General features: G+C 38.9%; 1 protein-coding gene across 3 annotated transcripts; it reads left to right on the top strand.

Moving 5' to 3' along the window:
* The first annotated feature begins 161639 nt into the window (after positions 1 to 161639).
* LOC122802607 (transmembrane protein 272-like) lies at positions 161640 to 483859 on the top strand. 3 transcript variants are annotated; one of them, XM_044072294.1, is made up of 5 exons: positions 161640 to 161891; positions 229706 to 229819; positions 273543 to 273593; positions 308627 to 308827; positions 482182 to 483859. In XM_044072294.1, the coding sequence occupies exons 2-5, from the start codon at positions 229744 to 229746 to the stop codon at positions 482388 to 482390; spliced, it is 537 nt and encodes a 178-aa protein (XP_043928229.1). In that variant the 5' UTR covers positions 161640 to 161891; positions 229706 to 229743; the 3' UTR covers positions 482391 to 483859. The 3 variants fall into 3 exon arrangements, with proteins under 3 accessions (XP_043928229.1, XP_043928231.1, XP_043928230.1); XM_044072296.1 differs by lacking the exon at positions 161640 to 161891 and adding an exon at positions 180938 to 181139; XM_044072295.1 differs by lacking the exon at positions 161640 to 161891 and adding an exon at positions 180938 to 181102.
* Positions 483860 to 574938: the final 91079 nt, after the last annotated feature.

Genomic DNA, 574938 nt, shown 5'->3' on the forward strand with positions numbered 1-574938 from the left:
GGGCGGGAGACTTAAACCTTGACACGGTTATTAATAGGACGTGCTGGAGGGACAGATTCATCACCCAGAGACTCCCTATGCTGTGGAACAAAATCCCGGTACATGTGAGGCAGAGCACCTCACTGGCTCTGTTCAAGAGAAATCTTGACCAATGGATGGGAGATCGCAGATATACCCCAGGGATTATCTCAGTGTCACTGCTTGACAGAGGCACAGCAAAATAATGGGCATAGTATCCTCCAAACTAAAGGGGTGGCGAAAGCCACAAAACTCTGGGCTAGGCTTATAAATGCCCTTGGGCAGATAGCCTAGTATGAACCTATGAACCTATGAACCTATGAACCTATATATAAATGTATATAAATATATATATATATATATATATATATATATATATATATATATATATATATATATATATGTATATGCACACACTCACACACACACACACACACACACACACACACACACACACACACACACACACATATATATTTTAGTATCTACTGATTTTAATTAAAATGTCTGTAGATGGTCCATCAAAGAATCAACAAAAAGTAAAAAAAAAAAAAATGACAATACACTGTGCTTGCTTCAAAATATAACTTTGTTATTTTTTTTGTTTGCATGCTTCAATGTTTTTTTTTACAAGGGACAAGCCCCTTTGCTCCCCCTGCTATCTAAATATACCAACTACAAGATCACACAATACCAGGAAAAAATACATATTGCACAACAGTTGATAGCTTTCCTGCCAGACAAACTAGGCAAGCAGGGAAGTTGTCATCTTAACCATCTCTCAACCATTTAAAATACTGTTATGGATAGATAGATAGACAGATAGATAGATAGATAGATAGATAGATAGATAGATAGATAGATAGATAGATAGATAGATAGATAGATAGATAGGTTTGTCTTGCTGGCCCAGAGGAGAGCCTGCTCAGATATCAGCTGACATCAATGGCAAACTCTGTCTCTGGTGGCCCAATGGTTTGGGTAGGGCCAGTCAAATGACTTTATCAGCTACAACAGGAGGCAGTCCATGGTCTCCATTACAGAGTCCAACTGCTGGTGCAGTTCAATGGGTGACCAAGAGGAGACCTACCCGGGCTATTTTTTTTTCTTTTTTCTTTTGAAAAAAAATTATTAAGAAGTTTTTGTTACACAAAATAAAGAAGTAGATAATAGGTACAATGTGAACAACAGCAAAAATAATATAAAATATTTGAACAAGAGACTGGATTTTGATTGCATGGTACAAACAACTGATATAAATACTGGGTTCTACCTGACTTCGTCGACAGCGCAGAAGACCGACATCGGAATCCGGAGCTCCAGAAGATCGAAATCGAAGAAGACCGACGCGAATCGCGAGTGGCAGAACATCGACAATGCAGAAGACCGACACGACGGATGACAACACCAACGCCGAGGATGCCGACATGGGGAAAGGCTGTGTGAGTATGCGGTAGTGACGGACGTTAGGGTGCGAGGCAGGTAAGTGTGGAGATTGACGGTCTGTGGGGATAGGGGTGGGTTAAGTGAGTTAGGGTTAGGGAGCGATAGGGGTGGGTTAAGTGAGTTAGGGTTAGGGAGCGATAGGGGTGGGTTAAGTGAGTTAGGGTTAGGGAGCGATAGGGGTGGGTTAAGTGAGTTAGGGTTAGGGAGCGATAGGGCGGGTTAAGTGAGTTAGGGTTAGGAGCGGGTAGGTAAGTGTGCGATAGTGACGGACCTTAGGGTTAGGGTAAGGTTTAGTGTGGGCTTGTAAGGATTTTGGTGTGCTTGTGTTGTGTGTGTGGTTTGTGGAATGGGGATGTGTTTTGTTTTTAATTGTTATTGTGGTGTGTGCAGTGTATGGGGTTTCGTGTTTGTGTACCGTCGGTTATTTCGTTGTCGGTTATGTGTGGTTTCGTGTTTATGGACTGTCGAATATGTGGTGTCGGTGATGTGGTTGTCGGTGTTGTGTGGTTTCGACTATGTCAGGTAGAACCAAATACTGATATGATAAGAAAATAACTTAAAACAGAAACAGCCCAATCCCCTTACCCAACCTCAACACTATTTACATAAACACATTGTAAACTAAGGATAAACTTCTCTTGAGCTCAGAGTAGCTCGAATATTTAATAATATGTAGATACCGTTAGGCTTAATAACCTTCTTCTTAGTATAAAGTGAATTAAAAATTGGATATATTGTTGAAAATGCCAGACTATAAGTCAAAATGCTCTGTCTGGGATTTATCAGATGTAAAGTATATATGATATATGCAATAATTTTTTTTTATGACAGATTATTTTTAGCAAAATAGGCGGTTTATTTTCTTTCAGTCCTTTCTGTTTAGTCTGCAGTAACTTTGGTATAATTTTGACAGATTTTAACTGTTTAGTTGTTGTAGTCATAAATCTGGACCAGTTCACAGTTTTACTATCTAACCTTTTTTGTGTAATGTAAATTTTGAAGAGAGATGAAACAGTGATTATTATATCTAAATTGCCTTCATGAGCTTTAGTAGAAGGGAAATGTAATGTAATGTAATGCACAAATTTTGGTCATGTACATACAAGTGTTGTGATACTCATAACAAAAATTAAATCCATTATCCCTGCCATCAAATTGATTGATCGGAAACTAACTCTACACAGGATAATGTTTGAAAAGATGCCTCTCCCCTCCAAGAGGTAGGCCAGCAGTAACCTTCAATCCTCTAGCTGAGCTGTAGGCCTGCAGACTACTGGTGACCCAGCATCAGACACATTATCTGTCACAGACCCAATTTCCTGCCATGTCCTGCAGCTGCACCTGTAAAACCTAAAGGAAAAAAAAAGAGACGGATCAAAAATAACACATTATTGTATTTGTCCATTACAAGTAGAATTCCTGTTGCACTGTACAACCATGAACATAGTATATGTGCCATGCTGTCTAAACAGTCTCTCAGACCTCCAAAGACAGGAATTCCTGTAAAATTCTGTCTCTTTTAGCTATTTCAAAAATAGTTGGAACTAATCAGTACACTGCAACCCTGTTAAGAGAAGGCAAGAAACAAACACAGACTAGCCACAAATATTATATACAGTTCTTACTATAAACTATAAAAGCTTAGCACACTCTCCCTAACCTCTGCCTCCTTCTGGTAGGGCAGGTAAGGATGGTACCTCTGCAGGTCACTATAGCAATCTTTTTACCAATGTCCAGAGTGTGTGATGCCAATAGTATTAGTCTCCACCCTGGCAAGCTGGTGCCATCCATCCACTTTGCATAATAGGCAGTCACAATGACTAAATAAGTGCTCCTGATAGTTCCTATGCAGTAGATACAAAAAAATATTTTACTTTCTTGGTTGCACCAGGAAATATCCCTGCTGAATCCTGTTCCTGGAGAGGCCATGTAAACTCTATTGGTCTTCACAAGAAGCAAAATGGTAAGTGAGTATCATTAAGCAGGAACTGTGTGCTAACAAAAAAATATCACTAGCACAGTCATGGCACTACAGGGTTTGCAATATCCATGCACAGGCATATTTTCCCCTGTTTTTGAGCCCAGGGACAGACAGGGGAAAAGGATGCTAGTGCTGCCTGTGTGTGATAGCACAATGTATTATGACAATGATTCAGAGATGATCATATTAATCACCTCATTAGTGTGATCTCTGTGCTATGAGACCAGTTTTAGCACTATAAAAAGTGTGGTTGTCATATTGCTTAAGTCTCTTTTAAGATGACCAAGACAGGAATAGGAATTCCACAGGGAAGACTCTAAACTGTGATATGGGTATAGTGGAAGAAATAATGATTCCTTGTAATGTACATCTGGACTACACTGAGCACCCATGTTGAATGGTAGCAACATGAACAAATAGGAAACTGGATAGTACAGGTGAATGCCCATTGAGGGGGGGGGGTCACCATGGCAAACAGCACAACACAAGAGCTTAGCAGTTAGATGTCCAGGTGGGGGTACAGAATGACACAGCACATAACACAGGGGCAGTCCAGGTAAATGTCCAGCTTGGGGGGGGGGCTCACCATAACAGAGGACATGGCTCAAGGACATGACAAGTGAATGTCCCTGGGGAGGCAGAATGCGGCTTGTGTACACAAACTGCAAGATATGATACACTGGAAACAATGGCCCATGCACATAGGTCAAGGCATGCCCATATTTTATAGAGGAAGTTGAGAGGCACAGGTTGTGCACAGTATAACTGGCTGTAAACACATTGCTGCAAGAAGGTGGGCATTAATAACATTCCCATTGCTGTTGTTAGAATGGAACAGGGTGAGAATGGACACAGCAGAGAGGTATGTGTCCACCAAAATGTAGGGAAAGGAGCTGCACTGAGACATAGGAGTTAGCAAAAGACAATCATTCACACACACACACACACACACACACACACACACACACACACACACACACACACACACACATACACACACACACACACTGGTGGACAACTGCAAACCACAGTTGGACATGTCTTGTCATGGCCACAAGAGAATGGCAATGGCTGGAAAAAAAAGTTCACTACTTAGGAGGTGGAGATGATCAGTGATCTCTCAAGGTCACCCTAAGCAGATATTAAGGACAAAGCTTTCTAGGATCAGATGGAGTAGCAGAGGACACCAGTGTTTGGGGTGGTCATAACATGACAGTAATAGAGGTGAATTGTAGAGTCACTGATACGATATTGCATGTCATAAACAAAGTACAAGACATCCCTATGGATGTCTCCATCAGAGGAGGTGGATCACCAACACAGAATGTCATATCTGTCTGTCTGTCTTGGCCAGATAAGTGAACCTTCCTACCTGGAGTAGCTCTGGTATGGGATCTGGGGTGGTGATGACTGCCTGATTGTCTGTAGTAGATATGCCATGCGAGTCAAAGCATGTAAATTTCAAGTTTTCCAGTGATCCACATGTATAAAGGGGTCATTCAGTAGAACACCTATGCATATCTGCTTACAAGGTACATTCAAGCTACATCTGTGACAAATGCACCACAAGGTATGTATGTTCTCATATGCTTTACACATATTTGATCATGATCTGTGTATCTGTCATGGGTTGGGGATTTGAGGCATGTGTTTCAGCACTGCTGCAAGTATATTATCTTTATTCTTTCACAGATTAAACTGGTGCATGGTTCAGCACAGCAAAAAGGTGCATGCCTGATCTCAGTAGGTCACCAGTGGCTGAGGATGATGGCAACATGCACATAGCACAGTGAGACAGTGCAATTGCACTGTATCACTGGATTGCATGCAGACATCCCTCATATATGAGATGAAGTGGAGGAGCAGGCCAGACCTACAGCATCACCTGTGTTTAGCATGGGACATCTTATTAGTGTGAGCCCCACACAGGTTACATAGGAATCACCATCACAGACAGCATCTGTCAACTGCACTGCCTCTGTTGTTTTACCATCAATCATTAGGAAGACAAATGGTGGACATTGCTGTCATGACTTCAGGCCTTTCCCTGACCATGGTACCACACTTGACATAAGTCAGTGGATGTGCAGGTCCATAACCCAGGCACTGACAAGCATTTTGCATACCATGGTAGAGGTGGTGAGTGTGCTATATGTCTTATGGGAGGATGTGAAACAGCTACATGGATTGCGGGATGACCTACCACACCTGGATAGTGGCATGACAAATAGGAACTTGGAGTAAATATGCTTGTTCAGGCCATTAGTAGCCATCATGACATTCACTGACGCCTCCATGAGGTAAGTGGCAAACAATACACACCCATACAGGCTGTGGCTTCATGGGGATACAGAAGTGTGGTGGTCATCCACAGGCTGAGCTTACACAAATGTCACACACTATTCCAGAGACTGTATCACATGGTAGTCTGCACACCTGGGTATGTCCAATCTCATGGTTGTGGCCAATATGTCTCCACCCTTAGGAAGCCTCACCAGGACAGACTCCACCAATGAGATGCCTCATCATGCCAGTCACTGTAGTTCCTGCAGTTCCTCACTATATCTATCCGTGTTGGCCATCACAGTGCCATGCTTGGCTATGGTCATCTTCAGGGTAATAGATGCCATCCATATATTAGTTTCCAACATGGAGAGCCACATCAGGACTTCTCTACACACTACTGAAGTGATGTGCCATCTCTCACACAGAATGCATCCAGCTCTGACACTGCAGTGTCACACGGCAGGCCCAGCTAATATTCACAACATGGAAGCTCCACCCCAAACAGGATGATGAAATACCTGACTCATCTCACCCTTCTATTAGCCTAAGTGGCTACCTCATCACCTTTGCCCAAATTATGTTGTTGCTGTCTTATGTCACTATGCCCCACACGACCTCTGCAAATGATGAGCATTTTGCCCTGCCCACCCAACTGATCTGTGTGAGTAAGGTAATATCTGGTGCCCATTGTGGCCAGTCAATGCAGTGTAATGCACAACCTATGTGTGTTAATGCATGCATCAGTTCTATCTTACATTGCTTTTATCATGGCCCACAGTGGACCAGATGCCTCTTCTTTGCCAGTTCCAAAATGTAGTGCACCCACCTCTGTTTCTAATGGTGTGTTACTGCAACTGGTCCCTCTGAAAACTTTGTGCTCAATTCCTCTGACACTGATGCAACAAGTTTGTCAAGCATTACTACAATGCACCCATATTGTAGCTAAATTTATACTACCACATTATGTAACAATGTGCACACCATGAATAACTTATTGTTGGTGTCAGGTGCATACTGTAATGCACCACTAGTTGTATCCAAGCAGCAGAAGCATCCATTTTTGGAGTCTTAACACACATTCAGAAATTCTCCATGTCTGTGACAATGCCATTCACAAGGCATATTCAGCATCACCTGCAACAAACAGCAGTGGACACAATTATACATTACTTGCTGCCTACTTAAGTGGAAACTGCATAACCTAGCCTATGTTTCGGGCAAATGTATGTATCTGCCTAGTAGATGATCCTGTGGGAGGTAACTCAGCATGAAATGCTGGTAGAGGACACATGTATGCCACATGTGGGAATTATGGGAACTGCATGGGTAATAGGTATATAATCAATGCATTTGACACTGGAATGGCAGCTGATGGGAGTGAAATCCCACCCTGTTGATATACTGGATGCGTACAGAGCAGCTGGGGTCTTGATGGTAATGTGGGTATAATCAATGGCCTTCAGGATTTCAGGGAAATGGGGTATGTTGTAATGTTCACACAGTGGCTGTTTACTCCTCCCCTGTTTTCTCCTGTCTATGGTAACCATGCTGGAATCTCTGCATACTGCAGTTTCATGTCAATGAACTGGTGTAATATCTGCTAGACTGAAGCCTGCAAAACTCATAATACATGCCTTGTCAGACACTGAAAGAACCCAGAAACAAGGATGGTTAATGCTACACAAACCTTCATGTCCAATGAGATAGGCATTCCACATATGCCCCTTGATTCCATGTGTAGGTAGCACGTTTGCACATTATTTGGATGTTACCATCTTGAATAACAGGGCAGAAGGGAGATTTGATTCCAATTTATATAGAAAACCTACCTACTCTAATGCCCTACTCCAGTATGATAGTTACCACCCGATACATCAAAAGAAGTCTCTGGTGAGGGCAGAGCCTAGATGGCAATCTGAAAGCAGCACTTTTTTAGAGCTCCTTAAAACTACTTTAAATAACAGGAAAATAATTGTTTTTCTTAGAAAAAATAGTTAAAACTTGTACTTCAATATTTTTACTATCATCATACAATCTTTGGAATATTTTCTTGAAAAATTTCCTGTCAGAAATATCTGGAGTTTCAAACTGACCTGGGAAGATGAGTGGTTCAAAGAATTCACATGCAGAATCTACTCTGTGGAAAGAAATTCAGTTGATGTCTTCAAGTCTACAAGAATTATCTTTCAAAATGGACAGTTTCAAAGACAACTTAGAAAATTTGAAAGAAAGTTGTCATAGACAAACGGAAACCTTCAAAGAACTACTTCAGCAGCATCAAACCAAAATATTAAACATTGAAGAGTCCTTATCTGATATAGATGGAAGGCTTAAAGAGGAGGAAACCCAGGGTGATTTTCTTCAGCAACAGAATAAATGGCTTATTAACAAGTTAGATGATATGGAAAATAGAGAAAGGAGGACTAATGTGAGAATCTTTGGTTTACCAGAAAGGTCTGAAGGTGATGATATCATCTCTTTCCTTAATTCAAGGCTACCGGACATCCTTGAGTTGAAAGAAGGATTCTCATATGGCATAGAAAGAGCTCATAAAGCCATTGGGAAACCCATTCCTTCATCATTAACATCCACACCCAGGTCAGTCATGGTTAAATTTCTTTCTTATCTTGACAAAGAGCTTTTTCTTAAATGTGCTTGGAGAAAGTCCCCACTGAAATACAAGCAAAATCTAATCAGATTTGACAATGACTTTTCCTCCAGAGTTTTAGAAATGAGAAAGAAAGCCTGACCACTGGTAAAGTTACTCAAGCAAAACAAAATAAAAGCACAAGTAGCATATCCTGCAAAAATAAGGATTTTTACTTCAAACGAAATAAGAACATTTAATGACATTGAGGAAGCAATGACTTTCATTAAAAACAACAATATAATCACAGTTCCAGAGGAAATGGACTGGTCTTTGACTACATCTCTGAAAAGATCCCCTGAGAAGAATAATTGGATTCATGTAAAGAATAAAAAGCAAAGAAATGACTCAAAAACTATTCCTTCTACTGCTTCTCTCAAAGAATCAACCAAAACTAAAAATCCATGCTAAAGGTAACAATATAGATATTGTCTATTCATTTTGCAAGCATTTTATAAATTACTTCTTAATAATATTAATATTATACTTACATGCTTCAGATTTAATGGTTAACTTATATGCAGCAGCTTAATATCTACAGTTTAATTAATTCAAATATTTTGCATTTGATTGTGATAGAAAGGTATAAAAACAATGTGTGGGGAAGGAAATAGTCAATATACATTGTACTTTGTAGTATAATATTGCCTATACATAACATTGAGTCCAGTAAACAAAGATTGTTAAGTAATATGCATAATATGCAAGTTTTAAATGTGTTCTTGATTCGTTTGAGTCATTCGTATTGAAATATGACTTTGTTTTTATTCTAGACAAGGCATAGACTCTGAAATGTTAATGTAACTAGCACTGTCATGAATTCCAGTTAAACGTCTTTTTTTTTCAAAAAAAAAAAAAAAGAGAGAAAGAGAAGCCCTTCCAATACATGAGACATGCAGGAAAATCTTCACTGTTCATTTCGCGAGCTTGCCAGTGTATTGTACACACTAACGTGAACGCAGAATGCTCATTTCTGACTTTTAACATTAAATCATAACATCTTCAAATTAAATTGTTTAATTTATGCCATTATAGTTTCCTAGTTAGTCTAAGCACATAGGAACATAATTTAAACACATCACGTTGTTTTGTTTTTAAATATTTACCTTCCGTTTTGTAAATATGTTGAGAAATCCCTGGAATACATTGTGCTGTGTAGGCTGGATTTTCTTTCTGTTTACATGCTGAACAACATTTGTAACAAGTGAAGGAACTCTGTTAAAGTCCTGCTTTATCTCTCTACGTGAGTTGATGTAGACACAAGTATACAATGTTAATGCATTAGCACAACACACTTCCTTATAGCCTTAAAGAGACAGTACTTCATTTAAGACTGTACTTCCTTTAAATAATATAACTAACTAACTATATGTTGTCTTGAAGGAAAGGATAGCAAGGAAATTTTACATGTAATGAAAGTGTTTAGTTTACTAGTGGACATCCTATATAATTACTGTTCATTATATACAAATACATTAATTAGGAAATTTAGATAAAAAGAAATAAAATGAACAAGATATATACATTTGGAAACATTTAAACATAGAAAGTAAAATTGAAACACACAACATCTGATCCATTTTTAGATATCTCAAAGTTTCTCATGAATGTGCACATCCTAGTTAATAAATAAATTAGAATAAGACGTTAGGATGCTTGTATGTTATCATCCTTAGTAAAGTATTAAGGAAAGGTATGTTAAGAATTAGAAAATAACAACATGACTAGATAAGAAAAAGAATGTGTAAGGTTTTAGCTGATACTTAGTCTATATAAAGGCATATATTATGAGAAACTTCATACCTATATTATAAAATTATAGTTTGATATGGTAGATGTAGACTGCAAAACAATCAACAGTCTGTAACATGTTATCCATTTCAAACATTTTAAGCTTCAAGACTGTACTCTTAATGGAATTTTGCTTAATGAAAATGGACTAGGTTGTTAGATAATCATAACTAGGAACCTGACTGAATGAATATTTTAACTACCTTTTAAGAATTGTAATCATTTAATTTACACCTATTGTCAATGCTCACTTATTGTGATGTGGCCTTAAATTGTATTGTCTTTCTTTTTTTCTAATTAATATGGTTTGACTGTGAACTAATAATCTATGACTTTACCTATTTAAACAGGATTTTTTCAGTTTATCATATGCAATAAACTATTTAAGGTTTGCATCATTTTAATAACAAACAAGCTCTCTATTGCAGTTCAGGGTAATGTAATAAAAATGATGTAGAGCTCTTACTTGTAACCTCTTTCTATAGCATCATTCTGCATTTATATATGCATTGAAGTTTATATATACACAGAATACTATAGTTCTTATACTTAAACTCATCAGAGTGAAGGTAGATTAAAATTAAATTCTTACTCGGTCTCCCCCAAGTATATGCATAACCTAGCAATGAGATTAAAAAGACATTCCAATGGAAACAATATTACACAGAAATTGGTATGATTCACTGGATTTATAGTTGATACTCTTGTAAACTAATCTCACAACACTGACCATAGTTTAGTTTATAAGATAGTTATTGAATGAATTGGTCATTATTCAGAAATTCATGAATGATGAAAGGAAACTAGATTATCAAATATCTTTTGGAATATTTTACTTATATTATTAAATACCTGATAAAAATGGAATTGTATACCCAATTTATTACACACAATGTAATTTGTAACAAAATTTAATGCCTGAACTCTATATTAAGTGTATCTTTATAAAAAACACATATTCAAGGGTGTCATTGATTAAACTAGCTGTAGCTGCTTGGGTTGTTTTGAATGTAATCTCCATAATAACATACAATGGAGCCTCTAACTTCTCATTAATGTTTGGTTCATTTTTAGCAACGAGGGTTAATCTGACTGAACCTTTTAGTTCTCTCAGATTGGGAATGTTATTCATTCCATGTTTGTTAAATGATTATTCTAAGTATCTGTTTATACATTTGTATAAGATTAACTACTGCACACTTGTTTATTTTCCCTTTTGGCCTTCTTTAGATTCTAATTTATATAATTCAAAAGGAATTAATAATCTATTTATTAGACTTAATAAATGTATGGAAGTTATACAGCAAATTAATAACAAAATATTTTGTCATTATTTCCAATCAAAAACTTTTCAGTAATAAATCAACTAGATGGACATAGTATTACTCTCATTAAATGTAAATGGTTTAAATAACCCAAGGAAAAGGTCCAACTTACTTAATTACCTAAAAGTAAATAAAGCACAAGTGGTATTTTTACAGGAAACCCACTTTAAAGCTAATGACAACCTTACTTGGAATTCAAATGATTTCCTAAAGCTATCTAACTCATCATACAGTAAAAAAAAAAAAAAAAAACAGAGGAGTATTAATATTGTGGAAGAAAAATGTTACCAATCCTCAGATTCTATATAATTATGAAGACAAGGATGGTCTTTTATCAATAGTAATAATAAGATATAGTAACAGAATTTGGACTTTGGTGAATCTATATTGGTTTCCGGGTATAGGAGTAGGAACAATTAAGAAGCACATAGAACTTATTAATAAGACCTCAAAAGGTAACTTAATTTTGGGAGGGGATTTTAATTGTATTCTTGATAGGCAAGAGACCACAAATAAAAGACCTTTCTGTATTACATCTACAGGGAGAACTCTTAAAAATGGATAGATAATTTCCAGTTATTAGACTCATTTAGTTTTAAAAATGAAAATTCATTACTATTTTCCCATGGTGACTATAGATTCAATACTAATATGAGAATTGATAAAATATATGTATCCCAAGATTTAAAAATGAAAATATCACACTCTTCTATAATACACTGTCTGACCATAACTCACTTATCCTTAAAATTCAAATGAATTTTAAGAGACTGGCATTTATCAAAATAATTTCAGCATATTTCACTAAATTAAAAGAGTTTAAGCCATGGTTATATTTGGAAATAAAATATTTTTGGATACAAATAATACTAGTGACATAAATATAGTTATTTTATGGGATTCCCTAAAGGCATATCTTTATGGTAAAATTATTTCCTGGTGTAACAATAAAGCAAAGGAATGGGAATCAGTACTAGTTAATATCCAAAAACAAATCATAGAAACTAACCTAAAGATTGTGGAAGATCTATTTGCAAAAAAAAAAGTAATTGGGGAAGTAAATAAAAAATACAATGATATTTTAATGCATAAAACCAATTTGGCCTTAGAAAAATTAAAATTAAATTCTTACTCGGTCTCCCCCAAGTATATGCATAACCTAGCAATGAGATTAAAAAGACATTCCAATGGAAACAATATTACAAATATAATTCATGAAGGGAAAAATAAGAAACATGTTTCAGATATAAGTGACATATTAGAAGCTTTTAAATTTCATTTTACTAAACACTACAATAACAATGATTCTCCACATAACAATACAAACATGTGCCTAGATTACTCAAATTTAAATAAAATACCAGACAGCTTAAGCATAAACATTCAAAAACAGATTACACTCAAAAAAATTAATGAAAAATTAAAGGAAGGTAAAAATAATAAAGCCCAGGCATAGATGGAATTATTATAAAAAAATATAAATTATTCCCAACTTCTGTCATAACAATACTACAAAAAGCACTAAATGAAACATATTCACAAGCCATAATTCCACCTTCATGGAGATATTAATTGATTGCACCTATTTTAAAGGAAAACAAAAATCCCAACTTATGTAGTTCATATAGACCTATTTCACTACTTAATAATGACTATAAAATTCTTATGTCTAATCTGGTCAATAGGATCAAAAATTCTCTAACTCAAATCATTAGTGAAGAGCAAATGGGTTGTATTCATAATAGACATACCCATGATAACATACAAAGAATTCTAACCACTGTAGACTTTTTAAACAGAGACAAAACTGAAGCCCTTATAGTCACATTGGATATTGAGAAAGCATTTGATTCACTAAATTGGAATTACCTTTTCAAAATTCTACAAATATATGATTTCCCCACACAATTCATTACTTTAATAAAGAATATTTATAGAGATAATTTGGCATATGTAAAATTAGGCCCATTCACATCAGAAGCAATTAAAATTACTAAGGGTACCAAACAAGGATGTCCCATGTCTTCAATACTGTTTGCACTAGTAATTGAACTTTTGTCTTCTACAATTTGATTAAACCCCAAAATTAAAGGTATTGATATTTTTAATCAATTTAACTCCAGAATAATGCTTTTTCCTGATGATAATCTACTCACCATATTAAATTCAGATGGGTCACTGGGTGAATTAAATTTGTTAGCTGAAAAATTTCATCATATCTCAGGCTTAAAAATTAATGCTTCTAAATCAAACCATATATTGTTAAATAATAAAAATAACTCTAATACTAACATTAATCAAATAACTGGAAAACAGGTTTCCTCTTTAAATTATTTAGGGATTGTTTATGTGAAAAGTTAGAATTAACTCTATCCACAAATTACAACAATATCCTGAATACCCTTAAGTCACTAATGGGAAAATGGAATAAATTGTATCTAACATCTGAAGATAGATTGCAGCTAATAAAGATGGTCCTTCTCCCAAAGGTAAACTACATTGCACTAGCTATCCCTATAATTCCTAATAAAAACATTTTAAAAGAATTAAATAACATTTTCATAAACTTCCTTTGGTATCCCAAATAAAATAGGATATCTTTTCTAAATCATATTTGGCCTTGGGAAATGGAAGGCATAAACTTCCCTGATCTAGAATCTTATATTAAAGCTTCCATTTTCAAAACAGTGATAAATTGGGTAGATCCAAAATTTTCTTCCGCATGGAAAATGTTACATACTGTTATTTTCCAAGAAGAAAGTAAATTAGCAAAAAAATTACAACTGATTGAACAGAATAATAAACTCTGATATATTATTTGTATTAACTTGCAATACAATTCTACTAAACCTACCAATCAAAATTATATAAATTACATCTACAACACTTTTTGAAGCTTGTAAATAATAATATTGACATTAAATTATGGCTTCAGTTATTAACTCCCTTTGAAATTATAAAAAACTTTTTCAACAATATTCCCATAGATACTCTTAACTCATGGAAAGGAAACAATTTCACTTGTTGGTACCAATGTATGGAAAATCTGACAGTCATGGATGTAAACCAGTTAATCAGAACATTTAATTTATCAAATATTGACTGGTTAGCTCTTAAAAGCCTAATACTTTATGCACAAGATCTATGTAGAACAATAAACAACTCTTCATTTAAATCCATGCCTAAATTTATATTTTGCTTATATGAAATAATATATAAATACTTTCATTGGACAAATTTAACTTCAAGGCTATATAAAATTATCATTAATTATAAAATAAAATCTAACCAGAAATTCTGGAAGTTTATCACTAAAGATTATCCATTATTGTTATTAAATGAGACCAAAATGGATGTTTTATATTCTATTAAGTTAACTTCAAATATACAAAGTTGGAAAATCTTTGCATGGAAGTTGCTACATAGAGCCTTTTATACTCCCAACAAAATAGCTAGATTTAATAATTCTAATGAAATACTATGTTGGAGGTGCTCTCTAAAATGCAATGCTGATTGGTCTCATATTATGTATGAATGCTCTCATATAAAGAAATTCTGGGAAGATATTGGTGAATTTTTGCAAGCCATTTTACTGATTCTTTCACTTTGTCAAAGTCCTTAATTCTCTTGAATATAAATAAAACCACTGTCATGAGAAGGAAAGATCTTTATCTTCTTTGGATTACAATGACAGTTTAAAAAAAGTATCACAAGAAAATGGAACTCCCCCATCATTCCATCACTTGATGATTTTCTAACTTTAATGAAGGAGGTAGCACTGTTGGAAATCAAAGTCAAGGAAATGAGAATATTTCCTAGGAAATGGATCAATAATCCTTGGGAGAAAGTTCTCTCTCTAACTGAGACACTTAAAATGGTTACAACTTTACATTCATAAGAAGAGAGAAAGCAAGAAGTCAACATTATATTTTTTGTTTTAGTCTTTGTTTAAAAATGTGTAATATTTGTCTATGTAGCTATGTTTGTATTCCTTTTGTCTTCATTTGTTTTGAGGCCATTCTACATTCTGTAAATAGTTAATTCAATGTATTCTTATTTGGTCTGTAAAATGTATTAATTATTGTTTTAAAAAATTGAATAAAATTTCTTGAACAAAAAAAAAAGAAGTCTTTGGTTAAAGGCCAGATGGTAAGACTTCCCCATATAGTGAGTGGTGACCATATGTTCATCAAACAAAGTCAGATTTTGAAGGGAATGTTATTGAATATAGGGTATCCTATGGCTTTTCTTGATAGAATCTTGAGTGATGTCTTTAGGAAAAGACAAGAAGGTTTTTATGTGTCTTTGCTAGGTACTGAGAATACAGGACTGAGTGGCAGAATGAAGAATATTAATTTTCAAAGAGCTTTAGTTTTACCATACAACCTGCATTTTGAAGGTATGAAGAATATTATTAACCACAATTGGAATATTTTTGGGGGAGACAGTGAATATTTGGAAAAGGTTGGCCATAACCCTGTGGTGGTACATAAAAAAGATTTATGTTTCAAATCTATACTTGAAAGCTTGAGAAAAGGAACAAAGTTAGGATGTATGAGTAAGTGCGGCCACTGTAATCAATTTAGGTTTATTAAAGAAGGTAAATAAATTTTGATTCCTAGGTGGGGAAGTATTAAGATTAGTCAAAGGTTAAACTATCAGAGTACTAATGTAGTTTACCTTGCTGACTGTCAACAATGTACCTCATTTTATATAGGCAAGACCAAGAATATATTTAAAAATAGGATATACCAGCATCAGTATGACATACAGAAAAGCAATGTCAGGAACGCATTAGCTAAGCACATTAATAAGAATTTAACACATTGTTTTAAATATTCTTGCATTGAAAAATTTTGTTTTGATCAAAGGGGAGGGTCACATGAATTGCTTCTAGAATATAAAGAGCTGATATGGCAGAACAGAAGTAATGACATGGAATTTCCTAGGCTGAATAAGTCCATTTCCATCAATAGTGTCCTTAGACTTAAGGCAGAGCTCATTTTTTCTTAACTCTGTTTACATTTTATTTTATTTAGATTAGCTGTTTGTATAAAAGTTCAATTTTGTATTAAAGATTTTTAAGGACTTTTTATTAATTCATAATGTGGTTAGGCAAGGTGTTTTATGAATGAAATGAACAGTATTCTTTTTAAAAAATGATTGGGGGAGTGTTTTTCATGTCATGTGACTAATTTCACCTTTATATACCATTGTTCATTTAATGTGAGTGTTCTGATGAAGTTAGAAATTATTCTGACGAAAGCGCAAAACATTTAATAAACTGGAGTGTGTTAGAGATGGATACCGTTTGTTTTTTGTTTTATTTTATTAGTTTTGCCCACATAGAATGAGCCACAGCTTATGCAGTGGGCTAAATAGACCAAATTTGTAGTGTCACACATAGCTGCAACATTAAATGTAAATGTCCTATCAAAATCTGGATAATAGAACTGTCTTGTTGGATTTATGTATTCACAAAAGTTACACCTATTACAGGGACTTGTACCCATTCCAAACTCATTATTTCACTGAATATTCCTACCCACTGAATAACATAGCCTTCTTTTCAGAGATTTCAGACTTTTATATGTAAAACCCAGATTATTACCAACAATGTCTAGTATATTTTCATCAGCTGCTAGGATAGGCCAAAACTTCTTATATATATTAGTGGCTATTCTAGCATTACTTGAAAAATAAACAGGTAATCTCACTATATTGTGCTTATTGTTACCCTGCATTTGAGCCTCTATCCCTTCAGTTACATCAGAGAAATAGCGATGTGCCTTCTCTGTTCTTTTTACCTTGACATCCTGAATAATACGCCTAACGTTTTGTGTGCTATCCCTGCTTAAAAATCTATGCTCTGATTCCTCTATTTTTGTCACAAAAACCTCATTCTTTTTACACAACCTGGAGATTCTCATAGCTTGTCCCCTTACTATATTATCAAATACATGTGGGGGATGCAAGCGGGGTAGTTCATTTATATGGTTTATTACATATAAACACATCAGGATGGATAGCAGCATTACAAAATATAAAGAAACTGATTAACAGACAGACTATATAGACATACATGCTTACATCTCAACAGCCTACTAAAAAATGGCAATTAGGCTCGCAGGTGCTCAGTATTTATACACTTGTGCAAGCCTCTAGAAAGCTTCTTAAAGCTGTACACACACTGATCCACAATAACTATAAGAATCAATCAGAGAATGTTAAAAAGGATTGGGATGAGAGATTTGATAAGCAATTCACAAAGAAACAATGGATATATGTTTGTCTCCCAAATATGCAAAAAAATCCAGAAGATTTAGGAATTTTGCTTGGAAATGTTTACATAGATATTTTTGTACCCCAGGTAGGCTCCCATGAATTTTTTCTCAGGTACACAGCAAATGTTGGAGGTGTGATGGGGAAGAAAAAGGTAATTGGGAACATATTTTGCGGGAGTGTAATGAATTTGCAGACTTTAAAGATTCCCTGCAGACAACTCTCTCAGAGATACTGGGTAAACAAATTGGTGTAACTAGGGAAATTATTTTTCTGAGCTATGATAGAGAGTCAGAATTGCCTACACATGGTAAGGTTTCCTGAGTCTAATTATGGTGGCTGCCAAAAAAGTAATTACTAGAAAATGGAAATCAAAGTTTAAACAAACTGTACTAGAAGTAGTGACAGAGATAAAACAACTGGAATTGGGATCTTTAGAAATGGGTAGGAGCAAATTACATAAGGAAAAAAATGGGAATTGTGGGAACAACACATACAGGGGAGGAATGAGGTTTAAAAGAAGGCATGATTTGAATGAGATATGTAAGGTTTGACTGACATTAATTGGGTAGATTATATGTGATGTATAATGTTTGCAACTAATATGTCAGTATGGTTTGCAATTTAAAATACTTGCAACTAAGATTATGTCAATATGGCTTGTTTTCATTTATATAAATGTATGATTGCCTATGTCATAAGTGATAATTTAATAAAAATGCTTCTTGTTTAAAGAAAGAGTATAGCTGTTACTGAACAGCATATAAGTTGCTCTAAAGAGCTGTTAGAACCTGCCCATGAGTCAAGGGTTACCAATCCAGCATCATTTAGGGGCAGATAATGTTGACGTTTAGTCTTTGTCTAATACAATGGCTTTAGACACTGTGATTCTCAGCAGTGTGTCACAGGATACAAATATAGATATGTGTTGTGAATTCTCACCTTCTATTCCATCTACCTCTCCTCCACTATTACAGCATGAAATTATTATTGTTGTCAACACTGCACTAAAATGAACATGTAAAGATTCCACAGAATCTCCACATGATGATGCCGTTCAAGTAGAAAGGAAATTATGATGCCAAATTTTCTACCCACTCTAAACACAGTTAGACACTGTGCCTTCATTTAGCAGTGTTTCTCCTGAAGTTTCAAACAATTTTAATGGTATTTTTTATCACCCAACCTTTGTACACAGATTTTAATAACACATCTAACAATGATGCCCTTAATTTTGGTAATTTGAAAAACTGTAGTAACAATCTCTCTGACAGAGGAATTACACTAAATTTGTCAGCTAAAACTCCTTCCATAAATTCAGATAAAGCCAGTGAAATCTTGATTCTATCTGACTCAATACTCAAACTGGCAAGAAGTAAACAGTGTAACATAGTAAATCTAGAAGCACAGTTTCTTCTTTTCCTCCTCTGAAATGAGTATGCATTTCCAGTATACTAAAACAAACTATTTAACAGTAATACAAACTATAAATACTTTATTATTCACCGTGGAACTAATGACATTAAATCTTCACCCTTAAACTACATGAAAATGCAGTGTTAGACATTTTAGAATTTTTAGAACAATTAAAGAAAATGATAGTATTTGGGGAAAACATTCCATCACCAAGATGGAGGACTATATGCAAAGGAAGGTACTTTTCTTTAACAACTGGGTAAAGCAGTTGTGCAGTGTATACTCAGTGGTACATAATTACTGGGAAGAATTCATCTGTGATATCCATATGTTTTCAGCTGGCAATCTCTGTCTTAGTGTTATAGCGCCAGTTTTGTCAGTAGCAAAATTTCCATATATATGAAAAGTTTTTTAGATTACAGTCATTCTCAGGAACTACTGCACTTGGACTCAATAGACCTAATTACTCTATAACAGTGTACTAATGTAATACTTGAAGCCTTAGAAACAAGGGTTAAGAACTAGTAAATATACTTAAACATGATCACATCAAAATTTTAATTGTCACTTACATTTGTTAACTCCTCTGATGTATATTCCATGGTTACACTAAAGATTGACAGCTTAAGACCAAGTATGAATGGCGGTGTGTGTTACTTCTAATTTGTAACTCTTTAACATTTAACAGAATTTCAGTAAATACTAACTTTGAAACTCTTGTTGAAGATATTGTTTGTATTTCAGTGTATAACATCATAAGATTCAAATGTACTTACAGAGAACCTTCAATGGACATAATAACCTATTGTGACTATCTTTCTCACTTAGAAAATTATACTGAAGATAAATAAGTGATTTTGATAGCTAACTTGAATTACACTCATATCCACTGGAATAATTACCCATTTTATCATAATACTGAGCAGAATTTATTAGGTATTGTTTTAATACATCAACTAATACAAGTGGTAAAGGAACCATCCAGAGAAAATTTTCTTGACATCATAACAGCCAACTGTGCTAAATTAGTGTCTAATGTACATGGTGGCCTTCTATCAAGTAACTAACTTTACGATCATACCTGCATAACCATAAAACTTAGCAGTCACATCTACCAAAAACCCAATCCCAACATACCATCTTCAGGCACCAAGCAGCATATCCCCAACATTTTATTACAAATACCTCATTCACAGTCCCATCCTAGCCTTCATATATATAATATACCATCGTATGAAGTATTTATAAGAAAAGCCATGAAATGCACACATGTGTGGATAGCATTACACACTCCAGACATCTTAGTTATCACAGAAACCTAGCTCTGTCAGGAAACAAAAAAATGAAGAAATTACTCTACCAGGCTATAACATTATCAGACTAGACAGATCCAACAAAACATTGGTGATGTCACTATTTCCTGCAAAAATGCATTAGAATTCCCTCCCCCACACAGCCTACCAAATTTGTCTAACTGAAAAATTCAGCTAACCATGCTAAAATTAAACTCTCACAAGACAATCATAATAATGGGTATATATGTAGCCCCAGGTAGCAAAGCTAAAGCACTGAAAGATATTCTCTGATGTGCCTCCTCAAAAAGCATTCACAAAACCATAATACTGGGTGAAGTTATTATAGATTGGCAAACTATACACTCAGATAATCTAACCAATAATATAGATCTTTACAAGTTCACCCAACTTATAGCCACACCAACTAGACATAACAAACCCACAGCTAGACAATCAAGCATTGACTGGATCTTAATATCCTCTCCTAATAAAATATCATCCCATGGAACTCTTGTCAGACAGCCTAAGTGATCACCTACCAGTCTGCACCATACCATATCAAAGCAACAGCCTCAAAACATATCTCTGCATCCTGGTAAAAAAACTTACTACATTTCATGAAGATACTTTTATTAATACACTATGTCTCCTTAACTGGGAGTCACTAAAGATTCTCACCATAGTTGATGCTGTCTCCAAATGCAACAAACTCTTCCTATGTGTTCTAAAAGCACTAGCCCCCTTAAAATAAAAAGAGTCAAAGCGAACTCTGCCCAACTAAATTAGTCATGAAAAAAGATACAAACCATGGAACGCCAGAACAAAAAATAAAACAGCTCCTACTTTAGTAGCATATAGACAACTAAGAAACCTAACAAAAAAAAACTTCTGCTACTCAGCCAATCAAAACTTATACACTAATAATCCAAAACTATTGTGGGCCTCAGTCAATAAATTGTTAAACCCAGGACAGGCTACACAGCCAATACCAAACATACAGAAACAAAATTATACCATACCCAACCAATTCAATATCTACTTACACAAACAAATATAGTCATTAACCAACCAGACAACCAATCAAACTCTTGAGGTCCTTACTCAATCAAATAACCTCCCTGAACATTTCTCCTTCCAACCAATTTCCACAGATAACATCACGAAATTAAAGTGTACTACAACTGCCTCTGACAGGTTACTTGATGAATAACTTAAAATAGCAACTGAGACTACTACATACTCAGTTTCATTTCTGATAAATCAATCCATTTCTGAAAATAAAGTCCCCTCACTATGGAAAAATCAGTCATTATTCCTTTGCATAAGGTTGGACTCAATGCAGATCTTTCAAACTACAGACCAAATACCATTTTATCACTCTAACAAAATATTAGAAAATACATATCTTCTCAACTATCTAATAGATAATCAGCTTCTGTCTTCAACTCAACATGACTTGCATCCTCATCACAGCATAATTACTGCTTTGCTGAATTTTGCTAATGCTGTCAACAGCCACAGAATACTGGAAGCTTAGTCCCCACCATCTTCCTAGACTTAGCAAAAGCTTTTGATACTGCCTCCCATTAGAAACTCTTACATAAAGTATCATCCTTATGGCTCACTTTAATTCCACAGCTACCTGACAAGCAGAGCACAAGCAATGAAATTGAAAGAATGATATCTCCATTTTCTTGCCAGTAAGTATTTGTGTCTCACAATGATCTATAGTAGGCCTCATACTTTTCAATATATTCATCAATGGACTTTCCACTACTACAAAAAATGCTGTTCTAATTCAGTATGCTGATAACTCAACCCTATTCTGCTCTGCCAAATCCCCCTTTAAGACCTTACACAACAATCCTTCTTATCAGTTGGAACAGGGATAAATAATTAACAACTACTTCTAAACTCTAAAAAACTAAATAACTGCTCGTCACCCCAAAACACATCTCTACCAAAACAATACTATTCATTATCATCTTTGCCAACAACACTGTGATAGAACAAGTACACCTCACAAAATTACTGGGTGTCATCATAGATGACCAATTGAAATTTGACCACCATGTATCACAAACAATTAATACAAAGCACATCAAAAACTGAGTACATCATACAGATTGAAAACTTACCTCACTCACATAGCAATAAGACAAATACTCTGTAGTTTCTTACTAGCATCTTTCCTCTATGTTGCTCCAATCTTTACTAACCTTCAAGTTTCACAACTGTCCAAACTTGAGTAATGTTATAATAAAATAGCCAAATTTGCAGTAAATTGTAACAATAGAACAACTGCCTAGCCCTCAGAAAATTAAACTAGTTAGAACTACCATATCCTCAAGCTTTTTATCAGCAAACCACAATTCACAGACTTCTCTATAAGCCAGGAAGTTACCCAGCTCTTAACAGCTTAATACAACACTACTCCAGCAAGAGAATTGTATGCTCCAGAGAAAATTCACTAATCACTATAACTAAATTGTCTAATATGGCAGGTGAATCTCTGTAGTCAAATAATGTAGCTAAACTATGGAACCACATCCAACTATCACTAAAATCCATTCAGAATGCAAACTCATTTAAAACACAACTAAAACTTCACATATCAAATCAATAGAGCTGCTCCAGTACATCTCCAGGATAAATGTAGTTGTTATCTTTGGCTTGCCATATTGTCAAACCATTTATAGTTATAAACATTTCTCTTCATTCAGAATCCTATGCCCCGCAACCAATTTTCACCAATACCTAAAGAATTTTACTAGCAACTTCCAGCTGTATACATTGTTTTGCGACACTGTTCAACCCCATCTCTATACTTCTAATATTAACCGTACAATAGCCATATACATGATAGCCTCTGAACCTGCTTTATACTCCACTGCATAACTACAATATTAACATTGTCTGCCCTACCTAGTCTCTTCCATTGCCTGCATTTATTTGAATTTCTAAGCACTAATCATGTGATCTATTATCTCTCTGACACACTAACCAATACACCTCTACAATTGCTCAATGCTCAGCATCTACTAATGCATAAGTATCTTTTATACTGTAATATTTGCTTCTATAGTCACATAAATGTAACCCAATTAGCAAATGCACAGGTAATTGTTAACATATATTACTTAATGTTTGTTCATGTATACTACTGAATGTATATCTAAAAAATGTTTGTAATATGTTGGAGCTTTTCTCCGTGGGCCTCCAATAAAAAGGGTTTTTTGATTAAACCCAGTTGGACAAACCAGGCAAACAAAAGCAAAATAAAATAAATCAATAATTCAGATCAGTACTCACTCATTTAATATCCGGTGGACTACTAGTACAACATTATGTGTAAGAAAAAGATTCTACCACATTAAAAAAATTATCCAAACATTCTAGATTCACTTACTAAAATTTATTTTTTACATATTACTCACTAAAAAAAATATTGACAGATTCATTTGAATATGAATCATTATCCACTACCCGCCATGCCAAAACAGATAAGTTTCCTTCCTGGTGGGGTTTAAAATTATGTAAACTGCATAACAGGAAGAAATGCAATCTTTAAAATTTCAAAAGAATCCCAGCAGTAAAGAGCAAAGAAAGGTTAACTAAAATAACACAAAAAATTTTAAAGTGGTATTAAAACAACAGAAATTAAACTATGAGGCAAAGTTGACAAGCATCACGGCTAATGAGAAATCTTTCCACAAATATATTCTTTTTTACAATAAAACTAGAGATTCTACAATCAAAGTTTTACTTAATTAGAAGATTATTATTGATGCTGAAGATATACCTAATGCATTCAATTCCTTTTTCAGAAGTGGTGACGTTTACCCCAAACCACATAGGGCCAGATTCAATAAAGCCTACACTAAATGTACACAATATGTATTCAATAAAATTCTTATCACATGTTTTGTGCTTTCTAGTCACTCAGAAAGATTACACTAAGTGTACACATATTTTACACTTTGTGGTAGCTTTTCTGAATCCCCGTTAGTATTTAAAGCTGCAAGAATATCAGCAGGAAAATTAAAATTAGGAGGAAGAAGGTGTGAGGTATGTCTGTGTTATCTGTTCACTCACAACTAGGTGTTACTGAATCCCGGAGATAGTATCCATATTACCATCAAACCACATAGTCTCCTCATTACCACATATAGCCACAGGCTATGAACTATGTCACGTTATATGTGAGGACTCAATCATCCCCTCTCCAAAAAGGATTGGTAATACTAAATCAATAGGATATAATAACATTCTAGCAACCATTCTATGTAGACTTGAAAAGGAACTATGGCCAATTTTACATGAAATATGTAATAACCTAGTAAACAATTCAATAGTACTATATAACTGGAAAAGGTAGATTACTACCCCAGTTCTTAAAAGGTATTATCACTGAAATGTTAAATTGTAGGCCATTAAGGTTGAAATCCTTAATTTGCAAATGTTATGAAAGATGCCTATTAAAACTTTTACAAGATCAAAAAACTCATGTAACATTGATCTCTAGCAGCATGGTTTTACTTTAGATAAATCTACTGTTACCAGCTTCTTTGAATTTTATGACCAAATAACAACTGCAGTTGATCAAGACCATGTGTGCAGGTGTTATATGCATAGATTTAGCTAAATCATTTCACATTCTTCCTCATTCTTCCTTTCCCCTTTATCTTTATTTTAAAATGTTTATAAAAAAAGAACTTGTTAAAAGCATCAGTTAAATATACAACAAATTATAGAATATTTCTATAACACTAACTATGCACAAAAATGCAGAATGCCTGTAAATAACTTCATTTAATCCATATTTAAGATAAAGATACATGCAACTTGACTATACAATAAAGTTATTGTTAGATCAGGGTTTTTTATTTTACAGTAGTTATTAGACATTAGATGTATACATTTTAGGAAAGCAGAAACAAAGAATCTTCCACTGAATGTTGACCTTGCTGAAATAACAGTTTGTCAAGGGAAGATTGCAAAGACTTCTTGTTATGTACTTTTCTCAAGGAAAGAATCAAGAGATAAGTTAAGCTAAAAAACAAGATGTAGCCTGAGGATAAAGGCTAGGGGGGGTGGATATAGTCAATAGAGGAAAATTACTGAGAAGGAGTATATAATATACTGTGTTCAGGATAGCAGGCAGTTAAGGTTAGTAAGTTTATTCCACCTGTTACTTCAGAGAAGATGTCTAGAGCAGGAGTACAGAAAACAGGTCATCTAGAGACTATGTCAGTTTACATTGTTCAGGACAATCAGAATAATGTACAGCAACTTGAATTGTTTATCAGAACTGTTAATGGAGACAGTATTTTGGATATTGTGAATATCTAATAAAACCTTATTAAATAAAGTATAGTGTTTGCAGAATTTATGGTGAACAGTGCACAAGTCTTGGTTCATAAGAGAGAGACACCTAATCTAGCATGAGCTTGGGTAATTAAGACTTTTGTTTCTCAGTCTCATGGCATACAGTGTTTCCAGCTAACTACGGTAAAGTACCTTCGTAACTAATCTTATAGTTATAAAGGTTTTCCATGTATTGTTTGTAGTAAGCACATTTATTTTGATTGGATATTATTAGCTTATGTGCTGATATATAATTTATGGCAGTTTTCCTAAGTCCATTCCATGTCATTTTTGCTCTATCAAGCTAGTTTTTGGTAATATACATTTTAATCAATGAGAATGCAAAGCAGTTGGAAGGTGATGTGGGGGAAAATGTAATAAGTCTATTAGGAGCCAAATAAACAGTATTTGTTAATATTAGCTAAGCAGATAAAAGTTTTTTTGAAAGGAAGAAATTTTACAGAAGATTGAATTATTAAATGTTTTGATTATGTGTAACTGAAGGATTTAAGGTGGTCAGTAATTAGAATAAATTGAATTTTAATATTTAATAGATATAATTAATTTATATACACCTGATATTTTCTTTTTAGAAGTGAATGTGGTCCATAATAGTTAAAATAAATTTGTATTATGTTCATTAATTTTTGGGCTACCTAGAAGCTTTGAGATAAGGTCTTTATTTGACTCAAAATTATAAAATAGTTTTTAGGTAGCTTAAAAGTGATTCTCATATTAACAATTAAAACATTTTATAGTTGAAGTCAAAGGCAGTTTTATCTTTAAATAAGGGGAATATAGAAAATGTTATCATTAAATTATTTAATTTTAGATTAAGATTAAAATGGATTGGTTGAAATAACATCATTGATTATTTTAGGTCAAGCATATTCATTGGGTTCTGAAAGATTTTAATTGTATGCTTTAAGAATTTGTGTATTTTAAATGTTATGAGATTTCCCTAATTTAAAAAAAGGTAAATCTTTGGGATTGCAATAATATATACATACAAAGCTAGACCACAATTTATCCCACATGGGCTTCCAATTATTATGATATGGATTAAATCCTGATATTGCTATAAGTTTACTACAATTTATTGCATCATAATAGGTCTTAAAGTCCAGGAGGGCTATGCCACCAATGTTTTTAGGGTGCATCAGTTTCTGATAGCTGATCCTAATGGATTTTTGGAAAAAAGTAAAATTTTGCTAGACTAATGCTAATATCTTTAAAAAGTTTATTCTGAATTTTACTTGATACATTCAATTTGAAATAAAATCTGAAATTATGCTCATTTTGATTATAGTGACCTTAGATAAAATATATAAATTAAGCTTGTTCCATTTAAGGATGTCTTTGTTTTATAGTAGTCAATAGTTTCATTAAGTTTTCTTGATGAAAAAGAGTGGGCTCATGACAAAAGTTTAAACCTAGAAATTTAAATGTGTAACTTATTTTAATTTCTGTATCAAGAAAATAGTTAATCAAATTATATTTTGAGTTTATACATGTTTAGTTTGTAGTTAGAAAATTTGGAGAAAGTGTCAGTAGAACTGCATAATTTTAGATAAGGCTGTGTTAGGCAGAGAAAAGTAAAGTTTTAAATCAACTGCAAAGGCTGTTAATGATATCTGTATATTGCAGAATTCAGGAATATGGTGAAAAGTTTTTTCTATTATTAAAAGAAAGAGTGGTTCTATGAATATCTTGAATAAATATGGAGATAATGGGCATCCTTGTCTAGTCCCATTAATAATTTGTATTGCAGAATAAGATATTTTATTTATGTATAATGTTGTGTATGCATTATTATAAACAATTTTGATCCAATAAATGAAGGCTTGTGATATATTAAACTTTGACATAATAAAAAAAAGAAACTCTAGATTAAACTAATCAAAAGCTTTTGCAACATCCAAAGCAAATACAAAATCTGAGTTATTATTTTGCTTAGCAAATGTAATCAAAGTATCAGTGGTAAGCATATGATCATAAATTTGTCTAGCTTGAGTGAAGACAGATTGATTAGGTGAAAACTGTTTTTGGTTACATAATTTTCAGTCTATTTGCTGATAAAGAAGCGTATATTTTGATATCTACATTTATACAGATTGGTCTACAGTTTAGGGGATTTTTAGTGTCAGAGTTGCTTTTAGGAATAAATATTATTTTAGAGTTATTTATATATATAAGTCCTTAAAACCTTTTTTCTTTAATGTAGTTAAATAAGTGCAATACAATGTTTGAAATTATTAGGGCAAAGATTTTATAAAATTCAGCAATAAAACCATCTTGACCAGATAACTTACCAGCTCTAAAATTATTAATTGCTTCTAAGACTTCTTGTTGAGTAAATAGGTAAATAAGAAGATTCTGTTGTTCTTGATAAATTTTTGGAAATGCTACACAATTTATAAAGTGATCTGTTTCTTGGGGGTTAAATGAAATGTTATGTTCCCCATAGATTTGAGATAATATTTGTGTAAATATTGGTATGATCTTTTCTCTAGTATTATAAGATTTATTCTGATACAAGATTTCAGTTATTAGAGAAGAGATTTTATTGACATTTATAAGTTTAGCAAGGAATTTAGAAGGTGCTTGGACCCATTCCAAATATAAAGTAAGTGTTGTATTGCATATAATAAATACAATTCTTTTTGGAGTTTGGTTAATTGTTTTCCTAAGTCAGATTTACATGCCATATGTAGTTCTTGCGCTATCTTATACATCTTTTTTATTGCCCTTTCTTTTAACTTAAAGGGTGTGTTGTAGTAGGACCCTTTACTTATAAAACTACTTCTGATTTGAGTTTTAATGGCAACCCATTGAATGTCATAAGGGATTTGAGAAGTAATGAGGTTATTTAAAAAGTTATCTAATGTATGATTAATTTCTATCTTAATGTTATCCTTCTTGAGTAGATTAGGATTTAAAATCCAATTATAGTTATTAATTCCAATTTATGTGCATTAGGCCAACTTATCTTAAGAGTAATTCTAGAATGATCATAGAAAAGTCTAGGTTCTATATAGAAAGTGATATCAGTTCTTAGAAATATTTCTGATATAAAATGTCCAGCCTGGCCGATGTTTTATAACAATATGAATAGTAGGTGTAATAACAGTTGTATTGTCTTGGAAGATAAAAGGGTCAAAAAAGGTCAAAGTCTGCTTTATGATCTGAAAATCATATCAGAAGCATAAAAGTAATATGACATACTTCTACTTATTTTATCAGCAATTTATTCATTAACAGCATTCCAGTCATTACCAATAATATAATAATGATTTGGGAAAATAAATAATAGTTTGTACATTATCATATAAAATTTGTGCTGTTTATTATAAGGTGCACATAGATTTAATAATAGGATTGGTTTATCAAAAAGTGTGTTTTTAATAATTACATAACACCATCTTCATTATCAGAGTCTTGCTTCAGTATTATATCTTTAAAAGATTCTTTAATATTAATTGCAGCTCCAGTGTTATTTGACGTACTACCTGATTCAATAATTGTTTCAATCCATTTCTTCTCCTTTATCTGGGACCATTGACTAGAAGTCATATGAGTCTACTGGACAAATACAATTTCAGTTCTCAACTTAAATGTTAACTGAAAGAAAAGTTTTCTTTTTTTCTGTTTGAATAGCCTTAATAGTCCATGGATCTATTATCCACATCAGTGTCCCCTATTAGAAAAGATGTTTTTGGGATGAAAGATGCAAGAATTTCATAAGTTCTTTTCCAAAAGTTTAAAGCTAAACTTGACAAAAATACAAACAGCTATTATCTCTTCCTGCAAAGTCCCCGGGCCTAACAATAACCCCATAACTCCGGGAAGTATAATCACATATAAAGGGTTTTGAAAGCAAACATGCCAGTAATTTAAACATGCTCTACATCCTTTATACTTTGATTTGTTTGAAATAATGTTTAACATAAAGATAAATTTTGAAAAGAGCAAGTATCTCATAGCTGTCCTACAACATCTCTAGCTCCAGCAATTAGCCCCCTTAATGAAAAATATATTTATGAATGCCTATTAAACAGTCATATAAATTAAGCTGAACATTTATGCTAAGAGTCTGTACAGAGAAAATGTTATTAAAAATACCACTGGTAAATGAATTATGTTACTTAAAGTATTAGAGAACACTACATTTATTCACTTTCCACTATTGACATGGAAAAGCCATCCTACATCCTACCATTTGAAGCATGTAAGGATAAAATTGTCATCATATTCACAAATACAAAACCTTAGATTTTGTACCTATTTTTCATGGGCCTTTGTCCAGATTTTTGATGTTTCCAGATTGAGAGGTACGGTTTCCTCCCACATTCCAAAGACATGCAGTGGGTGGATGAGACATTCTAAATTGGCCATAGGTGTGTGTACATGTGATTGTGTCATGTAGAAGAACATCTGCAGCAGCACTAGCCACCCAGTAGTGTAAACCTTGACTCTAGGTAATTGTCTTACCAATAAACACTTGTCTTTTATCCATCATTTTGACAATCTTAGAAAAAATCAAATAAAATATTCCAGTTACTTCTGACTGTTTCTTAATAGCAACTTTAGGAATGCACAGGAAGGCTTGAGCATTGTCTGGTTTTGGTTATAACACATCCAGATTAGCACCTCCCTTTTCTTCTGCAAAGATATGTCTATACTTATGTACCCCATCACAAACTACCTCCTGGAAAATATCTGTAAAATCAATAGTACTATACCTCTCCACAAATAAGTAAGTCTCCCAAATTTTCCTGAGTTTGTGCACCTAGTAAGTGAGCTTTGAAAGACTAATAAGCTGACTTTTAATGATATTGATCTTAATATGCAAATACTGGCCACTTCCTGCATGAATATAACTATTCACAAAACTGTACTTCCTATAATTCCTAGAACTGAAAGACGTAGTATCAGAAACAAACATAATGGCCATAGCTAAAGTGTGAACATTGGTTTTACTATGAACATTCTAAAATGGAAAAAAATTCTATGCTATCATTACTTTTACAATGTTGAAATATCTCCAACAATGTATCAACTTCTTAAATATAAATTGTGGATAAAGCTTACATGTAATATAGTTCATTTTAAAATATGTATAATGTATAAAATCTTTTTACCCCATCAGAGTGAGAGAGGAAAAATTGTGTAAGGTTCCTGCACTCCTCTCCCTTGTGACAATATATTTGCTAACACAGAGATTGCATAACAATGGGGGAAAAAAAATCTCACTGTTAACCAACTCATTATGTACATTCAAGGCTTTTGGTGAAACAAAAGTCAGTGAAACATGCAGCCAGTTCCAGTTTTACTAAACCAAAAATTCAGCCAAATGTTTGGAACCCATATATCTCTAGACAGGGAGACATAGAGAAAAAAAATAGATATAGATGAAACAGATATACAGATACATTACAATTATTCAGTTATGCAGAAAATTCCATTGACCAGCATGGACATTTTTAGACAACATAAGGATAAAGGTGTAGTGGTGGAATGAGATAGGATATGGCTTTAGAAATAAGTAAAAAAAAACTAAGTAACTTATATGTGACTAATAAGGGCTGGGATAGAATAGCTGAGAACGTAGTATGATAGTTAGGGAAAAATAGGAAAAGGAATAGAATACTGACTAGGTTAAGGCTTAGGTGACATTCAGTAAAGGATTTTTTTTATCATCTTTTTTATCAGAGTCCCAATATAGTGTAAAGGTATATAATCTTGTTGTCAGTTTGCTGGTTTGAGTGTGACAATACTAGAAAGAAAAAATGAAAATTTGAACCACTTATGTGATTCCTGTGCAATGTAAGCACTTATTCTGATTAAGGAGGTGGTTGTGAACGTTGTCATTGTATATTTTTGACCTGGTTAGAATTTTTTTTTTTTTTTTTTTTAGGGTATTTTAATCCAAATTGCTAAAACAGAGTTACAAACAGATATGCTCACCTTAAAAAGCCATGTGACTTCTGACAGAACTATTTTTTTTTTAGTAATCGGTTCATAGTTTCCTGGTGGAATTATGTCACATTAAATATTTACTTTGCTGATGTCTGGAGATGTCATGCAGGATGGCAAAAGCAAAGCTTAGTTTAGTATAGATGACTTTTAAAATTCAATGTTTTATGTTATCAAGGACTGTACAGTGATGTTCTATAGAATTACATACAGAGGCAAATTTGGTTGCCTTACTGTATGGTGATCCAACTTTGGGAAAAGGTCTTCAGACAGGCTGGAGAACTGGACTGCAGTAAAACATTTTGGAGATTATTTGTCAGGAAGGATTTGATTCTGTAGACACACCATAACCTGACTGCATTTTTTTCACTCATCCATATTTAGGGACTAATCAAGTATGGACTCCAGGTATCTGACAGGCTAGATTTGTTCAACAGGAAAGCTAACAATTCAAGAAATGTACAGTTATGGAGTATTTCCAAATTTGAACTGATGACTGCAGAAAATAATGTATTTTTATCTTGGAAGGATTTAGAGATAACCCTCAGACTCATAACTATGATTCTAGTTTATAAAACCCAAAGAAAATTTTTGTTTTGTGCTAGGAGGAGTGCCTGCTGGACACATAATAATGACATCATCTCCATACTGGAAAATGTATAGTGAGTAATATCAAATTCACAAAAATGGAGTAAAAGCTGAAGACCTAATATCTATTTTTCAGGAACACTTTTTTGCTAAGTAAGATAGCTATGTTTGAGCATACTTCCATTTAACTGTGTAGCTTATTTCTAAATCAGTTTAATACTCATGTATCTGTACCTAAGGTGAGCAGAAATTTTGATAAGTGCAGGAAAATGACTACCCTGATCTGACCTATATTAAGGCCACTACAAATGAACATGTTGAGTGTCACTATGGCAATACGTATGCATCTCTAAGCATCTTCTTGTGATACAAAGATAAAGTCTATATGCTAGGAGTTAATTATCCTTTCAAGGAATATTAATAAAGGATGTAATAAAGATATAGGCCTAAAATGGGTAACATGCAAGAAATGCCACCTTTGTGCAGTGGAATAACTTAAGTTTCTTACCACCTCTGGATTAGCATCTTGGAGGTTTACACATCCTGCACTGTAATCCTATATATAGGCACAGGTCAGAAATATTTATCTTATGCTTTGCAACAAGTTAGTTGAAGCTCTAGAAAAAATTAGCTGTGCGCTGGCTAAGAAGGCAGGTAATACCTCAAACGCATTACCTTATGGAAGATGTCATCCTATTACTTATACAAAAGTCATAGAAATCTCTGTGAGCTAGTTACTGCTGGCTGGCAAGCAGGGCCATTCCTTTGTTTACTCATGCTTACACTGAAACTTTTTCATGCTTATTCTCTGAACTGGATGCACGGTTAACATTGGTTCTGTTTTGAGGTTTCCATTTCTTTGGTAAAGGGGGGAAGACTAAAATCCCATGAGTACCGGACAGCTGAATTCAACATCTCTCAAAAAGGCTTTTACAAATATTTGTAGATGAACCAGCCAAAATGTGTGGCACCACTGACCCTTATTTGAGAATGTATTTTAATATAAAGAGGTCACAAAAGCAGAATATTAAAGTACTGGGGACAATGAGTTAAAGATATAAATGGTGCGAGTACAATCAGAACTTGGAAAATGCTTATGTTTTTATATGTTTGAGCCATGCTAAGTCAAAATCAGTGCTGAAACAACTATTAATAGACCACAAAGCAATTGAATTAAATAAAAAAAAACAGATTTTTAAAGCTTTTTCAGACAGAATGCTTACAGAAAAAAGAAACTGTTGAAAATGTGGCAGTTATGTCAGCATCACTTCTAATGCATAAGCATAAAACACAAAGTACAAAACTGAGGCAAAAACAAATAAGCTAGGTAGCTATTCTGAGAAATGCATGGATCATTTTCAAGCTGCTAATGGACTGTAGTTAGATACTGAAAAGGTTCATGTCACAATAAATGTGTAAACTCTAACGTATAAACCCTCATTAATGCAAATTTTTTGGTACTGTGCAATACCTGTCCATGTTTATACCACAGCTGTCAGATATATCTACTCTTTTAAAAAGGCCATTTCAGCAAGATATAGTTTGGAGTTGCTCAGCCCAACAAGCTAGTAACCTGAGGCAGATAATGATTAGACCAATATTTAAATGCTATTACGAAGGTTTCCCTATGACACTAAAAGTAACTGCAAGTCAGAAAAGCTTGAAACAGAGTCACACCAAGACAGCAGACATGTTGCCTATGCTAAATTAAGAACATTAACATATGCACAAACCACATATTCACAGACTGAGAAAGAAATGCTGAGTATAGTCTTTGGTTGTATAAGACATGAATCTAGAACCAGTAAAAATAGACTAATTAATTACTCAATTTGTCAAGTTTGGTTGTTAAAATTATTCTACAGTTACTGCAGGCATGTCTGTTTGAATCTTATATTGCTGTTTATATGAGATAGCTGTCATCTCCTCCTCACACAGATACATGCACAAGCACACCTGCACACCTTCTTGTCTAATGACATTAGTTTTCCACTACATTATCAGACTAATGTGTATCACCAGCATAAAATAAGTAGCTGTCTTCTTTCTTCTTTCTACAAACTCCTTATCCTGAAAAAGATCTATGTAGTTTAAAATCTATGTAAAAGTAAGACATTTTAAAAGGGTTTCAAAATTAGTATTTTTTCAATAGCAATGAACATTTTCTAAGAAGAATAATAACCTTCAGGGTGGGTGGTGCTGAGGAACCAGGATTTCAAGGTGCTAAGGGGTTCTCTGCCTTTAGTATCAAACCTCATCATGTTGCTGAGTGGCTCTGTTTTACCTTATACTTCCCACCTTATCATGTATTATTATTTTGTTGTAAACTCATAGGAATGCTGTTATAACATTCTCTTTTTCTCTTTTTCACAGTGGCTGGCCTCATGTTGTCTACTGTAACTGCAGTACCAACTCTGATAATAGGTAAGAATGAAATAATGGTTGCTGAGTTTATATTTCTTTTTTTTTTTTCTACCTCTTCTAGAATCGTAAGCCCACCACCCAGACAAGGGATCATTATAAATACAGATTTCCTAGGTTTGCTTGCTGAGTAGAAGGCATCTGAAGGACCACCGGTGAGATCTGCCAATATGGAAATTTGGGGGGGGGGGTTTTGTCAAGCTGCTAGATGGTGTACTGTTACAAGAATCTCAGCCTGATCTTCTAGTGGGAATCTTCTGCATTGCACATTGACATACTTTTATTTTTAGTTATTTATTTATTTTTTTTATTTTACATTTGTTGACCGGGTTGGTCCAGCTGAATATATTTCCATTTTCAGTAGAGGCCCGGGGAGAAAAGCTCCACATATAAACAACAAAATGTTTTAAAATGTACAAGAAAAAGTATTACAGTTTGAATAATGAGTAAAACTATGAAACACATTACATTAAAACATAATACACCTACAAATCATTTTTACAGTATGAATATCTAAGGCAATTACCAATACATTGTTAAGATACATTCATATCCTTGGTTAATCTAGTTTACTCCAGTCAGTTACTAGTTCCAAGGGGGTAAGCAGCAGTAGTAGAAAAAGGAGGAAGTATAAAGATAGGCAAGAATACTACTTTTAAGGATACATACAAAACCTAAGTAGTTTAGATTGCTTATGGGTGCTACTAAAACCAGCACCATTTTAAAACTTACTGTTGTACACCAGTGCAGATGATGCTTGGATTTGTGTCTGAATGTATCTGCAGTGATCCAGGTTCAGGAAGCAGCTCAGGCACTGGAAGAGATGGCTGAGGATGGAAAGGGCATATGCTTGTTGTTCCATCTTGAGAGAAAATGTGGATTTCATTGCTGCAGGTATGATTCGTAGCAGAGGACTATATATGGAAGTATTCTGTATTGTCGAATGTTCATAATGTCAGATGTGTTTAATGATGATGGAAATGATGGAATAAACATTTGATCCATCCTGCCGGGAGTGGGAATTTGCCCCTTCCCTTTGCTCTGTGATATCAGAGTTGGAATATATAACTAGCAGGGGATACAGTTGTCCCTGCCCAACATGGGGTGCAGGGAAACACCTGCAAAAAAAGAGTTTTGTTTTTATTTTTTCCATTCTTTTGAGTTTCGATCCTTTGGGATTTTTGCCATTTGCTGTTTATGTACTTTGATATTTAAAAAAAAAATATATATATATATATATGTGTGTGTGTGTGTGTGTGTGTGTGTGTGTGTGTGTGTGTGTGTGTGTGTGTGTGTGTGTGTGTGTGTAAAATTGACAAATAAAACTGTCCAGTCAGATTGTAATTATCTGTGTATGAAATCCACTCCATACACAGCAGAAAATATTTTCCACTGCTTTCTGTCATGCCAGTTACAGGTTATTGCCATTGGACTGTGTATTAATGTTATTGGGTGGTGGTCAATGTAGGGACAGTGAAGTTAGAATGCTCAAGCATTTAATAAGCCTTAAAGTAAGTGGTGCAATATTTTGATATTCATTATTTACGGAAGTCAGAGATTTTAACTAAAAGGTATATTCTGTTTCATTTTTAATGTAACTTGTTTTTATCCTGCTTCATTGGTCACTACTGCTAAAGCTTTGATCCAAGGGTGTGCAATAATACTAAAAATAGCAGATATGACTGGAGAATGCACCTTTAAAAGTAAGACTTCATTAGTGAAATTCAGCTTATGAAAAATTATTCCGCTTGAATTTTGGAGTAGCAAGACCAAAGTTGGTGAAACAGGAATTGTGAGCTTGATTTTACTCTGCTGAAATGTTTACCTTTTGATTATGTCCTATCACCTATAAGGTACATAAAATTGCCTACTTTCATTTGCTGCCTGTTTGCCAGTGATAGTGTACCAAAGTGGTACTATAGTTTGGTATAGGACCATAAGGCTTTTTGCCTCTGAGGGTGCACCAAAGAGATACTGTAGTGTTGTATAGCACCATAAGCCTTTTTGTCCCCATCTCTGGTGGTATACCAAAGTGATACTATAATGTGGTTTAGAACCATAAGGTTTTTTTTTGTCTGTGATGACACACTAAAGTGATACTGTAGTGTGGTTAAGGGCCATAAGGTTTTGTGCCTGTAATAGTTCATCAAAATGATACCATAGTGTGGTAGGGATCCTAAGACTTTTTGCCTCTGAGAGTGCATCAAAGTCATACGATATGTGACCATAACACTTTTTGCCTGTTATAGTGAACCAAAGTGATGCTGCAGCATGGTGTGGGGCCATAATGCTTCCTTTTCACCTCCACTTAGTTTTGTCTCTTACAAAGTATGCACCGCATCGGTACACTAAAACAGGGACTTGGCTTCCTTTTGGTCACATGCAAAATTTCTCTCCTGGTGGGAAATTTCATTTTAAGTAAATTCTTCTTTTCTTATACTTGTGACAGGTATCCTTTATGTGCATGCTTGCCCAATGGAACAGATGGTCCCCATTTTTCTTATTGTGAGTGGATGCATCTTTATCGTCTACATCATCACTGCTGCAGTTTTACTTGTATGCCACAGAGACACCAGTTATCTAAATTTTATCTTTTTTATGCTGTATTTTATTTGGTGTATTCCAGGTGAGTTTTAAAATAATTGTCTTGAAAGGAGTAATTTTTCTCTTTTACAAATAAAATCTAAGCCACTGTCAATGTTCAAGGTGTTTCCACAACCAGTTGTGCAGAAGTGAAATAAATAAATAAATAAATAAATACATACATAATTGGGTCACAATTGCAAAGAACATTTTAACCCTACAGAACTGAAAAGGCAGCTGTCTTCTTAATGTACTGCAGGAAATTGCTATGTATGCATGAAGACGAATGCTTTAAACATTCTCTTTAATTTTTATAATTTGGTGGCCAAAATAAATGTTACCTGAAGGAGCTTGCTGTACCTTATTGCCCTGCATGGGTTCTGCACTTTGCCTCAAAGAGGCTGCTGGCAGTTCCACAGGTTAATATTGAGACATTGAGTTATTGCATAGTTTACTATCAAGCCCCCTGCCTCACCACCACCTCCACCTGCTGACCCTGCTACCACAATGGTTTCAAGATTTCCCATCACTGGCTGGCTTTAGAAAAGCACTTACGACTTATGGTATTCAATGAGGTGTGATGAATACATTGATAAATCTGTTACTATTATTTTGTAGTATGTATATGCAAGTTTCAATTTATATGTACTTTTTTATGATAAATATTTGTGCAAAAACACACAAATAAAATTGAACTACAATGTATTTTCCATAATATGTAAAATAAAAACTGGAAGAGCATCCATAGCTTTTGAAGAAAGCGTGGGTAACTAAAAAGTGCAGATCTTATAACACTGAATCAAACATACCTATAGCAAATGCAATGTTTTGTTTATGGTTTTAAGTAGGCCGAGTCCCAGTGGATATAGAGGTATTTTGATTGGTTAAATCCCACAAGGATTATTTCCATGAACCATGAATTGAGGATTATTTATTGTCTGGCATCTTAGCCAAACAATAGATGGCTTGCTTGTCTTTGCCTTCACTTATGTTTCACGTCACATTGCACTTGTGAAAGAACTACACAGCTGATTGCAGTGGTTATAATAAGACTGGATTATTTCCATTAAACATATCTTAAAACATAGGCTCCATTCAGCATGTTTTTTATCTTTTGTGTTTCAGCCACTTTTCTATTGTTACTTCACTTTTACTGATATAGTGAAAAAATGTACATTACATTGAGTTTAATAGATAGACAGCATTTAAGAAAAAGTAATGTGTTTTTTTGTTTGTTTATAAATTAACATAAATGCAGTTTTTTATCCACAGCCAAATGAGGACAGATGTAAGGAAAACTTGACAAATATCCATGTCGTGACTCATGGGTAAAGTGGCAACAGTGTTAGTCATGTGATACTGACTACTAATTAGAACTATTTGATCTCTAGCAGGAGATTAAATACCCAGAGTCACTGAAAGTCCAGGCAATAGGCATAATATATACAGAATGTAATTTATTCCATTCCTGTCACCTTAATGCATTATAAGTGGAGTCTCATGTATGTTAGATCATACAAGGAAAACATAGTATTAGTATCAATATTCTAACAAAATAGAATTCTAAAGTGACTATAGAGTTCAGGAATGAAAAGGCACCATCAACTAAATTACAACAATATTCTTATAACAATGTTCTTTAGACTGACAATTTTAACCTGCCCTAGGCAGATCGTGTCTCTATACTGTATACTCAGAAGAAAATCTCTACAGAAACAACATACTTTATAGTAAACAATAAACCCTGCAACTGTCTGAGTTACCAGATGAATGATAATACTAATCTTCTTCAAAACAGATAATATTTGGGAAATTACATAATGTTCTTCATGTGAATCACTGCTGCAGTAGCTTTATATATAGGGGTTATATCCTACTACGGATATAATGGCTGGCTAACTTCCAAAGCTTCAGGGCACCTTCCATGTGCTCAAACTGTTAGTCATCTCAAGCTGAGCTGACTAAAGGACAAGTTTGGGTCCAAAGCCCTTTAGCACTTTCCTTCCACTAAAGAGAATGCTTCTGTGTAGGCTTTCAAAGATTGACGGTTGGCTAAAGCTGTTCCATTCCTGGACAGAAAAGTTCCTTTTGTGGGGGACCTTCCACTTTAATTTTTATGATAGAAATTGTACTTTTTCTGTAAAATAATAATTTTAAAGACGTAAAAAAAGTGTTTTTAATGACTGTCATGTGACTTACTTTAATTTAAATGGGAGTATCGCTTTTTACTTTTGTGATAAAAAGTTGTTAAAGCTTATTTTAAACTACTTTTTTACAAAAGAAAGTTTGTTTTATTTAATCTTGGGGTAAGTGCTTAAAGTGCTCTTTAGTCTTTTTTTTTATTTACTGTTAAAAAGTTAGTTATTTACTGTGTACTTGTTTTGCCAATTACTGCTGTTAGGTTTCGCCAGTATTCAGGTTGATGAGAAAGTGAGAATACAAGGAATATGTAGGCTTCTCTTTCCTCTTTTAAGGAGAAATCTGTTTTGTGTATTTTTTTTTTACTTATTTAGTTTGTTTTCCAGGGTAGAGCACTAATCTCCATAGACCTTTTTCAGACCCAGCAGTGTCTGGTTCAGCAACTTGTTCAGTCACACAGTGGAAGCTGAGGGAATCAAACCTTGCACCACTAGGCCACAGGAAACAGCTCATTAACAGCTCCTTAATCCTCTAAGCCAACTGCCAGACCGTACGCCAACTGCCAGACAGACATGTTTGCTTCTCAGTCACAAGTGGTTACCCTCTGTTTGAAATATGCATATGCTGATGTCACTTGAAATGTTATGAGGAGGTTTCCAGGCTGCATTCTCAAAACCTCCCAGAGGATATCAAAAATTAAATGTTGAATTCTTCATTGGATAGCGACTTAGTTTTTGGACATTCTGCTACAGAGGTCATTAAAAGGTGTGATGAGAGATGTAAACTGATTCAAGAGATCTCTAAAATTTTTCATCCTTCCTTTCCCAAGTTTGCCAAGAGAGTTAATGCTACCCCTATAACATTCTTTAAAAAGCAAAATATAAGGCAATAGCAGGTTGTTCTAAAATGAAAGCAGGAACCCCCAGAATAAAGGGTAGTCTAATACATCTGAATAACTATTTGCAGGGCTTCCCTTCCCCCTCCCACCTTGGCAGAAAGTCTAAACCTCCATTTCTTTTTTTGGCAATATATACTTTCAGACAGATGGCTTGTGAGACTAATCCATCAAAGTTACAGATGGCAGTGGGACTCTCTCCCACATTTTTAGGAGATTCCTCCTCAACCACCACACCATCTATGATCTTCATGATACCCTTTGGAAGATGTCACATAAAGAAACTCTAGTGGTACTTGAAATCATTATAGTCCAGTAAACATCATCTACAGTGGTGCAATGGATAGTGTTGTCACCTCACAGCAAGAGGTTCCCCGGTTCGATTCTTGGCTGGGGTGCCTTTTGTGTGGAGTCTGCATGACCTCCCTGTGTTCCCATGGGTTTCCTCCAGGTGCTCCAGTTTCCTCCCACATTCCAAAGACATGCAGTAGGTGGATGTGTGGTGTGGAAGAACTACTGTGGCAGGGCTATTTACCCAGCAGTGCAAACCTTGGCTCTAAATGACTGTCACTGTTGAAGTGACACCCTGACCCCATGTGCAAAAATGGGGAAAAAATGGTTGTGGATGGAATCATCTTCTACTGAAGGTTCAGATTTTAGTTTTTGGGGTTTGTGAAAAAGGAGATTTTTTGGTGGAACCACCAAATTTATTAGAATCCAGGTCTTTCATTCTCCCTCCCTGCTCCAGCACAGTCAGTCACAACAGAAGCCTCATACTTTGCTTGGGGAGCAGTGTGTATGTTAAAAAAATTGCAGGATCTTTGAAACAAAAAAGGCAGACCAAAACAAATAAACATAAAAGAGATGTTAAGCTTATAAATGCTCTCAGCTCTCTCAATCATCTGTGGTCCCCAGGACATCTGCAAGTGTTTACAGACAGCACCACAGTGATATGGTACATAAACAAGCAAGGTGGAACCAGATCTTACCCTATGTGCAGACTAGCTGTGGTAGCCTGGAATGTAGCTTTTCAGCATAATCTCACTCTACATAGGTTCATAGGTTCATAGGTAGGTACTGGGCTATCTGCCCGAAGGCATATATTAGCCCAGCCACATTGTGCGGTATTCACCACCCCTTTGGTTAGTTCCCTAGGCCCTTGATCTAGCAGCTAGTACGCTTGGCCCCTATCTAGTAGAGCTGTTGGTATGATCCCTGGTGTGAACTTTCTGTTACCCATCCACTCGTCAAGGTTCCTGCTGAAGAGTGATAGTGAGGGGCTCTGTCTTATGTAGATCGGGACCTTGTTCCATAGCAAGGGAAGTCTTTGCGAAGGAAATCTATCCCTCCAGCATGTTCTATTCATTGTTGTGCTGAGGTTTATATCCCTAGAGCATGTAGCTGGAGTGGATTTGGTTTTGCTAAGATGGAGCATGTTCAACAGTTCTGGGTTGGACATGGCTCTGTATGTTAGACAGAGATCGCCTCTGAGAAGGCGGTTTGCAACAGAGAAAAGCCTTAGTTTTTTCAATCGTGCTGCATAGGGCAACTGTTTGAGGCCAGTAATCCTCTTAGTGAGGTACCTCTGTGGTCTCTTCAGCTGCTGGAGATGCCAAGCCAGGTACATTCCAATTGGTGCATTGTACTCAATAATGGGTCTGATGAGGGAAGAGTAGAGAGGCACCACTACATCCTTAGATCTTGATGCAAACCCTTTCGTGATCAAATGGGTCACATAGAAAGATTTTCTAATCACCTTGGCAACATGGCTATCAAAGGAAAGCTATCTACTTGGGTCCCTAGATCCCTTATTACTACTTCAGATTTCAGGGGGATACCTCCTATGTGGTAGTTCGCGGGTACTCTGTTTTTTCCATAGGGGATTACTACTCATTTTTTAGCATTTAGCTTGAGACCATGGCTTTGACACCATGCATCAGTCTCATTAAGGCCCATCTGGAGGATATCCATGTCGGCCGGAGACTCTATTATAGCACCCAGTTTGGAGTCATCCGCAAACTTGGTCAGCCACAGCCTTTCAGTGCTTGCCTGTACTTCTGAGAAGTATATGCCAAACAGGAGGGGCCCCAGGACAGAGCCCTGAGGCACACCGCTCGTTACTGGTCTGGATTTGGACATAGATCCTGCTACTCTTACTTTGTGGGATCTGTCTGAGAGCCAGTTTGCGATCCATCTTGTGACGTAAGGGTTTATGCCCAGGTTGGTGAGTTTATCAGTAATACCTGAATGGGGAATGGTGTCAAATGCTTTAGCAAGGTCAAGGTAAGCCGTGTGTACCTCCTTTCCCTTATCTATAGCCTGAGTAACTGTCTCAAAGAAGTCCACCAGGTTCAGGAGGCATGATCTGCCCTTGAAAAAGCCAAACTGTGTGGGGTCAAGTGTTTGGAGGTTCCCAATCTCTCCATTTATGAGTTCCATAATGATTTGCTCCATTGCCTTACAGATCAGACTGGTCAGGCTTATTGGTCGGTAGTTCCCAGGGTCGGTTGTGGGCCCACCCTTGTGCATCGGAACCACCGTTGCTGTGCGCCATTCTATGGGCACATATCCTGTCGAGAGGCTGAGACTGAACAGGGTATTCAGATGCAGGGTTAATTCATTTTGGAGCTTGCGTATGCACAGCCCGGGACACCATCTGGTCCCATGGAGGCAGTGTTTTTAGCTTAAGATAGAGCCTTATTAATCAACGTATCAGTAATAATTGGAGTTACACAATCCTCTGGAATAGTAATAGGCCCTGTAGGTGGTGAGGGGAGGGAGAAATTTGCACTGAACCTGTCAGCCAAGATGTTGGCAATGTCAGTGGGGTCAGTGTATTTTGTTCCATTTTGTACTAGCTCAGAACAGACCTGAGCATTGCCATTTAGGTTTTTGATATAACCATAGAAGGCCTTATGGTTATCCTTGGCATCCTTGGCAACTTTCTTTTCGAAACTGGCTTTAGTTGACTTGAGGGCTCTCAATTTCTTACTAAAGCTGATCAGGGAAGATTTTTCTACTTGAGATTTAGCCTTTTTTGTATAAGTCTCATCCTTTTATTGTATAGTTTGCTTATGGCCGGGGTCCACCAGACTGGTTTCTTCTTGTTTGAGGAAGGAGTCTTGGTTTTATTTGGGATAGCACGGTCCATGCAATCCTGGAGATGCATATAGAGTGCCTTGGTGTAGGATTCCGCATCCTGGATATCATTATCCTTCTGCAAGGGGATAGTGAAGCTTTCCACTTCAGACGCAAGTAGTTTGAAGTTTGCTTTGGAAAGGTTTTTTGCGATGGTTTCTTTGACTGGGGGAGGTGGAGGGGTGAGGATGTCTAGGGTTATCGGTTTGTGGTCTGATCTGATCAGAGAGGGAGTGATAACGGCTGTGGTACAATGGGTGCCCATATTTGTGATGACTAGATCCAATATGTTGTCCCCTCTAGTGGGAGAACATGCCAGTTGTTCAAGGGCATTTGAATTTATAAAATCTATGAACCACTGGGCATAGGAGTTAGAACTTTGACAGCTCGCCCAGTCTATACCAGGGTAGTTGAAATCACCCAAAAGTATGGTGTTGGGTAGGACCTTTATATTTTCCAATGCCTCAAGGAATGCTGAGTGAGCATCTTGGGACATGGTGGGTGATCTATAACAGGCTACAACTTGAAATGTGGTTTTGCCTGCTGATAGTTGCGCATGGATGATCTCTGGGGCATCATGCTGCGCCACTAACCTGGAGATGTGGGTATCCTTGATAAATATGGATACACCTCCGCCCTTTGTACTGCGATCTGGTAACTGAGGCCGGAAGGTATGATATGAATTGCAACTTGGTAGTGCTGGGGTGCTCTCTGGAGCCTTGAACCAGGTTTCCGTCACTGCACAAACATCGATTTTCTCCATACTGAGGAGTGCCTCGAGTGCATGCATTTTGAGGTTGAGACTTCTGGCATTGAGTAGCATTACCTTAGTTTTTGGTTACCTGTGCTTGTTACGGAGGTTGGTTTGTCCTTTGAGCCTTGCCTAAAAAAGGCACTATGGGGACGGCAAGAGCCTTGGCCAGTATTCGAAAGCCTAGGGGTGACATGTGCAAACCATCTCTGGCGAAACAGTGAGGCTTGTCTATCATGTCATCCCAGGCAGACAGACACTGGATCCCCTTAGAATGACACCAGAAGCTTAGCCAGTTGTTAAAATTAATCATTTTGTCTTTCTATTCTGGTATCATTCTAGGTGAAGGTAGTATGCTACTCAAGGTCAGGGTCATACCAGCTTGGGCTACATGATCAGAGAGCTCCTCAATGTCTTTTTTCATGTAGTCCAGGGAGGTACGTCTTAGATCATTCACACCAACATGTACAATGACAGCATCATACTTGTACTTGTTCTTGAGTGACCTAAGCACCTGTGTTATGTGGCGGATCCTAGCACCCAACAGGCAGCTGACAGTAACCTTCTCCTTGTTCAGCCTGGTGAGTGGAACATCTGTGTGCCTTACTATAGAGTCTCCTATTACTAGCGTGTTGGGTACGGTGTTTTGCCTTAGGGGCTGTCATGAGGCACACTGCTGAGGTGAATTATGTGTTTTATGGCTTGTGTTTGGAGGTGCAGGTTGCTTGCTTGTCTGCTTTGGAGGGCTGTGTATTTGCATCTCTCACAAGTGTTTGTGTCTAGAGGTAAGAGGAGAGGGTTGTCTGTATACATGAGGCAGTTGTGACATTGCCTCAGGATTCCCAATTCCACCAGATGAACTGGAGAGTACACCTGAAGCTGACCTCTGGACATGCTTGGAAAAGTAAATTTCACTTGTTTTGCTGACAGTCGAGGGTCTTATGCTGTATTATAATAGTGCTGTCTAGGAGATTTGGAAAATAATAGTGCTATGAGATTTGGACAAGTGCTGATTTGGGTTATGCAAGTGCTGCAATAAGAGCAGTTGATCTGAAGCACTTGAGATGAGGCTTGCCTAGTTCTAAGGGAACATTTGCAGCGCACACTTTGTGGAGCCTGGAATAGTATACCCCAGCTAACCGGCGCTGCCCGACGCTGCTCTGTGCGCAACACCACGCAAAAAGAGAGTTGCAGGGTTTTAAGAGAGAGAGATCAAGGAGTTTGGAATTGACCCAAAATGGCCAATAAAACTACAGTTTCTAGGCAGTAACCACTCCTACAGGGACAGGCAGGCTGCTCAGTGTTAACCACTGCCACTGGTGAACACAGAGACTTCCCTTTAGCCCAAGTAAGCACTGGCCTCCAAGAAACTTACAAACAGTTCAGAACAGCAACTCTGTAACTGAACTTGTTTTTTAAATTATAGAAAGTGGGAAAATAGCAAGATTTTTTAGTTTTTTTGTTTTTGTTTAAGGATAGCGAGACACACAAGTAGCAAACTAGTAAGAACAGTGCAATAAATGACCCCAACACGTGTGTGCTAGGTCAGAGGCAGGTAAAATGCAATTTTAAGAGAAAACGATTTTAAATTAAGTGCAACACAAAAAATGCAATAAATAGTCTCTAGGTATGTTCTAAATACGGTTTCTAACACAGATATCAACTTTTGTAAGCAAGAAAATGGCGAAAAGTAGGCGGCAATGCAGTTTTTCTAAGAAATAAATTGGAAGAAAATACTTAAAATCTCAAAAGTGGCTCCTTTCTTCTCTCAGCGTTTTCTTCTCTTTGTTGGTGCTTCAGCAACAACTATCAAGTCTGGAAAGATACCAAAACCACGCTGTTGCAGGGTTTTAAGAGAGAGAGATCAAAGAGTTTGAAATTGACCCAAAATGGCCAATAAAACTACAGTTTCTAGGCAGTAACCCCTCCTACAGGGACAGGCAGGCTGCTCAGTATTAACCACTGCCACTGGTGAACACAGAGACTTCCCTTTAGCCCAAGTAAGCACTGGCCTCCAAGAAACCTACAAACAGTTCAGAACAGCAACTCTGTAACTGAACTTTTTTTTTTTTTATTATAGAAAGTGGGAAAATAGCACGATTTTTTTTTTTTTTTTTGTTTTTGTTTAAGGATAGCAGAGACACACAAGTAGCAAACTAGTCAGAACAGTGCAATAAATGACCCCAACACGTGTGTGCTAGGTCAGAGGCAGGTACAATGCAATTTTAAGAAAAAACGATTTTAAATTAAGTGCAACACAAAAATGCAATAAACAGACTCTAGATATGTTCTAAATACTGTTTCTAACACAGATATCAACTACAGGCACCTTACATACTGTCAGAGCAAAACTGTGTCCCAGACAAGCTGAGCAGGAACAGAACAGGCCCTCATGAATAGAAACAGAATAAGTGGATCTTCCACAATTTGATTCAGCTTTGGTTAACATCTCAAACAGATCTTTTTGTCTCTGCTCTCAAGAATCAGTTGGCAAAATCCTGCTCCAGGACTCCATGCAAGAAGGCCTGGCAGGCACATGCATTTCTTTTCCCTGGCCAGGAATGTTGTTGTATGCTTTTCCATCCTTTCCACTAATATCCAGTGTCATTTTGAAGATTCAGAATGAATCCCCGAAGATGACTGTGATGACTCCCTTCTGGCCCAACAGTGGTTCTCCCTTCTTTTGGAAATGGCTGGGGCAATTACCATAAAATCACACAAGACCAGGAGTATTTGGTACATCATGGCCCAGGAACTCCAAAAAAGGGGGAAAACGAAGCCAAGAACTTAGAAACAAAACCAGGAAGCGTCACCAGCAGCTGAAGTATTAATCCTTTATTAGGAACAACCACACTTAAAAAACAAGCGCTTTCGCTCGGTGAAATACCGAGCTTTTTCAAGTTGTTCTTGTATTCAAGTAGTCTGTATTATATACAGAGAACAGAAAACCACGTGATTCATTTACTTAATTAACTTAATTAGTTCATTCCATCAGGAGTACAATTAAGATTTCAAACAGTAAAAATTCCATACTAGAAATGTTAAAATTGTAAATAAAAACAGAAACGAAGGTATGTTTAAGAATATAATATATAATAAACCCATTCTATGTACAATAAAATATCCAATGGTTTTCGTGTAAGCGTTCATGTATTCTACTTGAATTATCAAACCAACCCCCACAACCAATTGTAGCTTGTCATTCTAAAATAAAATAAAGGTGTGTATGTGTGTACACAAGCAACTATTACTAAAGTGCCACTACTAGCTCATAAAGATAAAAATGTTGAAAGGTTAAAAAGTGCGTTCAGTAAACCTATTAATTAATAAATATGTAACCTTAAAAAATCAAGGTGTGAACATTATGTTAAAATCTATTAAAATCATTAGATCCATAAATATAAATAACAGTAAATAATCATAAAAAGTTGGGTAAATTAAAATAGACCACTTAGTCCATCAAAACGGAACAAGTACCATGAACTAAATATAAATATAAATATGTAAGTATGTAATGGAAAGTGCTTGTGCTTTGGTGTGGATAGTATAATATCTAATATGAACCAAGTCCGACCTGAAATAAACACTACAGTTACATGTTACATCATGGCCCAAACAACTACAACTGGCTGCCTGGACTTTTAATATCATTTAGGCACTTTTTTTCTGAAAATGAGCAGTGGGTATTATTACAGGCAAGAAAGTATTCTACTAGAAAATCATATATTAGTAAATGGAAAAGGTTTCCTAGTTGGTGCCAACACCCATTCAGGGCTAGTGTTCCTCTACGTCTACATTATTTGTGTGAGTTACTATCCTATGGTTTGTCTTACTCCTCAATCAAGGTTCATCTGTTGGCCATTTCTCCATGTCTGCCTATGGATCCCTTCTTTCAATGCAGTGTCATGTGAAAATGTATTTTAAGGTGCTTTGCATTCAAAGCCTCCAAGAAAACAGATGGCTCCTCCCTAAGATCTTAATTTTGTGTTAGAAAAACTAACTCTTTCTCCATTAGAGCTAGTTCATCAGGTTAACTTGAGGTTCTTGACATGGAACAAAGTTTTACTAATTGTTCTGATCTCAGCAAGAAGAGTAATTCAGCTGGAAGCTCTTATGGTTGGTCAAGCTTATATCTTTTTTTTTCCCTCAAAGATAGGGTTTTCTTAAGAACTAATCCTTCATTTATGCCGAGTTTGGTATCATAATTTAATTTAATCCAAGTTATCCATCCTCCTGTCTTCTTTCCAGAACTTATAAATGATGGAGAAGAGATACCCCATACCTTGGATGTCCACAGACAACTCAGGTACTGTCTTGACAGAACAAAATCTTTCTTAACTTCTGATCAGTTGTTAATTTCTTGTAAAGCTAAGAAAAAAGGACAACCTTTGTCAAAGTAGACTATTTCCAAATGGTTGTCTCATGCTGTTACCCTTTGTTATACCCACCATAGTAAAACTATTCCAGCCTGTTGAGGCTCATTCTTCCAGGTCTTTGGCTTCTTCTGTGTCTTTTTGGAAATATTTTGAGTCTAGACATATTCTAGAAGCAGAAATGTGGTCCTCTGTGCACAAGTTTACAAAGCAGTAATCCTTCACCTGGTCAAGGACAGGCTTTGCTAGGACCATTCTAAAGAGGGTCCTGAACTCTCCTCCTTACATATCTCAGTCATCTTAAGCTATGGTAATCTACACATACAGCTTACGCCACTGCCCCAATGATCCATATGAAGAACATAGTACAGCTGTGTAAGTAAACTTACCATAACAATAGATGCTCAAATGATCACTGCTGCAGTAGCCACTCCCTCCATTCCACCCCATATTTCTGTATGTTTTTTTACCAAGGTGTGAATATTTGTTATTATTTTCCTTGTATTGCCCTTCTCAGGGTTTTGGCCTCCCTCTCTCTGTTGGCATGAAAGTTCTGAAGGGCTTCATGCCCAAACCTATCAGCTCAGGATAACTAATGTTTTTTGTGCTTAGAAGGTGCCCTGAAGCTTTAGAAGCTGGTCTGTTGTTATATGCTGAGCAGGATATAACCCATATAGCTTGGCTATTGCAGCAATGATCATTCAAACATCTACTGTTATGTGCTAAGTTTACTTACACAACTGTACTTTCTTTTATCATGAATTAATACATAAGGACTGATGGATACAATCCCACACTTCAGTTGAAATAATCTAATATCTTCCACTTGAAGACTACAATATTCTTCACTTATCAAGTACTAACATCTTATGGGTGGAGTAAGGCAGAAATACAAAACATTTGAGACAGACAATCTTAAATGTGGTCATAAATGTGTGATTGATGGGATGTGTGTTAAAGTACTGTGGTACTTTTGTGCATTTCCCTTATACCAAGGTACAGTGATCTTGGAATTTATACATATCACAGTGGCAGTGGTGCAACAGGTAGCACAATCACCTTTGGTGCAAAAGGCTGTAGGTTCTACATCAAATAGATCAAATGTTGACACTCTGAGGTGGTGTTGAACTCCTCAGTTTGCTGTCCTTTGAATGAGATGTTAAACCAAGGTCGCATATGCCTGAGATGGTGGAAGCTCAGGTGGATGTAAGAGATTTTGTGGCACCTATCAAAAGGAGTAGGGGTTCTTTATTTAACGCAACATAAAAAAAACATTATTTACCGTATTTTACGGACCATAAGACGCACTTTTTCCCCCCAAAAGTGGGGGGGGGGATTAGGGTGCACCTTATGGTCTGATTGCTGTCCATCGGGCATCAACAAAGAGGTCACTTACCGACGTATTCAGTGTGCCAGCCGGGGAACGCGCGCAGGGTTCAGTGTGTCCGCGGAAACAGGAAGAGGCGTGGGCGGTATCGCCGAAATCCCTTCTCACACAAAGCTTGGTCTCCGCCCCCTGCTATCGTGCTAATCTGAGCTGAATGCCGATCTTAGCCTGCCGGGTAAGCAGGTGCATGCCAGCTTGCTGCAGAGAGCGAGGCAGGGGGAGTGCAGTAAAATGTGTAGCAATAAGGAAGCTCTAGCTACCATTTGTCCCTCCTTCACTCCAGTGGGGCCACATTGCTATGTAGAAATCGTTACTGGGCATATGGAAGAAGACAGATGGCAGCAGATCTCTTTATGATGTGCCACAGTATAAATACAAGGTACCCCATGAAACTGCAACAGCAGTTATATCATGACTGATTAATTTCAACAGAAGGCAGTTTTATTTGATTTTCTTTGGTCCCTCAAAAGTTTAAATGCATTCCACCATGTCTAAAGTTTAGCAAGACTTATATTTCTCTCCCTTCTCCACTTTTGAAGTTGTTGCATCCATCAGCACCTGTCCCTGTCTTCTTGCCTCTCAGTACAGATGTGGGAACACACAGCTAATTGGAGACCATCATAAAGGGTGCAGGAGGGGATCAAACCCAAGAACTCAACACAAGGATGGTTGGGAGAACCTCATGAAAAGCTCAGTAGGAGTTCAGACCCAGAAACTTTAGGCTGCGCCTTTAAATCAATAGGCTGACGTCAAGCCTTCATCGCGTTTATGTTGACGTGGAGCCTCACGTCGACATTTACTCGACAGAGGCTTGAAGTGACGGATCGGAGGCTATGATGGGCTGTGGAGACTGTATTTTCCTCTGAAAAACAAAGATTCTCTAATGGTACAAAATGTCAAAGTTGAAAAGATTAGCCTATAAAATTCCGTTTAAATTGGAGGTAGTGCAATACGCAAAAGAACATGGAAACAGAGCAGTGGCGAGACATTTTGGGCCACCTCAAACTGAAAAAATTATAAGAGAGTGGAGGAAACAGGAGGATCAGTTGCAAAAACTTGATAAAACTAAGCACACTTTTCGTGGGCATGCTGCACAACAGCCACAGTTAGAAATGGACATGAAAGAATGGATCACATGTCACCGGAATAATGGCTTCTCAGTTTCTACAAAAATGATCATCTATGAAGCCAAACGCATTGCTGTAGAGAAAGGCCTTAAGGATTTTACTGGTTCACCAGCATGGTGCTACAGATTTATGAGAAGAAGCGGCCTTGCTATGCGCACCAAAACTAGAATTGCACAAAAAAATGCCACAAGAATATGAATCGAAGATTCTGTCTTTTTATACATTTGTAATTGATGCTAGGAAAAGAAATGATTTTCCAATGGACCAGATTGGGAATATGGATGAAGTCCCGCTAACCTTCGATGTGCCATCTAATAAGACGGTTGACCTCAAAGGTGCCAAAACAATAACCGTGAAAACTGCAGGACATGAGAAAACACATTACACTGCTGTGTTGTCCTGCTGTGCTGACGGCACCAAATTGCCACCGATGCTAATTTTCAAAAGGAAAACCTTTCCAAAAGATGTTATTCCACGTGGAGTTGTTGTGCATGTTCATGAAAAAGGATGGATGGACGAAAATGGAATGAAAGTATGGATTGAAAAAGTGTGGTCCAAACGTCCTGGAGGGCTTCTGAAAAAATCTGCTTTATTAGTGCTTGACCAGTTCAGAGCACATATTAGCGAAACAACAAAAAACAGATTTAAAGAGGTGAAGACTCATCTAGCTGTAATTCCTGGCAGTCTTACCAGCCAGTTGCAACCTCTCGATGTTTCAATCAACAAACCATTTAACGTCTTTATGAGAGAAGAGTGGAACAAATGCATGGCTGCTGGGAATCATGATCTGACTCCAACAGGACGAATGAAGAGGCCCACTATCACTCAAGTTTGTGAATGGGTTAAAACATCATGGCAGTCTGTGAAGGAGGAAATCGTTGTACGATTATTCAAAAAATGTGGCATTAGCAATGCCTTAGATGGAACTGAAGATAATATCATATATGAAGATAGTGAAGAAAGTGATACAAGTGATTGTCAGCAACTGAGCTTCCTAAATTCTGACACTAGCGATGATGAGTTTTTGGGGTTTCCAGAAAACTAGAAAAGTGCTTGAGTCTCTAAGTCTTTCCTCCTGTTGAGTTAACACTGTTTAATATTACCGTATTTTGTTATATTTTAATAAATATTTTATTATACTAGTACTAATTTGGTTCAGAATATTTTTTTCTTGTTTTACTGCTCTAAAAACTGGGTGCGTCTTATGGTCAGGTGCATCTTATGGTCCGAAAAATACGGTACATACTTACAAAATATACATATTTATAGGTGCACACACACACACACACACACACACACACACACACACACACACACATATATATATATATATATATATATACACACACACACACACACACACACACACACACACACACACACACACACACACATTTCTATTTTTTACTATTTATTATTTTATTACAAGGTCTTCATTGTTATTCTTCCATAATTGACCCCCACTAATTTTTCCACAACCATAAACTATTTTTTCACAAAATATTTGCCAAAATCCATTTCCCATTAAATAAAATTTCAGTCAGTCTTTCATTCTAAATAACCCATATTGCATTTTCTTATTCTTATAATATCCATGCATAGTCATATTCATATCTATATTCTTATGTCATTAATATTCTCAAAAACATTTTCTTCACACAGCTTCTTCCACAGTTTCACCACTTTTTTACATCTGAAAAAATAATGCTCTGTTGTCACTTCCTTCCCACAAAATAAACACACTGTTTCAACTTTCTTTTTATATAGCATATTACCTTTTACAGGTAACTTAGTCATTGCCAATCTGCATAGGGAATCCTGACACTCGACTATCTTGTTGCACCATTTTTTTCTTACTTTAATGGCTTTAACTGCTTTTTCTGGTATTTTTTCCCAGGAACTTGCATAATAATATTGTTTCATCACATTATTATACCACATCTTTTTATCATTCTCTCTCTATCAATTTTTATTTTCTATGTTAGTATTATTTTCTTGGTAATTTTTATTTTTTCATTTACATATCCTTTTCTCTTCTACTTATTCTTATCATCTCCCAGAACGTTTTGTACTTATATCTAAATATTCACGATAATGAGTTCTCCTTCTCTTCCTTTACCCACTTTAATAATCCATACAAGTTTAAAACAGAATAAACAACAGGAATTACTAACCCCAATCCCCCTTCATCTTCACTCATATACAACACCCCTCTTTTCACTGGGTTTAATCCTGAACCTCATACAAAAGAAAACACCAACTGCTAACTTTCCTTTTCATATTTTTCTGGGATCATATAAACATTTGACATACTGTATATGCTATTTTTTCCATCAGTACAGAATTCACCAGATAAACCTTTTTCCTGAATACTAATTTATATGTCCTCCACAAAATACATTTTTCTTTCATTTCTTTTATAAGACCCTCCCATTGCATCATAACTACATAATTTTCCCCAAATTTTATCCCTATCAAAGAGACTTCATTTATTGAAAAAGACACAGCCCCAGTTTTCACGACATCACTCAAACCTTACTTTATCTTTAGTCAGGGTCATTCACATTTCCTTTAAACATCCATTCAAACAAAGCAACACTTCCCTCATCCATATTTTGTTCCTAGAAACTACTACTATAATATCTGCGTATGTCAAAACTACTGAAATCACCACCTCCTTTTACATTACATTTTAGAAGCTACTTCACTCACTATTGTATTCATTATTAATGAAAACAATATTCCACTCATGGGGCATCCTTTTTCATAGCACACTTTATGCATATTTCTTTTCTCAGCCACCCATTCACTAACGCTCTCACGCTATTATTTTGATATGCTGACATACACACTCTCCTAATTCTATTAGCTATTCTACACTTCTCCATAACATCCCACAAAGCATCATGTCCTACTGTATCAAATACTTTGCCAATATCACTTGCCATAACCTTCATGTCCTCCCTTTTACTTATAATATTCCCTTAAATCACAATTAAAGTCCTCTGCGATTATAATTTTCATGTTAACCACTGCATAGTCTAATATTTGATTAAACATATTCTCTCTTTCCTTGTCAGTTATATATATAATGTTTTAATTCTGTTTTTTTAATAACACTGCCACTCTAGAACAATGCTCATTTCCAAAGTTCTAGATTATATTTCCAACAGATATTTTTTCTGTTTGCAGTCTTTCTTCACTTGTCAGGAATCTTACATCCTCTAGTAGAATAACATCCGCATCACACTTAGCACACCATTCCAGCATGCTTATCCTTCTTACGGTGTTAATAATGTTTACATTTACTAAAAGTACTTTATAATTGTTGATATTACTTATTTTTAAGTTTAGGGAAAATATTTTTACATTTTTATTTTTCAATTTTTATTCTTTCCCCAACTATATATTTAACTGCGTTTATGTACACATAATATTTGATCCTCAGGATCAGATATTTCACTGGCTAGAAAGTAAAAAAAAAACTGTTAGTATCAATCCCCTCTCCTGATTTGTCTTCCTGCATGCATTCTCTCTCCTCATTTTTCCCCCCTCCATATTTTTTCTTCTACAGTTTCTTTTTCAGTCAGTTCACCTACTCCTCTAGCCTCTTTTTCTCAAGCAATCCAAGTGTTCCTTTTCTACACAACATACATTCCGACACACACTTTGTATGTCCTCTGTCCCCTCACTGGTCACAGCTTGTCAATCATTAATTAAATCCCCACTAATAAAAAATTATTTAGGCTGCCAGTATACCTTAATATCCATCTATGACCTGCCACAAAAATAGCACTTGGAAAGTGTTTCACCATGTTTTTTTTTCATATTTCAAAAATCTTCCAACCTCCAACCTCTATTTCTTAAGTTTCTTTCATTTCTAACTTTCACAGTATTAAAAACAGTTTCACACAAATCCTACATGCATTTTTAACGCTTTCTTCTTCCAGTTCATGAGTTCTAAACTTCAAAGGAACATTATTTTTTAACATTTAAGTTACTAACAGAAAATGAATAATTGTTACATGGCTAAATGTCCTTTTTGTTCAACAGTTCCAGAAATTTCATCATCAGTCTATCAGTTTCAAATGTTAAATAACAAAAAGTCTCTGTCCCAAAAATATAAAAGACCAAATTTATTGAGTTTAAAACCCAGAACAGTTACCATATTGACATGTACATAATATCTATCTATTACAGGATCATTTTTTTTCTTCTTAGTCTCATAGCCAGTCTTCTCTTCTTTTTAAAAACAGTTTTACTTACAGTTGGTTTCTGCTTTCCTTTTTTTGCTGCTGTTACTGCCGCGTATGTTTTAGTTACTGTATTATCTGCTGCTAAAAAAACAGACACCTTCTCAGTTTGTTGCTGCTATCCTCTTTTACTTTACCAGGGTTGTAACTGGTGCATTCTCTGCTGCCATTTCACCTGGTTCATTTTCCACATTACCATCCTCAGCACTTTCAAAAAAGCTGTAAGTAATCTCTCACATGAAACAGCAGAACTGTCACCTAGATCATACTACTTGATTATTTTTATCATCATATCAAATGCAAGCCTCCTAACTCCAATTCTATTATCTGCACTACTTCAATAGACTCACTTCCTTCTCCATGGAGACAATTAAACTCTGCTCATTTATAACATCCACCACACAGGAATCTTTGTATACATTCTGATACTCCATACTGAACAAATGTTTCTCCAAATCCTCACTTTCCACCTCCAAATTCTCCATAACTTTACTCCCCTCCTGCAAGCTGCTGCTTCCCTTAGGCCTCTTCCTTACTGCTGTAAGAGCCCTCCAGAACCATCAAGCAGCTTTAAAGAGTAGGATAAGTTCCTTGATACAATGACCACATTTCTCTTAGTAGTATAATACCACCTCACCCTCCCCTGAAAAGAGACTTCTAGCCTAGTGTGACTAACCTGGTCAACAAAGGAAAAATAAATAAATAACTAGCAGGAGCATGGTGGGTGACACAATCCTCAACTTAGGTGCATAGGTGTCCCCACCAAATTGCAGAACGGAGTGAGCTTTTCATGCTCTGGCGGGGGGGAGGGTGCTAAAACTCAGGAGGAAGGAGTAGGTTCATGATAGGCTGCATGAGAGGAACTGGTCAGAGTGGCCACATTGGGGGAATAGTTAACTGAAAGGGCATCAGAGACATGGAATTAATTTCTACAATGAACTGCAGCGTTTGATGCAGTGTGGTACAAAATGGTTGTGACATACAACATTCTAAAGCAGTGAAGGTCAGGGCAGGAACATAGACCTACTGCAGCCTTACTTAGATATGTGGCTTTCATATACAAGCTTAATTCATATGTTCATTTTATTGCATAACCATATGTTAATGCTATTATACACAGAACAAATATTTGCAACAGTTACTAATACTACTTTGTATTCTCCCTTTCAGGCTGCAAATGGAACTTTTCATACAGAGATCAACTATACTGCAATCTGTTCCTCCTAATATATTCAATGTGCTTTCTTGTGCTCATTGGTATAATTCCTATGCTGTTATTTACCATTTTTTATGTGGTAAAACGAAGATGTTCAAATCAATGTAATCAATGTTGTTCTGCCCATAGCGAGATGGGGGAACATTTCTTGTTTTTTCCATTTTTCTGGACTTCATGGAGCTGAACTGTTTATCTTTTTTAGTTCTGGGTCACAGTGACTGTCAACATTGTTTGACTTTGTTATTTGCTATTTTTCTTTACCCTGTAAGAAAGACATATCAGACATATAAGACCATCCTACCCAATGAAGGAAGATGGGTGCCCCATCAGAAAATGTGTGAAACTACAATGAAAGTACTGCAACTCAGAAAAAAATTAAACAAGAGTCTACACATGTAACAGTGAATAGTGGATCTTGCTGTTATTGTGGAGGCCTTGCACACCCCCATACCTTGGGGGGGGTTGCATCACCCATATCCCACTACTTATATATACAAACTCTAAGACTGCTGAACCTTGGAGAAGGGGGCATTCAATTATATATATATATATATATATATATATATATATATATATATATATATATATATCAGTTTTGGACTTAGTATATATTTATCCCAAATCACATGTAATTTGTCAGAGTTTTGGGACTCACATTTTTGGGGCCCCAATAGATAACTGGAACTCATAAAAATAACATTCCTGTTTAAAGTTATAGTTCTATAGTATTCATCTTCCCAAGAGCTTCACAACACATTCTGCAATAGCAGATTTCTGTAGTTGTGGTTTGTAAACCTACTGTTACTCGCTGTGAATGTGTAAATATTCAAGTCAAGTGAGAGAACGCTTAAAGCTAAGCTACACAAGGAGATGTTTTATTTCTGATTTTTTTCATGTTTTCAACTAAATTTTCCATTTATGTAATACCTATTTCTGGGTGGAAATGCAAAAAAATATTACATTTCTGGAAAAAGTAATAAGTGCTAAATATGACCTTTTGTTTTCTTTACTAATAAAAATCTAAAAGTTATTTGTGACTGAAATATCATTCATCATTAGAATATTTTAAATTAAATAACTTTGGCATTTGTACTTTTCAACCATTTGATTTTATTTGGAAATTTTAACATATTTTTTAAATGGCAACATTTTGCCCATGTATAGAACAATTAGAGTGCATGCTTATATTCAGTACCACTCAGAGATAATGTGGTAGTGGGCATCTTTAATGTTTATTGGACTCAGCTTTACTCTTATTTTTTTTTAATTGTTCACATTTGTTTGACAAGCAATGAAGAAACTTTTTGCACATTTACAAGAAAATAATTATATATGAACAATTGCACTAACATGCACACGTGCACACACACGTGTGCGCACACACACACACATGCACACACACACACACACACACACACACACACACACACACACACTATAACATTAGCTAACATAGTCCTGCCTATGAACAACATCCAGTGGTTTAACAGTTTTTATCTAACTACTCACAAGCTAAAAAGTAGCCCATTCAGCGAGTACCTTCACAACACATCACCTCAGGGGTGCCCTAAGGCTCTCTACTATTTCTATTTACAATGTTTGTTAGCAACTTGTCTGTAGTGCGACATCCAGCATTCACCATACTGTGTGCTGATGATATTATACTGTTATATTCCTCATAGTCCCTAGCTACATTCATTAATACTCTATATCAATCCTTAAACAATATCAAAATTTGGATATCAGACTAAAAAAAAAAAAAAAACTAAAAGATAAAAAAGCATATTGTCCTACCAAGCTTTTTATCAGAAGCCATATCCCAATGATTCATAATGTGTGACATATCTAAGATGCACTGTTGCTAATACTGTTTCATATAATTGTTCACTGTTGCCAATTTCTGATAAAAGTTAGATAGAAACCAAACTATCTAAGTAACTTATTTCACTTTTTGATCATTGGTGTTGTTGCATTTCTGCTTATTATTGATTGTAACAAACTACTCTTTTTTTGCAGCATCTGAATCTTCTGCTCTAGAATACTGCACTAGATGTGGGATTACACTTTGTCCTGCTCATGTTGATAACTTTATTATCAATATATTGTAACTATTTGTTTTACACTTTGAACCTTTGGGTCAGACTGTCTGTAGATATCACTATACAGCTACTGTACTTGGACCCATTTGGTTAAACGTTCTATCGTTCATTGCTGCTACTAGTTGATAGACATCAAATTAACCTATTATTCAAGTTATTGATTGCACTTAATCTCACTTTTGATCATTGTTGTGGTTGTATTGCTACTTGTAATGATTGATACACTATTACAGGAACATATGTTATTGCTCTGAATTTCTGCACTATTGGGTTACCCTATGAAACTTAAATTTTTGTACTTCTTACTGATTACTTTACGTTTGTACATATTGCTATTACTTTTACATTTTTGGACTCTTGAATACTACCACTATCATTTATTGTATCCAAAGTATATTAGTTATTGTATCAAGAATCATATCTCATATTCTTATATTCTTAGCTGCATTCCATATTATCACCATTTTCTGGTCTAATCTATTATCCCTTCTGTCTTCCATCAAGAATGGGTCATTAAGTTATCCTTTTTTTCTGGGTTCTGTACAGGTGCTTGAGTTCCAAGCACTTGAAAACCACTGTTTCAAAATCAGGGACTTCAGTACCTTGCTGCTTGTGTAGGCTGTTGCTAATGCTCTATCTCAAATATAAGTTCAGGCAAGCAGGCATGGGGAGGAAGCACTGCTCACACTCTGTCTCAAATATAAGTTCAGGCAAGCAGATGTGGGGAAGGAGCAGGAGGCAGGTTTATGATTAGGGGGTGGAAAGGGAGTTTTAGGGTTAAGAAATGGGAAGGGAGTTTTAAGGTTAGGGGCAACAGGGTAGTTTAGGTTGGGGGGTTGTAGTTTTAGGTTTATGGAATGAGAAGAAAATTTTAGGGTTAGGGACTAATTGGTAAATTTAGCCTTGGGGGGTTGAAGTTTTAAGGTAAGGGAGTGAGGAATCGGGATAGGAATTGGGTGGGAATTCTGGGGTTAGAGATAGGGCTCTGGTACGGCTATACAGTGAATAAGGTCTGGTGTTGGGAGATATTGGGCTAGTGGCAGTCTAAGCACTTTCTTTTTTGAGCAAGTACCAATGACCAGGTGTATTGCAAGCTACTATCTTACGAGTATCTGCAGTAGATCTTTCTTTCTCATGCCATTTTGATTGCACTGGCTGCCAAGGAATGTCACTCAGCCATTGACCATTCTGTAGCCAGCCTAAATGTCATGGGTATTTTAAGGCAGTGCAGCAGCTGCCTGTTGCTTATCAAAAACTGTGTATTATAACTTCACAATCATAGGATCATAGGAGGTTACTTGGCTAATGGCCAAGCCAAGTGCAACCCTTGTTCCCAAGAGTGTCCTTTTAAAGCAGAGACTAAAATCAGCATCTATTGCCCTGTCCAAGAAGGACACAGGTGGATCCCCCAGGGTGAATTTCCAATTACCCATCCAATCATCCAAAGTGTGCTTAAACAGGGTCAACAAGGAGCTCTGCTTAACATTAATTGGAAGCCGGCTCCAAAGGTGAGGCAACCTCTGTGAGAAAAACCTGTCCCTCCAGCAGGTTCTGTTGATGTCGCATACCAGGTTAAGGTCCTTAGAGTAAGTGACCTGTGTGCCATTTGACTTGCGAATGTGCAGCATTCCCATTAAAGCAGAGTCGGAGACTGCCTTACATGCAAAGCACAGGTTGCCTCTGAGTAGTCTGTAAGATACACAATAAAGTGACAGTGATATCAGTCTGTCCACATATGACAGATGATAGAGACCCTGCATTTTCTTTGTAAGGAACCTTTGTGGCCTCTCCAATTGCTGCAGGTGCTTGGAAAGGTGCATACCAAAGGGAGAGTTGTACTCTATTATTGGCCTGATGAGGGAAGAGAATGGGGGGGGGGGGGTTATAACCTCTTTTTTCTGGCAATGCCTTTACCTATGAGATGAGCATATAAAATAACTGTGGAGATATGGTGATCAAAGGTAAGGTTGCTGTCAATCTGAGTGCCAAAGTCTCTCACAGTTGAATGGGTGCTTAGGGTATTGCTATTGATGTGGTAGTTTGCAGGAACATTGCCCTTCCCAAATGGGATGATAATGCATTTTTTTGCATTTAGTTTAAGACCATGACTTTGGCACCAATTCTTAGTCTGTGTAAGTCCCTCTTAGAGGATGTTGACATCATTAGAGGTCTCAATGATTGCCCTCAGTTTGTAGTCATCAGCATACTTTTTCAGCTACAGACTTTAATTTTTGCCTTTACTTCTGAGAAGTAGATTCTGAACAGTAGGGGTCCCAGAACCGATCCTTGTGGAACACCACTGGTTATGGGTGTGCTGGAGGTGAAATACCCTATTATGACTGTATGAGTTCTATCAGTGAGCCAGTTTGCATCCCACGTGACAATGTATGGGCTGATACCCAGCTGGGTGAGTTTATCAATGATGCCTGAGTGGGGGATTTTGTCAAAGGTCTTGGCTAAGTCTAGGTAAGCCATATGAATAGATTTACCCTCATCTAGGGCTTTGGTGACTGTCTTGAAGAAGTCCACCAAATTTATCAGGCATGATCTTCCCTTGACAAAGCCATACTGGTCAGAACCAAGCGTTTAGAGATTTCCTATATCTTTGTTGATAAGGTTCATGATGATTCACTTCATGGCCTTTCAGATAAAGCTTATCAAGACAATGGGTCTATAGATCCCAGGGTCACTGGATGCACCCCCTTTGTACAAAGGGATTACAGTAGCTGTTTTCCATTTCAATGGGATGAAACCAGTGCTAAGACGGTGGTTAAAAAGAGTACCCAGTGGTGTTGCTAATTCCTGGTTTAACCCACGTAGAACACAGCCTGGGATGCTATCTGGTCCTATAGAGGCTGTGTTTTTGGCCTTGAAGAAGGTATTTAAGACCTACTCCTTAGAGATATTAGGTGGTGGACAGGTGGTGGGAATGCTTTTGGGTATGTGTGGTGGGGACTAGGGGGCAAAGTATTCACTGAACCTATCAGCCAGCAGGTTTGCTATATGCCCAGGTTCTGTATATGTAGTACCATTAACTACAAGTTCAGTGCAAATCTGGGACTTTCCTTTGATTCTTTATTTGAGCGGTATAAGTATTTATGGAACTGGGAGACTACCCTCTCACCTTGGTAAGTATAGCACACACAAATAAACACACACACACACACACACACACACACACACACACACACACACGCACACGCACATGCACACACACACACACACACACACACACACACACACACACACACACACACACACACACACACACACACACACACACAAATACACATACACACACACATATGCATAAAGTACAGAGCATCCCCCTCTACATCAAGTTGCACTGAGGTTGTAACAGAACACTGTGAACACCTTAGGTCATGCAGCAATACACCCACCTTCTGCCTAGATGTCCATACCAAGTATACACACCTCTGAGTCAAAAAACAAAAACTCAGAGTACGTGATCATGCTACCCAAGAAAAACACTAAAAACCACCAACAAAGGCAAGCATAGCATTCAGCGTTCACAGGAAAAATGAGCTATGTCACACAGCCTGTTGGGAATTCACAATAATTTATTCCTCCAGTAAAAGAATAACAGCAGGTCAAGTGCTTTACCCCGTTTCATTCAAAAGGACTTCATCAGAACCCAAATTGTTTCAGTCAAAATGGCTTCCTTAAACATTTGCCTGTTATCACATGACTAGCAAAATACAAAATGTCAGATGATGAACCAGGTTAAAGAAATATTTAAAGGGCCACTAAAAATAAACATACTTAAGAGCTAGGTGGACAAAACAAAGCAAAGCAGTTCAATTAGATATTTAAAGATTACACAATTGTAAAATGCATTGCTGAAAGCATGCTTTATATATATATATATATATATATATATATATATATATATATATAGTTCCCTATCAGAAGCCTGAAACACTATAAGCTTGTAAATCAAAATCCTGAAACCAAAAGCCTGAAAACTCAAAATCCTGAAAACCCAAAATCCTGAAACTCAAAATCCTGAAAACACAAAATAGACATATTGACGTCATTGTGGCTTTGCTATTGTTAGCCCTGTGGTGTTAGGTCATGCGTTAGGTTCAGGTAAGTGTGCGGTTGGTTTTATGTTAGGGTTAGGGGCGGTTTAAGTGAGTTAGGGTTAGGGCGCAGGTTAGGCATGTATGCAATAGTGACAAAAATTAGGGTTAGGGGCGGTTTAAGTGAGTTAGGGTTAGGGCGCGGGTCAGGTGAGTGTGCGATAGTGACGGACCTTAGGGTTAGGGTTAGGGTCAAGGTCAGTCAGTAGATATTAGTGTCTTTGTATTGGCATATTAGCATTATTTGTGTTTTCAGGATTTTGAGTTTCAGGATTTTGGGTTTTCAGGATTTTGAGTTTTCAGGCTTTTGGTTTCAGGATTTTGATTTTCAAGCTTATAGTGTTTCAGGCTTCTGATAGGGAACCATATATATATATATATATATATATATATATGTTGTTGTTTGTCTTTCGGCTTTTTCCCAGTAAGGGGTTGCCACAGCGGAACTCTGGTTCGCTAATGATTGGCAGTAGATTTTTACGAAACACTGAGGTGCCAGCTCAACACCTAACCTCCAACAAAGGCACGCCCATTTACGCATGCATGTCTTTCGAATGCTACCCAACCACAGGGAGGACATGCAGACTCCACACAGAAGGCACTCCCAAGCCAAGCCAAGAATCGAACGGAAGAACCTCTTGCTGTGAGGTAACAACGCTACTGCCGTACCACCGCGGCATATATATATATATATATATATATATATATATATATATATATATATATATATATATATATACACACACACACACACACTCACACATATGTATATATATATATAAAACTGAACAAAATATAAATTCTATAATATAATATAATATAATACAAAGAGAATTAAAATAAAAACATGAAAAAACACAGAATAACTATAATAAAATCCTAAGTAAATCAACTGTCTGAAGCCAGAAACAACATGAACACAGCATTCATTCATAAAAGTTACTTAGCGCTTATCTGCCCTTAACTTTAAAACTGAGTTGATTGAAATGTGATCCGGGGGGGGGGGGGTGGCATTCAATTTTAGCTGCCATATCAACTCCCTGTTTTCAGTCCATGTCTCCCAGTGTCCCCCTCTTTCATCGGGTGTCACTACTTCAATAATACCAAAGTAAAATTTTAAAAAGTTTGTACAAACCAAAGTGTTTGTTGAGAGCACAGCATAACAGGGTTGCTTTTCAAAATATCATAACAGTGTTCATAAATACATTTGCAAAGAGGTCTTTCTGTTTTTTTTTCTGTTTAGAAAGCACTACAGCTAGAGCAACCTGTTAGGTAAACACCCCTGTAAAGAGCAATTACCTTTAGTGAACTATACTTGAGTAAAACAGTAATTGTCTAGCTGTAAATATTCTTTCTCAAGAAAATAGCTACACTGGCAAAAAGTACCACATTTACAGGTTCTCTTTGCCTTCTGAGTATTGATAAAGGTGTTGTAAGTATATTCTAACACATCTTTCAAGTTTTTACCCATTTTATAAATTAAATTAGGTTCATCACCTATTAACATCTTTAATAAGATTAGAATCACTGTTATATTTTAAAACACGTGCCCTAATAAAATTCTTCTTAGATTGTTTGTTTATTGGCATTTGTACCTGGTGAGACTGGTGTTGGAGTAAGTCTGTATTTGAATGCCTGTACCCAGGAGGGGATTATATCACTTTCCCCACTACATATTGACCTTGAAAGCAATTTTAGTGGCTACAGCATTAGGGTATCCCCTTCCTGAAACATTTGAAATATTATGTCCATCTCCCATGAGAATAACTAACAGTGGAACACATTATCGCTAACCTCACAAGTTGACTATTGATTACATTTTTTTTTTCAAAACAGGGATGGCAACTCTTATAGTGTAAGTACATATTTGAGAATGCAGGTTTTTAGTAGACAGTAAAATCATAACAGTTGGTGTTCTTGAGAATAGTTACACATAGGTAGTTCACCCTATCCTTGGTGTGTCTATGGGTGAACTTAAGAAAAATAGGGGTGTTTTATTTATTTATTTTTATTTATTTTACATTTGTTGACCGGGATAGTCCGACTGGACACATGTCCATTTTCAGCGGAGGCCCGGGGAGAAAAGCTCCAGTAGGACAGTAGGTTACAACAATATAAGACAGATTACATAAGATTACAGTTATACAATTAATACACAGAAGAGAAAAAAGCTACACTAGTATGTACAATAACAATTGGAAACACCTTCTTAATGCTAGATTCAGGTAAAAGAGGACAGCTTAATGCCTAGTTGGAATGTAATTACTAAAGAAATGGAGGGGAAAATGAGGATTAGTCTGGATTTGAGCATTGGCAAAGCCAAAGGGAATTAAAGTGGTGGAAGAGGCCTTTTTTGAATGTATTTAAGGAGGTGACCTTGGTGAGTCTAGGAGGAAGAGAATTCCATATTTTACCGACAGTGTTAGAAAACAGAGAGTCGCCTCCTGAGTTACAGGATTTGACCGTTTGTGCAAGTAACCTATGTGATGATCTTAGACTATTTAGATTTGTGTAAGGGGTAATTAATCCACTCAGACCAGGAATGTTGTCAGGTTGAGTGGGTATTTTATATGCAACTATAAGTTGCTTCTGTAGGAGTAGGTTTGGTAGTTCTATCCAACCTAGGTTCTGAAGGTTAGTACAGTGATGGGTTTTGTAGGGCATGCCCGTAGCAAATCTAGCAATATATTATAACAACATGAGAGTTTAGATAGGTCTGATTTATTGGGGTTAGTAAGTATGGGGGAAGCATATAAGAGGGTAGATAGAAGGTGGGAGCGAGCAATGGCCACTTTTGCCATGGGAGTCAGAAAGGATTTTATTCTATATAGGGACCCCAGTTTCTTATTGACAGTTTTCATAGTTTGGTTGATGTGTACATCAAATCTGAGTTTATTATTGATGGTAACTCCTAGTAGCTTGGTATGGGAGTCAGGGGAGATGGTGGTTCCATTATTGGATTGTACACAAAAGGGAATGGTAGATGTTTTATGGGTAGGATGGAAGAGGAGCATTTTAGTTTTTTTTGGGTTAAGGATCAATTGGTGTCCCGATAACCAGTTCTCAACTGCAGTGAAACAGTCTTGAGTTTTGGATAGTAGATTACTTGGCGATTTATCTGAGCAAATTAATGTAGCGTCATCAGCGTATTGAATACAGGTGGACTCTGGAATGACTTTGTAGAGATCATTAATAAAGATGGAAAAGAGAAGAGGTCCCAGTATGGACCCCTATGGTATTGGGTAGAAGGTTGGAGAGCTTATTATGCCAGAGCACAGCTTGTTGCCTATCAGAAAGATAGGCATGAAACCAGTCTAGTGTTTTGTTATCTAGGTAGAAAGTATTAAGTATTAAGGGTTTCATGCAGGAGTTTGTGGTTGACCATGTCAAAGGCTTTTGATAGGTCCAAGAAGAGTGCTGAAGATATTTTTTTGTCATTCCGGTTAAGATTGATAGTGTTTGTGAAAGAGAGGAGGGCAGTAGTGGTACTATGTTTGGGCCTGAAGCCGTGTTGTGAGTTAGTTAGAAGATTGTTCTGAGTTAGGTAGTGGATGAGTTGTTTGTGTATACATTTTTCCATGATTTTGGCCAGTGGTGACAATATGGCTATTGGCCTGTAATTTGACAGGTCAGTGGATGGGCCACCTTTGTGGAGAGGGATTACATGGGAGATTTTCCATATGGAGGGGATTGTGGATTCAGTTATGGTGCGACTAATTAAGATTGAGATGGGGTAGGCTATGATATCTGCAGCTTTTTGTAGAAAGTCAGCTGGAAGATGGTCTGCGGCGAGGGTGGTTGGCTTTAATTTCTTCAGTAAGGATCGAATGTATGCAGTAGGGACAGGTTGTAGGTTGAAGAACGGCATGGTCTTCAGGATGGGACCTGTGGTTGGGGAGCAGGGGGCTGATTGTTGGTTGGCTAAGGATTTGATAACATCGATGAAGAAGGTGTTAAAGGTTGTGGCCACTTCATCTGGGTTTTTCATAATTAGATCTACTGGTGTAGGAGTGGAGGACTTGCCTGGATGGAGAAGTTTATTTATACCTGCCCAAAACTTTTGGGGGTTGTTTTGGTGTTTATGTTGTAGTTGGTGGTAGTAGTTCTTTTTGTCAATTGAGATAGATTTTTTTGTTTCATTTCTTAGTTGTTGGAAGTTGATGCGGTCTAGGGGTGACTTGGTAGCACGCCATTTATTCCATGCTTTATTTATGGATTTAATTTTGGATGTGGAGTCTTTTGATAGCCATGGTGCTATTAGAGCTTTTGTTTTGATTGAACGTTTGGGGGCATGTGAGTCAAGTATGTTTAGAAATGTGGAGTTAAAATTTGTTACTGCCTCTTCTAGGGGGAGGTGTTTAAGGATTGACCAGTTACAGGACTGCAGCTCGTTTCGGAATCTAGTGAGGTCAAAATGTTTAGTGCTCCTAACAGTCCTGAGCACAGGGAGTTTGCAGCTTCCTGTTTTGCTTTTTACTATATAAGTAATGAGGTGATCACTAAGTTTATTTGTAAGGGTCCCAGACTTATACATTTGGGGTTGATAGTTTGTGAGTATCCAGTCTAGGATACTTTCTTTTTGTTTGTTGTTACCAATTCTGGTGGAGGTGGTTATAATTTGTGAAAAGCTGTGGAGATTAATGTTGGTTGGGTCTGACTCTGAGGAACATAGATTCCAGTCAATGTTGACATCTCCCAGGATTATGGTTTCTTGTGGGAAGTTATTAGTCAGCCAGCTTTGAATGTTCTCAAGTGTGTCAGAGTTATTCCCAGGGGGGATATAGATCACAATTAGGTTAATACTTTTTTCTTTATTTAGTTGTAGTTTTAGGGCAGTTAACTCTACATTGGATATTTGGGGTGGTTGAGTGGGGTTTAAAGTAACATTGAGTGGGCTTTTAAAGAGCACAACAGTGCCACCACCTTTTTTTTTGAGGCGGTCGGTCCTGTATATATTATAGCCAGGTGGCAGGATCTCATTATCTTTGGTCTCTGGTTTGAGCCAGGTTTCTGTCAGGCACATAATGTCAGGGAGGTAGGTTGCTAAAAGAGCATGTAGGTTATGAATTTTATTGTTTAGGCTTCTAATATTTAGGTGGCAGATAAGAAGGGAGCCAGGAGATCTAGGAAAAAAAGATGAGTTATTGGAATATTCACTTGATGGAGGGCCTGGATTTGGGTGTATGTCCCCATCTTTATTAATATTTTTTCTAAGATACTTTATTAGTTTCATGAGTTTAAGTAACAGTTTTTCTACATTTTTGGATTTGGGGTAGATTGTGTTTGGTCTATAGGAGTGGTGGTAGTTAGTAAACGGTGTTTTGTTGATTAGGTAATGAGTAGGGTGATTTGTATTGATCGGAATTGTGGGAGTATTAGTTTGGTACTTAGGATAATGAAAACCTGAGTACGACTGATTCTCGTATATAGTTAGCAGGTATAACGTGATAAAAAATGGTAGGGTGAGAGCTACAGTTTTTAGGGCTGGCTTTGTGATCAAGGGTGTGAAGGACTTCATAATGTTAAGTAAGTGGCTGTAAGATAAGCTAGTGTGAATGGATTAGTATCGGTTGAGGGAGAGGGGGGATGGGGAGAAAGGCAGTGTGGTTTATAAACCTGGAGATAGTGGAGGGGGTGTCGAATGAGGGGAAAGGCAGAGTGGTTTGTATGGCTAGAGATAATGGAGGGGTGTGGTTAGATAAGTATAAAAGTAGGAGTACTGGGGGTGGGTGGGATAAGGGGGCAGGGAGCGGGGTTAATTCTACTCCACACAGAGCAAGTTCAGGTAATACAGTAGTTAATGTTATTACCTTGATACAGGGCTTTGCAAGTGAAGAGAAAAAAAATAACTGCACTTTCTTTTGTTGTTTGGAATTAGCTCCAATATAACTAGTTTACTCAAAGTTTACATTAATTTTCTGAGTAAGTTAATAAGAGTAGTTGCTGTTGCTTGCGTGTCTTACTGCTGTGTATGGAATCCAGTTCGCAAGCTAGTTTAGGGGATACTTTTCAAAGAAAAACTAGGAGATTTCACTATGTTAAGATATTAACCTTGTTATTAAATGCTTTTAGGTAGACAGTTCTGTTCTGGGCGTACTGTTTGGTAAAGCCTTCTTCCTGAGCGCGACTTAGAGAGAGTGGCCAGGGGAGATTAAAGGGCAGTACCTGAGCAAATACAAAAAAATACAGCTTGCTTTTAGAATTAGTCAATGCAAATAACTATCAAGCAGAGTTAGAGTACAGATTGCCATACATTTATCTATAGCAAAGAATACAGCAAGGAGTCTGAACTCCCTTTATATCTTAACTGCAAACAAATGTCTATATATTGTCCAGTAAGTATACCGAGCCAACTGTGAAAAGCTCATTCGATTTGTTAGGTAAAAAGACACACTCGCTGTGCGAGATAGATCTACTCAGTTATTCCAAAATAATGCAGCACATTAAAACCTTCTTTTGACCTTAAAAAAACAGTCACTACTGAATAATTGTAGCTGATAATGCTTACATACAATTTCAAATAGTTATAGAGCATGAAACATTCACTCAGATATTTCAGCCTAACAGGTAATGCTACCAGCATGTGCACGCTGCCTCTAAATAAGTAACAGCATACAGAGGTAGCGAGACGCTGAACCCAGGTTAAAGATTTAAATGTAGCACTGGGTAGACAGCAGCTATGAGCGCTACAGCTAGTTCACATTCTAACATAAAATCATCTATTGGGGTCCTCAAATCAGGCCATATGATTAGAATGTCATCTAGGAAATGAAAATACAAGTTTCAGCAAGACTCATAAGAGAAACTGAAAATGTTCCTTTTCTCCCAGCAGAGTATAACAGTTGGCATACATTTGGGACAAGCTGTACCCATACCTACACCTCTTAAGTGCCTGTAATATTTACCCTCAAAAAGATGAAATTACTCAGTAAAATAAATTCCATCAAGTCCATAATAATTCTGATTATTTTACCACCTAAATGTTTTATTTCAAATAAAGATGCATGGAAATATTCAAAACCAGTTTCATGCAGAATGCTGATAAAAAGATCAACTACATCAATTGTTAAAAAACTGTGGTTGTCACTAAAATCATTCTTAGGAAACTTACTTGATACATTGCATGAGTCCTTGAGAATATGACTAACTGGATATGATAGCTTTTAATGTTCTATCAATAAAAACAGGAAAAGGCTACATTTTAGATCCTCTTGCTGCTACAATTAATTTGTGCAGTGGATCATTGATGTTTTTATGGAATTTGGGAATACCAAAAAGAGCTGGCATAACAGACTCCTTTGTTTACGTAAATGAGTTTGTTTTCCTGCCTTTTGTGACTAATGGTTGCTTTTTGGTAAGCAACTGCAATGTTTGGACCTCATTTATAAAAAGTGAATCCGCATCATTGTGAAGATGCTCAGTTTCTGCAAGCCTTACTGTCACCTGCTTTGAGCTACTTGCGTCTGCCTTACCAAAACCTTGTATGCTGAACAGCATTCGTCGACCTAGAAGAAGGAGATATAGGCAGAGAAAAGCCTAATTTAATTTGCAGACAGAAGTTACTGGATGGATTTAGAGTGGTCAGGGATATCATAAGAGCTTCAGTGAATTTTCATGACCCACAGATCATGAATGTAAATACAGCATTTATCATTTCCAAAAGATGTGATATAATGTGTTTTGATCTCTGTGGCACTCTGAAAATTATTTTCCTGGTGAGTAAGGTATATGTTACAGCACTTGACAATTTGTCTTACAATTGGAATGTGTCATACATAATATCCCCTAAATATCTTGTTGGTGATGGTCCCATAGATCATCAGTAAAAGCTAGCCTGTGAGCTTGATACTGAAATGCTCTGATGATGGGATCTACTGGATGCAGGGGAATCTCTAGACACTGACCTTAAAGTGCTATGGAACTTAGACCTTGGCTCAGAGGTTCTGCCCCACGATACGGATGTTTGAAATGGCCTAACTGCTTTCTTCTTGGTGAAATCCATATGAATAAATGCAGTACTTTGCTAAGATGCACATGGTGTCAGGCCTACTCATCTGCCACACATGCACCAGCAGTGTTCCCAGTTTGTGCCCTGTATGTCCTTACTAGTGTGCACATAGAGGTTGACATGAATGCTGTGTGTGCAAATGCACTACACATGCGGCTCATCATGGCATTGTCCCTTGCCTCCACTGTTCCCATGTAGTGGTGGATTTCCTGTAGTACTAAAACCATCACAACCTGACTTTCAGTGGCAATAGTCTTGGCCTTGGCCTGGGCCTGAGCTATGTCACAGCACATCTGCTGCTTGGCAGACAAGGCCTTGCATGTCTTCAGAGCTAACTGTGAAAGATGCCTTCTCCTGGTACCTTGTGTACAGGCAGAGAAGCAGTACGTCAGCCAGGGTTGTGTTTTCATCTAGAGATTCAGCCTGTGCACAGGAAAGAGATGTTAAGATGCACAGTGTCCCCCTACTTGTGGTAATGTAATTTCTCATTATTCGGTGTGAAAATCTGTATTTCTGACAGTGGAGTTATCCACCTGCTGCATGAGAAGGGGGGTCCTGCCAATACACTTTGTAAATGTGCCACTGTCCTGATCCTTTGTCATGAGTATGAGAGTGATGCCATCATTACTGACAGCCTTTCTGCTGTTAACATGTATCTGCTCTGGTGCACAACAGTATGCAGTTGTTTCTCCTTCTTATGCTCCTCTTCGAAAATACCTAATTATGTGGTTAATGTGACCTGTGGCAAGCATATCATTTAGTATTAAAATCATTATGTTCACACTTACCATGTGCTGTGTGCCGAGGTGGTGCTACATATAATGTCGATGGAGTACCTGATGAGAAAATATTTCACAGTTGTATGCATGCAGTTACCATACTAAGTATATGTGTCCTGAAATTGCCATTAGCAAAGCAAAAACAAAGCGTCAGTAGGAAAAACCACTTTAATAGCGAGCAAAGCTTTTCGGAAATAATCCTTTGTCAATATAATTATTTCCGAAAGCTTTGCTCGCTATTAAAATGTTTTTTCCTACTGACGCTTTGTTTTTGCTTTGCTGTTTGCTATTTGCTGTTGGTTCTGAAATTGCCATTGCCAGCAAAACACTGATATCCTGCACCACCTCATCCAATTTTTCTTCTATTTCATCTACTTCTAAAATTTCTTCTCTTTGTTCATTTTTTCTCTTTCTTTTTCTTTTTCCTTACTGTTATTTTAATGTTTGCAATCCATCCATAAATGCCCACTTTTAATACACTTATAACATTTCAATTCACATTTTTCACATCATGTCCCATTTCCCCACAAATATATATTCTTTTGTCACAGTTACTTATCAAATAACCTTCTTTTCAACAAAAAAATGTGTTTTGGTTTGCCCCCAGTATTTTACACCACCACTGTTCTACTCCACATTTATCATGCTTGGTACATGTATAATTTTTTCTCTTTCTGTTTTAACACAGTATTACAATCCCAGCCATCAGTCCATAAACCCCCTTTGCCATAAACATCGGCAATGTCCTCTGGTTCTTTACATAAAGCTTTCAAATGTCCTTTCAAAGTCTCTCTTTCTACCTCTGTTTGGATTTTTACCTGAATTTGTTTGTTTCCCTATTAAATGCTTTTATCACATAAGGATTCCATGGGTAACAGTCTTTCTTTTTTAATATTCTCCAAGAAAATTTTCCATTGAAAAAACAGTCTCAAATAAAATGTCACAAAATGTCTCTTTGTTAATAAGAATAAATGCTCTTACTCCATGGGCTTTTAACCCCAAAAGAGCTATTAAATTGTCCCATACTTCATACCTGTCCATTTCTTTGTCTTCTTTATTTGGATCCTTGCATACACTTCTGTTTTTCATTTTCTTCTGCTTTCTTTTCTGCTACTCCACTTTTGCCTTCTTTTACTTTCTCTGCATGTTTTCTTTTCCATCTCACCGCTGTTCTTCAGGATTGTCTCTGTATCCTCCTTTTGTATTTTCTCCACATATATTTACATTCTTTGTAGTTCAGTTTAGACTGATTCTGATGTGCCAGGTGGTACCTTCTCATTTCAGATAACTTCCAAAGCATCACACTTTTCATATTTATATACCAGCATAGAGCCTCTATTCACACATTTGCCTTACACGTGTGTGAACAGTGGGAATATAATACCACTCTCTGACAGACAGCTTTGTTAAACTGTACTTCAAAGCTCCTGTTGGAACCATTGCCCAGTTGTTTAAATAGTCGCTGGAGGTCCATAGTTTCAAAGGCACGTGTAAAATCTAGAAAAGTTCCTGAATATCTTTATATGGATTTTTTTTAAGTAGAGGGGAGGGGAGGAAATATATTCATGTAGGGTGATGTGGGGTGGGTGGGGAGATGGCGGTAAAAAACTTGTTGAAAAGGCACTTGGGAAAGATACTTTGTTTTTCAGTTTGTTAATATCTTTATGACATTCTGCGCACTGCTGGAAAGTTTTAGAAATATTTTATTAGAACTTATGTTTCTCATGGCCTCCTAGAATCTTTTGGTTCATTGACTAGCTTAGTTTGCAGTATATATAGGTCCCTTTAACTTTATTGATGTTTATTCTGGTGCTTTTCCTAACCTTTGGAAGTGTTGTCTTTTACTTCTGTTATCAATTTTTATTGTTCCTGCCTAGTCACACTTTATCTTTGGTTTTAATTTATTTTTTTTTTAGATTACTGGCTAGCAGCAGACCCGGATCCAGCACTAGTTGACCAAGGCAGTAACCTAGGGCCCACTGGCTGGGAGAAGGCTCGTTGGCCGAGAGATTAATTTTTTAATTTAAAAAAAGAAAAAAATTACATGTTTTTAAGGGTGTTCTTTAAAAATGCCCTTTGCGTCTGCTCAGACACACCTGTTGTATCTGTGTTGTCTGTTTACATCTTCATCTTTCGTGTGGATGGAATTTGAATACAAGAAGGCATTTGGACTGCAAACCACACACGGACAAGTAAGAGGTGTGTGTGTGTATGCACAAGTGTGTGAGCATGAGTAGAATTTGAATACAGGAAGACATTTGGACTGCGGGCCACAGACATACAAGTGTGTAAAAGAGGTAGGTTGGTAGGGGTGTGTGTATGTGTGTGTGTGTGTGTGTGTGTGTGTGTGTGTGTGTGTGTGTGTGTGTGTGTGTGTGTGTGTGTGTGTGTGTGTGTGTGTGTGTGTGCATGTGTGCGTATGTGTGTGTGTGTAAGAGGTAAGTAGGTAGCATATGTTCCTCATAAAATTTGTGATTTTCTGGAAAATTATTGAGGACTGAAGTTGCTAATTAATGACAGATATTTGAGTTTCACACTTCATGGCCTTTAGAAAAATGCACACTAACACAAATCCTATCCTGTTATTCTAGCAACAGTCTAAGTTCATGAGAGCAATATTTAAAATCTGTCCCTATTTTTCAGCCTTTGTCCCCCATAATTTTAGTTTTGTCCATACGTCTTGCACTAAGAGGTTGAGAGATATGGTAGGTAGGATTATGAGTGCATGAAATGTCATAGTTAGGGATAGCAGGTCATTCGTTATTTGCTCAGCCTCAAACCGTGTACCTTAGCTACAAGAAACAATAGCCTGAATCCTCTACCTCAACTACCAAGCTGCATTTTTTAAGGAATTGAGTTTCACATGCATTTGTCAAGGAATTGAGTTTCAAGTGCATTTTTCTAGGAATTAAGTTTCAAGTGCACTTTCAAAGAATTGTGAGCTTCAAGAGAAGAGAAGTTTGCTGCTGCTAATGCTAAGTCTATTTACAATGTGCAGCTGTTTTGTTTAAAAAATGGTATCACTACTATGCTCTAGAATTGAAACGCATTGTTAGTAGCACAACTGGTAGCATGCTTCCTTTTGATGCAAAAGACTGTGGGTTCTGCTCCACAGCTTGCAGATGGATTGCTGATACTGTGTTGCTTAAGGGGAGTGGGTTGCTGCAGTCCTGAGTATGTCCTCATTTGGATGAGATACCTAGTAATTGTGAACTTATCAGTTTACCATTTTTTTATGTGACATAGGCAATTTATTCTTTAAAGGCAGCAGACATTGAATTTGTAGGTGAAACAATGAAATATAAAGTAGTTTGCTAGCCGCAATCTCTTTATTAGTTATAGATGTCTTTAATGTGGAACTATTCAGATGACTTTTACTTTTGCAGAGATTGTACATATTGACTGATATCGGTGGATTCTAATGACAGAATTTTAAGTGGCCTTTTATGGTTGAGAATTTCTGAATTGGGCAATTTTGTCATTGGTTCATATATTTTGCTTCATTGCTTACTGATAAGATGTTCAAAACTATAAATTTAAAACACACTCTAACAAATGGTGCTGTATTATACAAGTAATATAATTTAATACAATTAGGAAGGCTTAATCAAAGACCTCTTGCATGTTTGCATGGTCCTAAAAATGTGTGCAAGGGACCTATGATTTGAAAACTGCTCAAAGGTAAACATTATCTGCTACGGGTAAGCTGCATTTTCTTTGACTGTGGGTTTCAATGAATGTGAGCTTCAAGGGCAGAGAAGTTTTAATGCTAAGTCCATTTTCATTGTGAGACTGTATTGCTTTGCTTAGCAAATGTCTATCAGTGTTAGTGATATAAAACTTAAAGTAATAGTTTTAAATTAGATGTAAATATCTGTAATAATTGTAGAAGTAAAGTGGAAAACAGTATGCACACTGAGAGGTATTAACAGTGTTTATGGTAAATGGGGAGAAACACCCAAGTAATGTGTCAGTGTAATGGCTGGGGGGAGCCCTATCCATTACCCTGCCTAGGGCCTCATTTGACAATGATCCGACTCTGGCTAGAAGTGGTGTTTTAAAAGGATAATTGCTGTTTAGAGGGAATAGTTTATCTTGTGTGGGCATTAGTATATTATAAAAGGTTGAGAGTGTTGCTCTTGCCAATTATATATCTGCTCTAAGTTTATGAAATGTATCTGTTTCCCATAACTATTCACTGGTTTCAGAATGGTACAGTTTAGTATGAATCTGGGTGGAATGTTCCTGTTTTAAATTGGAATTGAACAATGCAGGCGGGAGAATTTGTGGGGCTAATGATTTATCAGCTATATTTGTGATAAATACATCTACCATTGGGTCATATAACTTTATGTTTCTGAGATGTCAGTGAATCAGATGTAACAGTAACAACTTTCATTTCCAAGGTGAAAGTTGAGCTATTCTGCTCAGATGTATCTTTTTAGCTCTAAAGACTACTTGTTTGTACCATAAGAAATTTATAATAATGAGAAAACTTATGTTCATTTTTGCACTCTAGTAAGGTATTAGTGGTAAAACCTTGATACATCTCAGACTTTTGAACATTGTGTTGCTACGCCAGACAAATAAGCTGCATTTGTGTTTAGTTGGGGGTGGAATCTTATTCCTGAATTTAGATGTTTTAAAACATTCACTCCATAATGGAAGTAACAAGGAAGACACCAAATAACTAAGTTCAGCAACCCAACAAAAACATTTTTTTTTTGTTTTACAGAAAAAAAAAACAAATGGCAATAAATAATAAATAAAATGTAGTTTTGGAATACCACAGAAAACAATGCCAGAAAGAAGAAAAGTGAAAAGATACTAATCAATCTGGGGAAGAAAACTGAGGGGAGAAAAACATATCTCCACAAGAAAAAAATGTGATCCTTGAAAAAGGTATCAGAAGCTTAAATGACAAATATTAAAGGAGAAAAATACTGAACTCATGAACTTTCAAAAATGCTTACCAAGAAAACAGTCAAGTAAACTGGGGCCATTTCCTTGATGCTGTACACTGTAGCATGTCAAAAGAGGTCAGAAGAGAAAGGCTCATGGTGGTCCATCAGGTGGGTAGAAGAGAGATACGATGTAGCATGGGAAATTTTCAGAAGCCAAGCTGTTATAATGCTTGACAATATTAATTCTGCTGTTAATAAGGATGTTCTTTCTCACGGTAGATGCAATTATGTGATATTATTGGATTTCCCTTCAATTTGGGTGCACTTGGTGAATGTCTTAAGTAAGCAATAATGTATTATGGGATATGTACATAATGCTCAGGTACCCTCTAAACATGTAAAATGCATTGAAAGTCATGGAGCACCATAATTATGCTCTGAACCTGGAAAAATAAACTTCTTGAGGACGTCCCTAGTGCAAGACCCGATATTAATAGTGCTTAGGGTTTAAAATACCTAAGCACTGTTAAGATCAGATTTCACACTACAGATTAACAGTAAACAGTACCAACTGGAAAAACAGCAGCAAAAGGTAAAACAACTTTTAAAACACTTTTAGAACTTCACTCTGCCACAGAAGTGTGGCAGAAACAAAATAACAGCTTTTAAAGCCATTAGTTCTACAAAGGATCACTTCATTTCCTCTGTCTCTCTGACTGTACTAAGTGCTTAGTATGTTTTCAAAGGCTTTGAAAGCCAGTAAGACTCTTCGTACTCTTACACCTTTTTTCTGTAACTTGTTTTACATGGAGAAGATAAATCTCCATTCACTGCAAAGAACACTCATATTCTTTACTATGTTTACAAAATGGCTTACATTTTAAACTTTAAAAAAGCAAGGGTGAGAGGAGTAATGCTTATGGTAGGGTTTGAGAAAGATTTTAGTGAAATGTGTGATACATGTCAAAGGCAGCAACAGAAGCAGTAAAGTACATAATTCAGGAAGACCACAAGGCAATATAGCAAATGGCTCCAATGAATCACCAATAGTGCATACAACTGCAACTACAGACCTCCAAAGAAGCCTGCTTAGTGATAGTAACACTACTGCATAATTTAACGCATGCTATTTATTATAGAGTGCATTGTTCTGATGCTGCATTTTCTAGGATTGTATGTGTTGGTCTGTATATGAAGTGTATGCGGACATTGAGCAGACAGTGCTAAGTAAGAAGGCAAATGGTATGGAGGGCTCTAGGCAGGTATGTAGTCATGACAATGGGATGCATGACCACACCAGAAATTAAGCTAGGTAGCATAAAGGTTTTCGCATGGATGCTTATGCACAGCACAAACAGGAAACTGTTTGCACTGTGCACATTACTGGGGTATGTAGCACAGAGGTCTTAGATGAGTTTGCATGTGCAACATAAGCAAACAAACATCATTTTCTGGACAAATTACCTTTGCACAGACAGTGTACCATGGAATACATTCATACATAAGTGTGCTTTCAACAAGCCTCCCCCAGAAATACTTCACACAAGCATCAAGAAAATAAATACTAAGACGTTGATGCAAACACGGCGGAGAGCTCAGTTGATGTTTTGTCAGACAGACCCAGAGTTTCCTACAAGAAGACAAGAAAAGGACAACAGGAAAACAGCTGTTGCATAGCGTATACAGTATACCTGCAGGTCAGGAATCTGTAACGACCAAACGCAGGTTAAAATGAGAGTGGGGAGCAACAGGTTATCTGCTCTTTCTTCCATTGTGAAAATCTCAAAATGCATTTTAAATAAAAAAAGACATAGAAGAACAAGTTGTATAAAATTACATAAAACTGAAACAGTAAATGTGAAGCAAATTATAAGTAAAATGGAAGGGTAAGCAGTAACAGAACTGTAGAAAAGGCAAAAATTGAATGAATAACTAGTGTGCGAAATAATGTTCAGTGGTTTTTGCTGTGGTTGTGTACACTAAGCTGAACCCCAGCATCAGTATCAGAAAATATTAACTGAGCTACTTGAATAGCTGGTAATCGTGTTCTTGTGTAATACCATTTAAAGCAGTGGAACAGTGATAATCATTCCATTCTTTAGTATGTAGACCCTTACTTTTATAAGTATACTTCCTGATAATTCACATCTCTCCAAGGCTGCCTTCATTTGTATGTTCCACCCTCCTGGATGTGTGTCATCCCATTGCAGGATCTGATATCTTTGCCCCATCTGGAGGAACCCCATTAACGTCATTCTTTCAAGATCCCTAAGGACCCAGAATAGTCAACTCACATCTCCTCCTCTGATCATCCACAAACTAGCCTATAGTTCTGAGAAGTGACCAAGGTAGTTGTGCTTTGTGCCGACGCATACATTTCCTTGCATTCCTTGCATGACATGCTTCATTTGCATCTGAAACTGGATTTCATGGACAATTTCTTCCAGAACATTGTTAGGCAACATATCCCGCTCCTCAGAAAGCACTTTCTTCTATGTCAGAGCTATGTGTGGTTGTCCTTCCCAACTGGAAATAAAAAAAAACACTGTCAATAATACATATTTGTACATTCATTTATGCGATATATAAGCACTGCAGGATATGAGTTTTTGCTTCACACATTTCATAATTTCTACTGGTATTTTTCATTTGTGGTACAGTTGGTCTAATTATGCAATGATTGAAGTTCAATAAATCAACCATTACATAATTCATGGATTCTTCCCTTTTCTTTGTGTTTGTACAACCCTAGAATTAATATATTTAATTAACAGGATTGTGGGGGGATGGAGTTGTTTTTTGTTTTTTTAAGTGCAAATGTAACCTAATGGTTTACATTCGCGATTACTCTTTTTCCATTGATTTTTGTTGCAGTTAATGGCAATCAAGTTGGTTCGATAGTTTGTGTTTCAATCAAACTCAGCTGAGATTACTCATTATAAACTCTTCTATGTGTGTGTGTGTGTCAAAGCTGTAGCTAGCTGAACTAGCACCTGGTGAAGTTTAACAATCTGCAACCCTCCCTCCCCTCAACTGTAAGCTGAGGAACAAAAACAAAAAAGGTCCTCTCTTGATACTGTAGCAAACCGCTTGTATTACTGCAGTTAAAATAGCACAGACAAAATGCTTCAGTACTTTAGCCATGATTGCAAATAGAGGAAAGTTGGTAGTGGAATACCTCCACAACAGCTACTATTAATCACATACGTCCAGTTCCACCACCTCGCGCTCCTTTTCCCTACCGTAGATACACCTCTGCTGTGTATGGTTTATGATGTGAACCAATTCACCCTTCTATTACAATACAAAAATATACATATTTGAACAGCATTATGTTAACACTACACATACACCCACATATGCTTATATACAGACACATATACACGGCACAAAATTTGCATCATATTGCCTGCACATTGCTGACACTGCTTTTGCTGTATAGTAGCACCATAAGCACTCCAATGTACACAGAAGTCCTGACAGTAGTACAGTCCAATAAGGGCACATCATTAATGGGTCTCCACTCTGATGAGATGTCATTTCAAGAGTTTTGAGGTTAAAGGATATACAAATAATCCCTGGAGCATATGAATGGGTCAGGGACACTACCATGGTTCAGATGGTTTATGAAATACTTTGCTTATTCTTGCACAGCTGCCTAGCAGTAGCCTCAGGCTACAATGCATAACACCTGTCAATGCATTCCACATGAAAGTGTAATCCTTAATGAGTGTACAAGCACTGTACTGGTGTAGGGTGCACAGTGCTGTACTGCTGTACACCCTCACTTTTAAGATATAATACCTCATAAATGCTTTGTGTGCTCTGGCAGTTTAGGATTCACAAGATGCAGAGCTGTGCACTGTACTTCAGTAGTATATTTGCCCCCAAATGCTTCACTACTCATAAAATAGATGCTTAGGCTGCCTTTCTGTGAGCCTTGTTCTAAATTTCACGTCAGTGCCTTTATGTGATATTCATACACAGAGTATACATGCAGTATTCTTGTGTGCCTTTCTGTAACATTCCCCAGTGCTGATGTCATATTTTACAGGGTACAGAGTGCCACTGTGCCATGCACCCCATCAATGTAACATATACACACACACACACACACACACACACACACACACACACACTGTAATTGCTGTGCTGCTCGTTTCCTTCTAGCAGCACTGCACACCAGATGACTGATACATGATTGAATTTTTGAATCACACATCTGCTAGTTTGCTGATCTGAGTCCCTTCCTCCCTGCACAATAGCCAGATCAAAGTGCAGACATTGACACTGAATCTCACCCAGAGACCTTATACACAGAAACAAGAAGTATTGGGTATTATAAAAAAAAAGCATTTACTACAACTGTGTCTTAACAGATGGATATAAATTCTCCTTTTACATTTGCCTTTGTCATTATATTATGTAACTCATTGCTATTTCAGCAATAAATGAACAGGAAGTTGCAAAACAAATATTTATTGCCAGAATATAGGCAGAACTGTGTTATAACAGTCGAATGCAGACGTCATTTGACTTCTTGTGACTCTTATTTACAATGCTACCAATGTAATCACAGCCTGTATTTTCATAGCAATTTTCTGCAACCTCAAAGTCAGATAAGGAGACAGGTTATAACAAACAAAACATGCAGGAAAGTTTCATTAGTGCGTGTTACTGCATCAACAGAATGAAAACATGAGAAATAGTAATATAGTCAGATACCTGTAAAGTACTTGAATGCATTTTAAAGTACATTAAATAATTTGCTTGGTCACTTATTTATTTATTTAGTCAGTCAGTTAGTTATTTACTTTGCAGTTACTGGATAAGTTAGCTCAACCAGATTACCATTTTCTACCTATGTCTTGTGCCCAAAACAAAGTAAGTGTGCATCATACAAGAAACATAGAAAGAAAAAAAAACAATAACAGACTAACATGATCACCAAAGAACATCAGAAATGAAGAACATTTACTGTAAGTGAGAATTCCTTAAAAACCCAATGAATAATCATAAAACTGGCATCAATTGCAGACCTGGGTAAGTTACTTAAAAAAAGTAGAAGTAATGCGTATTAGTTACTCAAAGGAAAATGTAATAAGTAATCTATGACAGCCAAAGTTTAAAAAAAAGTGTGTGCTTGTAATGCAAATTACTTTTTATATTATATATCAGAGATGTATGTTCTAGGGCATGGATATGAACCAAGTTAGTCTTTTACTAGAAACTATGCTTCAAATATTTGTGTGCTGGGTTGCAATACAGATGGAGGTACATCTGGGGACTATGATTTAATGACTGACCACTGTGTGTATGAAGCATTACCTTACTTCCTCAGTTTAGGGTGTGGGCGAAGCACATACATCATCATTTGCACATGTGGAAAGGGACACAGTGACAAGTGACAGCAATGCTAACACATGGGACAAAGTAATGGAAAGTGGATGTGGTAACCATGCAGTCTGGTAGTAATTTGTAAGGAGTCAGAGATCACATCTTCCACAGGTGGGGTAAATTTATTTATTTATTTATTTGCAGTTGTTTTACCAGGATAGTCCATTGGGCCAAGGAACCCGTTTTCAATGGAGTCCTGGGGAGAAAAGCTCCAAGACAAATTAAATTACAGTGAATTTTACATCGAAAATTTCAAAAAAAGCTTTTTTGTTTGGAAAGTACAGAAATATAAGGAGAAACATTGAAATTAATTATACAATTACTAAAATAAGAATGAGTGTACAGTTCAATTTATAAAAGAAACAATGAAATTAATTATACAATTACTAAAGTAAGAAAAAGTGTGCAGTACAATTTATAAAATAAACATTGAAATTAATTATACAATTACTAAAGTAAGAATGAGTGTACAGTACAATTTATAAAATAAAGTAGTAGGAGGACATTAGATTTAAAAGCATTCATTTTCTGACATGGTGAAGTAGGAACAAAGTACAGTTTCGACAGTAAGGTTGACACACAAAAATACAGGCTCAGACAATAAGAGTGACACACAAAAGTACAGCTGCTGTGTTGTGAATATTAACAATGTGTACTGCAGTGGTCTGAGGTCTTGGGGCTTGATATGCGATGTGTAAGGGTGTCACAGAACTACAGGTGCAAAGGAATGCACCCTGATGGATTGCCCTAATTTGCGAACCACTGGATGCACAGCATCCATGAATGGTCACATGTACGGAGAGCATTCTGCCTGCCAACAGTGGATAATGACAGAGTAGAATTATAGGAATAACAACCAGATGTGGTGGCCTGTATAGTCAGACCTGACTGTGATGCTGTTGTGGGAATGGTCTACATAATCTGGTTATGCTCAGCCTTTGACTGGTCATCTGGTATCCAACCCTTCCATTGCCAAGAAAAGCAGAACCAGCAGAGGCAGAACAGACAATGTTTTCCAGATGCTACATGGATCCAACAATGGATGCAATGTTAATCATTATTGACCTGAGCAGCACCATCTGCTCCCTGTCCCTATCAGTGATGGGAGTAACACGTTACAAAAGTAATGTGTTACTGTAATATATTACATTTTTAAGTAACTACTAATATTCTGCATTACTTGTCAATACAGTAATGCAGTAATTGTTATATATTACTGTTTTTAATAACTAGTAACGCAAATTACTTTTGCGTTACTTTTTGCTCCAATTCAGTCACGTAACTGGTGAAGCGAGAGGGGCAGTATGCATTCCAAAACAAAAATAAATAACTTCTTAGCAGTGTGGTGTGTTCTCCTTTAAGGAGATTCTACCAACCTTCATCAGAAATGAAGAGTCGCAGAGACAAAAGAGGTTGTTTGGAAGGCAGTTACCATTGGTGAGGGGTACAGAGACAGCAGCAGGAAAGGGACCATGAGTGCTAAGCCAAAGACACAGCTCAGTAAGCAGTAAGTAAGTAGCCCCAGTCTGGGTGTGGGAAGCCCGTACCCAAGGCAGCAAGTACATAATTCCTTTTTGCCATTGAAGTCTGGCTGCATCTGGTAAATTGGTTGATTCAGATTTGTGAGCATCTTTGGAGTTAAGAAACCATGCATCTGACTTACTATAAGGACAGTGGAGCGGATCAAAGGAATGTAGCTCATGTACCTCGCATATCTGGCATTACACTGGTTGCACTGGTAAGAATTCCAACTTCATCTGTCAGGCACCCAAGTTTGTGCCTTGACAGCAGCATCCAAATTGATACAGTTCATCAGTTAAAGACCTAGAAATGTTACTACAATGCAGTTAAAGGGAAAAAACAATACAAATCTGAATTCCAATTCATTTAACAAACTGTTTGTTAGTACTATTTCCAGAATAGACATGCTTGTGTACGTGGACATGTTCACATGAGCAAATATGATTATGTTTGTTAAGTCTTCTGTTGTCTAACTGCAGACTAACGTATGGGAAGCAAAAGTACTAAACTTTCTTATATTATGCAAGCTTACTTGATGCAGGTAAGACATTTAATAAGTATGCATTTTCTTTAGAAGAAAGTTTTTGGCTCTGCAAAGCATTCCTAGTTTTTGATGAGTTTTTCTTATGCAATTTTGTATACACAGGTTGAATGTAAGATTATCACCCACTATCACTCCTAATAATTTGCTATGAGAAGTGACTTCAATAGTTGTATTACTGAAAGAGAGGACTTTATATTTTGTCTTTTCATGACAGGGGGATTTGGGGAAAAAAGTAGTAGTTTGGTCTTTTTTGGGTTGATATTGAGTTATGAGTTACAAAGCCATGTTTTCAGTGGCTGTTAAAGCTTCCTGAGTAAGTTTTTGGAGGTGTAGCATATTTCAGATGAGATCGTAGGTTTACCCTGGGTATCACTTCTGTGTCACTGTTAGACAGAGGCACAGTATATTAACCTCGAAAAAGGGCATAGCAAAATTAATTTAAAATGGGTTGCGAAAGCCAAACACACTCTGGCTAGGCTTATAAATGCCCTAGGGCAGATAGCCTAGTATGAACCTGTGAACCTATGAACATATGAACGAGAGTGAAATCCTCTCCATATTGTATTAGAGTGGCCTGTTGTGTGGATGTTCTCCACTGGCCAGATGCATTTTCTTTGAATGTTAGTTTTAGTGCCATTTCAATCAATGTGAGTTTCAAGGACAGAGATGTTTACGTGGCCATAAGTCTATTTTAAATGTGAGACTGTACTATTTGTTTAGCAAATGGTTATCAGTGTTTGTGCTCTTTGATTTCAATATCTGTAATCATTGCAGTGGTAAGTAAGAAAGCAGTATGTACACTGATAGGTTCGAACAGTGTTTGTGGTAACTGGGGAGAAATAGCCAAGTAATGGAAAGCTGGAATTGTTGGGTATGGGGCTGCTTTGGAGGGGGTAGGGGGTTGCCGCAGAAGGGGCTGCCTCTGGGGGGGGGGGCCTCAATGCCGTTTGGCAGTAATTGCTTTATATGGACCAATTAAAAACTGTGTAGCAGAGCCAAAGCTGTTCAATGTGGAAAAGCAGACCAGTGGGTTCATTTAAGGTCGAATGGGGAGCATTCCACATAGGACAAGACTTCACTTTTTTTTTTTTTTTTTTTGTTAAAATAAAAGCTTACTCTTGCAGGATTTCAGTTGTTTATGCTGTTCCATATAAAATTTAGGTGTTTCAGATATAAAAGTGTTTTATTCAGCTATTAAAAAAAGACTTAGGAAATTCATTCACTGCAGGTCCATGTTTTCAAAAATAAAAGTTCTATACAGTAAGTACATCTGAATATTAGAAATGATAAACTATACTTATGTAAAATTAACTCAACAGTAACTAGTTACTTTAGTTAGTAACTACTAATAGTAATATATTACTTTTTTAGAAAAGTAATGAGTAATAGTAATATATTACTTTCACTTAAAAGTAACTAGTAATAGTAACTTACTATTTTTATAAGTAACTAGTACAACACTGGTCCCCTATACCACCACACAAGTACTGGATGCCATCCCTGCATCTCTCTTTTTTAATTTCTCCAAATCTTTCAGGTTTCAAATACCATGATGGGAATGGACCCCATTCCTAAGTCAAAGTATGATTAAAACTCATAAAATTAGTATTGCTTCAATATTTGATGTCAGCCAAAAGTGCTCTTCGAAACACCCGCAATGTGCCCAGTAATGACTCCTTCTGCAATTCATATGGAGTTACATATATCGGTAACATATCTAAATGCAATTGTAGATTCTTTTTTATGAGACCCACTGCTATTGGAACTGTCTGGGTATCTTTCTTCCATATTGCTCTCATTTCTGCCTGCAAATCCTGATATTTTATGGCTTTGTGTCTCTCTGTACACAAGACACTGTAGTCACTGGGTGTAGCGATTTCAATGATCAATGCTACTTTTGTCTTCTTTTCATGGACCACTATATTTGGTTTTCTCACATCTATCTTTTGAACTGTTGGTAATGGGTGAGCCCATGTGATGTAGACCATCATTTTCTATGATGCTTTGTGGCTCATGTTTCCAGTGTTTTTCAGCTACTTCAGTATTATAATGTTTTCACAATCCTCAGTGCAACAGTCTTGCCTCATTATTATGCCTTCCAGTATACAGTTGTTCTTCTGTCATTAGTATGTCACAACCAGCAACAAGGTGTGCAACTGTTTCCAGTTCTGTTTTACAAAACCTACATTTGTCTGTTTCTCCTACATGTTCAATGGACTTTGCAAAACTATGTGTATGTAGTCCACTGTCTTGCACCACCAACATTAACCTTTCATCCTTTGGTTTGTATTTGCCTCTCCTTAACCATTCCTGTGTTCAAACCTGATCAACATGAGGTTGTTCCAGGAATTTTCTATACTTGCAACTATATTTACACATTTTCCACATTTTTTTTGCCTTCTCATCTGATCCTTCACCTTACATTCTTTCTTTTGTTTCTTTTTGGCCCATTCAGTTGCTGCCTGATTGTTATCTACTTCTGGTTTGATTTCCATCCCCTCTTGACGCTGATATGCTTCTGCTAGACTAAGAAGCGACGTTATCTTAGATTTATTCTCCTCATGTTTCAAAACTTTTACTATGTTTGGGTCTTGTGAGGTCAGCAGATATGTATGCAGTCCCACGTTTGCAGCTCTATACATGTAATCAATTTCAAGGAGGCCCATACCTCCTTCTGGAACGGGGAATATGTACTTTTGGTATGCACTGATTTTTATAAATCATTTGATGAGCATGAAGCATTCTTTTTGTTTTCCTGTCTAATTTATCCAATACCTTTTTGGGCCAGTCAGTTACTCCAAAACTGTAAATTAGGACAGGAAGAGCAAATTGGTTTATAGCTTGAACTTTGTTCCTAGATGTCAGCGTTGTTTTCAGGATTAATTTAAGTTTTCTAAAATATTCCTTGCTGAGTTCTATTCACATTTGTTCATGTTTTATTGTTGATCCTTCATCAGTTCCCAAGTATTTATACACTCCCTCTGGATCAAATTCTTTTATATCACATTCTTCTCCCAAACTGATATTTTCTTGGTGCTGCAGCTTTCCTGCTTTAAAGGTTGCTTTTCCACATTTATCAAGACCAAATGACATTCCTATATCATCTGAAAAAGTTTTGACTACTTGCAATTGTGCTTTCAGTTCCTCATCTGATGAACTATACAGTTTTAAATCATCAACAAAGAGAAGATGAGATGTCTTTACACTTTTTTGCTTTCTAGGAGCCAAATTATAGCCACAACCTAATCTGTTAAACAGACAGCTTAATGGGTTAAGGGAAGGGCAAAAGAGCCATGGTGACAAAGAGTCACCTTGGAATATCCCCCTTTGTATTTTTATCATAGGTTCATAGGTTGGTACTAAGCCCTAGGGCCTATACAAGCCTAGCCATAACAATTCCCTGGATATTTCTTCCCACAATATTTACTTCCCTGGACTCCTGTCTAGCAGGGTGACTGACGTGATCCCCGGGGTAAATTTCCTATCTCCCATCCAATCGTCAAGGTTCCCTGGAATAATTTGTCCTTTTATCATGGCTCAACTGCAAAGTGGTTTGCCACTGTTTCATGTTTGGTGTGATGTAGTTTACCAGTGTAGGGTGCATCTTATACATTTTTAAGCACTCTTTTATCCATGAATTTGGGATATTCTCAAATGCTTTTTTGTAGTCTATCCATACCATACTTAGATTCTACCCTTTTTTACAGTTTTCCACTATGAGTTTATTTGACAATTCTTTGTTCCATATGACTTTCTTTTATTGCCCTTTTGTTCTATTGCCATAATTGAGTTTTCCTCTAAATGACTACAAACTCTGTCAGCATCAAGTCCAGTGTATAGATTACACGTCATCGCAAAGCAAGTTATTGGTCTATAGTTTTTAGGGTAGCTTGCAGGTTCACTCTTAAGTAGGAGCATTGCTTTACCTGTTGTTAGCCAGGCTGGTGTCTGTTCACAGTGTGCATATAAATACTTCTTACTCATGGCTAAATATTTGTGCAAAGATGTTAATACTTTTAGCCAGAAGTTAGGTACTGCATCCGGGCCTGGGGTTTTCCAATTAGAGGTTTTTCTTAACTTTGTTTCAATCCTCCTGGCTGTTATTTCATCCCATTTCATATCCTGTACATTTGAACTTCTTATTCTTCCTTTTACTTCTTCTATTCATTTAGCATCTTTGTTATGTTCCACAGGATCTTCATAAATATTTCTCCATAATGTACCTATTTATTTTTTTCTTGGTGGTCTTTCAATATCTTTTACAAGTTCTCCCAGTTCTCTATAAAACTTTTTGGGTCATTAGTAAATTGCATATTTTGTACTTTTCCTTTCCTTTATGTTTATCTGTGTATCTTCTCAATTTTCTGCCTGTGCTGATATTTTTAATTTATTATTTGAGATAGTGCATGATAATAATATTGTGCATTGCATTTATCACGACTATCTTTCTGAGTATTTTTGTTCATCTGTTCCCTCTTCTGTACTCTTCTAACAGTGACACTTGTCTTAATTGCTTTATTGTTTTCTCTATTCAATACTTCCATGATGGCATTCAATTTCTCACCTTCCTTTCCCTTACTACCCTGTGTTCTTGTGGTAGGACTTTACCTGTTATTAATTTGGCTGCACAGTAATGTATCCTATTTACTTCTGTTATATCACATAAATCTCTATGGACAGTCCTAATTACTTTATTTTATCAAACTTCTAACTTTTTTGGGGTTTTATTGACTTTCTGCAGTTTATTTCTTTCATTGATCTTAATATGCTTCGCTGTTTTCCAATTCACTGATTTGATTTCAGCAATGTCTGTGAAACTGAGGAATGAGTTGCAGTATCTTAACTGCAAGGTCTGTGAATTTTAGGACTGTAAATGCCTTGAAGGGCCTCCAGTTGAGGGGCACTTGTCTGTTTCCTACACATCAATTAGAAGAACCAGCTTAGCAACCTAGGTAAAGCCAGGAAATCAGTACAGTCCCACATACTTATTCAAATAGTTTATTATTATATTAGAGTGTACATTATGGAATAACTTTAAATTCAAGTAGGTTAGATTACCACAAAAATACTGCCCTCTCAATTCAATTAAGCTGTGCACCTCAAAACTGGCTTTTGATATATACATGTCTGAGAGAAAATTGAATGCTCACTGGCCCTCTTCAAGAGAAATCTTGATGAGTGGATGGGAAATAGAAAATTCACCCTGGGGATCACTCCAGTGGCTCTACTCGACAGAGGCACTGGGAACTAAGGCCAGGTGGCACAATGCCAGGGTAATCCTATGAGCTAGGCTTGTAACGGCTCCAGGGCCATTAGCCTAGTACACACCTATGAACCTATGAATGCTGAAAATTTCACACTGTAGTAGCCTCTATACCTGTGCTATACTGATGAGCCCAAATTATAGTGAAACATGTCTATGTCTAGTGGAGTATGGCTTGCCTGCCTGAGTGCATTACTCAAGACCTATGTGCCAGTCAGTGTTCAGGAACCAGGATGTGCTGAAATGTTATTACCACTAAAGCCTGCACAAGGGAGGCTTGCAAATATTTTTTTTTTGCCAGTGTTTCTCTGTTTTCCAGGATTTTTTTTTTTGTTGAATCCTACTTTCCTATCCATGTCTACTGGGAGACATTTGTTCATTTGTTTCCATCTTATTTGGTCCATACTTCTAAGCTAAGACATCACACCTTCTTGAAGAGTAGAATTTTTCAAAACATAGGCAGTCCTTCCACATTACACTAATGAGACATGTATGACAAACAACAGCTATAGCTAATTGTGTGTGGCCTGTTGACCAGAGTACATTATTACAATTATATGTATTATTACACATTGATGAGAGGGTGTCATTAATTATTATTTTTTTCAGGAGAAATTTAGCATGATGTTTGATAAAAGAAGGTTAGCAAATATCTTTGTGTACATGATTCTGTGTTTTGCCAGGACTTTTCAAGTCTGACCCTCTACTCTTTAACTATGTGTCTTTTGTTCTTTTGTTGTGCTCATTTGTTTCTACCTCATTGAATATCTATTCCTAAAGTAAATACGTCCATGGCTTTTTGTGAAGCTGCACATTTCAGAATACAGCTAGCGTCCACACTTATAGGTTCATAGGTTCATATTTAAGTACTAAGATAGCTGCTCTTGCAGGTCATTTTAAGTCTAGCCAATTTCATTTTTGGTGCTTGAATTAACCTATCCCATTTGGTGGTAGATTGTGTTTACCCATTCCATGGTCAATAATTATATATCACTCCTAATGAGAATAACTGGGATCATACCATCAATAATTTGAGGGGACCCAGGCACTAGATAAAGCATTTAGGAGCTTCCTTTGTCCATTAGTAATATGGGGTGGTCATAGAGTAAATTGTCTGTTTCCCATCCAAAGATCTAAGTTACATTAAATTATAGACAGGGATGAACTTTGTTTTATGTAGATGGGGAGTCTGTTCCACAGTTGTAATATCCTCTGTGAGATATACCTGTCCTTTCAAACCATTATGTTGATGTTGCAGAGGAGGTTTGGATCCCTAAACAGAGTATTTCCTATGCCATATGACTTGCTGGTGTGCAGTTAGTCCATCAGTAATGGGTTGAAGGATGCCTTGCATGGCAGAAACAGGTCACTTCTTAGCAGTCTGTAGGATACAGACTATAGTGACAAGGATTTGAGTTGGTCCATGTAGGACATGTTGTTTAGGCCTTGTATCCTTTCAGTAATATATTTCTGTGGGTCTGCCAATTGTTGCATGTATCTAGACAGATACATGCCAAAAGGAGCATTATATTCAATGACTGGGCTAATGAGAGCTGAGCTGAGGCAGACAATGACATCCCTAGATCTAGACACAAGCCCTTTGTTTATAATCTGTGCAATATAAAAAGACTTTCTTAGACGCGATACATTTTGGTCAAAATTTCAGTCATTGTCTATAGAAATTCCGAAATCCCGAACAACTGGATGAACTCTTAAGTGTGTATTGTCAATGTGGTTGTTCACTGGGTAGATGGCTTCCCAAAGGATACACTAATGCATTTTTTGACATTTAGTTTCTTTCCATGATTTTGGCATCAGTTATTTATTTGAGACAAATCTTCATACAGGATGGCTAAGTCATTTGGGGGATTCCATGACTGCTCCTAGATTGCATTCAACTGTAAACCTAGTCAGCCAGAGCCCTTTAGTATTGGCTTTTACTTCCGAACAGTAGATACCAAACAGAATAGGTTCCAGCACAGAACTCTGGGAGACTCCACTGGGGACTAGTCTCTTTGTGGAGGTAACTTCCCCTGTTTTGATTATCTGTGTCATATCTGCGAGCCAGTTGACAATCCAATGGGTGACATAAGGGTTTATTCCCAGTTTCTTTAACTTTCTACTATTCCTGGGTGGGGAATTGCATCAAAACCTCTGGCCAAGCTGAAGTATTTGATGTGTACTGTTTTGTCTTCATCCATTGCTTTGGTTACCTTTTCAAAAAATCCACCAGGTTGTGTAAGTATGACCTGCCATTGACAAATCCAAACTGAGATGGGTACTGTATTTGGAGGGTCCTTATTTCCTAATTGATTAATTCCATGATAATTCTTTCCATGGCTTTGCATATGAGGGTGGTCAGACTTATAGGTCTTTTATTGCATGGGTCTGTGGAAGGTTTTCCCTTACGCAGGGGAAAGACTGTTGCTGTTCTCCATTTGCTTCGTACAAAATGTGTATAGGTGCTGAGACTGAACATTGTTGTTAGGGGTGTGGCTAAATTGTGCTTCATGTTATTTAAAATGCATCCAGGGACATTGTCAGGACTTATTGATGTAGGATTTTAACTTTTGATAGCACTTTTAGCACTTGGTCTTGTGTAATAGCTGAAGGCTAGTAAGGCGAGATCCAAAATGTTATTCCTGCTACTTAGTATTCTGACTAATTGTTCCATGGCATCTGTATTAAGAAAGTCCAAGAATTTCTGTGCTTGTGCAGTAGTGGTGGTGTATGTTTCCCAGTCTACAGTCAGATAGTTTATATCACCTAGGAAAATGGTATTGGGTTTAATACTGAGTGATTCTAGTTCCTGTAGATAGGCATTGTTGTTTTCTTTTGTCATAGACAGAATTCTACAGCTAGCTAATATATGGTATGTGATCTTTCTGATGGTTATTTGGCTATGGAGAAGCTATAATGCATCACACTACTCTACCAGCCTTCACGTGAGTCTCTTCTGGATGTAGAATGAGACACTTCCACTTTTTTTCCCTTCTGTGCAGTAGCTGGCCTAAACATGTGGTAGGGCATTATAGCCCTGCACTACTAGAGTGTTCTCTGCTATTTTAAACTGCATCTCAATTACTACACAGATGTCAATGTCTTTCAGAGTGAGAAGGGGTTGTGGGGAATGGAGTTTCTTTTCAGGCTCCTAGCATTGATCAATGACACCTTCATATTTTCCTTTGCTTGTTTTGCTATGTCGGTAAGTTTATCAGGCTGGCATTGCCTAGAAAAGGCATTATGGAGATGGACAATGTCTTTGCCAATAACCAAAACCCTAGAGGGGACAGATGCAGGCCATCCCTGGTGAAGCAGCGTGGTCTGTCCATCATATCCTCCAAGGCAGACAAATATTGGACCGCCTTTGAATGACAGCAAAAACTAAGCCAATAATTGATGTTAATTATTTTATGCTCATATCACTGCATCATCCTTGGAGAAGATATGCTGTACTGATGAGTCCAAAAAGGGGGAGAAATCCAGCTTATTAGCCCAAATGAATTTGTAGAGATGTGTGTACCACTATCTATTCTGGAAGCTGTGTGCGGAAACATTATTGTATCAGGAAATGTTTTAATATCTCCAGTGATCCTCAATAAAGAATGATTTGCAAACTTCTTTGTTTACTGCAAACAAACTACACAGAGGAAGTAAGTAAACATTGGTTTAAAAGAGCCACAATCTAGTTTTGTATTGTACATTACAACACTTCCACCCCTATAAATCTGGAACAAGATTTGGACATTTACAGTTTGCAGATCTTGGAAAAATAACTGTTATAATCTTTGTCATATATGAGTGGTCTTCTGACTCTGTTAGGCCTCATCATGTTAGGTTGAGATGTAATATCTAGTCATTTAGTTTGTTCTCAGTTAATATCACATTTCAGCTTGGAACACTTGTTTTAGGGCTCTGCAGGATGTCACCATGAACACTTTTCATACTTCTATGAAAATGTCCACAGTTGCAAGCAAAACACTCACCTTTTTTGGAATGAAGGATTTTTCCTTTTCAAGAGTCACAGTTTCACTGTCTCCCTTGAAAGTAACCACTTCCTGTTCCTTTGTCACATCTGATCAACACGTCTTCTCACAACTTACTCATTACCCAGTCTAGAAACATAGGATACAGGCACACTCACATTCCTTATTGTTTGAAGCATCAATTTTCCCCTGGGTACTACAAATCTCACAATTACTGAGTTGTTTATGTTAAAAACATTTAATTTCACAGTGTTATCATAGTTATTCTTTTGCATATTGTTTCGCAAAAGTGTTCTTTGTGAAAACAGAATGAAGCAATTCAACAGTAGCTCTAATTTTCCTGCACATTATCACCTGTGTGATACTCCAGTAGCTGATTATGGGGAAGTTTATTAATTAAAACAAGGATCTTATTATTCTTGTTTCAAGGGACTCATTATTCAATTTTTCCCTTTTATTATTTAAATGTATGTACTGCTCATTCTGCTAATTTGTATTGTGAAAAAAAGGGAGCAAAAGTAGTATACATAATTCATTTTTTCCATTCTTAATTCTGCAAATTCCTTACTTATAAAAGATACTGCATTATCCAGTGTAATGTAATCCTTACTGGTGTTCCATGACTACTGGGCTTATACTTATGTTTTCAACAGCCGACACCCAATGTACATCAATATTCACATATATATTTTATTTATTTATTTATTTTACATTTGTTAACCAGGTTAGTCCAGCTGAGCATTAGCTCGTTTTCAGTGGAGACCCGAGGAGAAAAGGGTCGCAATCAGTATTAGCATTTTACATAAAGTCAGCAAGAAAATTGCATTGGCAGCTAAAACAATTAGAGAAATAACATTTTACAATAAAAGTTTACAGTAGACAGTTGGGTACAAATTTTAGAGATCAAACTGCAAAAAGCATTTACAACAAATCATACAGAAAAGCAGTAGAGTACAATGTCAGAATTTTTACAACAAAAACTTAGGTACAATGTCAATGTAGGGAAAACAGTGTTTATTATTTCTAAGTAGTTATATACAGTATAGATACAGATGGAGTAGTAAGGTAATGTAGAGGTACAGATGGAGTAGCAAGGTAATGTAGAGATTAAGCAATGAGACAGAGAGGCAGGTGGATATTAAGACAGACAATGAAAGAGAAAGAAGGGATGAGAGACAAACTAGGGTTAGGTAGTTTCAGGGAGGATGACTACAATGGCAGGACCATTTATTTATTAGATATTCCCGAGTGGCTAGTTTGAAATGTTTTGTTTGGTTAAGGGACCTAATTTCTAGGGGTAGTTGGTTCCAAGTTGTAGCAGGGTTACAGTTATAAAGTAAACAACCTGATTTGGTTTTGGGTTTATAGATATGTAGGAAGTCTTGGTCTGAGCTATGTAATGTCCTGGTTGGGGAATATTTAGTTATAATTGATTGAAGGCTAGGGCAGAAAGATGGTAGATAGAGGATGGAGTGGATAATTAACAGTTGCTGTAGTAGCAGCAAATTAGGGAATTCAAACCACTGCAACTGTTTAAGAGATAGGCATTGGTGTGATTTGTAGGTTTGGTTTGCAGCAAATCTGGCAACTTTATTATATGTAGTTTCAAGTCTGGTTATGAGTGTGGTGTTAAGATCCGTGTATAATTAAGAGCTATAAAGGAGGGTGGGAAGAAGAAATGCATGGGAGAGAGTTATTCTGGCTTCTTCTTCTTCTTCTTCTTCTTTCGGCTTTTCCCGGTTAGGGGTCGCCACAGCGGATCACCTGTCCGCTCATGATTGGCAGTGGAGTTTTACAGTGTCAAGTTGCCAGCCCAGTGCCCAACCTTCCAGAGTTATTCTGGCTGAGTTGGTTAAATGTCTTTTGTTTCGGTAAAGGAGTCTGAGTTTCTGGTGAGTCTTTTTGATACAGGTGGTGATTTGGAGATCAAATTTAAGCTGATCATCTATTATGACTCCTAGCAGTTAAGTTCTAGGGTCAGAGGTAATTACAGCATTATTGCTAGATTGGATGGAAAATGTTGTTTTGAGATTGATGAGGTTTTTTGGAAGGAAGAGTAGGAGCTTAGTTTTCTTAGGGTTGAGAATTAATTTGTTGTCACAAAGCCATGTCTCTATGGTGTTGAATGATGCTTGGGTAGTAGAGTGGAGGTCAGATGGATTGTCAGCAATGGTGATGACTGCAGAATCATCAGCATATTGTACAAGTGTGGAGTTGGGACAATAAGTGTAAAGTAGGTTGGTGAAAATATTGAACAGCAGTGGCTCCAGTATGGATCCTTGGGGGACACCCATTGGGACGCTTGGGGGGGAAGCAGAGTTCCATTTAACAGCTTGTTGGTGGTTAGAGAGATAGCTGGAAAACCAGGATATGGTGGGAGGAGAGAATCTTAGGTAAGAGAGTTTGTCTAGGAGGAGGGGATGGGAGACAGTGTCAAAGGCTTTGGACAGGTCGAAGAACAGATATGAGACCAGTTTATTATTGTCACGGGCAGTGATACAGTATTAATGAAGGATATTAGCGCAGTTGTAGTGCTGTGTTTGGGGCAAAATCCATGTTGTGTGTGTGTTAGAAGGTTCTGTTGGAGAAGGTATTGCATTATATGCTTGTGAATGCATTTCTCAAGAATCTTGGAGAGGGGAGACAGTATAGTAATTGGTCTGAAGTTTTATATATCAAAACAATTGTCTCCTTTATGTATGAGTAATGTGTAGAAAGTTTTCTATATTGATGGAATGCATGTTTCAGAGATAGATCAGTTGGTCAGGTTGGATACTGGATAGGCTAGGGGTTCAGCAGCAATATGTAGGAAGTAAGAGGGTGGGTTATCAGCTGAGGGGGAGCAGGGTTTGAGTTTAGAGAGTAGAGATTTAATATATTTAGTTGAGACAGATGTAAGAGAGAAAGAGTTAGAAGGAGAAGGAGGGGAAGATGAGAAAGTGTTTTTTTTTAGTATTTTTACTAGTGGGGAGATCATTAATTATGGTAGTTATTGAATTAATAAAACAATTGTTAAATTCAGTGGCAGTTTCTTCAAAAGTTTTATTTGGGCATGGGTTGGGAGGGGAAGGGTTTCCTGGATGCAGTATATGATTGACCGAGTTCCAGAATTTTTTAGGGTCAGATTTTAGGGAAGTGGGAGGGTTTGCATAGAACTTGATCCTGTCTTTGTTGATAATTTTTTTTATTTGATTTCTAAGTTCTTTGTAAGTCTGTAGGAGAGAAGGAGTCTTTGTTTTGGTCCATAATTTCCATATCTTGTCACGTCTTTTCATCAAGGCTCTAGTATGTTTGGTCAGCCAAGGAGCGGTGTTTGCTTTGATTCTGACAGTATGGAGGAGAGCTAGGGAGTTGAGGATGTTTAGAAAGGTAGAGTTGAAAGAGTGGACACCTTCATCTAAGGGGAGTGTAGTGAGATGAGACCAGTTAATATTAGAGAGTTGGTCTATGAAAGAGTCTGAACTAAAGGATGAGGTTTTGCGGGAGGTGGTAAACCTGAAAGGTCTGGTGAAATGGGGGAGTGTGTCTATTTACTATGATAGGGCAGTGGTCACTAAGGGAATTTAGTAGTGCGTGAGGGTTGTGGTAATTTTGGGGATGAGACACCAAAATTCAGTCCAGGAGAGACTGTGGTAGGTGTGACTTGCTAATATGGGCAGGGAAAGTGATTAGTTGCTCAAATCCATGTAGGTTGATACAAGAGGTAGTTTGGGGAATTTGAATTGTAAGCCGATCTATGTTTACGTCCCCTAGAATGATGAAAGAAAAACCTTATTTACTGAGGACTCCTTGGCTGGTGCAGTGTTTTCATTTGAAACTCCCCTAGAATGATGGTTTCATTAAGGATGGTCTGTGAAAGATGTGTAAAACAAGATCCTCTAAGGTGCCCAGGTTGTCTTTAAATACCTTAGCATTTATTTGCAAACTATGATTTTCTACATGATCTCAGATAACTGATATATAAAATTCCTGTTTACATTAATTTCCTTTAACAAGCCTCACCCCTGCAAATTCAAATCAGACCTGGTAGTAACAATCAATGATAACTTACTTACTTTTCCTAGGATTCAGAAAGATTCTATTCACCCATGCTAACTGGCCAATGTGGGATGGTCAGTTAGCATGATGAACAAAATCTATGATTTATAGATATGCTAAAGCCACACAAACACCTCATTAGTGGCTCATTATTATGCCTCTGAATCGACCACTGCACTATCAGACCTGACTGCTCGAGTGTGTTCCTTACTAGCTCACACATCTCTGTAGCAGAGGCACCCTCCTGCACACATGCATGTGTGCATGTGCCTACACACACATTCACACACAGCTCTGTTATACTTACCTGTACCCACTGTTCTCTCATAGAACTGAATGGGTCCTATGACCATTAAAAGGTGGTGTTCATTTTTTCTTCCTAGAGAAAAAAATAAAAAATTCAGCAGCACGATTCTCTGAATCTCTCTGCCAAGTTAATCTGGAGCCGTGGCCATTTCCTTGTGGAAAGCACATGGCTAGTTAGCATTAGCCACTCCCCTGACCACTGCATTAGCATGTGGCTTACCCAGCAAGACCTCTCACTCTCTCTTTCTTTGTCTACACTATGGCTACCTCCTATGACTGTTACTTATTAACTTAAAAAAAAATTCTAGCTTTCACTAAATGAATTTCACACTGAGCTAATCGGAGGAAGGGCTCTGAGCTAACGAATCTGAGATATACAACATTAAGTATTCTGTTTTTTGCTTACTTCTGAGTTATTTATAGCACTTTTATTTTATTCTACAATTGTTAAGCATCTGGTTGGGTTTGTTTGTTCTGATTTCCTGCTAGGAGTGCATCATATAACTTGTTTGCATTTAAAAGCATTCTCTAGAGTCTCCTTGATCCTTTATCTGTTTAAACATTTCTGCAGTATTTTCTACCTAAGTAGTTTTGGCAGTGTAGCATTGTCCATAGTCAGGCTTGTGTTTTTGGCCTAGTTGTTTGTTAGTAGAGGCTGTGTGTCTGAGCACATGCCCCAGGCCATCATAGCTTAGCCAAGGCCAGTATAGCATTTCAGTGAGAGTGAATTGTTTGTGGTCATTGGCCGACTGGGATTGCCTGGACTACACCTTGGAATAAGCACCTCATTGGTTCTTTCAAGTTTTTTTTAAAGTTGTTTCAGGTTTCAACTTTGTTACTTAAGAAGTTAACTTGTGACTGTTTCTGCCATTTCACACTGAGTTAATCGGAGGAAGTTGGAGGAAGGGCACTGAGCTAACGAATCTGAGATATATAACATTAAGTATCCTGTTTTTTGTTTATTTCTGAGTTACTTATAGCACTTTTATTTTACTCACTGTGTATGAGGTATTAAGTAGAATTTTCTACAATTGTTAAGCATCTGGTTGGGTTTGTTTGTTCTTATTTTTGTTTCCCACCCTCCCTCTCTGTTGGTATCCTGTTTTTATACTTGGTGGCTTTGCAGTTGCCCACCCCTACTGTAAATCTGATCTGGGACACTCCTCCCAGTCTAGTGTCATTACGTCAGTCTACCTATTCCAGGGAGAACATTTCAGAAGGCCAACCCAGTTAGCTTTTGCTCCTCCTTTCCCCTTTCCACTTTACAAAAAAAAAAAAAAATTTTTCTAAGCTTGTTTCCTGCCTTTCCTATAAGTTGTCTAGTCCAGATACAGATTTGCTGTATCCAGGACTGTTTGTAAGCTTATGAGCACCCAAGCCTTTCTGTGTTGGAGGGAAGCCTTCTAGCTTAATTTTGTTTCTTAGAACTAGCCAATTTTCTAGGTTCAGCACTCAAATCTGTTTCTTTGAGATCAGCACTTGTTCAGAACTCACTGTAAGCACTAAATATGCTACAAACTACTACAGCACTCAACTTTCCTCACTTGTCTAGAGGAAAACAGTTTTTAGTGCTTAATAAATAAGTACCTATCCAGGCATGTTTAAGGGTCAGCTCGCGGTGTTTTCTCCTGTCTACCTGATGAATCTGGGCATCTTGGGGCAATGCAGCAATTGCCTCATGTACACAGACAATCCTCTCCTCCTACCACCCAACACTACAACCTGTGAGAGATGCACTTATATAACCAAACTGGAAGCAAAGCTCTCTTCACCCAAGACTGGACTAGATAGTCAAGAGGAGAAGGTAAACACTTGCACCACACCACACTCATCACATAGTCCCTCAAAATCTATACCACCAAAACACACACATAGAAACACAAAACACACACCTGCATTCGTGGAGGCTCTCAAAAACATCTACCCAAGCAGCAGGGACCTCAAAAGCAGAAACGCAAGCAACCTTCACCCCCCCTAACACAAGCCAAATGACACATAGCCCACAAACTCAGTGTGCCACTCACCCACAGCCCATAAGGCATAACAACATACCTAACACTCTAGTCATAGGTGACTCTATAGTCAGGCACACTGATGTTCCACTCAACAGGCTAAACAAGGAGTAAGTCACTGTCAGCTGCCTGTCAGGTGCCAGGATCCACCACATAATGCATGCACTCAGGTCACTCCACAACAAGTACAAATATGACTCTGTCATTGTCCATGTTGGTGTGAATGACCTGAGACGTACCTCCCTGGACTACATGAAAAGAGACATGGAGGAGCTTTCTGATCTTATAGCCCAGGCAGGTATGACCCTAGCCCTGAGTAGCATCCTGCCATCACCCAGAATGATACCACAGTACAAGGACAAAATGATTGACTTCAACAATTGGTTAAACTTCTGGTGTCGATCTAAGGGGATCCAGTATCTCTCTACCTGGGATGACATGATCGACAAACCACGATGCTTTGCCAGAGATGGCCTGCACCTGTCGCCCTTGGGATTCCGGATAATGGCTAAGGCTCTTGCCACCTCTATAGTGCCTTTTTTAGGCAAGATTCAAATGACAAATTCACCACTGTAACAGGTACAAGCAAGCAAAATCTGAGGGTAATGCTAATCAATGCTAGAGGTCTAAACCTCAAAATGCACTCACTCGAGGCACTCCTTAAAATGGAGAACATCGACATCTGTGCATTGACAGAGACCTGATTCAAGTCTCCAGAGAGCACCCCTGCATTACCAGGCTATAATTCATACCACACCTTTCGGCCACCTAAATTGGACCGAAGCACTAAAGGCAGAGGCGTGTCCATATTCATTAAGGATATCCACACCTCCAGGCTAGTTCCTCAGCATAATGCATCTGAGATTATCCAAGTGCAACTATCACTGGGCAAGACCGCAATGCAAATTGTAACTTGCTACAGATCCCCCACCATGCCCCAGGATTCCCACTCCTCATTTCTTGATACACTGGAAAATATTAGGGTACAACCTAACACCCTAATAATGGGTGATTTCAACTACCCCAGCATTAACTGGGAAAACTACTCATGTACTAACTCTTGTGCTCAACGTTTTCTGGAATTCATACATTCCAATACCTTGGATCAACTTATCCACACCCCCACCAGGGGCAACAATATCCTAGACCTGGTCATTATCAACATGAGCAACTGGTGTTCCACACCAGAGTTCAGTTCCTCGTTGGTCAGATCCAACCACAAGCAAATCACCCTAGACATCCACATCCCAACCCCACCCGCCACCCCCCATTAGGGAAACCACCGTAAAAAAATTCTCCAAAGCCAACGTCACTCTTCTTAAGACAGAAGTGGCAAACTTCACGACACCCATGCTGATGGACAATAGAGATACGACTGCTGAATCCTATACAATTGCACTTTATAAGCACTTACACGAGTGCATGGATCGTGCAATCCCTAGCAGAACCAAGATGCTATCCTCCAAAAAAAGGAAGCCAATCTGGTGGTCCCCTGCTATAAACAAACTCTACAACAGAAGAAAGAAACTGTTGCAAAAAAGAGTAAAATCCCATGATTGGAGGAACTCCATGGTCAGCCTCAGTAAGAAGCTGAGATCCCTCATAAAATCCTCCAAAGGTAGTTACGAAAACAAAATCGCCACTGATTCTAAAGACAACCACAAAGCATTCTATAGCTATGTCAAGAATCTCAATGGCAACACTCAGATCTGCTCTAAGTTACAGCACAATGGCACTAAATATACAGAACCAACTGATATTGCCAACATCCTGGCAGATAGGTTCAGTGCTAACTTTACCCCTCTCTCATCCCCTAAAGGGCCCATCTCTATACCGGAAGAATGCAAAGTACCTGTAATCATGGCTGCACAGGTAAAAAACACACTCTCCAAAGCCAAGAACACAACATCCATGGGACCTGACAACATCCCACGCTGCATTCTACATGAACTACAGAATGAACTGGCACCCCACCTAAGTACCATGTTCAATCATAGCCTCACCTTAGGCTTTGTGCCCACTGAATGGCACACTGCAATGGTTATCCCACTCCACAAAGGGGGAGCCAACACAGACCCCAGGAACTACTGCCCCATTAGCCTGACAATCCTGGTCTGCAAGGCTATGGAGAGTATCATCATGGAACTTATAAACAATGACATTGGTAATCTCCAAACTCTGGACCCTACCCAGTTCGGGTTTATAAAAGGCAGATAATGTCTGCTAAACCTGACAGACTTTTTTGAAGCGGTCACCAAAGCTGTAGATGACGGTAAGGTGGTACGCACAGCCTATCTAGATCTCGCCAAGGCTTTCGACACCATCCCCCACTCTGGAATTATAGACAAACTCACTAAACTAGGTATAAATCCCTATGTCACAAGATGGGTTGCCAACTGGCTCACTGCCTGAACCCACACTGTGAAAGTAGCAGACTCTAAATCCAACTTCAGACCAGTGACAAGTGGAGTACCACAGGGTTCAGTCCTAGGTCCTCTCCTGTTTGGTATCTACTTCTCTGAAGTACAGGTTTGGCTAACAAAGTTTGCAGATGACTGCAAACTAGGAGCCATAATTAAATCCCCTAATGATGTGGACATCCTACAAAAGGGCCTCACTGAGACAGATGCCTGTTGTCAAAACCATGGCCTCAAGCTCAATGCCAAAAAGTGCATTGTCATCCCTTTTGGTAAAAACTCTGTACCCATGAACTACCACATAGGCGGTAGTCAACTTAACACCAAAAGTGTGATAAGAGACCTTGGGACACAGGTGGACGGTAGTCTCTCCTTTGATAATCACATCGCCACAGTAGTCAGGAAATCCTTCTACATGGCACACCTCATCACAAAAGGTTTCTCATCCAGGAAAAAAGAGGTCATTGTTCCCCTCTAGTCATCACTCATTAGACCCATTATAGACTACAACGCCCCTTTTGGTATGTACCTTACAAGACATCTACAACAACTGGAAAGGCCACATAAATACCTCACAAAGAGGATTACCGGCCTCAAACAGATGTGCTACGCAGACTGTCTCAAAAAACTCCAGCTCTACTCTGTCGCATACCGCCTACTCAGAGACGATCTCTGCCTAACATACAAAGCTATGTCAAACCCAGAGCTGTTGGACATGCTCCACGTAAAGAAATCCCAATCCCTCCGAGCTACATGCTCTAGGGACCTAAACCTTGTCACCACAATAAACAGAACATGCTGGAGGGATAGATTCCTGTCTCAGAGACTTCCCATACTCTGGAACAAACTACCTATCTATATCAAACAAAGCTCCTCATTAGCACTCTTCAAGAAAAATCTTGATGATTGGATGGGAGATAGGAAATTCACCCCGGGGATCACTTCTGTGGCTCTGCTTGACAGGGGCACAGGAAAATAATTTTCTTGGGTGGCAAAAGCCAGGGTACTGTTTGGCTAGGCTTATATAGGCCCTAGGGCCAATAGCCTAGTACCTACCTATGAACCTATGAACTTGCTGTCATCACTTGGCAATGCAAATATTGTGAGATATTTTAACATGCGAATGTTAATTTTTATATCACGTTTCATTTTTCTCAGTGTTTGTATTATAGATTTTCCTTTAAAACTGCGACGAGCATCTTTTTCATGTAGACTGTGCCTGCAGTTCATCAGTTTTGATCGCTGCATTCTCCAGTAAACAAAAATAAATAAATACATTAAAATAAAATACCACTAAGAATCCTACAATATCGCATATCCCATCCTTCTTCTCCATAGTTATATTCAATCTTTCCTTTGCCAGCTTTACCTCCTTCCTTTGCCATGTACATTTTTTCACAGATCTCCTTGAGTCTCCCTCTCTTTCCATGGTTTTGCTAACCACTGGGAGATGACAGATCTAGGACACTACCAAGGACTATATCATTATGTTCATTATGTTCCTCATGTTGATATACTCCAGCAGTGCACTTAGTTTTCCTTCCCAGACCCCCAAGTTCTGTTTGCTCTTCTGTTTTATTTTCATATAATTTTGTTTTATGACTTTCTCCTGTTCGATTCCCGGCTGGAGCACCTTCTGTGTGGAGTCTGCATGTCCTCCCCGCAGCGAGTGGCGTTCGAAAGACATGCGTAGAATGGGCATGCCTTCGTTGAAGGTTGGGTGTCGAGCTGGCACCTCGGCACCCATAAAAATCTACTGCCAATCATTAACGGACCGGAGTTCTGCTGTGGCAACCCCTAACCCCTAAAAGCTAAAAGGAAAACAACAACAACTTCCTTTATTGTTGCCCATTTTTCCAAACCTATTTAGCTCCATGTTGTTTTCTTTGTATGTAGTAATCCTATTTTTCCATTATACCTTCAGAACCATACTAGCAATATGTTTGCTTTATAGCACTATAAGCCTGAGTCTTTTCAAAGCTTCCTAATTTTTCAATATCACCTGTAGTGTTCCTACTACCTTTTTTGTCAATAAGATACAATCATCTTCATGCAACTCGAAGAAGACTTTAGCTCTCTTCTGTTTTCTTTCTCTCTGTTCTTTCCCACACTTCTTGCCAAATATAAAGGGAACTAGCAATAAGAGCCAACTTTGCCTTGTTCCCTATTCCACTGCTATCTCCCTAGAGGATTATCCATTCACCAATTCATCTGTTCTGGATTTATAAAACAATGCCCTCACCCAGCTCATAAAATATCTTTCTGTCTGCACTTCCGTGCAATCTTCATTAGGAAGAGCCATTGAACTAAATCAAATATCTTTTTCCATCTAACACTACTGTACCAGCATCCCCTAACCTCATACGGTTCACCCTGACCATAAATGACCCCAACAATGAACAGTTATTAATAGATGAATGAGATTCCTTCTGAACACTCTGTCACATGAAATTTCCATAATGTGTGACCTTGGTTGCTCAAGTCACTTAAAGACAACAGCTTCAGGTTGGCTTTCATAAGAACTCAAGCCTTGCTATAGCCTCACTCTATCTCCTTTCTGCAAATCAGAAAACCCTCTTGTTGTTCTGTCTTCACAGACTCTCTACCTTGAATGGCTTTGATGGCACTTTACTTATACTGAGCATTCTGCAGAGTGATTATGATATAGATGTAAACATTTTTTTTTAAATGTGCAGCTCATCAGCAGTTGAGCCAGAGGAAGATCAACACCCCAGAATATAGTATTTTGATTTTCCTGCAGCACTATATCACAGTCATTACTGTTACTCTCACACTCTCATCATGTGTTTCACTGTCTGCATGGGACTCTCTGCTTGACCATTTAAGTCTGCATAATTTGAACTTCAGGCAACATGCTAAAATTCCAATGTTTCTATAGATTTTTTAAACTCTTGTATTTGATTACTGTCACCCATTATCAGATCTCTCTGCTTGACCATTTAAGTCTGCATAATTTGAACTTCAGGCAACATGCTAAAATTCCAATGTTTCTATAGATTTTTTAAACTCTTGTATTTGATTACTGTTACCCATTATCGGATCTCACAAAATTTGATATAGTGTGCCTCAAGAATATGCTTTCATAGTATTTATGGCAACATGTCTAGTAATGCTAGTTAGTGTCACCACTGCTAGAAACTTATCTCAGCATGATTAGTAATGCCAGTTAGTGTTACTAGTTCTAGGAACTATTACAACATGATTAGTAATGTCAATTAGCGTCACCACTTCCGGAAACTTTAGCAATATCAGTTTTGTAATCAGTTCTGGAAGCTTCTGATAACATGACTAGTAATGTCAGTTAGTGTCAATAATTCTGGAAAATTGTGTTATTAGTTCAGTACACTATTACAACATAACTAGTAATTTCAGTGAGTGTCACCACCTCCAGAAACTTAATACAATATGTTTAGTAAAGTCAGTCTCATCATGTCTGAAAACTATTACAGCATGTCTAGTAATATCAGTTAATATCACTATTTCTAGCAACTATTACAACATGACTAGTAATGTCATTTAGTGTCACCACTTCTAAAAACTATTACAACATGAATAATATCACTTAGTGTCACTTAATGTCATTTAGTGTTTTCACTTCTGTAAACTTTGATTAACAAACAACATAGTTAAAATGCTCAGTATTCTGATACTGAAATAAGTCAGTACCCACTCCACGCCAAGGATTTCCCAGTACTGAATAATTATAATTTGTCATGGATTATTTTTACAATATGAGCCACACATTGAGCCATTCTGAACCATTTGTTCTGTTTGTATTGGCATTTCAAGCCAAATTAATACATCACAAGCTACGTACTTGCATTTACTACATGACTCATGCATTCTTTCTAACAATTTTCCTAAACATTTACATACTATTGCTATGTCAGCAGGGTAACACACTCCGTAATATCATATATTATTGCCAATTGTTTTAAACTCACGTGTTATGTTATTTTGTGTGTTGGTAAATTTATTTTAAAACAATGCCTATGCTATTTTTATGTAATAGTTGTGCTTACCTTCTCAGTGTAACAAATTTTTAAACCACAGGAGCAGGCAAACAATCAAACCACCAAGAAAACCAGTGAATCCAAAGAACCAGATAAAAGCTTTATTATCAATATACAAACTCTAGAGCCTCAACTATACAGCCTTCAAGGAGTAAACTCTTTACAAGAAATACAGAGATGGATTGACTTGTATTCTGCACTTCTTTGTTTGTTCACCCTCTCCTCACAACTTCTGCTGGCAATTTTGTCTCTGCACATGCCTCAGTGTGTGTCAGAAATTCTTTCAACTTCTTAGACATAGGCAGCTGGGGAATGATTCTGTTCATTATCAACTCGTCTCCGAGTAAATCCACTGATTGCTTCTTTAAATACAAGCTGCTCAGAATATCAGCTATATCCATTCTTTTTATTGTATTACAATTTATACACAAACTATACTTTTGTAAGTGCAACAACATTATCTACAATTTTAGTGGTGAGCTAATTAAGGACTTTTTAAATGCTATGCAGTGGCTTTTGCTTATTTTCTACCTTTCCCCATACAAAAAATGATGATTTTTTTCACATACATGCACTATGACAAACACTCTTTTTTTTTTCTTTCCCAAGTCCACCTGATTATTTGGGAATAATCTTAACCTATGTGCAACTGGTGTATTAAACTGCATAACTTCAACACCACAAAAATTCTGACAGTGTCAGCCTGTAAATTCATTGGCTCATTCACATCAAAATACTTAAAACTGGTTACTACTGCAACCAGTTTCTGAATTATTCAAAGCTTTGGGCTAGTCCTGATTCTCAGTGCCACACACCTCCTTGATCTGATAGCTTATTCAATGTCACACTCTCTTTGAGGCATTTGCAATACTGCGCGGACCTTTGTTCATCTGGCTTCAGCACTTCAGATGTTAAATAATTCTGACAATGTATTTCAGTTTATTGCCCAGGATTAAGGCTATGGGCTACTAATGAGTATCATCCCACAAAAGGTGAAAAGTATTAGATATTGTAATGTCTTCCCTAGCATCCACATTCAAAAGTGTACACTGTACATTCTGAGGATTTATAATGGCCAAACATGTTAAATTAATGATTTTACAACTTTAAATTCTTAGAAAGATTAGACTGTAGACAGAGGGATCATGGCTGCTACAAATTGTAATGATATGCAGCTACATTTTAAATTTCTGGAGCATTTCTGGAGCATTTCTCCCCGGGCCTCCACTGAAAACAGGCTCTGTGGAACCTAGTTGGACCTTCCTGGACAGCAAATCATAAATAAAATAAAAAAATAAAAAATTCTGATAGCATCTAGCATCTTGATGCTAGAATAGAAGTTTTGATTAGAAATGAGACTCAGACACATGGATATGTTTCCAACTCTTCAGTTTACTCTTGCACTGTCTGATTTCTTGCACAACAATGACAGACTATATCACTAGCAATAACATTTTGCACTCTTTAGACTAAATATTGAGCAACAGCTTCTTTATGCACTCTGCATAGACATCATTATACTTGAAATAATTCAGTATAGGTTCACAAGGAATATCAGTTAATGTGTTTTCTGCTTGGCAGTATTATGGCAGTACTCCATTTACTTTAAGTTAAAATGAGTGATTTCAGTTACATGCACTTATATAAAATGAAATCTTGGGCACCAGTTTAAATACTACAGCAATGGCACATGCTATTGATACTCACAGCAAAGTTGATTATTACACTTAGATATTGCAAAATTATTACTGAAAATATTTTTTTTAAATGTGAGGGCCATAAAAAGTTTGAAATAAATTGTTAAAGAGTTTAGAGTGGCCCAGTTATTATCTGCAATCAAAATCAAGACTGATGGATATATTAATTACTCTACATTTAAGTCCCTATATGTAGGCCATAGACTCAGCAATGGACCTTTTTATGGCTGTGAACATGCAATCGAGCAACTTAACCAATGAACAACTGGTATCCATATATTAGATTCGGATATTCCTTATCCACCTTTAGCAGTAGTGGCACCTTCACTTTCATCATTGATATTAACATGTTCCTTTCTTCTACAGAGAAATTACATGCCTCCTTTATTTACAGCATTATCCCCCTCCCCATTACCCCTTTCTAAAATCCGTGACTGCAACCATACCCCACCCTCCATCTTTCCCCATTCCTCTTTATAATAAATTTCGCCACTCTTTCTTTCTGTTTCTGTTCTGCTCTTCCTTCTGATATTGCCATACCCTTCTTTTTTTGTTTTTTCTTGCTGCTTTCCATCCTGCCTTACCTGAGTTATAAGCCATAGTATAGTTGCATGTTGTTTCTCTTATAAACTTTTCTTTTAATCTGTCTTCTTTTTTGATCTCTTATTCTCTTTATAGTATTCTGTCCTTTCTGTTCATTCAGCTATCGTGCTAACCACTTTGCTGCTTCATACCATTGCCAAACAAAACTTCCTTCCTTCTCATTATTTCTATCTCTGTGTGGTTAACATCTGTCACTCTTAATGCAATCTTAGTCATACATTTTCCAACCCATCGTCTCCTTTCCCTCCCTTCCTATACTCATTTATTTATGTTTCCTGTTTCTTCAGTTCTCTTACCTTTGTCACTAATTCTCTTATTTTCTTTGTTCATCTGTCTAGTCTTTCCTCATCACCACTATCATTCATCCCAATGCTACCATAATCCTATCCCACCATCACATTCGTAAGCATTCCTTTCCCACTAAATAATCTTACAGCTCCTCCCCCAGTATCCTACTCTGTTTTTGCTTTTGCCCTATCAACTAAAATTTTACCAATCTACAGAGCCCCCACTTCTCATACTTCGGCCATCTCTTCCAGCTTTGTTTGTACACACATGTTCCAAGTATTTATGTCTGCATGTGTTTGTTTTATATATATATATATATATATATATATATATATATATATATATCCATCTCTCTCTCCCTCTCTCTCTGTCTTTATATATATATATATATATATATATATATATATATATATATATATATGTCTATATATATATATATATATATATATATATATATATATATATGTTCTTCACATGGTCGACATTTCAGAATGTCGACATTCATATGGCCGAGACCATATGATTGACATTTGAAATGTTGACCATGCAGAACCGGCATCTCTGTACAGTGTGTAATGGAAAGTTTTCCATCTTCTGCAATGTAGTGCGATCTCGGAGTTGGTATATTTAAGTTCCGGGGGGGTGGGGGGCTGCACCCTCATGGGGGGTGCAGGGGGTGTACCCCCTACTAGCAGCGTAAAGGTAAGTTTTTTTTGTGTTTATTTTTTTTCTTCTATGGTTGACATTTCAAATGTCAATCATATGGCCTCGGCCATATGAATGTCGACATTCTGAAATGTCGATCATATGAAGTAGATCCATATATATATATATATATTGATGAGTTAGGTCAATTATGCATGATATCAAAATGCTTAACATTTACACAGTAACATTGACTCACACAAGGTCAACACAATTCTGCACCTGCTCTGAGGTTACTTCTCAGAGCATGCAGTGTTGCAAAAAGTGTTTTTGCAGGGGGGCAAGCCTCTCTACACACTCCCTGCTAATTATATATACTACCTCTGTGATCGCATGATCCCTGGAGAAAGGGCATATTCCCTTTCCACAGGGATCGTCCTTTATCACACAACTGTTGACCAAATGCATTGTCTATGAATGTGGGTTGACCATACACAAGTCAGTCTTAGCCATGACTGACAAATCTTATGAAACCATATACATATATCTATATCTATACATCTATATCTATCTATATATATATATATATATATATATATATATATATATATATATATATATATATATATACAGATAGATATAGCTATAGATATAGATATATCTGAGCATGTGACATTATATCAAAGTACAGACATTAAAAATACATGTACTGAAAAGTGCTTTCAGTTATTTGCATGGCTTTCATAACTCAAGTGTCTTGTGGGTGATATTCTACTGCAGTCCTGAAGTCTACTGTGACAGAACACATGCTCTCTCATTCCTAGGGGGTTAGAAAAATGTTGAGACATCCTCATCAAATACCTGGACATATCAACCAAAGGGTCCTACCTGTCTCATCCCTCTCCCCCCAAATAGTTGGACTTTCACATTGGGGCTAGCCACTTCTAAAATATTCTAAAGCATGTCCAGTTATGTTCATAAATATGCTGAGCAATACAGAACTTTCAAATCAGCCAAGTAGCCACTAACCTGTTAGCTAAATGGGTACAAGTCTGTGCAGTCTGCATTAATCTAAAAGTCTCAGTCATAAATGTGCCATGCTAGTCATACTTCAAAAAATTACAATTAACTAAGGAAGCCCTAAAAGCATATCAGTGTGTGACAAACTAATACATACTGATTACTAACATCAGCTTTAACAAAACTGTATCATCTATCATAAATGTACCAACTTCCTCAAATTTATTTAAAACAGAAATCAAATGATCACAATCAGATGATTAAAATATTATTATCACCACTCTTGTCCTGTCCCTTTATGGCAGTATGGTATTGTGCATCCAAATTTGGCCCAATCCAAAACACTACCATTGATCCAACCACCAATGAATAGAAGCTAGTTAAGGACCCATATTAATGGTAGAAATGCATGCAACAAATTGTATCACCTGCATATCTGGCTTTCCATTTACTAACCTGAAAACTTATCTATCACTGAAACCTTGTTTACGTAAAGTGAATTGGACATTTCATTCACACCACTTGGAAAGAATATTTTTGGGTTAGATACAAATGTTTACGGTGATCAGAGATTTAAAGTGGAAGATGAACTGAATTCAGTATGAAGAAGAATTATCTTGCTTCAAAAAAATTAGATCATTGAATATATGACAGAACACTGGTTTTAGCTCTATCAGACTGTTCAGAATTGGATAATGTTAGCAAATGATCTTCTGAAAGCTTCACATACTTACCTTCAGCTTCCGAATTCTTGGAAGTACGGATAATAATAGATTTTTCATAATTAACTTGCACTGAGCTACAATGACAAATGCTTTCTGATTCTATATCTACCAAAGGATTTTTAGAGTCCAAGCTCTTAATCACTAAAGGCATAGAGACAACTGATCTGCATCAGCACAAGTGTTTGTGCATGTGTTTAATCTAAAGTTGTTCCATTTATGCAAGTCTTTTTTTTTTTTCATTTTAACTAAAATAATTAATCTTTTCCTGGCTTAGGCATCATTATTGCTCATACAGATGAAACATCACACGTGAATACAATTCTCATATTTATTTTTCAATAGATCTGTAGGCTGTTTCTAATGTCAATAGTTCTGGTTAGCTAGCTCTGTCAGTTGCTTAAGTCTGTGCTGCTACTAATTGTTAGTACCTAGTCCAGTGCTGATTAGAGATGTTAAACAAACTGATTCCTCAGGTCAAAGCTCTGATCTTATTAAGTGAAAATAATGCTTCATCCCAAAAATGAAGGTACTAGAAGAAGCGCTACTTGGATGGACAAGGTCTGCGACAGATCTGAAAGTGCAAGTTTCCAGATGCGCTGATGAATTATTTATTGTGTGTTAGTATTGCTTGTGGTGGCAGGTATCAGCTAAGGTGCATTCAGCAATAATTGCTATCAGTAAAATTTACAGTTAAGAGAGACGATGAGGTAATGTAGCATGAAAATCGTTTATCTTTTCCTCAAATCTAGCTTAAGGTTATGCAATAGGCACTTAAGCACTCACACTTTTTCATTTGTTGTTATGTCTGCATTGGAAAAGCATGCTAACTAATAAATGTCTCATTATAGCTATGTCACTTGAAAATTGCAACTTGCAATTAGCTTCAATAGAAAAAGTATTGTTAACATGTGTTAAGGTACTAATGCTGCACTAGAGGTAATATATAGTTTACATCACTTGTTCAGGATGGCTTGGCACCAACTTTTGTTTTCTCACTAACTTATTTAGCTTCTCTAAGTACTCAAGACATATACTTCTTACATCTTGACCTAGAGAATTCATAGTCACTTCCTTCCAATCCATATGAAGAGACTGACATGAATTAAACAACATATGGAATGCAGCTAATGATGCTGGAGACATCATTAGCAGGTAAAAATGATCAAGGTGTTGAGTGAAATAAGGGAGAAATGGTTCCTGATGGTACTAATATAAGTATGGAGATAAAGGTGTATCCAGATGACTGGAGAAAAATCATTTTGGTGCCAGTATACAAGAGTAAAGGTGATATTCACAACTGTGGGCAGTATAGGGGTATCATACTTCTGTCATACTACTGACAATGAAAGTGTTTGAGAGGGTGAGTGATACAAAGATATGCACAGCAGTAGAAAGTTAGATGGGAGTTGAGTAGTTTATATGCTAACCAGGAAACAGCGCAATTGACCCACTGTATGCAGAGACACCTAGCTAGAGACAAGGACAGAGTCCGACTGAACATTCCTAGACTCTGAGAAAGTGTATGGCAATGTCCCAAGAAACCTTATTTGGGCAGCCCCATGATGGTTTAATGTCCCCAAAACATAAGTAGAATTGGTGCAGGCTATGTACAAGGACCCAATTACACAAGTATGAACAGTGTTTGTTCTCACAGATGGTTTCCCAGTGGGAGTGGGAGTGCATCAGGGTTCAGTTCTGAGCCCACTGCAATTCACATTGGTGATGGACTATATTAGCAAGCAGGTTGAGGAGGACAGCTCAGACAATGTGGCTTTACAAGCGGAATCTGAAAAGGAAGTGCAGCAAATAACAGGGAAATGGAATGCAAAACGGAACTGAAGACACAGTTGGTGAAATTAAGTACAGACAAGACATATATCATCACAACTGTTTTTTAATAATAACTCCATAGCACACAAACTTTTAGCAGAACAACTCAGAAAACAGAAAGTAGAAAGGGTTGTCATCAAGCATAGGGAGTCTATAACAAGGAAGACAGCAAGATAGCCTGTAAAGGTACTACAAATATTTCGGAAATGTTATGAAAATCTGTATAAAGCAGAGAAATATGTAAATCAAGAAAACGTACAAATGGAAATGTTTATGGAAGAATTAAATATATCAAAGTTAGAGCTAGATGAGGCTCAATTACTAACAGTTAGGACAGCAGGAGATGAGATAAAATGGTGATATATAACCTATCCACAGGAAAGTCCCCAGGAATAGATAGTATTTATGTGGAAGTTTGGAAGCTATGAGGGAAAAAATGATAAAGTTCTAGAATGTTTTGTTTAATAATATTTTAAAAGGAGGAGAAACACCAACATCCTGGAAGAAACCAATGGTGACTGTAATACCTAAAGATGGTAAAGACACATTGGATCCAGCATCATATTCCATTTCAATTCCTAACCATGATTATAAAGTGTTTATGTCTATAATGGCTAAAAGAAGGGCAAAGGTGATGCCAAAATTGATAGATATGGATCAATGTGGTTTTGTGGAAGGGAGGCAAAGATTTGACAACATTAACAGAATAGTGAAGATCCAGAAGGAAGCAGAATGTAAGGCAATACCAGTTTTGTTGGTGGGTCTTGATGGAGAGAAAGCATTTGACAGAGTAAGAATGATATTTTATCAGTAGAGAAAGGAAGCATTTGTATTCCCTGATAAAATGACAAGGCTGATTAGGAGAATATATGAGGGATTGGAGGCAAAAATTAATATGGGTGTGTTCCTCTCTGATAATTTCTGTTCATGCAAAGGAACCAAGTAGGGGTGTTCTCTTTCCCCTTTGTTATCTGCAGTATATTTAGAACCATTGGCAAAAAAATAAAGGACTCAGAAATTTAAGGATATAATTGATATGGTAGTCTGGAAAAGCCAGCTTAATTTGCAGATGATATTATTTTATACCTAATAAAACCAGAAAAGGATATTTCAGTGTTATGGAACATTTTAAGACAGTTTCAGTTCTTGTCAGGATGCACAACTAATGAAGATTAAAAAAACAATAGCTATAAACTATGTAGCCGCACACAAATTGGTTCAATAATAGCCTTATTTATCGGGACATGATAAATTGAAGTACTTAGGAGTATGGCTTGAAAATTATTTTGTTGTAGCAATTAAGGATATGTAGGAAGAGACTAAACAAAAGATAATACAAAAACTGTGAAGTTGGAAGTTCTGTTTTATGGATATGGATAGCAAAATGCAAGCAGTTAAAATGTTTTTAGTCCCTTCAGTTTTATACATAAGTCATTTTTATCAACCAGAGAAGTTGTAGATAGCAATTAATAAAGAGCTGAAAGATATTATCAGGGAGGGAAAGATGGCAAGAGTCAAGTGGGATAAGCTGATTCTTCCAATAGAACAAGGTGGTTTCAGATTAGTTGATTTGAAGGAGTATTTCAGAGCTACACAATTAAGGCTCCTATACATAGCACAAGCAGAAACTATAATTCAAACTGAAAAGGGATGATGATGAAACAGGGTGGAAGCTCAAGAAACAAGGAGAGACAGGGATTTTGGATGTAGATCCTTAAGAACAATAACAATAACCATATGGAATATTATATTGAGAGGGTAGCAGAAAGTACTCCTAAGAAGTAAGCCAACACAGGAATGGAAAAATGAGATTCTGCCAATAGGGATGACTGCAATTAGAAATACAGACAATAAACAAAAAGGGATGGAATTTATTGGAGAAAACTGGCAAAGAAACCAAGGTACTGGGAGCAAACAATTACAGAGAGAACAATAATAAAATGGGAAGAGGCAAGAATTTATTTGGACTGCAGGCTGGAAATTTCCTTCCCTATCAAGGAGTGATATCCACGTATAGGCAAAGAATAAGAAATAGGGGAATCCTAAGCAAAAGACCCGCACCGGTAGAGTTTTTTTGAAAAGAATCTAGAGTAGAAAATGCTGTTAAAAAGGGATAATTAGTAAATCCTATAAAACATTGCCTGATAACTATAAGAATCAATCAGAGGAGGTTAGAAAGGATTGGGAGGAGAAACTGGATAAGTAATTCACAAAGAAACAATGGGAGGATATATGTATGTCTCCCAAATACACAACAAAGTCTAGAAGATTTAAGATCTTTGCTTGGAAGTGTTTACATAGGTATTTTTATACCCCAAGTATACTCCAAAGTATTTTTCCTTGGGTAGATAGCAAATGTTGGAAGTGGTAATGGGGAAGAAAGAGGTAATTGGGGACATATTTTCTGGAAGTGTAATGGTTTGGCAGACTTTAGAAAATCCCTGCAGACTACTCTATCAGAAATGCTGGGTGAGCAAATTGGTATAACAAAGGAAATTATTTTTTTGAGCTATCAAACAGAATCAGAATTGAGTAGACATAGTAAGGCCTTACTGAGTCTAATTATGGTGGATGCCAAAAAAGCAATTATTAGAACATGGAAATCAAAGTCTAAACCAACTGTACTAGAAGTAGTGAGTATAGTAACAGAGATAAAACAACTAGAAATGAGATCTTTAGAACAGGGTAGGGGCAAATTATAAAGAAAAAGTGGGAATTGTGGGAACAATACATACAGAATAATATTTTGGAGGAGAAATGAGGTTGAAAAGATGGCAGGATTTCAATGAGCTATGTAGTGCTTGACTGACAATGGCTGGATAAATTATAAGTGGTGTACAATATTTGCAACTAAAATATGTCGATATGGTTTGTTTTCATTTATATAAATGTATGATTATCTATGTCATAAGTAATAATTTAATATAAATGTCTCTTGTATTTTTTTAAAAAAGGTAGTTGTCATGGCAGCAAATAGCAAAATCAGAAAAAAAATGAAAATTGAGAGAAAAGGGAAAATAGCAGAACAGATTAACAGTTTCAAGTATCTGGGACAGCTGGTTGAAGAGAGGGGCAATCTGAATGAGGAGGTCAATGCTAGAATCAGAGGTGCTGCAGCCAAATGGTAAAGAGTGTCAGGGTTAGTGTGTAACAGAAGAATGACAAAGAAGCTGAAAAGTAAGATACACAAACCAGTGGTGCAATTAGTGCTTCTGTACAGAATGGTACGGAGGCCTGGACAGTGAAGACACAGCAGTTGAGAGGATAAACATAAAGTCCCTGAGATGGGTGGAGCAACATTGTGAGACAGACAAAGGAATGATGACATCAGAACAGAAGCAAAAGTAGCTCTAGTTGCAAAGAAGGTCTAAGAGAACAGATTATGGTAACAAGCACATATGCAGGAAAGCAGAAGATAATGGTGAAGAAGATTTGAGTGAGACAGAAAGATAACAAGGGAAAATGAGGACATCCAGTAAAGAGATGGATGGTTTGCATGAGAGAAGACCTGTGACAGTCAGACATGACTGCAGAAGAAGGTACTTGAGTGGCAATGAATCGAAAGAGATGGTGACAGTTGATACAACACCCCGATCTTTTGTAGAAAATGAAAAAATGAGGTTGATGATGATATCATTAGCAGGCCTCCATAGTGCTCTTGACTGCTGAAGCATTCATTTGATGTTTCTCGCTCATATCACATTGTTTCTTTTCTTTCCCTTACAGGTAAGCTGCTATGTCAATATATAGTTGAGCATGTAGTGTAAGGGCAGGTACATGAAAAGTGGTAATCAACTGAAGCCCATTTTCTAAAGAAGTGTAATTTTTACACATACAGCCTGCAGCTAGTTTATGACACAGCCTGCAGCTAGTTTATGAATTAAGTTCTTTGGGAGTCTGTCTGCTAGAATTTATTTGGTGTGGTGAAGTTTAAATTGGTTGGCCCCTTTCAGTTGTAACCTATCCAACATGTAACTGTTAGAAAAAATTATCTCGGTTAGTTAACCTTGCTATTATGGATGTTAATCATGTACAAACATATGGAAATGTCACATGTACAATGTCATATATTGCCCTGCACATATATGTTGCTGAAACATCTCATGCCTTTTCATGCAGAACATAACAGCCCTGTCTCTACTAGCTGATCCTTGATTTAGTATTACGCATCCACTGAATGGAGCTGGAAGGATCTATAAGTAGTAATACGTAATGCTTTTTATATAAAGTGTATGGACGTATCACAGACAAAACATGTTTAGCTGAAGATAGACATAATTATTTCTACAGCAAATCAGAAAACAACTAGTACACTGTGATGATAGTGTATTAAAAGGAAAGCTATGAGAGTCAAATAGTGAATATTCTATTTCTGTTAAATGGTGACAGAAATGAAATAATGTTCTAGATGGCACGTTAATTTTTTTTTCTGTAGACAGATGATATTTTTTAACCATTTCTCACTGTACATTAATATACCCCTTTAGAACACTGAGCGCCCTTCAAAATTATAAGTTTATGAAGCCCATCTTGTAAAACAGATTTATCTCACTGAATAACTTAGTCTTGAAATTTCAGCCAGGACCAAAAGTGATCAGCCAATTTTCTCATCTTCTTTGCTCTTCCTTACTTGTTGAGAGCAAAATGGATGAAGTTCTGCTAAGTAGAGTTCAACTTTTCAATGCTGAAATCCCCAGTCATTGTTTTCATAAGAAATCACTTCTGGTGCAGTTTTAAGTGTTTACCAGCAGGGGATTCATTTATTTAATGAAATGCCCATTTTCGGTGTGTTGGTGTGATGATGAAGCTAATATATATATAATCTCTAGGATATGAGAGCCTGGGCATACCAGTCAGCTATCCAGTTTTATGCAGAATGTCCATATCTTTGCCTTAGGGGCTGGGAGGTTGGCTTAATGGCGAAAGTGTTTGCCTTACAAACACAAGATGCAGGGTTTGAGTCTTACAAGGGATAATTGGCTACGCTTAAAATGGCTCGCAAGGGCAGTTAGCTTAGTACGTACCTATGAACCTATTATATTGTTGGTCTGTTCCTCATAAAATTTGTGGTTTTCTGGCAAATCATTCAGGACTAAAGTCAATAAATAAGGAAAGACATTAAAGTTTCGAACTACATATACACCAGAAAATGCATGCCAGTGAAAAACCTGTTATAGTAGCAACTTTCTAAATTTATAAGAGCAATATTTAAAATCTGTACCTATTTTTGGACATTTGTCCTGCCATTATTTTTGTTTTTATCCAGAATATTTTTGCCCTAATAGGCTGGAAGGCATGGCCTAGGAGCAGCAGGGAGGTTTGCTCTGTGTAAAAGATACCTTTAATTTTTTCATCAGGTTGAATTCCTAAGCATTGTCATTACTCTAGAGTTTACAAATTATCTGCCAGCACTAGCAGTGGGATATCTTTGCTAGATCGTTGGCACTCATCTCTTCCCATTATTCCCCCATTGATGAAATGCAGGAACGCCTGCTGATGTTACAAGTCTGCTTTTATCTCATACCTCTCAACTGTCCAGATTTTCACAGAATGTCCAGATTTTTACCTCATACTTTTGGTTTATTCCTCATAAAATTTGTGATTTTTTGGCAAATCACTGGGACAATATGAGGATTGAGGTTAGTAAATAATAACATACATTTGACTTTCAGACTTCACATCCTTCAGAAAATGTATGTTAATACAAACCCTGTTATTCTATCAACTTCCTAAATTTATAAGAGTAATAATTTTTGGGCCATTGATTCCCCCCCCCCCCCCCCCCATTTTGTCAGGCTTTGTCCAGATTTCTTGTACTAAGAGGTTGAGAGGTATGATGTTTATTTATTTATTTATTTATTTGTTGTAATTTGTTCATAGGTACTTGTTAGGCTATTAATGTATAAGGATCTTAAGAAGCCCAGTCTTACATTTCCTGGTAGTTTTTTAGTCCTTATATTTTGTATATGAATAACTCAGGAGTAGCAGAAAGGGTATGTTGGGACATTTACTTATTATGAGGGACATGGGTGCTAAATCTGTGGTAAAGTTATGGTTTCCCATCCAGTCATCCAAATTACATTTGAAGAGAGTAAAATAATTACTTCTGTTTATGTGGAATGGAAGATGGTTCCATATAAAATATATTTTCTGGTTTACATACTTAACCCTAAAAGATATCATATTTATATTGCAAAAGCAATTGAGATCCTTTGAGCAAGTGTTCACACTATCATTGGAGTTGTGAATGTGTAATATATCTGACATGATAGGGTCTGATGAAGCTCTGTATCGAATGCAGAGGTCACCTCTTGATACCAAGAAGAGGGACAAGACATTGAGACAGTCTGCATAATTTTAATGATTTAGGCCTTTTATTTTCAGTGACAAAGTGTTTTGGTCATTCCATTTGTGACAACTGTTTGTACAGCTACTTACCAAAAGTGACAATATATTCAATAACTGGCCTAGTAAGAGCCAAGCACTGTGGAATGATTACATCCCTGGACTTGAATGCCATACCTTTAGATATAAGCTGTGCAATGAAAAAGGACTTTTTTACAACAGTGGATATGTGGTGATCAAAGGGCATTTCATTGTCAACATAGGCTTCCAGATCCCTGATTACGGGATCAACTTGCAGGGATGTGTTGTCAATGTAATAGTTAGAAGAGTAGGCAGGCTTACTGAAGGATACTATTATAAATGTATTGACATTTAGTTTTAGTCCATGGTTTTGACACCATCTATTTGTTTGGTAAAGGCCCTCTTAGGTTCATAGGTGTGTCCTAGGCTAATGGCCCAGGAGCCTTTACAAGCCTAGCCCATAGGATTACCCTGGCACCATGCCACCTGACCTTAGTTCCTAGTGCCTCTGTCGAGTACAGCCACTGGAGTGATCCCTGGGGTGAATTTTCTATTTCCCATCCACTCATCAAGTTTCTCTTGAAGAGGGCCAGTGAGGTGCTCTGCTTGACATGTATGGGAAGTCTATTCCATAGCATGGGCAGTCTCTGGGTTATGAACCTGTTCCTCCAGCATGTTCTGTTGATTGTGGTAATGAGGTTGAGATCTCTGGAGCATGTGGTGTAGAGGGATTGGGATTTCTTTAGATGCAGCATTTCTAACAGAGCTGGGTCAGACATGGCTTTGTAAGTCAAGCAAAGATCACCTCTAAGTAGGCGATATGAGACAGAGAATAGTTGGAGTTTTTTGAGTCTGTCCATATAGGACAAGTGTTTAAGGCCTAGGATCCTCTTTGTGAGGTACTTTTGCGGCCTCTCGAGTTGTTGCAGGTGTCTAGTGAGGTACATGCCAAATGGGGCATTGTACTTGATGATTGACCTAATGAGGGAAGAGTAGAGGGAGACAATGACCTCTTTCTTCCTGGATGCAAAACACTTAGTAATCAGATGTGCCACATAGAAGGACTTTCTGACCACATTGGCAATGTGGTGGTCAAAAGAGAGGTTGCTGTCAACCTGTGTTCCCAGATCTCTTATAACGCCTTCTGTGTTCAGTGGACTACCATTGATGTGGTAATTCAATGGAACTGGGTTTTTCCCAAGGGGGGGGGGGTGACGACACATTTTTTGGCATTAAGCTTAAGGCCATGGTTATGACACCAGTCATTGGTCTCAATGAGGCCTTTCGGTAGGATGTCAACATCACTTGGGGAGTTAATAATAGCTAAACACAAATGCCAAGAGGTCCAGCAAGACAAACAACGTTCTCAGTAGAAAAAACACTTTAATGTGAAGAGCAAAGCTTTCGGATAAAATCCTTTATCAATACTGAAAATACAAATGCAAATGCAGAGTATATATAGGTCTAAAAAAGTCATATGACTGGCAGCCAAGAAGTCACATGACTCAACCATTAAAACAAAACATATAAAAATAAATAAATATGCAAAGCTAAAAAATGCAACAGCATAATGCATATATGAAAACAAAAAACATTTAAAAAAGCAAGAATGTATATTTTTAAAAAAAGCATACTTTTATACCTAAAAAACAAATGTACAATCATATACATAAAGAGAAAATCTCATAATCTAGATCTACTCATTCTAACCAAAATAGGTTTAAGGCTGACAGTACTATTCAAACCAGGGGATGAGTCACCCATCAATCTAATTATCCAGTTATATTCTTTAATTTCTAATTTGTTATTGATGTCACCACCTCTGGGTGAGGGTGAAACATGGTCTATAGCTTTAAATTTAAATACATGCTGTTCACCAAAACATAGCCTGTGTTTATATAAAGCATTAGTGTCAACACATCTTCGGATTTCAGACTTGTGTTCTGTGATCCTATCTTTAAGTTTACGCGTGGTTTTACCCACATAGAAAGAGTTGCATAATACACAGGTAGCGAAGTAAACCACGTGGGTGGTAACACAAGTAGCAGTTACATTGAACCTAAACATCCTCTTACTGACCGGGTGTTCAAAGATACCTAAATGTTCATCATCAATGTCATCACAGCACGAGCAATTATAACATTTTCGTGTACCCATAGTGCTGAATGGATGTGCTGTGATATTTGTAGGAAAATCTTTGTAACAGAGGACACTCTTGAGAGTTAATAATAGCTCCCAACTTGCAATCATCTGCAAACTTTGTCATCCAGAGTCTCTTCGTGTTGGCCTGGACTTCAGAGAAGTGGATACCAAAAGGACAGGACCCAGGACCAAACCATGTAGGACTCCACTCATGACTGGTCAGCAGTCTGACTTGAAGTCAGCTACTTTCACGCTGTGGGTTCTATCTGTGATCCAGTTTGCAACCCACCTACTGATATAGGGGTTGATGCCCAGCTTAGTGAGTTTTTCTATGATTCCTGAGTGGGGAATGTTATCAAAGGCCTTGGCCAGATCAAGGTAGGCTGTATGAACCAACTTGCCTTCATCCACAGCTCTGGTGACTGACTCAAAGAAGTCAACCAACATGTGCAGGCATGATCTACCCTTCACAAAACCAAACTGCGTAGGATCCAGAGTTTGGAGATTCCCTATATCCTTGTTTATTAGGTCCATGATGATGCGTTCCATACCCTTACATATCAGAATTGTCAGACTAATGGAGCAATAGTTCCCAGGGTCTGTAGTCGCGCCTTCTTTGTCGAGAGGGATGACTGTAGCAGTGTGCCATTTAGTAGGGACAAAGCCTGAGGTGAGGCTGTGATTGAACAGGGCACACCTCAGTTCACTCTGTAGTTCATGTAGAACACAGTCAGGGATATTGTCAGGTCCCATAGAAGCTGTATTCTTGGCCTTCTTTAACCTGTGCAGCAGTAATACTGAGTGCCTGGCTATTTGCTGGCATTGTGATTGGTCCTTTTGGGGGGAGACAGTGGTAAAGTTGGCACTGAATCTGTCGGCCAGTATATTGGCAATATCTGTTGGCTCGATATAAGAGGTACCATTGTGCAGTAGCACAGAGAAAATCTGGGTATTGCCATGGAGATTCTTTACATAACTATAGAAGGCCTTGTGGTTGTCTTTACTATCTGCTGCAATTTTGTTTTCATAGCTAGCTTTAGAGGATTTGATGAGGGATCTTAACCTTTTGTTGAGGCTGATAAGGGAGTTTTTCCAGTCTTGGGACTTCACCTTATTCTGCATTAGTTTCCTCCTTCTCTTGTAGAGTTTGTTTATGGCAGGGGCCCACAAGATTGGCTTCCTTTTTTTTTTTGAGGAGAGCCTTTTGGTTCTATTGGGTATGGCGAGATCTATGCATTTGTGTATGTGTTCGTACAATGCATTGGTGTATGATTCGGTGATCATGCAACTATTCTCCATTTGCCTGGCTGCTGTAAAGTTAGCCACCTCTATTTTTAGGAGCCCAAAGTCAAGTTTGGAGGATCTTGTACTCAAGTGGAATTTATGATGGCACCTAGTTTATAGTCATCTGCAAACTTGACCTCTGAGAAACAGATGATGAAGAAGAGTGGCCCAGGGATTGAACTATGGGATATACTGCTCGTCACAGGTCTTTTGAGTGAGATAGAGCTACCCACCCTAATTTCCTCTTCTATAAGTGAGACAGTTTGCTATCGGTCAAGTTGCACTGAGATTTCCATTTAGCTAGCAGAGCTGATTTAAAGTGTGTGATAGCACTAAATATCATATCAAGGTCTAGATATGCAGTGTGCATTGATTTGCCCTCATACATTGCCTCAGTAACCTCCTAGAAGAAATTAACCACGATAAGGAGGCGGAACCTGTACTTTATGAATCTGAATTGGCTTTGGTCATGAGTCTGTAATTTGCCTATACTGTTATTTATTAATTCTATAGTGGTCCTTTCCATAGCCTTATGGATGAAGCTGGTCAGGCTTATATATCGATAATTATTTGGGTTAATTGATTTCCCCACCTTTGTGCAAGGTATGACTATTACTGTCCTCCATTCATCTGGCATGAAGCCTGTCTGGAGGCTGATACTGAGTAGCCTCTGTGTGGATCTGACAAGTCCTGTTTCGGGCTGACTAGATGGCAGCCCAGTGTGTTATCTGGCCTCATAGAGGTAGTGTTCTTGGCCTTGGTTAGTCCTTAAGAACTTGTTCTTAAAAGATTTGAGGGTGTTGTAGAAGCTGGTATTTGATCTGGGAATATAGGAGAAGAAGAGGTGAGAAGTTAAAGCTAACCAAGTAGATTGGCTATGTCTTTTGGGTCAGAGTTTATAACATTTACTAATAGTTCTGCAACATGTTGGGCATTCTATCTGTGGTTTCTAACACAGTTAAATACAGCTTTGTGATACTCCTTTATCTAGGTAGCTCTTTTTAACTCTTATCTAACTTTGGTTGATTAGCAAAAAAAAAAAATCTGTATTGTCTAATGCTGCTTTAAGTAGTTAATTGCATTGCATTACATTGTGTTTATTAGTTGTAGGGCTGTTGGGTCTATATTATATAAACGAACGCACTGAATTACGAATGCTATATAATCGACCAACAATCCCTGAAAACCCAAAATGTCGAACACGGATCAGTGATTTTTTTCCCAGGGGAAAAAGATTACTGATCTGTTAAAAAAAAAAAAATCAAAACACAAAATAAAGTGGGGGGGCTTTGCTCCCACACATACACTACTTAAATATACCAACCCTGAGATCGCACCACAGTGAAGGAAATAGCAAAGTCCCGAAAACAGCCCGGTGATTTTTTTTCCCTGGGAAAAAAAAAATCGATGCTCCGTGCTTTCGACATTTTGCCATTTCACGTAATGACGTTCGACTAAACAGCGTTCACAATTCATTGCATTCGCTAAAATAATAGGGACCCGAGCTGTTGTATGTAGTTTGTGTGGGCTTGTTACAACTGGGCTCCAAACCAGCTATTCTACATTAAGAAGGTTTTTTTCCTGCTCGATTGTGGCAGAAGGGTGCTGATCTAACCTGTCTGATTTAGAGATTGCATGTGAAAGGCTTATTGACTGCTTTCCTGATTGGTAGTTAGGGTACATATTATAACACCGAATGCTGAAAACAGTGAATGGTGTTACATCGACACATATTCAGCGAACACTGAAAATGTCAAAACCACAGAACAGTGATTTCTTTCCTAGGGAAAGAAATCGCTGTTCCAACCGCCCCCCCCCAAAAAAAAAAAAAAACTTAAACACTTCCAAACACATAACCCTAATTATAGCCCCCAAAACCCAGTAAACAACTAAATGCACATAACCCAACCATACATCTAACAAAAAAAAAGTAAACATTTTAAAACATATGCACTTACTTTAACCTGCACCCTAACCCTAAGGTCAGTAACTCTCGCACATTTACATAAACAGTTCCAAACACAAACACACTTACCTTAACCCTAATCCTACCCCCCAAAAAACAAAAGTAAACAGCTAAACACACACACACACACACACACAAACACACACACACACACACACACACACACACACACACACACACACACACACGTAACTCAACCATACATCTAACACAAAATAAAAAACAGTAAACACTTTCATACATATGCACTTACCTTAACCCGCACCCTAACCCTAAGGTCAGTAACTGTTGCACAATCACGCTCGGGAGTTATACCAGACAAGGGACCACACTACACTCCAGAACAGGCAAAGCAACGAAGCGGTCAAGCGACTTCTTTCCCAGGGAAAGAATTTGCTGAACAGCTGCTTCGCTGTTTTGCCTGTACGCCCTACATGTGTTGATGAAAACGCATTCGACAAAATGCGTTTTCGTCGTTCTAATATGAACCTGGTAGTTAGCTTAAAACTTGTTTCTGTTTGCTTGTATTTAAGCCTTGTGTTTGCATGGTGCTGCTCTTCACTCAATGATGGTTAGCAGTGCCCCGTTTAGATGTAAAAGCCTAGAAGCTCAGTTTTCCCTAAACAGCTGTCAAAAAAACCCTTCCAAGCTTTTCTGTTGCTCTAGGAGCAACTCAGTTACGCATGTATTGATCAAACTTAGTCAATACAAACTAATGTAGTGTCTTGTAGTGTTGGTGCTACCCACACAGTCCTGTAAAATTAATACATTCTCTTCCCTAATAAAACATGCAGTAAGAGCCTGCTATCATGGATGGGCAGCTTCCCATCATTTCTCTGGCTAGCCTGATAGATATGGGCATCCTAAGGCAAAGTATCAATTGTCTCATGTATACTGACAACCACTCACTCCTGAAACAAACAAATACTTTATGTGAGAGATGTAGTTACACTATGAAAGTAGAAGCAAGACTCTCGCATAAGGACAAATCAAATGCCAAACAGGTTGTTAGCACATGCATACTTCCCACAATAATAAGGACATGACACATAAACCCACATATGCAGAAGTACTCATTAATAACTTTACTTTCTTACCTCTGTATACTCAGATCCTACAAATACTCATGCTAATGTCTTCCCACATCCACTGCAATCTTTTACTATCTGCTCATCCATCTCTCCTATAAATACTCTCCTTCCCAAAATCAAAATTCCTCCTTCCCCAACAGACTTTACTAAAATTAAAATAAAGTACCTGTTCTATTACCCTTCTATCTACAATGTCTGCTTCCTCACTAAAACTCTACTACTATCAGGTGATATTCATCCAAATCCAGGTTCAAATCCTCTCTCCCCTGCCAATAACGCTACTATTCCAGACCCAGGACACCTTACTCTTCCCAAAAAACATATGTCATTTTACTCAATGAATATTAGAAGTGTGTTAAATAAAGTCGGCAAATTCCACACCTGGATAGCTAATCACTCCCCAGATATTATCACTTACAGAAACATGGCTGAAACCTCAAAACCCTGATAGAGACATTCTCCCTCCTGGATACAATATACTTCAACTAGATCACCAAAAGAAAAAGTGGGGGGGGAGCCATTGTTTACTCCAACCATCTTACTCTTACATCATTAGATAAACCTATCCTATTATTTCCACCAGCTGAAATTCTGACTGATAACTTTAAACTTAATAATTACATCACTATCACTGTAGCAGCTATTTATATTCCTCCAGGGGACAATATTCCCTAACTGGAAAATATTCTATCTTACCTTTCTCAACACATTCTTAATGAAACCATTCTCCTCGGGGATGTAAATATAAATTGGCTATCACTCTGCTCACCTAACTCTACCTCATGCATTAACTTACATGGCTTTACACAACTTATCTCTACACCAACCTATACCAACAAATCTCATGACCCTAGCTCTCTTTTGACTGGATATTAGTCTCAGATCCCCTCAGTATCATAACCCAGAAAACCTATCTGATTCCCTAAGTGATCACTCTTCAGAAAAGTTCTTAGATTCACTCCTCATGTTTCTAGGCCACATAGATATATAACTTGTCGCAAATTATCAAATCCTTCTACCCAGAAACTTTTAATGCTCTCCTCTCCAGAACTAACTGGACTTATCTAACCCAACTCCCCCTAGATGAAGTAGTCCACTCAACTCAACCTTCCTAAATATTCCTGACTCACTTGCACCCCTCCGCACAGTGTGTATTAAATCAAACATATCTCCATGGCTAACCAATGCTACCCATGCCTTGATGAAAACTAAAGATAGGATGTGGAAAATATGGGTCAAAACTAAGCTCCCCATCTATTTGCAAAAATATAAAGACCTTAGAAATCTGACAAAAAAACATTAATAAAGACAAAAAAGACTTCTGTTATAACCCTCCTACTGCACAAAGATCAAATCCCAAAAAGTTTTGGAACTCAATTAATTAAATATTGTATCCTGGTAACCCTTCATCTTCTAATCCCTGCCCAACTAAGACATCAGAAGAAACTGCTGCCATCTTCAACTCCTATATCATTTTATCCATTTCAATGATGATAAACTCCGACTCTTCTACTACTAACACTATAAATCCCTCTGAACCCTCTGCTACTCTAAACTCTTCTAATACTTTTTCCCTCAAATCTATACCCACTAGCTATATTAAATCTGTACTCTGCAAACTAAAACCCTGTTCTACATCTGCAGACAATATACCCCCTACTTCCTTCAGATAGCAGCTGACTCTCTAGCTATCCCTGTATCTATATTGATAAACTGTTTAATCTCTGAATCAAAAGTCCCCTCTATTTAGAAAGAAGTCTATAATCTACCTATGCAAAAAGGAGGTAATGCCACTTAAATCTCTTATTTCAGACCTATTGCTATCCTCTTACCACACTCAAAAATACTGGAAAAATGCATACACAAGCAAGTCATGCAACACTTACTACAGGAAAACCTGCTCATGCCTGCACAACATGGCTTTCACCCAAAACATAGCACTACTACTGCCCTCTTATCCTTCATTAACACTATTTCTCTGGTCAAAGATAACAGTAAACTTGTCTCTTGTGTATTCCTCGACCTTTCTAAAGCTTTTGATACTGTCTCCACTCTGTTCTCCTGAACAAACCGACTAACCTTAACTTCTCTACAACTAATGTTGCCTGTTTTTCTAGCTATCTCACTGACTGACTACAATCAGTGAAATGACTCTCTGCTCTCTCACCTCCTCTCCCAGTTAAAATGGGTGTTCCCCAAGGATCTGTCCTTGGCCCATTACTTTTCAATATCTTTACTAATCTACTCTATACTTCCTGCCCTCAGTCATCCCTTCTATAATATGCAGATGACTCTACAGTCATCACCATCGCTGACTCTCCCTCTGATCTTACCTCACTTACTCAGACATCCTTCAACTCAGTCAAAACCTGGCTCTCTAACAACCAGCTTATTCCGAACCCTAAAAAAACTAAACTCTTACTTTTTCTTCCCAAGAACTTAAACCACCTTAAATCCACATTCTCTATAAATTCTCTCAATAACACTCCTATTGTTGTGGAACCCAACACAAAACTTCTAGGGATCATTATAGATGACCAACTTAAATTTGACTTGCATGTAAGTAATTGCATTAAGAAGACTCACCAGAAACATGGCCTCTTATACAGAAATAAAATTTCCTTACTAACAAAGCAAAAGTAACCCGCTCTCATGCTTATCTGCTACCCAGCCTATTGTACAGCTCTCAAATCTTCACAAATCTCAACTCCTCACTCCTAGCTAAATTAGAATCTACCAACAACAAGATGGCCAGATTTGCAGCATACCAAACTTATAAATCTCATTGTTGTCCTTCTCTCTAAAAAAATTGAACTGGCTAGAATTACCCCACCAGCTTCTCCTCTCTCAGCTCCAGATTATTCACTCTATACTGTACTAGCCATCTTACTGTCCTAATTTATCTCCTCTAAACAATCTACATTCTCCCCCTAGGACTCTCCGTTGCTCAGACCAAGACCTTTTACAAATCTATAAACCCAAGACCAAAACTGGATGCAACCTCTATAACTACTACTCAACCATATCTTGGAACAAACTGCCATTAGAAATTAGGTCACTCAAACAACTCAATCTAATTCAAATCAGTCACCAAAGAATACTTGAAAAGTCATTGGTCCTGCCACTGTACTTACCCTCCATAGTCTTCCTGTTCCTAAAACAGTCTACTGCCTGCCCCTTTTCAGGTCTCTACTTCTGTTTATCTGTCAGTTCTCTTTAGCCTCCTTATCCAGGTCATTATTTGTCTTTCAGTTTTATTAACTGTAACTTCCTTAGCTAACTACTCAAACTGTGAATCTCACTTCTTTCCTCAAACATGAGCTCAAAGACGAACTAACCCCTCACCTAAACATACTTTTCAAACTCAGCCTCTCCACGCGTTATGTACCCATAGAGTGGCGCACAGCAACGGTTATTCCGCTCCACAAAGGTGGAGCCACAACAGACCCCAGGAACTATCGCCTTTAAGCCTGACTAGCTTGGTCTGCAAGGCTATGGAGTGCATCATCATGGAACTCATTAACAAAGACATTGGGAACCTCCAAACACTGGACCCTACCCGGTTCAGCTTTGTTAAGGGCAGATCATGCCTCCTAAACCTGGTGGACTTCTTTGAGACAGTTACCAAGGCTATAGACGAGAGAAAGGTGGTACACACAGCCTAACTAGACCTTGCAAAGGCCTTCAACACCATTCCCCATTCTGGTATTATAGACAAGCTCACCAGCCTGAACATAAACCCCTACATCACAAGATGGGTTGCCAACTGGCTCATGGACAGAACCCACATGGTAAGAGTTGTGGGAGCTAGGTCTGACTCTAAACCAGTTACAAGTGGTGTTCCCCAGGGCTCAGTCTTAGGACCCCTCCTGTTCGGCATATACTTCTCAGAGGTACAGGCAAGCACAGGAGGACTATGGCTGACCAAGTTTGCAGACAACTGCAAACTAGGGGCTATAACTGACCCTCCTACTGACAAAGACATCCTCCAAAAGGGTCTCACTGAGATGGATACCTGGTGTCAAAATCATGGCCTCAAGCTAAATGTCAAAAAGTGCATAGTCATCTCCTTTGGAAAAAACAAAGTACCCACAAACTACCACATAGGTGGTAGTTCCCTAAATACGGAAGACATAACAAGGGATCTGGGGACCCAAGTAGACAGTAATCTCTCCTTTAATAATCACATTGCCAAAGTGGTTAGAAAATCCTTCTACATGGCCCACCTTATCACAAAAGGGTTCGCATCCAGATCAAAAGAGGTCAACGCCCCATTTGGGATGTACCTTACAAGACACCTGCAACAGCTGGAAAGACCACAGAAGTACCTCACCAAGAGGATCACTGGCCTCAAACAGATGCCCTATGCAGATAGACTGAAAAAACTGCAGCTGTACTCAGTTGCATACCACCTACTCAGAGGTGATCTCTGCCTGACATACAAGGCCATGTCCAACCCAGAATTGATGGACATGCTCCACCTAAAGAAAACCTTATCCCCTCGAGCCACATGCTTTAGCAGTCTAAACCTCACCACAACAATAAATAGGATATGCTGGAGGGATAGATTCCTAACCCAGAGACTTCCCATGCTTTGGAACAAGATTCCAATCTACATTAGGCAGCGCTCCTTGCTAACACTCTTCAAGAGAAACCTTGATGAGCGGATGGAAAACAGAAAGTTTACCCCGGGGATCACTTCAGTGGCTCTGCTGGACAGAGGCACAGAGAACTAATCTAAGGGGGCGGCGAAAGCCAACACATTCTGGCTAGGCTTATAAATGCCTTTGGGCAGATAGCCTAGTACCTACCTATGAACCTATGAACACAACTTATGTTAATAACAACAGAAAATCTGAAATTTTGTTCTGTTGTCAAATTTGTATTGTTTTTGTTTACTGACTCTATTTTACTTTTATTTGTAACCTTGTGGAGCTTTTATCCCCGTGCCTCTGCTGAAAAAGGGCTATCAGCTCAGTCAGACAAACCCGGTCAATAAATGTAAAATAAATAAATAAATAAATAAATAAAAAATAAAATACCAAAAGATCAGACACCTCTCAAACAGAAACCACCACACACACACACACACACACATGCACACACACGCGCACACACATGCACACGCCCGCGCACGCACACAAACACACACACACGCACACAAACACACACACACACACACACACACGTGTCTCAACAAATAAACCCATAAGGCATAACACCACAAAACCTAATGTATTGGCATAGGTGACTCCATCGTTAGACTCACGGATGTTCCCCAGGCTGGATAAGGAGCTGGTTTATAGTTAGCTGCCTGCCAGGTGCCAGAATCCATCAAGTCACTCAAGCACAACTATCAGTAGTCATAGTCCATGTGGAGGTGAAAGACGTGAGACGCACCTCACTGGACTATGTGAAGAGAGACATGGCTGACCTTTCAGATTATGTGTCACAGGTAGGTATAAGCCTAGCCTTAAGCAGCATTCTGTCTTCTCCAAGGACGATGCCACAATACAAACAAAAAATGATTGGCTTTAATAATTAACTTAGCTTCTGGTGTCAGTCCAAGAGGATCTAGTATTTGTCAGCCTGGAAGACATGGTCAACAGGCCATGCTGTTTTGTCAGAGATGGTAGTATCTCCTGTAGGTGTTTGGATACTGGCAAAGGCATTAACCACCACCTATTGTACCTTTTTTAGGCAGTGTCAAAATAACCAACCTCCCGACATAACAAAATCCTCTCTAAATAAACTCAACGTACTGCTGGTTAGTGCTGGGAGTCTAAACAAGAAACTCTACTCCCTGGTAGCACTCACTTTGGAAGATGCTGTTATCTGTGCAGTCACCAAGACATAGCTCAAAGGCCATACAGGTCTACAATGCCTTCCATACGTTCAGACCACAAAATGAGTGTGAAAGAACCAAAGGAGGAGGTGTACCCATCTCCATTAAATATGCTATAAGTACACCTCAAGACTGGTCAAACAGTACGACTCTCTTGAGCTACTTCATGTCTAATTAACTATAGGCAAAGCTCCCTACCACATCATAGCTAACTTTAGATTCCCCCACCATGAAACAGGAAAAGCATAACATATACCTGGACTTAGTGGAGTCACTTTCTATACAGACCAACATCTTACTCATGGGTGATTTTAATTATCCTACCATCGACTAAGAAACATACATGACCAGAAACATGCTGGCTCAGAGGTTCTTGGACTTTGTCAATGCAGATGCTCTGGAACAGCTAGTCAGCACATCCACAAGAGGCTCAAATGTCCTGGACATAGTATTCACTAACATGGGAGAGCATTGCATTCCGCCCAAACCTGTGTGAGGTCCTCCCTGGTAAGATTGGACCATAAGTCAGTCTTGTTCGATGTAATTATAAGACCAGGTACCCCATCAAGCTCAAAAACACTTAAGAATTGTTCAAAGACAAATTATCTCCTACTAACTGATGGTATAAGAAGTTTCAAAGCCCCCTCAAACACAAATAACATAGACTCTTATGCAGAGGTGTACACCAAAGCCCTGTATAACCATTTAGGTAGATGTATAGAATTGGCTGTACCTGACTGGATTAAAACCAGGTCTTGCTGGAAAAACAAGCCATCTTGATGGACCCCCTAGAATAAACAGGCTATACAACAAGAGAAAGAAACTAATGTCCAAGAACAAGAGGGAACTGGCTCAGCTCAGGATGAAATCCCTCTCTAGCTTAAGCAAACAAATTAGAGATCTTGTCAAGTCCTCCAAAGCTAATTATGAAGCAAAAATAGCTTCCCTAGCTAAAGATAATCACAAGGCATTCTTTAACAATGTTAAATCTAAAAGAGAATACCCAGCAAGGCACTGAACTGGTTGTGGATGGCACCACTCATACTCAACTAGAGGTAATAGCCAACCTGCTAGCTGACAGATTTGGTGAAACTTCACACTCCTCTCCCCTCCAATCATCCCTCGAACTACACCTGCCACCATTCCTTGGCCTATTATCTCAAGAGGGCAGGCCATCTCAGCACTCTCCAAGGCCAAAAACCTGGCATCAGTGGGACCAGACCACATCCCAGGTTGCCTTTTAAGCAACTTAAAATATAACCTAGCAGACCCAATTGAATCTTTGTTTAGCCACAGCCTGCGAACTAGCTATGTTCCAGCAGAATGGAGCTCAGCAACAGTAATCCCTCTGCATAAAAGGAGACCATCAACCAACCCTGGGAATTATAGGCCAGTAAGCTTGACTAACCTCATCTGCAAGGCCAGGCTAAGAATCATTATGGACCTTATTAACAAGGACATAGTTAATCTTCAAACTCTGGACACAACCCAGTTTGGATCCATTGAAGGTAGATCATGCCTGTTAAACAAGGTTGACTTCTTTGAGAAAGTCACCAAGGCCCTGGATGAGGAAAAGACAGTGCATACTACCTATCTTGACCTAGCAAAGGTATTTGACACAATCCCCTGCTCAGGAATTACACAGAAACTCTCCCATTTGGGAATTAACCCCTACATTACCAATGGGTAGCCAAATGGCTCACCGACAGGACACATACTGTCAAAGTGGGTGACGTCACCTCTGGCAAAAGACCAGTCACCGGTGGCATACCACAGGGTTTTGTGCTGTGCCCCTTACTGTTCAGAATTTCTCAGAAGTCCAGGCCAACTTGGTTGGCCTGTGGCTAACCAAGTTCACTGAAAATTGCAAAATGGGAGCAATCATTGAGTACCCTAACAATGTTAATATACTGCAGACAGGGTTAATGCAGACAAATGATTGCTGCCAAAGCCACTGATTAAAAAATGCATTCATTCTCTTTGGGAAAGCTGACATCTCTGACAATTACATTTAAAAGCATTCTCCCTAAGTGTAGACCCAGTGGTAACTGATCTGGGTACTCAGGGTGATAGCCACTTGAACTTTGACCAGCATGTATCCACAGTAGTAAGGAAATCTTTCTATGCGACACATCTTATAAGTAAAGACATTGCAGCTAGATCTAAGGATGCTATAATTCCATTATACTCAGCCCTCATCAGACCAATAAGTGAGTACAATGCTTCCTTTTGCATGTACCTCAGCAGACACTTGCAACAACTTGAGAGACCACATAGGTTTCTCACCAAGAAATTACAAGGTACACAAACAAGTCTTACGTGGAAAGACTGAAAGCCCAGTCACTGTATTCTGCCTCCTGCAGGTTGCTAAGGGAGTGACCCTGGCTTATAGCAGAGTCTCTGACCCAGCCCTGATGGAAATGCTACACATTTGTAAATCAAACTGCATGGGGACACTTGCTCCAGGGATCTTAACCTAGCCTCTGACATGTACAGGTCATGCTGGAGAGAAAGATACATCTGCCAGAGACTGGCACTTCTCTTGAACAAGCTTTCAGTTCATGTGAAACAGAGCCCCTCCCTGACCCTCTTCAAACACAACCTAGATCAATGGATGAGTGACCACAAATTCCCTCCTGGGTTGGCACTAATGTCCCTCCTGGACAGAAGTCATTATTAACTACTATAGACCTTTACCTCTGTGAACTTCACTTACCTAACCACTGACAATTGGGGCAACGTGGGATAAATATGGATAGGCTTGTGGGGGCTATAGAGCTGCTAGCCTAGTACCCTTCTATGAACCTATGATCAGGGTTCAGAGTTTCCTATTTAGTTTAGTAAGCATTTTAGCATTTTTAGAGTTAAGTTTATTTTTGCATGCAGTGAGTATTTTTCTTTTTATTATAAAGTCAATTTATATTTGGTATCCACCATACAGGTTTGTTCTTGAAGTTTGCATTGTATCTATTTTGGTAGGGAACAGATGCATCTATGCAGCTATTTATATATGCATAAAATTTGGCAGCAAAGATTTCTGCATAAGCATTAGATGGTTGTCAGTAAACACGAGACAATTGCTACAATGTCTTGGGATGCTCATTTCAACCAAGCTGGTGACAGAGATGGCTGGAAAGTTTGAATCCTTAGTTCCAGATGCTTACTAATGTGGACTTAAAAGGAATAGCTACTAGGAGGTTTTGAGTTGATTTGATGGAGTGCAATCTATCAGAAAGAACAATCTGTCTCTTAGTGGAAAACCAGGGCCTAGTCATGCAACTACTGATATAGATAGACAGTGTTTTGGCTCATAGCTAAGGCATTCATTTGGGGTATACTAATAAGACTGAAGACAGAAAAGTTGGTTTGAGCATCAAAACCAGGTAGTAGGTATATAATTTGTCTAGGTTGGCTAGAAGATCACCATTGATATGCAACAATGTACCACTACTTAACTCTGTGGTTTATAATGCTATAACTGAGAAGACAATTTTAACTAATGTTCCTAAGAGAGAATTTGAAACCGAAAGTGCCTGTTCTGTTCAGTACAGAACTGCACAATGCTGAGCAGAGTGCTATCACCCACTATTAAGCTTAGAGGAAAAGTGAGAGAACCAATGAGAAAGTGGTTAGAATTCCAGCCAATAATATCTACCCTTCAGAAACAGCAGCAAACTTTTTCCCTGCCACAGAATAATCACTACCGGCTACCGCGCCTTGCAAGTTTACACTTAAACTAAAAAAAATCCAAAAAATGTGTTTTAATCTATGAATAAACAGCAAAATCAGGAAAACAGTGGAAAGTGACAGGGAAAACACTTTTATTAGCTAGATGGAGCTGTTATCTAATGAATGTATGAAGAATGTTCAGTGTAGCAAAAAGGAGGATCTATTAACTACTCAAACAACCAAGGTACTAAGAAATATACAATATCAACTATTTTAACTACCTGCAGTTTAATGTAAAAAGAAGTGGTAAAGTGAAAAACACAGAAGAAAACACTTAGATTAACTAGAATGGGGTGCGATCAGATACTTAGATAGCCAGGTGACTGCTCAAGACACAAAGCCAGTAAGTTTAACTAAACAGACCATTGAAAAGATATAAAATTGATTAAATAAGCAAAAACAAATCAGCAATACATATGTACTTGCCTAGATATTGTGTGGCATTGAAAATGCCAATGTCTACCCTTCAGAAACAGCAACAAAATATTCCCTGCCGCCACAGAAAAGCCACTACTACTCTCAGCAGGTTTGCACTCATACTAGAAAACCAACCAAAAAGCATACTTTAATGTAAGAATAAGTTGTAAAAGTTAACTGGGGTAGAGTACTAAATTTCATGGGCTTCTTTCAGACTCAGTCCAGGAGCAATGTATGGTTAACTCACTTGCTCAGACTCATAAAGTCAGGCAGATGGAGGCTGAGGATTCAAATTCTTGACCACTGGAATTAACACATCTTACCCTTAATCCTCTACACCAATTGCAACTTGATAAGATCATGTTAATGCATATTAACATCTGTTGTTGTCTGTAATTTTTTATTGTCCTGTTCATTTAACATGTCTTTTAAAATTATTAATTGGCATACCTCTCAGCTGTCCAAATTTTCACAGAACATCCAGATTTTTGCCTCATATTTTTGGTCTGTTGCTGATAAAATCTGTCTTTTTTTCTGGCAAATCAGAGGATTAAAGTCACTAACTAGCAGCACACATTTAAGTTTCAGACTTCATGTCCTTCGTAAAATTCATGCTGATGAAAAACATATTAGTCTAGCAACTTTTTAAGTGTATAAGAGCAATATTTAAAATGTGTCCCTATTTTTGGGCCTTTGCTCTCCTTCTGTTATTTTAGGCTTTGTTCAGATTTATTGAGCAAAGAGGTTGAGAGGTATGGTAGTTGTTGCATTTAATTCAATAAAAAAGAAGTGGAAACAAAATGGTCAAACCTGAGAACCTAGAATTACAAGTGAAAAAAAAAAAATAGAATCAAAGTGGTCAAAACTGTAAAGCTGAAACTGAGAGAAAAAGCATCAAAACAAAATATATGTGATTATTGTTATTCTCAAGGGCTTGTATCTAAAATACTTTTCTCTCCATACTTCTTGACCACTCCCACCCTATTTCATTTTCATTTCTTATCACTTTGATTAGTAACCTTCTGTTTGTGTTATGTATGTGATCCTCAGATGTGTAGCTCAAAAGCATTCATTCAAATTAAGTAATCCTAAACCACCTAAACCACCTTATAAGGACAAACAAGTTATCCCATTTAAGTCTTGCACTCTTCTTTTCCAAATATTTTTTTCAACTCTTTATTAATTATGATCCATGGCTTCTCCTCTGGTTGATAAAAATATACAAAAAATATATATAAAACTGAAGGGACAAGAAACATTTTCACTGCCTGTATCTGACTATCCATATCCATAGTCAAGAGCTTCCAGTTTCTCAATTTTTGTTTGATCTTTTTTGTCTCTTTCCACATATCTTTAGCATCATAATAGAATACTTCTTAATCCAGATACCTAAATACTTCATCATATCATGTCCCCAGAAATATGGGTATTGCTGAATCAATTCATTTGTGGTACATAAACTACTGCTATAGTCTGTTTTATCTTCATTTATTTTATATTCCATAAAAGATTTAAACCTGTCTGAAATGTCCTTTTCTGGATTTTGTTAGGTACAAAGTAATATCATCTGTGAATAAAAATAACTTTTCTCAATTCCCATACCAGTTAAATCCTTAAATGTATAAATCCCTTACTTTCTTTATCAATTCCCATACCAGTTATTTCACTGAATGTGCAAATCTCTTATTTTCTTTTCCAGTTGCCCTAAGTATAAAGCAAATAACAAAGGGTAAACAGGATATCCATTGCCTGGTTCCTCTGTTGAAACACAGCTTGTTGGAGAGGAACCCCCCACCACACACACACACACACACACACACACACACACACACACACACACACACACACACACACACACATACCTTAATTCTTGACCTTGATCCATAATATGACTTCCTAATAAATTCTATTACGCTATGGGGGAATGTAAATGCTACCATTGTTCTACTTGTAAAATGTCAGCTGAATCTATTAAATGCCTTCTCTGCATCAAGACCCACCAACAATAGTAGCATCTTCTTGCACTCACTTTCTCTCTGTAGCACCTTTGTTCTTTTAATGTTGTCAAATGTTTTCCTCCCCTCCACAAAACCACACTGATCCATAGCTATCATTTTAGCAGCATTATGCCATTCTCTTAGCTAGTATAGACATAGGCACTTTATAATAATGGTTTAAAATTGAAATATGGCTACTATAGCTTTCTGCCAAGACATTAGCATTGTCTCTCCTTTTAAGATATTGTTAAACAAAGCCTGATAGCTATTTATCACTATCTTACCTCCTAACTTCCAAACTTCTACAGGAATGCTTTCTGTTCCTGGAAACTTCACTGCTGATTATTTTTATCTCATCCTTTCATGTCTTTGCAATTAATTCTTGAGCCTCATATTTGTCTAACTATGACATAGTTAAATCTTCCATTAATATTTCAACTTGTGCTTTTTCTTACTGTCTCCAGCTGTGCAGAATATTATATTTATAAAGTTTCAGAAAGTATTCTAAAAACTAAGCCAACAAGGAAATGGAGAGAGGAAATGTTACCAATAGGGATGACTGCAAGTAAGGGGATAGAAAATAGGTAGGAAAGGGCTGAAATTTATTGGGAAAAAGTAGCAAAGGAAACAAGGCATTTTGAGAAAACAGAGGGAAAGGTAATAAAGAGAGATGAGGCCAGGGAGACATTTGGACTGCAGGATAGAGACTGCCCTTCCCTACCAGGGACTGATAACAGAGAAGAGACAAGAAAAAGGGATAGGGGAGTGATAAGTGAAAGACCATCTCTGGTTGAGTTTTTCCTTGATTCTAAAACAGAAGTTGTTGTTAAAAAGGGATAATTAGTAGGGCATATAAAATAATGCATAATACTATAAGACTTAATCAGAAGAGGTAGGAAAAGATTAGGAAGAGAGAACAGAAAGGCAATATAGAAAGCACCAGTGCAATGACATTTGTATAGCTCCCAAGTGGGCAACAAAGTCCAGCAGGTTTAGGATTTTAGCAGGGAAGTATTTGCATAGGAATTTTTATGCCCCAGATGTACATAATGGGCTTTTTCCTCAGGCAGATACAAATACCGCCAGTGTGGTGCACAGGAGAAGTAATTGTGAACATTTTTTTGGGAATGTAAGGAGTTGGCAGATATTAAATATTCCGTACAGAGTACTTTGTCAGAAATGTTGAGGGAGCAAATGATTTTAACTAAGGAAATGATTTGTTTGAGTTAGGATGAAGGAACAGAATTGCCTAGACATAACAAGGCCTTACCAAATTTAATGCTATTTACTGCCAAAAATAAACAATTACTAGAAAATGAGTATGAAATGTACCAAATGTAACTGAATTATTGACTCTTGTCAATGAGATAAAATAATTTCAGATAGGGATCTTTAGAAAAAAGAAAGACCAAATTATATAGAAATAAATCAAATCTGTAGGAACAATATAGGCTCAATAATGCTCAGAAGAAGGATGAAATTTAAAGGAAGGCAGGAATTGAGCACTTTTTCTTTTTCATTTTTTTTCTTTTCTTTAACCTTTGTTGACTGGTTTAATCCTCTTAGGTCAGTGTCCTCTTTTCCAGGTGACCCAATGTAGTATTTATACTACTAGGAGAAATTTGGCCAAAGCATCCCCAACACTTTTTCATAAGTGATATAAGATCTTTTACATCCACCTGGGTTACCACCATCTGATACAGATGGAACCTCAATTTAATATTTCATCCAAAGGATGAGAATTTATGTGATGTTGAAGTGAATAATAATTGTTAAAAAAGAAATATGTATGTATAAGGCCTGAAAAAATGAAAATGCTTACAATGGTTTGCTTTCTCTTCTATTAATACATGTGTCTCTATGTCACTGTTAAATGTATGTGAATTTAATAAAGATATTTAAAAACTGTGCATGCATTTAGTGTGGTCTGAAAAGTTCCCCTACCATAACCTGAACTAAAAAATAATGCCACTCTGAAGCTTCCAAAATGACCAAAGGAATATGCTGCAGACACACATGGTTGTGCCATTGTGTGATATGAGTATGGGCGAGGGGTAAAAACAGTTGCAGCTTATGATTTTAAGGCACGTGATGGCTGTAAGGAAGCAACTGAATACTGAATGCGTAGGGCTAACTAGAATGAGATGGGGCTATATTCCACAGGGTGAACCTTTTATATATTTACAATTTTACATGAATAACTGGTTATGCACTGCTGTACATGATAACTAGTGTTTCTCTTCAGAAAACATACCAGACCTAATTGATAAAGAGAATTCACTTCATACAACTTCAGACATTTGAGGTGATTATAGCCATTTTATTGACTGCATACACTTCAAGTGTTTGACTGTGAGCAAATAAAAACAATACTGACATAGTAAAGTATTTCCATTTATTTCACTCAAACAAATAGTAACCCTACCAAGATAATTAGAGGCACAGACTGCTTAAGTGTCCACTAGTTATATATACTTTATTGACTCTACATACCTCAGATGTCTGATAATTACCGAATAAAAAATAATAGACAAAATGATTAATTCATCTTGTTTCACTCAAGCACACTGTCCCCATTATTTTGTCCACAGAATGCTATAGTATTCACCAGTTATAGCTACTTTATTGATTATGTATACCTTAGCTGTCTAATGGTTATCAAATAAAAATAATAATCACAATAATGTATTTAGCTTGTTGTACTCAAACACTAGCTCCGCAACACCAGATCAATGACTGTGTACATTTGACCTGATAACAGCAGAGACTAGTCATTGTCATCCACAAAATGCCTCTGTACCAACCAGTTATGACCACTTTTTTGACTGTGTACACCATAAATGTAGGACTGTAATCAAATAACTGAATGAATAAATAAATAAATAAACAATGACTGCAATAGATTTCAGCTCATTGTAGATACAGTGCAATCTATTGCAACTCTGTACAAACAATATATGCATGTGCATGCACACATGCTCTCTCTCTCTCTCTCTCTCTCACACACACACACACACACACACACACACACACACACACACACACACACACACACACACACATACCAACTGCAACAGCTTTATTGACTGTGCACACCTCAGATGTCTGGCAGTAATCAACTGAATGACTGAATGGATAAATAAAGAAATGATAGCCACAACAATGTATTTCAGCTCACTGCTGTTATAGGTTCATAGGTTCATACTAGGCTATCTGCCCTAGGGCATTTATAAGCCTAGCCAGAGTGTGTTTGGCTTTTGCCACCCATTTTAAATTAATTTTGCTATGCCCTTTTTCGAGGTTAGTATACTGTGCCTCTGTCTAACAGTGATACAGAAGTGATACCCAGGGTAAACCAAAGATCTCCCATCCACTCATCAAGATTCCTCTTGAAGAGAGTCAATGAGGGACTCTGCCAAAACTGGACTGGGATTTTATTCCAGAGTGAAGGGAGCCTCTGGGTTATGAATCTGTCCCTCCAGCATGTCCTATTTATTTCAGTGCTGAGGTTCAAGTCTCTCGAGTGCGTAGCTCGATGGGATTTGGATTTTCTGAGGTGCAGCATGTCCATTAATTCCAGGTTGGACATGGCCTTATACGTCAGGCACAGATCGCCTCTGAGCAGGCGGTATGCCACTGAGTAGATCTGGAGTTTCTTTAACCAGGCAGCATATGGCATCTGTTTGAGCCCTTTGATCCTCTTGGTGAGGTAATTTTGGGGTCTTTCCAGTTGCTGCAGGTGTCTGGTAAGGTACATCCCAAAAAGGGCATTGTACTCAATTATGGGCCTGATGAGGGATGAGTAAAGAGGCACGATGACCTCCCCTGAGCTAGATGTGAATCCCTTCATGATTAGTTGGGCTATATAAAATGTTTTTCTAACCACTTTGGCCACGTGGTTGTCAAATGAGAGATTGCTATCAACTTGGGTCCCCAGGTCCCTAATTACTTCTTCTGTACTTAATGGATTACCACCTATGTGGTAATTTGTGGGCACTTTGTTTTTGCCAAAGGGGATGACTATACACTTTTTGGCGTTTAGCTTGAGGCCATGGCTCTGGTACCAGTTGTCTGTTTCTATGAGGCCCTTTTGGAGGATGCTTGTCTCGGCTGGAGAGTTGATTATGGTGCCCAGTTTGCAGTCATCTGCGAACTTGGTCAGCCACAGACCTTCCATGTTGGCCTGTACCTCCAAGAAATATATACCGAACAAGAGAGGTCCCAGGACTGAGCCTTGTGGGACGCCACTTGTAACTGGTTTGGAGTCTGACATGGCTTCAGCAATTCTAACCATGTGGGTTCTGTCCTTGAGCCAGTTTGCAACCCATCTAGTGACATAGGGGTTTATATTTAAGCTGGTGAGTTTATCTATAATGCCCTAGTTACACACATATAGTGCAACCCACTGCAAACTCTCCACACACATAGACTCACAATAAGAGCAATGATATATGAATATATAATTTTAATTAAAATGGAATATTTTCTTAAAATTGTATATTCTTAAAAGAAAAAATACACTGAAAGCACCAGTACCTTCCTGTATATCTAATATGCATAGTATGAATTATTTGGAAATTATTTAAAACAATATTCATTGGGCGTGCAGATTGCAACAAACTACTCAGTAATTTTCATCTTACTTCTGGTGCTATTTTAGTTTTCAGGTTCCTTCCTTTCTAGTATAATAAGGCCAATGAACAGCTTAGTGCATGGTCTGTGCTACTTGGTGGGTAGTCTAACTATACTAAATTTTGCAGTTTGCTCTGAATGACTTCCTTGCAAATTACACAGTTTCGATGAAATAAATGCTGTTGCAAAGAATAATTTACATTATTATAAATAATCTTCCTTTTTAAATAAATATGAAATTATTGCAGAGTGCATGATTTAGACATGTCAGTAAGTATAATTATTCATGGTCAGGGAATTATCCCTTCCCATTAAAGACTACAGCAAACAAATTACCATGGCTCTGTTTTCTTAACTTGTATATAAATGAAGACTGGTCTTATCATTTTGTAAATGAAACCTCTTCTATCATCATCCAATACATATTCTCAGCTTTTGTGACATTTGTTTGAACAATGTAGCAGCTAATAGGTTAATTCCAGTTTTGCCAGTATTACTGGGATTTGTTTCCTGATTCTGATGTTCGCACAGTATATCTCTTAACTTCTTTGCTCAAGGATTCTGAGCAAGCCATAAAACAACAGGGGGGATATAGGGCCACAATTGAGGACATTTTTTTAAATATTATTATATTTTGCTTTAAAAGTTAATAGAAGAACAGGTTTTGCATCAACATGTATCTTCTAAATAATAAAAAGTAGGAAACCTTTGTCTGTCATTATTGACATATGGCAATCCTTAGTCATTTACCAGAACAGAGGTGCAGCTATGATGGATGTGAAGAGGCAGTCTCCCAGGACATAACATTTTAAGGGTGAGACTGGCAGATCTCAATTAGTCTTCAGTGTATTATCAGCATTTCTAAAATGAAGCAAACAGTTTCCTACAATTTAAAAGGAAAAAAAAAAACTTTTTGATTCTCAATTTAAAATTGAGGGGACACCAAACTGGGGGACAGCACCGAGCATGACAATAACTAGCTATACCTCTGTACTGGAAAATAAAAAAATTAGGAGAGACAGGTCAAAGATATGAGGCAAAAGCAGGGACATTCTGCAGTATTTCGGATAGTTATAAGTTATGCAGGTTGATTATACAAAGAATCATGTCAATGTTGCTATATGTAGATCCTTTACTGCAGAAATGCAATGTTGCTTGCAAACTGGAAATGTAAACATATCTGTTCCCGCAGTTCAGTGAGTATATGTTATTATATCATGTGCATCAGTTATCCTTTTATATATAAAGCAATGAAAGCAGAAACCTGTGATAAGCCTTTTTTAAAATCCGGACTAGCTTTTTGTATGGTACCGACAGCTATTGTTACTGTTTGTGGTAGTTAGGGGGGGCAACAGCACCCACATTGAGGGGGTGGGGGGTATACCCCCACCTAGTTGGGTTTTATCAAATAATGTAAAACAAAACCACACAACAGAAAACCAAATTAAGTGGGAGGGCTATGCCACCCACACCCCCCAATATAGGGGGCTGTGCCCTCCACACCCCCGTAACTATATATACTAACACCAGGATCACACTACAGTGCAGAAAAGGACATATACCTTTGACTTGCCTTAGAGTACTACTTGTCAGTGAAATGAGTTTTTGGTGAAATTAACTTTCAGTGAAATGAACTTTAGGTGATTTTGGTCTCAGTGAAATGGGTGTCAGTGAAATGGTCTTTCAGTGAAGTGATACGAATCCATAGATATATATATATATATATATATATATATATATATATATATATATATATATATATATATATATGTATATATATGTATATATATATATATATATATATACACACACACACACACACACACACACACACACACACACACACACACACACACACATGTCCTACACAGTAATCTGTGAACATACTGCATTTGTGACAGCACAGTTTGTACCCCTGCTGGATATAGTACTACATTCAGCACAGCATCCAAAGCTTTTCCCTTATTAATGCAATAACGGATTGAATCCTGTTCTAATAACAGTGTCCTGGCAGCACTTCTCTGTTTTCCAGGGAATTAATGTGTAGTTTACAAATTTGACACAGCTAAGCTCATTCAAAGATTATCACATTCCTATGACAACCAAACTACCATTGTTGCAGCTTTTAATCAGAGAATGGCAGAATACATAGTCATCACAAGGCAGGCTGAAGTTCCCTTTCACAAAACATTTATCTCTGCTGAATTACCTAGTAGCCTGTGTATGTTTTTTGCTAAATGGTCTGAAACATAGAAGCTGGTTGTGTAGAAACAAGGACAATCATCAGTTATTACCTAAACAAGTTATGAATCCAGTTTGAAGAAGAAGCAGTTCTTATGTGGGAGTAAGAGCTGCAAAATTGGGAGCTTTAATTTTATTTAATTTATTTTGTATAAAATTGTATTTTATTTTACTTTATACAAGTTTATTAGTTGGTTAAACTTTGATAGAATTTTTTTATAAAAATGTATTTTATTATTATACCAAGTTTATACCAGATTACTAGCTTAATCTAAATGACATGATTATTCTTGTTATAGTTTGTATCACTTTGTCCCTTGTCTTTTTAAAACATTCTTAAATATTTTTTAAACATTTTAGGCTTCTGTTTCTGAGTGGTGATATCCCACAATCTTGTTGGGAGTGGCAGGAGATATACTATTAGGTATGTAGATTTCATGGTAATTAGCTGACTGGACTTTTGGCCAAATGTACCAAATTTCCATGAGCCTTTCTCCAGATTTTTGATGTCATGTTGAGAGGTATGCACATAGTGCAACCCATTGCTACCTCACTCACACATGCATGTACACGTTCGCATACACATACACACACGCTCGCGCGCGCGCGTGTGTGTGTGTGTGTGTGTGTGTGTGTGTGTGCAAGCTTCCTCATTTACAGCCACTTTATTTCCTATGTAGACCACAGATATCTAACTATGATCAAATGAATAAATCAATCAATAAATAGATTGCTACAGTAATATATTTCAGCTCAGGGCTGTTACAAAGATAAAGTGCAACCATTTCAATTTCCCCCCAGTTAAATACACATGCACACATATACATGCAAACACAAGCAGACACACACACACACACACACACACACACACACACGCACACACATGCATGCAGTATGGGCAAATCTATATACACACAGACAAAAAAGATATTAGTTGTATAAAAATACATAGTGTCCTGTGGGTTGGCAGGTAGTGGCATTACTAAACAGAAGATTTCAGTCAATTAGTATCGTCTACACACAGCAGAGTAGCAGTCTACAGTATTATTTAATAACAACATGGCAGTAGTCACCTGAAAGCCTGAAGCAATGGGAAGCAGATGCTTGCTACTTTTTCTAGTAGCTCAATCAGCTCCCAGGAAATGGCAGAGGACCTGCAATATGATATAAACTCTTTATTTTCTGTCAATACCAGGATATTTAGAAATCAGCCCAACTTAATACAGAAATCAAAACTCTTGTAATTGTGCATGCATGTGGTACTAGTTCCCAATAATGTGAATGTCAACTGTATTTAAGGAAAAACAAAACCTAAAACATTTATTTGGCAGGTCTGCAGTGCAGAATATGAGTACTATAAGGCACCTCTAAATGAAAATAAAGACTGATGCAATAGTGTGAGCTATTGTAAGAATGGATTTTGCTGTGTTACATGGAGGAGGCGAATACTAAGTTAGGTGACTATGAGTAAATTAAAGAAGTAAACAAGCCATTTGAATGGGTGAGTGATGGAGAACTCAGGGATATGGACAAGAATGTGAGGAAGACATAAAGGGCAAGAAAAAGGCTGATGTGGGCATAGAGAAATGTAAGGAAAGCAAATTGGGCAAAATATTTTGTCTAGAAGAGGTGGAAAAGAGAGACAGGGAGGTAGAAGTAGCACTGTACAAGTTGGGTAGGAAAAAGGCAACAAAGGCTAAAAATCAACAGAGATGGTTAATAGCTAAAAGGCTAAAACTGAAAGGGAGCTAGAAGAAAGTGCTAAGACGAGAATGATGTGTTTATTTGTGTTGGTATGTAGCAGAAATAAGGAATGAATTGAGTTCACCCAGCTCAGCAAACATGGGAGAGAGATCACAGAAGACTGGGAAAAAACAAGAGTACTGAATGGCTTATTAGTTTCACTGTTCACAAAGAAAAGCAAGCCATGGGTCCCATTATGTCAGGCAGGCAATTCATTTTGGGGAGCACAATGAACAAAACAGAATGGGGGGTTCAAAAGGAACTGACTGTTCTTAGGGGGATAAAGCACAATGACCAGATAGGCTCTTCCCAAATATTCAAATCTGGTGTGTGTGTGTGTGTGTGTGTGTGTGTGTGTGTGTGTGTGTGTGTGTGTGTGTGTGTGTGTGTGTGTGTGAGTGCGTGTTTGTGCGTGTGTGTGTTTGTGTGTATGTGTGTGAGCATAGTTTCTGTTGGAGATCTTCAGCAGATCACTGTCTAATGTAGATGTAGTATGAAACTGGAAGGTGGCAACTGTGAAACCCTTGCACAAGGGACAGCAGAAAACTAAGGACAACTACAGGCCTGTTAACACCATCTGTAAGAAGTCATGGAAGGAATCCTGAAGGGAAAGTTAGTAGCATTTATAGAGGACAGCAGTCTACAGGACAATAGCCAACACTGCCTCATGGCCAGAAAATGCTATCAGTCAAACCTTTTTCAGTTTTATGGTTGGGTTACAGGTGAACTTGACAGGGTAGTACCAGCAGACAGCTAGCCTTTGACTCTCTCTCACACAAGAGGCTGAAATGAAAACTAATGGTTAGGGTAGGGACAAGAATGATGAACAGCAAAGTTACATAGTTGATTGGCAGGACACAAATTGTTGTTGTTTGAGAGGGACATTCTTAGAAATTCAGGACATGATGAGTGCCTTACCACAAGGATTTGTCCTGGGTCAATACACATCAGTGTGTTTGCTTCAGACATATCTGAGGGAACATAGTACAGAATCAAACTGTTTGCTAATCACACAAAGATATGTACAGCAGTTGAGGACAGGGGAAGAGTCTAGTGAAGGATGTGGAATGCTGGGCAAGTTGAAAGAAAGGTAGAAAATACTGCATTTACGCCATAACAACCCTGATGTGAAGTACCAGCCAAAAAAAAAAAAAAGAGTAGAACTAATGGGAACAGTGTAGGAAAAGGTCTGGGGGTTGCTCATACATGTTTTGGATCACTAGGAGCAATGTGAGAGGGTAGTGGCAGCAAACAGTATGCTGGGGTGTATCCTCAAGGATCAGATTGTATAATCAAAGAGGTAATTTTTCTACTCCTCAAGGTCTTGGTCAGACAGCATTTTGATTACCACATGTAGTTCTGGAGACCATGTGAGGAAAAGGGCATAAGGATGCTAGAAAGAAGTCAGAAGAAAGCTATCACAAAGATCTATGAGATGGAGGTGAAAGAAATATCACCAGTGTCATAGAGATGGAGGGGCATAATAGTGGTGCACAACAAGGTCATAACAAGGAGATGTTAAGGGTTCATTCTAGCATTAAGGACAGAGAGGGAATGCGTAGGCCCAGGTAACAGACTGTAGGGACTAACTGTTCCCTAGATCTCTGAAACTGCTTTCTCGTAGAGAAGGTCATGGACTCATGGAATGGGTAGTCAAGAGGGATTCTGCAGACTCATTCAGAGGCATTCAAGATCGCATGGGGCAGACAGAAATGTGTAAAGAGAAGGTAAAGATATAGGGAAGGTAGACTGCTAAGGCATAAACAAGGCAGATCATAAAGTCTTATTGTCATTTTCTGCCATCAAGCAGATATTTGTAATATAATAAACACACCAACAAAATATTTTTTCAGAATGCATGACAGTCCAGGTAAGAAGAGTACCCATGCTACATCTCTCTTCCATATCCAAAATAACAGAGGTGCATTGTTGCACAGTGGGGCAGCTCTTACATTATTTGATGAGCAAGCATTTGTCTAACATCTCATTTTATACCTGTGCTGGTAGCTAGTGTTTATGAAGGGTGTATCAGGCATTGTCATGTTCCATAACTTCATAGGATAGCAGGCTGTGCCCAAATGCTATGCTTTCATGTGTTGGAGCTAAAACTGCTAGATAACCAGGATGCCACCAAACTCTAGCACTGTACTACGCATCATCAGCTTGCTGAATTCACACATGCAATCCACAGGTCAACTTTCAGTATTGTGAAGTTTGTTCATTCATACTTATTAGATTATATTTTATAATACTTAGTTTTCAGTCTTTCTCAACATGTGCATGCTATTTTTCTTAAAAGTTTTTAAGAAATTAGTGATTTATGCAATGCTGGAGTGAATATATTTTTTTTAATTTTGTTAAAGTTTTTCTTAAACAAGTTAGGGTGACTAACAGGCATAACATACAGGATATCCACGTAAATACGTACAGAATGTTTACAAAATAACAGTACATAATTTGGATCAACAGACTGAAAGCACAATTTCACAAATCTAGTCTAATCATGTAAATCTAGTAATTAAGTGACAAGAACTGCAATGTACTGAAGAGGTAATGTGGGCTTTAAATAAATTTTGAATGAGGGTAGTGTTGTAGCTGATACAACACAATTCTGTATTGTTTTTAAGTGCCATTCAAAAATAAAGAAGAAAAGGTTACATAAGACCATTGTTTTTTTAACACCTTTATTGAATTATCCCTTAAGGCATAGGTAAACATACATTTATATAAAAGAAAGCAGACCATATTAATATGTTCCCAGTTACATACATTATATATATCACATATGTACTTTTGTATAACTATCGGCACTTCAACATTACATAAATTACTCAAATTCTGCCGTCTCTTTAAAATCTCACTCCTCCTCTAAAACATTATTCTGCATGTATTATTTCCACAATTGTCATTTATTTCTATGTAATTTGCACCTACCCTTTCCTAAAGATCCCACTTCAAGTTCTTTTATCTCTGTTACAATATTCAGTACTTCAAATACAGTTGGTATGGTTTCCATTTTCTAGTAATTGCTTTTTTAGAAGCCTCCATCATTAAACTTAAAAAGGCTTTATTTACTATGTTGACAACTCAGATCTTGCATTGCAAAAAAAAAAAACATTTCCTTAATTATATCCATTTGCTCACCCAATATTTCTGACAGAGTACTCTGTAGGGAATGTTTGAAGTCTAACAACTCATTACATTCCCAAAACATATATTCACAGTTACCTCTTTTTTCCCCCATACCCGCGGTGGTGGTGCTGCGGTAGCGTTGTGGAGTTGTCGCCTCACAGTAAGACGCTGACCAATTCGACTCTCAGCTAGACCGTCTTCTGTGTGGAGACATGCGTGAATGGGCTTACCTTCGTTGAAGGTTGTACATGAGGGCTGGCAACTCGGCACGTAAAAATCAACTGCCAATCATTAGCGGACCGGAGTTCTGCTGTGGCGACCCCTAACCGGGAAAAGCCAAAAGACAGAACAACCTCTTTTTTCCCCCATCACACCTCCAACATTTGCCATCTACCTGAAGAAAAATTCTTTGGAGTCTGCTTGTGATAAAAAATACATTTGCCTTTGCAAATACTTCTGAGCAAAAATCCTAAATTGTCTAGAATTTCCTGCACACTTGGGAGCCATACATGTGTCCTCCCACTGTTTCCTTGTGAATTGCTTATCCACTGTCTTTCTTCCCATTTTTTTTCTAATCTCCGTCTTATCATATACAACAATCACTGAAAAGACTCACCCTCACCCCCTCATTTTAGATTCCGACTGCATACTACAAAAATCTGCTTTACTATATAACATATAATTTATATCATGAAATATTTTATATAAATCCTGTTAAGAACAAAAATTATTTTACTTACAGTTACCATTGTTTTCTTTTTGGTGTCCTTCTAGACATTAATGACATGATGTAGGGTATATGCTTTTCAGTCCACCCACAAGTTTAACAAAATCAACAGAAGCCCAATCTGTCCCAGCCACTTTTTCTTGTAAAGTTGTATTTTACAAGTGTGATTGATGCTTTATAATCTCTCATTTATTCACTAAATCCAGTGTCACCGTCCTTATAACTGTTCATCTCTATCTCCCAACAACAAACTCTGGTTCACATCTAAAGTACTATTGATTCTTCCGGTCAACTCCTGTGCTTTTTTCTGCCTCTCAAGCATTTTCCTTTGGAACTCTGGGAAAGGTTTCACTGGCAAAGACTCTCTATGAGCTTTATTATCAGAAGAATGAGAAGCAGAGTCCCCCTTCTGTTCAACTGCTCACTGTTTGTTGAACAAACATTTGTACTTCCTCCTTTGTCTGTTTTGCATCGAAAATGTCTTTGATTCTCCAGGAAAAATATTCTGAAGACAGATTGATACAATAACTTGAATCTCACACCTGCATCTTGACATTCCCAGATTGATTGCCGAAATAAATATACTATTTAGCTATATATTGCTGTTGAGCAATGTGGTGATTCTTAATATTGTATTAGTATTTTGCTGTGATGTTATAACTGGTCAGTTTAGATGTAAGAGTTTTTGTTATTTGTTCATTTATGTCACATTATTAACAAAATTAATAGAAGCCCAATATATCCCAGCCATTTTTTTCTTGTAAAGTTCTATTTTACAAATGTGATTGATGCTTTATAATCTCCCATTTATTCACTAATTCTGGTGTCACCTTCCTTATAACTGTTCATTTCTATCTCCCAACAACAGACTCTGGTTCAAGTCCAAGGTACTCTTGATTCTTCCAGTCAACCCGTGTGCTTTTCTCTGTCTCTCAAGCATTTTCCTTTGGAACTCTGGAAAAAGTTTCACTGGCAAAGACTCTCTATGAGCCTTATTGTCAGAAGAATAAGCAAAGTCCCCTTCTGTTCGACTGCTCACTTTTTATTGAACACACTTTTGTACTTCCTCCTTTGTCTGTTCTGCATCAAAAATGTCTTTGATTTTCCAGGGAAAATATTCTGAAGACACTTGGATACAGCAACTTGAATCTCACACCTGAATCTTCACATTTACTGATTGCTGGAATACATTTGCTTCTTTTCTGTCAAGTGTACAGTGAATAATCATTTCCCACAAACACTCTATTGTCTCAAACATTGCCAGCCTTAGGCATAGACCAACTAGGTGACTGCCTAGGGTGCCACTCAAGCAGGAGTTCTTTTCTAGTATTTATTTGTTTTGTTTGGGGGTTTTTTTGTTTGTTTTTGTTTTGTTTTGTTTTTTTACTTTTTTTTTGTAGTAAAGAAATGGTTTCTTTAAAAGATTTTGAATAAATACAGGAAAAACTAAAGAGTGAAACAAACTATGAGAAAGATGTTGAATGAATACAGGAAAAAATGAAGAGTAAGACAAACTATGCAAAAAGGGAAGAATAAAGTAGTCTGAATGGTGTAGGTAGACCAGGATGGGGGCACTGGGTGGTGTGGTGGGGGCGCTGTGCAGCCCTTTTGCTTACAGCACCAGTTGACTGAAGGCCATCTGTGGTCTCAAATTTTTTATACTTTTTCCTTCTGCCACAGTTTTGTCAGGATCAACACTACCAGCTGGTATGATTGCATCTTTACTACTACATGTCTTGTTTTCTTATGCCCAGGTTTGGAGCATACACTCGATGTACCCTTTCAATTTACAAATCCCACTATGGAATACCAATCCAGTTGCTTATTTGTGCTTTCATAAAATTAATACAGTATGTTCCTTCCAGTTTTTGTGGTACAGCAGAAAATCCAAATTTACTATGCATGTTCTGTCCTCTAATTCAACCATTTTTTGAAACAGCTATGCTTCAGAAGTCTCATACTTAGCCAGCCTTTCCTTCATTTTGACCTTTGATTTTTGCAGTTTTATCAGTTCTTCAAAATAGCTGCTTAAAGCTTCTTCCATTTTTTCAGCTTTTTGTTATTCAGTTAATATAATCCTTCAACGTCTCATTTCTTTTAATCAGCTCTGAGTACATTTGATTAATTTTTTCCTTTTCGGTTACTGGAAGTCATCTCTTGAACAAAAAATAGAACTTAAACTGCTTTTTGCTGAACAGCTGTAGGATTCTTCCCAGTCAGTGCTTTCCCTTCAATGTTTCTAGTTGATTTTCTTTCAGGCTGTCTAACTGTCTCCTTTGCTGGCAACCAGGTAGTGTACTTACTAGCTAGTGACTACATTTTACTAAAGCTGGCAGAATTACTAGCCCCTATCTCTCACTAAAGCTGGCAGAATTACTAGCCCCTATCTCTCAGTTTTTTTTTTCACACTGGCAGAACTGAAATTAAGCTGTTGATCAGTGGCAGCCACCTTGAAAGTCATCAAACCATTGATTTATCATAGATGTTGGTATAATGTTACCACACTCTACATATTAAACTCACTATTATCAATTTATTATAAACAATAATGAGGAATGACGGCAAAGGCATCATACAATGATAACAAGAGGTTTCTGTCCACAGGGCCGGTGTTAGCATTTTGGAGGCCTCCAGCAAATGTCATGTTGGAGGTCCCCTAGTTACTTCCAGTCTAAGTATCACCCTGTCACTGCCACTCCTAAGCAACCTACACCCTAATAATGGATGATTTCAACTACTCCACCATTAACGAGGAAAACTACTCATGTACCAACTCTTTTGCTCAACGTTTTCTGGAAATCATCAATTTCAATGCCTTGGATCAACTTATCCACACCCCCACCAGGGGCAGCAATATCCTAGACCTGGTCATCACCAACATGGGCGACCGGTGTTCCACACCAGAGGTCAGCTCCTCATTGGTCAGATCTGACCGCAAGCAAATCACCCTAGACATCCACATCCCGCTCCCACCTCCTATTAGGAAAACAACCGTAAAAAATTTCTCCAAAGCCAACTTCACGCTTCTTAAGACAGAAGTGGCAAACTTCACGACACCCATGCAGATGGACAATAGAGGTACGACTGCTGAATCCTACACAAATGCACTTTATAAGCACTTAAACAAGTGCATGGATCGTGCTATCCCTAACAGAACCAAGATGCTATCCTCCACAAAAAGGAAGCCAATCTGGTGGTCTTCTGCCATAAACAAACTCTACAATAGAAGAAAGAAACTGTTGCAAAAAAAGAGTAAAATCCCACGATTGGAGGAACTTCCTGGTCAGCCTCAGTAAGAAGCTGAGATCCCTCATAAAATCCTCCAAAGCTGGTTATGAAAACAAAATTGCCACTGATTCTAAAGACAACCACAAAGCATTCTATAGCTATGTCAAGAATCTCAATAGCAACATTCAGATCTGCTCTGAGTTACAGCACAATGACACTAAATATACAGAACCAACTGATATTGCCAACATCCTGGCAGATAGGTTCAGTACCCCCCTCTCACCTCCTAAAGGGCCCATCTTTATACCGGAAGAATGCAAAGTTCCTGTAATCACGGCTGCACAGGTAAAAACCTCACTCTCCAAAGCCAAGAACACAGCATCCATGGGACCTGACAACATCCCAGGCTGGCTTCTACATGAACTACAGAATGAATTGGCACCCCACCTAAGTACCATGTTTAATCATAGCCTCACCTCAGGCTTTGTGCCCATTGAATGGTGCACCGAGACAGTTATCCCACTCCACAAAGGGGGGGCCACAACAGACCCTGAGAACTACCACCCCATTAGCCTGATGAGCCTGGTTTGCAAGGCCATGGAATGTATCATCATGTAACTCATAAACAAAGACATTGGAGATCTCCAAACTATGGACCCCACACAGTTCAGGTTTGTAAAAGGCAGATCATGTCTCCTAAACCTGACAGACTTCTTTGAAGCAGTCACCTAAGCAATAGATAAGGGTAAGGTGGTTCACAAGCCTATCTAGATCTCGCCAAGGTGTTCAACACCACCCCCCACTCCGGAATTATAGATAAACTCACTAAACTAGGTATAAATCCCTATGTCACAAGATGGGTTGCCAACTGGCTTACTGACAGAGCCCACACTGTGAAAGTAGCAGACTCCAAATCAGACTTCAAACAAGTGACAAGTGGAGTACCACAGGGTTCAGTGCTGGGTCCTCTCCTGTTTGGTATCTATTTCTCTGAAGTACAGGCTAATACAGAAGGTCTTTGGCTAACTAAATTCACAGATGACTGCAAACTAGGAGCCATAATTGAAACTCCTAACGATGTGGACATCCTACAAAAGGGCCTCACTGAGACAGATGCCTGGTGTCAAAGCCATGGTCTCAAGCTCAATGCCAAAAAGTACATTGTCAACCCCTTTGGTAAAAACTCTGTACCCATGAACTACCACATAGGCGGTAGTCTACTTAACACCGAAAGTGTAATAAGAGACCTTGGGACACAGGTGGACAGTAGTCTCTCCTTTGATAATCACATCGCCACAGTGGTCAGGATATCCTTCTATGTGGCACACCTCATCACAAGAGGTTTCTCATCCAGAAAAAAAGAGGTCATTGTTCCCCTCTACTCATCACTCATTAGACCTATTATAGAGTACAACGCCCCTTTTGGTATGTACCTCAAAAGACATCTACAACAATTGGAAAGGCAGCAAAAATACCTCACAAAGAGGATTATTGGCCTCAAACAGATGCCTTACACAGACCAACACAAAAAACTCCAGCTTTACTCCATCGCATATCGCCTACTCAGAGGCGATATCTGCCTAACATACAAAGCTATGTCAAACCCAGAGTTGTTGGATATGCTCCACTTAAAGAAATCCCAATCCCTCCGAGCTACACGCTCTAGAGACCTAAACCTTGTCACCACAATAAACAGAACATGCTGGAGGGATAGATTCCTGTCCAAGAGACTTCCCATACTCTGGAACAGACTACCTATCTATGTCAAACAGAGCTCTTCATTAGCACTCTTCAAGAAAACTTTTTATGATTGGATGGGTAATAGGAAATTCACCCTGGGGATCACTTCTGTGGTTCTGCCTGACAAGGGCACAGGAAAATAATTTTCTTGGGTGGCAAAAGCCAGGGTACCTTTTTGGCTAGGCTTGTATAGGCCCTAGGGCCAATAGCCTAGTACCTACCTATGAACCTATGAACCTTTTAGTTCATGCTGCAAACCTTTAGGAGTAGTATGCACTGACTGACCTGCAACTATAATGCTCTTACATTACAACAGGCTTATGTGCCACACTATGTTGTCCCATCTCACAGAGGGACATTTACAGTTACATAGGTTCATAGGTTGGTACTAGGCTATCAGCCCTAGGGCCTATGCAAGCCTAGCCATAACAATTCCATGGATATTTCTTCCCACAATATTTACATCTCTAGACACCTGTCTAGCAGCATGACTGACATGAACCCCGGGGTGCATTTCCTATCTCCCATCCAATCATCAAGGTTCCTTTTGAAGAGGTCCAATGAGGCACTCTGCTTGACATGTATGGTCAGTCTATTCCAGAGTATGGGGAGTCTCTGGGTCAGGAACCTATCCCTCCAACATGTTTTGTTCATTGTGATGACAAAGGTTTAGATCCCTGGAGCGTGTGGCTCTGAGGGATTGGGATTTCTTTAAGTGGAGCATGTCCAACAGCTCAGGGTTTGACATGGCCTTGTATGTTAAGCAGATATCACCTCTGAGTAGACGATATGCCACAGAGTATAGCTGGAGTTTTTTTAGATGGTCAGCATATGGCATCTGCTTTAGGCCTGTGATTCTTTTAGTGAGGTATTTCTGAGGCCTTTCCAGTTGTTGCAGATGTCTTGTGAGGTACATACCAAACAGGGCATTATACTCTATAATGGGTCTAATGAGGGATGAGTACAGTGGGACAATGACCTCCTTTTTTCCTGGATGAGAAGCCCTTAGTGATGAGGTGTGCCACATAGAAGGATTTCCAGACTATTGTGGCGATGTGGTTATCGAAAGTGAGACCACTGTCCACCTGTGTCCCTAAGTCTCTCATCACACTTTCAATGTTTAGTGTCCTGCCACCTATGTGGTAATTCATGGGTACATGTTTTTTTTTCCAAAGGGGATAACTATACATTTCTTGGCATTAATCTTGAGCCCATGACTCTGGCACCAAGCATCTGTTTCTGTAAGGCCCTTTTATAGAATATCCACATAATTTGGGGATTCAATAATGGCTCCCAGTTTGCAGTCATCTGCAAACTTTGTTAGCCAGAGTCCCTTAGTGTTGGCCTGTACTTCAGAGAAGTAGATGCCAAACAAGAGTGGTCCCAGGATTGAACCCTGAGTTACTCCAATTGTCACTTGTCTGGAGCTGGATTTGGAGTCAGCTACTTTTACAGTCTAGGTTCTGACAGTAAGCCAGTTGGCAACCCATTGAGTGACGTAGGGATTTATGCCCAGCTTAGTAAGTTTATCTATGATTCCAGAGTGGGGGATGGTGTTGAAGGCCTTGGCGAGGTCCAGATAGGCTGTGTGGGCCACCTTACCCTCGTCCACAGCTCTGGAGACTGATTCAAAGAAGTCAATCAGATTCAGAAGACAAGATCAGCCCTTCACAAACCCAAACTGGGTGGAGTCCAGTGTTTGAAGGTTGCCAATGTCTTTGTTTACAAGTGCCATGATAATGCGTACCATGCCCTTGCAGATCAGGCTTGTCAGACTGATGGGATGGTAGTTCCCGGGATCCAAGGTGGATCCTCCCTTGTGGAGCGGGATAACCATAGCTGTGCGCCACTCAGTGGGCACAAAGCCTGAGGTGAGGCTATGATTAAACATGACACTTAGGTGAGGTGCCAGTTCATTTTGTAGTTCATGTAGTACACAGCCTGGGATGTCATCTGGTCCCATGGATGCTGTATTCTTAGCTTTGGAGAGTGCGGTTTCTACTTGTGTGGCAGTGATTATCGGAATTTGGCAATCTTTTGGTATTGAGATGGGCCCTTTAGCGGGTGAGGGGGGGGTGAAGTTGGCACTAAATTGATCTGCCAGGATATTGGCAATATCCTTGGGATCAGTATATTTAATGCCATTCTGTTGTAGCTCAAAGCAGATCTGAGCATTGCCATTTAGATTCTTGACATAACTATAGAATGCCTTGTGGTTGTCTTTGGAATCTTTGGCAATTTTATTTTCGTAACTAGCTTTTGAGTATTTTATAAGGGATCTCAGCTTCTTACTGAGGCTGGTGAGGGAGTTTTTTGCATCCTGGGATTTTCCTCTTTTCTGCAACAGTTTCTTCCTTCTGTTGTATAGTTTGTTTATAGCAGGGGACCACCAGATTAGCTTCCTTTTTTTTTGGAGAAGAGCATCTTGGTTCTATTTGGGATGGCACGATTCATGCACTAGTGGATGTGCTCGTACAGTGCCTTAGTGTAGGATACTGCAGTTGAACGTCCAGATCCCATCTGCGTGGGTGTTATGAAGTTTGTCACTTCTGACTTCAGTAGCATGAAGTTGGCTTTGGAGAAGTTTTTTAAGGAGGTTTCCTTACTGAGGGCTGGGGGTGGGATGCGGATGTCAAAGGTGATTTGCTTATGGTCAGACCTAACCAATTAGGGGGTGACCACTGGTGTGGAGCATCTATCTCCCATGTTGGTAATGACCAGGTCTAGGATATTGGGGCCCCTGGTGGGACAATGGATTAGTTGATCCAGGGCGTTGGAATTTATGAATTCCAAGAACCGTTAGGAAAAGGAGTTGGTACCCAAGTAGTTTTCCCAATTAATGGCATGGTAGTTGAAATCACCCAGTATTAGGGTGTTTGGTTGTATCTTAATATTTTCCAGTATGTTTAGAAAGGTGTAGTGAGAATCTTGGGGCATGGTGGGGGATCTGTAGCAAGCTACAATTTGGATTGCAGTCTTACCTAGTGTTAGTTGCATCTGGAGAATTTCAGATGTATTGTGTTGGGCAACTAGCCTGGTGGTGTGAATATCCTTGGTGAATATGGACACTCCTCCACCTTTAGTGTTTTGGTCTTGGTTTTGTGGCCGAAAAGTGTGGTAAGAATTGTAGCCTGGTATTGCAGGGGTGCTCTCTGGAGCCTTGAACCAGGTCTCAGTTACTGCACAGATATCGATGTTCTCCATTTTTAGGAGTGCCTCGAGATTTTGAGGTTTAGACTTCTAACATTGAGTAGCATTACCTTCAGATTTTGCATGCTTGTATCTGTTACGGTGGTGGTTTTATCTTTTGAACCTTGCCTAAAAAAGGCACTATAGGGGTGGCAAGAGCTTTAACCAGTAACCTGAATCCCAGGGGTGACAGGTGCAGACCATCTCTGGCAAAGCATTGTGGTTTGTCGATCATGTCTTCCCAGGCAGACAAATACTGGATCCCCTTTGAATGACATCAGAAGCTTAGCCAATTGTTGAAGTCAATCATTTTGTCCTTATACTGTGGTATCATTCTGGGCGAAGGCAGGATGCTGCTCAGGGCTAGGATTATACCTGTCTGGGTCACATGATCCAAGAGTTCTTCCATGTCTTTTTTCATGTAGTCCAGGGAGGTACGTCTCAAGTCATTCACTCCAGCATGGACAATGACAGAGTTGTATTTGTACTTGTTGTGGAGTAACTTGAGTGCATGCATTATGTGGCGGATCCTGGCACCCAACAGGCAGCTGACTGTAATTTTTTCCTTGTTCAGCCTGGTGAGTGGGACATCAGTGTGCCTGACTATAGAGTCACCTATGACTAAAGTGTTGGGTACATTTTCTTGCCTTAGGGGCTGTTGTTAGGTGGCACACTGGTGTTGTGAGCTATGTGTCACTTTGGTTGTGACTGGTGTTTGTTTGCGTTTTGGCTTCGGAGGTCTTGGTTGCTTGGGCAGGTCAATGTTAAGGGCCTCCGCATATGTGGGTTTAGTGTTGCTACGTGTGGGTGTTGATGGTGTGGGTTTTGAAGGGCTATGAGTTGCTTGAGGTGTAATGCAGGTGTTAACCTTCTCCTCTTGACTCTCTAGCACAATCTTGGCCGGAGAGAGCTTTGCTTCCAGTTTGGCTAGGTAAGTGCATCTCTCATTGGCATTTAGTTGCAACAGTGAAACATGACAACCCTATGTACAGGAATGGACTTAGGTGAAATGGCACCCTAGGCCTACCATTTCAACCTCTCCTCCACACGCACCTTCCAGTCCTCCACTCTGTTTCCTCTGTCTTGGTATCCCCATACCCTGCACATTCCTTTTTCCTCCATTTCTCACATTTTGCATACTTTTCCAATTTTGTAAGAAGTAATAACTTTCTGTGTGCTCTGATGTGTATTTTAAACTTTCTTTTTTCTTTTTACACAACCTTTTCATCCAATGATGACTTAAACAGAAGTTATGATTAAGGAAAGAATGTCATTCCTCTGGTTCAGCTTTAGTTTTCTTTGTATCCTTTCAACACATCTTCCCTGAGCAAGACAGCACAGTAATAGACATTTAGGAAATAATTCAAATAGGCCAGGGACCAAGAAGCGATAGGGTTATAGATGCGTTGGGATGCATTTTCCAAATTCCCAACCTTTTAATCCAGTAGTGGTCTAAACATACATCATGATAAGAAAATAATTCATTATCTTTGTTTTGTTTTCCTTTCAAGGAAGACATAAGTTATGACCAAACTTAATATTCAAAGCTGTTAAAATAGTATCTCACAATAGACTAATAAGCCAGTTGTTGTGAGGATACACAGGTCCAATCTGGGAATACTGCCTGCCCCCTTAACCCCTCAAAAAAAGGCAGTTATTGCCTATGCATCTCTTTGATGTTAGATTGGGATGAAAGCAGAGATTCAAATTACCACATTCATGTATTTCAAGGGTCTACTGACTTACGTAGCATGCCTTATAACTCCTCATCCCTAACCCCCCAAAGGCACCTGTATATGTGCCTGATGTGTGATTATGGGGAAAGTGAAAAAAAAGTAATGATTACAGCATTCTATTTTGTTACTCCTGGCCCTACACAAGCTATAGAAGCTGTCTTTGTACACCTCTGAGGGTTGTGAGAAAAGTGAAAGAAACAATGATCACACTAGCCTCAGCCCAAACAGAAGTTACAATGACCGCTGGTACACACCTCTAAGGTTTGGCTATAATGAAAAGTAAAGAAGTCATAACTGCACAATCCCCAGACCGCCCCCCCCACATAACCTACAGCAGCTGTCTGTATAAACAGACATCTGTGCAGAGCTGGTTTTGGAATGGGTACAGCTGAGAGCAGAGACCATTATCAACTGTATCTTAAGAGGGTCATCTCACAGCTCTGTTCATGTTAAAGAGGGTAATCAAAAAATGTATATATTTTTTTCCTCCTCTTTTTTCCCCAACCACCAGCAGCAGCTTTTATGAGGCCACCACACAGTCAAGGATGATTAGCCCCCCCCCCCCGCAGCACAGATAATGCAGGTACCTAACGCTAGCTATACTATTGGTTTTAGTAGATAAAATGTCCACCAGCAAGGTTTAACTAAGCCAGGGGCATTATGTCAGTTGTACAATATTTAATGGAATTGTGATGCCTGTTACTTGATAAAACACTGTTACTATAACTAGAGATATATTTGACATTTAAAGGAGATATACACGAGTTATTACCCACCTGGTGTGTAGGTTCATAAGTATTCAAGATTGCTGTACTAGATTTTGTTGGTTTTACAGAGGTATTACAAAATATCAAGATAAAATAACCTGTGGTAGATGGGGACCCCCCAGGAACAGGGGCCCCCCAGCGACCACAGGGTTCGCTGGTGCCTGTTCTTCTGTTCTTCTTTCGGCTTTTCCCGGTTAGGGGTTGCCACAGCGGAATTCCGGTCTGCTAATGATTGGCAGTAGTTTTTTATGAGTGCCGAGGTGCCAGCTCGACCCCCAACCTTCAACGAAGGCACGCCCATTTACTCGTGTCTTTCGAATGCCACTCGACCGCGGGGAGGACATGCAGACTCCACACAGAAGGCGCTCCAGCCGAGAATCAAACAGGAGAACCTCTTGCTGTGAGGCAACAACTCTGCCACTGTACCACCATGTCTTAAAAGCCAGCTATGTCTGTCCAGAAACATCTTGTTTGTTTTGTAGTCCTTCTGATGTCTACTACAGCCACAGAATTCAAAAATTAGACTATTTTCAGTCTGAGCTGTTTCATGTATCATACCATAAACATTCAAACATGGCAATGCTGTATAAATAATTTACTCTAACTCCTATCAGAATTTCTAAATCAGAAACAGAAAAAGAAACATGACAAGCTTCAGCTATATGGAGTAATAAGAGATCGCTTCTCAGACACAGTAAAATGTGGGTGGGGTTAAATGACCAGAGAATCAACAGGAAGCCAGTTTTACAACTTTACACACCTTTCTCCAGTCAGTGAACATTTTCAAAGGATTACACTTCCTACAGATGACAATTCCAATGCCAATCTCTCAAAAATACTAGCTTTTCAAAGTATATAAAAGGACATGCATAGCTGGTTGTTCATTTCATTTGCTATTTTTTCTTCTACTTTATTTTGATTATTAACAAGACTTTTACAGACAGCCAAGCTCTAGGATCTGAAAAGAAAACCATAAAATCAACTGATCACAGAAATCAGGTAAGGTTGTAACAAGCTTTCACTGTGTGTGTGTGTGTGTGTGTGTGTGTGTGTGTGTGTGTGTGTGTGTGTGTGTGTGTGTGTGTGTGTGTGTGTGTGTGTTTGTGTGTGTGTGTGTGTGTGTGTATGTGTGTGCGTGTGTGTATTTTGCTTGAAAGTGCAACTGTGCCCTAGGTAATGTCTCCTGAACTGAAAAGGTTATGATTAGTTGAGGGCACGTCTGCTATTTTGAAGAGTTTGGCAATGCTATGGATACTTTTAATTAAACAAATGAGTTAAGAAGATGTGAGACTTATCCAATCAGATTTCAAGATAAATTATTGCTTATGTTCGTTGTACTGATAAATAGATACAACACTACTTAAGCTGATGAGTTATTATGCCTTCATGGCACAAAATGGAATTTTCATTATTGAATAGTGTAACAAAAAGTAGTTACTATACTAGTAATGTTTAGGCTTCAGATAGTAATATTTTCACAACATTATACAATGTTTGAACATCATTCCAGCAATGTAGAAATCATGCATATATACTGTTCCGTCATTATTAGAGATGTTAGCCCTTTTTTATAACAGTATGGTTAATTTATGCTGTAGGTGGATTGGATACTCTAAATTGGCTCTAGGTGTGAGTGCGTGAGTGCATGTGCCTTCCGTAGAAGGTTAGGTGCCAGGCCGGCAACTCGACACCGTAAAACTCCACTGCCAATCATGAGCGGACAGGTGATCCGCTGTGGCGACCCCTAACCGGGAAAAGCCGAAAGGAGAAGAAGAAGAAGAAGATGGTTAATTAATCTGAATACAATATGTACAATGAGGTTGTGAAATAGGAGCATGATCCACAATGTGTATAACTATTGTGTTGTTAATGCAGAGAAGAATCAAATAAATGATACAGTAAGAACTGTCAAATACTATCTTAGAAACATGTTACCATACAACAACAAAGCAGCGAATGGGCTACACAGCATCTGTTTATTATTTAAATTGTGCATTGCTACCATAAGCTTTGCTTGTGTAACCAAGACTAATTCTTACTGAATTATATTGCTAGGGTGCAATCTGAATCTATATATACCTTAAAATACGACTTCATTCTGTTAAGTATTATTTCTGCTTGAATACCAGTTCCTTGTACTGTGTATCTGTGTTATTTATTCTGAGTACATCTTACTGTATTACCTCTTCCCTGCTTATAACCTTACTGTTTTGGGGGATTTTTTTTTGTCTTTTCTAGGTGATTACACAGCATTTTCTCCTTGAAGACCCCCCCCCTTCCAGGACATAAACAAAAATAGATTTCGACCACTCACTTGTTGCGGGACAGGTCTCACACTAAAAGAAAACGAACAATAAGGCTACCATTTCAAGCTTTTTACATAGGTGAATACTGTTGTTGTATACATAATCAGAGATTAGAGCATTTTTTTCTCTCTAATTGTACGGTGTGCACAACAGTTAGTGCCCCTAAAAGTGATTCCAACCTAAGCTCAGGTCAATATCTGGTTAAAGTAAATTCTTCATAGTCACCACTACATGGCACTACCCGCCTGTATATCAGCCTACTAATAGGTTCATATGTTCATAGGTAGGTATTAGGCTATTGGCCCAAGGGCCTAAGTAAGTCTAGCCAACAAGGTTCCCTGCCTTACGCCACCCAAGAAAGTTATTTTCCTGTGCCCCTGTGCAGTAGAACCACAGAAGTGATCCCCAGGGTCTATTTCCCATCCACTCATCAAGATTTTTCTTGAAGAGTGCTAATGAGGAACTTTCCATGACATAGATGGGTAGCTTGTTCCAGAATATGGGAAGTCTCTGGGACAGGAATCTATCCCTCCAGCATGTCCTGTTTATTGTGGTGACAAGTTTAGGTCCCTAGAGCATGTAGCTTGGAGGGATTTTGTTTTCTTTAGGTGCAGCATGTCCAACAGCTCTGGGTTTGGATATGTTAGGCAGAGATCACCTCAGAGTAGGCGATATGCTACAGAGTAAAGCTGGAGTTTTTTCAGATGGTCAGTGTAGGGCATCTGTTTGAGGTCAGTAATCCTCTTTGTGATGTACTTCTGTGGCCTTTCCAGCTGCTGCAGATCTCTTGTGAGGTACATTCCAAAAGGGGCATTGTACTTTATAATGGGTCTAATGAGTGTCGAGTAGAGGGGAACAATGACCTCTTTTTTTCCTGGATGAGAACCCTTTTGTGATGAGGTGTGGCATGTAGAAGGATTTCCTGACTACTGTGGCGATGTGATTTCCAAAGGAGAGACTACTGTCCGCCTGGGTACCAAGGTCTCTTATCACACATTTGGCATTAAGTAGACTGCCGCCTATGTGATAGTTCATTTGTACAGAGTTTTTACCAAAGGGGATGACAATGCACTTTTTGGCATTGTGCTTGAGGCCATGGCTCTGACACCAGGCATCTGTCTCAGTAAGGCCCTTCTGTAGGATGTCCACATCATTTGGGGACTCTACTATGGCTCCTAGTTTGCAGTCATCTACGAACTTTGTTAACCAAAGGCCTTCTGTGTTAGCCTGTACTTCAGAGAAGTAGATACCAAACAGGAGAGGTCCCAGGACTGAACCCTGTGGTACTCAACTTGTCACTGGTTTGAAGTCAGATTTGGAGTCTGCAACTTTTACAGTGTGGGTTCTGTCAGCAAGCCAGTTGGCAACCCATCTTGCGACTTAAGGATTTATACCTAGTTTACTGAGGTTATCTATAATTCCAGAATGGGGGATGGTGTTGAAAGCCTTGGCAAGATCAAGATAGGCTGTGTGAACCACCTTACCCTCGTCTACAGCTTTGGTGACTGCCTCAAAGAAGTCGATCAAGTTCAGGAGGCATGATCTGCCTTTCACAAACCCAAACTGGGTGGGGTCCAGAGTTTGGAGGTTACCAATGTCCTTGTTTATGAGTTCCATGATGATGCATTCCATGGCTTTACAGACCAGGCTCATCAGGCTAATATGGTGATAGTTCCCGGGATCAGTGGTGGCTCCCCTTTTGTGGAGTGGGATAACTTTTGCTGTACACCATTCAGTGGGCACAAAGCCTGATGTGAGGCTATGATTGAACATGGTGCTTAGGTGGGGAGCCAGTTCATTCTGAAGTTCATGTAAAACGCAGCCTTGGATGTTGTCCAGTCCCATGGATGCTGTGTTTTTGGCTTTAGAGAGAGTGCAGCTTTTACCTGCATAATTGTGATTATAGGGACTCTGCATTCTTCCTGTATAGATATGGGCCCTTTGGGGGGGTGAGAGGGGGGTAAAGTTAGCACTGAACCTATCTGCCAGGATGTTGACAATATCAGTTGGTTCTGTAATTTTCATGGCATTGTGCTGTAAATCAGAGAAGATCTGGGTGTTGCCATTGAGATTCTTGACATAGTTATAGAATGCTTTGTGGTTGTCCTTAGAATCAGTGGCGATTTTGTTTTCGTAGCTAGCTTTGGAGGATCTTATAAGGGATCTTAACTTCTTACTGAACCTGACCAGGGAGCTCCTCCACTCATGGGATTTTACTCTCTTTTGCATCAGTTTCTTCCTTCTTTTGTAGAGTTTGCTTATGGCAGGGGACCACCAGATTGGCTTCTTTTTTTGGAAGTATAGTGTCTTGGTTCTGTTCGAGATAGCACAATCCACGCACTCATGTAAGTGCTTATAGAGTGCATTTGTGTAGGATTCAGCAGTCGTAACTGTATTGTCCATCTGCATGGGTGTCATGAAGTTTGCCACTTCTGTCTTAAGAAGCATGAAGTTGGCTTTGGAGACATTTTTTTACTGTGGTTTCCTTAATGGGGGGTGGGGGTGGGATGTGGATATCTAGGGTGATTAGCTTATGGTCGGATCTGACCAATGAGGAGTTGACTTCAGGTGTGGAACACCAGTCACTCCTGTTGGTAATGACTAGGTCTAGGATATTGCTGCCTCTGGTTGGGGTGTGGATAAGTTGATCTAGGGCATTGGAATTTATGAATTCCAGAAACCGTTGAGCGAAGGAGTTGGTACATGAGTAATTTTCCCAGTTAATGATGGGGTAGTTGAAAATGCCCATTATTAGGGTGTTTGGTTGAACCCTAATATTTTCCAGTATATCAAGAAAAGAGGGGTGGGAATCTTGGGGCATGGTAGGGGATCTGTAGCAAGCTACAATTTGAATTGCAGTTTTGCCCAGAGTTAGTTGCATTGGATATCCTCGGATGCATTATGCTGAGCAACTAGCCAGGAGGTGTGGATATCCTTAATAAATATGGACACACCTCCACCTTTGGAGTTCTGGTCCAGGTTAGATGGCCGAAAAGTGTGGTATGAGGTACAGCCTAGTAATGCAGGGGTGCACTCTAGAGCCTTGAACCAGGTCTCAGTCACTGCAAAGATATCGATGTTCTCCATTTTAAGGAGTGCCTTGAGTGAGTGCATTTTGAGATTTAGACTTCTAGCACTGAGTAGCATTACCCTCAGTTTTTGCTTGCCTGTTCCTGTTACAGTGGTGAATTTGTCATTTGAACCTTGCCTAAAAAAGGCACTACAGGGGGGACAAGAGCCTTAGCCAGTATCCGAAATCCCAGGGGTGACAGGTGCAAGCCATCTCTGGCAAAGCATCATGGTCTGTCGACCATGTCGTCCCAGGCAGACAGATACTGGATCCCCTTAGAATGACACCAGAAGCTTAGCCAATTGTTGTAGTCAATCATTTTGTCCTTGTACTGCGGTATCATTCTGGGTGATGGCAGGATGCTACTCAGGGCTAGGGTCATACCTGCCTAGGCTACACGATCGGAGAGTTGTTCCATGTCTCTTTTCATGTAGTCCAGGGAGGTACATCTCAGGTTGTTCACACCAACATGGACAATGACATAGTCATATTTGTACTTGTTGTGGAGTGACCTGAGTGCTTGGGTTATGTGGCGGATCCTGGCACCCAACAGGCAGCTGACAGTAACCTTCTCCTTGATTAGCCTGGTGAGTGGGACATTAGTGTGCCTGACTATGGAGTCACCTATGACTAGTGTGTTGGGTATGTTGTTTTGCCTTATGGGCTGTGGTTGAGTGGCACACTGAGTCTGTGGGCTATGTGTCATTTGGGTTGTGTTGGGGGGGTGGAGGTTGATTGCATTTCTGCTTTGCAGTTCTCTTTGCTTGAGCAGATTATTATTGAATGCCTCTGTGAATGTTTTTGTGTTTCTATGTGTGGATTTTGGTGGTGTAGGTTTAGTGGGACTATGTGATGAGTGTGGTGTGGTGCAAGTGTTTACCTTCTCCTACTGACTGTCAAGTTCAGTCTTGGATGAAGAGAGCTTTACCTCCAGTTTGGCTAGATAAGTGCATCTCTCACAGGTTGTAGTGTTGGGTGGTAGGAGGAGAGGGTTGTCTGTGTACATGAGGCAATTTCTGCATTGCCCCAAGATGCCCAGATTCATCAGATAGACAGGAGAGAAAACTGGGAGCTGGCCCTTGGACATGCCTGAATAAAAAACTATTTTCTTCTAAACAAGTGAGGAAAGTGAGTACAAGAGCTGTTTTCCTCTAGGTAATGAGGAAAGTTAAGGGATGCAGTAATTTGTAGCTTATTTGGTGTTTACAAGTTCTGAACAAGTGCTGAGCATGAATAAACAAATTCAAGTGCTAAACCCAAGAATCTGTATCTGAAGTAGACTAGTTACAGGAAAGAAACAAATGCAAATACGGCTTTTAAATCAGAAAGTTGAGAGACATGGAAAAATTGCCCAAATGGCCAGTAACTACAATTTCTTGGCCAGAACCACTCCTTATGTGGTAGATAGGGTACCTAGTGCTTACCACTCCCACTGATAAGCTAGAAGGCTTCCCTCCAACACAGAAAGGCTTTGGAGGCTCAGGAGCTTACAAACAGTCCTGGATACAGCAAATCTGTATTTGGACTAGACTAGTTACAGGAAGGGGTGGAAACAAGTGCACATGCGGACTTAGTCCTCCACTGATAGTTTTTTTTTCACTCTCAGCCCTACAGGGGCAAGCCTGCTCCATTTGTTCCACTCACTCTGCTTCCCAACCCTGCCACCAATTACCTCCCGCCCCCACTGTCTCTAGCTTTATACATCACAGGCCACTCTTTCCAACCTCCTCATAGGCTCTAAGCCCGCCTGAGTTCATCCACACCCCTCACCAAAACAACTAAAACCCTCCTACATCTCACATCATGCACACTCTAACTAGTAACATCCCTAACCTTCTTTAACCTAATTACTCTCTACCACCTCACTTTTCACAACACCAAACTACATCAACTAACCCCAACAAAAACTACAGCATACGTATACCATAACTCATCCCAAAATGCTCTATTTCACCATCACGCTTCAATCACAGAGACACCACCACTTTCAAGACCAAACTGCATTTTAATATACCTAAAATCAAACAATTGTACATCTCATATGCATAGTCCATACTTAACAACATTTCATCCACAATCCAAACCACTATCTTCACATTATTATGCCAAAGTGGAGATATTCATTCGAACCCTGGACCCTCTCCCACACAACATATTAACAACTCTACATCACTCCCAGTGAAAACACCAAAAGACCTTTGCATCGTGATGTTAAACATCCATAGTATCTGCAACAAAGTATCTGACTTCCATGCATGGCTTACACAGTATACACCTGATATAGTTGCTCTAACAGAAACCTGTCTCAAACCCCAGATATCAGACACAGAAATACTTCCCCCTGGATATCAAATATTATGAAAAGATAGACTTCATAAGAAAGGGGTAGGCCTAGCATTAATATACCGTAACCACTTAAACATAATACCCCACCCAAAAATAGTTCCAACCTTCAATAATATACTAAAACAGTGAGTGAGAAGGTCATTGAAAATAACAATCAGTAAAAACAAAATGAAAACTCCAGCAAAGCTAGAACTTCCACTGAGTGACCTCCCAAACCTGATTAGCTGTGGGTATGTATAGTTCGGCCTAGTTAAAGGCCGAAATATACATATCCACAGCTAGTGGGGTTTGTCTTTATTGGCCTGAAATTGTCCATTAAAATGACAAAACAAGTCATGGGCATTCAGAATTGCCAATTAGCTGATACACCTGATGTTCATAAGGATCATTTGAATATATCCCATGTGCCTCTGATACAAGAGGTTTGGGAGGTCACTCAGTGGAAGTTCTAACTTTGCTGGAGTTTTCATTTTGTTTTTACTGATTGGTTTTTCAGTGACCTTCTCACTCATTGTTTTAGTTTCTTCTTTGGGATATTTTTGCAGTGATCCTAATGATAATGGACATCAGCTGGGTATAACAGCCCTGTGTTTCTAATGCTTAGTCAAACACTCTGCTTGTGCTGTGCTGATGAGGTCATAACAAGGCCAAAATATACATATCCACAGCTAGTGGGGTTTGTCTTTATTGGCCTGAAATTGTCCATTAAAATGACAAAACAAGTCATGGGCATTCAGAATTGCCAATTAGCTGAAACACCTGATGTTCATAAGGATCATTTGCATATATCCCATGTGTCTCTGATACAAGAGGTTTGGGAGGTCACTTAATTGAAGTTCTAGCTTTGCTGGAGTTTTCATTTTGTTTTTACTGATCACCTTCAATAATACGGAAATCCTATTAGCATCACTATTTTTCAATGACCATAAACAGATATCTATTGCCATCATCTATATTCATCCAGGTCCCAATATCCCAACACTGGAAGACTGGATATTAGTATCCCACCCGCAATACTACTCCAATCCCAACATGCTTCCCAACACCCTAAGTGACCACTTACCAGCCCTGATACACGGACTATCAACTTCCACCCCAAGCATACATTTATACAAATATACCAGAAATCTAGCCAGTTTTAGCAAGTCTCACATTTGCAACCTATTACAAACACTAAACTGGAACCCATTGAAATATCTTCCCTTAGATGAAGCAGTACATTATTTCAATACTGTCTTTCTAAATAACCTTAACTCCATAGCCCCCATAAGAAAAAAGAGAGTTAAACATAACCATGCTCCTTGTCTATCTAAGTCAACCAAACAACTACTGATTAATAGAGACTGAGCATGGCACAAATGAAGAAACGATAAGACTCCACCCAACAAAATCACCTTCAAAATATTTAGAAACAAAGCAAAACAGGCCATTAATCAGGACAAAAAGACTTACTTCTCTCAACAAATAAACACCCAGAGTAATAATCCCAGACTTTTCTCGAAATCTGTCAACTCATTACTAAATCCTAGCAGCACCCAAAACCCATCTCCATTTCCAGACAAAGCCCAGTTGAAATCACTGAAATATTTAATAAAAACGTTATTGATATTATCCTTACATTAGTAAATGCAGGCAATACCCCAACACCCATTAACCCAGCCACCATACCATACCTCAAGGCAATATCAGCTCCATACCATCCTTTAACTTCCAACCTGTAGCAACCTCTCAAATACAAACATTACTTGACAAATTGAAACTAGGCTCCTTATCTGCTGATAATCCCCCCCCCCCCCCAGAATACCTCAAAATTAGTGTTAAGGCAATAGGTTTCCCAGTAAGTATCCTTATAAACCATCACTCACAGAACACACAGTCCCCCAGCTCTGGAAAAAAATCAATAATCACCCCACTTTATAAAGGTGGATACTCTCATGACCTATCTAATTTTCGACCCATTTCCATACTGTTCCATCTATCTAAAATTATGGAAAAATGCATCCACAAACAACTGTTTGAATATCTAATCAGCAACAACCTACTATCCCCTTCACAACATGGTTTTCAACCCACAGTACCATTACTGCCCTAGTCTCCTTCAAAAATTTCATCTATAACGCCCTCGATAGTAACCTACTTACATCAGTCCTGTTACTGGATCTTTCAAAAGCATTCATCACAGTCTCCCACATCAAACATCCAGCAACTGCAATCACTAGGATGCTCTGATGCCACCCTAACCTGGTTCACTAGTTACTTGGAAAACAGACAGCAGTCAGAAAAATGGCAGAATAACTTCTCTAGTTTTCTCCCAAATAACATAGGAGTATCCCAGGGGTCAGTCGTAGGACCCTTACTATTCAACATTTTAATAAATGTATGTAAAGTTCCCTCTGACTATACTACCATACAATATGCAGATGATTCAACCATAATCTGTACCTCCAATAAATTCTCTGACCTCCAAAAGTTAACACAAAAGGCCTTTACATCCATAGAACTCTGGCTAAACCAATCACAGTTATTACTTAACCCTAATAAATCTAAACTACTCATCTTTGCATCTAAACCTGTTTCCACAGACTTTACTATATTTTCCATAAACAAAACCCAAATAGAATTAGTAAATCAGGCCAAACTGCTAGGAATTACTTTTAACAGCAAACTTAGCTTTGAACTGCATATTACTAACACAATAAAAAATACTCACTTCAAATTAGACAAACTTTACAGAAACAAACAATACTTAGACAAATCTTCTCCTTCCAACTTTACTATATGGGTCTCCTATATTCACCAATCTCCACAACTCTTTGCAACTCAAAGTGCAGTCCTGTTATTATAAGATTGCAAAATTCTCATCAGCCCAACCAAATCGCACCCACCATTGTCAGGCCACTAGACAACTAAACTGGCTAGAATTTGCACATTACCTACATTACACACAACTTACCTTTACCCATAAACTCATTTATAAACCCATCCAGAAATCTGCTCTCTAACAACAAACACCTATGTAAAGTATCAAAGCCTAGTAAAAGAGCAGGTAGCTGCCTCTATTCCCACTCCATAACTAAGCTGTGGAATGCCCTCCCATCATCAGTTACAGAATTAGACAACATAATCTCCTTTAAAAGAAAACTAAAACAACATCTCACTGATAACCCCAGCTCCACATGCAACACATATCCACAGCCTCCTTAATATAGCAAAACTGTTTCACATAGTAAATATACTTTTGTATATGTCATATTGTTACACCATATGAGTTATCCCTAATCTTTAGTATCCTAGTCCACACATCCGTACAACTATCAACACATTTTCTCTTCTCTGTCACTTTCTGCTTTTAATACTACCATTAAATATGACACCTATAATCTACATATTCCTACCACGTAGCTATAAGATTCTAACTATAGTTATCTTACCTTTAACTCTTTAATTCTACCTTCCCACTACACTTACCTTTCCCTTTTCCTACTCGCCACCCCAAAAAAAATTGAGCTGTACTGTTAAATATTTCTAACTGTATCATTTTCCTACATGCTAACATTCCATTCATACTTTATTGTGCCTTTTTACAACATATGTGCTGTTTAGATAGTTTTCTGTATTACTTCACTTGCTTTATAAGTAATTGTTTCCTTACAAATTCATGTAATGTTTTTCATGTAACTTGGGAGTTTTTCTCCCCGGGCCTCCACTGAAAATGGGTCTCAAGACCAGTGGATTTTCCCAGTCAACAAATGTCAAAAGTACATAGAGGAGATGTCTTTCAAAACTGAAGTTAATCCCATTTAAAATAGAGCCATAGCAGAAGAGTATCCACACTGTGCCTTTGGAAGCACAGCTCATGATCCTCACATACCTTCAAACACACACAAACACACACACACACACACACACACACACACACACACACGCATGCACACACACACGCACACACACACACACACACACGCACACACACACACACACACACACACACACACACACACACACACACACACACACACACACACACACACACACACACAAAGATGGAATAAGGGAAACAGGTATCATTGGTATTAGTATAACTATCTGAAGCTGTGCCTTTTCTGAAAGTCCTCTTTTGACAAAACATCCGTTCTGTCTGTGTTAGCATATATGTTTTTATATCACAGCTTACTGACCATCCAAGTGTAGGCAGGCAGTTTGCATATTATGCTGACAAGCTCTAAAGCCTACTAGTAATGCCATTAATCCACACATACTTTGATTAATTGTAGTTTTTGACATGGCAATATTTTCAGACCACATATGTAAAGACCAGTAATAAACAAATGGCAATGTTGGGAATTTAATAAAGTGGTGGAGGGACTGTATCATTGTCTGTTCATGTACAGGACCCTGTACAAAATAAGGAAAGTAGGTGGCACATCGGCTCCTGCAGCATGAGGCTATTAGTTGCACCCCCTCCATACATTACATCTGGTGCTTTCTATAATCTCTACCTTTGTAGATCTCTTTTAAATGCTTTTTACATTGCATTTTATTTGCAATAATGTAGAAATGTATTCCACTCTTTAAGCTTATCCACCCAGCTCTTCTCCTTTTAACCTATTCTTTTTTTAAACATCTAATTAGTAAATGTAGGCATATATTACTAGTAACGTGATGCATAAAGGGAGCAAAATTCCATCATATGCACTGTCATATTAAAAAAAAAAATTTTTTAAATGTTGCTTTTGTGCAAGAGACGAAAATGCTTTCTTCCTGTTGTACCACTAGATTCTGAAATCAACCAGTAGATCGCTCTTCAATATGAAAACATCTGCAGTATTTGTGGACTGATGTCTGACTACATGACTATGTTGCTCATTCACAGCAGGACTCATAAGCGAGCCATGATACACGTTATCCTTGATGAAAGGGACTGCCACTGATAACCTGTTTCTGAATGTTCTGTGTATGACAGCCCTTCATAATACAACTAGTTATTAAAGATGGAAGCACTGCAGTTTTGATAGGCAAGCATTTTCACTCTTAAAAGCCATCTCCAGTTCTTTAAAAAGTCAATGGTATTACATTCTTTTGGCATCAAAATATGTATCTCTTTTTTAATCTATCTGTAGTCCCACTGGAGGATAATAGTTGATTTTTTTAATTAAATGCAAAGTTTAAAAAATAAAAAACTAATACCCCAGTATATGAGAAGTGAATCATTCTGCTGAATAATTAAACAGACACACCTCTCAACTGTACAGATTTTTGCAGAATGTCCAGATTTTGGCCTCATATTTTTGGTCTGTTTTTCATAAAATTGCAGTTTTTTGACAAATAAGTGATAATTCTTTAAAGACTAACATTAGAAAATAATGACAGACATTTGCGTTTCAGACTTCATATCCTTCAGAAAATTCATGCTAATGCAAAACCTGTTATTCTAACAACTTTCCAAGTTTGTAAGAGCAATGTTTAATAATTGACCCTATTTTTCAGCCTTTGTCCCACTTTTATTTATGGCTTTGTCCAGATTTCTTGCTGTAAGAGGTTGAGAGGTATGACACACACTCAATCCCTACACATATCTCGCCTAAACCACGGCTCAGTAAACACTGAACTCAGTAACAACACTCAGGTCTCTGGCTGATTACTGCAAATTGCTGTTTCTATCCAGCAACATTTTTTCTTTAACACAAATCCCATCCACAAATGTAAGGATGTATTTTGGTGATGTTCTATGGCATACAATATCACACATTTAGCAGCAACTGTAGGCAGTACGACTTGTTCGAATGATGATTGACAAGGTTAGCTATGGAAAGCATAACTTTTGAAATGATAGCAGAAGATGAATAATAGTCCTTAAAACATGATTTTATGGTGTTACTGCTGTGTACTGTTTCAGAGCTGGGTGGTACAGTGGTGTCCTTAAAACATGATTTTACAGTGTTACTGCTGTGTACTGTTTCAGAGCTGGGTGGCACAGTGGTGTCCTTAAAGCATGATTTACAGTGTTCCTGCTGTGTACTGTTTCAGAGCTGGGTGTCCCAGTGGTGTCCTTAAAACAAGATTTTACAGTCTTACTGCTGTGTACTGTTTCAGAGCTGGGTGGCACAGTGGTGTCCTTAAAGCATGTTTTTACAGTGTTACTGCTGTGTATTGTTTCAGAGCTGGGTGGTACAGTGGTGACCTTAAAACATGATTTTATAATATTATTGCTGCATTCTGATTTAGAGCTGTGTGCCATGTTGGTATCCTTAAAGCATGATTTTTCAATATTATTGATGCTTACTGTTTCAGAACTGGATGACACAGTGGTGTCCTTAAAACATGACTTTACAATGTTATTACTGGGTACTCTTTCAGATGCAGGTGGTATAGTGGTAACCTTAAAACATGACAGCAGTTAGCATTGCTCCTTCACAGCACTAGGTACTCTGTTTCAGTTCTGAACTGGAGTTCATTCACAGCAGTGTCTGTGTGTCCTCCCTGTGTACATATAGGTTTTCACTTTGAGCTCTGGATTCCTCTCACGTTCCAAAGGTGAACTATCCAACTTGCATGTGTGTGTATATGTGTGTTTGTGTGTGTGTGTGTGTGTGTGTGTGTGTGTGTGTGTGTGTGTGTGTGTGTGTGTGTGTGTGTGTGCGCGCGTGAGCGTCACAGGGAAACTGGAGTCTACATTGGCAGTCAATGGGCTCAATGCAGGAAACAATCCAAGATACAATCATAATCTGTTTAGGAAAAATACATACACACACACACACACACACACACACATGCACACACACAAAAGAACAGCTCAAAAAGCTTGGGTATGATTGTTTATTTGATCCTGAAGGCTCACTTATTTGTCAATGTAATAATCAGAAAGAAAGTCCTGATTTTAGGTCAGAACTCAAGAAAAGTATGATGCCTAATATCGGGGTTCACTCCTAGAAAATCCTAACTGTGTAGGCAACATCTGAGATCCTGGAAGGACACAAACTGACAATAAAAATCTCTGCTGATTATTTGCTATGATACGTCCTTGTATATGTTTGCAAAATCTGGATACTGTATGTAAAACAACATTTCAGGGTGCAGCTATTAATAACCACCATCTGCCTGGCAGTCAGCAAGATACTGTTTTTATTTTAGTACACGTCACTAATCAAACATTTTCACTAACATCATCATCATCATAAACATCATTCTCAAACTGACTTTGTGAGGGTTGCAGTGGTAGCTTGCCAAGAAAGGTAGACCACACTTTCCTATCCTTATCAACAGTCACCAGATCATCCTAAGGGATCACCAGGTTTTCCAAGGCAAACTGCAAACTACAGTTCCTTATTACACATACAAAGACACACACACACACACACACACACACACACACACACACACACACACACACACACACACACACACACACATGCACCCGCACATTCACACATACACACACATGCATGCAAACGGACAGTGGTGTAAGGTTAACAGTGGACTTTGCTGATATTGTAAAGCCCTGCAGTGCACATTACCTATGGTAGCTTATTGGTATGATGAGCAGCAGGCAAAGAAGGTTGGCTAATTTAACTATACTAGTTCCTTCCTTCCACTGCTAACAGTAACTATAATGAAGATTGTGTTGATAACTTCCAAATGAGGTAAGATATATCCACAGGCAATAACTACCTGTCTCCCTCTCATCTATCCAGTAGGAGTCTGAAGAGAAAACACAGCCATCATAGAATCTGTTATTCTGGAATCATGGTTATATACAATAATTGTATAAATTAGCATACATTTTATTTACCTACCAGAACATGTGTAGCATCTCAGGATAATTAGCACATGCAGTACAGATGTGTAAGAGTTTGTTGTGTAAGGAGAAAAAAAATACGTTAGCTGAGCACAACTCTAGGGTAAGCCACAATATTAACAGTGTTTAGAAGAAAATACCTAAGAGCTGTCAATATCGGATCCCGAACAAGGCACTAAGCACTAACAGTGCCAGCAGACAAGCGACAGTAGCAGACATAAGAACAGCTTAATTTCTGCTACCTTTCAACTGTTGCTCAGTTCATGTCATATTTTTGTCCTCTTCCTCATAAATTTGGTTTTCTGGTAAATCACTAAAAATTATACTCAGTCAAAACTGCCAGAAACAAAGTTTCACTGTTCTTATTGTTTAAAAATTCATATTGATGCAAAACCCATCATTCTGTTAACATTTAACATTAATTACAGCATTATTTAAAAAAATCTACTTAGTTTTGTTCCTCTGTCCTTTCCATAAATATAAACACATACAGTTGTAGGCATACTGCTACTGTCTGACAGTGCTCACTAAGTGCTTTTACCAGTCAAACACTTTAGCGTTTTTTCTTTAACCATCAGTACATGAAGTAGATAAAACTCCATGCACTACAAAGAAGTATGATTGGGTCTCCACTTGTAACCTTTAATTATGAGTTCTCGAAATAGATGCCAGAACTCACTTCTAGCTCTTTGCTCTTATGGTGAATTTCTTGGCATCCGGGTCTTGAACATATAGTAACAAGATGGCAGGTAAATCCCAGTAAACTTAGGGAAATAACTTTCCTATAAACTCTAATGCCTCAGTCTCAATTATGAGTCACCCTCCTTATATGGGCATAAAAGACTTTTAATTGAACTCTCTGGTTATACAATAAAATAGTCGTTGGTTCAAGATGCTTGACAATCTCGACATCAAACTTTAAGCTTTAATAGCAAAGTAACAGAGCTTCATTTAAGTATTCTGTTCCCTTCTCAGGGCAGTATATGTATGCAGTGCCAAGGGACTAGCGTTATCAATTACAAGTTATATGCTCCAAAGGTAGTATAAATCAAACTACCTATAAATGCCCATACCTTAATAAAGTCCAATGTAGTCCAAATTCACTCAGATAGCCAAAAATTCACTCAGGTAGCTTGGTTCTTCTATACGCTCGTGTAGTACGCTTCTATGAACGAGTGAAAGAACCAGCGTACAAAACAGGTTTCCCTATGAAATCTTTTGGTTCGTTAGTTTCAATAAGTGCGCTCTCTATAATCAGTGCAGCCGATGCTGCGCTTCAGTGAATAAGCAGATAAAAAAGCATACAGAGTAGTTTTCCTACAAATGTCTTTCAATTAGTTAGAGTCAATAAATCCAGTCTCTCGTTGCCTATCTGTTTTGCAAGTACAGTATATATGTATAAGTTCTTAGGTACAAATGTTTGTGTATGTGGATTTATGCTGTACTGCTAATCTGGCATATTTACCATGATATAGCATAGGTATAGTTAGTTTTATTACCTCCATACATATTGTTTAGATACATCTTCTTATACATAGATACTCTTGGCATTATTATTTATGGTATGCATGTATTATCTATCTATATATGTTTATACATAGATACACTTTCATACACATTGATCATATTATTTACATACATATTCATTTACATTTATATATTACTGTAAAGTAATTTATCAATTACATACACATTTTAAATATTTTATTCATATTTATATTTATTTTTACATTTATGTTTATATTTCAGTATGTGTATACTTACATATATTCTAGATATATACATATGAATTATGCTTAAATACATTTTATATTTTATATTTTAACAAATACAGATTCATTGCAGTATTCAAATTATTAGAGTATCATACTCTTTATGCATTAGTCATAGTTAGTATTTATGGCGTTAATTGTGACACCAATATGTTCTTAAATATGTATTATATTATATGTTGCTAGCTTTCTTTAAATATTAAATATGTAGGGTTGCACTAAATAGAAATAATGATGCACCTTTAAGATAATTGAACTTCAGTAATTATAGTAATTACAGGATATTGAGGGAAGTGATGTCATTAATTATAATAGTATTTAAGATGTAGTTTTTAATGAAAATGTAATGTTTAATGGCCTGATGAAGCCTCTGGGTGAAAGCGCTTGCCGTTTTGTTTAATAAAAGCCTTTTATATCATATCGCATCAATGTTGGGTCGATCCTTTTATTCATGAAGTTTTAAAGTGTTATCGCTTGCTGTGGGTACTTGAGAGAGCAGCGTCGGCTGCACTCTCAACGAGAGACTGGATTTATTGACTCTAACTAATTGAAAGACATTTGTAGGAAAACTACTCTGTATGCTTTTTTATCTGCTTATTCACTGAAGCGCAGCATCGGCTGCACTGATTATAGAGAGCGCACTTATTGAAACTAACGAACCAAAAGATTTCGTAGGGAAACCTGTTTTGTACGCTGGTTATTTCACTCGTTCATAGAAGCGTACTACACGAGCGTATAGAAGAACCAAGCTACCTGAGTGAATTTTTGGCTGAGTGAATTTGGACTACATTGGACTTTATTAAGGTATGGGCATTTATAGGTAGTTTGATTTATACTACCTTTGGAGCATATAACTTGTAATTGATAACGCTAGTCCCTTGGCACTGCATACATATACTGCCCTGAGAAGGGAACAGAATACTTAAATGAAGCTCTGTTACTTTGCTATTAAAGCTTAAAGTTTGATGTCGAGATTGTCAAGCATCTTGAACCAACGACTATTTTATTGTATAACCAGAGAGTTCAATTAAAAGTCTTTTATGTCCATATAAGGAGGGTGACTCATAATTGAGACTGAGGCATTAGAGTTTATAGGAAAGTTATTTCCCTAAGTTTACTGGGATTTACCTGCCATATTGCTACCTTACCATTATACCTTACATTAACTCAAGTTTATATTGGGTACGCATTTCAAGCAGCCAAAATAATTTTACTTTTTTTCAATATAGTAACAAGGTTACAAACAGAGACCTAATCCTAATCCTATATGTGGGACACTCCTATCTATCAATTCTTATTAACCAGGCAGGATATAAAACATCATTTTATTGAGTAATAACTGTAGAAAACTCCTATGAAGCTAAAGTCTTCACTGTGTAATACATTAAACCTCCTGTAGTGGAGGCATGGGGATATATATATATATATATATATATATATATATATATATATATATATATATATATACAAATAACTTTTTAATGACATAGTGTTTCAGCTACATGACTTCTGAATGCTCATTACTTTTTAGCTTTTAACTATTTTTTGGTACATTAAAGCCAATAAGATGAAACCCCTCTAGCTGTAGACATGCATGATTCAGTCTTTTTAGTGATTTCATTGGTACACCATAAGTGGATTGGTTGGCTATACTTTAGAAACACAAATCTTAAATTAAAGCTCGATGTCCATATACATTAAGATGCTTGCAAAATATCCCAAATAGCATCCAAACTAAAAGGAAAACAGGTCACACAAACAAACCATTCAGTAAAAACTGCACGAAAAGCCCAGCCAACCTGGTGTCTTCACTGTGTAATTCCTTAAATCTCCTGTAGTTGAGGCCATTGGGATACATGCAGATGACCCCGTAATAACATACACAGTTTCAACTACATGACTTCTGAATGCCCATGACTTTTTTCTTTTTTAAGTCTTTACGGGTACATTCAGGCCAATAAGGCCAAACCCCACTAGCTGTAGACATGCATGTTTTAGCCTTTTTAGTGACCTCATCAGTACAGCATAAGTATACACTAAAGACTAGTAAGCCTGTGAGATTATACATGCAATGTCTATTTTAAGTTGGTGCTTGTTTATTTATTTATTCATTTGTCTTTTGTTAACCAGGTTAGTCCACTGGGCTGAGGGCCAGTGGAGACCTGAGGAGAAAAGCTCCAAAAAAAAAAAAATAGTAAAAAATAAAAAGTATCTGTCTGTATATTTATTTATCTGTCTATCTACCGAGCTATCTGTCATCTCTACTGCTATGTACCTTGCAGTGTATGTAGTTTGTGACTCAAGAGTAACACTAAAGTTCCAATGTTTCTTAGATCTTGTAGGGACACATAGAGGAAAAAAGAAAGGAGGTAAAAATACAAGACCAGAATACAGAGAGAGAAAGTGAGATTTAATAACATGCAGTTAAAATTATATTTTCTCTGTTAGTATCTGCTTTATTTGCCAGATAATTCTGAAAGCTGAAAATACAAAATGTGTACCACATATAAGGCAAACTTATACCTGCTTCTCTGATTAGATGGGGTGGGGGAGGTGAAAAGTGCCGGAGCTTGTTCGCAGACTTCCAAGTGCTTATCCAAAATCTGAAACCATGCCTTGTTAGTTAAAAAATGCGCTACAGCAAATATTTGATTATGAAGTCATTCCTGTATTACCACTTATAAAAATAAACAGATCTCTTCAGCATCCTGTTTCTCAGATTCAGCACAGCAGTAAAAGTAATAATTACAAACTGAAAATGTACTGAGAGAGGAATGGATGCATTACAAAGCTTCAGAAAATCCACAAACCCCACCCTCTCGTACAGCAGAATCATCTGATGTTCTGGATGCAATTCTAGATACCATTTTCAGACACAGGACAGCATTCTGCAATATACTATCCTCTTGTCACTCAAAATGGTAACAATTTTAAATGAACCTAATTACACTTTTAAAGGTAACATTCGCATTTACAAACTATTTGTCAACTTTTTTCATTTTTATATACTGGTAATATCTGTTTTCTTTTCTTTTATTTTCCCTTGTTATGATCTTTATTAATTTTTAATATTCAAAATGTTTGTGCAAAGGAAAAATCTGAAGAAGAAAGCGGTGGGGATGGGTAAAAAAGAAAAAGAAGAAACCCTAAATATGATGCTACTTTGATAAATATATCAAAATATTATCCAGATCTGTGATTACATGTTAGGTTTTGTCAGATGAGTAAAGCAGTGCAGAATGAAGTATGTTTAGATTCAAGATACCATTAGCTGTAAAGCTGGACAGGAACTGAGTAGGTGTTCAAACATATTTTGTTGTAACTAATGTGCCCATTTTCTGAAAGTACATTGTTTTAGGGTTAGCTATTGTGTGTGTGTGTGTGTGTGTGTGTGTGTGTGTGTGTGTGTGTGTGTGTGTGTGTGTGTGTGTGTGTGTGTGTGTGTGTGTGTGTGTGTGTGTGTGTGTGTGTGAAGTTTCGTTCTCTTTGTCTTATAGAATGAATGGGGCAAAGTTAACTTAACTGGTGAGGCAGATAAGGTGTTGATAAATCCTTGATGACAGGGCTAGCCTTAGTTACAATGGAGCTGAATTTGGACCATTTTGCTGAGGGTCCTCAGCTGCCAACTCCCCCCACACCATTTACTACCCCACCTCTCACTCTACTTGCTGGCTTTCTGAACTTGACAATTTCAAATTAGGTACCAGAAATGTATACTATGGCTATGTATTAAAATTAAACCAGTATCCTTGTTTATTAGCTTATATTTCGTTGTACAACACAAGTAAACTGCTAGACGATTATCAGAGACAACATCACCTGTAGTCTCTCTTCATGTCTACTTAACTCACTCAAGCACAGTGTAAGGAGTTTGTTTGATGTGCCACTGAAGCCCTGTGCCATGCTGCTTCATCATGTGGCTGTATCCTGGCTTAGTAGTAAACATGTTCTCAAACTGCTATACTTCTGCCTGAATCTCCTTAACCTGGGTAGATGGTAGCCAAACTCTTCTCCCTTCTCCCCCATACTTAATATTATTATTATTGAGCATTCTGAGAAATGTCAACAGTTTTTTTCTCTCTTTTCTGTCTCCCTCCTTTCCCTTTGTACCCTAATTTGACTCATGCCTTACTCTCCTTTTCATCTCATGTTAAACAACTGTACATACTTCTAATGCTTTGCCCTTTCTATATAATATTCTCCAAAGAAAAAAATATATTTATATACGACATGATTTTTATGACAGTGTACAGGTATTCTTTTTACCTATTCTTCTGAGTGAATATCATATCTACTGACAATTGTGTTTATTTTTTTTTGGTTTTCACTATGTTAAGCCTTTAAATGGTCTAGGTATATCAGTCTTCTTCTTAGGTTAAACTTTAAATCAATTAATACTACTATTGTAACTTAAGTACTCTACACACTCCAACATCTTTGGAAGGTCTTGCTGGCAACCCCAAGCAGAACTTGTTAGTATGAAGCAGGCTCATTCTGAAATATGAAACCTAGTAAATTCTTTTGACGCATCATAATCACCGTCTCTCACTTCCCATGCCCAGTCTCTTAGGATGCCAAGATATATTGGGCAAAAGAGACAGGGGGTTGCAAGTATTGGCTGTTGGAAGACTGGGGGCCTAATAGGAACATGAACAATTTCTAACTTTCAATTATACATTCTGATCTCTTATTCCTTTATTCTTTCTAGAGCTTCCACTAATAACTGATACTAATAAAAAAATGAAAGCAACAAAAGTGGCAAAAGCCGATTCTACACACAACAGAATCAAAATATCGAAGAAATACTAAAAACAAGACACGAACATCAAAAACTGAAAAACTAGCTTGAAGAAGGCTAATGCAACAGTTGTTTCAGTTTTTGATGTTGGTGTCTTGTTTTTAGTATTATTAGTTAGGTGTTGTTTTTCGATATTTTGATTCTATTGTGTGTAGAATCGGCTTTTGCTGCTTTTGTTGCTTTCATTTTTTATTAGTATCAATTATTGCCTGTTTATTGGTGGATTTTTTAGGACCCATTATCTTGATTTAAGGCTGTTAATGCTTTTAGCTTATTATAGAGTTTTTGAGCTTCTACATACATATTTTTTATTTTTTATTTTTGACATGTTAAGATATTTAGTTCTATTTTGTTATTGTCTTTTGATAGGTTATCTGTTTTTCTGTCCTGTCCTATAGGTTTACAGTACTTTAGACTTTTTGACAGGTTATTTAGCCATTTCTTGGCATCTGATTGGATGTATTTCTTTTTAGCCTTATCAGGATTTTGACCTCTTTAGAACAGGTCCTCTATTAGCATCATGATCGTTATGTTTTCTGAATCACATTTTCCTTGTTTATTCACTATTTACATTTATTTTTATGCTGTATGGAGGACTGTTCCTTGTTTTTTTTTTTGCTTTTTACCTATATATTTGTTACTTTTCTTTGTATTCCACTTGTCACTGTACTTGATAGGCAAGATCTGTAATATGTTTTTTGTTTTTTTTCACTGTTGTACTCTGTTTCACAACATTTTTTATTTATGCAACTGTATTATTATCTATTCATAGATGGGTCTCCCTATGTTTTGTTATTCCAACCAATAGACTTACTGAATTATACGTTTTACCCAGTGAGAGGTTGAGCATTGTTTTTTGCTCTCTATATACTTTGCTATTGATCTGTATTCTGTGTATACAGTATTGTATTGTTTTTTAACAGGTTAGTTAGCTCTAGTTTTTTACTTTCAAATAGATTTTCAGCTTCTCTAGCATGTGTTTTGATTGTGAATTCTGATAGGTTCCTTTGTATTATATATATATATATATATATATATATATATATATATATATATATATATATATATCTAGTATTGATGTAGCAGTGTTGTTTTTACCGCAAAAGCTGTTACTCTTTTTGATAATAAATTTATATTTTTACACTACCTAGTCATGGTAGCCTAGAGTATTTATTTGTTTTATATATGCTTTTGATATTATTCCACGCTTTTGGACAATCTTAAATATGTTGCTTGGGCTGAAGAAAGTTTTTTTGGCAAGCATCATAGATGAAGAAATACTAATGTCATTAACTGTAAATAGGCTGTTCTAACAATTGAGTGCAAACTGCAAGAAGAACCAACTCACCTTGCACAACTCAGCAAGGCAGTTTTTTTTCATAGGAATTTACTGCCAGTTTCTTAATGTATTGTTTCTGTCTTTCGGCTTTTCCCGGTTAGGGGTCGCCACAGCGGAACTCCAGTCCGCTAATGATTGGTAGTGGATTTTTACGTACTGGGTTACCAGCCCTGACGCACAACCTTCAATGAAGGCACGCCCCATTCACGTATGCCTCCACACAGAAGACGCTCTAGCTGAGAATCAAACGGGACAACGTCTTGCTATAGGTTGTAATTCCTTTCTTTTGGGAGATTTCTCTCTTCATCATGCTTGCTGTGGAGTTTGGGGTTGGATGGGATTCTCATCCTCATAGGAAGTGAATGCAGGCAAGCTCCACTGCAAAAACTGCTAACAGTTACCTCCCAACAGATGTGTTATATTTCAGTTCCACATATTCTTGAATTTATATACTCCTCTTGGTTCTACACTTTTTTCTGCAGTGGTAATTCATACATTTATAACCATCTAGTTGAAAAAAACACTTTCACCCATCATATACAAGCTATTTTCTGTCTGTCTTTTCTTTGGGGCCAGATGTGTTTCTGTATCTTTTCATCTGAAACATTTTACCTTCTTAGACTTTTCTCTTCCATTGAAGTAATTAGATGCCACAACCACATCACCCCTCCCCCATCTTGTTCCAGGAATGTAAATTATGTTCATTTAGTTTTTCATTTATTTCCTGAGACAGACCCTACATAATTTTTGCTGCACTCAGTTGAGCAGACTTCGATATGCAAGTGTCTTTGCAGACAGAGGATGTCCAGAACTGCATGTAATAGTAAGAGAGTGTTAAGTATTTTCAACAGCTATGTCTGTAAAAGAATAGCGCCTCATTTTCATCTGGTGACACCACTTCAGATTCATCACAGTGTCCTCCAACCTGGATTTCTGATTTTTGGCTGGCATCCTACTTGCCAGCAGACACCTGTCTGTCAGTACAGAAGTGCAGTGGACATAGTGATAAACACCCTTGCTGTACTTTTGAACAGCGGTAATGCACAGTAGAGGGGCTGGCAGAAGGGTAGCTGTCTGACATGGTACTGGGGATAAACTAAATAAGAGGTGGGTAGTGTTAAGAGAGCAGCTCCTTAGTGCACCCCTGGACAGCACAGTTGAATTCACTGGTCCATTGGAATTTTTGTGATTTGTTACTCATCACTGCAAACTGTAACACACACATGACATAGCACAACACAGTATACTATGCACATTGTTTTATCAATTAAGTTTTCTATACCCATTTTGTCACACATCCCACACCTTACTTCTGTTGCAGTGATGCATTACTTTAACTTGTGTTCTGTCTGCACTCCTGCAGTGTCTTGCTCATTTTTCAGCCACGCCTCCATGGATTAATGCAGCCCTCCTCCTTTGTCTGTCTCCCTTCTGTACAATTGTTGCTGTTGACCAGTATAGTCAAGTCACATGCCACAAACTGTGTTCATCAGCACTTTTGTCAGACACTGTGGTCATCAGCACTTTTGTAATTTCAGCCAGACTGCATCAGCCACTTGTCCAACGATCAGTAGGATAGCCAGAATATCAGCCAAACACCACAAAACCCTGCAGGCTTCTTTTATGCTTTCTTAGATGGACTGCCCACTTTAAGACATTTTATTTAATTATTCCCACATCCTTTTTGTTGCAAGCGACTGAGGAAGTGAAGTTGTTTAAGTGCCAGATCTCTTTTACTTGTGAGCTTAATTTTAATTTTTATTTATTAATTTTATTTTACATTTGTTGACTGGGCTAGTCTAACTGGATACATGTCCATTTTCAGTAGAGGCCCGGGGAGAAAAGCTCCAAGACACATACAAAATACAATATAGAAAGTTACAACAGTCTAAGCTTAAAAAACAGCTATTGTTAATAAAAAAATACAAAATACAATACCCATCATGAGCATAACACAAACAGTAAAAGGTAATGTACAAGAGATGATGCTATATACATATATACATATATTTAAATTGCAATAACATGGTCTATTGGTTCTTTAAGGATAAGTCTATAAAGGTGAAGAGTATTCATTAGTGTAAAGGAAGAAAGTTAGTCAGGGTTAGTACAGGAGCATAACCAGTGTGTATTGAGAAATAGTTTTAGATTCTGTTTAAAAAGTGTAAATGAAGACAGAGTTATGAGTTCAGTGGGTAGTAGATTCCATTGCTTTCCAACAGTATTAGAGAACAGGGAGTCTTCTGCTGAGTTGTTGGATCTGCAAGTATTAATCAGCAGTTTGTTTGAGGAGCGTAAATTCTTAAGATTGTTATAAAGGGTAATGAGGCTAGTGAGTATTGGAGTGTTGGTGGGTTGATACAGGGTCTTATGGGCTATAGAAAGCTGGTGAAATTGAAGCTGGTTTAGAAACTCTAGCCATCCTAGTTGTTTTAGATTAAGACAGTGATGAGTTCTAAAAGGAGAGCCAGTGGCAAATCTAGCAATATTATTATAGGAGATTGCCAGTTTGTTGATTTTAGAAAGATTAGTGTATATAGGTGAAGCATAGAGTAGAGTGTAGATTAAGTGCGTTCTGGCTATAGTGGTCCTAGCTACTGGTGTGAGAAAGGGTTTGATTCTGTAGAGGGACCCCAATTTTTTGTTGACTGATTTTATTGCGCTGTTTATACGAGTATCGAAGTTGAGGTTGTTATCTATAGTTATTCCTAAGAGTTTAGTGGTTGGGTCGGGAGAAATGAGAGCACCATTATTAGATATGAGTGTGAAATTTATAGGGGTGGACTTTCGGGTTGGCGTGAAAAGTAAAAGTTTAGTTTTTTGGGGGTTTAGGAAGAGGCAGCAGTTTGAGAACCATTGTTCTACTGTATTGAATGCTTTTTGGGTAAGGGACTGTAGTTCAGTTGGAGAAGTGGCTGAAGAAATTATAGTAGAGTCATCTGCGTATTGAATACAGGTGGTGTGTGGAATGGCTGAGTGAAGGTCATTAATAAAAATGGAAAATAGGAGTGGGCCTAATATAGAGCCCTGTGGAACACAAAGGGAAATGGGAAGGTGATTAGATAGTTTATTGTGCCAGAGTACAGCCTGCTGTCTATTGTCTAGGTAAGATTTGAACCAATTTATGGCTAGAGGTTCGAGTGAAAGGGATTTCAGTATATTTAAAATGAGTTGGTGATTAACTATATCTAAAGCTTTAGATAAATCAATGAAGACTTCAGAGGAAAGAATATTTTTGTTACGGTTTTTGTTAATGCAGTCTGTGAAGGATAGCAGAGCAGTGGTGGTACTGTGGAAAGGTCTAAATCCATGTTGACAGTTGGCAAGTAAGTTGTTTTGGAGAAGGTGGTTAAGTAGTTGTTTATGGATGCACTTCTCCATTATTTTTGCAAGAGGAGATAGTAGAGCTATAGGACGACAGTTAGAGAAGTCATTGACGTTCCCACCTTTATGTAGTGGGATGATATGAGACATTTTCCAGATAGATGGGATACTTCCTTCACTTATGGTTCTGTTAATCAGAATGGAAATGGGACAGGCAATGGCTTCAGCTCCTTTTTGCAGGTATTCTGCCGGAAGTTGGTCTGCTGAGGGGGTGGTAGGTTTTAATTTTTGGAGAAGGGAGCAAATAAAGGAAGTAGACACTGGTTGTAACTGAAATGATGGGGGTGGGCTTGTAGTACAAGTAGGCAGATTTGAGGTATCAGGAGACAGATGGCTAGCAAGTGTTTGGATGGCATCTGTGAAGAAAGAATTGAAGGCATTAGCAGTATGTGTGGGATTCTTGGGGTTAGAGCCTTGTGGGTTAGGTGTGATAGATTGACCTGGGTATAGTAGTTTGTTAATGCTAGTCCAAAACTTTTGTGGTTTCTTGTGGTTAATTAGCTGTAACTCTGGCCAATGATAAACAGTTTAGGTTGCAATGACACTTTTCCTACAAATTTCTAGAAGAAGTACATTGTGTAAGATGCTCCTGTTGTCATCCCCAATGACAGGCTATCAAACAGATTCACATAATGGTACTTGAACACTTCCAGAGCATAAGAAAAAAAGCAATTGAAATTTTCTGTAGTGAAGCATTTAGAGTGCCAGAACTGCAAACAACTTAAATTAGCTGTTATGTACACATTTCTTATGAAGAGGAAATTCGCAAAGAGTAAAGAAAAAAAGCTGCTGCAAGTAGAAACTAAATTTTTATTAAAATATGAAACTTATGAAAATTTGTACCTGTAGGAGCATAATAATGAATTATCTTTCCAAGCTTATTTATTTATTTAGTTATTTATTTACTGTTTACGATGAAGGTACGAGTACGTACATGTCCCATTTTCAACAGTAGTGCAAGGAGAACTGCTCCATTTTACAGAATGAGTAGAAGGCACTTATGCAAGATTTACATGATACATGTACATACATAGACTAGTAATGATATGACAGTTAATCAAAACAAGAATACAGTAAAATATTATCAAACTTATAAGAGTCTAGATATTTTCAAATGGAATTGGTTGTAATTAGATATTAAGTAGGAGACAGTGAAGGAATTATAGGATGAAGATGGCTACAAATTATGAAGAAGTATTGAGGCGGTCCATGTAACAGAAGTGTCTATGGGAGATCAAGATAGTAGAGGAGAGGGTTAGGTGATAGATAGCTAGCGATAGTGAAGAAGTAGTTGTATTATGGCCAGTTAGATAAAAGCATGGCTAGAGTTAGTAAGGATTTGGCATTGAGGAAATTCAGATTATCCAGGAACATCACATATAAAGAGCTGGTAACTAAGTAAACTAAGTAAATAGGACTTTAGTAGAGTTTTAAATAATATAGTTGAGTTTTAAATAATGTTTTTTAAGAGATGTTATTTAATAAGGTAAATCTATGCTTTAGTCATAACTGTTTGTGTCACCAAGTTGAGATGATTTTTTTATCTTTTAACAACAAATGATTCTGATGTGACTTATCTTTTTTTCTCTAGTGACTGATGAAAAGTATTTATTGGTTTCATGATTTTGTACAAAACAGGATTTCACATATCTGTGTGTGGCGCTAAAATAAAAATGTGTATACTGAGGTAGTGCTTGAGAAAATAAAGTTCCTGACTGCAGAAACAGCAAAGTGAGCTGCTTTCTATCTTTTGGCATTATGCATTTATCCTTGTATAATATTTCAGTCAGTGTTTGCTCTTAAACTATGATTTGTCAACCATCAAGTTCTTGTTCCATATCCATTCAGCTTTGGATTGTGAGCCTTGCTGACATTTATGTGATCCATATCACTTTCTGACAGAACTAATTCCATCAGTTTCCCAACAAATGAGTTAAAAAAGTGGTCTGCAGTTTTTAATGTCTTTCAGACACACACTTCTGAAAACATGCTCACTTGTAGCCTCATACTGTCCTCTGGTAGGCTGATACCCATCTTCTCAATATTTGTTACAGCAAGAGGTCACTTATAGGTTTATAGGTTCATAGGTAGGTACTAGGCTATCGGCCCAATGGCCTATGTAAGTCTAGCCAGCAAGATTCCATAGCTTACGCCACCCAAGAAAGTTATTTTCCTGTGCTACTGTCCAGCAGAGACACAGAAGTGATCCCCGGGGTGTATTTCCTATTTCACATCCACTCATCAAGATTTTTCTTGAAGAGTGCTAATGAAGAACTTTGCTTGACATAGATGGGTAGCTTGTTCTAGAGTATAGGAAGTCTCTGGGACAGGAATCTATCCCTCCAGCATGTCCTGTTTATTGTGGTGACAAGGTTTAGGTCCCTAGAGAGTGTAGCTCAGAGGGATTGGGATTTCTTTAGGTGTAGCATGTCCAACAGCTCTGGGTTTGACATAGCTTTATATGTTAGGCAGAGATCACCTTAGAGTAGGAGATATGCTACGGAGTAAAGCTGGAGTTTTTTGAGGCGGTCAGTGTAGGGCATTTGTTTGAGGCCAGTAATCCTCTTTGTGAGGTACTTCTGTGGCCTTTCCAGCTGCTGCAGATGTCTTGTGAGGTACATTCCAAAAGGGAATAGTACTAGCTTTACCCTTGTTTCTTTTATAACTGCAGGATGAATTCCATAAGAACCCATAACTTTACTCACATTTAGTTCTAAGAGTTCTTTTAAAACCCTTCATTGCATGAATAGCTTGGTGTCAGGTCCACCAAGAATAGTTAGTTTGTTTGATTTAGACAACCCCTCTTACTTTTGTGAAAATAAAGCAGAAATGCTGGTACCCAATATTTGCTTTTCACAGATATCATTCTCTCACTATTCCTGAGTTTGGGTAAATTTCTCTTAAACTTCCTCTGCTCACTTACATACTTTTAAGTAGTTTATTCTACATCCCCTCCAAAGTCCATTAAAGATCATGTGCAAAGTTTTTTTTCAGCATTTCTTTTTGTTATAATTATGACCTCATCTTGTAAAGTGGGCTTTCTTATTATAAAATGTGTAGCTATTACTTTAATTACTTCAGTGGACCTATATCTACTAAGTTTAATAAACTGGTATTACTGTTTACTGTATGCTGAGCAACTGTCAAATTATTTTCGGTCACATACCTCCCAACCATTTAGAGCAAGAATTCTGCACAAAGCCTAAAATAAGGGGTGAGAAAGATCTTAAAATGGAGACAGATTTAAATATTACTCTTATAAACTTAGAAAGATACCAGAATAATAGGAGTTGTGGAACAATGCATTTTGTGAAGGATATGAAGTCTGAAACTCAAATTCATTATTTAGTGACTTCAATCCTCAGTGATTTGCCAGAAAATCATAAATATTATAAGGAACAGAGCAAAAATAAGAGCAGAAATCTGGACATTCTGTGAAAATCTGGACAGTTGAGAGGTACACTGTCTGATCCCATGTCATCCAGCTCTACCATGGGAGAAACAGTTCTATAGTGGGATGGTATGTTTTCTGTAGTCTGTAGCAGAACTCAGTCAGTCAAATAAAATAAATAAATACAGCTATATTCAAATGAAGTGTAACAAAAGAAGATGGTACAGGATAGGATTCTAAATAAGGTGTATAGTGCTTAGCATATGATGTAAAAAACAGATGTAAAACATGTCTACCAACGGAATTTAGGAAGAAAACTATCAATGCCTGAATCATCTCAAAGACATACCTAATACATAGTGCAATTGTATGTTATACCACAAGGAATTAACACTGAAAAGAAACAATTCTGAATAATTTGCATATCTGAAAAAGAGGATGCAGTAAACTGATCATTCCACAGTAAACAACTGATTACTACAGTGTGATAAGAGTATGTATAATACTGAAATCCCTAACAGCTTTTAAATTGGATAATTTCACAGAGGAGCACTTCATTTTGCCTTTTGTCTGTATCTCTCATTCGTCCCTGATTTTGTGTCATATACTTGCCTTGTGTCTAGTAAAGTTTATAATTCTCTGGTAAATCACTGCCTGACAAAGTTTCATGCTTCAAAACCAAAAAGGCCCACAAAGTAGCTGGAGGTACAGCCCACACTGAACCAATTTTCCTAGAATAAAAAAGCCAAGTCTAAAAATAAAAGAGTGGATTTATTCCATAAAACGTATGCGCTTTTGTCCCTTTTAATAAGAACTTCATCAGATAAAGGGAGAAAACGTTTAAATCACTTTTAAGCACTCACAGTAAACTGTCATTAATGATGAGTTTCATGCTTCCTATTGTTCAGAAAATGCCTGTTGATGCAAAACCTGTTGCTCTATTAACTTTTTAAGTGAATTAGAGACATACTTAAAAACTGTCCCTGAATTGCATCTTTGTCCTCCAATTATTTTTTGTTTGCCCAGAATTCTTAATCAAAGAAGTTGTGAGGAATGTTGTGGTCTGTTCAGCAATGCTAAGTGTTTTAACCAACTTTCAAAGCAGATAGAAAACTTCACTCTTCTATGGTTTCTCTTTCATTTTATTTCTTTTCTTTTTTTTCTGTAACTGGTATTCTGGACAAATCCGTAATGTATATGATTCACATATCCGTAATGTTGTCCCTAAAAGTAATCAATCCATTGGTAGACAACATTAGTTGTACAGCCGCTTTATTACACTGTTTGCCAAGTACTAGACTAGAATCTTATCCTCTTCTGTTTTACTTTTCTTACCTTCCACTTGAATATAACTGTGTTTATTTATTGATTTATTGTCTGACTGAATAACTGATTGTCAGGGCCAAGCTTACACATAGGTGACCTAGGCGATTGCAAGGGCATCATGCTTGCCATTTTTGTAGGGGCACACTTTCCCTGTTTATTTATTTATTATTCAGAGCAATGCTTGTTTGTTCTAATAAATAAATAACTAACTAAATAAATAAATAACTTGCCTAAAAAAAAAAAAAAAAAGAAGAAGAAAATGCACCCACAAACATTGAATGATCCAGGAAGGCAGTGCTCAGCTTCAGTAATAACGTAAATGATGTTTTTAAACATTGCAAGGTCACAGGAGTACAGACCTCGCATCTTCCAAATGTAGGTGCACAGGCACACCTGAAGGAAGTGTTTTTTTATGTACTTGAAATAAAATTGCTGACTGAAGGCAGCATCCCTTTTTTTCTAATTTGGATATATACTACGTGAAATAAAATCTGGGCTGTTCTGCAGGGTTATGGACAACAAGGAGTGGCACAGTGAGTTTGTTACTATATTATTTTAAAATAAGGTTGGCAGTGATCAACCTAATAATGTTTGATAATATTTTGGCTTTTTGTGAACAGTTGAGATGAGTGGAGTGCAGTGGTGATGATTTAAATGTTTTTACAATACTGCTGGCAACCACATAGTATTGGCAGTATTTCTGGATTTGTGATTTGTGTGGATACGTAATTGAGTTGAAATAAGTGTTTTTATTTTTTACAGGGACACTGGCAGTGATCAGCCATATATTTTGGGCAATATTTCTCTGGTTTTGGGATTTTTATGTGGCGCAATTTGGATTTGCATATTTAAATGTGTCTGTGCTGACTTGTTTGTGTGTGGACTGTGAAGGTCAAATATTGCATAGCCATCAGATATAGCTCTCAATGAATTACGGACAAATTTCAACAGAACTGGGGACAAATTCAGAAATAATCAGGGACACTTAAAATATTAGTACTATTAACTTAAGATATTGACAGAGTAAAAAATGTGAATTAAATGCTTTTTGAAGTAAAAGAACTCTCTAATTATTGTCATTTTTTATAAGTGTAATTCATCACCTTTTCTGCAATAATCACCATTTTTAGGAGGGATTATGAGGGACAGAGCTAAAATTTGAGTAAATATCAGGGACAGCTGAGAGGAATGCCATCAGATGTCATAGCTATAACTGCTTGGTGGGATTTGTGGTTTGAGTTGGCTGAATGAAATTAACTGATCCTCTTGTCCTTTGCTCATTTTAAACAATCACTTTCTGGCTTAGTCGGAATAGTTTGCATTTGGGAGGAGTAAGATGACCTTCTTAACTGGACACCTGATATGCACAGACAAACAAGGCATAATTGCTGTAGCTACCTTCTTTGGAGGGAAATGATTAGTTTCCTACTGCTGTTTGCTTATTCTTTTGATTTTGCAGGAATAACATGATTATGTCAATCAATGTGCAATATTTTAATGTGTAGCAACAGTATGTAACAAAAGTGAAATACATGATCATCTTCCTTTATCTCAATCTTACATCTGAATTGTACATAGAAATGGCTATAGCTTCTTGGTGGGGATTGTCTGGAAGGAAGTAAATGGCCCTGTTGTCACTTGCTCAGTTTAACATTCATCCCTCAGAAATTAAGGGATAAATGCATCACTGAATATCTAGACCCTCAGAACTCCTGGGGGCTAAAAGCTCCCATGCACCAAGGCTGTGTATGTGGATTTTATATGGGCTTAGTAATCACCTCTGCCATGAACCCCACTCTGTCTAAAATCAGCCCTGCTCATAGGTGTACATACTGTGCTTCTTCAGGGGGCTGGGGATGACGTCATTATTTCTTTAACATCCCTCTCAAACCTCAGAGGTTACTGTATCTTATGTTGCGCTGGGGACATTGTGGTCAGTATTTCTTTAACTTTCCTCACAAATTTCAGAGAGGTGCACTGAGGGTCACTATAGTTTGTATAGCAGGACTGTACAGTATACTGTACAGTCCTGCTATACAAACTATAGTGACCCTCAGTGCACAATTTGTGAGGAAAGTTAAAGAAATACTAGCCACACTGTCCCCCAGTGCAACACAAGATACAGTACCTCTGAGGTTTGAGAGGGATATATATATATATATATATATATATATATATATATATATATATATGAGCCACGGTGGTACAGTGCTAACATTGTTGCCTTCACAGCAAGAGGTTCTCCTGTTCGATTATTGGCTGGAGTGCCTTCTGTGTGGAGTCTGCATGTCCTTCCCATGGTCGAGTAGCCTCCGAAAGACATGTGTGAATGGGCATGCCTTCGCTGAAGGTTGAGCATCAGGCTGGCAACTCGGCACTATAAAAATCGACTGCCAATCATTAGCAGACCGGAGTTCCACTGTGGCGACTCCTAACCGGGAAAAGCAGAAAAGACAAATATATATATATATATATATATATATATATATATATATATATATATGTCTACTTTCTTTCATCACTGAATGGCAAATAATTGAGTCCACTCACCAGAAACTTCAGAATTACGAAAGTTCATTTTGCCAAATTACAAATCCCTGAAATAACAATCAATTAAAATCTAAAAAGGAAAACACACACATTCTGCAAGCTCCCCTGCACCCTCCACACTCCCTGCAAATTATATATGCCAACTCTGAGATCCCACTACAGTGACAGCTAGAGTAGATTTCCCTATCCTTACTGTAGTACGACATCCATTTGAAAGCTACAAGCATTGTAAAAATAATGTACCATAAGCTGAAGATTGCTGACACTACCATCACATCCCTCATGCCTCAAAACTGGTATGGTGTATGAGAAGACAATGTCGATGAAACGGACTTCGGCAAACTGAACTTTCATAATTCTGAAGTTTCAGGTGAGCAGACTCAGTTATTTGCCATTCAGTGTACAGCAAATTTGATGAAAGACAGTGCATTCATATATAAATATATATATATATATATATATATATATATATATATATATATATATATATATATCTCCTACAGTTTACCGAACTTTCAGAACTCTGAAGACCATATGGCTGAGATCATATGTTTGAAGTTGTGAAACTTCAATAAACTTGGTATTGAGATCACTGTAGAGTGTAAAACTTGGGATTTGCCATTTTCCTCACTGTAGTGTGATTTCAGAGTTGGTATATTTAAGTAACAGGGAGTGTGGGGGGGGGGTGCAGAGGTAATTGCCCCCCCCCCCCTGTAAAAAGGTAAGTGAAAAGTGTTTTGTTCTGTTTTTTGCTTTTTTCTTTTTCTTTTGAAGTTTCAAAACTTCAAACATATGGTTTCGGCCATATGGGCTTCAAAGTTTTGACACTTCAATCAACTGTAGTAGATCCATGTATATACATTTATATGTATATATATATATATATATATATATATATATATATATATATATATATATATATATATGTATATATATATATATATCCACAAAAAACTAGAATGATGATCACCAAAGTGAGGTATCCATAAACATGTAGTAATATAAATCCAAGAAAGAATACCATGACCACCTCAGCTGAGTAAGAACTTTATTAATAAAAAGATGAGTGCTTTCGGGGTTAGTGTAACCCTTCTTCGGATCAAAATTCAAGACAAACAAACAAGTATTTAAATAGTAAAATAACTAATAGAAATCTTGCCATGAAATTGCCAAAAATAATTGGCCAACTACATAAAGTATGTTAATAAGGTAAAAAAATCAACCATTCATGTTAAAGACCATTGTCCTGAACCAATAGGATATGCACCAATACAAAACATTCATGCTATTCTATGCATTTGAACAGTAGTGCATTGTGAATCATTCTTCTCAATTAAAAATTATATTTTCATTTTCTTTCTACAAGAACAGTATTTTCATTTTTATATGTTTATAGTAAACCATTGTAAACATTTAAAACAATAAAATAAAATAAAAATGCTATTAAACCAAATCACATATTCAAAAATCAACTAAAAACAGTCACAAATTCTGAGTAATAAGAACCAATCATAAATAAATGTTAATAAATTCCTCCAATGAAAGGCGCTATACTCACTCCATACAACAGGCCAAAATAATGTATGCTTAAATCTGCTTTAAAGTGCTGATTATTTATATAAAATTATATAATTTTTTAACAGAGCCAAATTAATATGACTCATTATTCACAAAATAACATATGCAGCCTTCATATGAATGAATGCAAAAAAATATTCCACATCCCAAATATAAAATGTGATCATAATATGGATGAGTTTCCCATGCAGAAAAACACACATTCAAGATGACCAGTCAAGCTCTAACATCGGCTTTATTAGCCGATTAATCCAAGGCTAGCAAAAGCTAAGATATGCCAAGCTCAAAATCATGTCAATAAAGCTAGGCATCCTATAAAGTATAGAGGGAGTAGTCCACAATTTATTTGTATAGTGTAAAATATGGTCACATTAAATTCCCCATATTCAAAAACTACATTTTATTCTGAAATATTTGAGATGGCCAATCAAATTCTAAGATTGGCTTTATTAGCCAATAAGACCAATGCTGACAGACCAAGCTTTGACCACGATATTCAAGCTGAAATCAAATCAGTCCATATTCTTTTAATATGGTATGCAAAATGATTACAAGGCACATTTCACAGAATATTTAATGTTCTTTTCCTGCTTTATATCATGCGATCATAACAAGGCATGTTTACCGCATTTGAAACATCTTTCTGTGGTTTAATGTCTATAGCAGCCAATCAAAATAAGAGATTGGTTTTATTATCCAATAAATGTAGTTAATGAAAATAAAAAAGTTTATTCACAAGAAAGACTTCATCCTGCATTACTTAAAATAATGAAATATTTTTCAATACTGGCCCATAGTGAGCTTAATTGTAAAGTATTGATATTAAATAGAAGGCTATAAAATAGAAGGCAACAATAGCCATAGCACTCAAAAGAGCAAAGGAAGTTTAGGCCTTAGAGTTATTGACCAATAGAGAAATAACAAATCAAAGTTAAGTACATATAATATTGTCCAATCAAAATCCACTACTTTTCTAACCAATCAATTAAAAAAAATTGGCTTAATAGCTAATCACATTGTCATTTTTGTGTATTGATATTAAATGACTACTATGAATGAAATTGTCACTTCATAGGAATATCAAAATATAAAGTCATTGGGAACAACATTCATAGTAGTCATCCAATATCAATACACAAAAAATTGTGATTGGCTGTTAGCATTGATCCTTTTGCATTCATTCATATGAATTCATATGAAGGCTGCATATGGTATTTTGTGAATAATGAGTCATATTAATATGGCTCTGTAAAAAAATATATAATCTTATTTAAATAATCAGCACTTTAATACATATTTAAGCATAAATTGTTTTGGCCTGTTGTTGTATGGAGTGATCATAGGGTCTTTCATTGGAGGAATTTATTAACATTTATGTATGAATGAATGCAAAAAATATTCCACATCCCAAATACAAGATGCAGCCATAATGTGGATGAGTTTCCCATGCAGAAAAACACACATTTGAGATGACCAATCAAGCTCTAACATTGGCTTTAATAGCCAATTATTCCAAGGCTAGCAAAAGCTAAGATATGCCAAGCTCAAAATCATGTCAATAAAGCTAGGCATCCTATAAAGTATAGAGGGAGTAGTCCACAATTTATTTGTATAGTGTAAAATACGGTCACATTAAATTTCCCATATTCAAAAACTACATTTTATTCTGAAATATTTGAGATGGCCAATCAAATTCTAAGATTGACTTTATTAGCCAATAAGACCAATGCTGACAGACCAAGCTTTGACCACGATTTTCAAGCTGAAATCAAATCAGTCCATATTCTTTTAATATGGTATGCAAAATGAACACAAGGCACATTTCACAGAATATTTAATGTTCTTTTCCTGCTTTATATCATGCGATCATGACAAGGCACATTTACCTTATTTGAAACATCTTTCTATGGTTCACTGTCTATAGCAGCCAATCAAAATAAGAGATTGGTTTTATTAACCAATAAATGTAGTTAATGAAAATAAAAAGTTTATTCACAAGAAAGACTTCATTCTGCATTACTTAAAATAATGAAATATTTTTCAGTACTGGCCCATAGTGAGCTTAATTCTAAATAATTGATATAAAATAGAAGGCAACAATAACCCTAGTGCTCAAAAGAGCAAAGGAAGTTTAGGCCTTAGTGTTATTGACCAATAGAGAAATAACAAATCAAAGTCAAGTATATATAATATTGTCCAATCAAAATCCATTACTTTTCTAACCAATCAAGTACAAAAAAATTGGCTTAACAGCTAATCACACTGCCATTTTTGTGTGTTGATATTAGATGATTACTATGAATGAAATTGTCACTTCATAGGAATATCAAAATATAAAGTAATCGGAAACAACCTTCATAGTAGTCATCCAATATTAATACACAAAAACAACAATGTGATTGGCTGTTAGCATTGCTCTTTTTGCATTCATTCATATGAATTCATATAAAAGCTGCATATGTTATTTTGTGAATAATGAGTCATATTAATATGGCTCAGTTAAAAAAAATATAATCTTATATAAATAATTAGCACTTTAATACATATTTAAGCATAGATTGTTTTAGCCTGTTGTTGTATGTAGTGATCATAGGGTCTTTCATTGTAGGAATTTATTAACATTTATGTATGAATGAATGCAAAAAATATTCTAAATCCCAAATACAAGATGCAATCATAACATGGATGAGTTTCTCATGCAGACAAACACACATTCGAGATGACCAATCAAGCTCTAACATTGGCTTTAATAGCCAATTAATCCAAGGCTAGCAAAAGCTCAGATATGCCAAGCTCAAAATCATGTCAATAAAGCTAGGCATCCTATAAAGTATAGAGGGAGTAGTCCACAATTTATTTGTATAGTGTAAAATACGGTCACATTAAATTCCCCGTCTTCAAAAACTACATTTTATTCTGAAATATTTGAGATGGCCAATCAAATTCTAAGATTGTCTTTATTAGCCAATAAGACCAATGCTGATAGACCAAGCTTTGACCACGATATTCAAGCTGATATCAAATCAGTCCGTATTCTTTTAATATGGTATGCAAAATTATCATAAGGCACATTTCACAGAATATTTAATGTTCTTTTCCTGCTTTATATTGTGCAATCATAACAAGGCACGTTTACCATATTTGAAACATTTTTCTATGATTCAATGTTTATAGCAGCCAATCAAAATAAGAGATTGGTTTTATTATCCAATAAATGTAGTTAATGAAAATAAAAAAGTTTATTCACAAGAAAGACTTCGTCCTGCATTACTTAAAATAATGAAATATTTTTCAATACTGGCCCATAGTCAGCTTAATTGTAAATAATTGATATAAAATAGAAGGCAGCAATAGCCATAGCGCTCAAAAGAGCAAAGGAAGCTTAGACCTTAGTGTTATTGACCAATAGAGAAATAACAAATCAAAATCAAGTATATATAATATTGTGCAATCAAAATCCATTAATTTTCTAACCAATCAATTACAAAAAATTGGCTTAACAGCTAATCACATTGTCATTTTCGTGTATTGATATTAGATGACTACTATGAATGAAATTGTCACTTCATAGGAATATCAAAATATAAAGTCATCGGGAACAACATTCATAGTAGTCATCCAATATTAATACACAAAAACAACAATGTGATTGGCTGTTAGCATTGCTCTTTTTGCAATCATGCATATAAATTCATATGAAGGCTGCATATGTTATTTTGTGAATAATAAGTCATATTAATATGGCTCTGTTAAAAAATATAATCTTATATAAATAATCAGCACTTTAATACATATTTAAGCATACACTGTTTTGGTCTGTTGTATGTAGTGATCATAGGGTCTTTCATTGGAGGAATTTATTAACATTTAAGTCTGTTTGGTTCTTATCTCTCAGATGCCTTGTGCCTGGTTTTTTAGTTGATTTTTGAATATATGATTTGGTTTAATAACAGCATTTTTATTCTCATTTTATTGTTTTAAATGTTTACAATTGATTTACTATATACATATAAAAATGAAATTACAGTTCTTATAGAAAGAAAATGAAAATAATTTTTAATTGAGAAGAATGATTCACAATGCACTACTGTTCACATGCATAGAGTAGTATGAAGGTTTTTTATTGGTAAATATTCTATTGTTTCAAGACCATGGTCTTTAACATGAATGGTTGATTATTTTACCTTATTAACATACTTTATTTTATTGACCAAATATTTTTGGTGCTTTAATGACAAGATTTCTATTGAATATTTTACTGTTTAAATACTTGTTTGCCTTGAATTTTGATCTGAAGAATGGTTATACTAACCCAAAAGCGCTCATCTTTTTATTAATAAAGTTCTTACTCAGCTGTGGTGGTTGTGGTATTCTATCTTGGATCTTAATCTGATCTACTTACTTCTCCCCACACCAAACTCTTCTGAGAGCTCATACAGTGTTCTGCGCCTATCTCCCTGTCTTAACTGTTCCCATATACTTGAAATATCTGTACTACAGTGAAGAATCATAATTAATGTCCTGCAGTAACCATGCAGCATACAATGTATGCTAGCGCCCACAGACAAGGTAAAAAGTGAAACTTTAAAATAATCATTGAACATTCAGATGCATAGCAGAATGTATCTTAAGGGATTGAAGGCTGCTGCATGAGGGACCTTCTCCTTTCCCCAAGGTACAATAACATCACAGTTGGTTGTTTTATTTAGGGGATACAGGAAACACATTTCCCTATATAAGGTATGTGGTGTTGACTTTGTCTCAGGAAAACATTGAATGTAGTTTTTGAATAGTCTGTCTTGAAGGAACTCTGAATTCATTTAAAATCAGTTAATTCAGATGACCTACTGCCAACAACATCTGGTATTTCAAAACTGACCCTAATAGTGGATCTCAGATACTGAAGTTAGTAGTCATTCACAATAAAGAGGACTACATAATTAAACTAACTAAAATAAATGTGTTTGACATTTGTTGCACTGATTTTGGACAATGGGAATATGCCATTAAAACCTTAGGAAAAACAGCTTATAAAGTGGAATGGAAGAAGTGTGAGGAAAGCATTCATGAAAAACAAATACAGAAAACAAAAATGCCATGAAACATTTCTGTGATACTCAAACTAGACAGAATGAAAGGGAAGGTAAAATAGAAAAGGACATTATTAATGAATTAACTGTTGAATAAGACAAGGAATGGCTGAACAGAGAAGGGCAGTGTTTGAGAAATGTGAAGAAAAGTGGACCAAAAGAATGAATATCAGATAAACCAAAATGAAACCAGGAAGACAATCAATGTTGTAAAGGCCCAAGCAGAGAGATGCTTAAAGATGAAGTGCAAAGGGACTGCCGGTTATTGAGTGATGTGACTAAATTGTGTAAGAAACTCTTTCTGTGTTAAGTGTAATCATATGCTGAGAAAAAGCAGCTTTGTATCCAATCTGTATACCACACTCAAGAGTTTTTGCACTAGAAGGTGGATGGCTAAGATAAGCAAGAAAACAGTGCCCAGCAGATTGACAGGCAGCCAAAAGATGTACAGGTGAGGAGGCAGCTGAATGAGGAAGAAAAACAGACCACCCTGAATACGCAAATGGCTGGGGCACAAATACAGGATTTAGAACAGAAGATAGATAAATTGTACAAGTAAATGATCTGAATTGTTGATTCGTTCAGGAAATATCTGGGGAGAACAGACAGAAAGATAGAGGAAATAGAGACAACCCTATCAAGCCATTCTGATGATCTAGTGGGATTGAAAGAGGGACAAACTCTGACACAGGTGAGACTGAGATACCTGGAAGCAGCAGATGAGGAGCAGACTGAAAAGATCCAAGAACTGGAAGCACAAGAGAGAAGGCAGAACCTCAGAATCATTAATGTGCCTGAGGGCACTAAAGGAAGAGATTGTCTGAGATATATTTTGCAAATAATGAGTGGACAAACATGAAAAAGAAGAGGTCTTAATAGATCAGGCCCACAGGCTGGTGACATCGAGGGCAGCCCTTCATTTCCGCTAGCCAATGGTGGTAAAATACTTCCAATTTATAGATTATCTGCTGAGTATAAGAAGTCTATGGAAGAAAAGAAAAATACTACAAATAGGAAGCCAGTGGGTATTTATTGACGAATCACTCACCTGGCACTAGATAGAAAATATGCTGTTCTACACCTTCCTTTTAAATGTGCAAGCAGTTAAACTTGCACTTCAAATTACTATACCCAGCAGCACTGAGGATTAATTTTCTGCATGGATCAAGAAGTTTCTTAGACTTGGCAGATAACTATGGTGCAATTGTAGAGCAACAGGGAGAAGGTGGGGAGGGGAAGCTTGTGAACCTAATAAATTGAATGGAACAAGAAGGAAAAAACTAGAAACCAAGATGCTGGTCCCACCATTTCCTATATTTCAGCAAAAGACAGTGGCCAGACAAAGAGCAACCATGTTGTACCAGAGGGCAAGTGGCTTAAGGCATATACCAAAGCATATGGTTGGGTGCATCTGGGGCAGAAAAGACTCAGAGAGTAAAGCTTTTTTTTGGCACAATGGTGCTGCGGTAGCGTTGTCACCTCACAGTAAGACGCTGTCCGGTTCGATTCTCAGCTAGAGCGTCTTCTGCGTGGAGACATGCGTGAATGGGCATACCTTCATTGAAGGTTGTGCATCAGGCCTGGCAAGCGATGCGTAAAATCAACTGCCAATCATTAGCGGACTGGAGTTCCGCTGTGGCGACCCCTAACCGAGAAAAGCCGAAAGACACAAAATCATATACTTTCAAGATTAGATAGATGGTACATTATGGAAGAGTATAGTTACATAGTAGAACAGGTGATAAGACATCCCATGCTGACATCTGACTATGCACCAGTAGAATGTAGATTACAAGACCTTACACCAAACAGATTGAATAGACATGGGAGAATGAGCAATAATTGGTGGACTAACCAGAAGAAGATGGAAGGATTAAAAGAAAATGGGGGGGGGGGTACAAACTCTAGGGTGGCAAGACTTAGAACTAATAAACTAATGAGATACTGAGAAGGCTAGGATAAGAGATTAATTTCAAACAGAGTAGAACAAAGAATGACAAGAAAAGAGGGGATGGCACCAGAAGAAACTAAGAATGCAGGAGCTCCTGCAGCTGGCAGAAAAAGTTAAATTGAACAGGAGGAATAATTCAGCAAGTTGAAATACAAATGAGAAAATTATGTGGAAAAACAAATAAAAAGAGGCCAAAGAGTGACAAAATTTAAATACTTAATGAATAGAATGAGATTATAAACATTAGTGGCTCAAAAACTGAAGTAGATGGACACATTGTAAACATAAGGGATAACTCAACTGCCTGGTTAAGAGATGATTCAGAACAGATAGGTTGGGTGCTCCAGAAATATTATGAAGAACCGTATAAGGAACAGGAAGATAAGGGAGAGTAGAAAGCTAGAATGGAGGCATTCCTAGCTGATTTGCACCACAAAAACGTACTGAGAAAGAAGCGTAGGATTTGTCAGGCTTATTAAAAATCAGACATCAAGGACCAGATGGTTAGAATGGGTGCAGGTAAGTCACCTGGGAATGTCAGGGTTCCTATAAAGGTGTGGAGAAGGGGGGTCCCCATATAACAGTAGACCAGGTTATCTAACCAGGTATTAAGATTAGATGCAATACTTGGCTCCTGGAAGTACGCAATTATTTTGGTAAACCCCAAAGATGGAAAAGACCCCTCAATGTGAGAGTCTTACTGACCCTTAGCAGCCTTAAATCATAATTACAAAACTTTTGCAGCAATATTAGCCAACAAGATTGTGAAGCTACTGCCAAGTATGGTGGAACTGGATCAGCATGGGTTTGTTAAGGGAAGACAAGCCTTTAACAATTATCTTCCTTGTCCACTGGGGCAGAAAGTTGTGGAAGAAATGCCCTTGGTCCTGATAGGGCATGATGCTGAAAAAGCATTTGATAGTGTCCATTGTCCATATTTATAGAAAATATTAACTTACATGGGTTTCCCCCAGGGCCGATTACACTACTTCAAAATATGTACAAGGCTGCACAGGCAAAGGTAAACGTTAATGGATGGGAAACACCAGACATTAAAATTCAAAGAGGAACAAGACAGGGATGTCCGTTATATCCATTACTTTTTGCACTCTACTTAGATTTTCTAGTAGTGAAGATATGTCAAATGGACATAAAAGGGTAGTGCACAAAGAATAAACAATACAGACTTGTGATGCTCCAGATGGTGTAGTTATTCTTTTGACAAAACCAGATAAGGATGTTCCAAGACTATTTAAAGCACTGGAAGAATTTTGGAAAGTGGCAGTGCATAAAGTTAATTAGGATAAGACAAAGACATATTGCATTAATTATTAACCACTATTCCAACTAGTGCAAGATTTCCCTTCAAAATTAAATACTTGGGCATATGGCTTGTGAAAAAAATACACAGGGGAAGCCTAAATAGATGGAATGATAAAGAGATGTGAATTGTTAAAAATGGACTTGGATCTTAAGTTTCAAGTTGTGTTTATGTTTATAGTGCTCCTCATACTATATGTAGGTCAAGCATTTCTTTACTACCCATCTCAGGGAAGATGGAAAGCATTAGAAAAGAAAGCCTCTAAAAATATCTGGGCAGGGCAGAAACCCACAGTAGGATGGCAGATTATACTAGCCCCACAGGAGGAAGGAGGGCTGGAGGTTCCCGAATTTGCATGAATATTATCTAGCAATGCAATTAAGGCTGCAGTATAAAACGCAAAATGGAATCTATAATTCAAATTGGAAATAAATGAACATTTCAGCTGCATTGGGAGGGATGCAGCAAAAGATCCATATTGGGATTTGGAGATGCAGGGGGCAAGAGACTATGGCAGACAAATTAATAGAACAAATGATATATGCTGTAAAGTAGAGAATACAAGGAATAGTTGGAGAATGGTGGAATTTCGAACTCAGGCCAACAGGATGGGAAAGCCCAATTTTTAGATAAATACAGCTATGACAAGTTTATTTTCCACCTCTCAAAAAATATGTTGATCGTGACTTGCTACACACACACACACACACACACACACACACACACACACACACACACACACACACACACACACACACACACACACACACACACACACACACACACACACACACACACACTTACACAATAATATGTAGAAAGAGAGATATAGGAATATGTCATTAATAGTCTATGCTTAATTACATTGATATACATTTGATGAATGCCAGAATGTGTACCACACAAACCAAAAAAAACTTAGTGAAACAAAAAAGTATCAGAAAAGGTAAATGTATATAATTTACTACATAATTCAGCAAAAAGCTTAGTGAAACAAAAAAACAATAATAAAAGGAAAACACACAGCTTTGAGATTGGCAAAGCAAAACCTCCAAGCCTACCACATCACCCGTCAAAAACAATCCCATTAAATGAACTAAATAAAAGATAAAAAATTTTTACATGAGGGAGTCAACTTCCATAACCCCTGGCATGGGAGCTCTGCCCCTCACCTCCTTACTTATATAAACTAAATCCACAGTCACAAAACCACGATGAAACAGCAATTATAGACAAAGTTGTATAGCTGACCACTGGAGGTTTGACTTCAATATGATTTGACAACCAATTGATAAAGTAGTCACTTGACAAACTGCCCTGTAACAAAATGGAATCCTATGTCAGACCACTGAGTGGAAGCCACAGATGTCCTCCTTGGTTTCCACTGTTGTTCTCACAAAAATGATGGTGCACCCAAAAGATTATAGTAAGCTATAGATGGAGGACTGCACCTCTGCCTCACTTCAATTGTTCTCCAAGAATCCACTAAGGTTCCTTGTTCTTCAGTCTTGGCAGTCACTGAGAAAGTAATGCAAAGCAGCATACAAATGCCTTTCCAAGCCTCCTTCTGCATTACAGAATGAACCATTTTTTCTTTAGTCTACCTTAGTATAGTTAGTATACCTTAAGTGTATCATTTATTTATGTTCATTTTTAATAGTTTACTACTGCTCCATCATTCTGAAATATGTCAAATCCCTGACTAGTAGGAGGGTAATAAGCTTCCATTGTGTGTTAGTAAAATAGTCCTCTTGCTGCTGAGCAAGAAATTCCTGTTGTCTTCAGGAATTCTAGGCTTATACCATTCTGGCTGATTCATGTTTTAAGACTAGGAGAAGGGGCACTCTTATTCTATGGAAAAATACTTATACTATGCCAAAAATTATAGATACAATTTCAGATAAAGATGGGATGCTAAGCATGGTTATTTTGGAAATCAATTGGAAGTATTATAATTTGATTAATACATACTGGATACCAGGACTAAGTACTAAATAAGTTGACAAACATCTGGACCTGATTACTTTAAATGCAAAAGGGGAAATTATAGCAACAGGAGATTTTAACTGCCTATTATCAGGCAATGATACTTCTAAAAATGGTAAAATAAAACTAATATCTCAAGCCAAGAATTAAATGACTTTACAAACCAGATAAACCTTAAAGATATACATGGTCTAAGAGAACTTCTTCTTCCTCTTCTTTTAGCTTTTCCCGGTCAGGGGTCACCACAGTGGATCATCTGTCCGCTCATGATTGGCAGTGGAGTTTTACAGTGTCGAGTTGCCAGCCCGGCACCCAACCTTCCACAGAAGGCACACACATGCACACACTCACACCTAGGGCCAATTTAGAGTGTCCACTCCACCTACTGCATGACTTTGGGATGTGGGAGGAAACCGGAGCACCCGGAGGAAACCCACGTGACCACAGGGAGGACATGCAGACTCTGCACAGAAGGCACCCCAGCCAAAAATCGAACCAGAGAACCTCTTGCTGTGAGGTAGCAACGCTAACTGCTGCACCACCGTGGCCGCCCACATGGTCTAAGAGAACATTATTCCTTATTCTGTACTCACTATTCATATTGGTTTGGTACAGAAACAAATACTGATAAGGTCTTTGTATCAAATAATAAATACTCTAATAAATAAGTGACGTATCTATAATGACTTGTCCACTTTCAGACCATAATGCTATAAACTTTACATTAACTACACATAGAGATGATTTAAGATTCCTACAGAGAATTTCTGCTTACATAACTAAGTTAAATGACTTTAGGAAATGGTAATGAAAGAAATAGACATGTTTATGGAAACAAATGATAATGGTGAAGTGACTGATACTATACTATGGGGCACCTTTAAAGTTTATATATATATATATATACATATATATATATATATATATATAGATATATAGATATATATATATATTAGAATAAAATCTTGGCACCTTAAAAAAGGAGAGGGTGGGACAAAGAACTTTTAGACTTACAAAAAAAATAGACAAGATAAAAACGGATGCAAAACCAAATAACAAAGTAGCACATAATACATGAATCATAAGGTAGCCATAAACTTGGAAAATTTTAAATTACAATCTTATGCTGTATAATCCCAAATATCTACATAAAATAGTGGTAAGATCCAAAAAAATAAACATCAAAATCTTATTATGAGATTAAATATAAAAGTGATGGTTCAGTTAACATTACCTCTAACTTAATGGGCATATTAGAAGTGTTCAAAAACTATTATAAAGATATAAATAATAACACACCACTTTTGGAGACAGATAATGTAATAAATACTTTTATTCAAGAAAATATAACTACTAAGGTGTCAATGCAACAAAATAACATATTAAATAAGCAAATAACACTAACAGAAGTGAAAGAGCAAATAAAAAATTTAAAAGATAATAAAGCTCCAGGACTGGATGGAATAATTCCTGAACTATATAAGATTTTTCTGGAATATATAATAATGAGAATAATGAGTGCCTTTAGTATGGTTAAGTAAAAATATATAATACTCCCATTGTGAAAATACTCAATTATTGCCCCCATATTAAAACAAGGTAAGGACCCCAAATCTTGTGATTCATTTAGGCCAATTTCATTACTAAACACTGATTATAAAATTTTCATTACAAAATAGCTAATAGGATAAAGAAAACATTACCTAATCTAATACATAATGATCAGACAGGGTTCATTCTTCATAGAAAAGTGCAAGATAACATCATTAAATTACTATCATTAATAGACATAGCATGCAAATACAAAAAAAAAAAAAAAACTAACTATTATCAGCCTAGACATAGAAAAGGCTTTTGATTCTATTAGTTGGTCTTATCTACAAAGAATTCTGATTGGTTTTGAATTCTCCTTGGATTTTTGTCAACTTATTAATGAAAATTTATAGTGGGGCACAAGCTTATGTGAAAATCGGATCATGTCTATCCTCACCACTAGAAATCCTCAAGAGAACTAGACAAGGTTGTCCTTTGTCACCATTATTGATTGCTCTTTCAGTGGAACTCTTTGCTACATATATCAGAAACAAACAAAATATAAAAGGCTTTCAAATTAATAAGGACTATTGTCATAAGATACAATTATTTGCTGATGATATGTTGTTAATGTTGGGTGATATTGATGGTTCTCTGCATGATGTTATAAATACCTTAAGCAAGTTTGAAATAATTTCAGGCCTTAAATTTAAACATAATAAAGCCAAAACATTACTAATTAACAAAAAGATCAACAAAAACCTAAGAGAGAATAACCTGTTTAATTGGGAGAATGATGTATTAGAATATTTGGGTGTCAGTATAAAGAGTACATGGAAAGAGTCTGTTAAACCAAACTACAATAATTTAATAACCGCCATTAGTGAACAAATCAAAAGATGGAATAAAATGTTCTTCACAATAGAGGATAGGTTCTCTTTAATTAAAATGATAATTTTACCTAAAATTTTGTTTTATATACAGTCATTGATACTACACACTCCCAAAAGCTTATTTAAAAAATTAGATTCCATGCTACTTAAATTTTTATGGTTCCCCTTAAAACCTAGGATTGCATATAAATGACACATTAGAGCTTGTAACAGTAATGGGATAGCATTCCCTAGTTTAGATCTTTATTCCAAATCAGTTATAATTAATGTAATATTACACTGGGGACTCACTTTTTACCAACACCATAGGGAAAAGTTGGAACCGTCTCCCTAGTGAACTTTCCAACCTTTCTTCCTCTCTTCTTTATAAGAAGCATCTTAAAGAATATCTAAAAACTCACTGGCTTTGCCCCTGTTCCAACCCTGACTGATATCTCTTTCTTGCTCTCTCTCTTCACTTCTCTACTCCTCGTTTCTATGTTGTCTACCTGTAAAAGGTCTTCCTTTTTAGAACTCAAGCGACTTCTATTATTGAACCCAAAAAAAAAAAAATTTTATTTTTAAATCTCATTCATTATTGTTCATTGCTCTCTCTCAAATTTTTGCTCTTTGTATTTTTTTCTTAGCTTATATTTACTAAAGGACTCTGTATAATTTGACCTCACCCTTATGTAAAAAATGTACCATTACTCACTTTAATATTTCTTTAAACTGTATTTCTTTGTTTGTTTTGTCATTGTTTCTGCTTGGAGCTTTTCTCCTCGGGCCTCTACTGAAAATGGACATGTATGCAGTTAGACTAGCCCGGTCAACAAATGTAAAATAAATAAATAAAATAAATATTTGTTATATGTACAGTTGTGTATGTTTATAATGAAAACAAAATAAAAATGTTTTTGAAAAAAGAAATTCTAGGCTTGTAAATGATAGAATTAGAACTAGCTGAAAGTAGAAGGGTTGTAATAACAAGAAAGTACTTTCAACAGCATTCTTTTGTCTCTAGTGAGTTCTTATATTTTGCAGTATGCTAGAACTCTGACCTTTAAAAATAACCAAACATACACCTGTTCCATCCTACAGATGTATGTGTGAAAACTATTTTTTAATCCTTGTCTCCATGAAATTAATTACACTGAGTAAGATGTTTTATTGCTGAAGTCTGATTATCTGATGAACATATCAAATGATTCACCATGGCTGCTTCCTGCTTTGAAGGTTATTTTTTTTTTACATTGAAAGTGGAATCAGCTTTTGCGATATTACTGTCCTCTGCTACTGTCCTAATCCATACAATGTATCCATAACTGGAATTTTTAGTATTTACAGGAAAATTATTAAAAAGTCTGGTACTGTAGCACAAATGGTTACAGAACCTATGGAAATTAACTGCACGTGCCTTTAGTATACTGGTAGGTTTTTTTCTGTGTCATAGCTTCCTTTTAACTCTCCAAATCATGGTAGTTGATTGGCTACACTAAACTGTCCATATGTATTGCATTCATCCTTGCCCTTCTGGTTTGAATTGTGGCTGTAAAGGGTCCAAAAATGATCAGTTCATTTACCTGGTTATAAAACAAATAAATTAAGCAAACATATTAAACATAAACTTTACAATTTAAGCACTCATGTCAAGTGGGCTTATCTTACTAAAAATACCTAAAAATAAAATAATTAATGATGCTAGATTATGTCCCTGAACCAAAATCCCTAATGAAATAAAATTAAAATGAAACAACAAAATATTTAAATGCAAAGCAATGGTTTTGTCAGGTGACTACAGTAAATATAGGCATAGAAATGGGCCACACAACCAGCATGCAGAAGCCAGTAAGGGAGCAAGACCAAGTTTGTACATCTGGCAACATCCTTGTCATAGGTGACTCCACTCACTAGGCCGAGTAAAGACAGAATGATGGTTAGCTGTTTCTCCCTCAGTTACCAAGATGTGCAATGTCATTATGGTCCTCAAGTCCCTTTACCCCAGATACACATAAGACCTGATCAGTACACATGTGGAAGTGAATGATTTGGAATGTGCCTCCTTGAATCATTGGAGAGACATGGTGGAAGTCTCAGATTATGCATCTCAGCTGGGTGTAAAACTACTTCTGAGCAATACCATCACCAAGAATGATACCTCGATGCAAACAAAAGATAATTGACTTTAATTATTGGTTCAGCTACCGGTGTCATTCTAAAGGGGATCCAATGTATAGTAGCCTGAGAAGAGATGATTGACAAGCCCAGCTGCTTTACTAGGAACAGAAAATGAAATACTGACCCCAAGAACTATAAGTGGTACCCATAGGATAAAATGTTGTAAACTAATGATTGCACATATAAAACAAGCAGTGTGTGTGGCATCTACAAGATACTAAAATGGCAGATTTTCGGTGAAAACTGTGGTCACTTACATTTTATTGTATAATCCATAAAAAGTACCGATTAGTGTATGCATCTCTCTCTTCTTGTGATACATGCAGCATTATGAATAGCATGTTAAACATTAATTCTGTAGTACATCCTCCAGAGTGAAACTACCAAATTCTTTCATTTTTTCAATGTATATTCTGTTGTTCAACTCTGTAAATTTGTGATAAATTTGTTTATTTGCTGTAACATTCACAAATGCTTCAAAATAATTATAAAATTGTTCAGGTTTCCTTTAATAAAATATTCTTGCATGCAATTACTCACACAGTGGTGCAACAGGTAGCATTGTCAGCTCATAGCAAGAGGTTCTCTTATTCAATTCTCAGCTGGGCTTCCTTCATTGCAGACACTGGATGTCCTCCTTGTGTTCATGTCAGTTTTTTTTCCATGTGCTCTGGTTCCCTTCCACATTACAAAGACATGCAGTCTGTGCAATGGCCATTTTAAACTGGCCATAGGTGTGAGTGTGCATGTGTGTGCGTGTGGTATGGAAGAATAACTGTGACAGGGTTAGCCACCCAGAGATGTGAACACTGTCTCTAGATGATGTTCACTGTTGATGTGACTCCTCAACCCCATGTGAAAAAATGGGGTTATGGATGGACTTTTATCAAATATTCATGCAAAAAGATACACTGCTCTATTTATCAGCACAGCATTGTTACTTCCTTAGATGTAGATACCATGAAGAACAGCTATTCAATTCACAATATCTTGGTTTAATACCAGCTATTGTGATGTGTCTTATGAAACATACATTAAATAATTTACATAGGCTAATATTCAGCATGCATTCCAGCCTTGGAAAAACAAGAAATTCTGACTATTTCTAGTGTGATTAAATGGAAATTGAAGCCAGCAGTGACACAGCTGTCATACATGAGGACACTGTGGAAAGAAAACAGCATGGCCTTAAACCAAAATCACATCAGTTTGTTGGCCTCCGTCAGACCATTTTGAGGTATGCCAAATTCAAAAACATTATTAACCACTTAAAGCAATGCAAAAGTATTGGTTATTTTATTATTTGTAATGCATAGAAAATCAGTATATGATGATAAGAAAGTTTCTTAAATTTTAGTTTCTGGACTGAGTTGTACTGAAAAACTCTGAAACCATCTCCTTCAGTAAATGAGTGTGTTATTTAAAACAAATTGTTTCAACAACTCTTCAGTTGTTGTCCTGCCTTACAAACAAGGATAGCCTGAATCTGTCAAAACACACACACACACACACACACACACACACACACACACACATACACACACACACACATGAAATGGCAAACAAGCAGACGTAAAAATAATTTAATAAACTCACCACTAAGCACCTTCATCTTAGATAAGACTTAGAGTGCAAAAACTAGTAAAATGATGGTGGTCATTAAATAATTCAAGGCTACCAATCAGATCTCATGAACAATTACAAGTAATTATAAATAATTAATCCTTAAAGACAAATAATCAAATAATTATAAATTATTAAGCAATAAATATAAAATATATCAACAAACATCCTACTGAAATATGTAAAAATCTCTAAAAATAATGGTATGTAATCTATGGGAAAAAATACATAATAATACATAAAGGTCAATTCAATTGTATAAAAACACTTAAGAATCACGAGGATAGACCTAAGCTTATATCATAATATTGTTGCCCTGCCCTTTAAGACACAAACTAAAGACATAAAATCATTCAAACCTGGTTCTACACATGCATTTAAACTAATTTGTCAATTCAACTCGTTTATTTCAAGTTTGTTATTAAGATCTCTCCCTTTGTCACTGTATAGTACCCTAGCAATCACAAAAAAACATATTTATTAAAATCACTGCATCTTTGTGTGTGCCTACACAGGGCATATTTGGTATTCCACTTATTAATATCATATAAATGTTTGTACATCCTGTCCTAAGTTTTCTAGTTGTCTTACCTACATAAATTACTGGACAGGATATACATGAAGCCAAATAAACCACATTTTTCGGTATGACAGTTCACCTTTCCCGGACAAGCTATACTTCTGTCGTATCCCTCAACACAAGCGTAAAATAGTTCTTTACTTATACCTCAGCTATAAGTAAAGAACTATTTTTTTATTTTAATTTGTGTGAAAAGGTCAAATTCCAAGTTGACCTCAAAACTGTTGTGATATTGTGCACCCTAGTACTATAAGGGACCACCATAGCAAGCTTCATATTAAGGTTTCTTTCCCTTGTATTACTATGGCTAATAACCTGAACTATCCCCAAAGGTGTATCAATATTTGAAATGGATAAAATAAGGCATACTTTGTCTTTCTATCTTTATAATGTCATTTTGACCTCTTCCAACATGGAAGTGTTGTAACATCTGTCCTTAAACATTCTAATTCAAATATCGAGTTAATCTAAAAAATTGGATCATCAATCACCATTCTCAAAAGGCACACCATCTGCCTTTTAACTATGTTCCTTTTTTGGAGCAAGGGGCAGTTGCTATTGAAATGAAGAAAAGAGTTAGAGTATGTTTCCTTTTTAAAAATGGTAGACATATATCTCCCTTTGCCTGTATTCGTCATTATGGTGACACTGAGATAATCAATCTTGTAAGAATCATAACTTAAGTAAAATGTATAAAATCATTAGTTTTGTTAAGATATGTCATGAAATCAAATAAATTAGCTTGATCACCCTTTCAAAAGATTAAAATATCATCCAGCTACCCAAAGTATCTTAAGACATAATCAAAATATGGGAACTTAAACACATGTTGGAACTCCCATTCAGCAAAACCAGGTTTGCATAAAGAGGTATGAATTTTGCCTTCATTGCCACCCCTGAAACTTGGTGAAAAAATTTCCCTTCAAAAATATGAAGTTGTTATGTAAAATTATGTCTATAAATCGATTAACAATCAATAAATCATCATTGGAGAAGGTATTATCACCACTTAATGCCTCTAAAAAAGACTTCAGACCTGTGATATGAGGTATCACAGAAAATGAATTTTCGACATCAGCTGCAACAAAAATGGTGTCTTCCACAAAAGGAGTGTTGTTAAACTCTCCCGACAAATGCCAAGAATCTTTCAAAATATGCTTAAAACATTCAATACTGCTTTACTGGTCTAATAAAATCAAGCATTACTATCATGATCACAAGGATGGCCGCGGTGGTGCAGCGTTTAGCATTGTCGCCTCACTGGTTTGATCTTTGGCTGGGGTGTCTTCTGTGCAGAGTCTGTATGTACTCCCTGTAGTCATGTGGGTTTCTTCCGGGTGTTCCGGTTTCCTCCCACATCCCCAAAGACATATGAAAAGATAAAGTGAACAAGCTCTAGCCTGGGGAGTATGCCTTCACCATATGAAAATGAAAAGCTACAATAAGGCTACTCCCTCCACGTGGTAGCTAGCTCCAAGATGATCCGTTTAGCGGGTATTATATATCCCCTTTCTTTTAGTTGCTGGTATGCAAGCACTACATATGTATCCCAGGTCCTTCATTAAATAAAAACAATTTTTTTAATTCTGTTTAGTTAAAAATGACAAACACTTTCCTCGGAGCACATTTCTTGTTACATCCCCAAAGACATGCTGCAAGTGGATTGGACATGCTAAAACTGGCCCTAGGCGTGAGTGCGTGCGTATGTGTGCCTTCTGTCGAAGGTTGGGCACCGGGCTGGCAACTTGACACTGTAAAACTCCACTGCCAATCATAAGTGGACAAGGTGATCCACTGTGGCAACCCCTAACCGGGAAAAGCCGAAAGAGAGAGAGAGAGAGAGAGATTACTACCATGATCACAGATGTTTATAATATTTTATTTATTGTCTGAATATTTTTATCAAATCAGTATCACATTTACAACTCTTTGTTCTTTTCCCTTTCCCACCTCTTGGTTCTTTAAATTCTTCATTTACCCAGCCTTTTGAATATAGTTAATGTAGATCATAAAACAGAAAAATAAATAAGGAAAGAAATGAAAAGATAAGAGGTGCTGATACATGGCAAACATTGCCTGTATATGCAATAATAATGAAAAAAGTAGGATCTAACTTAAAGAGCTGAAAAACAAGACCATTACTTGTAAGCATGTAACTAGTTCATTTTAACTTGAAACTTTTTGAGGAGCATTGGGATACTATATTATGCAGTGCTGCTCTGTGACTGAAAAATAGTACTTAGAATTACATCCAGTACAACAAAAGATTATGCTAAAGACCCTTCTGTGTTTTTTTACAAACTATCTTAGTCTATGGGATTGGAAGGCATTTCAGAGGCGTTGTTAAGCATGCATTCTTCTCTCAGTAATTTTTTTCAGTTTGTCATTATCATTAGAGCTGTTATTGCTTTGCTGAATGAAAATAACTGGATGGTGAAAAGTTGTGTTTGCTTTTATAACCAGTAATACAGGAATGACTGCATACTGAACACACCTTAGCAGATTTTAACTGACAAGTTACAGTTTCAGACTTCAAATAAGAAGATACTGAAAACAATAGTGGAAGTCTGTGAATAAACTTCACAAAACAGTCATCTTCACCCTTACACCTTACACGCAAGCACTTGGCCTTTGGCTTGTATTACATGTGGTAAACCTACTGGATGTTTATACCCCTAGTATTGTCTGGTAAATGAGGCAGATATTAACAAGGAAAATATTGTGTATAATGGACTTTTATTAAATAACATAGTAGGGAATATAATTTGAACAGTAAAATGTTAAATTTCACTCTTGTCTGTGGTCTAGTTTGTCTTTCCATCTCTTTTCCCTTTTATTTTACTTGTTTCCATTAGATCAAAGAAACATTGACACTTTAGTGTACTCTTTGAGTCACTTACCACATTTACCACATGGAAATGTATATAGAGGTAGACGGAGAGATAGATAAGTAGATAGATAAACTGTACTCCAAAACAGTTGAATTGTTTAACTCACAGTGAGCTTTACAAGGATTGATGTACGTAACTGTTCAATCAGTTTTTAGAATATCATGTCAACTAAATGGAATAAGGCAAGATATTGGAACATTGTCAGTGTCACAACTGTGTATTGGAAGAAAAAATATACTGTGTAAAAATAACCAAGTAAACACACACACGCACACACACACGCACACACACACACACACACACACACACACACACACACACACACGCACACACACACACTCAAACGTGCGCGCGTGCATGCATGCATCCAATCAATGCAGCTGTTTACATTTCAAGGCTTTACTATTTGCTCAAATCTACCCCCCACACACACACACACACACATATCATATGGTTCAAAGGCACAGTAATCTGATGACTTACTCTGTATGTGACATCCCCCTTTATTGATAAAACTATGTACATAACTTGATAGACTATATTAAACTATAATGATGTATGTGTGTCATATGAAATTACAATCAACAATAACTTCATTTATTTTAGAAATGTTCCTCACTTCTTACAGTCTTGATATCTGACTGGTTACTTGATTAGGTGGCCACACCTTGGAAATTTGTGATGAATAAATGTTTTATTGTGTGTGGAATGCAGTGATTATGCTCTGATATCTGGAAAAAACAAATTAGTTAAGTGCTAATATAGTGCAAGACCCAATCATAACAAATGTTAAGCACCCCTACTTAATTTGTTAAGGTCAGGTATCTTGTTAGGCAGTTATATCTGCCAGTACTGACCCACAAAGGACAGCAACAATGTACTTCTTCCTGCTATCTGTTCTATTAATGGATCCCTGATTTCCTCTTATAAACTTAGAAAATTGCTAGAATAACAGGATTTGTGTTTGTTGCATTTTTTTAAAGGATACAAAGTGTAAAACTAAAATGTATGTCATTATTTAGTGACTTCAGTCCTCATTGATTTATTAAAAAAACACAGATGTTATAAGGACCAGACCAAACATATGAGGCAAAAATCCTGGACATTCATCAAAAGTCAGGCTAGTTGAGAGGCATGGAAGGTGAGTGTAAACATAAGAGAATAAGTTACACTGTCTTTCTGACAGTGCTCGCTAAGTGCTTTATGGCTTTAAAAGCAGCAAAACAGCTTTTTGTTTCTGTAACCACTAGTACATGGAGAAGATAAAGTTTCATACACTGTGAAGAATTACTGATCGTGTCTCTGCAACCATGACTTTGGCATATATAAATCTGGGGTGTGTGGTGGCCCACATAGAGGGTGCAGGGGGGCTTACCCCCCTACAAAAAATGGGTCTATATTATATCCTTGAAGAGGCATTCCATCTTCATCTACCCTAAAACCACAAAATCATAAATCAGTGAACGTTCACATCAGCGATTTCTTTCCCCTGGGAAAGAAATCACTTCACCATCCTTGTTAGTTTGCCATTTCCCCACTGTAGTGCAATCTCGGAGTTGGTATATTTAGTTAGAGGGTGGGGGGCATGGGGGTTGAAGCCACCCACTTTGTAATGTTTGTAGTGATGTGTTTTTCTTTTTTGGGCAAGCGAGTTCTTTCCCAGGGAAAGAAATTGCTGATGTGAACATTTGCTGTTTTTGTGATTTTGCAGTTTAAGGGTCGATGAAGAGGCGTTCAATGGAACTCCTCTTCGAGGATATAATATAGACCCCAAAAAACAGTTAAAATGGATTTTTTTTTGGCCTTATGAGTTTTGGCTATTTTGTTTTTCATTCTTTCGGCTGAATGGCTTCTAGGAAGTCGGTATTTCTCTGTAGAACACTTTCAGCCAGCTGTTGTAGTTTCTTAGTTATTACTAGATGTTACAGCAGTGCTTCCAAATCTTTTTCTAGGAAATCCTCTTTGCACTCATTCAGGTATGTCCTGCTTAGTGTCTCTGCAATGCGCATAAGCTTTCCTGTTTTTTCACTATACTTCTGTAAGGAAAGTAGTATCCTCTGTAGATGCTCTGATGCTTTATATAAGGACTTTCTAAATGTTTTGAAGTGCTTTTTGGACTTACTCTACTGTAATACACTTGCCATAAATATAATCATGGCACTTCTGGCAGCCCAAGGCTATAGCTAGCATTTTCATCATTCATGTATAACATGCCTGAGCATCTGTCAATGTCCTCGACATATACAATAGACCTCTTCCTTGTAAAAGAACTGGACCTAGCCCTTGCTTATTAGCATCAATTTGCAGGGTTTTATGTACTGTAATCTCACAATGTGTTGAGGATTAGTGGTTTAGTTACTAGATACTTCAGCAATTTTTTTGTCTTACTGATTAACATCATTCAGTATCATGTTCTAACAGCTATCTTAACAGTACTATGATTTCTGACAAGTGAGGTATGAATGTGGAACGATACTATACCAACCTAAGAATCATATGGTTTCTGCATATTCACAATAACTCTAACCTTTTTAGCATCTTAATGAAAACCATCTTCTATCAGTGCATGTCCCATGTATGTCAACAAAAGTAATGTATATCTACCATTTGGCTTTAATGAGTTTTAAACCTTGAGATCTTATTCTTTACAACAACTGTATCTGTCACATCTCATTTTCCTGCTTTGTGGCATGCCAGACTGTAATGTCATCTTTTATTAGGTTGCTTACTTCATCTAACCCCTCAACTATAATTGCTGTTGACCTTTGGAGCACTTACAAAAATTGATGAGATCGCTAAAACTAACCTCAGGAATATATAATAATCTAATGGCATATTGAAACTATAGACTTTGGAACTGGGTTCATTCACTTTAATTTTACAAACTTCTGGTTTGCATCAAACAGACAAAAATCTAGCATTGTGCATAGATTATAGTGCTAGCTTTTAAATAGTCTTAAGCAAATAATACTCCATTTTGATCCATTGGTTAAGGTCCTGTGAATCAATACATATCTTGACCTCTTAGTTCTGTCTGTTCAGTTGTAACACCTATAGAATCTGTATCCTTAAGTTATTGTTCTGTTCTAACTTTAAGTGCAACACATACTTCTCTAGCAGTATGAATCACAGGAACTGCCTTAGGTGAAATTTTTATATGATGATTAGTATACTGACGTCCTAAGCCTTCAAACAGATCTACATACTTTTCATAATATTATCCATATCCATAACAAACTCTATGTTGTGAATTATGCTTCTGTACTTACAAAGAAGTGTTAATCACAGGCATCCTTTAAATGTATTTGTTTGCCATAGAAAGTTGCATGGCAATAAAGTCATAATTTTGTATATCTTTCACAGAAGTATGCACTTTAGATTCAGCGCTAGACTGATTCTGCAGCTTGCACAGTAATTGTTTCAAAATTATTCAAAAATGTATTCTGACTGCCACTGCAGCTGTTCAACTGACCTGCAGGAGGATCTCACACATTCTTGCAGCAAAGTTTTACCTATCTCTGAATGTCAGGATGGGGGATGATATAATGGTTAAGGGTTTACCTTATAAATACAAGCTACAAAGATTGATTCTTACCTTTGAGGGATATTGGTTAGGCTTAAAAATGACCTACAAGAGCCATTAGTCCAGTATTCACCTATGAAACAGTTACTATGTACTCTAATTGTTAACTGTTTGCCACATTTTCTTTAAAAAGGAAATACTTTGCTTCTGAAACACAATGATTTTCTTCACTATGTCAAGTGTAGCACAAACTTTGCTGCCCATAAGATTTGCCTGCTTTAAATGAGCTTGCAGTGTTACTATCCATAATAAGAACTTTGTAATTATATATATATATACACATATATATATATATATATATATATATATATATATATATATATATACAAATATATATATATATATATATATATATATATATATATATATATATATATATATATATATATATATATATATATATATATATACATATATATATATATATATATATATATATATATATATATGTATGTATACAGTCCAATCTGATTTGACCCAAAGGTTTCACTGTGTTTCCAAAATATGACAGTAGTACGTAAGCAAATATGTACTACATATTGTTTAAATTTTGCATTTTAAAGTAGTTCAGTACCCAATGTAAATGTACCTCATTTGCCATTAATCCACAGTTTTCACACCAAAAGTCACTTTTGTCCTCAGTTACAGCTTGAGTTGAATGGACACACTCATTCTGGCAATCACTGAATGTACTGACAGTGTGCAGCAGTGTGCAGCATGCACTGCATTCAATCACTGAATGTACTGATAGTGTGCAGCATGCACTGCATTCAGCCACTGAATGTACTGACACAGTGTGCAGCATGCACTGCATTTAATCACTGAATATACTGACAGTGTGCAGCATGCACTGCATTCAGTCACTGAATGTATTGACACTGCAGTGTACAGCATGCATAGGTTCATAGGTTCATAGGTTCATACTAGGCTATCTGCCCGAGGGCATTTACAAGCCTAGCCCATCGTTTTGTGGCTTACGCCACCCCTTTAGTATGGGGAACTATACCCATTATTTTGCTGTGCCTCTGTCGAGCAGTGACACTGAGGTAATCCCTGGGGTATATCTGCGATCTCCCATCCATTGGTCAAGATTTCTCTTGAACAAGGCCAGCGAGGTGCTCTGCCTCACATGTACCGGGATTTTGTTCCACAGCATAGGGAGTCTTTGGGTGATGAATCTATCCCTCCAGCAGCCTATTAATAGCCGTGTCGAGGTTTAAGTCTCCGCCTTGTGGCTCTGATGGATCTAGATTTTTGAGGTGAAGCATATTCATCAAATCTGGGTTTGACATGGCCTTGTATGTTAGGCAAAGGTCACCTCTGAGCAGCGTGGCGACTGAATAGAGCTGGAGTTCTTTCAGTCGGGCAGCATAGGACAGATTTTGAGACCCTTTATCCTTTTGGTGAGGAACTTTTGTGGCCTCTCCAGCTGCTGCAAGTGTCGGGTCAGATACATTCGAATGGGGCATTGTACTCAATCATTGGTCTGATGAGTGATGAGTAAAGGGAGACTATGACCTCCCTTGATCTAGATGAGAATCCCTTCATGATAAGGTGGGCAATGTAGAAGGTCTTCCTAACTACTTTAGCTACATGGGTGTCGAATGACAGACTACTATCAACCTGGGTCCCCAGGTCCCTGATAACTTCTTCCGTGCTCAGTGGATTGCCACCTATTTGGTAGCTAGGGGTAACCTTGTTTTTCCCGAAGGGTATGACTATGCATTTTTGGCATTTAACTTTAGGCCGTGGCTCTGGCACCAGTTATCCATTTCTGTGAGACCCTTCTGAAGGATATCTGTGTCAGATGTGTTTTCTACTATGGCCCAGTTTGCAGTCATCTGCAAACTTTGTCAGCCATAACCCTCCTGTGTTTGCTTGTACTTTGGAAAAGTAGATGCCAAACAAGAGTGGGCCCAGGACTGAGCCCTGTGGGACACCACTTGTGACAGGCTTTGAGTCTGACATGGCGCCAGCAACTCTGACCCTGTGGGTTCTGTCACTCAGCCAGTTTGCAACCCATCTTGTGATGTATGGGTTGACATTTAAGCTGATGAGTTTTTCAATGATACCCGAGTGGGGTATTGTATCGAAGGCCTTAGCCAGATCGAGGTAGGCTGTATGGACTGCCTTTCCCTCATCAATGGCTTTGGTGACTGTTTCGGAAAAGTCAACCAAGTTTAAAAGGCATGATCTGCCTTTGACAAAGCCAAACTGGGTTGGATCCAAAGTCTGCAAATTCCCTATGTCTTTATTTATGAGGTCCATTATGATCATCTCCATGGCTTTGCAGATAAGGCTTGTCAAGCTAATGGGCCGGTAATTTCCAGGGTCGGTGGAGGCACCGCCTTTGTGAAGTGGGACCACAGTTGCAGTGCGCCACTCCCTGGGTACGTATCCAGAGGTAAGACTTTGATTAAACAGCTGTCCTAGCTGTGGGTTTAATTCCTCATTGAGTTCGTGGAGCACACAGCCGGGGACACCATCAGGTCCCATGGATGCTGTGTTTTTTGCTTTGGAGAGAGCAGTTCAATCACTGAATGTACTTGCAGTGTGTAACATGCACAGCATTGAATCACTGAATGCATTGCCAGTGTGCAGCAGTGTGCAGCATGCACTGCATTCAATCACTGAATGTACTGACAGTGTGCAGCAAGCACTGCTTAAAGTCACTGAATGTATAGACACTACAGTGTGCAGCATGCACTGCATTCACTCACTGAATGTATTGCCAGTATGCAGCAGTGTGCAGCATGCACTGCATTTGATCACTGAATGTGGTGACAGTGTGCAGCATGCACTACATTCTGTCACTGAATTTATTGACACTACAGTGTGCAACATGCACTGCATTCAATCACCAAATGCATTCTCAGAGTGTAGCAGTGTGCAGCATGCACTGCATTCAAACACTGAATGTACTGACAGTGTGCAGCATGCACTGCATTCGCTGTTTGTTTCAATAGTATCAAAAAGCATTTCTGCTTTAAACTTCTGTTTCTTCTCTAAAATATTAATAACTTGTTGAAGAATGTGATTCTAGTTCTTAAAAATCTCAGATCTTACAGCTTTGATTAAACTTTTGCAACACACCTTTTCATGTCTGCTTGTTTCTTTTTCAGTGGTATGTTTTCTACCTGCTCATTTGTTACCACATATCATATTGGTTACTGTGTAGCCACCTATCATTGTGCTTTTACTGTTATTATCATTTTTAGGTTACATTTTCACCTCATTTTTCATTCACATACCTTATTCTGTGGACTGCCTACATCATTCATCTGTCATCCTTTTTAAGTTGCATGCTTAGCAGTTCACTTGGTTTCACTGTGCATACATGATTGGCTTTCTCCAGTGTTAAATCTGCACCTCTCAGTAGTCTGCCATTAGCTATTCATTTCTGAATTCACATTCACTTCTGTCTGATATAACTGAAACAGCCAGGTCATCAAATTCACAGTCTTACTCTCTTTGTTTAATTTTAGTGGCATATGCTTCTACTGTTTCCTGAACCACCTAATTTCAAGTACAAAAAAATCTCAATATATGTTGCATCCTACTTTGATTCACAATATACCTAAAATTTACTTTTTTAAAATTTAATTTTTACCTCTTTCTTCCTCTCTAAAACTAAAAAATGTATTACTTCACTCCCCTGTGAGATGAAGGAATGTTGCATATTATATTTTTCAAGTTTGTCCCCAGCTTCACTAGCAGTGAGATACAGTCCAAAATGCTGAAGGCTTTTTTTTTTCGATGTGCAATGGTTAGGTTTGGACATTTCAATATTTTTAAATAAATAATGGTCTAAATAAATGGACAACATTTGTGGAAGAATAGAGTTGTAATGTGACTATATCTATTCTGAAGCACTGAGAAGGCCTCATCTGTATTTAATGCAATGGTGCCTAGAAATTACAGCTTCTTTCACCTTGGTGCTGGCAGAAAAGCCTAAAAATCTAAGTTTCTTTAAAAACACTGCACCTGTTTTACAGAATGACTTGAAACTTAACCTATCTATGATAGCTGAATTCTTTATGTTCCATAGCAAAAAATGAACTGCACTGCAAGACATCTGATAGGGTTGCAGCCTTACAGAGCTTGCTTCCCTAGTTTGTTTCTCAGACGGGGTACCATCTGTGTACAGTCTGCATATCCTCACTGTGTCTACATGGTAGTTTTATTGTATGTTCTTTTATGAGGTCCTTATTATCTGTGCTATGGGAAAGCTGGCAATTCTCAAAATTGCTTACAGGTGTGCATTTTGTGTGTGTGTGTCTGTAGATATATCATCATCTTCTTTCGGCTGTTCCTGTTAGGGGTCGCCACAGCGGATCATCTGTTTCCATTTCTTCCTGTCCTCTGCATCTTGCTCTGTCACACCAACCACCTGCATGTCCTCTCTCACCACATCCATAAACCTTATCTTAGGCCTTCCTCTTTTCTTGTTACCTGGTAGCTTCATCCTTAGCATCTTTTTCCCAATATACTCAGCATCCCTCCTCAGTACATGTCCAAACCAACGTAATCTTGCCTCTCTGGCTTTGTCTCCAAACCTTCTAACCTGGGCTGACCCTCTAATATACTTATTCCTAATCCTGTCCACCCTCTTCACACCCAGTGCAAATCTTAACATCTTTAACTCTGCCACATCCAGCTCTAACTCCTGCCTTTTTGTCCCCAATCCATATAACATAGCTGGTCTCACTACCCTCTTGTAGACCTTCCCTTTCACTCTTACTGGTACTCGTTTGTCACAAATCACTCCTGACAATCTTCTCCACCCACTGCATCCTGCCTGTACTCTCTTCTTCACCTCTCTTCCACACTCACCATTACTCTGAACTATTGATCCCAAGTATTTAAACTCATCCACCTTCGCCTCCTCTACTCCTTGCATCCTCACCATTCCTCTGTCCTCCCTCTCATTCACACACACATATATTCTATCTTAGTCCTGCTGAACTTCATTCCTCTTCTCTCTAGAGCATATCTCCATCTCTCCAGGGTCTCCTCCACCTGTTCCCTACTCTCACTACAGATCACAATGTCATCTGCAAACATCATAGTCCACAGGGACTCCTGTCTGATCTCGTCTGTCAACCTGTCCATCACCACAGCAAATAAGAAAGCGCTCAGAGCTGATCCTTGATGTAATCCCACCTCCACCTTAAACATATCTGTCACTCCCACCGCAGACCTCACCACTGTCACACTACCCTTGTATATATCCTGTAACACTCTTACATACTTCTCTGACACTCCCAACTTCCTCATACAATATCACATCTCCTCTCTAGGCACCCTGTTATATGCTTTCTCTATGTCTACAAAAACACAATGCAACTCCTTCTGACCTTCTCTGTACTTCTCCATCAACATTCTCAGAGCAAACATTGCATCTGTAGTGCTCCTTCCTGGCATGAAACCATACTGCTGATCACTAATCATCACCTCCCTTTTTAACCTAGCTTCCACTACTCTTTCCCATAACCTCATGATGTGACTGATCAATTTAATTCCTCTGTAGTTACTACAGCTCTGCACATCACACTTATTCTTAAAAATCAATACCAAAACACTTTTTCTCCATTCCTCAGGGCATCCTCTCACTTTCCAAGATTTCATTAAACAATCTGGTTAAAAACTCCACTGCCATTTCACCTAAACACCTCTATGTTTCCACAGGTATGTCATCTGGACCAACAGCCTTTCCATTCTTCATCCTCTTCATAGCTATCCTTACTTCCTCCTTGCTAATCCATTGCACTTCATGATTCACCATCCCCACATCATCCAACTTTCTCTCACTCTCATTCTGTTCATTCATCAACCCCTCAAAGTACTCTTTCCATCTGCTCAACACACTCTCCTCACTTGTAAGTATGTTTCCCTCATTATCCTTTATCACCTTTACGTGCTGCACATCTTTCCTAGCTCGGTCCCTCTGTCTAGCCAATCAGTACAGGTCCTTTTCTCCCTCCTTAGTGTCCAACCTTTCATACAACTCTTCATATGCCTTATACTTAGCCTTTGCCACCTCTCTCTTTGCCATGCACCTCATCTCCTTATACTCCGGTCTACTTTCTTCATCTCTCTGACAATCCCACTTCTTCTTCTTTGCCAACCTCTTCCTCTGTATACTCTCCTGTACTTCATTATTCCACCACCATGTCTCCTTGTCATCCTTCCTCTGTCCGGATGTCATACCTAGCACCTTTCTAGCAGTCTCCCTTACTAGCTCTGCTGTAGTTACCCAGCTATTTGGTAACTCTTCACTGCCACCCAGTACCTGTCTTAACTCTTCCCTGAACTCTACCTCACAATTACCCTTTGTCAATGTCTGTAGATATATATATATATATATATAATATATACACTTGTGCCTACACTTCTAGTGTGGTGTCCATGGTGCCATGCTCTACTGAGTGTCAAGATAGGCCCTAGTGATCATGCACTTGATTACAGAAATCAAGAAATCAATAAAGCCATATCTGATCATGTAGCTGAACAATGATTCGCAGATCATTACCAGTATCAATGGACCTTGATTCAGGTATTAGGAGGTAGACTGTTATGTGATCTTCCTGATGAGAACACACATAAATCATTAGGGTCAAAATTATGTCTAACCCTAGACAAAGCATTTCAAATTGCAGCATCTTTGGAAATTGCTGCACAGGGTGGCTGTTTCACTGCATAAGGTAGATGTCTAGATTACCTACATCAGAACCTGTAACAAATGACAAGTCTCAAGTTCAGGTATCTTGAGGTACATAATATGGCAACAAATAAGCACAGAGCTAGCCAGTGGTATCTGGAGTAAAACTAAAGATAAACTGGACATTGGTTTAGGGATATTCTTTTTTGGTGAAAAGTTATAAGATACTTTAGAAAACTGCATCTAGTGAGCTACTGAAACATGAATGTTAGAGCTCTATGTGTATGGCCAAGCATGAATAAAATCATTTGACAGGGCATGGCTGTGGCAATACGAAATTGCATAGATTTTCAGCCTGTGCAAGAAGTCATCAAAAAGGCACCACTAAAGATAAGCCACATTTATGTAACTATGTGCAAAGCAGTATTATATATCATCAAATAACAAAATATTTGTGAGTCTTGTAAATCAAACAGCTTCTGCCCTGAAGAAGCAATGCCTAACAATGGGCTGTGCAAACCTGCAATTTCTAGCAAAGAACTTTGCAAACATGTACAGACAATATCAATAATGGATGGCTTCAGAGGATCCTCAGACAACTCTTTTCAATAATACTTGCTACTTTGTTACTGCTGCCAATTATTCCAGGTTCACTAGGTCTCATTTCCCCCCACATTAAAACATTGAACCAACTGCAGCAGCCAAACATCCTAGCGCATTATAGATATAGCATATATTACATATGTAACTTCTTCCACAAATTCTTACACACACACACACACACACACACACACACACACACACACACACACACACACACCACCACCACCACCACCCTTCCATTTACACACAAGCAAAAAATTACTTTCTTCATACACCTCCCCTTTCTGCCTACATATTTCTCCACTTAGACATAATAATTCACTCCAAGCAGTATATAACTGCGCATTATACAATGACCCCCCCATTAATATTCCAAAACGTGCACGCTGATTGGTCAGCATGCACATTGTAAATCAGACTTATACTAATGGAAAATGTCCGGTCGCTTGGACTTTTTCCATTAGTATAAGTCTTTTTTTACAGCAACGGAGAACGCAAGATCTCCGTTGCTTTTTAGACACTGTCTTGCTGTGTTAAAGGAGTTTAACATAGCGAGACAGCTTTAAAAAAAGCAACAGAGATTCTCCATTGCTTTTTTTAAAGCTGTCTTGCTATGTTAAACTCCTTTAACATAGCGAAACACTTTGTAAAAAGCAACAGAGATCTTGCTTTCTCCGTTGCTTCCACCCACAGCTCTGATGTACTGCGTAAGCATACGCATGCGCAGTACATCAGAACTGCCGCAGAATACCAGTCAGCTGTGGAAGGGCAGCAAGGAGGCATAATACAATACCATTATTTAAGAAAAGTAAGTATTTCTTTTTCTTAAATAATGTCATTGTATAATAGCAATAACCCACTTCTGGGTGTGGGTAATGCTGGATTTACCCACGGTTGTCTTTGTTTGGCCACTCGGGCTTCGCCGTCATGACCAAGCCACACCAACCGTGGATAAATCCAGCATTACCCACACCCAGGCATGGGTTATTGCTATATTAGTTAAGCAGATGATTGTTATAATATTATCCAGTGCATTGTTGCTTAGATGAGATTTAGTCCTAAATGGTCAAATATGATCCCAAGGATGAAGCCCAAAGAATCAAAGGTACAGACAGGAAAGAAGTAAATGCCTATACAACTTCCATTTTTTGGCAAATATTATTGCTGTACTATACAGAGTGCAGAGATATGCCAAAATTGTCACCCTAGTGAACTTAATAAATATTGAAGCTATATATTTTTTATGCTGGTTTATAAGTCAGTCTGAATTGCAGAAGATACTGATGCCTTTGTGTGATTTTTTTGCCCTGTGACAATGATTTTTTTTTCTCCAAGATGGATGTTTTAGGGATTTATATCTATCTATGTCAGTGCTAGTTATTGTCGGCACTACACCTGGTTGACACCAGTTTAGTCAGTAAAATAAGGTCAACTAAGCAGATGGACGGCAGGTGTGTGACACTGTACAAAATTCATGGTAGGGGAATATGCCTTTTCTCCAATACTGTGTGATCTCAGAGTTACTATATATAATTAGCAGGGGTGGGGGGTTACAGCCCCCACAAATAAGATGGCAAGACCACTAGCAAAAAGTGTTAAGTTTTGTTTGTTTCTCATGTTTTACTTTTTCATGCACCAGTTCTGTTGGTCAGCATATGCATAGCAGCATGTCAACATTTTCTGGTCAACATTGTGAGCATTATCATTAGGATCATTTGATAATAACTCAATACACATACATATATGTGTGTGTGTGTGTGTGCATAGAAATATGTGTATATATATATATATATATATTTTTTTTTTTTTTTTTTTTTTTTACACAGCAGCCTGTTGTTTCTACTCTAACAATGTAAAAGGACCCAGTCCATCTGCTTTACTTTGATTAGCAAAGTATATATTTAATGTAAAGTTCAGGGTTTGATTTCTTCTATATCCATTTACCTACTGAGCAAGTCACTTAACCAAACAATACTGTTTTGTCATCCATGGAAATCAGAAACACTTACATCCAGTGGACTTCTCCAATTGACAAATGAATTTAAAAAAATAAATAAATTCAAAGTGTAATAAATAACTATAAACATTTCACCTGTATTGTACAAATTACTGGGGCTTCCTTCTGCCCTACAAGTGTCAGTCTTTAAAATGATTCTTCCATCTAACATTTTAAACATTTCTGTAGTATGCTGATAGTGGTGATTTAGAGAAGATTAAAGTCCTAGTTTGTGAGTCTCCATTATCTGTCCCGTAAAACGATTGACCTCTAACATGCATTTTTTTCAGGTTTCTGAACTGTACAGCAAACAGAAACAGACAAGGATATGGCAGAAACAAGTGACCGAGCCCAGCTTCTGCAAAATATGAAGAACACACCATTTCAAAACAAATGCTGTAAAGGTAATTGATCCCAATTCTAGTCCCACAGAATAGTGTAATGTAGAGCAAAATGATCTACTCTTCAGCTTTCACCCATAATACATAGAGAATAATGAGACATTTAGTCCTAAAATAATTTGTTAAACTAAGTAAAATGAAAAACACCAAATTCAAAACCAGAATAAACTTCAGACAAAAAAAGTGAAAAAAAAGACAAAATAATGACTGTCCACACAGATAAAAAGTTAAGCGCTTTCTTTCATTTTAATCACAATGAACTTCTTCAGTTCTGTTTTTTTCAAAATGAATTTGTTGATGTTACCAACAATCTTCCCTTCTACTGAACTGATATGATACTGGGCCACTAGAATGATGATGGGCCACTGGCTCAAAGGAGGAGAACTACTGATGGGAGACTGGTAACCTAAGATCAAAAGTGATTAAGTTGTCGGGATCCCATTATGATATGGAAGGCTCCCCATTTCTGCAAAGGCTTTGGCAGGGCAAGTGCTCCAGTGTTTTTTTTTTTTTAATTGTCATCAGTCTGCTTAAGATAAATGGAAACTCATCTGTGAATCACAAAAGTACAGGTTTTAGCTTCTTAGCTGAAGTACACATCAATGCATACCCTGTCACTGTTGTTGCAAAGCAATGTTAGATGGCAAACTATGCCTATGCAATACGCCCTCCCACAGGGTGGATCTAACTTTACAATGTAAAAAAAAACATATGGCACAGGGCTAGCAGTAAGTAGAGTTGTTGATGAGGTCTGTGATGAAGTTAAGGAGCAGCATAAGACTTTATAACCTGATGCATCTCCTATACAACGTTGATAAGAATTTAATAAAATTTTATTTTTTCTTAGCAGCAGTAAGTCAGTATATTAATTACATAGCATGAACATGTCAAAGTATGAAGTAAAGTGATGTATGGCAACCACACTAGGCATATACATTTTACATACAGTACATATTGCATTCCTTATTCAAATTATGCAATGACTATTTAAAATAATATGATTTTTATATATATTGCTGGTATGTCTTTGAAAAGTATGAAATCAACTAATTATATCTGTGACATGTTCTCAGTATTTAGATTCATAGATTAGTACTAGGCTAACTGCCTTTGTGGGCCATTTTGAGCCTATCCAATTACCCCCTGTAAGAATCAAACCCTGCATCTTGTGCCTGTAAGGTAAGCACCTTAACCATTATGCCAACCTCCTACCCCTATCTTGCACAGTCTGATGCCACAGAAGACCTAGCTTCATGCCAGTATTTGTACTGTGACATTTACAGAATGTAGGCTCATGGGATGAGAATCAAAATGCCTATCACTTAGCATTAGGAAGTAGTGTACAGCCATGCAGAAGGTTTCAAATTCATAAAATAGGGGGGAACTTCAAATATACGAAAAGTGAAACGATGCTAATGATAATCATAATTTAATAATGAGCACAGTGTCAGGCATTTCATGGCTCATAACATGACAAGAAGTAAAGCTATCAGTGGGAAAATAACATTCAGTTAAATAAGACATACTGGTAAATATCCAGTTAAATATTCACCAAACATCTACATGAAATGCTGTTCTCGGGTGTTAGCAGTGACAACAGCAGAAATCAGACATAAAGCAGCCTAGCACAACCTAACCTACCAGTATTTTACAAGTACAGACTGAAAAGGTAAACAGTGAAAGTTTTATATTGTGTGACCAAAAGTGCACATTGTTATCCATCACCTTAGTGACCAAGATATATACACACTTCACGGTAACCACTGATAATTCCAAGAAACATTTCTGGCATTTCCATGGCAATTCAAGAAACTGACTACCTTCCTGCAAACAGTGCTCTTCTATATTAAGGTGTATGTAATGTTTCCAGGCATAGCAGCACTTGGTAACACTATTCTCACAGCATACCACTGTCTCCCTCACAGTTGATGCCCCTACCCTCTTCAGCTATGTTGATGTCATTGGTCTGTCACTTCAGCTGGACAAGTAAGCATGCACTTATAATAGAACAGACTCGGGACATGTCTTTGCTCAGGGGAAGACATGCTTCAGGTGCCTGGATAGCTCGGGTGGAGTACTGCAATATACCCTTAGCTCCATTAGAAAGTTTGTCCTGATTTGTGCATATTGTTCACAAGAGACAACAATGTTGTTAGCCATCAGCAAATCTGCAGTCTGTAGTAACATCACCTACAATTACACAATATTTTTTTAAAAAGAAGTAAATGCTGACAGTGTGAAAGTAAAATGGAAAGACTTAACTTGGTTTGACTTGGTTTGTTCAAATCATTACAGTTAAGATGCCCATTATGAAAAACAAACTGTTAAAAATGAACAACTGAACATAATTCAAATTTCCTGGGTTAATCCAACAACACTTCAACAGGCTAAATAAATTGAAAGTAGCATTTGTTATTTTGATAAAGTAAGCATTAAACATAAAAAACGCTTTTCGTTAAACCACAATGGTTAACTTCATCAGAAAAACAAAGGTTTACAAAGCCAGGGTTTAAATTCCCCTCCTCTTAAAACTCATGGTTTTCAAAAGCCAATGTTATTGGTTATACAAAACTTTTTCTAAGTTGATGTTAGTGAACTCCTCCCCTTCACAAATGCTGCATTACCTGGTAGATAGTATATCAATTCAACCAAGTATTAAAATACAATATCTACAAACTTATATCATCAATAGAACGTGCATATTAAAATGGCAATAAACCTGTGTTTGTTTTTCTCATTTTGTTTGGCGTTTTTATGCCTCTAAAATCTATTAAAATAAATACATAAACTGGCCAAATAGGCAAGTTTCCTTAATTTAAAATATTTGTGTATTTGTGCACACTTGTTAAACTGTAGTGGTGGTAAAGCTAACTACCTTATATATGTATATACACTTTTTAAAACATAGTAATAACAAGGCTAACTACCACTTTCTTTCTTTTGACTCTACGGACTGAGAGACAAATACAAAAGAATAATGTTTTTATGCCTAACTCTGGTCTGAAATTAACACATTATTTGGATCAAAAATTATTGAAACATGTTAAAACCATATTATGGCTGTTTTAATCCTGTTTTATTCATTCTTTTTCATCCTATTCGCAATTTCATGAGTTAAAAGACTAAACCTACTGTTTATCTAGTTAAGCTTCTCAATTTTAGAATACACATAATCAAACTTATTTCATTGATCCCAGGGTAACAGCAGGAGTCTAACCTCAGCTGCCAAATAAGTTCACACCTTTCTAAACTGAGGGAAGTTAGGTCCCCCTCTTTCATCATTCTGGAACTGATCAATTACCTGGAATTGAAATTGATGTCCTGGGTGTTCTAGACTATGCCTTGCCAAGGCATTCTCTATCTTGTTTCTCCCCATACAGTAGGTGTGCTCGTATACAATTTTGCATAACTTTCTATCGGTCTTCCTTATATAAAACGCTGAGCATTGTGTACAATTTGCCATGTAAACCACCTGTTTACTTTGGCAATCAAATTTACCTCTTATCTTGTATTTCTTATTTCTTACCATAAATGTCTGGCCAACCCCCATGTACTTACAGTACCTACACATACTGCATTTATACATACCACTCCTCATTCCTACCATCCTCACTTTCCTCTCCAAGAGTTGTTTAGGGTTACTACCTCATCTGTAGACTATCCTTAGAATCTCTACCACTTTTCCCCTCGGGGAATTATCATTAATGATTAAATCCCAATTTTTCTCTATGATAGACACAATACTCCTAGCATCAATACTAAAAGTACAGATAAAACTATATGGGCTAATTCCTTGTCTGGTAACCCTGTAGTCCATTGTGTACTCCTTCTGATTATTTAAGATAGGTGTATACAGTCCCCTGTCCCTTTTCATCTGTACTTCATTGATCAACTCCAAAATCAAATACCTAGGATAACCCCTTTTCAAAAAGAGTTCCTTCATGAAATTACATTCATCCGCGAAGTCGTCGTCTCTAGTAACCATCCTTGCAGCTCTAACCAGTTGGCCCTTGATTACAGATTTTTTCTGTGTGAAAGGGTTACAGCTAGTGAACTGCAAGAGTGAATTAGAGTACGTCTCCGTCCGGAAAATTTTAGCTGTATAGCACTTGTTTTGAGTATCTTTACTTAGGTCCACATCTAAATAAGCTATCTTGTCTTTTGCAAAGAGGAAGGTAAACTTCAAAAAGTTTGTGGTGGAATTCAAATGTCTTAACATATCTTCAGTAGCTATGGCATCTCCTTTAAATACCATAAAGATATCATCCAGGAACCGTGTATAAAACAGAATTCTCTCCTGTATATCTGGATTACCTAACACAAATTCCCTCTCCCAGTGTGCCATAACTAAGTTTGCTAAGCTCACCCCACATGGGGAGCCCATGGCGACACCTATTTTTTGGAAGTAAATTTTGTTGTTAAAGGTTATATAGTTATATGAAAGGATTATGTCTAGCAGTTCCTCCACTAACTGAATCTCCTCTCTTGGTGCCCTATTTAATCTCATCATGGAGGTCACCCATTCAATCCCCTTTAAATGTGGAATAGAGGAGTAAAAGTCCTTAACATCTATAGTGAGGACATTTGATTCCTCGCTAAAGAGAATTTTATTAATGTTTTCCAAAAAGGACCAAGAGTCCTTTGAAATCTGGATTTCATTTTTGACATACTTTTTCAAAATGTTGTTGACAACCTTGGCACATGCATACGTGATGCTATTTCTTGCTTCGACCAAGGGACGCATTAGGGGGTTCTATATGTGTTTGTGTACCTTAGGGATCCCAAAAAGAATTGGGATCCTGGGAGCTGGCAGAATCAAATAATTGAAGAGTTCCACATCAATCTTGGCTTCAATAAACATATCATTTATTAATTACTTGATTCTAGCATATGCTATGTTCAATTAGTTTCTTGAAACCTCTTCATAGGTATTAGTTGTTACTATTCCCATCATCCTATTGGTGTAGTCCTCATTATTCATCACTGCTAGTCCACCCTCTTTATCGGATTCCATAATTCTCACTGGTGCCTGACGTAAGTTTTCAAGCATAAATTTTTCCTCTTTGCTAATGTTGAACCCATGTCTATCCCCCCTAGTGATAGATATTCCTATTGCATTTCGCAAATCTAAATCACAATTTTGGTCAAATAGTGCAATTGTAGGGTGTAAGGGTGGATGATAAACACTAGGAAAATAATAGTCTTTTCTTACATTTGTTTGTTCACCCATTAATTCCAACCTTGACTTTAAAATCTTTAATTATTCCGAGATTTCTTTCTCTCCTGAGTTGGTTGAACTATTAGCAAAGGGTTACACCTTTGTTCCATCTGCACGAGCTGATGTGGCAAGGACTCTAATTGACTTTAAACTGTTTGTTAGAAAACTAAATTTGTTTGTATTAATGGGTGAACAAACAAATGTAAGAAAGACTATTATTTTCCTAGTGTTTATCATCCACCCTTACACCCTACAATTGCACTATTTGATCAAATTTGTGATTTAGATTTGTGAAATGCAATAGGAAATTCTATCACTAGGGGGGATAGACACAGGTTCAACATTAGCAAAGATGAAAAATGTATGCTTGAAAACTTACGTCAGGCACCAGTGAGAATTATGGAACCCGATAAAGGGGGTGGACTAGCAGTGATGAATAATGAGGACTACACCAATAGGATGATGGGAATAATAACAACTAATACCTATGAAGAGGTTTCAAGAAATGAATTGAATATAGCATATGCTAGAATCAAGTCATTAATAAATGACATGTTTACTGAAGCCCGGATTGATGTGGAACTCTTCAATTATTTGATTATGCCAGCTCCCAGGATCCCAATTCTTTTTGGGATCCGTAAGGTACACAAACATATACAGAACCCCCCCAATGCGTCCACTGGTCGATGCAAGAAATAGCATCATGTATGCATGTGCTAAGGTTGTCGACAACATTTTGAAAAAGTATGTCAAAAATGAAACCTAGATTTCAAAGGACTCTTGGTCCTTTTTGGAAAACATTAATAAAATTCCCTTTAGTGAGGAATCAAATTTATTCACTATAGATGTTAAGGACCTCTACTTCTCTATTCCACATTTAGAGGGGACTGAATGGGTGACCTCCATGATGAGATTAAATAAGGCACCAAGAGAAGCGATTCAGTTAGTGGAGGAGCTGCTAGACATAATCCTTTCATATATATAACTTTCAACAACAAATTTTACCTCCAAAAAATAGGTGTCACCATGGGCTCCCCACGTAGGGCGAGTCTAGCAAACTCGATTATGGCACACTGGGAGAGGGAATTTGTGTTAGGTAATCCAGATATACAGGAGAGTATTCTGTTCTATACATGGTTCCTGGATGATTTTTATGGTATTTAAAGGAGATGCCACAGCTGCTGAAGATATGTTAAGACATTTGAATTCCACCACAGACTTTTTGAAGTTTACCTTCCTCTTTGCAAAAGACAAGATAGCTTACTTAGATGTGGACCTAAGTAAAGATACTCAAAACAAGTGCTATACAGCTAAAATTTTCTGGAAGGAGATGTACTCTAATTCACTCTTGCAGTTCACCAGCTGTCACCCTTTCACACAGAAAAAAATCTGTAATCAAGGGCCAACTGGTTAGAGCTGCAAGGATGGTTACTAGAAACAACGACTTTGCAAATGAATGTAATTTCATGAAGGAACTCTTTTTGAAAAGGGGTTATCCTAGGTATTTGATTTTGGAGTTGGTCAATGAAGTACAGATGAAAAAGGACAGGGGACTGTATACACCTATCTTAAATATTCAGAAGGAGTACACAATGGACTACAGGGTTACCAGACAAGGAATTAGCCCATATAGTTTTACCTTTACTTTTAGTATGGATGCTAGAACTATTGTGTCTACCATAGAGAAAAATTGGGATTTAATCATTAATGATAATTCCCTGTGGGGGAAAGTGGTAGAGATTCCAAGGATAGTCTACAGATGAGGTAGTAACCTTAAACAACTCTTGGAGAGGAAAGTGAGGATGGTAGGAATGAGGAGTGGTATGTATAAATGCAGTATGTGTAGGTACTGTAAGTACATGCGGGTTGGCCAGAAATTTATGGTAAGAAATAAGAAATACAAGATAAGAGGTAAATTTGATTGCCAAAGTAAACAGGTGGTTTACATGGCAAATTGTACACAGTGCTCAGCGTTTTATATTGGGAAGACCGATAGAAAGTTACGCAAAAGGCTATACGAGCACACCTACTGTATGGGGAGAAACAAGGTAGAGAATGCCTTGGCAAGGCATAGTCTAGAACACCCAGGACATCAATTTCAATTCCAGGTAATTGATCAGTTCCAGAATGATGGAAGAGGGGGACCTGACTCCCTCAGTTTAGAAAGGTGTGAACTTATTTGGCAGCTGAGGTTAGACTCCTGCCATTACCCTGGGATCAATGATAAACAAAACCATAAAGATGAGTGCAGGGGTCAGTTATCTCCATACCAAGTAGAGATGAAGCCCTGACTATGCTCAGAGGGATGAGAAGGTCTGGAAGAGAACTGCTTATGCAGTTGCTGCTGGTATTGCTGGGAAGATGTCAGATGTGTACTCCAAGTATGAAGGTGGGGCTTGCATCCCACTGTAGCCAAGCATAGTGTGCATGCAGATGCATGGAATCATACTGGGTTCAGTGTAGCAAGCATTGTGCTGTACCTGTTGGCCAACAGACTGAAGGAGTTAAGAGCACAGACAAAACACCTAACTCCCTGCTGGATGAAAGCCACAATTTCAGGCCACCATCCCCCTTGCTTGGAGTCTTTGGACTCTAGAATAAAAGAAAGAAAGAAATGAGTTGCATCTGCAACTTTAAGCACAGTTAGCACAGATGACATAAGCTCTGAGCTATTAATGAGCTGTTTTCTGTGCCTGTGGCACAGGGTTTGATTCCTTCCATGTTCATTTGCCAACTGTATGAGTCCAACAAGTCACTTAATAGTACAGTGCTCACTGGGTTCCCTCTGAAAAGGGAGAATTTGTCCAGGGGGGTCATACCATCAACTAAAAGAAAAAATATAATGGTGTATATTTCATGGCAGATACTGAGATTTGCAATCATTGTTTAATATTTCTTGCGGAATTATTTAATTGAATATGTTTAATATCCTACAGACTGCTAAGAGGTGAGCTGTGCATACAAGGCATCCTTTGACCCATTACCAATGGATTTACTGCACATCAGCAAGTCAAATGGCATCAAAATTGCTTGGTTTAGGGATGTAAACCTCTTCAACATCAACAGAATGGTTTGGAGGGACAGGTATATTTCACAGAGGATGCTGCTGCTGAGGAAAAGACTGCCCATCAAAACAAAACAAAGTTCATCCCTGTCCATATTCAAGTGCAACTTAGATCTATGTATGGAAAACAGAAAATTTACCCCAGGACTATCCCCGTACTACTAATGGACAGAGGCAGCTCCTAAATGCTTTATTCCATGCATGGGTCACCTAAAATTATTTGTGATATGATCCCAGTTATTCTCATTAGGGGTAATTTATATTTATAGATCATGGGATGGGTAAGGCCAGTCTATAGACAAATGAGATTATTTTGAATACAAAAAGGAAAACTAGCTAAGCTTAAAATGGCCCACAAGAGCAGCTAGCCTAGTACTTATTTATGAGGGCTTGGTTCTCACATGGGTTAATTAGCTATGCTTAAAATGGCCCACAAGGGCAGTTAGCCTGCTACTAATCTATGATCCTATTTATAGCATTCTTGTAGCAACAGCTGTAAATGTAGGACTACTGTACACATGGTCCTGGGTTTGAATACAGTGTATTCCATATACATTTGTCTTTCTAAGGGGATCCAGTATCTGTCAGCCTGGATGACATGACTGACAGACCTCGATGCTTTGCCAGAAATGGTCTTCATCTGTCACCACTGGGATTTCGGCTGCTGGCTAAGGCACTTGCCACCCCCATAGTGCCTTTTTTAGGCAGTGTCTCAGGGACAAAATTCCCAATGTAAAAATTCCATCTAAAAGTAACCTCAAGGTTATGCTGTTAAATGCTAGGAGTATTAACATGAAACTGCACTCACTGGAAGCAGTCCTCACCTTGGAAGATGGAGACATTTGTGCAGTCACGGTGACCTAGTTCAAGGCTGTGGAGAGCACCCCAGCCATACTGGGCTACACCTCCTTCCACGCATTCAGACCACAAGCAGAAGGTGTGAAAACTAAAGGAGGCAGTGTATCAATATTCATTAAATATAAATACACCTCCAGATTGGTTAGACGGTATGATTCCCTGGAAATACTTCAGGTGCAATTAACTGTTTGTAGGACACCTATTCAAGTCATTGCCAGTTACAGGACCCCCTCCATGAATCAGGACACCCACTCTACCTATTTGGATCTACTTGAGTCTACCAAGATACATCTGAACACCATGGTTTTGAGTGACTTTGACTACCCATCCATTGACTGGGTAAATTACTTGTGTCCAAACTCACTTGCCTAAAGGTTCCTCAACTTTGTTAACTCCAATGTCCTGGACCAGCTGGTTGACACCTCCACAAGGGGTGCCAACATCCTGGATCTGGTGCTTACCAATATGGGGACCACTGTAGCAGCCACACTATGGGGTCTTTCCTGGTAAGATTAGACCACAAATCTGTCTCAGTTGAGATAACTACCATACCTGACACGCCCCCCCCCCCCCCCAGCAGCAACTAAACTAAAAAAACTTCTCCAAAGCAGATTATAGCCTCTTACAGTATGGTATAAATACCTTCACTCTATCTCCCCCTCCAGATTGAACTGGCAACTATGCCAAGTTCTACACCAATGCTTTATACAAACACCTGTATAACTGCAGTGACTCGGCCGTACCTGATAGGACCACAACAAGCTGCTCAAGGAAGAACAAACCTGCCTAGTAGACTACTGTCATTAACGGGCTTTACAATAATAAAAGAAATTGCTATCTAAGAGTAAGCAGGAGCGAGGTCTAAACTGGAAACACTCCCGTCTCAGCTTAAACAAGCAAATAAGACTTCTTGTGAAGTCCTCCAAAGCAAACTATGAATCCAAATTAGCTTCCTCAACTATAGACAACCATAAGGCATTCTTTAGTTACATCAGCAACCTAAAAAGAAAAGGCCCAGATTTGTCCTGGACTGGTAGCTAATGATACCACATATACTGAGCTTGTGGACATAGCTAACCTGTTGGCCGACAGGTTCTGTGAAAACTTCACTCCCCTGTCCCTGCCACATGTACCCCATGACATCCTTACCACCTGTCCCCTACCCTGTATCTCTAAAAAGCAGGTTGTAAATGCCCTCTCTAAGGCCAAAAACACAGCATCTATGGGTCATGATAACATCCCAGGCTGTGTCCTACTTGGACTCCAACAAGAATTAGCAATACCATTGGGTACTTTCTTCAATCATAGTCTAAGCTTTGTCCCAGCTGAATGGAAAATGGCCAGCATTATTCCCTTGCACAAAGGTGGTGCTTCCACTGACCCTGGGAACTATAGATGTATTAGCCTGACTAGCCTTATCTGCAAGGCCATGGAGCAAATCATCACGGACCTTATCAAAAAGATATAGGTAATCTCCAAACACCTGATCCTACTCAGTTTAGATTTGTCAAGGGGATATCATGCTTGCTAAACCTGGTGAACGTCTTTGAGACCGTCACCAAGGCCCTGGACAAGGGAAAATCTGTGCATACATCCTACCTAGACTTAGCCAAGGCATTTGACACTATGCCCCTCTCAGGCATCATTGACAAACTCACCCAGCTAGATATCAACCCTTATATCATTAGATGGGTCACTAACTGGCTCACTGACAGAACCCATATAGTTAAAATAGGGGATTTCACTTCCAAAAGCAGACCTGTAACCAGTGGTGTTCCACAAGGATCAGTCCTGGGACCTCTACTGTTTGGAATCTATGTCTCCAAAGTACAAGCAAAAACTAAAGGTCTGTGGCTGACAAAGTATGATGATGATAGCAAACTGGGAGTGGTCATAGAATGTCCAAATGATGTCAATATCCTACAAGAGGGTCTTACACAAACAAATGATTGGCACCAAAGTCATGGCCTTAAACTCAGTGCAAAAAATGTATTATTATCCCTTTCAGTGAGGGCACTGCCTCAAGCAAAAAAGAAGTTATAACCTCCCCTCTACTCTTCCCTCATCAGGCTAATAATTCAGTACAACTTCCCTTTTGGTATGTACCTTTCCAAGCTCCTGCAGCAATTAGAGAGACCACAAGTGTTCCTCACAAGGAAAATGTAAGGTCTTCAGCATCTGTTTTATGTGGAGTGTTTGAAATCACTGTAATTTTATTCTGTTTCATACAGACTACTAAGACGCGATCTCTGCCTTGCATACAAGGCAATCTCTGACCCTGCTGTATTAGAAATGCTGCATCTCTATAAGTCAAACGGTACACTCTCTTAAAACCTTTACCTAGTATGTGGCATTAATAGAACCTGCTGGAGGGACAGATTTGTCTCCCAGAGGTCACCACACCTTTGGAACAGACTCCCACGTCATGTCAAACAGAGCACCTCATTGGTCCTCTTCAAACGCAATCTGGACATTTGGATGAGTAACCTTAAATTCATTCTGGGAGTTCCACCTGTGTCCCTCTTGGACAGGAGCAATAGGTGCAGATCGTGGAAATAAGGGTAGAACTTGGCTAGGCTTGCAAGGGCCCTAGGGCCATTAGCCTAGCGACATCCTATGATCCTATAAACCTATGAACCAATGTTTGTAGTTGTGATAGTCTAAAGGAGACTTTAAAAGTATTCTGATAGTCTGGTATTTTAAGTAGATGCAAAGCCTCAATTTTTGGAACTATACACCCTCACACTATCAAGTGTAGACCCTCCCACCTGATTGTTTTGGATAGCATTAACATTTATTTTAAAAAAATGATACAGAGAAGCAACTGAAGCACTGTTTGTCAACCCCTCCCCCAATGCATTTGATACTATCAGCTTCTGTAATTGAATTCATAAAATAATTAATTTAAATGTAATATGAGACTAACATGGTTTACTGAATTACTACAAAATGGCTTCAAAGAGTCAAAGTGGAACTTGGAGATGTTTAGAGAGTTAAAATTCATAGCTGGTAAACTACAAGGGTCAGTAATGGAGCCACTATTCTTTTTCATATGCATTAATAGTATGTGTAATACTGAAAATGGACATATATCCAGCTAGACTAGCCTGGTCAACAAATGTAAAATATATGTAAAATAAATAAATAAATAATACCACTGACACGGTTTGGCTTGACTTCACAGAGAAACTTATCTATTTCAGTCGTCACTACAAACATGATTAATACACCGTAAGAAACTGCTACAGCACCACTACTAGTTCTAAATGTCAAGAAAACAAAAACAGTGCTCTGGAGGAAAGAAATGTTAATCTGGCAGAGACAAAATACTGTCTGTCAAAAGTTGTGTAAATTATGCCATAGAAGTGGTATCTAGTTACAAATATCTTGGGTAATCCTAAACTAGAGAATTTTTTGCACCAAGTATGTTCAACAGTTTTAACAAGACCAACAATGTAGGATTGGTTATATAGTGGTGAGCACAGCTGCCTTCCAAGCAGCTGACTGAGGTTCAATTCCTGGTAAATGCAAGAAGTCTCTTCATTTAATCAAAATGTCTGTCTTTATTTAGGGTTAAATACCACATGCCCCCTCATGCTGTCCTTACTTTGTTTAACACAATGCCGTGCCACACCTCATACACGGCATTTTTACACTGAATACAACCACAACAGCAAGACCTCTAAAGAATGTCAAGAATGTACCATAAGAGAGAGAGACAAGCAATAGGAATGTAGAGAAGCATCCATACTGCAAACTGCTAAACTAGTTCTCCAGGCCGATTGTCTAGCAATGAAATAAGAGACTCATTTAAAATTTACAGAAATTCCTGTGTTCACATTATGGGCCTTCTAAAGGAATGTGATTCACAAAGGTAACTAAGAGCCTGTTGTATATAGGGTTGTAATGTATCAATATCAGACAAATAAAGGGGCTGGTGACAGAGCACTTGTGCTGCTACACCTATGAATTAAAAGTTGCCACCTGAAATTAAGAGGTCAGACAGTTACCATGTCTTTAGAATGTGCTCAAGAGTCACTCCGTACACATAAGTAACTGTCAGAGTATTGGCATCACATATTACAAACTAATTACTACGGCTTGTGAAACAAGAATCTGGATGCTTAAAGCTAGAATTAGTGGTAATGGACTGCATAATAATTGTACTAAATAGATCAAAAACCAGTAAAAAACACACAAAGGGAGGTATTTTGCCAAATCACAGAAGAAATCCAAAACAAACAGGCGAAATAACGAAAGATGCAACCAGAGATATAAAGTCCACTTGAGGAACATGCTTTATTAACACTGAAAATGCCACACGTTTTCATCTAGCAACTAGACTTCATCAGAAATACACCAATCAGTACCCCCCTAACATTTATACCCATAGGTTGTGATTAGACCTATCAGCAGCACTTTTCACTTAATAAATTTAATAAAGACAAATATATATAAACATTTCTTAGTTGTTAAAACTCTACTAAAGGGTCATTCATAAAATTTGTACACCTAAATCCTACACATTGTTAACTACATTCAATCATGTATAAACAAAAAACTTTAAAAAGATGTGAAAACGTACTTAAAAGTTTAAGTTCCAATATTTAACTTAAAAACCAGAAAATAAATGTGTAACAGTGTATCTACATATGCAATAACACCATCTAGAGGCAAAGGAATATTAAATCCAAAAATAAAATCTTTTACACAACATGTACTAAAAGTTCTAATAAAAATCCCAATTACTTACTAAAAAGTTGGTAACATAAAAAAAACTTTTTGTAGAATGGTAGTAACAACCAGTAAAAAATACATGTCATAATTTAGCAGCTCTTAGTTTTAAAAGTGGGGTAATGTTGACATTTTCATTAAGTCCTGGACTTCTTGCTGCATCTAATAAAACCTGCCAGTACAGTTCCCTCAATTCTAAAGATGGCCAGTAAAATGTATGTAGCATCCCAAATCTTGATTCTTTAAGGGGGCACCAAACAACTCTACGTAATACAAGTTTTTAGTGGAAATTTAGGAGCTGCACCATCTAATAATGGCATATTTTATTGATTATTGATTTTTAGGGTTCCTAAGACGCATTCTTTCGAATGCACCTTGATCGAACTTAAAAGAACGAAAAGACAAAATAGCAAAGCAGCTTTTAAACAAATTCTTTCCCTGGGAAAGAATTTGCTTGGCTGCTTCCATTACTTTGCCATTTTTGGCACTGTAGTGCGATCATGGAGATGGTATATTTAAGTGGGGGGGCACAGTCCCCCACTTTATGTATTGCTTTAAAGTTTGTTTGTTTTTTGTTTTGTTTTGGAACAGCGATTTTTTTTCCCTGGGAAAAAAATAGCTGTTCCGAGTGTTCGGGAATGTAAGCTTTTGCTTACACAGGTTCGATAAATCAGCATTCACTTTTTTAAGCATTCTCTGATTTAATATAGACCCGCTTTTTATCTAATTGCACACATTTAATCAACATTGCAGCTTACCCAGTTCAGAACATCATTTCCAGTTAATCATCTGTGTATTTCATCAAAATAACTAAAGATCATACCTTTAGTTTTTGTCAAAAGTGTACTAAATCACTTTTGGTCATAGAAAAATAAATGGTTGTGCACTTTTTACTTGTCATTTTACAGTTGCAACTTTGAAACACCGTAAACGATATTCTTAAAAGTACCTCTTTGTGTTGTTGCCAGAAAGTGTGCTGGAACACATAAACAAGATACAAGTCAGAAATTCTGTACTCACACAAGTATTTTAGGAAAAGTATTTACTAAGTGCCTGACCAAGCAGTTTCATGTGGAAAAGTAGACGTTTCTTGTACATGTTAATTAGACTTAACTTGTGTTCACAGAAATATTCTTTACATTGCATTATAAACAATGCATTTAAAAACAAATTTAAATGAAAATGATTGATTTTCAGTGTAGTGGAACATATGAATGATGGTAGGGTAGTTAATGTAAACACAGTGTGAGTTTTTATGAGAGAAAGAAGTTTAACTCATTAACACATGCAGCAGTACACATCACAGATGAAAATCATGTAGATCCTTAAAGAGCATGTGACACTGCCAGCCCAGCTATCTGGAATTTTGTAAATAATTATATGTCAGTTATGAATATTGATATGATTTATACAGAAGTATGTGTTGAACAGGGTTTGTACAGTAACGAGCTTCAAGAATGTAACCACAGTATACCCTGCTGGAACATAGAAGATTAACTTGCAAAACTTCAAGAAAATAAATTGAAATTAACTTGTTTTACAATTGTGTTATTAAAAGTTAGTTTCACTGCAGCAAGGAAACAGGGTGTCTAGAACTAGGGTGCCTTCTGCATTGTTTTCTAAGTGTTTTATTGTTTTATGACTTTCAAGATCTGCAAACTTCTAAGGAGATGTATTTTTAACACAGAGATGTTAAATTCTGTCAGTTTCTGTTTTAGCCTGGGAACTGAAGTCAGGTGATAAAAAGTGATGTCATCCAAGCTAACCCACCATTAATGTTTGATATTAATTTAAGAACTCTCTCAGAGAGAGACTGTACATTTTGTATTTTGTCTTTGACCTGGAAACATCCACTCATCATCAGCATCACCATCTGCACTTGCCTTGCTGTAAGTAAGATTTAGGGCATAGTAACTTTTTTTAGATATAGATAGAAAATAGTAAAGATTAGTTTAGATGTTTTCTGTATTTATTTGAGACTGTCCTGCAATGTTGTTTTAAAATATTTCTTGTGATTTTGAACTCTGAAGTAACTGTGTTGGATTTACTGAGTATTGCTTTGCTTTTTTATTATTTATTATTAAATATACATAAACCTATCTTTGTGGCTGATATTTGTGAGACATATTTAAGTTTTTAGGGTACTTACATATCAATTTGGTGACACTCTATATGCCACTCCAATAACCTTGCTTGGTCAGACTACCATTTGGATAATAGCAACATTACACAGTAGTGCACCCTTTGTAAGGGCCTTATAGTAGTTGATAAGTAGGGATTGGTGGCAGTAGAAACTACCTTATAGTCTGGGCAGAAGGGGACATAGCTAGTAAACCTGTTTCAGCCTTCCCCAGGTGTGTGTGTGTGTGTGTGTGTGTGTGTGTGTGTGTGTGTATAAATCAGATCTCAAAGTGTGTGAGTGTGTGTGTCAGCTACTTGGGGAAGGACACGAAACACTGGTTGGACATTGAGGGTGCTAGAGGTCTTGGCTTGGCCCCTCAGCTGAGATCTTAACCCTATAGCTGTGCCAGTGGGGAGTCTTATTGGGGATCTGGAGAAAGAGGGAGAAACCAACCCCAGACTGACTGTGATCCCTGTGTGCTCTTAAGGGAAATTGCACTTTACTGTGTTGTCATCCTCCAGTATGTCATCCAGTATGTCATCCTCTAGCTGTTGCCAGTGGTGAGGATTGAGGCGCCTTGATTACTGGGCCAGTGCAGGGACATCATAGAACCAATAACCAGTATAAATATAATATTTTGTAATTACAGCAATAATGTAACTGTAGGTTGTAAGGAGCTGGGAAGGAGATAGCAGGACAGTGTTTTACTCTGGTGCATGTTAATATCTTTTACAAGGGCTGTTACTGGAGATTTGTGTTTGTACATGTCTTGAGAGAGCAACAATTTATCAAGCAGTGAAACCAATATTTATGATGATTTCCAAACTATTCCATGCTGGCATCCACATAAAGATGGAAATTCAAGTTAGTTAATTACTTACTGATGGTTACATGTACAATACAATGAAAGAAGGCTGCAGCAAAAGACAATGGGTAAGAAGACTCAACCTCACCTAAGGGTGCTGTGGATGTTAAAGGCATGTAGGCTCACTTACATACCACAAGGGCTGCAGCTCCAGAGATAGCATGAGTGCAGTGTAACCTAATAAGTAAAGTGCTATCTTCAAAGACACCACCTGTTCAATTTATTCAACAGATCACTACACCTACTTCGTCTGAGGTTCTGTAACCACTACCAACTACAAAGACCTTATAGCAAATAGGCTTAGGGCAAAGAAGAATGAAGATATCAAACATAAGGAAAAACATTATATAATTCCATGCAGGATCTGCCATTAAAATGCAGCAGTACCTCTATAATGATGACTACAAAGGTTACCAATGTAATGGATTTGCATAGAACCCCAAATGAAAGAACATTCCAAATAAACATTTGTGTGAACAACTTTATACTGTACATTGATCAGTTGTGAACAGAATCAGCTTTCATACTGGTCTGTTTGCACATACCCTCATAAACAGTAAATCTGAAGTTATATATACTGCACTGGCTTTCCAAGATATGTGAAATACATTGTTATACATTGTTCTAAATCTGCCGTCAGCCTTTCAGCTTTTGAAAAATCAGCCATCAATGTTGTTTGCCATTGTTTCCCTGACAGCCAACTAACATAAGGTGTCTTGGAGCCAGAGTTCTAAAATTATTTGGAGGCAATTGCAAAAGATGGCCTATCAGCAATATATAGACAGTTCAGAATGTCAGTAGTGAATGAGACATCTATGCATATGGACTTATTTAACATTTGTTTACTGGGAAACTCCGACTTGGAACGAGCCAATTCAGCGGATGCCCGGGGAGAAATGCTCCAGATGCATGTCTTTGTAATGCGCACTTGCACACTAGATGAAGAAATGACAATGTCCTTTGAAGAGGCAAAGCACATTTCTGATGAAAAGACATAATGTCTGTTGAAATTCTTTTATGAGTTTTATATAAATAGCAAGCTGAAAAGGTGTGTAGCATGTCTCCAACATGTCTCCAAAGTGCAGCACATATTACCTTTGTTTTCATCTTTATTTTAGGAAATTTGATCAAGTTTGAATTTTCTACATACCCAGAACAAAGCAGAGGCTTGTTAACCAGAAGACAGGGTGTTTCTAACATGTGGGCGGGGCTGTTCCACCTGATTCAATAGGAATGAGATGAAGGGGACACTGCAAGACAGTATTTTATGTGGATTACCTAGAACATCAGTCAGCAAGAAGGCAAAAGTACAGGTTAAAAGACTAACATATTTAAGAACAAGGAGACATAGGCTTGGATTCATAGAGATGTACTGGCCTTCTGTGCAATGCTTCCTCAGCTAAGCAGCACTGAGCAGCAATACAGTGAGCCAAACAAAAAAAGCTGCATCATTCATAGGCAGCTAGCTGCATTTCATGGTACACAAATGAGACAGGCAGCAAATATACAAACAAACCTCAACAGGAAGTGAAACCCTTACATAGAAGTGCAAGAGGCAATCCACTGAGCAAAGTTGCACTTCATAGTGTGATCTCATAAGAACAGAAAATATACACTCAGACGATGTTTCAGTATAAATCAGTGCTTGTTGCAGCAAGGCTGTGTGTGTTGCTGTGTCCATCAGTGGGATGGCACCTAGCACTGCTTACAGCTATGTAGGCATATATTATTTGCAGTGGAACATCTGTAGTTGCTGTATATGCGGACATCTGTTTAATTCATAAGGAAAGGGTTGTACGCAAAAATAGGAAAAGAGCAAGATGAGGGACACACCCATAGGGACAACATATAGGACTATACAGTATGGGAAGGAGTAGTAAAACACTTTGTAGTTATAGGGACCCCCATTTTTTCAAGAGAAAGAAAGACAGGGAATGATGAAAGGAAAAAACAGGTAGGAAAGGGATAAGATAGTGCATTAGGGAAGACAGTCAAACACAGAATAGCACAAGCAGCAGGATAAGAATACTCAGTATGATGGTAAGACATCTGAAGGACAGAGAATAAAGGAAAAAGACAAATGTTGATGAGGTGGGTTAAACAAGGCACAGGGTACCTTCTGTCCCAGGGAGGGACAGAAGAGGAAGAAAACACACATGGGTGGGTATAGGATTGGACAGCTTACATGGCATCTACCCATATTCCAGTGAGATGGATTAAGGTGGTTGGTGATATGGGTCCACACTCCACTGATGACCTAATAGAATAGGCAAATCTCAGACTAGGAGGCTGTCCATGTGGACCATATAGTTGACTGTTGTTACCTCACTATAGACTCCACCATATGTCCAGCTGTGGCAGGACCACCACAGGCAATGCAAGCAATCTGTCAGCCAGTTAGGCACCAGACTTTCCCTCCCCCAGGTGTGGTACCCCATGATCCTCAGACACAACCTTGGCAGGGGCAGGATGTGTTGGAGGTTGCTGTAGAGCAAATCTGTCATCTACACCTGCAGTGAGGGGACAAAATTGTTTTGTGTTAATGAGTAAAAATATCCTGACATTGGACTGGGTAATTTACAGACATGTCAACCCTTGTGATAAAAACAAATGATGGCTGGTTGCAAGCCTCTATCTCCGCCTACTAAAGGTGACACAGTTTAAATTATATTTTGTTCATGCTGAAAAAAAAAGCATATATCAAAGAGCTGTGATAACCGTAAGGTGATATGTTCAAACAATATACAGAGTACCTTACATATTTCCCATGAGTTGTATGACAGGCAGCAGGAAAGCATGTATCATGTGCACAGAAATTAAGATACATTTGGTGAATACGGCACAGATATATCTGGGGGCAAATCAGGATGTATGCAGCCACTATGATATGGTGCAGTAGAATGACTCCACCTCATACAGAGGCACTGTAGAATCCCAAACAAAACATAGCAGGCATATCACACGCACTGCCACTCCCAACACCTCTTCCTAACATGGAAGAGCCACACAGTGACAGACCTATTCCTGGGATTAACTTGACAATCAGTTGCCAGTAGCAAAACTACAATACGATAAAAGAAAAAAGATAAGTATAAAAACAAGAGGAAAAAAACACTTACTATTTAATTTGGGGAGCTTTTACCTAACCCCTTCTTCCCATGCATGGTGCTCATTTAGGTTTCTATGCTACAAGTAATCAAAAAGATGCCTACACTGTTCCCTCATCCTGTGATTGATGACAACTCCTCAGCCAAGTCATATCAGGCATCCACATTCGTAAATGCCCCATGACAGAGGTCCAAATGACTCTGAAGGAGGTAAAGTATTATATCCTTCATGCACCATACAGGTTCTCTCCAATGAGCATGAGCAGAAGCTCCTATAATCGTGAATTCCTTCTGAAAATTATGTGACTTTCATTAGGAAACAGATGGTGGCCTATGATTCATTCCTACAATGTCATTTTTGCAGTGTGGCTACAAAGTAGCATGATATCCATACCACATGCATTTCTAACACAAGCTCCCAGCCATGAGCTGTTAGAGGTGAGCATAGATAGCAGTTTGGTACATTGCAGCAAACTAGAGTGATCCATAAGCATCCATGCCACTTGACATAATTTGCCTATTTTTCCCCACAAACTGGCATAAACTTGCATTGTCTTGGAGGTGCACCACCACATTCTAGCCTGAGTCATCCAGGTTTAGCAAGATATGCTGTATATTTCAGCAGCATTATTAAGAGGAATAGCAGTGTTGTTTGTATCTGTAGAGGCACACAGTATTCTAACACTGTGTAGTAAGCTGTGTTTTCTCTACCTTCCTAAGGATGTGCACCTTTTCACTGGTATTTAGTTTAGAAATATCTGTCAACGGGAACTTTTGAGCCTGCATGTGTCTCATGTTGGTAGAAGGTACTGGCAATAGCATAGCCCAAAATATCAGGACAATTTGTATGTGTCTGTCATTTATACACTACTGTTATGGCCTGTCTAATATGTACTGGCCTGTGATAGTGAGTGCAGTAGTCATATGCTACATGCATGTATACCCCTACCATACAACAGCAGCCGATATCACTGGCATCTGTTAGGGTGACCTTGAATCTTAGCAGTAGTGATGCCTGCCTTAACCAGTGCATACCTGTTAGCACATACGCCTGTTCTATGTATCCTCATATGTGTCCCTGCAGCTATGATATCACACACACACACACACACAGACACACACACACACACACACACACACACACACACACACACACACACACACACACACACACACACACACACACACACACACACACACACACACACACACACACACGCATGCACACACAGTTGTCCCTTAGTCTTAAGCTATCATTTTAACAGTCCAAATAGAATATACTCTATAGCTCTGTGTTACGTGTTCACACATCACCTAGTCTGGAAGTTGTTGTGGATAGCAGTAGCTGAAAAATTTCAGCATGCTGTAAATGATGTCCTACTAAAAGTATGAAGATCACATGGATATGATAAGGAAAATGGCCGCTATCCAGCCTTTATGTGTCCATGTACAGCACACAGTCAATGCAAGTTTCACACTCACTCAGATTAACTTGTTTTACTATTCACTGGACCTCCAGCATCATTTTTCACTTTATTCTTCTATTTTTGGAACATTATGATGACCCAACAGCCACTAATATCTCTGAAGATGCAGAGGAACCTTTCAGAAAACCAGAATTCCTGATTCAACGTTTTAGCTGTATCTCATGCAGGTGGTAGCAAGGGCAAACAAGAATGGATTTCCTGTGCTATGTTTCTTCAAGTTTCAAGGGCAATTTTCGATCCCAACAAACATTTGCTTTTCACTTTAGATGTAACTTCTTTGTTTACATGTATTCCACATGATGAGGGGGTTGAAGCTGTTCGTATTGTGTTAACAGAAAATGGGCAACATTCAGTTGGACAAATTGCTACTATTTGCAGGTTTATTGAGATTATTTTACAGAACAATTATTTCATTTTTAAAGATAAGTTTTATCGGCAAAAGAGGGGTGTAGCTATGGGGTCTCCCGCTGCACCCTCTTATGCAAATACAGTTATGATCTGGTGGGAATTTACTTTTCTAATGCCTTTAAAACACAAATTTAATATTTTATTTTATCAGAGATTTGTTGATGATTTGATTTTTATTATTGAAGGGAACAAAACAACTGTTGATCAGTTTCTTTTTGAAATCAACATGTTGAATTGTTTTTTGAAATTCACTTTAGGTGATGTTGGTTTTACGATTAATTTTTTGGATGTTTGTGTTTTGTGGGATTTTTTGGATGGGAAATTTAAAAGTAAAATACATCGGAAAAAGACATTTATGAACAGTTATGTCCATTATTCTAGTGCACATCCCAAACATATGATTCGTAACATTCCCAAAGGACAGGTCATTAGGGCTTGTCGGATGACCTCGGATGAAATGGATCTTGTTTTGGAGATTGAGTTCATTAAAAATCTGTTCCTTCAGAGAGGTTATCCACCAGAATTACTGGACAACACTATAAGTGAAGTGTTGAGTAAACGTCAGCAGTATTATCCAGCTTTATTAAACATTCCAAATTCTGGTTTTCAAAATTTGCCCTGTAACAAATATGTCAAGTATGAGAAACGTGACAACTTAGTTTGTTCTTTGGAAATGAGTATGGATGGGGATTATATTAAAAGAATTTTATTGAACAACTGGAAAATCATTGAAGGAAATTCTGATATTTTTCGAGTTTTAGGCAATAAACCTAATTTTGTATATAGGAATATATACAATATTAAGAAAGCTCTTGAAACTGATAAAAGCTCATTGAGAAATAGTAAAATTGAGGCTAAAGGTATGTTTGCCTGCAATAATTGCAATATGTGTAGATATATTGCTAAGGGTCCCATTGTTGTTATAGACACCATTGATCGGACTTTTATGGTGCCTGAATATGTTAATTGTCATACTGTGGGGGTAGTGTATATTGCCATGTGTTGTTCCTGTTCCGGGTTTTATGTTGGTATGACCACCCGTAGCCTTAATGTCCGCATTCGTGAGCATATTTACAAAATCAAAACCAAAGATGTTAATAGCGTCTTATTTAGACATTCTGCTATTTGTAATAACTTTAAGAAATTTGTATTTTCAGTAGTGGAGGTAGTTAAATCTGACTTAAGGGGTGGTGACTACAAAAACTATGTGGAACAAAGGGAAACACTGTGGCAGGTCAGATTAAAAGCTGACAAGCCCCCTGGTTTAAATGAGACCATTAACATCAAATGTTTTTTGAAAGGGTCTCGATTAAGTATTGACAAAAAATTAACAGGTTTGTCTTCCTTATTTAATTGATGTTAAATTCATTCAAAACTTATTTTTAACTGTTTTTTATTGGTGTAGAGTTGTTTTGATAGGTTAATTAATTGATTGATTAATTGTTTTATTGCTTTTGTGATAGAGTATATAATAGTTGTTTTTTAAGTTTATGGCATTCTGATGAAGTCTGTTGACGAAAGCGGAAATAAAGGGTTTTTTTACGCTATTTCTTTGCATTCCAGCATTTCATATAGTTTATTTAGCCTATTGCCTTAAATGTAAAAAATTCAATATAGGCAAAACAGACAGACCTTTCAAAGAAAGGATACCAGAACACATTTATTATATTAGTAGGAGAAATAAAACCAGTGCTTTGACTGAGCATGTCATCAGTACCAACTCTGAACACACCTTTAAGTTTATGGCCATAGGTAGAATTTTTGAGAATGTCAGGGGGGGGGATATACATAACATGACAGAGCAGTTAGAGGCCATATGGATTATTAGACTTAGGGGACCTTCAGGGCATGGTTTAAATGAATATGTGCCACTTAAACCTAAGCTAAAATCCAGACCCTTGTTTAGATAGTATTTTTCTTTCCTAGCTGTCTCACCAATGAAGTCTGCTTCTTTATATATATTATTGACACATTTTTTATATATACACTTTTATAGATGTATAAGTGTTATATTTCAAGGCTGCATTTAAAAGATTGTGAGATTTTATATATATAAATAATTAAAATAGTTTTTAGAAGTTTATTTCTTTTTTTACGTTCCCTGTGAATCTTTGATGGTTTGAAACTCGATGTGCTGGTCTCGATGAACAGAATTTCAATGTTTCAAGCTTTCGATGATTCAAAGTGGAAGTACACATATATATATATATATATATATATATATATATAGTTTTACATATATATGTGTGTTTTATACATTTTTCATAAGTGCTTTTTACAAACAGCAGCGTATGTTTATGTGCATCTACTTCACTCAGTAGATCAGTGAGTTCAAGTTACACCCTTTGGTGTTAATTGTTACCAATTAATTTGTATCATGTGACTACTTGTATTTCTTAGAGGTTGTATAAATAGAAGCACATTTTAGTTGTATTGATTAGCATCTGAATTCCTGTGAAAGCACTTATGTTTTAACATTAAAACTTCAACTGAAACTGGAAACCTTGGTCGTACCTGAGTCCTTCTGTGTTTTTATTATTATTACTGTCTATATATGTTCCCACATCCCTGACTACTGGATCAACTCTTAGGGGTGTCTTATTGATAGTATAATTAGCCTGAGTGGCCATTTTCCCAAGACACTATAATGCATTTCTTAGCACTGAGTTTTAATCCATGTCATTTGTCTATGTCAGACTCTCTTGTAAGATGTCTGTGTCATGGGAGAATCTATGATAGATCCTAATTTGTAGTCATCTGAAAACTTGGACAGCCAAAAGCCCTTAACATTAGCCTTAACCTCAGAGAAGTAGATCCAAATAGGAACTGTCCCAGCATGAACCCCAAGATACCGTATTGGTGATGTGTCTCTTAGTGGAGGTCGTCTCATCAGTCCTTACTCCCTGGGTCCTGTCTATGAGCCAGCTGGTAATCCAGCAAGTTCCACAAGGATTTATGCCCAATTCGCTGAGTTTCTCAATTATACCCGAGTGGGATATTGTATTGAATGCCTTAGTCAGGACCAGGTAGGAGCTGAGTTTGTCAGCCATCAGATTCAGTATGAATCCCTAAGATACCCTGTTGGTGACCTGTCTCTTAGTGGAGGTGGTCTCACCAGTCCTTAATTCCTGTGTCCAGTGTCTGAAGGTGGCTATGTTGTTGTTGATCATTTCCATGATAATTCATTCCATGGCTTTACATATTAGATTAGGTCTTTAGTTTCCTGGGTCGGTTGATAGTCCACCCCTGTGAAGCAGGATAACCTCTGCAGTCCTCCATTCTCATGGTACAAAGCCTGTTTGAGGCTACAGTTGAAAAGTGACTCAAGTTATTCTGATAGGTCATGTTTCAAGCTATTTAGGCGGCATCCTGTTATATTGTCAGGGCTCATTGAGGCTGTGATTTTGGTTTAGCAAGTGCGACCAGGACCTGCTCCTTGGCAATAGTTAGGGGGTTATGATAGTAGGTATTTCATGGGAAGAGGTGGGGGAGTGGGAGGGTGAAATTTGAGCTGAATTTGTTAGCCAGCAGATTCACTGGGTAGCTCTGCTCAGGGAAGGTGGCACCTTTGACCACCAGTTCGGCACACTGATGTGTGCTGTCTTTGAGATTACAGACATAGCTGTAGAAGGCCTCATGGTTCCTTTAGCCTGTGAGGCTATCTTGACCTTGTAACTGGTCTTGTTGGATTTAATTAGTCCTCTTAGTTTCTTGTATATTTTTATTTATTTATTTATTTAACATTTGTTTACCAGGAAAGTGTGACTTGGAATGAGCCAATTTTCAGCAGAGGCCCAGGGAGAAATGCTCTAGATGCATGTCTTTGTAATGTGGGAGGAAAACTAGAGCACCCAGACAAAACCCACATAAATGCAGGGAGGACATGCAGACTCTGCACAGAAGGCAGCCCAGCATTGAACCGGGGACCCTCTTGCTGAGGGGTGACAACACAAACCACTGCGTCGTAGTTTAATTAGAGAGCTGTTATCATCATGGGAGTTGCTCTTCCTGATTTTAGCCTTTTGTCATATACCCTAGTAAAGTTAGAATTCTACCATTATGGTTTGTTTTGGGATTACAGCAGCCTCTATACAGCCATTTATATTGTTGTACAGGGTCTCTGTGAACAATTTTGCACAGGTTGTTGTGAACTTGGAATTAGGAGGGACACTGAATTTTTATAAGCTACTGCTTAACTGGATGTAATTTGCTCTGAAATAGTTCCTAACTCTTACAGGGTTTGCTCAGGTTAACATGTTGATTTTTATTTTGAAGAAGACAGCTTCATGGTTCAACCTCACCAGAGAGGATGTGACACTGGGGGGGTTCAGCTTTCTCTCATATTGGCAAGTACCAGGTCCAGTATGTTTGAATCTCTGGTAGCTATGCACAGTATCCGGTCAAGGGTATTTGTGTTAATAAAGCCCAGGAATCACAGTGCCTGTGAGTTTGAGGTAGTGTATGTTCCCAGTCAATTGAGGGGTAGTTGGTAGTGGTAGTTGGCATTTGGTAGTGTACCATGACTAGGGTATTTGGTTTAATGGTGAGTGTCTCCAGTAGTGCTAGGTATGAGTTATGGGATTCTTGGGACATAGAAGGTGACCTGGAGCTTGCTAGGATATTGTATAAGACTTTGTCTATGGTGATTTGCATGTGGATAAACTCCAAGACATCACCCTGTTTAACCCACATAGAGGCATACTTGTTGCTAATGTAGTGTGATACTCCTCCACCTTTTGTCCCTGACTGTGCAACAGATGGTCTAAATGTACAGAAGGCACTGAAGCCTTGCACTGTCAGAGTACTTTCTGTAGATTTAAACCATGTTTCGGTAACAGCACAGATGTCTATATCCAGAGTAATGAGACCTTGTATACTTTCATGTTTAGGCTCCTAGCATTGAGCAGTAACAAGTTTCTTTGGATTTTATTTGCTTTGTTGGTTGGTTTGTCAATTTGGTATTGTGTAAAAACGCTCTAAGGGGGTAGGTAAATTTTTAGCCAATATTCAGAAGGCTAGAAAGGACAGGTGCAGGCCATCCTTTGCAAAGTGACATGGTTTGCTAACTACGTACTCCCATACTGACAAATATTGAATCCCCACTGGAAAGACACCAAAAAAATAAGCCAATTATTGAAATAAATCATCTTTTGTTTGTACTGTGGTATCATTATTCGTGAAGGTAGAATGCTGCTCAGTGCAAGGTACATACCTGCCTGAGACACATTCAAAGAGATTAATAATGTCTTTCTTCATATAGTCAAGGGAGGTACATCTCAGGCCATTACTGCCCACATGGACTGTGATGCAATCATATCAGTATCTGTTTTGAAGTGACTTGAGTTTGCATGTAAGGTGGTGGATCCTGGCTACAGATAAGCAAATACCTATTATCTTCTCTCAGTCTAGTGAGTGGGACATCTGTGTGTCGTACAATGGAGACCCCTATAACAAAAGACCTGGGTAATGTGTTTGCTTGACAAGAGTCCTGGGTAATGTGCTTCCTTCTTAGAGATCACCATGCCACTAAGAAAGCTGCTAGAGTATAATGCTGTATAGTGTTGTCCAGCAGATCAAGAAAAGGCTTTTGACTAACTAAAATTGATAGTAATCACAGCTTCAGCTATAAAGTATTATGATGTAATTCTGCTTAGAGCACTTCATGCTTTTGTGAGTCAACAAGGGTTATCAGCAGTCCTACTGCAGGAGGGTAGGCCAGATGCTTATAAAGCAAGAGCACTGACAGATATGTACACTTATGCACAGATAGAAAAATAAATAATTGGGATACTATTTTGCTGTCAAAAGTTTCATGACGGTGTATGTGGGAAAAGCACTATCTGTGGAGTCTGATCAAAGTATATATTAAAGAAATCCTTCCACAAGTACCAACACAATTATAGACAATGTCATTATCACTTCAGACATATGACCTTCAAGAGCAATATAAGTCAAGAATGCTTATACACATTGCAGTTACATTGCAGATTTTATCTCAAGGAATGTAAAAACAAAATCTGATAGCTGAAGGCTTAGAAATATTGTTGGTTAAGCAACCACCTGTGACTGCTGAGAAGCTTCAAGAATTGAAAATGGCTATGAGAGAAGACTTCATATTCTAACTTCTTTGTGATGTCTTCAAATCAAGATGGCCAGATGGACTGAAGCAATAATATCCTTTGCTCAAGCCACATTATCCTTTCAAGGACGAGCTGTCATGCATTCAAGGACTGATGTTCATTGGTGATGAGGTAATTGTCCCAACTTGGCAGTGTACTCAGATACTGCTGAAGCTACATGAGTCACATCCTGGTATGGCAAAATGCAAAGAAAGGAAAGGGCACTTATGAGTTGAACTAATATGCCTGTACAAACTGAGCAGATACTTCAAGTCTGTGAGACTGTGTAATATGCTTAGTAATCAAATAAAGAAAAGGAGTTAATTCTTCATGAAATTCCTTCATTGCCATTGTTGGTTAGATGCTGATTTTTTTCCTTTACAACAATCAAAACATCTCAATGTATTTTGACTGTTATTTGAAATATCCTAAAATTGTTCAGTTAAAATACACTACAGCACAATAAAAACACAAATATAATAAAATCCATATTTTCCAGATACGGTATACCTGAGCAAGTAGTACCCAGTAATGGTCCACAATTTTCCTGCCAGTAATTTGTCTTTTGCTAAAGAATGGGGATTCACACATGTAACTTCAACAATCAGATATCCGCAGTCAAATGGTCAAGTACAGAGAGAGAATGACTGACATAATGAAAACCCTTCTGAATAAATGTGATTATTCTGACCAAACTGGTATTTCCTTCTATTAAAACACAATAGGACACTTACCATCAAATTGCAAATGGTCAGAATATTAAGGAGCAAGTTACCAGTTATCATTTTGTTACTACTAAAAAGTAGACAACCATTACTGAAATTCCTACAGAAAGACACTGGAAAAGAAGTTTTTATGACAAAACAACCAAAATTGTTTCCATTCTAAATGAGGGAGACAGTTAAAATTTGATCCAGAATCATTCTAAGTAACAAAATTCAATACAAGCTACTGTAGTTGCCCTTCGTACCCAGCCAAGATCTTACATAGTTAGAGAATACAATATGAACCTCAGTCTCCAACACTGTAAATCACCAACCTTCATTTAGTGACCACTGCCCCATTAATTTTTCTATCCATTGTCCAGCTCTGAAGACCAGCCCCAAGCTAATCTCTTTCAGATCAAAATCAAATACTATTAAAAAAAAAAAACTTGCTAGCTGTCTCATGTCCCTCAACTGGGCACCAGTTCTAAACATCACTGATCCAAACAAAGACTTTGAACTCCTCACAAACATCTTCACCTCCTTACAAGGCTCTTACTTTCTCTTAATCTCTAGACCTTCCAATAGTAAACCAAAAAGTGATTAGTAGTACATGTTTGTCAGTTGACTGGTTTTACGTCCAGCTTTCGCTCCACAGAGCTATCCCAGGTAACCCAGGCTGGGCAACTGGACAACAGCTAGCTAGTAGTTTACTGATCCAGGGCTGATGTGCTTCTTTATGGCAGGTACGGGTTCAGGCACCTAACCAGTGTGACATTTCCCGGTGGTACATTTGGTTGGGGACACATGACTGAAATGACATTCAGCTGCAGAGAAATATGGCTGTTGTGAATACCCTGTGGGCAAACAGAAGAATGCGGTGCCATGCCCACAATACAGGGGTAAAATAATGTCCATGGCCCACAAGGCAACATGAGACAGCAGGCAGTATGGCAGGCATTAGCAGCAGGGTGGCCAATAGGCATGTCAGTGGTAGTAAAAATGCAGTGCACAATTGGCAGCACCTTTATAAGTGGTGTAATAAAACTACTATCACTTTCACAGTATCTAGAGAACATTACTTAAATGCATAGTGGAGGCTAAATGTAACTACTGTAGCATGCAGGATATTCAACATGCTGTAGCAAACTTCTACATGTTGTAGTTACATAAGCATCCACTGTACACTGAGCACAACACTCGTTAGTTATTCTGCTCCCATGCACTTGGTTATTAAAGCTGTGGGCAAGGTAATGTGTGCTTCTCTTAGCCCACAGGGAATTCACAAAAAGCCATATTTCCCTGCAGCTAAATGTCACTTCAGCCATGTGTCCCGAACCACATGTACCACAGAGAGATGTCTTGCTGCCTAGGCACCTGTACCTATTATTACTAAATTAATATCTTCTGATTTTTCTTCAGTGGGTGTAAAATATTACCCTGAGTATCTGATATCAACAAAGAAGAAGTCGTAGGTAGCTTATTTTTTAAACTCTTTCCTTGGAATTCTACCATTGATTATGTGCTGTACTGTAAGATATTAAAACATTGCAATGATAAAATTTCATTTAAATGCCAATGCATTAGTACATTAGAGCCTTCTTTGTTGTGGGTGCGGTGCTTTCTTCAGTGTTGTGCTAGTTACTTATAAAAATAATAAGTTACTATTACTAGTTACTTTTAAGTGAAAGTAATATGTTACTATTACTTATTACTTTTCTAAAAAAGTAATATATTACTATTACTAGTTACTAACTAAAGTAACTAGTTACTGTTGAGTTACTTTTACTTAAGTATAGTTTATCATTTCTCATATTCAGATGTACTTACTGTATAGAACTTTTGTTTTTGAAAACATGGACCTGCAGTGTATGAATTTCCTAAGTTTTTTTTTTTAATAACTGAATAAAACACTTTTATATCTAAAACACCTAAATCATATATGGAACAGCATAAACAACTGAAATCCTGCAAGAGTAAGCTTTTATTTTAGCAAAAAAAAAAAAAAAGTGAAGTCTTGTCCTATGTGGAACGCTCCCCATTCAACCTTAAATAAACCCACTGGTCTGCTTTTCCGCATTGGAGAACTTTGACTCTGCTACACAGTTTTTAATTGGTCCATATAAAGCAATTACTGCCAATCGGCACTGAGGTTCCCCCCCAGAGTAGCCCCTCCTGCAGCAACCCCCTACCCCCTCCAAAGCAGCCCCATACCCAACAATTCCAGCTTTCCATTACTTGGCTATTTCTCCCCAGTTACCACAAACACTGTTCAAACCTATCAGTGTACATACTGCTTTCTTACTTACCACTGCAATGATTACAGATATTGAAATAAAAGAGCACAAACACTGATAACCATTTGCTAAACAAATAGTACAGTCTCACATGTAAAACAGACTTATGGCCACGTAAACATCTTTGTCCTTGAAACTCACATTGATTGAAATGGCACTAAAACTAACATTCAAAGAAAATGCATCTGGCCAGTGGAGGACATCCACACAACAGGCCACTCTAATACAATATGGAGAGGATTTCACTCTCATTTGCACATCTGAAATATGCCACACCTCCAAAAAATACTCAGGAAGCTTTAACAGCCACTGAAAACACGGCTTTGTAACTCATAACTCAAGCTCAACCCAAAAAAGACCAAACTACTACTTTTTTCCCCAAATCCCTCTGTCATGAAAAGACAAAATATAAAGTCCTCTCTTTCAATAATACAACTATTGAAGTCATTTCTCATAGCAAATTATTAGGAGTGATAGTGGGTGATAATCTTACATTCAACCTGTGTATACAAAATTGCATAAGAAAAACTCATCAAAAATAGGAATGCTTTGCAGAGCCAAAAATTTTCTTTTAAAGAAAATGCATACTTATTAAATGTCTTACCTGCATCAAGTAAGCTTGCATAATATAAGAAAGTTTAGTATTTTTGCTTCCCATACTTTAGTCTGCAGTTAGACAACAGAAGACTTAACATAAACATAATCATATTTGCTCATGTGAACATGTCCACGTACACAAGCATGTCTATTCTGGAAATAGTACTAACAAACAGTTTGTTATATGCACTGGAATTCAGATTTGTGTTGTTTTTTTCCCTTTAACTGCATTGTAGTAACATTTCTAGGTCTTTAATTGATGAACTGTATCAATTGGGATGCTGCCTGTCAAGGCACAAACTTGGGTGCCTGACAGATGAGGTTGGAATTCTTACCAGTGCAACCAGTGTAATGCCAGATATGCGAGGTACATGAGCTACATTCCTTTGATCCGCTCCACTGTCCTTATAGTAAGTCAGATGCATGGTTTCCTAACTCCAAAGATGCTCACAAATCTGAATTAACCAATTTACCAGATGCAGCCAGACTTGAAGGGCAAAAAGGAATTATGTACTTGCTGCCTTGGGTACGGGCTTCCCACACCCAGACTGGGGCTACTTACTTACCTTACTGAGCTGTGTCTTTGGCTTAGCACTCATGGTCCCTTTCCTGCTGCTGTCTCTGTACCCCTTACCAATGGTAACTGCTTTCCAAACAACCTCTTTTTGTCTCTGTGACTCTTCACTTCTGATGAATGTGCTCCCCCTGCTAACAATATATACCAACTCCAAAATCACACAACAGTGAAGAAGGGGCAAATTCCATCATTCAGTATTTTGAATTTTCAGTCTTTTGGGATTCAGTCTTTTGGTTTTTCAGTCTTCTGAAGTAGGCCCATATATATAGGGATCAAGTGTGTGGGAACAGAGACCCCACATCAGTGGGCTGTGGGTACAGCGGATAGACCCACCATGTGCAAACAATTTTCTTTGGGTTTCACACTGCTTTATAAAGGGATTTTTCAATCAATATGTTATTTATTTTTGTATTTACACTTACTACAGGACATTTGACTAGCGCATTAGGGAAATTCCCCTACTCTTTTTGATAAGTACTGTGGGATCTTTTGCACCCACCTGACCTACTACCAACTTAGGCAGATGGTGCCTTGAGTGTGCCACCCCCACCCATTCTGCAATCACAGCAAGTGGGCTACCTGTTGAGCTACTGAGACTGATGAAGATTTTGTTTGATTTAGATATTTTATCTGGAAAATGTTAAGTCTTGAATAAGGGAGGCATGGTATCTCATATTAGATCCCTGATCCTTTCTTCCCATAAGCAACCTTGCTGAACATAAGCCTATAACCTGTAATAGTAAACTTCTATACTTATTAACAGGTAATAGTCTAATAAAGGTGAATTTCCCATCTTTTCAATAGGTTTTTGATCATTTGCCCCATCCTTTGCAGTTGTCCATTATACTGAGGGTTATGCAGACCAGTTATTCTATATTTAAACTCTTATTTCTTAGTGAAATTATTAAATATCTAACTGAAAAATCGAGGAGCACTTTCTGAAACTACATCTTCAGACATATTGTGACTTGAAAATATTACCTTTCACCTATGTAGCCTCAGAGAACTTGGAATAATAATGCCCACACAGTAGGTAATTATACTTTTGATACCGAAACAAATCCACATCTACTTCATGAAAGACTGGGTATATTGTGAAGTCAGTGCCTAGTTTGCATACTGGCTGTGATAAACACAGCCACATGCCTCTTTACCAAATTCCTTTTCTGCTGTGACATTTTTAGCCAGTAAAGGCTATTTCCTATTCTTTTCATATGACAGTATCTTAGTTTGATTTTTTCTGCTTTCCTTTTGGTCCTAACACTGCCTGCCATTCATCAACCCTCTCCTTCTCTTAGCCATTTTGCCCATTTGCTTACCTGACTGTGATGAGAGCCACCAGAGAGGGGGTCATCATTAAGGCAGCTATTGCATTTTTCCATTAAATTCTAACCCCCTTGTATATTGATTCATGTGTAATAGTCTGGTGTGCAATCTCTCTTTTTATTTTGTCACATTTCTACATGATACGATCATTTAGCCCCATCCCTCCATAGACAAGCACGCCTATGTGCTCCCCAGTTCCCACTAAGATATCTACAGTGGACAGTGTACTCATAAGTGCATGGCCTTTTTGGCATGTGTCTGTAAAGGCATATGTGACAACTGGAATGCCTGCAGAGATACTTTACACAAAGGATACAAGGCCTAAACAATATGTCCTACATGGACTGCCTCAAAGCCCTATCCCTATATTTAGTCATTTACAGACTGCAAAGAGATTATCTCTGTCTAGCATACAAGGCATCCTGCAGCCTATTACTGATGGACTTAGTTCATATCTGCAAATCAGATGGTATCAGAAATACTCAATCCAGGGAACTAAACCTCTTCTGAAACATCAACAGAATGGTTTAAATAGATAGGTATATCTTGTAAAGAAGACCACTGCTCTGGAACAGACTCCCTATTCATGTAAAACAAAGCACATCCCTGACCATTCAAGCATTACTTGGATCAATGGATGGGAAATAGGAAATTTACCCAAGGACTCCACCTTGTACAACTACTAATAGACAGATGCAGCTCCTAAATACTTTATCCCAATGCATGGATCCCTCCAAATGTCTATATTTTGATCTAGTAGTTATCACTAGAGTAATATATATATATATATATATATATATATATATATATATATATATATATATATATATATATATATATATATATATATATACAGATCTTGGAAAGGCTTAGGTGAATCTAAACTCCAAATGGGGAGATAATTGTCCAGGCTTAAAATACCCCACAGAGGTTTAAGCCTCATCATTTCTCTCCTCCTCTCTATCAGTTCCAAAAGATGCCCAACCCACTAGTTGATCTTGGGTTACCTGAGTTGTAGTTAGGGATTTATCCCACTGTGCCAAAAGAGCTGACTCCTTAAGTGTAAGTTGTATGTCCTTTCTAAGTATTGAGTCTGCAGTTGTAATTATTTCTGTTTGATTTAAACAACAAGCTTTCCACACATGCAAACTCATCTCCATACAGGTAATGTACTTGAATTATCATTGCTTGCTATTTCTGTTTGCTCTGAACAAGCATTTTCTATGGATTTGTTTTCTCTGCTATACTTCTTAAGCTCCTTAAATTTATTCATTTTTGCTTTGTTGACTAGGTTAGTCCCACTAAGCCAGTGGCCTGTTTTGATGGGAGACCCAAACTGGTACTCCTACTTATAAGGGGAAACATGGTCAGGGCACTGGGGAAGTTTTGCAATTCTTTTTGATAAGTATGGTAGGATCTTTTACATCCAACCAAACTAGCATCAACTCAGACAGATTGGAACTCAGTTTAGTACCTCATCCAAATGTTGGCACACTCAGGAGTGCAGTACCCCGTTATGCTGCACTGCACTGCCAGTATTGATACAATAATCCAGGCACCTAGGGTGAGACTAGAAAGTACTACCTTCGGGTCTTCCAGCACCAAAAGGTGAGTATGCTACTTGTTGATCTACTGCCACTAACTTTATCTACTGACATAGGTAGCTGCAGAACAACTCAAACAACTTCTAAATCGTTCTCTAACAAATCTTTCTGCTCCTTTAAGTGAGCTTGGATTTCTTCATTTGCATCCCTGGCTTACAATGACTTTCAGATCATACTTTTTTCTAAATTTAACAACATTTTCTATAATCTACCTAGTGATTTGCTTAGTTATTTCTTAAAAAATACTTTACAAAGGCTTGTGAACTAATTCCTCTGTTAATAATTTGCCAAAAATGTAATCATGAAACTTTCAACAGCTATGAACAATAATCAGCATTTCTTCTTCTGTCTATACATACCTTGCTTTTGGTTGTGTTAAAGCACTTGGCTCATGCACTACTGGTCTGCCTTCCTGCATTAGCACTGCAGATAGATGATTCATATCAACCTGCAATTGGTTGTGGCACATCATAAAACTTAAATGTAACTTCTGAAATCAATGTTTTAGGATCACAAAGCTTCTGTCTTGCTCTTTTGACTAAAACTAGTCAACATCATTCTACAGCAGTTTTCTCAGTGGTGCTGTTGTATCTGATAAGTTTGTATTTGAAAATTATTCTACCGTAATAATACATCTCACAACAGTCCATCTGTCTGGTGGTTTCTGCATATTAACTATAACACCGACTTTTTCATCTCTGCTTGAAGACCTTCTGGTATCAAAATATGTGTGATGTATACAAACTTAAGCAGCATATCTGACAATTGTTCTTATTCAGCTTCAGAATTTTCTGCCTTCACCTGTCCAACAGCCTGATTAACTTTGCATCATACTCTTGTTTAGTATCTCCTAAGACCAGCAGATCATCTATTATATTCATCACAACATCTAGACCCTATAATAATTCTACCACAATCCTTTGGAATACTTCTGATGCTAACATAACCAAAAGGTAATATATGACACCTGTATTTGCCCAAAAGTATTGAAAGTACATACCTTAAAATGCATTGAATGTGCAATGCTAAAAATACAAAAGTAAATAAACCAGTAAAGTGAGGAGACACGATTACACTGTTATCAGTATACATTTATGTACAAAGTCTGCTTTACATTGAAGATAGAACAATATATATAAGCTTAGTATATAGAAATCTGAGGTGAGAGAATTGAAACAACAGAAATTAGTTGAGGAGTTAGGGTAGAAGGAAGATGTTAGTTAATTTTGGTTTTGTGACTTGGGTTGCATGGACATTTAGCCTGATTAAGCAGATGATATTTCAGCAGTCTATGGGACATGAGGTAAAATTAAGTATCTTTAAATTTGGATGGGAAGGACTCACATATTTTAGGGGCTGAGAATTGAGAATGTATAATCAGAGGCATGAAGCTTGGAAAGTGGGATTTATGTTAAAGAACCAATATGATTCAGATTTTTGAGGTTGTATGTGGAGGCTTGTCTTACTAGTTTTGAGGTTAAGGGAGGGACGGTATGTTCATTTAGTAGCTTGAACAGATGTGAACCTAGTAGTAGGTCTGCTCTTTGTTTAACTGGGAAACAGATTGCTTTTCCTTGAGTTACACAGTGGTATACATTTAATGGGGAGTAATTGCTAAATTTACAAATTTTGTTTTCTAGTGTTTAAATGATAGTGGAATTTTAGCAGATGCTGCTGAGACAAGAAGGTGACAGATTCAAGCTGAGGAAGTAGGATTCCTATCCCTATTGCAAATATGGCTGGGTATGACAGAAAGATGGATATCTTTGTATCTAGAATAGAAATGAGTTCACTTTTTACATGTTCTTTCCAAATGATGAAATTGAGTGAGGCATCTAGCTACAGGCCAACATATTTAAAGGAAGATACTTGCTCCAAGACATAGTTGCTGTGGTCATGGATTGTTATAGTATTAGGGGATCTGCTGAGTTTCTAATGAGTGCCAAACACCATTATTTTTCTTTTTCTTTTGATGTGTTAAGAATGAAATGAGATTCTTCTTGTTGATCCATTCTCTTAGTCAGAGAAAACCAGAGTGTAGTTCATCTTTTTATTTAGCTAATTAGTGGTTAGAATGGTATTAGAGCACATTATCAGTATACAAAAAAGAGGAAGGTGCGGAAGATCCTGCTGACGTTTGTTGATGTATACTGGGAATAGTAGAGGGGTGAGAACAGAGCCCTGAGTGACTATTTTGAGTAGAAGGGAAGTGTGGGAGTTACAGCAGTTATAGTTAATTGAGAAATGTCTGTGTTTAAAATAACTCTGGAACCAAAGAATAGCAGCAGGGCTGATGCCTCTTTCAGTCAGGTGGAGTATGAGGAAGGAATGGTTAACTAGCTCAAAGGCCCTGGAAAGATCTATGAAAATGGATGCAGCTAGCATGCTTTTGTCGATTCACATGAAAATATCATCTTTGATTGTATGTATGGATGTGGACGTGTGCCTTCCTGACCAGAACTCATGCTGTTTACAAGACAGAAGATGACATTTTGAGATATAATGTTTAAGTTGAAGGTAGATGCCTTTTTCAAAGATCCTTCACAAGGTTTGGAAGAATAGAGTTGGGGCTCTCATATGAGGTGAGAGTGACATGTGTTGTTTGGGAAGTGGTTTTACTGTGGAAGGTTTCCAGTCATTAGGAATGCTACTTGTACGGAGTCAGAAGTTAAAGATGTGTTGTACAGGTTTTACAATGTAGTCTTGACAATGATAAATAAACCAATATCAGAGTATAGGCAAAGAGAAAGGAGTAGGGGGATCCTACGTGAAAGATCAGCACTGGTAGAGTTTTTATTAAACTCTAGAACAGAAGCTACTGTTAAAAGAGGGATAATTAGTAGGGCATATAAAATAATGCATGATAAATATAGGAATTGATCAGGGAAGGTTATAAAGGGTTGGGAAGACAGACTGGATAAGCAATTCACAAAGAAACAATGGGAGGATATATGTATTGCTCCCAAATATGCAACAAAGTATAGAAAATATAAGATCTTTGCTTAGAAGTGCTTGTATAGATATTTTTATATTCCAGTTAGACTCCAAAGAACTTTTCTTTGGGTAGACTGCAAATGTTGGAGATGTGATGGGGATGAACACAGTAATTGGGAACATATTTTTGGGAATGTAATGAACTGGAAGACTTTAAAAATTCTCTGCAGACTACTCTCTCAGAAATACTGGATGAGCAAATTGGTGTAACTAATTAAATTATTTTTTTATAGAGACCAGTTAGCATATTGGTTAAGGTCTTTGTCTCCCATGCACAAAGTACAAGGTTCAAGCCTGACCTCCAGCCAATGCATATTTGAAGCTTGCATGTTCTCCTTGTGTCTCTGTGGGGTTTTTCCCACTTTCAAAAAACATGCTGAGTGTTTCCATCTCGAACTCAGCAATAAATGGAGCTGTGGTCAACAGAACAGACTCTACATGGTACCCTATAGGGGGAAAGAGTTGTATAGACCAAACACTTTGGGCATCTACTGTGGTGCATAGTATCCTCAGGATAGGAGAACACAGAACACAGACTACACATGTGGCAGGGCTAGCCACTCAACTCCATAAAATATGTCTCTAGGTGGTTCAGTATTTGCCAAAGATTAGTGGGACACATACTATTGATAGGAGGGGTGTCTGTGCCCATAATCACCAGTGTGTGCCTGCCGGGTTCAGGTGCCTATGCAGAAAGACATCTCCCTGTGGTAAATTTGGTTGGGGATACATGGTTGAAATGACATTTAGCTGCAGAGAAATATAGCTTTTGGGGATTTCCCTGAGGGCAAAGAGAAGTACACATTACCTTGCCCACAGCTTTAATAACCAAGTGTGTGTGAGCAGAAGAACTAATGAGTGTTGTGCTCAGTGTACAGTGCATGCTTATGTAACTAATGCATGTAGATATTTGCTATAGCACGGAGAATATCCTGCATGCTACTGTAGTTACATTTAGGCTCCAGTATGCATTTTAAGTAATGTTCTCCAGATACTGGGAAAGGGATAGCAGTTTACACACACCACTTATATAGGTGCTGCCAATTGTGCATGCATTTTTACTGCCACTGGCATGCTCATTGGCCACCCTGCTGCTGATGCCTGGCATACTGCCTGCTGTCTCTTGTTGTCTTATGGGCCATGGACATTATTTTCCCCTGTACATTTGTTTATTGACATTGTGGGCATGGCACCGCATTCTTCTTTTTGTCCACAGGGTATTCACAGCAGCCATATTTCTCTGCAGCCGAATGTCATTTCAGTCATGTGTCCCCAACCAAATGTACCACAGGGAAATGTCACATTGGCTAGGTGCCTGAACCCAGTAATGACAAGAGTACTAAGAATTTCTGTGTATTGAAAGAAGGAAACAGGAAAAGGCTTCAGGATCTGACAACTGTACAGAATTTGGCAAATGTACAAATGGATCAAATGTGAGCAAGCAGCAGCAGTTGACAAAGTAAAAGAACCTAGACCATATTAGGTCAACTCAGATTCTCAAGTTTATTGAAGGAAGAGCAGATGTGCAGTGCAGACTCTCACCTTATAAAAGGGAACATAAATTTTCCATTTACAACAACTAACAGCTTTTCAGAGAATAAATAGTCAGGATGTTCCCTCTGTAGTGCAGAACAGCTGAGAGTCAAACAGCACTGATATCAGTGTCCCAGTCAGTGCTACAATGCAAAGGAATGAAGATACTCAGTGCAATATTACATGTTGGAGAATTGCTGATGCAGAGAATTATCAGACTAGGGACTGCAAACATCAGTAATACTCAAGATGTGACAGGTGCATAACAAAACATCAGAGGTGTTCAAATAATATTAAAAAAAACATTTGAACAATCAAAGGTTGTCTGGAAATGTTTTACCAAAGTATTAAATTAGTCTATACAAAAGTTTTCAAATGTTTTGTGCAACATCTAAATTAATGAATTAAGCACATGATGTGCTAGCACAGTCAAAATACACACTTTTGAAAAAATTATATATAAAATCAAAATCTACCTGATTCTGTTTATCGGTGAAGCATTCCAAAGAAAGGAGATGTATGCCATAGCACCAATCAGAGCTCTCACTTGTCCTTGTTTTGGTGGAATGTTCCTATTTTCAGGCCTGATTTATCCCTGCACAGGATGTCCCTGTTTTTGGAGGTATGCCCCTATTTTCAGGCTTGTTTTATCTCGTAACAAAATTTTCTGAATTCCTCATCAGATGGGATTTTTGAAGCTATGTACTAGACAGAAAACCACACTACATGACCAACATACTACTAGCACCAACAATTTAAAGAGAGAGGGCACATATTTCATATTTCCTTTTTCAAGCACAAGAAGAGAAAATACCTTGCATGGCAAAATGTCACAATACAATTCATAAAAGTCTATATAAAGTCTGTACACTGCTTCTGATTGTGGGCTTACCTTTTCCATCATTTTGTCACTTTGTTTTTTAAACATGTTTCTGAGTAGTATCACACATTTTCCATTTGAAGCAGGAGGAATTATGTGCCATTTGGTATTCACATTTTATGCTAATTGGATGCCCAGATTATTTGGCTGAACGTCCCTACTTTTCAGTGGCTTTTATTCCTATTTTCAGTATCTGCAGGTTGAGAGATGTTGTGCCAGTATTCCAGGTCTGTTAGTAATTCACTTGATATGAAGGTACCGCTGTCTCCCTCTCCTCTTTTGAGACAATATCTGATTAAACTTCACAATAATTATGCACCCCCACCCCCTACTGCCACACACACACACACACACACACACACACACACACACACACACACTCACACACACACACACACACACACACACACCATACATACAAACATACATACATACATACAAATATTTCAAGCTTGGACATTAATTCCCTTTAGCTTGCCAATATACCAAAACACTTGTTCCCATAATAAGTGTCTCGGCTGTTCTTAAAAATATCTAAACTAGTACTTGCTTTAATGTAATTTGGTAGTCTGTTCCAAGCATCAGCTACTCTGTCATAGAACCAATTAGTACAATTCTCATTCCTATAGAATCTTCTGCATAGGTTATCTGATGATTCTCTAGTACTTTTTGATAACCCCAAACATTCCCAGAGGTAGTTGTCTCTAAATGCCCTGTATACTTCAATAAGATATCCTCTTAGATATCTGTAAGAGACAGTGTACAAGTTCAGATATTTTAATCTTTCATACTAACTTAAATTTTCACATCCATGGATGCCCTTCGTATGTTTCAGTTGTACCCTTTCTAGTTTACTCATGCTTGTTTTCTTATAGGGTTTCCATATTGTTATTCCATACACAAGTTTGGGCGTAATGTAACTAACAAACAATGACTTCATCATTTTTGACTTCATAGGCTTTATAAATCTTTTTATACAACCTATACTTCTATAACTATCATTAACCAATTGGTTGATATGATTAGAAAAACTCATAGCTGGATCTACCCATATACCCAGGACCTTAAATGAATCTACAGTTTCAATCACTGTATTCTGTATTAAATATTCATCTTTCAATTTATGTCTCCCAAATCTCATATGCTTAGTTTTTGATGTATCTATCAACATATTATTCTCCTGTGCCCAAATGATCAATTGAATCAAGTTATTTTTCAGACATGCTTTATCTGTAACACATGTAATCAGTTTACCCAATTTCAGGTTGTCTGCATGTAGACTGTAGAACACCTCAGATGAAAACGTTAGGTCTGAAAGATACAATCTAAACAAGTAAGGGCCTAGGACAAAGCCATGTGGGAGACCCTGACTGTAACCAAGAATTTCTCCTGTCCAGTTGTTGTATGATACCTGCCATGTCCTATTTGTAAGCCATGCAACTATCCATCTTATCAAGAGTACATCAATACCTAGTTGTACTAATTTATTGATTGGTGTTTTGTGAAGGACCTTGTCAAATGTTGAAGTGAAATCTATATAAATTACATCATAGCACACTTTTTCATTCATAGCTGTTATTATATTGTTACACAACATCATGTTACAGGTGGTAATAGATCTGTTTTCATCATATGCATGCTGATATATGGTTTCAAGTCCCAACCTATCCAATTCTGACAATAACTTATCCAACATTACCTTCTCCATTATTTTTGCACAACATGAAAGTAGACTTAAGGGACTCTATGACTCTGGGTTTGTCCTGCTCCCATTTCCCTTATAAATAGGTTTAATAAGTATATGTTTCCAATCTTGAGGAATATCCCCATATTTATACGACCTAGTGAATAATAGATATAATGGCACCGTAAGTTCTTGCTGAAGTGTTCTCAGGTCATTGCTACTAATTCCATCTCCTCCCTGTGCTTTGTTTGGAGGGCTGTAAAGAAGTAGGTTATCACTATTAAGTACAGTTGCCAAGGTTTAGTCTGCAAGGTTGTAAGGTACTTTGGGTTGAGGGCACATGACAGAGGTGAAATTCAGCAGCAGCGATATATGGCTGTTACATAATCATTGTGGGCATAGAAAAATGCATAGCCATGCTCACAGCTTCAATAACCAAGTGCATGAGGGCATGGAAAGCGATATGTGTTGTGCTTGGTGTACTTTACAGGCTTATGTAACTACATGTAGAAGTATGCTCCAGCATGAATGAAATCCTACATGCCACTGTAGTTTCACATATGCCCCAGTATGTGTTTTAGGCAATGTTCCCTAAGCACTGCAAAGGGTATAATAAGCTACACATACCAATAATAAAGGCACTGCCCATTGTGTACTGCATTTCTCTGTCACTGTCATGCCTGCTGGGCACCCTGCTGCTAACATATGTCATACTACTTGCTGTGCTGTCTCTTGGGTTTGTGAAGACCATGGCCATTATTTACCCCTGTGCATCTGGCTATTGAAGCTATGGACATGGCATTTCATGCTTCTGTTTGGCGACAGTGAATATGCAACAGTCATATGTCTGTGGACCTGAATGTCACTTCAACCATGTTTCCCAAGCCAAATGTACCACAGGGAAATGTCTCACCACCTAGCAGCCTGAATCCAATGTCCAGCCTTCCCTATGCCTAGTACAAGTGACTTGAGAACCAAAGCTACTTTTAGACAGCACATTCTTATGATGGACAGGTGTAGAAAAATGTAGAATTATGAGTTCACTTACTGGGAAATAAGAGATGATCTTCTTCTTCTTCTTTCAGCTTTTCCCGGTTAGGGGATGCCACAGTGGATCACCTGTCTGCTCATGATTGGCTATCATAAAACCATTCAGAGTCAGATGAAGGTCTGCTAAGGATACCATGGTATAAACCAAAGAGGTGTGGTTTGAATTTCAGAGGTAGCAAATTTTGACCATATTCAATGAAATATAATTTACGCATGAGATTAAATTTAATGCTCCAACAGAAGGGATAATTCCAGTAAAGATATTGAGTGTCTTTCAGACAGGCCAGGTTAAGCATATTCAATATCTATAGGTTTGCTGTTAAAAAGTTTTGAACAATGTTTAAAGTAGATTCAACAGTGTAAGCAGGGGACATTGGAGTTTAAAAAAGACTAAATAAATTACAAGTTTCTTTTTTATGTGGAATCTTTAATGTGTTTGTAAAGCCTTAATACACAGACTTCCTGTCACTCTCATTTCTGTATTTCTTTATTTTGCAGCTACTTCAGCAATCCTGAGTATCTTGTTGGCATTAACAACATTAGTAATAGGTAAGCAATTCTTAAATAGTTCAGTTCTAATTGTTTTCCTTGCTCACATTTCTTGTGCTGCTACTCTCAATTTATCTCTGTGATGAGGGCATGACCTCTGCATAACCTTCACACTCTTTCCCAGCAGAAGGATCAACTGGTTGAGGATATGGCACATGCCCTTACTTCTCTTAAAGCCAGTACACCCATTATTGTAATGTATGTTTCAAATCAGCACATCTGTTGTGATCTCTTACAGGCAACCATGGATTACTAAGCATGTTTTATTCTAGCTAATATGTAAGTGGTATGTTATGCCTTTTTATTTATTTCAGATCTTCCAGCAGTGACCTACATCAGACTATCACTATGTGTGTTAAGAACAGTTGTCAGAGATCTGCCTTAAGAGTCCCACCACAGTTCTAGTGCTGGTCACCAGAAAAGATACATCCCTCCATTTATCAGTGCTTAGAGATGACAGGACCAGACCTCACTGTGTGTATCAGTGAGCTGGGTATTAAGAAATAAGACACCCAGCTCTGTGAATCTACCCAGTGCTTGGATATAACTGTGTTGGTCCACATTAAACTGTGACACATGAGGTGGGAGCAAATTTGAAAATCTAATAAAATATGAGAGTAAAAAAAGAGACAAACTGAGAGCTGCTAAGAAATACCTAGTGTTAGATTAGGGATTTCCAGTTATTAGACATTAGACAGGCTAAAGGATAAAATAAACTGTGTTTCATTTATGCATAAAAGACAGTTAAGCAAAAAGGAAAATAGCCTTGCTGGCCAAGCATGGAAGACTGTTTATTAAAGAGGAAAATATAAGCAGAAAGTGTGCAGACAGAATGTTCTTTTCTCAAGAAAAACATCAGCTATAGAATGTTCCTTAATGAAGCACAGACAAAGTCTGCGACCAAAGTTAAAAAAGTAAATAAGGAAATATACTAGACTAAAGCAATATAATATGCTGTGTTCAGGATAGCAGGGCAGTAAAGGTTAGTAAGTTCGTTCGATCTGTTACTTCAGAGAAGATGACAAACACTCGAACCTGAGTACAGAAAACAGGTCATCTAGAGACTATGTCAGTTTATGTTGCTCAGGACAATCAGAACATAATGTTCAGCAATTTGAATTGTTTACTAGTACTGTTAATGAAGACAGTATTCGGATATTGTGAACATCTAATAAAACCTTATTAAATTAACTACAGTGTTTGGGAATTCATTCTGAAAAGTGCACAAGACTTGGTCCATAAGGGAGAGACTTACAACTATTCAGCACAAGCTTTGGTAATTAAGACTTTTGTTTCTAGGTCTCATTGTATAAAGTGTTTCCAGCTAATTACTGTACAGTACAGCATTATCAAATTTTACAATGGCACCCGACGTGACCTGCTGTCCTGGGAGAGATATACACTTCTTGTAACCCAGCAAGCAGCTGTAACCCTTTCACATCCAGTTTCCAGTACTGCATATTTTCTAAAGTTCACAGTAACTGTTTATATAGCAGAAGTACTACAAAAGCACTCCAGAGAGCACACCACCCTTTCAGTGACGGTATCATTCATTTCCAGACTTGGTTACACTACGTGTGTTCTATAGAAATCTATAGAATAGCAGTATTTCATTCAATTTCATGTGTTCTACAGACTATAAAATAATACTGTTTTCATTAAAGTGCAGCACTCCATGTTTCATTCAACTACATGTGCTCTAAGAAACTTCAACAAAAACAGCTGCAGTAAGTAACTTTTTTCAAGTACGGTTTACTGCAATAACTTCAAAGTTTCATTAACAGTTTAGAGTGACAGCAGTTGTTTCATAACAGACTTTTCAGCAGCATACCAGTGTTTTTTTTCCATAAATAGAATAAGCTGAAAATTACGGCATGACAGTTTCTCATTAAGACATTACTTCATGCAAAAAATGGACAACAAAATTGCACAGCACAAGTGTTTACTTCAGAAAAGCCTCACACAACTTCAGCAGACCAGTATTAAATAAAGCAGTGTTTCCTTCAGAACATAAAAGACATCCCCCGGGATTTATGAAAGTTAAAACTCCATCCAGGAACAGTGTAGCAGCTCCTGCATGGAGTTCGGCCATCAAGTGATTCAGCAAATAGCTGATCCAACGTGCACAAGCCTGTCTACACTGTTCCTGCACAGAAGATCGTGCGGCATGCCAATCACCTCATTTGCTGGTGAAAAACATGCAAATGAAGTGAATTAGTGATTCAGGAAGCTGCCAGGTCTCCATGCAGCAACAGTGTCAGTGCAGAAATGTGTTCAGTTACTAACAGAACATATTTCTGCAAAAAAGAAAATGGAGGCATGACAGCACATCTGTAGACATGCCAATGGCCAGATATATGGCCATTGGCATGAATAAATGTTTAATTTTAATATAAAATATTTTTTTTTTGTGGCCGATCTCGGCCATTTAAGCATAGCGCAGCGGCGTGCAAACACGATCGTGCCGAAAATTTAAAAAAAAATGTGAAAACCCAAGTTTAAAGAAAATCTGCATTTTGCCATTATAGTCTATGGCATGCAGAATCAAAACAATACCAGGGGACAGTGGTTGTCAAGGGGAAAGGCTCCGTATCAGTGCAGTATCTATGGGCTAAGGAAGTGGGGTATGCAAATGAGGGGAAATTTACTGAATCACAAAATATTCTAAGCCCAAAACCTGCACCTAACCGTGTAGGTGCTAAAACAGGAACGAGTAGGCAAGAGGAGCAACTAACATGAAAAGGGGGTGTATCATGCTTGCTGTAAGCACGTTGGAGCTCCGTTGCCCGGGTTTGCACTTAGCTAAGCACAGCTAAGAGAGGAGGTGTGTCTGAGGCTGAAATGTCTTACACATGAAATGAAGAGCCTGTTTGCGTCAAGGGAGAGACATATCTGCTAAAATGTGTTTCACTTAGCTAAATGGGTTTGCACGGCATGCACTGGGACTTAAACAAACCAAAAAAAAAAAACAACACAGGAAATGGCAGCACTGTGTCTATGTAAGCAAGGGGCTGTGTCCAAGGTTGTATAGCGTTGTTTACCTTGCCTAAACGGGTGTACGTGACGCGTACCAGGATTAAAACCACAAAAATAAAAAAAAATTTTAAATAAATGAAATGGCAAGTGGAACAAAAAAAAGGGAAATAGCAGAATAGAGGCACTCAAATACAATTAATAGAGCTGGCAGGTGGAATTTATCATACTCAGCCAATCAAACAGGCAGCATCTGCAGCACACCACTATAAACTATGCAAATACCTTTCAGTCTGGTTTTTCCCACAAACTCTACACCACTGGTGTACACAGAAGGAGAAATTTTACCTGACAAAACTAACAAAATGTTAGGGGCTGCTGTCGTTCTCATAAATCAGTATGTGCAAGAGGCTGAGGGTGGTGAAGAGGACAACACTGACAACCACCCCAGATTTATGAGGAGGCGGAGAAGAGTGTTCAGGCCCAAGGTAACCTACCAGGGGCTACATGATCTGGAGATAGTAGAGCACTACAGGGTGGACAGGGACATAATGCAGCAAATTGCAGAGCTGTGCCGGCCTCGCCTCACATCCAGAACAAACAGAGGAGTTCCCATCGCAGTGGATACCAAGGTAAGTGTAGCTCTAACAATACTAGCTACAGGTACTTTCCAAAGACCATCTGGGGGATATCATGGGGGTCTCACAGGCATCTGCGTTCAGGATACTCCACCAGTTTCTGGATGCCTTTGGACAAGGTGAAATTGTGTAAGCTGTGTGGCGCATCTGCTAACTGCATAATAAATTCCCCACGACTCGTGAGGAGAGGCCCTGCAATATGCATCTTTTCCACCATGTAGCAGACTACCCAGAGGTACTGGGTGCCATAGTCTGCATGCAAATCCACATCAAAGCACCACCTGGTGGCCAGGGTAGGGTCGACATAAACCGCAAGGGGTTCCACTCCATCAACTGCCAGGTCATGTGCAATGCCCAGGGCATTATCATGAATGTGTGTGCTGGTTGCCCTGGAAGCTATCATGACTCCCACATCTTGCATTTCTCACAGCTGTATCAGCGGTTTGCCAGGGGGGACATCCCATATGGCCATTTAGTGGGGGATGCTGGCTATGCACTGGAGCTGTGGATGATGACATCCATCAGAAATGCGCACACACACCCACACAGGAACACCATAATGAGGTACACGCACAAATCAGGAGCATTATAGAGCATGTGTTTGGGATGCTCAAGTCATGATTCCGCTGCCTTGACATATCCAGTGAAGCCTTGCAGTACTCTCCAGCCACATGTGCACACATGGTCAGAATATGTGCCATGCTACACAATATGTTTCGGCAGAAACAGCTGCAGCAGAAACAAAATGGGGAAGGGCCACACAGCCCCCCCCCACCATTGCCAAGGCCTCCACAGGCACAGGGGGACTCGGAGGAGGAACATCCGGAGCCTGCCCCTGTAGGCAGACAGAGGTGTGCCCAGTACGTCCTGGCCTTGGCAAAGAGACAACGTATAGCACATACACTGACACTGTACAGACCCAGGGACTGATCTCTTTCTCTCTGTCTGACTCGCACACACAATAAAATGGATGCCAAACATCACACCATCTATGCTTGACCATGTATAGGTAGTGTTTTGTGTGCATCCGACATAGTCAGCTCTCAAGCACCGCCCTCACAACAGCTGCAGGCACAAGGTAAGCCAATCTCTGTAACAAATTAAACTAATGGAGTAGAATTTTCTGATAGCATATCCATGGTATCGATCAAGCATGTAAGGGAATGGGGTGGCTAACTGGGATAGTAGCAGACAATTGACAGCTCTGTGGGACAGCAGGATGTGTATACCCAGTATTGCCCTACCCACACCATGCAGTACCATCCTAGTCGACAAATACCACTGCAGTATATGTGGTGAGCCAAATAACTGTGTGGGGGGGGTCATAGGACATATGCATGGATGTCAAAGTAGGGGTCCCATACCCACCACCAACCCCACACAGCAGATCAGTTGTAGACAACTATATAGAAATGCCTGGCAAAGGCCCCCACAGGGCGACATCCATGAAATCCCCACCCACAGAATTCTACACAGTGATATCACAGCAGGTCTGGCAGTGGCAGTATGGCTCTGAAAGGTAAGAAGTCTGAAATGACAAATGTCTATGCCAGAACAATCTGACCTGTGGTTGATACTGTTATGCCTGTAGTCTGAAAGATAGGGCACACCACTATGCTACATGGGACCAAAATATTAAGCAAATATCAGCACAGTCTGTGCAGATGTGTATCGTGCACAGTCGTGTCACCCCCCCCCCATAGTCCCATAGAAATGCAGTAACATTCCTAGATTCCTAGACTTAAGCAGCATCCAGCTGTCACCAAGAGTGATGGCACAATAGTAACAGAAAGCAAATGTCAGTAACACCCACAGTCAACTTACTGGTGCCATCCCAGGGGTGTCTTCTGCTGGCAGTCTGCGAGCATATGGTCATCAAAATGCACTGCCCTGCTACAGATGGCCTGCATCTGTCACACCTAGCCTACAGGCCTCTGTCAAATGCCTATGCCTCACCCACTGTGCCCTTTAGGGAGTGTCATGGGGTCCATAACACCAACATAACACAGTCCACAAAATGCAAAGAAAGGCCATGCTGACAACTGCTAGGAGCAAACCTGCCAGCCTCAGGGAGCCAGAAATCAGGACAAAGTCATGAATAATGGGGTGTTGAAGGTCCAAAGTGAAGAAAACCTGTGAAATACTGCTCTAATAATGTTATAAAGTTGATGGAATGATTTGTAGTAGCATGGAATGTCTGGGTATGAAGTCTGAAACTGCAACATCAACTGTCAGTAATATCTGACTTCAACCCTGAGTGACTTGCAAAACACTTTTGCTGGAAAACCACACTTGTTTGGGTAACCAACAAGATATATAAGTCATAGATGTCGACATTCAGTGATACTCTGTACAGTCAACGGGCAGGGCTAGGAGTTTAAAAATGGGAATGCACTCACTGCAGGCAGGCCTAACCCTGGAAGATGGTGACAGGTCTGCACCCACAGAACCCTGGGCCACAGCCATGGGAAGTAACTCACCCTTCCCTGATCACTCATCCTATGCAACATCCTGACCCCAACATGTGGCCGTCCAAGCAGAATGAGGTGGGCCATACAAATATGTGTGACAAACACACACCTCCAGGCTGGTCAAACAGTCTGACACACACTAGACCCTCCAAGTGCAGTCAACACTGCTGAGAGCCTAATGCAAAGTACTGGTAGCTATAGGCAAACATATTTGCCCAGGTCCCCCCCCAACATATCCTATCCCCTACAAATCTATCTGGAGTCTGCCTGTCACCCTGATCCTGTCTGACTTATAGTACCCAACTGTGGACTGGAAATCAGACCAGGCCAGAACATAAATGCACAGAGATTCCACCATTGTAATATATCACCAAGGTGCTGGACCATTTCCACAGCACCAACATCAATTGCTTGTAGGCACACCCCTCAACAGGCTGGATTGTACAAAAATCCATAGCATTTGGCCCATAAACCTTGAGTGTGCATCATCCATCCTGTATTCCTCTGGTAAATCACTGTGATGATCTAAGGAGGTATGTCACCAGGTACTGAAACAATACATGACAGTGTCAAATGGCATATATGACAGATGTCTGTTAAAACAAGCTCTGTAACCCTAGCAACCTGTACATTACTGAGAGAAATTGTCACAGTCATTGTATGGCCCATTGTCATAGGTTCACAGGTTGGTACTAGGCTATCGGCCCTAGGGCTTATACAAGCCTAGCCATAACAATTCCCTGGATATTTCTTCCCACAATATTTACTTTCCTGGACCCCTGTCTAGCAGGGTGACTGATATGATCCCCAGGGTGAATTTCCTATCTCCCAATTGTCAAGGTTCCTTTTGAAGAGGGCCAAAGAGGTGCTCTGCTAGACAAGTATGGGCAGTCTATTCCAGAGTATGGGGAGTCTCTGGGTCAGGAACCTATCCCTCCAGCATGTTTTGTTCATTGTGATGACAAGGTTTAGATCCCTGGAGCATGTGGCTCTGAGGGATTGGGATTTCTTTACGTGGAGCATGTCCAACATTTCAGGGTTTGACATGGCCTTGTATGTTAAGCAGAGATCACCTCTGAGTAGACGATATGCCTCAAAGTACAGCTGGAGTTTTTTTAGACGGTCAGCATAGGGCATCTGCTTTAGGTCTGTGATTCTTTTAGTGAGGTATTTCTGCAGCCTTTCCAGTGGTTGCAGATATCTTGTGAATTACATACCAAATGCGGCGTTGTACTCTATAATGGGTCTAATGAGGGATGAGTACAGTGGGACAATGACCTCCTTTTTTCTGGAAGAAAAGCCTTTAGTGATGAGGTGTGCCACATAGAAGGATTTCCTGACTGTTGTGGCAATGTGGTTATCGAAGGTGAGACCACTGTCCACCTGTGTCCCTACGTCTCTCATCACACTTTTGGTGTTTAGTGTATTACTACCTATGTGGTAATTCATAGGTACATGTTTTTTCCCAAAGGGGATAACTATACATTTCTTGGTATTAAGCTTGAGCCCATGGCTCTGGCACCAAGCATCTGTTTCTGTAAGGCCCTTTTGTAGAATATCCACATCATTTGGGGATTCAATAATGTCTCCAAGTTTGCAGTCATCTGCAAACTTTGTTAGCCAGAGTCCCTTAGTGTTGGCCTGTACCTCAGAGAAGTAGATGCAAAACAAGAGCAGTCCTAGGACTGAACTCTGAGGTACTCCACTTGTCACTTGTCTGGAGCTGGACTTGGAGTCAGCTACTTTTACAGTCTGGTTTCTGTCAGTAAGCCAGTTGGCAACCCATTGAGTGACATAGGGATTTATGCCCAGCTTAGTAAGTTTATCTATGATTCCAGAGTGGGGGATGGTGTCAAAGGCCTTGGCGAGGACCAGATAGGTTGTGTGGACTACCTTACCCTCGTCCACAGCTCTGGAGACTGATTCAAAGAAGTCAATCAGGTTCAGGAGACAAGATCCCCACAATTGGATAGGCTATCTCCAGATGTCCTGCACCAACAGGTTGAGAGGTATGGCTGTAGCACAAAACAAACCGGACTGGAGTACAACAATCCCTGGAATGGAGTCCCACATGTACTATAAAATGACACACTGGTCATGCTCATACACTTAGGGAAATGTCAGTAGGATCTAGGAATGAACAGGCCTTCCCCACCCAGTACACTTTCCATTGCCCCACCTTAGCAGTCCTGAAGATGTCACCATAGAAGTCACTTTTGTCAGGCCCAGCCCCATAAGCTCTGTGGCACATGCGATAAATGCATAACATGATAGTACAAATAACAAGTTAGGTAGGAGTTCTAATCTCAATCCTGGAAAATGTAGAAGTGTGTGTGTGTGTGTGTGTGTGTGTGTGTTCACAACTAAAAGCTTTTGGGTTGATTCCAACCCAGTACACTTCCCCTTTCCCTACTTTAGCAGTCCTGCAGATATCAGTCATCTTATAAGTGCCTTACATCAGGCCTCAACCCCATAATTTCTGTGGCATGTGTGATAACTGCATAACATGATAGTACAAATAACTAGTTAAGTAGGAGGTCTAATCACAATCCTGGCAAATGTAGAAGCGTGTGTGTGTGACAGCTGTGTGTGCAAGACTAAGGGAGTTGTGATTTTATTTGTTTATAGGTGAAACAGTTGTATACCATTCCCACCCACGGCACTTCACAGTGCCCCACCTTATCAGTCCAGATGATGTCAGTCCCTTATCAGCAACCTTGGCCAGCTGTCAACCCTATAAGCTCAGTAGTGCATGTGATAAATGCTCAACACTATAGTACAAATGAATAGTTTGGCAGGGGTTCTACTCTTGTATCCGGAAAATGTGTGTGTGGGTATGTATGTGTGTGTATATAGAAGTATTTTGATATGTTTCCCATCCACTGCCCTAATTTATCAGTCCTGCTGATGTCATTCCCATAGCAGCACCTATGGCCAACTCTCAGCCCAGTAAGCTCTATAGCCTGTGAGGTAACTGTAACACTATGGTACAAATCATTAGTTAGGTAGGGGTTTTACTCTCACATCTGGCAAGTGAGTGTGTGTGTGTGTGTGTGTGTGTGTGTGTGTGTGTGTGTGTGTGTGTGTGTGTGTGTGTTTTGTGTGTATGTGTGTAGGATAAAGTATTTTGATAAGTTTAACACCCACTGCACTACTTTATCAGTCATGTTGATGTCATTCCCTTTATAGGTTCACAAGTGTGAAGTAGTAATGGCTCAGGAGCCTTAACAAGCCTAGCACATAGAAGGGCCCTGCCATTGTGCCACCCAATGTTACGTCCCAGTGCCTGTATCAAGTACAGCCACTGCAGTGATCCTTGGGTTAAACTGTCTATTACCCATCCAGTCATCAAGATTTCTCTGGAACAGGGTCAGCTAGCTACTCTGCAAGACATGTATGGGAAGTGTATTCCAGGGCATGTGCAGTCTCTTGGTGATTGTGGTACTGAGGTAGAGATCTCTACAGTGTGTGGTGTTGATGGATTTATATGTAGCATTTCTAAATCAGATGGGTCAGATATAGCTTTGTAAATCAAGCACAGATAGTTGCTAATTAGGTGATATGACACAGAGAATAGCATGAGTCCTCTGAGTCTGTCTGTGTAGGATGTGTTTTTAATGTCTAGGAACCCCTCTGTGAGGTGGTTCTGTGGCTTCTCCAGCTGTAGCAGATGTCTAGTGAGGTACATGGGCAAATGGGCCATAATACTTTGGGAGTGGTCTAATGAGAGAATAGTAGACAGAGATAATTACCTCTATCTTCCTGGATGCAAAACCCTTGGTAATGCAAAGTGCCATATAGAAGGACTTCCTGACCACAATGGCAATGTGGTGCTTGAAGGAGAAGTTGCTGTCAACCTATGTCCCCAGATCTCTTATAATGCCTACAGTGTTCACTGGGCTCTCATTGATGTGGAACTTACTGGGAATTGATAGTTATACCAAAGGGGATGATGATGCAATGTTGTGGTGTTAAGCTTCTGGCCATGGTTTCCACACCACTCAAACGTCTCACTGTGGCCTTTCTGTAGGATGTCTGCATCACTTGTGGAGTTCATGACAGCTCCCAGCTTGCAGTCCTCTGTGAACTTGGTCAGCCAGAATTCATCTGTGTTGGGCTGGACTCCTGAAAAGTAGATGCTGGACAGGACACTATCCAGTACTGATCCCTGTGGGACTCCACTTGTGACTGCTTTCCAGTCTGACTTGGAGTTTGCCACTGTCATACTGTGTGTTCTGTGAACCAATTTGCAAACCACCCACTGATATAGGGGTTGATGCCTAGTTTGTTGTGCTTACCAATAATCCCTGACTGAGGAATGGTATCAGACTCTTTGGCCAGATTGAGGTGGGCTGTATGCAGTGCCTTACTGTCATACACAGCCCAGGTGACTCACTGAAAGACATCAACCAGATTGAGCAGGCATGATCTGCCATTCACAAAGCCAAACTGTGTGTGATCCAGATTTAGGAGATCACCCATATCTTGGTCAATCAGGTCCCTGATGATGTGCCCATACCTGTGCATAATAGACTAGTCAGGCTAAGGGTCCAATAATCCCCAGTGTCTGTAAATGCTACCCCTTCATGGACAGAGATGACTGTGGGAGTGTGCCATTTAGGAAGGGAAAAGCCTGAGGTGAGGCTGTGACTGACCAGGGCACACAGATGTGGCACCAGGTCTCTTTGTATGTCATGTAGAACACAGCCATAGATATGTTGGGGTTCTATGGAAGCTTTATCCTTGCCTGTGGACAATGCAGGTCTAACCTGGCCTGCAGTAATGCTGGCTGCCTGGCATTCATCTGCCATTGTGGATGTCCCCTGGGGGGAGAGGGTTAAAGCTGGCACTGAATGTGTTGGTAAGACTATGGCCAATATTTGTTGTGTCAGGATAGGAATAGCATTGTATAATAACTCACAGCACTTGTGGTTTTTGCTGTGGAGGTTGTTTATATAACTATCAAAGGCTTTTGTGATTGTTGTCAGTGTCTACTGCAAATCTGCCTTCATAGCTGCCTGTAAGTGATTCCATGAGGGATCCCAAGTTGTGTTTGAGGCTAATAAGGGGGTTCACCAGTCTTGGGACACCACCATTTTCTGCAACAGTGTCCTCCTTCTGTTGTACACATTAGTAATGGCAGGGGACCATCACAATGACTTCCAGTGTTTGGAGGACAGCATCTGTGTTCTGTTGGCTATGGCTAGTACCATGTATCCATGTACATGTTTGTTCAGTGCATATGTGTATGATGCAACAGTCATGCAGCTATTTTCCACTGGCATGGGTGCAGTGAAGTAATTCACCCCTGTTTTTATGACTGCAATGTCAGCATTGGAGAGGTTTTGCAAGGTGGTTACCTTTGAGGGGGTGTGGGTGAGATGTTGAGCTCCATGTTGATTACATTATGTTTGGATCTGACCAGGTAGGGATTCACAACTGTGGTCACGCAACAGGCCCATATGTAAGTATTCAACACAGGTCAAGGTTGTTGTATCCTCTACTGGGGTCAATATGAGCCAATCCAGGGCAGTGGAACTGATGAATTCCATGAAGTGTTGGGCAAGTGTACTGGTGCTTGACTACTTTCCCCAGGTGATGGAGGGGTAGTTGAAGTCTCATACTATGTCAGCGTTGGGTTGGACCTTCATAGATGCCAGGGTGTTGAGGAATATGCATTGACAGTCTAGGGACATAGCTGGGGACTAATAGCAGGGTATGGTGTGGATTGCACTATTCCCCAAAATCAGTTTTACTGGAAGTACCTCTGATGCATTATGCTGGGGTACTGGTCTGGAGGTGTGCATATCCATTATGGATATGGAGACAATACCACCTGCAGAGGTGTGGTTCATGTGTTGGCAATGACAGCTGTGAAATGCGTCATAGCCTATTAGTGCAGGGCTGCTGTCTGCTGCTCTGAACCACCTCTCCGTTACAGCACAAATGCCAGTGTCCTCTACTCTGAGGAGTGCTTTGAGTGACTGCATTTTGACAGTTCGATGTCTACTATTGAGCAGCACGACCCTCAGATTGCATATATGTCTAGCTGTTACCATGGTAATTTGATTTGGAACACTGCCTAATAAGGCACTATAGGGGTGGCAAGACACCTACCCTATATCTGAAAATCCAGGGCCTACAGATTTAGGTCATCTCTGGCAAGGCATTGAGGTCTGTCAATCATGTTATCCCAAGCAGAGAGATACTGGATCCCCTGAGAATGACACACAATACATAAGCCAATGTTGCAGTCAATTATCTATTGAAAGTACTGCAGTATCATTCTGGGTGATGGCAGTATATTCCTCAGGGCTACTCCCACACCTCCCTGGACCACATAATCTGAGTGTTCAACCATGTTTTTTGTCATGTAGCCCAGGGAGGTGTGCCTCATTTCATTCACACCCACATGGATGATGACAGAGTTATACTTGTAGCTGCTGTGGAGTGGCCTGACTGGGTGTGTCATGCGTTGGATGCTGGCATGTGAAAGTTGGCTGTTACCTCCTCCATAATCAACATAGTGAGTGGGACATCTGTGTGTTACAGTACTGAGTCACCCATGATCACTATATTGTGCAAGGTAGTCAGCCTTAGGAGCTTAGGGTGAGGGGCGCACTGTGTAGGTGACATATGTGTCCTTTGGCATATGCTATGTTGTGGTGTCTGAGAGGGTGTCTGTCTTGCTGGTGTGTGCCATTTGTGTAAATGTCCATTGAGTGCCTCTGTGAAAGTGGGTGTGTGGCTTTTCAGTATATGTCAGGGCTGTCATAGTGGATGTTGTGGCAAGTTATGTGGTCCACATGGTGTGGTGCAGGTGTTGATCTCATCCTCTTGACCAGCTAGTCCAGTCTTTGTTGGAGAGTGCATATTTCCACATTTCGTGATAGAGGGATAACTCTCACTAGTCTGAGTGTTTGATGTTTAGAGGAAAGGGTTGTCTTTGTACATGAGGCAGTTGCAACAGTGCCTGAGAATGAACAACTGAACCAGGTTAATGGGTGAAAGCACAGAAAACTGCACTTCAATCATGGCAGGAGGGGTGGTCATAAGTAGTAAGTACTGGGGCTAATTCCATGATGAACGAGTACTGCTGATGGCTCCCAGGTGTGATACACCTAGTGATAAAATAACCTGTTGAATTACAAAGCTATAATGCTATTTGAAGTGCAAGACAGAAAGAACTAGCAAGATGTACAGGAGAAACTGAAGGCAGACTTCCTGCCAACTGTAATACTTTACCTCAGCTGTGCAGTTATCAGCACCTTTAGCCAGTTGTAAGTCCAGTAAGCTCTGTAGCATGTGCAGTAACTGCATAACACTATGGTACAAATAACTGGATAGGCCGGGGTTCTAATCTCAATACTGACAGCTGTGTGTGTGTGTGTGTGTGTGTGTGTGTGTGTGTGTGTGTGTGTGAATCATGTACTGTGTGGGTTATAGATTTGTGTACCACCCTTTACACTTCCTCTTACTCCAATTTAGTAGTCCTGTTGATGTCATTCACTTTAGAAGTACCTTTGGACTAGGTGAAATTGTATATTCTCTGTGGCTTGTCTGATTGTTCAACACTATAGTAGACATAACTAGATAGGCAGGAGTTCTGATCCTAATACTGGCAACTGTGTGTGTGTGTGCGTGACTCTGACACTGTGTGGCTTATACCATTTTGACTTGTGTACCACCCATTACACTGCCCCCACCCTATTTTACTACTGCTGTTATTGTCATTCACCTTAGAAGTACCTTTGGACAAGGTGAAATTGTGTAAGCTGTGTAGCACATCTGCTAATGTGTAATACCATAATATAAATAACTAGATAGGCAGGAGTTCTAATCTCAAACTGGCAACTGTGTGTGTTTGTGTGGGAATCATGTACTGTGAAGGTTATACCATTTTGAGTTGTGTACCACCATACCCATCCTAATTTAGTAGTCCTGTTGATGTCATTCACCTTATAAGTACCTTTGGAGGAGGTGAAATTGTGTAAGCTCTTTGGCAGTCTGATAACTGCTTAGCACTATAGTACACATAAATAGATAGATAGGAGTTATAATCTCAATACTGGTGTGTGTGTGTGTGTGTGTGTGCGTGTGTGTGTGTGTGTGTGTGTGTGTGTGTGTGTGTGTGAATCATGTACTGTGTGGGTTATAGACTTATGTACCACCCTTTACACTTCCTCTTACTCTAATTTAGTAGTCCTGTTGATGTCATTCACCTTAGAAGTACATTTGGACTAGGTGAAATTGTATAATCTTCGTGGCTTGTCTGATAGCTGTTCAACACTATAGTAGACATAACTAGATAGGCAGGAGTTCTGATCCTAATACTGGCAACTGTGTGTGTGTGTGTGTGTGTGTGTGTGTGTGTGTGTGTGTGTGTGTGTGTGTGTGTGACTCAGATACTGTGTGGCTTATACCATTTTGACTTGTGTACCACCCATTACACTGCCCCCACCCTATTTTACTACTGCTGTTATTGTCATTCACCTTAGAAGTACCTTTGGACAAGGTGAAATTGTGTAAGCTGTGTAGCGCATCTGCTAATGTGTAATACCATAATACAAATAACTAGGTAGGCAGGAGTTCTAATCTCAATACTGACAACTGTGTGTGTTTGTGTGGGAATCATGTACTGTGAAGGTTATACCATTTTGAGTTGTGTACCACCATACCCATCCTAATTTAGTAGTCCTGTTGATGTCATTCACCTTATAAATACCTTTGGAGGAGGTGAAATTGTGTAAGCTCTGTGGCAGTCTGATAACTGCTTAGCACTATAGTACACATAAATAGATAGGTAGGAGTTACAATCTCAATACTGGTGTGTGTGTGTGTGTGTGTGTGTGTGTGTGTGATATCTTGTGTGGTTGATACAATTTTGATGTGTGTATCATACATGTCAGGTGAACACCTTCTGATGCCATTACTTTGTATAGTGTGGTAATGGCATCTGCCTCACATGTAGCATGTGAAACCACTGTACCATACCAGTCCTCTGTACAGATGTGTCTGGAACATCCAGATGTTTGGAACCTATTAGTGCTCTGTCTGCCTTAACAATGCCCATGTATGTGATATAGTTGCCAAATAGGCCACAGTGAGTGTACTGACACATATGGCAGCATCAGGTATCATACCTGACTGAAACAGCATACTGATACAACATCTGCTACCCTCACACTTGTCCAGGCTTGTAGGTACAATACATGAGTCCAGATGCTTTGTTTTACAAGTGAACTGTTCATACCATGGGTCACATTAAAGGTTGGAAAAGGTGTGGACTGACATATTGTGGTCTCAATCAGTACACATCAGAAACAAATGGCATCTTAACAGGTGTGTGTATACATTTTATATTCACTGTGCAGCAGTAATGTTTCACACATGTCAATGCCTTATGAAAAAAGACAATTCCTCAGTGACAAGAAGCGAGAAGGAGGGAAAATAACACCAAATGCCACTTTATTGACTGACAAAAGAAGGACTGAGTGCTTTCATAAGTTTATACCACAACTTCATCAGAATCCATACAACTGAAAAAAGTTCAACTTAAATAGTAAATTCATTAACCAATTAATGGATTAATCACCTAACCTAAGTGTCTCATAGGACCTTGGTTAAAGTTGTACATTTAAATATACAAAACTTTATCTACCTACCAACAGTAAAAATATGAATAAATTACATGAGTTACTACTAAAAATTTATATAAGTTACTTTAAAATATAAGTTAAAAATTAATAATTATATTGATATAGAAAACATCACATTTAAACATAATAAGACTTTAGTCAATACACTAGCAATTTATATAGATTCATTCAAACCAGGGGAGACCATAGCATTCAGCCTTAGTTGCCAAATCAACTCTTTATATTCAATAAGGTCTCTCCAAGGTCCCTCCCAGTACTGCTTGTGAACTGTGTCTATTCCAACAAATAAAAAAATGATCAGGAAAGTTCATCAAGTGACAGTAAAGAGAGTTACTACTTTTTTATTTTTTATGTCATTGAGATGTCCATATATCCTCTCTCTAAATTGGACAGTTTTACCCATATAAAAACTTGGACATTTTTGGCACAAAGCTAAATATATAATGCCCACTGTCTTACAATGAAAGTGAAAAATGCTTTTAATATTGATATTGTTAACCCTAATTTCATCAGTTTCTAATAACCAAATGCACTGACTACAACTTCCACATTTAAAAGTACCACACTTTTTTGTGCCAACAGTTTTTTCTTGTATTGAGACATTAATGATTGATTTAAAGCTTTTTTAAGAAAGCTTAATTTTAAAATTTTGTTTAAGGGTGTTGAAAATTCTTACACTAGTAACATGTTACATAAAAGCAGTATTTTTAACCCTAAACTAGCTATGCCTTTGGTAATGCTTGAGAAGATTTATGAATGGAATTTCAGGTCCTGGATACAAACACAAAAACAACATAAGGATTCAAATGTATACAACTTGAGTGAAGTTGAAAGAAAGTTGCTTAAACTTACTGCCAATAAAGAGATACGAGTTATGAAACCTGATGGGAGAGTGGTGATCATGTCCAAGAGGGACTATCTTGACAGGATGTTTAGACACATGTTTGATGAAGATGTTTATGAACAAACATCTTTAAGCTTTATTAACATTTCTTACAATAAGATTAGAATGGTTTTGAAGGATATGCTTGACCAAGGGAAGATTTTCTTTGAGCTTTATGAATTTTTACAAGTAAAGCTTCCACATGTACCTACCATGTTTGGCATCCCAAAAATACATAAGTGGTTGGCTGACCTCCCAATCCAGCCAATTGTTAGTAGCAATACTTCTATTACATACCCTATAGCCATATTTATTGACCAGAAGGTCAAACACCTTGTTCAAGCAGAAACTTATATTATCAGGGACTCGTGGGATTTCCTACACAAATTGAGGAAAGTACGTTACAGTCAAGAATGAGCATTTTTTACAATTGATGTGGTCAATTTGTTCAATGTTATTCCTCAGGAAGAAGGGCTGGAGATGCTCCATGAATATTTAATGGAATCAAAGGCTTTTAGTAACAGTGAAATTAATGTCATGTACACATTATTAGAGATGGTTCTAAAAATAATTTTGTTTTCATTGATGGACAGTTTTTCCACCAGAAGAAGGGTGTAGTGATGGGGGCAAGTTGTGCCCCACCTTTGCAAATATAGTACTCTTACAATGGGAGAAGCATTTTATATTTAATAGAAGTGATGTACGTGGCTGGTATTTTTATGGCAGGTATTTAGATGATATTTTTATTGCATGGGATTTAAGTGAGATAGAAACTAAAAATGTTTTAGATTTTTTGCATTCAACCACTTCTTTTTTAAAATTTACATACACATAGTAAGCAAGAAATTAGTTATTTAGATGTACTGGTTACGAAAGATGAGAAAAAGAAGGTTATACAAAGTAATATAAACAGGAAAAGTACCTATGCTAACAGTCTTGTGCACTATGACAACTGCCACTCAGCTCATTAGAAAAGGGGTATTATAAAGGGATAATTTATAAGGCTGGCCCATATGATTACAGATGACAAAGCCTTTGAAAAGGAAAGTGTCAAGTTAACAAACATGTTTTTGACAAGAAATTACCCTGGGGATGTTACTGACAAAATTCAGGGGGAGATTTCAGTTAAAAGACATAGGGGATAATTAAGCCCATTATGTATGAAACAGAGTTAAGTAAGTCAAAACCAATTAATAACATAAGTGACACCCTTTCTTGTTCCTTTATTACTACTTGCACTCAGGATTACCCTGTAATAAAACAGATTATTATTAACAACAGGTCTTTCTTTTAGGGCATTGAAGGGAAGAAAGAAACCTTGGGCGGGCAAGCAAGGTTTGTTACTAAGCGAGGTGTTTAAAAAGCATGTTAGAAGCAGAAGATAAAGTTACTGACTTTTTTAGCCAGAAAAGGTGTGGTACTTTTAAATGTGGAAGTTGTAGTCAGTGCATTTGGTTATTAGAAACTAATGAAATTAGGGCTAACAATGTCAATATTAAAAGCATTTTTCACTTTAATTGTAAGACAGTGGGCATTATATATTTAGCTGTATGCAAAAGATGCCCAAGTTTTTATGTGGGTAAAACTATCCATCAATTTAGAGAGAGGATATATGAACATCTCAATGACATAAAAAATTTTAAAAAAGTAGTAACTCTCCTCACTGTCACTTGATGAACTTTCCTGATCATGTTTTTTTATTTGTTGGAATAGACAGAGTTCACAAGCAGTACTGGGGGGGGGGGGATCTTGGAGAGACCTCATTGAATATAAAGAGTTGCATTGGAAACTAAGGCTGAATGCTACGGTCTACCCTGGTTTGAATGGGTTTATATCAATTGCGTGTATTAAGACTAAGGTCTTATTATGTTTAAATGTGATGTTTTCTATATCAATTTCATTATTAATTTTTAACTTATATTTTAAAGTAACTGATATACGTTTTAAGTAGTAAGTCATGTAATTTATTCATATTTTTACTGTTGGTAAGTATATAAAGTTTTGTATATTTAAATATACAATTTTAACCAAGGTCCTATGAGACACTTAGGTCAGGTAATTAATTGATTAATTAGTTAATTGCTTAATTAATTTACTATTTAATTTGAACTTTTTTCAGTTGCTGTATGGATTCTGATGAAGTTGTGGTATAAACTTATGAAAGTGCTCAATCCATCTTTTGTCGGTCAATAAAGTGGAATTCAGTGTTATTTTCTCTCCTTCTCCTGTCTTGTCACTGAGGAATTGTCTTTTTTCATTGGTTACTAGTCTGGTGTGATTGAATTTGTCATGCCCTTACCTTAGTCAGTTTGTCCAATACATTTTGCTGGTGTCTGTCCAGGTGTCTTGCACTGACAGGTTGTGAGGTATGCTACAGGAATGTTACATTCCCTTCAGCTAGGCCCCTTTGGTGATCACTGTGATGCAATACAATTAACCCCACCACAAGTGAACATGCACATAAAGCTATATGGCTATTAGTCATAGTTGTGTGCAAGGTAACTTGCATGCCCTCCACATGCCCGGGGTATTGCCAAAGCACAACTGCATAATTCTATGCTCCCCGGCTTCAGGCTGCAGTCCCATATGCAGACCAGAGTGACCTATGTAGTTGTGGGAGACAGGTATTGTCAGCAGACTCACATGTACCCTTGGAAAAGGATGGATGCAGCATGTCTGCACATTTACAGTACAACATCCAATACTACACAGTCTGCTGTCCTTCACCATAGATTTGCACTTCAGTGCATTAGAAATCCCCATCCACAATTGCAGTCGTACCTGGCACATGCATGTAGATACTGTACAGATACAAGTATGTTCCATACAGTAGTCTACTAATCCCCACTGGGACCTTACCTGCATGCTCCTTGTCCATTGTGTAGGTGCCATCCACCTCCAGCAAGTGGAGCTTTGTACCCTGGTGTTGTACTGTGATGGGTGGCCCAGGCTTGGCAAGGAGCTCCTCATTTGGTGTCAGTGGGAGCTGCATGGCTGGTTTCCCACTTGTGGTTGTGGGGTCCCTGGCCACAGCAGCAGCCCTTTGTTGGGCATGGCATATGAGGTTGGTGGCACGATGCTGCACCTGCTCATATGTACATGCATGCAGGCCCACCTAATTTACCCTGTGGACAGGGTCATCCCACAGGGTGGTCCTCTCCCACAGATGTTGCTGGCTTTGGCCCAACAGTACTGTGTGGTTCTGTATTATGGCTTCCACTACCAGGTTGCATTCCACTGGTGAAAAGGTGTCCTGCCGGTGTTGTGACATTGCACCTGGTAGACGCTAACAGGGAAACACATCTCAGGACCCCATACATATGGCAACAGTATGTCCAGTAACTCCACATGTACCTTGAATACCAGTAGCTAATACTCACAACCATACCAGTAGCCAACACTCACAACCACACTATACCCCTGTAGTCTATCAGCACAGTATCAGCTTGCATTGCACTCCTGGTCCTGATGAGTCATATTGCCCACAGTGAGGGCAAGTTGTTTGCATAATCTGTCATTCCTCATTCAGGTCTGCGTAAATGGATGACATTAGCCATCTTCCATGCTGATGGTGTGTGGATGGTGTGACTGCAGTATGTAATGTAGCTGGGAGCACATGCCTGAGTTCATGTAGGATGCAGACAGGGATGATATGATGTCCCATGGATACTTACATTTGTTGCCTTTCAGTAGGCAATATGTACCTGCTCATTGGTAATGAGTTGAGGGGAGTGGGTGCAGTACATATCCACCTATAGTGATGCTGAGCCGGGGGGATGTTTGCCCTAACCCTATCTGCATCAGGTTGCCTGTAGCTATGTTCTATGTGTGTATGTGATCTGATTAGCCACCATTGCAGGTTGGGTTGGTATGTTGCCTCTGAGATTGCAGACATTATGGGAAGATGGCCTTGTGATTGCCCTGGTGGATGTCTCCAGTTTGTAATCATGGTTGACCTTACAGTAATCCACTTGTGACCTTATATGCTTGTTTATATAATGGCTGACTTGATGCCAGGTTGGTTCCTGCCGCTACTTTGCTCTGTACAGCCACTATAGGGACCAAGTCTGTGGTTTGTGTAATGCTGCTGTCAAGCAAAGGGGATTACTGCACATTGGTGGAGGCAGGTATGACAATTAAGGTATTGCTGAGCCCATACAGCCATGTATGTGTTCAATCTGTTCTTTGTAGTGGGCATGGCCACAAAGTCATAACACAGTTGGACACCTCTCCAATTTAGTAATGATAATCATGCTTACTGTACTAACCATGGCTGTGTCAGGGCAATGCAACAATCAGCAGCTGTAGAAATGTCACTCGTTTGGGTGCACAGTAACTAAAATTACATATGTGGACAACATGTACAGCTGTTTTAACTGACATTTTGCATTCCATGTCTGTTTTCATACGGTGGACACACACACCTACTCATACTGACATGTGCATAGCTAATATCTCACATACATGTCTGTTCTATGTCAGTATGGTACACTAAATTCACACTCCTGCTGCACAGCCATCCCTCTCAACAGTTACAGCAGGACATCTGTAGGATGCCTTGCATACATGGGTGCAATAGGACAAAATCAGTGACAGTGTCTCAATATTGCTGAAACATACTTGAGGCATTCAATAGCACAGTAGCCTTTGCACTACAGGCATCCCCTGGAGGATATCCAACAGGCATATAGCAGGAAGAGAGGGAAAGGCTAGGAGGGTGGTATTGTGGGTAATAATTGTTAATGTTGGCAGTATGAGTGGAATAGAGACCAGGCTAGCTGATATGATGGCCAGGGGATGGTTGACATACTGTGTGTGCGCAAGAGACCACATGTAAGTGGATTATGACTTGGTGTATGGTAGGCAGATCACAATTGTGCTATCAAGGTGTGGACTGGAGGTAGAAGGGGGTAGGGCTTCTGCTGAAGGAACTTTATGCCAAGAGTGTTTTTGGAGGATGACATAAGTGTCTGACAGAGTGATGTTTCTGAAGCTGTAAGCTGATGGTGTAATGATAACTGTTGTTAGTACATATGCTCTGCAAGTTGGTTGTGTGATGGATGAGAAAGAGAAATGTAACGTCAGTTGGATGATGTGGTAATGACTGTACCCAAGGATGACAGACTGGTCACTGCATCAGATGTCAACGGGCATGTTGGTGAAGGGAACAGAGGGGATGGGGAATTGATGGGTATGTATGGTGTTCAAAGGAGTGGAGAAGGTGAGATGGTAATGGATTTTGCAAAAAGGATGGACATGGCTGTGGTGAATACACACTATAACATGAGGGAGGAGCATAGGGTGACATAAAAGAGTGGATTAAGATGCACACAGGTGGAATATATCCAATGTAGGAGGGCAATTTGAATGAGATTGGAGACTGTAAAGTGGTGACAGGGGAAATTGTATTTAGGCAGCAGGGAATGTTGGTATGTGAGATGATGTTGGTGATCGAGATGAGGAGGAGTGTGCGGGCAGCACCACTGATCAAATGATGTGAACTGGAAAAGTGTGCTTGTGAGGTGGAGTTCAGGGAAGAGTTAAGGCAGGCACTGGGTGGCAGTGACAATCTAACAAATATCTGGTTAAGTACAGCAGAGCTGGTAAGGGAGACAGCTAGATGGGTGCTTGAGGTGATGTGGATGGAGGAAGCAGTACAAGGACACCTGTGAGGAAGTACTAGACAGTATACAGAGGCAGAGGTTTGGGAAGAAAGAGTGGGATTGTCATAGACATAAGGAAAGTAAGCAGGAGTATGAGGAGATGATGTGCATGGCAAACAGAGAGGTGGCAAAGGCTGAGAATGGGCATATGAAGAGTTCAATGACAGGTTGGACACTAAGGAGGGATGAAATGAATTGTACCAATTGGCTGGACAGATGCACTGAGCTAGGGAAGATGTGCAGCAGATAAGGGTGATAAAGGATGATGAGGTATATGTACTCACAAGTGAGGAGAGTGTGGTGAGCACAAGGACAGTGTACTTTGAGAGGCTGATGAATGAAGAGAATGAGACAGAGATGGTTGGATGATGTGGGTATGGTGAATCAGGAAGTGCAATGGCTTAACAAGGAGGATGTAAGGATAGCTATAAAGAGGATGAATACTGGCAAGCCTGTTAGGCAGCATTACACACCTGTGGAAGCATGGGGTTGTTTAGGGGAAATGGCAGTGATGTGTTAGCCAGACTGTTTAATGACATCTTGGAAAGTGTGACGTTGCATGAGGAGTGGAGAGAAAGTGATTGGGTATGGTGTTAAGAAGTAGGTTGATGTGCAAAGCTGTGATAACTACAGAGGGATAACATTGACCAGTCACAGCATGAAGCTATGGGTAAGAGTAGTGGAAGCTAGATTACGCATGTAGGCGAGGAGTACTGGTCAGCAGTATGGTGTCATGCGTGGAAAGGGAACTACCAATGTGATGTTTGCTCTGAGACTGTTACTGGTGCAATAGAGATAGGAGTTGCTCTGTGTCTCTCTGGATGTACAGAAAGAATATGACAGGGTGCCTAAACAGGAGATGTGGGAGTGTATGATGAAGTCATGAGTGGAAGAGATATATGTAAGAGTGGTACAGGATATGTACAAGGGTGGTGTGACAGCATTGAGGTCTGCATTGGGATTGACAGATGTGTTTAAGGTGGAGGTGGGATGACATCACGGATCAGCTGTGAGCCCTTTCTGATTTGCAATGGTGATGGACAGGTTGACAGACAAGATCATACGGGAGTGCCCATTGACTATGTTGTTTGCAGGTGACATTGTGATCTGTATTTAGAGTAGGGGACAGCTTTTGGAGACCCTAGAGAGGTGTACATATGCTCTAGTTAAGAGAGGAATGAAGGCCAGCAGCACTAGGACAGAATATCTGTGTGTGAATGAGAGGGAGGATAGCGGAATGTTGAGGATGCATGGAGTACAGTTGACAAAGGTGGATGTGTTCAAATGACTGGGATCAACATTTCAGATTAATGAGGACTATGGAGGACAAGCATAGAAGAAAGCACAGGCAGGATGGAGAGGGTATTGAAGAGTGTCAGGAGTGATATGTGACAGACGAGTACCAGTAAAAGTGATATATAAGGTCTACAAGAGAAGACCACCTATGTTATATGGGTGTGAGACAGTCGCACTGACAAAAAGGCAGGGGTCAGAACTCCACATGGCACAGATACAGATGTTATGTGGGAGGGTAGCCTAATGGTTATGGTGTTTGCCTTACAAACACAAGGTGCAGGGTTTGAGTCTCACAGGGGATAATTGGCTAGGCTTAAAATAGCTCACAAGGACAGTTAGCCTAGTACGAACCTATGTTTTGCACTGGGTGTGGCACTGTGTATATGACAGGCTCAGGCCATGTTGGACAGATATGAAAGTGTTGGACAGGCAGCATTACATTAGTTTGGACATGTGCTGAGGAGGGGTGCTGAGTATATTGTGAAAAGGATGTAGCTGCCAGGTAAGAGGAAGAGAAGAATGCCTTGTTTCTGGATGTGGTAAGAGAGGACATGCAGGTGGTTGATGTGAGAAAGCAAGATTCAGAGGACAGGCAGAAATGGCAAGAGATGATCCACTGTGGCAATCCTGAATGGGAAAAGTCAGCAGACAATTAAGGGGGATGTTGTAATGTCAGTCTTCACAGACTTAGCAAGGATTTGACTGACATGACACAACTTTATGGGTAAATGACTACAAATATGAGGCACACATATGGTCAGTGTACAGAACACTGGACAGTTGAATGGTATGAGCTCATTATATAACATGCAGTTCAACACACACATCTGCAGCGGTACTTTGCTCTGCACATGCTCTGTATAGTTGTCTTATATTTACAAGACAAAATGTGTATCAAAGTTATATGCACAGGTAACATATGGATATGTACAACATCCCAGTAGCTGGCCTAGTCACTACAGACAGAGCCACATGCTATGGCCATCAGTGCTGTTGAGCAGTACATCAATTGATGTACAGCAAGTCTTGTTGAGGCATATGCTTTTAAACCCTTATTTTCCATTATTACAGACCACCTACTACATTCAATTACATGCTTACTTGTTTCATGTACCTTTCGTTTTCTGGATATGTCACAGATATATCCTTTCTTATTCTTTTTTCTCACACTATTTCAGCTTTGCACTGATGGACTGTCTATGACACAGTTGGTTTGACTAGATGGCAACGTTTCTTTTGTAGGTAATGCTCATGACCATGTGATGGCCTGAGCACCAGTTGGTGTTACCCAGTTGCTGATTGCATGCAGAGCAGCTGTGTAGTTATTCCAATCGCCAATGTCATGGCAACACACTCCTATAATTGTGTACTCCATGTGGGTGTTGGCCATTTCCCTTACCTGTGAGGAAGAGATCCTGGATGTGTGTGAGCTAATACCTCTTAGAACAAGACCTGTGGAGACAAGCCAACTAAATGGTGGAGAAGATTCAAGACCTAGGGGCAGAATGTGAGTATTGCTGTTATATGCTTTGAATACTGCTTGTTTAACAGGATTTGTCTGAACATGCTACTTCTGCATGGGTTTCGGTCTGACAAAGTTCTGTGTCTGCATAGCTCTCAACTGTAGGGTTATCCACATAATGGCCAGAGGTTTGCCTGTTATGTTTGGTCTGTTCCTCAGACAGGTGTTGTCCTTGATAAATCAGTAGTGTACTCTGGTGATTGCAATTAGTACATGCCAACATCCATTTGTGTTTCAGACTTTATATCCCTCAGAAAAGTTATGTTACAACAAACTCTGTAACACCAGCAATTTTCTCAGTGTATAACAGCAATATTTCAAGTATGGCTGTGTTTTTGGGCCTCAGTCCCAAATTGCGTCAGGCTTGTTACAAATGCCATACAGTAGGAGGTTGATAAGTAGGGTCTACGATTATTATGTTCTGTCATTCCTGCTGAGGGGAAAGGGTGGACAACATGTGGGACTCTGTACATTCAAGAGGTTGGTGTATGGAGAATGCTTTTAGATGCCCTTGTAACATATTTTATGTGGGGGAGGATAAGAAGTGTTTTAAAACTAGGCTGTTAAAAAACATGTTACAGATATTACTGATGAGGAAGAAGACAGTTCTATAGCTGTACATTTCAATAATTCCCACCATGGGGGTAGTAGTCCTGAAAGAAGAATTTTTATGTACAGAACTGATTTAAATCCTTAAATGTGATACTTTATCCCCTAGGGGGTTGAATGTGTAGTTTAATTGGAGGCTGTGTATATACATGCAATTAGTGGGTTACAAGGTACTGCTTTGGAAAAAGTCTGTTTCTCAGTTTGGTCAAACAGTCATAAAATAACAATTGTTATGAATCAATGCATGTTTTTAAATGTGATACTTTATACCCTAGGGGGTTGACTGAGGAGTGTAATTGGAAGCTATGTATTTAAATGTACTTACGTGTTAACTGCTTCTTCCAATTAAGTCAAGCATTTCTTGTAATGTGTTACACCATGCAGGCTTTGGCAAAGACATCAAAGTAAAATGAACTTGTGTGAATTACTGGCTGTTTGTATTTTTGTTTACTATCTTCACTCATTGTAGTTGTGTTGCTAAGGGGTCATTGTATATGTCTGGCCATTGTGTATGGCCTACCATGGTTTTGTAGCAGCATACTGTTCACTTATTTGAACTGGGAGGGCAGATGTGAGTGTCATGGGTCCTTTCGTATCCACCTGTGCATGCTGCCCCAGTTATGGGTGGTCTATCAGCAGCATATGTTCGCATGTGCATTAAGAGACATGTATGTATGTGTATATATATATATATATATATATATATATATATATATATATATATATGTATGTATGTATATACAAATATATACACAAATATATCTACATGTCAGTATTTCTTGGTAATATATCTGTATATTGTTATATACACACACACACATATATATATATATATATATATATATATATATATATATATATATGTGTGTGTGTGTGTGTGTATGTGTATCTCCACACATATCTATCTCTCTATATATGTAAATATTTTTTTCATGTATATATTTGTAGATAACAATCATTCCTGACTGCACAGTGTGTCTTTCCAATTGTAAACTGACTGTACTGCATGATATGTTGTAAAAACATCCTAACATCTCACAGCTAAGATGGCCTAGTGGTAAATTGCTGTGACTATGGTGTATAGCATCCCGGGTTCAAGACTGAGCATGGCTGATTATTTTGTTGCTGGCAATAAGAAGAGCTGCTGGATACAAAGTGATTAAGGCACTTTTAAGCAATTGTAAGCAGGTTTGCATGGCGCTAAGCGGTGCTAAAGCACAGTTAAACTGACAGGCATTTAAACTGTGTACGCTTCACTTAACAGTGTGCAAATATGCTTAGCAGAGCTAACTACTGAATATCATTTACATGTAAGCAATGTGTACACTTGCTAAGCATAGCTCAGCCCTGATGTTAGATGTTACTTGTAAGTGTTATAGCTCCTTTTTTATCTGACTGTGCATGCTGCTCCAGTGTCTGCTGGTCTGTTGGCTGTATGCCTTTGTAGCAGCAGACTAAGACGTGTCCTGTACCTTGGCAGGATTCAGACTACACTGAGAATTGGACCACTATATGTAGGGGTAGTGTGTGACTGGTAAACTGTTATGTATTTCTTCACACAGTCGGTATACTCTACTGTTCACCTGACCTATCGATATGTGACTGTGACTGTGGTGGAATTGGTTGTGGGTATGCACTTTCACACTGGTGTCTGATGTTTGGTGCCGTAACATCCCTGTAGTGCCTGACATCCCAAAGGGGGACAACAACACATTCACTGACATTGAGCTTAAGGCCATGACTCTGATACCAGGCATTGGTCTCAGAGAGGCCTTTCTGTAGGATGTCAACTTCACTTGGGTAGTTAATAGCTCCCAACTTGCAATCATCTGCAAACATTGTCAGCCAGAGTCCCTTCACGTTGGCATGGACTTCAGAGCAGTTGATACCAAACAGGAGAGGACCCAGGACCAAACCCTGTGGAACTCCACATGTGACTGGTCGCCAGTCTGACTTGGGCTCAGCTATTTTCACACTATGGGTTCTATCTGTGAGACAGTTTGCAACCCACCTACTGTTATAGGGGTTGATGCATAGCTTACTGAGTTTATCCATAAACCCTGAGTGGGGAATGTTATCAAAGGGCTTAGCCACATTGAGGTAGGCGGTATGAACCACATTGCCTTCATTCACAGATCTGGTGACTGACTCAAAGAAGTCAACCAAGTTGATTGAACAGGCATGATCTACCCTTCACAAAAGCAAACAGTGTGGGATCCTGGATCTGGAGATTCCCATATCTCTGTGTCTTAGGTCCATGATGATGTGTTCGATAGCTTTGCATGACAGCCTTGTCAGGCTAATGGGGCAGTACTTCCCAGGGTCTGCAGCCACACCTCCTGTGTGGAGAGGAACAACTGTAGCAGTGCACCAGTCAGTAAGGACAAAGCCTGAGGTGACCCTGTGACCGAACAAGGCACACAGGTGAGGTTACAGTTTACTCTGTAGGTCATGCAGAAGACAGCCAGGGATATTGCCAGGTCCAGTAGAAACCATACCCTTGGCCTTGGACAGTGGTGTGTTAACTAAAGCAGCAGTACTACTGGGTACCTGGCAGTATACTGATATTGGGACTGGTCTTTTGGGGGTGGGGAGAGGGGTAAAGTTGTCACTGAATCTGTGTGCCAGTATACTGGCAATATCTGTTGCCTCAGTATAGCAGTTAACATTGTGCAGTAGCTCAGAGCACATGTTGGCATTGCCGTGCAGATTCCTTACTTAACTATAGGAGGCCTTGTGGATGTCTTTACTGTGTGCTGCAATTCTGTTTTCACAACTAGCTTTACAGTATTTCATGAGGAAGCTCATCTTTTTGTTGAGGCTGACAAGGATTTTTTCCATTCTTGGGACTTCACCTTATTCCATATCAGTTTCCTCCTTCTGTTGTAGAGTTTTTTGGGCAGGGGACCACCAGATTGGCTTCCCTTTTCTGGAGGGGAGCGTCTTGTTTCTATTGCGTGTGGCAGAATCCATGCATTTGTGTACATGTTTGTACTGCATTGGTGTGTGTTTGGAGGTCATGGAACTAGTCTCCATTTGCATGGGTGCCATCAAGCTAGCCAACTCTGATCTTTGGAGGCCAAAGTTAGCTTTGGAAAAGTTTTTCATGGTGGTTACCTTTACATGAAGGTAGGAGTGATGTGGATTTCTAAGGTGATGACATTGTGGTCAGAACTAACCATGGCGGAGTTGACTATTGATGTACAGCAACAGTCACCCATGTTGTACTGACTAGGTCTATGATGTTGCTACCTGTAGTGGGTGTGGAGATGAGCGGGTCCAGGCCATTGGAATGGATGCATTCCAGGAAATACTGGGCAAGTGCATTGATACATGGGTAGCTTTCACAGTTAATAGAGGGGTAGTTGAGGTCAACCATTATGATAGTGTTAGGTTGGACAGTAATATTATCCAGGGCACTTAGGAACATGGCGTTTGACTCTTAGGATATGGTTGAGGACCTATAGCAGGCTACAACTTGAATTGCTGTCTTACCCTATGTTAGCTACACCTGCAGTATTTGTGATGCATTATGCTGGGCTACCAGTGACCAGTGTGAATGTGTGCCCATCCTTTGTGGATAAGGAGCGCTTCAAGTGACTAACTTTTGAGATTTGAACTTCTAGTGTTGAGCAGCATGACCCTCAGATTGCATTTGTTTGTAGCTATTATACATTTAGGTATATTTATGTATATGTATGTATGCATACATATATATATATATATATATATATATATATATATATATATATATATATACATACACACACACATATATATATATTTATATATATATATATATATATATATTTTATATATATATATATATATATATATATATATATATATATATATATACATATATGTATACATTTTACATGTATATCTCTATACATATATTTTGTCTATATTTGTCAACATATACGCATCGCCATACATAAATACATGTATATAATGTATATACAGAAAACCTGACTGATTCTACAGAATCTCCCTACTGTTGAATGACTCTACTGACTGTTATGTTTGGAAAAGCATCAGTAATTTGTAGAACTCACATGGTGTAGTGGTATGTTACACTGACTATGGTGTACAGGGCTCTAGTTTCAAGACTTGGCAGAACTGATACTTTTGTTGCAAGGCAGAACAGTTACTGCTAGAGACATAGAGGGATAAGGGCAATATTTCAAAGATGTCCCTATTTTGGGACCTTTGACCCCCATTTTTACATCTTTGGACAGATTTGTCACAGTAAGAGGTTTGGGGTATGGAGCTGATGTGCAACTCCAATACACACACACACACACACACACACACACACACACACACACACATATATATATATATATATATATATATATATATATATGTGTGTGTGTGTGTGTGTGTGTGTGTATATATACTTATATATATATATATATATATATATATATATCTGTGTGTATGGATATATCTATTTATATTTTTATGCACATATGTATACCTGTATCTATTGATTTACTTTACTATCTAAACATGTATTTCTAAATGTATATATTTCAAATGTATATCTCTACATATATTATGTATTTATTTGTCCATATGTATATGCATCTCCATACACATATACATTTGTATATACCTACAAAACCTGACTAATTCTACAGAATCTTTTCCCTACTGTTGAATGACTCTACTGAATCATATGCTTGAAAAATATCACACATATCTGCAGCTCAGATGGCTTAGTGGTAGACTGCCGAGGCTATGGTGTGCAGGGTCCTGGGTTCAAAACGTGCAAGGGCTGATTATTTTGTTGCTGGGCAGGAAAAGGGCTGTTGGATACAGAGTGATTAAGGCTCTTTTAAGCAGTTGTAAGCAGGTTTGTGCTTGTTTGTGTGGAGTTAAGCAAAGCTAAGTGATGCTTATATCCGCTTACATCATTTTAGCTTCGCTTACGTCTGCTTAAATCCATGCTTATTTTAAATAAAGAAAAGAAAAAAGGGAGATTGGAAAGTGGTGAAATGGGGGCAAGCACGGGGTAAAACAAGATTACAGGCAGCTAGGGATGTGCAGGATGGGTGTAGGAAATAGCTCTGCATTTCTTCGACAGCAACAGCTGATATGAATATGGGCAATTTGGAATTTAGAGTCTCACACCCCACAGGGAGGGGTGTGGGCAACATAAAATGATGATAATTAGTGGGGTAGATTGAGTAAGGGGACTGGGTCTCTGGGCTAAATGCAGAGCTATGTATGGGACGTAATTTTTTTTTTTGGGGACAGATGCCCTTTTTTTTAAGCTGAAAGAGGGATGTTGGGGAAGGGGTATAGGTAAGTGTGGGTAGGAACGTGTGGTAGGAGAGGTCGCATTTGCAGACAGACAAGACACACAAGACAGCAGACAGGGGTGGTGTGTGACACATGGGGGAGACACCTTGGATGGGGAGTGTGGTTTGGAACCGGATGCCCATGAGCCCCCTAAATGGTAGTAGTGGGACTGATGTCCCCACCTGCAGGCAGTCACCACTACTCCTTCACAATCCCAAAGGTGGCTGTTCTTGCGGCTGAGCTGGAGGGGCTTGCTGCCCCTCAAGCTGCGCTAGTCTTCCCTCCCCCTGGCACAGTCATTCATCCAGCTCTGACTGAAGGACACTGCACACCATCCACGGACCTCTTGCTGGGTGGTAAGATCACCACGCCAGTGTGCAGGGGGAGGATGAGCCCCGTCCCCTGCAGTTTTTCCACCCGAGGGTGGTGCAGGACCAGCAGATGAGGGAAGTCTGGGTTGGGTCCCAGTAATTTGTAGAACTCACATGGTGTAGTGGTATATTGCACTGACTATGGTGTACAGGGCTCTAGTTTCAAGACTTGGCAGAACTGATACTTTTGTTGCAAGGCAGAACAGTTACTGCTGGAGACAGAGGGATAAGGGCAATATTTCAAAGATGTCCCTATTTTGGGCCCTTTGACCCCCATTTTTACATCCTTTAGACAGATTTGTTACAGTAAGAGGTTTGGGGTATGGAGCTGATGTGCAACTCCAGTACACACACATATATATATATATATATATATATATGTGTGTGTGTGTGTGTGTGTGTGTGTGTGTGTCTGTGTATATACTTTATATATATATATATATATATATATATATATATATATATATATATATATATATATATGTGTGTATGGATATATCTAGTTATATTTTTTATGCACATATGTATACCTGTATCTATTGATTTACTTTACTATCTAAACATGTATTTCTAAATGTATATATTTCAAATGTATATCTCTACATATATTATGTATTTATTTGTCCATATGTATATGCATCTCCATACACATATACATTTGTATATATCTACAAAACCTGACTAATTCTACAGAATCTTTTCCCTACTGTTGAATGACTCTACTGAATCATATGCTTGAAAAATATCATACATATCTGCAGCTCAGATGGCTTAGTGGTAGATTGCTGTGGCTATGGTGTGCAGGGTCCTGGGTTCAAGCCGTGCAAGGGCTGATTATTTTGTTGCTGGGCAGAAAAAGGGCTGTTGGATACAGAGTGATTAAGGCTCTTTTAAGCAGTTGTAAGCAGGTTTGTGCGAGTTTGTGCGGAGTTAAGCAAAGCTAAGCGATGTTTATATCCGCTTACGTCATCTTAGCTTCACTTACGTCTGCTTAAATCCATGCTTATTTTAAATAAAGAAAAGAAAAAAGGGAGATTGGAAAGTGGTGAAATGGGGACAAGCAGGGGGTAAAACAAGATTAGAGGCAGCTAGGGATGTGCAGGATGGGTGTAGGAAATAGCTCTGCATTTCTTCGACAGCAACAGCTGATATGAATGTGGGCAATTTGGAATTTAGAGTCTCACACCCCACAGGGAGGGGTGTGGGCAACATAATATGATGATAATTAGTGGGGTAGATTGAGTAAGGGGACTGGGTCTCTGGGCTAAATGCAGAGCTATGTATGGGACGTCATTTTTTTTTTTTGGGACAGATGCCCTTTTTTTAAGCTGAAAGAGGGATGTTGGGGAAGGGGTATAGGTAAGTGTGGTTAGGAACGTTTGGTAGGAGAGGTCGCATTTGCAGACAGACAAGACACACAAGACAGCAGACAGGGGCGGTGTGTGACACATGGGGGAGACACCTTGGACGGGGAGTGTGGTTTGGAACCGGATGCCCATGAGCCCCCTAAATGGTAGTAGTAGGACTGATGTCCCCACCTGCTGGCAGTCACCACTACTCCTTCACAACCCCAAATGTGGCTGTTCTTGGGGCTTGCTGCCCCTCAAGCTGCACTAGTCTGCCCTCCCCCTGGCGCAGTCATTCATCCAGCTTTGACTGAAGGACACTGCACACCATCCACGGACCTCTTGCCGGGTGGCAAGAGCACCATGCCAGTGTGCAGGGGGAGGACGAGCCCCATCCCCTGCAGTGTTTCCACCCAAGGGTGGTGCAGGACCAGCAGATGAGGGAAGTCCGGGTTGGGTCCCAGATATGCTGGGACCCGGTGCCTCGGCCAGGTGGGGTGGGAGAGATGGATCCGACAGGATCGCCTTCATGAACGTGCTATGGAGTGCGAATTAACAAGATGTATTGGTCTGTTATGAACAAAACTTTTAAACATTAGTCAACACAGCATGCATGGGTGTTCCAATTGACCCAGAAGAGTGGAACTGTAACAGTGGCATAGCAAACAGAACACATGCAGAAATGAAATGGCAGTCAGGATTGTAACAGCATGCCAGTTATATTAATGGCAACAGGCCAACAACAATGGTTATTCAACAAGGTATGTTAGTATGCACACAGTTTCAAATATAATAACCAAAATGGAACTAAGGTCCCAACAGTAAGTTTTTGGTAACAACATATCCATATTACATTTTGTGCAATTATTGGAGCAGATGAGTGGTGGGGAAAGAGAAAATAATTCCATTAACAACTGCATTCAGTGATACTTCTCAATACACTACTGTTCAATACTCTACAGTTCTGCCCTCCCTTAACCTTTACCTGGGCCATGCAGCTACTACAGCACATACACACCTGTACATATGCGCACCTGGAGTACTTTGGGGTAAGGTATGACAACTCTACGTACATAAGTATAGAGGACTCATACCTGTCATACTTACTGGTACAAGTAAAAATGTGTTCCCTGTCCTGCTGTTCTGAAAGCGTGCTTTTGGCATACTTGTAGTGTGATGTTATCTAGGTGCAGCTTTCTTGGCAACAGGGGAAACTATCAGTGACATTGTGACACTTGAGAGGCTTGTATTGGCTAGACTGCATAGTGTAGATGGCTAGCCTGCTTCTATTTGTAGGACTGGGGCTGCTCAACAGAACATTTGTATACATTTCTTACATATGCCCATTATACTGCTTTGGCAAATATTTCTTTACCTGTGGGGAAAATAACTGTTCACAGTAGATTAATGTTTCTACCAATATTCAAGTTTATAGCTGTAGAACTAGAAAGTCTTGTTAGTAGCAGTCCCTGGATTCGAACCGTGGTGTGTGCCTGCAAAAGGGAACTACAGACCCAGTCCTTCCACTAGAATGTCTATTTTTAAAAGTGGAAAAAATACTCATTTACCTGCAGATTAGTCCTTGCTATCTAAATTGAACTGTCTTCTTCACTTGCTCTTGAGTTCTCTCACAGTATTTAACCACATATTCTCCCCATATAATCTGGCTCATGTATCTCTCCATCCCTTTGTACAAAATGTGTCATTTTCAACACTTCTTCTGACCAAACAACCTTCAGTCTTCAGACTGTGTCCTCTTATGTTTGCATCTCTCATGCTTAAAAGAGGATATTCTCTTGGATCCTGTTCATTTCTCTGGGTTGCTTTAAATATTCAGTTCTTTCAACTCTAACTTTCCTTAGTTATAGACACATGAAGTTCTTTTGTCCTTATGAGTTTCCATTGTAAACTTTACACCAATCCTCTCATTCTCTTCCCAGCTACTGCCATTTGCATTGTATTTGTGGAGATGGGGTCTTCAGAATAGCATACAACACTCTAGATGAGGTATCATAAATGTCCTTAGAGTGATAAGTTCTTATTTTCTGCATATTATTAGTGTATCATAATGTCCTCCATTCACTTTCCTGCTTTGTTTCATTGTTTAATGCCATCTGACATGAGATCCACCAGGTTGCTTTTCACTCTCTTTTTGCTACCTATTCTTCTTGAAAACCAAGCTCACATCCCTCACAAAAATCCAGGGAGACAAGAAAGAATTTAATCTCTCTACTTTTACATAAAAAATGTAACATATCATAACAGTTTTTTTATCTGATTGTTCCTTTACAGGTAGTGTGTATTTGAATGAATGCACCAAGCAACGCATGATACCAATCTATCTCATTGTCATGGGATGTGTCACCATTGTATACATCATCTTTAATGTGATCATGAAGTCAGTCAGCTGTGTTGAAAATAATGAGGATTGGCTTCCAGGAGATGTAATCAAAGGAATTATCATTTTCTTTCAGTTTTCTTGGTTTATTGCAGGTGAGTTAAGATCACATTTTAAATGAAATAGCTTTATTATGTTAAGTTGTATTTTCTCTTTTATAAAAATACAGTGTTCATACACTATATATATATACAGCTATAGGAGTGTATAGGATTAGGTCAAGAGAAGAGTCTTGTTTTTAGTCTCAGAGGATTTTGATTACTTTATATTAACACACTTCTTTATATATTAAATCCATAATACCTTCAAGTCTAAACTATACACTATTATCAGTACTAAAAATGAAACTTGCTATTAATACATTGTGGGCATGTGATGATATACATGAATCATGTAATCAAAGTGTTATTGGTGAAAATAGGTCCTTGGAATGTAAAGGGATACAAAATCCTAATAATGGAATTTTTATGGCATCTGCTATATAATACAGATATAAACATATGTTGCTTACAAGAAACTGAAATGGTAGGGTTTCATTTAGAGACCTTAAATAAAATAAGAACCTCATATATATATTTGCTTCTCCCTCAAGTGCAAGTGTTTGTGGGGTGGCTATGATTACTGAATCCTACCATTATGATATCCTATTATATATTATGATATCCTATGATATGATATTACCATATGATATCCTGTCTTCTTTATAACTCTCAAAACGTGTATCTAAATTTGACAGACACTTTTTTATCCTAGTGTCAGACTGGAAATTAACACTAAATCCTTGTTAATATAAGATAGGCTTAGTGAGCTTTACTCAAAACAAGGAGTTTGAACTGATAAATGGTACTGTGTTGTCATACGACTTAGACCCCTCTAAAACAAAGATTCACATGGGTGCTGACTTAACTTTTATCTGCAGCACATATCTGTTTGTGAATAGATTTTTTTTTTCTTAATTTTGGATTCCTTACCTTCTTTTATAACAGTTACTAATATTAAGCCTACAGCATTTTGTGATAATTCCTTAATTACTTTGAAAGTATAGCAATCTCCCAGTGTTATTAGTGCAATGAAATTGAGAATTAATCATTCCCCAACTTTGCAAGGATCTGCTGATCAAGAAAATTGACTCTGAAACCCACATTCTTTCAAGAATCATACTTAGATTGTAATTGTCCCTTTGAAATAAGATGGCCAGCTTTCAAAGCAACTCTCAAATGTCACCTCATTGGTATAACAACAACATCAAAAATAGAAACTGTACAATTACTTGAGAAAAGTATGTCATATGTGAATAAACAAATATAGCTTGAATTTGACACTGGCTATGCATCCTTTCTCCATGATCTCCAAGTTAAGTTAAGTTAAGCCTGGGGATTCATTAATGGTGCAACCACATCATGACCAAGCCAACATTATTTACCTTCCCAGAGCAATGAGCAGCATTGCTAATTGGATATGCATGCAGTCAAGCCACTGTGCATGACAAGGAGCAGCAAGATTGGTTGAGGCCAAGTCACAGCTACATTTAAACACAAGAAGTAAACAATGGCTGTTCACAAGCAACCTTAGTAGTCAATGTGAGTGCACATGCACAGTTGTTTAATGTTGATGCAATCAAAGCAACAAATGCATATGTAAAGATATGTGCAATAAAAAGGCAAGTAACACATGCTGAGGATGTATCCATGGAGAGGGTAAACATAAAAATGCAAAGTGAGTTGCAGAAAAAAAAATCAGGCAGAAAGGTAGACCAAAGAATGTTTAGGTCAATACAGTCATTTTATGAAAGTGAAGTGTACACGGGAGATGTGCTTTATAAAATAATACAGTTGTGTGATATGACAACCTGCACCATACCTGATAGTAGTGAATTGTTATTTTTGTACATTTGTTATATAATGAAGGTCATTAAAATGAAATATATGTTGCCCTGATGTGGGTCAGTGCAACAATTCAGTCCACATGCCAGTAGAGCCTTGCGGTACTATCAATGTCAGATACTGCAAATGTCAGAGTGCAAACTGTCATAAAAGCACATACCTCTGAAATGTATCATATGTGCAGATGGATTACAAACGAAACAACAAATGATAGTCCTCAGGAGATCTGAACCTAAAGCTCTTACACTACAATGTTTTATAGAAGTGCATTAGGAAGGGGAACCACTGTAGCAGTCATGGTACAAGTGCAATAAAACACATTAAACATCTATGCATAAATACATAGCAAAATCAAAGACATTATTATAGCTACTATGACCCCATATCCCCAACATGCCTCTCAACATTGGCAGAAGAATCCAGAAAAATAATCATGTTAGAAACTGCTAACCTCTCCCACATAATGTATGCACTCATTATAGGATTGTATATTTTCAGAAAAATGTAACAAATGACAGCACTAAAAAATAAATGGGTTCCTATTATTTTAGTGAATGCAATGAATTGCGTATGCTGTTTAGTTCAACGTCATTACGTGAAATGGCAAGATACCGTAAGCATGGAATAGCATTTTTTTTTCCTAGGGGAAAAAAATCACCGGTCCGTTTTCGGGACTTTGCCATTTCCTCAACTGTGATGCAATCTCGGAGTTGGTATATTTAAGTGGGGGGGTGGGGGTGTTTTGATTTTTTTATTTTTTTTTTTTTACGGATCAGCGATTTTTTTTTCCCCTGGGGAAAAAAATCACTGATCCGTGTGTTCGCCATTTTGGGTTTCCGGAGATTGTGGGTCGATTATATAGCATTTGCAATTCATTGGATTTGCTTATATAATATAGACCCAAATAAACACTATGGAATGAAACTGAACCCCTGCCTATATCACCAATATATTCTAGACCACTATATTAGCAGATCATGCCATAGAAGCAGTGGTTGGAAAGGTGAATGGAAAATACATTTTAGGGGAACAGGAACAGAGCATATGTTAGCAGGACAAGCAAATTTCATATACTAAGGTCTGAACTCTGACACTATCTTCAAGTAAATATTCACCAGAACAATGTATTAAAAAGGCATGCCATTGGAGCCCTCATCAAAGAGGTGACTGGGAGCCACTCCAATGGTCTAGATGGACAATACCCTGCCACAGCCAACCCAGGATCGATTAGTGTCTATGGTGTCTGACATAGCTGCCCATTACAGCTAGGTGAGTGGTTATATGGGTGCTTCTCACAGTGATCCCTGGTGAATATTTGTGATGTCACTTTGGGGGAGCACTGTCCAAAGAGGGAGAGGAGGGTGCATGGCTGAGCTGCTGCTGCAGAGGTGGAGCGATTGCCCCTATTGCATGCCAAATCATTGAAAGAACCACGATAGTTACAATGAGGGGGTGGTAATGGAGTAGGCCTTAAAGAACCCCCCCAGACTGCTTGTAGTTTCTGTGACTGGCCCCAGCTAAAAAATCAGAAGTTAGTCCAGGGGTAGAGAGAATCCGGTAGACCAGGCACAGACATGGAGCACTGGATAGGAAGGCTGTAGAATGACACCTGGGAGCTAAAAAAAGGGGTTATTAGAAAATACATTTCAGGGGAATGTGTCACGTGATAGTAGGACAAAAAATGCAAATACCTGGGATTGAACCAGTGTCTTTTCAAAGTGATATTGTATATACATGAATATGCAAGGCCATTAGTAATTTACTCAACAAAAAAGGTACATTGAAAAGGTGCAAAGCAAACATTTCAAGAAAATGTTAGAATAATGTTGAGGTGTGTAAAATGAACAATGGAAAATGACAAAACAAATAACAAAGGTGGGGCTTAAAATCCTTCATTAGATGAGTTGACTGAGATATGGTGTCTCTCAGACGTATGTATCATATTAATTGCATTTGATACTTGATTGGTACATGATTAAGACATAATAATGACATTTATCAACATTCTATGGGTGTACCTTCGTTGAAGGTTGTGCGTCAGGGCCGGCAACTCGGCACGTAAAAATCTACTGCCAATCATTAGCGGACCAGAGTTCCGCTGTGGCGACCCCATAACCAGGAAAAGCCGAAAGACACAACTACAAGGTAGACTATCATGGATTTTAACCCCTTCTTGACTAACTGACATTCTACACACCAGTAAATTAACAAGTGATGCCACAGGAGAAGTTACTACAAAGTTAAACTTACACACAAATTTCCATGGATTGTTAGAACACTGTGGATGACGATATAATACAATACTTGTTCACAGCATGTAACACTCATGGACTTGTAATCTTCCCCTAATGCACATATCATGTTATGACTATAATGTCACTTGGAAGTGGTGACAATGCAACTATTAATGTCACCTTATGTCACTATTGTCCAGTGTCAGATTTTGGTGGTCACTTCAGTTGCATGACAGAAAATGACTTCTTAGTATATTTAAAGTATTTTCCTCATTTTGGCTATACAACAAGAAGTGCTATTCCTCTATGGCTATTTAAGGATACCTATGGTGTACTCTTCCAAACTGGTACACAAATCACACTGTAGATAGATGATCTGTATAGATGTGACATCTCCTTTGCCCATGTATGTGCTATGCTAATGTCACTGGCTAGTTAGTACTTTTAATGTAGTTCACTACCTTATTGTGACTGTAATACTGAAAAAAATAAGTATTGCTGAACAGCATACAATAAGGGGAGGAAACACACCCCCTACTATACTGACAGAGTACACAGTAATGACAATTTGTAACTTATATAAAATCTCTATAACCCCATATGCATTTTACCAACTTAATTGCAAGGTATAGATTTTAGTCAGATGTTCTGAGCCTTTGACTTCAATCATATTCATTTGACCTGTGCATTTGCAAATGATGCTACAGAAGAAGTCATGCAACAGTAGTCAGAAAGCACAAACTTAAAGAGGTATTTTATCAACAGTGTGTGCAAATGAAATTGAGCATGGCTAAAAAGGACTACAATACTTAAGGGATCAAAACTCTCCACCTATTAAATTGTCACAGTGAAGTAGAATACTTTGTGTCACATCTGTCCACTAAGTAATTATTGCATGTTACAAATTGATTTTAACACTGCTGAAACCCTGTCTAACTCAAACTCCCTTGAAATGTATATTAGTTACTGACACCACAAAAGTCATACAATAATTATCAGGAAAAAAACACATTTGAATGGAATGTTGCAACACTGTGGAAGACTGCAAAATGAGCAGCGTTAAACAGACATCAATAACGAGTGGCTCACAACCCACTACATACCTTACTAACAAGTTAAACATCACATCAGGAGTACTCTGAGTCATGGAAGTTATTACAGTTTAATAATGTCACTTTATGCTTATCTCATTTTTAAGGATAAGCTCACTCACACAATGGTCATCATATAATGCAGATGAAGGAATTTTCTCTGCCATATGACAAACTGTAACTTATCATTTCCTAATTATGAAAAGTGGTACTTCTCTCCGCCAACTGACATGCAACATTAAATATCTGAAGAGTAATTTGCTTTTGTTTTAAAACTCTTTGTCCGTGTGTGTGATGTGATCAATGTGTTACTTAAGATGAAATGTGGAGGCAGGGAATGATATACACATTTCTAAGAGTGATGCATGGTACACATTAGTGGAATAGCAACCATGCTTGAGTTTCTGAAACAATAGGCTTCTAATATGCTCCTGATCAATGCAGTATCATGTGAAACCACATAACTTATACTGCACGTGTCTTACAACTCACAGCTGAAGGGAATAATCAAAAGGGAAATTACAAATGTAGTGAAATAGGGAGTGCGAAGGATGGAGTCGAACGAACAGGACAGATACAACATAATGGAGTACAACCCATGTCTCTTATAGTTATATTCTCCATATCAGTGCATTATCCAGGGTTGCAAGTCTGTCAGTATATGGTCATCAGTGACAGAGATATCATGTAAATGTATACCAATTGCAGACTGTTATCAAGCAAAAACATTGAAGAATTTCAATATTTTATTTCTTAATTTCCATCTGTAAATGTAAGTTTACCTGTTGAATGGAAGACAGTTGCATACTGAGAAGAAACATGTGACACTACATTCCACCCTCAGTGGATTAGAACCCTGCACCAAGTGCACCGGAATGGACTCATTACATCAGTCTTATGTATAACGGTGAAAGCAGTTAAAGACAACAGAATCACCTTACTTCCCCTATACTCTCCAACCTTAATAAATCTGAACTGCGTAAGCTCTCCCACAGCTACAACCACATTGCCAGATTTGCCACTTGCTCTACACACAGAACTCATCACTGCCAGAACCTTAATCAACTAGGGTGGCTAGAACTGCCCAGTTTAATTCAATTCAATCAACTCTTAATAGCACATAAAATTCTATACCAACTTGAACATACCCCCTCACTTAAAAATATTATAAAACCATACTACAACTTAAGGTCACTACGGTCATCCAACAAACTATTGGTCCAAACCTACAAAGCTAATAACTCAGCTGGTGAATCCCTGTTTGCTAACTTCATTGGCAAAACTTGGAATTCACTGCCAAACCATATAACCCTCCAACCTTCCCTAAGTCTCTTCAAAAAAAACATCAAACAGTGTTTCAAAATGCACTGGCTTTGTCCCTGTACCAACCCTGATTAAGCTACAAAATGATAATCCTGCCTAGATAGTATTGTAAGCATTTAATACTCAGAACTGTTTGTTGCAATCTGATGATTTTGTTTTTAATTTGACAAACTATGTAACTTGTGAGTCCCTGCTGGGGGTATCACTAAACCAACTTGTAAATATGCTTGACTCTTTGTGTTATATTTTACTATGCATCTAATCTTTGTGTAATATTTGTATTCTGTCACTGGAGCTTTTCTCCCCGGGCCTCCGCTGCAAATGGACATATACCCAGTCGGATTATCCCAGTTAACAAATGTAAAATAAATAAAAGTAATAAATAAATTATGTAAGAATTGTTTACTGACACATATCGACAGTCAGCTCAGGTGCACACAAAGTCTTAGTGCATGAGTATGAATTTTGTTCATTTTTGTCATAGGAAGAGGACTAGCATTTCTGTTCACTGATGACCAGTGATGCTGCTCTATGCCAACTATTGTGCAACATATAAGTACAAAAATAAATATTTTTGTTTATAAACCATTCATGGCCATGTGTGTGCTGTGTTCATCTCTGGATCAAATTAAAAGTTGGAAATGGGAGGACAGAACAGAGATTAAAATAGAAATCAAGCAAAGGGTAGATGAGTAAGTCAGGAATGACCAGGATGGAATGGGATAGCACCAATATCTTTCAGCTTTTGCTCACAGTAATAAGGGTTATTGTTATAATTTAGTTTTTTAATAAGACATTGTAAATATGTTATGTCAAAATAACACACAGTGTAGGCTGACCAATTGTACAAAAATAATTTGTGTAAATCACACACACAGGCGAAATTGAGAGTTACTTGTAAGATGTCATTTTTAAGTTGGGGGAAGACGTCAGGGATGTCAGAGATAGGTAAGAGCGAGAATCTAGGTAGCAGGAAAAAACAAACTCAGCTGACAAGGTGTAGGGGGTAATACACTGAGGAAGGGGATCACATTGATGAAGGAGACTTTAGACAAACAGTGGGCAAACAATGACAAAGGGTGGAGTGTATAATGTAACAGTGTTGGATATAGACACAAAAGGGAGTGGGAATACTGGATAATGGGACAGAATGAGATGTTCAGAGATGCATACTTTGCCAGCTTTGACACAGTAGGAAATCACTTGTCACTCTGGAATCTATCTCTGACGAGTTCTGTGTGAGTAACTGCAGGCAGTGCTGGGCAGGAAGCACCCCAACAAGTTGATGAAACCTGTTCTCAGTATGGCCGATGTGGGCATTGAACCTCTTGTCCAAAATCTTCCCCACAAGCTCTGCCAGCTCCTGACAAGTGACAAAATCACTAACTCCACTGGCAATGCTCCCAGTGGGTACCAAGGCACCACTGCCCAGAGCAGCGCTACCTGAAACGTGCAATGCGGGTAGGGCAGGAGGTGTGGAGGCAACTCTGGCAAGCTGTGACTAAGTGCCTCTTGTGGTGGTTGTGACACTGCTGTTCTTACCTGTGGGGGAAAACAGGCTGTGCTGGAGTGGTCGATCCAGGTCTCTGTGCTGCTGCATAAAATAATCAATATTATATACCTTTGGACAGTCATGCTATTTACCTTTTAGTATACTACTAATGGCAAATTTTGTTTTGCAGTATCAATGTAATTTATCAATGTTTTAATCAGTAAAATGGTGAAAAAATAAAAAAAAAAATGACAAAGAGGATCAAGGAAGAGACGTACAAAAATGATGAAATGGCATTATTTTATTGTATTTTATTTTGCTTTTGTTTACCAGGTTTGTTCAACTGGGTTTAGTAAAAAAAAAAAAAAATTTTCAGGAGAGATTGGGGAGAAATGCAACATATTACAAACATTTTAAACAGACATTCAGTAATATTTATGAAACAAACATTAAATAGTATGCATTAACAATTACACATACATTTGCTAAAATACATTACTAGATTTTTCCATTTATTTCTCTGAAGGCTAGGCAGTGGTGTGTTCCATTGTTATAGTTTACTGCAAATTTGGCTATTTTATCATAGCATTGCTCAAGTTTGGACAGCTTTGGTGCTCAAAGTTTAGTGAAGAACGGGGCAAAATAAAGGAGAGATGGCAGTGAGAAAGTAGAGGCTGTACATCATTTGACTGTCAGTGAGGTAGGGTTTTACTCTATATAATGTACCTAGTTTCTGATGAGCTTTCTTTAACCATGCGTGATATATGGTGGTCAAATTCCAACTGGCTTTCTATGATGATTTAGTCATTTTATGTGACTTACCTGTTCTAACATGGTGTTGTTGGCAGAGGCAATAGTGAATAGTGTTATTTTTGTAGAGATATGTTTCGGGGTGAAGAGCAATAATTTATTTTTTTTTTTATGGTTTAGAAGTAGTTATAAATTATTTAGTATTTAGCCATCTTTCAATTAGTTAGAAGGATTGTTTAAGGTCTTGGAGTTTAGAGAGATATTTGGTAGAGCAGATTTGGGTCAAGTCATCAGTGTACTAACTAGGGCAACATTTTTCTGAGAAGTGTAGAGGTCATATGGGATAATATAGATCCTTGTAGATCACCAATACTTACTGGCAAGAAGGTGGAAAAAATATGTTTCCATTTCCCTTCTTGTGCTCTGTTGGAGCTGTAGACAGGGAATCATAGCAGAGCAGAGATGGTAAGCTCTAAGAATGAGTGTTAATGTGAGTGTTTCTTGTGGGAGCAGAGCCAGATCATGGTCAAATGGTGCCCTAGGCAGGGTAAAGGATTGTGTCCCCCTGCCCAGCCCCCCCCCAGCCATTCCAGTGTCCCATTACTTGGCTATTTATCCCCAGTTACCATAAACACTGTTCAAACCTGGCAGTGTGCATATTATTTTTTTCTTTACTTCTACAATGATTACAGATGTTTGGCTTTAATTTAAAACTTTTATTTCAATTTTTATAGCAATCACTGATAGCTATTTGCTAAACAAATACAGTCTCACAATGAAAACAGACCTAGCATGAACAATAAGCTTCTCTGCCCTTGAAACTTACATTCATTGAAATGGCATTGAAACCTACATTCAAAGAAAATGCATCTGGCCAATGGTGGATTAAGTTTACCATTGGGTTGTTCTCAAACCATAGGCTCCTTTCACATATTTTTAGGACCATGCATACACACATGTGTTCTTTGATTCAACTTCCTGGTTGTATTATATTATATTCCTTGTGTAACACAGCACAATTTGTTAGAATATGTTTTAAATTTGTAGTCTTGAATATTTTTCCAGTAAGTAATGAAACAAAATACATGAACCAATAATGACAAAACTACTAGTTTCAGAACATTTCAACCAAAAAAGGCCACTCAGATTTCTGCCATTATGATCTACCAATATCAGTCAGTATGCACAATTTCTGCAGAAGTAAAAGTCATCAGAATAATTCCACATTAAAGAGATCTATAACTAATGAACAGGTTGCTACTGACAAACAATTTTACATTTCAGTGTTTTATCTACAAATGCTGCCCTTGAAGAATTCATTGCCTATGTTACATTAAAAAAAAGTCAGTAAGTTGGCATTATTACAATAGGGAATGGCTGACAAAATGACAACAAATTCATAGTTACTAGGCATCTTATCCAAAGGAGGACAGACTCAGGAGTGGAGCACCCCCATCCTCCCCTTAAAGCACAATATCAGCACTCCATCTACATGATGTTAGCGTAGAACTTACAGCTTCTGCATCAAAGGTTAGTATGCTACCTGTTGTGCTACTAACACTGCTTTCACATTCTATAGCACAAACACTAAATGCAATTTACTAAACAAAACAGTAGCACACTGAAAACAGACTTATCATGATTAGCAGTAAATTTCTCTTCCCTTGAAACTCACAATTTGTTGAAAATGCATTAAACCTCATAATTTACTGAATATGCACTGAAACTGGTAAATGCACTGAAACTCAAAATTCCTTGAAAATGCACTGAAACTCACAATTCCTTCAGTAGTCTGGTAGTTGGTATAGAGAATTCAGGCTGTCTCCTCCACTGAAACTCATGATTCCTTGAGCGTTCTGGTAGATGGTGTAGAGGATTCAGGCTCTTGTTTCCTATAACCAAGGTACAGGATTTGAGCCTGAGTAAGTTAATTGACTAACCTGCCATCCCTAACACAAACATATACACGCAGCAACTCATGAATAGAAAAGCAAGTTTAAATCCTGCTCATGTTTCTTTCACCCAGCAGCAAGTGCAGAGCATACATCTGCATTGGCATGTGTGGAAAATGTTTACCATTCATCCGAATTGGCACGTCATATTAAAGATGCACACACAGGTGCAGAGTGTCTTCGTAAAGGAGAAGACTCCACGAAGATGTTAAAGAAAAAAATGCTTACTTTTTGTTATTATTAATTCAAAAGTAAATGTAGAAATCCCCTGGCTAGCAGCTCCTCCCCAGCCACCAGGCCCTAGGTAACTGCCTAGGTTGTCTAGTGCTGGATCCATCTCTTTGTGGGAGACAATATTAAAAGCTTTTAATAAGTCCAGGAAGATGGTGTAGACTAGCCTTACAGCATTTCTGTGGGTGCTGACAGTATTAACATAATTCAGCAAAGCAATAAGCCATGTTGAGTTGAGGATAGAAGCTGGTTATCTATTAGATAGTTGATAGGTTTTGTATGAATACATTTTTCTAATATTTTGATAGCACTGATAAAATGGAAATTGACCTCTAGTTTGTAAGATCCATAGTGAGGGGACTTTATTTTCAGATATGGATCAGTTTATCAGAATTGAAACTGCATGTGCAATAGTCTCAGCTGCTATTTTATTTGCCATGTTGATTGTCAGGGGTAGCTGTAGTCAGCTTTAATTTTCTGTATCATTTTTGAATGCATCTGTGGGAACTGTTGGAAGTGGACATGATGATGAGGTTATTTTATTAAGTATGGACCTAAAGAGCTTGATTAGTTGTCTGGTTGGTTAATGACTGTACTGTTTGTATAAACTAGGTATTAGATTGGTTGGCTATGGTATCATTTTGCTTATGTGTGCTTGTTGGCTGAGTACCTTGTCCTGGAGTTAAGATTTTATTAACTGAAGCCAGAACAGTTTTGGATTATTAGTGTGTCTGTTTTGATTAGTGGTAGTTTGCTTTTTTTGTCCTTTGGTGATAACTTGTCTTTGTTTGGTTTCTTTGCTGACTGTATGCTAGTAAAGTAGGAGCTGTTTTATATTTGCCCAGACCTTCCATGCTTTGTCTCTTTGTTTTATGAACTGTTTAGTTGCTAAGGATAACCATGAGACAGAGTTTGCTTTGACTCTCATTATTCTGACGGGAGACATTCATATTTAGAGAACCTAGGAACATTTTGCTGAACTCAGAGACAGCATCATCTATGGGGAGAGTTTTTAGTGACACCTAGTTAGGAGATATAGTATATTAATAAAAGTCCCTTCATGAAAAGTAGCAAGATTTCTTACTAGGCTGTAATAAATTTTTGGGGGGGCTGTTGCCTTGGTACATTATTATGTAGACTAGTAAGTGATCACTTAAGTGGTCTGAGAGAGTTCCAATGGGATAATATTTTAATTGGAGAGGATGTTAGGATCCAATCGAGGGTTGATTGTCTGGCTATTGCTTTATTATATCTAGTTGATGTAGTTATAAGTTGGGGGAACTTGTACAGATGTATATTATTGGCTGGATTTTCAGATTGAATGGTTTACAATCTATATTAACATCAACCAATATTATGGCTTTAAGATGGATTTTTGATGAGGCCCAACAAAGAATATCCTCCAGTGTTCTACCATTGTTACCTTGGGGTATGTATACACCCATGATTGAAACAAACAGTCTCCATGGTGTCCCTTGAAGTCTCACAAACCCAGTATGTCAGTATACTGGGTCCAAAAACAAGTAACGAGGAAACTTCTCCGTGTGGAAGATCTAAGATTCCCTAGAGTTCAGGCAGCTAATAAAATCCATACTTGAATACCCCACCTAATAACAGGTGGTAATAATGCTTTCTTTAAAAAGTTTACAAAGCATAAATCCACTAATGAAAGTAGGGAAGTACAAGGTAGTTCATGTCAAATCTTCTTTATTAAAAACACACAAACAAGCGATCCAAATAGTAGTTGAAAAATTAGTGGATTCATAGTTTGGAAAGTTTTTAAAGGAAGTATTTCTACCACCTATTATTAGGTGGGATATTCACAGTATGGCTTTTATTAAATGCCTGAACTCTAGGGAATCATAGATCTTCCACACACAGAGAAGTTTCCTCATTATTCATATACCCATGATTGTGGCTGACATGTGACTGTTTAATTTTAGCATGGTTAGCAGGATTTCTGAGTTAGAGAAAGCTGTCAGGGTGTCGGGGGAAGGGAGATATCTAGTGTGTTTTTGTAGAAAATAGCAACACCACCAGCTTTTTGTTGTCTCTCTCTAATCTGATAATATATTAGTCTGGTGGGGCAATTTAATAATTTTTTTTTCTTTCTAGCGGAGCCAGGTTTCTGGGGCATCTAAGATGTCTGTAGTGTGTTGTGCTATCCATGTATGTACTTCGGGGAGTTAGTTACAAATACTTTGTAAGTTGGTATGGTATGTATATACATACATATTTATATTTATATTTATTTATATATATATATATATATATATATATATATATATATATATATATATATATATATAATGTATGGGTCTACTTTATTTGGTCGAATTTTATTTGGTCGAAAATTATTTCAGGCAGCCCACTTTACTGAAAGCTCATTTGACTGAAAGCTCATTTGGTCGATTTCATTTGGTCAAAAATGAAATATAGCCCCTGCCCCACTGCAGTGCAACCCTGGAGTGAGAATATTAAGTAAGGGGGATGTGGGGGGCATAGCCCCCCACATTTTGCAAATAGTTTTTACTGAACATATATATATATGATATAAATGATACAAAAATCACTGAACCCACAGACATTGCCAACATACTGGCAGACAGGTTCAGTGCAAACTTCACCCCCCTCTCCCCCCCCCAAAGGAGAGATAACTATCCCAGCGGAGTGTAGCCTCCCAGACATCTCAAATGCACAGGTGAAAGCTGCTCTCTCTAAAGCTAAAAACACAGCATCAATGGGACCGGATGGTGTCCCCAGCTGTGTGCTACACGAGCTAAATGAGGAATTAAACCCGCACATAAGGCAGCTGTTTAATCTCAGCCTTACCACAGGATACATGCCCAAGGAGTGGCGTACGGCAACTGTGGTCCCACTCCACAAAGGCGGTGCCTCTACGGACCCTGGTAATTACCGCCCCGTAAGCGTAACAAGTCAAGTCTGCAAAGCTATGGAGAGGATCATAATGGAGCTCATAAACAAAGATATAGGGGACTTGCAGACATTGGACCCGACCCAGTTTGGCTTCGTCAAGGGCAGATCATGCCTTTTGAACTTGGTCGACTTCTTCGAAACAGTCACCAAGGCCATTGATGAGGGAAAGGCAGTCCATACAGCCTACCTTGACCTTGCAAAGGCTTTCAACACAATACCCCACTCGGGTATTGTAGAAAACCTTACCAGCTTAAATGTAAGCCCATATGTCACAAGATGGGTTGCAAACTGGCTTAAGGACAGAACCCACAGGGTTAGAGTTGCTGGCGCTATGTCAGACTCCAAGCCGATCACAAGTGGTGTCCCACAGGGCTCGGTCCTTGGCCCCCTATTGTTCGGCATCTACTTCTCAGAAGTACAGGCCAACATGGGAGGACTTTGGCTGACAAAGTTTGCAGATGACTGCAAACTGGGCGCCATAGTGGAAAGTGCATCGGACACGGATATCCTTCAGAAGGGACTCACGGAAACAGATAGCTGGTGCCAGAGCTATGGCCTGAAGTTAAACGCCAAAAAATGTATAGTCATACCCTTCGGGAAAAACAAGGTAACCCCAAGCTACCATATAGGTGGCAATCCACTAAGCACAGAAGAGGTTATCAGGGACCTGGGGACCCAGGTTGACAGTGGCCTTTCTTTTGACACTCACGTTGCTAAAGTGGTTAGAAAGACCTTCTTCATTGCCCACCTGATCATGAAGGGATTCACATCCAGATCTAGTGAGGTCATTGTTCCCCTGTACTCTTCACTTATCAGACCAATGATCAAGTACAATGCCCCATTCGGGATGTATCTCACCCGACATCTGCAGCGATTGGAGAGACCCCAAAAGTTCCTCACCAAAAGGATAAAGGGACTCCAAAATCTGTCATATGCTGCCAGATTGAAGAAACTCCAGCTCTATTCAGTCACATACCGTCTGCTCAGAGGTGACATGTGCCTGACATACAAGTCCATGTCCAACCCGGAATTAATGGACATGCTCCACCTCAAAAAATCCAAATCCACCAAAACCACTAGAGCAAGCGACTTAAACCTTAGCACGGATATAAATAGGACGTGCTGGAGAGATAGATTTATCACTCAGAGACTCCCTATGCTGTGGAATAAAATCCCAGTCCATGTGAGGCAGAGCACCTCGCTGGCTCTGTTCAAGAGAAATCTTGACCTGTGGGTGGGAGATCGTAGGTTTACCCCGGGAATCATCTCTGTGTCACTGCTGGATAGAGGCACAACAAACTAATGGGCACAGTATTTTTTCATATAAGGGGTGGCGTAAGCCACAAAACTTTGGGCTAGGCTTATAAATGCCTTAGGGCAGATAGCCTAGTATAAACCTATGAACCTATGAACCTATATACTGCAGTGTGACCCTGGAGTGAGAATATTAAGTAAGGGGGGTGTGGGGGGCTATATATATATATATATATATATATATATATATATATATATATATGTTCAGTAAAAACTATTTGCAAAATGTGGGGGGCTATGCCCCCCACACCCCCCCCCCTTACTTAATATTTTCATTCCAGGGTTGCACTGCAGTGGGGCAGGGGCTATATTTCATTTTTGACCAAATTAAATTTGACCAAATGAGCTTTCAGTGAAGTGGGCTGCCTGAAATCATTTTCGACCACATGAAATTCGACCAAATAAATGGGTTCTCTCTCGCTCTCTCTCAATATATATATATATATATATATATATATATATATATATATATATATATATATGTTTTACATACACACATACACAGTATCTTCTGCTTCCACACACATACATATACACACAGTCTCCTCTACTTTCATACACACATTCCTTCAGACAAGATCTGTTTCGCCCTCTTTCTCAATCTCTCAGTCTACAGCTGCTTTCATACACACATTCAGTCTCACTCTCTCTCGCTGTCTCTGTCACACACAGTTTCCTCTGCTTACATACATGCATTCACTCACACATCACTCTTGCTTTCTCTCTCACTCTCTCCATCCATCTCTCTCTTTCATACATACACAGTCTCTCTGCTTTCATGCACCCATTCACACACATGCAGACAGAAACACACACACACACACACACACACACACACACACACACACACACACACACACACAATCTCTCTCTCTTACATACTCTCACACACACGCTGCATTTTCTTTGTTTTTGTCTTTTTATTTTACACTCGTTAAACAACAAAAATTCTGCTTAGCGAGTGTAAAATAACGGCTCGCTCGCACGCATACACTCACACACAGACATATACACACACACATACGTACTTTTTTGTCTTCTTTTTTATATTTTACACTCACTAAACAGCAAAACGCTGCTTAGCAAGTGTAAAATAATAGCAGCCGTTCCGTTTCCTCAGTCTGGGGCAGTGCCTTGATAAGCTGTTATGAAGTGGCGGACTCATTCTTCTCAGCGGGCATTACTTGTACATTAATACCCAACTGGAGAACGCTCATTCTCCAGTCAGGGTATTGATGTACAGTTTGCCCATTGTCTAAAAAGGAATAATTAGTAGAGCATATAAAATATTGCAGGATAAATATAAGAATCAATCAGAGGCGGTTAGAAAGGATTGGGAAGAGAAACTGGATAAGCAATTCACAAATAAACAATAGGAGAATATATGTATGTCTCCCAAATAATCAACAAAATCTAGAAGATTTAGAACTTTTGCTGAGAAATGTTTACATAGATATTTTTATACCCCAAGTAGACTCCAGAGAATTTTTTTCTGGGTAGACAGCAAATGTTGGAGGTGTGATGGGGAAGAAACAGATACTTGGGAACATATTTTCTGGGAGTCCGGTGAGTTGGCGGACTTTAAGGATTCCTTGTGGGATGCACTTTCAAGGATGCTGGGTGGGTGGGTTGGTGTGATGAGGGAAATTTATTTTTCTATTTATTTATTGATTGATTCATTGATCTATATTTATTTATTTATTTGCAGTTTGTTAACCAGAAAAGTCCACTGGGCCATGCAGAGTCCATTTTCAGTAGAGGCCTGGGGAGAAAATATCCTCAGTAAAATCAAAATTACAATTAAAGTACAGTATAACTAATATTATGTAGATTGGTAGTAAAGTGATGTTTAACAGTTTTGGATAAGAAATATAATCAATTCAGTACAAATAAATTTATATACACAGGTAGTATGCCATTTTGAGAGTATGATTAGCAGATCAGAGGTATTGTGCAGAGGATTTATAGATAAAACTCAGTATAGAAAGGAGGGGGAGATCAAGCTAATAAGAAATAGGGTATTCAAGGGAGATGAATGCAGGGACAGTTCCATTTGAAAGATAGGTTAAGTGTGGAGAGAAGTTTTGAAACGGGCAGGATTTTGGATTGTTCTGATGGAAGGGCATTCCAGTTTTTGGCTAAAGAGTAAAAGAAGAGATGTTGGCCTGGTGGTAGGTTAGGTTTATGAAACTGAAGCAGTTGCTGATTATCTGACTTTTTGATGATTTTTATAAGCTATGATACACAATCAGAATTGCCTAGACACGGTAAGGCCTTGCTGTGTTTAATTATGGTGGCTGCCAACAAAGCAATTACTAGAAAATGGAAATCAAAATCCGAATCAACTATATTAGAAGTACTGAATACAGTAATACAGATAAAACAACTGGAATTGAGATCTTTAGAAAAGGGTAAGTGCAAACTACATAGGAAAAATGGAAATTGTGGGAACAATACATAGAGGGAAGGAATGAGGTTTAAAAGAAGGCAGAACGCAAATGAGCTATGTAATGTTTGACTGAAAATGATTGGGTAGATTATAAGTGATGTATAATGTTTGCAACTGGGAGTGTGTCAGTATGGTTTGTGATGTAAAATGCTTGCAACCAGAATTGTGTTGGTGTAATTTGTTTTCATTCATATAAATGTATGATTGCTTATGTTGTAAGTGATGATTTAATAAAGATGTTTCTTGTTTCAAAAAGGGGCAGAAATTGAATAATTTATGTAATGTTGCTTCGGTTATATGATATATAGCAATATATGTGAAATATAATGTTTGTTAATGTTAATTTGTTAATACAGTTTGATTATTTTTGTATAAATGTAAATTTGCCTGTGTCGGAAGTGATAATTTAATAAAAGTGTTAAAAAAATGTTAACACAAAATGTTTTGCTATTTTAATGTCTCAGTCGTGTGTGTGTGTGTGTGTGTGTGTGTGTGTGTGTGTGTGTGTGTGTGTTGTGCGTATGTCGTTTTGCAACATGTTAAAAGTTACTAATCAGAGCATTAGCTTCACATGACACATATCTTTCACAGGACATGTGTCAATAACACACATTTCAGTTTAACACAGCACAGGATATCGAGTAGAATGAAGCACACATGACAGGATTCAAACCCATGTTTGGCTCAGTCAGTCTACCAAACAAGTATTTGCCAGGTGAGCTACTGAAGATCTCAGATGAAAGGTGCTAAACATGTTTAGTGTAATGGACTACAGTTAAAGACTGGAAACAGTATTATACAACAGTATCCTTCACTCAGTGGGTTAAAACAGCACTTGTAGTACTCTGAAATGGAAGTCCCACATCAATAATACATTGAGCCATGGAAGCTAATACAGAAAACATAATCACCTTAAACTACTCATGTTGTTTTTAATCTCAGATTTATTTACTAATATGCAATTGTGCTAAGTTCAGGTGTGTGTCTGATGTGAAAGTCTTAGCACATGCGTAGGAATTTTCTTTTGCAATGAGGTGAACTAACATTAACCTCTTTTCAATGATGATGGGTGATGCTGCTCTGTGCCAACCACTGTGCAACACAGAAGTGTAGAGATAGGGATTTCATTTCATGATGATGGGTGATGCTGCTCTGTGCCAACCACTGTGCAACACAGAAGTGTAGAGATAGGGATTTCATTTCATAAGACCTTGCTGAACATCTGTCTTTTACATTTATCTTTTTTTTACCTGATTTTAATTTGGTAATGGGAGAATAGGACAGAAATGTCATTTAGAAGACAGCAGAATGTGAAGTAAAAGTTAAACTGGCATACTAACAACATTTTGATAGTGCATGATCAATGATCATGGTTACAAGTTATATTTTCAAGTGTGTTACATGGCAGACCTCCATCCCTCTGTTTTCCACTGAAAATATATGCTCAGCTTTGATGCCAAATTCAGATTAGTATACATTGCATGACCATTGTTGTGAACATTCATTCTATATAGTATGCAACACCCACCTCTCCCCACATACTTGTGGAGCACATGACCACTATTAGCAATATTTACAGGTGGCAATCTAACAGACTAATGAAAATATAACACTACACTCTTCTGCAATGTTATTTAGCTGTATTAATACATTCACTACTATTTCTATAGGTATTACTTAAATATATTTGTAACACTTGAAGGTGTGACAGACTGTTTCACTGTGTACATTTCAGGAACATGGCTCTTTATGACTTAAATTGGGAAACATTATTCCTAATAAGGTGTACCTGGAAGTTATGATCCTGGAAAATTCACACTCCCTGTTATATGGGCTTTCTACATGAGCACAGAAATCAATGCAGTGAAAAGGCTGGCACAGCATCATGTAGAGCTCAACATGATGTGTACCTGGTTTGCTTGCCATGCAACTTGAAATATTCAGAAATATTAATGAGAACTAATTAGCATACACATTGTGGTCAGAGTGGGAATCTACATTATATAAGTGCAACATGGAGCAGGGATCTTCACTGCACTATGGAAGAAAAGTTACTCACTTGCATACAAAAAAGTACTGAAGAAAGTTTCTCCTTCGCTACAGGAGGCTGAAAACTTTAAGGTGTCACTTGTTACATCTGCTTCTTTGATCAGTGTTAGCATTTATATATGCTGTGTACTTGTGGGAGATACAAGGACTGTAGAAGTTTTTTTCAGAAAGTGTAGCAGAATTATTATAAGGTATCTACAAGGGTACATCATCCTTTGGGTGTACTGACCATACTGGTGTGCCAGTACAATAAACTTGTTTTTTGTGAATGTAGGTGGTCATGTGCCATTGTCATGTTGGTTAACTCCACACATGTGCATACAAGGTAAATAGCACTGTGGTTTGTTATTTATGTGTGTGTATTTGTATGTTATTGCAATTATTCTGGTTGGGAGGTTATGTGCCTGACAACTTGCACTCATGCACCTGTTATTCTTTTATTGAGGGTGCAAGGGTTAGGACAAGTAAAAATGACAAAGAATTTGGTATTGTTTTTCGTGCATATACCTATGTTGTTGTCAGGTGCTAGGACACTGTAACTTATGTGCCTATTAGTTGCATTTTATAACGCGTATAGGTACATCTGGCATTAAGGTGCACCGACCACCTGCACAAGGTATGGACATGGTTACATTTAGTTATTTTTACTAATAGTTATAATGATATCACTTACATGTGAAGTTGTAGTGCTTGGGCATACGTACACTGCATATGTTTTGTTTTGGTGTACTCACATGTGAAGCATTGTCTGACACTATCACTGTAGACATACCCTCGTCTGCTGTTGGAGAATATTTAGGCTCTAATGATGATGGTAGAGATGAGCAGGTACAGTCCAGGGTTCTAGAGAACATGGTAGACACAGGGAGTGTTATCCTGAAATCCCCTCCTCAGACTATGGGCAAAGTCTCTCTACTTGTGCAGGCCCATGACACACTGCCATCTGAGAGTGGACAGGTTGATGGAGACAAAATAGATCAAGGAAGTGTGATGGTATGAGATATAGATGTGTCAGATCTACCCCTAGCTGTCATGGGTTAGAGGTTCCACACAGGGGAGTTGATAGAGGTGCTCCCATAGGTATGGTTACTGTCCTTCCCCAGACGTTGATGTATCAGTAACTGCTACCCACCATATCTGCAGGGCCATCATGGAGGCACAGGTAAATTCCACCAGGGCCTCAGTAGAAGTTGTGAGGGTGATACAGGCAGTGTATGCTGACCTATGGGACTGCATGAACCATGTGTGTGACTCATTGGACAAGATTAATGACACATTTAAACATGCAGCTTTTGTTCTAGATTGTCTGTCAGGGACAAGGGTCTCTCTTCATTGTAATTCATCTGTCCCATCCTCAGAGGTTAGCAGACCTGTCCATGGATAGGTGAAGTCCTGCTCCTGCAATGTGAGCACATCCACTGCTGCATCATTTGTGGATGTGTCTTCACTCAGGAAAGGCCATCTGTGGAGTCATGGTCAGGCTGGTGCCTCATACAGCAGATACTGGTCACATTCAGGTAATACACCTACATCTAGCCAGGATTGTGGGACAGTCAGTGTAAATCCTGGCAAAGCCAGTTTTCATGGTGGTGGTGTTCATGGGGGCTTGAGTACTCCTCCCTGTAATTCTCCTTTTTCTCGCCCAGCATCGATTTTTTTTACTGTATAACTAATACAGTGCTTTACTATTTCTCAGATCTTTCTTATCTTATGGCATAGCCAAAGCTTGCTGATTGTTTTTTCTCAGCACAGTTGCATTGACAGTTCAGTAGTTGAGCCCCACTCCATTTGCCCTCACTATGCTCAGGCTCACTCCAACCCCCCCCCCACCCTCAATTACCACCCTCCCTACAATACATTTAAATTATCTCTAACTCCACCTCTACAATTCTCCCATCTTATCTCTGCATTCAGTCAATCAGAGCATAACCCAATAGCAGATGCCCAACAATTAGCACCTGTAACGCCTTCACTTGAAGTACTACAATCCAGTATGTCCTTTTAGATGTTACACAACTGTAGCTACAACTACTCTTGTCCTAGTTATATTTTATAGTGTAAACTAATATCTTCAGCAAAATCTAGCTTACAAGTAACACCAATGACTCTGACTCAAACCCTACTAGTTTGACTTCCCAGCATATTAACACCTTTACCAACTACCATATCTCCCCACTAAATATAATTAACAGTCTTACAAACTCACTACGCCGACATTTACCAAGTCTATTACTCACAGCACCCACACTCTACCAACAAACCTTCTTAGACTTTTTCAATTACGGATATCTTAAATATAAGCATGTTAACATATGAAATGCAATAAAACTAAAATACAAATACATTTGGCAACAAAGTTTCCTTCATAAAATTTCCACCTAAAAACTCAGTAGAGACACTCACCCAAACCCCGACCCAACACAACAGCAAAAAAAAACAAAAAAAACAAACCACACTAACAGCACAGTATGGAACTTACCATTCTCTTTTCCTCTCCCATCCCCCAATTCATTCTTCTGCTCCTCGTAAATTTCAATCTTAGAAGCATATGGAACAACAAAATCCAGGACATACATGTTTATATTTCCACATATTACCCAGATAATAGGCATAGCTACAGAAAATGTGGTTGGAAAAAAAAAACATAATCCCACCTGTCTTCAATATAATTAGGCTTGACAGGACAAATAAATGAGCAGGCAAAATTGCCATCATCTACATATATATGCACAGGAGATATACTAATTTAATAGAGCTATAATAATTTAATAATGCAAAACTACTGATATCACAGCTCATAATCAATAATAGGAAAACACTTTGTTTAGCAGCCACATAAAGGTCATAACATTATACATTACCACTGGAGAAAATATTCTGTATTGGGTAATCCACCATATCTAACAAGAAACAATAATACCAGCAGACCTAAATATAGACATGCTGCTTATCAATAGCAACATTCTATCTAATTCCATAATCCTCTACAGCGTTACACAGTTAATTACATCAGTTACTAGAGTCCACAAATGCACTGGTAGGTAATCGGACTTGGATGGGATTCTTACTAATAGACCAAACAAAATTAGGACAACAGGTAGCCTTTCAGACAGCCTTAGTGAACATCTTATAGGGTCATAGGTGTTTACTAGGCTAATGACCACAAGGGCCTTCTTAAGCCTAACAGCAAAAAACACCCTCCTGCGCGAAGGCAACTGCACGGCCCCAAACATGAACCAAAAGAACAAAATGACATGGAGCCAGCAATAAGTGACTACAAAATAAATACTGAATATATATTAAATATTTAGCATAACAGCAAATAAAGACAGACTGGTTTCAGCTGGTAAATTACACAGCCTTCTTCAGTGTATACAAATCATTCCAAATACATGCTGTTTAAATACACAATAAACAGATCCCATTGGTTGAATACTTATAAATATTCATTAAGCCCGGGGGGAAAAAGGCCACCGAGTTTAATTATCCACTTTTTTTCTTTACAATTCAAAATACTGTGCCACCCAGTTTTATTTCTACGATCACCTTGTATAACATCAATTATAGTAAACATAAATTTGGCTGTTGAATGGACCAACTGATGTTTATATAGAGCATTAGTCAACTTTTTTTGTTTGATATTACTATAATGTTCGGAAATTCGTAATCTAATGCACCTGGAGGTCTGCCCAATGTAGAATGCTCCACAGCTACATGTGGCCAAATAGATGGCCCAATCACTGCTACAATTCACAAAAATGTTTAAATCAAAAACTTTCGGGCAATTTCTACTTGAGAACTCCTTAGTTGTAGAGATGTATTTGCAATTAGTGCAGTGGCCACAAGGAAAACACCCACGTAAAGTATCACCTGACATAGTTCTCTGTACCATCCCAGCATATTTATTATAACTACATTTGTAGTGATTGAAATAGGATTTAAGTTGTTTACCATTCCTATAAGAAAAAACACACCTATCCGGGATAATGTTTAATACATCTGGGTCACACTGTAAGATGTTCCAATGTCTGCGGACACTCTCCAATAAACAATTGGTGTTACGACCATAAGTTGTAGTGAGTCTGAGTGGTTGAGATGGTCTGTCCGACCGATCCCTATATTGGAGTAAGTCAGAACGTTGCATATTGTTGACCTGGTGTTTGGCAACTGCAATGGTGCCAGCATTATAACCCCTTTGTTTAAATCTTTGTGTAAGGTCATTTTGGTTCCGACAAAATGTAGATTGTTGTGAACAAATACGTTTAGCTCTGATGAACTGAGACTTCGGTATGTTCCTAGCTATATGTGGAGCATGGTAGCTGGAGGCATGTAATAGGGGGTTATATTGTGGGAACTTTCTATACATCTCCGATTCCAGTGTGCCATCAGGAAGTTTCTGCAATAGCACATCCAAAAATGTTATATTATTGATGTCATGTTGTTCCGTAAAACATAAACCCCATTCATTGTTATTCAGATAACAAACAAACTCCTTGAGCCTAGACTCAGTGCCCCTCCAGACAAGCCATACATCATCCAGGTAACGTCTCCATATATCCATATCCGAAAGAAAAATGTTTCTGGTAGAATCATAAATCATCTCCATTTTGACATAAGCCATAAAAAGGTCAGCATATATGGGGGCAAAAGATGCCCCCATAGCCGTACCTTTAGTCTGCCAGAAACATGCATCTTTGTAGTAGAAGACATTACAAGTAAGAACATACCTAGCCATGTCCACCAGAAAAGAACTGAATATAGAACTATACAAGTTTGTATTGTTAAGCCAAAATGCCAAAGCTTTAAGACCTGCCTGATGTGGAATGTTAGTATATAATGCGCTAACATCAAGCGTACACAAGAACCAAATGGCTTCCAATTGTGTGTCAGATATAATTTGGAGGAAGTTCGTGGTATCTTGTAGCCTGGAGCGAATGAATGGTAACAGGGGTTTAAGATATTTGGTCAAAAACAATGATAAGGGCTTGGTCAAATAGTTTCTGCCAGATACTATGGGTCTTCCCGGAGGATGCTTAGCGTCTTTATGAATCTTAGGTAGAAAATAAATGTATTGAACACTGGGATCCTTAATAGTTAATTGTTGTAATGTGTCATTGGAAATGACACCCCTATCATTGGCATCCTTAAGGAACCGTTCAATACATTTGATAAATCTACCTGTGGGATCAACCACCATATGTGTATAGTATCTGGCATCAAACAATTGCCTACGGGCTTCCTCATCATAATCTATCCAGTTTTGGACCACTACAGCTCCACCTTTGTCCGCTGATGTTATTACAATTTGTTTATTCTTCTGAAGTTCCAAAATGGCCCGTCTCTCAGTAGGAGTGATGTTATTGTGTTTGAAAACAATATCAGAACTGAGAAAGTGTATGTCTTTAAGGACACTATTTTGGAACTGATGAACAACAGCATGCATTGGCAGAGAAAAATTAGATTTATGATATATAAATTTACCACCATCAGGATTAGATCCAGAGTCACCAAAAAACATTCTTAGATTAATTAATCTACAAAATTGAATCAAATCTTGCGCAAATACATCTTCAGATATGATAGGACCAGGTATAAAATTTAAGCCTTTATTCAAAACCTGAATGTGTACATCAGACAGATCATAATTAGACAGATTCAAAATGTTATTATGAGTAGGACCATTCAATTCCCTAATGCCATCTCCAGTAACCCTTGTAGGTTGTGAACTTTTCCTATGTTTGCGCCCCCCACGTCTGCGTATGTTCCTAAAGGGACACTTCCAGAACTTCTTTTGGGGGATGGGGACCCCGTTGCTGCCAGGGATTCGTTATCAGTACCTGAGGACGTGTCCTCAAAAGATGAAATGCCATCATAATTATTTTTGCGCAGAATAGACCTAGGTCTTTTTCTCTTTCTGACAGAGGTGGGGAGATTATTAAATCTCACATGTTTTGTCTGAAATGTAAATGGGTTCCCACGGGAATAGTCCTCCTGATCCCTGGTAAATTTTTTCATTTTCCTAGAATGTAATTCAGCATCAAACTTCTTGAGATCTAAAGCGACCTTATTAAGTTTAGCCTCAAAAGAGGGTTCTTGTTCATAACATTTCAATTTGTCTGCCAGGACAGTGATCTCTGCTAGCCCACTATCAATGGCCCGATTGTGGAACTTGTATAGTTCAACCACAAAAGACATCATTGCCTCATGCTGTATTTCAGACCATTGTGTGGTCAACTCCCCATCCGCATTATTTACATGCAGAATGGTCCGTATCCTCAACCCCCTAGGGGTGAAATTTGCGGCCTGATAGGCCTTAAAGAGTTTGCTGTGCCACACATTAGCAAGTAATGCTCTAAGTTGCCTATTAAGATCCTCAATTAATATTTGGCTTGATGAGTCAGGGCTGATGTTATCAACACAATCAGCACTCCCACTATTGGAAGAGCCTAATCCAAAGGCCCCAAGGTCTTCCCTATCAGCCACCAATCCTGAAATGAGATTCGATAGGTCCATAATTATGCAAAAAGTGAAAACTTAATACCTAATCAGAGAGCTGTCCATCATGGTCAGAATAAAGATACCACGACAGCCAAATAGAGAATATTATGAAGGACAATAACAGCAAGAAAACCAATCGCAATAGTGAAAAGGCTGCGTCCATACCTATTATTCAAAGGCCAAGCCAAATATGTCACTAATTAGACCCAAAAACTCTAGTGAGGGCAATGCAAAAAGTCACGACCAAAGAACAAAATTGAAATGTGTATAGGTTTGATGCTGAACCACAATCCAAGCAATGAAAACCAAAACCTAAAAAAGTTATATAAAAAATTTTTAACCAGAGATCAGAGGAATATATCAGCATTGATAGCAAAATTAAGATATAAATAATGGTAGTGATAGTGATCAAAGACCAGGTATCATAACCCTATTTATATATAGTACAATGTGACTCGTATCCCCACTAGGAATTTAAAATAAGATGGTGGAGATACTGTATTGCCATCTAATGTATGTAACAATATTATGATGTTCAAAACATAGGTAGCAATCTCGCAAAATAGCATTAAATACCAAATATATAAAAATATAAAAATAAGGGAACAGATTGTTAGTAATGTGTAACCTATGTTAACCTCACCTATACCTGGAAATGTTATAATGTCCAGGATGTGAACAATCCTACAAATCCCAAATCTCTGACAAGTTCTGGTACCCTTGATAAGTTTAAGCAGGGGCTTGAGAGATAAACCATTTACAGGTTGCCTGTGTCCATTAGAGATATAGGTGGCAAGCCAAGTATGAATTTCTTGTTCCCTATCCAACTGTCCAAGTTACACTTGAATTGGGTTAGGGAGGAACTCTGCTTCATGTGGATGGAGAGCATGGTTCAAAGATGGAGTAATCTCTGGGATACATACCTGTCTATCCAGCAGGTTCTATTTATATCATAGGCAAGGTTTAAGTTTTTAGAACAGGTAAGTCTGCTACTGTTTGTTTTATGGATTTATACAGCAGGTCCATCAGAGTGGGATCTGACAATGCCCTGTATGCTAGGCATAGAGCTCCCCTCAACAGCCTGTAGGAGACAGAATACAGGGCTAGGGCCTTGAGGTGATCTCCAAAGGACATTTTACTTAAAAATCACTGCTCCGGCACTATTAAGGCTGCCCTGTGTAAGTCCTCTTCAATTCCTGCTTCACCTTATATGTGTATCACCATTTAAACAGATTCTGATGAAGTCTCCGTAAAGGAGACGAAAGCGCTTAATCTACGTGTTTGATCTATGTGTTTGGTTTTGATTATGGTCTTGTTTTAATATTAAACTGTTAAATTTCTCCTTCATTTCGTTGGTGGTATATGCTGGTGATACACATATAAGGTGAAGCAGGAATTGAAGAGGACTTACACAGGGCAGCCTTAATAGTGCCGGAGCAGTGATTTTTTGGTGTTTTGTGCTATTTTCGGTTACCAGTTGCTTGTCGTTTTTCGTTCCGGACACGAGGAGTCCAATTATCAACGATGGAAAGTAGTGGCATGTTAAATGAACTTTTGCGAGTTATTCAGGCATACTCGCAAACTGAAACTTCACTTGCAGGAGCCTCGAACGAGATTCCCTGTGCGCAGAGTAGCCCGAAGGACCTTAGGGCTAACCGAGTGATGTCGGAAGCTGGCGACCAACAGATACGAGGTGGAGGGGCTAAGGAAGTGAACGCGAGTCGGAGAAACGCCAATGTGGGATACTACAATAATCCGAACTTTAATAGAGACAAGGGCAGAGGAGATCATGCTATTGAGGAAAATTATAAAGATTTGGATTTTGCCCAATGGCTTAATAAATCTTTTACGCATAGTGGAAAAGTAAAAGAAAACTGAATGCAAGGGAACAAACCAATGGTGTTACGTACAAAGATAAATGTAAGAACTTTAAGAAGTTATTACTTAAATTTAAATCATTGACTGTGGAAAACTGGTACTTCGAGAAATGTATTAAAGAAAAGATAGTACCAAAAGGACTTAGAATAAATAAGTTTCCTAACGGTAGTTACAGTGACAAAACATTTTTTAAAAACATATGTGACATTCTCAATGACTGTGGACTTTCTATTTTAAAAGCAATGATTCAGTATAACATTGAAGTTATGGAGCAATTGAAATGTGATATAGATAAAATTTATGGTGACATTAATGGTGATTTGTTATACTCGCTAGATGAATATAAAAATGTTTATTATAGAGTTTTGCATGACGCTGATATGGCTACAAACACTAATATTAATCGTAAATTAAAGAAATTAGATAGGGACATTGCTGAATATGGGAAAGGTAATGCATATAACTTTGAAAATTTCACTAGCAGTCACAAGTACATTAATCAATTTAAACCTTATTTTCAAAGTAGGAATAACCGCTTCCATGCAAGAGGGGCTTTCAAGGAGGGACATTGGGAGCATGGTGAAGTAGATGGCCACAACCAATCCTTCTATGAGGAATGTCCAAATTTGGAAGGGAATGATAATGTTGTTGGTACCAATGTCCCTTTAGAAATAGAGGAGGTGAAGAGGTCGGAGAGGTTGAGGAACCGGAACCAACAGGCATCCTATGCACAGGCCGCCTCAGGGAACAATACACGTTTGGGGAGGGGGTACAGACAGCAGAATTTCCAGTAACCCCAGATTATGATTCATTGCAAATTCCAACTATTAGTTATATTACAGAGGCTCACGACAATATTAATGGAATTTTAAACACATACAACAATTTTAACATTTTTAACTACACTGATATTGTTATTAACAAAAGCTTTTTTGAATTATTTATAAAAGGTTTTACTTTTGTGCCAGTGGAGAAGCCAAGTATTGAGAATTTTATTTTGGATGTTAAATTATTTACACGTAAATTAAATTTTAAACATTTACATAATGATGAAGTTGGACAATACAAAGCAAACCCACTGATTAGGCATAGTACATTTAATCCACCTATACAATGTGAAATTTTAAACTTTGAAAGATGTGTAATTAACAGAATAAGGGATGAATATAAGACTAATAATAAAGTGAAACATAATTTGACTAAAGATGAAAATAAATTATTAAATGAACTGAGTAATAATGATAAAATACGTGTCATGAAGCCTGACAAGGGTGGGGGTATAGTCCTTATGGACAAGTGGGATTACATTAAGAAAATGAAAGATATATTAGATAAGGATGAACAGTATAGTTTGGTTACCAAAATGAGATTAATATACTATACAGGAAGATAGATTTAATCTTAGAGGACAATTTGTTTTGTGGTATGATTGACTTAGATTTATACAAGTTTTTAACAGTACCCAAACCAGTGATACCTGCTATATTTGGTATACCGAAAACACACAAATCCCTGGTGGACCCCCCTATGAGACCAATAGTGGCATCACAAGGGTCTAAAACCCAAGCTATGGCTATTTATGTGGATACTATGATTAAGGAATTTTATGTTAAGTATGACCACATACTCAAGGATTCATGGGATTTTTTGACCAAAATAGGAGATAGTATTTATAGTGAAGAAATGTACTTTATAACTATTGACGTAAAAGACTTATTTTCAGTCATCCCACAAACTATTGGAATGGAGTGGTTTGAAAAAGTTTTAATTGAAATGAATTTCCTTACAGCTTTTCAATTTAGGACTGTATTAGAATGTATGGAGTTAGTATTAAAATATAACTTCGTATACTTTGAAGGTGATTATTATCACCAAAAAGAAGGGGTGGCGATGGGTTCCGCTTGTGCCCCAGTATATGCTAACCTAATTATGTTATACTGGGAAAGACAATATGTTTTTAGTTATAAGTATAATCAGTACATTATTAAGTACTTTAGGTTCCTGGATGATATTTTTGTTTTATGGAATGGAACCAAAGACTGTATTGATGAGTTCATACAATATATTAATCATACCACCTCATTTTTAAGTTTTGTATATCAAACTGAAATGGATGAAACACACTTCCTTGATGTCAAGTTAAGTAAAGACAAACATAGAAAATGCTATAAATCAAATGTTTTTAGGAAGGAACATCATTCCAACGCATACCTCCATTTTGACAGTGACCATCCTTATCAATTAAAGAAAAATGTAAAAGGACAAATGATCAGGATGGCTAGGATGATATCAGAAGAGGTGGACTTTTTGAAAGAGCTTGAACATGTTGAATTAATGTTTATTGAAAGAGGGTATCCTAAGGAACTCATTGCACCGATAAAAGAATACGTAAAACTGGGTAGATGAACTAGGTACAAACCACTACTAACCAAGGTTGATAATCTAGTGGTTAATAATGGATCAAATGATAACAATAATAATAACAATCATATAAATGAGGTGAATGATGAAATAAACACGCAAAATACTATAAGAACTAACTTTACACCATATTTAACCATTACATACTACAAGGATGTTGGGTGGTTGAGGAAAAGCAACCATGAGATATGGAGTATGTTTAGGAATATGGCTGTTAAGACAGCTGTATTTAAGAGTGATTTAAAACTCAGCTTCAGGAAAAACAAGAATATCAAAAACATCCTGGAGAAAAAGAAAATGGAAAGAAGTGGGACTAACAAAAAGCACGGAACTTTTAAATGTGGTAGATGTGCGCAATGTCCGTATATTGCGGAAACAAAAGAATTAAGAATACCTAGTTTATCATTAACTTTAAGAGCTAAAAAATACAGTAGTTGTTATTCAAAAGGGGTAATTTATTTGGTGATGTGTAAAGCTTGTCAAAAATATTATATTGGCAAAACTGAGAGACATCTCAGAAACAGAATATATGAGCACATAAGAGATATAAATAGGCACAATGAGAATAATGCTTTGTATAGGCATGCAATAGAATGTAAAAAAGCAGATTTTAAATTTTGGGTGCTTGAAGAAGTTGAACATATGGAACGTGGAGGCGATTGGGAAACTAAAGTTGAGTATAAGGAGATGATTTGGCAGTTAAGATTGGATGCTTGTAGTAATGGAGGTCTGAATGACCACATATCAATTACCCCTGCACTGAAAATATTAGCAATGGACCCGAAAAAATTAAAATGTTATCAATGACTGTTTATTTAAACAAATGCCTGCACTGAATGTTTGCAGATCACAATTACCTTACAGCTTTACAATTATTAATGGTAGTTCCTTATAACTATTTTAGTTATGTATTTATAGATGTTTTTTGCCACACCTCCACTTATATATTTTGTGTATTTATACCTGTATTTATATCTGCCTTTATAATGGCCTGACATACTACTATTTATTTCGTGATTTTTTAACCTTTTTAACCTTTTTAACCCTTAACCTCTTTTAATTTTAAGGGTTATTATTTATTAATTATTTATTGAACTTATTTATTGATGTCATTCATTAATATTATTTAATGTTATTTACTCATTTGCATACTCAGTTCATTATATTATATTCTACATATTTATATATTTATACATTTATATAGTATATTTTACAGGATACAATTCATTACATCAATAAGTATACATACATATTTATTTACTTATATTTATATTTATATATTTATATTCACATTTTTATATATACATTTATATTTAGATAACATATATATATTATTGGATATTTTACACATTATGGAAGTTTCATATTTATAATTATAATTATATATATATATATTCAACATATACTATTATTTTACATCATGTCTACATGTATACAAGGTTCTAGAAAACTGTCCTGGAGCCTCTGTTTATTTTACAATATACACTACATATTTTATTTATTTACACATATTTTATTTATTTACACTTGTTATGAATTTATGAAATTATTAATTTATTATTTTTATGAAATAGCACAAAAGTATCTACTAATTTAGTAACATTGAACGATGATTTTTAATACGTGTTATTCAGATATATTCAGAGCACTAAGTCAAGAAAGAGAATGTCTTTTTAAAAAAATGTGGTTAACTGTTCACACTAATTAATTAATTAGAAACACCATTGGAAGAGATATATATAAAAATGTAATTGACCAATGTTAAACAGATTCTGATGAAGTCTCCGTAAAGGAGACAAAAGTGCTTAATCTACGTGCTTGGTCTATGTGTTTGGTCTTGATTATGGTCTTGTTTTAATATTAAACTGTTAAATTTCTCCTTCGTTTCGTTGGTGGTATATGCTGGTGATACACATATAAGGTGAAGCAGGAATTGAAGAGGACTTACACAGGGCAGCCTTAATAGTGCCGGAGCAGTGATTTTTTGGTGTTTTGTGCTATTTTCGGTTACCAGTTGCTTGACATTTTACTTAAGCCCCATATTCTTTTAGTGAGGAACTTCTGTGGAAATTCCATTTGTTGAATATGCCTGGTTAGGTACATACCAAAAGGGGCATTGTACTCAATGATAAATCTGATGAATGCTGAATGCAGTAGAACAATGACTTCCTTGGACCTAAATGCCATACCTTTGTTTATAAGTTGTGCAACACAGAATGATTTTCTCACTACTGTAGACACGTAATGGTAAAAGGCTAGATTACTGTATATGCATATCCCTAACTCCTTGTCCACTGCATCAGCTCTAAGGGGCGTGTTGCAAATATGATAGCTACCAGGGGTGGATGACTTCCAGAAGGATACTATTATGCATTTCTTGGCATTTAGTTTTACTCCATGGCTCTGACATCAGTTGTTTGTCTGTGTCAGCCCTTCCTAGAGAACATTTGTGTCTGTGTGGGATTCAATGACAGCTCTTAATTTGCAATCTTCTGTAAATTTAGTAAGCCAGAGACCAATGACATTGGTCTTGACTTCAGAAAAGTAAATGCCAAAAAGGAGTGGTCCAAGGACTGATCCCTGAGGGACTCCACTTGTGAATAGCCTCTTTGCAGAGGTGAATTCCCTGATTCTAACTTATTGGGTCTTGTCTGTGAGCCAGTTGACTATCCACTGGGTGACATACGGGTTTGTACCTAACCTCTTGAGTTTGTCAACAATGCCTGAGTGAGGTATTTTGTCAAATGCCTTGGCCAGGTCAAGGTAGGCAGTGTGAACCATTTTGCCCTCATCCACTGCTTTGGTGACTTCTGAAAGAAGTCCACCAGGTTGAGTAGGCATGATCTGCCCTCGATGAAACCAAACTGGGTTGGGTCCAGTGTCTGGAGATTTACTATAGCATTACTGATCATTTCCATGATAATTCTTTCCATGGCTTTGCATACAAGATTAGTGAGACTTATGGATCTGTAGTTTACAGGGTCTGTAGATAGCCCACCTTTGTGCAGAGGGATAACTGTTGCTGTTCTCCATTCATGAGGCACAAAGCCTGTTTGGAGGCTGCAGTTAAGTAGCAATTCCAGACGGCCTGATAGGTCATGTTTCATGCTATTTAGAAGGCCTCTTGGGATATTGTCTGACCCCACTGATGCAGTTTTCTTGGTCTTAGAGAGAGCATTAAGGACCTGTTGCCTAGTGATAGCAGGGGGAGCTATATTTGATGGTATTTCCTGATGGAAGGTTGAGGGGGAATGAGGGGTAAAGTTGGAGCTGAATTTCATGGCCAGTAGGTTTGCTATATCTTCTGGCTCAGTATAGGTGGCTCCAGTTACAATGAGCTCTGCACACACTTGTGTATTGCCTTTTGAGGTTGTAGACATAGCTAAATAATGCCTTGTGGTTATCCTTGGCCTGGGAGGCCAAATTCAGCTCAAATTTGTCTTTGGTAGACTTTATTTGTCCTCTGGGTTGTTTGCTTAGTTTGATGGGAGTGCTTTTAGCCTGCTGGGTCCTGCACCTCCTAATTTTTGCCATGATTTTCTTCCTTCTGTAATACAGCCTCCTGATTTTGTGATTCCATCAAGGTGGTTAGTTTTTTGAGTTAGTTCTGTAATTCTTCCTGGTGGGTACAACTGCCTCTATGCAGCTATTAACATGCTTGTATAGAGTTTCAGTGAACAGTTCTGCAAAGGCAGCAGTGTTCTTAGGGTTTATGTGGGCTTGGAATTTTGCCAGGTTATCACTTAATAGCAGGAAGTTAGCCTTAGAGTGGTTGCTGAATTCCAGGGTTAGCTTGGGGTCCAGGTTTTATTTTTACTTCAAAGGAGACCATTTTGTGTTCTGACCTTACCAGGAAGACATTACACTAGGGGGTGTGCAGCACTCTGTTGTAGTAATGAGGACCAGATTGGTGTATTGACAATCTGGTCCAGGAAGTTTGTGTTTACAAAATCCAGGAATCTCTGTACCTGTGCATTTGCTGTCGTATAGGATTCCCAACAGTGGGGTAATTAAAGTTGTCCATGACTATAGTATTGGGTTGGATGGTGAGTGTTTCCAATAAGTTTAAATACATGGTATGGGTTTTCTGGGTTATAGAGGGGAACCTATAGCTTATAAGGAAATACTATTGGATCTTGCCTATGGTAATTTGAACATGGAGTAGCTCAAGTGCATTGTCCTGTTTGACGAGGCTTGACGTATATTTATTTTTGATATAAATCAAGACACTTCCACCTTTAGTCCCTGTCTGTGTAGTAGCTAGTCTAAATGTGTGGAAGGCATTATAACCTTGCACTGTCAGCCTGCTTTCTTTGGCTTTAAACCATGTCTCATGGACAGGACAGATGTCAGCATTCTATAGGGTGAAGACAGCTTCTAGGCAGTGGAGTTTTTTTTTTAGCCTCCTAGCATTGAGCAGTAATGCCTTTAGATTTTCTTGGTTCTGATTTGCCACATCAGAAGTACTTTCAGTTTGGCATTGCCTAAACAAGGCACTATGGGAAAGACAATGTTTTAGCTAATATTTGAAAGCCTAGAAGGGAGAGGTGCAGACCATCCCCAGCAAAGTAGCGTGGTCTGTTGACCATCTCCTTCCATGCTGACAAATATTGCACCCCCTTAGAATGACACCAAAAACTAAGCCAATTATTAAAGTCATTCATCTTTTGTTCATATTGTGGCATCATCCTTGGAGAAGGTAAAATGTTGCTCAATGCTAGGCTCATACCAGCCTGGGACACATATTCCAAGACTTTCATGATGTCTCTCTTCATATAGTCTAGACAGGTATGTCTCAGGTCACTTACACCCACATGGACTATGACTGAGTCATACTGATACTTGTGGGTCAATGACTTGAGTGCATGTGTAATGTGGTGGATCCTAGCTCCTGATAAGCAACTGACTATGACTTTCTTTGTACTCAGCCTAGTGAGAGGGTCACTATTGTGTCTGATGATGGAGTCTTCAATGACCAGAATGTTGAATTGTATGGTGGCTTGCCTTATGAGCTTAGAAGTAGAAGCTCCATGAGATGTGGCTGTATGTGTTAATGTGGATGTTGTTTTGAAAGAGTACATTTGGGGCTGCTCAGGGTATTTGTTATGTGCACTTTAGCTAGGAAGTCTTTGAGGTTTAGGAAGGTTGCATTTAAGTGCCTCAGCATATGTGGGTCTATAAGCCTGCTTTCAATTGTGTGTGATGGGTACAGCATGTGTACTACTGACAACCTTATTGACATTAGGAGCACTTTTATGTGAGAGTTTTGCCTCCAGTGACATTGTGTAAATACATCTCTCACATAACCATATCAGTTTGTTTGAGAATTAACTGGTTGTCAGTAAATATGAGGTAATTTCTATATTGCCTCAGGATGCCCATATCCACCAAGCTGGTAAATGAGATAGTGAGAAAGTTTGTATCCATTGCAACAGACCCTTTTTTAGGTTCATAGGTTCATAGATTAGTATTAAGCTAAGTGCCATTGCGAGCCATTTAAGCCTTACCAGTTATCCCTTGTGAGACTCAAACCCTGCAGTTTGTGTTTGTAAGGCAAACACCTTAACCATTACTCCACCCTCCCAACTGTTTATTGATTAGACAGTTGGAGTGAGAATATAAAGCAATGTTAGTGCTTGTTGCTGCAAACTAGTTGTCCTGTGTGCGACTAAGGTATTGGTGAAATTTCAATCATGCTTTTACAGGAAAAATGGCAATCAAGGTGTCTGTGTTTATAAAGGGCACTGCCAAACACTTGAGGGGAAACTAATAAGTAGAGCCTGAAAGTTTAAGGATGGCATATTTAGGCAGATATTCTGAAGTTATAAACAAATCAAGCAGTATGTACTGAAAACAAAGAATTAGCTTGTCAAGAATGATGAAGAGACATGAATGGCTACTGCCTGGCTACTACTAGTGCTGGGATGCAATGCTCCTTTGCTTTTTCTCTCATCAGAAGCAAAACATTAGCACCAATCCCAAGATGAGAAGCAGACCACAGCCTGTTTGGTGATCCACAATCTTGTTGCAGATGGTGCAAAGGTTTGTAGGCTTGTTGTAGCCTTTTCCTGGTAGATGTCTTAAATAGCAACCAGATTAATCAGGAATGTCAAGTACAGATACTCCCTGCCCAACCTGAAACAGTCAGGAATCAATGCACTCTGCTCCTTCTCTCACCAGGAGCAGAATAGAAGTACCAATTCCAAGCTGTCACTTATGAAACAGTTATTAGGCTTTGTGGTGATCAGCAATCTCTGGGAAATAATGCCCCTGTGCTCCTTCTCTCACCAGGAAAAAACAGAACCACTAATCCCAAGATGACTACTGAGATGCAGAATGTGGGCTGTCCAATAACTGGTGGTCTTACAATAGATGTTGCAGATTTTAAAGATAAGATAGAACAAATTGGTTAATGTCCTAAGCACTGCAGTGTGCACTAAGAAGTTAGATATGAAAGAGGGGGTAATTGAAGCTTTAGATGTCTAAGTGAGACACCACAAATTCCTATTTATGCCATTAGAAGTTACAATATCCAAGATAAACATATAATTTACAGCCAGGTTTGTAATTCAACAAACTCTGACAAAGACACATTCATCACCCAAATAATACCCCAATCCTCACTAACCTGATCTCCCCATATAAAAATCTTGCAACACTTCGCTCTGCAAATAAGTTACTAATTTCCAATATTAAATCTAATAATAAAGCTGGGGACTCACTTTTTACTAACGTTGTGGGCAAAATCTGGAACAAGCTTCCTATGACACTCACATCTCTCTCATCTACATCTCTTTTCAAGAAACACCTCAAAGAACATCAGAAATTCCTCTGGCTTTGTCCCTGTTCTAAACCAGACTGAACCTTACTTCTTCCCCCTATTTTTCTCTTCTTACTATACCCCTTCCTTCTGTGCTATGTCCTCTCTGCAACAAGATTCTATAGAAGCCATCTGTGTACTAGCCAGTGCTTTTTTTTTCCTCTACAACCTTCTTTTTCTCCTTTTTGTCTTATAAATGATAACATTAAACCCTTCAGTTTACCTGTACTTGTGTGTATCTTAAACTATGCATTGACTCTATACTACTATTCTTAAACATATTTTTTCTTTTTTTCTTTCCAAATATTGTTAATTCTCCTATGTATAGCAATTTAGAAATTTTTTAAGTATTGTATTTTGTAAGTATTGTAATTTTTTTTTTTTTTTTTTTGAAGTATTGTATTTTTTAACTATTGTTTTCTGTAATTTTACTTTGCTTGGAGCTTATCTCCCTGGGTCTCTACTGAAAAGAGACATGTATCCAGCTAGACTAGCCCAGTCAACAAATGTAAAATAAATAAATAAATAAAATAAACAGAACACAACTGGAAAATACTAAAATGTATGCCCCTAGGCTGCTGTCACACACTTAAATTTGATATTTCTTATAATTCTAATTCGAATAACCAACATTCACTAATTGACACTTTAAAGGCTATCAACTGGTCCATACTCAAAACTCTTCCTCTAGGTGATGCAGTTAACCACGTCAGTACAACTTTTCTTGGCATCCCTAACCATCTAGCACCACTACATAAGAAAAGAAATAAAAGCAACTATGAACCCTGACTTTCCAAAACTACAAAATAACTAATGAGATCTAGAGACAAGCTCTGGAAACTATGGCACACTTCCAAATCTCCCTCTGACATAAAAAAAACTATAGGCATCTTCGCAATCTGAGTAAAAAGCTGTAACAAAAGACAAAAGGGACTACTATCACACATTACAATCCACCAACAAACATAATCCCCAAACATTCTGGTCATCTCTTTCACCTCTTCTCAATCCTGGCATAAAAACTAACCCCGACCCTTTTCCAGACAAAAACAACAAACAAATAGCCAACATCTTTAACAACCACTTCATTCAATGCATACAAAAGGTCTCTCCAAACACATCATGTCTTCCCACCACCACTACACATAACTCACTACCATCACATCCTCCCATTAAAAGCCCATTGCCTCCTCCCTCCCCCTATGATTCACCCTCACTCTTCCACTCCACTTCTACCAGAAGCTCAACTACTTTCTCTCTACAGCCTGTTCCCACTAACATAATTAAAAAGATCCTCCTCAAACTCAAAGCCTGCACTAACTCTTCTGACTACCTTCCCTTAGAATATCTCACGGTGGCAGCTGATGCCATTGCATATCTTATATCCATCCTCATTAACAGATCTGTTCTATAATCTTACGTCCTAGCTTTCTGGTAAAAATCCTTCATTATACCATTACACAAAGGTGGCAACTCCACTGAATTGCCTATCGACCCATTGCCCTACTTTCTCCACTCTACATTCCTTGAAAAATGCTTCCCCTCACAACTACTCCACTACCTCATTAACTATCAACTCCTCACTTCTACACAGCACAGCTTTAGACCAGGACTCAATACTAACACTTATCATCCTTTAATGACACAGTAAATAAAGCTTGTGACTCAGGCAAAAACGTTTCTTCTCTGTTCCTTGACCTATCAAAGGCATTTGACACTGTTCCCCATTACTTATTCAAAAACTCAAAAACCTTGGATTATCCTCCTCCACTACTTGCTGGTTCACTAGTTGTCTCTCCAATAGACAGCAAGCAGTTAGATAGCTAGATCCCCTCTCTGCTTTTCAAGACACCTCAACTGGAGATCCCCAAGGCTCTATCCTTGGCCCCCTCTAATCTAACATTTTTACAAATGACCTATATACTGCCTCCCAACAAAGTACATTAATACAATATGCTGATGACTCCACAGTCATCTGTTCATCTGATTCTATACCACATCTTTAGCAAGTTACCCAAACTGCTTTTATATCCATTGAGAGCTGGCTTTCTAATAATCATCAACTCCTTACCCCTACCAAAACTAAACTTATACTCTTTATCTCCAAACTGTACTCTCTAAAGAAAAGCCAATTTACTATTCTCTGACAGATCAACACCATAATTGAAGATGTCTCCCACACAAAACTACTAGGCATCACCTTTGACAAACACCTCAAGTTTGACGTACATATACATAATAACATTAAGAAAACACACCAGAAACTTGTAACTATCTACAGACACAAACATTTCCTAGACACTTACACTAAACTCACACTAGCCACTACCTACCTCTTCCCATCTTTCTTATATGGAGCCCTGGTTATCAATAACCTACAAACCTGCCTAAAATCAAATATTGACTATTGCTGCAACAAAATTGTTAAGTTTGCCACCAGTGCAAAATACTCCTCTCATCAGTGCATAGGCCTCCAAATTTCAACTGGCTTGAACTGAATTGAGATATTAAACTCTAGCAAAACAAAGTTATTGCTCTTTTCCCCTACTCGCAAATCCTCTTAACCTTTGCTTACTATAACATCTAACAATGGGACCATAATCTCACCAGATATGTATACCAAACTCCTGGGTGTTATAATAGACAACAACCTCAAATATGACATGCACGTATACCAAACTATTAAAACCGTTAATACTCCCTATACAAAAACAAACCTTTTCTTACCCCTCTAGCTAGGACTGCCATTGCCCATACCCATCTGCTTTCAACTCTACTCTATGCCTCGCCAATACTCACTAACTTGAACAAAACTGATCTCAGCAAACTCCCTAGCTGCTACAATCAAATTGCCAGGTTTGCCACAGGAACTCCCTACAGCACACACCATTGTCAAAACCTAAACCTCTTAGGATGGCTAGAACTCACCAGGCTAATTCAATATAATCAACTTACTGTAGCATTCAAGGGTATTAACCATCCAGAAAAAGCGCCCTCCCTTAAAAACATTATCCATCCCTACAAAAACGCTAGGCCACTTTGTTCCACTACAAAACTTTTGGTTCAATCGGTTAAAGCTAACAACCTATCTGGAGAATCTTTGTTTGCAAATTCAGTAGGCAAAACCTGGAATTCGCTCCCATTTAACCTTATTCTGAACCCCTCCCTTAATCAGTTCAAAAAAAAAAATCTAACCCAGTATTTTAAAACTTACTGGTTATGTCCTTGCTCTAACCCTGACTAAAGCTTCATCTACTTCCATATCCCTGCAATTTTTATATTCACAGCGACTTACCTCTTACACTAAAAAGTCTGAAAAGAGAAACTGTAACATCTTTGCAGATACTCTGTATATAGCTGCACCTATAGGTTTGATAAGAGAAACTGTAACATGTTTGTATATATTTCTGAATATAAACTCTATTCTTCATAGGCTTGAAGTGTGAGACTGTAACTTGTATGTTACTACAATATGTTTGTGCATATACTGTAACTTGATTGTCTTTATCTGTTTGTAAGTTAGGAGCTTTTCTCCCCAGGCCTCTGCTGAAAATGGACATGTATCCAGTCGGACTATCCCAGTCAACAAATGTAAAATAAATAAATAACTTCCACTTTACCTTACCATCATCCAGCTCAACACAGCACATAAAATCATTCATAGACCCATGGCCTGCCCAACCTTAAATACAATCTTCTACTGCTACATACCAAACAGATCTCTTAGGTCTGAAAACAAACAACTTTTGTAAGAGCATCATCTAATGAAATCAGTTGGAAAAACCTTTACTCCTTCTCCATAGCTAAAGTCTGGAACACGTTCCCCTTATCTTTAAGATCCAACCACAGTCACACATACTTCAAGCTTGCACTTAAGGAACACCTTTCTAAATCCTAGATATGCTCCTGATCAACCCCTGGCTGATAACTCGTACTGCTTCATCATAATTTCACTTCCCTCCACTCCTACTATTAACTCTGTCTGCTTTAACCACCTTACTTTTCCCTCTTACGCTTCCTCTCTCATCCTCTATCATACTCTTAACTCTATCTGCCTTATCTAATATACTGTTTTCTCTTATTCTACCTGTCTGCTTCCATATTCTTACTACTACACCCCTCCTTTTTCTCTTTAACTACTTCTCTACTACCTTAGATTTTCCTTATGACTACTCCGATAAATTATGCCATGAGTAGCGTAGTCTCTAAATTTAATATATTGTAACTATACCATGTAGGTAATCATTTTGTTATATTTGTGCTACTGTTAAAGTGAATGCTTATGTCTATACTATTACAATTATCTTTTTGTTTAATTTTGTTAATATATAATCTGTTTTGTGGAGCTTTTCTCCTCAGGCCTGCAATGAAAGTAGCTTTTTTTTGGCCCAGTTGGACTTTCCAAGTAAACAAATGTCAAGTAAATAAATAAATGAATTCCCACTACATGTCAAAAGGGTCAAATCCACCATGGCTAATTAAAGAAACTAAGACATTAATGCTGTAGCATGACAAAGCCTGGAAAGAGTGACACAAAAATAGAACACAAGATACAGTTCAACTTTTAAGGCATGAAATATTAAATAAAATGTGACAAACTTATTACAACATTCTCCAAAATAAACATCAAGACAAGATAACCTCTTCTGGTCATCTATAAACAAACTTTTACATTCAGGCCATCCCTACACCCAACAATACTACTAATTCAATTTCCACATCATTTGCCAACTATTTTATGCAGACTATACTGTCTCTTACAACCATTAATACTTTCACTATCCTCTCAGTTGAAACCTAAATGAGTGTGGTGACCTAAAAATACACTAGCAGTTATATGCTTGCTGTCAAATGAACTACTTTTTCCTTCTTAACAAATGGATTACATTAAGAAGCCTGCTGCTTCCACAAGTGGGTTATGGTGATTTACTTACATTTTATACCACAAGCAATACTCTTCCATCTGCTGTCTCCTTTAGCACCAGAATGTGCATTCTTCTGGGCTTTAAATAAGAGTTTATTATATTTTTTTATTTTCTTTAACTGTTCTAAAGGTAGATTGTAAACCATCAGGAAGAATAAGCGCTCCCTGACCCAGTCAGCAGCCTGCTTGTATAACCTGGCAGACCCCCTCAAACTATCTAAGTAAAAGACCTTCCTGCCTGAAAGGACACTAGCCTGGGAAACTCTATCCTCATACAAGTTCCTGAAGTCCGACCTACAATTGGATAAGGCAGACCCCCTCAAACTATTTAAGTAAAAGACCTTCCTGCCTGAAAGGATGCTACCCTGGAAAACTCTACCCTCATACAAGTTTCTGAAGTCCGACTTACAATTGGATAAGGTTAATATCGTACACTGTACTAAAAAAATCCTTTGTACGGTATACTGCTGATCTGGGTTTAAAGGCACCTTGTAGGTTGTTCCCCACAGTAATTTGGTCCCCTCAATGCTGTTTAAATTAACTGGTTTGCCCCAGTATCTTATAACAATATTTTCTAACCCTATTTCCTAAACCTAATATAATTACTGTGATTTCACTCTGCTCTTCCACACATAGCCCTGAAGTTATACCCTGCAGCTAAATAAATATCCTGCAAGTGTATAAAATACAGCATCAGTCTATTATTTAGTGCAAAATAAAAATATTAAAGAAAAAGCTTAAACATACAGGCCAAAAACAGTCAGTTTTACATACTACCATACTTATCACAGCCTAAGGAAACACTTAGAGTCAGTGTTAGCCCCTTAACTCCTCCCTATTTCACTACGTATACGAGGTTTCTAACACAGCTCCAGAAACCGCCATTTTCAAATATCCAGTGCTCCCTGACCCAGTCGGTAGCCTGCTTATATAACCTGGGATGTAATTTGTCTCTGTAACTGCTTTAAAAACATGCCAAGTCTCTGAAATTCATCACATAAGCTGATAGTTTAAAAGTACTCAAACTACATTTTAGAGCTCCTAGGAATGTTAGAATACATTTCGTACAAATGTAGTCACTGTAATTCAGCTCCATGTGCTATTTAATGCAAATGTAACTAAGCATGTGTGTATAGAACTGTTTTAGTGAAATCCATTGTTTGTAGATGTAGAGAACTGATATCCGAGCCTCGCACTGTTTATATGCTCATAGCCTGTTCTATTTGAGAAACAAAGCAGAAAGCTGCTGTCCTGTACCTTATATTCAACAGTACAGCATCAGACAAGGAAATGGCTTTGTGCATTGGCTTGCATAAATATAACATGCTTCATAATGTGTTGTTAATGGTACTGGATAAAGATACTGTTTAAAGTAAAAATAACTCTAGAAGTGTATATCAACTGTTTGCAAGTGTATAGCTACTGTTCGCAGTCCCATACATTTAAAAAGAAGCAAATACTATGTCCGTAGTTTTTCGATGCTGCTGATTACCATATACCTTATAGTCAAAGTGAATAAGGAAATGTTTGCTTGCTTGCTTGGTGGCTAGTTATGTGCGCTGATGAGGTTTATACTCCTAATATATTTTGTTTTTAGGCAGACCCCCTCAAACTATCTAAGTAAAAGACCTTCCTGTCTGAAAGGACACTACCCTGGGAAACTCTACTCTCATACAAGTTTCTGAAGTCCGACCTACAAATGGATAAGGTTAATACCTTACACTGTACTAAAAAATCCTTTGTACTGTATACTGCTGACCTGGGTATAAAGGCACCTTGTAGGCAGTTCCCCACAGTAATTTGGCCCCCTCGATGCTGTTTAAATTAACTGGTTTGCCCCAGTATCTTATAACAATATTTTCTAACCCTATTTCCTAAACCTAACATAATTACTGTGATTTCACTCTGCTCTCCCACACATAGCCCTGAAAATATACCCTGCAGCTAAAGAAATATCCTGCATGTGTATAAAATACAGCTTAAGCATTAGTCTATTTTTTGGTGCAAAATAAAAATATTAAAGAAAAAGTTTAAACATACAGGCTAAAACAGTCAGTTTTACATACTACAATATTTACCAAAGCCTAAGGAAACACTTAGAGTCAGTGTTATCCCCGTTACATTTGCCCTCGCTATGCTCAGGCTTGCTCCACTCCCTGCCCTGCCCCCAATTTCCACCTGCCCCCACTACTGCTAGGTTTAAACCAAGTTTAGCCACTCCCCTTGTGCTAATTACCAATCCGTCCCCCATACATCACCACACAACCCTCTCCCCTTGACCCAATTCCTTCTCTTCCATTCCACCACACCCTGTTAGCATAATCAACCATCATAATTGGCCAGACCCCTTACAAAATGCAAACAAGTAAAAAAATACTAATTACCTTACTGCCTCTACTACTTCTATTTCACCACCTTACTGCCTATGAACAAAAACTTGACCGTGGTATTCACTACCCAAATGGTCAAACAGCCACCTATGACTTCACACATAAGACCAGACACTTTACTATCCTCTGCACACCCAACCTACCACCCTCACAAATTATACTACTATATACTACCTCCAGGATATAATATTCACCGGTTAGACCGTACTAACCTAGTACTACTGATAATGAGATACCACCTCCAGGATATAATATTCACCGGTTATACCGTACTAACCTAGTACTACTGATAATGAGATACTACCTCCAGGATATAATATTCACCGGTTAGAACGTACTAACCTAGTACTACTGATAATGAGATACTACCTCCAGGATATAATATTCACCGTTAGACCGTACTACCCTAGTACTACTGATAATGAGATACTACCCTCAGGATATAATATTCACTGGTTAGACTGTACTAACCTAGTACTACTGATAATGAGATACCACCGCCAGGATATAATATTCACCGGTTAGACTGTACTAACCTATTACTACTGATAATGAGATACCACCTCCAGGATATAATATTCACCGGTTAGACTGTACTAACCTAGTACTACTGATAATGAGATACTACCTCCAGGATATAATATTCACAGGTTAGACCGTACTAACCTGGTACTACTGATAATGAGATACTACCTCCAGGCTATAATATTCACCGGCTAGACCGTACTAACCTAGTACTACTGATAATGAGATACCACCTCCAGGATATAATATTCACTGGTTAGACCGTACTAACCTAGTACTACTGATAATGAGATACTACCTCCAGGATATAATATTCACCGGTTATACCGTACTAACCTAGTACTACTGATAATGAGATACCACCTCCAGGATATAATATTCACCGGTTAGACTGTACTAACCTAGTACTACTGATAATGAGATACCACCTCCAGGATATAATATTCACTGGTTAGACCGTACTAACCTAGTACTACTGATAATGAGATACTACCTCCAGGATATAATATTCACCGGTTATACCGTACTAACCTAGTACTACTGATAATGAGATACTACCTCCAGGATATAATATTCACTGGTTAGACCGTACTAACCTAGTACTACTGATAATGAGATACTACCTCCAGGATATAATATTCACCGGTTAGACCGTACTAACCTAGTACTACCGATAATGAGATACTACCTCCATGATATAATATTCACCGGTTAGACCGTACTAACCTAGTACTACTGATAATGAGATACTACCTCCAGGGTATATTATTCACCGGTTAGACTGTACTAACCTAGTACTACTGATAATGAGAAACTACCTCCAGGATATAATATTCACCGGTTAGACTGTACTAACCTAGTCCTACTGATAATGAGATACTACCTCCAGGATATAATATTCACTGGTTAGACCATACTAACCTAGTACTACTGATAATGAGATACTACCTCCAGGATATAATATTCACCGGTTACACTGTACTAACCTAGTACTACTGATAATGAGATACTACCCCCAGGATATAATATTCACCGGTTAGACCATACTAACCTAGTACTACTGATAATGAGATACTACCTCCAGGATATAATATTCACCGGTTAGAATGTACTAACCTAGTACTATTGATAATGAGATACTACCCCCAGGATATAATATTCACTGGTTAGAACATACTAACCTAGTACTACTGATAATGAGATACTACCTCCAGGATATAATATTCACCGGTTAGACTGTACTAACCTAGTACTACTGATAATGAGATACTACCTCCAGGATATAATATTCACCGGTTAGAATGTACTAACCTAGTACTATTGATAATGAGATACTACCCCCAGGATATAATATTCACTGGTTAGAACATACTAACCTAGTACTACTGATAATGAGATACTACCTCCAGGATATAATATTCACCGGTTAGACTGTACTAACCTAGTACTACTGATAATGAGATACTACCTCCAGGATACAATATTCACCGCTTAGACTGTACTAACCTAGTACTACTGATAATGAGATACTACCTCCAGGATATAATATTCACCGGTTACACTGTACTAACCTAGTACTACTGATAATGAGATACTACCTCCAGGATATAATATTCACCAGTTAGACCGTACTAACCTAGTACTACTGATAATGAGATACTACCTCCAGGATATAATATTCACCTGTTAGACCATACTAACCTAGTACTACTGATAATGAGATACTACCTCTAGGATATAATATTCACCAGTTAGACCGTACTAACCTAGTACTACTGATAATGAGATACTACCTCCAGGATATAATATTCACCGGTTAGACCGTACTAACCTAGTACTACTGATAATGAGATACTACCTCCAGGGTATATTATTCACCGGTTACACTGTACTATCCTAGTACTACTGATAATGAGATACTACCTCCAGGATATAATATTCACTGGTTAGACCGTACTAACCTAGTACTACTGATAATGAGATACTACCTCCAGGATATAATATTCACCGGTTACACTGTACTAACCTAGTACTACTGATAATGAGATACTACCCCCAGGATATAATATTCACCGGTTAGACTGTACTAACCTAGTATTACTGATAATGAGATACTACCTCCAGGATATAATATTCACCGGTTAGAATGTACTAACCTAGTACTACTGATAATGAGATACTACCTCCAGGATATAATATTCACTGGTTAGAACATACTAACCTAATACTACTGATAATGAGATACTACCTCCAGGATATAATATTCACTGGTTAGACCGTACTAATCTAGTACTACTGATAATGAGATACTACCTCCAGGATATAATATTCACTGGTTAGAAAGTACTAACCTAGTACTACTGATAATGAGATACTACCTCCAGGGTATAATATTCACCAGTTATACCATACTAACCTAGTACTACTGATAATGAGATACTACCTCCAGGATATAATATTCACCGGTTAGACTGTACTAACCTAATACTACTGACAATGAGATACTACCCCCAGGATATAATATTCACTGGTTAAAACATACTAACCTAGTACTACTGATAATGAGATACCACCTCCAGGATATAATATTCACTGGTTAGACCGTACTAACCTAGTACTACTGATAATGAGATACTACCTCCAGGATATAATATTCACCGGTTATACCGTACTAACCTAGTACTACTGATAATGAGATACCACCTCCAGGATATAATATTCACCGCTTAGACCGTACTAACCTAGTACTACTGATAATGAGATACTACCTCCAGGGTATAATATTCACCGGTTAGACCGTACTAACCTAGTACTACTGATAATGAGATACTACCTCCAGGATATAATATTCACCGGTTAGACCGTACTAACCTAGTACTACTGATAATGAGATACTACCTCCAGGATATAATATTCACCGGTTAGACCGTACTAACCTAGTACTACTGATAATGAGATACTACCTCCAGGATATAATATTCACCGGCTAGACCGCACTACAAAGAACGGAGGTGGGATAGCAGTCATTTACAAAAATACTCTAATTGTCAATAGAGAAACCATTCAACCATCCAAATTCAACAATGCAGAACTCCTCATAACCAAACTACAGATCAACCATAATAAATGCTTGTACATCGTCTGTGCATACATTCCACCAGGCAAAAACATAAACACCCTGGAGGATATCCTTTACTGGTTATCCACTACCTATCCCCAAGAAACCATATTTCTTGGTGACTTCAATACCGATTGGCACCCCTGCTACTGTGACCCCCCCCCCACACCCCTATAAACGTATTTGGGTTTAAACTGACCATACTCTCTCCCACCAGGATAAACAAACCTACCAATAGGGAAAGTATCCTAGACTGGATCCTAGTCAATAACCAACCCCAGCTGTACACAGCTGGGACTCTCCCTGATGACGTTAGCGACCATCTACTAACTTATATCATAAAACATAAGGCAGGAAACCCCCACCAAACCAAATATAAAACACTAAGAAACAGGAAAAACTTTGATCCTGTTATTTTCCTAAACAAACTAAAAGCAGTTGACTGGTCACAACTAAAAAATCTACCATTAGAAGAGGCTACAGCTCACTTTAACACTAAATTCCCAAGTATCCTTGATTCCCATGCTCCAGCATGTACAATAAAAACTAGATCAAACCCAGCACCATGGCTCACAAAAGATACCAAATCAAAAATCAAAACCAGAAGTAGAGCCTGGGCCAGCTGGAGATCAATTAAAGCCCCATTTGACCAATTAAAATATCGTCAACTCAGGAATTAAACAAAAAAATCCATTCTACTAGATAAAAAAGCTTCTACCAAAATCTCTTACAAAAACACCAAAACAACCCTCAAAAGTTCTGGACAGGCTTAAATCAACTTCTTCACCAAGGTCATTCTACCACCCCAACTATCACTAGTATGTTGAATATGTAGTCTACTTTTCTGTGTAATAGACAGCTTCAAAAATTGCACATTATAAAGTGAGGATTCAGAAAATTGCATGAATGGATAAATCAAGTTTGAAAATAAGGAAATATCTCCAAAAACAGGGACATCCTGTGTATGGGTAAATCAGTCTAAAAAGAGGAATATTCCTCTAAAACAGGGACAGCTCAGAGGTCTGTTCCACAGTCCACACAAGCATGTTGCCACAGGTTAAAGTATTCCACTGAAGTTGCTCCACACAAATCACAAAGCCAGAGAAATATTGTCAAAGATTTTTATTTGATCACTGACAGTGTTATCATATAAAAAAGCAGTAATAACACTTATTTCACCATGCTGTTCTTCTCATCAGCTATCCCCACAAATCACAAAGCCAGAAATATTGCCAGAAATATCTGGTTGATCACTGCCACTAACATTCACCACTTCATTCATCGATCTCTGCAGACTATCACTGATTTTATCTCATTCTCATATATGTGTGTATATATATATATATATATATATATATATATATATATATATATGAGAGAGAGTATAGTAATAAAAAAAAACTCCCTTCACACACCCTTGTGTCTACACTTGAATATTGTGAGGTCTCTACTCCTGTGGTTTCCCAACGTTTTACCTTAACTTGACGTGATTTGATTATCAAGTCATCTGGAGCACTACCCACCTACAGTGCTCACTGTGCATGTCATGTCACAAGCATGTTTTCATTTAGCATATAATATGGCCCAGCTATGTGGCACAGAGCGTCAAAGCCTTGAATGTGACCCAGATGTCCTGAGTTTGATTATGGGATTGGATGCCGGAAGAAGTAGGTGGGAGGGTGGGAAGGAGAAGCGATCATTATCTCATTCATGCTGGGAGGGAGGGTGTGGTTTCTGCTTGTAATATAGCACTCTGCTGGGGATGTGGTAGTGCTGGAATCATATGGCAATATCACTGAATTTGGCATATGGTGAGCTAATTGATGCACTGTGTAGTGATGCTTGCAACATCAAGCAGCTCCATCCAGTTAAGGCACAACAAATTCCCTGACATCCCTGCAAGGGATAACAAGCTTAGCCAAGCCTGTTATCCCTTGCAGGTGTGCTGTGATTTGTTTTTCTTCAGTTTGTTGGTCTGCATTTCTTTAAATTCCCTGGCATGCAAGGACAGTGCTGAAGGGCTGTTCCACTCCATGTTTTCCTTTCTCATACCACTGATGACTACAGCAGTCATAGCCTTGGGAGGAAGTAGTACAAGGGGCACTAAAGTTAGAAGCAACTGTACCAATACAGTATAGCTGATAGGAGGGTGAATAGTATATGGGATGCTAAAGTTAGAAACAACTGGACTAATACAGTGTAGCTGAAGGGCAGGGATGAATACTACATGGGACACTAAAATTAGAAACAACTATACCAACACAGTATAGCTGATGGGGTGTGAACAGCACATGGGACATTAAATTTAGAAACAACTGGACCAGCACTGTTTAGCTGATGGCCAGCTGGAAAGACACAGAAAAGAAGCAAAAAATAAATACAGATTGTGAAAACTAAAATGTCGACTTAACACAGAGAGACTTTCTGTTTAGTAAAAGATAAAGATATAACAGAAGCAATGCTCCACTAATAACATTAAGACACATGCAAAAGAACTTATACTGCCCATAAAATGATACTGAAACACAGAAGGTGCAGTATATTTTACAGTTTAAAAATTAGACTATTTGTAAAGCAATATTTCATACAGCACATGCCATAAATATGCCAAAATAAGCATTTATTTTAATAAACCACTAAAATGTTACATATAAATATACATCTCATCCTTCAGCATAGCTTTGTCTCTGTACATTGAAGATGGCATAAAGATTTACACAGTAACACATCAGTGAAAGCAGATTCATGTTTTAAAGGACAAACATAACTAAAGTAAAAGAAATAAAAAAAAAATCATGTATGTCTTTGCCAGAGATGGGCACACATCACTAAATTAAAAGAATAAAAAATAAACCATATATGTTTTTCCAGGGGTAAGCATACATCACTGAAGTAAAAGAAATAAAAAAATAAATTATGTAAGTTTTTGCCAGGGTGTTTTGCCCCATGTACCCCTTAAAGTGGGAATTGCACCCTACAAATGCAGAAGAGAGTGTCTTTCAATTAAATATATATATATATATATATATATATATATATATATATATATATATATATACTTCAGAGCAAAGGGAATGCTTGCTTCTGCTAGAAAACCAAGTACTCGTGTGCATAAAAGTAGTGTCACCTCTGAGTACTTTGGTGAGGCTGTGAAGACAGTTCCTTATCCTAAACAGAAATATAAGTAAGTGAAACTCCATTCATTATGCTTCATTTAATTTATAATATTTCAGTATTCTCTGCTCAGTAAATATTTTTGGTACTTACATATTATCGCTACCACATCATAAAAAACGCTTTATGAGAAAACTTGCTTATTATCGCAACCAGCAGACAAATGTCTTATCAAAAGTGTTTCATCGTGCACTGTTTCAAGGTTGGTTACCACACTTCAGATTAGTAAAGTCAGCCAACTCTGTTGTATTTTTAAATTTTGGAAATGTTTGCTGTGGAAAGTTAAGCAGTAACACTCCCCGCCTTTTCGGCATAATTAATGAATACATTGCTGGGGCTCTCTCTTGTAAATATCGATAGTTTTTATCTTTTAACCTGTTACCACAAGAAATCTGAACAACGAGTACAGTGATTGGGTGTGGTGGGGGGGTGAGCAGGCAAAAATCTAAAAATACCTGCCATTCTTTACTGACTTCAATCCTTGGGAATTTGCAGAAAAAACACACTGGAGGAACGGACCAAAATATGAAGTAAAGTATACATACCGACAGTTGCAAGGTGGAGCTCTTTACAAGTAACACCATGTGTATAACATATTTTACAGTTTGTTATTAAAACCAATCAAACCTAAAAAATATCTGTATTGTTTTATTGGACCACTAATGACAGGAGTCCCACAGCTCACCTTCGTTGATCAACAATTCTAGAGAAAGATAGGGGTTGGGAGGGTGGCAAATACCCCAAACCACAGGCAAGTTGTACATTTTCATTTGCTTTAAAAAGAAAAGGTTTCCTGTAGGTTATATGCATTAATCTAAACTATAATGACATTGAAGTTTTCTCATAAAGCGGTTTTCATGATGTGGTTGCGATAATACGTAAGTACCATATTTTTTTGATATTATCCAGCTGGACCGCAAACAATGTCTTGTCAATAACTCAAAGTCCTTATAGAGATATAGTAAGTTTTCCAAAGGTATGTCACTCCATTCATAGACAGTACTAAAAGGAAAGTTGACAACTGAAATTATATATAAAAATGTGACATTTAAAGAGTAAGTATCCATTTATTTACTATTCGATCTGCACTGTAAGACTGACAATGTCTTTGCTCAAGGTTTTTTATGATGCAGTTATTAAATCACTTTGCTGGATTTCTCATAACAAAAACTTTAGAAATGTTAATGTTATGTTTACTCAGATTGCTAACAATGTAGATATCATTTAACAAATAAACAGATTAGGCAACAGCTGCAGGTAACAGAAACAGGTTTTGTTGTTTTCAGTTATCACAGTTACCAGCACAGACAAGTTGAAACAACAAATCCCAAACTAAACATAAACAATTAAATGTAATTATGCCTACTCTGTCTAATTAGATGTCCTGTGTTTAATGTATTTGTGTTAGGAGGTATGCTGCAAAGGTGAAATAATTTTACATAGACATTAGACATCATGGCTATAACTGGTGGGGGGACTGGGTTGTTGCTGGCTGGAGGAAAGTAACTTACCCTCTTGTCATTTGTTCAATATAACCAAAGCACAGCATTTGAGGGGTTTTTTTTAGTTAAGAAATTGAATCTGTTAAAGGTAGTACTCATGATATTAGTCACTGAATCCCGGAATACTGACCCTATAGCAGCGACATGCACTTTTTATGCTAACTGTTCCACAGTGCTGCATTGATGACATATGATTCTCTTCACACTAAGCAGCTGTATAGTCCCTGTGATATGAACTTAGAACTGGCAGTTTACCACTTTGTGTAGAAGGGAATATTAAATAGTTATCAAATATAACGAATGCAGATTACAGGTCTATTTATATTCCATTACTGTGAGGTCTCTTAGACTGATAAGTAGTATTGAGTGGTATTGATCTATCTCTGCCTTTTTTCTATGACAAATGTCTTCACTAACTCATCCTCTTACCTGCTCATAGTAGTGGAGATGCATAGCTACAATAAGCATCTTCAGTGTCTATCCCTGCTAAAGTCGTAAGCAACAGGTGCTGTTGATATGCTTAATATAGCAGAAGACCAGACACTAAATTACAGCCTTGACTATAGACCTAGCCCTTTGTATCTTACCTTTTCTGATTCCTTTATATTTTCACTGCTTATGCATTTTCCATTTTAACATTAGGTTATGCTGTAGCCATTAATATTATCATTATTCTTAATGTAGCATATTAATGTCACAGTCTCTTCATACATATGGATCAATGTACATACAACTAAAATGTTTCAATCCAGGGGGGGGTCGTTTTACCATTTTTTCCCTTTGGGTGAACTGTATTAATCAAGTTATTTATTTATTTGTTAAATACTGAAAATTTTTAAGACTTACAGATTTTTTTATGTCTTATAAAATCTTAAAAAAGAAAACTCTTCCAAAAAATACAGCCATTTTCTTTTAACTAAAGCCCCATCAAAAATACAATCTTATTTTCTCTCTAACCCAACCCTCAAGACTACCACATATAAAGAAAACATGATTTACATATCTGTACTTTAATTTGCTCTGTGTATTTGATTCTATAGTCTGCTCACACCATTTAGATTACGTGTGAAACCTCATGATGCTTTCATTTTGTAATTTTTGCATCATCTGTTGCCTTACAGGGGCACTCTGGAAATCTGTGTGTGTGTGTGTGTGTGTGTGTGTGTGTGTGTATATATATATATATATATATATATATATATATATATATATATATATATATATATATATATATATATATATATATATATATATATATATATGGGTCTACATTGCTTTATCAAAAATACGGTTCATCGAACCGTATTTTCGATACCTCACTTCCGCAAAAGTGCATTCTATCAAAAACAGTCCTACTTTAATATCCCCACTGTACCATGATCTCAGCAAGAGTTTCCTTAGTTGTACATTAACAGTATACGTTGATGTACAACTAACGTTACATGCAAACTACATTTTTTTTTTCTTTAGCAAAAGTGCATTTTCAACAAAATGCACCTTTACTAAAGTAAGTTCGACAAAGTATGGTTCGATGAACCATACTTTAGACGATACAACTGGGACCCATATATATATATATATATATATATATATATATATATATATATATATATATATGGGTCTACTTTGTATTATCAAATTTTCTGTTACCCAAAAATAAAAAGCACAAGATGACTTCACCAAAAACGTAGTTTCACGAACACCTGGATCACTGCAATTTTACTCTGGGAAACGAGCCACTAGTCCACCATGGTGAACTTTGGCATTTTCCCCACTATAGTGCGATCTCAGAGTTGGAATATTTAGTTAGGGGGAGTGGGGGGGCACACCCACTTGGGTGGGTTTGATTTGCTTTGGTTTATTTATTTTGTCATGGTGGCCAAGTGGTTCATTTCCTGGAGTAAAATTGCAGTGATCTAGGTGTTTGTAAAACTATGTTTTCGGCAAAAGTCATCTCGTGCTTTTTATTTTCGGGTAAGTGAAAAATTCAATAATAAGATGTAGATACACACACACACACACACACATATATATATATATATATATATATATATATATATATGTGTGTGTGTGTGTGTGTGTGTGTAGATATATATTTTAGATAGGGCTACCTTTAAAACATTTACAAGTATTCCAAACCTACTTGGATTACCAATTATAATTGCCAGTAGAGTTAATAAAGTTTATTTAGAAGCATGAAACCATGAAACTAGGAAACTAGGAACTGAAACCTTGCTATGTTTTTCAGTGTACATTGTTATTCACAGATGATTATCTGAAGTGGTACAATAGGCTAGTTGACAGCTTCAGCAAAAAATAGTGTTTTAATACAAGCAAATAATTTAGCAAATTTTAACTGGACGCTAAAAGTGATATAAAAGTTATTTAGCAGTTTATTACTAATAACATTTAAGAGTTGTGGAAAAGCTGCATTGATACTGTTTCCATATTCTCATGGAGAAAGTAAAAATTCAGAGTACTGACTTTGTAAGTCAGGGGAGAGGGAACACAGCAGACACCTTGATCTGTTATATAATGAGGAGACATAGTACCTTTTGGGAAGCAAATGGTCTGGCTGTAAAATCAAATCACTTCAGTAGGAAAGGACCTTTTTTTGGGGTATAACAAATTATAGAACAATGATAAAAAGAAGTTATGTACTTACCATAACTTTCCATGTTTGTAGTCCATCTCACCTACATTCTTGCTGGATGGGTTCGGAGCTGATTCTTGGCTCCGACTCAACCAATACTAAAGCTCGAGAGCTTTTACTGGCTCGAGGCTAACCCCTATCCCATGGTGCCTTACAGCAACTCCCCAGATCTTGTTTTCAAGAAAGTAGCTATGTACATAATAGTAAGTAAACTATCAATGACTATGCACATACAAACAGAATACTTTGTATTGCTATCCATGCCAAGTGGACTGACAACTACAACAAGGTCAGACAGTATAATGGATAGTCCACCAGTTCCTCCAGGATACAGGCAGGGGGAAGGAGGGTGGGACGCAAGAATGTATGTGAGATGGACTACAAACATGGAACGTTATGGTAAGTACATAACTTCTTTATGTTATGTAGCCCTATCTTGCCGTAATTCTTGCTGGATGGGACAGCATCCCTAGCACCTTTATCCCAGGTGGCTCAAGCAAAGAGACTCTTCAGCACAGTGGACCCAAAGGATGACCTGTCCCAGGAGGCCAAATCCAATTTGTAATGAGTGACAAAGGTATGAGGTCTTGCCCAAGTAGCTGCTGCACAAGTGGTATCAATTGGGAGTTTTGATCTAAAGGCATATGAAGTTGATACTGCTCTGGTTGAATGGCCTTTTACTTTAGCAGGTAATTGTTTGCCAGTAGTTTTGTAAGCAAATGAGATGCAGTCTGAAAGCCATTTAGACAATGTTACCTTAGAGATGGGCAAGCCTTTGTTTTTGTCTGAGAAGGAAACAAACAATTGGTCCGATTTTTGAAAATCTTTAGTCATGTGCAGGTAAAACCTGAGAATTCTGTGGACATCTGATTGGTGTAGTCTGTATTCTGATTTGTTACTATGATTTGGGAAGAAAACTGGTAATTTGATAGTTGTGCTGAGATTATGTTCTGAACATACCTTAGGAAGAAAGGAAGGATTAATTCTGAGGGAGATTCTATCCTTGTGGAAAACAATATAAGGAGATTGATTTGTGAGGGCTTCCAATTCTGAAACTCTCCTAGCAGATGTTATAGCAACTAAGAAAAATGTCTTCCAAGACAACAATTTCAAGTCAGATGAAGAAGATGGTTCAAAAGGTGGAGAAATTAAAGATGTGAAAACTAAGTTCAGGTCCCAGGGCTCCGGTGGTTGCCTGATTGGAGCTCTGAAAAGGACTCCTTTCAAAAAGGTCTTGCATAAAGAGTGGGACATGATTGGATTTCCCATGTAGCCAAAATGATAATTAGAGATGTCAGCTAACTGAACTCTAATGGTAGCAGCTGCTGCTCCTTCTTGAAAAATGGATGCAAGGAAGGACAGGACAGACTCTATGGGAGCTGAGTAGGGATCTATGTCTTGGTTTGCTGCCCAAATGAAGAACCTTTTACATTTACTGGAATATAATTTCCTGGTGGAAGGTTTGTGTGAAGAAACCAGGATGTGTTTGACTGTAGGGGAAAGGGACCTGGATATTCTTGGAACTGGAGCAGCTATGCTGCCAATTTCAGGGTTTGGATGATAGGATAGAAATGTCCTGATTGATGAATCAGGAGGTCTGGAGATGGTTCCAGAATCCATGGTTCCTCCAAGAGATAAGGCCATGGGAAGGGGAACCAGACTTGGCGAGGCCAGTAAGGAGCAATGAGGATCAGGGTACTCTTCAACAATTTTGCTTTCTGAATCACTTTTGGTATGAGAGGAAAGGGTGGAAAAGCATAAAGGAGTCCCGGAGGCCAATTGTGGACCACAGCATCCCTGGGTGACATCCCCAGATGGGGAATGAGGGCAAAGTAGTCGCTGCATTTGGTGTTGATGTACGTGGTGAATAGGTCGCAGCAAGGCTGCCCCCATTTGCAGAAAGTCTCTTTCACAACTTCTGTATTCAGGGACCACTCATGAGGCATCAGAATTGCTCGACTCAGTTTGTCTGCTATCACATTGGACTTCCCCAGAATGTGCGTTGCTACCAGAAAGCATTGAGTATCCATCACCCATTTCCATACTCTTAGAGCCTCCCAACAAAGTGGGTAAGATTTGGTTCGCCCTTGCTTGTTTATGTACCACACTACAGACATGTTGCCTGATTGAATTGCAATTGTCCCGGTGGGAAGTGAACTGTGAAGTGCTTGCAATGCATATAGCACCGCTCTCATCTCCAGAACATTTATGTGCAAGTGGTTCTCGTGATCCTGTCAGATACCTTAGACCATCATTCCCAGATAATGTCCCCCAACCCTATCTGGGAAGCGTCCGTGGTCAAGACTGCATTTTTTTGAGGGGGAGCAAGTGGGCGACCTAGATGAAGTTGATCCATACGTAACCACCATGTTAGATCTTTCTTGCAGGAGTTTGTGATGAGTATTTGGTGAGACAAGGGGAGATCCTGCATTGATCACAGGGCAAATAGTAGCCACTGAAGGACTCTCATGTGCAGATGGGCTAGGGGAACTAAGAGAATGGTGGAAGCCATAGTCCCTAGAACCTGAAGGACTATCCTGGCCTGTACTTTGTCTTTCTTCAGCAAGAATCTGACTTGGTTGTGCAATGATTCTATCCTTTCTAGTGTAAGTTTTGCTGTCATGGTGGTTGAGTCTATGTCTGAGCCTAAAAAGACAATGAGCTGCGAAGGAGATAAGGCAGATTTTTAAAAATTTATTGTAATGCCTAATCTGTCGCACAAGGATAGAGTCTCATCCCTGGTTCGGATTAGTTGGTGCTTGGTGGTAGCAGTGAGAAGCCAGTCATCTAGGTACGGAAACACCTGGAATCCTTGACATCTCAGGTGAGCTGTTACAACTGCCATGCATTTGGTAAACACTCTGTGGGCTGTAGTGAGGCCAAAAGGCAGTGTTCGAAATTGAAAATTACTGGCTCCCAGCTGAAAGCATAGATGTCTCCTAGAGCGCCTATCCATTTTGATGTGGTAGTACGCATCCTGAAGATCTATGGAGCACATCCAATTGTCTTTCCTGATAAAGGGAAAAATTAACTGCAGAGTGATCATATGGAACTTCGATTTTTTTACAGACTTATTGAGTTTGCTGAGATCTAGAATTGATCTCCAGTCCCCTGTCTTTTCTGGAACTAAAAAGAATCACGAGTAAGTTCCATATCCTATTTGCTCTGTGGGGACTTCTTGGATGACTCTTTTTTGAAGCAATGAGATGACCTCTGATGTTGCACGGTCTATGGGTGGCACATCCGGTAAGGACCAGTTTACAGGGGGATCGTAAACAAAGGGAATAAGGTAACCTCTGGAAATTATATTTTGTACCCAATGATCTTGGGAAATTTTTAGTCAGGTGCTTGGGTACAGTGAAAGATGACCCCCGACTGCCTCCAGAGACGGACAGTCGGGCAACTTCTCAGGGGCGATGGAAGGGACGATCAGAGAATGCATCACTATCTCCCTGATGTTGCGGGCCTCCTCTGCCGCAAGCGCGGTGTCTTCCATTATATCCTCCCCCTCTGCCTCTAGGGGAGAGTTGAACTTGTGCCTGAGGGAAACCTTTTTGGGATTTATGGAACCACATTTTCCCTCCTGTTTGACCCTTGGGATAGGGTCTAGAAGGAAGGAAAAACGGACTCTGACAGCAGATAAGGTTTTCCCTTCCTGCTTGCACCTGGTCAAAGTCTCTTTTACCTGCGGTCCAAAAAGAGTTGAAACATCAAAGGAGACGTTGGTAAAGGAAGACTTAATGGATTCCGTAAAGTTGCATAGACACATCCAGAAATATCTCCTAAGAGAAATTCCTGCTGCGGCTGCCCTTCTCGCTCTGTCAGCTGCATAGGAAACCAGCCTCATGGAGGAGTTAGCGATAGATGTAAAGGTGGAGAGCTGCGCAAATACCTTGTCCATGGATCCCCAAGCTACTGAACCCTGAAGGGTATCTCCCAACTCCTTCAGGAGATCCCTTTGATGTCTAGTAAAATGGGACAGGTAATTCAGCAATCATAAGGTAAATGCCACTGAAGAGAAGGTACGCTTTCCATACCTATCCATCCTCCTGGACTCTTTATTAGGAGGATGGATATTTGAAGATGTCTCTGACAACTCCTTTTTTGTGACTGCTGCTACTACCATAGCATCCAAAGGAACTCCCTTAGAAAGAAAAGATTTTTCTTCCGGAGCGGTCATAAATTTGTTTGGCCTCCTTGGGACAGGCTCCACTGTGTCCGGGGAGGTCCAAGCTTTCCGGGATATGACCCCAAAAGTTGGTCATATGGCGATGTCACCCAGGAGGTGGAAGGTCAGGAACCAAAGGCCTCAAGGTACACTGATTTGTCTTCAGTAGGGTAAGAGGTCTTCCAATCACCCCTCTGTCTAAGGATTTCAAGGATGTCTGCAAAAGAGACATCCTCAGAGGGGGATCCTGGGGACCCTTCTGACTCATCCAAATCAGTGTCTGACATGACAGACTCAGGTGAGTCAATGTGCTTCCACTTACAAAGTCTCTTCCAAGGTAGCTCTTCAGTGGGATAATCTGGGGAGGTCTCGGAAGAGGGGACACCTCCAATGGGGCTACTTGAGTCTCTGGTTCCCTACACTGATGGGCAGGTGGGGGAGAAGAGGTTGCTACCGGCTGCTGGAGGGACTTCGGGTCCAAGGCAGGGCTTTGGCACTGGACAAAGATTTCTCTATTGCGTTGAAGGCCTTTCCACCCTATTCAGAAGAAGACCTCCACTCTGAAGAAATGGAAGGTTGGCTCCAAGTAGGAGGGAAAGGTTCCGAAGCAGACATGGGAACTGGGCTCAGTCGAGCTGAAGCACGAAAGGGTCGGTTCCAAAGAAAAAACGGGGTGACTATCCCTCTCGGAGTCGACTCAAGAGTGTCGGCTCCCAGCCCCTTGGCTTCAGACTGAGCCGATAAGGATAGAGCTATCGATTCTGAGGAAGCAGGGAGAATTCTCAGAACTGAAGGATCCAGCACAGAAGGACCCGAAGTGTTTGACTCCGAGAGTGAAGCAGTCGGAGGAGGAGCAGTAGTCTGAAGATGGATGGCTCCGAAGCCTTTGGGTCTGGAAGAGCTAACTTTTTAGCCAGAGCTGGGTCACAGAGCAGCCTCTTCACCACCCGCTCGATATCCTCATCCGAAAGTGTCCTGGAGGAACGGGTGGAGATAGAAGGAGATCTCCTCCTTTCTAAAATAGGAGATCTCAAGGTTGGTGAGACAGGGTCCAAAACGGGTGAGTGTCTCGATACAGAAGGTTGTCTCGGCACCGAGACAGAAGAAGCGGAATCAGAGCCAGAACTCCTCAGCTCCATCACTTTAGACTTTTTTGATGGCTCCGAAGTTGGAACCGATGGCGATTTTCTTTTCAAAATTTTGGGAACTGTCTGACCAAGTTCCAGCTGTTCCTGGAAGGAACTAGTCATAAGACCCCTGTCAATCAATTTTTGTTTTCTTTCATTAAGAACCCTAGTACTAAAGCCATGACAGAAAGTACAGGGTTCTTGTAAATGAGCCTCTCCAAGACAGTACACACAGCTGGTGTGACTGTCAGTCAATGACATTTTTTGAGAACACGTCACATTTCTTGAACCCAGAAGGACGGTGTTCCTTATATTCTCTCTCTTTGTCTTTGGACATATTGCTGAGAAAAACAAAGCTAACAACATAACAATAACAATAACAACAAGGCAAAGCTATGAAGAGAAAAAAGTTTATTTTTTTTTAAAGAAGAAGGACTAGCACTCAAAGGGGAAAGGCCCTCTAACTAAAATGGGCTGTACAATCCTAAGAAAGTAGGACAGGGGATCAAGCACTCACTGCAATCACACAGGTAAAAGGTAACAATTATTTAGATAGAATAATGAAGAAAACCAGACAAAATATCAAAGTTTTATCAAAAAATCTTCTACTTAGCCAACGAGCCAGTAAGGAGAGAACCTCGAAGCTTTCATGGCAAACGAGATCTGAGGAGTTGCTGTGAGGCACCATGGGATAGGGATTAACCTCGAATCAGTTAAAGCTCTCAAGCTTTAGTATCGTCCGAGTCTGATCCAGCAAGAATTACGGCACGATAGGACTATATAACATCATGTTACAATGATAAGAAGATATACTGGAGTATAAAAAAATACAAAAGACTAACATTTTAATAGTGAAGACATTAGTACTGTACAGAAGATTAAAACAGCCTGAAAGTAATGTGTGGATTTTTCCATGTTTGGTGCAGAAATGCATATTAATGTGCATGTTCTGAATTTGACTGTGTAAACCAACTTGTACTTATAAAAACAGTTACTGGTGCTACGACTTTAATCCTGTTCAGCATGCATGTATAATAAATGGCTAAGAGCAGATTACTAGTAAATAAAAAAGTAGGTATGTGACACAACAAAATGCATTTTTTGATGAGTGCAAAGTGCATCTTCTGGAGAATGTACAAACTATTTTTATAATATTTTTGTTGTAACATTTTGTGGACTTCCACCCCACTGCCGACCTTTGGTTTTTCCATAACTCTGCCAGTGAACTGTTGCATCCAAATCATTCCCCATTTATACTGTCCCTTAGGAGAGTAGAAAAGACCAAGGCAGCAGGATTCAAGACTTGGTCTCACTGCATTCTTTTATTGTGGCCCTCACTGTATTCTTTTATTATGGCCTACCTCATAGAGTAAGATAAACAGTAATGTCAAATAAGGTGCTTTAAATATGCTTTCCACAAGTACTCTCACCTAATGTCAGTTGATAACTTCTTTTGTTGGTTGTATATTTTGTATTCTTTCCTCACCTTTCACTGGAAGAACCAGTCAGTAAAATCATCCTTGGCGCTCCAGTACTAAAGGAGATAGCAGACCATTTGCTTCTATCACTACTCCATAGCCAGTTCCCTAACATCTTGGTCACTGGAATTACCAAAGGGCAATGTTCCCTCAGTACCAAGACAACAGTTGTGACTGTCATCTTGCTTTTAATTAAGTTTCTTTATTTTTCTAGAATTCACATAGGATAGCACTAACAAGACACCAAGCAATTTCTTCAGCTGAGATCAATCTTCAGGTGCCCATCCATTGCCAGTTTGTTTTATTCATTCTCTCTAGAAGTAAAATCCGGGTGATACAACCCTTGTTGTTTTTACTGCACAAGAAAAGGATTTTTATTAATACCAGACTTTCTAGTTCCCTTCTCCCCAGTGCACAATTTGCAGTAATTTACATGCAAAAAGCTAGCATACGCTTCATCACTTTAGGCTACAGGGACTATCTGCCTGCACCACCAACTCATTACTGCATGCCTTCTATAAGCCCCTGGCCATCCTCCAAGAGATTGTCACGCTGCAAAATATTCAGACTATACACTTCAGACAGAAAAAGTGTTCAGAGAACACTCAAATCTCTCCTTAATTGGTCCTTACTATTTGAATCCATTTGCTGATGGTAACTTTATGAATTTACCTTGGTCCTTTATTTTTTTTTGTTTTTTGTTTTACTTTCACCAAGATTTGGACAGTATTGTCAGTTTTTCATAAAAGCATGTTCTTCATTATGATCTTTAATTATGGTTCTGAGCCAATACAGTGTGATGTGGAGGTTGGTCTTCTGGCCGTCTGTTCCTTCTTTCCCCTACTAAGATGAGTGTTTGAAACATACATGTTACAATGCAATCTAAACAAGCTAGAGACCTGCTACAACAAAATCGCCAAATTTGCCACAGGGGCATCCTACCGTAGTCACCATTGTCTCTCACTTGCTGAACTGTGCTGGCTTGAACTCCCTCACCTCCTTCAGTGGTATCAACTCTCACTCGCCCATAAACTAGTAAACCATCCACTAAATGTCCCATCCCTCCAGAATCTTCTCCAACCCTATCGCACCACCAGACCACTAAGATCCAGCAACAAAAATCACTTGCAGATCACTAAAGCCAATAACTCTGCTGGTGAAGCACTATTCTCTTGCGCCATAGCCAAATTATGGAATTCACTCCCACCCACAATTACCTCCATACCATCATGCACCCACTTTATGCCCTTGCAACTCCCACTCTAATATCATCCACCCCATCCAACCACTACCTTTCTTTCCACTCCACTAACTACCTTGATTATAGCAAGCTCAGATGCTCATAAGCCTAGTACTTATTATACAGCAGGAACTTCTCATTGTAACATTTATTAATGTCTGTTATGTACTTCACAGATAAAGATTCTAGTTGTCTACTGATGTACTATGTTCTTCATCTGTAAATCTGTTGTAAGTAATTGCTATGTTAAATTGTTAATCACTATGTAATCCAATGTAACTACTGTCTGTTTATTTTAACTGTGGAGCTTTTTCCCCGGGCCTCTGCTGAAAATGGACCTACGTCCAGTCGGACACTCCCAGTCAACAAATTTAAATAAATAAATAAAATAAAAATACATATCTTGTAAAGATCTAGGGGCAGATTCCAGAACTAGACTAGTATGGCCACTCCTGGGTGCACTCCCTTAGCAGAAATATAGGCTTCTATTCCGTGCCCTTGGGAGAAACTGCTTGTTGAGAACTATCATTCTTTAAGGCTCTAGCTAGGATTCCAGGCTGTCAGCCTAGGTTCATAGGTAGGTACTAGGCTATTGGCCCTAGGGCCTATAAAAGCCTAGCCAAATGGTACCCTGGCTTTTGCCACCCAACTAAATTATTTTCCTGTGCCCCTGTCAAGCAGAACCACAGAATTTATCCCCGGGGTGAATTTCTTATCTCCCATCCAATCAACAAGAATTTTCTTGAAGAGTGCTATTGAGGAGCTTTGTTTGATATAGATAGGTAGTTTGTTCCAGAGTATGGGAAGTCTCTGCGACAGAAATCTGTCCCTCCAGCATGTTTTGTTTATTGTGGTGACAAGGTTTAGGTCCCTAGAGTGTGTAGCTCGGAGGGATTGAGATTTCTTTATGTGGAGCATGTCCAACAGCTCTGGGTTTGACATAGCTTTGTATGTTAGGCAGAGATTGCCTCTGAGTAGGTGATATGTGACAGAGTAAAGCTGGAGTTTTTTGAGACGGCCTGCATAGGGCATCTGTTTGAGGCCGGTAATCCTCTTTGTGAGGTATTTCTGTGGCCTTTCCAGTTGTTGTAGATGTCTTGTGAGGTACATACCAAAAGGGGCCTTGTACTCTATAATGGGTCTAATGAGTGATGAGTAGAGGGGAACAATGACCTCTTTTTTCCTGGATGAGAAACTTTTTGTGATGAGATGCGCCACATAGAAGGATTTCCTGACTACTGTGGTGATGTGATTATCAAAGGAGAGACTACTATCCACCTGTGTCCCAAGGTCTCTTATCACACTTTTGGTGTTAAGTAGACTACCGCCTATGTGGTAGTTCATGGGTACAGAGTTTTTACCAAAAGGGATGACAATGCACTTTTTGGCATTGAGCTTGAGGCCATTGCTTTGACACCAGGCATCTGTCTCAGTGAGGCCCTTTTGTAGCATGTTCACATCATTAGGAGTTTTGATTATGGCTCCTAGTTTGCAGTCATCTGCGAACTTTGTTAGTCAAAGACCTTCTGTGTTAGCCTGTACTTCAGAGAAGTAGATACCAAACAGGAGAGGACCTAGGACTGAACCCTATGGTACTCCACTTGTCACTGGTCTGAAGTTGGATTTAGAGTCTGCTACTTTCACAGTATGGGTTCTGTCAGTGAGCCAGTTGGCAACCTATCTTGTGACATAGGGATTTTTACCTAGTTTAGTGAGTTTATCTATAATTCTAGAGTGGGGGACGGCGTCAAAAGCCTTGGCGAGATCTAGATAGGCTGTGTGAACCACCTTACCCTCATCTACGGCTTTGGTGACTGCTTCAAAGAAGTCTATCAGGTTTAGGAGACATGATCTGCCTTTTACAAACCCGAACTGGGTAGGGTCCAGAGTTTGGAGATTACCAATGTCATTGTTTATAGCTTCCATGATGATATGTTCCATAGGCTCGTCAGGCTAATGGGGCGGTAGTTCCTGGGGTCCATGGTGGCTCCCACTTTGTGGAGTGGGATAACCGTTGCTGTGCGCTGCTCAGTGGGCACAAAGCCCGAGATGAGGCTATGATTGAACATGGTACTTAGGTGGAGTGCCAGTTCGTTCTGTAGTTCATGTAGAACACAGCCTGGGATGTTGTTAGGTCCCATGAATGCTGTGTTCTTGGCTTTGGAGAGTGTGTTTTTTACCTGTGCAGCCGTGATTACAGGAACTTTGCATTCTTCCAGTATAAAGATGGGCCCATTAGGGGATGAGAGAGGGGTAAAGTTAGTACTGAACCTATCTGCCAGGATGCTGGCAATATCAGTTGGTTCTGTATATTTATTGCCATTGTGCTGTAACTCAGAGCAGATCTGAGTGTTGCCATTGAGATTCTTGACATAGCTATAGAATGCTTTGTGGTTGTCTTTAGAATCAGTGGCAATTTTGTTTTCATAACTAGCTTTGGAGGATTTGATGAGGGATCTCAGCTTCTTACTGAGGCTGACCACAGAGTTCCTCCAATCATGGGATTTTACTCTTTTTTTGCAACAATTTCTTTCTTCTGTTGTAGAGTTTGTTTATAGCAGTGGGCCACCAGATTGGCTTCCTTTTTTGGAGGATAGCATCTTGGTTCTGTTAGGGATTGCACGAGCCATGCACTTGTATAAGTGCTTATAAAGTGCAATGTATAGGATTCAGCAGTCGTACCTCTATTGTCTGTCAGCATGGGTGTCGTGAAGTTTGCCACTTCTGTCTTAAGGAGCGTGAAGTTGGCTTTGGAGACATTTTTTATGGTGGTTTCCCTAATGGGGGGTGGGGGTGGGATGTGGATGTCTAGGGTGATTTGCTAGTGGTCAGATCTGACCAACGAGGAATTGACCTCTGGTGTGGAAATACGGTTGCCCATGTTGGTAATGACCAGGTCTAGGATATTGCTGCCCCTGGTGGGGGTGTGGATAAGTTGATCTAAGGTGTTGGAATTTATGAATTCCAGAAAACGTTGAGCACAAGAGTTGGTACATGAGTAGTTTTCCCAGTTAATGGTGGGGTAGTTGAAACTGCCCATTATTAGGGTGTTAGGTTGTACCCTAATATTTTCCAGTGTACCAAGAAATGAGGAGTGGGAATCCTGGGGCATGGTGGGGGATCTGTAGCAAGCTACAATTTGGATTGCGGTCTTGCCCAGAGTTAGTTGCACTCTGATGCATTATGCTGAGCAACTAGCCTGGAGGTGTGGATATCCTTAATGAATATGGACAAGCCTTTGCCTTTAGTGCTTCAGTCCAGGTTAGGTGGCCGAAAGGTGTGGTATGAATTATAGTCTGGTAATGCAGGGGTGCTATCTGGAGCCTTGAACCAGGTCTCTGTCACTGCACAGATGTCGATGTTCTCCATTTTAAGGAGTGCCTCAAATGAGTGCATTTTGAGGTTTAGACTTCTAGCATTAAGTAGCATTACCCTCAGATTTCTGCTTGCTTGTACCTGTTACGGTGATGAATTTGCCATTTGAATCTTGCCTAAAAAAGGCACTATAGGGGTGGCAAGAGCCTTAGCCAGTATCCAGAATCCCAAGGGTGACAGGTGTAGGCCATCTCTGGCAAAGCATCTTGGTTTGTCGATCATGTTATCCCAAGCAGACAGATACTGGATCCCCTTAGAATGACACCAGAAGCTTAGCCAATTGTTGAAGTCAATCATTTTGTCCTTGTACTGTGGTATCATTCTGGGTGATGGCAGGATGCTACTCAGGGCTAGGGTCATACCTGCCTGGGCTACAAGATCGGACAGCTCCTCCATGTCTCTTTTCATGTAGTCCAGGGAGGTACATCTCAGGTCATTCACACCAACATGGACAATGACAGAGTTATATTTGTACTTGCTGTGGAGTGACCTGAGTGCATGCATTATGTGGTGGATCCTGGCACCTGACAGGCAGCTGACAGTAACTTTCTCCTTGTTTAGCCTTGTGTGTGGAACATCAGTGTGCCTGACTATCGAGTCACCTATGACTAGAGTGTTGGGTACGTTGTTATGCCTTATGGGCTGTGGTTGACTGGCACACTGAGTTTGTGGGCTATGTGTCATTTGGGTTGTGCTGGGGGGGTGGAGGTTGCTTGCGTTTCTACCTAGGTAGGTTAATGGGACCTGTCCTCCTTTTGATCATATATATGAAACTGCAAGCTAATGTGTAGTCCATAAGCAGTAAGCCTGTGATGTTCTCTGGCTTCAGCTGCATGAAGCTGACTTTGCTTTTCTAAGGGAAATATGGCTTGCCTATAACGAATAGCCTTTGTTATGCAGGTGTGATACTATCAGATGCTGCCATTATTCAGTACCTTAAGTAGGGTAAGATCAAGGCTAGGGTCACCATTTGTTTTAAATCAGAGCCTCAGGTGGTCTATATCCAGATTGTTGGAAGAAACTGTAGGTTTATCTTTGTTCATTGTCCAGCCATTTGTGTGAAGATTTTCCTGCAAGGATTCACTGTCTTTCTCATTAAGTTTTGTGTTGTACCACCAAAACTTTTTGGCTCTTAGTAACTTCAACATATGGGCTGATGATAATTTGGTGGCCTCACTAAGGATTTTTTTCTGAGTTTTAAAGGTTTGGGCTTAACCAGGTTATTACTTCTGCAATCCACACACTAGAACTTACTCTTAACTTGATATTTCTGTGGAATGTGAATACCTCTGATCTAGAAATGGAACCAGTTTCCTGGTCTGATCACTTCCTGGTCTACTTTGCTCTCAAGCTACACTGTTTTAGTCTGCCTGATCTTAAGCTGACACCACAGTCTTTTTAAATTACTCCTTGCTTTCTTCCCAATGAATGCCTTCAGCTTCTTTCAGAATTGTGCCAGTCAAGATGCTTTGATATCTGACCATAATAGGTCAGTGTCTGCTGCTGTTGACTGATTTGCCCCCAAGTCATGTACATCTAAACCTATTTAAGGCAGGTGGCCCTGGTCTGAGTTACACTCCTTACAATAACAGGGACAGAAGCAGGAATTTCATTAGAAGAGTAGAGGTCTTTAGAGTGACAAACTAGATATGGAGGAGTATTATTCTTGTTACCAGATTAAGACCTTTCATAACAAGACAGCTTACTTGGACAAAAGATCTCAGGAATAGAAAACTGATCAACCATACTTCTCTGGGGGTGGATAGTATGTGCAGGCCAGCCTGTCTCATCACCCACAAGGTCTTTTCATCACATCAGTATGAGATGGGTAATCTGGTCTTCCCTGAGGAGGTTGCCACTCAGATATCTGCATTTCTTCCTTCAAACTCAGTGGGCAGTTTCATGGCTCAGGCAAAGACTATTTATGTTGTTTGCCAGTGTTTCATTTATTCATAGATTCATAGGTTCATAGGTGTGTACTTGGCTAATGGCCCTGGAGCCTTTACAAGCCTAGCCCATAGGATTACCCTGGCATCCTGCCACCCGACCTTAGCTCCGAGTGCCTCTGTCAAGTAGAGCCATTGGAGTGATCCCCGGGGTGAATTTTCTATTTCCCATCCACTCATCAAGATTTTTCTTGAAGCGGGCCAGTGAGGTGCTCTGTTTGATATGTATGAGAAGTTTATTCCATAGCATGGGTAGTCTCTGGGTTATGAACCTGTCCCTCCAGCTTGTTCTGTTGATTGTGGTAATGAGGTTGAGGTCTCTGGAGTGTGTGGTGTGAGGGATCGGGATTTCTTTAGATGTAGCATTTCTAACAGAGCTGGGTCAGACATGGCTTTGTAAGTCAAGCAGAGATCGCCTCTAAGTAGGCAATATGAGACAGAGAATAGCTGGAGTTTTTTTTGAGTCTGTCCATATAGGACAAGTGTTTAAGACCTAGGATCCTCTTTGTGAGGTACTTTTGTGGCCTTTCCAGTTGTTGCAGGTGTCTAGTGAGGTACATGCCAAATGGGGCATTGTACTCGATGACTGGCCTAGTGAGGGAAGAGTAGAGGGAGACAATGACCTCTTTCTTCCTGGATGCAAAACCCTTAGTAATGAGATGTGCCACATAGAAGGACTTTCTGACTACAGTGGCAATGTGGTGGTCACAAGAGAGGTTGCTGTCAACCTGTGTTCCCAGATCTCTTATAATGCCTTCTGTGTACAATGGACTACCATCGATGTGGTAATTCATGGGAACTGAGTTTTTCCCAAAGGGGATGATGACACATGTTTTGGCAATGAGCTTAAGGCCATGGTTCTGACACCAGCTGTTGGTCTCAGTGAGGCCTTTCTGTAGGATGTCAGCATCACTTGGGAAGTTAATAATAGCTCCCAACTTGCAATCATCTGTGAACTTTGTCAGCTAGAGTCCCTTCATGTTGGGCTGGATTTCAGAGAAGTAGATACCAAACAGGAGAGGACCCAGGACCAAACCCTGTGGGACTCCACTCGTGACTGGTTGCCAGTCTGACTTAGAGTCAGCTGCTTTCACACTGTGGGTTCTATCTGTAAGCCAGTTTGCAACCCACCTAGTGATATAGCAGTTGATGCCTAGCTTAGTGAGTTTTTCTATGAATCCTGAGCGGGGAATGGTATCATAGGCCTTTGCCAGATCCAGGTAGGCTGTATGAACCACCTTGTCATCATCCACACCTCTGGTTACTGACTCAAAGAAGTCAACCAGGTTGAGCAGGGATGATCTACCCTTCAAAAAACCAAACTGTGTGGGATCCAGAGTTTGGAGACTCCCTATATCCTTGTTTATTCGTTACGTGATGATGTATTCCATAGCTTTTCATATCAAACTTGTCAGGCTAATGGGGCAATAGTTCCCAGGGTCTGTAGTCACTCCTCCTTTGTGGAGAGGGATGACTGTAGCAGTGTGCCATTCGGTAAGGACAAAGCCCGAAGTGAGGCTGTGATTGAACAGGGAACACAGGTGAAGTGCCAGTTTACTCTGTAGTTCATGTAGAACACAGCCAGGGATATTGTCCGGTCCCATAGAAGCTGTATTCTTGGCCTTGGACAGTGCTGTTTTAACCTGTGCAGCAGTAATACTGGGTGCCTGGCAAGCTACTGGTATTGTAATTGGTCCTTTGGTGGGGGAGAGAGGGGTAGTGTTGGCACTGAATATGTCGGCCAGTATATTGGCAATATCTGTTGGCTTGGTATAGGAGGTACCATTGTGCAGCAGCTCAGAGCAAATCTGAGTATTGCCGTGGGGATTCTTTACATAACTATAGAAAGCCTAGCGGTTGTCTTTACTATCTGCTGCAATTCTGTTTTCATAGCTAGCTTTAGAGGATTTGATGAGGGATCTCAACTCTTTGTTGAGGCTGATAAGGGAGTTTTTCCAGTCTTGGGACTTTACCTTATTCCACATCAGTTTCCTCCTTCTGTTGTAGATTTTGTTTATGGCAGGGGACCACCAGATTGGCTTCCTCTTCTTGGAGGAGAGTGTCTTGGTTCTATTGGGTATGGTGAGATCCATGCATTTGTGTACGTGTTCATATACTGCATTGGTGTATGATTCGGTGGTCATGCAACTATTCTTCATTTGCATGGGTGCCATAAAGTTAACCACCTCTGTTTTTAGGAGCCCAAAGTTAGCTTTGGAGAAGTTTTTCATGGTGGTTACCTTTGTGCGGGGGGTGGGTGGGATGTGGATTTCCAAGGTGATTAGTTTGTGGTCAGATCTAACCAGGGAGGAGTTGACTATTTGTCTAGAGCAATGGTCGCCCATGTTAGTAATGACCAGGTCAAGGATGTTGCTAGCTCTAGTGGGGGTAAGAACAAGCTGGTCCAGTGCATTGGAATTAATGAATTCCAGGAAACATTGGGCAAGTGTATTGGTACATGAGTAGTTTCCCAGTTAATGGAGGGGTAGTTGAAGTCACCTATGAGTGTGTTAGGTTGGACCCTAATATTCTCCAGGATGCTTAGGAACGTGGAGTGTGAGTATTGGGACTTGGTTGGGGACCTATAGCAGGCTACAACCTGAATCACTGTCTTACCCAATGTTAGCTGCACCTGAAGTATCTCTGATGCGTTATGTCGAGCTACTAGTCTGGAGGTGTGCACATCCTTTATGAATATGGAAATACCACTGCCTTTGGATCTTCGGTCCAAGTTCTGGGGCCAAAAGATGTGGAATAAGTTATAGCCTGGTAGTGCAGGGAGGCTTTCTGCTGCCTTGAACCAGGTCTCTGTTACAGCACAAATGTCTATGTTCTCCATTTTATGGAGTGCTTCAAGCGAGTGCATTTTGATATTTAGACTTCTAGCGTTGAGCAGCATGACCCTCAGATTGCATTTGTTTGTAGCTGTTACGGTGGTAATTTGGTCTTTGGAACACCACCTAAAAAAAGCACTATAGGGGTGGCAAGAACCTTGGCCAGTATCAGAAGCCCAGGGGTGACAGATGCAGGCCATCTCTGGCAAAACATCGAGGTCTGTCAATCATGTCATCCCAGACAGACAGATACTGGATCCCCTTAGAATGACACCAGAAACATAGCCAATTGTTGAAATCAATCATTTTCTGGTTGTACTGTGGTATCATTCTGGGTGATGCTAGGAGGCTTCTCAGGGCTAGGGTCAATGAGTTCTTAACTGTGACTTCAGATCTATGCATTACCACTTGCAAGCTGGATCCTTCCCTTCAAGACTGTTTATACTAGCTGGGATATGCTAGGATCAGTTATTTATAAGACACTGAAGCTTTTTTGAGGACTTAATGATCTTATAGTTACCCCAGTTCCAAAGAAATTATCTTTGGATCCTAATAATCTTGATAATTTCTGCCCCATCACAAACCTTCCATTTCTTGGTAAAGTCAACAAGTAGGTTGTTTATGCACAAGTGGAATCTCATCTTGCAGTCCACAGGTTCATGGATCCTTATCAGTCAACTTTTGATCTTAATATGGATCCTAACAGCAAGCCATTAAATGGGATAACAAACTCTTCCCATACCTACTAAACCCAACAGGAGTCCCCTATAGTTCCATCTTAGGACCACTACTTTTCAACATGTTCAGCAATAATCTGTACACTTCCTCTGCCCCAGGACATTTAATACAATATGCACAAGATTCAACATTAATCTGCACCTCCCATACTCTCAAAGAACACAAAACAAAAACCAACACTCATTCACAGCAACAGAAACATGGCTCACTAAGTCCCAACTCTTTCTAAATTCCAAAAAAATAAAATCATAGTCTTTTGCCCCAAAAACATCACCTTTAGCCCAGACCGATTTAAAATCTCACAGCCAACAAAACTACCTTAGAAATTGTTCAAGAAGACACTAAACTCCTAGGTGTTATCATTGATAACAAACTTAACTTCAACCTACATGTCCACCAAAATATCAAGAAAATTCATATAAAACTGGGACTTCTCTATACAAATAGACAATTTCTTTCCACTTCCACTAAGACCATCCTGGCCAAAACCTTCCTTCTCCCATCACTACTGTACAGACCTTGTATACTAACCAACCTACAAAAGTCCACCAAAAACAAATTGGAACAATGCTATAACAAAGTAGCAAAATTTGCAACAGGCTCCAGCTGCCGTACTCATAACTGCATACCTCTGAAAGAATTAAACTGGCTCAAACTACCAAATCATCTTACTTACATACACCTAATCACAATACACAAACTAGTCCATAGCCCCACAGCCTGTCCTGACCTAGTCAACCTAGTCCAACTTTATAAACCAAACAGAGCACTGAGATCAGAGGACAAAAACCTCTTGGAAACCTACAAACCTTCTAGAAATCAAGGGAAAACACTTTACTCATACTCTATCGCCAAATTATAGAATACTCTCCCACTCAATATTAGACTAACTATTAGTCCACACCACTACATAGCTCTCCTAAAAGAACACTTACATCTTGGCTATGCACATGGCTAATTCACTTTATTACTTCAGTTCCATCCCCTTCCTAAACCAGTCCACTAACAATCTTTATAATACTGTATAAAACTAAACTCCACTCTATCTTCAGCTACCTACATATCTACCAGGGATCAAAACTTTCTCCACTCTAATATGATCATGGCAACAGGAACATACCCTTAAGAAAACTATGTTAGCCACAAAGAGTATCTTAGCTGATGAACTAAAGTTAATTGTAAATATTCAGCTGTTTAATACACAAGTGATACTAAGTATGTCTGCTCACTACTTCCCTTACATATGTAATTTACTGTAATATTGTAATGTGCAATGTTTGAAATTGTGTGCTATATGTTGTAACAATTTGTCTTGTGTGGAGCTTTTCTTCCCGGGCCTCCTCTGAAAATGGGTCATGTGACTCAGTCGGACTATGCCGGTAACCAAATGTCAAATAAATGAATAAATCTTCCTGTGGTGCTAAGACTACCCGTATTAGGGCAGTAAATGATCTCTCTGTGGCTGGAGATCAGCATTTCTGCTCTGTTCTGGTTCTGCTTGATCTCTCTTCAATATTTTACATTGTTGATCATTGTATCATGATCAAGCATTTACATTGTTACTGTGGTCTCTCTTTTATGGTCTTTGATTGGTTTGCCCTTTACCTTTCAGTCTATACCTAAAGTGCGATTTTGGGCTGGAACACCTCATACTTCCACCCTCCCAACCATGGCATACCATATGCCTTGTTCTTCTATCAGCTATTCACAGTGATTAACAAAACTTAAGGGTAGGGAACAAATATTTATTGTGCTGTCTGAGGAGAAGGGTGATCTGTGACTATTACACAGAAAATATTCTGGAAATGAAAATGGCAGAACTATGGTGAGAGGATGACATGGTGGTAGTGAAGTAGACACTAAGCTAGAAGACAACAAATTGTCTGTGGTAATATGTTTATTGAGTTTTAAATTGTTGTTGTTGAAAACGATACTCAAAAATGCATTACATTTTATGTTAGAAATATTTGGCAGTCTTTGGCAAATAGGATCATATGAATCCTATTACATCAAACACACCAAAGTCATTTGTTGTTACTTTATTTTATCTTTAAAAATATATTTTTTGGGGGTTGGGGTTATCAGTGAAAGAAAAGTTCCTCTCTGCGGAGGGCAAAAAATAGTTCACTCCATAAATCGAAATTATATACAGCAAATTCTGGTACAGCTGCATCTAACAAAAAATATCTTTATTCTGTCAGTACTCTCACTGTTTAAAATTAACTAACCAAAATATGAGCTTTCAGCATGTATTATTCCCTGCTGCATTTTTAAGCAAACAATTTTATTATTCCATAATATAAAATATACCAACAACAAGCAGGACTATAACTACACTCAATATGCTCACTGATGCATTGTAAAGCAAATTATTTACTCATTAAGTGCAAATATGCAGCATGAGACTGTAATTTAACTTTCCTTTTTGTCATCTCCACCCATTCTCAGGCAAAGAGTCAAATAAAATATATAATAAATGATCATTTGTATTCAAACATCTGCATGCTGATTGAGCAGAGCAATCATATAAGTTATACAGTAAAAGATGATTTATATTTAAAATCCAGCATGCTGTTTGGACAATGCAATCAGCATGCCCACTGTAAATTGAGCCTTACCCCACAAGTAGAAGTCCAGACACTAAAAAGTTCAGCACGAGATGGAGTTCTGATTAGACCAAAACAGAAAGCAAAGTCCTCATCTTTTACATTCACAAGTCTTCAAAAGAACAAAAATAAATAAGAAAAATATGCCACTGGAATAAGAAAGAACATTTAAGTGATATACTCTACAAGCATTGGCACATACACACCAAATGCATGCAAACTACATTGCTTGGATGCACCCTACATGAAACGGAAGAAAACTAAAGTCCATTTATGCAATGACATGCTTTAGAAAAGTCAGGAAGTGTTTTTCTTAAATAATACCATTGTGTAATAGTAATAACTCATGTCTGAGTGTGGGTAATTCAGGACTAGTCCTTGACTGACTTTGCTTAATCACTTGGGCTTCACCATCATGATCAAACCACATTAGTTGTTAAATCCAGTATTACTCATGTCCAAAATGCAACTTATTGCTTAGTTATAAAAAAAAAAAAAAAAAACAGAGAAACTAGTGGTCTTAAAACTTCATTGAATTGTTAAATGTTATTGCTCAGTTATCCTACATATGTATTTTTACTTATGATGCATGTTAACTGTACATGAGAAAAGTATGATTTAACTTCTGAAAACTAAGATTTGTGTGGCAGGGAACTGCCTGAGTGATCACTTCTTAAAATAACAATAAGTCAGTAGTAAATATACAGTGTGTTGTATATGCAAGTGAAATAAATTAAACATATACATTTATTTCTTTCTAATTTAAGTGTTTAAAATCATTTGCATTTCTGACTTTGTTGATGATAGGAGGAAGTCTCTCAAGCAGAGAAGTCCATCTCAAGAGATTAGCTGCTGGTACTCAGTAACCAGGACCACTCCCACATGTCAGTAATCTGTAACAATGTAATAATATGTTACCTCTCCTTCCATGTTTTCTGGGGTTATTCACTATGGTGTTCCTACACTCTCTTCTGAACTGAAGAAAGAAAAATGGTGAGATGGATGGGGAGGATATCTGATCTTTGTTTCACTTTTAAACATCAATGTGACTAGAACTCTTCCTGTCATTTCATTCTGTTAGTTGTTTCTGTATTTCACCTGTTCTACTACAGTTAAGGTGTCACAAAAAAGCAATAGTATTTAAAGACATATTTGGTTAGCTTAATAGCTAGTTTAGTTAGTTACTTAGTCAGTCAATCAGATGGGTAGAAAAACATTAGATAAAAAGAAGAGAGAAAAATAATAAATAATTATAGCTCACATTGTGGGGTGATGCAGATACATAGGCCTAAATATAAAATAACAAAACCACCAACGTAAAAAGAAATGGCAATCACTGAGAGCAAAGGTTCCAAAACTCAAATCCAATCCTTTAATAGCAGAAATCAATATAAAATCACAATATTCCACAATAAAATAAGCGCTTTCATCCCGTAAGTAAAGAACTTCATCAGATAAAGAACTCTTAAATATCTCGCCCTTTTATACTAAAAGTTAACAAACTCATTGGTTCTCAGACAACACACGTCCCCTTAAAAACATATACGGTGAACCACCATAATGACATAAAAAATTCTCACTATAAACTTTAAATTTATAACTCTTATTTAAACTAAATTATTCCTTTCTAAAGACTTAAGCTTCAGTAACAGGCAATAGAGCAATAGTCATTCAAACCTGGCCAAGTGTCAGCATCTAAGGTTAATTGCCATATTAATTCTTTTTTCTACAGCTGTAGGGTAGTTGGTCCTCCTCTTCTCGTATCCTGAATGCTATCTATAGCCATATACTTAAACTGATCATCTGCGTATTCTTGTATATGTTTTGCTACAGCTTTGCTTAAATTCTGTTTCTTTATATTATATTCATGTTCATAAATACGTTGGTTTAATCTCCTGTCTGTTTTTCCGACTTAAAAACATGGGCAAAAGCAGCACATTGCAATATATGTTACACCTTTACTGACACAACTATATTTGTACCTTAGACTATATTCCATTCTCCTGATGTTAAATTCTCTTCCTTCATTTATTTTTGAACAATAATGATATGATCCACATTTTTTCATTCCCACATTGCAATTATTGAACCTAACAATTTCTTTTCTCATCTCTAATAAAAGGAATGATGTTCATTCCTTTCACTACATTAAATATGGCTAATATTATTATTGATTTGAAGTTATTTTTGAGAAAAATAAATTTGGCACTGATGTATGAGGGAACACTGAATAATGTAGAAAGGTGTGGTTTTAAGATTAGTAGTACATATAATCCTCCATTACATCATAACATATGAAAATATTTGTGAACTTGATTTTATGCAAATTCTAACAAGCAAATAAAGTAAACAAAATCTTAATTAAGAAGAAAAGAACACCTTGAGGTTTTTACAGAATCAACAAATTAGATTAATGAAACCAGATAAGGGGGTGGGTAGTAATAATGGATCTATATGATTATGATGAAAGAATGCAAAGTTTTTGATGACTAAAACTTATTTAGAAGTTTCATTAAATGAAATGAATGGAGCATATCACTGTTTTTACAATCAGCTTAGTGATATATTTTTAGAAAAGTGAATAGATATAGACCTTTACAACTGCGTAAAAATAATAACACCTTCTACCACTATAATATTTGGAGTCTCTAAAATACATAAATCAGTAGAGAACCCTCCTATGCATCCAAGAGTTGATGGACGAAATTCAATAACCTTAGCATGTGCCAAATATATTGACTATGAATTCAAACAGATCTTGCAGAAACAAAGTCAAATTTGCAAACACTCATGGAATTTTTTGGAAACAATAGAACAGACATTATTTGAATCAAATGATATTTTGCTAACTACTGACGTCCGTGATTTATACACTGTTATACCTATGGATATAGGTATGGAATGGATTACAGAAATGTTACATGACAGTGGTTTACCACAGGACAAAAACAACTTGTTAGTGGAACTATAGAAATGATTTTAACAAATAATTACATATACTTTAATGGGAAATATTGCTGCGGTGGTGGTGCTGCGGTAGCGTTGTCGCCTCACAGTTAGACGTTGCCCGTTCGATTCTCAGTTAAAGCGTCTACTGTGTGATGACATGCGTGAATGGCGTTCGCCGTTAAAGGTTGTGCGTTAGGCCCGGCAAGCCAGCATGTAAAACTCTACTGCCAATCATTAGCGGACCGGAGTTCCGCTGTGGCGACCCCTAACCGGGAAAAGCCGAAAGACGCACACACACTTTAATGGGAAATATTATTTACAGAAGAAGGGGGTGGCAATGGTTTCACCAAGTGGAGGAGTAGTGGCCAATATGGTTATGGCCTACTGGGAAAATATTTTGTTTTAACTAGTAAGTTCCATGAGGCTATTTGATTATATGTATGTTTTTTGGATGATATATTTATTATATGGAAACATCCCTTGAATGTTCTAAAATCATTTTAGAATATATATAGAAGGGACTATTGGATTCCTTTCTTTTACATATGAATTTAGTGAAGACAGTATTTCTTATTTGTATGTATAGTTACCCAAAGATAGACAGGGACAGAGATATCATTCTAGCCACACCTACATAGAGTGCTGTAAACTCTCACAACCCCCATCCCACCAATCAGACCTCTGCAGGAAGTGATATTACCTACTGGGACTCCAGGCTCCATTTTCAAACAGTTTTCTTCATTGCTGCTAACTCATTAACTCTGTTCCCTCAGCTTGCTCTGTAAATTTTTTTTTTACTTGCTTGTCATATTTTTGTGATTATACCGACTTAGACTTGTTGACTAGAGGCCTGCTTTGTGTTTTAAAACTCATTATGTAAATGCTGCACTGTATTCTTTATGCCTTGTTCAACCAATTTTGTGATTACAGCTATTTAGACTTGTTGACTAGATGCCTGCTCTGTGTTTTTAAAACTCACTAATGTAGATGCTGTACTGTATACATTATGTCTGATTCAACTACAGTAGTTTTATGATTACAGCTACTTAAACTTATTGGCTTGCTGCCTACTCTGTGTTTTAAGACTCACTAATTGTACATGCTGCACTATATACCTTATGCCTGATTCCACTCCAGTAGTTTTAGCTGTCTTACAGTGGACCAAGCTATCTTGCTGTATGTTTTATCCATTGGTTAATGCAATTGTTTGCTAACAGTTTTACCTCCTCTTAGTGACTTCGTAATTTTTTTTTCTTGCCATAGATTTCAATTATGCTTTAGTATATAATGCTCACTGCAACAGGTATAATAGCCTGCTGTCTAGCTGTGACCATGTGTTCTGCTATGTTGAGAGGAATGTAACAAATTTTTCACCCTGTTTGCACATCTGTATTAACTATGTTTTTTCTAAGTATATTTATTGTTAACTTTAGCAACATTTTAAAGCAAACTTTTATGCAGCATTGCATTTGAACTACTGGGCTAGAATGATTGCTAATGTGGTAGTCTCAATAGTTTGTGTTTATATTGTTTGAGTTTTCTCTTTCTGTCCTCTCTAAAATACCTCCATCTATCTTTTGTGTGCAAAACACCATAATTGGTAACAATTTTTATTTTTTTCTCTCCTCAGCTAATAGCCAAGCTTTGTCCTTTTCCTCTCCATACTGTCAATGTACTGTGAAAAGTCCTGCATACTGAATAAACGGTTGCAATGAAAATCACTGAACATTCAGATCTGTTCTCTCTCACCTTGCAGCATTTTTTTCTCTGCAAAGTATGTTGGCTTAGTTTTTTTAAGTTTTAAAGTATACTTATTTAAGGCATTATCTACTTTCTAGCAAGTTGGTACACTGTGAAGCAGCTTGGCAGCAAGGAACCTACCCCCATTCTTAAAACAATCTGTTAGTTTTCAACAAATTTATGTCTATTAAATGCTGGACAAATCAGCCTTCTTTAAGGCATTTCTTACTTGATAGTACTACACAATAAAACCTCTTTTCTCTTACTATTAACAGTACATGGCCTTTTTCTGCTAGACTTTTTACTGACTGTTTCTGGATTGTGCTTGCCTCTGGGCTTGGCTCAACCTGCTCCTGGGCTTGCACCAACCCACTCCATTCACCCTCACTTTGCTCGGGCTCACTCTGCTCCCCTACCCTATCCCTATTCCCACTCACCCCCACTTTCCTTACACTTATTAACCTAAACCACACCTTTTTAACTTATTATGCTATAACCTGCAGCTACCTCATTCCAACACACTCACAATCACCTATTTTTTCACTTTCTCCCCTCCCACCTCACTAACCATTATTTCATCCCTCATATAACATTGTCTCCCATACTGTCTCATAACACTCCACATCATTGTATCAGTACATTTCTGTCTCTACTAAACTGCAGACACCAAACCACCCATATTTTTTCTCCTATTTCCCTACTGTTTCACCATGTCAGTTATCACCACTCTTTTGAGCAACTCTCTCCTACTCATTACCCTCTACCTAGCCTCCCACTCCACTACCTTCATCACATCAAACATAACACATTACCCCTCTCCTACACTTCCCACTATTACATACCATACAAAACCAAATATCCATTTTCACATCTGTTCTAACCTTTACACTAACTCTAACATATTGCTTTTACACTATAAATATGTCCATACCACCAACCCTCCTTCCTAACCAGATTTCTTTCATCGACTAATATCCAAGTTAAGACTTTCTCTCTTCTTTATTCACTAACAGAAATCAAACTCTAAGCTGACTTACATCCTAACCCAGGACCCAGACATCTACTCCCACCCCACCTGCTAATACTACTCTCCACCTTCTTCCCCTAAAAAATTCCAAATCAGACTTACTCATAACTAATTTTAACCTCAGAAGTATCACAAAAAGCTAGTGAATTTCATGTAGCCCTAACTGCCTACACTCCTGCTATAGTAATTATCACAGAAACATGGCTAAAACCCCACATTAAAGATGAGGAAATACTCCTAGACCACCTCACTACAAATAACCTCTTATCTAGTTCACAGCACGGCTTCTGTCCAAAACACAGTACCTCCACAGCCCTCATAAGTTTCACAAACTACATCAACCTTCTCAAAAACAATGGACAACTAGTTAATACTATATTCCTTGAGATGTCCAAAGCTTTTGATATGGTATCCCACCAACTACTACTCAACACTCTAGCCTCCTTCAACCTCAACTCTTCAGCTGTTAACTGGTTCTTTAGCTTCCTTACTAAACGATAACAGGCAACTAAATGGGATAATAAACTCTCCACACTCAACCCAGTCTCTTCTGGGGTTCCTCAGGGTTCCATCCTTGACCCTCTCTTTTTTATTATATTTACAAATACTCTAAACACTGCACTAAATCTGCTTCTATCATTCAATATGCTGACAATGCTACTCTTATTTGCTCTGCTCCCACACCACAAGAACTCCAAGATAAACTGCAAAAGTTGTTTCTAGATATTGAAAATTATTTAAATGGACTTCAAATCATCCTAAATCCAAACAAAACAACATTAATGATCTTCTCTAACAGGAAATCCAAAGCAAAACCACCTCCTCTCGCCATCTAGTCCACTAATGACACTATAACAGAACCAGTTAACCAAACAAAACTACTTGGTGTCACAATAGACAACAACCTAACATTCAATAAACACATATCACTCACAATTAAGAAAGTTCACATCAAACTTGGTGCTCTATATAGGGCCAAACCTTACCTTACTCAAAATGCCAGACAAGACACAGCCAGATCCCACCTCCTATCTACTCTTCTCTGCTGTTCTCAACTTTTCTCTAACCTGCGCAAGTCTGATTTACATCTACTTGATTCCTGCTATAACAAAATAGCAAAATTTGCTGCTAATATACCCAACAGGACCCATCACTGCCTTGCTCTTCAAAAATTACACTGGCTTGAATTTCCCAGTCTGTTATTGCTCAATCAGCTCACCACTGCCCACTCTATTATCCACAAACCTGAAAACTGCCCTGCACTCTCCAACCTAGTGCAACTAAGTACCAACCCCAGGATCCTTAGATCATCTGATAAACTTATGCTCAAGGTTACAAAGTCCCATAATTACTTTGGTGACTCTCTCTTCTCCTTCAACGTAGCCAAACAGTGGAACTCATTACCCCAGAATATCTTAAAAAACACAGATTCTCATAGCTTCAAAAAAACTCCTAAAGTAATACCTTACTCAACAATAGCTATACTCCTGTAATATTCCTGGCTAGTTTCTCATGTCTTTGATCAAATGTTTTCTATTCTGCTATCTTCTTGTCTTACTTCTTCCAAATGAAAATACCACAATGGTTTTTAGTTTTATATACATATATAATGAGTTTCATATTACTATCTGTAGTAAGGCTTAAGAAATGTAATGTTTTCTGTTATACATTTCTCTTTTTGTTAACTGTGATTGTTGGCAACTGTCAAACTTTTTGTATATTGTTTGTAAATCTTTTAAAAAAATTTATAATCTTTTTGTACTGTTGTTATGGAGCTTATCTCCCCGGGTCTCCACTGAAAATAGGCTACTTGCCCAGCCAGACTCTACCCAGTTAACAAATTTAAAATAAATAACAATTAAAAATTCATATATATTCAGAAAAGAAACATATTCAAATAGCATTTTACATTACATTAGCTCTCACCTGGACCACCAAAAATGGTCTGTGGTTAAAGGACAATTAGTAAGGGCAGCCGGTATGGTTTCCTTAGATACTAAGTTTATAGAAGAATGTAACAATTTGAATAACATGTTTCAGCAAAGGGGTTACCCAGATAATATGTTGTATGAATTGGTAGAGGAAGTATAGAATAAAAGAAATAGGGGGCATTTTAACCCTATTTTAGTTAATGGGGTAAAACAGAAAATTCACATAATATAGGAAATGCAAATAATTATGTGAATACTCCTATTACCTTGAAACAGAACTTTAATATAACCTTCGTTACTACTAATAATTCAGAACATAATACCCTGAGGTGGAGTTTAATGAAAAATTGGGCTATTTTAACTGAGGACCCCTCAATAAGAAAGAATATGAGTCAATTCCCACCTAGAGTATAGAGGAGGGGCTGCAACTTTAAGAATTTATTAGAGAGGAGAAAAAAAGAAGTTATGTCTTACCATAATGTTCCATCTGTATTGTAGATCTTTATTCATTCATTACTGTTAGGACTTCGGTTCCATCCTCGGAACCGACACGGCCATTACCAAGCTCTCACCAGCCAAAAAAACTCTCAGCTAAGATTTACCCATAATGCCCCCCTCGTAGTCTCTTCAGATCGAGTTTGCCTGCCCCTATAGTATGGAAATAATAAAAGAGACAGTAGGAGACTCTGTTTGAGCAAATACCTTAACTAATGAAATTCTAAAGTCCACCAGGAGTCCAGGCAGGGGGAAGGAGAGCGGGAAGTAATGAATGAATAAAGATCTACAACACAGATGGAATGTTATGGTAAGACATAACTTCTTTATCTGATGTTGTAAATCTTTATTCATTCCTTACTGTTAGGACCGACTCCCCAGCTACTTGAGTCCTGGGTGGCCCTAAGGAAGGACATTCTCGAGAATCATAGAACCAAAAGATGCTCCTCCCCTGGAGTCCAAATCCAATTTGTAATGATTGATAAAGGTATGAGGTCTTGCCTAAGTGGCTGCTGCACAAATATCATCCATAGATGCTCTGGAATGAAAAGCCACTAAAGTAGCCATCGATCTAGTTGAATGAGCCTTTATTCTGGAAGGTAAAGGCACTTTGTTCTGATGGTAGATGAAGGTAATGGAGTTTCTAAGCCAAGAAGATAAAGTCATTTTGGAGACAGGCCTACCCAATCAGGGTCCTGCAAAGGTCACAAACAATTGATCCGTTTTTCTGAAAGATTTAGTTCTGTCCAAGTAGAAACGAAGTTGTCTATGAACATCGAGGGTATGCAAAAGATATTCCCTTCTATTTAAATGATGAGGGAAGAAAACCAGCAGGTCAATAGATTGGTTAATTGAAAACCCAGAAATGACCTTGGGCACAAAAGAAGGATAAGTACGTAGGGACACTCTTTCCCTATGAAAAATCAAGTAAGGCCTCTTGACACTCAAGGCCTGCAACTCAGATACTCTTCTCGCTGAAGTAAGGCCTAATAGAAGTAGAGTCTTCCAAGACAAAAATTTCATATTACATGAATTTGAAGGTTAAAACGGAGGACTTGTTAACGACTGAAGCACCAATGTCAAGTCCCAATGCTCTATAGGGGGTTTGACAGGAGGTTTAATATGTAATACTCCTTTCAAGAAGGTTTTGCACAGTCGGTGTGACATAACAGAAGAAATATCAAATTCATTGTGAAAACTTGCGATAGCTGCTAAATGCACAGTAATTGTCAATGCTGAAGCTCCTGCATGTAATAGGGTAGTCAGGTATTGTAGGATCTTCTGAATAGGCATGGAGAAGGGGTCCATGTTATGATCTTTGACCCATGTAGAGAATCTAGCCAACTTACTAGAATAAAATTTCCTGGTGGAAGGTTTGTGTGAAGCCAGAAAAATCTCACGAACAGGAGATGAAATATGAGGTAGCCTGGCAATCATCGGAAGTGGAGAAACCAAGCTGTGAGCTTGAGGCTGTGGAGACTGGGGTGAATCAGTCCCTGAGGGTGATATAGCAGACCTTAGGATTGATCCAGGATCCACGGGCTGTGAATCAGATGAGGCCATCGGAAAGGGAACCAGACTTGACGGGGCCAATATGAGGCAATGAGGATCACTTTGCTTCTCAACCTTTGAGCTTTCTGGAGGAATTTCAGGATGAGCAGAAATGGGGAAAGGCATACAGTAGACCCAGGGGCCAATCGTGCACCAGAGCATCCCTCGCTGACTCCCCCTGAGGGGGGGATCAGGGCAAAGTAGCTTCTGCATTTGTTGTTTAGGGGGGAAGCAAACAGATCACAGCAAGGCCTGCCCCAATGGCAGAAGATCTGATCCGCTATTACAGGACTGAGGGACCACTCGTGAGGCATCAGAATATTCCTGCTCAGATTGTCTGGAATAAGGTTGGCACTCCCGGGAATGTGCATTGCTATAAAAAAGTGGTTGAAAGCCATCGCCCAGTGCCAAATTCTCATGGCCTCCAAACACAGGGGGGTAAGACCTGGTTCCGCCTTGTTTGTTGATGTACCAGATGACTGACATGTTGTCCGACTGAATTGCAATGGTCCCAGAAGGAAGGGATGTGTGGAACGCTTGCAAAGCTAAGAGAACTCCCCTCAATTCCAGGACATTTATGTGCAAATTGGCCTCCATGGGGGACCAGATACCTTAGACTGTCTTTCCCTGGAAATGCCCCCCCCCACACACACACCCTAGCAGGGAAGCATTCGTGGTCACCGTGGCCCTGGGCTGGGGAAGGCAGAATGGTCGACACCAAAGATTTGATTCTGGCTTCATCCACCAAAGCATTTCTTTCTTGCAAAGGTTTGTAAGGTGTATCATGTGGTCGAGTGGGTGAGTTAAGATCGACCACTGTGATGAAAGGAGCCACAGCCTACAGCAGACAAGGTCTTTCCATCCTTCTCACTACGTGATAGTGTGTCTCCCACTTTGGGACCAAAAAGGGAAGACTGTTCAACATGCACGTTGACAAAGGAAGATTTAAAGGGGTCCGCAAAATCACACAAACGCATCCAAGCATGCCGTCTCATGACGATGCCTGATGGGGCTGCTCAAGCTGTCCCCTCAGTGGTGTGAGAGATCAAGCGCATCGAGGAGTTTGAGACAGATTCCAGGGTAGCCAGCTGAGAGGCAACAGTGTCATGCACCTTGTCAGGCAGTACCGCTGCCAAAGAGGCAGACATTTCTGAGATTAGATCTCTTTGGAGGCGAGTAAAGTGTGCCAGATTGTTCAGCGATCGAATGGCAAAGGTCACTGAAGTGTAAGCCCGCTCCCCAGTCTGTCCATAGCCTGAACTCCCTGTTCGGGGGATGAACAGTGGAACTATCTTCTGCTAGTTCCCTCTTGGTGGCCGCCACCATGAACATGGAATCAACTACTAGCTGCTTAGACCAATTGGGATGGTCTTCAGGGGTGGATAAAATTTTGTCTGGCCTCCGGTGGACAGGTTCTATGTTGTCCAGGGCCTTCCAGGCATGCTGCACTATCAGCTTAACAGGCTCATCCACAGGTGGGGGTCACCCAGGAAGTAGATGGCTGAGCATGGAAGACCTGCAAGAACACCAATTCCTCTGAAGGGTTAGAGGACTTCCAGTCTCCCCTCTGCTTGAGGATCTCGAGAATGTCTCCAAATGAGACGTCTTCCAGGGGAGATTGTGGGGACCCTTCTCCCTCATCACAACTGGTGTCCTCAGTGATGGATTCCACAGGGGGAATCAAGGTACTTCCTCTTGCACCATTTCGTCCGGTGTGGCTCCCCAGTGGGATCTTCTGAGGAGGACTCCTGAGAAAGGGTTCCCTTCAAGGAAAGGTCTTGTGGCGCCCATGCTCTGGATCCCAGAGTAGGTGGTTGGGACAGCTGCATGCTAGAGGGGGGTTCTGGTGTCGATGCCAGTGGTGCCAACTGTGAGCCTGTTGAGGCAAGGACCCTCTCCATCACCTGGAAAGCAGGCCCACCCGAGGAGGGATGGGAGCCCGGAACCAAAAAGGACAACCTCAGAACCAGGGTTATACCCCACCCTGAGGAGCCCGTCTCCAGGTGAGAAGTTCCGAGAGGATCGCTAGCTGCCAGCAGAGCCGTGGCCGTAGATGGCACCAGTGAAAAAATAGGTGCCGAACTAGGAGCCACGGTGGCGACAGCCCAATCACTGCTCCAGAGTGTGCCAGTTCCAATGAAGACATTGCGCCAAGAGTAATCGGTGCCAACAGGGGAATCTTCGCAGTCAGAGACGAGACAGAATGCACTGAGGTGGTCATTGGTACCAAAGTCTCCGGGGCCTGAGAAGATGCCAGAGGAGGATATACAGGTGAATATGCTGTGAAAGCTTCCATTCCAAGAGGGAAGGAAGACCTAGCAGGGGTGGGCAATCCTCTAGCTGCCAAAAGCTGGTCCACAACCCTCACTACATCTTCTTCTGAAAGACTCCTGGTGGATCTGAAGGAAGCTTACCAAAGGAGAGTCAGGTCTCTCGAGAAAGGGACTAAACTGGTATCCCAAAAAGGGGTAATAAGTAGGAGAATATCTGGTTTTGGGAAGGTGTTCGACCTTCGGAACCAATGGCGTCAGTGTCTGTGGAGCAGTATAAGACATCGGCACTGTAGCAGGGGATGGCGCCGATGCAGGTACAGTAGTCAGAGCAATGTGTGTCAAGACCAAGGTTAGCACCAAGGATGGTGTCGAAGCCAGTACAATGGCTGGATTCAAAATTAAGGGCGGCACCGAGGGAGAAGACATGGAGCCTGGTGCCGACATTGTCTGCGCCGAAGGCAGGGGAGAAGCCTGGATTCAACTCAGTTCCAAGGAGTATAGAGATGTAGGAACTGAGTGACTCCATTTCTCTTTAGGTTTCTTAGTCTTAGGAGGTGGTGAGACTTCTGTCCCAGAATGAGCCTCCTCCTTTCAGAATCAGCTTGTTCTTACGCTCAGCCAATGTACGGTTGTTGAAGCTGGAACAAATATCACAAGAAGCATTGATATGGTCAACGCTCAAACAATAAATGCATCGAGCGTGACCGTCTGAATTGGGCATCTTATGCCTGCACTTATCACACTGTTTAAATCCTAACTTTACTTTATCTGACATAATGAAAAACCATACCATAGTCCTAAATTACAAGATAAACAATCAAAAAACAACCACAGCAAGGTCAGAGAAGAAGAGTTTTTTTTTTTTTTTTTTTGAAACAAATAGTACTTAGAAATACCACAAAGTGGTAGGAAAAGGCCTACCAAAGGTAGGGGAGAGGGACAGTACCAACAGTGGTATAAAAAGAACTACCAAAGGTAGAGGGCAGTATATAGAAAAAAGTATATGAACTTACAGACGAAATATGATATTTGAGGAAAAGTGACTAAAGGAAGGTACTGATATAGATAATCACAAAAAAATGCTACACTTAGCTTGAGAGAGAAGGCTTGGCACATCTGATGAGGAACGTGGCAAATGAGATCTGAAGAGACTATGAGAGGGACATTATGGGTAGGTCTTACCTGAGAGTTTTTTTGGCTGGCAGGAGCTTGGTAACAGCCGTGTCGGTTCCGAGGGCGGAACCAAAGTCCTAACAGTAAGGAATGAATAATGATTTACCACATCAGATGAAATTGTTAGGTTCAGTAATTGCAACATGGGAATGAAAAAATGTGGATCATGTCATTACGTTTTAAAAATAAATGAAGGAAGAGAATTTAACATCAGAGGAATGGAATATAGTCTAAGGTGCAAGTATAGTTGTGTCAATAAAGGTGTAAATATACATTGCAATGTGCTGCTGCTTTTGCCCGTGTTTTTACATGGGAAAAACAGACAGGAGATTAAACCAACATATTTATGAACATGAATATAATATAAAGAAGCAGAATTTAAACAATGCTATAGAAAAACATATACAAGAATACGCAGATCATCATTTTAAGTATATGGCTATAGATAGCATTCTGGATACGAGAAGAGGAGGACCAACTACCCTACAGCTAGAGAAAAAAGAATTAATATGGCAATTAACCTTAGATGCTGACACTTGGCCAGGTTTGAATGACTATTGCTCTATTGCCTGTTTACTAAAGCTTAAGTCCTTAGAAAGGAATAATTTAGTTTAAATAAGAGTTATAAATTTAAAGTTTATAATGAGAATTTTTTATGTCATTATGGTGGTTCACCGTATATGTTTTTAAGGGGAGGTGTGCTGTCTCAGGACCAGTGAGCTTGTTAACGTTTAGTATAAAAGGGCAGGATATTTAAGAGTTCTTTATCTGATGATGTTCTTTACATACGGGACAAAAGCGCTCATCAGATTGGATTTGAGTTTTGGAACCTTTACTCTCCTTTCTTGCCATTTCTTTTTACATAGGCCTAAATATGCTGAATAAATGCTTTTAAGGCAGCAGCTCCTTGAAAATGAGTACATATTACAGTCAGCCCTTGCATAAGCTAATCTGTTGTTTATGTAGGGTTATACTCCTGTGAGCACATAGTTTTGGGAATATTTGTATTAGCCACCATGGGTTGTTATGCTGATGTCTTTAAGTAGTTTCTTTGGGGGTTCAGTGCTGATGTAATAATTTCTTAACAAGTCTTAACAGACAAGTTTACCATATTTGCCCCTCTGCTGCCACTAAAACTGCTTGTGGTGCACTTACTAGTGACATAACTGCAGACCTTGTCATGAGCGTTTGTTGAGTGTTGTAAAAACCTGTATTGGTAAGGCTTCATTACCATTAACTAACTGGAACTTTATCATGAAATCTTTGAATTCATGGAAATATTCTCCTAGATTCTTTAGAATGTCGCAGAAATATACTACCTTGTGAGATAATCACTATCTCATTTTTTATCTTTAAATGACTTAGGCATGTTTCTCCAGATTTCACACATATATGTTTCATGCACTGTTTTGTTATTTAATATTTTATAGCAGCTCAACTTTAATATGTTATACAACAGACAATTTGCACTTGCTGTTAGCTTGCATTAGAATTTTATGGAATTATGAGGGCTCTTTTTTCGAAAACTAATGTCATTCTCATGCTGTTACACCATGTTCTGGGTTATGTCTCTGAGTAGTTGGCTGCTGTTTCTGCATTTTTACTGAATGGTGCTTCAAACTTTAATAAAATATGACTATAAAATATTGTTCACTTCTACCAACAATTTAAACTGTTGTTACTAGCAGAAATGGAGTGCAATAAAAACTGAGGATTTTTTTTAATTTAGCTACAGGACTATAAACTGGATATTGAAATAGTTTCATGCTCACATTTGAAACCTAAATAAATGTATTTTTTTACAAGACATAGAAACTCATCCTGAACAGGGTACCACTCTATCAGAGGATGCGCACCAACTCGCACATTCAAACCCACATAGTACCCCTATCTATGGATAACTTTCAGGATCACCAATTCACCCAACAGAAAAAAAAAATCTATGCAGATGCAGGGAGGACATGTAAACCTCACACAGACGGTACCCCAGCCGAGAACCAAAGTGGAGATTCAAAAACCATGTGCCAGCAATCCTAATCATTGTGCCATTACCATATGAGGAACATCTCTAAGTGCATCTATGTTTCTACTATAATCAGTAGAGGCATCAAAGGTATAAAATTATAGGTTGTTTAAATCTCATTTATAGAGAATAAGATGTCAGATAAGGTCAATGCAATTGTCTGATATGGAAAGGTATTTTTGATTAGTAACAATGTTCCTCCTCTCAAGTTTTGCCTGACTGCATGGTTTGGAGTAGTTGTTGGTGTTGAATTGGGTATTATGTTTGCAAGTTTTAACCAGGTTTCTGTGATTGCTACAAGAATGAGTGTGTTTGGATATAATGTTTTTTTACAAAAACAGTTCTGGGGGTCTGGGAAAGTAATTATCGAGGGGCCTGGGATTTGGGTGGGTACCTCGTCCTATAAGGAAGAGAAAAAGGAAGACCACTCAACAGAACGTTAACCTTGGGGGTTGAGCACTTAACGAGACTGCTGATTTTGATAACCAAATGAAGAAACAAGTGGGTGTGGGGTATGTTTCCACAAAGGATTAGGTACTAATAAATATGTATGGTTATTCTATGGGTTATGAACTGATTTTTTTATATGAAAGTGTACCATATTTTTGTCAAGTGGTTTACAATCCATTCTTGGGAAGATAATTATTAATAAAAGGAAAAAGGGGGAGTAAACATATTTCAGGGTGAATTTTAAGGGTGTTTAACTTGATACTTGACTGTTATATATTATGTAGTTAATCAAGCCTGACAGGTTGCTAATGGTCAAGGAGCCGTCATATGATTGCCTGAAATTATATAAATGAAATAAAGGCATGTAGAAATTATATGCCTCACACAGATTTCTTTTCATACATTTTAGCATGAAAAAAACAATCACTGGACCTGTCACAGTCAATAAAGTAAGGCAGGAGAGTAACTTAATATAACTAAATTAAAAAGCAATCCTTGGTTGTAGCATATATTTAAAGCTGCTTCATATGCACTTCAAGCAGGTATTTTACATGGATGACATACACCCAGATTATTACTAGAGTGCACTCAAGATGCAGGGAAACATTGGAACCTGGAAAACTCTACCTAAGGGTTAGTATCAAGAAGTTAAATGAATTCCATTTTAATTTGTATAGTTACTATTTAAGGAAAATGTGTAATAAACTACGCTAATCATCAATGCAGCTAATTTTGTGACTAGACTATAGCATCTACCAAAAGCTTTTCAATGACTAGACAACAAAAGAAAATGCTGCATGGTCAGCTCTTTAAAAGACTGCATATATATTTATTAAAATTGCAACAGTCTTAAACTCAGCATCCAAAATCTACAGTCATCCTGTTTGGAACTCAGCAAAGATTAGCCAAATCCACCTCCATCTCTCTCTCTCTCTCTCTTTCTCTCTCTCTTACAGATTTAGATGGACATATTTTGACCATATCAAAAATACTTAGGTCTAATCTTAGATCCCAGCCTTACCTTCAGCCTATACTTGGAAAGACATCTCACTTACTTCTAAACCAATTAAAAATCACATATAAAAATCTCTCATCCCCTTACTACTGAAGCCAGCCATGTTATAGCCATATATTACCCAGACTGAAATATGTACTCCCTCTAACTCCTTTGCTTTCACCACAAAACTGGGATATACTGCAAAAAAGAAAATATTAAGATTTATGTATCTTGAGTGCAGTATGGATCACTACTGTACTATATTATCAAAAACTGAATGAGATAGGTAAAGCAGTTGTTTCAGTTTGTTTATCTTTAATTATAGGTTTTACTTGCATTGTTTGTGCCGTGCCTATCCATATAAATAAAGATTAACTAATTGCTTGATTAAGGATGTCTATTTAATTTTATTATAATACGTGGTTAATTATTACCCTAATCATGAATGATGCTACTGTCCATAATCAAATATGGTTATGCCAAAGGGGTCTTATATGGGCTTTTTCATCTCACTCAGTAAATAGGGAATCTACATTTTAGAAATAGGATGCATACATATAATATGCTGTTCAGAAAACATAGAAACCGCATATAGCAATATGGTATGCAATATTTTGACTTTGATTATCTTGCCTCATTGCGAGAATGCCATATCATTATCCAGTTAAATTTACGTTTTGTAAACTGTTAAACATAGCAGAAAGAGTGAACAAATTGCAATATCATAGCTAGTTTCTCACTTGTACAACATTTTAAGGGCTTGAATTTAGTAGCAAATTTAATTTTATTGGGAAGTCTATTGGTTTGCTATTAGAACATCCTTGCTACCTTGCAAAGAACAACTGGGTTTTCTTATGACTGTATGGTGCTAAGCAATACAGACTCTTGGGATGCACATCTACCTCACAAGACACAAAACAACCTGACTGATGGCAACATCAGTGATGCAATAATGCCCAACTTCATATTTGCTTCCTATTAAAACCCACTACTATTCACCAGTGGCAAACCTTTTACAAATACTCAGTAATCTAGTTGTTATGATTTACTGTCATTAAGTGGTTCAGGTGATAATATCAACTAGATTAAATGTGAAATGCAATACATACCTTGGATGTGTGGCATAGAGAGATGGGGCCTTGAATGTGTCTCAGATGTCCTGAGTTCGATTAGTGACTTGGACCCTGGTGGAGCCAGCCACAGAGAGGTGGTTATGAGCAGAAATCATCATCGCACCTATTCCGGGAGGGAGGGTGGGCTGTCTGCTTGCAATTTAGCTGTCCACTAGTAATGGGAGTAGTGTTTAATCGCATGGCAAACAGCCACTGTGCATGGCATACTAGGGTCACCATCATCGTCAACCCCCTTTTTCCATTTTGCACATGGGGTCAGGGTGTCATATCAAATGTCACCATCCCTCTGTATTCAATGGCACTCTTCTCCCCTCTCCAAAACTCATGCCTGACTGTTGCAAGTCTTCTCTCACACAATCCATCCACCTTTTTGCTGGATGCCCTCATTTTCTCTTGCCTTCTTCCTGTTTGTCTCATATCTTCTTCACCAGATTGTTTTCTGCTTTTCTGCACATATGCCTGAACCACCATAATCTGTTCTCTTTGACATTTCCTGCAATTACAGCTACTTTGGCTTCTACTCTGACATCCTCATTTCTTCGTCTGTCCCACAGCATGCATTATACCACCCATCTCAGGTGCTTCATGTCGATCACCTACCTCTAGCTTCTTCAACTGCTCTACCTTTACTGTCCAGATTTCTGTACCATACAGTAGTACTGGTCACACCACTGTTTTGTACACCTTACTTTTCAGCTTCTTTGGCATTTTTCTGTCATACACTACCCCTGACACTTTGTGCCAGTTGCCTGCAGCCCCTCTGATTCTAGCTTTGACCTCATTCAGACTTCCCTTCTCCTCAACCACCCCTCCCAGATAGTTGAAGCTGTTAACCTGTTCCACTGTTTTCCCTTCTATCTCAGTTCTCAGCTTCTTCTGATATCCCGCATTTGCTGCCATTACAACTGTCTCATCTGTATTCAGTTTTGCCCCATGTGCCTTCAGTTTTTGCATTCCATTCCATACCATATTATCCTTTGCTGAAGTTCTTCTTCAGAGTCTGCATGTAATACCACATCATCTGCATATAGCAACTTTTATTTATCTATCCCCTCCAACCTGTTTACTAATATAGTCTATCACCAGTCTGAACTGCAGTGGGCTCAGAGCTGAACCCTGATGCATCCTCACTCCCACTGGGAACCCCTTTGTGAGGCTGAACACTGTTTATACTTGAATCATTGGGTCCTTGTATATAGCCTGCACTAATTCTATCTATATGGCATACTAGGGTGGTGATAGCTAAATGATGCTCTGTGTGGTGATGCTCATGATGTCAAGCAGCCTCACCCAGATGAAGCATAACAAAATCTCTGGCATTCAAGGACAGTGCATGTGATGCTGCTGGATTACTCCACTCTACGTTTCCCCTTCCCATGCCATTGATGGCTGCAACAGTCCCAGCCTCAGGGAAGTAGTACTAAGTGCACTAACATTACAAGCAATTGGACTAGCACACTGTAGCTGATGGCCAGGTGGAAGGTAAAGAAAAAGGGGAAAAAACAGAAATACAGAATATGAAAACAAACATTTTGACTCAACAATGGAGAGTTTATTTTTACTTATAAAGAAGAAGCAATTTGCCATTAACAACATTAAGACACACGCAAAAGAACCTTTACTGCCCATAAAATATTGTTGAAACACAGACAACTGCTAGTATGTTTTATAGCTTAAAATCTGACTGATAGTATAGCAATATTTCTTACAGCACATTTCATTAAGGTGCCAAACTAAAGGAATATTTAAATCAACCATTTAGTATTTACATTTAAATACACATTTGATCTTTCAACATTGTTTTGTCTCTGCACAGTGATGATGGCTTAAATATTTTCACACTAACACATCAATGAAAGTTGACATATTTTAAAGGACAAGCATCAGTAAAGCAAAACAAATTAAAAAAGAACTCATACATGTTTTGCCAAAGGCTTTACCCCCAGCAGCCTCAATGTGGGAATTGTCCCCTGCAAACCAATGTGGAAAACTCAAAAGACTAAATAGATGTTGCACTAACTCAGAACAAAGGGAATGGTTGTTTACTTGTATCTGTCTAAAGCTACTGTGACATCTGAGTAATTTCATGAGGGTGTGGGGGGACATGTCCCACCATGCCAGAAAGTTCTTGGAGTGCAGTTCTCTTCCAAAATAAAAATATAATTAAATGAAACTCCATTCATTAACTTCCATTTAAATTGTAATATATTGATAAGCTGTGCACAGTAAACATTTTATTCTTGATATTGTGCAGGTGAACCATACATATCAACTGTCCAGAATTTTGCAGAATGTTCAAAGTTTTGCCTTATATTTTGTCTGTTACTCAGAAAATGTGTGATTTTTCTGGAAAATCACTGAGGATTGCAGTCACTAAATAATGACAGACATATGTTTCTGAGTTTATATCCTTCAGAAAATGCATGCAAATGCAAAACCTATTATTCTAGCAACTAAGTTTATAAAAGTAATATTTAAAATCTGTCCCTGATGTTGGGTCTTTGTCCCATTATTTTTGGTTTTGTCTCTAATTCTTGTGCTAAGAGGTTGAGAGGTAAGCTGAACTCCAATGTCCAGTCACAAACCCAAAGTCATTTTAGGCTTTCCAAAGGCATGCCATCCCATTCACGTGCAGTAATACAGAAAGAAAAGTTGAAAACTTAAATCATATAGAAGAGTGTGACATTTAAAAAGCAAGTGTGCATTTTTTGCTATTAGATCTGCACTGAAAGACTAACAATGTGGTTAGTCAAGATTTCTAAAACTTCAGAAATGTTATATTTACTCAGATTGCTAACATTTTATGTCATTTGACTACCAAATAAGCAAATGAGTCAACAGCCGCAGGTAACAGAAACAGGTTTTGCTGGTTTCAGTTATCAGCAGCACAGACAAGTTAAAACAACAAATTCCAAGCTAAACATAAAAAAATGCATAAATTAAAAATCCTGAAGTACACCAGCTATCTCTACCAGATTAACTGCATTCTCTCTCACTCTCATTCTTTTTTTTTTTACTTAAGAAGGTGAGTCTGTTAATAAAGATATAAAGGACTGCGGATATTAATAACTAAATCCCAGAATACTGACTCTGTGGTGGCAGGGTGCATGTTTTAATTCTAACTGTTACATGATGCCGCAATGATGACTTACGGCTCTCTCCATATTAAGCAGCTACATTGTGTCTGTGATCTCTACACAATACTTGCAGATGGCTGCTTTGCATGGTAGGCAATATTAAATCATTATCAGATGTATTGGCTGTAGATTACACTCATAGCTTCATAGATATTCCAAGGCCACTGAGCCATATGACCATTCACTCCTTGCCTGAACCAGGGGTGTAGCTAGGATTTTCAAATTTGTACTGACAGCTCTCAAACTGCTACCCCCCTCCCCAGCCAAGCTACGGCCATTCTCGTAATTCACGGTTCGCTCTTTTAGTGTCGATGAAGAGGCATTCACTGTAATGCCTCTTCAGTAATATAATATAAATTCACTCAAACTCGGTTCCTTGAATTGAAAAATAACCTGAAATGTCAGTTCTTTGAAAAATGCAGCATGGTAGTTGGGGTAGAGACTTTATGCTTTTGTTTTCTGTAACTAAGGTACAGGTTTTGAGCTTGAGTAAATTACTAACCACCTGCTACCACTAACTAGGATGTTTCATTCACACACACACACCCCTACCTACCTCTTAGTGCAAGAAATATGGACAAAGCCTAAAATAAACAGGGACAGATATTAAATAATGTTCTCATGAACTTAGAAAGTTGATAGAATAACAGGATTTGTGCTAGTATGAGAAAGTTGCTAGAATAACAGGATTTGTGCTAGTATGAATTTTTCTAAAGGACATGAAGTCTGAAGCTCAAATATCTGTCATTTAGCAACTTCAGCCTTCAATGATTTTCTAGAAAATCACAAAATTTATGAGGAACAGACAAAAAATATGGGGCAAAAATCTGGACATTCTGCAAAATGTGGACAGTTGAGAGGTATGCTACCTACCACACACACACACCTCTCAACCTCTTATAGCAACAAACTCATAAATAAAACTGAGGCAAAGGCACAAAAATAAGGACATTTTTTTAAATATTGCTCTTATAAACTTAGAAAGATAATAGAATAGTAGTAGGTCTTGCATCAATACGAATTTTCTGAAAGGTATGAAATCTGAAACTGAAATGTCTGCATTATTTTCTAACTTCACTCTTTAACAATTTGCCACTAATTTGCCAGAAAACTGCAATTTTATGAAAAATGGACCAAAAATGTGATGCAAAAATATAAAATTGCCAGACAATACAGCTGGGAACCTGTCAAAGGAGGGTCACCATTTTAATATGAGCACAGTTAACTTAGAGCAGCTGACAAAATTAGAGAATCTACATGCATTTCTGAAATAAAAGTAATGTATAACTCTGATCATTACATTTATTTATAAAAGTAAAGTATACCCTCCATGTTTTCTTCAAAAATTGCTATTTTGTGGAGGGATCATTAGGGGAAGAGCAACATTTTGAGCCAAAATCAGGGACAGTTGAGGTTTGGCTATGCCTAATTCTATAAAGCAATTTATTTGCATGTACCTCTCAACTTGTTAATGCAATAAATCTGGACAAGGCCAAATATATTGAGGGAACAAATAAACAGTACTAAAAATTGCTCTTGTATAAACTGGGACAGTTGATAGAACAGGTCTTATTTTAGCATGCATTTTTCTGAAGGTTATAAAGTCTGAAACTAGTGTGTCATTATTTAGTGACTTAATTCCTAAATCATTTGCCAGAAAACCACAAATTTTGAAGAACAAACCAAAAATAAGAAGCAAAAAATCTATTCATTCTTTGAAAATCTGGACAGTTGGGAGGTATAGTTCAGCTGGGGCTGTCTAAGTCTGCCGCCCTTCCCCCTCACAAAACCATGGTCGAATGGAGCCTCCCCCTGCAGCCATTCCAATGATCCATTACTTTGCTATTTCACTCCATTTACCATAAACACTAATGTGCATACTGATTTACTTCTATGATGATTTGAACTTCATTTGAAAGTTTTATTTTGCATTTTACAGCACAAACACTAAGACATCTGCTAAACAAACTTGGCATTAAAACTTCTCTGCCCTTGAAACTCACATTCATTGAAACAACATTAAAACCCACATTCAAAGAAAAATACATTTTACCCGTGGCAGATAAAAATTAATTCTGGGCTGCTTTTAAATCACAGGCCCCTTGCATATGAAACATACATGTGTTCTTTGATACACCTTCCTATTACTTTGAACATTTTTCCAGTAAACAATGAAACAAAACTGCCCAATTCAGAACATTTCCATCATAAAAGTCTACTCAAACTTCTACAGTCCACCATTATCAGTAAATAATATGCACAATCTCTGAAGTAGTAAAAAAAGTCATCTAAATAATTCCACGTTAAATAAATCTAACTAATGAAGAGGTTGCTGCTAGCAATCACCTTTATATTTCATGGCTTCACCGAAAAATAAAGTGCCTGATGCCCCTGAGGAATAAATTGCCTAAATTACATTAAAAATAAGCTAGTAATATTGCAATAGGAAATGGATGGCAAACTGATAACAAGCTCATAGTTAGTGTCTTAACTTTCAGTACAGCAGCATTCACCCCTTATGGGAGTAGAACCAACAACCTTCTGCATTAAAAGCAAGTACACAACATGTTGTGCTACTAGCAATGTGAGCCGACTTAGCATAATCAGCACTAAACTTCTCTTCTCCTGCAGCTCTCAGCTCCTTGTAAAATCTACGCAATACTCAACTACATCTCAACTTTGCAGCACAAGAAGTCTGGAAAAGCCAAATTTATTGGGGTGGGTCAAAAGGGCAAAAAACAGGAACACATTAAACATTGCTTGTATAATCTTGGAAAGCTGCTATAATAAAATGCTGTGTTTCCATCATACATTTTACTGCCAAGGTCCCTGTGCAAAATAGTCAGAACAACATACCACTATGCCAAATCACCTGCTTTGTGAAAGAGAGGAAGACTGAAACTTAAACGGCTATCATTTAATGAATTCAGTTCTCACCATAGCTGTCAACCTCTTAGCACAAAACACCTGGACAAACCCAGTAATGAGGGAATACAGCCCTCAAACATATTCAGTGAATTCAGTTCTTGCCATAGCTGTCAACCTTAGCACAAAAAACCTGGACAAAGCCAATAACAGGGTATTACAGTCCCAAAAATAAGGACAAATTTCAAATAGTCATAAACTTAAAACAATTGCTATAAAAAAGGTTGTGTTACTATATATTTATTGCTAGAATAAAAGTTGTTTTACTATGTATTTTCTGAAGAATATGAAGTCTGAAATTCAAATGCCTGTGAATTTTACTTCTGACGAAACAAAAACAATTTTCAGCAGAGGCCCAGGGAGAAATACTGTAGACACATGTCTTTGTAAAATGGCAGGACACCAGAGCAAATTCACACAAATACAGGGATAAGATGCAGACTCCACACAGAAGGCACCCCAGCCAAGAATCAAACCAGAAAACCTATAGCTGTGAGGCAACAATACTGCCACTGCAGTAAGTAAAGGTCCTAATTGAAAAATTGAATAAAAAACAAGGAAAATAAGCAATGTCTGAAATAGAAGTTTGACTCACAAGTATGGTATAACCACACTGCCCTAAAAATATGCCGCACATTGTGACATCACAACCAGATAATGCTTCAACCTGCAGTTTAAAATGGTGGGCAGAGTTTTTATACACTTAACAGAGAAAGCACTTTGTACTTGTGAATCAGGCAGAGTACTTTGTACTTGCTGGATTTGCACTCTGAGGTGATATATTACATCCAACTAGTCCCTCCATGATATTTTTAATGCTCACCTCTAAAACCCTTTGCTTGAAAAGAAGCTGGTTAGTAGAGTTAAACTAGATAGTCATTCCTAATAACAAATTTCAAAGCAAAGTTGTTATCTTGGCATTAGAAACCTACATCACCTTCTTTAAACAGAAATTAAAACAGAAATACACTGTGTAAGTTATGAAATTAAAACCACACATAGATGATCACCAAGCTGGGCATGGTAAGGAGTCATAAGAGAACTTGTACCAGTAACTACTTTTGGTTGCACACACACGCATACACACACACACACACACACACACACACACACACACACACACACACACACACACACACACACACACACACACACACACACACACACATGCGATGCGTGCATGCGCAAATACATTTCCGATAACAAAGCCCTTCATATGGCAGCATGTACTGTCTTCATCTCTCTCTCTCTAGCTCTTTCCCATCTATATAGCAAACATCCCCCAACACATAAAGCCCTTCAGCTACAGCAAGTACCTGGCAAGACTAATCTTCAGATTGATAAAACCCTTTCAAGACCATGTTGTCTCCTAATAAAAGCAGCTGAATGGAACTGGTAATTGGGAGGGGTTTTTTTTATTTTTTTATGGAAAGGCCTTTCCCCCAGATAGCACTGGGACCAAGGTAACTGCCTAGGTCAGCTATTGCTCCACTACATATTTCATATCTCACTTGACAAAACCTGAAGAAATACACAGGCTAGGATTCTGAAAACCTATCATCATCAGTATTATTTAGCCAATGGTGTAGTTCCCAATAGTGTAACAGCAGTGATCTGCAATTAGCAACACCTTATTATCAGCTCAAGATGTTCTTGAATTGAGCAGTGAGCAGTTAGATCTAACCATGCTATTCTCCCCCTACCCAGTATATTTGATGTAAATAGTGTGAAATATTTATTGTGGGCACTGGGGACAAAATGTATACACGCGCGCGCGCGCACACACACACACACACACACACACACACCCCCACAGGAATCCTACTTCATATTACTCACCAACCCTCCATGAAGTGAGACCAGCTCCAACATAACAAATCCTCTCGCTCTCGAAGTGAGACCAGCTCCAACATAACAAATCCTCCCGCTCTCGAAGTGAGACCAGCTCCAAAATAAGGAATCCTCCCGCTCGAAGTGAGACCAACTCCAAGAGCTTCCATTCCGACTGGCTGCCTAAAGCGCGCTGACGTCATCGTGCAGTAAAAGCGCGAAAAAAAATTAAAAATGCTACCCCCCCTTCTACACAAGTTGTACTGAAATCAGTACAGTGCGTATGCCTCCCGACGTCCCTGGCCTGAACCCACCATCAGGCTGCACTTCTTTTCTGCAAGAGGTCTTTGTCAGTAAATCCTGGTGTATCCAGTCACCCAGGTTATGTTTAAAGGAGGATAGTGAGTTGCGCTGTTTAACATGTTGGGGAAGTTTATTCCAGTGGTTTGAGAGGTGCTGAGTTATAAACCTGTGCCTCCACCTTGCTTTATTTATCTATTGTCCCTGGCTCTAGTATTGGTGGAGATATTGGACTTGTAGAAGTACAGCAGGTCCAGGACAATCTGGTCTGTAATCGAAAGTCTGTAAGACAGTAAATAAAGGGATAGAGCTTCAAGCCTATATTGGTAGCTCAGGGACTTTAGGTCTATTATGTTTCTGGTTGGGAACTTTTGTGGTCTTTCTAATTGTTTGATATGTTTAGTGAGATACATCCAAAGGGGGCATTGCACTCAATAACCAGCCTGATCAATGCTGATTATAATGGGGTGATTACCTCTTTAGACCTTAATGATATTCCTTTGGCAATTAGCTGGGCTAAATTAAATAATTTCCTGACAACATTTGTCACATGATGGTCAAAAGAGAGGGAACTATACAGTATAATGAAGAGAGGGGTTAACTATGAAAAGTGATGATGCTCTACTGTTTAGAATTTAGCTTAATTCCATTTTAGTACACCAAATGTTTACTAGAGAGAGTTCATTTCTGGAAGATTTTAATGTCATATGTAGGATGACTTCACAACAGCCTCCACTTTGCAGTCAACTGCCGACTTTGTAAGCCAGAGGTCCTGACTCTTTGCCTGGAGATCTGAGAAGCAAATACCACAAAGGTGAGGTCCCAGCATTGATGCCTTAATGGACATCACTGGTCACTTTCATATTTTCTGATAAGGCACCTGCAGAAGTCTAGCTGGTTCAGCCAACACTCTGTGCTGGTACCATGAGCCAGCAGTGCCCAGCACCCACCCTCTCAGCTCTTCAAGCAAAGAGCAAAAAAAAAAAAAAAACAGCACTTTACTGTATCTCTATTAAGCCGATCTGTCTGCACTAACTTTTAAACTGTAACAAACTGTTTGACACAATGTACCACACACAGAGTACTACAGTGCTCAGGTTTCACCACAAATGCAATACTGGTTTTTAAAAGCCGGTATGGCATTAGATATTGGAATTGGATGCCTGCAACCCCCCCCCCCCAGCACTTTGTACCCAGGTCAGTTGCACCTCTCTCCCAGTCCTAGCTAAACTACTGGGAACCTGCAACTTGCACTGTGGGGATTATGTCTTTCAGCTATCCATTTTGCCACATATTTGTCAGTTTTAAAGCATTTAGCTTTTGTATGATGCCAGCATGGGAAGTGGTGTCAAAAGCCTTAGCCAGGTCAAGATACACTGCACGCACTACATGGTCACTATCTATAGTCTCAATAATCCTTTCACAGGAAGTTTGCCAGATTAAATAGACAATCTACCCAGTACTGTGTGGTCTTCCTCTAGACTGCTAAATAGTACTGCATGACATTGGTCTATCTGCAGTAGTTAGCTGCTTTGTATTGTAGAAATTATATTAAATATTTATCCAACATAATGGATGCAGAAGACAGATATGCTTTTGCTCAATTACTGTGATGTCTCCTAGTCTGATAAGTAGTATTGAGTGTTATTGATCTATATCTGTCTTATTTCTTTAATGAATGTCTTCTATAATTTATCATCTTACTTGCTCATGATGTATAGCTACACTTTTTTCCTTCTAGTCTCTCCAAATGATGTCCTTGCTAAAAGTGTAAGCAACAAGTGCTGTTCATATGTTTAATATAGCAGAAGGGCAGGCACTAAATTACTATCTTGACTACAGACTTGACACCTTGTATCTTCCTCTTCTGATCCCTTTACATTCTCGTTCGTTAAACTTTCTCCATTTTAACATTTGGTGCTACTGTGGTCATTCAGGTTATTATTTTAGTACAAAGTATTAATGTCACGTTCTCTTTTTACATTTGAATGAATGTACAGACAAGTAAAATGCCCTAATTCATGAGTCTTGTTACCATTCTATCTCTTTAGGTGAACTTTATGAATCTAGTTAAAAAATCTTCCAAGAAACAGTGTAATTTTCACTTTAACACCCTTTAATCTGACCCACAAGACCACCATATATAAAAAATCATGATATAGGTATCTCTATCTCCTTGTAGTCTGATCACAGCATTTACATTGCCTGTAAAACATCATACTTCCATTTTGGGTAATTTTTGCAGCATCAGATCTACAAACTTCATTATTAAAAAAATTATTTAAAACAAAATTACATGGAAATTTTTATTTATAGATATATTAGCTTTATCACAGTAGTAGGGAAATAAAGTAGTCAGTCACTTTAAAAAAAATAATCGTTAAGCATTCAGTTAGAGTGATTTACAATTCACGCATTGGCATGGACTCGTAGCAGGAAAATGGCATTGGATAAGTCTGACTATGTGACCACAGTAGCAAACAAAACAGGGCTTGGCTTTAAAACTTTGCAAACTACTGCAATGGGTTTAACAGGAGTCCCACAATGAGTAAAGTGGAGGAGATGGAATTTGTTCCAGGGTTATACGGGTAAGAAATTGACTGGCAAATGGGAAGAGTTATCATAAATGCAGTATACTTTGAGGAAATGGGCCCAACACAACAAGTAACTTCATATGTATTTATCTGACAGCCAATATATAATGGACCAAATTCAATAAAGCCTATGCTAACTGTACACTAAGTGTACACAATATGTATTCAAGAACATTCTTATCACATTTTTTGTGCTTTATAATCTCTCAGAAAGATTGCACTACACTTTGTGGTAACCTTTATGAATCCTTGTCAATATTTAAAGCTACAAGAATATCAGTAGGAAACTAAAATTAGGAAGAAGAAGGTGTGAGTTATGTTTGTGTTGTCTATTCACTCAGAACAATGTACACTTAGTGTAGCCTTTATTTAATCTGGGGGAATGTCTTTCCATAGGATACTCAGGGAACTGAAGGAAGGACAAGTCACACTTTGTAATTTAAGAATAGTGGTTTGTCACAAGTCTGAAAGAACTGTGAAGAGAATGATAACTAATAGTCACTGTAAAGAAGTCCAGTGCAAAGTCTCCTGAAAAGCAGAAACCCATGCAATCATCTCACTGTATAAACATAAAAATAGAATAATATCAGAAGTCATTACAAATTGCCATAAGTTAAACAAGGCAATATTAGAAAAGGAAGGGCAAACATAATCTGGGGTTGAATCAGACATCAGCATTACCAGAATAAACAGGAATGATGCCATTTCAGTGCAGCTCTCTGTATGAAAAGTTTGAAGTTAAACAGCTCAACTGGGCAGGGAAGCGGATGTGTTGACTGGGTAAACCATTATTTAACTTTCAAGGTAATGTTTCATAGAATGAAGCCATCTGTAAAACTGTGCATGGATGTTCTGTGATACAGACAAACACTGGTTTGAGAATCTATTTAGGAAAGGAGAACCTGTCTAGAAGTGAACTATACCATAAGGTGCTGCTGTCAACAAGACAGTAACAAATATGCCTACTGTAGAGCAATTATATACCTGTCTGACTGCAGGGAGCAGTGCAGTTAGGTCAGTTTTTGGCAACTGTCATGTGAAAATGCATATTCACAAATGCATATCATTATATGTTTACATTTGCCAGACAAAAATCCCTTATTTATTTTATTTATGTATTTGACATTTGGTAACCAGAGAAGTCTGACTTGGTAAAGATTATCCATTTTCTGAGGAGCCCTGGGGAGAAAAGCTCCACAAAAATTATACAACAATACAAGACATTAGCATTGAGAAGAAAATAAACTTCTGTACAGATTTTTAAAATATAAAGTACCGGAATATTTACAAACAATAAAATGTATAACTTTAGATATAGACAGAAAACAGTAAGAAAAAATTACATATGCAAAACTTGTATAGGTAATAAAAATATTTTTGGAAATTGCTAGTAGTAAAGAATACATAGTTGGATACAGGGTTATTCCAGCATGAGTAAATGAAGACTTAGAGAACTACTTTATCTTGTAGATAAGCAGAATACAAGGTGAGTACAAGGAGAAATTTGTGGAAGAATGTTTGTCTTTTTGGCTTTTCCCGGTTAGGGGTCGCCGCAGCGGAACTTCGGTCCGCTAATGATTTGTGGAAGAATACAGGCAGTTAATATTTGCCAAGAGCTTGGAAGGTGAGGAACAAGAGCATAACCAAGATTTGGAAAGATGTTCTTTAAGCAGGGATTTGAAATTTTGGTAGTGAGGGACTTGTTGGATAGTAGGTGACAAGTTATTCCAAGATTTGAGTGTGCAGTAAGAATAGAGACTGTGGCCATTGGATCTTATTGATTTATAAATAGATAGATGTTTGTCAGGAGATGGAAGCTCCAGATGAGGAAATTTTAAGATGGAGAAGATGGTTGGAGAGACTAGGGGGTTGTGCAGTAGTTTATGAGTTAGGAGTAGCTAGTTCATGTGTAGCTGCTGTGGAAGCTCAAGCCAGTTAAGTTGTTTAAGTGATAGGCAGTGATGAGATTTATTAGGTTGGGCAGTGGCATATTTTGCTATTTTGTTGCAACATTGTTCAAGTTTGGTTTTCAGAGTGGTGCTTAGGTTAGTTAGAATAGGTGAGGCATAAAAAAGACAAGGTAAGAGGTATGTGTTGGCAAGTTTGGCTAGAGAAGAGTTTGTTAGGAATGGTTTAGCCCTGTATAACATACCAAGTTTTTGATGGGTTAATTTGATAGTATTCATTATATACAAGTCAAATATGAGATTGTCGGCAACAGTAGCACTTAGTAGTTTGGTATGAAGAACAAAATCTATTACTGTGTTGACTAAAGAAGAGATTTTAAAAGATAGTTTGTCGAGAGAGTGTTGTTTAGGAACGAATAAGAGGCATTTGGTCTTCTTGGGATTAAGCAAGGGCTGTTTGTTGGTAAGCCAGGCTTCAATGGAGTTAAAGGTGTTTAAAGTCAATGTTAGGGTAGAGTCATCCACATACTGGACTAACACTGCATGTTTAGATCTGGATGAAAGGTTGTTCATAAATATGTTGAAGAGGACAGGGCCTTGGATGGAGCCCTGAGGAATGCCAGTGTTGACTGGTAGATAGAGAAGAATTCCATTTGACAGACTGATAGCTGTCCGATAAATAACTGAATTATCATTTTAAGGTATTGTTTGAGGAGCCAAGGTAGGAGACTTGAGATAGGAGTCGAGGATGAGAAACAGTATTAAAAGCTCTAGACAGATCAAGGAATAGGGATGAGGCAAAATTCCCATGTTACAGGCTCTGTTGACTGACTCAGTGAAGGATAAGATAGCTGTAGAGGTGCTATGTGCTGGCCAGAAACCATGTTGGGTAGGAGAGGGAAGTTTGTTTTCAAGTAAGTGGTGAAGGAGTTATTTGTGGATACATTTCTCAAGAATTTTGGATAAAGGTGACAGTATAGCTATAGCCCTGTAATTAGATATTTCAGTGGAATTTCCTCCCTTATGTGGTGGGATAATAAAGAACTTCTTCCAGATTGAAGGGATGTAGTCTTTTTTAATAGACCTGTTAATAAATATAGATACAGGGTAGGCTATGGCATTTGCAGCAATTTTTAGGAATTCATTGGGGAGATTGTCAGTAGAAGGAGAGCAAGGTCTGAGTTTGCTAAGCAGCTATTTAGTAAGATGTTTGAACAGGTTTAAGGGAGGAGAGAGCTTGGGAGAAGGTTGCAGGAGGTGAGATGGTGGTAGAAGTAGAGGTAAAGCTGTTGGTAATGGTAGATATACTTTCAATAAAGCAGGTATTGAATACGGAAGCAGTGTCAGCATTGGAGTGGTTGATGGAAGGCTTGGAAATTGAGTTAGTTCTAGGTTGAATAATGTTTTTGATATATTGCCAGAATTTCTTTGGGTAGAATTTCTCTCGAGTATAACAATAACAAATTATTACTTTTCAATGCCTGAACCGATTTATTTATTGATTGAGGGGAATGCGTTTGGCATAACGGTTAAGATCCTTGTCTGAGATACAAGGTACAGAGTTTGATTCTGACCTCATGTTGTTGACTAGGCTTAAAATGGCCATTCAAGGCAGTTAGCCTAGTATTCATCTATGAGCCTATCTGCTCCCTTACATGGACACTCTGGAAGTCTGTTAATCATTTTTTTTTTTTTTGTGGAGATGAGCTACATTTAAAACATTTACAACCCAATCCAAACTAATTGAAATCCTCTTACCATAATTAGATTTTAAATTCTTTATTTTATTCTTAAGTACTGAATTTACCTTATTACATCGTCACATATTCTGTCTAGTAGGAAATAATTTACATACAGCCCAAGTTTTAATGAACTTGACCACTGTGAAGCTTGTTTCTTAACTTCTTTTTTATTACTTCTTTTGGAAAATACACTTCAATAAATGAGTCCATTTCTCATGACATTTTATCCAACTATTCTTTGTAGTGTTCTTGCTCATTACAGGCCATCACTCCAATGATTTTATTTCCTCTGTTATCTTACAGTACTGCATTTGATAAAATTTCTTACGTATACTATTAACAGCCTAAACATTCTTTGCTGACACCGATACCCAGAAATACAGTAGAATGAACAGGATTTCTAGTTAATAGCAAAAATAGCTACCCAAGCCAAAGACAATCACAAAGCATTTTTACTTATGTTCATAACTCAAAAGCACAATGCAGCAATGTGATGAGCTGATTGTGAATGATGTTACCTTCACTGAGGCTGAAGATATAGCAAATCTACTGGCCGATAAATTTAGCTCTAACTTTACCCCTCTCTACCCTGTCTGTCCCTCAAGATATGCTTGGAACTGGCTCACCTCAAGATATCAGAAAGACCAAGTCCTAAAAGTGCTATCAAAAGCTAAAAATACTGCAACAATGCGTCTTGACAATATCACTTGATGTATCTTAAATAGCATGAAACATGAATTAGCCACACCCTTAACAACACTATTCAGTCTTAGCCTCCAAACAGGCTTTGTACCGAGCAAATGGAGAACACCTCCAGTCATTCCTCTACTTAAGGGAGAAAGTTCCACAGGCCCAGGTAATTACAGATCCATAAGCATGACCTAAACAACATGCCATACATGGATCAACTCAAAGCCCTGTCACTATACTCTGTATCCTACACACTGCTAAGAGGTGACCTGTGGCTGGCATACAAGGCATCCTCTGACCCATTACTGACAGACTTACCTCACATCAGCAAGTCAAATGACATCAGAAATACTCAGTCCAGGTATCTAAACCTCTTCTGCAGCATCAACAGAATGGTTTGGAGGGAAAGGTGTATTTCACAGAGGATATCACTGCTATGGAACAGACTTCCTCTCCACAGAAAACAAAATTCACCTCTGTCCATTTTCAAGTACAATTTAGAATTATGGATGGGAAACAGAAACTTTACCCCATGACTGCCCGTATACTACTAATGGACAGATGCAGCTCCTAAATACTTTAACTCTTGCATGGGTCCCTTCAAATTATCTATGGTATTGTCCCAGTTATTCTCATTAGGGGTAATATGTAATTATTGATCATGGGATGGGTAAGGCCAATGTATAACCAAATGGGATAGATTATTTCAAGCATAAAAAGAGAAACTGGTTAAGCTTAAAATGGCCCACAAAGGCAACTAGCCTAGTACTTGCCTATGAACCTGTGAATCTATAGACCCTCACTCTCCATATATTCAGTAGCAAGCTACACAACATCGAATATAAACTTGCCTTTAATAGGAGTCTGTACTACTTAAGAACAACTATTCCTTACATAAATTTCTTTAAGTCTCTCAGAAAATGGTCTATTTGAACACAGCTTAGCTCAATCTGTTTTAGGGAGATTTAAGTCACCCACTACAATGACAAATCTTATCTAAAAACACTTTCCAACTCATCCAGGAACTTTTTTTATTCTCTTCACAGAATGTAATTTAAAAAGCCTATAAAACGCCACAATATGCCAGTTACATAATTTAATTAAGGAATTCATTTAATTAGGGAATGAAACTTATCTCTAATATAAACACATACCCTTCCACCAGTGGTGCTGTCCCTAGACCCATGATACCCACTGTAGCTAAGGAAATATAATAAGTCTGTGGGAATTTCCCATGTCTCAGTAATTATCAGCACATTGTAGTCCTCTTAAATAACACTGAGATACTAGTATTTTGCTGTTTAATTCATCAAATACTCACAAGTGTTACAAGTAGTCAAAAGCAGCAGCTTCTCCAGTTCCATGCCTTCTTTTCAGTATGTCCCAAGAAAACTCACAACTTTGTGTTGATCTGTAGTCCATTATACCCTCTGGCCATCCACTGCAAGGTCCCAACAACTATTTCTAAAGTAATACTTTCTGATGTTGAGCTTAAATAATATTCCATCAAGATGCTTCTCCGTGCCACATATTCACCTATTCATCCTCAGCAGTCATGTGCCACTTATTTTCCCCTGCTGGTGTGTTACAGCCACAGCAAATCTCCCCTTTACCTTCTCCTTCATACACTAATAGTGTTCTAAGGTTGTTGTAATGCTTTATATTTCTCATTCTCCCTACTATCCTGCTAACTCTGGCAGCATGCACAGAGGATTAAGGCTACTTTCCTCAAGTCCAGGGTTTGATTCTCTCAGCCTTCATTCTCTTAATGTGCAACTTTGAGTAATTCACTTAATCAGACAGTGCTTCTGGGTCACCCATGAAAAGGGAACTTGTGCCCATTAGGGTTACCCAGATGACAAATAAAAACATAAATAGAATAATCTTCTACATACTGTCAATTTGCTTACTGTTGTTTTCTTAATATGGCATGAAAATCTAAACAAAATATTCCAGATGCTGCTTGATGTCAGGATGATGTCTGCATCTCTTGATTACATATTCTTGGTAATGCTTCCTAGCATTCAGTCAGACATTGTCTCTGCTTTCCAACATTGCACAGTATCATGTAATTGAGGTGATAATGCCTAGATCTTTTTTCTCTCATCATCCTAAGAATACTCCAGCTAGTTTATGACATCTCCTGATCTTACCTACCAGAGAGTAAAATTTCAATTTCTCACCCTGAATACTGTCTGCCACTCACCCAGTCACCACACTCGACACAATCTCCACATTCTTGGTTATCTTTCTACCTTGGTATCATCATCATCAAATACACTTATCTAATTTTTTGCCTGACATGTGATGCCTGATATAAATATTCGGTACTTAAGTATTATCGCAACCAGTTTTTTAATGGCAGTTGCTTAACTATCATGAAATATGGTTGTTTTATTACTAAAAAGTTAAATAAGCTTTATATGCTGCAAAGGCATGGGTCTGTTTCACTGCTCCACAGCAGGTTGCATGGACAAAGTGTGCCGCAATGCAAACTGTTTTAATTTGGTAGTAATAGAATGCAGGGGTGCACTTTTCATACAGATCAAGAAGCGTTGGGTCCAGTTTAGCCAGTTCTACCGTATAGTAACATAGAACAATGTACTCATAGTAATCCAAGCCTTGCAACTGATGCAGTATGGCTAGGGTTTTGAAATCCCATAAACCATTTCTACTGTGTACGTTAAGGAAAATATTCATTACAATCCTGAAAGCAGCATTCCTTTTTCACATGCTGTCAAAATGCCATGGTTGCATACTAAAAGCCTTTCCATAAACAGAGATAATATAAGAATTATTCTGTGTTTCGACAAATGATACATTTACCTACCCCTTTCCAGTATATACTCCATAAATGTAAAATGACCCCCCAAAATAGAAAAGAACAAAAAAAACAAACTATTTATTCCACAGTCAGACTTGTTTCTAATTTTGTGTGCCAATCAAATAGTTGCAGCACTGGCAATCCTCAGCAAGTGACAGTGAAATTACATGAAATTATTTATAATAAAAAGTCCAACACCATACAAACGTAAGGTCTTACCCACAAAAAGTAGTATAATGTAAACAACAACATTTGTACAACATTAATGACCATATGTCATGATCGTTAAGCAACCGTTTTTTGCCGTTAAAAATCTGGTTGCGATAATGCGTAAGTACCAAATATTCTAAAGAGAACCAATCTCAGCAGCATTATAAGACCTCTTTGGTCAGTGGCCCCTCATGCAACAGTTGTGATTTCCACCCTGTTTCACCTATCAGTTAGCCCCTATTCCTACCTATTTTACCAAGTTGGGTCTCATTCATGTACCATTTAGATTTCCTGAGGAGACTCCTCTGAGGCATACTGTTGGAGATCTTGCAAAAAGTTCATATGCTCTGTATTCAGTGGGTTCCTCTTGCACACTTCGGCAGTAACCCATTTCTACTAGTAATTCCAGACAGAATGTTATAGTGACCAGCATTCTATTTGATACCTTCATATTAAATTAGTACTGCTAAGTGCCATCAAAGCTGAGAGAACAATTATTGAATCATTATGGAGGACAAATGCACTTATGATTTCACAATAATAGCAGGCAGAGGAAATGAACTGTGTACTAACCTGTAGAAGTTAGTAATATGACTAGTAACAGAAATTAAGTAGTTGCCATCAAGAAAAGTCATAATTAATTGTGGCTAAAACATCCTGACATAAAATACTGTTCCATCTTACCTTTAAAATCTTCAACATTTACTCCAAAACCACCAATTAATGGAGAGCCCACATTCTGCCTCTCGGTATTCATCTTGGGATTAGTGTTTCTGTTTTGCTCCTGGTGAGAGAAGGAGCATAGGGGCATTATTTCCTGGAGACTGCTGATCACTGAAAAGCCTAGCAACTGATTCACAGGTGCCAGCTTGGAATTTATACTTCTATTTTGCTCCTCCTGGGTGACAGAGCAGAGTCCATTGATTCCTGACCGTTTCCATAGGTTCATAGGTTCATAGGTTAGTACTAGGCTAACTGCTCTTGCGAGCCATTGAAAGCCTAGCCAATTATCCCTTGTGAGACACAAACCCTGCACCTTGTGTTTGTAAGGCAAACACCTTAACCATTAGGCCACCCTCCCAACCCCAGTTTGGCAGTATCTGTGTTTGACCTTCCTGATTGGTCTGGTTGCTATTCAAAGCCTCTACCATGAAAAAGTTACAATAAGCCTACTGGTCTGGATGCCATGAAAGACATCTACCAGGAAAAGGTTACAACAAGCCTATAATGCTTGTATCATATGGGACAAGACTGTAGATCATCAAACAGCCTATGGCCTGCTTCTCATCTTGGGATTGGTACTAATGTTTTGCTTCTGGTGAGAGATAAAGCAATGCAGCATTATATACCAGCAGCATTAAGCTGTGGTGAGACCAGCACTAGTAGTAGCTAGGCAGTAGCCATTCAGGTGACGCCCCTCTTTTCATCATTCTTGACAAGCTAATTATTTATTTTCAGTAAGTATGGCTTAATTTGCTTCTAACTTCAGAATATCTCCCTAAATATATCATCCATAAATCATCAGGCTCTACTTAATTGTTTTCCCTGAGTTATTTAGTAGTGCCCTATATAGATGCAGACATCTTGCAGTGACATTTTTCCTGTAAAAGCACCATTGGAATTTCACCATTACCTAGCTGCATACAGGACTAGTCTGCAGTGACAAGCACTGCTCCAAGAGTTACAAACTGGATTCTACTCACATTACTTTATATTCTCACTTCAACTGTCTAATCAATAAAAAAAATGGTCTGTTGCCATGGATATGAACTTTCATACTATCTCTACTACCAGCTTGGTGGACATGGGCATCCTGAGGCAATGTGGAAATTGCCTCATGTATACTGACAACCAGTTAATTCTCAAACAAACTATGTTACATGTGACAGATGTATTTACACAATGTCACTGGAGGCAAAGCTCTCACATAAAAGCACTCCTAATGTCAGTAAGTCAGTAGTACACACACTGCACCCATCACACTCAATTCAAAGTGGACACATAGACCCACATATACTGAGGTATTTAAATGCAACTTTCATAAACCCAAAAGACCTCCTACATGCATTATATATAACAAATACCCTCAGCAACCCTGAATACACTCTTTCAAAACAACACTCAAATCAACACATACAGCCACACCTCATGGAGCCTCTACTTCTAAGCCCATAAGGTAAGCCACCACACAATCCAGCATTCTGGTCACTGGAGACTCCATTGGGAGACACACTGATGTCTCAATCACCAAGCTGAGTAAGGAGAAAGTCACAGTCAGTTGCTTATCAGGGGAAAGGATCCGCCACATTATGCACAAGCTCAGGTAATTGGACCACAAGTACCAGTACGACTCAGTCATAGTCCATGTGGGTGTAAGTGACCTGAGGCATACCTCCCTAGACTATATGAAGAAAGACACCATGGAGCTCTTGGAATATGTGTCCCAGGTTGGTATGAGCCTAGCATTGAGCAGCATTTTACCTTCTCCAAGGATGATACCACAATATGAGCAAAAGTTGGCTGACTTTAACAATTGGCTTAGTTCCTGGAGTCATTCTAAGGGGGTGGAATATTTATCAGCATATATTCAGATGGTCAACAGAGCATGCTGCTTTGCCAGGGATGGTCTGCATCTCTCCGCTCTAGGCTTTCGAATATTAGCTAAAACACTGTCCTTCCCCATAGTGTCCTTTTTAGGCAATGCCAAACTGAAGGTACTTCTAACATAGCAAATCAAAACCAAGAAAATATAAAGGTGTTACTGCTCAATGCTAGGAGAATAAACAAACACTCCACTCCCTAGAAGCTCTCTTCAACCTAGAGAATGCTGATGTCTGTGTAGTCACTGAGACATGGTTTAAAGCCATGGAGAGCACACCAACAGTGCAAGGTTATAATGCCTTCCACACATTTAGAACAGCTACTACAAAGACAGGGACTAAAGGTGGAGGTATCTCGATTTACATCAAAAATAAATATATCTCAAGGCTGGTCAAACAGGACAATGCACTTGAGCTTTTCCCTGTTTAAATCACCATAGGCAAAATCCAATACACTTCCTTGCAAGCTATAGGTCCCCCTGTAAGACCCAGGAAACCCATACTATGTATTTAAACTTACTGGAAACAAGCACCATCCAGCCAAATGCCATATTCATGGGCAACTCTAATTATCCCAGTATTAACTGAGAGTCATATATGACATCAAACGTACAGGCACAGAGATTCCTGGAATTTGTAAACACAAATCCCCTGGATCAGATTGTTCAGATTGTCAAAACATCAATATACCAACCAGGGGTGCAACCATACTGGAACTGGTCTAATAGAATGGAACTAATATGGGACAGTGCTGCACACACACCTCTAGTGTAATGTCTTCTCCGATTAAGACAGACCAGAAAATGGTCTCCTTTGAGGTAAAAATAAAACCTGGAAACCCAGCTAACCCTGAAATATTCAGGAACAACTCCAAGGCTAACTTCCTACTATTAAGTGAGAACTTGGAAAAATTTCAAGTCACTATAAACCCTGAGAACACTGTTGCCTACAAAGAACTGTACATATAAACCCTATACAAGCATGTTAATAGCTGAAAAAGGCAGCTATACCAACCAGGAAGAAGTTCAGAAATAACTCAAAAAAACAAGCCACCCTGGTAGAATCACAACATCAATAGGTATAACAGAAGGAAGAAAATCATGGCAAAAATTAAGAGGTGCAGCAGCCAGCACGATAGCAGCAGTCTAGTCAAACTAAACAAACAACTCAGAGGACAAATAAACTGTACCAAAGTCAAATTTCAGAAATATTTGGCCTCCCAATTCAGGGATAACCACAAGGCATTCTTTAGCTATGTCCACAACCTCAAAGGCAATACACATATGTGTGCAGAGCTCATTTTTAATGGAGCCACCTATACTGTCCAAAAGGAGAGATGATAAATCAGCAAGCAAAGGAGAGTACTATTGCTAGCACTGAATTCACCCTCAAGTCTCGGTGAGTACTTTCATGAGGTGGAGCCTTTTTTTTACAAAATCTCACCAAGATGATACTAATATATAGACTGTATTTTATATAGCATATATCATGGACAGAAGTAGATTAAAACATAAAAAAGATAGCTGGGTGCACAAGAACCAGGATAAAAAATTGGACAATTTTGGTAGGTGCACTGATGCCTGGACTGGAAAAAATGACAAGTGTAGAATCCTCAAGACACTGAAACATTTCTACAATGGAGCTAGGCCAGGTCCAGGGAAAGGATGTCCCCCTCCCCCATTGTAGAAGGAAGTAGTTTAAAAAAAAAAAACTTCTTTCTACAATGGGGGAGGGGGCATCCTCCCCCTGGACCTGACCTTGCTCCATTGTAGGAATGTATACAAAGAAAATAACTCCAAAAGGTGACAGGTGATGAAGGTCTGTAGTCCAACCAGAAAGACAAAAATCGTAAAAAAAGATCCACAGACCACCGAGCAGTAAAAATAATAAAAATGTTTTAATATAACTCAGAGAATGTTAGCGCTTTTAGGTACTCAAACCCTTCCTCAGACATACAATAACTAACAACATACAAATGAAGGTGAAGGTGAAGCTTTCGGTGAAGGTGGACATGACTCATTTGACTGGAGTAGTAGAGTTGGACTATCGGCCGGCTACACCAGTAGCAACATCTTTTCGTGAAAGAATTAGGAATCTAACTAAACAGTCTAGTAATCCACTCTTACGAACTGATTTCTCAGGTAATGGTAATGATGTGAAGGACATACCAGATACTGAGAATAATGAGTCTTTTATAAAATTGTTTACTGCCTTTGAAAATGAACTTTACCAACTGAAACGTTTACAGTGGCAACGCTTACATTTAGAGGCATGTTTGCTTTTCTGTATAGTTCCTGGAGACATGAGAGTTTTGTGCATGCCCATATATGGGGAACGTTATCATGAACTTTTGGCTCAATGGCAGCAAATTAATCTAGAGATGAGTTTCCAGTACATGCGCCTCCTGGTGGATTTTTTTCAAACCAGAAGAGCAGAGGTTAAAGCAAGCTGTTGAGTCTAAGCAATTAGAAATCGAAACAAATTATCGTAGTGAACTTTATGCAGTTAACATGGACATGTTGTATTGTGCAGTTAGTGCCTATGACACAAAGCTGCAACAGGTAAAGATGAAAAAATTAAGGAGAGATCATCTTGACTTTCAGCTCGGCAACATTTTTGTTTGGCCGAGAATTACATCTAACTCGTTGGGAGGACTACAACTACCATCAATAACATCAATGAGACACGTGCAACGTCTCACAACCTCCAATAATCTATCGGCGAGGAGTTTTGCTGGTAGGATAGAGAGGGGAATGGGTGCCGGCACTCCCATAGGATTGTGTGGTGAAGGAGCATCATCGGTGAAGCGGCCAATTGTTGTTTCCACCCCACTGCCTGAACAGGTTGAACGGAGTCTGGAGCCAGCAGGGGTTCAAGAGGATGGTGCCAACGAAGTCATAGATGTTATAGAGGATAATGTTGCACTATGCGATACTACCAGCTCAACAGTGGCTGGCATTTGCTTGAATGAAGAGAGGACGACGTTGGATGTAGCCGGAGATTTGGACACTGGCGGCACTGTGAGCAGGGACAGTGCTGTGAGTTTAGGAGCACGTACAAAAACTCTTTACTCGCAGCTGGTTTTTCATCCCCTCCCTCTTCCAGTAAAGAAAACGAGAGAGAGAAAAAACTAGATACACAAGGGGATGGGAACATGAAAAGGATGGACAACTGAGAAAGGAAGAGGAGGAAGCTCTCCATATGACTAAAGGGACTGATAACTTGGTTTATAACCTTTCTAGTTTTCTACTGTCTGATACAGTTATGAGTATTGAGTAAAGGACTCAGTTTTGTTCCAGCCACTAGGCACATATTTACAGATGTGATGACTGAACTTGAAAAATTTGGTAGGAATTTACATCTCAAGAAAAGGTTTGGTGTTAAAGAAAGACCCTCAACTTCAGGCTTAAAGAAACCAAGCATGTTCACACCCATATATGACCATACGGTGGATGTTTTTATCAAAACATGTGAGGATCAGTTACGAAATTCAGACAAATATAATAGTAATAAATAGGTTCATAGGTTGGTGCTAGGCTATCAGCCCTAGGGCCTATACAAGCCTAGCCATAACAATTCCCTGGCTATTTCTTCCCACACTATTTACTTCCCTGGACCTCCTGTCTATTTTATAATTTTACTTATGAAGACAGGCAGTCATTGAAAGCTCTAATGGACAATCCCAAACTGGTCATAAGGCCAGCGGATAAAGGAGGGGCCATTGTCCTGATGGACAGAGTTTATTATAATGATAAAGTTATATCCTTACTTAATAATAGTTTAACCTATTCTAAGATAGATAGGATTGAAGTGAATCAAATAATTTCACATGTTAAACATGTACTGTCTGAACTGAGAAAGTTTGGTGTTATTACTGATGAGATCTATACGTTTGTTGAAGTTGAACATCCAGTTATGCCCATTTTTAAGGCTTTGCCTAAAATACATAAAGATCTGTCAGATCCACCTCTTAGGCCCATAGTTTCAGGGTGAGGTTGGATCACAGAGAATTGCTCTATATGGATAGAGTCCAGGTTAAAACCAGTTGTTAATGTCATTTCTGGGGTACTTAGAGACAGTGCACATTTTTTGACAGATTTATATGTATTTCTGGATCAACATGCATTTAATGATTTATATTTATTGGTAACCTTGGATGTAAGGGAATTGTTTACTGTGATACTGAATGGGTATGGCCTGCAGGCCGTTAGTAATCTTCTACGACAACAGGCAATGTGTGATCACAAAGAAGTAAAACAAATTGTGTTTTTTAGAATTAGTACTTGAACACAATGTCTTTCTGCTTAATGAACAGTGTTACTGGCAAAAGTGGGGGGTAGCCATGGGCACCCCATGCACAAACTCTTACGCAAATTTGGTTTTAGCGTTTTGAGAAGATGATGTTGTTTTTAGTTCTAAAAATGAGTGGTCCTAGCATGTGGCCTTTTACACACGTTTTGTGGATGATGTTTTTATATTGTGGATGGGCACCACTGAGTCCTTAAATCAGTTTATTTCTTATCTTGAACATTCTACTGATTTTTTTGAGGCTCTCTATGAACTATTCATGCACAGAGATTGAGTTTTTGGATATTTTATTGACACAAAAAGATGCAGGTGTCATTCATTTCTACGTCTATAGGAAATATTGTTGGAAAAAATGGGTTGCTGGCTAAAGATAGCATGCACCCAGGGTTTGTTATCGAAATATTGTGAAGGGACAATCTTTACATCTATATAGGCTTTGTACAGAAGAAAGAGTTTTGCAGGAAGAATGTAATACTTTCAGCACTAGACTCGTGGCCAGGGGTTATAAAGAGAAGGAAATTGAGGATACATTACAGGATGTGGCTGAACTCAAATCTACAGAGGCAGCACCCTGGTTTTCCAGTAAGGGTGTTATAAATAAGGCTAGATACATTCGATAAAATAGAAGGAATTCTAATAATAATAGAAAGAGCAAGGTACCTTTAATGATTACGTATAGTAGTGACATACGATGGGTACAGGATGTGATTAAAACCAATTGGAGAATCCTAAGAAAAAATTGTGGCTGATTCACTGAAAGAATTAGTTGGTGAACATCCTGATTTTGTTTTTAAGAGAAAGAAAAATCTAAAGCAGATTTTATGTGATCAACAACCTAAAGAGAGAGAGAAATAGATTTACTAAGATTGGGACCTTTCCATGTCTAAGGTGTAAGGCCTGCACATCCATCAATAGGAAAACCCATTTTATACATCCCCTTACTGGCAAACAGTATGGACCTAACACCATGGTCACCTGTATATCCACTGATATTGTGTATATAGCCACCTGTACCTACTGTCCATCATTTTATGTAGGGAAAACTAATTGCAGGTTGAAGGATAGAATTTTGAGACATCTGTCAGCCATTAGACTTAAGGACAAACAAAATGCTCTTTCACTACATGTAAAGAAAATGTCAGGGCATCATTTCCTATTCCAAGCATTACAGAAAATAACTAAGGATAGTAGGAACAACGAGGTCTCTGGTTATACAAAGTATTGTGAAACCAGATGGATCATAGAACTTGGGGCACATAGATATCCAGGACTTAATGGTGTGGTGCCTTTAAAACCTGTTTTGAATAGGCGTAGACCTTACATTACAAAGTATTAATTGTTTTATTGATGGTTTCTTTTGATTGGAGCAATAAAGAATTGTATGTTGTTAGTTATTGTATCTCTGAGGAAAGGGTTTAAGTTCCTGAAAACGCTAACATTCTCTGAGTTATATTAAAACATTTTTATTACTTTTACTGCCTGGTGGTCTGTGGATCTTTTTTTACGATTTTTACCATTGTAGGAATGTTTCCGTGTCTTGAGGATTCTACACTTGTAAATCACAAAAACTGATAGCTCAAAAAAGAACCATAATGACGATAGGCTCTGCTATTGAGGATAAGAAAGAAATTATGCTCTGTTGCTATTATGCAAGAAGCCCAGAATTTCCAGATAGAAGATATACAAAAAGATTAAGAGAGAAATTAGAGGAAAGAAATGTACTTGCAAAACAAAAATTGTCAGAAGCTTCAAATAAAAATTTGTGTTCATTAATACAACAGATTTATGAAAAACATTATATAGACCAAAGAAACAAAGGGCCATTTGGAAAAAGAAGCAACTGAGGAAGTGCAAAAATATAAGAGTAAAATCTAGAGATTTTTGACAGGTATAAAAAAGAAATATGGACATTGGAAAGAAACAGAGATCTGATATGCTGCAACATTTATGCAAAGGAGAAAGCCAAATTAATCAATACAAAAAAAAAGCATCTCCAGAGATATTCAAAGAGAAATACAGGCAAAGGCATCCAGATATGGAAAATTTGCCAATCAAACAATAAGATCACAAAGAGGGAACACAGAACAGAAGATTAGTAATGTAGAAGTTAAAAAATAGAAATTGAAGTTATGGAATGCCTGCTAAGTGAAGGTTTTGGTGTGGAAAGTCTAACACAGGTTGTATCACAGCGTGACGGAACAACGACTCCATCAAGTAAGGAGAAACGGAGGAGCAGGAGACATCTGAAGAAGAAATATGGACATGGGAAAGAAAAAGTGTCTTAATATGGTGCAATATTTATGCAAAGGACAAAGCAAAACTAAGCAATACAAAAAGAGCAACACCAAAGATATTTGAAGAGAAAAACAGGCAATGGCATTCGGATATGGACAATTTTACAGTGCAAAAAAATAAGAAAAAAACAGGAAGAGTAGAAATGAGGATAAGTAACAGAGAAGTTAAAGAAATAGAAACTGAGGTTATGAATTACCTGTGAAGTGAAGGATTTAGTGCAGAAAATCTAACCCTGATAACATCACAGCAGGATAGAACAATAAATCCCGAAATTAATGAGAAACTAGTGGAGCTGGAAACATCTGATCAGTTGCCATATGCAAATACATTGAAGCCTTCTGTAGGAAACCAGTACAAAAGTTTACTCAGAGTTGCACAGCAAGGGAAGGAAGTGGAAACTGTGGCAACTCTGACACAGACAATGTAGTGGAGTGATAGGCCAAAGAGTTCCCATATGAAAGAGCAATGGATGACACAGGATGCAACTGAAGAGATTGTGGCACAGGAAGATGCTCTGGAGCTTTCTATAGAATGCCACAGGAAATGGAGAACAAATAATGTACCCTCAGCTTGGAAGAAAATGATGTAAGAGAAGAGTTGCTTGATTTAAAAAAGATGGACAGACATATTAAGATCAATGAAAGAAACAGACTACAGAAAGTCAATAAAACCCAAAAAAGTTAGAAGTTTGATAAAAGAAATGAGGACAGTAAGTAGAAGTGTTCATAGAAAAAAAAACAAAGGGCAGTAAGGGAAAAGAAGGGGAGAAATCAAATGCCATCATGGAAGAATCAAACAGAGAACATTATAAAGCAATTAAGACAAGAAGTCTCACTGTTAGCAGAATATAGAAGAGGGAACAGATCAACAAAAATACTTAGAAAGATAGACATGATAAAAGCAATGCGCACTATAAGAACAGATCAGGATCTATCATGCAATATTGCAAATAATAAACTAAAAATATCACCACAGGCAAAAAAACTTAGAAGATATGCAGATAAATATAAAGGAAAAATACAAAATAAGCAATTTATTGATGACCCAATAAAGTTTTTTAGAGAACTGGGAAACAAGGCAAAAGGAATTGAAACACTACCAAAAAAAGAAGAAATATATACATTTTGGAGAACTATCTATGAAGATCCTGTGGAACATAACAAAGATGCTAAATGGATAGAAGTAAAAGAAAGAATAAGAAGTTCAAATGTACAGGGTATGAAATGGGATGAAGTATTGGCCAGAGAGACTGAACCAAAGTTAAGAAAATATCCTAACTGGAAAACCCTAGGTACAGATGTAATACCTAACTTTTGGTTCACACATTCATGGATAAAAGAGTACTTAAAAATGTATAAGATACATTTACACTGATCGATTACCATTACAGCATCCCTAAAAAAGTGACAAACCACACTACAGTTAAGCCACAATAAAGGAAAAATTATTATTCTAAGGATAAAAATTCAAAGGGGAATATTCCAGGGTGATTCTTTGTCACCACTGTTCTTTTGTCTTGCCCTTAACCCATTGGCTGTCTACTTAACAGATTAGGTCATGGCTACAATTTGACTCACAGAAAACAACCAAGTGCAAAAACCTCTTATTTTCTTTTTGTGGATAATTTAAAACTGTAAAGTTCATCAGATGAGGAACTGAAAGCACAACTGCAAGTGGTCAAAACCTTTTCAGATGATATAAGAATGTCATTTGGTCTTGATAAATGCGCAAAAGCAACCTTTAAAGCAAAAAAGCTGTAGCATCGAGAAAACAGCATCTTGGGACAGGAATGTGATATAAAAGAACTTGAGCAAAAGGGAGTGATTAAATATCTGGGAAATGATGAAGGATCAACAATAAAACATGAATAAATGTGAATAAAAATCAGTAAGGAATATTTCAGAAGACTAACTTTAATACTGAAAACAGAGTTGACATCTAGGAACAAAGTCCAAGTTATAGACCAATTTGCTCTTCCTGTCCTAACTTATGGTTTTGGAGTGATTGACTGGCCCCAAAAAAGTGTTGGATCAGCTGTCAGGAAAACAAGAAGGATGCTTCATGCTTATCAGATGATTTATAAAATCAGTGTATACCAAGACTATATATTCCCTGTTCTGAAAGACGTATAGATCTGCAATTGTAGGACTTCAAACATACATGCTGACCTCACAAGATCCAAACATAGTGAAAGTTTTAAAGCATGAGGAAAATAAGCCTAAGATGACTTCCCTATTTAGTTTAGCAGAAGTAGATAAAAATTAGGCAGCAAATGAATGTGCTAAAAAATGAAAGAATATAAGGTGAAGGATCAGATAAAAAGGCAAGAAATGCGGAAAACTCAGAAATATAGTTGCAGGTACAGAAACTTCTTGGAATAACCTCATGTTGATTAGGATCAAACACAGAAATGGTTAAGGAGAGGTGAATTTAAACCAAAAGACAAAAGATTAATACTTGTGGTCAAAGACAGTGGACTACATACACATTGGTTTACAAAGTCCATTGAACATGTGGGAGAAACAGACAAATGCGGGTTTTGTAAAACAGAATTGCAGACAGTTGCACATCTTGTTGCTGTTGTGATATGCTAATGACAGAAAGACTGTATACTGAAAGGCATAATAATGTGGCAAGACTGTTGCATTGGGGGTTGTGCAAACATTATAATATTGAGGAAGCTGAAAAACACTGGAAACATGAGCCGCAAAGCATTATAGCAAATGACAAAGTTTATATCACATGGGATCACCTGTTACCAACAGTTCAAAATACAGATGAGAGAAAGCCAGATATAGTAGTCCATGAAAAGAAGACAAAAATTAGCATGTCATATGCCTCCAGAAGACCATTAGTCTAGGGGGTGGTAGGGGGTGGTCTTTAGGTGTTTCACCTCACAGTGCTCCCACAGACAATCCAGCAGGTCTGAAATGAAACTGGCACCTCTGTCAGTCAATATTTCTCTCGGGAAACCTACCTTGTTGAAACTTTCTAACAAAGCATTTGCCACCTTCTCTGCTTGATGGAGGACAGAATCATTGCCTCAGGGTTTCTACTGGCATAATCTACTACCACCAGGATATACTTCTTCCCTGTGGAATTTGGGATACTCAGAGGCCCCACAATATCCATAGCTACCCTCTGAAATGACTCTTCAATCACAGGCAAAGGCATAAAAGGAACTTTGGCCTTGTCTCCTGCCTTGCCTAACTTTTGGCACTGCTCACAGGTCCTGCAATACCCTATTACATCCCTTGCAATCCCAGGCCAATAAAAATTCTGCATAATACGTCTCTTTGTACACTTTATACCCATTTGATTTACAAAAGGAATGTCATGGGCTATGGCTAGAAGTGCCAGACTGTAGGCTCTAGGCACTACCAATTGCTGTATTACCTCATCATCTAGCCCTCCTTCAGGAGTCCACTCTCTGTATAGTATCTCTTTGTTCCAGTATACAGACTCCCCCTTTTCTTTGAAAGCAGGTGCCTCCATAGCTACCTCCCTCAAGCCTCATTAGGTAGGGTCCAAAAGCTGAACCGGTCTCAACTCTACTTTTGTGACCCTTCCTAGCTCCCTTTCTACAGGACGCCTGGCATACTCTGACAGCAGTGCCTCACTGTCAGCCTGGGTGCTACCACTCACCTCTGTCTTTGCAGTCACCCTGTCCACAGGAACATCAGTACCTACTAACAGCTGTGGTTCACTTTCAGACTCACTGCTACAGGGTAGCTCCCTCCCTGAAATAGCCACATCACCAGCCTCAAGTGTGGGTCTGTCTGGGTCTCCCCAGACCACAAGACCCACATGCCTGCCTCCATACCTGACTGCATGTAACTGCTTGCACACAAGGTACTGCATTATCAAAATAATTTCCTATCAAGACATCTGCAGGAATATCCTCAAGCACACCTTCCTGCTTGCTTCTTTTTCCAACCTCCCAGTAAAGGTGAACCTGGCCAAAGGTATATGGAAAGGGGTCCTTCCTAAAGCTGTGACTGAAGTAGACTGCCCAAGCAAGTACTGCTCCTCTTTAATCACTGTAGGCTTCATAATGGTTATGTCAGAGGCTGTGGCTGTCTTAGTCATGGCCTGTCTTCCATCCACTCAGATAGGATATAAACTCTGGTGATAGTCTGGTATCCCTGTTGTCTCCAGACAACTTACTGCTGGCATACTGTTATTCCCACTTGTTGGTTCCCCCACCTTTTTTCCCCACCTTGCTTCAGTGAACATTTGTATGTTACATGGCCCCTCTGGTTACATTTAAAATATCTAATCCCTGATCCTGGCTGTGTACCTGAACTAGTGGCTTCATCTGTTTCTGGTGGACTCTGCTGGGGTGGTTTAGGCTGCCCACCATGTGTTCCCTTATATCCATGTGCAGCACTGGATATCCTCTTCTTGTACAGTGATGCCTTGCTTGCTAAACAGAGATCCCCTTTTCTTCCCAGCTCATCTACAGAGTTACACTCCCAGTCTACCAACCAGATTCTCACGTCCTCAGGCAGTGTTAAGGGCTTGTTCCCTCACCAAAAGGTCTGCCAGCCTTTCAAAGTGGTGACCTGACACCCACTCACCCACCTATAAAAATAAGTGCTTAACTCAGCAATATAATCACATACACTTTAATCTGCTTTCCATGCTCATGAAACTTTTTTTCTGTAAGCTTCAGGGGTTAACTTAAAACATTCCAATAATCATTTTTTTAACTTTATCGTAGTTTAAACAATCGGTATCAGACAATTTAGAAACAGCTTCACCATGGAGTAAGTGGGTCAGTACCTATAGCCAGAGTCCTTGGTCAACATTATACTGTTTACATACTTTTTCAAATATATGAATAAAAGTATCAAAATGATCATCCTCTGTAAACCGTGGAAGAAATTTACTGACGTTTATTGCTTCTGGGGTTCAGTTATTCCCTTCCCCATTACCTCCATGACCCTGATGAAGAGTCAGCATTTCCCTCTCATGTTGGCACTGTTTCTCATTTTCTTAGGCCTCCAAATGCCGCAGCCTCTCTGCTGATTTTAATTCTATATGCTTTCCTGCCACAGTCTCTCCATTGATTCTAATTCCAAATTCCATAATTCCTCCGGTGCAAGTCTCTTTAACTCCAGATGGGTTTTTAAGTGCTCTGAGGAAAAGGTAAACTGTCCTATTTTTGAGGGCTGCAAATCCCCATCACCAGACTGGATATCCTACTGGTTACTGGTCTGGGCTACAACTGTGACTAAGGCTGAAGTTATTTCCTCTATAGTCAGGTTGGCATGCACCAGTCCTTGGAATTTACATACATACATACATGCATACAAATGTTTCAAGCATGGGCATTAATGCCCTTCTAGCTTGCCAATATACCAAAACACTTGTTCCCATAATAAATGTCCAGGCTGTTCTTAAAAATATCTAAGCTAGTACTTGCTTTAATGTAATTTGGTAGTCTGTTCCAAGCATCAGCTACTCTGTCAGAGAACCAATTAGTACACTTTTCATTCCTATAGAATCTTCTACATTGGTTATCTGATGATTCTCTAGTACTTTTTGATAACCCCAAACATTCCCAGAGGTAGCTGTCCCTAAATGCACTATATACCTGAATAAGATCTCCTCTTAAATATCTGTAAGAGACACTGTACAAGTTCAGATATTTTAGTCTTTCGTAATAACTTAGATTTTCACATCCATGGATGCCCTTGGTATATTTCCGCTGTACTCTTTCCAGTTTATTCATACTTGTTTTCCTATAGGGTTTCCATATTGTTATTCCATACTCAAGTTTGTGTCTAATGTAACTAACAAACAATGACTTCATTATGTTTGATTTCCTAGACTTTATAAATCTTTTTATACAGCCTATAGTTTAATCTACCTATATACCCAGGTCCTTAAATAAATCTACAGTTTCAATCACTGTGTGCTGTATTAAATATTGTATTAAATATTCACCTTTCAGTTTATGTCTCCCAAATCTCATACGCTTAGTTTTTGATGTATTTATCAACATATTATTCTCCTGTGACCAAATGGTCAATTTAGTCAAATTAATTTGCAGACATGCCTTATCTGTAACACTTGTAATCATTTGACCCAATTTCAGGTCATCAGCATATAGACTGTAGAACACCTCAGATGAAAAAGTAAGGTCTGAAAGATACAATCTAAACACGTAAGGGCCTAGGACAGAGCCCTGTGGGACACCTTGACTGTAACCAAGGATTTCACCTGTCCGGTTGGGGTATGATACTTACCATGTCCTATTTGTAAGCCATGCAGCTATCCATCTTATCAACAGTACATCAATACCTAGTTGTACTAATTTATTGATCAGTGTTTTGTGTATGACCCTGTCAAATGCTAAAGTTAAATCTATCTAAATCACATCACAGCACAAATTTTCATTCATAGCTGTTATTATATTGTTATAGAACATCATGTTACAGGTGGTAATAGATCTATTTTCAACATATGCATTTTGATAGATGGTTTCAAGTCCCAACCTATCCATTTCTGACAATAACTTATCCAGTATTATCTTCTTCATTATTTTTCCACAACATGAAAGTAGACTTAAGGGTCTGTATGATTCTGGGTTTGTCCTACTCCCTTTTCCCCTTAAAGACAGGTTTAATAAGTGCATGTCTCCAATCTTGAGGAATCTCCCCATATTTATATGACCTAGTGAATAATAAATATAATGGTAGTGTAAGTTCTTGCTGAAGTGTTTTCAGGTAATTGTTACTTATTCCATCTCCTCCCTGTGCTTTGTTTGGATCCAGTTTGCACAGTTCTTTTTCAATATACTCTAATTTGATTCCAGTATCTGGGGTTACACCTGGATGTCACTAGGACAACTTGCTGGGTCTATGTTAAATATTCAAACTTCCAAAATGTCGAATAACATATGGTCGAGACCATATGGTCGATATTTGGACGTTTGAATATCTAATAAAAAAAAGAAAAAGAAAAACATACACCAACAGTGCGAGCAAGGGGGAACCCCCCTGCACCCCCCACACCCCCCCCTACTTAAATATACCAACTCCGAGACCGCACTTCAGTGCAGAAAAGGGATATTCTCCCATTCTGCACTGTACAGCATTGTTAAAAGTCAACCTTCGAACACTTGAAATGTCGAACATATGATTTCGACCATAAAACGTTCAAACTTACCACCCCTTTTGTGGGGCCAAACTGTTTTGCATAAGATTTTGTAAATATATCTATAATCTGTCGTGTCTGAGAATAAATTTTAGAATCTGGACACAGTTTATCAATTTGTGTATCGTTACTCCTTCCATATCTTATGTATCTATAAAAAGGTTTCCTATTATGCTCAATATCTTTATATAAATTTTCTTCAAATTTTTCTTGATCTTGTCTAACACTATGCTTAACCTGTTTGTCCAGCCTGTTTATTTCAGTTTTCAAAGTTGTAGTTCGACCTGTCTTTCATTTCTTAAATTGTTTGTCTCTCACTTTAATCAGGTATCTTGTTCTTATGGAAATATACCCCCCTGATGTTGTGTGCCTAGATCCTGATGTTAAACATTTTTTTGACTTTTTGCACTCAAACTATTTCTCTTTCAAAACGTGAACATCTTAGTCAACTGGCTCACTGTCAGCTTGTCATAATCCCCTGCTGACATCTTTGCCTGCTTTCCCTGACTAAATTAAGCTAACAAAAATAAATAAAACTGTTGTGAAAATAAAACTCTGTATGTTTCCCTTGTGTCTGCTAAAGTACGCAGACTTTCAGTGACAACTGCCTATAGGCTACATAAGTTCAATTAATATCCACACCCCTGCTCACCAATATGTGACATGCCTGCTCTGGGCCAGTAATCAAGGAGCCTCAATCCTCACCACTGACACTGGTGAGGGAAGTTCACTTGGAAGACAAATAGATACACACAGTATTTTCAAATGCAGCTCTATGCACCAAGCACAATTTCCCTTAAGAGCACATAGGGAACATACTCAGTCCTGGGACTGGGTTTTCCTCTCTCTCTCTCTCTCTCCCCATAGGATCATAGGAAGTTACTAGGCTAATGGCCCGAAGACCCTTACAATCCTAGCCAAATTTTACCCTTATTACCACGATCAGCACCAATTGCCCCTGTCCAAGAGGGACATGGGTGGAACCCCTGAGGTGAATTTAGTTACCCATCCAATCATTCAGATTGTGTTTGAAGAGGGCCAATGAGGTGCTCTGCTTGATGTGAAGTGGGAGTCTATTCCAAAGGTGTGGTAACATCTAGAAGACAACTCTGTCCCTCCAGCAGGTTCTATTGATGTCACATACCAGGTTTAGGTCTTTAGAGTGAGTAACCCGTGTGCCATTTGACTTGAGGATATGCAACATTTCCAATAAAGCAGGGTCAGAGATCATCTTACATGCAAGGCACAGATCGTCTCTCTGTAGTCTATATGAAATAGAATAAAGTGCCAGTGATTTCAGATGGTCCACATAGAATAGCTGCTGAAGACCTTGAATTTTCTTTGTGAGGAACCTTTGTGGTCTTTCCAATTGCTGCATGTGCATTGAAAGGTACATTCCAAAAGGGGCATTGTACTCAATTATTGGCCTAATGAGTGAAGAGTACAGGGAGGTGATAACTTCACTTTTTCTCAATGCAATGCCCTTACTTATGAGGTGAGCCATATAGAATGCCCTTCTTACCACTCTGGAGACATAGTGATCAAAGGCAAGGCTGCTGTCAACCTGAGTGCCCAGATCTCTCACCAGTGACTGCGTACTTAGGGTATTGCCATTGATGTTGTAATTTGCAGGAACATCACTCTTGCCAAAAGGGATGATAATACATTTTTTTGCATTGAGTTTGAGGCCACAACTTTGCCACGAATCATTTGTTTGCGTAAGACCTTCTTGAAGGATGTTAACATCATTTGGAGATTATATGACAGTCAGCAAACTTTGTCAGCCACAGTGTCTTGCTTTTAGCTTGTACTTCAGAGAAATAGATTCCAAAGAGTAGAGGTCCCAGGACCAATCCCTGTTGAACACCACTGATAACGGGTCTGCTGTTAGAGGTGGATTCCCCTATTTTGACTGTATGGGTTCTATCTGAGAGCCAGTTCGCAACCCACCTTATGATATAAGGGTTGATGTCTAGTTGAGAGAGTTTGTCAATTATGCCTGAGTGGCGGATAGTGTCAAATGCCTTGGCCAGGTATAGGTAGGCTGCATGCACAGAGTTCCCCTCTTCCAGGGCCCTTGTGACTGTCTTAAACAAGTCCACCAGGTTTAACAAGCATGATCTCCCCTTAGCAAATCCAAACTGGGTAGGATCAAGTGTTTGGAGATTACCTATATCTTTGTTGATAAGGACCATGATGATTTTCTCCATGGCCTTGCAAATAAGGCTAGTCAGGCTAATAGGTCTGTAGTTCCTGGGGTCAGTAGAAGCACCACCTTTGTGCAGGGTGATAATGGTGACTGTTTTCCATTCAGCTGGGATGAAACTAGTGCTTAGACTGTGATTGAAAAGAGTAGCCAATGCTGATTGAAAAGAGTAGCCAATGTTGATGTCAATCCGTGTTTGAGCTCATGTAGGACGCAGCCTGGGATGTTATTAGATCTTATTGATGCTGTGTTTTTGGCCTTAGAGAGGGTGTTTACAACCTGTTCTTTAGAGATACAAGGTAAAAGATAGGTGGTAGGGATGTCATGAAATACATGTGGCAAGGATGGGGGAGTGAAGTTTTTACCAAACCTGTTGGCTAGCAGGTTAGCCACCAACTCATTGTATGTGTTATCATTAATTACCAGTTCAGCACAAATCTGAGCTTTATCTTTTAGGTTACGGATGCAACTAAAGAATGCCTTATGGTTGTCCTTGGTTGAGGAAGCTAACTTGGATTCATAGTTTGCCTTGGAGGACTTCATAAGAAGCCTTATTTGCTTATTTAATCTGAGGAGGGAGTGTCTCCATTTTACAGCCCACTCCTTCTTACTCTTAGATAGCAGTTTTTTCCTTTTATTGTAAGGCCTGTTAATGGTGGTTGTCCACCAGGCAGGTTTGCTTTTCCTTGAAGAGATTGTTTTGGTCCTAACAGGTACTGCCGAGTCCATGCAGTTATACAGGTGCTTATACAGGGCATTGATGTAGAGCTCAGCATAGTTACCTGCTCTGTCTGAGGGGAGAGGTGCAATGAAGCTATTTATACCATGCTGTAAGAGGTTATAATCTAATTTGGATAAGTTTTTTAGTCTAGTTGCTGCTAGGGGAGTGTCAGGTGTGATAGTTACCTCAAATGAGACTGATTTGTGGTCAGATCTCACCAGGAATGAACTCACAGTGGGAGAGCTACAGTGTTCTCCCATATCTGTAAGTACCAGATCCAGGATGTTGATTCCCCTGGCAGGGGTGTCAACCAGCTGGTCCAGGGCATTGGAGTTGACAAAGTTGAGGAACCTTTGGTCAGGTGAGTTTGAGCACGAGTGATTCACTGAGTCATTGCTAGGGTAGTTAAAGTTGCCCAAAACTATGATGTTAGGATGTATCTTGATAGACTCAAGTTGATCCAAATAGGTACAGTGGGTGTCCTGATTCATGAAGGGGGTTATGTAGCTGGTAGTGACTTGAATAGGTGTCCTACCAACAGTTTATTTCACCTGAAGTATCTCTAGGATGTCATACTGTTTGACCAATCTGGAGGTGTATTTATCCTTGATAAATATTAATACACGGCCTCCTTTAGTTTTCTTGCCTTCAGTTTGTGGTCTGAATGTGTGGAAGGAGGTGTAACTTGGTATGGATGGGGTGATCTCCACAGCCTTTAACCAGGTCTCCATGACTGCACAAATGTCTGCGTCCTCCAGGGTGAGCACTGCTTCCAGTGAGTTTTATGTTAAGACTCCTAGTGTTTAACAACATGACCTTGAGGTTGTTTTTAGTTGGTATTTTTATGTTGGGAGTTTTGTCCTGTGACACTGCCTAAAACAGCATTATGGGATGGCAACAGCCATAGCTAGTAGCTGAAATCATAGGTGTGACAGATGAAGACCATCTCTAGCAAAGCATCGAGGTCTGTGGATCATGTCAATCATGTCATCCCAGGCTGACAGATACTGGACACCCTTAAAATGACAACAAAACTAAGCCAATTATTGAAGTTAATCATTTCTGTCTGTATTGAGGCATCATTCTAGGTGAAAGTAAAATGTTGCTTAAGGCTAAGGACATACCTGCCTGAGACACATAGTCTGAGAGCTCAATCATATCTCTCTTCATATAGTCCAGAGAGGTATGTCTTGAGTTATTCAAACCAATGTGTACTATGACAGAGTCATAACGGTACCTGTTGTTGAGAGACTTGAGTGCATGTGTGATATGGTGGATCCTGGCACCTGATAAACAGCTGACCGTGACATTCTCCTTATACAGTCTGGTGAGAGGGACATCTGTGTGCCTCACAATGGAGTCGCTTATAACTAATATCTTAAGTTTAGTGTTTAGCCTTATGAACTTGACAAGTGAGACACTGTTGCATAAGCTATTGTGTGTATTGTGTTCTGCAGAGGTAGTATTATGCGTAGCATGCTTGTGTTTGTGATTGGGAGGTCTCTGGTGTTTAGGTAAGTTTGTGGCAAGGTCCTCTGTTTATGTAGCATGTGTGATGTGGGTTTGGGTGTTGTCAGTGGTGAGGTATGCATGCTGGCAACCTGCTCAGTGTCAGATGTATTGACTAGCATGTGAGAGAGCATTGATTTAAGGGTTTCAATATAGTTGCATCTCTTACATGTTGAGTTTGTGTGGACTAGAAGTAGAGGGTTGTCTGTGTACATGAGGCAGTTACTACACTGCCTTATCCATGCCAATGAAGCAGGCTGGAGAAACTGTGGGAAATTGTTCATTCATAGTGCTAGGTGAATTTATATGATCAGAAACTGGAATACTGTGGGAAAGGGGTCACACATAGGAATACCTAGTGGGTGAGTTGCAGTAATACCTCAGAAGCTAGGCTTAATGCTACACTAGTAGGTAGGGCAGAGCCTCAGAAAAACTTGAGACCATTATTACAATGGAGTATTTACACAGCTTCATTAGTACTGCCTCTTTGCCCAGAAATGTGCTAAAGATAAGGAACTACACTGTTGGGATACGGCTGTATCTAAGGGAAGAATTGTTGAAACTATCTGTCTGGCTATGGCACACAATTGTACAGCAGTCTGAGGTGCTGTGAAATGAGCAGACAAGCAGAAACTCACTCAAGGGTGGGGGTTAAATACCAGGCCCCAAATAAGACTCCCCACTGACATAGATGTAAAGTTGAGTCCTCAGCCGAGTGTTCAAATCCAAGTACTCCACCACCCTCTCTTTGAAACCAGTACTCTGTGTCCCTGCTCCAAGTAGCTGACACAGACACACTCTCTTTGACATTTGATTTTCACACACAAACACACACACACATGCACACACACACACACACACACACACACACACACACACACACACACTGGGGAAAGGCTGGCACAGATTTACCAGCTATGCCCCCTCTGCCCAGACTATAAGGTATATACTGCCACCAGAACACTCCAAAGCCAGTAAATTAATACTGATACAAATGGCAGAGTTTGACCAATGCAGCAAGGCTTCCAGGAGTAGTCACAGTGTCACCAAATAAATATAAGTACTCTCAAATGTTAAAATATTCTCTAGAAGACCAGCCACAATGAAAAGATTAAATATATTTAATAATAAAGAATAAAAGAACATGAAAATATTAAATATCTATTTACAATAAACACCAGAGTTTCAATCTATGAAATATTAAATATAACACAGATGGAAAGGTTCACACAGATACAGAAAAAAATAGTTAACTAATCTCACTGTACTTTCTTGGCTGACTAAAGAATTACTGTTCCCTAGTTCACTTACTAGAGTAAGGCAAGATGAAGTGGGTGAGTGCTCCTTTTTGCCAGGCTTCACAAACAGACTGCCCTGTGACTTCTGTCTTATCTGGTATTAAAGCATCATTTCAGTGCTGGCTTAGAGAATGACATCACACACACCTGGTCATCTGACGTCTGGTTCCCACACTACCCCCTTTACTAGCAACTGAACCAGAATTTAGCACATATACATCATAATACACACACACAGAGCTTTCCTAAGATGTGTTATAGCATTTGGAAGTTATAAAACCATTTCAAAAAATTCTACCCTTCCAAGGTAGTAATTAGTTCATACCTAAGAACAATACAGTAAGATTCCTAGTCCTGGTTTTCACAGACATTTTGTCTCTGGCTGTAATCAGAACTGTAAGATACAATATTTATGGCCTAAACCAGGTAATTTAATTTCAGACTGTTTTTCAAAGTTAGCTGGACTGAGATTAACTTATTTTCTTCCAGTATCCTCTGTTACAATATATTCATTTCAACAGTTACAATACAGTCAGACATATAGGTGCATTTCTTTTCTGTCCAGCAGGCCCCACTGTTGGTACATTTTTAACACAAGCAGCTTTACAAATACATTTCAACACAAGCAACTGTACAAATCAGTTTGATATACAAATGACATATAATTCCTTACAAAACTCCAGCTAGCTATGCAGGCATATGTTGTATATCCATTGCCTTACTCCTCCTGGCATAGCTGGCAATACCTCTCATCATCACAGGGGACTTTGTCTAATAGTATACCATACTCCACTGGAGTATGCATCACACTGGTCTAAGTGAAGCCACATACCCATATATTAATATTTATTGCTGGTTGAAGGTTTGGATCTGTGGTGTAGATGGTTAAAACCTTGACAGTGACAAAACTGGCCTGTGTTCCACTAAATGGCTCTGTGCTGAAAGGACTAAAATAGAGGAGGATGTAAGCTAAGTGACCATTGTTGGCCTATAATCCTGGAGGAGAGGAAGATTTAGTGCTCTCTGCACTACTGACTTGCTGCTTTGTTCAGATAATACTTGCCTAATAAAGTAACAGATGTAGGGTGAGTTTCAGAAAGTTGACATGTCATGTGTAAAGCTGGTGCATAGGTGTTACTTGACAAAGTGTTCACTTGTGAGCCAGACACTCATTGAATGCACGGTACTGGCAGATGTATTAGTGTTTACCATAAACATTACTGGCACCTTGGCACTATGCATATGAGCTTTTGTAGCTCATTAATATGCACAACACATTGCATTACTATCATGTAAAGCACTGCTACTATTCTGATCTGGAGTACTGAACTATATGGCAGAAAGCCATGATAGAATAATACTTTGTGTACTCTGTATCACAGCATGAACTATGGCAAAACAGGTGCACATTATACAGGGGCCACCTGGAACACACCACCAGTTGGTGAACAATGGAGCCTCCCCTAGAGATGGCATATATCATAAAAAATGAGAGACATTTTATCACATGCTGCACGGTGCTTGGTACATTATATTGGTTGTGTGGAGCAAGCCCATATACGCTTACAATTCTAAGCCAATGAGGCCCTTAAATTAGATCTGCATGAAAACATTGTTTCTCTTTTTCTTCCTACTAGTTTCCATTTTTTTTGTTGTAAGCACTACAGAGTCTATTTACCCATGCAGCATTATGCTCCCAGTTCTTTGACAGTCAGTTGTCTGATAACTGATAGTGATGAATAACAGACAATATAGGTGATCCACCTGGTGGTGTGAACCTTGAAGCTAGATGATGTTCACTGTTAAAGTGACACCTTAACCCTGTGAGCAAAAATGGAAAAATGGGTTGTGGATGGATAGATGGATGGATAAGCAAGAGCAATATTTCACTTTATTTTATATGATTATAAATTTTTGGTGCAGTGTATGCATGGGGATTTTAAAATACTATGGAACATTTTGACTGTCACCTTATTATGGTCTTTTTGCACAGCTGAATGCTGCATTCATTCATTCACTTGTATGAAGTGCAACACAGGAATTAAAACAGCATCTAGAGACTTTATTAATTCTCAGATGTAAATGCATTTATTAAAAATGTTAGTCATGGAGAAGCAACAAATATAATCATGCTCTTGGTTTACTGTCAGGTACCCAATACTGAGAAGTAGTGGACAAATATAAACAAAAGAAATATATTTACATGACTGCAAATATGTGATGCATTCTATGCACATGCCTGTAGAAGTATACATATTGCTCTGTGGACTGTGGGTATTTTTTTAATAATGGAAAAATTGTTTTCCTGTACAAAAATATTACAGGTAAGCATCATACAGAGTTATAGTTTTATTTTGTTTTATTTTATTATTAGAATTGTTCTCTGATACCCAACAGTGAGACATAGTAGGCAAATACAGGCAATATAAATGCCTCATTTTGTTTTGCATTACTTTAAAAATAGTATGTGTGATTTGCTGTTTTTTCATTCCATCTCCTATTCATATTTATTCATACATGGGCAACTTTAAAAAAAAGTATCTGATTTAGGATTACTACTACATTCAGAATGTGATATTATACAAATTATACATTGATGACCTCTTTTTTATTTGGCAGGGACAGAAGCTGGCTTCTCAGCAGCTTTTGGACAGGTTTCAACTTATCAGTATGGGACAGTAATTTGCAGCAAGTATCGACTGAGATAAAACTCTCTGTTTGGACATCTTTTGTCCATGACTGCCATGTGATAATACAAACAAGACATTGATAATCTCTTTGATGTATCAGAGAGAGAGAGGGAGCAACTGGCCTTTTTTAGTAGTTTTTGGACATCTTCAACAAAATATCATGGGTCTGGAATTTACAGCTATAAAGAGTATATTATAAGTCAGTCAACAAAAACGGAGATAATATCCAGAAGGAGAAAATAGCCTATTTCTCCCAAAATAGAAGATATTTACAGGAGGATTATTTGTGACTAGGTACACCCAAGGGAAAGAGAGGATTATTCCCCTATTTAGGGCACAGTTTCATATTTTAGTTGATGACAATATCCTGCATGGGACTTTACAGCTTTATTGGAGGGTATCATACAAAATTCCAACATGCATGAAAGTGAGCCTAATGTGGCTGAAGTAGGTAAACTCCCTTGTGAGTCATGCTCACTTAGCCCATATGTCATTAGAAAAACATCTAGTTTAAGTCAGAGCAAAAAATAAAACTGTCCTCTAACTTAGAAATTTCCAGGAAGAACCACCTACGTATTCAAATGGAAGCAGAATCAGTCTGAAGTCACCTGTTTCCTAGGAGGTCTAATATCTAAAACCCCTTTCAAGAACAATTTGACTTGCAATAAAGAAGAAAGGAGGGAACCTAATAGCAGATAAGAAAAAATGGCAGAAAGCTACACTTTAATATAAGTATGAGACAGACCTGCTTTGAGCAATTCACAAAGGTACTGGAGAACCACAGAGCCCCCACCTGAGTTCGATCCTAGTCTCTGATATGGCACCAACTAGAAAACCTCTTACATTAGGCTAAATACAATTTTCTAGTAGCATGTTTTCTAGCCATATCCAAACACACACATGAAAAAACAACTGCAAACACCACGGCACACCGGACAGTGGACCCACAAATGATCTCCACACAGGTAGAATACCAAAGATGAAAAACAATTTAATAAGAACTTCACAAAAAGACTTCCACTGTTACAATATTCCTGTTAAGTGCTTTTACCCAGTCCAAATACCAGGCTTCATCAGAACACTGAATATCATATTCAAACAGCTTTAAATAGCAGTTAAGTCATAGCCCACCAGGTGAGTTCTCTACTGATGAATTCCGAGACTGGAATAGGGAAAGATAACGGGGTGTTGGTATTGGGTTCAGACAGATTTAATGAACCACTAAATTTTCCTCATATGCAGTTCTGCTAAAGAAACTATGAAGATGGATGAATCCATGTAGCCTAGAATTCTTAGGAACTGCTGAGGGTAGAAGGAAACTTTCTCTACAGGGAAGTTGGTTACCATCAAGGAGGTCTGTAGAAGGAATCCTAGAAAGATTAACCTGTAAAATAGGACCAGGAAAGACTTTTCAGATTTAACATGAAACCTAGACTGCAGAAAAGATGGTTTACATTCATTTAATTGAGCGCACATTGCTCGATCGGGTATAACACCGACTTTTATGCACAAATCTTATAATGCCAGACGGTCGGAATGTCATAAACAACACCAAATTCAACATTTCCAACCGCTCTACCACCTAAATGAGTGCTACCATGGTTCAAAAAGGGGACAATATTTTGCGATTTGCAACTCTTGCAATCGCTTTTTTGAGATTTTGCCACACTTCTTTCGACAATACCCGATCGACCATCCACCGGCCGATCAAATGCATGTATACTGAAAAGATTCATGGAAAAGTAAAAGGATGCCAAGGTGTCTCAGGCTGAAACAGTCATAATGAGGCAATCATACATGTAGTGGTAAATGTGAATTCCCTGAAGTCTACAGAAGACAATAACATGAGGCAGACATTTTGTGAATATCTTTGGAATTATATATAAAATGGCAAATATGTAAATTGAAAGTGTAGTCCCAAAACAATCTTAATAAATATGATCTTTGTATACAGGGATATGATGATATGTATCCTTGAAGTCTGCAGCGACCAAGTAAGCTTTGTGTGGGAGAAGAGGAAAAAGGGACAGCAAGGTTAATATTTTGACTTTTAGAATAATGAGAAAGATATTCAGAACTGATAGACCCAAGCTTGGCCTCCAGGTGTCTTTCTCCTTGGGCACAAGAAAAATGCTTGAATGAAAACTTTGGGAAGCAGGCTCTATTACACATTGCGATAACATTTCCATTAGAATTTAAGGTAACAAGTGATTCTTGCTCTTTGGGGGAGAATTGAGTTTTGATGTGAGAGAGAGAGAGAGATTCCCATTGCAATTTATAGGTTCATAGAGTAGTACTAGGCTAAGTGCTCTTGTGAGCTATTTTAAGCTTAGCCAGTTACCCCATGTATTTAAACCCTGCACCTTGTGTCTGTAAGGTAAACACCTTAACCATTATGCCAACCTAACAAAATGGGTTCTTTAGCTACCAACAATGTGAAAATGCATGAAGAACATACATCTCAACCTCTTAGCACAAGAAATCTATAGAAAGCTTAAAATAATGTAGGGACAATGGCCCAAAAATAGGGACACATTTTAAATATTGCGCTTCTAAACTTAGAAAGTTGATAGAATAACAGCATTTGTGTTCTAACACTCATCCATCTACCTACGTAACTGAATAAACTACTGGAAACTTCACCAAGGTGTCATTATTCCCACAGGGAGGGTATCAGGGAGACTGATTCTCATAGATCTGATAGCTAAAGCGATTTTATCTGAACTAATCTTTTATACTCTGTTTGTTGTTAGTCCTGTCACCCTCTGGGTCACAGGAAGGATATCATAGCCATGATGAATTATTTTCTGTATTCAATAATCTTATGTTATCTGTATTCAGAAATGTAAGGAATGAGACAGAATGCCTGCTACTTTTGGAGGGTGTCTGAGCTGGTGAGGGGAGTAGAGGGATAAGGTCCAAAGGTAGTCATGCATTTTTCTTCAGCTGGCAAGATAACTGGTATCCATTTCCTTTCTTTTCAGAGTTTTCTCTCTACTTTTTCTTATATTGCTGCACTGTGGATGTTTGTTGAACAAATTTGAACAGCTTCCAAAAGGAGGGTCTAGGGCTAGATTGGAAATTTCTCTGGTGTCTTAAAAAAGGAGAAAGAAAGAAGTGTTTTGCCCCCTGCATTAATTTCCCTCCTTCCTTATCATCTTCAGAAAAAGCCTGAAGTCAGACCCAGGCATTCTTGTGGATCACAGTCCTTGTGGATACAGCTCTTGGCACTGCACATAGTGCATCATACGTGCATTGTATTCTGTGTTTTGTCACCAGGGAAGAAGAAGACATGTTTGATAGACGAGTTTTATTGTCAGAAGCAGGAAAGTTAGCTTTGAACTGTTGATGTCAGTAAAAACAGAAAGTAGCTATTTTGCCATATGAGTCAAGGAATTAATTGCTTTGAAAACTTATATAGAAGAATCACGTACCTGTCAAATGCCTTACTATCTTTTTCACTGGGGGCAAGATTAGAAAAAGCCAAGTGTTTACAGCCATTGTTCCTGTCCATGAAGATTACAGCTGAATCAGTAATGGGGTTTCTTAACAAAATTTATGGGAGCTTTGCATCTTATAAAATCAGTCAGGTTTCATAGGTGCAGGGGGTTGTAAATCCAGAGAAGGCGAAGCAGAATTAAAGGCACCCACCAAAGCCCCCAGTACTGGATGAATGGCTACAGACTTTGTGGAATCTACTCAACAGGTTATAATATCTTTTTTGTGCCTCTGAAACTTCTCTTCCCTCCAGTCTGAAGAATTTTTACATTTTAGAGATGGCATCCAAGAAAGGAATGTCTTCACTTGGAGAATCTGAGGACAAATTCTCCTCAGACACAGATTCATAGATGATTTGAAAAGAGAGCTGAGAAGCATAGTTCATTTAGAGACTGCTTCCTCCTCAGAGAAAGATAAGATCTCTTCCTCTTAGCCTGGGTTGACACAGGAGTGGAAGACTGAAAGGACTGTAATGTTTAGTTGAGGCAGCCTTTCTGGGAGCACTTCATGCTTGACAGACTTGAACTGAGAGAGAGAGAAATGTTTATCCTTTTGGGACCAATTCTTTAGTCTCTAGTTTGATAACCTTAGACAAATCAGACATCCAGACCTTCATTAATGACCAAGCTATTTCCCCATTACCATGACTTAATGTGCTCCTCCTTTTCCCTCAGTAAGAACAAAATGAGGTTCTCCCTTCTTCACTAAAGACATCCAAAGTTCGGTCTGACTAAACTTGCAGAGTGCCTGGGCCTTAGAGGGATCAGGTAGATCAGACTGATGTCTAAGAGCTTCAAAACTACCACAGCTGAACCATCCATCCTTGACCATTGCAAAGAGGCAGACAAACTAGTCTATTCAGAAGGCTCTCTTGAAATGTTTCTCGCTTTAACTGAAGGGAGATCCATAGAAGAGGATTCAGTAGCCATGGTCATATGTTCATAAGAAAGGTTTTATGGAATTGAGCCCTGTAGGGTTAAGGCAAGCAGATGTCACTAGTTAAGACGCTGTGACTCTTCCTAAGCCAGAAAACACAAGCTGTGTGGGCATCATTATTAGGTATCTACCTTCTAGATGCACATTTTGCTTTTGAGACAGACAGATGTAAGCTGCAATTCTATAGCATTTTTCACAAAAAAATAAATAAAATAAAATAAAAAAAATAAAATAAAGGAAGGTCCCCAACAGGGTCCTTATCTACCAAAAAACTCTAATTACAAGTCAAACACTGATAGCATAGCTGCTATGAAAATGAGACATCTGACTTAATATATCAATGGCAAGCAAGTTCTGAATTTTGGTGTCCATATGTCCAATTTGTTCCAGCATGCTTAAGCAGACATATGGTGCACAAGGAAGGTGCCCAAAAGCTTTGATATACTGGCTGGACATCTGACATCATTTGCAGGATATGTCCCAGGCAGGTTTATGCTACTGCAACATTGATCTAATGACAACCATCAGTACTTGCATGTTAAGTCAATGATATAAGCCCTGTTAGGTTACTTAACATTGCAATACAAAATTCCACAACATAGAGTAAACATATACAGTTAACATAAATATAATTTCAGAAAGCTAGTGTTACATTAAAAGCATCCTGAAAAGCAGAAATGAAAAACACTCACTGTCTTTTGATTATTCCACCCAAGTTCTTCATCTGTAGAGAAAGCCAGTATTTGGTGGCAGCTCTTGCAAAGTCAGAGATGAGTATCTTAATCTTCAAGTAAGACTGCATGCTGCTTTTACAGGGATTAAGGGCAATTCCAAAACAAGATTAGTAGTACAAGTAGTAGTAGTAGTAGTTGCTTAGTCTATGTATGTATCTCTAGAGGCAGTACAGGAGCTGGCAGATGATGGTGTATGCTGGGGTTTAAACTTCAGTATAGTAGTCATGGAATGTTACATACTGTGGTATTTGTCTGTATCTGTGCAATCTTTTCAGACTTGCTCTGTGAGAAGTATTAAATATCTAGGGTTTTTGTTGGCCCACTGAATGCTGATGACTTACCATACCATAAAATGATTGAAGGATCTTAGAAGGCCACTAAAAATAATGTAACTTCTTACCATAGTTATCACACACATGTTCTTTACCTATACATTTAAGATCGCAATTGACAAGCTTTTCCTGTCATTTGCTATTGCTGTCAGTTGGAGAAACATCAATAGAAGGGATTTTAAACAAGTATTCCGAGTCTTTAGAAACAGGACAGCATCCCTGTAAAGCTTCTAACTTTGCAGAACTTTGTAGAATACTGTCTAAATGTGAATTTACAGTCTCACATAAAGCTTCTAAATGTTCATGTAAAGGAGAATACTAAGGTGCAAAGCAAGACTCTTAAACAGAGCCTCAGTAAGCTTATAAACATATGCTTCTCCTTTGAAAATAACCTTGTACTTCATAGCTCTCAACTTCTTACAGCAAAAAATCTGGACAAAGCCGTAAGTAATGGGGTGCACAGGCCCAAAAATAGGGACCATTTTTAAATATTGCTTTTACAAACTTAGAAAGTAGATAGAATAACCAGTTTCGGATTAGCATGAATTTTCTGAATGGTATGAAGTCTGAAACTCAAACATCTGTCATTATTTTCTGACTTAAATCCTCAATGATTTGCAAGTGATTTCCAAGAAAACCACAATTTTATGAAAAACCGACCAAAATTATGAGGCAAAAATCTGGATATTCTGCAAAAATCTAGACAGTTGAGAGGTATGTTGTGCTCCCATTCATAGTGCTCTAACATTAACTTTAAAAAGAAAGTACAGTTGTGTAAGTAAACTTACCATAACAGTAGATGTTTGAATAAATCACTATTGCAATAGCCTTAGCTATATGGGACAGCCAGCCGTGGACCAGGCACTTTAGGGCACTTTTCATGCACCCTAACTACTGCACTGTTCGAGGAGAGCAAGATAAAATAGTTGCTAGAGTGCCAACATTTCAGAGCTTTCTTATTTCAGAACGGGGAGGCTAGAGCCCTGACAGCAAGATATGTTCTAAGGAAAAAAAAGGAATATATCTACACCCTAGCAAAATGCAAAAATTCAAAAGAAGCAGAATGGAGGGAGCATGCAAGTATTGCAATAGCAATCTATTTAAGAATCCATTGCAATGGTGAATTTACTAACACAACTTATAATATGTTCATCATAAGAGCACTGTTGCAGTTGCCCAAACTAGATAGGATGAATACCAGAGCTTAGCAAAAAGGGATGAGGAAGAAAGATGAAAGTCCAGAAACCTTTCAAGAATAGTCTTTGTAAAGCCTGCCCTGGACTTAGAGAAAGACACAAATTTGTAGTTCTTAGTAAAGGTATGTACATATAACCAAGTTGTATCCTCTAGTAATTTCTCGATTCCACCCATTCCCAAGAAGCCACAGAAATAGCAAGAGAGCTGTTATTGTGGGTCCTGAGTTTGCTTGTAATTGTCTTGTTATGGTGAAAATAATAGAAAGAAATAGAATGTAACAACCATTTAGAAATGTCTGTCTGGCACTAGTTGTACCTTAAAATGACATTCATAGGCCATGACCAGCTGAGCAACAACCCTGAAGGATCTTATGCTGTTAATGTAGTATGTGAAATGTCTGTGGACATCCAGTATGTGTACAATTTTTTTCTTCCATATTTTTGGTTCTGAAAAGAAAACAAGGAGATAAATTGCATGGCTTAATGAAAATTCTGAAAAACCTTAAGCATAAAGGAAGGTATGTTCTTAAAAATTATCCCAGAGCTAGGGATAACTCACAATAACAGCGTAAAACTTGATCACCTTTCTTGCAGAATCTGAAGATCTGAAAGATTTAGTTCTGTCAAGATAGAACCCGAGTCGTCTATAGACATCCAAGGTATGGAGTATCCTTTCGCCCTCATCTTTAGGTTCAGAAAAGAAAATAGGGAGATGGATAGTTTGGCTAAATGTAAATTCTAATATCATTTAGGCAAAAAAGGATTCGTTTTCAAAGAAACCTTGTCTGTGGAAAATAAGATAAGGTTGACTTACCATAAGAACTTGCAACTCAAGATACTCAACTTGCAGAGTCCAAAGCAACCAGTAAAACAGTTTTCTATGTTAAGAACCTCAAGTCAGACAGATTAGTTGGCTCTAATGGAGCACGTGTTAGCTTCTCTAACACAAAATTAAGGTCCCGAGCAGGGGCCACTGGTTTTCTTGGAGGCCTCTTATGCAAACCCCCATTCAAAAACATTTTAACATGTGACTACACTAAAAGAGGAGGGTCCATAAGCAGACATGCAGAAATGGCCAATAAATGAACCTTGATGAAGGCGTAAGAAAGCCATAGGATAGTAACTCACACAAATGTTGCAAAACCAGATAAACACTAACCCTGAATGGGTGCTGGTTATATTGTTGGCACCAACTTGAAAATCTTTCCATTTACTAATATAAAACCTTTTCCATTTACTAATATATGATTTTTCTAGTAGCAAACGTTCTTGCCTCCATTAGTACCTACTGCATGTCCTCAGGAAACAGGTGTCTAAAGGGAATTAAGACCCTATCATCCAGGCAGTCAGCTGAAGCTGATTGAGGTTGGGGTGTGTCAAACACCCTTCATCTTATGTGAGCAGATATATTCTGTAAGGAAGCTTGGGGTAATTGATCCTTTTCATTCCAAAAGAAGGAAACCACTGTTGTCTGAGTCAGAAGGGAGTCACCACAATGATCTAGGGGGATTCCTTCTGAATCTTCAGACGTACTTTGGATATCAGTGGAAAGGGTGAAAAAGCATATAGGAACATTCCTGTCCAAGGCAAAGAAAAGTAATCTGTGTCACCACAATGATCTAGGGGTATTCCTTCTGAATCTTCAGAAGTACCTTGAATATCAGGGAAAGGGTGGAAAAGCATACAGGAACATTCCTGTCCAAGGCAAAGAAAAGTCATCTGTCTTCCAGACCGTCTTTCATTAGTCATGGAACAGAATCTTGCCAGCTGTTCGCTCAGAGGAGGCAAAATGTCTACTTGAGGAACTCATCACAGATGGATCAAATCTTGGAAGACCTTCTAATCTAGTTTTCATTTCTGAGGGTGGGCCCTTGTCCTGCTCAGCTTGTCTGCCATACAATTTTGCTTTGACAGAATGTAAGGTGCTTGCTGAGTGAGAATGTGCTGCAAACATATAACCAAAGCTAAAATGGCTACTCTGTAAAGGGGGTAAGATCTGGTTCCCCCTTGCTTGTTGATGTATCACTTAACTGTGGTATCATCTGTAATAACTTGAAGTGGCCCTGGGGACCAGTTCAGAAATTTGAGTGTCTTGATCAGGACAAGCATCTGTTTATATTTATGAGCTTGCATCTGTCCTTGGTGCCCCACACATCTTGCACTTTTATCCCTCCTGAAACTGCTCCCCAAGTCCAAGGCATTTGTGGTCACTGGCTGCAATAGGGAGGGAAAAGGGGAGACCTGGATTTAGGGATATTTGCTGTCTCCACCAAGTGTTTTCTCTTTTGACAAACCCCAGCACTGGGAACTGAAAAGATATGTTGGCCCGGCGACCAAACAGATTTCAGCTACCATTGCATCTTTCTCACATGGAGTCCTGAGAAGGGGTTTCATGAGACTCATAGATGCCATGAAACCCAAAATCCTGAGGTATTCCCTCACACTGACTGATGTTTGAGTGGAAAACCTTAGAAATTTATTGAGATATAGATCTATTTTTTTTCTGTGGGAGAAAAGCTCTTTGAACCAACCAAGGCATTTGACACAATACTCCGCTCTGGCATTGTTGATAAACTCAGGAGGTTAGGTGTAAATCCTTAAACCCTTATTTTACCCAGTGGATAGCCAGCTACCTCACAGACAGAGTCCAGGAAGTTAGAATTGGTGAGCTCTCCTCTACAAAGAGACCAGTGAAATGTAGAGTAGCTCAGAGATCAGTCTTGGGACATCTCCCTCTTGGAATTTAGTTCTTTGAAGTCGAGGCCAATGTTAATGGAATATGCCTGACCAAATTTCCAAATGGTTGCAAACTAGGAGGGCAGAGAATCCCACACTGACACAAATGTTCTCCAGAATGGGTTGACACAGTCAAATAACTTGTGTGAGAGCTGTGAACTAAAACTAAATGCCAAGGAATGCATAATAGTATCCTTCAGGAAGTCATCCACCCCTGATAGCTATCATATTGACAACACACCCCTAAGAGCTGACTCCAGTAGTCAGGAACTTGGGGACAGACATAGACCTTAATCTAGCCTTTCACCATTATGTGTCTACAGTATTGAGGAAATAATTCTATGTTGTGCAACCTTTAAACAAAAGTATGGCATCTAGGTCCAAGGAGGTTATTGTTCCGCTCTGTTCAGCATTCATCAGACCTATCATTGAGTACAGTGCCCCTTTGGTATATACCTAACCAAGCTCATCCCACAACTTGAATGTCCACAGAGGTTCCCCACTAAAGAATACAGGGAGTAAGTAACATGTCCTATGTATGCCACCTCAAATCCATATCCTTGTATTCTGTCTCTTACAGGCTGTTGAGGGGGGAATCTATGCCTGGCATACAAGGCATTGTCAGACACCACTCTGATGGACCTCCTGCACATCTGCAAAACAAACATCACCAGAATTATCTGTTCTAAAGACTTAAACCTTACCTTTGATATAAATAGGACCTGCTGGAGAGACAGCTATGTATCCCAGAGACTACCCTTTCTCTGGAACAGGCTCCACAACCGTGTGAATTTTTCCCTAACCCAATTTGAGTGCAACTTGGACTACTGGATGGGGAACAGTAAATTCATCCCTGGTTTGGCACCTATGTTTCTAATGGGCACAGAAAGTCTGTATATGATACATCTCCCAGGCCACTGCTTATAAATGTTTCATCTCCCAAGTCCCTGCTTACCCTTATCAAGGGTACCAAAACTTGTCAGAGATTTGGGAAGCATTGACAGGGTTAAAAAGGCCCTAGTGGTCATTAATGTATTTCATAGCTATGATAATATGAACCTATGAACTGTGGTGTCTAGCTGACACCCTAGGAACACAATCCTGTGTAAAGAAGTCAAACAAGATTTTTGAATGTTCTCTTGGAATCACTGCTTGTATGAGAGATCTCTCACCAAAGTGAGAGATTCCTGACACTTTAGAAAATACTATACAAAAGTAAGCAAGTCATCTAAATACGGAAAAATGTGGATACCCTATAGCCATAACTGGAGCTAGACTCTTTGCGAACACTCTTTATATAGTAGATAGTCCAAAGGGTAAGGCGGAGAACTGATAATGTTATCCAGATGCATAAAACCTTAAGAAACGATTGAAGTCTTGATGAATTGGCATGTAATGATAAGCATCTTTTAAATCTAGTGTTATCAAGTAAATTAATGAGGAATAAGAGGTAACTTGTTGTGAAGTGACAGCATTTTGAACTTGGGCACTATCAGAAACAGGTTTAGGAAAGAAAGATCCAGAACTGGTCTCCAAGCATTTTCTTTCTTTGGCCCTAAAAACATCTTTAAATAAACACCTTTCCCACCCTGGGAAGGATGAACTGATTCTAACACTCCCTGGGATGGCATGCATTGAAGGATAGTGGAAAATAAAGGAGCCTGGTCTTGTCTGGACTAGTAGATGATGAATTACCCTGTAGAAAGGAAGGATTTCCTCCCACCACCATCTGTTACCTTAATGAATGATTTTTTCAGAACCAATTTATCTGAGACTATATGTTGTCAAAGAGAAAAGTGGAGAGTCAGATTTACTGGAAGGGAAAAGGTGCTGCCAGGTGGAAGGGAGGATAAGGTCCTTTAAATACTCATTCTGACTTGTTGGACTGACCTTGGCTTTGTGGGGGGGTCCTGAATTATTTTTGGACTCCTCCAGCTATTTCTTCTTAAATGTGTGTTTACCCTCATTTTGTTGAGACTGTTTATTGAGTTTTTTTGCCAAAATTGGATGAGGGGTTAGAGAACCCCTTAGAAAATTTGGAAAAGGATGGCTAAAAATCTTAGAGATTCCCTGTATCAACTCACCTCTTTCATCACACTCTTTGCTAACCCCTGCAACAGATGAACCAAAAACTAAATCTCTATCAAAAGGAGAATTTAAAATCTCATTTTTTCACATCATCTGTGAGGTTTTGAGAACGCAGCCAGGCAAACCTCCTCAAAACAGTACCTGTAACCACAGCCCTGGAAGAAGTATCAAGTGAAGGATTCACTCACAGTAAGCAATAAACTGTGACTTGCACAATGGAAGAAACTCAATTATTTAAAGCAGATTTTTACTCACAAGAAGAAACTGCAGAGAACATATTCCTCATCCTTTCACAACTAGTCAGAATAAACTTTAACCTCTGAGCTAGACAATTAAAATTCTGAAAGTCAAAGTTACAGAAGCATACACATTTCCCATACTTATTTATAATCTTCTCATCCTTGTCAAAAAGAGTAGGATTAGAATTAACTAAATGCTTAGCAGCAGAGGGATTAACTAAAGCTATAGCTTCTGGTTCAGGTTTGGGAAGAGTGTATAAAATATTAAAAGACTGAGGAATTTTTTAATTGTTTTAATTTTCTACTAACAACAGACCCACCACAGCCCCAGACACTATACAAGTTAGTGTGCTCACCATCTACCTGTCTGTGGTACAAGACTTTCTTCTCCCAACCATACCCAGTTCACTGAGGTCTGAAAGCTTAATCAAGGCACAAAGGACGGCAAAGGTCACTCAAAACCCTCTAACAGCTCAACCTACCTGTCTGTGGAACAAGACTTTCTTTTCCCACCCCTCCTTAGTTCACTGAGGTCTGAAAGTTTAATCAAGGCACAAAGGAAAGTAAAGGCCACTCAAAACCCTCTAACAGCTCAACCTACCTGTCTGTGGAACAAGGCTTTCTTTTCCCACACTCCCTGGTTCACTGAGGTCTCAAAAGGCACAAAGGACAGTAAAGATTGCTCAAAACCCTCTAACAGCTCAATGTATGTCCACTGAAATTTATAGATTTCTTAAGTAGTAATAACTGATAACTCTGCTAATAACTGGACTGCAGCGAGCACACTAAACTAGGTCACATCATCTCCCCACCACCCCTCCCTGCTCTACTAACACTCCTGCAAAATTTCTTTCGTCCCATCTTGGCTCCTCTCAACTGTTTTTAAAATAAAAACAAAGAAAAATGGTTAAAGAAGTAGTAGGTTGAACTAATTGCTCCTAAGCTGAACTGACACTGCCACAATATTTGCTATAGAGTCTGCAAGCTCTCCCTTTTGATTAAAACCCAAACCCAATTACAACTTCAACTCCAGGCCATTGCTTACCTTCTGCAGTGTTTCCTGGAAGGTCTGACTGGCTGATAGATTTTCTTATTGATCTTCTTTTCCTGGCTCTGCCTGCTCTGTTCTCCCTCACTCTGCTCCCCTGCTCTACCCCCATTCCCACCCACCCCCACTTTCATTTAACTTATAGATAACCACACATAACCCCTCCTCCAAAACCTAAAAATTAGAAAACAAAGGACCAATACCATGCCCACAATAACAACTGCAACCATTAATCCACTAAAACGTAGGATCAGGCACACACCCACAAATACCACTACAGGTTCTAAGTCTAACTTAAACCTACATCCCCCTCCCAACCAAACCTAATCTACTTTCCCCTTTCTTACTCCCCCTCATTCAACTAATCAGCAACAAGTCCAAAATGCACTCCTTATATGACTTATATATTATAACTCTCTCACAACTAACACACCTCACCTCATACCAAAATATCCTCAACCCCAACCTATATAGTAAACCACCTACCCAGATCTACTTCATTATACCTACCCAAATATCATTTCATATCTCTTCCACAATCTGCAACCACTCTAACCTAGAGCTAACCCCATTTACGATTCTGCATAACTCTACAAAGGTCACTGTCACAGCAGAACCATTTTATTAACACTCCAGGGCAGGATCAGAGGAACTTGTGACAAAAACACTCTCAGTCCCAAAATATTACCTATGATTTGTTACCAAAAGAAATAATAGGTTAAAGCAAAACTCACACAAAGTATAGATAATGTTTTTATATTGATAGTTCCACTCCTAAAGTTGTTTGGCATAAGTGAACTCATAAGCCAGCAACTGCTATTAAGCAATTTAAACACACCAAAAAACAAACCCACTCAACTGGTCAGCGAAACTCCAAAAACAGCACTTTTTGCATAGGGTATCTATTTATGCTATCTTTTTGGTTACACAACTGTGATGGAAAGAGAGATACCCTGCAAGAGTCAAAAATACTGGCATGCTATTTCACAGTGCAGCCTGCATTACTTAAAACATCTGGGAACCATTCACTTTGGGGAATTGGATCAGGAAGACTAGATTCTATGATACAGTTTTCACCAGATAGTAGCTATGCCCTCTGATGAACCTATACAATGAAGAAATAATTAACTGAGCTGTAGAGCTAAGGATAGGGCTTATGTATTACTCACCCAAATATAAGGGGTAGCCTAGGATAGAAAGGATTTATATGTTCAAGGTACACATTTATTTACCTAGGGATATTGAGGAAGGACCATTGACCTTCTCAGATTATGCTTCATTACTCTTTATAGTACAAATTTGAGGAAATCTGAGAATTTATAAAACAGTGGCACATTCCTACCTATCTATTGGATTCTGAGAAGTTCAAAATTTGGCTGAATGGGATCCTGATGAAAACTTTGCAATTGGTAGGTATATTACATCCAGGCACTTTAGATAGGTGCAAACAAAAGTTTAAAGAGACTTTTCAGTGTACAATGGGGTAGAAACAAAATGACACAATGAAGTACAAAAAAGTTTTAGAGAAAAATAGGAAGCCTTCATCTGAAGTTACTTAATCTCAAACCAAATGACCTAGTTCAGTTAAACTCAGCCAATAGACAGGTGCAGAGGTATATAGATCAATATCTCAGTTTTCAAATAGCTACATTTGAGGGGGATAGTATTTGCTAATTCATCCACTGTACTAAAATTATTAGTGAGAAGACTTAAAGTGTAAAATTCAGAGAGTGTGACACATAACCTCAAAGACAGTACGATGGTGCAGTTTTTAGGGCACCATAGGTTCATAGGTACTTAATAGGCTATTGATCAGTGAGGATCTTTAAAAGCAAAGACCTGCATTCCTATGAATTTTTTAGCCCTTGTAATTTAAGTATGAATAACCCACAGCTGGGCAAAGCATTTACATGTTATTCATTTGCCTGAGGGACAAGGGGGGATTTGTGGCTTCCCATCCATTCATCCATATTATGTTTAAACAGAGTAAAGGAAGTATTTTGCTTTATGTGGAGAGGAACATGATTCCAAAAAAGTGGTATTTTCTGTTATACATATACTATCTTTTGAGTGCAATATCCAGTAGAACTGAAAGGATATGGTCTGTTGAGACTTTGTATATGAGACAGAGATCACCCCTTAGTAGCCTGTATGAGACCAAGAATAGGGAAAAGGCTTTGAAATGGTCAGTGTAGTTTTTATGATTTAGGCCCTTGATTCTATTGGTGAGAAAGCATTGTGGTCACTCAAGTTGTTTTGCGCTTAGACAGGAATGTACCAAAGGAGCCTTTACGCTCAATGATCAGCCTAGTAAGTGCCAGACACAATGGAATCATCACATCCTTGGACCTAGATGCCATACCCTAACTAATAAGCTATGTAATAAAAAAAGACTTTCTTCTGGTACTGGATTGAATGACTGTTGTCAGCATAGATTCCCAGGTCACTAACAGCCAGATTGATTTTCAGGGCTGTGATGTCAATATGATAGTTACAGGGTATGTCATACTTCCCTATATTCCAATTTATGTTCCCTTTTCAAGTACAAAGAAAAAATATATTTTCACGTTAGTTTGTGTTTATACAATGCATTATTTCCATTACATTTAGTAATGTCATAATTGTGCTCATAAATAATTTTTTTAGAGCACATTCTGTTTTTCCCACAAACATAGTGGCACAAATCACAGTAAGCCAGGTGTACTACCCCAGAAACATTACAATCACATGAAATATTTAATGTAAAAACTTCCTTACATGAAATTTAATTTCAAAGCTTGTTCTTCATAGATGAGTTTACACTGAGAGCATGCCCAACATATGTGGAGACCATAACTATACCTGCTTCTGTTACCTGTGTTAATCTTATTGTTACCCCACTCTAGTTTTTCTTTGATGTTAAAATGACTAGTGAACACAAAATGGGGTTTATGACCAAGTATTTTGCTAACCAGGTCATTGTATTCCCGCATTTCCAATTAGAACTAATACTTTGTTTAACCTAGAACTTCCAGTGCTATATTTGAACACCATAGTTTGTTCAAAATTCATATTATAATTATTATTATTGTGTGTATATACATAATTATAACCTAAAATGGGATCAAAAATATTTTTTTTCCTTTTATCAATAACTTCAATCTTCACATCATGAAGTAATTTTAGGAGATAAACCTTGTGTGTGAACATTCTTATTAGTTCTTTAATCTCTTGCAGGTGCTGATCATCTTTAGAAACTAACCTGGATATACTTACCACCTGTCCTTTTACAAGCCCTTTCTTTTGATGAAAGGGATGGCTACTTGAGAAGTAAAGAAAACTGTTGGAATATGTAGGTTTTCTATAAAGCCTAGAATGAAATTTCTTGCTTAGAAAATCTCTAGTGATAAGTACATCCAAGCAGTTGATCTCATTATGAGAACAAACATAGGTAAACCTGAGAAAATCAGCACTAGAAATTAAATAATCTATAAAATGTTTTAATACTGTTAGGTTTCACTTCCATATACAAAATATATCATCCAAAAAAAATGCAGGTAGTATACCTGGCTTACCGCAATTTATGCCACTATTTATACATGGGAAAAACAATGTGCTCTAAAAAAAGGATTTATGAGGACAATTACAACATTACTAAATGCAATGGAAATAATACATTGTATAAACACAAACTAACATGTAGTGAAAATAAACATTTTTTTTTCTTTGTGGTTGAAATGTTCTTATTAATCCCTGGGTCCCCTGGGAACATAAATTGGAATACACGGAATTATGGTGGCAACTTCACCTAAATATGAGTGTTAAGCTAGGGCGGAATGATGCTATAGCCATAGTCAGCATTTTAAAATTACACTTTGCCAAGTTATAGTCTGAAATATTTTAATAGGTTATTTATTATGGCATGTATTTGTTTGAGACATTTTTAAATTAATTCTGGGTTTGCTTAAATGAAGTCATATTTTATTGGATATGTTATGTCATGTGATCTTTTGAATTTTGTATACAAATGTTTTTTTTTTTTTAATGATTCACTACTAGTTTTGATGAAGCCCATTACCCTATGGACAAAAACACTTAACTAGTAGGATAATATGTTTCATTTGTGAGATAATTTCACTGGTGTGGTCTTTTTAAAGGCTTTTGGGTTACTACAACTCACTTTTATTTTGGTTATTAGTTTTGTTTAGTGAGTTTTGTCCACATATGTCTCTTTTGTAGTTCATTTTACTTGGGAACTTTAGTATGCCTACACAGGACCTGGTCCCTGGCAGCATCTTTCAGGATATATTACCCAACGAACAAAGGGGAGCTCTGGAAATGATTTCTTCATATCCCTTGCTATTTGAATCTTTAAACGATGTTTTGACTCAATTAGTGCAATTACTTGTACTCCACCGCAGCCAGTTGCCTGTAATGTGAACACTTATTTGCAATTTCGATTGAATGAGGGCTCTTCACAAGTTATGTTCAAGGATGCATGCCCCACTTCTTCTACAGTAGTTTGGCCCAGAACCCATAAGAGGAACCCATGGTCATTTGGACCGGAAGTTAACAACATGCGTACTATATGCTGGAATGAAGTCAGCACACCAAATGCAATTCTGACTTTTTCAATTGGCTAAACAATGCTGGACGTGTTTTTATTTTTACTACAGAACTTAACAATACTGCAAGTGGAACATTCATCAGTTAAAGGATTTTGAGAAACAGTATCAGACTGTACAACTTGATAACTTATACTTAAAGGAATGTGTAACCAACAAAAGGGTTCCTAAAAGACTAAGATTTTACAAAATACCAAATGGTATAATTTGTGATTGTAATTTTTATGTGGAATTGGTTAACATCTTTGATGACTGTGGGTGTAAAACTATGGAAGTACTGGTTAGATTTAATGAGCAGAAAATGTCATCATTATTAAAAGACATTCAAAGTCTTGATATTTCCATTAAAACAACTTATTATATGAAATTAGGACTAGTGACTACAATAACTGTTTTACTAACACTGATGGTCACTTTAGAAAAAAATCAGGTAGAAGAAACTGGGTAAACTTCTTAGAGATAATACAGAAAATTCTAAGGGTCTATCATATCACAGACCCACCAGGAATTTTACTAACCTTGGTGGTGGAACAGATGTGACCAATAGTAATTCCCAACGCCTAGGTTCAGATGGGTCTATATTATATTAGCAAACACTTAGAAAAGCAAACACTAATTCACTGACCCCTTTTAAGTGAAAGCTTAAAATCCTGAACACCCGGAACAGCGATTTTTTTCCCTGTGAAAAAAAATGCTGGTCCACAAAAAAAACAAAAAAACAAAAAAAAACTTAAAACATTTTATAATGTGGGGGGGGGTTGCCTCCACACCCCCCTACTTAAATATACCAACTCTGAGGTCGCACTACAGTGGAGGAAATGGTGAACTCCCGGAACCGGCTCGGCAATTTTTTTCCCTGTGAAAAAATTGCTGTTCCGGGTGTTCGAGATTTTAAGCTTTCACTTAAAAGGGGTCGATGAATTAGTGTTCGCTTTTCTAAGCATTCACTAATTTAATATAGACCTGTTCAGATCTTAATTTAGGTGGTGATACTGACAATAATATGGTCTATTTTTTAGATACAGATCATTTCCCTCCACTCCAGAGATTTGACAGGATAGCCCAGAGAGACCAGGGTTCTAGTCTCCTGGAAAGGAATGGATAACCAGTCCACATTATCCGCAAAGGCATTACAATTGGAGAAAGAACCGGATGGGGAGGCATTGGACAGTTTTGAAGAGCAAATTATTGGCTGTGATTTTTTTAAACAACATTGGTTTTGATGAATTTTTTGATTACAGGTTAGTGCCTTCAGAAAGTTCTACTTGTCAAGTCAGTGAATATAATGACTACAGGATATACAATTGTAGTGATTTGTAGGTTAATTGGGTATTATTATATTAAAATCTCAAAATCTGACAATATCGAATACAATATTGTCGACACGAGAATACCAAAAGTGCACTACATTGAACGTTTAAACAGAAAATCTCCGTAGGAGAGATTTCCATTTACTTCAATGTAGTGCTTTCTCGGAGTTGGTATATTTAAGTAGAAAGGTGTGGGGGGTGTAGGGGGGCTTGCCCCCCTGCCTACACACTATTTATTTATTTTTTTAATTCAGTATTTTTTTTTTTGGTTTCGATGGTTTAAGACTTCGATCACTAAAGTTCGATCTTTACTGATTCGAAGTTTTAAACCTTCGAGATTATAATATAGACCTGGTTAATCAAAAACATTTTGATTTGTTCAGTAAAGGTTTTACTTATGTGCTTAACACTAGATTAGATATTAGTGAAACTTTAATTGATTTTAAGTTGTTTGTTTGAAAGTTAAATTTAAAATTGTTTTTCAGCAATAATAATGATAAACCTATGGTGCACAAAAATATCAACAGAAAAAAGTACCTTTAGTCTACCTCTTCACCCAACTTTATGACTTTTTTAGAAATTTTGTGAACAAGACATTAGGAAGTTTTTTTTAAAGCAGGACAAAAGTTCAGATACAACCTGTCCCTAGGAGAATTAACAGTACTGAATGAGTTAATACAGAACAGGAACATTAGAACCATGAAACCCAATAAGGGAGAAGGCATGGATATTAATGTGATTGATTATTCTTCTAAAATGTACAACATTTTGAATAAAGAAACCCAGTATTGTAGATTCTTGAAAAACAATGTTAATTTATCCTATTCTAAAATTGATTTATTCCTAAAGGATTTGTTAGACCAGGAAGTGATTGATTTCAACACCCATACATTTCTTATGGTTGAACATCCCATGGTACCCACTATCTTTGGCATTCCCAAAATACATAAAGATGTAAATAATCCACCTCTACAACCAAGAGTAGCTGGGGGGAGGGGGTTCTAACACCCATCCCTGGGCATTTTTTGTGATATTAAATACAAAAGGCTTCTTAGTTAAATAAGCATATACTTAAAGACTCTTAGGATTTTCTAGGGAGTACTAAAGAACAATATTATGATGATAATAGCTTCTTGGTTACCATAGATGTTATTGATTTATTCTCCTGCATTCCACACAAGTACAGCTTGTCTCTATTTAGGGAGGCATCCTATGGAAGTGATTTTCTAACAAATCAAGAAACAGTGTTAGTAGGAGACCTTATGGAGCTTGTGTTGAAAATTAATAATTTTCTTTTTTTTTTTTTGAAGGTAGATATTATAAGCAGGTATCTAGTGTAACAATGGGAGCAGCTTGTGCTCCACTCTGTGCCAACATTATATTGAGTCAATGAGAACAGAAGTCAATTTTTAAATCTGAGTTTATGTCATACATCACATTATACCTGCATTTTTGGATGATATATTTTTGTATTTGGAAAGGAAACCTAACAGCATTAAAACATTTCCTAGATTATTTAAATTCTAGTAATGATTTTCTTAGGTTTACATATGTCCAGTCTCAGAATGAGATCAACTTCTTGGATGTACTTATCACTAAAGATTTTGTAAGCAAAATATTTCATTCTAGGCTATGTAGAAAACCTGTGTATTCCAACAGTTTTCTTTACTTCTCAAGTAGCCATCCCTTTCATCAAAAGAAAGGGCTTGGATAGATGGTATGTATATCCAGGTTAGTTTCTGAAGATGATCTGTTCTTGCAAGAGACTGAAGAACTAATTAGAATGTTCACACACAGGGGTTATCCCCTAAAATTACTTCAAAACATGAAGACTGAAGTTATTGATAAAAGAAAAAAAAAAAGATTTTTGCTCCCATTTTAGGTAATAATTATGTATATACAAACAATGATAATGTTAATAGTATGAATTTTGAACATACTATGCTGTTAAAATTGGTTTACTATCAGAATCTACAATTGGAGTTCTTCATTTATTCAGTTATGTGAAAATAAATGTCGAAAATAAAAAAGTTATGCGTTCGAAATGTGGACAGCAGTTATGTCGATAATTCGCAATTTTATATTATTGACATTACTCGAGCTACCTTGACTTCTGGTGATGTTTCTACATATGTTTTGCAGGGGGGCAAGCCCCCCTGCACCCCTACACCCCCTGCATTATATATATATATATATATATATACTCTGAAATCGCACTACAGTAGGAAAAAAAAAGTAAATTTCCCAATCCGCAATCTCTAGTGTAATCTCCAATCAGAACATCAACCCCATATGAGCAAATGAACAGTAGCATTTGCTAATGTGGATTTGAACATTTTGACATCTGCGTTACAAAAACTGGGAAACATGCATTCAGCCATCCCAGTTTCACATGACTGCCATTCAACATTTTGATTGTAAACTGTTAAAATATGGCACTGGAAGTTTTAGAGTTAAGCAAACTATTAGTAATAATTGGAAATGCGTAGAATATGATGACACAGTTAGCAAAATACTTGGTCCTAGACTCCATTTTGTAGTCAATAGGCATTTTAACATCAAAGAAAAACTGGAGTAGAGTAACAATAATATTAACATGAGTAACAAAAGCAGGTGTAGTTATGGTCTACACATATGTAGGGCATGCTGTCAGTGTAAATTCATCCATGAAAAACAAGCTTTGAAATTAAATTTGTGTAAGGAAGTTTTTAAATTAAATATTTCATGTGATTGTAATGTTTCTGGGGTTGTATACCTAGCTTACTGCACTTTTTGCCGATATTTTTATGTGGAAAATTCAGAATGTGCTCTAAAGAAAAGGATTTATGAGCACAATTAGAACATTACTAAATATAATGGAAATAATGCATTGTATAAACACAAACTGACGTAGTGAAAATATTTTTTTTTCTTTGTGCTTATCAAAGTTCATATTAATCACAGGGCAGGCATCTGGGAACATAAACTGGAATACAGGGAATTATGGTGGCAACTTCACTTAAATGTGAGTGTTAAGCCACCATTGAATGATGCTATATCTACTGTTAGCATTTTAAAATTACCCTTGGCCAAGTTATAGTTTTAAATATTTTAATAGGTTATTTATTATGGTTTGTACTTATTTGTGACACTTTTTTAATTAATTCTGGGTTCACTTAAATGAAGTTGTGACATGCGGTCAATAACTCACCAGACTGCCAACAATTAAATGACATCCCTTACTATCCTTGGTCAGTAATTATGGAGCTTCAGTCCTCACTACTGACTCCAACATGAGACTTTCACTCAAACAGAAGTAGTATTTCACAATCTTCCCCTAAGAGCCCAACAGGAACATGCTCTATTTTCTGGGACTGGACTATATACCTGTGTCCATTCAAATGGATTTTCTTATTACACACTACAGAGCAAAGTGTCCCAGTTTAAGACCTCTGATATACTCACACTCAAAGTAAATTTAAATTTAAATCTCACACATCCAAACACTTCTGGGAAAGCCTAACACAGCTTTCCAGCTGTTTCTCTTTCCCAATATAATTCAATAATGCTGCCAGCAATCACAGAGTCTTCATGCCCTTCTAAAGGGTTGTCCAGTTATGAAAATTAATTATCAAAATAAATGATAGCTATGACTAGAACAGACAGGCCTTCATGGTGACTTGGGGTGAGTCGAAAAGGTAGAAGCACTCTCTAATCTCTAAAGAAATTTCCAGCCACAATGTAAAGTAATGAAAAATATTTAATAAGAAAAATGATTACAATATTGTAAATCAATAATTCGCAATAAACACTAGAATTCAATCACCAGAAATGTAAAATTAAACTTCAGGATAGGAGTCCATTATTCCAGAAAAACACTATCTTAATAACTAAGCTTTCCAGCTCTAACTAAAGAATATTGTCCCTGATCTACTCTGAGGCCAAGGCAAGCTTACCATTTTCTTGGTGAGTTATCTTTTCTTGGGGTCCTCTGACTGCTCAGTACTTGACAAACTGCTCAGTACTTAACAAACTGCTCTCAGCTGTCTAATTTCAAAATATAACAGTTAACTGTTTAAAAAAATCTTTTTCTGTCAAATCAGCATTAAATAATCTCTTAGCAACCAGAAACATTCCAATTACATCATTCACTCACTGTCCAGCTGGTTCTCCACAGTTTGTACTTTAGAATGTCCCTCTCAAACGTGCAGTTAGAAATGTAACAAAGCAGTGACAGATTATTTAAACATTCAATTTAAACAGGAAAATACTCAACATTTTAAAACTTATTTACATTTTTACACTTAGGCTTGCTGGCATACAATACAAGTTAATCTAAGAATTTGCACAAATCTCCTATCAGACATGCTAACACAGATGACAGTGTTTTCAGTTTTTTCACCCCCCCCCCCCCAGACTCAAGAACAGTTTTCAAGTGACCCTTGAAAACCAATGCTTGAGAAAAGTAGGTCTACCTGGGAATATTACCCCACTCCTCTACTGAACAATCCAACTGCACTGGCATTATTAACCCCACTACAATGTTGTATGGTCATATCATATGCTTGCAATCCTAGACTCCACCTCAGTAACTTGGCATTCTGCTTAATGACCCTATTAAGCCATGTTAGAGGATTATGATCTGTGAGTACAGCGAATTTTCTCCCATAAAGATAGGGCTGCCACTTTTGCAATGTCCACACTGTGGCCAAACACTCTTTCTCCATAGCTGCATAACACTCTTCTCTAGGTTGGAGTCTATGGCTCAGATAAACTACTGGGTACTCTTTTCCTTCTTCGGAAACTTGGATGAGCACAGGCCCTCCTGCCCATAATTCAAAGCATCTACCTATACAATAAATTCTTTATTGTAATCTGGGCTGGCTAACACAGAGGTCCCTCTCAAAATCGCTTTTAGTTTTCTGAATGCCTGTTCACAATCTGTGGTCCAAGCTACCTTGTCTGGTTTAGTCTTCCTAGTTAGGTCAGTAAGTGGTGCAGCTATGATACTGTAATTGGGCACAAACTTCCTATAGTACCCCACTGTCCCTAGAAATGCTCTCACTTGTTTCTTGGTAACAGGAAGTGGCCACACTGGGATAGCTTCCACCTTGTCAGGTTCTAACCTAATTTTATCACTTCCTACTCTGTGTCCTAGTAAGTGACCTCTGCCATACCCATTTGACATTTACTGGGTTTAATGGCTAATCCTGCCCTACTTAATCTATACAAAACATTCTTCACATGTTGGTCTGCAAACACCTGTAGCATAGTCTTCAATTTAGAGTTTAACCTCTCCACAAGACTATTAGTCTTGGGATGGTAGGGGGAGGCTTTAGATGTTTCACCTTAGAATGCTTCCACGGACAGGTCAGTAGGTCTGACATGAAGCTGACACTTTGGTCATTCAGTAGTTCCTGTGGAAAACCTACTCTGCTGAAGATTTCTATCAAATCATTTGACACCTTCTCTGCTTCAATAGATGACACAGCCACTGCTTCAGGATATCTGGTAGTATAGTCTACTACCACCAAGATGTATTTCTTTCCTGTAGAACTTGGAGTACTCAGGGGTCCAACAATATCCAAGGCCACTCTCTGAAATGGCTCTTTGATAACAGACAAAGGCATTAATGGAACCTTAGACTTGTCCCCTGCTTTACCAACTTTTGGCACTGTTCACAAGTCCTACAATATCCTACCACATCCCTCACAATCCCAGGCTAATAGAAATTTTGTATAATATGTCTCAGTGCGTCTTATGCCCAAATGACCTGAGAAAGGAATGTCATGCACTATGGCTAAGAGTGGCAGATGGTAAGCTTTAGGCACTACCAACTGCCATCACTTCACCTTCTAGCCCACCTGCAGGAGTCGATTCTCTATACAATAAACATTTGTTCCAGTATACAGACTCCCCTTTTCCTTCATCCTTAGGTGCCTCCTTAACCATCTCCCTCAAGCTTTGTAATGTAGGATCTGTAAGTTGAGCCTGTCTCAACTCTTCCTTCCTGACCTTCCCCAGCTCCACTTCCACAGGAAGCCTACTCAGTTCCAACAGCTCTGCCTTGCTGTCACTCTGGGTACCACCACTCACCTCCATCCTCACAGTCACCGTGTCCAAGGGAACATCAGTACACACCAGCATCTGTGTCTCATATTCAGACTTGCTGCTACCAGATAGCACCTTCTCTGAAACAGCCACCATGCCATCCCCAGCTTCAGATATGAGATCTTTCTGGGTCTCTCCCAGACTACTGGACCTACATGCCTTTCTCCAAATCTGAATGCATGTCACTGCATATGCACAAAGTACTGTATCATCATAGTCATTCCCTATTAGGACATCTGCAGGAATATCCATGAACACACCTACTTGCTTGCTTCCTCTTCCACCCTCCCAGTCAAGATGAACCCTAGCCAAAGGTATTCAGAAAGGGGTCCTCCCAATGCTCTGACTGGAGTGGACTGCGCAAGCAAGTACTGCTCTTCTCTAACCACTGCAGGCCTCATAATGGTTATATCAGAAGCCATGTCCCTCTTAGCAGTTACCTGTTAACCATCTACTAAAATTGGATATACATTTTGGTGATAATGTGACACCCCAGTTATTAGGTTCATAGGTTCATAGATTAGTACTAAGCTAACTACCCTTGCGAGCCATTTTTAAGCCTAGCCAATTATCTCTTGTGAGACTCAAACCCTGCACCTCGTGTTTGTAAGGCAAACACCTTAACCATTAGGCCACCCTCCCAACAAATTTCTAAACAACTTACCACTGGCAGTTTGTCATCACCTCTTACTGGCTCCCTCACCTTCTGTTTCTCACCCTGCCTCAATGGACATTTGACTGCTATGTGTCCCCTCTGGTTACATCTGAAACATCTAATCTCTAACCATGCACTTGGATTAGTAGTCTCCCCCATTACTGGTGTACTCTGTTGGAGTGGTTTAGAATGCCCCTGATGGGTTCCTTTGTGTCCATGTACAACACTGGGTATCCCTCTCCTATGCAGTGGTGCTCTGCTTGCCAAGTAGAGATCCCCTTTTCTCCCCAACTCCTCTGTAGAGTTGCACTTGCGGTCTGCTAACCAGACTCTCATGTCATCAGGCAAAATACTGAGGGCTTGTTCCCTCACTAAAAGGTCTGCCAGTCCCTCAAAAGTAGTGATCTGACACCCACTCACTCATCTGTGAAATTAAGTACTTAGGTCAGCAACATAATCATGTACAGTTTCATCTGCCTTGCGTCTGTGTTCACAAAACTTTTTCCTATAAGCTTCAATTGTAAGTTTGAACAGTCAAGTAAGCAACATTTCACTTTTTCATAATTCAAACAATCTATATCGCTTAATTTTGCTACAGCCTGAACAGCTTTACCATGGAGTAAGAGAGTCAGGAGCCAAACCCAGAGCTCACGGTCAGCATCATGTTGTCTACATACCCTTTCAAAACTATGAATAAAACTATTAAATTCATCCCCATCTCTGTACTGAGGAAAAGGTTTACTGACCTTTTCAGCTTCTGGGGTCCAGTTATTCCCTTCCCCTTACCTCCATGATGCTCTCAAAGGGCATAAAGCTGCATTTCATTGTCCTTGGCTTCTAAATGCCTCAGCCTTTCTTCGGTCTCCTGCCATTTAGTCTCCAGTCCATATAGATGCTGTCTTTCCCTTTCTTCTGCCTCCAGTCATTTGGCTTCCAGGTGCAGTTTCTCCAACTCCAGATGGATTCTTAGGTCCTCAGAAGAAAATGTGGACTGTCCATCTCAGCAGGCTGCACATCACCATCACCCAACTGGATATCTTCCAAATGGCTGATCTGAGCTGTGGGTGCAAGCAAGGCTAAAATCATTGCTTCCTTGGTCAGGTTAGCATGCACCAATCCTCTGAATTTACACTCTTTAGCCAACTGGATCTTTGTCAGCTTGCCAAAATGTTCTGCTGACATCCTTGCCTGATAACCCTGACTATCTAACTAAAAAAAATAAATAAATAAAATTGTAGTGGATTGAAATTCTGAATGTTTACCTTGTGTCTGTCAAGAGTGCATGCCTTAATGGCAACTACCCACAGGCTACTGGAAGCCAATTATAAATCCCACACCGCTGGTGCCAATTAATGTGATGTCCGGCCAATACATCACTGGACTGCCAACAATTAAATGACATCCCTACTATCCTGGGTCAGTAATTATGGAGCTTCAGTCCTCACTACTGAATCTAATATGAGACTGTCACTCAAACAGAAGTAATATTTCACAATTTTACCCTAAGAGTCCAACAGGAACATGCTCTATTTTCTGGGACTGGATCATATACCTCTGTCCACCCAAATGTATTTTCTTATTACTCACTACAGAGCAAAGTGTCCCAGTTTAACACCTCTGATATACTCACACTCAAACTAAAGTTAAATCTCACACATCCAAACACTTCTGGGAAAGCCTGACACAGCTTTCCAGTTGTGTCTCTTTCCCAAAATAATTCAGTAATGCTGCCACCAATCAGAAAGTCTTCAAGCCCTTCTAAAGGGTTGTCCAATTATGAAAATTAATTATCAAAATAAATGATAGCTATGATCAGAACAGACAGATCTTCGAGGTGACCTGGGAAGAATCAAACAGATAGAACGCTCTCTAATCTCTAAAGAAAACACTGATTTCCACCCACAATGTAAAGTAATGAAACATATGTAATAATAAAAAAAATGTTTACAAGATTGTAAATCAACAATTCTCAATAAACACTAGAATTCAGTCACCAGAGATGTAAAATCAAACTACAGGATAGAAGTCCATTATTCCAGATAATTCTCTATCCTAATAACTAAGCTTTCCTGATCTAACTAAAGAATATTGTCCCTGATTTACTCTAAGATATAATAGCAAGGCCAAGGCAAGCTTACAGTTTTCTTGGTGAGTTCTCTTTTCTTGGTGTCTGCAAACTGCTCAGTACTTGACAATCTGCTCTCAACTGTCTAATTTCAAAATATAACAGTCAGCTGTTTAAAAAATATTTTTCTGTCAGTCAGCTGTTTAAATAATCTCTTAGCAACCAGAAACATTCCAATGACATCACTAACTGTTCAGCTGGTTCTCCACAGTTTGTACTTTAGAATGCCCCTCTCAAGCATGCACAGTTAGAAATGTAACAAAACAGTGACAGATTCTTTAAACATTCTATTTAAACAGGAAAATACTCAACATTTTAAAACTTATTTACATTTTCACAATTAGGTATGCTGCCATACAATACAAGTTAATCTAAGAATGTGCACAAATGTCCTGCCAGACATGCTAACACAGAATAAAGTGTTTTCAGTTTCTTCACTGAAGTCATATTCTTATTGGATAGGTTATGTCATGTGATCTTTTGAATGTTGTATATATATATTTTAATAATTCACTGCTAGTTCTGATGAAGTCCATTACCTTACTGATGAAAGCTCTTAACTAATATGAATAAAAACATTCCATTTGTGAGATAATTTCACTGGTGTGGTCCTTTTCATAGGCTTTTGGGCTACTACAACTCACTTTAATTTCTTTACTAGTTTTGTTTAGTGAGTTTTGTCCCCATATGTTTCATTGGTTCATACATCATACTTGCTGAAGGAGACTTTTATACATTTTTTGATATTAGTTTTAGTCCATGGTTATACCACCAGCCTTTTGCTTTGTAAAGGTCCTCTTGGAGGATTTTGGTGTCCTCTTAGAGTTTACAGTGGTATGAAGGTTTATAGTCATCTACAGACTTGGCCAGCTATAAACTCTTATTATCTTTTACCTCGAGGAAGTAAATGTCAAAAAAAACTGAACACTAGGTACATCACTACTGACTGTTCTTTGGATGAAGTAGATCCACTTACCCTAAACTCCTGGGTTCTACTTGTGATCCAGTTTGCTATCCAAGAAGTTACACAGGGATTACCATTTAGCTGGGAGAGCTTATTAACAATGCCTGAGTGTACAATGGAGTTATATGCCTTGTGAAGTCTAGATATGCAGTATGCACCAATTTCTCTCATCTATTGCTTCAGTAACATTTTCAAAGAAATCAACTAGGTTATAGAAGCAGGATCTGCACTTAGTGAAACTGAACTTGCTTGGGTCAAGGGTTTGTAGATTACCTTTGTTCTTATTCATTATTTCCATAATGATCCTCTCCATAGCCTTACAAATGAGGCTGGTCAGATTTATGGGCCTATAATTACCCAGGTCCATTGATACACTACCTTTCTGCAGGTGGATAACTGTTGCTGCCCACCATTCATCTGGCTCAAAGCTTGTTTGGAAGCTGATATTGAATAGCCACTCTAGAGAGGGTTGACAGGTCTTGTTTCAGACTAACCAGTAGACAGCCTGGTATGTTATCTGGCCTTGGAAAGTGTTTAGAGGACTTGTTCCTGAGAGATTTGGGTAGGGGGAGATGCAAGTATGTGATCTGGTAATGTAGGGGAAAAGAGGGGGGTGTAGTTGGAGGCTTACTATGATAATCTGGAAAATGGGTTGGTGGAATGCTCACAACATTAATGTGAAATCTTGAATTCTGAAATGTCTAAAAGGTAGAACATTGGAAATGACATAACCGAAATCCCTGGTTCAATGAGCTCAACACAGCAGTAGGTGACGTCACTCACCCAGTTTACCTTTGAAAGGTTGAAACGCAAATTGTCGAAAGACAGTTGTGCGGAAGTATATTTTCAAGTTTTCGGATAGACGAAAAAAATGCATCAAATGTACAGTGAGCGAATGCACATTGACATTTGCTCATTGCAGATTTGGCATTTTGGGTGCAGAGTGCACTATAGTGGGGATCAAGAAATGGACCCTTTCACCACTGTAGTGCGACCTCAGAGTTAGAATATTAAAGTAGGAGGCTGTGGGGGGTGCAGCCCCCCCACATAGGGGGTGCAGGGGGGGCTTGCCCCCTTGCATTACAATGTGTGTTCGACATTGGAGTTCAAAACTCAGCAAATCTGCTGTATGATTTGCTGAGTTTCGAACTTCCGTGATGTTCGACAAACAGAAACTGGCATTTTGGTTTGCCCAAATGGCTGTTCACAAACATGATTTTCAACAATTCAAAGGTAAACCCACTCACCCATGTTATGCACATTAACATACTGTTACATTCTACAGTCAATGGTATGTTAATTGTACTGTTTTGCAGGGGGGCTACACCTCCATGCACCCCCACACCCCCTGCACATTAAATATACCAACTCCGAGATCCCACTACAGTGAGGAAATGGGCTAATTCCCTGTTCCTCACTGAACCGCGACCTCTCTGCACAATGTCAAACCTAAATGCTTGAACTACACTGCCCATTCGCTGTAGTGTAGTCGATCGATTTTGGTTTGACATTCTGCCAACTTGAAAACTGCAAGTTGACCACATGCCAGTCGACTGATGCAGTTTCCAAGTTTTAATAGTAAACCATGGCTGGAACCAAATGTATCTGTGAGTTGATTGGCTATATCATCAGGGTCTCAGTCGGTGATACAATTTATTATTAGCTCTTTACAGTGCTGGGTAATGTTTCTGAGGTTTCTAAAATAGTTAAAGAATGCTTTATGGTTGTCTTTTACCTAATATTTAGCTTAGGTTGATTTGAGCAGGGGCCGGAGTTCCTTGTGAACTTTAGCAAGAGCATTTTTGACATCTTGAGAGATCCATTTCTAATTGTGCGCAATTAGTTTTTTTTTCTCTTTTCTATAGAACCTGTTTATATATGGGTTCTATCACTAGGGTGTATTTTTAAATTTGGCACTGTATTACTTTGTATGGGAGAACATATGCATCTTTGCAGCTATTCACATGTACATAGAATTTGACAGCAAAAGATTCCCCATACACAGTGATGTCATATAGGAGGGGAATTTTGAATTTAGCCAGGTCATGACTCAGTTTTAATAGATCAGCCTTCACATAATCTCAGAATACTGAGGTATATGAAGATGCTTCTGGCTTCAGTCCTATGGTGAATGCTACTGATTTCTGGCCTGATCTGAGTAGCGAGGAAGTTACAACTGACTGGGAACAGAGCTGTTCTATACTAGTGAGGACCAAGACCAGGATTTTATCTCCTCTAGCTACAGTGCAGACCATCTAGTCCAGACAGCTTGTATTTTTGAAGTCTAGAAATCTATGGGCATGCATGTTAGGGAATGTATAAGACTCCTGGATGATGATGGGATAACTGAAGCTCCATAGGAGAATGGCATTTGGACTACTGTACTTGTCAGGTAGGAGGTATGGGCCAAGTGAGGCATAGATGGGAGCCTGCAGTTAACTATGACATGATAAAGGGTTTTATTAATGATAAGTTGACTGTGGAGGCATTCCAAGTCATTATCTTGTCTCACAAGCCTGGAGTTGAAATTTTGTTTATAAATATAGAGACATTACCATATTTAGTGCCTCTTGTCTAGTGCAGTGGCATTGAACATATAATAGGTGCTGAAACTGTGCACTGATGAGGTGCTGTCAATGGTCCTGAATCACGTCTCTTTGCTGATGCATGTATCAATGGATTCCAGGGTAAACAGTGCCAGAGAGAAGTGAAGTGTTTTTGTTGAGGTTCCTAACATTGAGCAGCAATACCTTTATGTTATCCAGATTCTGTATTGTTAAGTTGGCAGCTTTTGAAAACAGACATTGCCTAAATAAGATGCTATAGTGGTGGACAAGTTTTTAGCCAATATACCAAAGCCTTGTGGAGACAGGTGAAGGCCATCCCTGGTAAAGTAGTTAGGGATGTCTACATCTCCTCCCAGGCTGATATATACTTGACCCCCTTGAATGATACCAGAAGCAAAGCTATTTGTTAAAGTCAATAATCTTTTGTTCATATTGCAGCATCATTCTCAGTGGTGGTAAAATGTCACTCAAGGCAAGGTTCATACCTGCCTCAGTCACATATTCCAAGAGCACTATTATGTATTTCTAAACATTGTACATGGATGTATGTCTCAAGTTGTTTACTCCCATGTGTACCACAACTGTGTCATATGTGTGCTTGTGGTGCAAGGACTTGAGTGCACACATGATCTAGTGAATCCTGGTACCCAATAGGAAAATAACTGTGGCCCTCTTCTTACTCAGTCTGAAGAGTGATGCACCAGACTGTGTCTCACTATGGAGTCATTTATGACTAGGATGTTGGATTGTGCAGAGATTTGCCTTATGAGCTTTTGAGTTGAGGCAATATGAGTCTTGGATGCATGTTTTTTGGCTGGTGCTGTGTCAGTTGAGTGTTTATGAGGTGGCTGTAGGTACTCTTTTCTTATGTTACATTTAGGAGGCCTTTGTGGTTTAAATAGGTTACTTTTAACAGCTTCAGCATATATAAATGTATATGTTTGGTTTACATTGTATGTGATAGGTATAGCATGGTGTTGTGTATTACTGACAACCTTTTGCTGTTTCTAGTGGCTTTATGTAAGAAGAGATGCTCAGACTTTTTAAAGATTTTAATTTAGCATTGTATACCTCTAAGGTGCAAATTCCTCTGCTGCCCTTCAATCTTAGTAGCTTTCTAGAAGATATGACATTACCTCTGTACCAGAAAAACAGGCTCAACACTTGAATCAGATTACCTAACCATCAGAAGTAGAAGGGATCCTAAAAATACAGGCAAAAGGAAGAAGTAAAGTAACAATGTGGTTTATTTAAAAACAAGATGTGTTTTGTTTTACATTTATGGTTTCATTTTGTCAGTCATGGTAATAGTATACACAACCAGTAAAAAGAAATTATTTCTTTGTACTTATAGCTTTAAAATAGCTGATTAATTGAAAGTCTGATAAATAGAGTTAGTTACATATATTAGTATTGATTATATTATTTTTTTTACAGGCAACAAGGTCCAATGTACAAAAATATAACTTTTTGGAATAAATAGGCTATATGTTTGGAGATTAACATGTTTATAATCCATTGTTTAATGCAAAAAATCTATTAGATGTGTTTGGCATGCATACCTCCCACATGTACCTGACTTTGTCTCATATTTTTTCCATCTCTCTCTCTCTCTCTCTCTCTCTTATAAAAGTTTTGATTTTCTGGTAAATCACTAAGAATTACAGTCAGTCAATAATGTCAATCATTAGAATTTCATACTTTTTGTTCAAAAATGCATGTTGAATAACAGTTGCCTTAAGCTGTCAATCACCCATCAACTGGATATAGAAATGTTATTCTCAGTTATAATCACATACATCCTGAGATTTTTGATCTGAAGGGCAACTAAGCTAAATACTCTACTTGTAGTAGTAACAGTTATTGATTAACAAAAGTAAATGATTTTAAAATCATGTTATCTCAACAGCATCCTGGAACATCAAAATATTTGTTTATATTATTAGCAGTGGATGGCTTGCTAAATGCCTTTACAAAGGTCAAGTAAGTATCAAAATACATTTAACCCATTGGATACTAAATATGACATACATTTTCCTTTGCCTCAGCTTTTTGGCATTACCTCACTTTACTTAACATCTGATTGGGATTCAATTAATGTGCCAGGCAAATATTTTGAAGCACAGGATAATGCAGGTCATGAATATACAGAACATATCATATTATGCAACTGTGCATAAACTTCTATTTAGGTGATTTTTATTCTTGTTTTTTTTCTCAATGGCCCCTCTTCAGAGCATGAACATAAGGTCCAGACATTCAAAATATTTGACTCAAACTATTTATCTAAATATCTATCTGTCCTTCTGTCTGTCCATTTATATCTCAATTCAACTATCAACTTATTTACTACATAAAGATAAAGGAGGATGATTAGGTAGGAGATGATCTCCCTGATTAACACATTTAAAATAAATAACTTAAAAAAAAAAAATATATATATATATATATATATATATATATATATATATATATATGCTGAACTTGCATCAAAAGCAATGTATAAAGTAACAAAAATAAATTATTTACATTCTTGAAAAACAAGGTAGAGTCAGGGTCAAAGCATTGTCATCTAATTATCTCATATAAATTAGAAGATTCTAAGAGGTACGAACTATCAGAAAAAAAGAGAAGTAAATGAACATGTGGGCACATTTGATGACAGAGTTGAAAGGTTATATTAAAACATGTACAATTATTTGTCTTTCGAAAAGGATGGATACAAAGAACAGCCTTCTTTTTTAAACATCTTTATTGGATTACCACTTGTGACATTGGCAAACTTACATTTATATGAAAGTAATCAGACCATATTAACAAATTCACTTTTATAGACAATATACATCACATAGTTATATATGATATAATCTAAGCAACAATACATAAAATTATTCAACTCCTGCCTTCTGTTATAGCTCATCCCTCCTCCAAAACATTTTTCTGCTTGCATTGTTCCCACAATTTCCACTTTGTCTATGTAATTTACTCCTGCACTTTTCTAAAGATCCCACTTCCTGTTCTTTTAACTCTGTTACAATATTTACTTCTTTAAGTGGAGTTTCTTTAGATTTTGATATCCATTTTCTAGTAATTGCTTTTTGGCAGCCACCAGAATTAAACTTAATAAGGCAATTCAGGTCCTTTATCCCAGCTCAAAAAATCATTTCCTTAGTTACACTCATCTGCTCACTCAGTATTCCTGACAGAGTACTGTGTAAGGAGTTTTTAAAGTCTGCCAACTGATTACACTCCCAAAACGTACATTCTCAGTTACCTCTTTTTTCCCCATCATACCTCCAAAATTTGCCATCTACCTGAGGAAAAATTCTTTGGAATCTTATTAGAGTATAAAAGAATCTATGCAAACACATCCTGGCAAAAAATCCTATGGGAGCCATACATATGTCCTACCATTGTTTCTTTGTGAACTGCATATCTAATTTCTCTTATCAATCTTTTCCAGTCTCTTCTGATTGAGTGCTATAGTTCTCATGTAATATTTTATATGTTCTACTTATCCTTTTTTAACAGCAGCTTCTGCTCTAGATTCAATAAAAAAATCATCCAGTGCAGGTATTTCATTTAGGATTCCCCAATCCCTTTCTCTTTGTCTGTACTCTGATATCAATCCCTGATAGGGAAGACAATCACTTGCCTGCAATCCAAATGTCTTCTTGGCCTCTTCCCATTCTATTACCTTTCCCTCTATAATTGTTTGTTAGCAATACCTTGGTTCCTTTGCTAGCTCCCCCCCCCCCAAAACATCTAGCCCACTCTGGCCTAATCGCTGTACCCCTAATTGCAGTCATTTCTATCGGCAGGATCTCCTTTCTCTATTACTGTCCTGGCTTAGTTCTTAGTATAATTTCTGCTACTTTCTGAATGTAATATTCTGTATGACTTCTTTTATTCTCCTTAAAGATCTGCATACAAAATCCCATTCTTTCCTTATTTCTTCATCATCATCCCTTTCCATTTTGAATCCTTCTACTTGTGTTTTATATATATATATATATATATATATATATATATATATATATATAGATATAAGAGCCTTAACTATGTATCTCTAAACTATCCCTTCAAATCAGGTAATCCTAAACCTCATAGAACAGCCTTCTTAAAAAAGTTACAGGAGCAACAAATTAAATACATTAAAATGCATAAGACAGAATTACTATCTTGAATGATTGTGTGTGTGTGTGTGTGTGTGTGTGTGTGTGTGTGTGTGTGTGTGTGTGTGTGTGTGTGTGTGTGTGAGAGAGCATGTATATGCATGCTTGTTTATGTGTGCACATGTGTGTATCTGCTTGTCTTCTGTTTGTGCATCTCTGTGTAGGAGAGGATCTACATATTGAGTATACTTTATTTAATAGATATGCAATTTAACCGTATGTTGAAGGCAGAGAATTGGCAGACTAAGTGGGTCAAGCAATACTAATTTGTGATCATTATTGTGTTAATTTTTATCCACTGGAGAGATGACAACTCTAAAAAGTATATATATAGGTAGTGGTTTGGAGAGATCACAACTATAAAAAGTATATATAGGTAGTGGTTTGGCATAAAATAAATATATATTTCACACACTATCTAAATACTTAGCCAGTAAATGGGAGGTGGATTTTCTCTTGCATTGACCTATGGTACAAGGCTGTGAGAAAAAAAAAAAATCCATTTGGCTGCAGTTAGTTCTGGAAGATATAATTTTGCATGAGAGCAGGGTACACTTTTATTTCTTTAATTACAATTGCAGTCTCAAGTCATAATACAATGAGTAATGCTGATAAGACAAACATAGCTAAGTGCAAATAAATATGCATATGCCTGTTTGTGATTCAGAAAGTATAGTTGCATTTAACATAAACAACCTATTACTTAACATATACTGTAGATGTTGAACACCATTTAGTGCCTGTGTGTGCGTTTCAGTAAACAAGCTACGAGATATGGCAGAAACCATAACTATGTCTCCACTCTTAATGTTTTTATATGAATATTACATATGTATTTCTTTTTGTAATTGTATTTTATTTTCATTTTTTTTTAATGTTGGAGCTTATCTCCCCAGGCCTAATGGACATATATCCAGCTAGACTAGCCCGGTCAACAAATGTAAAATAAAATAAAATAAATAGATATAACATGCTGCTATATACCAAGAATCCTAGCATGCCATTGTAAATTTGCACCTGAAATGAGCAGCAAACACCTTTACCCTACAGTAAGTCACTGGATCCATTTTAATACTATGAGCAGCCAAGCCCTTATCCTGACATCAGTCCCACATCACATTATTGAAAACAGTAGCTTACTGAACTGCAATGGATGCATTAAGCCACCATCTGGTTTAGCAAAGTATGTTGTTGTCTCTAATTATTTAAAGGAACTCCATTTCCAATACACTGTAGATCACTGTTTATGATTCACACTTAGCATTATGACACTGACAGTCACCTTATTTTTGTGAACACATCCAGAAATAGTAAGATTCAGATCTGCAATGGCTTTATGTGCTTGAATGTATTAGCATGTACATTTCATAAATAAAGCACGACTAAGTATTCTGTATTAAACAACAATAAACTGATAGAAAGCAAAATTGTGTAACTGGAAGCATGTCTCTCTCAAAATGTACTTTATTTTTAGGAAAAGTTCCTCACATTGCTTCGTAAAAATGTATTTTTCTACATTGAAAGACTCTTTCACACACTCAGCATTAACATTTTACACAAAGCTATGTGGTAATTAATTATGACTTGTATTGTTCCAGCTCTGTGGTGCAGAGGGATAAAGCCGTGACAGCAATGCAGACAACCTGAGTTCAACTAGCATCTTGGGCACTGGACAAGCAGAGAAGGTTGAGGAATTAAGTGGTTATGTCAGCTCACCCATCCCTGGTTAGGGACAAGGGAGGGGCACATGCTTGGATGCCCACTATGATTGATCCCCAGTAGAGGCTGGGGATACATGGTGTGAGATGTCTACCTAGGATGGCAGGGTATGGGTGAGTCACAAAGATATAAACAATATGTCACAACATCCATTACATGACAGCTTCTTGGATGATACATATGTATGTGCAAGAGGATGGGTTAGGTCTGAAGAAAAAAAAAAGGCTCCTTAGGCAGAAGTCTAATGCTATCCCGGGATGCATCAGTTTTCTCACCAGCCCCCAACATGGTCAGAGGTCATCTAAGGATGGTAGTCAAGTACAAAAGACCTGGAGAATAAGAAGTGCTTGGAGCAGCTGGTAGTCAGGTGTGAAGGGGAAAAAAGTGACTTGCATTGTCCCATCACCAAAATTTCATATTAAATACATTTTAACTAAGCAGTAAGCCTCCTAGGTAAAGTTGCAAAAATGCTGCAGATTTTGCTTATTTGTTCCAGATTTTCGAAAAACAAACTTGTACATTTGGGGGACTAAAGATTAAAGGCTATGTGTGAAAGCCCATTTGACAAACTTAAAGAAATGTTTGGAAGATTTTTAATAGCTGTTTTGTTCTTGTTTACAGGTAGCGTATGGATCTTTTCAACATTCCAGCCCAATTACAATGACCCCAAATCAGGAGATTACTGTCACAAAGTTGTGTACTTGTATGCATTTTCAATCACAGTGATTGCATACATTTTTGTTGGTCTGATGTGCATCATAGGCTCCTGCTGCGCACTTTGTGCAGCCAGTCTTGCACGTAATGCAGCTGATGATCAGTCAGAATCTTAAATGTTGTGCCACTGTGTGTTGGAAGTTGTTGCACATCACTGCATTTTCTTTGCATCTGAACTCCTAAAGAAGGCAACATGTATCACAGATTATCAAATCGCTGATAATTTATAAACTCACTTGTTGCTCTAGTTGAACGAGTTCTCATGGCTTACAGTGTGTTTTAATCTTTCTTATTACATTTTAATCTATTGTTCTTTACAAAGAACTATTACATGACTAAAAACTGCATTTTTTCACCATGTCATTAAATTAGACTCTTCTTAAAACAATGAGGCTTTGTTAGAATTCATTTTAATTAACAAAGACAGCAATGGCTTGAAGTGCTACATTATTCAATTATTTCAAATGCTACATTATTTATTTGATATAATTGAATAAACTGAGTCTCTTGACAACCATGCTCATTTATAATACATAATGTCCCCCAATTAGATACAGCCGGAGTGAAATACAGTATAAAAATGATTTCTGTCTGAAAGTTTTTAAGAAACTATAATATTCTCTAAAAGTACTTTGTATCTTAAGCAATGAGTAGTAGTCATGTGGGTACAAAATGGCATGTTTGTGACTTGGTTTTAGAGAGCAGTGGTGACACTATGTTTAGCTAACTAAAAGCATATATACTTAGCATTGTCTAGGACTGTTCTCATTCTGGACTGTCGTACGGAACTTAAGTGAAATAAAATTTTCTTTGAAACAAATGAAATAAATGCATGTTTCTCATTTCAGAAGGTTGAGTTTATTTACATAACTGACCATATACAACTGGATGAATTTGTTTTAACTGTCATGCCCATTATAACTGATCTGGGCCAGTATTCATATGCAAGTCAACTGTATTGCACCCATGTTTGAAAGAGGCATCAGGATGGTACTGAGTTGCTTTGTATAAAGCAGATCTAGAACATTCTATAACTTACATCACAGAATAACCTCTGAAGATGTGCCATACAAACTATCTAGAAATAATGTAGCATGCTTAAGATATAATCCAGCAAACATGTGAAGGGGCATCAAAAGCTCTAGTGTCAACATGCAAATAGATTACTATAATATGCAAAGCAGACACCTGCATTTTATAACCCATCTTGAGCCCATCAACATGAAGTGCATCCAGTAAGGTGGTGACATTACAAACTATCACCGTTGTGGTTTGTGTTGTCTCCATCCACCACTCGCTCAAATTCACACAGTATTTAAATAACACATATGTCCATAATGGCCTTATAACCCTTTTCCAATTCTCGTAAAACCATCTTGATGTTAGTTCCCAGTGTATTGCTTGAAGTATATTGGATTGTACACATCCTGTTGCCATGATCCACCATCCCCATGGAGAAGAAAATGCAATACTCATGATCTAATGAAGCCTGTCTATTTCCATTTTATATGATCTAACATGTACAGAAACAGATTTGTTTGTTTTTCAATTAAATTGTACAGGTTATAGGTGACATTAAAAGCGGGAAAAGTTTTGAAATTATTTATTGTGGTCTCCTTTTTTATATCATAAAAAACAGACATTTTAACAGTGGTGTGTACACTTTTTATATTCACTGTATAGTGCCTGCCCGCAGCATCCCACTTAAGACTTACCACCAATGTAAAAAGAAAAGAAAAAAAACACTCACTCACCCATACACATTATCTCCACTAACTCCAATCACCCTTCTCCAATTTAATGCTGTCAGTATACTGACAGTTACTAGAGCAATGCTATTTACATCTTCATGTCTGGACACTGATTACATTCTTAATTATATTTTGCAGGGAGGCACCAATTCAAACTTTATTTATTCACTAGTAATAAAGAAATACAGAGGGCTATGTCTTTTAACTTTATGGTCTAACTGGTGTTTTTTTTTTTTTTTTTTTTCAGTGTGGCAGATAGACACTTAAATTATCTAGGCTGCACATTTCACGTTTTTATTTTCCATTGGCTAATTTGTCTTTTGAGTGATACTTAAATACACAGAGAAATTCTGTGTCTTTATTTTTTCTGACAAGACTCAAGATGTGCAAAAACTACAAGCACTGTTGGTTACTCCCTGATAGTTATTTTCCTCCCCACCCTCCCATTCCTTGATCTGCTTTTTAAACTTACTGATTTCAAGCTGCCCACCCTTACTGCAAATTTAGCTTTAGTAGCTCCTCCATTTATACACTGCTGTTTATATTTTAAATGATTTGCCTTTCCTTATGCTTTTTTCTTTTTAAAAACAGTGCATTTTACCTCTCATTATCTGTTCTAGTGATTTACTTGCTCTGCATTCATTACCCAGCTAGCATATGAATCATCATAATCATCTTCTTTCAGCTGTTCCCATTTGGGTTGCCACAGTGGATCATCTGTTTCCATTTCTTCCTGTCCTCTGCATCTTGCTCTGTCACACCAACCACCAGCATGTCCTCTCTCACCACATCCATAAACCTTATCTTAGGTCTTCCTCTTTTCCTGTTACCTGGTAGCTTCATCCTTAGCATCATTTTCCCAATATACTCAGCATCCCCCCTCAGCACATGTCTAAACCAAAGCAATCTTGCCTCTCTGGCTTCGTCTCCAAACCTTCCAACCTGGGCTGACCTTCTAATATTCTTATTCCTAATCCTGTCCACCCCGTCACACCCAGTGCAAATCTTAACATCTTTAACTCTGCCACATCCAGCTCTAACTTCTGCCTTTTTGTCAATGCCACTGTCTCCAAACCATATAACATAGCTGGTCTCACTACCCTCTTGTAGACCTTTCCTTTCACTCTTACTGGTATTCATCTGTCACAAAACACTCCTGACACTCTTCTCCACCCACTCCATCCTGCCTGCACTCTCTTCTTCACCTCTCTTCCACACTCACCATTACTCTGAACTACTGATCCCAAGTATTTAAACTCATCCACCTTCACCACCTCTTCTCCTCGCATCCTCACCATTCCTCTATCCTCCCTCTAATTCACACACATATATTCTGTCTTGGTCCTGCTGACCTTCATTCCTCTTCTCTCTAGAGCATATCTCCATCTCTCCAGGGTCACCTCTACCTGTTCTCTACTCTCACTACAGATCACAATGTCATCTGCAAACATCATAGTCCACGGGGACTCCTGTCTGATCTTGTCTGTCAACCTGTCCATCACCATTGCAAATAAGAAAGGGCTCAGAGCTGATCCTTGATGTAATCCCACCTCCACCTTAAATGCATCCATCACTCACACCACAGACCTCACCGCTGTCACACTACCCTCGTACATATCCTGTACCACTGTTACATACTTCTCTGACACTCTTGACTTCCTCATACAATACCACAACTCCTCTCTAGGCACCCTGTTATATGCTTTCTCTGTGTCTACAAAAACACAATGCAACTCCTTCTGACCTTCTCTGTACTTCTTCATCAACACTCTCAGAGCAAACATCACATCTGTAGTGCTCTTTCCTGGCATGAAACCATACTGCTGATCACTAATCATCACGTCCCTTTTTAACCTAGCTTCCACTACTCTTTCCCATAACTTCATGCTGCGACTGATCAATTTAATCCCTCTGTAGTTACTACAGCTCTGCATATCACCCTTATTCTTAAAAATCGTTAGCAAAACATCTTTTCTCCATTCCTTAGGCATCCTCTCACTTTCCAAGATTTCATTAAACAATCTGGTTAGAAACTCCACTGCCATTTCACCTAAACACCTCCATTCTTCCACAGGTATGTCATCTGGATCAACAGCCTTTCCATTCTTCATCCTCTTCATAGCTATCCTTACTTCCTCCTTGCTAATCTACTGCACTTCATGATTCACTATCCCCACATCATCCAACCTTCACTCCCTCTCATTCTCTTCATTCATCAACCCCTCAGCTAGCTTATGAATAAAGTAGTGTATTTTTACACTCTATCAAGCACTTTTCTGTGTTTTTACATCAAGAAGGCAGTGGATGCTCCATCTAGTGGCATTGGGGGGTAGCCTAGTGTATACAGGTTAGGGAAACACACTAGAGATTCCTGTCTGGTTATTTTATTGGCTGTAGGGCTTGTTAATCAGCTTACCTGGTTTTTAGTGCCTTTATAAATTCTGCACAATTGAGTGGCTCTTGGCTCATTTTTACAAAGCGAAGTACTTTTATTGCTTAATCATCCTTTTATAAGCTGTTTAAAGTACACTGCAGTATCTGTATCTTTAAGTTTGTTTTGATAGCATTTCACTCCAGGCACTCTTTTACTATGCTTTTACATTAGGACTTGGATTATTCATATAGTGGCAGTAGATATTTACCTGGTCTGTCTGAGTTGGGAAGCATACAAAAGGGCTCCAAGTACAGTTGCTTTATTGGCCAGACATTTCAGCAGTCAGTTTTCTGTATTTCCAGTGCTGGTATATATTCAGCACTTTTGCATGGAGCTGCGCCAGTGCCCTGTACAGACAAATACAAATGTCAGGAAACATTGCTTGTTTTCATTTTACTGTGAAAGTGTACTGTGCTAGTTACCTTATTATAATACCCAGGAATATTGCTGCTCGCAGAGCATCTCTTTTGGCGATGGGCAGAATCACTAGTTAGGTTAGCTACAGATTATACCAGGTAAGCATCCTTCTGTCATCCGGTTACAAGCACCCTCCACTCCTATACTTTCAAGTATACTTTAGGACCTGCAACCATGGATGGGCACTTTCCTGCTTTCTCTCCAACCAGCTTGGTGGACATGGGTATCCTGAGGCAATGTAACAATTGCCTTATGTACACTGACAACCACCTAGTCCTCAAACTGACAAATACAATATGTGAGACGTGTAGTTGCACATTAACACTGGAGGCTAGACTCTCACATACAGACACAAAAAGCAACAAACAGGTCGCAAATGACTCGTACACATCACTCACTGCACCCACAATGGTCCAGAAACATAGCCTCATAGATGCGGAGGTGCTCATATATAACTTACCCAAACCTGAAAGGCCTCACAGGCGCAGTCCTTAGAAACTCTGCATGCACTCAAACAAGACAATTCCCATCACAACACAAAAGCCACATCTCATTGTACCTCAACTACCAAGCCCATAAGGGAAAACACTCCAAAACCCAATATTCTGGTCATATAAGATGCCATTATGAGACACACTGATGTCTCTCTTCCCAGGCTGGATAAGGAGAAGGTTACAGTTAGTTGACTGTCAGGGGCCAGAATTCACCAGATCATGCAAGCAATCATGTCACTTTTCTCCAAGTACCAGGATGACTCTGACATAGTCCATATGAATGCAAATGACTGGAGATGTACCTCATTGGACTATATGAAGAGGGGCATGGTTGAGCGCTCATGACTATGTGTCACAGGCAAATATGAGCCTAGCACTGAGCAGCATTCTACCATCTCCAAGGATGATGCCACAATACCAGCAGAAAATGATTGACTTTAACGACTGGCTTAGCTACTGGCATCATTCCAGATGTCCAATACTTGTCAGCCTAGTAGGACATAGTTGACAGGCCATGCTGCTTTGCCAGGGAAGGTCTTCAACTTTCATCTCTAGACTTTCAGATATTGTCCAAAACATTATCCACCCCAGAGTGCCTTTTTTAAACATTGCCAAACAGACAATCCTTCCAATATAGCAAAAGCTACTCGGGACAAGCTAAAGGTGTCATTGCTCAATGCTAGGAGCCTCAACATGAAACTGCACTCCTAGGAAGCTCTCTTCACCCTGGAGAAAGCGGACGTCTGTGCAGTTACTAAAACATGGTTCAAAGCCATGGAAAGCATTCCAGCAGTGTACGGCTATAATGCCTTTCCTACATTCTGACCACCCACTGAAAAAGAAAGAGCAAAAGGTGGAGGTGTATCTGTATAATAAAGGAAAATCACACCTCAAGGCTGGTCAAACAATATGAGATGCTTGAGCTACTCTATGTCCAACTAAACATGGGAAAAATCCATTACAATATTCTTGTTAGCTACAGGTCCCCCACCATAAACCAGGATACCCATACATCATACCTAGAGTTACTAGAGTCACTCACCATCCTGCCCAATACCATACTCATGGATGATTTTAACTACACCTCCATTAATTGGAAGGCATACACAACCACTAACATGCAGGTTCAAAGATTTATTGTCTATGTAAATTCAAATACCCTGGAGCAGTTAGTCTGCACTCCTGAAAGGGAACAAATATCCTAGAATTGGTACTCACAAATATGGGAGAATGCTGCTCTCCTCCTAGTGTGATGTCCTCACTAGTAAGATCAGATCATAAAGTGGTCTTCCTTGAAATAAAGGTAAAACTAGTCCCCCCACTTAATCCCAGAAACTTTAATAACTTCTGTAAGGTAAATTACCCCCTATTAAAGGATGGCATAGCTAGTTTCCAAGCTCCCCCAAATCCAGAAGACACAGAAACCTATGCAGAGGCATACACAAAGGCCTGCATGACCATATAAACAACTTCATAGAAACAGCAGTACCAGACCAAAATAAACCCAGGTCAAACCACAAAAGCAAGCCACTTGTATTAATAAGTTGTACAACAAAAGAAAGAAAATCTTGTTGAGAAGTAAAAGGTAAGTCTCTGAAAGCAGACTTTGAATTAATAATAGCCTCCAAAGCTAAGGATAACCGTAAGGCATTTTTCAGTTATGTCTGAAATCTTAAGGGTAGCACCCAACAATGTGTGGAATTTGTAGATGGCATCACCTATACTCAGCCGGAAGATATAGCAAACCTGCTGGCCAAAAAATTCAGCTCATATTTCACCTCCCCATCACCCCCAATTCTCCCCAAGAAATACCCTCCACCACTCCACTGCCAATTATCACCAAAGAACAAGTTCCTACTGCTCTCTCTAAAGCTAAAGACATGGCTTCAATGAGATCTGATGATATACCATATATCCTATATGATATAATCCTTTCTCCGACATGTATAGATCTTTTCCCATATGCATCCCCTCTTTATTACTTTCTCCCCTCTCCTCTTAACTAAAGTAATGTGCCTAGTGGGAGAATTAGTATGCTGGAATCTGTGTTAATATTTTGTAAACTCGATATTGTATATGTTTAGACTATTTACACTTTACTGCATCTTTTCTGTTGCAGGAGAGAAATTTGTTTTTTGCTTTTTTCTTTCTTTGTATTATCTCAGTGTATTAATTTCTGTCACTGTGGAGCTTTTCTCCCCGGGCCTCCGCTGAAAATGGACATGTATCCAGTCGGACTATCCCAGTCAACAAATGTAAAATAAAATAAATAAAAATAAAATAAAATATACCGGGTTGCCTCTTAAACTGCTTAAATCAGGACTTATCAGACCCATTAGGATCTCTTTTCAACCACTGCCTCAGGAGTGGCTTTGTCCCGATAGAGTGGAAGATAGCAACAGTCATCCCTCTGGATAAAGGGGAGGACCATTTACTGACCCAGGAAATTACAGACCCATACGTTTGACTAGTCTTTTATGTAAGTCCATGGAAAGAATAATCATGGACCTGATAAATAATGACATAGGAAACCTCCAAACATTGGACCCGACCCAATTCAGTGTTGTCAAGGCCAGACCTACTTAATCTGGTGGATTTCTTTGAGAAAGTCACCAAGGCCATGGATGATGGTAAAACAGTATGTACCACCTACCTCAACCAGGCCAAGGCATTTGACACAATTCCCCACTGAGGTATTATAAATAAACTCACAAAACTGGTCATAAATTCCTATGTCACCACATGGCTAGCCAATTGGCTCATGGACAGAACACACGGTTAAAGTGGGTGAATCCAGATCCAGCAAGAGGCCAGTTACCAGTGGTATGCCACAGGGCTCAGTGTTGTGACCACTCCTGTTCGGAATATACTTCTCTGAAGTTAAGGGTAATGTGGAAGGCCTCTGGCTGACAAAGTTTGCTGATGACTGCAAGCTGGGGGCAAACACTGAATCTTCCACTGATGCAGATATCATTAGGAGGTTCTAGATCAGCCAAATGACTAGTTCCAGAACCACAACCTAAAACTAAATGTGAAAAAATGCATTATCATACCCTTTGGGAAATCAAATACCCCAGAAATTACAACATCAGTAGCACACCTAAGAGTAGACTCAAAGGTGAGAAATCTAGGTACACAGATAGAAAGATATATAGACTGAACTTTGACCACCATATGTCCACAATGGTGAGGAAGTCCTTTTATGTGGCACAACTTATTAGTAAGGAATGGCATCCTGATCCAAGGAAATTAGAGTCCCTCTGTAGTCAGCCCTCATTAGACGAATAACAGCATATAATGCACCATTTGGCATGTAGTTGACTAGGCACTTACAGCAGCTGGAGCAACCTCAGAAGTTCCTCACAAAGAAAATACAGGGTGTAAACAGCATGAACCATGCAGATAGAGTAAAAGCCATATCCCTTTACTATATCTTCTACCATCTATTAAGGAGTGACCTATGCTTGACCTACAAGGCACTCACAAATCCAGCCTTGATGGAGCTGCTACACATCTGCAAGTCAAACAGCATGAGGGTCACCAAATCTAGGGATCTAAACTTAGTCAGCAACTCAAACAAAACATTCTGCCCCTTCTTTGGAACAGGCACCCTATTCATATTAAGCCGAACCTTTCCTGGCCCTCTTCAAATGTAATTTGGATTAATGGATGTGAAATCGCAAATTCACAGCTGGGGTAGTGCATATGTCCCTGACGGACAAGGACAATCTATGAGATGCTCAATGCACAGGCACAAATCCATCCCATCCTCTTTCCCCTAGGGGCCATATATTGGGTAAAATTGAATTACATGGGCTAGACTTGTAAGGGCTCTTAAGCGGTTATCCTAGTAATCTCCTATGAACCTATGAGTGGATCTTAATATGTTTAGTTTTACAGTACTTTTTTAAGGTGATAGTGTTTATATCTTTAGTTCCCCTGCAGAGGAACTCATTCACATTTTCAAGTTTTTGTTTGCTACTTTTGTTGTGTTGGTTTTTAAGTAGTTTCCCTTGTTTAAAATGGAGCATGGGCTTCACAGGTGCACCTGAAAAGTACCTCCACTAGAATGAGATAAATTAAATTATTTGTTGTTTGTTTTCTCTGTGCTCATATTGTGCTGAATTTGCTCCTACTCAATACCCTGTAAAGGTAAGTTACTGCTTCAACAGTTCATAAATTCTAGGTTTATAGCTAAATCCTAGGCTAACTGCCCTGAAGGGCCATTTTAAGCCTAGCCAACAGTCAGAAGTTAGAATCAAACCCTGTACTCACATCTATGAGGCAAAGACCTTAACAATTATACCAAACCCACCCTTTATACCAAACCTAGTTCAAGAAAGTACAGTTGTGTACACTTACCATAAATGTAGATGTGTGAGTGCATTCACTGTTGCAATCCAGACTTGTGGGTTTTCATGCCATGGAAGCCCTTGGCCGGCCGGAGTAAAACTCTTCCCTCCTATGACCGGCGGACACACTTGACTGACGTCAGTATGCTGGGGTATAAGTGGAGTCTGCCTACATCACTACCTCAGTTGTTTTCTTGCCCCTTGTAGTTTGGAGACCCCCCAACAGGAGCAGCAGATCAAGGCCAGATGGATAGGGCAAGGATCTCTAGGCAGGTGGGAGTGGAGAATAGGTTTCCATGGCACATGGAGCAGCAGGTCAAGACCAGATGGATAGTGCAAGGGCCCCTAGGTAGGTAGGAGTGTAAAGTGGGGATCCCTGGTACATGAGGAAAAATAATAGCCACCCTGTAGACTATGGGGGGAAGGAGGGAGGGAAAGATGACTGCAAGTGAACACACTCGAACATCTACATTTATAATAAGTGGACACAACTGTACTATGTTCTGCATGTTTCGCTGTTGTAGTCCTGGCTTGTGGAAAGATTCCCAAATTTTAAAAGAGGAGAGATGGTGAAGTAAGATGAGAAAGGGAGGTTTGAAGGGAAATAGTGTTAAAAACTGAATGGGAGTAGAAGTCTGACAGAAGTAGTGCCTGATGTAAAAACATACAAAAGATCAGATGGCAGGCTCCTCTCTCTCTTGGTAGGTATGTTGTTCATGGATATAGTAGAGGACCCAGCTGCCCTAAAGGAATGGGTCCTTACAGGTACAGGAGAGATGCTTCCCTGATGATTTAGAAAGAGAGTACTGGGAAAGAGTGATAGATTCCCTTGGGAATGGCCTGCAAGATACAGGATCTCCTCCAATGAGGGTAGCACCGGTAATATTCCATTGACCAGAAAATTCTGAAGAGTTTTATAGTGGCCATATAGCAGGGTAGCTGTCTATGGAAGTTTTGATTAAGGTAGGATACCCTTCCCCCTGTACTTAGAGTGTGGAGAGAAGAGAGGTAGATGCCTTGCTAGACAAGGGAGGCATCAGTCACCAACTTGGTTTGATGATAGGGTTAGGCCTGAGATCCTAGAGAGTCAGAGATTCCCTAACTGGAGAGATAGGTAATAAGCAGGCAGGGTTCCATGTCAGAAGATTAAATCTTTTCCAGGACAAAGTTTAGGTAGCAAGATGATGCATGAGGTAAGCTGGGGGGGGGGGGCAGGAGTGGAAGACCCTACCAGAGGGTGGGCGAAGCTAGGTGTTCATGAAGGAAGTACACTAAAATAGCTGAAACCTGAACCTTGCAGGATGAGTGAGAAAGGCCTAGAGAAAGAAGATTTAGGAGTAGCAGCAGAAAACAGGGATATTGGCCCTGCTGGGGTCCTGACAGAACTGTGAACCCCCAGTGCAAAAGCCTTCTTACTATGTTGCCCAGGAGTTTCTGGAGCTAGACCACCTGGCTTTTCCTAAGGTGTCCTGCCCAAGCTAAGGCATGGAAGTGGGGAGAAGATGGGAGTGTTACCAGGACCATACTTAGATCCCCTGAGTTCTGCCTCCAAAGTCAGTGCACCAACACCTGAAGCCAGAGACAGTTGCCCCGCCCACCCCCGAGAGAGTAACCCTCCAGGTAACAGAGAGAGTAAGAAGGTATGTTCTAAGCGTATAGAGAGAGGGTTAGCAGGAAATCTAAGGAGAAGAAAGTACTAGAGTATAATTGATCAAACTGGTGCTATAAGGAAATCTAGCTGTCCTCTGATCTCTGGGTAATTTTGGGAAAAGGGGAATTGTTATGAAAGCCTAACTGAAAAGGATTGTCCATGAGAATAAGAAGGTGTCTGTAGCTCCACTGTGTGTTTTCTCTGGTGGTAAAGAATTCTATCTGTGGGGTACCCCATCCCTCAGCTATGATGAGATGAATCTCCCAAAGGAACTGCCACTTAAGGGTGCCTACAGGCTTCTGATTTGTCTGCTTGTTGAAAGAGCATCCCCTGGATGAATTGAACCCACTGGTGCCATAACATATGATTAGCTGGGGATGACTGTAAATCTATCCCCATGGCTAAACAGTGAAGGTACAGATGTTTTTTTTTCCATAGATTTTTGTGGCATATGTGAGTGTGTCATCTTATGCAACTAGGAATAGCACCTCTGGGTTTGATTTCTGTCCTGGGTGCTAGAGAAGCCCTTTGAGCTGATTGAAGCTCCTATTGTCCAACTGCTTATTCACTTCCTTTATGTCAGTAACAGTTGTAAGAAAGTAACTGAAGCAGTCCTTGGAGGATTAGTATTTTAGATTGCTGTTAGCAGAGTGGAAGGCTTGAGATTACAGGAAAGTCCTAGATATACCACACATAAATGCCTTTTAGGCCAGACATAAGCCTTTTCTGACCAAAGGAAGTTGTGGATGTTGGTCTGCTACTTTGTGGAGATACCACAGAAGTCTCCTCATGTGCATCCCAGCTTGGGAAGCAGGGGTATGGCAGAGGCTAAAGAGGCAAAGCCAGCCAGAGTGAGGAGAAATTCCTGTCTGTAGGAAGATTTCATTTGTAAAAGATGATGTTATGTTTCCTTAGGTCCATTACATAAAGCATTTTCTACTTTTGTTTTAGTGTACAAACTGCTGCTTCTGGGGTCATTTCTTTTCCCCTTATCCAGGAATTATGATCTTCTCTTGAACAGCTGGTATCCATCAACTTCTGTCTCCCAAGCTGCAAGGTTTTATGTCACATGCCTGGCCTGTCTGTAATGTATTGAACAGTGTTGGTCGGGGGGGAGCAAGAAGGTTAGCGTCCAAACCTTCTAGAACAAAATTTTCTTTTGACAGTGAGCTTTAACTTCTGGATTCATAGCTTAGTAGACAGTACCGTTTCCCAAGGTGAGAAACAAACTCTGTACCTTGTGATTGAAGGCCAAGGTTGAAAATCCCTGTAAAGGATAGAGAGAAGTCATATGACTGAAAAGAGAAAGGGCCAAATTGTTTGAAAAATGACATTCTCTCTCTTCGCGGGGAGAGGGTTAGGAAAGGGAGGGGTACATGCCATGATGCCATGAAAGGATACTACAACTCCCTCCCAGGGACCTGAGTAGAGGAAGTCCCTAGTGATGGGGAAGATGGGTGGTCTTGGCTCTGAATGTGGCCCCTTTCCCTGTAGGCCTTCCCTTGGACTGTAGTGGTAGTGGTTTGGGAAGGTAAAGTGCAGAGCTTGGTGGGGTAGTATCTGTTGAAATGTGTGGGCTGCACCTGCATAAGGGTTATGATTGTCTGCCTTGACTTACCCCTGTCCTCCACCTCTTTCAGAATAGCTACTGCTTTAGGGCCAAAGAGTGACTCTTTATCCAAGGGAGCATCCAAAAGTTACATGCTCCAGCTGGTCTTCGTCTGTTAGCCATGCATGCCTCCAAATTACAGATTATGTGGCTGCGACCCTGCTGGCAGCCTGTAAATCATCAAATCCACAATGCAAGGAATGGGTGAGCACTTGTAAAGTGGAACTGTAAATGTCCATTAATTCTTGAGATAAGGCCTTATTTTCAATGGTCAAAAGTTTTTGCTTCGTATGTTCTGGCAGTGACTCGGTGTTTTAAGTGGAATTGGCAGTTCAATGCCCTCATAGATAGTATGGCAGAAGTGGGTAGGGGATTCTTGGGTGTGCTGGTTCTTGAACACTGGAGTCGTGGACCAAAAATCTGTGGATCTGCTGAAGGGTTATTAAAAAGGTGCTTATGTGAAGTCATAACACTGTAGAAAATGTCAGATTTTCTGGGTGCAGGGGGAAGGGAGTCTGGTCTCAAAGAGGATTATAGAAACACATCACCAACCATCTCCAAAACTGGGGGCACTGCCAGAGGTTTGAGTTCTGTGAGGTGGAGGAATTCCCTAATTTTTAATTTTTTTCTTGGGTTGGGGATAATCTTGTTCTTCCCACTGTAAAAATTCCTCAAGGGAGTGTATAGTTTCCCCAAAGGATAGATCCTCAGGAGGGGAGGCCAAAGGTAAGGTTTCCTCCAAGTCAGACTCCTGAAAGGGGGACAAGGAAGGGCCATCTTCAAGGGCTGAGCCCTCCTGTTCTGAGTTCTGCCTGGTTTGAAAGGGGTCAGTAAGACCCTCAGGGATAGTGTCTTTTCTCCCTTTCCCAAAAGTAAAATTTCCGGTACTTGTGTATTAACACAACCAGGAGCCAAATCTTTCATACTTTGCCAAATTATTGATTTCTGTTCAAAAGATTGCATCCTATCTAATGAAATTATAGTTTGCTAAATGGTAATGTTATTTGCATAATACATAAAAAGAAGGGATTTTCTTACCAAAAAAATATATAGTGTGAGACTTTCTCAACCAAGCACAAGTGGCCATGTTTAAGTAGCAATTCTGTCACCAAAGTACGCCATCCTGGTTGGTTTAATACTTCCTGCACAGCACATCTGTATGAACTGAAGGCAGTATTCATACAGTTTCACAACATGATGACTACTCTATATTAAATATATGTTCCCTCATGAGTTAAATGGTAGACTTAGATCACCCTACCTGGTAACAAGTATAATGACATTTAAAAAAATTCTCCAACACTTCTACAGTGACAGAGCACACAAATGAACTGAATATTATTTTCTGTGTTTTACTAACTTAGCTAGTTATATACTAATAAAACAGGGGAATCGGCTTACTCTTCTTTTTGTTAGATTGACATTATTTGGCAAATTATCACAGATTTGCCTCCTGGTTGCGTTAATATGCAAGTACCAGATTTCCTTGGAGTAGGTTTTTGTTTTGGTATGGAGCATTGGAAACATGGACTCCGGAGTACCTCTGAAGTATAATGGTAGTACTGTGTTTGCCAGACACAGAGACCTGCTGAGCAGTCTTGCATCAATGACTGGTGATGATATTGAGGATTCTGAAAGCATACTGCCCTCCAAAAAGGTATCTGTAGAGGCCTTCTCCACTACATCAGTTGTGGTAAGGGGCTACAAAGGCATCTCACTGACTTCTGCGATAACCAGTCCTGGCAGCTATGTGATGGCAAACCATTGTGTTAGGAAGGCCTGAGCTTACGCCATTAGCATTCAGTTAGATCAACATCAGGATGCAGAACAGATGTCATCCCATGTCGAGATTCAGGAGACTTGCTAACAAATCTAGCTAAAATGTCCACCCTACGCTGAATAGTTCTGGAGTTGACAACTGGGGACATCATAGGAAGGGCCTAAACAAGTAATGCAGAGGGTATGAAAATCCTAGTGTGAATTTGTTTACCACAATGGAGACAGGACAGTTGTTAACTTTCTCTCTAACATTAGTTTAGAAAAGGAAAGAATTCCCCAATGTGGTACTTAGCTTTAGAAGATTTCACTGTGGTGTGGAATGACCGACACACATACTTCATCTGCTTTGGGCTCCGACAGTAAGAAAGAACTGGAGTAATGACACAGGCAGACTCCACTTATGCCCCAGTGTACTAACAACAGTCAAGTGCATCCACCAGTCGTAGGAAGAGAGAAGACTTTTACTCTGGTAGTCGGGCCGGCCAAGAGCTTCCATGTCAGGAAAACCCACAAGTCAGGTCTGCAACAGCGAAACAAGAAGAACATCAGCTGAGTTTACTACTTTGTCCTTGACCATCGGACCCTCAGCCTCTGAGTTACCTTAAGAAATTTGCTGTAGAAAATGTTTACAAGATTCTTAAGATGACAAAATTCCCACATCTCCATCATAGTGGTTGAGCAAGCTTCATAGCACTTTCTGTTTAGAAAGCTCTTGTTATGCCATTGAGAGGTTCATCTTGGGAATTCATTAAAGTTCATAGCATGAGACAACATTTCCAGTTGTGATTCAGAAACATGCTGTCCATGACAAGGTAAGTCCTCATCTAATTTGCATGTTTCCTGAATCAAAGTTACTACCACAACTTGCAGATTAAGACTGGTCTGCATCTTACAGTACTAATGTGCTGCTCATGTAGGCAGTGGCATCCCCCCAGTCACTCTCTTATGCACATAAGTACACAAATATGAACATACACACGAGCACGGGTGCAAGCGTACACACACACCAAAGTCCTAGTCCCTACTACTCTGCTGTGGACCCCCACCCCATAACACTTCACAGCCATTACAGCATGTGTGTATGAATCCCAAGTGGTCTACTGTATCCCTCATCTCCCTGAACCTTGCTGTGATGTTGGTGCGGATGCAGCATTTTACAGAGTATTCCATGGCAGTATAGTGAACACCCCCACCCCCTGATTTCTGCCATAATGGTGACATCATGGCACTTAAAGTAAGCACTGCCATGTCCCGTGGTTTCCTGACCCCCACCCCATCACTCTACTACTGTTGATGCCATTATGGCATTTTAAACATTAGTCCCCAATGTCCAGTGGCTCCACATCCCCTGATGCCTGTACTGCAGTTTATGTTATTATGGCAACTTAGAGTGTGACCAGTAATCTTCCTCCATCGCCATCATGCTGTTCTGTACCTCAAGGCACTTTATGGAGTTTCCCTGGTGCTTAGTGTTTTCCTCCACCCCCCAGTCCCAGTAGTAACATTGGTGCCAGTACTGTACTTTGTGGAGTATTCCCTGGTGTCTAGTGTAGCCCCCTACCCTGTTTCCCATAGTAATGTGGGTGACATTATAGCACTCTAGAGTGTGTATCCCCACACCCCCAATCCCTATAGTACTGTTGGTGCCATTACAGCACTTATGTGGTGTTCTAGTGTATTCCCACCCTTGATCCCCATAGTAACTTTATTGAAGGTATGGCACTTTACACATTAATCTTTGGGGCCCTGTGGTCCCTCCCCACCCCTGAATCACTGTTTTGATGTCTGCTGGTATGGCTCTTTTAAAAGTAAGCCCTGGCGTCTAGTGGATAGTGGTTCTCCACCACGTTTATATTCACTGTCACAAAGTGGTGGGTATGGCCATGCTGACCTACATGACTGAGCACTTTCTTGAGTCTCTCAGCCATGTAGATGCCTTTCTGGAGGTGTTTCCAGGGAGACAGTATGTGGCTAATTAACATATGCCGCTCCCCTGGCATGCATCTTTAGCATTCAACACTGACACGGGGCCAGCCTTTATGTTGCTGCAAGTCTTAGCAATAGAGGACCATGCAATATTGAGTAAGGGTGCTTGGTGAATAGCAAAAAGGTACCACAAAGTGTACATGTTGTGCCACTTTAATAAATGCATCCCTGTATCTTCTTTCACTGTACAGTGTACATTTCCAACTTTTAGTATTGTAGCCGATTTGTTGCTTGATAAAGAGATTGCCATTATTTTGGATTCAAAATTCTGGACAAAAAGGGAAGAACCCATCTCAAACGTTTTTTGTGGAAGCCTGCTTTTGAGCTTAGTAGACATTTTCTGGCACCTCTTTCTCTGCAATATTTTCAGTACGTGACTTTGATCTTTACTCCCCAGGGGAAGTTTTTCTTGCTTATCCTCTTGTTTTTGCACCAGCTCCAAAGATGCTGACATTTATATTAGTATTCCAACCTACTTCAGTTGCTAGAACTTTTTTTTATGTCAGTTACTATAACTAATACTGATATCAGTTTCACTGGTCTTTGCTTTAGTGCTCTCTGCTTGGTCATAGCAGACAATCTTGTTGTTGATGCTGTCAGCTTTAATATAGACTTCATGATTGGTTCTCAGACTTAGACATTGGCACTAACTGAAGTCCAAGTGCTTTCAGTGCCAATGTCTGGATCTTTAGTCTGGGAACCTAACTGGAATGCTTTGAGGTTGATAACAGTCATTCACACCAGACTCCATGATGAACAAGCAGCCATTTGTGCCCCACCGCCACTGAGTTATGTCTGTTCCATCTGTTGTGATAATGCCAGCATTGTCCACTTTACCCAACTATATATATATGTGTGCGTGTGTGTGTACTGAAAGATACATTAGAAACAAACCACAGCCAATATCCAGAAAAAAGAAACTTTTAAGGGTAAACACTTTCACGACAAGTTTTGCCACGTCATCAGACAACACATCTCTTTACTTTGGTATTTAAAATATACTCCAACCAATAAAAACTCCTATGTAGTTAATCAATTAAAAGCACTAACAAGACAATTAAAATTTAAAACCATAGATACAAATTGTCATCTTACTAGGTTCCTTGCCTGTAAAACTGACTTTATGGAAGCCTTATCACTAAGCCCCTTCCCCATTGTAGCTCTCATCCTAATTATCCATTCTAATTCAGCTACTTATGTCCTCTTAGTAACATCCCCTCTCCTTTCATTATTTCTAACTATTCTATAGCCATAAATTTAAATGCATGTGTACTATCATACTTAGCTATGTTTAGCCAATGCATTATTATCTGCCCCCCTGTGTATATCATAAATGTGTTCTCTCATCCTTTACTTTAACATACGGTTGGTTTTGCCTATATAGTATGAAGAACATACTATACTGTATGCCAAATAAACAAGATTGCTAGTGTTACAGTCAGCAAATACTCTAAACTCTATTGTCTTTCCATGTCAGGATGAACAAAAGTGCTACTGCTATCGATATACAGACAAAAATTACAGTTAGAGCAGGGAAAGGTGCCTCTGTTCCTATTATAGGAATTATCTAATGAGTCCCTGAGGTGACATAATAACCTTTTTAAAGATTTTTTTTTATTTTTATAGGCAAAGGTGGAGTTGTCTCCCACAATCTAATTCCATCTTCAGAGCATAATACTGCCCAGTTCTTCCTATGTATTTCTTGCATGAGACTCACATTACTTGAGTAGGCAATAGGTATTTTCATTAATCTAGGGGCAGCTTGTTCCTGACCTGGTGGTGCCATTTCCCTCTGTTCTGAAAAACAGGGCTTTCCTATAGTCCCGTAGCCTTGGAAACATAGACAGCCCATCATTAACTTCATCTTTCTTATATCCTCTATACAAAAATGTGTTCTTCAGACCTGCTAACTCCCCATCCAGGCTATTTTAATTTGTGGTCAACCTAGAGGTTCTCAGCCCCTATCCTTTTATGATATTTTTAAATATATGCCTTGGATGCATACTATGCCTAGGAAGGTAACTGTTTCTGTAACAGCCTTTCCTATATATTTGTGTGTTAAAATTGCCCACCAGGTCCTGATTAATCCTTACATCCACGAAGTCTATTGTGTCATAAGCCTTATTCATGGTAAATTTCACAAAAACCTCCAGGCTGGTTAAACAGTATGATGCACAGGAGACGCTCCAGGTGCAGTTAACTATTGACAAGACCCCTATTCAAATTATAGCTAGCCCCCAAATTTGACTCAAGATGCCAACTCCACCTATCTGGACCTCTTCAAATCTATCAAGATTCAACCCTTTGCCCTGATCCTGGGTGACTTTAACTACCCAACCATAGACTGGAAAAACTAATCATGCCAGAACACAAATGCCCAGAGATTCCTCGATTTTATCAATGCAAATGCCTTGGAACAGCTAGCCGATACTCCCACAAGAGGTGATAATATCTTGGACTTGGTATTAACCAACATGAGTAACCACTGCAGCACTCCTACGGTGTCATCCTCCCTGATAAGATCAGACCATAAAGAGGTCATTTTTGAAGTCACCATCTTCCCTGACCCCACTCTAGCTAGGGTCAAACAAAAAAACTTCTCCAAAGCTGATCACAACCTCTTGAGGGAAACAGCTTCACAGACCCCCCTCCCCCACTGTAGGAACTGGCACCAATGTCCAAATCTACACCAAAGCACTATATGAGCATTTATATAGATGCATGGAATCAGGAATACCTGACAGGACAAAATCATCCTCAGCAAGGAACAGTAAACCTGTCTGGTGGACATCTGAAATAAATAAACTATATAACAAAAGGAAAAAATTGCTGTCCAGGACCAAGAAGGAGCAGGTGCCCAGTTGGAAGCAATCTCTCCTTAGCCTAAACAAGCAAATAAGAGTACTAGTGAAATTCTTTAAACCCAACTCAAAGTCCAAGCTGACCACATCTACTAGAGACAGTCATAAGACCTTCTTCACATATGTCCGCAATCTCAAAGGAAGCACCCAGATCTGTTTAGAAGTGGTGGTCAAGGACACTACATACACAAATGTTGTAGATATAGCTAATCTACTGGCAGACAGATTCAGCGAAAACTTCTCCCCTCTTTTCCCTCCATCAGTAAATCAGGACATCCACAGTATCTGACCCCCACCCATTATCTCTAGGGAACAGGTCATCACTGCCTTCTCAAAGGCAAAAAAATACAGCCTCCATGGGACCCGATAACATCCCAGGCTGCATCCTACATGAACTCGGGCATGAACTTGCAGCACCATTAGGCACCCTATTCAACCAAAGCCTGAGTGCCAGCTTTGTCACAGCCAAGTGGAAAACAGCCACTGTCATCCCTTTACACAAAGGTGGAGCATCCACTGATCTAGGAAATTAAAGACCCATCAGCCTATCTCGCCTGATCTGCAAGGCCATGGAATGGATTATCATGGTTCTCATTAACAGGAACATTGGCAACCTCTAAACAGTTGACCCCACACAGTTTGACTTTGTCAAGGGGAGGCCATGTCTGTTAAAGCTGGTCGGCTTCTTTGAGACAGTCATGAATGAGGGGAAGATGGTCCACACCACCTACCATGACCTGGCCAAAGCTTTCAACACTATTACCCACTCAGGCATAGTAGATAAACTCTCTCAACTAGGCATCAATCCATATGTTATCAAATGGGTAGCAAACTGGCTCACTGATGGAACCAACCTAATCAAAATAGGGGAAGCCACCTCAAGCAGTAGACCCGTAATGAGCGGCGTAACCCAGGGATCAGTCTTGGGGCCTCTTTTATTCAGGATATACTTCTCTGAGGTGCAGGCCAAAACCAGTGGGGCATGGCTGACCAAGTTTGCAGATGACCGCACATTGGGCACAGTTATCAATTCGCCAAGTGATGTGGACGTTCTCTAAAAAGGTCTCACCCAAACAATTGAATGGTGCCAGAAACATGGCCTCAAACTGAATGCCAAAAAAATGCATCATCATCCCCTTTGGGGAGAGTGATGTCCCCACATATTATCACATTAATAACAATGTCCTAAGTGCACAATCAGTAGTGAGAGATTTGGGCACCCAGGTTGATAGCAACCTGACTTTTGACCACCATGTTGCTTCTGTTGTATGGAAAGCTTTCCACATGACCTACCTCATAATTAAGGGTATCTCATCCAGGGACAAAGAGGTCATAACACCCTGTATTCTTCCCTTATAAGGCCAATTATGGAGTACAATGCCCCCTTTGGCATGTACCTCACAAAGCACATGCAGCAGTTGGAGAGACCACAGAGGTTCCTCACCAGAAGAATCCAGGGCCTCAAACACCTACCCTACACAGATAGGCTAAAAGCCATGTCCCTCTACTCAGTTTCATACAGACTCATCAGAGGTGACCTCTGTCTGGCATACAAAGCAATCTCAGTCCCCGCCTTGATGGGACTGCTGCATATCCACAAGTCAAGTTCCACTCGTGCAACCCATACACGAGACTTCAACCTGGTCTACGATATCAATAGGACTTGTTGTCGGGACAGATCTGTGTTGCAGAGACTCCCCCATCTGTGGAATAGACTCCCTCTCCATGTCAAGCAGAGTACCTCATTATCCCTTTTTAAATGCAACCTGGATAACTGGATGGGAAACAGAAAATACACCCCTGGGATTCCACATGTGTCCCGGCTGGACAGAGACTTTGGGTGCTGACTTGTCTAAACATGGGCTAAACTCTTGTCTAGGCTTATAAGGGCCTCAGAGCCAATAGCCTAGTAACCTCCTATGATCCTATGGACAGTGACCTAACTTTTGACCAGCATGTGTCCATTGCTGTAAGAAAATCATTGTATATTGCACAGTTTATAAACAAAGGAATTGTATCTAGATCTAACACGGTCATTGTCCTCCTTTACTCAATCCTCACTAGGCCAGTCTTTGAATATAATGTCCCCTTTGGCAGGTATCTGTCCAGTCACATGCAACAACTTGAACACCCACAAAGATACATTACTAAAAGGGTTCAAGGCCTAAACAACACGGACCGACTCAAAGCCCTGTCACCATACTCAGTATCCTACAGACTGCCAAAAGGTGACCTGTGCCTGGCATACAAGGCATCCGACCAATTACTGATGGATTTGTTGCTCATCAGTAAGTCAAATTATATCAGAAATATTCAGTCTACAAATCTAACCCTCTTCTACAACATCAACAGAATGGTTTGGAGTGACAGGTATATCTAGCAGAGGATACCGCTGCTCTGGACAGACTCCCATCCACATAATCCATAGCTCATCCCTGTCTATATTTAAGGGTAACTTAGATCTGTGGATGGGAAACAGAAAAATTATCCCAGGACTGCCCCTGTACTACTAATGGACAGAGTCATCTTATAAATGCTTTATCCCATATATGGATCCACTCAAATTATCTATAGTATGATCCCAGTTATGCTTATTATGGATAATAAATAATTATCGACCAAGGGATGGGTAAGCCCAATGTATAACCAAATGGGATAGATTATTTTGAGCACAAAAAGGGAAACTGGCTAGGCTTAAAATGGCCCACATAGGTTGCTAGCCTACTACTTACCTATGAACCTGTGGCACCATTTACTCTAACCCAGTAGACATTGCCAACCTACTAGCAGACAAATTCAATGCAAACATAACCCTCAAGATGACTATCCAAACCCACTTATCCCTGAATCTCTCAGAACTCCGTCATTACTAAAGAACATGTACTGAAGGTGCTCTCCAAGACCAGAAGTACTTATGTGGGATATAATAATATACTGTGTTAATAAACAGTACTAAACAAGCCCTGACACAATGTGAGACTTTTCCATATCATACCATGCACTGTATATCAGCTTCAAACACTTCCACTACAATGTCTGTTTAAACTATTTAACCTCAAGTTAGCTTTAGCCACATGCCCTTAAGGGTGGCCTCACCAGTAATTCCAGATATTATAGGACCATCAACCTGATGAATATCATTTGCAAAGACGTGGAATATAATATTCAAATCATCTTCAGGATAAAACCAAGGTGGTTTGATTTTGTCAAGGGTAGATCCTGTCTAATGAATCTGGTTAACTTCAAAAGGGTACCACAAATTGTTGACATCAGTCATGTTAACCACACAATTTACCTTGACCTGGCTAATGCATTTCACATTATTCCCCATGCTAGCATAGTTAGTAAGCTTAATGCATTACAAACAAATCCCTACACGGTAAGACTGATAGTAAATTGGCTAAAAGACAGAACCCACACTGTGCAGGTACCAAGCACCTCATCCGACAGTATTAAGTGGGCCAGTGGTGTCCCACAGGGATCAGGGTGGGGACCTCTTTTGTTCATCATTTCCAGACCAGTAATCAGGAAACTTTGGCTAACTAAGTCTGCATATTTCTACAGACTGGGTGTTACTGTCAAGTCCTCCACTAATGCTCAAGCCCTTCAGCAAGACCTTACACTTGTAGATACTTTGTGTACTAAAAATGGACTCACATTAAATGCAAAAAAGGGCAATAATGACACATTTGGTAGACAACCCCTCCCCCAGCATACAGCAATGGAAATACCCACTCCAAAAAGGGAATGTTGCTGGAGGACTTGGAACTTGGATTTATAATTCCCTTTCCTTTGATGACCTTACACTTGTAGATACATTGTAGATACTTTGTGTACTAAAAATGGACTCACATTAAATTAAAAAAAAGGGCAATATCGACACATTTGGTACACAACCCCTCCCCCAGCATACAGCAAAGGAAATACCCACTCCAAAAAGGGAAATGTTGCTAGAGGACTTGGAACTTGGATTGATAATTCCCTTTCCTTTGATGATCATTAGTGCAGCTAATTGCAAGAAGAATATCATGCAGATGTAAAGAGTCAGACCTGATTAAGAAAATTATTGAATAAAATGCACCTTCTGGATATGCTTCACTAGACAAATCCAGAAATAAGAAAGACCTCAGTGGTTCCTAACTAAGGAGGTCACTGGCTTAAAACACATAAGCATACCCATCAATAGGGGAGTGCATTCATTGGAACTGCTCCCTGCAGGTAGGCACCATCCATGGAAAGGGGTATTCTTTAGATGTGCTGACAAACACAGTGGTGTAGGAACTAAGGATAGGTCATTATAACCCTCTTTACCAAGTTGCCAGTACTGGTCCCAGGATGTCCAGAAGATCCATGCTGGCACCAGTCCAGGGAAGGAAGGAGTTAGACCTGACAATGGATTGGGTCATTGGAATAGACAGACAGAAGGAAGCAAGGTACAGGGGAAAAAAGAGAACATAAACAAGTTACTATGGTCTTTGGCATGGAGATAAACCCCTGACTGCACTCAAGGGGACCAGTGTTTGACTAGCAGTACAGCTGCTGAAGAGAGCATGCAGGGGAGGAGGGGAGCAGGAGGCTGCTGCAGACTCACCCATATTGAAGGACTGTGTGGGCTTTCTAGGCTTGAGACAGTAGCAGCATTAAGAGCCTGTTGAGCTCCATGCTGCAAGCAGTATACCACTTGGCTGGGAGGGTGCACGTGAATAGAAGTGCACATGCACTTCCTGAAGGCAGCCACCAAGGAGCTTGTGAGGGTACCACAGTCTAGTGGGGGTTAGAGCACACTTCCCAGTGCAGTATGATGCTGCACCAGCATCCTTGAAGTCCTCATTGACCCCAGACATGGTTTGGGTTAAGCTTGGGGGAGGCTAAGGCAGGTCCAGTAAACATGGTAAAGGAGGAGAGAAGCTGGTAGCAGTTGATGGTGAGAAGCAGGGATACAGGTAGAGGGAAAAAATAATATAAATAAGATTGGCTATGAAAAGATCCGAAAGTCTTCTGGTTAATTTTATAGTTTCTTATTTCAGTAGAGATGCTAGAGAAATTAAGAAAATGTAACAACAAAGTCAAAGAAATGCAATGGTTATGACATACTGTTTTGAATGGATGGTCAGAGTAAAAGAGGTGCAGTTTCTTTATTGACATGAGCTTTCATATACACAAGGTCTGACATTCATGGATGATATAATCATAATTCCTAGTCATTTACAAGATTCAATGCTTCATAAAATTCATGAGTCACACTTCAGAATCATATGTAATGAAAGAGTCCATGATATCCTATACTGGTTGAAAATGCTAGAAAACATTTAAAAACTAACCCAGATATATAATCTCTACAACACTTTTCTTAAACAAAATCCTCCTGTAGAATTAATATAGCATGTAGTATTAAGTCTTGCATACATGAAATTTGGTGATGATCTAGTTTAAAGGTCACATGCAGAGGCAAAAAATGGAATGCAGCTTCCACATTCTGATTCCACCTCAGTTAATAGTTTGTTGTTCTCCAGCAGCTACTATGGTCCTAGTTTTGCTTAAAAATAATTTTAAGCAAAAATACAATATTCAAGAGAGGGGCATGTTACCAGTGGTGGCCATGCCTTTCCTAGCATGCATCTGAGAAGAGTGAATTCCAATGTGGTGATACAAATGGAAAGATGGAAGTATTTCTTTACTGGCTTCATAGTATTCTAAGATGGGGTTATCTACTACAATTATAAAAAAAACAAACAAAAAAATGTTATCCTTTTTGGAAATTTTGTATGTGTGTGCTCATAATATGCAGCAACTGATCTGCTTAAAGAGGAAAATCATGCAGATTGAGTAGCTGATTACGTGCCTTTTAAGAAGTGAAAGAAATAGCCAAGTGAGGAGACGTGTGGGGGGCAGCAACATAGGTTCATAGGTGTTTACTAGGCTAACGACCACAAGGGTCTTTTTAAGCCTAGCCATGCATCCCTTATAGGTTCATAGGTAGGTACTAGGCTATCTGCCCAACGGTATTTATAAGCCTAGCCTGAATGTGTTGGCTTTCACCTCCCTTTTAAATTAGTTTCCTGGGCCTCTGTCTAGCAGGGCCATTGAAGTGATCCCAGGGGTAAATTTACGATTCCTCATCCACTCGTCAAGATTTCTCTTGAAGAGAGTCAGTGAGAGGCTTTGCCTAACATAAATTGGGATTCTATTCCAGAGCGAGGGAAGTCTCTGGGACAGAAATCTATCCCTCCAGCATGTCCCGTTTATCGTTATGCTGAGGTTTAACTCACTGGAGCGTGTGGCTCTAAGAGATTTGGTTTTCTTGAGGAGGAGCATGTCCATTAATTCTGGGTTGGACATGGCCTTGTACGTCAGGCAGAGATCACCTCTGAGCAGATGGTAAGCAACTGAGTAGAGCTGGAGTTTCTTTAGTCGAGCTGCTTAGGGCATCTGTTTGAGGCCCATGATCCTCTTGGTGAGGTACTTCTGTGGTCTTTCCAGCTGTTGCAGGTGTCGAGTAAGGTACATTCCAAATAGGGCATTGTACTCTATTATGGGCCTAATGAGTGATGAGTAGAGGGACACAATGACCTCTCGATCTAGATGTGAACCCTTTTGTGATTAGGTGGACTACATAGAAGGATTTTCTAACCACTTTGGCAATGTGATTATCAAAGGAGAGGTTGCTATCTACCTGGGTCCCCAGATCCCTAATTACATCTTTCGTACTTAGTGGATTACCACCTATGTGATAATTCGTGTGCACTTTGTTTTTCCCAAAGGGGATGACTATGCACTTTTTGGCATTTAGCTTGAGGCCATGGTTTTGACACCAGCTATTTGTCTCCATGAGACCCTTCTGGAGGATGTCTGTGTCAGCCAGAGAGTCGATTATGGCCCCAGTTTTCAGTCATCTGCGAACTTGGTCATCCATAGTCCTCCCGTGCTTGCCTGTACCTCAGAGAAGTATATACCAAACAGGAGGGGTCCCAGGACTGAGCCCTGTGGGACGCCACTTGTAACTGGTTTAGAGTCGGACATGGCACCTGCAACTCTGACCATGTGAGTTCTATCCGTGAGCCAGTTGGCAACCCATCTTGTGACACAGGGGTTAATGTTCAAGCTGGTGAGCTTGTCTATGATGCAAGAGTGGGGAATTGTGTTGAAGGCCTTAGTGAGGTCCAGGTAGGCTATGTGGACTACCTTTCCCTCATCTATGGCCTTGGTAACTGTTTCAAAGAAGTCAACTAGGTTTAGGAGGCAGGATCTGCCTTTAACAAAGCCAAATTGGGTAGGGTCCAGTGTCTGGAGGTTCCCAATGTCTCTGTTTATGAGTTCCATGATTATGCACTCCATAGCTTTGCAGACCAGGCTAGTCAGGCTTATAGGGCGATAGTTCCCGGGATCTGTTGTGGCACCACCTTTGTGGAGCGGGATGACTGTTGCTGTATGCCATTCTTTGGGTACATAGCCTGTGGTAAGGCTGAGTTTGAACAGTGAATTTAAGTGAGGGTTTAGTTCATTTTGGAGCTCGTGTAAGATGCAGCTTGGGATACCATCCAGTCCCATTGATGCTGTATTTTTAGCTTTGGAGAGGGCTGTTTTCACCTGTGTGTCTGTGATGTCTGGGGCTGTACATTCTTCTGGGATGGATAGGGCTCTTTTGGGGATGAGGGGGAGGTAAAGTTTGCACTGAACCTGTCAGCCAGGATGTTGGCAATGTCAGCTGGTTCAGTGTATTTTTTGCCATTTTGCACTAGCTCAGAGCAGATCTGAGAGTTGCCACCTAGATTCTTGACATAGCTAAAGAAGGCTTTGTGATTATCTTTAGAGTCTTTGGCAATTTTTCTTTCGAAACTGGCCTTGGATGATTTTATGAGGGATCATAGTTTCTTGCTAATATTGATCAGGGATGCCTTTCCATTTTGGGATTTTGCTCTATCATGTAATACTTTCATCCTTCTGTTGCATAGCTTATTTATGGCCGGGGACCACCAGGCTGGTTTCCTCTTTTTGGAGGAGTGAGTCTTGGTTTTACTTGGGATGGCTCAATCCATGCATTCCCGTAGGTGCTCATAGAATACATTTGTAAAGGATTCTGCGGTTTGGGCAGCATTATCCTTTAACAATAGGGCTTTGAAACTTTCCAGCTCGGTCTTGAGAAGTGTGAAGTTGGCTTTTGAAAAGTTTTTCACAGTGGTTTCCTTGACTGAGGGTGTGGTCGGGATGTGGATGTCCAGTGTGATTAGTTTATGGTCTGATCTTGCCAGCAAGGGGTTTACCTCTGGTGTGGAACACTGATCCCCCATGTTGGTGATGATCAGGTCCAATATGTTGTCACCTCTTGTGGGTGTGGTGACCAGTTGTTCCAGGGCATTTGAGTTTATAAACTCTAGGAAGCATTGGGCAAAGGAGTTTGTACTTGAGTAGTTTTCCCAGTCAATGTTTGGGTAGTTGAAATCACCCAATATCATGGTGTTAGGTAGGACCTTCATATTTTCCAGTGTTCTCAGGAATGCTGAGTGGGTGTCCTGAGACAAGGTGGGTGATCTGTAGTAAGCTACGATCTGAAAAGCAGCTTTGCCCACTGTTAGTTGCACATGGATGGTCTCCAAGGTCTCGTGCTGTGCTACTAACCTGGAGGTGTGGGTATCCTCTATGAAAATGGATACACCCCCTCCTTTTGTATTTCGGTCCAGGTTCTGGGGCCGAAAGGTATGGTATGAGTTATAGCCTGGTAGTGCTGGGGTGCTCTCTGCAGCCTTGAACCAGGTTTCTGTTACTGCACAGATATCAATTTTCTCCATGCTGAGGAGAGCCTCGAGTGCATGCATTTTGACGTTTAGACTTCTGGCATTGAGTAGCATTACCCTCAGTTTTTGGTTACTTGTGTTGTTTATGGAGGCGGGTTTGTCTTTTGAGCCTTGCCTACAAAAGGCAATATGGGTTGGCAAGAGCCTTGGCCAGTATTCAAAAGCCTAAGGGTGACAAGTGCAAGCCATCTCTGGCAAAGCAGCATGGCTTGTCGAGCATGTCATCCCAGGCTGACAGACACTGGATCCCCTTTGAACGACACCAATAGCTTAGCCAATTGTTAAAACTGATCATTTTTTCTTTATACTGTGGCATCATTCTTGGTAAGGGCAAGATGTTACTCAGGGTCAGGGTCATACCGGCCTGGGCTACATGATCAGAGAGCTCCTCTAGGTCTCTTTTCATGTAGTCCAGGGAGGTACATCTCGAGTCGTTCACACCAACATGTACAATGACAGAGTCATATTTGTACTTGTTTTGGAGTGACCTGAGTGCTTGTGTTATGTGGCGGATCCTGGCACCCGACAGGCAGCATACAGTAACCTTCTCCTTGTTCAGTCTAGTGAGTGGAACGTCAGTGTGCCTGACAATAGTCACCTATTACTAGTGTATTGGGTGTGTTGTTTAGCCTTAAGGGCTGTGGTTGCATGGCATACTGACTTTGTGAAGTATGTGATACGTGGTTGTTGTTTGAGGGTGGAGATTTCTTGGATGTCTGCTTTGGAGGTCTCTGCTGCTTAGTCAGATTGTAATTTAGAGCCTTCGAGTATGTTTTTGTTTATGTATGTGTGTTGTTTGCTGGTGCAGACATGACTGGTGTATGTGAGACTGGTAGTGTGGTGCAAGTGATGTTCATCGTGCATACAGCTGCAGTCATAACAGATGGGTTCTCCTGCCATCAGGCGGGTCCTCGGTCAGCTGAATTCCAAAGTCTAGATCCGGCGTCAGTTGTTGTCGTCGCTTCTTCCCTGACGTCAGTGTGACAGGGGTATAAAAAGAACCAGCCGACGCCATTTTCTTCAGTCTTTCTTGCCGCGCGGTGCCCGAAGCAGAAGCAGTTCACAAGTGCTGATCGGCCAGCTCCTGAAATTATGAAAATTTTGCAACCGAAGTCTTCTTGAGAGCTAAGTACCCCATTGGGGAAACTTTTCTTGCCTCAGACCGATGTCAGACAAAGTTAATAATTGTATTTCATGTGGGAAGCAAATACCGCATAAGGATTTCCATTCCCTCTGTATTCCTTGTTTAGGCCCAGACCACGACGTCTCGGTCTGTCGCTTTTGTGCTACATTCAACAAACGCACCATTAAGCATCAGACGGAGTTCGCCCAGCATTATTTTGGCAAAAAATTTAACTATATTATGTCATCGGATACTCCGGCTCCAGTTTTGTCTAAAAAGCGCAAAGATAAGGACCGACACACGAGGTCCGCGGCCTCTACCAACACCACGCCAAAGCTGACTACAGGTGGTCCGGTTCTCAGCGAGGTGCCTACGCAGCCCCTGACTACCGACGACACTTCATTGGTGGTGTCTCCTGTGCCCGAGGTCGCAGGCTCCTCGGCCCACACTCCGACTACAGATACTGAAGCCACTCTTGACAGTGAATCTCAAATTGTGGACAGGTCTACCTCCTCTCAAGGTGTCTTCAGACCTTCCTCTTCTTTTTCCATCAAGGCTTTCACTAAGTCTAAAGCAGCCATGCATTCTAAGAGACAAGCTACACAGGGCCTATCTCCAGGCCCCATGCCTAAAAAACAGATGCTTAAAATGGCTGAGGATTTAATTACTCTTATCAGGGGTTCTCAACCCCCCCCCCCCCCGGACAAAAGGCCCAGAGTGGAGGAAGAATCCTCCTCCCCTGATCAGGGCTCCATTATATCAGAGCACTCTGATGAACAGGAACATTCTTACTCCCCTTTTGAAGACTCTGATGCAGAGGAGTCCATTCCCTCTGTATCCCCCCCCCAGAGGATTACTCATTTGGGGAAACTTTGCATACCTTAAGGGAACACTTCCACTGGGAAGGCCAAGATTATTCAGATTCCAAGAAAAGGCTTAGGGAATTTCTCTTGCTACCTCAGCACAGGCCTCTGGCTATACCTCCTGTCTTGGACATACTAGATGATGTGTACTCGGAGGCCTGCCTTAACCCGGATTCTCTACCTCCAGCCCCAGTCAAACCTGACAGGTACTACAGGGTTCCTGACTCACACCAGTTTCTATACAAAAGCCATGCTGCTGACCCAGAAACTATCTCACAGGGCCCCAAGGGCGTTAAGGCCTCCACTGCTAAAAATCCATTACCTTCCGAGAGAGATCCCAGATCCTTAGAAAGGTGGGGAAAAAAGGTATATACCTCAGCCACCTTAACCATGAGGGCATTAAACTGCCAGTTCCATATGCTAAAGTACCAACAGTTTCTGTTATCACAATTGAGAAGTAAAATGTCACAACCTGAACAACCAGACTTAAAGGAGTTGCAGGATTTGATGTATGGTGCAGAACAAGTGGGTAAACATACTTTACAATGTGGTTTTGATGCTCTAGAGGCCTCATGTAGAGCTGCTGTTACAGGATCAGTCATACGTAGACATGCCTGGCTCAAGGAACAAACCTTACCAGATCATGTCAAAGCTAAATTACTAGATGCCCCTCTACAAAAGGATGTATTATTTGGTGCTAATGCTGAGGAGGTATTAAGAAAAATGGAGGAAAAGGCTAAATCAATGCAAACAGTGAAAGATTTTCTACAGGTACAACCCCCACGTTTCAGTAGAAATTGGCCTTCCAAAAATTGGTCCTTTCCAGCCATGGACAGACCCCAAAGAGGTAGATACAGGCGCCCGAGGGGCAGAGGGCAATCCCAAGGATTGTTTAGAGGCAGACAATGGCAAGCTCCTACACAAAGAGGTGGTGAGGATAATGCACAGCCATTCAGAAAGCAAGCCCAATGACTTTCCCCTTTGCATGCCAAGCAAGGCTCAAATGGCAGCACCCTTAGGTGGAAAACTGGCATTATTTTCAAAAAATTGGCATATTGTCACAAAAGACAAATTGATCCTGGACATTATAAACAGAGGCTACAGATTCCATTTTCACACCCTTCCAAAAATGAGAGGCATGCCAAGCCTGCCACACAATCAAAGGGCAGAGGCACAAAGACAAATTTCAGATCTCATAGACATGAAAGCTATTCAAGAGGTACCTACTCACGAACAAGGTCAAGGTTTTTATTCCAGACTATTCCTGGTACCAAGGAAGGGAAAAGATTGGAGACCTATTTTGGACCTATCCATCCTAAACACATTTCTACTCGTACCAAAATTCAAGATGCTCACTCTACAGCAGCTTCTTCCCATGCTGGGCAAGGAGTCTTGGCTGGTAACATTGGACCTCAAGGAGGCATACCTGCATGTCCCAATCAGACAAAATTGCAGAAGATACCTCAGATTTCTTGCAGGTTCAACCCATTATCAATTCTCTGCATTGCCCTTTGGCTTATCTACTGCCCAGAGTATTCACGAAATGCCTGGGATCAGTAATTGCCTACTGCAGACTTCAAGGGATACAAATATACCCCTATTTGGACGACTGCCTGATCCAAGCGGACAGCAAGCACATACTTCTGAAACATCTGGCTTATGTAATAATGTTGTTGAATTCTCTGGGATACACAGTCAACAAAAAGAAATCAAGGCTAATACCCTCTCGAAAATAATTTTCCTGGGTGCCAACTTGGACACAAACACCCAGATGGCCTACCTCATGCCAGAGAAGCAGGGGCAACTAACTCAATACTTCAGAACACTAGCAAATTGCACCAGGCTGACTGCAAGGAAAATCCTGCAGGCTCTGGGATTCATGGCATCTTGCATCTTACTAATCCCATGTGCAAAGCTGCATATGAGGAAACTTCAATGGTACCTGAAAAACCTATGGTCTCAACACAGCCACAGTTTGGAAACAATAATACCACTAATTCCATGTCTTCAAAAGGAATTTCTGTGGTGGGCTCAAGCATGCCAAACAAACACAGGTCTCCCATTCAGCAAGCCTCAAGCAAATCAAGTCATCACAACAGACTATGCCTGGGGGGCGCACATGACAGATCGGTGCATTCAGGGCAAATGGTCCCAAAAAGAAAAGCACCTTCACATCAATCAAAAGGAAATGCTAGCAGTAATAAATGCTATTATAGCTTTCAAAGACCTTCTGCAACCAGGTCAACTACTGATAAGGACAGACAACACCACAGTAATGTGGTACATAAACAAACAGGGAGGAACCCATTCATACCCCCTATGCAGGCTGGCCATGTCACTTTGGAACATGGCCCTGGACTTACAAATCGAACTTCAAGCATAGTACTTGCCAGGCAAGGAAAACACGCTGGCAGACAACCTAAGCAGAAATATGACAGATCCACACGAATGGAAGTTGCATCTTCAAGTTTGTACAGAGATAATTCAAGCATGGGGAAGGCCAGACATAGATCTCTTTGCCTCCCACAAAAAATCACCAATTGACAAAATTCTGCTCAAGGATTTTTCATCCAAAGGCCTGGAGAGTGGACGCTCTCTCTTTCAGTTGGACATCAATGACAGTTTATGCCTTCCCACCTCTTCCTCTGCTGCCCAAAGTTCTATTAAAAACCAGAGCAGACAGACCAAAGATGATTCTCATTGCTCCAGACTGGCCAAGACAACACTGGTACCCACTCCTGAGGAGCCTGACGCAATCCCCACCATGGACCCTGCCTCTAATGCCTCTTCTTCTGACTCAGCACAGCTTCAAAACTCTTCACAGTCAGCTAAAAACACTCAATCTAGCCGCATGGAAGATTGCTTAGCATCACAACGGACCCTACTCTCCAAGGAGGTGCAGGATGTCATTTTGGAGGCCAGAAGGCCATCTACTAGAAAAGTTTACTCCGCAAAATGGAAACGGTTTTGTGTCTGGAATGAGAAAAAGGGCCAGGATCCTGGAAAACTGAATTTACCTCAAATATTACAGTATCTAGCTGAGCTGCTAAGCAGTGGACTTTCATTCTCCTCCATCAAAATCCATGCCTCAGCCATTTCTGCAGAATACAACACTGATCCACCCTTATACTCTCATCCCCTCTTAAGACAGTTCCTCAGAGGGGTTAAGAATCTAAAACCCCCAAGGAAACAACCAATACCTGCTTGGGATCTCAATTTCATTCTAGAAAAGCTGACCTTGCCTCCTTTTGAGCCAGTTGCCTCATCAGATTTGCAATATTTGTCCTGGAAAACAGCTTTCCTTCTGGCTATTACCTCAGCTCATAGGGTATCGGAACTACAAGCTCTCATGGCTGTGCAGCCTTTTATCATCTTCCATCAGGACAGAGTTTCCTTACGAACCAACCCGTCCTTTATGCCAAAAGTGGTATCCAGTGTAGCTTTGAATCAGGCTATACCACTTACCTACCTTTTATCCTAATCCTCAAAACAAAGGGGAGAGATTACTACATTCCTTGGACATCCACAGACAACTGCATTATTATTTGGACAGAACAAAGCCTTTCAGAAAATCAGAACAGCTCTTTGTGTCCTATGCTATAGGAGCTCAAGGAAAGCCAATTTCCAAACAGAGAATCTCAAAATGGATAGCCCACTGCATACGCTTTTGCTATTCTTTTCATGGCAAAACTGTACCTACAGGCATCAGATCTCACTCCACAAGGGCCACGGCTACCTCTGCAACTTTTCTCAGAGGAGTTCCTACCAAAGATATTTTGGAAGCAGCCACTTGGAGTTCTGTGCATACCTTCTCCAAGCACTACCACCTTCCATTATACTCCAAATCTAGAGCGGGCTTTGCCACTGCAGTCTTGCAGGGCATTCTGGCTCCTCCTAGTTCCACCTAGTGCCTACCACCCCTTTCTTAGCTTTGGGATTCTACCCATCTGTTATGACTGCAGCTGTATGCACGATGAACATAGTACAGTTTTGTACCTACCATAAATGTAGATGTTCAAGTGCTAATACAGCTGCAGTCCAGGTTTCCCTTCCTCCTTCCCCTCTTGGGACAGGCCTATTGGCTAACACCTCCTCATGCAACCTGATTGGGGTATTCATTCTTGATGCATTTGCTTGCATTATTGTATTTTGATTATATGGCATTGCTTTATTACACAAATTTATGTATTGCCTTCCTTCTGGGGGCACCTGACATCTGGGGCAAGAAAAACTGAAGAAAATGGCGTCGGCTGGTTCTTTTATACCCCTGTCGCACTGACGTCAGGGAAGAAGCGACGACAACCGACGCCGGACCTAGACTTTGGAATTCGGCCGACCGAGGACCCGCCTGATGGTAGGAGAACCCATCTGTTATGACTGAAGCTGTATTAGCACTCGAACATCTACATTTATGGTAGGTACAAAACTGCACTTTTCCCTTCTCCTCCTGACTGACTGTTCCAGCCTTGGGTTGACAGAGCTTGGCCTCCAGTTTGGCTGTATAGTTGCATCTCTCACATACATTTGTGTTTGTTGGAAGGAGGAGAGGGTTGTCTGTGTACATGAGGCAATTGCAACATTGCCTCAAGATTCCCAGATTCACCAGCTGGAGGAGAGTACACCTGAAACTGCCCTTTGGACATGCCTGTACTGATAAATGAACTGATTTACTGATTGTCTGGTAGGGACAAATAGGGAGCCTTGTAAACTGTATAGTAAAAGGGAGGGGTGTAGTGTTAGCATTTATTAGTGCTTACTGAGAGCTTAGAGCAAGGGCTGGACTGTAAAAGGAAGGTTAGAGTGCTTTAGTTGAGAGTTTGACTAGTTCCAAGGGAAAAATTGAAGAGCAGACTTCGTGGAGCCTGGAATAGTTCAACCCTAGCTAACCGGCGCTGTGCAAAACTGCGCAAATGCGGGTTTTAAACCAGGGAGATGAAAGAGGTAGAAATTAGCCCAAAACGGCCAATAAACTACTAGTTGCTGGGCTGAGACCACTCCTCCAGGGACAGATAGGCTGCTTAAAGCTCCCCACTCTCACTGGTGAACAGAGAAACTTCCTCCTATCCAAGTAAGGATATGGGCAACACAGGAACTTGTACCACAGTCCTGAATTCAGCAGAACCTGAAAACTGGACTAGACTATCTTAGAAAAGATGGGAAACAAGAATTGTTTTTTTTTCTTTTTTTACAGAAAATACAGTAAACTTACACAACAAAAAAACACTAAATGCTCAGAACAGGCTAGCGCACTTGAGTGTGTAGCCTACAACAGTTAAACAGAGGATTACAACACAAAAAAAACTTAAACGACTTTAAAAGTACAAACAGCAAAAATAAGTACAGTATGCAGCAGATATAGCTTTTTAGAGCACAGAAATGCTAGATCATCGCTTTTTAGGTGAAAACAGCAGTCACAGGAAAAATGCAGAGAAAAAAATAATCAGTTGAAAGTCACTCTTTTGTCACTCTGCTGCTTGTAGTACTCTGCAGGACATCACAAGGAGCATTGCTGAGTTGTATACAAGCGCAAAACCATGCAAATGCGGGTTTTAAAGCAGGGAGGTGAAAGAGATACTAAATAGCCTAAAACGGCCAATAAACTACTAGTTGCTGGGCTGAGACCAGTCCTCCAGAGACAGATAGGCTGCTTAAAGCTCCCCACTCTCACTGGTGAGCAGAGAAACTTCCTCCTATCCAAGTAAGGATATGGACAACACAAGAACTTGTACCATAGCCCTGATATCTCTGACAAGTTATGATACCATTGATTAGTGTAACCAGGGGCTGAGAGATGAAACATTTACAGGCTAGAGCCTGGGAGATGAACCATTTACAGGTTGCCTGTGTCCATTAGAGACAGAAGTGTAAAAACAGGGATGGATTTCTTGATGTCCTTCAAGGATGCATCTGCAGTCATAACATATGGGTTGTCCTGCCTCAGGCAGCCCTTCGGTCGGCCGGATTCCAAAGTCTGGGTCTGGCCTCGGCTGATGTCGCACTTCACCCAACGTCATAGCTCCTGGGGTATAAAGGCATCAGCCAACGCCATTTTCCTCAGTCTTTCTTGCCGCGCGGTGCCCGAAGCAGAAGCTGTTCGCAAGTACCGGTCGGTCAGATCCAGAGATTTCAGCTATCGAAGACTTCTAAAAAGCTAAGTACCCCATTGGGGACTCTTTCTAGCCTCAGCCGATGTCAGACAAAGTAAATAATTGTTTAACTTGTGGGAAACAAATACCTCATAAGGATTTCCACTCTTACTGCCTTCCTTGCTTAGGCCCAGACCACGACGTATCAGCTTGTTTAGCCTGTGCTTCCTTCAACCGACGGACACTTAGACGTCGGTCGGAGTTTGCTGAAGAGTTTTTTGGCTCCGCTTTTGCATATAAAATGCCGTCGGAGACTCCGACTACACATTTAGCTAAAAAACGCAAGGAAAAGGACCGACACCCGCGGCCCACGGTTTCAGCTGAAACCACGGTTAGGCCTACCGTGAGTGTCTCGGTTTCGGCTGAAACCGAGACCTCGGTTCTCCCTTCGGCCGAAAGCATGCCTCCGACAACCGAGGCCACACAGGCCCTGGCTGAGTCGGCTACAGAAATTCCTACTGAAGAAGCAGGCACACAAGATTTGTCCGGCACCATTCCATTGGACATCTCTACTCCTGCACGTGGGGCAGCTAGACCCCCTGCTTCTATGTCTATCAAGGCCTTCTCCAGGGCTAAAGCAGCTAAACTTTCCAAGGCCTTACCTACAAAAGCTCCCTCTCACAGACCTACCTCAAGTTCTCAGATTCTCAGCCTTGCTGAGGACCTTATTTCTCTGATCAGGGGATCCCAACCTCACCCAGACAGGGCCTCACAACCCCCTCCTGAAAAGAGGCCTAGGACTGAACCCCCTGAACCTCTCTCCTCTGACTATTCCTCGGATGGTTCAGATTTATCTGACCATCAGGAAGGACCATACTCACCTTATGAGGATTCTGATGCAGAAGACTCCATTCCTTCTGCCTCCCCTCCAGAAGAATTTTCATTTGGGGAAACTCTACACTCAATGAGGGAACACTTCCAATGGCAGGGTCAGGATTTTTCTGATTCTAGGAAAAGGCTAAGGACTTTTACCACAGCATAGGCCTTTAGCCATACCACCTGTACTATCAGTTGTTGATGATGCATACAATGATGCCAGTACTGCCCCTGATTCTCTTCCCCCGGCCCCTGCCAAACCTGACAGATACTACAGGGTCCCGGATTCTCACTTCCACTTGTATAAGGCCCATGCTGCAGACCCAGAAACCATTTCTCAGGGCCCTAAAGGTGTTGCAGCTGCCTCTGCCAAAAAAACCCTACCCTCTGAAAGAGAATCAAGAGCATTAGAGAGATGGGGTAAAAAGGTTTATACATCTGCTACTCTTTCTGCCAGGGCTTTAAACTGTCAATTTCACATGATACAGTACCAGAAATTTTTGTTAGATCAGCTGAATAAAAAGCTGTCCTCTCCTGAACCTTTAGACCGCAAGTCCCTTCAGGATTTGGTACACAACTCTCAGCAGGTCAGTAATCATTTCTTAAAATGTGGCTATGATGCACTGGAAGCTTCATTTAGATCAGCTATGACTGGAGCAGTGATTCGAAGGCATGCCTGGCTAAAAGAACAATCCTTGCCAGACCATGTTAAGTCTAAACTCCTAGAAGATGCCCCTATGGAGAAACAAAGTTTATTTGGCTCCCCTGCACAGGAGGTTCTAAAGAAAGTGGAAGAAAAAGCAAAATCTGTCCAAACAGTCAAGGATTTTCTGCAGGTCCAACCTCCGAGGTTCAGCAGAAATTGGCCTTCAAAGAATTGGTCCTTTCCAGACACCTCCAGAGCACAGAGAGGCAGAAATAGACGCCCAAGAGGCAGAGGTCAATCAAGGGGTGCCTACAGGGCTCATCAGTGGCAACCTGCCAACCAGAGAAGTGCCGCCACAGCTGCGACTGCAACCACTTCCACAGGACAGACACAATGACTTGGCTCTGATTCCGCCTACCAGGGAACAACTGGAAGCACCCTTGGGTGGAAAGCTAGCTTTATTTTCAAAAAACTGGCATTGCTTTACAGGAGACAAATGGACTTTGCAAACAATAGACAAAGGCTACAGGTTTCACTTCCACACTCTACCAAAAAAGAGAGGAATGCCAAACCTTCCACCAAGCCAGAAATCAGAGGCTCTAAAACAAATCATCAGCTTACTAAGGTTGAGAGCAATAGAAAAGGTACCATATATGGAACAAGGCCAAGGATTTTACTCCAGACTATTCCTTGTACCAAGAAAAGAAAATCAATGGAGGCCTATTCTCGACTTGTCCGCACTGAACACATATCTCATTGTTCCAAAATTCAAGATGCTGACCCTACAGCAACATCTTCCCATGTTGGGCAAGGAGTCTTGGCTGGTGACTCTAGATCTCAAGGAGGCATACCTGCACGTCCCTATACGACCAGATTGCAGAAGACACCTCAGATTTCTTGCAGGATCAGAGCATTATCAATTCTCAGCATTGCCCTTTGGCTTATCTACTGCGCCCAGAGTATTCACTAAATGCCTGGCATCAGTAATTGCGCATTGCACGCTTCAGGGAATTCAAATCTACCCATACCTGGACGACTGCCTAATACAAGCGGACAACAAGACAAAAATAATAAAGGATTTGGCCTATGTCATACAACTGCTGCAAGCCTTGGGATACACAGTCAACATACAAAAGTCAAGACTAGTGCCATCCCAAAGGATAACATTTTTGGGTGCAGAACTGGATACAATAACTCAGATGGCTTTTCTCACAGAAGAAAAACAAAAGCAACTACCAGTCTACTTCATGGCATTAACAAGACAAACTCAGCTTACTGCAAGGAAAGTCCTGCAGGCCCTGAGTTACATGGCATCCTACATAATCTTGATCCCACATGCCAGGCTGCATATGAGAAAATTACAATGGTACCTAAGGAATGTATGGCCTCAACACAGACACAGTCTAGAAGCCCTGATACCAATCATTCCATGCCTGAAAAAAGAATTCCTGTGGTGGGCTCAGGCCTGCCAGATCAACAGAGGATTGCCTTTCCACAAACCACATCCAAGGCAGACCATCACCACGGACGCCTCAGACCTAGGCTGGGGGGCACACATGGAAGACAAGTGTATCCAAGGCCTATGGTCCCAAGACCAGCTGAATCTACACATAAATCTAAAGGAGATGCTGGCAGTGAAGCATGCAATCGAGGCATTCAAATCATTCCTCCAGCAAGGACACCTGCTGATAAGGACGGACAATACCACAGGCATGTGGTACATCAACAAACAGGGAGGCACACATTCATACCCTCTATGCCGGATGGCAATGGACCTGTGGAACTTAGGCCTGAATCTCAACATCCAACTGCAGGCCAGATTCGTACCAGGAAAAGAGAATTCACTAGCAGACAGCTTAAGCAGAACTACCACGGATGCTCACGAATGGATGCTGCATCCAGACATCTTCAAAACCATAACAAAGAAATGGGGAATGCCAGAGATAGACCTGTTCACCTCCCCACTCAACCACCAACTGAAGAAATTCTGCTCAAGAGTATACCACCCACAAGCCTGGAAGGTGGACTCCCTTTCTTTCAGCTGGAAGGCCCTGACAGTATATGCCTTTCCACCTCTCCCATTGATATACAAAGTTCTACTGAAGATCAGAGAGGAACAGCCAAAGGTAATTCTGATAGCTACAGACTGACCAAGGCAGCATTGGTACCCGCTACTGAGAAGCATGTCTCGGACGAACTCATGGCCTCTACCTCTATGTCCTTTACTTCTAACGCAGAACAACTACAAGACCCTGCATCCATACTTAAAAACGCTGCAGCTAACTGCTTGGAAAATTGCATAAAACAAAACCAACCTGTTTTATCTCAGAGGATTAAGGACATTATCCTGGAGGCTCGCAGACCCGCCACAAGGAAAACATATTCAGCCAAATGGAAGAGATTCCTCATTTGGAGTGCAGCAAGGGGAACAAATGTCACACTGGCAAACCTAGCACACATCCTAGAATACTTAGCAGAACTGTTCCACAATGGCCTGTCCTATTCTTCCATTAAGATTCATGCATCAGCAATTTCAACAGAGTACAACATGGATCCTCCTGTCTTCTCTCATCCTCTCCTCAGACAATTTTTGAGAGGGATCAAAAATGTAAAACCTCCAAGGAAACCACCTCTGCCTGCATGGGATCTCAATTTTGTGCTAGAAAAATTACCACTTCCCCCTTTTGAACCAGCAGCAACAGCAGACTTACAGTTCTTATCTTGGAAAACTGCCTTCCTGCTAGCAATCACTTCAGCAAGAAGGGTATCCGAGTTACAGGCATTAATGGCAGTGCAGCCTTTCCTTATCTTTCACCAGGATAGAGTGTCTCTGAGAACCAATCCTACTTTTATGCCAAAGGTGGTATCCAGGGTATCCTTGAACCAAGCTATTCATTTACCTACATTCTTCCCTAACCCACAGAACAGGGGAAAAACTACTACACACCTTGGATGTACACAGACAACTGCTACTATCTGGACAGAACTAAGGCCAGCAGAAAAACTGACCAGCTTCTGGTAGCATATGCAACAGGAGTGCAAGGAAAAGCAATTTCAAAACAGACAATCTCAAAATGGATAGGAAATTGCATTTGATTCTGCTACTCATTTCATGGAAAGACAACTCCTGAAAATATCAGGCCTCACTCCACAAGAGCTACAGCCACCACTACAGCTTTCCTACGAGGAGTGGCTACCAAAGACATTTTAGAAGCTGCTACTTGGAGCTCCGTGCATACATTTGCCAAGCATTACAATCTTCCTTTATACTCCAGATCCCGAGCAGGTTTTGCAACTGCAGTTTTACAAGGGATCTTAACTACACCATCATTATCTTACTGCCTCCTCCCCCAGTTTGGCTATGGTATTCTACCCATATGTTATGACTGCAGATGCATCCTTGAAGGACATAGTACAGTTTTGTACCTACCATAAATGTAGATGTCCGATAGGTATGCATCTGCAGTCAGGATTACCCACCCTCCTTCCCCTCTGTGGTATTCCTAGGGTACTTACCCCTCTCTTAGCTAGCTGGGGGAATCTATTATGGTGTATTTGTTTGTATGTATATATGTATATATACTTTTTGATTTCTACTGTTTGGAATTTTCTACTTTTATACAAATTTAGCCTTCCTAGAGGGCACCTGGCATCTGGGGCAAGAAACACTGAGGAAAATGGCGTCGGCTGATGCCTTTATACCCCAGGAGCTATGACGTCAGGTGAAGTGCAACATCAGCCGAGGCCAGACCCAGACTTTGGAATCCGGCCGACCGAAGGGCTACCTGAGGCAGGACAACCCATATGTTATGATTGCAGATGCATACCTATCGGACATCTACATTTATGGTAGGTACAAAACTGTACTTTCCCCATCCAGTTGTCCATGTAGCACTTGAATTGAGTTAGGGAGGAACTCTGATTCACATGGATAAAGAGCTTGTTTCAGAGACAGGGTAATCTCTGGGATATATACCAGTCTCTCCAGCAGGTCCTATTTATATCACAGGCAAGGTTTAAGTCTTTAAAACTGGCAATTCTATCGCTGTTTGTTTTGAGGATATTCAGGAGGTCCATCAAAGTATGGTATGACAATGCCCTGTATGTCAGGCATAGATCTCCCATCAAAAGCCTGTAGGAGACAGAATACAGGGCTAGAGCCTTGAGGTGGTCTGCATACCACATTTTACTTAAGCCCTGTATTCTTTTACTGAGGTACATCTGTGGACATTACAGTTGTTGGATATGCCTGGTTAATTATATACCAAATGGGGCACTGTACTCAATGACAAGTCTAATGAATGTATAATAAAGTGGAACAATGACTTCCTTGCACTTAGATGACATATCTTTGTTTATAACTTGCGTAACACAGAAGGATTTCCTTACTACTGTAGACACGCGATGGTCAAAGGCTAGATTACTATTTGTGCGTGTCCCCAAGTCCCTGACTCCTGAGTCAACTCTAAGGGGTGTGTTGTCAATATGATAGTTACCAGGGGTGGATGACTTACTGAAGGATAATATTATGCATTTCTTGGCATTTAGTTTTAGTCCATGGCTCTGACACCTCCTGGAGAACATTTGTGTCAGTGTGGGAATCAATGACAGCTTCTAATTTGCAATTATCTGCAAATTTAGTCAGCCAGAGACCACTGACATTGGCCTTAACTTCAGAGAAGTAAATGTTAAAAAAGAAGCAGTTGAAGGACTGATCCCTGAGGGACTCCACTTGTGCCTAGCCTCTTTGTAGAGGTGGACTCCCCAATTCTAAGTTCCTGGGTCCTGTCTGTGAGCCATCTGGCTATCCACTGGGTGATGTACGAGTTTGTACCTAACCTCTCGAGTTTATCAACAATGCCAGAGTGGGCTATTGTGTCAAATGCCTTGGCCTGGTCAAGATAGGCAGTGTGAACTATTTGGCCCTCATCCATTGCTTTTGTGACCTTCTCAAAGAAGTCCACCAAGTTGAGTAGGCATGATCCGCCCTTAATGAATCCAAACTGGGTTGGGTCCAGTGTCTGGGGGTTTACTATATCACTATTTATGTTCCATGATAATTCTTTCCATGGCTTTACATATAAGACTAGTGAGACTTATGGGTCTGTAGTTTTCCAGGGTCTGTAGAAGGACCACCTTTGTGCAGAGGGATGACTGTTGCTGGTTTCCACTCATGCAGCACAAAGCCAGTTTGGAGGCTATAGTTAAATAACAATTCCAGAGGCCCTGACAGGTCAAGTTTCATGCTATTTAGAAGGCATCCTGGGATATTGTCTGGGCCCATTGATGTAGTGTTCTTGGCCTTAGAGACAGCATTAAGGACCTGTTCCCTAGTGATAGCGGGGGGAGTTATATTTAATGGCACTTCCTGAGGGAAGGTTAAGGGGGGGGTAAAGTTGGATCTGAATTTATTGGCCAGTAGGTTTGCTATATCTTCTGGCTCAGTATAGGATGCTCCATTTACAATGAGCTCTACAACAATTGTGTATTACCTTTAAGGTTGCGGACATAGCTAAAAAATGCCTTGTGGTTGTCCTTGGCCTGGGAGGCCAAATTCACCTCAAAACTGGCTTTGGTAGACTTTATTTGTCCTCTGAGATGTTTGTTTAGTTTGACAGTGATTTTATTCTGCTGGGTGCTGCACCTCCTAATTTTTGCCATGATTTTCTTCCTTCGGTTATAAAGCCTATTGATTTTTCCGAGTCCATCAGGGTGGAATAAATACAGTCTTCATGTTTCTTATAACATTTTTAACAGTTACAGATCAAAGTATGTTCTTATGCCTGCAGTCCTGAATGAAAAGAATTATGTTTTAGCAAGATTATAACCACTGAATGCCCAGTCTTTTTCTGTTTGGTATAAATCTAACCTCTACCAGCTACTTATTTTGTGTTCCACAGTGTAGTTTGCTTTGTTACTTTCTTCACGCATCATGGAAACATACTGTTGATCAGTACTACAGAATGTATGCTTGTTTTTCATTTAAAGTGTATGTTTTATGTTTTGCCAGAATTCAGTGACAGCAGGTACCACAATGACAGGCACCACTATGATAGAATAAACTGACCATTACTAAATCTCTCAGTTTGCATTATCAAAGCACAAGGGATTGTTGGAAGTGACAGAAATGGCATTTTTTAAACAAAAACATGTTTAAAAGCTGTTTCTTTGCATTATTCTGCAGGAATGCATAATTTGCAGCTGGTAACCACTGCACTGGAACTTTCACCAAACTTAAAAACATCTGTATGTGATTTTTAACACAGAGGGAAAAGCTATCTCCCTTGTGCGGACTGTTATCCCAAATATCCTGTCTGCAACTGAAAAACACTACAAGTCACAATGTGATAACAGTTCTTTTGCTAGACATACAATACCTGATCAAGTTGCAACTGATATTGGTCCACAGTTCATGAAACAGAGTTTCAAAATTTTGCTAAAGAATGGCACTTCATACACATTAGGTGAAGTTTGTGCTATTCACAGGTGCAAACAACTGCAAATGTCATGACAAAAACGTGAGACGTCACCAAAAGTGAATTATTGAATTCACCATTTCAAAGCACTAGACTTTAACCAGATATCTATTAATGAGTAGCTATCTTTAAAAGTTAAATTACCTGCAAGCAACTTACTTCTGATGCCAGAAAGTTAAAGGAAAGGATAAGGAATGCAAACAGACATTTTACTATGACAGATGTGCTGCAAACATACTTGGTTTATTAAAGACAGAAAAAAAGAATACAAACATGTTTGATTTTGCAATTAATGCACAAATGTGTTATGTCCTTTTAACTGTAATTTGTCAAGATAAAAAAATAAGAAATTAATATGAAAACTGTTTGGCTCCCAAAGACGTTGTTTAATAAAATGCAGAATATGGAAGTTCTTAAATCACTGATACCAATTCCTCAAGAAGTTACAATGCAACTAGAAGTCATCTCACCACCATCTCAAAGAAAATCTGATTGAAATGTTACAGATGAGATTCAGAGAATTAATAGTGCAAGTGTTAATGAAACTACGTTTCCAATTCAGAAACAAATACTGCAGACAAAATTTTAAATAAGAAAGAAGTCTGCTTATAACATTCTGAAATAGACAGATAGATATATAGATAGATAGATAAATAAAAAGTGGTGATTTAAACAATATTCCAGTTATTGTAGACTGATTAGAAAACATAAGATACAGTAACTGTATGCAGGAGATAAAAATGTAAAGTATTAAACATGTTGGCATTTATTTTGACATCAATAATGCTGCTACTAAAATTGGGATGACTGTTCTGAATCTTGAACTGATGAAAACAGGTTATGACATATTCAGGCTTTTGGCATACAAGGATGAAGTCCTGACCATGGACCTGGTGAATCAAGTTTGACTAACATCTAAGGAAGTGGCATGAAGAATGGACATGCCCATCCTTGATGGAGGAAGTGATCTGTGTGGACACCTTGAGCTCTTGTGGATGCCAAAGCATACGAAAATTAATGGACTGAGATATGTGGGTTGACCAAGGAGGCGGGGCTGCCCTAAAGCCCCATTTTGAATAATATCCTCACAGGTCACACAGTATGACTCACCCAATTTACATGCTAATTTCAGCTTGCAGGGCAAGAGAGTAGAACTTTGAAAAACCCTGGCACGCTGGTTGATAATATTGTTGACTGCTAGATCCACTCCAAGATTCTCTCCCTGACGGCCAATGATGGCCTTAGCTTGGAGGGGGGGGGTTAATACCAGTCACAACATCTACTTCTCAGTCTTATTCTCTCCCTTTAGGCAGTATCAAGACAGAGCAAAGGACCCATGGGAGATCAGCCAATTAGCCAATAGTCAGCTAGAGTGGGAGCCGTAAATACATTAATATGACATACAAGTATAGTTGCAGTTGTAGTTATAGCATTTATTTTAAGCTAATGCATATAATTCTAAAATACTTCAATTTATTATTCTATTTAATACATACGCGCACACAAACTATAGATATATATATATATATATATATATATATATATGGGTCTACCTGACAACACCGATGCACTACAACACTGACAATGAAATCACCGACACCACATAACCAAAAGTTCACAAACACGAAACCTCACATGCCCGACCCACCACAATCCTGACAATCAACAAACAAAACAAATCCCCTGTCCAAAAAGCACACACACAACACAAGCACACCAAAATCCTTACAAACCCACACTAAACCTTACATACACAACTATCTATAACCTTAACCCAAACCCTAACCCTAAGGTCCGACATTATCACACACTCAGCTAACCCGCGCCCTAACCCTAACTCACTTAACCTGCCCCTAACCCTAAAGACTGTCACTATCACACACTCACCTAACCTGCGCCCTAACCCTAACTCACTTAACCCGCCCCTAACCCTAAAGACTGTCACTATCGCACACTCACCTAACCTGCGCCCTAACCCTAACTCACTTAACCCACCCCTATCCCTAGGGTCCGTCAATATTACACACTTACCTTACTCACACCCTAACCCTAACGTCCGTCACTACTGCATACTTACACAGCCTTTTCACATGTCGGTGTTCTCAGCGTCGGGGTTTTCATCCGTCGGTCATCTCAGTTGTCGATCTTCTGGTGTCGGTGTTCTCATCATCGGCATTGTCAGGTAGACCCATATATATATATATATATATATATATATATATGGGTTCACTAGACAATCTCGAAATACTGAAATGTCGAATTTCAGTATTTCGAGACTGAATAGCCGAAAGTGCAGTTACGCAAAACTGGACTATCTGGAATGCGGAAATATCTAATCTGCTTTTGTGGTGTCGTGTTTGTGATGTGCAGTGCGGTTTGTGGATTTAGCTTGGGATTCAGGTAAGTGGTGTTTACGTAAGGTATTGGTTAGGGATTTTAGTGTGTGTGTGTGTGTGTGTGTGTGTGTGTGTGTGTGTGTGTGTGTGTGTGTGTGTGTGTGTGTGTGTGTGTGTGTTTGTGTGTGTGGGTGTGTGTGTGTGTAATGGTGGTTTTTGTGTGTTTAGTGCGACCTTGTAGTTAGTATATATAAGTAGGGGGTGTGGGGTGCAGGGTTGCTTGCCCCCCATGTTGTGTCTGTGTCTGTTGTTTTGTTTGTTGTAGTATAGTTAGGTAGGTGTGTGTGTGTATGGTCGCGATTGTGGTTTTCGCGGTTGTGGGTTTTTCGGGTATGTGGAATTTCAACTATTCAGTCTCGAAATACTGAAAGATTGTCTAGTGAATCCATCCATATATATATATATATATATATATATATGTGTATAAAAAACCCACACACACAATCATCATCAGCCCCCTTTTTTCCCATTTTTTTCTACATGGGGTCAGGTTATCATGTTAACTGTCGCTAACTCTCTTGATTCAGTGTCTCACTCCTGCCTTATTCAACACTCATGCCTGACTGTCGCAGATCCTCTTTCATACAATCCATCCACCTCTTTGCTGGACATCCTCACTTCCTCTTACTTTCTTCCTCTCTGTCCCAAATTTTCCTCACCAGACTGTCTGGTTTTCTACACATGTGCCCAAACCACCGTAATTTGATCTCTTTGATCTTTTCTGCAATTGGAGCTACTTTGACTTCTGCTCTTATGTCCTCATTTCTTCATCTGTCCTACCGAGTGCATCCTGCCAACTTTCTCAGGCACTTCATTTCCATCACCTCTAGCTTCTTCAACTGTTCTGCCTTTACTGCCCAGGTTTCTGTACCATACAGTAGTACTGGTCACACCACTGTCTTGTACACCTTACTTTTCAACTTCTTTGGCTTTCTTCTGTCATAGACTACACCTGATACTCTATGCCAGTTGGCTGCAGCCCTGTAATACAAAAACTGTGACTATTTCTGGGTTTTGTGGAGGTGAAAACTTGCAGAAATACACTGCTCACCACCATCCTCCTGACCCTTGTGAGATGGAGCATCAAGTAGTCTCTGCCTATTTGCAATTCCAGGCAGTTATCTCAAGGGATCCTCCATGTATCAGTTGATAATGTCACAATTACGATATCTGCAGGGGCTTCCTCTTTGCTTCTGTCCTGGAAAGCAATGATTCAAACAGTAAGTTACCTAAGACAAAAACAAGTATGTGGTATGCCAGGGAATGCACTCATTCTTCAAAACTTAGATGTGACTGCATGGTCTTTAAAAAATGATGAGTTCACAACCACAAAGTTTGATGACAGTAGTGGATTAATGGTTGTGGACTTTACATGTATTAAAACTTAAGTGAATTGTCAACTGCTACAATATGGATGATGGATGGCACTTTTTAAATAAAGGCATGATTTGCAGACAAATGTATGGCATTCATGACTTTATTATACATCGTGGCATGGCTAACACAGGGTCATTTGTATTTGCATTAATGAGAAGAAAAAATATATAGAGACTATGACATGTTATGGCAGGGTGTGTATAAATTACTTCACATGTTTAGCCTCAATGCTCCTGTTAAATTTGTATTGTGTGATTCTGAGCCAGCTAACAGCATTAAAAAGTATAGCTAAAAATGTCAGCAGAGCTAAAAGTAAAGGCTTTTATTTTCACTCTGGACAACATATTTGGAGGGAGTGCAAGCACTTGGGTTAGCAAGTCTGATGGTTCATCCTGCTTTTCACCTCTGCTTTAAAAAACTTTTAGTATTAGCTTTTTAAAAGTGGATGAAGTGTATACAACATTTCAACAGTTGGAAAAGGATTTTATGCCCGAGGGTACACTATTACTTCATTATTTTGAAGGACTTTACATTCCAGGTAAACCTAAAAAGTTTACAACTAGAGACATAGCAAATTTTAGATTTCTACCAATATTACCCATTAGTTTGTGGACTATGGAACATTTCTAATTTAAATGCTGTGTGCTTGACAGGTACATAGAATTCACACGGTAGAGTTGTGTATGCTGTCTGTTCGGTATGAATATAGCAGATTTGAGGAGCATTATAATAGCCTTTGTAACAGAATAGATTATAGAAAATATGTACAATATTATCAGCTGTCATTCCTCCATGATTAAAGACACATAAAATAGAGGCAGAATACTTCAAAGGGGTATTGTCCAATAAGGATTCTTATATTCTGTGGATACATTTTTGCATGCCACTGCTTTGAATTTAAAGATGTAATGTTATCCAGCTGTCTACAACCAACCAATGTACACCTTAAATGTTTCACAGGTCTGCTTTATGGACTGACTTGTAATGGATTTATCACATTTTCCCTCACTTGATGTCTCTGATAAATTGAGTTTTATGTGTTAAAATATTCACTGCACTGAATGTCTTTATTATATAAAAGTCACTCTTCTTGGGAATCATCATGTGTTGAATTATGTATGATTATCACTGCTATTATGGCGCAGTCATTGGTGTTTTTTATTTGGTTTTAAAATGTAAGTCAATCATGTAATTGCATGTGTAATCAATACTTTGACAGCCTCTTGATCGACGTAATGGAGTTCAGCTTAAAGACACATACATACATATATACACATACACACACACACACATAGGTCTATGTCAGATGATTGAATTTTCAGAAACTCAAAATTCATACTGTCAGGACTATATGGTCGTGTTTCCTAAAATTGGAAGATCAAAAAAAGAAAAAATTCTTCCTTTTTTATGTTTTTGCAGAGGGGCAAGCTCTGCTGCACCCCCCCCCCCCCACACTCCCTGCAAATTATATATACCAACTCCAAGATCACAATACAGCGAGGAAAAGGGTAATTTTCCCAATCCGAAATGTACAGCGATCTCCATTCCAAAGCTTCAGGTTTTCAAAAGCTCGATCATATGGTCTCAACCATATGAATTTTGAGTTTCTGAAAACTTAATCAACTGATAGGGACCCATATACGACTCTGTCATTGTCCATGTTGGTGTGAATGACCTCAGCCGTACCTCCCTGGACTACATGAAAAGAGACATGGAAGAGCTCTCTGATCACGTAGCCCAGGCCAGTATGACCCTGACCACGAGTAGCATCCTGCCCTCACCAAGAATGATACCACAGTATAAAGAAAAAAATATCAATTTCAACAAATGGCTAAGCTCCTGGTGTCATTCAAAGGGGATCCAGTGTCTGTCAGCCTGGGATGACATGCTCAACAAGCCACGCTGCTTCGCTAGAGACGGTTTGCACCTGTCACCCTTAGGCTTTCAAATACTAGCCAAGGCTCTTGCCACCCCCTTAGTGCCTTTTTTAGGCAAGGCTCAAAAGACAAACCCACCGCCGTATATAGCCCAAGTAACAATAAACTGAGGGTAATGCTACTCAATGACAGAAGTCTAAACCTCAAAATGCACGCACTTGAGGCACTTCTCAGTATGAAGAAAATTGATATATGTGCAGTAACAGAAACTTGGTTTAAGGCTCCAGAGAGCACCCCAGCACTACCACGTTACAACTCATACCATACATTTCGGCCACAAAACCAGGACCGAAATACAAATGGCGGGGGCATATCCATATTCATCAAGGAAACCCACACCTCCAGGTTAGTGGCACAGCACAATGCTTCAGAGATCATCCACATGCAACTAACAATGGGAAAAACTGCAATTCAAATTTTAGCTTGCTACAGATCACCCACCATGTCCCAGGACCCCCATTCCGCATTTCTGGAAACACTGGGAAACATAAAGGTCCTACCAAACAACCTGATATTGGGTGACTTCAATTACCCAAACATTAACTGGAGAACTACTCAAGTACTAACTCCCTTGCCCAACATTTCCTAGAATTTATAAACTCAAATTCCCTGGATCAACTGGTCAACACCCCCATCAGAGGGGACAACATATTGGACCTGGTCATCACCAACATGGGTGACCGGTGTTCCACACCGGAGGTCAACCCCTCGCTGGTTAGATCTGACCATAAACTAATCACTCTGAATATCCACATTCTGCCCCCATCCCCGGTCAAAGAAACCACCGTGAAAACTTTTCAAAATCAAACTTCACATTACTTAAGACCGAGATGGAAAGTTTCAAAGCCCCCATCCTAAAGGATAATGCTGCCCAAACTGTAAAATCCTTTACTAATGCACTCTATGGGCACCTACAAGAATGCATGGGTCATGCTATCCCAAGCAAAACCAAGACTCACTCCTCCAAGAAAAGGAAACCGGTCTGGTGGACCCCTGTCATAAATAAACTATACAATAGAAGGGGGAAACTTGTACAGAAAAGAGTAAAATCCCAATAAGGGAAGACATCCCTGATCAGTATAAGCAAGAAACTACGATCCCTCAAAATCATCCAAGGCTAGCTTCGAAAGAAAAATTGCCAAGGACTCCAAAGATAACCACAAGGCATTCTTTAGCTATGTCAAGAATCTAAGTGGCAATTCTCAGATCTGCTCAGAGTTAGTGCACAATGGCACAAAATACACTGAACCGACTGATATCGTCAACATCCTGGCAGACAGGTTCAGTGCAAACGTCACCCCCCTCTCACCCCCAAAAGGGCCCATAACCATACCAGAAGAATGTAGTGCTCCTGAAATCACAGACACTCAGGTTAAAACAGCCCTCTCCAAAGCCAAAAACAAAGCATCAATGGGACCGGACGGTATCCCAGGCTGCACCCTACATGAGCTCAAAGATGACCTAACCCCTCACCTAAACACACTGTTCAAACTCAGCCTCTCCACAGGCTACGTGCCCATAGAGTGGCACACAGGAAATAGAAGTTATGTCCTTACCATAACGTTCCATGTGGAGTGTTCATCTCGCCTTTGTTCTTACACATGGGTTCGGAGCCGATCCTCGGCTCCGTGTCGGCCGCCTGCAAGCTCTGCATCGAGAAGAAGCTCGAGATCACCCAATACCCACAATCCCCCTCTGCCTTTACCTCAGATCTAGTTTGCAAGGAAACCAGCCATAGAGAGCACACACACATACCAAAACTTTACCTAATGATAGGATCATCTATATACATATATACATATATATATATATATATATATATATATACACAAGTGTATCATACAATACAACTAATGCAACTGCAGAAGGAGAATACTCCAGACCAGGCACCAAATCGAACGTTCTTCCTAAGGGTGGGAAGGGTGGGAGTGTAAGAACAAAGGCGAGATGAACACTCCACATGGAACGTTATGGTAAGGACATAACTTCTATATGTGAGAGTGTTCAATCTCGCCTTTGTTCTTACACATGGGTAGCGTCCCTAGCACCATGATCCTGAGGAACTCACGGGAGAACGTTCTTGAGCACAGTGGAACCAAAGGTTGCCCTATCCCTAGAAACCCTGTCCACTTTGTAATGAGAGATAAATGTATGTGGTTTAGCCCAAGTAGCAGCCGCACAAATCGTGTCTAATGGTAAGCGAGCTGCGTGAGCTAAGGATGTAGACACTGATCTCGTAGAATGTCCTTTAGGTTTGACCGATAAGGTTTGATTAGAAGCCTCATAAACGTATGTGATACAATCAGTTAGCCATTTGGAAAGAGTTCGTAACTGCTACACCCTTTCTGCTGTCAGCAAAGGCTACAAACAGTTGATCAGATTTCCTGTGATCTTTTGTTCTATCCAAATAAAATCTGAGTTATCTATGGACATCCAATTTGTGCAACATATACTCTAATTTATTAGAGTGATTTTTGAAGAAGGTGGGTAATTCAATGGACTGATTAATATTATTAGTAGAGCAAACTTTGGGGAGAAAGGATGGATTAGTGCGAAGGGATACTCTGTCAGAGTGGAAAATTAAATAAGGGTGTTTAATAGAAAGAGCTTGAAGCTCAGACACTCGCCTAGCGGATGTAATGGCCACCAGGAATAGAGTTTTCCACGATAAAAATTTCAATGGGCAAATTGAGGCTGGTTCAAAGGGGGGCAACATCAATTTAGAAAGTAAGAGGTTCAAATTCCATGGTGATGTAGGAATTCTAACTGGTGGTCTGATATGAAAAGATCCTTTTAAAAAAGCTTTACAAAGTCTGTGAGCCATAATAGGCGCACCACATTCTTCCACATGAAAGTTAGAAATGGCAGCCAACTGCACTCTTAAAGTAGCAGGAGAAGCTCCTTCATGAAACAATTCTGTCAAAAACTCCAAGATCTTGTTCAACGGAGCTATAACAGGGTCCAAATGATGTGAATTAGCCCAGAAGACGAAACGCTTCCATTTACTGGTGTAGGTCTTTGTAGTGGAAGCTTTATGAGAAGCCACTAAAATATTCTGAACCGCCGGTGTAAGGGAATCAGACCTGGCTAGAAAGGGAAGCGGAGCAGCCAAGCTGCTAGATGGAGTGATTCGAGAGATGGGTGAGGAACTCCTGACGAGTGAGTCAGTAGATCTGGCTCTGGGTCCAGCATCCAAGGTCCCCGAATGCGGTGATGCAATAGAAAGGGGAACCAAATCTGACGAGGCCAGAATGGGGCAATGAGGATTATCGTCCTCTGAAGGTTGTTGGCTTTCTGCAGAAACTTTGCAATCAGGGGAAAAGGAGGAAAAGCATACAGGAGACCCGGGGCCAATCGTGCACCAGCGCGTCCCTGGGGACTTCCCTGGAGGGGTAATAGGGCAAAGTAGCTCCTGCATTTGGCGTTCATTGGAGACGCAAACAGATCGCAGGAAGGCTGGCCCCACTTGCGAAATATCATGTTCGCAATTGACTGTTTGAGGGACCACCGTGAGGCAACAGTATTGCTCTGCTCAGCCTGTCGGCTATGACGTTGGATGACCCCGGGATGTGCGTTGCGATCAGAAAGCGACCCGTGGACTCCGCCCATTGCCAAATTCTCATGGCCTCTCTGCATAGTTGATAAGACCTGGTTCCCCCTTGCTTGTTTATGTACCAGACTACGGACATGTTGTCTGTCTGAACTGCAATAGTCCCTAGAGGAAGAAGGGGAGCAAAGTGTTGCAACGCTAAAAACACTGCCCTCAACTCCAGAACATTGATGTGCAGATTGTACTCCAGATTGGTCCATTCGCCTTGGACTGTCTTGTCCCTGAAAGATGCCCCCCCACCCTATCAGGGAAGCGTCCGTGGTTATCGTCGCTGACGGTGTGGGTAGCACAAATGGTCTTCCGCTGGAAAGGTTGCAAGTCTGAAGCCACCAAGTTAGGTGTGATTTGCATGTGTTTGTTATCAGAATTTTGTGTGTCAGAGGTAGCTGTTGGAATGACCATTGTGCAAACAGCAGCCATTGTAGAACTCTCATGTACAGTCTTCCCAATGGTATCGCAATGAGAGAAGCTGCCATGAGACCCAAGACCTTCAGAACCAGCTTTGCCGGGGATTTTTTGGACGACAGAAGGAGAGAAATGTTGTTTTGAAGTGCGACTATCCTTTCTGTAGGAAGCCTTAGAACCAAATGATGTGCATCTAATTCCGCTCCTATGAATAAGATATGCTGTGATGGCTGTAGTAAAGATTTTTCGAAATTTACGGAAATTCCGAGGTGAATACAAAGTTGTAGGGTGTAATCCCTGGCCTGTATCAGTTGACGCCTGGTGGTGGCAGACAGGAGCCAGTCGTCCAGATACGGAAACACCTGGAATCCTAGGCGCCTCAGATGAGACGCTACCACTGCCATGCATTTGGTGAAAACCCTGGGGGCTGAGGTCAGACCAAAGGGCAGGGCCCGAAACTGGTAATGACTGGCTCCCAGCCGAAAGCGCAAGTGATCCCTGGACACCCTGGCCATTTTGATGTGGTAGTATGCGTCCTTCAGATCTATTGAGCACATCCAGTCGTCCTTCTGTAGGAATGGAAGGATCGATTGAAGCGTGACCATTCGGAACTTTTCCTTCCTGACAAAGGTGTTGAGGTTGCTTAGGTCCAGAATCGGCCTCCAGTCCCCTGTCTTCTTTGGAACTAAAAAGAACCTTGAGTAAGTCCCGAATCCTATTTGGTCCACTGGGACTGGTTGGATGACTCTTTTTTCTAGCAGCTTTGAAATTTCTATAGCTGCTGGGTCTCGCAGATGGGGTGGTACATCTGGGAGTTTTTTCTTTGGAATGGGGGTGGATAGGAATTGTATTTTGTAACCTCTGGTAACAACGCTTTTTACCCAGTTGTCTGTAGTAATGTTTTGCCAGGCCTGAGGGTATAAAGCTAAGCGACCCCGACTGCCTCCAGAGCAGGACAGTCGGGCCTCCTCTCAGGAGTGCCGGAAAGGTTTACCAGGGGGGGTATCCCTGTCACCTTGGTTTTGCGGACCCCCTCTGCCGCCAGGGCGGCGTCTTCCACCTCTGCCCCCTCCTCTGCCTCTAGAGGGGGCATCACCCTGTGTGCCTGGGAAAGATCCTTGGGGTTTTCGAAACCACATTTTCCCACCACGTTGCCCTTTGGGGTACGATCTGGAAAGGGTGGAAAAATGGACTCCGACAGCAGACAGAGTCTTTCCCTCCTGTTCACACCGGGTAAGGGTCTCCTTTACTTTAGGGCCAAAAAGTGTGGCACCATCAAATGGGGCGTTAGTAAAGGAAGACTTGAAGGCTTCCGCAAATGAACATAAGCGCATCCAGGACTGCCTACGAAGAGCAATCGCTGAAGCCGCTGCCCTACTCGATCCTTCGGCTGCGTATGATATCAGCCTCATGGATGAGTTAACAATGGATGTAAGGGTATTTAGATGTGCCGAAACTTTCTCTGAGACTGCAGCATCTGTAGTACCCTGGAGGGTATCTCCCAACTCTTTGACTAGATCCCTCTGTAAGCGTGTAAAATGAGTCAAATAGTTCAGGGACCGCATAGAAAAAGCCGCTGAACTAAAAATGCGCTTCCCGTATCTGTCCATAGTCCTAGAATCTCTGTTAGGTGGATGGACAGATGAGGAAGACTCCGACATCTCCTTTTTCGTGGCCGCTGCCACCACCATGGCGTCCACTGGAACTCCTTTAGTGAGGTAAGCCTTGTCTTGGGGTGCAGTGATGTACTTATTAGGCTTCCTAGGGACCGGTTCCACCGTGTCAGGTGTCTCCCACGCCCTTTGAGCAATCAACTCCATTAACTCATCGAAGGGCGGAGTGACCCAGGAGGAGGAAGGGCGAGCACCAAATGCCTTCAGCAAGACTGACTCATCCTCAGAAGGGGGGAGGGACTGCCAATCACCTCTCTGCTTCAGGATCTCCAAGATGTCAGAAAAGGAGACATCCTCTGAAGGGGACTTTGGGGACCCTTCTGACTCATCCAAGTCAGTATCGGATGTTAAAGATTCTTGTGGAGAATCTAAGTGTCTCCTCTTACACAATCTTTTCCTAGGGACCTCTTCGGGGGAACATCCGAAGAAGCCTCCGAGGAAGAGGGGGCACCCTCCAGGGGTGGCTGAGACACCGGTGCTCGACGCTTGGATGTGGCCGTTGGTGCAGAGGAAGATAACGGTCCTTTATGGGGAGGAGAGGCTGCTTCTACTGATGTGGTTGTCTGGGTAGACAACACCTTCCTCATGAGATCGAAGGCCCCCGGGTCCCGAGTCAAGGAATCTCCCGGTTCCGAAGAAATGGGAAGAATCCCCGAGACAGGCACCGAAGGCATCGACCCCGAGGATGGAGCCGAATCGATCCGCGCCGAGGCCCCGAGGGGAGGAGTCGGAACCGAAACGTCGGTTCGACTCTTGGCCCCGGAACCAAGGACAGATCGTCGGCTCTGAGACTCCGGTACCGGATCCGATGGAGTCGAGGTGAAAGGAGCAGACCGAGAAAAGGACGGTTCTGGCCCTGAGGGCTCCACAATCAGTAGATCAACCTCTTCCGGCTCCAAAGACTGGACAGGTCTCGGAGGAGGAAGGGATGGAGATAATGGGAGGCCTTCAAGTTTCGACACCAACTGGGTGGAAACCGAAATAAGCTTGGATAGGGCCGAATGTTCCAATAACTTCTGCACCACACGGTCCACATCGATATCGGAGAGCTTAGAAGAACGGGTCGAAGGAACCGAAGACGGAGCCGACCTCAATAGTGTCGAGGGAGGGAGCTCCATCACCGGTTCCAAGACTCGAGGCTCGGAAACTGACAACAGTTGAACACTCGGCCCCGAAGTCTGTGGAACCAGTGATCTAACTTTAGTCGAAGAGCTCGGAGCCGATGACTTGGGCTCCGACGTCTTCGATTCCTTCGAGGACTTGGATGCCTGGTCAGAAGCATCCAGAGCCTCCTGAAAGGAAGGTTTTAATAAACCCCTGTCCATTAGTTTCCTGCGCCTATCTGTCATGACCCTCCCACTGAAAGAATGACAAATAGAGCAGTCTTCTTGCAGATGGAGAGGGTCAAGACAGTAGACACAGGAACTATGGTTGTCAGTTACTGACATTTTTTGCCCACATTGGCAACGCTTGAACCCTGATTTGGCCTTTTCAGACATGTCAAAGTAAGTAGAAAGATAGTCAAATCCAGAAAGAGTCAAGTCCGTAAAATTGTCAAATCCAGTAGTGAAGTCAATCCGTTGTCAAATCCAATAAGGGTGGTAGGCCCAAGAGAACTCTGACTAAGTTTTATAACTTTAACGGAACCGAGATTCCCTTATACCTTACCACACTCACACAAATTATTATTAAACAGCTTATAACACTAAAGTACCAGAGAAAATACAAGAATAAAATTCTAAATCTTATCCGAGGTGCTCGAGCTCGACCCAGTGATGCGAACGCTGCAGCGGCAAACTAGATCTGAGGTAAAGGCAGAGGGGGATTGTGGGTATTAGGTGATCTCGAGCTTCTTCTCGATGCAGAGCTTGCAGGCGGCCGACACGGAGCCGAGGATCGGCTCCGAACCCATGTGTAAGAACAAAGGCGAGATTGAACACTCTCACATCAGTTATTACGGTCCACAAAGCTGGAGCCACAACAGACCCCGGGAACTATCGCCCTATAAGCCTGACTAGCTTGGTCTGCAAGGCTATGGAGTGCATCATCATGGATCTCATTAACAGAGACATTGGGACCCTCCAAATGCTAGACCCTACCCAGTTTGGCTTTGTTAAGGGCAGATCATGCCTCCTAAACCTGGTGGACTTCGAGACAGTTACCAAGGCTACAGATGAGGGAAAGGTGGTCCACACAGCCTACCTAGACCTCGCAAAGGCCTTTGACACCATTCCCCATTCTGGTATTATAGACAAGCTCACCAGCTTGAACATAAACCCCTACATCAAGAGATGGGTTGCCAACTGGCTCACCAACAGAACCCACATGGTAAGAGTTGCGTGAGCTAGGTCTGACTCTAAACTGGTTACAAGTGGCATTCCCCAGGGCTCAGTCCTAGGATCCCTCCTGTTCGGCATATACTTCTCAGAGGTACAGGCAAGTACAGGAGGACTATGGCTGACCAAGTTCACAGACGACTGCAAACTAGGGGCTATAATTGACTCTCCGTCTGACACAGACATCCTCCAAAAGGGTCTCACTGAGACAGATACCTGGTGTCAAAACCATGGCCTCAAGCTAAATGTCAAAAAGTGCATAGTCATCCCCTTTGGAAAAAAAACAAAGTATCCACAATCTACCAGATAAGTGGTAGCCCCCTAAATATGGAAGACGTAATAGGGCATCTGGGGACCCAAGCAGATAGTAATCTCTCCTTTGATAATCACATTGCCAAAGTGGTAACAAAATCCTTCTATGTGGCCCACCTAATCACAAAAGGGTTTGCATCCAGATCAAAAGAGGTCATTGTGCCCCTCTACGCATCACTCATCAGACCCATCATAGAGTACAATGCCCCATTTGGGATGTACCTTACAAGACACCTGCAACAGCTGGAAAGACCACAGAAGTACCTCACCAAGAGGATCACTGGCCTAAAACAGATGCCCTATGCAGCTCAACTGAAGAAATTCCAGCTGTACTCAGTTACATACTGCCTACTCAGGGGTGATCTCTTCCTGACATACAAGGCCATGTCCAACCCAGAACTGATGGACATGCTCCACCTAAAGAAAACCATATCCTCGCGAGCCACATGCTCTAGGGATCTAAACCTCACCACAACAATAAATAGGACATGCTGGAGGGATAGATTCCTGTCCCAGAGACTTCCCATGCTCTGGAACAAGATTCCAATCTACATTAGGCTCCTCCTCGCTAACACTCCTCAAGAGAAACCTTGACGAGTGGATGGGAAACAGAAAGTTTACACCGGGCATCACTTCAATGGCTCTGCTGCACAGAGGCACAGGGAACTAATCTAAGGGGGTGGCGCCAATACATTCCGACTAGGCTTATAAATGCCTTAGGACAGATACCCTAGTGCCTACCTATGAACCTATATATATATATATATATATATATATATATATATATATATATATATATATACACATACACACATGATAGATATTGATATAAATACAGATAGGTATAGAGTGACAAAGTGAAACGAACTTGAACAACCACTGGAGGGCAGCCAAAAAGTGTGTAGCCTACAGATAAGCCTAAAAAATCCATAGGGGAGGGCAAAAGGGCAGTTAGTTCAGACTGGCTGTACAAGCACTGCAGGGTGTTCATTGTGGGGAAGACACAGGAACTGTATCCTTAGAGAGACTGTGGTAGTCTTGGGTTAAAATGGAAAGTCAGCCAACTTGACCACCCACAGCTGCCAGTCTCATAATACTTGGTATACTCAGGCAATGTGCCAATTGCCTGCTGCTCAGAGACAATGAATTATTGCTTAGCTCATCACTGTCTATATATGAGAAATGTAAGTATTTAGCCAAATCAGAGGCTTCTGTCTCACAAACAAACAACCCTGTGAGCAACACATGCCACAACACCATTCCACATAAATACACTGCAAACTAGTTTATGCTGATAACATTAAAAAGTCCTTGCCTAAGCCTGCAAGATCAAGTAAATCTACATCTCAGTGTAAATCAAATGCTACAACACCCATTAGCACTGACACAGTAAAGTGTCACCAGGTAATAAATCTCTCCAAAACTAGCACACCTAAACAGCCTAACAGAAGTTCACTATTGATTGGAGACCCCCATACCGTTCAACCTCTTAGTGCAAGAATTCAGAACAAAGCCAAAAATAAGTTAAGAACAAAGGCCCAAAATTAAGGACTAATGTTAAATATTGCTCTTATAAACTTAGAAATTTCCTACAATAGGTTTTGTGTTTGCACACATTTTCTGAAGGATACGAGTCTGAAACTCAAATATGTGCCATGTCAGTACTCAAGGATTTGTCAGAAGATTTGGTAACACAAACTATGGACAGTGGCCATGCTAACCATACAGCATACTGTAACCTATTTAAAAAGCATTTGACACCATACCCAATGTTAAACATAATAAACAAGCTTAATGGTCCCTGAATTGACCCATACACAGGTGGACAGCAAACTGGCTGAGAAATAAACCCATGTAGAGAGGTTGTCAGGTGCATCCTCAGTGAAAATGAATATGACCACTGTTGTTCCTCGGTGCTCTATACTGGGACCTCTACTATTCCACATCTGTTTTGCAAATCTCCAAATTACATACGAGGAAGTTTTGGCTAACCATGCTTGCAGATGACTGAAATCTTTGAATCATTTTCATGTCAACCTCTGATACACAGAAGCTCCTACTTGAACTTTCATATGTCAACAACTGGTGCTCAAAAAAATGGGTTCACACTAAATGCTAAAGCACAATAGCATTGCATTTGGTAAACAATCCCTTCATCCAGCTTCTAGTATAAAAAAATGAAAGTGTTGTGAGAAACCTAAGAACATGGGTATATAATTCCCTCATCTTTAACTATTATATTACAACAGTGGATAGAAAATGCTTTTTTGCACGGTCCAACTAATTGCAAAGGGTATTCTATGCAGATGCAAAGAAATTCTCACCCTGTATTCCACACTAATCACACCTATTTTTTAATAAATTGCCCCTTTGGGGACATGTCAGTAGGCCTATCAAGTGACTGGAAATACCCCAAAGATTTCTAACTAAAGGATCACAGGCTTAAAGAATAAGAACCACCAGGAGAAGCTGAAATCACTGTCCCTTTACCCAGTATCCTTGGGGTGACCCGTACCTAGCCTTTAGGGCCTTTATTGATCTAGTAGTCCTAGAACTGTTATATAGCCACAAATCAAGCAATTACACTAACACTAGAACTAGGGATCTAAACATGTTTCAGCAAACAAACAAAACAAAGTGGAGAGAGATACATCACACAATGAATGCTTACCCTTTCTCTAGAACAAACTTTCACTCTGAATTAAGCAATGTGATACACATTCTTCTCTCAAAAAGGATTTAGACAACTGAATGGTCATACATGTATTCACTCCTAGTATGACTGGTCTGTTGTTCCTTGTAAAAGGAGGTAAGGCCTATTGGTGGGTATTGGCAAAGAGTAAATACCCACTGGGCCCAGATGCCTTGCATTTTCTATGGTTTTATATGATTCTATATCTGGAAAAATCTCATGGGTATAATAACAATTCATCCAAAGACACTCTGTAATCACCAAACGTAAAATTTTTTTAATACGAAGCTTTCAGGTCTACACCCTTCATCAGCATACATCTCAATGTCTATTCATCACATTTAAATGGAGAACCATTATAGTCACATGAACAAACCAGCCATACAAAAGAAACTAATTAACATATCTCATTAAAATTTTTTTAAAAACCACATATAAAACATAAAATATATATAATATTTTATGTTTTATATGTGGTTTTAAAAAAATTTTAATAAAAAAAAAAAAAAAAAATTAAAAAAAAAAATTTTAATGAGATATGTTAATTAGTTTCTTTTGTATGGCTGGTTTGTTCATGTGACTATAATGGTTCTCCATTTAAATGTGATGAATAGACATTGAGATGTATGCTGATGAAGGGTGTAGACCTGAAAGTTTCGTATTAAAAAATTTTTACGTTTGGTGATTACAGAGTGTCTTTGGATGTTTGTGGTTCCTCACTTGTATTATAATAACAATTCACACAGGGGAAATTGCAGCCAAAGTGAGAAGTGAGCTGCTTTGTTTGAGCTGATTTATTGGTTGATCTTTGTGATATTCTAGAACTATGGATTTAAAAAAAAAAACAGTGTCAAAACCCACTGGGTTAACAGCTTCAGCAAAAAGATGCTGTTACCATTTTGTTTATTTAAAGGCAGGAAAATGCCATAAAAATGAAAGTTATATACTTACTATGACAATAGACCTGTGTTGTCTGTTTCCATCCTTCCTCAACATATGGGTCTTTCAAGCTTTGGATCCAGTGCACAGGCTCCTCTCCTCACCCATAATTCCCCACAGTGACCCAACTATCACAGATCAGGTTTGCCCACAAGAAGAAAATAGGCCAAATTATAGTGTTTAAGACAGAAATAAGAAAAACTGCTGGAAAAAACGTAGCCTTAATAAGGATCATCCAGGAGCCAAGGCTAAGTGAGACACAGCAGTACAGAAGTTAGAAAGCCAAATAACACACCATACATGAAAGTGGAAAGGAGGGTGGAAAGTTGAGGAATTTATAATACGAGATAAAGGTATGTACCTTGGACCAGGTAGCAGCTGCGCAGATGTCCCTCCTGGGGAACCAGCGCAAAGAATTTGCTAAACTTGGTGTTGTGGGAAGATGCAAAGAGACTACAACAAGGTCAGCCTCAACAGTTGAATATCTGCTCTGTGACTACTGATTGAGAGATCACTCATGAGGAAGAAGTATAGACCTGCTCAATCTGTCCACTAACTCACTGGACTTCCCTGGGATATGTATTACTATTAGCAAGCTGTGAGAAGATATCACCCATTGCCATACTCTTACGGCCTCTCGACATAGCAAATACAATCTGATTCCTCCTTACTTGCTGATGTACCAGACTACTGTCATGTTGTCTGTCTGGATAGATACCACATCCAAGGGGATAGCTTCCTGAAAGGCCTTCAATGCTAGGAGGACCACTCTGATTTCCAAGACACTAATGTAAAGACTGGCCTCTGATTCTGAACATGTACCTTGGACTGTTTTTCCCAGGTAATGCCCCCCCTCACCCCAAGTGGAAGGCATCCATGGTCACCATGGCTTGGGGAGGAGGAATATTGAAAGGATAGCATTGTGAAACGTGTCGATTCCAACCACCACTGGATATGTGTTTTGTAAATGTCTGTCAAAGACACTTGGAAAGACATGGGTTACCATATTATTGACCACTGGACTGCAAGAGTCTACTGCAGAACTCTCATATAGCACCTGGTCTAAGGAACCAGGATGACTGAAGCTGCTATGGATCTTAAAAGACAAATAATTATTCTTCCTTGTGGCTTCTTACAGGACAAGACAGTTACCAAATGAAGGTGAATTAATATGATTCTTGCTTGGGGAAGTTTTGCAGTTTGAAGCCTTATGTCCAACTGAGCCCCTGTGAATTCTAAACATTGAAATGGACATAGTTTGGACATTGTTAATTCACATAAATGCCTAGGTCTGAACACAGGTGGATCAAGAAGTCCCAGGCTTGGATGAGTAGATTCCTGGTGGTGGTGGTGGTGGGGGGGGGGGGACACTCATCTAAGTAAAGGAACACCCAGAACCCTGCAGTAGATGAGCTGCCACTACTGCCATACATTTGGAGACCACCAAATGTATGTCAATAGTGGCAGACATCTGGTGAACACCTGGGGACTGTAATGAGACTAAAGGTCAGAGCTCTGAACTGAAAATGGTTGGTTCCTAACTGGACTGGAAAGCACTTCCTGGAACATCCATCCATTTTCATGTGGTAGTACACATCCTGAAGATTTATCAAGCACATCCAGTCCTTCTTTCTCTCTCAGAAGAGAGAGAATAGACTTTACTGTGACCGTCTGGAATTTATTTTTTCTTACAAAACTGTTCATGTAATGCAGGTCCAGAAGGGATCTTAAGCCCCCTTTTTTCTTTTGTGTGAAAAAGAACCTTGAGTAAATTTCAGGTCCTTTTTGATCAGGTGGGACCTTTTAGATGCCTCAGTTTAGACGTTTCTTTATCTATGAAGTAGCCATTTCTCTTTGACAGGGTGGAATAGCAAGAATTTTGGAGGGTAAAGGGGAGGTGGAAAGGGATGAAGTCTCTGGTTATTATCCTCTACATCCATTTGTCTTGTGAAAGAGGTCCAGGTTGTTAGATGTACGGATAAGCACCCCCCCCCCCTCAACTACCTCCAGAATGTAGCAGTTGGGCAACTGTTCGAGACTGCTGAAAGGGCTTCCCAGAGAAAGAACCTCTGAAGCCTTGATTCTGTGGACCACCTCTGCCCCTAGGGCGACATCCATTATAAAAGTTCCCCCCTCTGCCACTGGTGTGGGGGAGAGTTTTGTCTTCAGAAGTGTTAGGTGAAAAACCTTGGGATTTGTGGAACCAAATTTTCTTCCTGGAAAAGGTCCTTTGAGGAGTGGAAAATTTGATCCTTACAGCAGAAAGGGATTTACCTTCCTTTGTACTTCTAGAGATTATATCCTTCCATATAGGACCAAAGAGTGTTGATGCATCATAATAGGCGTTCACAAAGGACATCTTAAAATGTTCTCATACAAGCATGTCTCCTGATGGATATGCCTGTGCCAGCTGCTCTAGACACACCCATGGTGGCACTGGAGATAAGGAACATAGGGATATTTGACAAGGACTGGAGGGTGGCTAGTTGCACATCAATGGACTTTCTTTGATCCACATGCAGGGACCTGGGAGAGATTTGGAGATCTCAATGGTCAAATCTCTGTAAAACATGTAACATGTGCCAAATAATTCAATGCCATCACAAAGAAAGTAGATAAGGCATAGACTTTCCTCCCAAATCTGTCCAATGCATGAGACTCCCTGTTTGGTGAATGGACAGAGGACCATTCTTCTGCTAGTTCCCTCTGGTGGCTGCTACTACAATCATGGAATCCATAGCTGGACCCTTGCTCCAATGGGGGTGATCTTTGGAGCAATGAGGAACTTGTATGGTTTCTTGGGGATCAGTCCATCTGTTTCTGGCTCTTTCCACACCGATTTAGAGTCTATCATCTCATCTGCAGGAAGAACTACCCAAGATGTAGATGGGCTAAAACCAAAAGCCTGGCTAAAGACTGACTCTTCTGGAGAAAGTGGCTTAGAAGACCATCCCCTTTTCTGTTTAAGCAGTTCAAGGATTTCTCTCAAGAAAATGTCCTCAAGGGGGATCTGCAGGAACCTTCTCTTTTATCACAGTCACTATCACTGGTGAGATTCCTAGTGGGTATCCAGGTGCCTCTTTTTGCCCATATGCTTTCTGGGCATCTCTTCAGTGGAATGCTCTGGGGAGGACGCAGAAGCTGAGGTGGTCTCCCCCATAAGAACTGGTGCAAGAATTTTGGTCACTGGCTGTCCTGATGGGACAAAAAGAGTAGGTTCTGGATTCCTGGGAGAACCTTTGGGGGAGGGAAAGATCTTAAGTTGAGGAGGTAATCTTCTCTTTGGAATGAGAGAGCACTATCTTCAAAGCTTTGAAAGCTGAGCTCTGTATGGGTTCAGGGAGTTGAATCATAGGAACCATGGCCCCTGAATGAGGCTCAATAAGAGACATTGCACGGCTCGGATCCAAAGCTGACATTGGAGCAGAACTGTTTAATGCCAAGGCTCCAAGAGGAATGAATGGCTAAGAAGGCCTCAGTTCCAAACCTACCCAATCAGAGTTAATGCCAACCATTCAACTCCAAAACTCAGATGGCTTAGAAGTGGTCAGAGACGACCAAATCAAGGAACTCATTGGCATCAAGGAACATAGCCAGGTCTCCAATGCAGATTTGCTACAGGTGGAAGTTGAATCCAAGGGCTCTAATCTAAAAGGTTGGATCAGAGAAGGAGCAACTAGTGAATGTGGGAAAGAAACCATTCCCGCAGCTCCAGCAGAAGCCAGAGCCAGGAGGACCCCCAACTAGATCGTGGTCTAAAATAGTCTCATCATTTTGTCCACGTTTGCTTTGGTAAGGCTCCTGGAAGATCTGGCTGACCAAAAGTATGAAGCAACATAGGGAAGTCTGGAATGATGGTACTGATTTTCTTGTAGGATTGGTGACTACAGCATAGGAAAAACAGGCTCAGAACCTCAGAGGAGTGCTGGAGCTGATGATTATCATATCTGAGAAAAGCATTGGTCCTGAAGGTTTAGAGACTTTAGAAGAAGGATACGAGAAATACGAACAGTCTGGAGACCTCTTCCTTGACATTTTAGTTTTCTCCTTTTTCTTTTCTTTTTCTTTGGATTTCTTCTTAGGCTTTTCAGTGGATTTCTTAAAAGAAGAAGAGGAGAGTTTTGAAGACGCTAAAGGAGTGTTCTCTCCTGCAGGGGCTGGGAGAAGCCCTTTGTCTTTCAATAATATCCCATTGGCAGATGGCTTAACAAATGGAGCAGGAGGTGTCCAAATGTGAAGGGCGTAGACAATATACACATTTATTATGTCCATTAGAGTTTAGTAACTTGTGGACACAGGCTACACACTTTTTAAAACTGGGCAATTTCCCTGACATCCTGGAAGCAAGAGAAAAAACAAGATAGAAGACAAGCAGATATACTGAAAAAAGTCAGTCAACTACCAAAAATAAAACCAGTATACAGACAGTAACAACTTTCTTTTATAAGAAAGGGGAAAATAGGTTCCAATGCCTAAAGAAAAGGAGCTTAGAGGAGATGCAGAGGATAAAAGAAAAAAGGAATAATCCTTATTGAAAAATATTTAAAGATACACTGAAAAAAATACTATGAAAATATTTTTAGTAAAGACTTATGTCACTACTGAGCACCTACAGATCTGTCATGCACTTAATGGCAGTTAACGAGATCGGAGATGACTAGATCATCACCGGGAATTTTGGGTAAGAGGAGGAGCCTGAGTACCAGATCCAAAGCTTGAAATGACTGAAGTTGCATCCGACTCAGATCTGAAGACTCATAAACTGAGTAACGGATGAAAAAGACATCATCAGATCTACGTTTGTCAGCTACAGGCTATCCCTGGTATTCAGAAATATGCCTAGATCACTCATGGTATGCCTTCCAATGGTAAGGCTTGTAGTACAATTTGGCCCAAGGTAAATTAATGATTAAGTTGAAATTCAAAACCTATACTGCTGATAATAAAATACCCCACTCATAGAAATCACTACACCCACAACTTGAGAGGAAATCTCACAATTGTGGTTAGAACTGATGTGAAGAAAGCAGACAAGTATGTAGCAAGTACACACAAAAATCCATTCACTTTTTCTAATAAGTGACTCTACAGGGAAGTCAGCAAGCCACATTAAAATACCTACAGTAATGTCTACATCTGTTTTTTTGTCCGTACAAGAGGTGGAAGTGGATGTATAGGACAGCAGGAAAAGGTGTGCAGCAATCAGAGGAACATGAAGGGAAACAGAAGGTAAGCATGAGATTGTGGAGGAGGAAAGGTATACATTTTTGGGGACTGGTGCCCCTTCCTTCTGAAGAAAAGATGAGGAAGGACAAAGTAAAATTCAAGGGATGTTAAGAGGACAAGGTCTACAAGCTGGGACACATGAACAAATAGAGACAAAAACTAACAGGGGAGGTGCCAACACACTTTGGGCTGGGGGTACAGTGGAATTATTTGCATACACACAAAGGGAAGACACTGATAATGGGAAGGATTGGACAACAAACAGGGAGGGAAATAACACACAAGAAAGTACAGTTGTGTACACTTACCATAAATGTAGATGTTCGAGTGTATTCACTGTTGCAGTCCTTACAAAATGGGTTATCTGGCTCCCGGTAGCCCACAGTTGGCCAGAATACCAACGTCCTTGATATATGATGTCAGCTGCCCTCAGTTTAAGCCTGACATCAGGTACAAAGGAAAGCAGCCGACACCATTTCCTCAGTTTTTCTTGCCTTAACTGTAAGCAGCCTCCAATAAAGGTTAGACCAGTCAAAGAAAAATCCAGTCTGTGCCCTAGAAGAAAAATGGGGATGGAAGGGGGGGGGGGGACTAGGACTGCAACAGTGAATTCACTCGAACATCTACATTTGTGTTAAGTGTACACAACTGTACTATGTTCATTGTGTTTCACTGTTGCAGTCCTTACAAAATGGGTTGATTCCCAAAGCCCAGGAAAAAATAAAAGGGAGGAGGAACACCCACTGTTTTAAGGGTTAGTAAGGATGCCCTGCAATACTGCAGTGGCAAAACCAGCCCTGGACTTAGAAAATGGTAAATTGTAATGCTTTGTGAAAGTGTGGACAGAAGTCCAGGTAACTGCTTCCAGGATGTCCCTAGTAGGTACACCTCTTAAGAAAGCTGCTGAGGTAGAGCCTGCTCTATTAGAATGGGTCCTAATACTCTTTGGAGGAACCTTTCCATGCTGTAAGTAACAAAAAGTGAATATAATGAGCAATCTACTTAGAAATGATCTGTTTAGAAATAGCATTGCCCTGAGCTCGAGGATCAAAACTGACCAACAACTGGTCCAACTTTCAAAAACGTTTAGTCCTGTCCAGGTAAAATCTAAAACCAAAAAACAGGACTTGCAAGAGTGCCCAAATGAAGGTCAAAAACCAAACTTCTTTGATGAACACAAGCACTTTATTTCCTTAACGCTGCAACACAAAAGAATACGTTTTCGACATAGAATCCAAGTCTTCATCAGAGACGAACAAATCACAGTAGACCTTACATCAATTTATACCATCCAACCTGTGCAAAATACAATGATAATTAATCATTAACATACCTTAATTGAACAAATAATTTAAAAGTAAAACAGTATAATAAAAGTTTCCCTTTTAAAAAACTTTAAAATCATTGTTAGAATCCATAAAATAATTATTAATGTTAAATATAAATGATATAATTCAACAATTTATACTTTGACTTTAAATTCATATAACATAAAACTATATTTATTTCTTTTTCATTTTAAAAAAGCTACCTTTTGTCTTTCTTAATGTTAAACATATACCTAAAACTCTTGTATTTAGTGCCATCTTGTGGCTAGTTCTCAAATCACAATTTAGCAGCTCTTAATTTCAAAACAGAAGTAATGGAAATCATATCGTTTAAACCTGGGGGTTTTGTGGAATCTAAGACAATCTGCCAAAATAACTCCCTGTATTCGAGTTTTGCCTCCCACATACCCCCTCTCAATTCCTTAGGTACTATTTCCAAAACATAAAAAAGAAAAGTTGCTTGCGGACAAATCAAAGTATGTCTGTAAAGGGCATTTTTGTTATTTTGCTTCCTAATTTCATAACTGTGTTCATAAATACGATTTCTTAATTTTCTCTCCGTTTTGCCTATGTAGAATGAAGTGCAAACCTTACAAGTAGCCATGTATACCACACCATTGGTATTACAGTTGGAAAAACATTTACTGATAATCTCCCTATTTCTTGATGTAACTAGAATACTATCCATGTTGTGTATTAAAGGGCATTGTGGACAACTACCACATTTAAAAGTACCAGGTCTTTTTGAAGAAGTATTTGCTTTCCCAAACTCAAAAAATTGTTTGAAATTTACATCCTTACGGAAAATAAATGTCAAATTTTTATTTTTAAGTGTCTCAAGGTCAGAAATCTCTGTAAACCTATTCCATTCTCTAGTTATAATTTGTTTTATTGCACCTGCATCTCCTGAAAAATCCATAATGTATGCGTAATCCCATTTTTTCTCTTCCTGGGTATTAGTATTACCTTTAATAAGCTCATAATTAGATTTTCTAAGGATGGGAGTAAACCTGTTGTTCCTTTCCAAAACCACCGACTCCATTGTTTCTTGTAGTAGGGAATTTGTGTAACCATGTTTACTAAACATTTCCATTAATTTTGCACACTCGGTTGTAAAATCTTCTTCACCAGATGTCATCCTACTCACCCTGACCAACTGTCCTTTAACCAAGTTCTTTTTCTGAAAATAAGGGTGACTACTCTGGAAATGTAGATAAGAGGTGGAAAATGTTTCCTTTCGATGGATGCATGATGCAAAACTACCCGGTTCTTTCTTAATGTTAACATCCAAATAAGTAAGATTTTCAGTATTGTAAGTGTAAGTAAAATCCAAAAAGTTTGTGGTGTTTTTAATATAATGCAAAAACTCTATAAATTTCTCATGAGTGTCTGTCCAAAAAAATCACTATGTCGTCCAAGAATCTTTTATATAACGACCAACAATCTATAAAAGGACAGTTTAAAATGTAAAGTTGTTCCCATCTTGACAAAACTAGATTTGCATATGTGGGGGCACATTTGGCCCCCATTGCTACTCCTCTTTTCTGTTGAAAAAATTCCCCTTGGAAAAACATAAAATTGTTCTGAATAATTACTTCCATAAAAGTTAAACAATTCCTAAAATCATTTGTAGTAAACATTTTACTGTCTCTCATGATGTCTTCAAACCACTGTAGCCCTATGTCGTGGGGGATTGATCCAAACAGATCAACTACATCAAGAGTAACAAAAGCCAAGTCTGCTGAGTATAATTCTGGCTTGACACATCTGAGAAAATCCCATGAGTCTTTCAGAACCAATGGGCTATCATATGACAACTTTTTAAAATTTTCATCCACAAATTTAGCTAAAGAGGATGTAACTGAACCCTCAGATGCCACAATAAGCCTAAGTGGTGGATTATTTGGGTCCTTATGTACCTTTGGAATTCCAAAAACTGATGGAACCCTTGGCTGTGAATTCAAAAGGAAATTGTAGGTATCTTTGTCAATGGACCCCTCAAGTAATAAATCATAAAGTAATAGTTTAACCTTTGAATTTGCCAAATTGACCTCATTAACAGAAGCTCGTGAATATTTATCTGTGTCATTTAGTAAATCCTTCATTTTAGATTCATACAGAATGTAATCCATTAAAACTGTGCCGCCCCCTTTGTCCGGGTGCATAATTCTAATATCCTTACTGTTTCTTAGTTCATTTAATACTCTCCTTTCCACTTCAGTAAGGTTAGGAAAAATCCTGTGTTCAGATACAACCTTCCTGATTTCTCTTTCTGATATAAAATCAAGATTTTTCAACTGTGGGTGTAGTGGTGGGTTCATCGTACTTTTCCTCTTTAGTGTGGCTGTTTGCCTAGGTATTGTATTATTGTCTTGAAATATTAATGAAAAATTCATTTTCCTAAGAAACATTTTTAAATCTAAAATAGATCTAGGTAGACTAGCTTTTCTACTAGGAATAAATTTAAAACCTTTTGACAAAAGGTGAAAATGCCCTTCATTTAGTTCTATGTTACTGTAGTTAAAAATCTTAAAATCATCTAATGTAAAAACATTACCGTGTCTAAAAATAGTTGTATTATCTTCTCCTTCCAGAGTTAATGATAGTTCCGTCTGAAGTTGGGTTTGTACTGTGGGAGATGGACAGGATTCTGGTTCCGAATCCTGTCCGACCTCCGTAAAGGGGGGATTTCTAAAGAATTGGAGTGATTGTCTTGCTCTCCATACTCAGCTTCTTGTTGAACAAAATCTACAGCTGCATTTTCGTTGTAATGGTGGGCTGTAATAAATCTAAAAGTTAAAGGTTTAGGTTTCGGATAAGCCCTACCTTCCCTGTAGTCTTTCAAATCCCTTTCTATCTTGGAATGTTTCCTTTTTGAGTTGGCCACACATTTTATCTCAATATCAGAAAAAATATCCCTATACTTTTTCTTTTCATTTTCAACTTGGAATAGTAAATCATTAGTAATACAAGTGTTCATGTTTTCAATTTTTTCAAGTAAATCCTTCCTAATCCTTTCATTTTCTTTCAAAATAGTACCCATAATTTCTAGACCACATTTGTCAAAAATTTTTACTAGTTCCTTGAGAAAAACAGAACCCTCCACCACATTGTTAGGAAACTTTGTAATGCGCAAGCCCTTAGGCACAATTTCTTTGTTCAAACATTCCTTCAAGTACACACAATCACACCCAAGCCTTTTGTACTTTTCCAAAAAATAATAGAGTTCATCTAATCGCTCTCTATATGTTGTAGCATCATTGTCCTGGTGTTTAAATGCACCTGGTAATTCTGTAACAGAAAATTCTTTAGCTATAAATGAATTGAAGTCAAAACTCCTCCTGGCAGAACTTGGTTCCCCTGGGTTGTTAGGAGTAGAAACAGAATGTACCTCTGGGCGTGATGCCCTGGATCCTTCCCTGGTAGTTGTACTATGCAAAAGGCGAGGAAAATCCTCGAATTCGTTGTCCATATGCACCTTATGGTTGCTGGAAGGATTAATGTTAGAAGATCCTACAGTACGCTTGGAGCCTTCCCTGGCGGTTTGCGAACCATCGCGACTTCCGTGTATCTGGTTATGGTTAGAGTTGTTACTATTAGGTCCATTTGTGTGCTTGAAATTTTCCCTAGTTGTTTGCGAGCCATCCGCATTTCCGTGCAGTGAATTTAAATTAAAATTACCTCCGTTGGTAAGCGCTGCTGAAAGAGCAACAAGAGACGAACATGCTGGTGTCAATAGGTCTACCAGCTGAGTGAGCTGCCCAATCACTTTGCGTAGTTCACCTCTGTCCTGTGAACATGCACTTTCAAGGATGGTTTCACCTTCTGGACTCTCAGCCATCAGTAAAGACACAAAGCCAATACAAAAGATGTATGCAAGTCGAAAGAAGACTTAGGTAAAATCTAAGCAGTCTATGCACATCCAGGGAATGCAGTAACCCTTCTCCTTTATTCTGAGGATTAGAAAAGAAGGTAGGCAGGTGGACAGACTGGTTAAGAGACAGGCTAGAAACCGCCTTAGGCATAAAAGAGGGATTAGTTCGAAGAGAAACCCGATCCACATGGAAGATGATAAAAGGGTCTACTGCCATCAAAGCCTGCAGCTCAGAAACTCTTCTAGCTGAAGTAATAGCCAAGAGAAAGGCAGTTTTCCAGGAGAAAAACTTCAAATCTGCTGAGGCAGCTGGTTCAAAAGGAGGCAGAGTAAGTTTCTCAAGTTCAAAATTAAGATCCCAAGCAGGAGTAGGTGCCCTTCTGGGAGGCTTTAAATTGCTAGCTCCCCTGAGGAACTGTTTCATCAAGAGATGAGAGAAAATGGGTTGCAAAAAAGGAACAATAAGCAGAAATAGCTGAAGCATAAATCTTGATAGAAGAAAAGGAAAGTCCACCATTAAGCAAGCCTGCCAGATAGTCAAGAATAAGAGGAAGAGTACGTTGAGAAGGGTCTTAATCTCTAGTCTGCATCCAAATGGAAAATCTTCTCCACTTATCTGCGTAAGATTTCCTAGTGCTAGGCCTCCTGGCCTCACGAAGGACCTCAACCACCTGTTGGGAAAGGTTTAAATTATGAGCCAGGCTGCCAAATGCAGAGTCTGAAGATGAGGATGCAGACCCCCCCCCCCCATCCCGAACCAAGAGATCTGGTATCAGGGGAAGATGCCAAGGCTGAGACTGGGAGAGACTGCGAAGTAGAGGATACCAATGTTGCCTGGGCCAGTCTAAAGCTATGATGATGGCCCTTAGTTTTTCATCCCTTATCTTTAACAGCACTCTAGGGAGAAGAGGCAGAGGAGGAAGTGCACAGACCGAGAGCTGTGTCCAGGGGAAGGACAGAGCATCCACTTTCCGAGCTTTGTCATAATGATCCCTGGTGCTAAAGGTTGGAAGAAGGTGGTTGGTCGGAGATCAAAAGAGATCCACATGGGGAGTGCCCCAACCCTAAATAATGCAAAAGAAGATGTTCTTGTTTAGTTGCCACTTGTGAGGATTCAGGACCTGCCTGCTCAACCTACCTGTCTGCCAAGGTGTTGAGCCTTCCTGGAAGAAACTGAGCTATCAGATGAATGCCTATGGAAGCTGCCATGGACCATATTATCATGCTCGGTCTGCACAGGGGGTAAGAGTGAGTCCCTCCCTGCCTGTTGATGTACCACATGATTGTGGTGTCTGTCCTGACTAGAAGAGTATCGAGACAGAGAAGATGCTTAGAGTATCGAGACAGAGAAGATTCTTCAAAACCATCAAGGCCTGCTGGACTGCCATCAATTCCTTCAGATTTATGTGCAAATGAACCTGTTGATAGTTCCAAGTCCCCTGAATGCATCTGCCCTCTAGATGTGCTCTCACAGTGTAGTCTGAAGCATCTGTGGTGAGAGTCTGGCTGGCAGGAGATGGACAGAAAGGCAGGCCTTTGTTCTGTGCACAGGCCGTCGCCCACCAAAGGAACTCCGTCTGCAGGCAGGGAATCAGAGGAAGAATCAAGTCTAAATCCCGAGTGTGTTGACACCAAAGGTTTTTGAGGTACCACTGTATTTTCCTCATATGCATTCTGGCATACAGAGTCATCAGAATATAAGAAGCCATGAATCCCAGGGCTTGCAGGAATTGCCTTGCAGAGAGCTGGGTCATGCTTGCCAATTTCTTGAAGTAATTCTAAAGATCCATTTGTTTCTCTTGAGGGAGGGATACCATCTGTTTGGCTGTGTTCAGACTCGCTCCCAGGAATACAATCTCCCTAGTGGGTACCAATTTTGACTTCTTTTCGTTGATAGTTTAGCCCAAAGAGGTGAGAAGGTTCTTTACAAAGTCCAAATCCTTTAGAAATTGCTCTGGAGAGTTTGCCTAAATAAGACAATCATCCAAGTAAGAGTAAATTTGAATGTTTCTTTGCATGCAAAAAGCAATGACTGGAGCCAGGCATTTTGTAAAAACTCCAGGAGCAGTAGATAAGCCAAAAGGCAATGCAGAGAATTGGAAGTGCTTGTTCCCCGCCCTGAAGCAAAGAAACTGCCTGCAGCTTTCCCTTATTGGGATGTGCAGATAAGCTTCTTTGAGATCCAAAGTCACCAGCCAGGAATCCTTGGCCAGCATTGGCAACAACTGCTGAAGAGTGAGCATTTTGAACTTGGGAATCGTCACAAAAGTGTTTAGAATGGAGAAATCCAGAATAGGGGACCAGGCACTCCCTTTTTTGGGAATCAGGAAAAGTCTTGAGTAAAAACCCTGGCCTATCTGTAGTGCAGGAACTGGCTCTATTGCTCCCAGGTTTAGCAAAGAAGAAACTTGTTTTTCTGCTTCTGCCCTTTGATGTGGGGGGATATCTGGGTATCCTTGGTCGACTGGGAAGGTGTGAAAGGAGAACTTGTAGCCTTGGGATACTATTTTGAGCACCCATTTGTCATCTGTGATGGTGTACCAGACATCTGCAAAAATGGCTAACCTTCCCCCCAAAGGAAACCCTGGGCCCACAGAGGCAGGCAGGGGAAGGCCGGAGTCATTGGGAATGCTTGCTTTGGGAAGTTTGCTTAGAACTCCCCGATTTTGTAGAGGAAGCCTGCCAGTGCTTAACCTTTTGAGGGGTGGAGGTCTGTCCCCTAGAAGACCTGTAACCCCTAGGCCTAGTGTGACCCTGTTTACTAGGGTCAGGAAAAGTCCAATTCTTAGAAGGGTAATGCCTAGTAAAACAAGGAGGCTGAACTTGCAGAAAATCCTTAACAGTTTGTATAGATTTGGCCTTATCCTCCAAATTTTTCAACACCTCTTCTGCTTTGCTACCAAAAAGCTTGTCCTTGTGCAAAGGTACATCCAGTAATTTAGATTTGACAGGTTCAGAAAGGGGCTGTTCCCTGAGCCAAGCATGTCTTCTAATAACAGAACCAGTGGCAGCTGCCCTGCGAGAAGCCTCCAAAGTGTCAAAACCACAATGTAGAGAATGTTTAGTGACAAGAGTGGCAGAATTCAAGAAATCTTGCATGTCCTTACCCTCCATCAGCGAAGGAACACCAGCAATTTTAGTCTTAATGGCCTCCAACATATGCTGCTGATACTTAAGCATATGAAAAAGACAATTAACAGACCTAATAGCCAGGGTGGAAGAAGTCTAAACCTTTTTTACCCCATCTATCCAAGGCCCTAGATTCCCTGTCAGAAGGAAAAGGATTTTTAGCAACCATGGCTTTAACACCTTTAGGGCCCTGAGAAATAATCTCTGGATCAGCAGTAGGATTTTTGAAACGGAACAGATGAGAATCAGGAACTCTATAATACCAGTCAGGCTTTCTGGGAGCAGGAGGAACAGAATAAAGAGTCAAAGAATTCTCCATGAAAACATCAACAACTTCCAAAACCGGAGGGATAATCAAAGGCTTATGCTGTGGCAAATCCAGGAATTCCCTAATCCATTTCTTAGACTGAGGGTAGTACTGACTTTCCCATTTGAAATGCTCCCTAAGAGTATTCAGAGTATCTCCAAAAGAAAAATCTTCTGGAGGGGAGGCAGATGGGATGGAGTCTTCTGCAACAGAATCCTCAAAACCAGAAAAAAGTTGAGAGTTTCCCTCTTCATCAGCAGAAGTGCTAGAAACCTCAGAGTCTGAGGCAGATGAAATCTCTAGGGACAATTCCCTGGCCCTCTTAGAAGGAGGTGGCTGACAGCCCCTGATAAGGGTCAATAGATCACTAGCCATCTTAATCATCTGAGATGGAGGCATTTGAGGGGAGGCCGGCACCTGCTTTGGAGTAGATTTTTGGCTGGAAGGCCTGCTAGAAAGTCGGAGGGACTCAGGAGGCCTAGCCACCGCAGTAGTCTGAACCAAGGTCATCGGTCTGGATCTGGTCTCCGGGCGGAGAAAAGAGGCCTCAGAAGCTGTCGCCTGCTTAGCAGCTCTGGATCCATCACAGGCGGCAACTGGCAGAGGGTCAGAAGATGAAGTGGAAGCCTGCAGCATGGAGGACTCAGAAGACGTCTCCGCAGACGCCTATTGCAGAACATCCGTGGACTGCAGGGGCAATGAAAGTGCTTCACTGACTACCGCAGGGTCAACAACCAACTTAACAGGGACATCGTCGGTTAATTTAACCCTAAGCCTGTCGCGGTCCTTATCCTTGCGCTTCTTGGAATACAAAAAGAAGGTACTCAGCCGACCGGCACCCGTGCAAAAAGCTTCTGCTTTGGGCTCTGTGGCAAGAAAGACTGAGGAAATGGCGTTGGCTGCCTTCATTTTTACCCGACATCCTGACGTCAGGCTTAACCCGAGGACAGCCGACGTCATATACCAAGGACTTTAGTATTCTGGCCGACTATGGGCTACCGGGACTGCAACAGTGAAATATGATGAACATCGGGGACCACCAGGATGCAGGATAGGATGGGTATGTCTTTTTCTTTTTTGTATTGCCTGTTTGAAACCCAGGAATAGGTCAGCCAACCTTCTAACCACCCTCCCTACTGAGCCCTTGGTGTGGTGGTGATGGCAGGGACAGGCAGCATTGAGACTCTGATAGCCATGAGGACCCTTTCCAGGCAGCTAACGTGGGCTTCTAGCCAATGGTGAATCAGCTCCCAAATAACTCCACTGACTCAATCGGAGTACCGTACTGTGCAACCCTTGCACTGCTACCAGAGGGAACAATGGCAGTTCCTTCCAGTGAGTGATCAAAGAGACTGCTGAGAAGGTCTCATCTGTTCTCTGCTACATTTAATATTCAGGCAGGTGGAGTGTGTCGCTCTCCCATTCTGGAAACAATAGAAGAGTCTTTGTGGGTTCTGTTCAAGCAGCTTTATTATATACAAGCACATTATTTAAGATTACTGGCTTTAACATATATACAACTAGCTACTATATTCATGCATGTTATCACTCTGACTGCTCTTGCAAAAAGGCACTCTGGAGTGCACATGTTTGAGATTATATATGTGCATGTAAAGCCTTAACACACTTCTTAAAGATATAGCGCACGTCACTTGCACTCCCATCTACATCGTCCCTCTTTGAGAAATAGATCCTATGACATTATAACTCTACTGGCATGCAGAAATGGCAAACATTTTTTTCATGCATTACACAATGCTAAATACACAGATATATACAATCAAGTCCACCTTGATGTGTATTTCACACTAGGCTTTCATACTCGCCCATAACATGTGATGTAGAATTGTGAATGAGATTTATCATCAACTGGAACACTCTCTGCAAAATATGTGACCTGTGGAATGTTCTGATCATTTTCTGGAATGGAATCAGGATTTTGAACACATTCTGCTATGGGAACAGTGTCTGATTCACTTTTAGGTCTGAAATCTGCATCACAAAAACAGTGTTGTGATGGTGTTCCTGGTACAGAAAGAAGATATCTACAATTCCTCCTATATTCCACACCTTCAGAGTCTACCAGGTAAGATCTTGGTTCAACACAGATACCTGTAAATCTGTCCTATTCGATCAATTCCTTTCATTGTCTGAATTCTTAGTCTCTCCTTCCCTCAACGGACGAAGTAATCTGCTCGATCGGTCGTAACTAGATTTCTGGATATTATGCTTCTTAAACAACTGGACCTTGATGGTTTTATTATGCTTACGTTTAGTCTTCAACAGACTGGAAGTAATATGTAGCATAATTCTAGTTTGCCTGGAAAGTAGTCTGAGCAGGTGAGCCAAGAATATAGTTACAGGGTACATTTCTGAGATTAAGTAAATTCAAGAACACATCGGTATTGTCACACTTTGACCTTTCAAGTAATTGCTTTGCTCTCTGTACTGCACGTTCTGCTAGACCATTGGACTGAGAATATTCAAGACTACAAGTGATATGTACAAAGTCCGATTCTTTTGCAAATTTCTGAAACAATTGGCTAGTAAATTGAGTACCATTGTCAGAAATAACTTTGCGTGGACTACCATGAACTGAGAAATGAAGTTTCAACTTAGTAATGACAGCAGTGGATGTTAGGTTAGATAGTAGATCAATCTCAAACCAATTTGAATAAGAGTCTACCAAAACCAAATAGTATTGATTGTTCCACTCAAAGATATCAGCTGCAATGATTGACCAAGGTAGTTCAGGAACTGGACTTAGCTGAAGTGGTTCCCTTTGCAAATACGGTCTAGTACTATTGCACACTGAACAAGAAGGAAGTACTTTATCAATGTATTTTGGGAATGAAGGCCAAAACACCACTTCTCTGGCTCTTCTCTTAATGGATGTGGATCCTGGCTGCCCATGATGCAAAATCTGGATATCCTCTTCTTGTAAGGAAGCAGGGACAACAAATTTAGGACCTTTGAAAATAATGCATCTTCCATCAACAGTTCATTATTGTAAGAAAAGTACATTTGCACTTCAGGTGGTATACTAGATTGCTTAGACGGCCATCCAGCATTAATATAGTGATTGAGCTTCTGTAAAATTGGATAAGTCTGAGTGTGATTTCTTAACTCATCAAGTCTATTGGTGGAAAAATTATGCACTGACTTCACATCAAAGTCAAAATTCTCTGAGTCTAGCTGTTCTGTAGTACTTCTGGGTGATGTAGATAAGGTATCAGACAGATAAAGCAATTTGCCTTTTGTGTAAACTAATTTGAAATTGTACTTTTGCAATTTAAGCATCATTCTCTGAAATCTCGCTGGTGCGGAATGCATAGGCTTCTTCAAAATAGTAACTAGAGGTTGTTGGTCAACCTATATAGCTCAACCATAAATATAATCATGAAAATTTGAACATGCAAATACTATTGCCAAAAGCTCTTTCTCAATCTGAGCATACATATTGCATCTCAGTTTGGGTAAGTGTTCTAGATGCACTGGCTACTGGTCTGCCCTCTTGAAGTATGACTCTGCCAAGACCAAATTTTGAAGCATCACAGGAAAGAGTAACTGGTTTGTTCACGTCATAGTATCTTAATGTAGGTAGGGTGGTTATTTTCTGCTTAAGGTCTTCAAATGCCTTCTGGTGCTGTTCCATCCATGACCATGCAACATTTTTGCATATTAGCTCTCTTAAAGATGCTGTCAACTCACTGAACTCTGGTATGAACTTGCCTAAATAGTTGACCATGCCTAGAAAACTTTGTAGAGCTTGTACATTATCTGGTGCTGACATTTCAAGAATAGCAGTTTGCTTGGTGGGGTCTGGTCTCAAGCTTGTACTTGTGAACAAATGACCAATGTAAGTTACTTCTGGAAGTCTGAATTTACACTTCAGAAGATTGAGCTTCCAGTTTACTTCACATGTTCTGCCTAGAACTTTCTTTAGGTTTCTGTCATGCTCTGCTTCACCATTGCTCCAACCAATAATTCATCTACTATTATGGCACAAGGATAACCTGACAGACTTTTTTCCATTGCATACTGAAAGACTTCAATTGCAGAATTTATTCCAAATGTCATCCTTAGGAATCTGTATCTGCCAAATGAAGTACCAAAAGTAGTTAGAAATGAAGATTTGTGATCAAGCATCATTTACCAAAATGAACTGTTTGCATCCAAGATAGAGAAAACAGTGGCATTCCATATTAGAGCTGGGACTTCTTTGATTGTATGCATCAGATGATATGGTCTCTTCAATACTTTGTTCAGATCGCTTAGGTCAATACATATTCTGATTTTGTCTGAGCCTTTTTTGTGAGTGCTACCATAGATGATATCCATTCACTTGGTTCTGTGACTGGACAAATCACACCTTGCTGCACCATTTTATCCAGCTGAGCTTTAACTTTATCCTGCAGAGTGTCTTGCTAGTCTGACTACTGGAGTGACCTCTGAGTCTAACTGCATGGAATATGCAACTGGAATTTTGCCTAACTTGTCATCGGAAACATCAGCATATTCTGAGAAAATGGCTTCAGAAAAATTAGGAATTGGAAATGCACTTACATGATGAACATCTTTAGCAAAGGAAAGCAGATTCACTCTCAAACTATCTTTGAGACCCAGTAAATATTTTACTGGCCTTTTGACTACATAGAATAACAAGTTGTGACAGTTCTTGACCAAATAACATGAAAGCATCACTGAACCTTTGGTTTGAATTTCTTCACCTCCATAAGCAGCAAGTTTTGCACTACTGGCTACATTGAGTCATTCGTTAGCTCTCACTTTAGCAAATGTGTCTACTGATACATTACACTTTGAACCAGTGTCTAATTTAAGCTCTGTGAATTCTCCATTAATCCGGTAAGTACAAAATACTTGACTCCTTGTTAATAAATTCACTGCATCAACTCTTTCATCAAGCACAGATAGATACACCATCAATGTAGTAAAGCTGACTGCTTTGACTCTACTTGATCAACTTGCTTCTTTGTATGACCTTTCTTTACAACTGTGTGAGGCTTACTCACTTTACAAAACTTTTGGAAATGGTTCAATTTTTTTTACACTTTTGGCATTGCTGACCAAATGCTAAGCGCTTCTCTCTTTTAGATTCATGATTTGCACCACAACTGCGACAGTTAACAATAAAGTTAGACTTGGGTTTTGCAGATTCATGCTTGTACTGCATTGAGCTGGAACTTGCTCCCTTTTTAGAATTTGTTGGAAAACTGCATGTCTTCCTTGGAAACAATGTAGCTGCCACGTGCTTGGGCCTACTTCTGTTTGTCACATGATGCATACTGTCTACATTCATTCTAGAGCCAACAGAAACCATGCTCTTGTCACTCGCAAGCATACTTGTGTGTTTTTCTGTTACTTCATGGATTTGACAAATCTCTATGGCTTTGATTAATGTTAAATCACTGACACGGAGCAAAATCTTTCTAACAGCAGCACTGTTAATACCACATACAACTTGTCCTTTATCAGCTCATCTTTTAAATTACCAAGCTGACACGTTCTAGCTGTTTCTCAGGTCAGTTATATAAGCTGCAAATGTTTCCCCTGGTTTCTGATCTTGTATAAAACAAATGCCTCTCTAGTGTAACATTTGTCTGGGGGTTACACATTTCTCTGAACTTGTGCTTCAAACACTCAGGGTTTTCACTTGATTCAGCTTGTGCAACAATATGACAGTTTTCACCTTCTCCCTCATATACTGCAGGCACATACACAAATGAATGCTGTCTTTATATGGCCTCTGACCCAGCTAGGTTTAGCAGGATGAATGCCCTGGTGCATGCATCTCTATCTGCATAAGCTGCTTGTATAAAAGTATCACACTCGTGCTCAAATATTCTCAAGTTCTCTGCAATATTCTGATCAAATACAAGTGGTACAGGTCTTCGAAAGCCGTCTGCCATATTAACACATACCAGTAAAAGGTTTTGCAAATAAGCACAAACATATACATATGCACATATTCCAGACACTTATGCCAATATTTGTAACTTTATCCAATGCCTTTGTGCTTCCGAATTTATACCTTTTGGGCTTTTCGAAACAACACTAATAGACAAGCTTGTAGTACCTCTGAATAACTGGATTTTGTGAAATAACTTGTCGGGCACTTTAATGCTCTTGTAATATCATTTAAAAGGCTAAAATGCTAAAGTTATTTATCACCATTTTGCCAGAGTCTTTTATCATCATTTTAAGAAACATCTCAAACAACTTTATGATGCGAATGAATAACTCTTGGGCACTGCAATACTTTTGTAATGTCATTTTGCAAGAAATCACCTCTTAGTGTAAGAAACATATCAAATAACTGCACAATGCGAATAAATCGGACATCTCTTTGCCTTAAACTCAATAACTTTAAGTAATTGTGCTTTGCGAATAACTACATACAGCACACTGAAATGTCCCCAGAATGGCAGTACCTTGCAGGCAGTTCTCTACAGTGCAAGAAACACTCTGTAATGGCGGCAGTTTGTGAAGAGACACACCTAGCACAAGAAACGTTTCGAAATAGCTATACTTTGACTGTATTTCATGAAATAGTTGCACTTTGCACACCGTAAACTCTTTAAAATACATACACATTAATAAGCACACACTGTAAGCACCTTTGTACACTTTGAGATACTTCAAATAACTTTAGTTATGCCCTTGATACAATACGAAGAGGTAGTTATGCCAAAACACATGCAGTCACCTTGCTTTATAGGTTCATAGGTTCATAGGTTCATACTAGGCTATCTGCCCGAGGGCATTTACAAGCCTAGCCCATAGTTTTGTGGCTTACGCCACCCCTTTAGTATGGGGAACTATACCCATTATTTTGCTGTGCCTCTGTCGAGCAGTGACACTGAGGTATTATTTCTGCTTAATGTGCCCTTTTTGCCCTTATTATATTAGTTTTGCTTGTTTAAGCCCTTTTTATGCCCAATGTACTTTTCTTGTGCTCGTTTTACTCTACACATGCCCAGTTTTCCTTGAAGCACACTTGTTTTGCTTTATACATGCTCGTTTTATCTTTAAACATGCTCATTTAGCTTTACAGTTAATCGCTTCATCAAATTTGTTAGTTTTAAACATTTATTTTTAGTTAAACTTTTCGTGCCTTACGCTTGCTTAATAGTGCGGTCTGTGCCCTTGCAATGCCCCTTTTTGTCTCTTCTATCAAGTAAACAGTTTGTGTTGCTTCTCATTACCTTTGATTTCTTTTCTGGCTCTTTTTGTACTCGTTTCTCTTAGTTTTACCTTCACTGTCATCTCTGCACCTCAAGGCTTTGGATTTTATTCTCTTCCGTCTCAGTTCTGACACCATGTGGCTCTCCCATTCAAGCAGCTTTATTATATACAAACACATTATTATTTAAGATTACTGAATTTAATATATATACAACTAGCTACTGTATTCATGCATGTTATCACTGTCACTGCTCTTACAAAATGGCCCTCTGGAGTGCACGTGTTTGAGATTATATATGTGCATATAAAGCCTTGACATGCTTCTTAAAGATATAGCACACATCACTTGCACTCTGATCTACAGAGTGGATGCAGGGAAAGGCTTGGACTGGTCAAGGGCTGATGACCTGGGGTCACACCATTAGTGCAGTTGCGGCACATGCTGTATAAAATGACAACTTAAATGTAGAGAAACAAAACATCAGATAATAAAAGAAAAACAAAATAAAACAAAGGATAATGTCAAAGGTTGAGAGGGAAGAAAAAATAACAGGCATCATACAGAGACATGGTAGATATTTATTTATTTAAAATTTGCTTACCAGGGTAAAGCACTACTCAGAAGCTACTGTCATCCCTTTGCACAAAGGACCCCGGGAACTATAGACCCATTAGCCTGACCAGCTTTATCTGCAAAGCCATGCAACAAGTCATCATGGACCTTATTAACAAAGATATAGGAAATCTCCAAATGCTCGACCCCACCCAGTCTGGCTTTGTCAAGAGGAGCTCATACCTGTTAAACCTGGTGTACTTCTTTAAGAAAAGTCACCAAAGCTCTAGATGAGTGCAAATCTGTGCTACGGCCTACCCAGACTTAGCCAAGGGCTTTGACACAATCCCCCATGCAGGCATCAATGATAAACCCATCTAGCTGGGTATCAACCCATATATTGTCAGATAAGTTGCAAACTGGCTCACTGATAGAACTCATATGGTCAAAATAGGGGACTCCATCTCCTCCAGCAGACCCATAACCACTGGTGCTCCACAGGGATGGTCTCTCGGACCCCTACTGTTCAGAATCTACTTCTCTGAATTACAGGCTAAAGCTTAAGGACTGTGGCTGACAAAGTATGCTGATGACTGCAAACCGGGAGTGATCACTGAAACCCCTAGCGATAGCAATATCCTGCAAGAAGGTCTTATGCAGACTGAGGACTGGTGCCAAACATAATGCAAAAAATACATTATCATCCCCTTTGGCAAGGGTGAAGTTCCTGAAAATTACCACATCAGTAACAATACCCTAAGCATACAGTCCGAGGTGACAGATCTGGGCACACAAGTTGACAGCAACCTTAACTTTGAAGGGCATTTTATATTGCTCATCTGATAAGTAAGGGCTTTGCCTCCAGAAAAAAAAAAGAGGTTATAACCTCCCTGTACCCTTCCCTCATCAGGCCAATAATAGAGTACAATGCTCCCTTTGGTACTTTGCTTTCCAAACACTTGCAGCAACCGGAGAGACCACAAAGGTTCCTCACAAAGAAAATTCAGGGTCTTTAAGATCTGTCTTATGCAGACAGACTGAAATCATTGTCACTTTACTCTGTATCATACAGACTGCTCACAGGCAACCTGTGCCCTGCATATAGAGCATTCTCTGAACCAGCTTTAATGGAAATGCTGCACATTCACAAGTTAAATGGCACACAGGTCACTCGCTCAAAGGACCTTAATCTGGTATGTGACATCAACAGAACTTGCTGGAGAGACAGATTTGTCTCTCAGAGGTTGCCCCATCTTTGGAACAAGCTTCCTATTCATGTTAAACAAAGACCATCATTGGCTCTATTTAAGCACAATTTGGATGACTGGATGGGTAGCCGGAAATTCATCCTGGAGTTTCCACCTGTGTCCCTCTTGGCCAGGGGCAATAGGTGCTGATTTTAGTGTGTGCTTGAACCAGACACCCTTGGGAACATGGGTTGAACGTGGCTAGGCTTGTAAGGGCCCTGGGGCCATTAGCCTAATAACCTCCTATGATCTTATAAACTTCTGTCTCAACCTAGGAATTCAAAGTCTGAATTACATTTAGTGAGAGAGAGCAAGGGTATGATGAAAATGCACATATGTAAAATACCATTATCAGATAAAAATGCAAAATATATATACAATTGCAATATACATTATTTAGGTAAATCAATACAAGTCACATTTAGAAAGTGAGGCATCTGAGTGATAATTACAACTGCAAGTTGTCTAAGTGGAAATGATAGGATAATTGAATAAAGTGAAGGATGTTAGAGTTTGTCAGTATCTGGTAGAAAAAGTTATGTTATGCAAAAGGTTATGTGGGTGAGAACTGTATTTTGCCGCAAAAGGAATATGACATACCTATATAATCAAATACCTATGCAATATGCAGGCAATAAGTATTACACAATGGCCATGTTGCAAGGTACTGCCTAAATTAATAATGCTATGGCCCTATGCTATCTTGTGTAGATGGGACAGCAGTGAAACAAATGGCATTCCTTTGTTGTGCTTCTGCAGATGTGTTGTGGGACATGTGAGCAGTGTTGTGCCTACATAGGCCCTGCCTCTCTGTGGGATACTGGGTACCACCTATCAGTCATACCACTGTTGCAGACAGGGATAACTCAGACTGAAACCATGCTAGGCTGCAAAGTTCCTGTGCCCTGTGTCCTACTTGTGGGTATGTGATGAGCACTGCTACCAGTGCAATGCTTCTTATTTATTTCAGCACACATCACCTTAGTAAGGCATTCTATACCTATGGTCATTCATCTTGTGTATTCAGATAAGACAATGAGGCTTGGGTGCTTGTTTAAGTAGTTTATTACACACAAACATAACAGGACGGATGACTGGAACATTAAACTTAAGCAAACTGACTGACTACTACACACATACATGCTTTCACTCCGGCTGCTCAATCAAAATGGCACTCTTGCTTGCACGTGCTCAGTACCTACATGCACGTGCCCACTGACTGGACCAGCTCTTAAAGGTACAACACACACTCTGATCTACATCCTCCCTCTTTGACTATTGTGTCCTGCAATTGAAAATGGCAAGAGGATAAGCATGCAAACTATACAAATATATACAAACAATAACAATCATGTCCAGGGTGCTGTGTGTTTAGGATTAGGCTTTGAGATATGAATTGACCTCATAATATAATAATTAGAACTGGTTTTATAAACAGGGACAGTCACTGGGGAATATTTTTCTTGAGAATTTTCAGGGATGCTTTCAGGAACAGGAACAGACGATGAAATGTTCTACGAAACAGGAACATTGGACAAATCACTCTGAAAATTGGAGTCTTTATTACAGGCAAGATGCTGTAACACTGGCTCAGACACTGGTAGCAAATGTTTCTGATTCCGCCTGAATTCCATACCTTGTAACTCGATGATGTACTATCAATGTTCTTCACACAAATCTTTCACAAGTCCTATTTGGTCAAATTCTTTTTCTGTCTGCATCCTCACTAACTCTCCTTCTTTTAATGGATTCAGGGGATTGCTGGTTTTATCATAGTAGGACTTTTGGGACAAACACTTCTTTAGGAATTTAGATTTTACTGCTTTGTTGTTTTTTGCACTTGGAACCAACAAATTCTTACTGATTGGCAATGTGGTTCTGATTTGTCTTGACATTAATCTCTGGGCAGGTAAACCAAGAAGATTGTAAGGAATGTTTCTGCGATTAAGCAGATTAAGAAAAATATCAGTACTGTTACGCTTAGAATTCTCCAACAGCTGTTTTGCACTTTGAACTGCATATTCAGCCAGGCTATTCGATTGTGGATATTCAGGATTACTCGTAACGTGAATAAACTCCCATGTTTCAGCAAATATTTTAAACTGCTGACTTGTAAACTGTGCACCATTGTCAGAAATGACTGTGCGGACTATAATGGGCAGAAAAATGTCTCTTCAACTTCATAATGACAGTACTGGACATCAGATTATGAAGTAGGTCAATCTTGAACCAATCTGAATAAGAATCTACTAACACCAAGTAATGCTGACCATTCCATTCAAAAATATCTGTAGCTACTGCCAACCAAGGTAGTTCAGGAATCTGGCTTAGCTGAAGTGGTTCTTTTTGCTGATGCGGTTTAGTACCATTACAAACCGAACAAGCTGAAAATTCTTTCTCAATATCTTTTGACATAGAAGGCCAAAATACTAGTCCTCTCAGAATCAGTTCCTGAGTGGCCACGGTGCAAGATTTTAATATACTCTTGTTGCAAGGCATTTGGAACAATCACTTTTGGGCCCTTCATGATAATACCATCTTTCATTAAGATATCATCTCTGTAAGGAAAATACTGCTGCACGTCTGGTGGTAAGCAACATTGCTTTGACAGCCATCCTTGACTGAAAAAGTGGTTGAGCTTCTGGAGAAATGGATCTGAAACTGTGTGAGTTCTAAGCTCATCAAGACATGTGGAAGAAAAGTTTCTCACTTCTAAGACTTAAACATCAGGTTGTTCATTTTCATGCTGTTCAGTGTTTTTCGGGGTGATCTGGATAAAGTATCAGCAAGATAAAGAAGATTGCCTTTTGTATAAATCAAGTGGAAATTGTACTTTTGCAACTTCAACATCATGTGTTGCAATCTCGCCAGAGCTGCGTGCATAAGCTTTTTCAAAATAGTGACCAAGGGTTGGTGATCAGTCTCAATTTGAATAGGTCGGCCATAAATATAATCATGGTACTTCGAACATGCAAACACAATTGCCAAGAGCTCTTTTCTCTACTTGAGGATACCGCATTTCTGTCTGGGTTAGAGTTCTAGATGCATAGGCTACTATTCTGCCCTCTTGAAGAATGACTGCACCAATACCAAATTTCAAAGCATCAAAAGAAAGAGTTATATGTTTCTGAGCATCATGATATCTTAAAGTGGGTGGACTGGAAATTCTCTATTTCAGGACATCAAATGCTTTTTGGTGTTATTCCAACCAGGACCAAGTTACAGCTTTGTGTGTCAGCTCTTACCAGTGCTGAACGGTCACTCAAATCTGGGATGAACTTGCCCAAATAGTTGAGACTATGCCAAGAAAATGTAAGGAGATGACATTGTCTGGAGCTGACATCTCAAGTTGCTTGGAAGGATCTGGTCATTAGCCTGAAGTGGTAAAACAAATGACCCACATAAGTAACTTCTTGTAGCCTGAACTTGCATTTGTGAGGATTCAACTTAAGATTCACTTCATAAGCATGTTCCAGAACTTTCCTGAGGTTTCTATTATGTTTGACTTTACCATTGCCTCCTACAAGAATATCATCTACTATTATAGCACATGGATAGGCAGAAAACATTTGCTCTATTGCACGCTGAAAGACTTCAGTGGCAGAATTTATCCCAAATGGCATTCTCAAAAATCTGTACCTTCTAAATGGTCTACTGAAAGTGATTAGTAATGAAGATTTTTGGTTAAGCAAAATTTGCCAAAATTACCTTTTTGCATCTAAGACACAAAAAGCAGTGGCATTTGGCATAAGAGCAGCAACTTCTTCAACTGTACACATTGAATAATGAGGTTATTTTAGTGTTTTGTTCAAATATCTTGGATCAATACATATTCAAATATCATTTGAGCTTTTCTTATGAGCTACCACCATGGAGGATACCCATTCAGTTGGTTCTTCTACTGGACAAATTACACATAGATGCACTATTCTATTTAGATCAGTTTTAACTCTGCCCTGCATGGCTACTGGAACTTTCCATGCTGGTCTAATGACTGGGCATACCTCATGGTCTAACTTCATGGAGTACACAACTGTGAGTTTACCCAACTTGTCTTCAAAAAGATCAGCATAATCAGAAAAAAATAATTTGCGCAAAATTCTCATTATTACATGTGCTTACATGGCGGACTTCTGCATTACATGAAAATGGTTTGGATTTCTTCACCACCATAAGCAACAAGCTTCACACACTTTGCCAGATCAAGCTTCTCACTAGCTTTTACTTTGGCAAACAGCATTGCACTTTGGACCAGTATCAACTTTGAAATCTACAGGTCTCCCATTAATCAGAACAGTACAACATACTTCATTCTTTGCCTGCAAATCTAATACATTAACTGTTTCATCAAGCACTGGCACACCATCAACATAAAAAGTAGGGTTACAGTTTTCTAGTTGATCAATTTGCCTCTTTGAATGTTCTTCTTTAATAAAAGAATGTGCTCCTTTTGATTTGCAGAACCTTTTGAAATGACTTCACTTTTTACATGTGTGGCACTGTTGACCAAAAACTAAGCACTTCTCTCATTTAGGCTCATGATAACCTCCACAATTACGACAGTTGACTATGAGGTCTGTCACAATTTCTGCTGACTCACCCCTCTGCCTTACTGAGTGTGCTCTGTGCTTTACTGAAGCTGCTCTGGGTTTTGATAAAGATGCCCAGGGTGTGGCTGCACCCTTAGGCCTGTATCCTTTAACCTTGTGCTGCATATTATCAACATTAGCACTGGCAGGTACTGCAAGCATTATTCTCTCATTTGTAAGCATATTTCATGTGCTTTTCTGTGAGCTCATATATCTGACAAATATTTATGGCCTTATTCAAAGATAAATCACTGTCTTGAAGCAAAATCTTTCCACTGCATCATCTTTAATACCACGCACAAGCCTGTCTTATCAACTTATCTCTCAAATCACCAGATCTGCACGTTTCTGCCTTGTTTCACAAGTCAGATATATATGCTGCAAAAGTTTCACCAGGCTTTTGATCTCTTGTGTAAAATAGGTGCCTTTCCATTGTAATATTTGTTTGGGGGTTACACATTTCTCTAAATTTAAGTTTTAGAGAAAGGGTCTTCCTGCATTTCAGCTGGTACCACAATATGGCAGTCTTCCCCCTCCCATGCATACACAGCTGGGGCATACACAGATGAATGCTCCCTTTCAATGGCTTCTGAACCAGCTAGATTAAGCAGAATAAATACCTTTATATGTGTGTCTTTGTCAGAAAAAGGAGCTTGTATAAAAATATTGTACTCTTGCTCATTCTCTACTTTTCAGCAACATTATTATCAAATACAAGTGGACCAGGTCTGCGAAATACCCTTCTAATTATGTATAAACACACACACCAGGTGCTTGAAAAATATTCAACTGCACAATAATCTCTTTGAAATGACTGTATTTTGCAAAAAAACTGCATTGTAATACTGTACACACTTGCAAACACTTTACACACTTCACATATTTTGAATAGCTTTAGTTAATATGAAAAAGAAGCACATAGCAAAAAAAAATTATGTTTTATGCAATTCTGAAGTTATTTCAAGCATTTTGAGTATTTTTATCAATATATCATAGTTTAAAACATTTAGTTTGATTAGAAACTTGTTTTGAATACTTTGTTTTATATTTGTTATCTAAAAAATCATTTAAACAAGTTTTGGTACCTGGATTTGTCTTTCTGACCTGTTTCTGAGTCATTTGAGCTTCGGATGATTCACGTCTGTATATTCCTCCCATTGTGGCTGCATGCCTCATGGTCTTGAAGTTTCATTTCAGGTCCCATTCTGACAACATGTCACTCATCTTGTGTATTCAAAAAAGATGATGAGTCTTGGGTGCTTGTTTAAGTAGTACACACAAACATATCAGGATGGATGACTGGAACATTAAAATTAAATGAACTAACTAACTGACTGACTACTACATACATACATGCTTTTACTCCAGCTGCTCACTCAAAATGGCACTCTTGCTTGCACTTGCTCAGTACTTATATGCACATGCCCACTGACTGGAATAGCTCTTAAAGGTACAACACACACTGTGATCTACACCCAGCATATAGTGTGACAAATGCCACTGCAAAGATCACTCATTAACTTTCTGAACTGCATATCTATGTAACATATCCATACTTAAATCCATGTACAGTAAGCAACAATGAATGCTGACGCTAGGTAGCAACATCTATAATGGGGCACCCTGTGGTACTGTGCAGATATATTAGCAACTACATACTGAAGGTGCTCACAATTACTGCGTGAAAAAACAATATACACACTTTCTCATGGAAAGCCTCCCCATTCTCCACCAATGCAGAAGGGTGTTATCTATTATAGTCTTCAGAGTCAGAAAAAAGGAATGTAAACACTCATATTATACCATGATCCCCCCAAAACGTGCACGCTGATTGGCCAGCGTGCCCGTTGTAAATCGAGTTATACTAATGGAAAAAGGTCCGGTCGCCCGGACTTTTTTCCATTAGTATAACTCGATTTTAAACATTGTCTCGCTATGTTAAATGGGTTTAACATAGCGACAGCTTTAAAATAAGTAACGGAGATCTCCGTTGCTTATTTTAGCTGTCTCGCTATGTTAAACCCATTTAACATAGCGAGACAGTGTGTTAACGGAGAAAGCAAGATCTCCGTTGCTTTTTAGTGTTCGCTATGTTAAATGAGTTTAACATAGCGAGACAGTTTAAAATAAGCAACGGAGATGTCCGTTGCTTATTTTAACTGTCTCGCTATGTTAAACTATTTAACATAGCGAACATGAAAAAAGCAACGGAGATCTTGCTTTCTCCGTTGCTTTTGCCCACAGCTCTGATGTACTGCGCGCCTGCGGGACCAAACCACGCCAACCGTGGGTAAATTTAGCATTACCCACACCCAGGCGTGGGTTATTGCTATAATGTACATGTTCAAAAACATTACCTAGACAAACTATAAAAATGTAATGAGCATTCAAGTAGTATAAGTATTTACAGTACATCTTAAGTGCCCTTGCTCTGACTTCTTCTTGTCACTGGCTATGAAGATCAGGATGGCATCTCCTCAGGTTGTTGTAGAGGTGCTGGCACTGATTACCAGAGTGGGATATGCCAGTAGCCTTAGACTCTCCCTTAGCAAAAGTGCCAGCTATCTGCTTTGTGCTAGAGACCCTCATAAGAGTCCCTAACCAAGTACTTCCAAGTGTTCTCTATGCAGCAAAAGCAACATGTTGCTTTCGTTGTTGCACCATTGGGGATCCCTGCCAAACTCAGTGCCTTTCAAAGCCATGGACATTCACCAGGTCAGAAATCATAGAATTATGTCAGCTCTCTCATGGTCTCACCTACTGATTTGTTCAACATGGAGTAACTTGTTAGAATGACAATTTGTAGTGCCACCAATGCTTAGCACACAGTGGAGTACTGGAGTGGTATGATGACGTTAGGGTGAGAACACTAGCATGGAAAGTTCATAGTAGGTGAATGTTGCCTAATTGTGATAGCAATTATACTCTTTAGCACATACATAGAAAAAAATTATTAACTAGCTTTCTACACATCCCTACAGGGCTCAATGACCCACCACACATACTCAATGGTCTTTGCAGTTGGGCCTCTTAGCATGGCTTGGCTCATAGTTACAGCAAACAGAAACAGCCAATTAGAAACAATCATTAGTTACTGTCTGATTAGTATAAGTATCATGGCAGAATCTTTAAAAGAATGCAAAATAAATCCTTGCAGCTGCCCTGAGCCTTATTACTTTACAGAAGATTGCTGTCAAGCAACTTTCTAAGCTTGTAGAAAATGAGGAACCCACTGAGTTTACTGACGGCTACTTGTTATTAAAGTAATGTGTATCCTAAAGCTTGAAATTATCTGATGTCATTTCATAAAATGTTTGCTTATGAACTGCACT

The sequence above is a fragment of the Protopterus annectens genome, chromosome 5.part0, assembly GCF_019279795.1.
Source record: "Protopterus annectens isolate FY-2018-M chromosome 5.part0, PAN1.0, whole genome shotgun sequence".
NCBI lineage: Eukaryota > Metazoa > Chordata > Ceratodontiformes > Protopteridae > Protopterus > Protopterus annectens.

Excerpts from the sequence above, each read along its gene's own strand:
- LOC122802607 (XM_044072294.1), top strand. The coding sequence starts at position 229,744 with ATGGCAGAAACAAGTGACCGAGCCCAGCTTCTGCAAAATATGAAGAAC. Across the intron at positions 273,594-308,626 it reads ATTAACAACATTAGTAATAG|GTAGTGTGTATTTGAATGAA; the intron begins GTAAGCAATTCT and ends GTTCCTTTACAG. Across the intron at positions 308,828-482,181 it reads GTTTTCTTGGTTTATTGCAG|GTAGCGTATGGATCTTTTCA; the intron begins GTGAGTTAAGAT and ends TCTTGTTTACAG.